Below are 576,716 nucleotides of genomic sequence, written 5' to 3' on the forward strand. Positions count from 1 at the left end.
CTGGATTCAGCTTCTTCTCTAGGGGTGCTGGTTCCTTTTATTTGGGAATAGTATTTAAAAACCCAGATTTGGGCACCGGAAGTGCTCTGCAGCTCCTGAACTATCACTGCTTCTCGGGAGCCTCAGAACATAGGGCTTAACATATGAACATACCGATGAATCAAAGCTCATCCCTTTGAAAGGTAGAAACTGTCCACGCACCACCCCTTAGTCACAATCATGTGTTTAAAGGACTGACCATAGCAGTGTGCTAGCCAGTAGATGTGACCCCGTGGGCGGTTGGCGCTAGGATGCCCATGTTTTTTCTCAAAAGCCCCATGACTTCATCTATTAGTCGTGGAGTGGCTGGGGTGACTCCCAAGCACAGAGGCTGATTGATGAGCAGGCTGCATCCCTTAATTAAGCAGAAGCTACTAATAAAAATGAACTTACTGGGTGATTTGTAGGGTCCTAGCCACACAACCATATGTGCCTCACAGCAACAGGGAACAGGAGTGGTGTCCTGCCGGTACCTGCTGATAATGGGGATCATCATTTTGTTGTAAAAGAATTAGGGGGGTTCAAAGGAAAATTGAGAGCATGTGACATAATAAGCCACTTGTATTTTTATCCTCCTTGGGCTTAGCTGCTGGAGCTTGTTCCTCTTACTTCTGCCCTCCCTAACTGGGGAGAAAGGGACTGGCTTAAGAGATTGTGGTTAGCTCCCCCAAAACCCCTGAGAGGGGTTGCATGGAAGGAGAGAGAGGGGGCAGGGAAAGGGAGGAATTGGGAGATACAGGGAGAGGGTGAACTGCCTTGCCTGCACTTCCTTTGTTGCCTTTTGAAGATTCTGAACAATGTAGTCCATGTAAAAGGCACTCTGTCCTGAGAAAATTATTATTCCAGAGAAACTCTACAATGTGGTCAGATTACATTAGCCTTCGCTTCTTCAAGGCGCTCCTCCAACCTCACACCCTCTGTGACACCATCTTAATTAAGTGCCTGCCCGACACAGACATTTGCTCCTCTGGTTAACACCCTGACTGATGCGAGCACACATCAGTGTCTGAGGCACTGCCTCCAGCCTAGCCTCCTCCCTTGCTTTCTCCACCTTCAGATTGGTGCCGAAGATATGCTCAGGGTCTACCCCTTTCCCAACCATCATCTCTAGAGGAAGGTCTTAGTTGGCAGGCCCAGGTATCCACCTTCTCAAGCAGACCTTCCCAACCACCCCAGGTCAAAATCCAACCCACTCCCCAATCCTGTCTTTGCTATTCAGCATCCTCGAGCACATTCTACATTTTGCTTATCATTTATCTCCTCTCACTAACGTATAAGCTCTATGATCATGAATTTGGGCTGACTTTCACCTCTGCCACATCCCCAGTGCTCAGCATAGTAGACAATCATACCTACTGGATATGAAAAATAAATTCTTTCCTAGAACAATTTTCCAAAGGCGGAGGATGTGTCTGTTTAGTTTTTTAATTTTTTTAAAAAAAAATTATTTATCTATACAAGAGCTGGGGTACAGGCCAGAGGTGCAGGAGGGTGAGAGGATTCACCAGAGACAGAGCGGGGAGAAGAACAGGCGGACTGAAAGCACTGCTGAGGGGAGCAGTGGGTGAGACAGGAGAGGTCTGCCTCTCTATGTTGGTTTTTCCCTGGCCAGCTGGGGATCAAACCAGCGTTGCAGAGGCTGCGGACAGCTTCACAGCGCTGCGCTCAACCCTCTGTGCCACTGGGGAGGTCTGGATGTGTCTATTTAGTTCATATCATATCAGTGCTTGCAATAAATGTTTCTTTAAATAAGGTCTTCAATGCTAAATGTGAGGATCTGAGTTTCATTGGTGGGGTAGGTGCTAACTATTGAGAACAATAAGACTGCTGCTGCTTCTGGTGTCAAGAAGTGTTGACATTTTGCTTTGTTCCTTCTGTCTAGATCCTTTCTTCCAGTGAAATCTTCAGCAAAATCCTTTGGTAACTCTCAGTCGAAGTATGGAAATCAAATTCCATCAATTGTTTTTTTCCTCAACTTTAAAGCAGGCTACCATCTGGCTGCCCTGAACATTTGGTGTCTGGAAGAAGTCATGAGCCTGAGTTAAGGTCAACATTGTTTGGAATAAAACTTTTTGTTTTGTGTCAGGATGGCTAACTAACAATACATATTCATAAATGCTGATGAGGTGGTTGATCTGATGAGACATGGTCTCCCTGGAGCAGCAGGACAAGGGAGGGTTGGAGAGCACAGGGGTATCCAGAAAGGCATGGTGCCCCTCTGTCAGGGACAGAAGTTCTGTTCTTTGAGCCATTTCCTTTACAACAACTGACACCGTTTCTTGCCATGCCCCTACAGTGAGGTTTCGAGTCTTTTTGACTTTTGGTGAATGCACTTCCGTTGTTTTAAATTTTGTCCAAAAGGGCTCCTACAACAAATGTTTGTTTGGTGCTATCACAAAGTGGGCACTGTTTTAGCAACCAGAAATACAGAATTACACATAGGTCTATCCTCTCGATCGAGAATGAAGTACTGAATTTTATGGAGTCCAACAAGTATTAAAGAGGGACCAAGAACTGGTGAAATACTTAGCTCCTAGGGGCTGGTCATTTGGTGGTAAGCTGAGAGAGACACTTGGAACAGGAGAACAATGTAGGAATAACACTGGTGACAGCGGTGGCTGGAAGTGTTATTACTTCAAGTTGGAGAAGCAAGTGAATCTATATTCATGACACTATGCAAGCAGGGCAGTTTAGAGATTTTTTTTTTTTTTTTTAGAGGCATGTTTTTCTTTATTTGTTTGCTTGTTTGTTTTTGTTTTGTTTATACATGCACTGGGTACAGTCAGAGGGGTGGGAGGGTGAGAGAATTCACCAGAGCCAGAGCGGGGAGCAGAGCAGGCAGAAGGACCGAAGTACACTGCTGAGGGGAGCAGCGGGCGGCAGGAGAGGTCTGCGCACCATGTGGGACCCTCCTCCGGTGGCCGGGGAGCAGCCGGGGATTGAACCGGCGCCGCAGAGGCCGCGGGCAGCTTCGCAACCCAGCGCTCTACCGCTGCGCCACCGGGGAGGCCCGAGTTTAGAGATTTTTTTAAAAAATATTTATTTATACATGAACTGGGGTACAGGCCAGATGTGTGGGAGAGTGAGAGGATTCACCAGAGACAGAGTGGGGAACAGAACAGACAGACTGACTGAAATAGACTGCTGAGGGGAGCAGCAGGCAAGTCAGGAGAGGTCTGCTCTACCATGTGGGTAGCTCCCTGGCCAGGGATTGAACTCGTACTGCAGATGTTGCGGACAGTTTCATAGGTTGCATCTTAACCCCTTGAGCCACCAAGGAGGCCCATAGAGATATATTTTTTTTAATGTGAAAGGTAGCCTATGATCTTTGCTACCTTATATTCTAATCTAGAAAATGAGATGACCTAAATTGTCAAATTATTGTTGCATGGTTTATTCTCTGATGCAAATTGTCTCAAACTACATTTAATCCTTTTCCTCCCACTGATCTTGAAATCTTCTTCAAAGGTGAGAAGGAAGAGGGAAGTGAGTAGTGCTTCTAGACCTGGAAGGGGAGTGTTCAGAGGAAGTGAGGTCATGGGATTGAACAAAAATAGAGTTAGCAAGCATGGGGAAGGACACTTGGACCAAAGTGTTAAGACAAAGCTGTGTCCAAGCCTGCTCCTGTGTCATCCTGGCTGACTCACGTTCTGCTGTCAAAGATGTTGTTCATTCACTGCTTTTGATTTGAAACACCCTTCCTTATTTTCCACTGCAGGCACTGTTAGTCTCTGGAGGGCAGGGAGGATCTGGGCTGATGTACTTTAGTATTTTGAATAAGTGGCTGCTCATAAAAATGGGAGACCTACTCACACACACTAAGTTGATATCATTCAAATAGTCACTAGAATTAGGTTATGGGATTTAGGAGTGAAACACTATATAATGTCTTATAGGAATTGGGAATAGGAGGCCAGGTTCCTGCCAAGGCCTGAGGAGCCCAAATCAGAGGCAACTGAGCTCTGATTTGAGAACCAAGCCTCCTTCTGTCCTTACTTGGATTTTCTGGAGCATTTGTTCTCTGTCTAAGTTAGGAAATTAACTTTGGAGGACAATCATATCACATATGAGCCTAGGCACCATTAGTTCTCTTTTCCAAGGGTAGTTACCCCCTAAGCAAAGCATGGAGACTCCCAACCTCCTACAGGAAAAGGCAAGGGACAGGATGAGCTGATCACAGTCCTTGGAGAGAGAGAAACCTGGATTGAAGTTCTGCCTCGAATACTCTACAGGAGTGTTCAAGATCTACACTTGAACAAATTATTTGAACAAATTGTTTGTCCTTTTCTCCAAAGATGATGATTATGAAAATTCAAATTAAAAATCCCCATCAAAGAGCCTATGTCACTGCAGATAGTAAAGGATAGTTTCTTTCCTACTCAGTAAAGCTTGGAAACAATATTCTGGATTCACAAGGAGCCTTAAACTTTCGTGTCAAGTCTCAGATAGTGATTATTTTAGGCTTTATGGGTGATACAGTCTCTGTCACAAAAGCTCTTCTCTGTCATTGTCTTGCAAAAGCTACCACAGGCCATTGGCACCTGAAAAACCTTGACCCACAAAACAAAACAGAAACAGGCAGCTGGCCCAGAATGGCAAGCAGTGCTACTCAAACGTGAATGGGCATATGAATCACCTGAGGATCTTGTGAAAATGTAGATCCTGTTTCTGGAGGTCTACACTGGACCTGGCTTTGCATCTCTGGCTGCCTTTGCACCCGACACTTCTGCTAATTGAACTCAAGAGAGCACACTAGTAAGGAAAATCTGAGACCCTTTTCTGATCCTCAAATACTGTGCTTATTTCACTTCATTCCTTAGGTGGGAGCTGCCTTGAACAAAAATGCCATATGCTTGGTGGCTGAAACAACTAACATTTATTCCTCATAGTTGTAGATGCTGGGAAGTCCGAGGTCAAGGTTAGGGCAGATTGTGTCTGGCAAGAGTCTACTTCCTGGCTCAAGGACCTCCTCCTCACTGTGTCCTCACACGGTGGTGGAAGGAATGAGGGAGATCTCTGGGGTCTCATTTATGAGGTCAATGATCCCAGTAATGAGGATTTCACCCCCCGAAGCCCCTACCTCCAAATACCTTCACACTGGGGAATCGTTTTTAACATCTGAACCTGGGGGAACACAAATTCATTCGCTCTGAGCACAAAACATTCATTTTTGAGAAGTTGCTGACATCTCACAAGTTTATATTAAGAATATATTTACTGTTTACTCATTCCATGCATCTTCGATCTATACTTGTGATCTGAACTTCAATTTTACTGCACTTAATGCTAATTTTGCTTAAAGGAAGTACAATCTACCTTTGTGCATCTGTGTCATTCTCCCTCTCTTTCATAATAAGTGTGCTTTTAATTGACATAGATTATTCTAGAGTCACACAAACTGAACTGACCATCACAGCTCACCTGCCACCATTATGTTTAACGATACACTTCCTGGTTTACTCCATTAATGATGATTTCCTGGGATGGCCTCCTGCACCATCTGTGAAGCAACTCTAAAACCAGCGAGGGAGTGCCAGTCAGCAGGAGGTGGTTGGCACGTAGTGGATATTGATGGGTCTTGCCCACTGTTGAGTCAAATTTACCTGCTCAACTAGATATTTGTTGCCATGCTCTTTGAGGAGAAAATCTCTTTCTCTGAAGGCATGACATCTGAGACTTGCAAATTCTTCTTGACGTGCTGCCAGCAGAAACGCACTCCTGCAGGCAGAGGGAATGCCAGTTCAAAATTAATGCTAAATTTTCTCATTCCAAATAACTCCAGGATAATACCCCAAAGTTAATCCACCTTCACCCTTAAATGGGTATCAGAAATATGCTCTGCCCTCTAAAACATTCTAGCCTGATTTTGCAATCTGATCCACAGTTTTTTGGATCTGGTTTAGCTTCTACTACAATAAAAATGGCCTTTTGTAAGGCCAGGATTAAATTACCCAGAAACAGAAAGGAATACACTTGCTGATATTTTTATAGACTAGGAGTTGCCATAAACTTTGAGAAGTACTTTAGTTTTCCATGTTCTTCTTAGTTAGCAAATTGTCCCTAAATTGAACCTAAATTCTTCTTACTGCAAAAGAAATGAACAATCTTTTTTTCTTATTTTAAACAGCTGCGAAATACTACTTATCCAGCAGCAATTAGCCTGAACTAATCTTCAAAGTCTCCTGAGAAGCACAGAGATCTGGGTGGGGATTTTAGGCAGGGTAGAAGGACCAGAAGGGGTGGGAGTGCAGCTTGGAAAACACTGCTTTTCATTACAAGCCGAATGCAAAAATAAAGAGCACTCTTACCAAATTGTAAGAAATATACCAAAATGTGTCCTTATATTGCATATTGGTGTCTTTATGACTATTTGTTGAAGGAAAATGGTCTTTAAAGCTTACTCAACTTCTGTGTTGCTTAATTAAAATTTTAAGTAGTACTTTGGAGTTAGGAATTTTCCTGGCCCTGTTACATCACCTCAGTTTATAGATGAAGATAACTAGGCAGAAGACAAAAGTCAAAGGATGAACAGAAAAGGATTAACTCAGGGTCATCCACAGTCTGCACATTTCAAGGAAAAGTTTGGGCCTTTCTAGGCTCCTGAAAGTTAACCTATAAGCCCTTGAAATGCCCTGCCTAATATTGCCCTTGCTTACCAGGGGCTTTGGGCCATGCCAGAGTCTATGCTAACAAAGTGATTTATGGCAGGGTCCTTGGGCCATGTGGTATCAGGTTGCCTCTGGAAGGGATGGAGACTAAAGTTAGCCACATGGGTGGTCAGCCATATCTGTGCGACAGACCCCCAATAAAAACTAAGGTCAGGTGAGCATCCCTGGTTGGCCATCCTCCATGCAAATTACAAAACATCACTGCTGCACATAGAGAAAGGACATCTAGAAGCTTGTGCCTGGTAGCTGCTGGGCCCTGACGTATGCTTTTGTATCTGTGGCTGATTCATGCTGCAATAATAGTAGCTGTGAGTATAATTATATTTTCTAAGTTCCATGAATTGAAAATCATTGAAGCTAAGAGTGGTTGGGAATCCCCGAACACAAGTGTCTTTTGGAAGCTCATAGCTATTTAGTGGCAGAAACAGAATCAACTGTGCTCACTCACTTTGGCAACTCCACTTAGTTGGTTACTTAATTGTTGATACCTAGAGGCAACCACCAAACATACAAGGGGAGCCCCCACTCTGTAGGAGCAGGGACAGCCTGACAAACATGATGAGTTTCCTTGTGAAGAAGTTTAACCTACTGTGATCTTCTTCTTACATGATTTTGATCTAAAACTCCATTTTTAACTAATTGGTTCTTAGATTACTGAATTTGCATCTCTCTTCTTTGATTTGCCATTATTAATCTCTTAAGAAACCTATCATGATCTCCTCTGTATTATAACAATTGCACTGCCTGGTTTTAAACAGTATACAGGCGGGAAATTTGTCATGTGTTTTCACAACTACCCTTTTCCCCAAAGCCACCTATGCAGAGTTCTATGCTGAATATACATTTATATGATGAATGATGCAATGTATGAATGAATAACTGTCAAATGAATGAATGTTTGGTAGTAGAGGAAAATGCCATCAAGTTGAAATTATAGCTAAATTTTCTCCAAAGTCTCTGTGGACTAAATATAGAGGGAAACTACTAAATAAATGCCGTAAATATCTCCAGGGATTTATATGAAGATAATAAACAATGATACAAAGTATTTTCATTAACGAAATATATTTATCTATTGTACTTTCTAAAATTCAAGAAATGTGACTTTTTTTTTAAACTATCATCTGTAGCTCTCAAAGTGAAAATAACTGAACAGTTCTCAGCTCCATGGAAACCCTGTGTGAAACTGCCTCAAGCCATGGTCACCCTGTAAACAAAGTTAAAGGCAAGAGAGGCTCATTTCTGATGCGGGATCATTTCAGAAAATCAAGACAAGAGTAATACCACACCATCTGTCCTCCTTCCTTTAGTACCAGACATCTGCTTGTATTTAGCCAAGAGAAGAAAGCTCAGAGTGCAACAGAAAGAGGCTACCTCAGGGAATCTTTCAAGAAGGGGAGAGGGGAAGTAAGTCTGTGCTGAGAAATAGGACTTTGATGAGTGGGGTGGATGCAACAGCAGGTTATAAGCATGAAAGTTATCATAGCTATTGAGTATAAAGATGCAAGAGTCTCAAATGACTGGAACTGGTGGTAGATTGTGATATTCCTTTGCAGTTAAGTATGAGAGAGAACTTCCCAGATAGGAAACCACCTAGTGTAGGGGTTGCAGGGAAGGAGATAGCAGTTCACAGCCTCTCAGCTCTAGCTGAGAGGTTAGCAGTTAACAGCCTCTCAGCTCTAGCTCTACCATTATTATCTGACCTGGGAAAACAGATCTGGTCCTTGAAATACCTGGCCTTTGTTGGAGGGCTATGATAGTCAGCGCTGTGGGGAGAGGGCGCTAGAGGACCACCAAGGGGGAAGGGTCTGCTGTCTAAGTTCTAGAAAGCACCACCTGCAGGCTCCCACAACTGCTCCGCCAACATGAGTGGCTCCCCAGGATCCTGGGGTCTCTAGCACCAGGTCTTCATGGTGCACTGTCTTCCTCAGTGCCAGAGGTCTGAGCATTAGGTAACATCTGCATCTGGTCCTTGCAGCTTGGGGAGCTTTCTTAGTGCCAAGGCATGCACCAAAGCTTCTCCAGTGCCTGATCCCTGCAGGGTGTGGCAGCCAGCCCACTCCCCAACTTACACAGCCAACAGTGCCTTTCCCTCAGGCATCCCCTTGGGAAGTTCTGTAGCAGAATGACTCCAGAGAGGCACTTCCTGCCAAGAGCTTTTCCCAGCACCCCTAAGGGTAGATTGACAGCAAGTTCTGCAGTTGCAGCACCCACAGTACTGCTCTGCCACTCTCTGAGCCACGGTCCATCCGCCCTGTGGCTGGAAGCTCTAGTCCTAGGGACAGCAGTGCCTTCTCACTGCTATTCCTGTCTTCTTTAGCCTTGCTGGCAACTAATTCTTTATATTAAAATTTCCCTATTTGAGCTACTGTGTAACTTTATATCCTGTTTGGAAATGGACTGAGCTATCCTGGTTTCTCTGAGTCACTGCACAGTAATTTATAGCAGGACTTACGTGGCTGCTTGTATTTTTTTCCTGATGAAAAAAAGCAGTCATGTAATCTGTAATATCTCTCCTCTCCAAGTCTGCTATGAAAAATGCTACTCTTTACGATACTTCATATTTATCGATATATTACTACAGAGCTCTATTCAGAAAATACTCCTTCAAACCCATGGCTTTCAAGAAACACTTTGGCAAAGCAAAAGTGATGTCACCACAGAAGCCTCTTTGGAGAGCATTACGTCAGACAGCATCTGAAGCTTTGAAGTGATCTCATGTTTCTCCTTTGACTCACTCTCCTCTCACTAGAATAACTCTGAAGGAAGTTTGCACTGGTCCTTTCCATCTTCTGCCCCTGTGCGGATGTTGTTCTGGGCTTTATTTTTTACCTTTATTTTTAGCAAACATAGGGTGAAATAAGATGTCTAAATTCAACCTTTCAAAGTCTAAACATGACAGAGAAATGAGAAATCTTCACATTTCCTTGACATCAGTAATAAAGGTCTGAAGAAGCAGGGGTGGCAGAAGTGATGTGGTCACATCCCCGAAAGCATCCTATTAGTGAGGTACAAGACCTTGTGCCTTAGAGACTATATAGCAGGCTGAGATGTTGTTATATCCCAAGAAGAAAGAAATAGATGACCTCTTCCAGACCTTGGGTTAATTCAAAATCCTCTTCAATGGCTTTGTGTATTGTTTATTTATACATGCCAGTGTAAATAAATAGCTTATTTGATCAGATACTCTTTAACTACCTAAAATCGTTTTCAGTGACTTATTCTAGGCAGAGAAATTAATGCTGACTTTTGAACATATTTCACTATTTACTCCTCTAAACAGTATTCTTTATATATAGTTGTGTTATAATCATGTGACTCGAGAAATCATAATGAAACCCAACCATTTCATGACTAGGTACTTATCCAAAGATAATGAAAACCCCAGAATGTATAAGCAGCCCCATGTTTACTGTGGCATTATCTAAAATAGTTAAGATCTCAAAACAGCCTAAATGTCTGCCCACTGATGGCTCTAGATAAAGAAAAATTATGTATACACGTGTATATACACATATCTATACACAATGGAATGTGATGTACTCTTCATCCACAAAAAGGAGAGAAATCTTGCCATTTATAACATCAACAGACTTTAAGGATAATATGCTAAGGGAAAGAAGTCAAACAGAGGGAAATGAAACCCCACTCATATTCACAGATACAAAGAATAGATTTGTGGTTGCCAGAGGCAGGGGTGGAGGTGGAAGAAATAGCTGAAGGGGTCAAAGGTGCAAAGTCCCAGTTATAACTTGAAAAAGTCATGAAGATGTGATACAGAGTATGGTGCCTACTGTTAACAATACTAGATTACATAGTTGAAAGTTGCTAAGCTTTTAAAAGTTGTCACCAGGGCCTCCCCAGTGGCGCAGCGGTTGAGCGCTAGGTTGCGAAGCTGCCCGCAGCCTCTGCAGCGCCGGTTCGATCCCCGGCTGCTCCCCGGCCACCGGAGGAGGGTCCCACATGGCGTGCAGACCTCTCCTGCTGCCCGCTGCTCCCCTCAGCAGTGTACTTCGGTCCTTCTGCCTGCTCTGCTCCCCGCTCTGGCTCTGGTGAATTCTCTCATCCTCCCACGCTTCTGACTGTACCCAGTGCTTGTATAAATAAATAAATAAATCTTTAAAAAAATAAAAAATAAAAAAAATGAAAGTTGTCACCACAAGAAAAAAATCTGTAACTAAGTGTGGTGATGGATGTTCATTAACTTATTGTGAAGATCACTTTGCACAATGCACACATAGTATCATTATGCTGTACAACTGCAACTAATATAAGTGAATTGTGCCTCCATCTAAAAAAAAAAATCAAAGGGGGTTGAAGTAATAGTGCCTGGAGGGGTAGAAATAAAACAGTTGGTGAGCAGAGGAAGTGTGAAAAAATGGCATTTAAATGGTGACTTGGATGAACAAGACTGAGCCAGCCTGCAGTGTTGTATATTTCTGTTCTGTTTTGGGTTGGTTTTACAGTTTGATGCATAGGGATGATCTTATTTCCTTTCTAATTCTTGTAGAGAAGCCCCCTTACTTCAGCTTATACTTCAGCTTCTTGCAAAACTAAACATGTTGTTAGATTTATTTTGTAATGTGAATTTTGGATGATAACACATCAATGGATTTAAGGGAAGTTAGGAATATGAGTGGGCCCCAAGTTACTCTTCCAAAATAAAATGTTTCTGAAATCTAATAGCTTACCTACACCATTTTTATTGGATTTATTTGTAGTCATTTTTCAGTGTGTGAGGAGGAAGGCAAGTCATGAGTAAGCAATGGTCATGGGCCTCCCCGCTCTCAGATACATTCTTGGCTCCGTTTTGTTACTCTAAGTGTATGGGATATTAATATGTTGGCTATTTTCAGAACGAATCCACTGTTTTAGCTGTTCCACATTGTTTCCTAATTAGATTTTCTAATCAGTCATCTTTGTGGATTGTTCCATGTCCAGAAGTCCATATTAATAAAACGTCTGCTTATTTATCAGAATTTGGTGAAAAGTTTAATTTCATGATGTTAATCCATCTGGCCCAGCCAACTGCAGAACTGGAGAAGGATTAGTTGGTGGTAAAGGGAACACCATCTGTTTCTGAGAATTGTTGATCTCTGCATGATGAGCAAGGAGTCAACTGCAAGACCGAAGAGCCAAGATGGAGAAAAGCAAAATTTATTGACACTTCTATTCCACTTCTGAGCACAATTTTCATAAGATAAATCAACATCTTAACTGATAAGTACAAAGCTTACATTATTCAGCTAGTCACTTAGAAGAAATCATATCCCGCATATTTGCTTTTCTATCCCCCTTCCTCTTTGCTAGCAACAAATTGGCCAAAGGAACTATATTCATTCAGCTTAACCATGTATTTCTTGTAACAAAATCATCTGTTTACCCATTAGTCTTGAATCAATCAGGCAATATACAATGCGACTTGAATCCCATATCCAAGCTAGTTAGCTCAGTTGGTTGTGGTATTATAGTCATGATACAAAAGTGCTAAACTTGACTTTTATGTAATCAAGTTAGAGTTCCACAGGAACAGACTTCATTCCATAAACAGAACTCCATCCTTGTCCTTTTAGATGAGTACTTGAAAGATGCATTCAAGATACAGAGATGACGAACGCATCATATTTATTCAACACAAGTACTTCATGTCCTAGTGACAGTGACTTGGTTGAACTGTGGCTGTGAAGAACAGCACATTACACAATCAGTGGAAATGGTTTGGTCATTGAACAAAATCTGGAGCAAATGGAAAATCAGTAATAAGGAAAATAAATTGAACTTTTTCTTTCTAACCATTTCACATCATCTTCAATGACAGCATTTGAAACTGATTACTGCCTCTCTGAAATCCCTTTTCTTATGCTTCTATGACAATTCAAAAGATTTCTACTGTTACTCTCTTCTTTATCCTCTACATTCTTTATCCTCTACTACTATAATCAAGTCTCAGACTTTCTGTCCACATTAGTGAACTAACCCCTGATTCAGACATAACCCACACTCTGGTGGATATGCAAAATTATATTTTTGGTCATGAATTCACCAGAATGACAACTTCTCATTTCACATTCTACAAATCATTTTTCTTAAATATAATGAAGTTGGACTTCAAAGGCACAGACTGAATCATCTTCCCTATGCCAGATCTTTACCCAAGAGTGACGCAGTACCAAACTTCTCTGAGTCAACAGTGTAATAGGGTGGTCCCCAGGAAAGGGGAAGTTTCCAGGTTTCCTGCCCCACCCAAAGGAGGGTGGAGCTGAGCAGGGAGAGAAGAAGCTGTAGAGGAGGCTGAGGAAGGAAAGAAGCAGGATGGAGATCCAAGAGACCTGGAGTAGGCATATGGAGCCGAGAGCCATGTCAAGAAACTGCTCTCGCCTTTTGGTTGTGGACTGGTTGACACAGATGTGGGTGAGAGACCCATGGGGAGGTGACAATGGCGGTTTTTGTCTTGATTTTGATTTTGCTCTTTTCCCTCCAGACTTGTCTGATTGTTTCGATCCTATTCTATGGGTCCTCACTCTAAGATGCTTTAGATTTGTGGCAGGCTTTGGGGTCTTGCTCTGGGCCAATCCCATTTGAATCGATTTTACCCACAAGGGGATGGGAAACTTTAGGTGCTTGATTTAGAAACTAGATTCTTTGCCTTTCCTGTATTGTTTGCTAATTGTATTAAAATTCCTTCCCATTAAAGTCTCATATGTTTTATGTTGATGCGGCGGATGGCAGAACCCTTATAGACTAGGCAGGTTTGCGGGGTCTGGGCTACCCCTCTCCCTGTCCTGTAACAAACAAGACTCTTCATCATGATTTCTTACCCATTTTGCCACCCAAGCCTTCTTTCATCTACCTAACATTTTCCTTTGCATTCATAATTTAAAATATTTTCACCCAAAGATCTACTTAAGCAAAGCCGTTTGCTCTGTTCTTCAAAGTAAACAAACTTATCACAGTGACTTCCAGGCACAAGCAGAGGTATTTGATGTCTATTTAGTCTGCATCACCAGCATCTATAGAATAAGTAGATCAAATGGGGAGAAATTATATACCCTGTTATTTTTTGAGGCAACTTTGACTAATAAAAAGAGTCAGACCTGATGAGTTTAATATTCAGATAGCACTATACTTATAAACCTAACTTCTTCACCAAAACTTGTATCCACAGAAAGAGCCACAAAATTTTATTAATGATAACATCCATAATTTGCAATAGTTTCCTGGTGCTGACAGATGGAGAAATATGCACTCTGGGTGGCCTCTCTCAAGTTTGGCAGTAGATGTGCATGATCTCATAAGACAAAGATAGAACATTCTCTGATTCTCTTGGCAGAATGTGATGAGAAGTGTAAAAGGAGATTAAACTTCTGAGCAATATTTTCTTCTAAAGATCATCTATAAGTATTTTATCAAGAAATGGCATTCCTAATGAATTCTGCCATACACTTAAAAGTTTTCTGTGGCTATCAAACAAGGGTATTCTGGATTCTATGTGTCTGATATGAACAGGGACATAGATGTACTTGAATTAAAATGGATAAAAGTTAATTATTTCTTAAAGTAGCCAAGCCAAAGCTCTGACATAATATTTAATAGATATCATTTAGCCACTCACTTTTATTGCCTTGTTCTTTAACAATCTAGCACTGAGAATCTTGCTCAATATGGATTATTTTGGGTCCAATGATCTCCTCAGAAAGTTCTTTTTAATAGAAGTTGCATTATCAAGGGCACAGTTGACATCCTGTGTAATTCCTTAATTTAATTTTCAGTAGTGGAAACACTGACATCAACGTTGGACTGGTACCCAAACGAAAGCATATTCCAATTATTAAAGAACTTTTATTCATTCTCCATCTTCATCTTCACTGAACTGTATCATATTAAAAGCAAAATACCAAGGAGTACATAGGTTTACACTTGCATTCCACTTCAAATGTTACAGGGAGTGGCTGGAGAGACTTGTGGAGGATGTTGAATGTAGGTCCATAGAAATGAGAATTGTAACAGGCACTGTCTAGCATGGAGAGGTAGCGCTACAAACGTCTAGTGGACAAGTTCTGGAATCTAAGGGTGTTTCACATAGAGAAAGGAAATCTACATGAGTTGTGGTGTTTTTTCCAAATGCTTGAACAACAGCCACCCCCCAAAAAGCAAAGCAACTTTTTTCTAAGGCACCAAATGAGTAGCAGTGAGTGAAGTCACACATTCCCTACTACTAAGAACTTTTAAATAATGAGAAATATTCCAAATAAACCATGCTTTCTTAAGTAGGGCAGTAATTCCTAAAACTCTGAAGTACTCAGACAGGGGTATGAATTTTAAGAAAAGTTCCAGCAGATGTAGGAAGTGATAAAAATAATTTCAGAGGTATCTTACCACAGGTCATCAAACTTCAAATCATGAAAAACATCACCTTCTAGAGTAGGGTTACTTGTATCAAGATTAAACACAAAGAAAAATATCCCACTATTTCAGATAAATTAATATATTTAGTATTTTTACTGAAACTTTATCACAAACTGATATGTCAGCCCCCTATATTTTAAAAGGTATTTATTTGAAATTTCTAAATAATGCATTTGAAATCAGACATCTTTGTTTAAAATCACAAAATTTGGGATCCCAATCTGGATATATTTGAACCAACAGTCCTTGCCAAGATGAAATTTACCCAAAGTCTTTGTGCCATATATTTAAAAGCAATCGGTTGCTCCGGAAGCTTAGGTCTATGATCAGTTACTGTCCTGTCAGCAATCAACATCTGTGCTACAGAGTGAAGGAGACGGGGAGAAAATCACACAAGACAGAGAGGAAAGCTGTGTAGTCAGAAGAAAAAAGCTTTCTTGATTATGCTGTGGACTTTCTGAAGTCTTTAATTCTCCCTCTAGCCCATCTTCAAACTGGCACGTGGGACGTACTGTAGATGGATGGGGATACTCATCAGGAGAAGCACAAACATATATCTTGTGGGTTGATTTTTTTATTTGCCAGCTCAAGAGGAGCAGGGAGATTTATTTGGAAGGATGGTAATGAAGGTGGGGAGGCACTAGTTAGACTGCAGTTTCTGTTCCCAATATGTTATTCTCACTTTTTTCTCTTCTTGAAGCTGAGTTGTTCTTTTTATTTCTATTATTTTCCTTTAAAGGGGGAGAAAGGATATTCTGATATAATAAGCCAGTGGCCTGGACCTGGCAGAGAAGGTGCAGGAACATAAAATTTCTGTTTAGTATTTGTGAAGCTATTTCTAATGTTTTCATTACACTCTACTTCTTTATAACCACACATTTACTTATATAAAATTTTACATGAATCATTGTCATTGATTTCTTCATCTCCAATGAAATTTCATGTTCCCTTTCTTGCTCTTTTCTCTTGCTCTGCCTTACAAAGAGTGAAATAATTCGCTATAATGAAAAACATATCACTTTCTTCTTTCAAAACAATGACATAAAGAAATGGGCTGACATTGTTGGACATTATAAAATACAGCAAAGAGCACCATCCCGGTCTGACTCAAAGAATGGAACTGGTCACTAAAAGGAAGGAGTGAATTGCAATACTCTTGGTTTCCAGAATGCTATTTTCTGCTAAGAAGTCAAGGCATGGTCTTGACTTGGGGGTTGTTATCCACCATTACCAGTGTATCATTCTAATGCAACAACTAATCATCTGTGCTGAAGACTCAGACTAGACCCCAGACCAAACCGATTTTGTTATTTACCATACAACATCAGTTTAGCTACTTATCCCATCTTAATTTCCTCATCTGAATACAGAGATAGGAATCCTAAGCTCATATAGTTTTAGAAATAGTTAATAGTTATGAGCCAAGCCCTGCAAAAAATGGCATGATTTTTCATGTAAATATTGGGTAAAGGGCCAATTGAATAAGTGCATTGGAAGGCCTAAAATCAATTATAGATGATAAAAATGCAGTAGGTCTAGTATATATTTGATCAAAATGCATATTAGGTCTGGTATATATTTTCAATGATATAGTAGGTATTCACATTATGATCTACCATGAAGGTAAGAATATTATCAAAATATAGGCTCAGGGGTTGGGAATGTAAAAATATTTTTATTTGTTACTTATAAGCATTCAAGTGAATATTTAATTATCTATGGATTTGCGCTCCCTGAAGCTGCCCTTACCAATTTGTGTATGTATGAAACTGAAAAATCTTAATAGTGTGATATGGGAAATACCTGTCAAAAGTCAGGTGTGGACTAGTTTCTTCTTAAGGCAGTTTAAAGTTGTGAATCTGTCTGAAAATAAAGATATGTTTTTCATTGGGGACAATCCATATAAGCCCTATCCAACACATCCAGCTTTCTCTAGAATATGAAAAATTTTTAGAAAAAGTGCCACATTTAACAGCATTTCTGTGAACAAAGAACGAGTTCAGGGTTACAACAGGGAACAACAGAAATAGTTCTTCCTGCTGTCCCACTCCCATTTTCATTCAAAGCAAGTGGCTTCTGTTATTTTATTTTATTTTTTTTTTTTTTTTTTTATAAATTTTATTGTTATATTCCCCATACAATTGCAGCCCCCCATTCTGACCCCAATCCCTCCCCTCCCGCCCCCGCCCCCCTAAAAGTGTCTCTGGTTCATAGTTTTTTGTTGATTTTGATTTTCACTTTCTTATAGTTATTCATTTTCCTGGTCCCTTATTTAAGTTTTCTAGATTCCTGCTATGAGTGAGACCATCCGGTATTTTTCTTTTTCTTTTTGGCTTATTTCGCTGAGCATGATCCCTTCCAGCGCCATCCATGTTGCAGCAAATTGCATGTGTTTATCTTTTTTGAATGCTGAGTAATATTCCATGGTATATATGTACCACATCTTCTTGATCCAGTCATCTATTTTTGGGCATTTGGGTTGTTTCCAACGCTTAGCTATTGTAAACAGTGCTGCTATAAACATAGGGGTGCAGGTGTTCTTTGGAATTGATGTTTCTGTGTCCTTTGGGTAAATACCTAGGAGTGGAATTGCTGGGTCATATGGAAGCTCTATGTTTAGTAGGTCCAGAAATCTCCACACAGCTTTCCACAGTGGTTGGACCAGTTTGCACTCCCACCAACAGTGCAGAAGAGTTCCTTTTTCTCCACACCCTCGCCAACATTTGTTGTTGCTAGTTTTTTTAATATGTGCCATTCTCACTGGTGTAAGATGGTATCTCATGGTAGTTTTGATTTGCATTTCCCTGATGACAAGTGATGTTGAACATTTTTTCATATGCCTGTTGGCCATTTGCATTTCCTCTTCAGAGAAGTTTCTTTTAAGCTCTTCTGCCCATTTTTTGACTGGATTATTTTCTTTGTTGTTGTTGAGTCTCATCAGCTCTTTGCAGATTTTTGTGATCAGTCCTTTATCATTAGTGTTGGGTGCAAAAATGTTCTCCCAGTTGGTGGGGTTTCTCTTTGTTTTTGTTATTGTCTCTTTTGCTGTGCAAAAGCTCTTTAATTTGATATAGTCCCAGCTGTTTATCTTTGCCTTCACTATCACAGCTTTGGGTGATGTGTCTGTAAAGATGTCTTTGATGTGCAAATCACGTAGTGTTTCGCCTATATTTCCTTCTATATATTTTATGGTTTCAGGTCTTATGTCTAGTTCTTTAATCCATTTTGAGTTGATTTTTGTGTATGGTGTGAGGTGGTGGTCAAGCTTCATTCTTTTGCATGTAGCGACCCAGTTTTCCCAGCACCATTTATTGAACAAACTTTCTTTGCTCCAATGCATAGTCTTTGCTCCTTTGTCAAAGATTAGTTGACCATAAACCTGTGGGTTTATTTCTGGATTTTCTATTCGATTCCATTGGTCTGTATGTCTGTTCTTGTTCCAATACCATGCGGTTTTGATGATTATGGCTTTGTAGTATAGTTTGAAGTCTGGGAGTCTGATGCCTCCATTCCCTTCTTTTTTTTTCAGGAGAGCTTTGGCTATTCGGGGTTTTTTGTGATTCCATATGAATTTCATCAATAATTGTTCTATTTCTTTGAAGAATGACATTGAAATTTTGATTGGAATAGCATTGAATCTGTATATTGCTTTTGGAAGGATGGCCATTTTAATAATGTTTATTCTTCCAATCCATGAGCAGGGGATGTCTCTCCATTTCTTTGTGTCTTCTTCTATTTCTTTTAACAGTGTTTTATAGTTTTCTTTGTATAGGTCCTTTACCTCTTTTGTTAGATTTATTCCCAAATATTTGATTTTTTTTGTTTCAATAACAAAAGGGATGGTCTTTTTGATTTCTTCTTCTTCAGATTTATTGTTTGTGTATAGGAAGGCTACTGACTTTTGCGTGTTGATTTTGTATCCTGCCACTTTACTGAACTGATTGATGAGTTGAATTAGCTTTTCTGTGGAGTTTTTGGGGTTCTCTATGTATAATATCATATCGTCTGCAAATAGTGATAGTTTGACTTCTTCTTTTCCTATTTGGATTCCTTGGATGTCTTTCTCTTGTCTTATTGCCCTGGCTAGGACTTCCAGTATTATATTGAAAAGCAATGGTGAGAGTGGACATCCTTGTCTTGTTCCAGATCTTAATGGAATTGCTTTCAGCTTTTCACCATTGAGAATGATACTGGCTGTTGGCTTGTCATAGATGGCCTTTATGATGTTGAGGTATGTTCCTTGTATCCCAAGAATTTCAAGGGCTTTTATCATGAATGGGTGTTGCACTTTGTCGAAAGCTTTCTCAGCATCTATTGATATTATCATATGGTTTTTATATTTCTTTTTGTTGATGTGTTGGATAACGTTGATTGATTTTCGGATGTTAAACCATCCTTGTGCCCCTGGAATGAATCCAACTTGGTCGTGGTGAATTATCTTATGGATACATTGTTGGATTCTGATAGCTAAAATTTTATTGAGGATTTTTGCATCAGTGTTCATAAGGGAGATTGGCCTGTAGTTTTCCTTTTTTGTGTTGTCCTTGTTCGGTTTTGGTATTAGTGTAATGTTGGCTTCATAGAACGTGTTTGGTATTGTCCCTTCCTTCTCAATTTTTTGGAAGAGTTTGTGAAGGATAGGCACTAATTCGTCTCTGAATGTTTGGTAGAATTCATTTGTAAATCCATCAGGTCCTGGGCTTTTGTTTTTGGGGAGGTTTTTGATTACCATTTCAATTTCGCTAATTGTAATTGGTCTGTTTAGGTGTTCTATTTCTTCTTTATCTAGCTTTGGGTGATGGTAGAGTTGTAGGAATTTGTCCATCTCCTCTAGATTGTTAAACTTGTTTCCATATAACTGTTCATAGTAGTTACTGATTATTCTTTTGATTTCTGCTGTGTCCGTTGTGATTTCTCCTCTTTCATTGATGATCCTGTTTATTTGTGCTTTCTCCCTTTTTTCCTTTGTGAGCCTGGCTAGGGGTTTGTCTATTTTATTGATTTTTTCAAAGAACCAGCTCTTGGTTTCATTGATCTTTTGGATTGTTTTTTTAGTTTCAATTTCATTTATTTCTGCTTTGGTTTTTATTATTTCTTTTCTTCTACTGGTTTTGGGGTTTTTTTGTTGTTCTTTTTCTAGATCTTTGAGCTTCGAGATTAGGTTGTTTCTTTGCGTTCTTTCTTGTTTCTTGATGTGAGCTTCTATTGCTATATATTTTCCTCTTATTACTGCTTTTGCTGCATCCCATACATTTAGGATATTGGTGTCCTCCTTGTCGTTCAATTCAAAAAATTTTTTAATTTCTTCTTTGATCTCCTCATTAGTCCAATGGTCTTCCAGTAGTGTGGTTTTTAATCTCCATGAGGTAGGAAAGTTCCTTGCCTTCTTTTTATGGTTTATTTCTAGTTTGATGCCTTCATGGTCAGAAAAGATGGTTGATATGATTTCAATCTTGGTGTATCTGTTGATGTTTGTCTTGTGCCCCAGTATGTGATCGATCCTGGAGAATGATCCGTGTGCGCTTGAGAAGAATGTGTACTCCATTTTTTTGGGGTTTAGTGTTCTATAGATGTCTGTTAAGCCCAATTGCTCTAGGTCTTTATTTAGAGCTTTGGTTTCTTTACTTATTTTTTGTCTTGTTGATCTATCCATTGTTGATAGTGGTGTGTTGAAGTCTCCCACTACGTATGTGTTTTCTCTGATGTCTGTTTTCAGAGAGGACAACAGTTGTCTGATATATTTTGGTGCTCCTTCGTTTGGTGAGTATATGTTAATGAGTGTTATTTCTTCTTGAAGTATTGTCCCCTTGATCATAATGTAGTGACCATTGGGGTCTCTTTTTATCTTTTTGAGTTTGAAATCTGTTTTATCTGATATAAGTATAGCTGTTCCTGCTTTCTTTTTTGGTCCATTTGCTTGTAGGATTGTTTTCCATCCTTTAACTTTGAGCCTATTTTTATCTTTTGTAGCTAAATGTGTTTCCTGGAGACAGCAAAAGGTTGGGTTTTGTTTCTTAATCCAGGCTGCAACTCTGTGTCTTTTTATTGAAGAGTTTAGTCCATTTACATTTAGAGTTAATATTGATATGTTAACATCTGTATTTGCCATTGTGTTTGTCTTTCCTTTGATTTTATTTATTTATTCTTTTAATAACTTTTTTTTTTTTTTTTGGCCTTCTTTCATTGTTATTCGTCACTCTGAGGTTCTGGCTTTAGGACTCCTTGTAGTATTTTTTGGAGTGGGGGTTTAGTTGCAATGAAATTCCGGAGTTTCTGTTTGTCTGGGAAGGTCCATATTCTTTCTTCAAAGAGGAAGGAGAGCTTTGCGGGATAGAGTATTCTTGGTTGGCATCTGTTTTCTTGGAGTCTGTTGACTATGTCCCTCCACTCTCTCCTTGCCCGTAGTGTTTCTTCGGAGAAGTCTGATGTCAGCCTGATTGGTTTTCCTTTGAATGTTATCTGTTTCTTCCCTCTTGCCAGCTTCATTATTTTTTCCTTGTCCTGGATTCTTGGGAGCTTTACTATTATGTGTCTTGCTGTATTTTTCCTTTCGTCTTGGAAGTTTGGTGTTCTTCTTGCTTCTTGTATATCAATTTTCAGCTCCTTCTTCACATTTGGGAAGTTCTCTTCAATTATCTCTTTGAATATTTTCTCTGTTCCTACATCTCTCTCCTCTCCTTCTGGTATTCCTATAACTCTTATATTTCCTTTCCTCATGGAGTCAGATAGTTCCCGAAGTCTTTCTTCGTTCTTTTTCCTTCGTACTTCTCTTTCCTTTTCTGTTTTGGTTCTTTTTATTTCTGTGTCTTCAAGATTACTTATTCGTTCTTCCATTTCATCTATTCTGCTTTCATTGCTTTTCCCAGAATTCTTTAGTTCTTCCATTAATTCTTTGATCTCCTGCATTTCTTTTACTTCCCTCTTTAGGGACTCAATTTCTTTCTTCTGACCATTGTTTTCCCTCTCTAGGGACTCAATTGCATTCTTCTGATCGTTGATTATTTTTCCCTTATCATTGTTTTCCTTTATGACTTCTGTCAGTTTTTTAATCACGGCAATTTTAAATTCTCTTTCTGGAAGGCTCAGAAATTCTTCCAAGTTATTGTCGTTGCAATCTGGGGGCTGGCTTTCTTTTTGTGGTGTGCTTTTTCTCTGGAGAGTTGCTAGGTTGCGTGTGGTTCTTCTCCTCCCTACTGTCTGTTTTCTAATTTGCCGTATGCGTTGGGACACTGTGTTGTTGGGACTGGCCGGCATCTTGGGTGGGCTTCTCTGTTCCCCTCTGGTTCTTCCAGGAGTCATCTGTCAGTTTCAAGCAGCCTTACTGGAGAAAGGTCCCTGTTCTAAAATGCCGATGTGGGGACACACTCCCCTGTGCGCCTGGTCTGCCCCGGCGGTGGGTTCCTGCTTCCCTCTGGGCTTGGACTGCAGGCCAGAGGGGGTCTGGCGTGGGCGAACTTCCCCCGCTCACCTCTGGCTCCTGAGGAAGCCTTCTGCAGGTAGTCTTTACTGAAGAAATGTCCCTGTTCTAAAATGGTGATGTGGGACACACTCCCTGCGCTTCTGGTCTCAGGCACACTCTTCTGCGCGCCTGGTCTGCCCCGGCTGTGGGTGCTCGCTCTCCCTGTGGGCTCAGACTACTTGTTCAGAAGGGGCCCGGTGTGGGCTAACTCCCCAGCTGGCCACTAGCTCCTTCAGTAGCCTGTGCTGGGGTCAAGTCGCTAGGTGGCACCAGAGATCTCTCCTAGAGTCCTTGGGGAGCTGATTTTCCACCCCGTGGGACAGGGAGCAGAGCGGGGATGGTAGGGTACACCTCAACAGCTTTGGGGTGCTGTGTCTGCCTTGTGCCCCACCGTCGTGGGGAACCCACGCCCCTAATTTCGTGCCCCGGGTCTCAGTTCCAAAGCCCTCAGTTCCAGGACGCGGGCTGTAGCCCAGATCAGTGGCGCGGGAATGGCGCCTTTTGAATCCCGCTCCCCTGCCTGGGCGCCTTGTTCCTGCTCACTCAGGGAGGGCCTCCGCCCGGGTCTCAGTTCCAAAGCCCTCAGTTCCACGACGCGGGCTGTAGCCCAGATCAGTGGCGCGGGAATGGCGCCTTTTGAATCCCGCTCCCCTGCCTGGGCGCCTTGTTCCTGCTCACTCAGGGAGGGCCTCCGCCGTCTCCCCGCAAGCCTAGGTCGCAGGCACAGGGGCCTGGGCAGCTGCAATCCGAGCACCGCTTTCGCGCAAGCTTACCGGGCGGCCGGGGCTGTGTGCTGGTGCTGGTCTCCTCCTGGTGGGCGGGGCTCTCTTTTTAATGGCGCGTGGAGCTCACCTCCGCGGCGGATCCTGCAGGGTTCGCCTCAGCTCCCGTTCACGGGGTGTGGTGGCTGAAATAGTTCCTTTCCACTCACAGTCCCGCTTGCTGCATCCGTTTTTCTTGTTGGGCGTTTTGGTTTGTTGTTTCCCTGGTCTCTGCCGGTCGGAGAGTGCCGCCTCTGTGGGCGGGGGAGGGGAGCAGGGTTCTGCGCTTCCCTCCCTTCTCGTCCTCTTTTATGGCAACTTTCTTCTTCGGGCAGTTTGCTGGCGTCGTCCGTTTATCTTCCGTGTCCCAGTTCTCACTGGGACCTGCCGCTTTTCCTCCCTATTAACTTTTTTTAATGGGAGATCTTACTCGCAGCGTCTCCTCGCCGCCATGTTGCTCCCATTTTACCGGCTTCTGTTATTTTAAAATAAATTATGTAAAAAAAAAAAACAAAACAAATGATCTTGAATCATTTTATAATGGAAAACAAAAAGAACACTGAGGAGAAAATTTAGTCAAAGTTAAAAAGAGAGCTGGAGGGGACAAATAAAGAGATTGAAGATAAGATTAGTACAGGAAATAGGATTGGGAGAGGAATGTGAGGGACCAGAGTAAAAAGGGACTATAATCAATAACAAGCCATGATTTCCCTATGGATATAATCTTGAGTTTACAACCATACAAATACACTGCATATAGTGGGATAACTACTAAAGCATTTATAGACATGAATTATTATTTTCCAAAATGAAACCTCTGCTCAAGCAGAAATCATATTTTGACCTTAGAATCAACCAACTTAGTGCCAATCAAAATATGCATCTCAAATCATCTACAACATAACTATAAATTAATGAGCTTAGTTAAAAATAACATACTACACATGTGCATTCAGATGGCAACTTTTTAAGAGTTGTTAGGAAGCTAGCTGCTATTTTATACTTCCTATTTCTTGAATATTTTGGGAACTTCTTTATCAACATTTATTCAACAGATATTTTGCCCTGTGCCAGATGCTCTGCTAGACATTGGATACAGAGCATTAATCAAGAGAGACAGTCTTTGCCTCAAAAAAAATTAGAGGCCAGTGGGGAAGAAAGACTACCTGATTAACTACAAGAAAGGTGATGAGTCTTGATTTCAGGACTGGAGGATCCAGTTCTGAGCGCTTTCAAGTCAGATGCTTTTAAACACCTACTGTGGTATTGATGTGTGTTTTCTTTCAGTTTAGGTAATTTTCTGGGATCATTTCTGTATTTTATTTTTGATGTTTTTAATGGTCAATCTTCATTCGGAATCAGGTTTACTGAATAAGGTGGGTGACCAGTTTCCCAACAGTTTTGGACAAACACTAGATCTCACCAATTTTCTTCAGTGGTTCATATTAAGGATATAGGAAAGAAATTAAATATTTTGATGGAGCTAAGTACTTTTCTTGAAGAAACTGACTGCATTTCCAATTATACTCTGTTAAGATGCCATATCTCAGTCATTTTACTCATCAATGCAAAGGCATTTTTGACATATCTGGACACCTCTGTATTTGTCAGGAGGGGTGCATGCGTGCATGTGTGTGTGTGTGTGTGTGTCTGTGTCTGTGTTGAACAACATTAGATATATTCACTTAAACATTCAGACTCAGGTCTCAGTGAGAAAGATAAAAGTGACATTTTGAACAATGAAACACTTAGTTGTTCCCAAGACTATATCAAGAGGAAGAATTACTTTTCTTGGGTGTACTCATAGAACTTGAAAAAGGAGACAAAGAGCAAAAGAGAGATCACTACACGTGAAACTCACAGGCTAGGGCAGGCTAATTCACAATTTTCTGAGCAGAGAAGTCAGATGTCACTTAAAATTACTTTTGTTCCCAGATTTCCAAGGACAGGCAACTTCAACATGGCAAGGCTATTTAATAGCTCTTAATCTCATCCTGAAAGGTATTTTAAAAGAATGAGTTCCCAAAACATTTGAAGCATTGGCAGCTGCATTAGAATATTTCAGTATCCTAGCATTTTTGTTATTATTATGCACTAAAAGCAAACAATGGTTACTATTACTACAAAATAATTACAACTTTTTGAAAAAAACATCACCAGGGAAGAGACAGAACAAGACTTAGTAGATCTAGGACTATTACATGAGGCCAGGCTATTTACTCTCTAAAATCTCACCTCAGCTTTCTCTTTCATTAGTTTTCACTGAGGTAAATGAACCTTGAAAGAAGATCTGCTCAATTTTTAATTTGAAATAGACTCAAGATATGTTTCAAAGGAATCTTTCTGTTCTGAATTTAGCAACTCCTAGACAATTTCTTATAGTTTATGACAAAAAGTAATTATTTTTCCTCTTCTATTATTGTATATAATACCTTATGATAACAATTTTTTCTCTTAATTCCATTTCCTTGCCACTATTCATACACTAAATATATATATATAGTCACATTATAACTCATTCATGACCAGTTTGCTGTAAAAAATTATAGTTTATTGAGTCATAATAATAAATACAGTTTAAGTGTATTTTCTGTAGGATGATGTTGAATGAAGCAGAGATGGTTGCAATTTCTTCTGAGAGAGAGAGAGAGAGAGAGAGAGAGAGAGAGAAGTGCAAGCAAAAATGCTCAGAAATTAAGAGAATTGTGTCAGGTTACTCATGAGAGGTACAGGTTGAAACCAGGATTCCGGCCAGGAGGGTCTTCTATTCCAGCATAACCTCATTTTACATTTGTCTTCTTTCATTTTCTAAAAAACAAAACAGTCAAATGAAAGAAGAAAAAGAACCATGATAACACAAGAGTTCTTGAATTCTCTATTTAAATCTTCCTCATGTAGAGTTAGCTCATTAGAGTTTGGGAGGCCACACTCCCGATCTGACCCATTTCTTGCTGGATTTATCCTATTCTCTCACCTCCATCTCCACCAACAAAGATGAAACTGATAATCAAGCTTGACTGTGTGTCATGGGACACAGAGTATCCCACCAGCTGCCTCAGTCACGGAGAAACATCGCAAAGTGTTTCCTGCACTTTAAAGGACAGTATAATATAATCAAAGAAAGATACTAATGATATCTTGATATTTTTTTCCAGTTCACAGAAACTAAACTGAAAAGGATCATAAATTCACATAGTACTACACCGAATGACAAGATATAATAGCTTTCCTTGTTGAATTAAAAATTTAATCCCTAACAGGCATTTTTAGCATCTATATGCCCAATTATGACTTCCCCTTCTTTCTCCTTATACAATTGGTAGGGCCTATTCCTTTGGAAAAAGACCATAGAATTTCACTTGTTTCCAGTTTAGGTACTAAGAAAACTTATTTTTCACATTTATTGTTTTCCTTCAGCAATTTCAGTCATTCATATGCCAAATATGTATGGAAAAGGAAAAAACCTAGTTTTTCATATGTAAGAAATAATTTAATTAAAACCATCACATTTGGCATCAAAATTGAACCACTTTTTAGCAGAAAAAAAAAAGACTGGACCAAAGCCCATTTGCAAAGAAGAATTTGAGAAAATTGCACATAATGCAAGAAAACTCACATTCATGCCAGATTTAATGGGATAGATGATCCAATTCATAAAATTACAACCAATGATTTCACCTTACTGGGCTAATTTTCTTCACTCTAATGTTTAAAGAGACTCTTCTGCCTGCAAAGATGAATAGAGCAAAGCACCCTGGCAGGATATAGTACATTCTGATTTAGACAAAACTGCCTTTGGGAAACTATCAAAGGTTACAAAAGTGACCAGTTATAAAGAAAAATTAAAGGAATTAAACAGTCATGTTCTCCTCATCAGAGACTAGATCTTAAAATTTGTGTGTGTTTCAAATCTAATTTGTGCTGGGCAATTTCAGTGGCTAAAATCTTAGTGCATTAATCAAAATGGGTAGGTGTCGACTGTGTTTATCCTAAGCTCAGATGTGGTAAAGGAAAGAAAGATTAATCTGATAAAGGCATCGCTGGTTCTAATCGGACTGATGAGAAAATGTTGTGTGGGTGTGAGAGATAATGTCAGGTGAATTATAGTGAAGTGATGAACTACCTTGAAGCTGAAGCAATCAAACAGATAGCTCTCAAAAATTACTAGGCATCTTTATTCAACAGTGGGGTGCATGTGTCCCCATCCTGGCATTCTTTACAAAGAGCAGAAACACTTTCCTGTATTTGGTGAAATGAAATCTTAATAGGAGAACCTCAGTTAAGGCTGCTACCCTTCACTTATCCAAATTAAATACTAGACATGACTTTTCTTTCTGAGAGGAGGAGGAGATGATGTTTTGATAATATTTTTAATTCAAAGCACAGTTAAAAATCCAAGAGAAGAGTTAGCAAATATTTTGTAAACATTTCTGTCACATATTTGTGTCTCTGAATATGCACTCTTTTTAATTAAAAGTCATGTGCAACATTTGTTAGTCATCCTTGTCTTTCTTATAAATAATTTAGCAAGTAATTATTTTGTCTTCATGAAAACAAGATAATTGTAAATTATTATGATTGAATAGAATAAAGTCAAGATGCTTTTGTAACTGGTAGAGAAGAGCAAGTCATCTCTATTGGAGTGTTTTACACTTTGCTTTTGTCTGATTCTATCAAAAAATTAAAAAAAAAATGAGGACACCACTATGTATCCCCCAAAAAGCTATCCATGACCTCACTATCCAGAGATATATCTACAATTAATATTTTTGTAACACATGAATGTACACCAAAGATGTAATATGTAAACATGTGTATGCGAATGTGCTTTTCTACATGCATGTGCATTATACATGTGTGATACCACACACAGATAGTCTTAAATGAAAATTCCTAGTGTTGCGTATTGCCTTATTTTTTTAACTTAGCATTTATTAACAAGGACTGACGTTACTTTCAGCTTTCACCATTAAACAGGTGCACTTTTTTTTTTAAGTTTTTTTTTAGAAGTGGGGTACAGGCCAGAGTAGCGGGGGTATGTGAGAAGATTCACCAGAGAGAGCAGGGAACAGAACAGGCAGATGTACCAAAACACACTGCTGAGGGGAGCAGCAGGTGAGACAGGAGAGGTCTGTCGCGCCACGTGGGTAGCTCCCTGGCCGGCCGGAGATTGAACTTGCACCGCAAAGGCCTCGGACAGTGTCACAAACTGCGCTCAACCCCCTGCCCCACCAGGGAGGCCCCCAGGTGCACCTTTAAGTTAAATATTCTGAAGTCACACATGACTATGGAAAATTTTATTTACATTACTTCACATTATGTCACAAATACTCAGTAAATGCTCCATCAGGAAGTGATACTTTATACACATTTGAAACTGCACTGCCACTTGACCTTATATATGTTTTTTGATTAGCTCAGAATATTTTATGGTCCCCCTTATGTATTGCTTTGGAGTAGTTAAAAGGTAGACATTGCTCTCTGCATTTAACACACTGACTCCCAAGTTGAAGCATGCACAATTGTAATTTGGGCCAAGGAGACACTAATGAGAAATCTAAGGAACAGAAGTTCCTGGAATCCACTCTGGGCGAGAGCTTTTCCCTTGGAAGGATGCTCAGGGAATTCTCTCCTGCGGTGTGCCATCCCTGCTTCTTTCCCTACAAGTGATCTCTGCTGTCTGAAGCCAAGGTCTCCCTTACATTCGGCTGAAAATGCCAGAAAGACTCCTATTAATCTCACATTGATTGTAATCACTTCTCCATTCTAAAACGCTTTGGCCATTAAGAGCTTATTTTGCAATCTTATATTTTATGTGGATACTTCTAAACTTCTCTATAATGTAAATGTTGATAATCAGAGACTATATACTGGTTTCTTGGGATCTCTAAAGACAACTTGTACTTCAAATAAAACATATCGAATACAGTATTTTTAACTATACCATATCAACATAGTACTGAAAAATAGTTTCACTCTTAAACACCAAAATATTTCATTGCTTTGTGTGAAACATTAATTAATTGAAAGAGAAAGGGTACTTCGCAGTTTGTCAGTTTTATTTCTTAATGTATTTTGAGTCCATTTTGGAACAGAGGTTTGAAGGAAAAAAAATCTGGTATTTGGATGTTGAGACTAGAATCAGTGAAATAGATGGAGTTGCATTGTATATAAACATTATTATGTCATGGTTTTAAAAATACTTTCTAGTTAAGTCAATCATCTTTCAGTGTTATTTATTTTTTGGAAAAATTTCTAGCAAGATGCATACCTTTATACAATTTGTCCAGCTTTTGAATATAATTTTCCAAACTTTGCAAAGAGATCAAATGAAGGTAACACAGTTTGGAAATCCTAGGAGGGAAAAGATCAGATTACCACAGAGATCTTACTGACTTTATATTATTGTTATTATATTATAATTTATATTTTATTAAATTGATAAATAGCTTTTAATTGCACTGAAATTTTCTATAATTCCCTCAAATACAACAATGCTAACAGGCATATTTTATCAGTGGAAAGCCAGATCTATTGACCCTTTCTAAAACACAGATTTTAACAGCTATGGACGCAACACCAGAAGCTCAGAGCAATGCAGATACAGCCACCTGTCTTCAGCAAGCCCACAATCTAAATTCTGAACTTGATCTTCAAGTCCCTAAATGATCATGCTGCTGACTCCTTTTCCACATAATTTATTTTCTCCCACATTTTTCCCTTATTTAATAGTTTCCAGCAAAACTTGTTTACTGGGCACACTGCCTCTCTGAGTCTTTATACTACAGATGCCTCCATCTGGACAGCTTTCTCTCCAGTTACTCCCAGGGTTCACTCTTTCCCTTTATCACATGTCTACTCACAGAGACCCTCTCTGTCCACTTCATATACAACGGCACCCCAGAAACTTTCTATCATTTTAACTGGGTATCAGTTTATAGTAACTACCTCTCTTCCATGTTATATATTTTATATATATTTTGTTAGCTGCATTTGAATTGTGGCTTCAAGGTTCATTTGATAACATATATATGCATTTTTTAAAGATCAATAAAATTGCTAAATACCTAGCCAGATTAAGCAGAAAGAAAGAAAACACAAATTACTAAAATCAGAAATGAAAAATGGGTCATTGTTACTTATCACACTGACAATAAAGGCATAATAAAGAAATACTATGAATAATTCTATTACCACAAATTTGATAACTGAGATGAGACAGAGCAATTCCTTCAAAGACAAAATCTACAAAACTTCCCAAAAGGAAAAAACAGATAATCTGAATTGGCTTATATCCATTTAAAGGGTGATGGTTCACGGATGACGGGGTTGTAGGAATTCTATGGGGATTACACCTGAGAGGAGCAATAATGTAAAAAATATATATATATAAAATAAAAAATAATAATAATTAAAAAATTGAATAAAAAAATCGATAATCTTCTAAAATGGACCCATATGATTTCACTGGTGAATTCAGCCAAATAAGGAAGAAATGATACCAATTCTAATTTGTTCCAGAAAATAGAAGCATAGGAAGCACTTCCTAACTCAATATGTCTCATCATCTATAAAATGGAGACAACTCCTTGCAGGGTTGTTTCGAGGATGAAGTATCTGACATTTAGTGCTAGTGTTTCTCTCCCCACTTCCTTCAATTGTAGAAGTCTATTCATATTCTACCTGCTCTGTTCTTTCAAAAATCAAATTGACTTCCACTGACACCTCTGAAAGACTAATTATGGGACAATAATGTAGTGAAACGGGACTCAAAGGATTTTGATCACATCCTCCAACAGCAAAAATATTTTTGAGCAAGCAAGCTCTACATATTTAGTTTTCTGTGCTAAGTTATATATGTATAACACTGTGGCAGTTTAATGCAATGTTAAATAGGTATGCAAATCAGTTAAATTAAATATAAATTCTAATATTTTATTCCTTCATTTGTGTGAATCTTCCTGTGTGCTGAGTTGGGAGTTCTCTAATATAATGAATGAGGGTATCACTTGATTCTGCATTATTCTTTCATCTGTGCATTCCACCACCATTTGAACATCTATAGAGAGTCAGTTCTATGTTATTTATTAGTTTCCAACAAATGGTAACCAAGTCTTAGTTGGATCTTCCTGGTTGTTACTAGGAGAGTCAGACAATAGGGATCTACAGTTGTGTAGAAAAACCAAGTCTGACTCTTTGAGTATCTACACTCATTCCATACCCCTTGGAAAAATATCTTTCAGGATTCTTCTTCACCCTGAATTTTTAAATTTTAAACCCCACATACTTACTTGACCATTGTCAACCAATAACTGTTACTTAGTACAGGAAGAGGGGAATATGCCGTTAAGACAGCCTGACTTTTGGGAAAATCTAATGCTGATTCTCATTTGTTTCAAATTTGCCTCTAATTCATAAAAAGGTCCACCATGCCATGGGACTTTATTTATGAACTCAAGAAAGCCACCTCCACAGTGCTCCTGCAATGTTCACTTTTTAGAGGAGAGCCGGGGATTGCTTTTCTGAAAAATGACCTCATCAAGAAAAAACACTGGGGATGGTAATTCTAAGTCCTTCCATGGCCCTGCTTGCCAGAGCAGACAGCTTTTGCTATTAGGATTCCCAGCCAAACACAAATAATCCACTGCCAGAATGAGCTCCTTGGGACAATTTAGGAGTCTTTGGAAGTGAATGGCTCTTTGTGCTGGAATGTAGCCCAGGTCCATTCTCAAACCCAAGTCAAAATGACAAAGAGCAAATTTCCTGGGCCACTCACCCCCTGAGTGTAAGATTACTTTAGGTTGGCAGCTGTACTGTTTATCTAGTTATTTAGGGCTTTTCACCAGATATTCACAATGAGTACTTAAACAACCAATTTCATTGTTACTGGGCAGGGTAGTGCTGGTTCACCATAGAGACATAACCTCCAAGATGGGAGAGGATCAGGGTGGAAACCAATGGTAAGGCACAAATTGTTCAGCTTAAAATATCTTTTTACCTACTCAGTTCAAAGTAGTACAAAGATATTTCTCTTTGGGTTCAAGGGCAATAAAAAAAAAAAGGAAGGAATGCCAGAACCTATAGTTGAGTGTTAAGCACTGTTTTCATTGAAAATATCCTGACAGTTCAATCCAGCATTTGGGATTTGACAGACTGCAGAGAAGACTTCATAGGCAGGTCTAAAAGAACCCCCTGTCATTATACCTGCACAAATTTTGTTCTCATTACAGGTAGGAAATTCTGTGATGGTATGAGCATCTCTGCAGTTTTGGCAAAAATATATAGGCCATTGGTAAGAGTTATAGGAATTGTTCCCTTCTTCCTGTTCACTATGACTGAGAAAAACATCCTACAGAATCCTCTAATTCTTGTGTTCTTGTCAATCTGATGGATTTAATATTTATCATGTATTCTTTCAATGAAACATTTGTACATCTGTTTCAATGAAACAGATTTTAGCTGATAGAATTAATGATGAGTTGTCAACCTAAACCTGAAAGGTCTGTGTTCATTTGGATGTGATATTACCCTCCATCTCAGTAATGCTATTGGCAAGGTCTAGTTGAGAACGCTCTTCTGACCTCTCCAGGAGCTAAGCTACCTGGGTTTGAAATGCAGGTTTATTCTTATGAGTGCTGTGATCTTGGGCAATGAATTTAACCTCTGCATTGCTAGTTTTTCTCATTTGAAACACAAATCTCAAATAATATGAAAAAATAAATCCCTGCTTACAGGACTGTACAATGAATACATGAGTTTAAACCTGTAAAGCCATTTAAAACAGTGGCCAGTAGATAGCAAGTACTTAATAAATGTTAACTATTTTTCAGCTCTCAAATACCCTTCATTTTTTGGATGATGTTGTGGGGGAAGAATTTTAAATAGTTTATTCAAAGGTTTCCATAGTCCTACATTTTAATGTGGGTACATCTAATTCTAAACTTTCATATTTGAGTTTCTAATGATTCTTATTTTGTTTTTATAATTTTTTCTTTACCTTCATAGTTACATCTATCTTTCGCTCACTTAGTTCATACTCCTCCTCCATCTTTATAGCTTTGGCTGTAAATGTACAGGTGGGAGATGACATGCTGGATCTTTTTAACCAGGTCAATATATTATGGTATGTTTGCATTATGATCATAATAAAAGAAACACAAGATCTAGATCTAGTCTATATCTAAACTATATATGGATATATAGTGGACTTAACTGCTTAGTTTCAACTAAAAACAGTAAGAATGTCATCTAGATAAAATAATCACTGAAATGGGATATCCAACTAGATACATTGCTATTGTCTGAATGATCTGTAGCCTATTAATTGGTTTGACAACAGAGCTGATGATACCAGGGTTAAGTGGTTCATAATCATAACATTATTTTCATACACAAAGACAGCCCACTTAAATAGAGGAGTGCTATGTGAACCTGACAGTATAGGGAAACTTAAGGCTTGCATATGGTTAGTGGACTGGAAAATATGGACCACAATGTTCAGAGATTGTAAGAATAGGTTGAGAAGAAGCATTTAGAGGGGAATAACAACTGAAGCATAATTGTGACATTCCTAAATACTAAATGTTCCTGAGTAGGAAAGTAACCCAATGCCTCTCAGTAAGCAGGTACTCCACAGATCCTCATGAGAGGGAAGAATTGCTAAACAATGGGTCCATTGTATTCATGGTTGTACTCCCAGGGTCCATCACAGTGTGTATACAAAATAGAGCTTCACAAGGACCACTTGGCCAAAGGAGTAATGGCTAGGCCCTGGGGAAACCTTGAATCTGCTCCAAGTTTGAGTCTTAGTCTCTCACTCAACCTCATCACTTCAGAAGCCAAGAGATGATGGAAGCTGCAAGTCCTGGACTCCATCAGCAGGGGAGTCTACTCTATGCTCAGAACCTTCCTTTTCCAGTTGGGAGATGCATGCCCAGGTTCCTTTCTCTGTGTCTATAGTAACATGAGTGCAAAAGTATTTGGGGGAGAGAGAGTAATTGAGGGCGAGAGAAATCAAGAGGGGGTCAGAAAGAGAGAGTAGGGAGGTGTGTGTGTGTGTGTGTGTGTGTGTGTGTGTGTGACTACAACGTAGAAGAGAGTGAGTGGCTGTATATGGATGAGCTCCATTCATCTCACTTCTTTAACACGTGCTGTCTCACCCTAACCTTGTCTTCACAACACCATCTCGGCCCCCGGAGGAGGTTGAGCTAGTTCAGTAGTGAGTGGAGCCCAGCCTATAATTTCTAATTCCCACTGGTACATTTATATCCCTTAAGCAGCACTGCCCAAGAGAGACATTTGGAGAAATAAAGAGGACTATTAATAATGAATGGTTACCTATTTCTTTCATGGATACCACAAATGGTGTCGAATGTCAAGAAGCAATTAGCCAGAAAAATATTCTCATAAAAATAATACTTCACTCCTTGTCTGGGTAGAGGGGAAGCTGGAGAGATTTTTGATAGCAACAACTAACTTTGGTCGAGGTTATGTGTTGTTTTGTGATTGTGGGTGCACAGGAGAAAGAGTGATCCTCCCAGAAAGGACTAACAGAATGCCTTTCCCTCCCCTTTTGTTGAAATTGTTTCCACCTAAGTTTTTGTGGTAGAATTTATTATTATTTCTTGGTGAACTGGAGGGGAGGCCTCTCCATGACAAGTCTTGTTCATTTTCTAATTACCTCCTGAAAAAGCAGACACCTCTGAAACAATAAACTGGGTAATTTAAAAGGCGTAGCTGACTGAAATGAAGGGCAATTTTCGAGTTATTTTAATGGCTTTAAAAGTGCAAATCTTATCCTTGGAATCAACTCGTCATCAGATCTTAAAATGAGAAGTAATATTGCCTTGCCTTCATAAAAGTCAGTTTATCTCCTTCTGTATACCATTTTCATCAAACACTGCTTTCCACTTGTTATTTTACTCTTTCACTGTGAGAATGTGTGTGATAATATATGGTATAAAAATCAAGAAATTAGTCTCCCAGCAGGGAGGCTGCTAACAACACCATTTTAATCTTATCCTTCAAGCAGCAGCAGAAAACATATTAATTGCTGTTTAATTTATGCAACAAATATTTCATTTTAATTATGCTTAATTTTTGTCAAGCTATAAAAATGTCACTAGTTCTGACACGATTTTCTCTTGCAAGTTTTTTTTTAAATGAAAGAATTAAAATCAAGTGCTGTTTCTGAAAGAAGTTATGAAAGATTTCTAATTACTGCTTATGTTTTTGAAAAATTGCTAATCTAGTAGCCCCAAAATAACATCTGGGAACATGTGAAGTTTTATTACTCAATATTTATAATTCTTAATAATATACACGCAACATTAATATAATGGAATTTGCACAGGAAGGATTTTTTTTGTAATTACAGGATGTATCAATAACTGTCACTGAATGGTGAATTATCTCTATAGAAATGTTTTTGTTAATTCCTCTTAGGATAACTAAGATGAGAATAAGTGAAACTGATTGCCATTGATAAGTTGTACTGAAGACAAGAATATTTACCACTTATAGGAGCAGAAAGAAATATGTCAAATCACCAAAGCTGAACAGTATTAATTATATTCATAAAATATTTATTAAGCTCTTACTAGGTACAAATCTTACCTAAACATTAAATCTCATGTAAAAATGTTACCTCCTTTTGAAATTCCTTCTCTCTTCAGATGTAAATTAATCTTCCTGCAATGAATGCCAATGGTGCATAATTATAGCTCTCTCACAGACCTTTCATATGATCTGTTTTGTACCTCAGTAACTCTGGCCCTGTTTCATCTCCCCCACTAGATGATAAGGTTCCTGGGGGTAGGATAAAGACCTTCTTTGTTTATGTAATCCATCTACCATTCAAATATACCTGCACATGAAAAAATACCAGTACAAATAGAATGTTTTGGGAACATTATTATTTCAAGTCTCCATATGAATGCTGTATAGACCTGTATTTGCAGTTATCCAAAGAGGGCAGAGCCATGATTTCTTAACTTATCTTATAGTCTCAGAAATCGCTCCCCAAAACATGAAGAATTAGAAGCATTTACAAAACCACATCTTCAATGACACCAGGAGACAGCAGTGACCCCAAATTATATTGAGAAAAAGATGAGGAATGGCACCTGTACTAAGAGGAATAGAGAATAGTGATACACATTTGAGTGGGAGAGGAAGACACCAACAGCATCCCATTCTAATTTCCTGCCTAAGTCAGCACACTCAGTCATTGCAATGTTCAAGTCTCAGTAGACAAAAGGAAAGCACAGGGCTTAGCTGAAAGTCTCTATAAAAAACTTGAACTTCCAAGATCCCTTCCCAAGTTTCTGCAAGAGAACTTTCCTTTTTCCCTTCCTCCAGATTCAGAAGTTTTATTCTCTAAGGAACAAACAAAATCAAACAACATAGTTGGAGATACTAGGCTTCTGTAGAGGTCAAGGCTAAGTTCCTACATGGAAAATTAAATGAAAGTCCTCAGATTGAATAGTGAGGATACTACCTTATTCCCCCTGCCTCCTGTGGCCAGCTCCCAGAGTACCAGCACACTTGACAAATTAGAGAACTTTTTGTTGGAAAAAGTGAATTGCTAGAAGTAGTGGCCTCTCCACTGAAGGTCACCTCTACAGAGAAGCTATCCATCCATATATCTGCCCACAAATGCCATGATCTCTACTAGCATCTCAGGTCCTCATTTTACAATAAAAACAGTCAAAGAGCAAGAGATGTTTGAGGGGAAAAACCTCCAAACTAAGAGACAGAGAGAGAAAAACAGAGAGATAAAAGAAAAGGCAATTTAGATGAATTTGAGACAATTCAAGAAACATAACAAAGCATCATTAAAACCTAAAGCAAATATTCTAGGAGACATTAGAAAGGGCATTGTGTCTACTAAGCAAGTGTAGGCTGCTATTTTTAAGAAAAAAGAAAAAAAGCTTTAGTGAATGAGTAATATGAAAGCAGAAAAACATAATATGATAGAAAAATTGGAATTTAATATCAAGGGTCTCTCCCCAAAGGACAGTGGAATAGAAATAGGAGATACAAGATTTTCACAAAAATTGAGGATCACTGTAGACAATTTGGTCTTCTACTATACGTGTTCCAGTGAAAAAGATAGGAGAAAAGAATTAGAAAAAGAATGGAAGAAGATTTCCCCAAAGAAGAATGACAGCTAATAGTGGCTCATATGAAAATAAAGACAACTTTTGACATAAAATTCTATATCAATTCAATATCAGTTTCATGCGCAATGGGATTACAGAAATAAATTTGTATTGAGAGGTTATTACAGTTATGGGGAAACATGACAAGTGGTGCAAAGTAAATTAAACCAATGGGTAAAAAGACATTAGCTCAGGAAATACAGAAAGTCATATAAATAACAAACATAAAACTTCTTAGTTTAATAGGGAAATAAACTAAAAAAAAAGTTAAGTCTATGGTTAAAAAAAAGTTAAGTCTAAATGTCTGTTGAGTCAAAATTTGTAAGTAAATCCAAGAACACATGGAGATGATGGTATCAAAGATCTAAATTCTCATCTTCCGTAGTTGAAGGTTAATGGCTAACACCTAAAGCTGCTTCATCAAGAGACAGCATATTCTTTAGTTTGAAGATAAAAGGGTTGAAAGTGGTGATTTCTGGGAAGGAGGATGGTGAGAAATGAGTCAGGAGCTTGGCACTTTACATTACAAATCTTTGCACATATTTACTTATTTGACTATGTATTTGTTTTCTTTGATGTACAGTGAAAAATAATTACTGCATCAGAATATCTACTTTTCTTCTTAGAATTAAGATTCCTTTCTATTTGGACAAGTATTTATCAATTGCATTTCTCTCAGTCACTGATGACCTTTTTATCTTTTTATCATTTATCATTTATATAATATCTTTTTATCATTTATATAATATGCCTTATTACATTTATCCTATAGGTTTAAATATATGCTTTCTTATGTTATTATTTTGTTATATTTCCCTTTCTGGTTATTCTTAACAAAGCTTCCCACAAGCAAGTCTATATAATAAAACACTGAAAATGCAGATAAGACAGTCACTGCAAATTAATGTATTTTATAATGCCAACTCCATTTATGAGCTTCGGGAAAATTACACACGTTTACTCACCTGTGTTTAAAACTTATAATTGAACTAACAGTAAAAAAGACAATGATCTATTTTCTGACCCAGTGTCCCTTTTTTACAACTAAATCAAATTAAGACAGCAATGTAAACTTTCTCACAGGCTATTTTATATTTGGATGTCCTTGAGCTTTACTGAGTTTCAACTAAAGCATACATAAGTAAAATACTTTAGTATTCAAAATATTAAAGAATGTTTATTTGCTGTCACCATCCAAAGCACCATTTATTGCAGAATGTTTCAATATAACTCTTAACTGAAACTTTATGAAGACTGTCAAATTAAAAAAATTGACATATAAGAATTTAATATCAATATTTAGTATGTTATTTCATTATTATTTTGGGGCAACACAAAATTATTTAGAAATGGAGAAGATTTAAAAATCAAATAATTTAAATGATTAAGGGATTGAAATTCTATGATTGGCATAGTATGGGAGGAATCTCTTGAACAAAGTTAAATTCAACTATGTGCAGACCTTGATTTACAGTATCTCTGTTCCACAAATAAGAATTTATCAGAAGTATATCTCACCATATGTAGTAACTGTGAATTAGTTGATATCTCTTTTAAAATTGTACTTTTAAAACCAAGCCATTAAATTGTTACATACTTAGGGAATGAATTATATACAGTTAATATTTATAAACACTTGAGAAACTCTGACCCACTAAGTAGGTTAACTACTCGTATAATATAGCTTAAATTAACATTCTATTGAATAAACCCTCTTTATAAGAAATATAAAACAAATTCAATATAAGAAAAAAAATACAGCAAGCTTACATGGCGTCAAGTTCTAAGTAGTTCTGATTTGGGTCTGGTGTGAAAAAGCTAAAATAGCTTATTGGAATATTAACATATCTTGTATTCATTAGCAACTTGAAGGTTAATGTGAATTATTAGTGAAAAACATCTCTGAATTCAGCTTAATAAGTTAAAAGTGTTCCAAACAAATGAAAATCCTCCAGTGGTAATTCATGGTGTACTTCTAACAAATGGGAACCAGAAAGTTCTACAGTTACTAAGTAAAATTTTGACAGGTATATATTCACTTAACTTAAGAAAGGGAGATGTAAAATAATGAAAATCCACTTTAAACTCTAATCTATCATGAACATAATATGAATATGCTAGGTGAAGATAATTATGAGTCAGATTTGTTTTATGCAAACAATGTTTAGCAATGTAGTTTAGGACACTAATGCTTAATAATTTATATATCTTTTATGTAGACATGTTTAGCTAATATAGATTATGATATAAGTGGAGGTTGTCATCAATGATATTTCTGGAAACCCATTAGTTTCTAAGACCTTAGAAATTAATGGTAAAATATTTCAATTAGTTTCGTCCGCTCTCCAATGATGGTTAGGGCCTATCCAAATTTTCAAAACTGTTAATGTGATTTAGTGGATATTAAGCTCACAATGTTCCATTAAATTCTTATCCATCACGGGGGCTTGCTAGTTATTTGGCTTAGAAGAGGAATTTCCTCTTCCAAGAAATCTTATATTTAGAGCCCCAAGGCAACTCTTTTCCACATCCGTCATCAATAGCTCATAGAACTGGCTTAGGATGTAGAACGAAAACTGCAAAACAACAATTGCTAATGTCTGTGACTTCATGCGTTGAACTGGAAAAGTCATCAAAGAATTATCTCCACAAAAAGATATGGTGCTCAGACATTTATATCTGCAAACCTTTGAAAGTTTTCAGAGGGTAGATAATTCTCTGTCTAAATTGTTCTGGAAGTTCTCCTTACTTCCTTTTTGACTTTAGCACAGCATTAAAGTTGGGATTTCTTCTTGGGTTATTGCTTTTTCAAGGGAAAAATCTCTTCAGGACAATGAAAGGTAATGTGTGAAAAACAGAATGGTTGAGCTGCAGAAGCTAAATTGTAGGGGAGACACACCACACACAAGGCTTTTTCCATGCCATGCCAACAGGAGTTGTAAGGGGAAGTACCAAGTGAGAACTACTAACTTGGTAGTTAGTAGTTTCATCTCATGCATCATTTTCTAGTGTGGGAGATCTAGGAAATGGGGGTAAGTGAACTGGGCCTGGAAAGAGGCCCTGATGCAAAGAGGTACAAGAGTGTTGGTAAAGAGTAGCTATGTTAGTGCTCTTTGAAAGGAGAAGATAAGAGGGAACAAATCATACAGGCCCTTGGAAGAAAATTAGACCTGCACTGTAAGCACATGGATGCAAAGCAGACCTCTGAATTTGAGAACTATCATTGGATATTAACCCAGAGTTGAGAAAAAATGTTTCAGAAGAATATATAAAGTCATCATTTATAGGAATCTAAAGGAAGTTTAAATTAGACAGTATTTGCCAACTTGAACCAACTCTTGAAAATATGAATTTTATAAAACAGATCCAAAGACCAAAAGGGAAAAAGAGGCTAAAATCACAGGAATGATACCCATAAAAATAACAGGGTCAGAGATATTAGTTAAGAAGAATAAATACCCTAAGATCACAATAGCAGAATTAAAATTCATTTTAAAGGTAACAACTGGCTATCCAAAGTTAAACTGACAAGAAAGGTTATATTCTAAATCTTCTACACAAAAGTCAAGGACTGGTGTGATACTCCAGTGTAAAGGATTGAGGATTCTTTTATATCATTGACCCGACATTTGTTACCATTGTTGGACTGATCCAAGGATCTTAATATGATAGAAGCTGTCAATCTCTAGCTATCAAATCAACTATCTAGACATCCAGAATGAAGACATGAGAAGAATGACATTTGTCTTTAAAAAGATGAATAGTAATGATTTCACTCATGTGGAGTATAAATAAGCAAAGCAAAGGATCGGACAAAAACAAACCAAAACAAATGCTTGAAAACTGATTACATAACTGAGGGTCCCAGAGGGGAAGAGTGGAAGTAGGAAGCCAAGAGAAGAGAAGCCAATGGACTGTGATAGGGAACTATGAGTGCTTTGCTGGTGGGTGTGGTGTGGTGTTGTGACATACGTTTATGCAGGTGTGAACCTGTATAGTGTTGTAAACAAACATTATTTCAATGAACACAATTAAAAAAACAAAACACTATGGGAAGACAGTCCATCTTGGGAGTCTTGAATTCCTACACATCTTGTTGAATGTGTCAGAATCACAAAGCCTTGATCCTTCTTTCACCTGGATCATTTCTCAGTAATGTTCATGAAACTGGCAAGCCTGAGAACAGTAGTATAACAACTCACAGAACTTATCAGGTGTTCCCTCGGGCACAAGGTCTCCCTCCTGACAAAGCAGGCTTCCTTGTGTTTCTGTAAGAGTGATGGGTTCCCTACATCTGGGGCTTTTCTCCTCAGGTACACTTGCCTGGCAGACCCACTGGGCTATCAGTGTCACCCTGTGGCACTTGATACCTGGAATCAGATCACTGTGCTAAAACTCCTTCCACTGCTTTTGCTGTGAGGGATGATCTCTGACCGAGGAAGCTTGTCTATTTTGCCAGCATCCCTGGAGTGGTATCAGACTAATTTACCAGCACGCATACTTCTCTTAGTGAGAGTTCTACTTTTTGCTGTCCTCCACACCATCAGACTTATTTATGGGGGAACAAATACCATAATTACTGGAAGTTGGACCCATACCTTTGCTTACATTCCAGTTCCCAGCATGTAGTCACAGGACTATTAGTAGCTTAAAAATGTAGCCGATAAGTGGAGTCTTTATCTCACTCAGCCAAGTACCCAGCTATAAATCAGTGACTCTATTAGTGTAGAACAAGAATCCGCAACTACAGACCACAGGGCAAGCCAGCCAGGTGTCCTCATTTTTAAATAAAGTTTTATTGGAACACGGTCATCCCCATTCTTTTAGGTATTGCCTCTGGTTGTTTTTGTTCTGTAATGGTAAAGTGGAGGAGTAGTAACATGGCCCTGTTGTCTTCAAAGCCAAAAGTAGTCTATATCTGACCCTGTAAGAAAGTGTTTTCTTAGTCCTGGTACATAGGGGGAGAATGATATATGATCCGATAATGATATATGGTATAGCAATGAACTCTCTGCCTCAGAAAAGATGTTTTTTTTTTAAGATTTATTTATTTATTTTATACAAGAACCGAGGTACAGGCCAGATGCGTGGGAGGGTGAGAGGATTCACTAGAGACAGAGTGGGGAACAGAACAGGCAGACTGAAGAAATACACTGCTGAGGAGAGCAGCGGGCAAGACAGAAGAGGTCTGCTCCCCATGCGGGTTGCTCCAAGGCCAGGGGGGATCAAACTGGTGCTGCAGAGGCTGCGGACAGCTTCACAACGCTGAGCTCAACCGCCTGCACCACCAAGGGAGGCCCAGAAAATATGTTTTTCATAATCGAAAATGTATGATTCTAATAAGAAAATGAAGACATTAAATTAATCAGATGTCAAAATTCTTCTCAGAGGCATATGTGTTTTCATTATTCATTCTTAATATCCCCTAATTTTCATTTCTTTATCCATGAAAAAAATTTAATATTTGACCCAAAACACAGAAAAATAGCCAAATATGTTTAGAAACTTTATAGTGTACACTATTCTAGATATTATTTAATAGATGCTTCATAAAATTTTATAGGCAAGTGCTACATTTAATAAGGTAAACATAAAGAGTAGTAATTGTATTGTTAAAGAATCTTGAAAACTCAAAGGAAAGTTCCCTTGAATGTATTAATTGTAATACATTTAATATTTTACGAATATATGCATGTATGTGTGACTATACATAATATATATGTCCGTCTACATATATTTATATATTTTCCTCTTAATTTATAAAAGAGTTACATTATCCTTGTCATGAATCTAGCTGACATTTTATAACATAATTACTAGCAAATGTTCTAAATATTTTTAAAGAAGCTAGCATACAACTGGAAAAAGCTGACTTAAAGAGATAGTTGAGACAGTATGGTATAATGGCTAATAGCCTAGACTTGGCAATAGTTAACTTTATTTATTTTTAATTTTTAATCTATAAAATGAGAGAAAAGATAGTATCAACAAAATAGGTTAGTTCTGAGGACTAAAAGTGATAGCACTCTACAAGATCTACTGAGAGAACTTCCTGATAAAAAGGGAAGGCCTGAAGTGCATGGAAACTGTCACTCATACAGTTGGTCTCTAAGGAAACAGCAATAAAGTAAACATCCCAAACTCTTTTTCTTGTCATTTCAAAGGACAGAACATATGCAAGTGGAATTTACTACCTGTTTTACTGAATCATCTTACAAAGGAGTCAGTGCTCTGTTGAGCAAGTGCTCGAGTTGCTATTGACAAATGCAAACATTAAAAATGAGATTGAATTGCTTAGAAATTGCAGTGATGCCTGCAAATTCTTGGTTCCCTTAAGAAAAGATAAAATCCTTTAAGCAAGGCTTTCGGGGTTGAACTTCAGATTTTTTCAGAGTGATGTAACTGGGAATGTACAGATCTTTGCTCTTAATTCTTCAAAATGTTTGGCTCAGTGCAAGATGCAGCTTGTAAGACAATATAGAATGATAAATGGACAAATATCTTCCCCTGACAATAAACTAACATCTGTGTATTCATTTCATAGAAACCCTGGGTGGAATTTTAGTTGCGGGCCCACCCACTATGATTTGCCCATGTTATATTATACATACATTTGAAAAAAAAATGATATACATGGATATGCTTTACTGACACCTTTAGCAGGATTGAAACAGTATATCACATTTTATTTTGGTGGTCCTTTTTATTAGCTTTCTACCATTTGATCAGCTGATATCAATAATAATAAATTTTTTTTTTATAAACTAGAGTTTGCAAGTCCTGTCCCGAGACTGTAATATTTCAAAAAACAGTCTAAGCTTTAGGGAAAAAACCAATTACAGAAACAGCATTAAAAATGCCAAGCACCGGGCAGAAGCAATTCTGGATCAGTTTAAAAAAGTGATTGATGAAACTCTAATCCAAGCTGAAGGAACAGTTTCACGACAAGCTGTGACCATTCCACACACTTCATTAGCTGCCATAATTAGCCTGGTGTTTCAATTTGTTAGAACTGGTGGGGACAATTTTCCTCAGAATGCAAACATCAAAAAAACAGGGTCCCTCAGACTTCAGAAGAGGTTGATGAGAGGCTTTTCTAGTCTCTGTTAACTAAAAGATTAATTATTGCTGATGGGAGGCTGTGCTGTGATTGTCACTCTGTCTATGTGCATTACTTTTAGCATTAGGAGAAAGACATGGATGACACCGCACTACTCAATCAAGCAGCTTCACATTACCGCCCAAAGTCGCTTTTAATATCCAGGCTATTTTTGATTGATTTTTCTTCCTGTTTTCTGGGTCCAAGACTCACACCTAGTTATTTATATCAGAATTTTGAAAGCGCCTCTAAAATATTGAATAATTTGGTGAATGTACTTTGCTTCCTTCTTTCACTGTAGATCTGAAAGCGAGTACTTCCGTACTTTCTATGAATGGAGAATGACATCTTTCAGAGGTGTTCATAAATCTTCTAAGATTAAAAATATTTAGGAGAAAGACATGGATGAAAGACATTAGGAGAAAGACATGGATGACACCGCACTACTCACTCAAGCAGCTTCACATTACTGCCCAAAGTCGCTTTTAATATCCAGGCTATTTTTGATTGATTTTTCTTCCTGTTTTCTGGGTCCAAGACTCACACCTAGTTATTTATATCAGAATTTTGAAAGCGCCTCTAAAATATTGAATAATTTGGTTAATGTACTTTGCTTCCTTCTTTCACTGTAGATCTGAAAGCGAGTACTTCCATACTTTCTATGAATGGAGAATGACATTTTTCAGAGGTATTCATAAATCTTCTAAGATTAAAAATATTTAACCAACTTATAAGGTTACATTAATTTTACCTATATTTGTAAATACAGTACTATGATGTTACCCAGGGATTAAAGGTATACTCTGATTTCTCACAGTGTAAATTAATAATGTCCTGTTGAAAGGGATTGGAAGAAGGGGACTCATATTTAGTCTCCTTAGGAAGAAAAAGTGATTTATGTTAGTTCTTTGGCCACAGTCAAAGTTGATCCCAAACTGAGAATATATACACATAGATGCTGCTGTTAAAATTTTCACCAAAGCCCTAGTTTGTGATCTCCTTGCCTTGATTATAATATTTGCATGAAGATAATCACTTTCAAACCAAAAATATCTACTTTGTGTATTTTAAAAAATATCATTTCTTTGACTTATAGTGAGTGATATGGAAGGAGGAAATTAGTCACATGTGGAGGCTGTTTTCACAGCTGAAGAAATTGGGGGTATTTTCAAACCCACTATATTTCAATGAAAAAGTTTTACAGTAGGGCCTCCCTGGTGGTGCAGGCAGCTGAGAGCAGTGCTGTGAAATTGTCCACAGCCTCTGCAGTGCAGGTTCCATCTGGGCAGGCTGCAGAGCTACCCACATGGTGCAGCAGACCTCTCCTGCCTCACCCACTGCTCCCCTCAGCAATAAATTTTGGTCAATCTGCCTGTTCTGTTCCCCGCTCTGTCTCTAGTGAATCCTCTCATCCTCCTGCGCATCTGGCCTGTACCCTGGTTCTTGTATAAATAAATAAATTTTTAAAAAAGTTTTACAGTAGAAAAAAATAACATCAGAGAAAAACCCTTGTCTAAGTTTCCACAGAGAATTTTTTTCAAAGATTCCAGTACAATCAAGTCTCATTATACCAAACAATAGGGCAATTACATAATTTAGCAGGGTCTTGACCAATAGATACAATGCGGGCCACGTGCAATTCAAAATTTTAGTAGTCATATTAGAAAGAGTAACAAGAAATAAGTTCAATTAATTGTACGGTGCTAAAAAATTTTAACCCAGTATGTCTAAAACATTGCCAGGATAATGTATCCTTAATATAAAAATATGAATATATTTCAAGTTTTTTGTACTCTGTTTATGAGGTCTACTTACAGCACACTCAATTCAGAGAAGCCCCATGTCTGGTGCTCAGAGGCCACATGGCTATCATGCTCAATGGTACAATTTACAGAATGGACAGCCTCTTCTTAGCAGAAGAGCAATTCTGGAGTTCTATGGGTTTCCAGACACAACACATGAATCTCTAACAACAGATGCAACAACGCCCAAATCAACATTTTCAGTGAAGAGGGAATGTCTTTCTCTCTTAATAAATGGACACTAATAAAATCCACATAGATTTTAAGAATGCCAACAATCAATACCAGTAATGTAAGACTCAAGAAATCAACAGGCCATGCAGACAGTACAGCAACACACTGGGCAGGAATGTCCAGTGAAAACTAGGTCTAACTATAGTCAGGGCTGAAGTAGCCTGTGTGTGCCAGTGTGGGCACACCCGCCATTCACACAGGAACATGCTTTCATTATTTTCACATCAGTTAGAAACTAGCTGCTAACCTAAGTTCTACCGCAAACAGCCGCCCGCCCAACACAACCACAGTCCAGCAGTTTATACCAGCAGGGATGCCCAGGATCATTGTACATTTTGATTGCTTTAAACTGTGAGGTGTAGTTAGCAAATAATTTTAATATTACTCATGCCTATAATAAATATGTAATTAGTGTGGCATACTGACCATAGTTAATTACTGGTATGTGTATATACACACATGGCTAACTCAAAAGGATTATTATCTACTCATCAAACTGTTTCTTCCCACAATTTCCAAAAATATGCTTATATCTAAGTTTAGTAGCTGTAAACAGCTACACAAAAGGCATATGGAAACTAATCTCAATTGAGTCTGCCAAGTCTTTTGCTCTTCAAAAGATATTACAGAGATTATTTCTGTTTGCCTACTGCAGTGTGGGGAAGGTTTTACTTCCACAGTTCTGCATCTCAACTATTTATCCTTGATTTAATTTTTAAACAGTGGTAGATATTCCCAAAATAACTCTTACAGTTCTACATAATATTCAAAATTGTGTCGAATCATTCATCTTAATATTGTAACACAAAGAGACTCTTGAGATTTGAATTATAAAATAGCATATAAAATAAGTAACTTCTTCAGTACTGAAGATTTCCCCATTAAAATCATGAAGTAAATACAGCTGGAACACTTCTGTGCTTTGTGAAAATACTTCAGAGAAAGAGGCTCTTTGTCACAAAACGTAGCTTGATCTATGAAGGCTAGAAATTAACCAAACTATGATTTGCCCCCTCCAAAGACCTTTTTACCCAGAAACATCTCATAATGCCAATGCAAGAAGTCATGTATCACTGGAGAGAACTCTGGTAGCATGAAGATAAAAGCTGAAGTAATTTATGACTTAGAAAATAAAATAAAATAAAACAAATATTTGTCTCCCAAATAGTTGATGTTTTCAGGCAGGTCAGGAAGCAAATGACATTTTCCTTCATCATGTCCCAAGTTGTAACTGAGAAGAACCATTGCACGCATGGATTTGGTCTGTGTTCCTACAAACATCACAAGAGGAAAATTCCTATTCCGTTGAGTCCCTTCTGGAACTGTATAGGCTATTTCTAGTCTTCAAAATGATGAAAAGTTCTTTTGTCGAACACAGTTCAACTGGAAGGAAAATCTTGAGACGTCATGACTAGGTACAGCATGTGCCAACTTTGGAAACACATCTGGCTTTGCAGTTTGATGAAAAAAGTTCCACATACCACCCTGATCACTTCTTGCTACATCAGCAGGAATTACTGCCGAAGATGGAGCTCTGGCCCCTTGAGTGGAAGTGGGCATTTTCCTTTAATTGATGTCAGCGCTAGAGCCTCTTAGGAAATTTTTTGTGAAAAAATAAGAGCAGAATATGAAATAAAAACTTAAAATTAAAAAGTTTCAAAATATTTTTGTGATATGGGATGTCAATTTCAGAATATGTTAAGGAGTTCATTTGTGGATTAGATTATTAGGTAATTTTATCACTACTAATCAATGCACTACAGTCATATCATGTATGGTGCTAGAAAGTCATGAGTCCTTTTGAAAAAAGCACGTACTCTGGAAAACATGATTAGAGGAAGACAATTATGACATCTGATGGAATATTTTTGTGGGATAATGTGGGAAATGACAATTTACTTCTGTGTAATCATAGTTTAGAAAATCCCTTGTATGTGCACATTTCAGTATGAGAGAGCTGGTTCTTCTGTTACTGCCCCTTATCTCCCACCCAGTGATGCCTTTTCTGTATTTAGGTGTGCAGAGGACAGTGGGCTCAATGGGGTAAAGACAGACAACCTAGAGAATATGTAGCAGACAGTGAATATGCATATTCAGTGCAGCTACTGTTTTCTGAAGGTAAACTTTGATTATAACACAAAACCAAGTACATTGTCATCTCCCTGAAATTTTTTCTTTGGAAGTAAAAAAAACTTCACAAGGGCCGTATTACAAGCTACAATACATTCAACCCTATGGTAGAAAGAAGTGTTCTTGAAAGTGAACTTCATTTTTATGTTAGCATGTCATGAAACATCAATCCTTAAAGCTACCATTGATTATTTTAATGCTACTAAGTGATAACTTACATTAATATAGTAGCTACATTAGGAGATGCTTTTTTTCATAGAATACCAAATACTTAACATTTGATACCTGAAAATCTCCCAATCTGAAAAATTCATGCAACTTCAGATCCTTTTTTATTGTCAGCATTTATGTCTATTATGGATCAGTAAGAAGAGAGTTAGAAAGTTAAAGCATGGGAAATTCCATCGGTAATGTTTTGGGGTAATAAGAAAAAGTATATGTGTTAACTGTGAATACATGGACTACATTCTATCACCTTTTATCTGGTATCAATTTAGAATTTTTGCTGTACTTTGAAATTTAGGTAGTCATGTATATGGAAACTTGATTCAAAACTAAGTATACATTTTATATACAGTATTTTTTACCACCTTAATTATGCTGTTAAAGCTAGAAAATACATTAATACTTGCAGATTAGATTGCTTCCACCCTTTGGACATTATTTATGAATATTAAATGTCAAGGCTAAAATGACAGATGATTTCTGAATTCAATTAGGAAAACAATATGCAGTGTCTCAAAAGTAATATAGAGATAAAGTAAGCATAGCTTCAAATTCCATTTAATTCCTTTAAAAATTCTATTTTCAAGAAAATGCTTTAACCATTTTTTAAGGGTTCACAAGCTTTCACAATACAAATTTCTACTGAATATGTTGACAAATAAAATGGATGCATTTTCTAAAAATAATACATATGACATAAAAGTGAAGGGGGAAAGCATATAGTAAATGATATTTGTTCTTCATTGTTGCTTCAATAAATGCCATTTTGATATATGGCATGAGGTTGGATAGAAATTTGGACAGACATGTTTCCAGTTTGTTTAAATAACAAAAAAATAAGATTCATAACAAAGACATGCTCAGAATATACAATAAAATAATTAAAAACTGAATAAATGCATAGACATAACTATATTTACCACAAGAACATTTAAGTTTGGGCTAGGGTGTAATTTTTACATTAAGGTTTAATTATTTAAAGTGCTAGACTTGCCAGTCATAGTTAACTGCATTGGGTGGGAGGTGTTAGAAAAAGCTTTCCCAAGGAAGCAGAGGGAGAAAATTAGTAGGTCTCCAAGTTTTTGGTATAAGTGGCTGACTGTGTGGATGGAGTGAACTGACATGAACCCAGAAGTCATACAAATGAAGAGTTCTGTATGGGCACAGCCAGTGTGAGCTGTTTCTGGGGCCAGCAAAGAAAACAGCTGCAAAAGTAAAACAGCAACATTTTTACTCTAAAGCAAGTTACATGATTAAATGAAGAAGGTAGGGAAAGCAAGACATTTATAATACAACAGACAAATGGCAATGCATTGCTAGTTAGACAGCATAATAAGTACATCTAATTTTCTCTTTAAAATCCATTTATTCTTCAAAGCCCTAGATCATTATCAAGGGACCACATTTTCCAACTGAGGAATTACAGAGGAGGAAAAAGAGATTTTATTAAATATTCCAATTGTTGTGAGTAAACTCTTTTCAAATAGCTCTTGGAATAGATTTAATAAAAAAAAAAAAAAGTAAGGTCAATATTTGTATCCTCACAGCTAGTAGCGTGAAATATTTTCCTTACTTTTAGATCTTTATAGAATTTAACTGATATCCTTAAGGTAGTTGCTGTTCAGACTATCAAGCTACCTATTTTTAGTTATCTGATATCTTATATTTGTTAAACTTTTAGTATGTTAGTAGATTTATATTTTTCCTAATAATTTATGACTTTATAATAGCCACTAAAGTAACTTATAAATTATTCCAGAGCTAATAACACAATTATCAACCTGCCACTCACATAACAGAAGCTACAAACAGTAGCATTCCCCAAGTGAGTCTGGTATACGGCTTCTAGCATCTTTTTAGGATGAATATGAATGTTCAGTTAAATAACTCTGTAACTCTTCTTTAGAAGAAAACATATTACATTTAGGTACAATTTGGAAAATATTTTGTTATGCATACTAAAATAAATTAAATTCACAACACTAATTATCACAGTGGAGTAGTTTCTTCAAATGAATTCTCAAACAGAAAGCCCAGAGTGTGAGACCAATGAATGAAGCTCTGGGCCCTCCTTGTACCCTCATGTCATGTGTGTGTGGCCATAAGGTAATACAAAATTAAGAGAAGTGTTTGACTTATTATTTTTTTTTTTTATGGTCTGTGTCACTACTGGTTTCCTTTTCCTTTTAGTGTGAGTTGAAAGCAATATGAAGCACCCACTTTGAAATTTACCAAAAATAAGTTTCAAAGTACTGTTTTTCATATTCTGCTATAAAATCAAATGAAAGATACAAAAGGATATGCAATGTTCACTATAAATTGAAACTCAGTCTGATAGCAAGCTTTCTTATACTTGTCTTAGAAGCAACACAAGTTAGATGTTTGATATATTTACATTTCAATATTTAATTTTCATAATATTAAAACATGAACTATGCAGTATGAGAGATGAATTTATGCTTATAAAAGACAAATTAACATTTATATCATCTTGGTCTCTCATCTCGGCCATATTTGTTAACATGGCCTGTTACTACCTTCTAGATAGCTCTTATTTTAATGTTAAGCCATGAAAATGAGGCTAATAATGGATAAATATTAAATGACAGGTGCAGAGTGTTAGAGATTTAGGATATTATTATGTCAATGATCAAATTACACTAATAGAGCAGAAAAGAAATCAAAAGAGTGCTAAGTATAATAATAGCTAAAATGTATGGTATTTACCAGGTAAGTAATTCCTCTAAGTGAATAATAGGATTCCCTAATTCAATCATCAAAACACTATGAAGGAAGTTAATATTCCCCTTCCCACAGATAAGAAAATTGAGGTATAGAAAATTTAAATATCTTGTTCAAAATTACGCAGCTAAGCAGTAATTTGAAACCTGGGAATCTGAAGCCAGAACGTCATTCAACAGGACTGGGATCTTCTAAAAAAGGAAGAGACACCAATAACATCTCTGTTTCCATGGCACACAGAGCAGATGCCAGGTGAGGACAGAGCAGCTAGAACTCAGCTGTCTATGGGGGGAAGAAGAGGAAGGAAGATTTTAAGGATTTGGCTCAAGAGTTGTGAAAACTGTAAAGTCCAAACTCTTCAGGGCAGCCTGCTAGGCTGACAACTCAGGCAGAAGTTGGTGTTGCAGTCTTCTCAAGCCGTTTTCTTCCCCAGAAAACCTTAATTGTTGTGCTTAAGACCTTCAACTGATTTGACAAAGCCCATCTACATCATTGAGGTAATCTCCTTTACTTTAATTGTAAATGTCAACCATGTCTACAAGATACCATATGTTTACAGCATCACCTAGATTAGTTTTTGATTCAATAAAGATACTATAACTAGTCAAGTTGACACCTAAACATCACATTTCTGACTCAGAAATATCACTTTCAGAAATTCATTAGGGCTAAGATGTGTGAGAATATTTATCACCATGGGAGCACTCAAATATTACTAAGTGGTTTGATAGTGGCCTACTTAGAAGGACACACAAATCTCCTTTGATTTCTTCATACTGGCCTTCCAGATATAACCAGAATGATACTTAAGGACTGCTAACTCTTTGCCTAAGATCAAAGTTGACTGTTTTCTAAGGTATAATGTTTATTTCCTAGCTATATTTCTATTTATTCTCAGGCTCCTGATTCTGGTGAACCTCCTCTTTCACCAAATCAGATCAATACATCAGCTGGAGGTAATAGAAGGAAATTAAAGCCATGATACTATGCTTGGGAATGCTGGTAATAATTTCAGGAGCCTAAAACTCCCACTGATATATTAATGTATTTTAACAGCAACCAGAACTACCATTACCACCATCACCATTAGCACCATCACCTCCACCTCCACAACCACCATCACTACTATTACAACTGCTAAACAACAGAGTAAACTGAGGGCCTTTAAATAAAAATCAAGGTTAATAATCTAATTTCAGAGAAACGCAGATAACATGCTCCATGACCTTTGTCAAGATGAAGAATTTGATTTTCGTTATTCTAGATTAGGAATGATGCAGAGAAGACTAGCATATGCTAACTCTTCAGACACAAACTTCAAGAGGAACTCTTCACATATATCAAGAATCACTCTGGGACTAAAAATTTTCAGAAGGAAAAATTTATAGGCAAACTATAAAATGTTTTGCTGTCCAAAACAAGACTCTGCCCCACATGTCAGCTCATAGCTGCACATGCAGAGCACACATCTGACCTCTGTATGCAAACCACACCACCCTCAGAAAGTAACTTGGGCACAGTGCGTTTAGAGGTGTGCTGGTGAATCTCTTGGGGGTGGGGTAGAGGAGGAGCTCTCAATCCCATACGTTAATGCAGTTTGAAAATTTTTTAATGATTTATCCCATGCTTCTTTATAAAAATGTGTTCCATTATGTTTGCTCATCCCTCAAATGTAATATTTTAGACTCAAATGCAAATTGAGCCCTGAGGTTAATAATCATAGACTAATATGGTCTGATCTAATCTACTGAGAATCTTAGATACATCACTGCACACAGTATTTTCATTCACAAGTTAAAATTCAAATCAAAAACTCGTTTCAAACCATTTTTAAAACCGTAATTGAAAATTATTACTCAAGGTAACAAATCTATCAGAAACAAAACAGTGATTAGAAAGTATAGTAGTATAAATACATACATCTTAACATTAAACATTTATAACATTCTATAGGTTAAACATTATTTTAACAAATAATATAACAGTATTTGATTCCTTCTAATTATTTAAATGCATAATAAAATAGGGCACACATTTATATATGCATATGCAAGTGTAACTATAGTTTTATAATACAAAAGATATAAACATAGATTTCCTGAAGCCTACTGACTTCAAGAAGACTGATGCAAAGATAATCAAAGGGAGGAAACTGAAGAATTTCAGGACCTGATGTATGTGAGGGAGAGAGAAACGGAGAGGGAGAGGCAGAGAGGGAAGGAGAGAGAAAGAGAAGGAGGAAGAGAGGCAAGAAGGGAGACAGCAAAGAGGGAGAAAAGAAAGGAAGACTAGAGAGGGAGAAAGGGACAGAGAAAGCACTTACACTGAATATTTGATTATTGAAGGCCACCCTCAGAAGCAAAATATTTTCCCTCAATTACACCTAATTATTTAATTGTTTACATTTACTAATGAAACGAAGCAACACAGAACAAACAACCGTTAAGGGGCTGTTTTTCAGCAAGTGCATAATCATCAATCAACATGTAGGGAAAGATTCTTAAAATTATATGAAGCTGGGTTGTTTAAATAGAAAGGCATATTTTATCCCAATCAATGCATAGAAGTAAAATTATCCATAACTGAGCCATGTTTCTCTGCTGTGCAGCTCAGCTGTAATGGCCCCCACACACTGCGCTTGCACATCAATTATGATTATCATAATCACGGTCGTTAAGCTGAATGTTCATTATTATCAGGATGCTGGTGACAGCAGATTCAATCACCGGGTGCAGTGGGCAAGCAGTCACAGTCCCACCCGAGTTTCTGCAGACAGCGATGTGCCACATTAAATCTATGACGTGTTCCACATCCCACCCTATTCCAAAAGCCGTAGACGGTAAAGGTCAACTTTATGTTCTGTGCAATATGCTTAGGTTCTCTAAATTAATTCTTGGAGTATTGGAGATTTTTATGCTTTGTAGCTTATAAAATCCTGTTTAGGACCAAATGTACATGAAAATAGCAAAAAAAGGACTGCCTAATGTTGTAATTCACCTATAATAAAGCATGGGAGGAAAGACTCTATCAACAGGAGCCATCTGAAAAGTCTCTTCCTGCATTTTTGCAAATAAGGAAAAACATGAAATAGTTGTAGTACAATCTGTTGTCTCAAGTGCTTCTGAAAACTCATTCTTGTTCAGATAAAGGCTTCAGACTCTCATTTCTTCTCCAGTAAATATGAACATGTGCGAATGTTCTGACAATCAAAAGAATGCTTTTATTTTACAGAATTTCCTATTATCCAACTCTTTTAGAACAGTCCATATAGATTAAATTAATAGTGATGGACTGTTAGATTCCCCTTTTTAATTTCAATTCTATTTTAAATATTGTGATGAGAACAGTAAGGAGTTGATAAATACAAAGTACTTGCTGAAACTCAAAAAGTTTAGCCGTTTGAGACACAGATGAGTGACTAGCTAGCACTTTAACTTGGAGCATTTTACAAACAGGCCAAAGAAATATGAGTAAGTTATATGATATGTACTTTATTTTATTATTGATTTCCATACTTTCAAGACAATGATATATATATATATATATATGCTATTTTTCATTATTGATTTTTTATACTTTTGGGAAAAATAGCATGACTTTCTCTCAATTTCTTGACTTTGTGATGTTTTTGTGTTCTTCAGAGCAATAGCAATACACATGAAACAAAAATATTAAATATTTGATATAGTTGATTATATTAAATGATTTAATGTGTCATTAGAGGATTTGTTTAATTAGTATTTGGTTTTCTTTCAACTGATACCCTTTATTACAATTGTATAACAAATCATTTGGCAATTATAATTTACATGCTTAAAGGTGAAGAGAAAGAAAATTTTCCATACAGACAATCTTAAAAATGATGGAAAAGATGGAGTAAAGAAGCCAAATACACTTAGTTGAGTTGTTTCTTGACTGAAATCTGTTGCATTCAACTATATCTTATATGCACTTAAACATTTGTAAATAGTCCACCTGCCCATAGAAGTCTAAACCCATAGCTGTATTTTCTGTCTTCACCATTTTGAAATTAACACACCAGTCTCCCTAAAACTATCCTTAATCCACTAATACTGAACAAGCTATGGCCTTCAAACACACAGGTCAAGAAACAAAAACATAAAAATAAAGAAAAACAGCCTGTTTTTAGCAATTTATTGGACACAAATCTCACCCAAGTCACTTAACATCGTATCAAAATATATAATATTACTAGTTGCAAGAATTACACATAAGTAACAGAATGACTACTTCTGAATTATATAAACTACATAGAGGGGTGATTTATTTCACATAGCTATTTCAGGAGATCAGAAGGAAGGTGAGAAGAAACAATGATGGGGAGGAGGAAGGACGAAATTTAAATTTATATTTAATATTTTTCTCCAAGGTTTTATGCAAGGTTAAGTAGACTAACGATTTGCTAAGATTTAAAGAATTCCTATACTTTTCTTTCAGTTCTCAGGCTCTGTAAGAACAATCACTTATTAATTTTTTAAGAGTCTATAATTGTGAATGGTTGCAAATGAGGTAAAAACAAATGCCTAGAATAGTTTTACTCTGGATTTTTAAAAAAAATAACATTGTCACCAAGATAGGTTTCGCAATCTAAGGTCCAGATTAATTACTTTGTACATATATTCCTCAAGGCACAGATAGCATTATTATTTGGTGTTTCAGAGACATTTCTTATTGTTTTTTTTTTTTTTTTTTTATAGTTTTTTTTTTTTTTTATAGAGGCATGTTTTTATTTATTTATTATATTTGTTTGTTTGTTTTGTTTATACATGCACTGGGTACAGTCAGAAGTGCGGGAGGGTGAGAGAATTCACCAGAGCCAGAGTGGGGAGCAGAGCAGGCAGAAGGACCGAGGTACACTGCTGAGGGGAGCAGCGGGTGGCAGGAGAGGTCTGCGCACCATGTGGGATCCTCCTCCGCTGGCCGGGGAGCAGCCGGGGATCGAACCGGCGCCGCTGAGGCCGCAGGCAGCTTCGCAACCCAGCGCTCAACCGCTGCGCCACCGGGGAGGCCCTCTTATTGTTTTTTTAAGGTGACTAGGTGCAAATCAAAAGTACTCAAGCATGGCATACCCTTGGCAATTTGATAGATAAAATGTCCGAAAAAAAAAAAAATAATTGTTCTTACTTTAGCAAAGAAAGATCTTGTTTTTCTTAAGGGTTTGCACGTTTCTTGCTGCTGAGTAATGAGGATCCCTCAGCAACTTGTTTTCCTCTTCATCTTGGCCTCTCGCCAGCTGGAATTCCTAAGTCACCTCACAGCAGAGGTGCTCCTTTATTCGTGGGCATAGGTACTCTTTTTCTCTAAGATCATGTCCCTATATTTTTATTTCTAGGATACTGTTTTTGTTGCATTGGCCTTTTAAACAAGTGTCTTAGATTCTTTTGGAAAACATTTGTGTGTAAATGAATAAATCCACATTGTCAGACCATTAATAGAACCAATAGGTCTAGAAATATGCTAAATTCAATGGCCCTAACCACTTTCCAGAAAAATCAGTTCTTCATTTTATCAACATAGTTTTGCGATGAATAAGTTATACTTTCTGTTAGATAACAGGTTGAATACATAGTGAGAACATTCCTTTTCAAGTTCTATAGTGCAAGACCTCTTGGTGCTCCCCATTTACCTACTTAGCTATCAACAGAAACTGTGATAGCGAGAAAGCAAGCAAGCACTCATCCACATACCTAAAAACTAGCTTCACCAGAGCCACAGATTAAGGACTGGGACCACTGGCTTTGCCTAAGCTAGTGATGCAGGCCATTGATCACAGGATAGCTGTGTCATGACACGTAAGAATACAACACTGAATGTTTACATGAAAGCAAATTTCTTGCAGACAAAGGTTAACAATATCATCTTTATATTAAAGTGCTATAAATTATTTTGTAACCATGAAGGTGATGATTATAATGAGAAAGTTTATATTTGCTCTAATTAGTATACCTTTTCAGCCTTTTAAAAGGAACACAATTCTTTCTGATGTCACATAAACTCACCTTGTGAGAGATCCATTTCTTAGGATCTTCATGTCTGAAATGCTGAGACCCATAAGAATCAGGACCATACTTGCTTGATGAATGTATCAGTGGGATGTACTTCTTATTTTTATGGTAGGTAGAAAATGGCAAAAACCTGAAAATATAGGTGATATTCTTAATTTGGTTTCTAGAGATATTTATTTCAAAAAATCATAATTGAGAGAAGCAGTATAATGAAAATAACACATGGCTTAGAATCAGAAGACCTGGTATCACCTCTAGCCATTGACATTCTTTGTTACTAACCTTTATGAATCTTCATTTCTTACTCTGCAAATGGGAATACTAAAACTTTCTTCACTGAATTTTTTGAGTTTCCATCACTTTGTAAATATATATTAAATAATACATTCATCAACTAATGATGCCAAATAATTCAAAATCAATTATGTAATTACAAAGTATTCTTAATTTTAAAACAGTATCCCAAATGAGAAGGCCTGCCTGTGCTCAAATAATGAAGTTACCTTGGTGGAGGGCATGAGTAAGATTCATATCTTACTTAGCTTTGTCCTTGTGAGCTGTGTTCCCTCATGTAAGTTACTTGATCTCTATGAAATTTTACTTCCATATAGGGTCATTGTAAGGAATGAACAACAAGTAAAGTTAAGAGTGGAATCTGAAAAGAACAAGGAAGAGGGAGATGCCTAGGGGTGATTTGTCCTGCAGAAGCCTTGCAAAGCTCAGGAACTGAAACTACCCACCTGGCAGGAGAGGAGGGGGAGGGATAAAGCTGGAAACTTGAAAGTTGATGGGGGAGTAACTAAGTCCCCATCTTCCTCTCCCAGCCCATACAAGTCTAAGGAGGGTCTTTTCTCAGAACTTTTTGCTGAGAGCCCTGCTCTCAGGAAAAGCAGCACAGTAGAGTGTGGAACAAGGCAGCTCAAGGAACATATGGGTTTTAATTCAAACTGCTGTCCTGATCTCTTCCTGTGCTCATCTGTGAGTGATCTGGCAGCTGGGACTTGAACACTTTTGAAGACTAACTATACCTTCTCAAAAGACACTGAGAGTTCCTAGGAAAACACCTTGATTCTATTTTTAAAATTTTCATTGACGTGACAGTGCATTATAACATGATAGAAGTTTCAGGTGTACATCACTATAAACCAACTTCTGTATATCCTTCATAAAGTTCACCACTAACAGTTCAATTCTGTCCTTTTTGGGATTTCTTAATTAAAAGGTCTGTGTCTTAGCCACCATGCAATAAAGTCTGTCGGTCAAAAGCCATTCTCACACACAAAATAGTTTTTAATCTAATTTTCAGTCTCTCCTTGAATTTAAGAATGGATCACCAAAAGGGAAAGCTGCCAACATAAAAGAATGACACAAATCCAAACATATATGATAAAGAGAAATTATGAATTAATATATTCAAAGGAGATAGGGTATCAATGAAATTAAAGCAAACTGTTACTACATTTACAGAAAAAGAGCAAGTTTAGGAGAAAAATATATGGCAACATGAAATATTCTGTGAGAATTTATTCTGAAATTAACACTTCATAAGAATAAAGTTGAAGTTCAACAAGTTTACTGAACCATTAGTACATGCTAATATTTTCACATATATCATCTCATTTAAAGAAGGCAAAGAAGGGCTTTTTAAATCTCAATGCAATTGAAAAAAAATTGCCATTATATACATAAATTTGTCTGAAAAGTAATATACTTAGGAAAAGTGGTGTTATTGCATCAATTTTCACACCTCTCTACAATTGCTTTTTAATGTTTGTTAAATAGCTCCTTTTTAATAATTTTCTTAAGAAAATATTCTGTAATACTATTTAAAATGAAAACAAACACAGTGCTTTGCATAATAGAAAATTACACAAGCATGCATTACATATGCTCTGGGGGGAAGAGCTCTCATATAAGACAGATTGTGGTCCTTCCAGGGCTAATTTGCACATGGGATGGACATCGCACACACACAAATTAATGTGGCCCCAGTGTCCCTGAGTGTACAGAGGAGGCATGTGAGCCGGCTGCTGCACTTACAGTTCTTAGCACTTCTGAATTGCATTTTAATAGTACATTTTTCTTTTGTGTCTAAACAAAATATGCTTTCTCAAGGGAATGGATGGCTGAAAAGACAAGGCTGAAGACTGGGCATTTTCCTCTCTACGGATTAATTTTGCTTTCATTTGTATGTTGCATTCAAGTAACATACGATGCATATTCTTAAGGTGCACCTATGGATAGGCATATACACGTACATATATTCAAAATATTTAAGTGTTTTATAAATGATAGATGGATATTTATCTTCAAATTAGGAAGAAATTTAATTCCTAAATAGAATTTGCTCTATGAAAACTCTCTCAAATGAAAACTCTTCAGTTTTTAATCAAACTTTTAGAAAATTACCAATTGAAGACGTATCTTTTGCTTCTTTTAAATATATATATTTGAAGGAATTGTGTTTGCAGTGACTACTTTTTTTTCCAATGAAAAAAGAAGATATGGATTTGCCTTTTACTTTTCATGATCTCATCAAATATTCAGATCTGGCAGAAATTCTTAAATACAGTGTGGAAAAATAGAGTATAGAAACAGGTCACAACTTGAACACCTCAGCAATTAAAGAAGAATTGGTAGAGGTGTCAGGAAGCAAAAATTAAAATAGCCAATTATCTTCAAGGAAAAAAAGATCCACTGAAATACATTATAAAGTCTTTATTATTTGAGTATTAATGTACTCTGCATCATTTTCCAAGTGAGAAGACTAATGAAATACACTTTTTGCCTTATAAATTTGACTCTCTTTTTTATATTTTCATTGTTTCCCAAAATTCTAGGTTTTCATCCAACCCATTTATTTCACAGCAAGATCATTCAAGCCTAAAGTTTTTTTTTTTATAATAAATTTTATTGTTATATTCCCCATACAATCGCAGCCCCCCCATTCTGACCCCAATCCCTCCCCTCCCGCCCCCGCCCCCCTAAAAGTGTCTCTGGTTCGTAGTTTTTTGTTGATTTTGATTTTCACTTTCTTATAGTTATTCATTTTCCTGGTCCCTTATTTAAGTTTTCTAGATTCCTGCTATGAGTGAGACCATCCGGTATTTTTCTTTTTCTTTTTGGCTTATTTCGCTGAGCATGATCCCTTCCAGCGCCATCCATGTTGCTGCAAATTGCATGTGTTTATCTTTTTTGAATGCTGAGTAATATTCCATGGTGTATATGTACCACATCTTCTTGATCCAGTCATCTATTTTTGGGCATTTGGGTTGTTTCCAAAGCTTAGCTATTGTAAACAGTGCTGCTATAAACATAGGGGTGCAGGTGTTCTTTGGAATTGATGTTTCTGTGTCCTTTGGGTAAATACCTAGGAGTGGAATTGCTGGATCATATGGAAGCTCTATGTTTAGTAGGTCCAGAAATCTCCACACAGCTCTCCACAGTGGTTGGACCAGTTTGCACTCCCACCAACAGTGCAGAAGAGTTCCTTATTCTCCACACCCTCGCCAGCATTTGTTGTTGCTAGTTTTTTTAATATGTGCCATTCTCACTGGTGTAAGATGGTATCTCATGGTAGTTTTGATTTGCATTTCCCTGATGGCAAGTGATGTTGAACATTTTTTCATATGCCTGTTGGCCATTTGCATTTCCTCTTCAGAGAAGTTTCGTTTTAGCTCTTCTGCCCATTTTTTGACTGGATTCTTTTCTTTGTTGTTGTTGAGTCTCATCAGCTCTTTGCAGATTTTTGTGATCAGTCCTTTATCATTAGTGTTGGGTGCAAAAATGTTCTCCCAGTTGGTGGGGTTTCTCTTTGTTTTTGTTATTGTCTCTTTTGCTGTGCAGAAGCTCTTTAATTTGATGTAGTCCCAGCTGTTGATCTTTGCCTTCACTATCACTGCTTTGGGTGATGTGTCTATAAAAATGTCTTTGATGTGCAAATCACGTAGTGTTTCGCCTATATTTCCTTCTATATATTTTATGGTTTCAGGTCTTATGTCTAGTTCTTTAATCCATTTTGAGTTGATTTTTGTGTATGGTGTGAGGTAGTGGTCAAGCTTCATTCTTTTGCATGTAGCGACCCAGTTTTCCCAGCACCATTTATTGAACAAACTTTCTTTGCTCCAATGCATAGTCTTTGCTCCTTTGTCAAAGATTAGTTGACCATAAATCTGTGGGTTTATTTCTGGATTTTCTATTCGATTCCATTGGTCTCTATGTCTGTTCTTGTTCCAATACCATGCAGTTTTGATGATTATGGCTTTGTAGTATAGTTTGAAGTCTGGGAGTGTAATGCCTCCATTCCCTTCTTTTTTTTTCAGGAGAGCTTTGGCTATTCGGGGTTTTTTGTGATTCCATATGAATTTCATCAATAATTGTTCTATTTCTTTGAAGAATGACATTGAAATTTTGATTGGAATAGCATTGAATCTGTATATTGCTTTTGGAAGGATGGCCATTTTAATAATGTTTATTCTTCCAATCCACGAGTAGGGGGTTTCTCTCCATTTCTTTGTGTCTTCTTCTATTTCTTTTAACAGTGTTTTATAGTTTTCTTTGTATAGGTCCTTTACCTCTTTTGTTAGATTTATTCCCAAATATTTGATTTTTTTTGTTTCAATAACAAAAGGGATGGTTTTTTTGATTTCTTCTTCTTCAGATTTATTGTTTGTGTATAGGAAGGCTACTGACTTTTGCGTGTTGATTTTGTATCCTGCCACTTTACTGAACTGATTGATGAGTTGAATTAGCTTTTCTGTGGAGTTTTTGGGGTTCTCTATGTATAATATCATATCGTCTGCAAATAGTGATAGTTTGACTTCTTCTTTTCCTATTTGGATTCCTTGGATGTCTTTCTCTTGTCTTATTGCCCTGGCTAGGACTTCCAGTATTATATTGAAAAGCAGTGGTGAGAGTGGACATCCTTGTCTTGTTCCAGATCTTAATGGAATTGCTTTCAGCTTTTTACCATTGAGAATGATACTGGCTGTTGTCAAGCCTAAAGTTTTATGAAACACTATTGCCTACCAACTTAAGTTTATATTCTTCAGCTAAACTCCTCCCTCCCTCCTTCTTGTTTTTCTATCATCCTAACTACCTTTATCCATGCTTGTTCTTGAAATGCTGATCTAGGGCCTCCCCAGTGGCGCACTGGGCTGAGAAGCTGCCCGCAGCCTCTGCAGCATGCTGGTTCCATCCCTGACCGCCAGCGAGGGTCCCACATGGTGGGCAGACCTCTCCTGAAACGCCCGCTGCTCCCCTCAGCAGTGTACTTCAGTCCTTCCTCCTGTTCTCCTCTCCACTCTGGCTCTGGTGAATCCTCTCATCCTCCGGCGCTTCTGACTGTACCCAGTGCTTGTATAAATAAATAAATAAATCTTTATAAAAAAAAAAAAAAAGAAATGCTGATCTATACTCTTCTTTCAAAATCCTGCTTAAAGCCCTTCCTTCCTAGGCGATCCAATTGTCCCACTCCAACCTTGATTGATTTTGTGACTGTTCTAACATTTATTCATTAAACAAATGTATTAAATGAAATATACTAAGCATGTAGAAAAACACCGGGGTAGAAAGGTCTAAGATGCAGTGTGCTTATGGGAACCATGGAGGGGGTGGGTAATTTGATAATATAGTAGAATGTGTTGCATTTTGTGATGGTCCTGACACAAGAGGCATTTGGGGCAAAGGGAGATTACTGTGTGTATATTCATTGTGTTTGCTTTGTGCTCATGTGTGCATGTGGGTGTGGGATTCTTGGCATGGAGCTGGGATGGGGACAGGGTGAAGTTGTCTTCCAAGACCAAGTAGGCCAGAGCTGAGTACTGAAAGATAATTATAATATGTTAGGAACCAATGGAGCTACTTAAGCCAAAAGCAACGACATGGACAGACATGGAGGTGAGTTAAGGAAGGAATGCTAAAGAAATGGGAAGATGTTCAACATGGCTAGAAAAATGGGTTCTTCGGGAAGGAAACAAGGTAAGAGTAAACAGCCTTACTCTCATGCAAATGAGGTTGCCCTGTATTATAGAACATTACAAATAGCAAAACATTTTTGTTTGTTTTCACACAAACACGCACATGCACACACACATTGACTGGCCATAAAGTAGTTATCCAAGCACAATGAATTTTGATTTAGGTAAACCATTTCAACATGAACATACTGATAATGATTTGTAGATGTCAAGCTATATGGCTATGGATCGGGTCTCTAACACTAACTCATCCCAGATCAGCCTTCTCTCCCTTAAAGGACTCCTAGTGAAAATATGCATTGAATACAAAGCAGGATAAAGGCACGCTTAATTAAAGTTAGGAATTTGGGTCCAGCTCACAATAAATTCTCCAATGAACTACACAAGTCACGCCAATAGCATGCACAGGCTAGAGGCAGGAATAGCACTCTGGAGTTAGTTAGTCTGTCTCAGACTTCACAGCAGTTCGTGTAATTCAGCACTTCCTCATGTCGGGGCTGGTCATTGACATGCCCTCAGGGTGTCAACAGCAAAGTCAGGAGGTAATAGGCGACAACATATACCACCTCAAGCAAGATGAGATTTCTGCTCTGACCACTGGCCAGAAAAGGAAGGGGAGAGACAGCCAAGGACTCTCTCCATTAGGAGCCAATCCAGGGCACCACCTTACTACTTGAGAGAGGAAAACTTCTCTGGATAGAGGCTGCCAGGAGTGATGACAGGAGGTTCCTTCCTCCTCAAGCTAAATGGGAAAATAGCTGGCAGAGGCGGGGGCAGGAGGCAAGGGAGCCTTCTTTTCCCCTTGAGGTAGCTCCTAGTAATACTGAGAGGAGTACTCAGTTCTGGATCTGTTCACAGAAACGAATCATAAGTATATAATAAATGGTGGGTGGCATGATTCACAGAAATTGAATTCATCTGATATGTCTACAATAAATATTCAATATGAACGCTTAGACACTTGGTCATAAAAAGGTAAAAAAGCCTAGCATAGTACCTGGCACATGTTGAGTATGCGACAGTATTCACTGAATGAGTGAAGAAGTTTGCAACAAGCTCTATTTTATATGGCTCTTTTTTGAAGTTCACACTCAATGAAAGTATACTTAAGAGTGAGAAATCTTGTTAATACCCTTCCTGATGGTAACTATTTTAAAAATAATTTTACCCAAATTTATTTGATGAAAAACTCAGCAATGTCCTCTAGACTAGTGTTTTAAGAGACAGTCTGCAAAATGCTGTTAAGGGTGAGAAAAAGAAAGAAGGGTCACACAGGTTGGCCTGTTGTTGGGACTGCTGGTGGGATGTCAGTAAAGTTCAGAGAGAACTCCCAAATGAACTCGCTTTACTCTGCTTGATTTGTCTTTCAATGAGAATGATTTTGGCAATCTGATAGAAGAAAACATACAAAAGACTAGTTTAAGCTCAATATGTAAAAACACAAAACCTCAAAAAGTAAAAGCACCCTACCATCTATCAAGCAGTGCAGCTAGGCCTGCTGCATGTCAGGGGCTCTGTTCTGGGAGCTTCTCTTCTAGAACAAGTGTCTCCTATTTCTGTGTCTAAAATGTAACACTACAGAGGTCAGGCAAGAAACACTACAGAGTCTTATGTAAGAACAAGGAACACAAGCTTTCCTCAACTGTTGTCATGTGAGATTTTGGGCCTCCTGTTTCCAGATCTCCCAATTTTTAATATAAGCTGAAAAAATCTGGATTTTCATAAGATTTAATTACTATTTTCAATCCCTTTAATTAATTTAATTTCTAGAAAAATATAGGATCCAAATGTAACACACCTCGAGGCAGTATTTAATTCAGAAGTTACTAGTCTGAAACCTCGAATTTAGAATTTGTAAGTGAGCATCTAATTCTGTCAATGGCTTCAAGATTTCTAATCAAGATAAATTATATCTGAAATTGCTGGGCAGACCTTTGGGTGCCATGTCCAAGTCACTATTAGTTATTCTGAAGAAGCTGTCAGTGTACCAAAGATGTACCAAGATGACTTTAACAGCAAGGGAATATAGATTCTATTGTATATGGATGACTTAACCTCATGTTAATTTTCAGCAAGATTCTAAAGTGGAAGATTAAAATCGAATGGAAAGAAAATCTAGAAAAGTAGTGCTAGTACCGCCCCCCCTTCCAGAAATCTGTACAAAATCATCTTCCTATTGCTTCACCTTGAGAGGTTCTATCTTTATCTCTGTATACAATGCTTTCTTCAACTCAAGATCAATATTTTTTTAAATAATAAATTTTATTTTTATACTCCCCATACAATTGCAGCCCCCCCATTCTGACCCCAATCCCTGCCCTCCCGCCCCCCGCCCCCCAAAAAGTGTCTCTGGTTCATAGTTTTTTGTTGATTTTGATTTTCACTTTCTTATAGTTATTCATTTTCCTGGTCCCTTATTTAAGTTTCCTAGATTCCTGCTATGAGTGAGACCATCCGGTATTTTTCTTTTTCTTTTTGGCTTATTTCGCTGAGCATGATTCCTTCCAGCGCCATCCATGTTGCTGCAAATTGCATGTGTTTATCTTTTTTGAATGCTGAGTAATATTCCATGGTGTATATGTACCACATCTTCGTGATCCAGTCATCTATTTTTGGGCATTTGGGTTGTTTCCAAAGCTTAGCTATTGTAAACAGTGCTGCTCTATACATAGGGGTGCAGGTGTTCTTTGGAATTGATGTTTCTGTGTCCTTTGGGTAAATACCTAGGAGTGGAATTGCTGGATCATATGGAAGCTCTTTGTTTAGTAGGTCCAGAAATCTCCACACAGCTCTCCATAGTGGTTGGATCAGTTTGCACTCCCACCAACAGTGCAGAAGAGTTCCTTTTCCTCCACACCCTCGCCAACATTTGTTGTTGCTAGTTTTTTTAATATGTGCCATTCTCACTGGTGTAAGATGGTATCTCATGGTAGTTTTGATTTGCATTTCCCTGATTACAAGTGATGTTGAACATTTTTTCATATGCCTGTTGGCCATTTGCATTTCCTCTTCAGAGAAGTTTCGTTTTAGCTCTTCTGCCCATTTTTTGACTGGATTATTTTCTTTGTTGTTGTTGAGTCTCATCAGCTCTTTGCATATTTTTGTGATAAGTCCTTTATCATTAGTGTTGTGTGCAAAAATGTTCTCCCAGTTGGTGTGGTTTCTCTTTGTTTTTGTTATTGTCTCTTTTGCTGTGCAGAAGCTCTTTAATATGATGTAGTCCCAGCTGTTGATCTTTGCCTTCACTATCACTGCTTTGGGTGATGTGTCTGTAAAGATGTCTTTGATGTGCAAATCACGTAGTGTTTCGCCTATATTTCCTTCTATATATTTTATGGTTTCTGGTCTTATGTCTAGTTCTTTAATCCATTTTGAGTTGATTTTTGTGTATGGTGTGAGGTAGTGGTCAAGCTTCATTCTTTTGCATGTAGCGACCCAGTTTTCCCAGCACCATTTATTGAACAAACTTTCTTTGCTCCAATGCATAGTCTTTGCTCCTTTGTCAAAGATTAGTTGACCATAAATCTGTGGGTTTATTTCTGGATTTTCTATTCGATTCCATTGGTCTGTATGTCTGTTCTTGTTCCAATACCATGCAGTTTTGATGATTATGGCTTTGTAGTATAGTTTGAAGTCTGGGAGTGTGATGCCTCCATTCCCTTCTTTTTTTTTTTCAGGAAAGCTTTGGCTATTCGGGGTTTTTGGTGATTCCATATGAATTTCATCAATAATTGATCTATTTCTTTGAAGAATGACATTGAAATTTTGATTGGAATAGCATTGAATCTGTATATTGCTTTTGGTAGGATGGCCATTTTAATAATGTTTATTCTTCCAATCCACGAGCAGGGGATGTCTCTCCATTTCTTTGTGTCTTCTTCTATTTCTTTTAACAGTGTTTTATAGTTTTCTTTGTATAGGTCCTTTACCTCTTTTGTTAGATTTATTCCCAAATATTTGACTTTTTTTGTTTCAATAACAAAAGGGATGGTTTTTTTGATTTCTTCTTCTTCAGATTTATTGTTTGTGTATAGGAAGGCTACTGACTTTTGCGTGTTGATTTTGTATCCTGCCACTTTACTGAACTGATTGATGAGTTGAATTAGCTTTTCTGTGGAGTTTTTGGGGTTCTCTATGTATATTATCATATCATCTGCAAATAGTGATAGTTTGACTTCTTCTTTTCCTATTTGGATTCCTTGGATGTCTTTCTCTTGTCTTATTGCCCTGGCTAGGACTTCCAGTATTATATTGAAGAGCAGTGGTGAGAGTGGACATCCTTGTCTTGTTCCAGATCTTAATGGAATTGCTTTCAGCTTTTCACCATTGAGAATGATACTGGCTGTTGGCTTCTCATAGATGGCCTTTATGATGTTGAGGTTTGTTCCTTGTATCCCAAGAATTTCAAGGGCTTTTATCATGAATGGGTGTTGCACTTTGTCGAAAGCTTTCTCAGCATCTATTGATATTATCATATGGTTTCTATATTTCTTTTTGTTGATGTGTTGGATAACGTTGATTGATTTTCGGATGTTAAACCAACCTTGTGTCCCTGGAATGAATCCTACTTGGTCGTGGTGAATTATCTTATGGATACATTGTTGGATTCTGATGGCTAAAATTTTATTGAGGATTTTTGCATCAGTGTTCATTAGGGAGATTGGCCTGTAGTTTCCCTTTTTTGTGTTGTCCTTGTTCGGTTTTGGTATTAGTGTAATGTTGGCTTCATAGAATGTGTTTGGCATTGTCCCTTCCTTCTCAATTTTTTGGAAGAGTTTGTGAAGGATAGGCACTAATTCATCTCTGAATGTTTGGTAGAATTCATTTGTAAATCCATCAGGTCCTGGGCTTTTTATTTTTTTTTTACGATTTATTTTATTTATACAAGAACCAGGGTATAGGTCAGATGCGTGGGAGGGTGAGAGGACTCTCCAGAGACAGAGAGGGCAACAGAACAGGCAGACTGAAGGAAATACAGGGGAAATGAGGGGAGTAGCGGGCAAGACAGGAGAGGTCTACTGCACCATGTGGGATTCTCACCAGCCAGCCGGGATCAAACCCGCGCTGCAGAGGCTGTGGACAGCTTCACAGTGCAGTGCTCAACTGCCTGCGCCATCAGGGAGGCCCGAGACCAATATTTTCAAATAGATTCACTAGGAGCATCTATCTATATGCGCAATAAGAACCTTAAATAGAGCTGTCCCCAAATTAAATCCAAAATTTACAATCTTCCAAGCCAATAATCCTTCCTATATATTTTTCCTTAGTTAGGAAAGATCACCATCTAGCCAGAGCCATCTCAGTCACAGTCCAACAAGTCCAGGCACTAGGGGGCCCCTGACTGGGCACTCCTCAACCCTTCTGCCCCCAGACCATAGTTGCAGACAATTCACAAGCTTAATTTCACTTCTCCATGAATGTAACACATATTAATTACCTGTCTATTGTGTTCTAAGACTACCACTTACCTGGACTGGTTTGATAATATAAATCAAACAAAAGTGATTCTCTTTCAGAAATCTAAATTGAAAATCATATTAGCTACAGGTTCTAGCATTGAAAGGTTATGCTGAGTCAGGCCTGAGGCAGCCATAATAAATAAGTGACAGCTGAAGGGTTATGGGAAAGAAATTGAGTCGGCAGGTAAAAAACTAGTCTAGTAGGCAGAATATAAGAAGGAAAACTGTAATGAAAAGCAGTGATGCCACTAGAGGTAGAAAACCAAGTCCAGGGCCTCCCTGGAGGCGCAGCGGTTGAGCGCTGGGTTTCGAAGCTGCCTGCAGCCTCTGTAGTGCAGGTTCAATCCCCGGCCGCCGGGTGAGTGTCCTACATGGAGCACAGACCTCTCCTGCCACCTGCTGCTCCCCTCAGCTGTGTACTTTGTCAGTCTGACTGTTCTGCTTTCCGCTCTGGCTCTTGTTCTATTCAGAATCCTCGTTAATTCTGAACTAGACTAGGGCAACACTCCCCTAACTGGTCTCTGTCACCAGTGACTCCCCTTACTTAATCATCAACGTAACTAGTACAGTGTTATTTTTAAGCTATTGGCTTTTTTCACATATACTGAAAAGAGATTCTACAATACATGGTTTCTACAATATATGGTGAAGCCCAAACATTCATCATGGTCCCTTGACCATGGATTCTCTGGCTCCACCTACACTGTCCAACACATTGGTACCCCTATGAATGAGGCACTAAAGCTATAAGGTAAGCTTCACAAGAGACCCTAGAAGGCAAACAGAAACCACTGAGTCACAGAAAAAGCTAGTTGGGAGAAAGGAGATGGGAAGCTTAAATGTTGAGAAGAGCAAAGATGCCTTTGTCCAGGCCACCTCCTCTGGACCCTCTCTGTACACTGCCTGAGAAACTTCTGTCCACTGTTCAAGCTTCTCTGATCCCCAACACATTACTGAGCCCTAAATTGAAACAGAAAAATCTGAGAGATAAATGCCATGCCAATATAAGGATGTGAATATGGCACAAAATGACTTACTTTTGCAAAAGAAATTCCATCTGCTTCATAATTTGACTAAAAAAGTCAATTGGCAAAACCTTACTTAACATATGTTATGCACTATATGAGGAAGAGAGCTTAGAATATTATAACAGCTAACTAAAAGATGAAAATGCCTTTTTATGACTTATCTGATTTCACGTACTGGAAGTGTATATGGTGTACTCAGGACTATCACTAAAAGTATACCAAATCTTCACCATGAGTCAATGTTACAAATCCTATACTTCATTAGAATTACGTATCTGTAAGAAAAGAATTCTAATATTCTGTGGTTATTTATTTAAAAAATATATTTTTTTAAACAGTGGACAAAAAGAACACAGCTCTCACTGTGTCGCCAAAGTAGTAAAGGGCTCTTTTGTACACAAATTCTAGAACTTCTTAATTATACACAGGCTTATTATCTGTATCCCCAGTGTTATAAAGAACCAGAACTTCATTAGAAAAATTAAGCTGGAAAAATGAAGGCAGTACTTTGTAAATTTCCACTGGAAATTAGCTGGGAGAGGCAGAGGAATACTGGATCAAAAGAGGGTAATCATGCTTAACTGTGCCCTACAGCACCCGCATGGATAATGCGATTTGCACAGTAACTACCTCTCCTATTACTGCTTGTTTGGAGTATTCTGTGTTAATGGGGTTAGCTAATTTAGTATCTTAAAAAGGCTCTGCTGATTAATAAATGTTACACACTGTGCTAGTAATTAAAATAAGTGGAAGAGTTACAAATAAAAGTTGAAATGTTAAGAAAACATTATCTGAAAATATATGATAATCCCTATTTATCATAATACAATAACAATTCAGAAAACATGCAAATTGTAAAGGGTGAAAGTGTTTCAAAAATCATACAAGACAAAAAAGTTTTGAGATGTGTTTGTAAACTTTCCCTAGCACAATTCTTCAGTAAGAATTATAAGCAGATATCATCTACATCACATTTTCTTAAGTACACTTCAAAAAATTTAATTTTGATCTAGTTTTAAAACATTTTCCACAACATTTTTCCTATGGCACTGTCTATGAAGTGATAGTGATACTTAGAGACAATATTTAAAAGGTCCAAATAAATTACCTACTATTTTTCAGAATTCAAATAAATTCCAAATAAATTGTCTATTATTTTTTAGAATTATGAAACTGAAGTCTAAATGATCTCATGGGCCTAAAATCAAGGTATGGTCAGGATTGCACTCCTTTTGGAGGATCCAGGGGAGAATCCTTCCCCACTTTCTGGAGGCTGCCTCTAATTCTGTGCCCTCTGCCTCCATCTTCGAAGCTAGCAAAGATGAGTCCTTCTCCCTGTATCACTCCCTCCCTCCATATAGTCAAGTCTCTTTCTGCCTCTCTCTTCCATTTTTTTTTTTGTTTGTTTGCTCAGTTAATTTATTTATTTATTTATTTATTTATTTATTTATTTATTTATTTATAGATTTTATTGTTATATTCCCCATACAATTGCAGCCCCCCATTCTGACCCCAATCCCTCCCCTCCCGCCCCCGCCCCCCTAAAAGTGTCTCTGATTCATAGTTTTTTGTTGATTTTGATTTTCACTTTCTTATAGTTATTCATTTTCCTGGTCCCTTATTTAAGTTTTCTAGATTCCTGCTATGAGTGAGACCATCCGGTATTTTTCTTTTTCTTTCTGGCTTATTTCGCTGAGCATGATCCCTTCCAGCGCCATCCATGTGGCAGCAAATTGCATGTGTTTATCTTTTTTGAATGCTGAGTAATATTCCATGGTATATATGTACCACATCTTCGTGATCCAGTCATCTATTTTTGGGCATTTGGGTTGTTTCCAAAGCTTAGCTATTGTAAACACTGCTGCTATAAACATAGGGGTGCAGGTGTTCTTTGGAATTGATGTTTCTGTGTCCTTTGGGTAAATACCTAGGAGTGGAATTGCTGGATCATATGGAAGCTCTATGTTTAGTAGGTCCAGAAATCTCCACACAGCTTTCCACAGTGGTTGGACCAGTTTGCACTCCCACCAACAGTGCAGAAGAGTTCCTTTTTCTCCACACCCTCGCCAACATTTGTTGTTGCTAGTTTTTTTAATATGTGCCATTCTCACTGGTGTAATATGGTATCTCATGGTAGTTTTGATTTGCATTTCCCTGATGACAAGTGATGTTGAACATTTTTTCATATGCCTGTTGGCCATTTGCATTTCCTCTTCAGAGAAGTTTCTTTTAAGCTCTTCTGCCCATTTTTTGACTGGATTATTTTCTTTGTTGTTGTTGAGTCTCATCAGCTCTTTGCAGATTTTTGTGATCAGTCCTTTATCATTAGTGTTGGGTGCAAAAATGTTCTCCCAGTTGGTGGGGTTTCTCTTTGTTTTTGTTATTGTCTCTTTTGCTGTGCAAAAGCTCTTTAATTTGATGTAGTCCCAGCTGTTTATCTTTGCCTTCACTATCACTGCTTTGGGTGATGTGTCTGTAAAGATGTCTTTGATGTGCAAATCACGTAGTGTTTCGCCTATATTTCCTTCTATATATTTTATGGTTTCAGGTCTTATGTCTAGTTCTTTAATCCATTTTGAGTTGATTTTTGTGTATGGTGTGAGGTGGTGGTCAAGCTTCATTCTTTTGCATGTAGCGACCCAGTTTTCCCAGCACCATTTATTGAACAAACTTTCTTTGCTCCAATGCATATTCTTTGCTCCTTTGTCAAAGATTAGTTGACCATAAATCTGTGGGTTTATTTCTGGATTTTCTATTCGATTCCATTGGTCTGTATGTCTGTTCTTGTTCCAATACCATGCATTTTTGATGATTATGGCTTTGTAGTATAGTTTGAAGTCTGGGAGTCTGATGCCTCCATTCCCTTCTTTTTTTTTTCAGGAGAGCTTTGGCTATTCGGGGTTTTTTGTGATTCCATATGAATTTCATCAATAATTGTTCTATTTCTTTGAAGAATGACATTGAAATTTTGATTGGAATAGCATTGAATCTGTATATTGCTTTTGGAAGGATGGCCATTTTAATAATGTTTATTCTTCCAATCCATGAGCAGGGGATGTCTCTCCATTTCTTTGTGTCTTCTTCTATTTCTTTTAACAGTGTTTTATAGTTTTCTTTGTATAGGTCCTTTACCTCTTTTGTTAGATTTATTCCCAAATATTTGACTTTTTTTGTTTCAATAACAAAAGGGATGGTCTTTTTGATTTCTTCTTCTTCAGATTTATTGTTTGTGTATAGGAAGGCTACTGACTTTTGCGTGTTGATTTTGTATCCTGCCACTTTACTGAACTGATTGATGAGTTGAATTAGCTTTTCTGTGGAGTTTTTGGGGTTCTCTATGTATAATATCATATCGTCTGCAAATTGTGATAGTTTGACTACTTCTTTTCCTATTTGGATTCCTTGGATGTCTTTCTCTTGTCTTATTGCCCTGGCTAGGACTTCCAGTATTATATTGAAAAGCAATGGTGAGAGTGGACATCCTTGTCTTGCTTTCAGCTTTTCACCATTGAGAATGATACTGGCTGTTGGCTTGTCATAGATGGCCTTTATGATGTTGAGGTATGTTCCTTGTATCCCAAGAATTTCAAGGGCTTTTATCATGAATGGGTGTTGCACTTTGTCGAAAGCTTTCTCAGCATCTATTGATATTATCATATGGTTTTTATATTTCTTTTTGTTGATGTGTTGGATAACGTTGATTGATTTTCGGATGTTAAACCATCCTTGTGCCCCTGGAATGAATCCAACTTGGTCGTGGTGAATTATCTTATGGATACATTGTTGGATTCTGATGGCTAAAATTTTATTGAGGATTTTTGCATCAGTGTTCATTAGGGAGATTGGCCTGTAGTTTTCCTTTTTTGTGTTGTCCTTGTTCGGTTTTGGTATTAGTGTAATGTTGGCTTCATAAAACGTGTTTGGTATTGTCCCTTCCTTCTCAATTTTTTGGAAGAGTTTGTGAAGGATAGGCACTAATTCGTCTCTGAATGTTTGGTAGAATTCATTTGTAAATCCATCAGGTCCTGGGCTTTTGTTTTTGGGGAGGTTTTTGATTACCATTTCAATTTCGCTAATTGTAATTGGTCTGTTTAGGTGTTCTATTTCTTCTTTATCTAGCTTTGGGTGATTGTAGAGTTGTAGGAATTTGTCCATCTCCTCTAGATTGTTAAACTTGTTTCCATATAACTGTTTATAGTAGTTACTGATTATTCTTTTGATTTCTGCTGTGTCCGTTGTGATTTCTCCTCTTTCATTGATGATCCTGTTTATTTGTGCTTTCTCCCTTTTTTCCTTTGTGAGCCTGGCTAGGGGTTTGTCTATTTTATTGATTTTTTCAAAGAACCAGCTCTTGGTTTCATTGATCTTTTGGATTGTTTTTTTAGTTTCAATTTCATTTATTTCTGCTTTGGTTTTTATTATTTCTTTTCTTCTACTGGTTTTGGGGTTTTTTTGTTGTTCTTTTTCTAGATCTTTGAGCTTCGAGATTAGGTTGTTTCTTTGCGTTCTTTCTTGTTTCTTGATGTGAGCTTCTATTGCTATATATTTTCCTCTTATTACTGCTTTTGCTGCATCCCATACATTTAGGATATTGGTGTCCTCCTTGTCGTTCAATTCAAAAAATTTTTTAATTTCTTCTTTGATCTCCTCATTAGTCCAATGGTCTTCCAGTAGTGTGGTTTTTAATCTCCATGAGGTAGGAAAGTTCCTTGCCTTCTTTTTATGGTTTATTTCTAGTTTGATGCCTTCATGGTCAGAAAAGATGGTTGATATGATTTCAATCTTGGTGTATCTGTTGATGTTTGTCTTGTGCCCCAGTATGTGATCGATCCTGGAGAATGATCCGTGTGCGCTTGAGAAAAATGTGTACTCCGTTTTTTTGGGGTTTAGTGTTCTATAGATGTCTGTTAAGCCCAATTGCTCTAGGTCTTTATTTAGAGCTTTGGTTTCTTTACTTATTTTTTGTCTTGTTGATCTATCCATTGTTGATAGTGGTGTGTTGAAGTCTCCCACTACGTATGTGTTTTCTCTGATGTCTGTTTTCAGAGAGGACAACAGTTGTCTGATATATTTTGGTGCTCCTTCGTTTGGTGAGTATATGTTAATGAGTGTTATTTCTTCTTGAAGTATTGTCCCCTTGATCATAATGTAGTGACCATTGGGGTCTCTTTTTATCTTTTTGAGTTTGAAATCTGTTTTATCTGATATAAGTATAGCTGTTCCTGCTTTCTTTTTTGGTCCATTTGCTTGTAGGATTGTTTTCCATCCTTTAACTTTGAGCCTATTTTTATCTTTTGTAGCTAAATGTGTTTCCTGGAGACAGCAAAAGGTTGGGTTTTGTTTCTTAATCCAGGCTGCAACTCTGTGTCTTTTTATTGAAGAGTTTAGTCCATTTACATTTAGAGTTAATATTGATATGTTAACATCTGTATTTGCCATTGTGTTTGTCTTTCCTTTGATTTTATTTATTTATTCTTTTAATAACTTTTTTTTTTTTTTTTGGCCTTCTTTCATTGTTATTCGTCACTCTGAGGTTCTGGCTTTAGGACTCCTTGTAGTATTTTTTGGAGTGGGGGTTTAGTTGCAATGAAATTCCGGAGTTTCTGTTTGTCTGGGAAGGTCCATATTCTTTCTTCAAAGAGGAAGGAGAGCTTTGCGGGATAGAGTATTCTTGGTTGGCATCTGTTTTCTTGGAGTCTGTTGACTATGTCCCTCCACTCTCTCCTTGCCCGTAGTGTTTCTTCGGAGAAGTCTGATGTCAGCCTGATTGGTTTTCCTTTGAATGTTATCTGTTTCTTCCCTCTTGCCAGCTTCATTATTTTTTCCTTGTCCTGGATTCTTGGGAGCTTTACTATTATGTGTCTTGCTGTATTTTTTCTTTCGTCGTGGAAGTTTGGTGTTCTTCTTTCTTCTTGTATATCAATTTTCAGCTCCTTCTTCACATTTGGGAAGTTCTCTTCAATTATCTCTTTGAATATTTTCTCTGTTCCTACATCTCTCTCCTCTCCTTCTGGTATTCCTATAACTCTTATATTTCCTTTCCTCATGGAGTCAGATAGTTCCCGAAGTCTTTCTTCGTTCTTTTTCCTTCGTACTTCTCTTTCCTTTTCTGTTTTGGTTCTTTTTATTTCTGTGTCTTCAAGATTACTTATTCGTTCTTCCATTTCATCTATTCTGCTTTCATTGCTTTTCCCAGAATTCTTTAGTTCTTCCATTAATTCTTTGATTTCCTGCATTTCTTTTACTTCCCTCTTTAGGGACTCAATTTCTTTCTTCTGACCATTGTTTTCCCTCTCTAGGGACTCAATTGCATTCTTCTGATCGTTGATTATTTTTCCCTTATCATTGTTTTCCTTTATGACTTCTGTCAGTTTTTTAATCACGGCAATTTTAAATTCTCTTTCTGGAAGGCTCAGAAATTCTTCCAAGTTATTGTCGTTGCAATCTGGGGGCTGGCTTTCTTTTTGTGGTGTGCTTTTTCTCTGGAGAGTTGCTAGGTTGCGTGTGGTTCTTCTCCTCCCTACTGTCTGTTTTCTAATTTGCCGTATGCGTTGGGACACTGTGTTGTTGGGACTGGCCGGCATCTTGGGTGGGCTTCTCTGTTCCCCTCTGGTTCTTCCAGGAGTCATCTGTCAGTTTCAAGCAGCCTTTACTGGAGAAAGGTCCCTGTTCTAAAATGCCGATGTGGGGACACACTCCCCTGTGCGCCTGGTCTGCCCCGGCGGTGGGTTCCTGCTCCCCTCTGGGCTTGGACTGCAGGCCAGAGGGGGTCTGGCGTGGGCGAACTTCCCCCGCTCACCTCTGGCTCCTGAGGAAGCCTTCTGCAGGTAGTCTTTACTGAAGAAATGTCCCTGTTCTTAAATGGTGATGTGGGACACACTCCCTGCGCTTCTGGTCTCAGGCACACTCTTCTGCGCGCCTGGTCTGCCCCGGCTGTGGGTGCTCGCTCTCCCTGTGGGCTCAGACTACTTGTTCGGAAGGCGCCCGGTGTGGGCTAACTCCCCAGTTGGCCACTAGCTCCTTCAGTAGCCTGTGCTGGGGTCAAGTCGCTAGGTGGCGCCAGAGATCTCTCCTAGAGCCCTTGGGGAGCTGATTTTCCACCCCGTGGGACAGGGAGCAGAGCAGGGATGGTAGGGTACACCTCAACAGCTTTGGGGTGCTGTGTCTGCCTTGTGCCCCACCGTCGTGGGGAACCCACGCCCCTAATTTCGTGCCCCGGGTCTCAGTTCCAAAGCCCTCAGTTCCAGGACGCGGGCTGTAGCCCAGATCAGTGGCGAGGGAATGGCGCCTTTTGAATCCCGCTCCCCTGCCTGGGCACCTTGTTCCTGCTCACTCAGGGAGGGCCTCCGCCGTCTCCCCGCAAGCCTAGGTCGCAGGCGCGGGGACCTGGGCAGCTGCAATCCGAGCGCCGCTTTCGCGCAAGCTTACCGGGCGGCCGGGGCTGTGTGCTGGTGCTGGTCTCCTCCTGGGGGGCGGGGCTCTCTTTAATGGCGCCTGAAGCTCACCTCCGCGGCGGATCCTGCAGGGTTCGCCTCAGCTCCCGTTCACGGGGTGTGGTGGCTGAAATAGTTCCTTTCCACTCACAGTCCCACTTGCTGCGTCCGTTTTTCTTGTTGGGCGTTTTGGTTTGTTGTTTTCCTCCTCTCTGCCGGTCGGAGTGTGCCGCCTCTGTGGGCGGGGGAGGGGAGCAGGGTTCTGCGCTTCCCTCCCTTCTCGTCCTCTTTTATGGCAACTTTCTTCTTTGGGCAGTTTGCTGGAGTCGTCCGTTTATCTTCCGTGTCCCAGTTCTCACTGGGACCTGCCGCTTTTCCTCCCTATTAACTTTTTTTAATGGGAGATCTTACTCGCAGCGTCTCCTCGCCGCCATGTTGCTCCTCTCTTCCATTTTTAAGGATCCTTGTCATTAAGTTGGGTCCACCCAGATAGTCCAGGATACTCTCCTCATCTTTAAATCCTTAATGACATCAGCAAACTCCTTTTTTTAAAAAAAATTATTATTTTTTAAATTTTATATATTTTTTACAACATTTTTCATTTTTGCACAATGTATGCTTTTTCATCTTGGTTATAGTTCCCATACAATTCCCACCACCCCTTGTTTTGATCCTACTCCCTCCCTCCCACCCCCCTCCCAGTGTGCCTCTAGTTTATAGTTGCTTGTTGATTTTGATTTTTAATTTATTATAATTAGTCTTTTTCCTGGTCCCTTATTTAGGTTTTCTAAATTCCTGCTATGAGTGGGACCTCAGCAAAGTCCTCTTAATCATACAAGGTAACAGATTCACCAATTCATGGGATTAGGGTGTGGACTCTCAGGGCATGGAGGGGGGGGCGTACATTACTCTGCTTACCAGAACACAGGCTGACACTGATTTCTCTGTAATGCCCTAGATTCATTCCATTTTGGATACAGTCATAGTATGTATAATTATTCCTGCCTGTATTAAGCCAGGATGTTTACAATTAATCAATGGCATTAACACATAGGACTACAGGCCCTTTCGTAAGGCTTGAGTGAAGCCCCTATCAGCCTCTATTATCTGGTGGATGAATATTCCCTTCCAGTCCATCTCTGCCACCTTGATAGGTAAGTTAAATATTTTCTTTCATAGCTCTTGTACCATTGTGACCTTGCATTTCTTCTACTTCTTAAAAATAATGACTTCTTTCCCCACTTCTTCTAGGAAACTTGGCTATGGTCCCAATTTACATCTGAAAATATTCCTTGAAATGTCTTCTGAAAAAAACTCTAAAATTCTCACTAACCATGATCTCCCATAAAGAAGAAGTGCAATATATGTAATATTCTTCCATTTTATTTATTTTTTTAAAGATTTATTTATTTATGCATCCAAGAGCTGGGGTACAGGCCAGAGGTGTGGGGGGTGAGAGAATTCACCAGAGCCAGAGTAGGGAACAGAACAGGCAGACTGATGAAAAACACTGCTTAGGGGAGCAGCGGGCATGGCAGGAGAGGTCTGCACGCCATGTGGGACCCTCGCCAGTGGCCGGGGATCAAACCGGTGCTGCAGAGGCTGCAGGCAGCTTTGCAGCCCAGCACCAACCGCTGCACCACCAGGGGAGGCCCCATTCTTCCATTTTAAAAATAAAGTAATAATATTTACATATGTAACTATATAGGCAAACAAAAATGCCTTCAAAAGATGCATAAGAAATGGTTAATCGCAGTTTCCTCTTGAAAACATAACTGGGGAGCTATCATTTTGTAAGGTTTAAAGATTTTATGGTAAATATAGGTGCGGATTCCATGTTTTATAAAGTAAATGAAAAATCTTTTTATTTTTGTAAGTAGATTTGAGCAGTTTAAGTAAGTCAAAGGAAGGGGTAAATTCCTTAACAGAAGCAGAAGAGAAGTGAGTTAAAGAGGACTGAAAACAGCTCAGAAGCTCTGTAGTGCAGTTTCCTGGGGGACTGTAGCAGATGCTTAGCTGAAGAAATAAGACTGGATCAAATGCTGAAGTCTTACAATAAGGAATTATGACTTATCCTAGAGCTGATGAAGCCATTGCAAAGTAGTTTGATGGAACGAATCGCTTGCTTAAAAATCTCTAATGTTATTACAGTAAATACACTAAATGGAAGTAAAACTAGGCAGATCAGACAGGTTTTTCATGGCAATTAAAGAAGAAATTATGACCTAAATAAAAGCAGTGGTAAGAGGAAAACAGGGGCTAAATAAATTTGAGATACTTAAAAGGTAACGTAGACAGGATTTGAGGACCAAATGAATGTTGGAGAAGAGTGACAATCCTCACACTGGGCAGACACCTGGTGCTGTGATTCACATCAAGATGAGACAGGTCAATGCGGGCACTGAGTCAGTAACATCTGATGGAGAAGCAAAACTGGCAGTGAGAAGTATAAATCTGGAATGCAGGGGCAAGGTGGTGAGGACTATGGAAATTGTTGGCATAGCGGTGGCAATAGAGTCTTTCAAGCAGAAGTGATCACTGAGAGAGACTATATATAGAGGAAAAACAGTGGAATCTTGAATTTTGCCATCACTTTAGTTCTACCCCACTACCTCTGACCAAAATTATTGTAATGCTCTCCTCACAAGTTTCTTTCCTTCCACGATATTTTCTCTCAAGTACATCTGTCTCAAAATCAACAACTTCATGTTCCCTTTATAACATCCTTTTACTCAAAAGCATTAAATAATTCTCCATTATCTACAGATAAACCCGCAAATCTTTGGCTGTGAAGTCTCCCACAATTTTTCTTTCTACAGTCTCACATAAAAATGAATTTCTGTCCAGTTGATCTCTTCCTTGTTCTGTGAACTTCTATCATACAATTTTTTATATCATCAACATTTTATCTTTATCAAAATCTTAACCATTTCTTTCACAGATTCCAACTCAATTCCTATTCTATGAAGAACACCCTTCATATTATCAGAGACCAGATAAAATTCTGCATTAAAAAATCACAATTATTATTCTGAACACATAATTGACTACTTCCCAGTACTTCCCTAGCTACTTCATACTCAGAATGCCCTTAGGTTTTCTGGTTCAATTTAGAGCTGCAAGAATAGAAGTTCCATGAGAGCAGAAATTTTTGTCTACTTTATTCAGTCCTAACTCCCCAAAACCTAGAACTACTTTGGACAGGCAAACTTTCCCTGAATAAGTATTAAACGATATTTAGCTAAAGTTGGTCACGTAGGTTATTTAATAACCATTCACTAATCGTTTGGTTAATTTCCTGGCTTTATAATAGATATATGAATAAGGAAAACAATTTTCTTCAAAAGAATGTGAGAAAATGGAATGAATTTCTTTAAAACCAAGAGCAAACACCTAAAGCTTTTAAAGGACTTCGAAAAATCCTCTTAATTCACACTCAATATGTAAAATAGTGTAGTCCCACTTCTGGAGCTTATTTTAAAAACCACATTAAAGAATGTGACCTTGACTTTATTTCTGTTCCCCCTTCTCCTTAATAAACTTTTTCTTTATCTAAAAAAAAAAAAAAAGACCGTGACCTTATTTAGCAACATGGTTGTTACAGGTGTAAGTTAGGATAAGGTTATTCTGGAGCAGGTGAACTCCCACTCCACTGTAGCTGGTATCTTTGAAAGCAGGAAATTTGGACACAGCACACACACACAAGGAGCATGTCATGTGAAGATGAAGATGGAAATTGGGGTGGTGCTTCTACAAGTCAAGGGAAACCAGATTTTCAGTCAACATCAGAAACAGGGGAGAGGACTGTGATAGATTCTTTTTCACAGGTTCAGAAGGAAAGCAGCCCTGCTTCATCTTGGACATCCAGCCTTCAGAACTGTGAGGTGCTAAATTTCTGTTGTTTAAACCTCCCAGTCTGTGATACCTTGTTATGGCTGCCAAAGTAACACATGCAGAAAATTTGTATTTCAAATGCTGAATGAGGAATCTTAGATGGGGTTAGGACATCTTGGAGTCTGAAGACCTCTATATGTGGTCCTCCTTAACTTCTGACTCCTGATGACTAGATGAAACCCAGTGTTGGTGGAACCTCTCATTTCCTCTCCATATTTTGTGGCCTTACATGCAGAAGTATCTTGTTTGTTAGCAAATACAACATGATAAAATTATCTTGTATTAAGACTCTCCTGTGTTCTATTACCTGATTCAATCTCATTTCAACCTTTAAGATAATATTTCTTTCCCCATTTTATAGACAGAGGAACAGAAGCTCATAAAGTCTAAAGATCATACTGCCATTGTGTAATGGAGTCAAGATTTGCACCTACATACATCTTATTCCAGAGTCTGCGTTCTTTCTAATATGACTATCATTTCCATAATGATATAAAAGCAAAATAACCAAATGTGCCAGTCCCTAGATATGATGCCACCCTATGATGGTTTCTGTACAGATATCAGTGTAATCAGTTATCTGTTTGATAAGTTAATCTTGTTATTCCATAATCCTTTGCATCATTGAAGATAGAAAAACTATTCTGAGTAACAAAACTCTTTAAATATTCATTACAAAATGGCATACTTTGCTTGATTAAGTCTGAGCAGCATTAATTTTTCTATTATCTTTTTGGTAAAACACATCTACCTCCCCAAAACTAATTGGAAATAAATGTTTCTTATTTTCTTGTGCATCAGATGTTGGGTGACTCAGTCATTTATTGAAAGAATTTGTTGAACACTATATAGCTAATTACTTTACTTCATGTAATTACTATAAAATGAAAAGCTTTATAAAAATTATTCACTGCTCACCAGTTTTATCTTTCATATGAGTTTGTGTGAGAACTTTTATTTTTCAAGTCTTTCCAGAAATAAATGATTAAAATAAAGCATAATAGACATACATCCCTCTGACTTATAAAATGTCCAAAATCTACTGTGCTACATGGTAGGTACTTAGTAAGGTATTTTTGAATTATTATTATATAAATTATATATAAAATATATAAATATATATAATTAGTTACAAATGACAACTTCAGTTTATATGTTGTAATTATATAATTTATAATACTCATATTATATTTAAATTATAATCATAATAACTTGTACTAGACTAATATAATTATTTTAATATTTAGCATGTATAATACTAGAGAACTACTATAAGATAGAATATAAAGATGATTATAAGATACATAATAAGGTAATAATAATTCTAAAATGTTATTCTAGATTTTAAATGGTCTATTTGTAAATCACAAATGACTCTATGCTTTATGAGAGATTAAGTGTTTTGGAGAAAAATGCACAAATTGAAGCCCAGATCAATGATGTTAATAAAATAATTTAAGATTGTACAGGTTATTAGATCCTCTTTTATCTTTTCAGTCATTTTCCTCAGTAAGAAACAACTTCTTTCACTGCATCTGATAAATACTGCAATGTTATATCAGTGTATCCAAATGAAATTTAGTCCACATTAAGAAAAATCTTTTTGTTCTGTTGCATCACATTCTAGATGGATCATAAATACACAGGCTTTTTACTAGAGAATTAAGAAAATTATTTTCACAGAGGCATGAAACTAGTGATTACTTACCCCTAAAAATGTTGTTCATTCTTTTTTTCTCTATGTAATATGCATATACACAAACACATGTATCCATGCATAGACAGACATAAATAGGTAGATATAGACATACACATATATTTGCCATTGATATTGACCTTATCTAAATCATTTGCATGCTGAAAGATGATTGTAGCTTATATTGCAGAGTGTAGATTATAGATTCTGAATAGGTCAAGTTCTCACAAATAAAAGATTCTCTACACTACAAGGACACAGGAAATACTAGAAACCTAAGGGCAGGACACAGAACATAGCCATTTCTTAGCTGAGAACTCACATGTTATCATGGACATTTCGCACACACTCCTGTTTCCTGAGCTCCTCTCTGGCTTCCTTTAGGTGGTTAATGGGTTCTGCCACCCGCAGCGTTGGTTCCAAAGGCTTGTAGCGCTGCTCCAATACCTCGGCCATATCACGGAAGGGCCCCTGAACAGACAGGCACAGGAGGTATTTCAGTACAGAGGATGACCATGGTTTATTACTGATGACCATGGTTTCTGAATATTACAAAGTATAGCAAGTTTACTAAGCCGTGTTTAAAGAAGAATGTGTTCTCTGAATTGGAAAATACACAACACAACAAGAATATCACTTACCTTCAAAATATGTTGACAAAAGAACAAGTGATTCCATGAAAAATGTTTTAAATTAAGGGAAACCTAAATTAAGGGAAAACTTTTCTATTTAAAAGTTTTCTATGTAAAAGTTTCTGGTAAGTTTGTATTGAAAGGTTACTTGGTTTTCTGATTTTAAAAAGTGCATTTCCCTTAATATAATTAAAAAAGAATTCTCTCCCTTTTTAAGTAAACTGTTAGGAAGGTCCTGAGAATTCCTCTCCTAGAGACCTCCTTTACTGATACATTTTTTTCATTAAAATAAAGCTTTAAGTGAAAAATAAATCTTACATTTAATTGTCACCCTTCCTCTACCAAATATAGAAGGGCCATCTTTTAAGGGCCATTATCTTAAGTGTTCTTTATTTAAAAATCTAGTCTATTGCTTAGTAACTCTGGTATAATAACAATCATTTAACAACATAAATATATAGCAGAGGAAAGTCTGTAAGTGGCAACTATGAAAAGAGTGATTTATAACCATCTTACCTTTAAATTAGTAGTTACTTATACTAGTTACTAGAGCCCAGTGGTTAGTTAATGCATATCATAGGAAGCACAATACAAATCAGAGGTGGCTTAAGAGTTTGCTGTGCAATTAATGACATATTGGCTTCTTTTTCCCCCACCACTATTGTTGTGCCAGAGAGAAGTGATCTATAGTGGACAAAGATTTCTACTCATATTCCTTATCCTTAAGGATCGCTTCTTTAAATAGGTTATCACTAACAAGACACAGCTGGAGTTACTGCAAGCACTGAGTGAAGACTGTGGGGCTAATAAAAAGAAATGATTCACGCCTCATTTATGTTCACTTATGTTTTACATTAATAGAAACCAATAATAGGAACCAGTTACCATAAAAGTCATGGACCGTAAATAACACAAATGGCAAATAAGTATCATCTAGTACTTTTCACAGCTGGACAGGAGGATTGCTATATTTGAAAGTAGTTAATGAATTTTTATTGGAACTTTACTTTTTAAAGATACAGTAATGTGATTTCAAGTTCACTATTAAGAAATCAAATGGGGATTCTTTTTTCCTTTAAATAGATTCTTAATTTTTACTTTGACAAAATCCTATGGTTTAAAAGTTAACATTTGGTTGTTATTAGGGGAAAATTACTTCTCTAGACCTTTTGTCCTCAGATGTAAAATGACTTTATTTGGAAATCCAATTACTGATTTCTTTTCTCATGCAGGCAATGGATGAGGCCTGATCTGTCAAGACACTTGCTAAGGCAACCACAGCAGACAGGGCTTTAAAAGCACGGCATTGCTCTTAAGATACGTAAAGATGATCTTAGTGATGGTCTTGCTGTTGCATTTAGAACACAGTAAACACTCCAAAATGAGTGTTATTCTCACCACCATTATTATATATTTCAGGAGGAGTTTAAAAAAGTTGTTGAGCAGTAGTAGCTTCTAATGCAGAAGCAAGGGGCTAAATCCATGACTTTGAAGCGGCAGAACGCACAGAGTGCCAGAGTCTTCATGGTGCCTTCTAACATTTGGTGGTGTGTCAACATAACACATAGCCACTAGTTGGGCTACCTCACTGCATGCCCTGGAACTTGCTAGACTAGAAAATGAAAAGGGGGAGTCTTTCTTGAACATCAGAGTTTGGAATAAAATGTACTAAAGACCAGAAAGTGTGAGCTAAGAAATGTGTATTGGTTTAAGCTACCAGGTTTGGGGCTAATTTATTATACAACAAGAGATTAAGAGGCAAGCCTATGTAGAGAGCTCATGGATGGCCATCTGGCAGCCTGCCTGTTTGAACCAAAACCAACTCAGCTCAGGTTGGTGCTACCTGGTTGGCGCTACCTAAGAGTATTTGTCTACTCCAGCTTGAACACTGATGGTGACTATAGGGCAGCAGCTCTCTGGAACTTTCAGGATAGTGATAATCATCACCCAACCCACCCACTGTGCTTTTCAGCCCTGGGAATCATCTGTCAAACCTGCTTCACTGCAAGTCTGTCTTCACTGTGAGTATTGCATTATTTTGAGCCTTGTCTTAATTCTCCAACTTGGATTTTTAATTACTCAAACTTAATTATGTTTCCAACTGTATATAAAGATACGGATTATCAGATTAGAACCTGCATTAAATAATTTGGTTAACATATTAGATGTTTCTAGCAATAGCAGATCATCACAACTACTGAGATTGCAAAAAATGACCAGACCTGAGCCCTTCTCCACTGTGTTCTATTCCTATTCAAACAGTAAAATTCAAGACCAAAGAAGTATTAATCACTTCCTTGGGATCTATTCTAATAGTACTCTAGAATGATTATTTAAAATTAGATTCTGTAAATATTAGTTTTCCTCTTTAGCCATCAAGACAAAACAAAAATGATGGTAACTTTTTTCAAGAGCAGAAAAACCACAGTCATTAACTGAATTCTCACACAGGCCTGAGGAGTACCTGGCACTGTTTTCTACTGATGGGTGGCAGGATTTCAGAACGAGGGAAGGAGCGGGCACTGGTACAAGCCAGCCAATCGCTGAGGTGGAGGGAGTGCTTCTTCTTGGCTTTGGGTCTTCCCAGGGTTCCAGGCTTTGCCTTCTGTAACTGCAGCTCCCAAGGATCAGGTTCTTTTCTGAATGGTGAGTTGTAAATACCTGGAATCTAGAGAAGATGATGGAATTTTGATGTTTATATTTAATTTTCATCTGAAACAGAAGATAAAGCTGTGCCAGGAAAGTTTTCACAAGTTTGATTTGGTGGCGGATGCATACTCGGTGTTACCTCAATTAAAAATAAACTACAGTTGTGGACATCTGATATATCTGAGAAGATTTCACAAAATGTTCATACTTTGTCTCTGCTCCAAACTAACAAATTCAGAATTATTTCTGGCTGAAGACTAAACATGTCAAAAACACCTAAGCAATAGTTTGGGTTTCTACTGACCTCACACAGCATATTTTATATAAATGTATTTAAGGGAAAAAACAACAGAAGAACCCTAAGTCATTCATTTTGCATTCTAATCATATACTATTAGGTGTATGTTTAGCCATACCTATAAGTCATCTATTCACTAAAATAAACTCTGCATATACACCGCTGGAAACAGTATGAGGTTCAAAGCTGTTCTCAATTAGTGTTTGAATGATTATTCACTTCACACTAATAGCAGTTTTTTATAATTCTTTAGAATAATAATCAAACTGGCATCATCAATGCATATTATATCAATTACATATAGTATGCATAATGTATACATACATATATGTATATTATGAATCATTCAAAATTACATGTGGTTTCTAATGAGGAGTATTTGTTGCATTCATGTGGTTAAGGCTATACTTCTGCAGTGTCTTGTTGACTTTGCTCTTCTATCACTGACCTTGCCACACACTGCATTGCAGTAGTCAAGACTTAGCACTAAACCTGCCATCCAACAGAGGTGCCATAGATGTATGCAAGGCAAATGTTAAATTCAAATTAACCAGATGTCCATTTTCTGAACATCCAGTGGTGTTTTGAGTAGACAAGCTGCACAGAACCACATTGTGAAACTCATTGCATAAACACAAATACATATTCATAAGGAAGAGTTGCAACTTGTTTGTTACACTATAGACACTCTGAACTAATGTAAAGAATGTATCCTTTTAACCTATTTTTCCCAAAAATGTGTTTTTCTCTTATGCCTCCATCACATCCACAAATATTTCCGGTTGCTATATTTACTTCATAGAATCAGCAGTTCCGAAGTATTATGATTAACAGTTTTCTTTGAAAAACTATCCCAGATAATTTAAAATTCCAGCCTAGAACTTCAAAAAGGGCTAATTTCACCGAATGCCAACCCAGGATGGACTAGTGTCCAATCCCTAATGCTTTCTTAACAGCCCCGCGGATCACTCTCTGTCACTGACCATCACATAATTTCATAATTATTTTTGTGGGTGTCAGTCTTCCCTAAGGGAACAGAGCTGGAGCAAAGGACTCTGTTTTAGTTTTCTTTTGCATCCCAAGAGCTTGGTACAGTGCTTGGCAGGGAGAAGACACTCCCAGAAGGAACCCTAAATGCTTATTTAGAATTACAATGCACAATTCAGGAAGACCAAAGGCGGCCCCCACTCCACTCTTGCTGTCCAAGCCAAAAATTATCTTAGTAAAATGAGATTTATTTCAAAATCTTACTGACTTCATTCAAAAAATTATAGATTTTACCCTTTTCTAATTTCATAGTGTGTCCATTTCAAACTGCTTTCTATCACATTGTGATCAGGAACTGAATTATCACAGAAACACTTGGGTCCCCTCCAGCTCAACTTTTTTCATGTTATAACTGTTGTTATAAATAAGTTTGTATATTTTAAAAATATTTTTGAACTGGCTCTTCCTTGACATTTTTTTTCCAATTAAATTTATGCAAAAAAAAAATACCGAGTTGAAAACATTATAGTCAAATGTATGAATCTTTTAAAGGTGGTATTAACATTCTTTTACTATAAAACAATATAGAGCAAGGTAGATACATAGATTGCATAAATGATGTTAAGAAAAGAAAATACATACATACATATGCTCATAATAGTTTTCCATAGATTGTCATTTTTTAAGTGAATGGTGATTTTTAAGATGATTTTTGGAGTGAAAATCTAAGATGAGATTTATGAATTGTAATGAGAAAAAACAATAAATAGTGTATAAATATTGTATTTGAAAGGCTATTCTGATATAAAATCTATATCTACATCTAAGAGATAGAAAAATGATGTATACTTTTGATGACAATCTCATAAACTACAGTCTAGTAATTATTCACAATAATAGAGATTAAAATAGTAAAACACAGACACTTTAACCAGATTAATATTTATCATTTAAAAATATCTATCCACTGGAATAGCTGCAACCTGCTATTAGCTGTACCCCCATTAGAAATCTTCTTTGATCTCCTTCCACATTTGCATGCACATGTATACATAGGCTAGATGGGAAATGCAAATAGATCAGTAGACATGATAGCTTTCTTAAATTATATTTTGCAACCTATATGGAGACCTCCTCATGTGTATTCTCTTAGCAATTTAAATCAAATATAGATAGAAAATATATTTTAATTGAATTTAAAATGTATCATTTAAAATCTTCAAGGAGTCGGTATTTTAGACATTAAATTAATATATTTGCTAACATACATCAGTGAAAACAGTCCAGCGCTCCCTCCATCCTGACTGCAAGCAAATGTCCTGTTTATTTATATTGACCCAGTGCTCATTTTATTAGTATTACTTTAGGTAAATAAAATAAGCCTTACTTACCATTTTCTCAATTGCCATATTTCATAATTTGTAAGCCACTAGTGAATAATGGTTCATTGTTGGTATTTTAAAATATGAGTCACAAAAGGCAAAGTTAACCCTACGGGACTATGACATATTTTTCAGTTTTCACATTTTTCACAACTTAGAAGGGCTACTGCCAAGCTAGCTTTGGGGACTTCATTTTCAGCAATAATTTTCTAGAGTGACCAACACTATGGGGAAATCTGTGCTAACTGTTTAAAAAAAAAAGGTCTACAACTGAGTTATTTGCAGTACTGTCATGCTAACATTCAACTCAATAAGACCCAAGAAATCTCAGGAGAGGACTCTGCTAATAGCTTTTGACTGACCTCCTTGCATCAGGCCCTGCTGCTGACTGGTTGCCCAGTGGTGAAGACGGCAAATGAGGTGTGAAAGCAGGGATTTTTTTTAAAGGCTATGATTCTGACTCGTCAAAAGGAAAAAAAAAGAAGGCAATGAGTTATATAATAGATATATATTTTTCTTGAATTCCCCCCTTCAGACCCTCCATCATGGGAACTTAAGCATGACCTAGAATATTAATTATGTCAGGTTGAGCAACGAGCAAATGTACCATTTGTTACCCAGTCACCCTTAGCGTTACATTAATATTTTGAACCCTTCCATATTTTGAACAATCTATCAGTTGGCTCTTTTATTCTCAGTTTTTATTCTTGTATTAAAGTATTATATGGAAAAAATACCATAAAATGCAATGGATTTGAAAACAAATGGATTTACTTGTTATATTTGTTGTGTCTACTATTTTATTTCACCAAGAAGGTTTTTAATGGACATTTCCCATTTATACACTGAGCTTCATTTTGTAATTTCCTGGGGGAAGCAATAGTCTAGTTTTTTTTTTCCTTCTCTTTGTTATTGAGGTTTACTTTAAAAACAAGTTTCTGCAAAATAAAAAGAAAACAAAACAGGATTGTATACACCTTTAGTTTCCAAAACACAATTACTAGAGTTTCAATTTCATATTTTACTCTATTAGAAATAATAATTTCTTATGATTTCTAGGACATGACTGATTTCAACAATGCAGAACTACTAAACATACAGGGAAGGTGGATGAATTCAAATTTTACTGTTAGAAGTGATAATTACAGTGCCAACAGGAGTCACTGAGTGCCACAAAAAGGAACAAAATTTAAAAGCATTTTATTGCCCCTGGATTCAGAACTTGTGAATATTCTGAGAGAAAACCAATTCTAATCAGAGGGCTGTCTAAAACATGTTTGGTTTCTTAAGCTTAATAAAAAATGCTTTAATAATCTCTGTGTATTCTTTGGATTTCTTCTGAGTATGTTGTAATTTCTCCTCTTTCATTTGTGATCCCATTTACTTGTGTTTTCTTCTGTTTTTTAATTTGTGAGCCTGGCTAGCAGTTTGTCTATTTTGTTTATTTTTTCAAAGAACCAACTTTTGATTTCGTTGATCTTTTGGATTGTTTTTTAAAAATGCTTTGTTACTTTGTAAGTACAAAAGAGTAGTAAAGATCTCTGATAACAAGAAAAGTAAAAGTGGGCCAGAGAACTGTGGATGAGATATTTGCTAAGGCAGGGACTGCTGAATCAACACTGACCAATGCTCTTCATCATAATGATCAGGACATACTAGTGCCAGGGGATTTATAAAAATCCCACTCAGCAAATAATTGCCCTGCTGTTAGGAGACAGTCAGAGTGTTAACACACTGTCACAGTCCAGTGTTTAGTAAGATATTCTACATTCAATTACTCTTGCTGAAAAGTAAAAGGAAACACGGTCATTTCTCAGCTGCAACAGTTATGCTTCTACATGCATTTCAGACAATAGGCATATTAGCCCTCAGAGCCACTACCCCAGAAGGAACAGGAATTTCATGGCAATGTTAGGACTTCAAAAAGAATGTCTTTGGCATAAAACCTATATAAAATCTCCAGATTTGGGAGAAAAAAAAAACAAAACTCCTGACTAAAAATGCTTTTGTCTTCTTTCGTCTACTTCAATTAAAATAGAGAATTTCTAAGGTTTTAAGTCAAATTATAGAAAAGGCCAAGTTAAATGTAGACCAAAAGGTCAAGTTAAATATAGGTCAAGTTAGCTGCTTCATTAGGCTAACAAATGTATATTTTTTATGAGTCATTTTGACATTCTACTCATTTTTATCCTATAGGAAATATTCTCATGACAATAAAGAAACTTAAATAATACATAATCTCTAAATATTAATTCAATTCAATAAATACTGAGCTCCTACTAACTTAGAAATACTTTGCTAGATCTAAAGTGGGCACACAGATGAATAAAAAGTGATCATTTCCTCCATCCCCACCCACAAAAAGTGATCAAGTCCATCAAGCTCTTGCCAGTGGGTGGTAGGGGGGAGTTTAGGAATATTTGGTGAGTGATTACATCAACACCAGCATGTGTAAGCATCCTCCAATAACGGCATTAAAAGAAGTACACCCTATAGGCTATAATTAACATCCTTTAGAAAACTCTGTGGGGAAAGTGTTTGAATTTGTGCTAAAGGAATTTTTGAAAAAGGGGAGGGGGAGAAAGGCTACTAAGCTAAAGGAAAGGTAAGGATAAGGTAATATTTGTGGTAAAAGATAGAGTCCCTGCTCAGTGAATGCGGCATTGGCTGACTACAGTACAAGGCTACAGTGGAGATGTGCTCACAAAGGAAAACCGGGGTCCAACTCTAAAAGGCTGCAAGGTTGCAATTAGTTCTGCATAAAATGAGAATCCCCCAGTTTTCACATTTTTCTTTAGAAGATAAACTCAAGAGAAAGTCTGAAGCAAGACCCCATGATGTATGATACCTATGGAAACAGACAGAGCACCGCCTCCCCCCCACTACAGAATGTCAAAACAGGGTGGGAAGAGCACAAGGCACCAGGTGATAGTTTACGGGTGAATGGGTGGTGGGAATTTCACGGGGAATATAACTGAGTTGAAAATGCATACATTGTACAAAAATGAAAAATAGGGCCTCCCCTGGTGGCGCAGTGGTTGAGCGCTGGGCTGCGAAGCTGCCCACAGCCTCTGCAGCTCCGGTTCGATCCCTGGTCACTGGTCACCAGCGAGGGTCCTACATAGCGTGACAGACCTCTCCTGCCGCCCGCTGCTCCCCTAGGCAGTGTACTTTGGTCCTTCTGCCTGCTCTGCTCCCCGCTCTGGCTCTGGTGAATTCTCTCACCCTCCCGCGCTTCTGACTGTACCCAGTGCTTGTATTAATAAAAATAAATCTTAAAGAAATGAAAAATAATTTAAAATACATATATAATAAAATGATCATTAAAAGGGGAGAAAAATAAAAAAAAAAAAGAGACAGAGCAAGCATCAGAACCAGACTCAAATATGGTAGAGATTGGAATTATCAATCAGGAATTAAAACAACTATGATTAATATGTAAGGGTGTTAATGAATAAAGTAGACAGTATGAGGGAACAGATGGGCAATGAAAGCAGAGAGCTAGCAATCCTAAGAAAGAAACAAAAGGAGATCAAATATTTGGTAACAGAAACGAAGAACGGCTTTAATGGATTCATTTGTAGACTGGCCATGGCTGAAGAAAGAATCTCTGAGTTTGAGTATATGTCAATAGAAACTCCTAAAATGGAAAAGCAAAGGAACAAACCTCTCATAAAGAGCCAACAGAATGCCCAAGAGCTGTGAGGCAATTACAAAAGACATACCATACACACACATAGTGAGAATATCAGAAGGAGAAGAGAGCAAGGAACAGAAGAAATACTCAAAGTAATAATGATGTAGATTTCCTCAAAATTAATACCAGATGTCAAATAACAGATCCAAGAAGCTCAGAGGGCACTGGATAGGATAAATGTAAAACAAACAAAAAAACTATACCTAGACATACCATATTCAAACTTGAAATAAAATCAAAGATAAAACACTGTATAAGAAGCAGAGGGAGACAACTTGCCTATAGAGAAGCAGAGATAAGAATTACATTCCACATTTCCTCAGAAACTAGAGAAGCCTTAAAAGTGCAATGGAATACTTAAAGTGTTGGGAAAAATCCCACAAATCTAGATAATCTTGAATTATTCTTTAAATGTGAAGAAAAAATAACTTTCTCAGATAAACAAAAGTTGAATAAATTTGTTGCCAATAGATCTTTCTTGCAATAAATGTTAAAAGAAATGCCTTGGAGAGAAGGAAAAAGATATAGTTCAGAATAGTGGTGCTACATAAGGAAAAAAAGAATATCAGAGAAGCAATAAATGAAGAAAAAATAACAATGTTTATTTCATTATTTTTGTTGATCAAATAGATAACAATGAGTTCAAAATAACAGCAACAACGTAACCATTCAATCAAGCTTGCTGAGGAGTGTATGTGTGTAGTGTTTATATATGCTTACATGTAAGTGAAATGAATGACAGCAGTGATATAAGGAACAGGAGAAGCAAATTAGGATATTTTGCTATTATATATAATATTTTGTTATAATATGGTATTTGCACTACCAATGAAGCAGGACAGTGTTATTTGAAAGTGTAGTTGGGAAGAAAAAAAGTTAGGGCAGAAATCAGTGAAATTGAAAATAGAAAATCAATGAAACCAAAAGCCTTTTTTAGAATAAGGTATTTACCCAAAGGACACAGAAACATCAATTCCAAAGAACACCTGCACCCCTATGTTTATAGCAGCACTGTTTACAATAGCTAAGCTTTGGAAACAACCCAAATGCCCAAAAATAGATGACTGGATCAAGAAGATGTGGTACATATATACCATGGAATATTACTCAGCATTCAAAAAAGATAAACACATGCAATTTGCTGCAACATGGATGGCGCTGGAAGGGATCATGCTCAGCGAAATAAGCCAAAAAGAAAAAGAAAAATACCGGATGGTCTCACTCATAGCAGGAATCTAGAAAACTTAAATAAGGGACCAGGAAAATGAATAACTATAAGAAAGTGAAAATCAAAATCAACAAAAAACTATGAACCAGAGACACTTTTAGGGGGGCGGGGGCGGGAGGGGAGGGATTGGGGTCAGAATGGGGGGCTGCAATTGTATGGGGAATATAACAATAAAATTTATAAAAAAAAAAAAAGCCAATCTCAAAAAAAAAAAATCAATAAAATTGATAAGACTTCAGGCAAACTAACTAAGAAAAAAAGAGAGGACACAGATTACTAATATCAGAAATAAGAGATATACCATTACTACAGATACCATGGAGAGCAGAAGGACAAAAAGGAATGTTTTGAATAACTGTAAACCTCCAGATTTAAGAAACTAGACGTGTATCAAATACAGGACAGACTCAATCTGCCAAAATTCACACAAGAAGAAATAGAAAATCGAATAGGACTACACTTATTAAAGAAATTGAATCACTAATAAGTATTCTTCAAAGGGAAAAAAGCACCAGGTCCAATAGCTGCATTGGTGAATTCTGTCATATATAAAGGGAAGAAATTATACCAATTCTCTACACTGTCTTCTAGATGATAGAAGTAGAAAAAAATATTTCCTCATTTTATGATATCTGCATTATTCTAATAACTGAAAAAATAAACTAAAAAAAGAAGAATATTTCTCATGAACATAGATGCAAAAATCTTCAACAAATATTGAATCCAACGATGCACAAAGAGAATTATATATAATGACCAAGCAGGATTTATTCCAAGTGTACAAGACTGGTTCAACAACTTCTCTCATTGAAAATAAATTCAATTAATATAGGTCATCACATTGATAGGCTAAAAATGAGAAGTCATGTGATCATAAATGTTGATCATATCACATGATCTTATCGACAGATACAGAAAAAGCACCAACAAAATACACACTGACTCATGAGAAAATGTCCCAGTAAATTAGGAAGACAGGGGAAAGCCTTAAGTTCATAAGGAATATCAATGGAATTATATTTAATGGTAAAAAGCTTGAAGTTTCCCTGTGAAGATAAGGAACATTTAACAATGCCCCCTTCCATTACATATTTTTGACATCATACTGGAAGTGCTAGCTAATGCAGTAAGCAAAGAAAGGGAAATAAAATATGCATTATTAGTAACAAAGGTATAAAATTGTCACTTTAATTTATAGGTGATATGATCATATATGCAGAACATCCAAAAGAATAGACAAAAAAAAAAACAAAACTCCTGGAACTGCTGAGGACAGCAAGGTTATAAGACACAACGTTACTATATAAAAGTCAATCACTTTGAATATATATTAAAGTTTATCACTTTGTTTGATACCAGCAATGAAAAAGTGGACATTTTAATTAAATTTTTCTTTTACATTTACACTGATGCCTCTTCGAATAAAACACTTAGATAATATTAACAAAGTATGTACAAAATTCATATGAAGAAAATTACAAACCTGTGATGAAAGAAAGCAAAGAACTAAATTAAAACAGTTAATTTTCTGCCTATGTTTAAGAACTGCCAAGATGTTGGTTCTTCATAACTATATCCACAACTTGACTTAATCCCAATTAAAATCCCAACAAGCTATCTTGTGGATATTTACAAACTGAGAGGTAAAAGACCCAGCTAGTCAACCTAAGATTGAAAGAAAACAACAATTAAGTCAGAGAACCGACATCCAGATTTACTATAAAGCTACAATAATCAAGGGATGTAAAAGAGTGGATAAATATATATCAGTGGAACAGAATAGAGAGCCAAAAACAGACCCACATCAATAAATTCAACTGATCTAGGCAAAAAGGAACTAAGGCAACACAATGGACCAAAGACAGTATTTTCAGCAACTGGTACTGTAACAACTGGACATCCACATAGGAAAAAAAAACAACAACAATGAACTAGACACTGACATTATAACCTTAACAAAAATTAACTCAAAATAGATCATAAAAGGAATGTAAAATACAAAACTATAAAACTCCTAGAAGATAACATAGAAGAAAACCTAAGGTGATCTTAGTTATGTCAATAACTTTAGATACATTAACAAGGTAACAATCTCTTAAAAAAAATTGATAAACTGAACTTCATTAAAATTATCAACGTGTGTTTTATAAAAGCTGTCCAGAGAATGAAGAAACAAGTCATAGACTCAGAAACATCTAAGAAAAGACTGCTCTCAAAATATACATCACACATTTAAAATTCAACAATAAGAAGGTAAATTACTATATTAAAAATTGCATCAATGACCTGAAAGGCTACCTTACCAAAGAAGAAAGAGAGCTGGCAAATAAGCACAGGAAAGAAGATGCCAAACTTCATGGGTCATCAGGACGATGCAACTTTAAAGAATGAGATATCACTATTAAAGAGCTTCTGCACAGCAAAAGAGACAATAACAAAAACAAAGAGAAACCCCACCAACTGGGAGAACATTTTTGCACCCAACACTAATGATAAAAGACTGATCACAAAAATCTGCAAAGAGCTGATGAGACTCAACAACAACAAAGAAAATAATCCAGTCAAAAAATGGGCAGAAGAGCTAAAAAGAAACTTCTCTGAAGAGGAAATGCAAATGGCCAACAGGCATATGAAAAAATGTTCAACATCACTTGTCATCAGGGAAATGCAAATCAAAACTACCATGAGATACCATCTCACACCAGTGAGAATGGCACATATTAAAAAAACTAGCAACAACAAATGTTGGCGAGGGTGTGGAGAAAAAGGAACTCGTCTGCACTGTTGGTGGGAGTGCAAACTGGTCCAACCACTGTGGAGAGCTGTGTGGAGATTTCTGGACCTACTAAACAGAGAGGTTCCATATGATCCAGCGATTCCACTCCTAGGTATTTACCCAAAGGACACAGAAACATCAATTCCAAAGAACACCTGCACGCCTATGTTTATAGCAGCACTGTTTACAATAGTTAAGCTTTGGAAACAACCCAAATGCCCAAAAATAGATGACTGGATCACGAAGATGTGGTACATATACACCATGGAATATTACTCAGCATTCAAAAAAGATAAACACATGCAATTTGCAGCAACATGGATGGCGCTGGAAGGGATCATGCTCAGCGAAATAAGCCAGAAAGAAAAAGAAAAATACCGGATGGTCTCACTCATAGCAGGAATCTAGAAAACTTAAATAAGGGACCAGGAAAATGAATAACTATAAGAAAGTGAAAATCAAAATCAACAAAAAACTATGAACCAGAGACACTTTTAGGGGGGCGGGGGCGGGAGGGGAGGGATTGGGGTCAGAATGGGGGGGCTGCAATTGTATGGGGAATATAAAAATAAAATTTATTATTTAAAAAAAAATAAAATTTTAAACTTAAAAAAAAAAAAGAATGGTCAAAATAAAAAAAAAATGCCAACACCACAAGCTGGTTAGCATGTAGAGCAACAGGTACTCTGATTCATTGCTGATGGAAATGCAAAATGGTACAGCCAGTTTAGAGGATAGTTTGAGTTACAAATTATACTTTCTCTTATCATACAATTCATCAATTGCACTCCTTGGCACTAAGTCAACTAAACTGAAACCTTACATCCATGCAAATATCTGCACATGGATTTTTATAGCATCTTTTTATAATTGCTAAATCTTGGAAGTGACAGTGAATAAATAATTAGTGGCCTATTATTCAGCACTAAAAATAAATGAACTAATAAGCAATGAAAAGACATAGAAAAACTTCAAATATATATTATCAAGTGAAAGAAGCCATTTTGAGATGCTCCAACTATATGACGTGTCCATTTTCTTGAATTCTGTGTACCAAAGTTGGTAGTTCTCTACTCTGGTTACACAGTGTAAACAATTGGGGAACTTGAAAAATACCAATGTCTAAGCTCTGTCCTGGATGAATTCAATCAGGATCTTTGAAGTATGTATCTGGACAGTAGTTTAGTTCTATAAAGTTAATGTACAGGTAGAGTTGAGAGTCCTGACTTATTGCGTACCCTGGTATCTAGGTTGGAGTACATTAATGTGTGTTTATTTGAGTAGGTGAGGTAAGATCAGAGGTGCATAAAGGAGGTGATGAATTCTTTTTCAGAGGCAGGATGTGAGAGCAGTGGAAATAGAAGAATAATAGGAACACAAAGCATCTGTTTCTAGAGAAACAGAATTAAAAGACATAGATAATAGTTTAATTCTAAAGAGTAAAAGAGAAACTGGGGTCACAGAAAAGCTTTTGTTTAGAAACCAGGCAGAGAAGACAGAAAGAGGAGCAGTGTGCAGCAATATTAATTTTTACTATGGAATTACTAGGATTGAACTTCCCACAAGACATTCAGGTTGTAAGGCCCAGTGTGTAGTTGTCAGAAGAGGTCTGGAACTTAGGAAAGAGGTCATAGCTAGCAATTGGAGTGCTTTCTGATTAAAAACAGCTGATGGTTTGAAAAATGGATGGGGTCACTGAGGGGGAGAATGTAGACTGAGACATTTTTCTAGGGAAAAAGGCTTAGCAGTGTGTAAATATAAGAAAAGAGTGGGAGAAGAGAAGTCCATGAAGGACATGCCAAAGAGCAAACAGCAAGGGAGGAGCAGCAGGACACAGGGGAGAGAGGGAGGTCAGTGGTGTCGGATGCTATGGAGGTGGAACAGCATGCGGACGGAGAACGCACAACAGAATGGTAATTAGAAGGTGACAGGTGACCTCTGCTGAAGCAGATTCTGTTCTTGTGGCAGAAATCATATTGTAATTCACTGAATGTGACGAAAGAATAAGAAGTGGCGACTCATTTGAGTCTTTCAAAATATAGCAATAACATGATGACTCAGAAGATCTTGGGACTGAAAGAATCTCTCTCTTTCTCTTTTTATTTTCAGTCAGAACGTCTCTTTAAACATACCCCATTTTGAAAAACTTTCTAGAAAGAGTCCACATAAAAGACTTCCTGGGAAATCTTCCTTGCTAAACAATTCTTTTATCTCTTTATCTGTAAATGTCAGGTCATTATTTTATGTCTCTGAGAACCCGAAGAAATTTGCTTGCTTTCTTGTCAAGTCAATTTCTCTAGACTTGCTCCTTTCGCTAACCTGTAACAAATAACATCAACCACCACCACCAAAATAGTTTTATTTTCTTCCTTCTCTGTCTGCTATCTTGCCCATTTCTCTAGATTTGGCTTTGATTCCTGCTTTTCCACTTGAAAAAGCATTATAATTTCTATTAATTATAATAACATAATATATTATAGATTATAAAATAATTATAAAACACTGAAATTGTCATTGCTATGCATATATACCAAGAGACTAGTCTGTGGGTTAAGATGCCGCTTTTTGAGCAGTATCATGAAGGAGGTGAAGGAATCTGTCTGGTGTTTAAGGTGGGGAAGTCCTTCTGAGAAAACAAAAGGTACAAAGGAAACTAAATAATTTTGATGTTAAAGAACTATTACTAGCTCTATATAGTATCAGAGTAAACAAGCCTGAGAAGAAATTAACAAACAGTGAGAAAAAGCTAACTTTATGTCATAATGTGCAAAGACGATTGCAAGATCAAAGGAGTGATAAGTAGTATACAAAACTTGGAGATACCCCATGGATTTAAAATTAGGTGAGTCCTGGTGACCTTATAAAGAGATATTTTCAGTAGAGCTTTAGAAATAGATGCCCAAATTCTAGGGTATTTGAATACTCCCTTTTGCAACTCTTCTAATATACTATCTCCACACACTCTGAAATGGCTTACTATATATATATGCATGAAGCCTGCATACCCTAAGAACAATAGAAAAAACAAACAAATAAGACATGATTTCATAACTAGCACCCTCCTAGAAAACGTCATTGTAGCCCTTTTCTCCCCCGCCCCCCTGGAAACCCAGTGTTTTCTCTTGCTTGGTTCTTCAACAGATGATTTGTTTTGAAAATTGTTTCATAGTTTGGGTTTCAAAAAATGACTATCAAAACAATTAGTTGCTAAAAGACAAATATTTAGCATTACAGAAGTAGGTAACTGAATGAATTTTTCCTACTGGTAATTAAACATACCAAATAGAATGCAGCATTTGTCAAACATCATCCCCATGGTTACATGGGATCCAGTAAAAAACTGATTTCCCAAGAGTCTTTGAAGGAAGATTTTTTTTTTTTTTTGGCTAACAGGAAAAATCCAGTTTAAGTTTTATTCAAGTATAGGGCTGACTGCCTTGTAAGAGGATGCTATGTCGCTACATCTGGCTAGATACAATCTGTCCAGATCTTAAAGACCACCTCATTTTCAGACAGGTCACTCTGTTCTCATACACTCTTCTGTAGACCTATGGCTTTTTGTATGGAAATTATTAATTAGTTCCTATTAGCTACAGATTATACCTGCTCCTTTATGATAACTGAACTGAGTGATTAGATTTTTTTGCACTTTTTGTATGCTCTTCTTCAATAAAAATTTTATTTTATCTTTTTTAGGTTACCTTTGGCTTTCCTGTTTCACTCTGATCTCTGTGATGGCAGGGAGCCCAGAAAATTCCACTATGCTTCACAACCCTGTTATCTTTTATCACCATTCAAACTGTAAGTCACTCTTGAAATAACATAATTTGGTCACAAAATAATTAGGGGGAAATTAATTTGATCAACAAAAGTTGGCCAATATAATAATTGTGATTAAAAAACCAATCTGATCTAATGTGAAAATTATTTGGTCTTTGAATTTTGGGGTGTACTATTGGATTGTTTCACAGGCCTTTGTGTTTTTAATTTCATTTTTCAAATTTTGAGGATATAGTACCTCCCTCGTACATTTTAATCTATAACTCACTTTCAGTCTAGTATACCACCATTGAAATAAGGAATAGGCATGGCCAGTAACATAAATTTCTAACAGAACAGGAGCTAGTGGGGTCAAGCAACCATTGACATACTTATTTTTTGGTCAAATTGCTAATGCCAAAATAATTTTCTGCCAAACTAATCACAGCCTCTCCTTCATATTCTCTTTAGACTCATCCTCAACCCTATTACCTTCCCCAGAACTTCAGAGACCCTGCTTACACTGCTTTCATCCATGCTCTGAGGAACACCTCTCTTGTCAATGCTAAACAACCTCTTACTCCCCCCAATTTTTCAGTAAAGCAATTCTCTTCCTTTTTAACTATATTGAAGCTTCCTGCTCCTGTGAATACCACTTTCCTTGCAGCCTTATGAAGCAAAGCATTTTAGTATTCCCCTGGATCAGAGTGACCACTGATGTGCATGATCTCAGCTCCTCATTGTCACTTCCCAAAATGTCCTCATCTACTTTCTCGCAATCTAAAGATCTCATCTTTTGTCTTTTCTTAGAGTTATACATGGACGCACTGGTCATTCCCCATATTCAGGATAGCCTTTGGCACAAGCTCAATCTTCCTTTCTGCTGTGCGTGCGTTCTGGGATAATACTTCATCTTCAGGTCCGAATAGCATGGCTTCACAGTTCTTTGACTCCATCATCTCCACTGACCTTCACCTTTACACAATGTCAGCCACACCCCATACATCCCCATTATCCAGAACTGCTCAGTGTTAATGACTCGGTAATCTTAAACACAGACAGCTCACCCTTTACCACAGTGCTCTAGTCCACTAGTTTTCTCATTCTTATTCTTGTTAACTAAATGATTCACTCCCTAAAGATCTCAAGTCCATGTGACCCCTCAAGTTTTTCCTGATTTGTTATTTTCTTTTTGCCTTCACATTTTTCCCTGAGTCACATGGTTGATTTTCTTAATTATTCAAGTCCCCAGCATCCACTATCCTGTGGATGTCTGCCTAACCTTACACCAAACCAGAATCCATTCACTGATAGCAGTATAGCTTCAAGGTTAAGAGCATGGGTTTGGGGTCAGAAATTAAATCTGAATCCCCAGCTCCGCTTCTTATTACCCCTGTGATCTTCATCTGCATTACTTAACCTCACTGTATCAAGGTTTTCTCTTCTGAAATAATGGAACTGAGTCAACTGGTCAATAAAAAGTAAATATGTTAATATAGCTAAACTAGTTTGAACAATGTGTAAAACAAAGTAAGTACTCAATAAATGCTAACTTTTTAAATAGAGGTAGAATCATGTATTTTTTTTGTGAAAATGAGCTCTAGAGGCAGACAATCATGTACTAACATTGACTTTGTGCTCCTTACTTAGTGTTTTTCTGCCTTATCCATAAATTGGGCCAACAACAGTCCACATATAGAATGGTATATGAGCATTAATGGAGGTAATTCATGTAGTTAAAAGAATGCTTGGCTCACAATAAGCATTCAATACATGTTAGCAACTATTAGTACTATAATTCTGCATGCCTACAAGCTCAGGATGCTAATAACTGCTGGAATCAATCATGCAACCAGGCGGACTGGAGACATTACATATTTATGGACTTTGAACCTAGCTGGGCTAAACAGCCCTCCCTCTCTGAGTCTTCTCAGGATTATTTTAGAAGACCAACAAGAATATCGAGGTCCTCAAACATTAATTATTTCAACCTCCAACCATATACCTATTTAAGTCTACAACTTTATGTTCTTCATCATCTCCTATCACCTTTTCTGGGTTCATGCTTATTCAGTTATTTCTTCTTTTCTATATGCTCAAGCTTTCTTCCCCAAGGAACACCTTCATAAATACATAAAAGTTTCTACAATCCTAAAAACCCTTCTTGTCAAGCTTTTAAATCTAATTAATAGGGCCTCCCCGGTGGTGGAGCGGTGGTTGAGCGCTGGGTTGCGAAGCTGCCTGCGGCCTCTGCGGCGCTGGTTCGATCCCCGGCTGCTCCCTGGCCACCAGAGGAGGGTCCCACATGGTGCGCAGACCTCTCCTGCCACCCGCTGCTCCCCTCAGCAGTGGACTTCTGTCCTTCTGCCTGCTCTGCTCCCCGCTCTGGCTCTGGTGAATTCTCTGACCCTCCCTTGCTTCTGACTGTACCCAGTGCATGTATAAACAAAACAAAACAAACAAACAAATAAATCAAAACATGCCTCTTTAAAAAAAAATAAATAAATCTAATTAATAGGAAGGACATAGTTCCCATTCCTCGGGTTTTCGCTGGCCTCTCTGCTGTTCACTACAAGGAGGAAGGTTTGAATTCTAGGTCTGAGGCATCAGGAAAGGGGGTGGTCCAGCCCGGGGTAGGTGCTTCCCGCCATCTCCTGAAGGTCAGCATGCCAGGGGAAGCAAATATGCTTTACTACCACTTGCATTAAGATTCATATGAATAGACTAGGTTTTCTGGCTTTGCCTATATCTGGTAGATTTAACTGTGGAATCATGTAAAAGCTAACTCATTATTGCTTCAGAAGTAGACTTCCAAAAAAGTATATACTTTTGATATCCATCTTTGGTATTAGATACTGGGAGTATTCAAACTATATGATTGTTCTCCTTTATGAATTCACCTAAAAATACAGGGAAGTAGATGCAACCACAAAGCCAATAGTAAATGTTATACTAAGGAACAGGGAGGAAAAAAGGAACAACTCTGTTTTGGAAGGTCAGAGGAAAGTTTCACAATCATTTTAGCATTCAGAGACTAGTTGACAGAAAAATTACTTCTGGTATGCATATATAAATAAGAACACAGGAAAAATAAATGAAATAATTTTAATAATGTGAGTTCAAGACTAATACAGATGATCATAAATTATATATATGGAATATATAATATTTAAATATAAATCATATGTAATAGATACATATAACAACAAAAATATCTTAGTTATTCATAGTTTACTTTAGTGGAATCTTAGAACCGAAACTGTATGCATATGCATAGATACATGTTTTGATTTAAAAGCTAATAGGAGGGCCTCCCCAGTGGCGCAGCGGTTGAGCGCTGGGTTGCAAAGCTGCCCACAGCCTCTGCAGCGCCGGTTCGATCCCCGGCCGCTGGGCAAGGGTCCCACATGGCGCACAGACCTCTCCTGCCGGCCCACTGCTCCCCTCAGCAGTATACTCCGTCAGTCTGCCTGTTCTGTTCCCCGCTCTGGCTCTGGTGAATTCTCTCACCCTCCCACGCTTCTGACTGTACCCAGTGCTTGTATAAATAAATAAATAAATCTTTAAAAAAAAAAAAAAGGCAAATGGGAAATAAAACCAAATAAAATTAAGCAAAAAAACTCTGAAATTTAACTCGTTAAGGAGAGTATGAAGTTAAGCAGGAGGGCTTTACATTCCATAAGCACTTTGAAAATGTAACATTAAACATTAAACATTAACATAAGAAAGGTTATATCCTTTTGGTAAGACGAAACTAGATAAATGCAATTTATCTATGTCAGTCTCAAGAGAGAATAACAGATTAAGATTTAAAGACAAATTATTTCCCCTTTCTCTCCTCTCCATATTTTCCTTCCATTTCCTCATCTTTTACTTTACTGTCTGCTGGGATATGTGTGAATAACATAACTCATTTTTGAGTGAAATACTTCCAACTGACAAAAGACACAGTGGACAGAAAATCATTTATACAGGAAACCTGCCATTTCATATTCAGATATGTAAAATAACATTCTTCACACCAAAATAAAATTAATTTATATTTAAACAACTATATTTTCTCTTTGAGTATGCTCTTTTTGTGATTATAACAAGTACATAAATAAGGAGCAAACTTTCCATTTCTTTTAAAATATGAATTTACACTGCATGGAATCTAAAGTTCACAGATGATGTCCCGGGGTGAATAATACCATCATTTAAAAAGATAAACTCATGCCATTTGCAGCAACATGGATAGAGCTGGAAGGGATTATGCTCAGTGAAATAAGCCAGAAGGAAAAGGAAAAATATCGGATGGTTTCATTTATAGGAGGAATCTAGGGAAAACAAATAAGGGACCAAGAAAAAGAAATAATTATAAACTTAGAAGATAAAACTCATGTGTTAATAGTGACCTTAATGACCAAGTCAGTGACTGTAGCCAATCTTTGCATATTTTAACTGATTTAGTTAAGAGTTCCTTTTAAGAAAAGATGTGGGGCCTCCCTGGTGGAGCAAGGGGTTAAGCACCGCACTATGAATCAATCTGCAGCCTCTGCAGCACGAGTTTGATCCCCGGCCGGCCAGGGAGCAACCCACATGGTGCAGCAGACCTCTCCTGACTAGCCCGCTGCTCCCCTCAGCAGTGTATTTCAGTCAGTCTGCCTGTTCTGTTCCCCGTTCTGTGTCTGGTGAATCCTCTCAGCCTCCCGCACCTCTGGCCTGTACCCCAGCTCTTGTATGCATAAATAAATAAATCTTTAAAAAAAAAAAAAGAAAATATGTGGCAGAATAATCTTTTTCTTTATGTCCCTATTCTTAACCAGAAGGCTAGAGCAGGTGTGATTATTGGGTACAAGGGCTGGGGAAGGAGACAGAAAGGAAGATTGAAAGTGGAAGGAGGGAAGAAAGATGCTACAATAAACCAAAGCCTGAGATGTTTTAAAATTTGACTATGAGAAACTCAGTTGAAGATTTCTAAAGTTTCCAGAAGAGGATCTAGAGCGAGTAGGGCTTATCTACATATACCACGATCCAGCAATCCCCACCTCCTCCTGAGGTATCAGTTAGAGCAGCATCTAACCTATCACTGGTTTTATCCAAAATATTTCTGAAGTGTCCTGAAAATAGATAACTATTCATAAAAACAATAGGAATAGACCTTTAAATCTGCAAGAAGAGTAATAGTCCTAACTATTTTACCAGATCAAGTTAAAGCAAGAATGTAATTTCCTTGCATTTTGAAATTTCCCATGTATTGTATTTTGAATAAAATTAGTGATAACAAAGGGGAACCACCAAAAACTCAGTTTTCTTCAATCAATGACAAATGATAGGATTGATTGCAGTTTTATTTACTAACATTCATTTTACGCAAAATCAATAGATGTAAACACACACTAGTTAACTTTCAATTAGTTAGTGTGAAATATCAGTCTATAATGCAATGTAAGGCACGGTTGGGGGCTGGGGTACAAAGGGGGTGGAGTGATGCTTCACACTGAGGTAGGCATGGAAACTTCATTTGTCATGTATTTCACCTGAATTCTTTTCTAACTTTTGAATTTTATATTAAAAATTTTGTAAAATTTGAAATTTCTTACATAGCTGTATTTGTGTATATATACCTAGATATACATACAAGCGCACACATATATGTGCGCGTGTGCATGGGTCATTGAAAATTATTTAATAAGAATTCACTATATCCCTTGTCTAGAATATTAAAACTTTATCTAGTCTACTGGATGGAAATTAATTGAGCCAGAGTTAGATGGAAAGAAAGAAAGAGAGGGAGGGAGGGAGAGAAGGAGGGAGGGAGAGAGGGAGGAAGGAAGCAAGGAAGATCCTGAACTTATGAAAATCGGGTATTTCAAATTACAAGATAGGGAGAAAATAATCTTCCCTTAATTGTCAAAATGCTGGCTTTGAGATCTGGTGTGCAGTGGAGGAACTGTAGCACATTAAAAGCAAAGCTAACCCTTATTTGCACAAGTTTAAGAAGAGAGGCAGGGTTTGCATAAAATACAAAAGTGCAGTCCACCCAGAGGTACAAAAGCTACACAATGAGTAAAACCAAAGCTTTAGGAACCCTCATCTTCCCAGGCACTTTCCCAGATACCGGAAGGGTGCGGCCCTGGCAATGTGTTAACATCGCTATGATTTTTGTATATTTGCAAAAATAAGGTATTCAGTTCCACTGTTTCTTTACACTCTGGCTTATCCTCTGTGGTATTTGGATTGGGTGACCCAATAGTAACTGTGAGCATGACAGAGATTAAATGAGGAAACAACTGAGGTATTAACTTTGGGTCTAATTGGATCTGTTTAAGTGGTATGTCCTGTTACTTCCAAATACAATAAAACTAGTTAGCAATCCCACTGCAGGGGTAAGTTCCCACCAGGCAGACACACCAGGTATCAGGAATTGAGGTGCAGGGCTAGAGGCTGCATTGAATACAAAAACTGGACAGTGTGCTGCATGTGTGTGGGTCATGGAGAATTTGGGTTTGAAATGTGCCAGAAGCGAGATTATGGAAAAGGATTCTGAAACTCAGACAGGTAAATTAGAAATAGTTCGGTTCCCATCTTATACTCCTCTAAGAAACACATTTGCTAATGCAGCACATGCTAATAGAAATATATCCTTTATCTTTTTATTTAGTCATGAAAAATTTAGATCAATATTCCAAGGAAAAGAGTAGATGAACTTTCTCTTCTCACTTTGGGAATAGAGAAGCAATCGAAGATTATGAAGCTTAAAAAAATGGAGAACAAGTATTACACAGCTCTCAGGCAGGTAATAAAAGCACAGGTATATTTTCAGATTTTTCAGTTGTGGTATTTTCAGACTGCTAAATTTTGAAATGTGTTTGAAGTGTTTTTTTTTTCTCACTATAAATAATATTCACCTCTTGCATTTGCAACTTTATGTATTTTCATCTAAAGGTGGATTCCAAATTGCATAAGTTTCAGGCCCCACCACACATGAAACTGTCCCTGGTCCCATGTAGTAGAATTGATGTGACAGACACTTGAAAGGAGGAATTAAAAGACATTGGTGATTTTAGACAGAGAATGAAAGGCACAATGGTTTATGGGGGGGGGGGGAACTAAAACATTACATGGCTGAGAATAGTTTAAAATCATTGTTCAAAATAAGGACTAGTCTAAAAAAAAAGGCAGAAAGTTGAAGAAAGGAGTTACAAGAATGCCCCAGATCAGGCTTTGTCATAAACGCAAGAGTCAGCTCAGCGCCTGGGAAGGTTCTGTGAACAGCCTACACCTTCCTTCATGTGCGTGTCATGAAAATATCAGAGAGAGAAGAAGAAAAGAAGAGAACAGACCTAGAACCCTAGAAAGTAGGAAGAAACCAAGTTAATGTTTTAAAGTCAAAGAAGTAGTTCAGAGATAAGTATACTCCAGAGAGTCTTGTCAGGGGTAAGACTTACTATCACAATGGAGTTTCCCAAGCGCTGCTGTGTTATACCAATTCTTCAGGATGATGCTTGTGAAAAGGCTCTCCACAGACACTTGCAGAAGGCACCCCCCCCACACAAACACCCCTCACATACACAAAGAAAGGCCACCATAATTCCGTCACTTAATCTCCTCAGATCAAAAGTGAGAAATCACACATAGAGTACTTCATACATGTCAACTATAGAATCTCTCCAGTTATGATTCTGGAAGACAGAGTTGAAAGCGATAAATGAGTTGGGGAACTTACTGTATTTCTTAATTAATGCATGTTCTTCAATTTACAAAATCTGCTCATAACTATGCTCTTTATATCAACAGACTTCTTAAATTTACTTTTTGTATATAGATTGATGGGACATGATTTTTTTAAAAAAGGTAGATGAAACCATTTGTTTAAAAAAAAAGCAACTCAAAATAGTTTTATTAATAATAATCAGATTTGTAAGGAATCATAAATAACTGAAATTTTTTTCTCAGTGCCAATATAAAAATTTCACTACCCACAAAAGGAAAAACATTATCAACCTATTACATAAATAGCATGAAAATAATTTCCATAAAATATTTATACATGCTTTATTTCAATTTATAAATTTTCATTTTAGTTTTACCTTGATATTTATAAACTATTAAGTGCCACATTTAAATTAAAATATGCATAGTTAGAATATACTGAGTTATTAATATATTTTGTCTTTATTTTTTCCTTTTATTAGCATATTAAAAACAGGGTAATACTCATCAGGAAATTGTTAATGTATTTAATTCTACACATTAAACATTAACTTTTTATGATCTGTGGCTTGAGCTTTAAATGTTTAATTGTAACTTTGTTGATCTGCAGGAAGATCCTTAAAAATTCCAGAACATAGAATATGTTAGATGCTTCATGTGGTAATGAATCTATCATCAGTCCTTTGCACGTATCCACCAGTAGGTGGAGCAGACAACATAATTTATTACCTAAGAACAAGGGCAAAGGAATGAAAGTCTGTTTATTTGGAAGAAAACAAATCTGCAAATGAGATTTTCTTCAAAGGAAATATGTCCTGTGTGCCTTAGATTTACTTTGACTGGCTACTGAATCAAAATAAATAACTTTATTAAATAATCAATCTTTGCGGAGAGATAAATTAAATTTATAAATGGAAGCAATGTTTGCATTTTACTTATTCAAATCAAGTAAAATTAGCCTTCTTTTCGTAAAACTTTTATAGGGACAAATATTTTTTGATGTGTTCATTTAATAAGGGAACTAAACCCAATCCTGTTTTACTGGTGATGGGGTGCATAACAAATAGTATTTTCTGGGAAATATAATTGACTAATGCTATTATGTCTGTAGCAACAAATTAACCTTATTACTACTAGTAAATGGTGATTGATTATTTATGCAAATAAGTTACCATGTTCAGCTTTCTGATTGAAATAAACGTATACTAAAGGTGCTTTAGTATGACTTGAACTTTTTAATTAATAAAACCCTGAGGGGTTTATTAATTCACTCATTGCAATATTAGTTATTTACTTGTATAATTCCTATTAGCACTAACATATTAGCTTGCATAAAGATGAGATTGTGACTCAAAACTGCTAACAGAATCTAGAACTACTTTAAGAAATATATTTGATTTGGACTAAAAATAGGCTTAAAACTAATTTTAAAAGTATGTGGTTAGTGTGATTATTGGCATAAACACCCTAAAACTTTTAGCACATTAAATGACACAAAGGATTTCATTTGTTAGCTATACCTAAATCCCAGGTTCATTTTTGGATTATAAAATTCCTTACCTTTTCTGAAGCATTCATTTGTCCAAATTAATGATTTATTTCTTCTCACCTAAATTAAGCTATATTAGAACTACACAAATTTAATATAAAAATTGGTATTTTATACACTACATTAATATATTCCTAAACTTTTGAAATTACAAATAAAATGATGTTTCCCTGTTTGCTAAAAATGCTACTATGATTAATCCTTTTAAGCAAGTTAGCAAAACTTTCCCTATCCTGATTTATTCCTTATGAAAATGATTTGCAGTATATTTTCAAATATCTACATTTAACACAGAATGCAGGTCTTTCAAAATATTCAGTTTCATATTTCCCTTTATTTTTTACTTACATGTGTATTTAATGTAATTTGAGACAAGTCTTAAAATAAGCAATGAAATTAATCTGTAAGCATCACACTGAAGAACATTTTTAAATTTGTGCCTTAATTTCTCCCTGAAAACCAAGTCATGCTGAGAAAGTCAGTAACAACATTCAGAATGAAGTATGTTTTTTATTCTCTGCATCTTCCTTCTTGAACATTATTTATTAAAATAAACGAGTAGCAAATGGTCTCAGTAAAATCATAAACATAAATGGTTCTCATTTTTGTGAAAATAACTATATAAGCTGTAATGGACGAGTTGGGAATTTCCTTCTACTTTAAAAAAGTTGATTGCCATTAGCTATAAATCAGCCAAATATGTTCCTTATGTATAAGGATCACATAGGATATATTTGTATGTTCTAGCCCTAGCACAGCATGAGAGAGATTGCAGTTATTCAAAAATTAATTAGAGTAATTAACTGATGAATCTCAATGATAATATTTATGGTTGTTCTATTAAATCTAAGTGATGTATATATTTGTTTAAGGTAAGGTGATTTGTAATTGTGATTTTCAGTATCAGTTTTAAAATTGAACTATTTTATATGATGATAAAAACTGATTTAAAGCTAAGTGAGGCAAATCTAGGGGGTTTTGGGATAAAATTTTAACATTTCCATACTATCCAGTTAGCACAACTAATCCCCTCACCAAAGCAAACATGACTCTTTCATGGCAATCCCTCAAAAAAGTTTGTCTTGGGAACAAAAGTCTCTCCAAGGGTACAGAGAGCTGTCCTTTATCAACTAGTTACTAGACAACAAATATTAAGATCATAGTGACAAGGCATACCAACCTGCCAGATCCAAATGTAAATCCCTGACATTTTTATAACATTCCTCTCCAAGGGAGGTTATTTGAGAACATAATTCTCTCTGTATTGCCCTCAGATTGGGGTGGGGTGAGGAATACCACTATAAAGATTTCTAACTACTTTTCATTAATAACTAAAAGGACACAAAGAAAGGAAATAAGAAAGTAAATGCTTCCAGCAACTAAGACAAACAGAAGAAAATGAAAGTTCAGAATTATAGTTTATTCCTGACAAGTTAAATTTGAATAATATGATTATTATCATCTACTGAATTATCTCAAAGGGCCTAACACTATTTTAAATATATTACATTTAATTCTCAACATATCCTTTCAAGGTCCAGAGTGAAACAAGCCCATGAAATTCTTGCTCATCTCCTGATATCTTATTCCAGTGGGAGAGCATGGGTGTCACTTGTCTGAGGATGCAGACTGTACTCATTCGACTGTACACAGCACCTCAAAAAAGAACCATATTATTGGACACTGGGGATTTCTAGAGAACAGTCAACGAAAGTTGATGTTCATTGGAATTCCAGCAGCTGGGATGACACAAACAAGAAGAAAAATGAGATAGAATGCTGACAACTTGCATTTGTTAACATGAACATCCCTAACACACAACGGTGGTAATATTATTTGAAAATTTATTAAGATTCATGAGTCAAGTCATGTAGTCAAGTGTGTGAAATGATTTGCTAAGCCAGGTAGTTAATTTTAAAAGTAAAGGAACTCAAAAGAGTTGAAGAAATAATGCATCAAAAGAGTCTCTCTAGTACATGGAAAAAACAACATGGATTTTTTGTATCATATTATTTTTACAGTAAAATGACTAAGTCTTTATGGACTCCCCATAAATTGTTTCACTTCATACTTAATATGAAGTATGGGTTATCTAATATATGGGTTATCTAATATATAGATAACCCTGCATAAAACAGAAATAACAAATGTTTCAATTAAATCTGATTTCCCCACTTTTAGAATTGTTTTCTCTATTACAGTATTTATCATATGTAAAAATAGCACAATTTGAACTCAGATGTAAGAAAATTCAAAGTATAAAGAGGCATCAGGGTTATCAATAGAAATAATACTACCCGAGAATTATCAGACTTAAAGAGTTAAAGAAAATATAATTTCATAAAAATTGAAATTACTTAAAACTAAATGTAATAAAAAATACTTTGCTGAAAATAATAGTTGATTTAGAATTCTATATTTTTAATGCAATCCACCAATCATACATCTATAATTTTTATACTGCTATGGATTGTATCATAGAAAGTAAAAATGCCTTTTTTTATTTCAATTATTATCTTTAAATTATTGCTGATGTGTTTAGAGTCAAAAGACAAAAGCATAACAAACGAATTTGGTTTTAGGACAAAGTCTACTATGACCGGCTCTATGTCTATAAACAGTCACATAATTATCTGATTCAGTTTCCTTGTCTGCAAATGACTTAGGTATCCAAAACCAAGTAAATACTAAGATAGCCATCAGTTATGACAGTGCTATGTTTTACACAAACACACAGGAGGTACAGGTGCAGGCGCCTGTAATCTAAATACGACCATCTCATACTTACTATGGCTTTAAATTTGGATGCCTCTAAGAACAACATTCAGTCAACGAGACTTGAGAATCCTGTCTGATCTGAAGGTATCTGACTGTGACTCTGGCTAGAACTAGGTGACAGCACTTGAAAGTCCCTGAGAAAAAAACAAAAGCCCAGACATTGCTAGTTTCTTCCTAAACCGAGGCAACAAAACATACCTGAGCCTCCAAATTCATACTTTTTTGTTAACTATATTTCTTTGTGAGCAAAATATCCTATATGCAATCTATTTTTTCTTAGCAACCATGACAAGAGCTGAGATACTGAAATTTTGGCTCATAAAAGAAGATAAACTTCTATGTATTCCAAATTCCACATTTGTGACCCTGTAGGACGATGTCATGGCTGAGGCAGTTTTGTGAAAAGCTATACCTGCAAACTTGCCTCAACATTTAGAGAGCGCTTTTAAGAAGGGTTTAAATGTTAACATTAGCCCAATTAAAAGAGAAAACAGGAAAGAGACCTCAGCTTAATAACTTCTGATTTTTTGATCAATTCACAACACAACCATGAGCCACTCAGAATGGGTTTTGAAAGGGAGGTTATGCCCTTTGTGTTGTGTTATCACAGAGGCAGATCACTTTGCTGACTGGGATCTTTCAGCCAGCCAGGCAGCGGCTGCCTCTGCAAGCTGCTGTCACAGACAGTCCTGGGGGCTGCACACACCTCACAGCCGCCTGGAATTGAACTCGAAGTAGTGTCTTTGTGATATCTTTTCAACAAGTCATGTCCCATTCAGCCTGCTAGTTTATCTCTGTCAGGCTGGAGGCCCAAGTGGCTTACGGGAGCTGTCAGGGACAGGTAGACCAACCTGCTTTGTGCTGAGCAGGTGATGCATCTTTCGGGCTTGGTGAGCGCTTTTCTTCTCTTCCCTTTCGAGGTTGGCCTTCTTTTCTTCTCTCTCTCTCATCTCTGCAAACTCCTCCAGTGCCTCCCTGCACCATAACAGCCAGCAGTTATTTATGGGACTAAAAATCTGCTAACATTTTAATTCTTTCACTGACAATAATCAAATAAGTTTTTGAGGGGCAACCATCACCCACATCCATCAAAATCAGTAGTGTAATCTGTCTTACCTGCGCGTTCCCCGTGAATCCTAGAAATCCTTAAAAGCATTGAAGTGAATGTTCAGTGGTTAAATGTTAACAGTCAAATACCTACATATTATAATTAATTCAATAGCTGAGCAAATACATCAAATGCAAAGGAAGTGACAATTTCTTTGGTTGAAAATGAATAATTCTGAACAGACTTAAAGGTATAAGAAAACCTCTAAGCTACTGACTTCCTTTCATTTTATTTTCGTATTTACAAAGCTCTAACTTTTTTTTACACATATACTGGTTTTATTGTAAGTTTACTTCAGGTAACATTTTTAAATAATAACAACAAGGTTATAGATATTATCCTATACTTGCAAGGCTGACCTTGTGTCCAGTTTTATAATAAATTAGAATAAAAGATAAATTAGATGAATAGGCTCATGACTTTCTAAGTACAAACAATCCCATTAAAATAACAAAAGTTTTCACCATCTAATCTATCTCAGAAACTTAAACAAAAAAATATTTTAAAACATAATATATGAAAATACCTGTCAAATATAACAACTATGGAGAAGTAAATCCATTATTGTTATAGAAGTAATTTACCTGTTTGTGTTAAAATAATGTTTTTAATTGTACTTTGTTCTTCTTGAAAAATACATAAGTAACACAGTGTCTAGTTCCATAAGCAAAATTTTAAATAAATCATCTGAGCACTGACCGCAGAGATATCAGGGAAAAGCAGAGAGGGGAATACCAAAAATTAAAAAAAAAAAAAAAAAAAGATTCGCATGTCTACTTCAATGTCTAGAAATATTTCTGTTGCAATTTTCTGTTACAGGGTCCTCATACAATACTTCATACAAGGTTAGTTACGAAACACACTGACGTTTAAAAATCACCATGCTATGCTATCGCAGCAGAGCAATTTTTTTCAACATAAGATTAAATTGCAAAATAAATGAATTACTTGGAGTGGCATGGCCCTCATTTTGCGACCCTTCTCTTGAAAATTGCTTATTAATATGAAAAAAGGAGTCAGAAAATAGCCCGTTTTTCTTTATGCATAGTATTTGGGGTCTTTCGCTCCCCTGCACAGAGCCGGGCTAGCTGCACATTTAGATTGTGTTGGCAAGCTGGTACAGTGACCTTTCTGACCTGCATCTCAAGGCTATTATTAATCGCTAAGTAACCTGGTAAAGCCAAACAAATTTGTTTCCATTGAAAGGATCTCTATCTGTGTCTGAGAATTTGTTCTGTACCAAACAAACCTCATTAACTGTGTCCATTTTTGACAAAGAACCAGGAGTTAGAGGGATTGGTGACCTTTCTTTGTCCTTAAGGTACAAATTTCAAGGCAGTTACATATGAATAAATGTGAATTTTTCTAGGAAAAAATAATAATCGTGTGTTACATTAAAAAATGAAAAGAGTATTAATTTTAATCTTTATTTTTGTCATTCTATGAAAAAGTCTCTATAATTATCTTAAAAGTCTTATTATCTTAAAAGATAATTTAAAATAGCCAATGAACTGCCACTATAAGGATAATTACTCAGCTATGCATGTAACCAATTGTATGTCTATCCAAAGATAAAGATGGTATTTTTCTGAGCAATTGCAAAAATAAATAAATAAAAAGAGAAGTTGATGCTCTATAGATTATTTAGTAGATAAATAGGAAGACACCTTATATTAAAAAGAAAAAAAGGACCTAATATAATGAGCTGCATACATGTACAGGTAAAAAGTACATAGGGCTTGGATACAAAATAAAAAATGCAAATTATCTGAAGTAGTGAAAGCTGTATATCTTCTGGATATGGAAATACAAAATAAAACAGTGTGTACTTGGGGAGTTTGACAAGGAGAGCTGAGAGTGAGCGATATGTTAAAGAATGTCAGTGCTGCTATACAAAGAAAACACACAATAAGCCCAGAAAGAACTGGGAAGCCCAAGGAATAAATTCAAGAAACTTGCCAGAACACTAGAAAAACTGATCTGGGGTTATCACAAATCACAAAAGTAATTAATTTAATAAATTTATACAATTATTGAAAAAATCAATCTTACACTCCTAATTGATTTATTGCCATACAAGAGAGTGTTGAACACTCTCTGACATATTGAACACCACAGTTATATTTATGTCAACTACTCTTTGTTAAATGACCAAGTAGGAAGAGCTGAATAAATTATTTATCTTGATATACAAGTTTTTGTTACATCAATAAAGATGAAGATATGGTGCCATGTAAAGGATGCAATAAAAAATTATGATTTCATTAAAGGTTAAATGATGGGAACCACTATAACTAGAAGACCCTACAAAATTATAAAATATAGTATCTATATTTATCCAGGGACTTTTAAAATATAGTATTTTTAAAAACCTAAATTTTTTTCTCCAATGATTTCAGGTTGTTTTTAATGTGTGTGTGTATGTGTGTGTGTGTGTGTGTGTGTGTGTATGTTTTTTTTTTCATTTCAGGAATACTCCCTTATTTCTAACTTCCAAAAAATAAAGATTTCTGCAATGTATATGAGATAAGTATTACTAATCACCCCATTTTACAAATATGGGAACACATGTACAGATGAAGTGATTGCATTGAATAACAAATCAGCTAGTGGGAGAAATGGAATTAGAATCCCTAGATCTGCAGATTCTCTACAGGAGTTATTGTGATATAGGAAATATTATGCAGGAGATATTTCTGTTGAATTAGCCACACATATTTTCTTTAATCTTATGATCCTGTCATCTGCAACCTAGTGAAAGAAATTTGGGTAAGCCGCAACACTTTCTGCATGGGTTTGCATATAGCTAAAGCATCCTTTTTTTTTTTTTTAATAGGTAAAGCTTTGCATATCATTAATATATTTTGCTAGTATTATCTATATTGATAATAAAATATTTACACATTCTAATAATGACAGCAATAATAAAATTAATAATAGCCTCTTAGAGGCAATAGAGTGGAGAGGTTAACAAAACAGACTCTGAAATGAGACCAGGTTTATCAAATTTACTGTGCTAGTGAACGGCTGTTTAATTACTGAGTTTCAAAATCCTCCTCTGTGAAATGCAATTATATTAGTTGTAGCATTGCCTCCATCAAGCTATTGTGAGGATCAGTTAAATCAATTGATATAAAGAACTCGAGTAGTGGCTGCACAGCAACGTTCTCCAGCAATGGGAGCTGCCCTTTGAATGTTTTCTCTGAGCCAGGAACCAGGTGACATGACTGTCTGCTCAACTGGAGATGAATATTGTACTTTCTTAGCTTCCCTCAGGGATTCCCTTTCCCTTTCTCCATCAGGATGCACTTGTGGATGAAATTCCACAATGCTGAGAGTAGAAGCTGTCTTCCTAAGAGGCATGAAGCATGGGGCACACCTCAGCCTGTGGGAATGGAAATGTAAGAGAATTAGGCAAATAAAGTTCCCTGTCTCCTGTCCTCCACATACTGCCAACCTGGAGAAAATCTGTGTGACCCATCACAGCACACCTACCTGCTGCGCTACAGGGAGTAAGCTCTGAAGCCTTATATGCAGAGGTAGTCAGGGCTGCAGGAGCTCATCGGACACCATACCTCCCTGTAGGACAAGCATCTAACTTCATTCCTCTCTGTAGCACAGAGCCCATTCTTCCCTGCAGGACAAGCGCGGCCAACCTCCAGTTTCCCCTGAGTATCTGGGGTTGACAGCACATAGCTGTATTTCACTTGAGAAAATCAGCTGTTCTACTCACCCCAGGTTTTGTCACCTTCCCCACCTAGCCTGCATCTAAAGGAACACCCAGGCCCAGACTCATTGCTCAGTGTGGGGTGACTCTAAAGGCCCATCCAAATCTCAGAGCTTCCTGAGATGGACTAGACCTCTGATGCCCTTCACCTTCTCCAGTCTCTGAGCCACAGAACGAAAATGATATATTTCCATAAAGTAATATGAGAAAAAAAAGCACTCTGCTCAAAATTAATTTCTTTCACAAAGACTATATATAGGATGAAAAATCCCCAAACTCATAATTAAAATTTGAGAATTATCCCCTTCTAAATAATAGTGATGAAAATTATTCAGAGTTCAATATTTTTTAGCAGATTTCATGCAATACTTTAACATAATAAAAATTACTAACATGGCCAACTAAGCCATTCAGAAGGGAGCTATTTATTCAGCCATTTGGTTTTCTTACTTGTTTCAAAATATAATACTAAAAAAATCTTTCTATAATGTTTGTGTTCTTTTTAATGTAGAATAAAGAAACAAAAATCTCTACTCCCCATCTCTAAAAAGACTTCATAGATGCCCTTAAAAATAATCTCCAGATGCTCCTATTCTCATGCTTTACTTCTCTTTTATGTGTCTATTAAGTCAGCAATATATTATAGCTGTCTTTATAACCTATTTCTTCTACTCCCCCTACTATGTGCTAAGGTCTTTAAGGTCAAGATTAAGGTTTATATGTTGACATGTCCCCCCACCAGCCAAAAGAGGTGGTCTAATATCTGGTATTAACTCAGTGGTCTTCTGAACTAGTTCTCAGCCTACTGACACATTCCATCGCTTGTTGGGGTTTAACTGGAGGAGGGAGAAGCCACACAAAGTCTCTCTTGGGAACTGGGGTTGCACCAGAAGTTGGTTCTCTGTCTAGGACCTTGGTTTTCAATGTATCCCTGAAACAGCCAAGATAGCTTTACCCCAAACAACTATACCAGAGATTCTGGGGAAGGGACCTTAAAGCTATCTTCTGCCTGTTGAAGTTTGAGAAGCACCAGCCTTTGGTAATAAAAACTGTGAACACTGTAATGTATGGCATGGAGAAACACAATTCATTCAGTTAATAATGTTAATCTGCATATCACCATGTTAGCTAAAGCACTATGAAGTACTGCAAAGGAGACAGGAAACAAACATCACCATACTCTCACAGAAATTATGATTTTGCAGAACATTAAAAAAAAGTACATTGTTTTAAAAACATAAATGCCCAAGATTTTCGAGGGAAGTGCTAATAATATTACATAATTTCTCAAATAAAAGCACAATGACATCATTGGCACCATCTTTAAGAAAAAAATAATGTTAAGAAAGTGTATTTAAACAATTCTCTGGAGTTCTTACTCTTTTGTTTTCAGTTAAGTCATTGATGTGATTCTGTTGTAAAAAGACTTCAAAATAAAAATAGCTGAATAGCATTAGTTTCTGCTGTGGTGTATTATGGCATGAAAGTACTTAAGTTTAATGTACTGAATACACTTTCATTTTATCTATCAATTTTCTGCTCTCAATATATCCATTTTAATTTAACCAAATAAGTAGACAATAAAAGAAAAAAGAGGCTGTCTAAAATAGAAGTAAAAATACTAACCACAAATAAAGCCAATTATGTGCTTGCACTTGGTGTGTGACATCCCCTCAAAGAAAATTGAGACTGACAAAACCATAGAAAAGATTATATGGAAATTACTAAGATACTCACAACATTTACATTAGAAATAAAAGCTTCATTTGCAGTTAATTCAATCATTTAAACCATTATTTTATCTGCCTGTCTACCTAGTCCTGCAACGATCTACAAGTGCTGAAGATTTCATTAGGGCAGCCTTTACAAAGGAAAAATGGAGTTGAAAATAAAGTTCTTTAGCAGCACAGAGTCATTAACATTCAAGTACTCAGGTTGCTCCTGAATTTCACTCTCCACTTCAAAACTGGGAGTAGAGACTTGTGAACATGTTGGAAACATTCCGAAAAGCCCTTTCTTATATGGACTTTTAATCTTGAGCCTCCTTCGTTTGTTGCAGTAGAGAACAATTTCTCTTCAAAATGTCTAAGTTATTGTACAGGTTCTCATCATAACGAAAATTACCACTCATCTGCTTATTCAGGCAGGCAGCCCCAAGTGTGTTTCAAATAGCACAGGGAACATCGAAATGTGAAGGCCCCGTTGCCACCTACAAGTAGCGTGCAAATAAAATAGCTGAGAACTAACTGGACTGTAGACAGAGTGAGTCTAGAAGAGCTACACAGGCTGAATTCAGCGAGTCCCCTTCTGATGGGAGGGATGAGAAAAGGCTTAGGAAAGAATCTGGGATCTGAGCGGTAGGATCTGCATTCAAGAGAACTGGGTCTGAGGGGAGTGAAAATGACAAAAGGCTGGATGAGGCTCTAATTCTCTTCAGTAGATGTGGGCCATCAACTGCAAAGGGGAGAAATGTGCTTTAGAGCAGAAGAAAGGTTTCTTAACCAAGGGTGAATGGCCTCTCTACAGGAAATGCTAGCAAATTTGTGCTCCATAGACAAGATATTTTGAGAATGAAAAAAGTGAGAAAGCAGATAATGGCTGATGTTATAAAATTACAATGCCATGACTTCACTCTGATCATAAAGAGGGATCAACCAATTGCTCCATTATTTCATTTACCTACTTTGCATGAATTTAAAAAGCAATAAGGCTCCATTCAAAGATCATTCATGGAAATCTATTTTTTTTCTTCTGCCTCTTGAATAAACTGAGTTGAAGAGAGTTTTTTGTATCATAGTCTGTAAAAATATGCACATATTTCACTATAAAATTGTTTCTTTTTTACTATTCTGAAGAGAGTCTGCAAAAGGAAATAAAATTTAAGTAACATATATGCTGTCCAAATATCGAGTGACATTGAGCTACATACAATAGGCACAATAATAAAAGGTATTTACATAGCATACTATCTCAGGAGCTCCAGGTGCTTCGCAGACATTAATTCATCCTCACCACACTGCTCTGAGGTTGGTACAGGGCAGGGTATTATTGACAAGGTTCCTGTTCTTCTTGGTGAAATGCAATGACTTTACAGATGGAGACACAGCATGGGGGCTTTCCTGCATCCAGGTAGATAAAGGCACATCTTATTCTCCTTTGCACAATGATTCAACTGTGGGGGATGAGCACCACACTACTGAATATTTGAGGTCAATTTCAGAGTTGAGGTGGCTACAATTTCCATGTTATAGGAAAAGAATTGCATGATCTTATTTACTTTGTGTTTACTCAAAACACACATATTTTCTCCCATTGAAAGTGGATTAACTTCATTTCAAAGCAAAATCAATAGCTGCTGTTTTTGCATGCCATCCCCTCAACATAGACCAGGGATATCGTGAAACAAATTTTGATGCCATCATAAAGCAATAATGTGCCAGAGGGTGATATCAGTGTAGTTTAAAACAGCATGTCACGTGTAACTTCAGAAGATTACCTAATGAGTCTATTTTTTGATCAATTATTTTAAAATCGATCTTAGAAATCACTTGCATATGAATACTAACCAGAATCTCATTCTATTTATTGTTTGACAGGATAAGAAACAGTACAGAAGAGTAGTAGAAAGGAGAGAGCTAGAAACTGGAGTGAATTTCTTTCTCCATGCTCTACAATGCGACTCCTGAAAGAGGAAAAGGATGGAGTAGAAAGGCAATGAGATGGGAAAAGCTGAAAGCATTGTAAAGGGGTGATGAAAAAATTGTTTTAAATAATGCGATGCATTTGTAGTATGACAGCACTGCACACATTCCCCTCTTTTCAAAAAATTTCTGTTTTCCTTAGGTATATATTTGGGAATTCCCATTCTACAATAATATTTTATTTATTTGTTTTTAAAGATTTATTTATTTATGCACACAAGAGCTGGGGTACAGGCCAGAGATGCAGGGAGTGAGAGGATCCACCAGAGACAGAGAGGGGAACAGAAGAGGCAGACTGACTGAAATACACTGCCGAGGGGAGCAGCAGGCAAGACAGGAGAGGTGTGCTGCGCCATGTTGTTTTCTCCCTGGCCGGCGATTGAATTCGTGCTGCAGAGGCTGCACGTTGCTTCATTGTGCGGTGCTTAACCACTTGCGCCACCAGGGAGGACCTACGATAATGTTTTAAATAAGATACATACTAGTAGCTTTTTTTTTTTCCTCAATGATTCTTGCTTTTAAATATAACCATTAAAATATAATGCAGATATTTATCTTGGGTTTACTTACTTCTCATGTTAAGAAGACACTCTAAAATATAATCCCGGTATTTCTATTTCACATGCTTCTTGTACTTCCCAGTCATCATTTACCATGGGACCCTTACTAGGAAGTAAACACAGCAGATCCATATTTTTAGAAGAATCCTCAGGCAGCATTAGAAGGATAGATTGATGACGAATGAGAGCAGAGAGTTTGGAAAAGAACAGACAGGGCTGGATTGCAAGTGGATTGAAGAAAAGGATTTTTAGCCTGATAATCCATGTTACTGTCTTGGACATTTAAATGGAGAATGGTCCATTTCATGATAGGAAGAAGAAGTTTGGGAAAATAATTATTTTATATGTATACATGCTTAACTTGAGATATCTTTGAACCTCCAAGGGGCAATTTTAGCAGGTTTTTAAATAGACGGATATCAAAATCAGAAGTTGTAGGCTGGAGAATATTCAGATTTATGGATTACTGACTCCAAGTTGTAGCAGAGGTAGCAGAGGCAGAAGAAACTGTCCAGAGTACACAGAATACAAAGACCAGAGAGAAAACATCACATTCCATATTGGGCAAATAAAGACAAGAACATAAAGGCAATGGCAAAGAAACCATAGAAAATGGGAATAGAGACCAGTGTCAAAAAATCCAAGGTACTAGAGAGAAGAAAATAAAGTGACTGAGGGTGTTGTTGCACCTTTGAGAAGGTCAGGTAAGCGGGAGCCTACTGACCCATGGAATAGCATTACAAATTATTTCTGAGCAAGAGTTACAGTTTCTCAATAATTTTAATACATCTTCAAGTCTGACTGAAAAATTATGTATATTATTAATCCATCACCTACCTCAATCTGATTTCTGCTATATAAATTTGCTTTTAATCAGCAATACTTAAAAATAGCTTTACTCACAGTACAGCTGGTAGGTGTGGTGGTGTGCATATATCACAAAAGGCAAGATCCTATTTCTGAATTATATACAGTGTTGTCAATCAATGTTATCTTATAACAAAAATGTATAAAGCAAAGGTAAAGGTAACTATAGTGATATTAAAACTCATGTCAAAAGTAGCTTTAAAAAGGTAAACTAGAGCAATAGTAAAATTAATATCTTACAAGGATAAACATGAATGCTTTGAAATATGCCAGTACAATAACAAATGTGCATTAGGATAAAAGTAGGAGTGTAAGTTGAGCTTAGAGATCAAAGTCCCACAAGACACTTCTTACAAGAAATGTGCAAGAAAATGAGAAAAAAAAAATCTTTAACGTGAAGGATATGTGTTGTATTTTAAGTTAGCCCTTCTGGCATGGTGTTATCTAAATTCTACCAAATTAGTTGCTCTAATTCTTGTACCTTCATCTAGAAAATGATTCTACAGAAAATGGTTACATGTATAGCTTACATTACAAACTAATTCGGCTCTTGAAAACTAAAGTGATATTTTCTTTATGACTTAGACAACCCCTAACTAACAGGGGCCTGCCATCTAGATACAATTAGGAAAAACCAAACTGTTCTCATTTAGTTGGCCAAGACAGGAACATTATATCCTTTAAATAAGGTGTATGGAAATGCTATCTTTAGGTAATCATATTTATTTTCCTTATTTACACAGTATATCTGTGGTGCTCCACTCATGTCCTTGAAACAGAGAACAGGGGCATGATCATATGAAAAAGTGGCCTCGCTGCTGGAGTTCATAAATTTTGTTCAGCTTTGGATGAGTTCAAAGAATTGCCATGTAAGAAAAGCCTTACAGAGGGAATTTATCTGATTATGGCAGTAATAATTACCCAGCTGTTTATTGCAGATAGAGAAATAATTCATGTAGGCAATAGGCCGTGGTGGCAATGACACTCTGCATTTAGTAAATATGCAAACTGTTCACTTCTAATTAACCAAGCTAGAGGATGCCCTTATTAAATGTATAAACTAAAAGTGCCTTCCTGACAAGTGATGAATTGTTACATTGCACAAACTCTTGCCACAGAATTATTGGAGTGAACTTGGGGCTTAACTTCATTAAGAGATCTTGTGGGATAGTTAAATGAGGATGGACAGCATAACAAGGCTTACCTGACAGCCAGTGATGTGCTGGAGTTTAATGGAACTGCACCTTTTCTTCTGTCCTAGTTAACTGTTCCGATTCACAACAGATAAATCATGAAACTGAAGCTAATTTGAGTTTGAATAATAAAAATACACAAAATAATAAAATAGCCCATTTATGGCAGCTACCTGACACTTTACCTACCAAGTGAATCTACAAAACAGGCTTTTTTTTTAGGATTCAAATATATTTCCTATATAAGAAGTGGAAAATATTTCACTTTTCATCAACTTAAAATAATTTGCTTAGTAAACATAAAAAGTATTCTTGACTAACTTTAAAATATCAAATATGCTTGATATTTCAAATACCTTTTAAGAGGTAGATGGATGGGTTGTATCACAGAACATCAATATAGAAATAACTCTTAATATTGATTCTGAATGAATTATATTTGATTTTAGCCAATAATTATGAAATAGTCAATTGTCTATATTCTATGTTGTGAAAATTGAAGAGGTAATGAGTATAAAGGACTTAGCACAATGTCTGGTATACAATAAGTGCTCAATACATGCTAGCAGTTTATAATGTGCTTGACAATAGCTATCTTTGATTAAAAGATTAATTCCTAGCATACTCAACATACAGTTTCTTCAACATAGGATATTGGGGAAACTAGATATCCACAAACAAAAGAATGAATTTGGACATTTAAGCACACTTTATACAAACATTAACTGAAAATGGATTGAAGAATTAAATGTATGATCCTCAACTATTAAACTCTTAGAAGAAAATAAAGAGGAAAAGCTTCAGACATGGAATTTGGCAATATGAATGAAGACAATCAATCATATTCCATAAAATTTTAAACCACAAGTACGGAGAAATCTTCTAAAGCACCAAGTTAGTGTTGTACATGAGAAATAAAGGAACAAGTTTGAAGAGCCTAGTAAGAAACCCAACCAAGAGCAATAAGGACTAGAGGTTCATGGTCACGAGAATGTAAAATTGAAGGAGAGAATTTGCAGCCAAGTAAATTCTCTTTCTTGTTGATCAGAACCTTTGATTAAGTTGAGATGTGAGGGCAGACGTGGGCTGGAAGAAAAAGGGAAAAATAACCCGAGAGGGGCTGACTAAAGTAAGCTGAGCAATGAAAACCAGTCCACAAGCAGCATAAACAGAACCAGATCCCGACTCAGGGACAGGTCAGTCAGTACTTAGGAGGACAGTGACAAGGGCACCACTGCCCCTGCTCCAGCTAGTGTCTCTTCCCCTCACCAGATAGTTGAGTAAGTGAACAAGAAAACCAACCATCAGTATGTAACGTAAGCTCTAAAAAAAAGGTAAGAGAATTCCGAGACCCACTGAAATATTTCAGTAAGGGATACATTACTCTCAATATATTTTGATTTCTTACATGCAAAAATAATAACTTGGGAAATGAAATATACCACAAGCAAACACAGTGGAAGAAGGTGAAATTCCTAGAAATTAACAAGAAATAGGTAGAATTCACAAAAATAGGAAGAAGTCACAAATTTTACTAATGGACATTTAAAAAATACCCACACGGGCCTCGCTGGTGGCACAAGGGGTTAAACACAACAGCACTGTGAAGCTGTCCACAACCTCTACAGCAAGAGTTCGATCCCCGGCCATCCAGAGTGCTACCCATATGGTGCAGCAGACTTCTTCTGGCTCGCCTGCTGCTCCCCTCAGCAGTGTATTTCAGTCGGTCTGCCTGTTCTGTTCCCCACTCTGTCTCTGGTGAAACCTCTCACCCCCTGCACCTCTGATCTATACCCCAGTTCTTGTATGCATAAATAAATAAATCTTTTGAAAAAATATCCTCACAAATGAAGAGAAAAACTTCACTGGTTGATAGGAAAACTCAAATTATGAAAATGCTATATTTTTCTATACTACTCTACAAATTCAAAACCATTTTAAATTCCCAGTTTGATGTTCTTTTAAATTTGCCAACATAATTCAAAATTTAGTTGGATGAAAATTAAGCAAAAATAGTTACAACTTTTTCTGAGGGAAAAAAGTAATGTACAGTTAGTTAGGTGATGCAATACTCTACAGGATTCCAAAGGTAAATAAGTCAGATGAACGTGATAGTCAAGAGACAGACTGACTACATAGCAGGATTTAGTATGTGACAAGATGGCACTTAGCAGTAAGAGAGAAGTGAATTATTTAATAAATACTGTTGGAATAACTTGTTAGTCATTTAAAAATCTTAAGGAAAATTCCAGATTTAATCCTTATCACAAATAGATTCCTGATGGATTTAATATTAAAAGGTTATAAGGGCCTCGCTGGTGGCGTAGGCAGTTGAGCGCAATGCTGTGAAGCTGTCCACAGCCTCTGCAGTTTCGGTTCGATCCCCACCAGCTTCGGAGCAACCCACATGGCAAGCAGACCTCTCCTGTCTCTCCCGCTGCTCCCCTCAGCAGTGTATTTCGTCAGTCTGCCTGCTCTGTCTCTGCTGAATCCTTTCACCCTCCCGTGCAAGAACCGGGCCTGTACCCTGGTTCTTGTATAAAAATAAATAAATCTTTTAAAAAAATGAATTTGGTAAAACTTCTGAGAATTCATGTGAGCAAAGTTGGGGGGTCAGGGGGGAGATGCCAATACTAGTTTGAGGATTTTTACTCTAGGTTGCTGCTTTGAATTTTAAGGACTGTGCATGCTTCCCGTCTGTAAGGACATGCTGATTTCTCTTCCTGTCTCTATGTCTTTGTTAACTAAAGTACAGTTGGAAATGTACTGCCCGGGTAGCTTAACATATTAAAAGTTTTCCATTCTGAAGTACTGGAAATCTCTAGCATTGTGTGTCCAGATGCAGAATGCTGTCCATCTCTAGATTCTTCAGCTTTGTCACTGGCCTAGCACATTTGTTGGATCTGTAAGCCTTTGAGCCAGAAGAGGACTTGAGGACTACAGTGAGGATCATATAGAGATGCCCACATAACCACGATAAGGAGGCGAGGTTAACTCAGTCTTTTGAATTGAGTTTCCTAGAAACTTGATGGATATTCATAAAAATCACTTTTAAAGCCTTTTTACTTTAATCTTGAAAACAAATGCTAATGAGCAGATTACAAAGACAGCAATTAACACAAATATTGATATAAATATTTTAAAATAGCAAGCTGTTAGCTAGCTGTTAGGTCTGGATTGTGACTATCATTATTGGCACCAACACTGAGAGCTGAATAGGAAATTCAACATAAAGAAAGGAACCGTGAACTTTAAGATCTAAAAGAATTTCTCAAAATTCACGTGTATGTTGTGCGCGTGAAATAAAATAACAGCAACAGGCAAAGAACTTAAAGTTGGCTCTTAATATGCCGAGTTAAGTGTATGGAGTATGGACTTCAAATAACCAAGGAAACACCACCCAGTCTGGTCCAGTACGGCAGTACAGTCTGGGGATCTTGAATAGTCCCGAGGTTGTTCTCATAACTGGCATATTTCATCAGCACTACACATATTAAAAAGAACTGGCAATGCGGGCCTCCCCGGTGGCGCAGCGGTTGAGCGCTGGGTTGCGAGGCTGCCCGCGGCCTCTGCAGCGCCGGTTCGATCCCCGGCTGCTCCCCGGCCACCGGAGGAGGGTCCCACATGGCGCGCAGACCTCTCCTGCGCCCGCTGCTCCCCTCAGCAGTGTACTTCGGTCCTTCTGCCTGCTCTGCTCCCCGCTCTGGCTCTGGTGAATTCTCTCACCCTCCCGCGCTTCTGACTGTACCCAGTGCATGTATAAACAAAACAAAGAAAGAAAGAAAGAAAGAAAGAAAAACATGCCTCTATAAAAAAAAAAAAAAAAAAGAACTGGCAATGCAGTTTAATAGACCTTATTGCCTTTTCCAAGTTAACATTTTACAAGCATGTCAATTAATCTTAGAACTCTTAAATATAATATTAAAACTGGAATAATAGCCACATGAATGGTAAATCCATCAGTCATTTTTCTCCAAATTTCTGAAAGACCAATTCAGTTATTTATGCAGGTCTTATCAACTCTAAGGTAACCAACCTCCTTGAGCTATTCAAACGCAAAGCCACCTTTATACTTCAGGAATATATAACATTTTTCAATAATATCTTATAGTAGTATAAATATTTTTGAAATTTCATAAGTTAGAGCACTTTTAGCTTTTTATGATTTAAAGGTTATAAATACATCATTATAATGCATGTGTAACATATACACAAAATCTTGGTTTACATGCATTATTATATCCATCTTGGCCATGGTAAATGAAAATTTTATACCAAATACCGTGAGAAGTATTATGTCATAGATTATGCCATTTAAACTTTCCTAGCACCCTTATGGAATTCAAAGTGCTCTGAGTTTTGTGGTAAATACATATATAGATTTTGTGTCTTTAAAATATATTTGTTACCATATTAAGTAAATAGTCCAGGATTGAGAGGGAAATTGGAAACCTGGTTTGTCATCAAATGCAGAAATCTTTTCTCCACAAGTCCTTAATTTTAGATGAATCCTTCTATCAGTGTTTTCTACCTCCCAAGGCCGATAATTATTGAATAGCTCCAACTACTGGAAATATATTTTTCATGTTGAACTTAAGTCTAGCCATTTGTCTTAATTTTTTCACTTTTTAGATGTGTTGCACAAGCTGGTTGTTTGAAATTTGATGCAAATATCATTTCTTCCTTTAGACTTCTACTTTCTTGTCTCAGCCAATTCATTATGATTCCTGAACCCCTTAAATTCATTATGATTTCTGAACCTCTGATTGTTTTCTGCTGCATGCAGACCTTTTTTTGTCAATCAATAGTAGCATTTGGAATTTAACTATGTGCCATATATTGTTCAACTGAGGCACTTCTATCTCCTGATGTCTTCTGATCATTTAAGCTATTGTGTGTACATGGAAAGAGCATAATATACTGGAAATAACACAATTCTTGAGGTCATAAAATCTAGATAAGTTATGCCATGATTTAGCAAATTTAATCTTGGGCTACACACCTACAACAGTTGCCCAGTTTAGTTTGTTTCTTGAACACAGATATGCAGAGAATGGTAGCATCCAGTTTTTGATCTCTGAAGTGAGAGAGCAAGGTATGCTCTCTAGAGATACTGAGAGAAAAGTCATAGGACTCAGAGCATAGTTCTTTTGGGTTTGAAGCATAAGGCCTTTCTCACACCTTTCACCCAAATGTAACTAGAGCATCTATGTCTTCAATAGGCCATCAGAAATTTCTTCTTTAAGAAACTAAATAGCCTAAAAGAAATTCTAAAAGAATTTCTCATAGTTCATGTACATGTTGTGCACATAAAATAAAAGCAACAGGCTAAGAACTGAAAAGGGGTCAGCTACTTGTCCAATAACTTTAAAAGCAAATGAAGCCTACTAGTCCATAAAATCCACCTGTGTGTGTAGACATTTGAATTGATACATCATTTTTTCATGCTCACATCTAAGCAAAACACCTAAGGACCACAAGTCATGTGAGGCAAGACTCCAACATAGAAGAGAAGAGGAAGATAACCAGTTAAGGGAAGGAAGACACCCCAGAGGAAACTAATAACAGAGACTGAGTCAAAATTACTCTCTGAACTCAAATTATTATCTGTGTTGATCATTTTCCACTTACCACGCCCTCAATCCATTCTATACCCATCTGTGCTCTGCACCTGACTAAAAATGCTGAGGCCTACATGTGAGACCATTGGCGGTTTCCAGATGGGTCCATTTTCACAGAAGATGAGAATGCAGGAGGAAGAAGCTGGAGGTATTTCTTCTTCATTTATTTTTCCTTTGGTGCCATATACCTCTGGCAGTAGCCACATTCTTCTACAACTAGAGGTCCTAGCCAAGGATGGTTGGTTGTAAACTTCTTGGTTCTCACTGTAACCATTAATGTCATTTCTTCCTAGAAATTGTCTATAACTTATTGTGGTAGCAACATCCTATATTTGCTAGTCACTGGATGCAAAATTCTGCCTTGCTGATCTTTTAGCCCTGATCATACTCCGAAATCATCCTTTTATTCATTTCTCTTTTTTTGCCACCTACAAAATGGGTTTATTGGGAAACAACAATAAAAGGCAATTTGGAAAGTTCAGTCTGGTGGCCAAATAGGCCGGTACTCCCCTTATTCAGGCCTCATTACTTGAGTCTCCTGAGGTGTGTTCTGCTGCCTACCAACACCATAACTGCGCCAATATTTTGCGAATAATATTAAATGTTTCACAAATAAAATGAGAGAAGAATGCTATGAAAGAGGAAATGGTGAAAATGCTAGAAATAGTTCATAAATGTTAAAATTATTGCTTAAATAAAAATTGTAGTATTAGATTAGGAAATAAATCTCCCAACAAAACAGAATGGAAGGACAAAGGCTCAGGGTGAAGGAGGAGGCAGAAAAACTTCAGAGACACAGCATGTTACTGCTGGAAGTCTAACATTCAACAAATCAGAAACATATGAAAAGAGAATAGAAGAAAACAGAAATGAAGAAATTATCACTGAAATAATACAAGACTATATCACAGAAATAAAAGGTCTCCGATTGCTCATAGAAATGGATGAAAAATGCCCATAAATGTCAGAATTCTGAAGCTTGTCTGCCTTTGGTTCATCTACTACTCCCTATTTAGTTCACAAGCCTTTCCTTAAAAAAAAAGTCATATCTAAAAAAACAAAAGAATGTCAAAACTTCAGGAAGGGAAAAAAAAATCTAAGACATGCTATAATGACTTTAACAGGGTAGTACTGAATCCACAAAAATGTTCTTATGAAGACTACACCTCCCTCAGGTCACTTCCATTCAGGGTCTGAAAATGGTAGAGTATTAAGACAGGATCAGTCTAGCAAAATTGCTGCCACCTACAAAGGGTAACTTTGGCTTGAGAGCCACCCATCAGCCTTGCCTACAAATATACTGCAGTCCCAGTCTCCTCCCAATCTTCCTTCCTTCTTCCTTTTATTCTTCATAAGTTGGATTTGTATTGTGGAATGAAGGCTTTCCCCCACCTTCTTCCAATTCTTCTTGTCAATAACCTTTTTCAGATTCAATTCCATCTTACCATCAGTTTCTTGGTAGACTTCAACTATCACACATTGAAAAAGGTAAAAAAAAAAAAAAAAAAGATCACTTTTTTTAAATTTAAATTTTATTTTTATATTCCCCATATAATTACAACCTCCTTATTTTGACACCAATCTCTCCTTTCCCCTCCTTGATATTTTCTTTCTTATAGTTATTCTTTTTCCTGGTCCCTTATTTAAGTTTTCTAGATTCCTGCTATGAGTGAGACCATCCGGTATTTTTCTTTTTCTTTCTGGCTTATTTCGCTGAGCATGATCCCTTCCAGCGCCATCCATGTTGCTGTAAATTGCATGTGTTTATCTTTTTTGAATGCTGAGTAATATTCCATGGTGTATATGTACCACATCTTCTTGATCCAGTCATCTATTTTTGGGCATTTGGGTTGTTTCCAAAGCTTAGCTATTGTAAATAGTGCTGCTATAAACATAGGTGTGCAGGAGCTCTTTGGAATTGATGTTTCTGTGTCCTTTGGGTAAATACCTAGGAGTGCAATTGCTGGATCATATGGAAGCTCTCTGTTTAGTAGGTCCAGAAATCTCCACACAGCTCTCCATAGTGGTTGGACCAGTTTGCACTCCCACCAACAGTGCAGGAGAGTTCCTTTTTCTCCACATCCTTGCCAACATTTGTTGTTGCTAGTTTTTTTTTAATATGTGCCATTCTCACTGGTGTGAGATGGTATCTCATGGTAGTTTTGATTTGCATTTCCCTGATTACAAGTGATGTTGAACATTTTTTCATATGTCTGTTGGCCATTTGCATTTCCTCTTCAGAGAAGTTTCTTTTTAGCTCTTCTGCCCATTTTTTGACTGGATTATTTTCTTTGTTTTTGTTGAGTCTCATCAGCTCTTTGTAGATTTTTGTGATCAGTCCTTTATCATTAGTGTTGTGTGCAAAAATGTTCTCCCAGTCGGTGGGGTTTCTCTTTGTTTTTGTTATTGTCTCTTTTGCTGTGCAGAAGCTCTTTAATTTGATGTAGTCCCAGCTGTTGATCTTTGCCTTCACTATCACTGCTTTGGGTGATGTGTCTGTAAAGATGTCTTTGATGTGCATATCATGTAATGTTTTGCCTATATTTCCTTCTATGTATTTTATGGTTTCAGGTCTTATGTCTAGTTCTTTAATCCATTTTGAGTTGGTTTTTGTGCATGGTGTTAGGTAGTAGTCAAGCTTCATTCTTTTGCATGTAGCGGCCCAGTTTTCCCAGCACCATTTATTGAACAAACTTTCTTTGCTCCAATACATATTCTTTGCTCCTTTGTCAAAGATTAGTTGACCATAAATTTGTGGGTTTATTTCTGGATTTTGTATTTGATTCCATTGGTCTGTGTGTCTGTTCTTGTTCCAATACCATGCAGTTTTGATGATTATGTCTTTGTAGTATAGTTTGAAGTCTGGGAGTGTGATGCCTCCATTCCCTTCTTTTTTTTCCAGGAGAGCTTTGGCTATTCGGGGTTTTTGGTGATTCCATATGAATTTCATCAATAATTGTTCTAAAAATAGATCACTTTCTAAGGCAGGTGAAACACCACAGTGAGAAGTCAGCATTTGAATGTCAGAAAACAGTGGAGCAGTGCCTTAAAAATTCAAGGGGAATATGATTTATAAGCTAGAATGCTATACCTTGCCAAACTACCAATCAAGTTTGAGGGTAGAATAAGACATTTAAAACCAGCAAAGACCCCAATATTGCCTTCCATATACATTAAAATAGTATGATAGCAGCTGTTCCAGAAAAACAAGGAAATAAATCACATATAGGTTAACACACATTCATAAAATAGTGGGTCCATCCCAGAGAAAGAAAGTTATGAAATGTTTTCTTAAGAAGAAAACTGCATCATAGTTAGAAAAAATGTTGTTTGTTTAGAGTAGGAGAATGGAGAGGCCAAGGAGGGCTGGCTCCAGAGTGTCAGGAGACCGATGGATCAATAATATGTAGTTTGCCAATAGAACTGAATATTAATTGGAAAGAAAAAGAATCAGTAGGGTACTAATATATGCTACAACATGTGTGAATCTGGTTAAGCAAAAAGCATCTGACAAAACAGACCACACACTGCAAGATTCCACTTACATGGAAAGTCCAGTATAGAAAAAATCCACAGCAGGTTAGTGGTTGAGCAGGGAAGGGAGAATGAAGAGGGACTGCTGAAGGATATATGATTATTTTTTAGGATAACAAAAATGTTTTAAAATAATCCTCTTGATGGATGCACAACTTTGTGAATACACGAAAAAACATAAAATAGTACAATTCGAATGGATGAATTGTAGGGTATGCAAATTATATATAAATAAAGCTACTGTAATAAAAACAAAACAAGTATATCCTTTAAAAAACTTTCATGATGCATGAAAAAGATAGGTAAAGAATAATATCCATAATAATCCATCTAGCCAAACCATGCTGTCCAAAGTCAAAATGCTGAAAAACTAATTCTCTTTGATGAATGACAAATTTACATTCAAGTCAGAGCTATTGTTATGAGATATTAACAACCAACAACTGAACTGAAGCCTTAAGATTGGGGGAATATATTACTTTTAACTTGAATTTCTGTCAAAAAAAAGTCAGTTTTCTGCATTCCAGGCTAATAATGTTTTATTAATGCTACCAATCTGTGACTCTGGAGCTAATTTTTTATTTCATTATATAATTTTCTTATTCATAACCTGGGGCAGATTTTGCATATCAGGCTAGATGTTACATAGGAAGATGTCTACCAAGAGCAAACTCAGCCCTAAATTAATCAATTCCTTTTTTCTTTGTGAAAGGTTCACTCTTGGTTATGAAAAGATACTCTTGCATATGTACACATATTTTATTTTTACCATACACTATAAAATAAATCCTATCAATAAAAGAGCACATCAACTAATGTTAAGCCCAATGTTATCTGGTATCCTATATAATTCAATAGAATTATTGAATTATTATCCTATATAATTCAATAGAATATGTGAAACATACTCTAATATAAAATTGGTTTTACCAATTTTTTTCTATGATTTTGCCCTGCCCCCAAAACAGAGGCATACTCTACATGTCTCACATTGTTGTTGAAATCCAGAAAGTATATATTTTAATACTTGCTGGCATAAGCAACTATCAAAATGCTTCAAGACAAAACTAAAGTTTGAATTATAGTATTAAAGTTTGAAATACTTTAATAATAGGACAATTTAATAAAATATTGTCCTATGAAAATAAAGTATCTCTTGTCCTAGGCACAGAGCTAAAAATCAAAGCACGTATTGAACAAGGGGTATATGTAAGACTGAGTATGGAAGGTCTTCCTGAATATACCCTCCAGCCATCTCCCCTCTGGTATTGAAACCCCCTGTATCACCTCTTCCCTAGGAAAGTGGGATGGATCCAGTTTATTGCTGTAAAATAATGGAATATAGGTAAATTGATGCCAGATCTCTTCTGTTTCTGGTACTTTTCTCCCCACTTCTCTGGAAGTTTCATGAAGTCTACCTGGGTTAGTTACATTCACCACTGTATCCTCAACAACTTGCATAATGACTGGCCCACAGTGGCTGTTAAGTAAATACTTATTGCAGTGAAGTATATCACCATTTATTAAGGTAGAAAAAAACTCAACATTCTCCAAAATGCAGCTACTTGACAACATGAAAGTATAATGAAGTTTCATTAAATCTTTCTTTCATTCTTTCCTTTGGTGAGCATTATTCACAACTGTTTGTGCCTCTTAGATGTTGGTAAATGTGCACGGCACTGAATTCAAGCAGGCTGTCCTCCCTCTACAGAGTGGATCTCACAGTCTAAAGGTAAAGGCAAACATGGATGGAATTACAATAGCCATGATGAGGTGGTAGAAGATCAACCTGCAGGAGAGTGTTTGGGCCCTCAATCTCCATCTTGGTCAAAGATGTTGAAGCAGTGATAGAAAGTGTTGCATCGGACAACACCACACTGACAAACGGGAGTCGTGGAGCAGGCTACATAATGCAGGATGCTGCTGAAGAGCAAGATCCTGGCCCTTTTATTGACACACATAACTGGTTGTAAGATTAGGGAGATTAAAGAAAGGGGATGGGTGTAGAAGATTAGGGATTGTGAGTCTGCCCTCCAGGCACTTCTAATCTACTTGGTGATATACCCTAATCTCCAGCCATGGTTCTAATCTTATCAACAAGGCTCTCCACTGATCAGCTTCTGGGGTCCCTTGTCATACACTGGTCCTCGGCCCCCCAGGCATTCCCGGTCATACCTCCTGATGTATAAATCGGGAGTATATGTTATGCATCGGTCCTCAGCCCCCTGGGCATTCTGGACATACCTTGTGATGCATAACCTTCCCAGTGTGATCCAGCTTTGTGCTCTTGTTTGATCTGAAGGGCTTAAGGGTTTGGGCTCCTGTTCCTAACTGGCCAGGCCATTTTGACCTTGTTTAGGTGACAAAATGGCGGCCAAATAGGCTGCCTAGGAGTAGCAGACCCACAGAAAGGATGATGCCTGGTTTATGTAGCAGGGTGGGGGTTGAGAGAGGGCTTGGGTAAAGGCTTGGAGATCTAAGAAAACAGGTTACATTTTAAAGCTGCCAAGTCCCTCAATATGGGTGGATCTAGGAGATGACACTGGAAGACACAGTACATGTTAAGGAATGTAAATCTTATTCTAAAGGCAACAGGAAACTTAAAAGGATTTGAAGCAGAGAAAAATTATTTGACAGATAACTCTCTTCACAATTCCTTAATGCTCTGTCTCAGCAGTTCATGCAAGAGATGACACAAGTCTGTACTCAAAAACTGGGGGATTGGGTACAGGCTGAGCAATTTCAGTGGTAAATGGTGGAACAGGTAATGGTATCTAGTTTAAAAGTGAGAATTTCCAATTCCAAAGAAGCTGATACTCTGAAGCAGAAAGGAGTTTTGAATCAAACACATTTAAAGATTAAAAAAAAAAAGGTTCACATAAACAAACAAATCCTAATTTATATGAAAGGAATCATAAAATGTAGGAACATAAAGCAAGGTGAGAGACATTGCAACAGTTAAGATGATGAAGGCAAACATTTGGTTGCTCAATTAAAATGCAAAAACATAGCTAGAATGGAAAAAGAAATCTATTTATCTACCTTTAGAGAACATCTAAAACAAAATTATACATACATAAGGTGAAAATCTCAATAAATTCCCTAAAGTAATAATTGTACCAAACATAACACAGAAAACCTAGAAATAAATTTGTTTAATGTTCAAATTACTACAAGAAAAAACTAAGTACTGGAGATTGAAAAATGAATTCCAAAGAGGGAATAAGAGAGGCAAATAGATGGCCTAGATGCAGATGCTACCTTTTTGTGGGTGCAAAACCATAAAAACTGACCATAGAGCAGCCCATTGTAATATGTTCCATGGTATTTTGCTCTTTGAGAGGAAAGTTCTTGCTACTGAACATCTTTCTTAAAATACATATGAACTTCATCATACTGAAGGCTTCAGCTATGGGATCCTTTCACAGACAAAAATGAGATGTTTCCTGAAATTCAACTATTTTGCATAAGACCAAGATATTGTAACATAAATTATTATTATACATCACAAATTATACATAAATTAATATATAAATTATAACCATTATACACATAAACAATATGATTTATAGTGAAGAGTATAAGACATTCAAAAATAGACAAAATGTCAAAGTAAACAGATACAGATACAGTAAACTGTATCTACACACCTTAGCAATAAATTTCTGCCTAAAGTATCACTGAGTTTTATTTTTAATTTATTTAATTTCTCTTTTAAAAAAAACTTGTTTATTTTTTCACAATATAGGATTTCTCCGCTCAGGTGCAGTCCCCATAGTTTTCCCACCACTAAAGTGCCCACAGTAACCCACCATCAGCTCTCTCCCCACCCCCACCCCTTATCCACTCTCACCCTCCCCCTTCTCTAGTTCTCTACTCTCCACCCCCTCCCCGGAGAGTCTCAGATCTACAGTCTGCTTTCAAGGGTCAGTCTTACAGTTTGTCACCCTCTGATCCTTGTTTAGTTTCACTGAGTTTGAGAAGGCACTCTCCAGTATGGTAATGATAAACATCTATTGAGCATTCTTTCTAAAATCTTTACCAGGAGACTGTGATTATATTACTCACCTAATTGCATCATTGGTCTCTGAAACAGCTCTCAGGTACTCTTTCAAATAGTAATAATTAAAGCAGTATTTCCGAATCCTATAACCTCGCCAATGTCTCTGAATCTATGGAAGCAAATTCAAAGATAAAATACACAGTAAATATTTTTAGTGAAAACATGAATAGTTCTTCAAAATCAAGGTAATGATGGATGATAACATATCAAATAAAGTCTTACACTTTCCACTAATATCACAGTACATAGTTGCCAATATAGGTTGTACTCATTTATTATAAACTATTATAAAGATAAAAATTACTTATAGGCTATTATAAATTATGTTAAAATAATGATAATTGTTTCCAAAAAACAAACAAACAATTATAATTCTTTCACAAATACTAGATTTGACTACACTCTTGTAGGTGCAGTTAATTTGACAAATTAACAATTGAAAGATTAAACATTTGCCTTACCAATTCCCCCCACTTCCACTTCCTTCCTAACCATATGGATTTTTTATTTTTCGTAACCTTGAAGATTGTGTTTAGTCTCACTGAAATAACATTTTTTTTTTTTTTTTTTTTTGGCCTCCCCGGTGGCGCAGCGGTTGAGCGCTGGGTTGCGAAGCAGCCCGCAGTCTTTGCAGTGCGGGTTCAATCCCCGGCTGCTCCCCGGCCACCAGAGGAGGGTCCCACATGGCGCTCTAGACCTCTCCTGCCGTCCGCTGCTCCCCTCAGCAGTGCACTTCTGTCCTTCTGCCTGTTCTGCATCCTGCTTTGACTCTGGTGAATTCTCTCACCCTCCCGCGCTTCTGACTGTACCCAGTGCTTGTATAAATAAATAAATAAATCTTTAAAAAAAAAAAAAATGAAATAACATTTTTAAGTAGACTTTTTCAATTCATCCGTATTCAAAATCTTTAAACATCATGTTGACTTATATCTGAAACATAACATTTTAATATTTCCTCAATAAAAACAATAATAGCTAACATTTTCAGAGTTCTTACTTTGTTAAAGGCACTATCCTCCAGGATTTTGCTTGTATCATGCATTTAGACTTTTTTTTTAAAGATTTATTTATTTATGTATACAAGAGCTGGGGTGTAGGCCAGAGATGTGAGGGGGTGCAGGGTGAGAGGGTTCACCAGAGACTTAGCAGGGAGCAGAAAAGGCATATGTATTGAAATATACTGCTGAGGGGAGCAGTGGGTGAGACAGGAGATGTCTGCTGCGCCATGTGGGTCACCTCCCTGGCCAGCCAGGGAATCGAACTCTTCACCCTTCACCCCCACACCAATACCACTATAGTTTTCACAGAGTTTAGAGTTATTTTTGTTGTGAAGAGGTGGGGTAAGGTGATAAGGGTATTAGCACTGGACCATTGATGGAGGGGTGTGAATCATGTACATGTGTTGAGGTGTGAACTGGCACTACTATAAGTATGTAGCTTTGTAAATGAATGACAAATCAATAAAATTGGATTAAAAAAAGATTTGGAGGAGTGTTCTAGTTACCCTCCTAGTAAAAGAATGACCAAAATAATTGAAGAGATGTGAAATGGCTTAAAAGAATAATTACATCAGAGGTAACAAGTCTAGCAAGTAAAACTAAGCACAATAAATAGCAAATTAATGGAACAAAGCCATAGAATATGTCTTCAAATTTATTTTTCAAATGATCTTATTTTAGAGATTCTTCAAATTAAAAATAAATTAATTTTTCTAAATGTATAGACTCTATTTAGAAGCTATCTCCTTTTAATTTGACCAATATCATATTATTGCTGACAAAGAAAGAGGAGGAATTGATACAAACCACTTTCGTAATGAAAAAAAAAAATCAATTGAAATATGTATACATAAATAAATCATGCATATGAATGAATATTTCCTGGCTTATCTAATTTAATCATTACAGCACCATTCTGAGGTAGGGATTAATATTAGCCTCACTGGACAGAGAAGACATTGATAGGAAGATTAAATAATTGCCTAAGGTCATATTGTTGGTTGAATGGCTTCAAATAGTTCAACATCATACTTTCATTGCAAGTACAATAATAATTGTCTTAAAGCAGAGAACACTTGTAAACAAAAGTACTGACAGAAATCCCATCATACCAGAGATAAAAGTGACTCAGGGAAACACGGGGGACATACTAGGATATCAGATAGTGTTAAAGAAGGTACTACCTATTACACAGAAACATTATTAAATAAAGCAAGATTAAATCTGCCCGAAAACATAAAAAAATGAAGGGGAAAGAGGAGAGATGTAACTATCAGTAGGTAATGCCAGAATAGAGGGCATGCCCATTTTGAGTACAGAAGTTAGAAAGGATAAAAACTGAAATTGGGGGGCCTCCCTGGTGGCACAGCAGGTTGAGCGCAGCTCTGTGAAGCTGTCCACAGCCTCTGTGGCACGAGTTTGATTCCTGCCTGGCAGGGGAGATTCCCACATGGCACGACAGACCTCTCCTGTCTCGCCCGCTGCTCCCCTCCGCAGTGTGTTTCGGTCCTTCTGCCTGTTTTGCTTCCTGCTCTGTCTCTGGTGGATTCTCTCACCCTCCCGCCTTTGGCCTGTATCCCAGTGTTTGTATAAAATAAATAAATCTTTAAAAAAACAAAACTGAAATTGGCTGGAAAATCTGTGCTAATAGGAAGAGAGTAAAAGAAGGCAAAGGTATGGTCCCTTCTTATGCCGAACTGAGAAACAACTAGAAACAGCAGCACACAACTCAGGGCTCAGGGAATCTGTGTTGATGTTCTCAGGGAATCTCCTAATACACTAGCACCCTAGACATCCTCCTCAAAGACAAGCTTACATTCCTTTCCAACACAAATCCTTCTGTTCACAATTGGGCTTGTAAAGGAATAATAAATAAGTGATGGTCAAGGTAATAAATTAAGGTAACAAATTCAAGCTTACACCTTTTAAAGAATGATTAATCTTGTTTTCTGAGTTTAAAAAAAAAAAAAAAAACTAGCAGAAACCTGGCATTGGGATGGGTGAAGGCAGTTATCCAGTGAAGAACCTAAACGTTATTGAGCTCCATGAATATACCAAGCTTATGCTTTTATTCTTAAAATAACTTTGTGAATAGGGCATGATCTCCATGTTAAAAATGAAGTAACTAAAGTTTACTAACTTGATAAAGGTCATATAACCAGTAAAAGAGTAAATGGCAGAGTAGTATGCAAACCTGATTCTTCTGAGCCACAGCTCTTTCCACTAAGTCATCTCATGAATATATTGTATAAAGAGAAAGAGTGTGTGGAGTGCTCTATACTTTAAAAGATAATATTTTCTTACATTATCAGGATCCCTGTTTAATAACTAATTAATATAAGATACAATAGCTGAGATCTGCTCAACTTCCTGTTATAAGAACAAATGACATCTTAAATTTTGCCTAAACTTCCTGTTGATATCCCAGAACTAGTGATGAAACTTTCACATAGGGGGGAAAAAAAGTGTTTTTAAGAGGCTAGTTGGCTTTTGATAATAATAGCATTTCTTTTGAATTTCAAGGTGAATGGGTTATAACACCCCCCCCCCAAAAAAGACTAGTATTCATGTCCTTCAAAGTAATTAGCAACTTTCAGAAGAGACTGGTATAAAACAATTATTGTCATTGATCAGCTTTGAATAGATAATTTTAAACAAAGTCATTGTGTGCTCAGCAGATTACAGCTTGTTAACGGGCAAGTTCTAAATGACCTCTTAAGCTAGTCAAATCAATGATGCATATTCCTCATTAAGTAACATCAAAATGTAAGTGGTCTTATAAATAATGCTTATTTTAAGCACTAAAACAAATGGCAAAACCTTGATATATCAAAAGCCATCTGCTCATAGAAAAGATTTTCCTTCCATTGAGTTTACTTTATTCCTCAAAATTCATAGTAATCTAACTGCTATCAAAAGAGAGGGAAAAATTACCCTCACCTAAAATTAAGATGAAGACCTGCAAAACAAATTCATTAAAATAACTACCTAGTGTCAGTGCTCCCAATGGATATGCCAGCATAGAAATAAAATTAAGTCACCTATAACTATACTTTCATGTAGTAGAATGTTCAACATTCCAGAAGACTATACAATGAGCACAGAACAGTGAATTTACTACATTTTCAAAGACAGGGTGTTTAAAAATAGCAATATCCATGTTTTCAGTATAGGTATAAATAAACTACAATGTCAAACACACCTACACACACCTATGAATGAATGAATGAACGAATGAAAATCTTAACTAGATAGTTTTAGCTAGCAGAAATTCTGGATAATTGTTCCATATGCAGTTTCTTTTCTTTAATATTCTGTTTCCCCACTGTACCCTGACATTATATTTCCTTTCTCTAAAAATTTATGTAATCATTTCATAATGATATTGGTACTAGGAGAAGCAGGAGGGAGAACTATTCTTTCACATAGTGATGGAACATTTATCTATCATCAAGCAAAAGCTCAGGTTGCCTAGATGTTTCCTTCTCGTATTTCTCAGAATGACATTTTGGGATTTTTCCCCATGAATAAGACACAATCTTACCCATTTTATATTCCTAGAACCTAATATAAGATCTATAAGAGAACTGAATTAATTTACCTGAATTAATTTACCTATTTATCTCTACCTAATCTTGGAGACATTATTTTAAACATAAATTCTTCATAATATTATAAATACGAAAATAGGATTATAAATAGTTTAAGAGATTGATATGAATCTTTATATATCTGACACATCTTCAACCATTTTTAAAATTAAAGCTACCATACAATCTTTTCTCACATATTTTATACACAAGTGGGAAACAAAAGAAGATAGTTAATTGATATTTCAAGTTAGATTAATTTCTATAAATTAAAAGTTTTATTACATATCCAGAGTTCTAAGAGAAAAGAGCCAATACATTTATTTATGGTATTTTGCAAAGTAGTTATTTTAAGTGATGGCTAATTAAATGCTCTTCTTGTTAACATAGTTTATATTCCTTGAAGTGAGCATTTTTATCTGAATTCAAATGTTTTGGGGCACTAGTTTCATGATAAATCATTTAATTGCAATAATAAAGGACCCACTGAGACTCTCCAGGTCTCAGCAGAAGATTACTAAGTGAGAATATGTGATTGATGGATGATGTACAAGATTTCCGGAGTAAGAGGAATTCTACCTATAACAACCAATGACATATGTGGTTTTCTAGAACTCTGTAAACTTTAGATTATTATCACTTTTCACTCTTTGTAGATCTTTGAAAACAGGAGGAAAAAGTCTGATGGAACATATTTTTAGAGATCTCTAAATTATTACATACTTCTTGAAATTTGCATTCATCAGATATTGCTCTAGTCATTCTAAGACATGAGCAGTTGGGGTCTCAGTATAGATGAGACGACCCAGAGGAGGCTTTTCAAAGACACTGCCAGGAATTAGCAATCCCCAGAACATTTACCTTTGCTAACTTCTAGTCTGTGCTAGATAATATCCCTGTTAAGCTCAGTTTATTGAAGACGAATATATTCTAAGAGTTAAGAGAGAAAGAGAGGAGTTCTTCTTTTCCATTAGTATTTTCAGGCCTGGTGGAAGCACACAACCACCAAACAGACTTTTAGATCACCGAAATCTTTGTGATCTGCACCTTAGACTCCAAACAGGAAGGAAATGAGATTCTCTTTTTTCTTATCCAGTCCCATGTGCTACACAAACAATCCATTTAAAATTGTGGCAGGGAAGGGTGCTGCATCTAGAGTTATGATGGACGACAGATCCTGACGTTGGCAATAAGAGTATGAAAGGTCCCAGCCTGAACATTCTTTTATAAGGAGAGGCATTTCATCCTGTCATCCTGGCCTCCCTCCAAGGGAAAATGAGTGGCATTGAACTGAGGACACTCAACTTAGTCTCCTACTAATTAACATAAACAAAATTTAGTCTACCTTGAGTGAAATACACATTAATAAGGATGGTAACGAATTGCTAGGCCACAGGGTCAAATTTCCATGAAAACAGAGCATGAGATTTTTCCTGAGAGTTCTGTTTAAGGTTTTACAGTTGTTCTCATGCAAATCCTTGAGAGAAAAAAATGGAACACCTGAAATAAAGGTAAGATTGCAAGTGACCAGAAATAACACAAATGTGGAACCAGCCCTCCTGGACTCATGTCCTAATAGAGTCATTTACCTGCTGTATGACCTTGGGCAAGGTACAATTCTGCAATTCTAATTCCTCAACTTTCAAACTAGAATCCTAAGGACACCTTTCTCAGAGAGCTGGTTGTGAGGATTAAAGTGAAGGGTCATTTAAAGCACTTAGAATGGTGCTTGGAGAATAATAACTTCTATGCAATTGCTAACAACTACTATATTATCACTGGTATTATTATTATTATTATTATCATCATCATTATTATTACTACTATTTGCCAGTGGTTCTGGCTTACTTAAATTTGGAAACATGTGGTTAGAAATTTTTTTCCTTCCTGGCCTCAAAGACACACCTCTCACTGGCAGGTTGGTTTGACTAAGGTGTGATAATGCATCTAGCTTATCCATTCCCCCTCAGGTAATATATCTGAGAATGGGGAGCTATTTATTGAGGCAATAGGTGCCAAATAACAAGGATGAGACTGCATGTATGTTACCCTGGCATTGGGTTACTTTCTCTCTGTCAATGGAAGAACTAAGTATAAGATATATGCCACTCCATGTAAGACACTTCATCCTGATTGGTCAGCCAGGAAACAAAGCCATGAGCAAAAGTAAATACTAAATGCTTAGAAGGTATTAGGGGAAAGGAACAAGTAATAGATCTTAGGATGGATGAGATAATTCTACTATCATTGCATTATTCCATAATTGCCCTTTTTTGCTACCTGCAGATATTTTTTTTAAAGCAATGATTTTTTTAAAGATTTATTTTTTTATTTATACAAAAACCGGGGCACAGGCCAGATGTGCGAGAGGGTGAGAGGATTCACCAGAGACAGAGTGGGGAACAGAACAGGCAGACAGACCGAAGGCACTGCTGAGGGGAGCAGTGGGAGAGTCAGGAGAGGTATGCCCTGCCATGTGGGTATCCCCCTAGCTGGCCAGGAATCGAACCCGCGTTGCAGAGGCTGCAGACAGCTTCACAGCCCTGCACTCAACCGCCTGCGCCTCCAGAGGAGACCCACCTGCAGATATTTTTAATGGCCTTTCCACACATGATATAATTTTGCTTTCATCTTTAGAGCATTGTCAGGATGCTAACTCCCCAAGTCCAGGGTTAGTGGGTCTGATTCAATACCCAAGTGCTTAAATAGTTGTCACTCACATTCTCAAAAATGGAGGGCTAGTTCTATGCCAAACTATAAGAAAATATGAGGCTGTCCATACATTCACATGGGACAGAGAGAGAAATGAGTTGAATAAGAGATTCAGTTCATGACATTTATATAATATACTGAGAGTTATTCAAAGAGAGAGGGCTGAAAATCAAAACTGGGGGCCAAAATTAAATGGGGTCCACCATGAGTAGCCAAGATGCTGAAGGAAAAGCAGAATCCAAACCTGGAGTAAAGTTAGATTGAAGACCACAAAGGCATTAAAGTGTCACACAGAGAAACAGGAGGAATAGGGCCCTAGGAACTAAAATAAAAATTTACTGAGCAGTTTATCGCTGTATTAATTGACTGTCCCTGGCCGAGCTGCAAAGCAGTAACAGGGGTTTTATAAAGGCATATTGTGGGACTGACAAAAGCTTCTATCACAGCGAACCTCCTTCCAACCTGGATGTGTTATGATACACTGGCAAGGACTTAACCCTTATGAGACCTGCCACTCACATGTCCACGCACATGTGAGCTGGACTAAACCAACAGAACCTGACCAGCTACCCACAGCACATAGTCCAAAAAGCCTTCAAAATTCCCCACTGAAGGTTTAAATCATTCCTAACAAGGGCGCTGAGGGTCTTAGAGAAAAGGCTTTAAAAACAAATGACTTTTTATAATTCCATGTTTAGAAAAGAAATGGCAACATTCAAGGATTTATTTAGGGCCATTTTCTTGACCTCCTCTTAAAAGCCAGGAACTGAAGATACAAAGATGACACAGATAAGATCCAGGCTCCAGGGGACTTACAGGGTATTGGGGATGGATAGAGGCAGGTAAATTAGCAAGGATTATTAAATGTTACAGGTCCTCTCCAGAAAGTATGTCAATGGTAAAAATAGGGACATAAAAAAGTGAGTCATCAATTCTATATGGGTAGGGGGATCATAAAGTCTTGAGATAAAAGGTGACCCTTTAGAAAATACATGCAGCAAATCAACATATGAATGCCTACTATATTTTTTAAAATTACAGACATGTAATTTATTCTTTGTTATAAAAAAATGACATCTATTTAGGAATGGATGGGCTAAAAATAATTTTTTTTAACTCTTCTCATTTTAGAAATGCTCTGCTAGCCTCTTTGGCAACTGAATATCATTTACTTGTCATGCTAAGAATCAACAGTCAAATCCATAACTTGCAATAGAATCAGTACATGAGACCAATTAAGATAAAGGTTTTCTCTTATGCATTCTATGTGACCCTATTCATGAATTGGGTACACAGTTATCGGTCTGAATAGTATATATCACTTAGGTTTTTGATAGTTACCAGTCACTCTTAGAGACTTCCTCCTGGACACTCAGAGCTAGTCATAATTCAATCACTTATAGGGTATTATTTTGAAGAAGCTTACTTGGTAGGTAATGAACTGAAAAATCAGACTTGTAGATAAGAGAAGTAAAAACTTCAGCAGCTGGTATCCAGTATGGGTTATAATTGCCAGGTGCAGACAACATACATGTATAAGGATTCTGCCTGGGTCTCTTCAGACACCCACTGCTGTATAGAACCAAATTTCAAAGCACCATTTTGCAAAAATCTACTAGCAAATAAATCAGTCAAAGTCCACTTACAAATATATTCTGTTCTGGTCACTGTGATGAACCACTGTTAAAATTTCATCTTTGTTAGGCAATTACTTTGGCCTCCACACAAGAGAGGCTTATTCTCAATCATTCATCTTAGGAACATGAAGTACCTAGTTTATTACCAACATTAACTCATCTAAACCTCTGACAGAAGACTGTGAATTTCTTTGTTAGGGAAGTGTTTCTAACATAAATTTTCCATAGTAGTATTTATGTACTGCATCAAGTCTCACAAAAATTCCCAAGTGTATTAAGTGGATCCTTCCAACTTTGAAGGCTCAAGTCTTCCTTCCCTCAGTTCTTGAATGGCCACTGTATTCCCACCCATATTCTTTTTTCCTGGGATGTGTCAAGAAAATATGGTCATAATATTTCAATAGAATTACTGCAAGGGAGAGGGCTGAGAGACCATGGTACTATGTAAGGTGGAGAAGACACTCACCATAAGACTTGCAAGCATGTTAAAAACTAGGCAAAAAGAGTTTTGTTTTGTTTTTTTCCCCAATGGAGAGGTGTAAACAAAACTAGAAAGAACTTTATTTGAGGATGTGGGATTGTTAGGGGGAAAAGGAAGTCCCAAAGCAAATTCCATATAGGCTTTGTGGACTCCACCCCCACCCCAGGTCAAAGCCAAAGACACTGGGAACTCCAAATCCCATCACCACCAAAGGGAAGGTGGCTGGGACCTGAGGGTGGGGTTAAGCAGCCAGGTGGATACAAAAGGCAGACACGTGGGCTTTGGGGGGCTCTCCATTTTTTGGGCTCTCAGCCAGCTCGCAGCGTCCGGCCAGCTCTGAGAGTGACTTTGGGTTTCCAGGTCGTCGGATTGGGTAGGACGCATTAAAGACTTTATTTCCCTATTTTCTCCCTGAGTTGTACATTTTCCTTATTTCTTTTTCTCTTGTAAATAAACCTTTTATTAACCCTTTTGTGTGTGTCTGTAGTAGAGTATTCATAAGTCCCTTTAAAGCGCGCGGGTGAGGACCCACAGCCAGGAACCCATTTAATATCGGGGTTGCTCTATAACAGGATGAATTTGTGACATAATCAGATGGTAGATCAGAGAATGGTTTATTTCCCTACATCCAGTTATTCTCAGATGAAGGTGTTAAGCTGCCATATGCTGGCTAAAGTTCAGGGCCAGGGACAGGGGATGGAAAGAAGGGTTGCCATAGCTTGGTTAACAAACATGTTTTTCCAATTGATCAATGGGACAAGCAGTTCAGTTAATCATTTGTGAGGTAAAGAATGGAATGGGAGGAGGGTTGTCTGGTTCGTAGGTAAACAAGAGGGGAGAATACATGCTTCTTTGTGCCTCTTATCTAATGGCTAAGGGTGGGTGTTTTTTGCATTAAACTGAAGACAAGGGGATAGTGGGGTTGTGAATCTTTGTGGTTCTCCAGAATCACAGGACTCAGGTAAAGGCTAACTTTGTCCAGTGACATTAATCAAAGACAAGCTGACTTTGTCAGGAAATATAGCTTTTAGTATGATGGTGGAATGAGTCAGACTGCCTTCCAAGTGGCTTATAATGATGTGGGATATTTTGATATACCTTAGTCAAAGTAAAAGGAATCTGAGTGATCAAGTCTGATCAGAATTCAAAACAAAGATCTGGGACTAGATAATAAATCCACCACCTGTGCCTCCATCTACCCTAGTGATGGGACAGGATACCTAAGTCTTCAGTCCATAACTGCTTTAGGTTCTCAGTCATTTATTCCTTTTTACTTTAGAGACACATCTGACATGAGGTAAGAGGATAAGAAATATCTACCAGTGTTTTAGGTTCAGAGGTTAAGTCTTTGAGCATAGAGATCCAGAATCTCCTAAGCTCCCATCATTTTCTAAGCATTTTCCATTAAAGAGGAAAAACTAATTACGGTCAGCGTATGCCTCCGGTGAAGGAGGAGCAGAAGAAAGATCTCTTTCTTCTTCTCTTTCCTCCTTAAACTATGACAACAGAGAGACAGACCAAAAGATACTGGAGGCCAGACCGAGGACTAGGGTTCCAGCACATTCACACCTATAGAGAAAGCACTTTTCCAAAGACAGTCTGGACAGTCAAAGTCATGTTAATTTATCTGCTACAGGACTTTCAGAAGGTATTTTATTACCATGCCTCACCAAAAAATAAAATCCATTATTAGCAGAAAAGCTAAGAGATTAATGAAAGGGAATGTTTTTAAGGACATTAATTTCTCCATATGCAATAGCTTATAATTTAAGCTATTACAATATCATGTGAACAAAAGAAATAATACTTTTGCTGTGTTCACTCCCACAATATGCAGAAAGGAAGTAAGCCTCCTAATCACAAAATTCAGCTATTAGAAAAATAGCACATAAAAATCACCATAGAAAGTGATAGAAATAAAACCTCTAAGCTGGAAACAGACTTCATTGCTGTTAAATCATATGAATAATTTCTAATTGATTTGTATTGGTCAGGAATCTTATACTGTAGAACCATGTTCATCTATTTATCACAATATTCTATATGACACATGGAAACTAATACATTGCTTCATTAATATTTACGGTCTTTCTCTAGTTACGGCTTAGAGATATTTAACATTCTAAAACATAAGCATTGATAATTACGTGTTTTACATTTTACTCTAATTTTTAATACTGCCAAGATTATTTAGTATAACTAACTTTTAAATTATGTACTCTTTTCTCTCTTTACCATTAGCATATCAATCAAATTTGCATTATTCTGGTTTGCTCATTTTATTAAAAGTGAATTCAGGGCACAATTGACTTTTCATTTGTTTAACAAGTGAAGAAATATTTACCCTGACAGCCATTGCATTGTAGAGATTCATCTTCATAGTATAATATGCTAACTGTGAATCAAGAAAAAAAAAAGATGGCATGTATTTCAGTTACACAAAGACAGTGCAGCCTATTTTTACATATAAAAGATAAGAATCTTTATACATAATACATAATAAGAGTTTGAGGCTTAGAAAAATGAAATCAAACTTTGTATTGAAGAGATAGGCCTCCTAATACATAATGCAGGCTTAACCAGAAAAATCTATGGTAGTCAAACTAGAAGCTAATGGAGATATATGATCATAAAATGCTCTCCGCTGAGTTTGATAATCAATGGTGCTCTACTGAGAATAGAATAACAAAGCAGAAATATTCACAAGTGCTGGTGACACGTAGTATTGTATGATTTATTCACTGGGGTTCTTTTAGCCAAAACTCACAGAAACATAAAAGGAATTCATATTTCAAGACGTCTGGTTTAATGAAAAATTCAAAGAAATGCTGTCTTCAGTCGAAATCGTTCAAGGATATGGGTGCAGTGATGGAGCAAAATTGTGCCTTCCAACCATCTGTACAAAATGTTATGTACTTAGCTGCCTCCTGAGTAATCCTTGGGAATTTTGTTTCATTTAATATTCATTTTAACACCATAAAATCACAAATACAATGATATCATGTTACAGCAAATCCTCTGATATAGGGAAGACTTCCTAAAGTCTTGGTTTCTTTTGAGTAGAGACATATTTCTCTATTAATAGACAAATCTCCATGATAGCAGATAATCACATAGCAAGACAGCTTATTTCTGTGAAAACACTGCTTTAGATAAAGCTTCCACATCTGTTGTACCATTTAATTAAAAATATAAAACTAACATAATTCATGATAGTACAATAAGCAGTCAATGCCATGAAATAACATATATTTTCAACACGAAATGCAACTTGGTCTGTTGTTAGTCAATCAAAATTCATAACTAATGTAACTTGGGCCCAGGGAATAGGTATGATGTTACAGGCAGAAATCAGAGAAAAGTGCCTTAATCTTTTATACAGGGGCTTTCTTTCCTGAGATGAACAGGAATTCATATAAAAAGGTTTCACTGTAATTAGTGTTGTTTGAATTGCCTGGTCTGATCCAAAGCAAATTGTCTGTGGAGAGCAGCAGGGCTGGATTATTTATCAACAGTCTGAGCAATTAAGAAACAGTTGGCTGCAATATGTTATTTACAAATGAACACAATGATGTTACTTCATTTTAAATTCTCTTTCTTTGTTATAGCAAGTGAGGCATAATTCTTGGTGTTTGAGGTGAATTTAAAATATTTTATATCGTATTCCTTCAAGTTATATGGAAGCAGCTAAAACCATTAAATATTTTTATACAGAAGAAATACGAGAAACAAGTCTGGGTTCGGAAAAAGATATTGCTTCTGATTCTTTTCATATTGCTTCGCAGTTAGCAGTGGAGTGTGTGAGAGTTTTGGAACCACATATCTGAGTTCAATTCCTGACTTGTTTTTACCAGCTTGTGTGTCTTTGAGAAAGTTAGGTGAAGTCTCAGTCTTGATTTCCATTCTCACAAAATGGGTACATGTTTCCCACGGCTGCAGTGAAGACTAAATCGAGATAAAGTACTGAAGGTTTCAGGACATAGTGGATGGTCATCGTGAAAGGGATTATCAGTACTTCTTGATTCCAACTAAGTGACACTATTAGTATTCTCAGTTCTCTGCCCCATGGTCTGGGTGTTATGTTTGAAAGTAAAAAGCAAAACAAAACAAAACAAAAACAAAAACTGTGAGAAAAGTAGTTTTTGATTCCACTCATGTGAGGTACCTGGAAGAGTGAAATTCACAAAGACAGAAATTGGGGTAGTGGTGATGGATGGAGGGGAGGCTCCCTGCTCAATGGGCAAGAGGCTTCACTTTGAGAAGATGGGACAGTATTAGAGATGGATAATGGTTATGGTTGTATAGAATGTGACTGTATTTCTTGCCACTGAACAGAACTGCTAAAGATGGCTAAAATAATAGATTTTATGTCATATATATATATATATATATATAAAAAACCACAAATTTAAAAGAGACAAAAAACCATTTGTTGAGAGCCTCCCCGGTGGTGCAGCAGTTCAGCGCTGGGTTGCGAAGCTGCAACCAGCTTCGATCCCTGGCCCCACTGCTCCCCTCAGCAGTGTACTTCATTAGTCTGCCTGTTCTGTTCCCCGCTCTGGCTCTGGTGAATTCTCTCACCCTCCCACGCTTCTGACTGTACCCAGTGCTTGTATAAATAAATAAATAAATCTTTAAAAAAAAGTATTATTAAAACAAACAAACAAAAAAAAAACAAAACATTTGTTGAGTGTGAATTGCACATTTCCATAGCTTGCTATGAAACACTTAAAAGTTTGAAAAATTTCTTAGTCTTTCAATTCCCATTCTGAGCAATGATGAAAATTTGTTATATTAACATTTTTCCTTTTGGTTACATGAATTGTTAAAATATAACTCACACAACGGTCCTTGTCCTTAATATTATTTTCTAGCATTCTGTCATAAAAGTTTTTTATTCATTCTATGATGTTAGATATGCAAAGCATATCCCAGCTTCTAAAAATTAGTAATAAATCCAAGAATGACAAGTTACTATAATTTCTAAGCAGACGAAAGTTTTAAAATTTATCCTTACTATTTACTATTCCTTACTCTTTTATCATTATGATAGCAAGGGAAGTCTAAAGATCAGCTGCACATCAAGCATAAAAGGTGATAGTTTCATTGTGATGGAAATATGATGGTTAATTACAGATATACCCCAAAAGTTAAATAAATAAAGGAAAGAAAAGAGAGAGGGAGAGGAAGAAGAAGAAAGAGAGAGAGGGACAAACAGGATTGATGTGTTGCATTTTATAACAGAGTTGGAAGAATTCCTGGGATATGAAACAGCACTGAACACTTAACCAACCTTTGTTAGCTATATGGCCTTTGTCATATCACCTAGCTCAATTTTCTTTTTTTTTAAAAAAAGATATATTTATTTATTTATACAAGCACTGGGTACAGTCAGAAGTGCGGAAGGGTGAGAGAATTCACCCGAGCCAGAGCGGGGAGCAGAACAGGCAGAAGGAGCGAAGTACACTGCTGAGGGGAGCAGCGGGCGGCAGGAGAGGTCTGTGCGCCATGTGGGACACTCGCCGGTGGCAGCCGGGGATTGAAATGGCGCTGCAGAGGCTGCCGGCAGCTTCACAGCCCAGCGCTCAACCGCTGCACCACCAGGGGAGGCCCCACCTAGCTCAATTTTCAAGAAGGCTTTTGAAATTTTTTTCTGGAGGATGCCTGCCTTTTAAAAACATAACTTTCTGGTGGTTAAGATCTATTTGGGCCTTTTGCACAGGGCAGCTACTCAGGTGGGATTGGACTAGAGTGGCCATACTGTTTTTGATTGGTGGTGTGCTTTGTGATGTTTGTCAACAATTCTGATCAATGAGTGACTCCATTTATGGATTGCTAAGTGCTTTAAATATCAATCTCTCTGTTAACAGATATATCTCTGGGATAGAATGATGAGTACTGAACTGGTGCCATTTTCCCAGCCCTCACTTATATGCAGTCACCTTGGAGTATAAGTCCTGGCACTCCATGAACCAGACTTCCTCAATGGAGGGCAGGTAGGAAGAAAGAAGGTGGATATATAAAGGGAGGTGGAACAAAGGAGAAACATGTGAAGAGGTAGTTGGAGGACACACATTAGTGAGAAACACATCAAGAGGTTACTCCTAGTATGGCAGTCATTATTTTGACTTCATATTATGTGTCTCAGCACTTTGGAACCTGCCTAACCCTTTCCTGTGGTTTCCCGCCAACAGGTACCTTAAACTATGGCAAGATTTCTGGTCTCAGCAGCCCTGTCTCAGGATGAGCATGTATGTCTAGGCATTTACCTATGAGGTAAATATTTACCCACAAGAAGATGAGGACTTTTTGGAGTTCTATTAGGAATATCCCCTTCCCCTCCCACACATATTAATTCTATTAAAAATATTTCACACTAGGAGTCTGCATTTGTGTTCTTGAGGCCTGGAATCCTTTAAGAGCATGTACCCCTCAACAATTTGGGGCCCTTGGGTGCCCTTTTGGTGGCATGTTAGCACTTCTAAGACAAACATCTGAGTGCTTAGTCTCACCAGTACCTGTGACTGCTTTCTGTTTTATAGTAATAATTTGATTCTCTCATTTTTACCATAACTTTCATTTAGGTCCCATAACTTTCAATTAAGTCTTCTTTCCCCATAACTGAATTATGCACAGTCTTGATACTCAATTCATTTTATTTTAACCTATACTTAACACTTCTTCCCAACTAATTTTGTACAGTGTTGTTTTAGCAATTGTTTTATTCATAGATCTTCAATAGTTTCCAGTTGCTTAAGACGAGGCATCTTAATTGAGCTGGTCGATGTAACTAACCACACTTGAGTATCTCACATCATGAAGAGAAGACACGAAGTTACACACTAAGGCACATAGTTCTTACACTTTTTATTTCTCTAATAGGATAGTGATCACTGATGGGAACATATTTTTTTCTTTCAATCAGGTTAATTACAATGAGGAAAAAAATAAATGGTAATCACTCTCTTATAGGCCAATGTGATTTTCAACACTCACAAGAGTTGGGTCCATTTTCACCTCAAGCATATCTCACTGCTCCTTTCCTTTAAATCTCAATCTGATCAACCTTGTGCACATTTTTTTCTTCTTCATTTACATGCTTTGATTATTCTCTTTGCCTGAAATGCTTTACCCCTTATTTTCTAGTTCCCCAAATCCTATATCTCCTTGTTTATCTTGCAAGTATTTATAGGAGACACCATTTCTGCCCCACAACAAGTACCATTCTAAACCAATTGTAAGTACTTCTTTAAAATCAACAACAAAAACCTAAAACGAAAATCCTTACTTGCTGATCTAATTTATCTCTCTAACCCCTTTCGGTGTTGTCATCCTTCCTCATGCTTCCAAATCTTCCTCTTCCCCTTCTCTCCCTTAATTTTTTTCCCCTTCCCTTTTCCCCCTTCTATGTCCTCCTGGAGGCTCCCTAACATGCTCCATTATAAGCTCCAAAGATTTGGATACCAAGCTAAATGTCTCTCTTCATCACAGCTCCTGTCATTATCTTCAGAATTCCAATTTCATATGGGGAACACATTCATTGACTTAATCTCACTATCATTTGCCTTTCAGCCCCAAGGACCTCTTTGTTTTAATTTTACATTCCAATAGTCGTGTTCCAGACCTTATGAACTGGAATGTCCCCCCTCTTGAGTCTTAAACTCGGATTACAAATCCCTCTTCTTAAACCCTTGGTGGCTTAATTTCTATTACAGCTTCTTCCATCTCATTTAGACAGATCTAATACAGATATTGCCTTTTCCTCAATTTAAGTTCCTTCTTCATGTATTTTTATATAAATCGCTACATGAAAATACCATGAATTATTTAATCTTTTCCTTATTGATGAACATTTAGGGTGGAAACGAGGAATAGGTGAGTTTCAAGGAAGAGAAGGTCAACTATTTTCAAAACAGAACATTTAAAATAATACATATTTAGAATACTTTTGAGTAATATGGCTCTATAACTTCACCAGGTCAACTGTCATTATTTGCTTTCTTTGCCATAAAGAGGAAATATTCACATTAAAGTGATGACAATGGAGCTTTTAGAAGCCATGAACATCTGGATAACAGATCTGATGAGCCTGAGCCTTTGCTATTTTCCACATCAGTGGCATCCTCATTTCATAATTTTGAATCTAATCATTAAAATGATTTATTATCAAATAATCATGAGTATTTTGTGCATATGCTTTGCCTTGTTTGTTGGCAAATGATACTGATCTGGTCATTATCAACAGCTGATTTTTAAAATAACCTTTCTTTATTCACAGGAAAAATTAAAAGCTAATTATAATATTTCTCACAGTTACTATTAATATAACCTTTCTGAGCAGGTGAGTGAAATGTAAATCCATTTCATAATTATAATGAAAATATGTTAATAAAATTTTAAATTAATATTAGTAAGTCATAGTTTTAAGATACTCAGCCTTGGGTATTTTTTTTTTAATAATGTTTTTTTTTAAAGATTCATTTATTTATTTATACAAGCACTGGGTACAGTCAGAAGTGTGGGAGGGTGAGAGAATTCACCAGAGCCAGAGTGGGGAACAGAACAGGCAGACTGACGAAATACACTGCTGAGGGGAGCAGAGGGCCGCAGGAGAGGTCTGCGTGCCATGTGGCACCCTCCCCAGTGGCAGGGGATGGAACCAGTGCTACAGAGGCTGCAGGCAGCTTCGCAGCCCAGCACTCAGCCACTGCACCACCAGGGGAGGCCCTATTTTTTTTTTTTTTAATGTAAAACCCTGAAGGGAAAAAAAAAACCTATGTTTCAGTCTTCTGTTCTGATTCTAAAGGGTGATGAGTATTGCCTTATTAATTTATAACTGATTTGGAAGTTCTACAAAGAAATTTATAAAATGACTTGGCATTCCTCATTTACAGAAGAAACATTTCTTTATATAATGAAGAGAAATAAAAATGCATATAGAAGCAAACATGTTACTCTCATTAGTTTTAAAACTAGCGATCCTTCTTGGCCATTTGCAGCAGCATATTGAAGAGATGGAACTGAAAAGGATTATCCTAAGTGAAGTGAACCAGAAGGAGAAAGATCCAATACCGGATGGTTACACTTATATGGAGAATATGGAGAAATCAAACAAAGGAACAGACAAAGACAAACTTTAAAACCAAAGCTTGAAAGCTGGCCATAGATTTGAGGCATCAAGGAGAGGATAAGGGGGAGAAAACAGGGTGGGGAAAAAAATGGAATGGGGAGGAGAGCACAGAGGACTATTGCAGAAGATTATGGGTACATTTGTGGTGGAAAAACTATGGTGACACCACCTGAAGGGAGAAAACCTATATCGTGAAAAACAAACAAGGATTTAAAATAATGATATGTCATTATAAAAAATATATAAATAAAATTGAAAATAAATATGTATATGAAATATTGATCACTATTGAATACCTGCTGGTATTTATCATGACAGCATATAAGGGAATTTGATAGTGGATGGCAGCTTTGTCCCACTTAATGTTAATCTAACTTCTTTCCACTGCTACGCATTTAAATACTAATCAAATATGAAAACTTTACAAGAAGCTGCAAAATGGTAAGCAGTATACAAACATTGTGAGCCTTGATTTTCAGCAAAAATGTGATTTTTATAGATTGAATAATCTTTGTGTTAATAATAATTATCTTTGTAAATTGTCCTACTACAGGTCATTAATACACTTCAACAAAAAAAAAATTAATTGAATTCTGTTAACATGATTCCCATTACATGTTATTCATTGGATGATCTCAATTTAAAATTGCAACATTGAGCTGTTTAGAGCTATAGCTATTTCTATTTATTTCATGGTAACTCATATAGAATTAATCATTTATAAAGGGCAATCTTTATACTTCTCTGTTCAAAAGTGTGAAAAAAAGTATAAAAATAGTATATATGATACTAAACATAGCTTTTTAGTAGGAAAGTATAAAGAAGAAAAGAAACTTGAAAAGGACGAGGATGTGTATGTGTATATAAGCTGTCGTGCAGAGTTTACATAGAACAACCCACTTAGCATTCAAAGTGCTAGGGCTCTAAAGAGACACAGGAAAGAATATTTCAACATTTTTTGGCACTACCCCATATAGGAATCATTACTTCCATGTCTCTACTTGGTGTGGCAGGGAATGGTAAGGCCAATTGACACAGAACACCATGCAGCTGACATCAAAGATTCCTGCCGTAGGACAATTTGTGCTTTGTCGGGGAGAGCAGGTGGCTGTGAAACTATGGCAAGAGTTCAACCTGTGGAAAGTGCATGCGCCCTGAGCTCACACCAGGTGACTGTACAGTCCTTTCCTTATTGACAATAAAAGAAGACCCTGCATATCCCCAAGAAGAGGAATAGCTTTTTAAAGGTTGTGAATCAAAGGTCCTGAACACTTCATATGAAGAAATTTGAGTCAGAATGCCAAATACAGCAGCATGAAAGTCAGCAGGAAGGCCAGATAGGGAGGTTGAAAACAAAGCAAAGCAAAAGGGTAGTCATTCAGGAAGCCAGACTGAATGCAATCCCAAAAGCAAATGCAATGGCTCAATCAGTGTGGCTTAGTGAGGGCACCGTAGCAGAGGGAACAGGACACATGGATTAGTGAGCAGGTGTCACTATGTGAATTGGGTAAAAGCTGCATAGAAATACTCTGGTGCACAGAATCTGAGGGAGGCCATCTACAAGCACAGAAACTGCAGAAAGAGCTCCTAGGACGTCAGTCTTTTCACAATCACTCTCTGTTGGCCTTAGTTACATCTCAGGCTGTTGACAACTAAAGTTCTAAGTTTTCTCCTCTGCTTCCTGGGATCTTGTATCACTGCCTTCTTATATGTTATCTACCTATATTTCCCTTTCCTCTGTTTAAATCCTACCCAAAACATTTCACAGCCTCAATTCTTGGCCCTCTGCTCTTTCACCAGGTAAGAAATCTTGACATTGTGTCCTCAACGCTCTAGACCCTTTGTCTCCAGCTCTGACTCTGAATCTCAGTTCAAATTCAACAGTTCCCTTGCATAAGCATTTGCTAAGTGCTAATTACGTTGTGCCAGGCACTCTGCTAAGAGACATCAAATCGCCTTACAAGACACTACCACTTGGAGGTGTCCTAACATCATTACAAACTCAAAAAGCCCAAAACATCTTTCAGCTTCACTATGAGCTTTCTGTGGCTTCACTGAGACCCCTTAGAATGTTCCTTACAAATATCCATGCTTTCGTTAGCATTATAAACAAGAGTGGGCTTTGCTGAGATAAAGAGGCAGTTACCTCAGTAGCTTACCAAAAAAATAAAGTAGATTTCTCACTCAATATTACAGGTGGGCTAAGGTGCCCCCAACCCTCACTCCAAGATTCCCCATCTTGAGAAAGATCTGGACATGAGTTTTTGGAAATGTCAAGTGAGCATCTGGCATTCCTGTTGCTCCTAGCCAGTATCTAAAAGGCTACGGACTAACCTGGTGCTATCTGTGAAGGAGACAGGGATCTAAGCACCAGGGATATGAGCTCTGGCAAATGTTTCCATTCCCATCATGTGGCCCAGCAGCCAGGGTCCTCAAAGGATGAATCCTGAAGGTTTGAATACAAAGGCTTGACAATGGACATCCTTTGAATAAAGGCTTCACAAAGGGAGGAATCCCTAGCATGTTGCCACTAAAGAAATCTCACGGGACCTCTTTTTGTATAACCAATGAGGAAATTCTTCAGTGATGACTGTTACGAATTGCCTACCAGTATAATTTATAGGTGTTGGAATCAGATCATGTTAGGTTGAACTTTCCTCGACTTATCACTAACAGTGTGTCCTTGGGGAAGTAACCGTGTCTGGGACTAAAAATTCTTAATCCATAAAATAGTGAAACTCTTCTCAGAGTTGGGGTAAGATTAACAGAGTTGATAAAAATATTAAGGGTGTAAAATGCTTAATGTGATATTTCACTCATGCTAGTCAACAAGTAAATACAGCCATTTTAATCTCATTAAATAATTATTTACTGAGATCATATTATACTATTTATTGAGACCTTTATGTTAGGCACTATGTACATAATGACAAAATAGATAAGAAAACAGACCTGTTATAAAATAACTTACCTATTAATATACTTAAAAAAAAAACAATCTAGTTGGAAAAAATCTCCATCATTTGATTTACTTCAAGAACCCAAAGATTCTCCAGATCAAAATCTGGAGAATAACTCAGTAACAATGCTAAGTGATATTCTTGTAGATCAAACCCAGCAGGGACAATACAGTTAAAAAAAAATATCTTGCATGACTCACTACTTGAACTTAAAAACATATTTTATCAGCAATCTCAGCATCTATTCATATATTAGAAAAAACCCTGGTTACCAAGGTAATTACTTTTGACAATAGCCACTGAAATGTACACATGAATCATGTCTAATGATCATTCATAAAGATCTTACTAGTGATTTTTAATTAGAAATTAGACCAGTTAATCAGTACTGCTCACAGAAGGCCACACAGACATACATATTCCATTGTCTTATCTAAACCAATGATACAGACCCTCAACCACTAATGAGTGACAGGACTAGCAGTGAAGGAACTCCTAATTGAGAAATATGAGACAATGTGAACCCCAAACCAATGAGTGTGGCAAGTTATTATAACCCATTGAATAAAACAGGAATCCATGAGGTTGTACTGATGTATATAAATCAATCAATCAATCAATCAATAATTGAAAGAGCAGGGAAAATTTTTCTTATAGTAAAATGTTAACAAGTAAATGTAGAAACCAACAACTTAGAAATCACTGTTTGACAAATAGAGAAAGAACTGATTCTGGGAAAGAAGCATCAGTGGATGCCTAGTATAGTATAAAAAAAGTTTTTAAAGGAAGAAGATATGCATGCAGTCTTGAAAGGGCTCCTCAATAGAAAAAAAAAAATAGCAAGTTCACAGTGTAGGAAACTGAAAGATGTCCCTTTTGTGTCAAAGTTAGTATCAACTTTCATGGGACAAATCGCCTTCAAGAGGTTCCTAATGATGTATAAAATAAATGAAAGGGGTTTCTTAATAAGATGAATAAAAGACATGAAATCTAATGAGGTGCATGTCCATTAAAAATAACCTCAATTCGGGCCTCCCCGGTGGCGCAGCGGTTGAGCGCTGGGTTGCGGAGCTGCCCGCAGCCTCTGTGGCGCCGGTTCGATCCCCGGCTGCTCCCCGGCCACCTGAGGAGGGTCCCACATGGCGCGCAGACCTCTCCTGCCGCCCGCTGCTCCCCTCAGCAGTGTACCTCGGTCCTTCTGTCTGCTCTGCTCCCCGCTCTGGCTCTGGTGAATTCTCTCACCCTCCCGCGCTTCTGACTGTACCCAGTGCATGTATAAACAAAACAAACAAACAAATAAATAAATAAATAAAGCATGCCTCTATAAAAAAAAAAAAAATAACCTCAATTCATAATGAGGAAATATTCCCAAATCAAAATTGAGGAATAATCTGAAAAATAACTAGTCTATATTCTTCAAAAACATCAAGGTCTTGAAAAGCACACTAGTGGTGACCAATGAGTCATAGCTAAGTACAGGATGAAATCCTGATTTGTACCTGGAAAGGCTGTCTCAGCTATAAATGACATAATTGAGACAACAGTGAAACTATTTGAATAGAATCTTTACATCAGGTAGTGGTACAGGTGTCAATTTTCTGGTTCTGATCAAGGTCACATGGTTATGTAGAGAATAACCAATGAGAAATGTAAAGGTACGGGAACAACATTATGCAATCCTGTCTCAAATGATCAAAAATAATGATATGTACATATAGAGAAAAAAACACAAAAAAATATGTATATGTAAAGAAAAGAGAGGAAATGATAAAGCAGATTTCTACATTAAAGTGAAAAAATACAGGGGTGTTCTCTATTATTTCTGCAACTTTTCTAAAATCTATAATGATTTCAAAATCACTTTTTAAGTGCCCTGAAATGTCAGGGATCCAAGAGATGATCAATTCAAAAGCCAGCTTTAATTCAACAGCTAGCTGAATTAAAAGAATAAACATTTCTTCAGTTTTGGTGGATTTTTAAGATCCCCAGTGACATACATGAACTAGGGACATGTAGTAGGAAAACAGACACTGAAACCAAGAGAATCATGTTCTTTAGAGAAGTTATCCCTGAAATAGTCTTCTGCAGGGGCTGAAGTGATTTACTTTCAGGTTTGGCCCAAATGTGTTAAGTAACATTTTCATGAATCAAATAGAGAAAATAAATTGGGAAGAGTAACACAGTATTAAGGGAAATGATGATATAAAGGCAGGGTTATCTTAGGATATCCTAAGATAACAAAGGTTATCTTAGGATAACAAAAATTTGTAAAGGACATCACAGTCATTTTAAATTTTAAATGCAGCTGTAAGACAGGCACCAGGTACAACAGTTCAGGTCAGCACCATTGTTTGTTCATTTCATTAAACATTAGCTTCATTTCATTAAATCTAAGAAATCAGTCTCTCTTGTAAGTAGTCCCTATACTTAATGAACATGTTTTAAAACTTGCTCACCATAGATGAATTCTCATCATTTAGTTATCTACTTATTTTTGTCTTTTCCCTCGCTAAATGTGTATACTTAATTTTACTTAGTTACAATTAATCAAGAATAAATGAAGAACAAATTTAAACTATTAGAGTAGAAAAGAGCAACAAATTATGAGTAGGACAAATTAGAAACTTGTCATTTTGTATCAAGAAAATTCTTTTTTCTTAATTTATTAAAACTCTTAAGAAGTAGAAGTTGGCATGTTATCATTAACCTCTGCAAGTTGATGAGTAGACAGAGATGATTGTGCTATGCTATGTCTCTTTTCCTCTCCACCTCCTAAATAGGCTTTTGAAAGTATCTAATTTACAGTTTCAGAAACACATGGATATTTGTTTTTTTAGGACTTTTTTGAGAACAATGGTGTGCTACCTTTCTAAAGGCAAGTCTTCAAAATCTTCTAAGAGCTTATGATGGAGAATGATAAGCAGCACAGAGAGAAATTGACTTATTTTTGTATTTTGTGGAATTAATTTGGGGCACTTCAATTCAACCCATGTTTATAGATTGATCTATGGGCCAGAGATTAGTCTAAATGTTTTGGTGATCCAAAAATGAACAAGCTATAGTGACTACCCTGAATGAATTTACCATCTAGCACGTAGAGATAATCACCAGGCAGTAAGTATACAGAAACCATACTCTAAAAGGTACATTGACAAACATAAAATATCTGGTGTGGTGTAGGCACCAAGGAATCTCATCAATTGTCCATGGAAAAATTAGGATAATCTTCTCAGAAAAGGTCTCACACTAAAAATTAAACCCAATTTTGTTATATCAGTATTTATTATCAATAACTGCAAAACCACATGTAAATATAACTAAAATGAATAAGGTACAACATATTGTATAATTCAAAAGCTAACAAATAAATTTTTCAATATTTACCTCCACAACTTGTTGATAATATTTTCTTCCTAAGTAACCTCTCCATGATTTTTGAATTAAGGTTGCCACTCTGTGTAAATGCCTGGGTGAAAAATACATTTATTAATTTGCTTTCACTGAAACAAGAATATCTCTTAAATTACTGCTTAGTATTACTTTTCTATAATTTAAAAACAATCAAATTCAAAGCCAAGCTTTTGTGTGCTTTTAAAGAGTAAACATTTTGCAATAGACTTAATCATTTCTAGAAGGAGAAAGAAGGAGAAAAAAAAGGTCTAAATCACTATTCATTTATTCACTTTTCTTTGGTGCTTATGATTACCTTTCAATACCTGTTCTCTAAAATATTGTTGAATGTTAACAATACAGGTCATAGCCACATGTTGAGAAATAAGCCAGACACAAATGATGCTATTCACTGTAAGTACTCATAAAGCAATTCTTAGTTATTTATTTATTTTCTTACACGGTTGTTAATTTTTGAACAGTGTTTGATTTCTCCCCTCAGGTGTAGTCCCTGTAGCACTTTTCTTTTTCATTCCTTCTTAACTCAGGATGATACTGTGATTTATAATAAGAAATATACATTTGCTCTATGTTCACATTTCTACACAGAACTTCTAAAACCCTTGAAATTCCCTAAGTAATGAAACAATGCAGGCATCTTCATTGTGTGAATGAGGTGACTCTGGGGTGACCTAAAAATGGGGGTTGGATGCCAATGGAATCACCCCATGGGACGTTGGAGTTCCCAGCCCCACCTCACAACTCTCCAGGGAGAGAAAAAGAAACTGAAGCTGGCTCAGTCATCTGGTAGCATCTGATTACCTGTAAAGAAATCTCCATAAAAAGCCCAAAAGAGAGGACTTAGAAAGCTCTGGGTTGGTAAACGCTGGGAGATATTAGGGAGACTGGCTCAGACGGATCACAGAAGTTCCATGACCATTTCCCATAACTTGCCCTATGCATTTCTTCCATTTGGGGGTTCATTTGTATCGTTATCATATTCTTTTATGATAAAGTAGTAACAAATGCTTCTCTGGGTTCTGTAAGACGCTCTACCAGATTAACCCAACCCCAAGGTGGGAGTCATTGGAACTTCCAATCTTTAGCCAGTTGGACAGAAGTAGGTAATAACCTGGGCTAGAACTGGTTGTCTGAAGTATGTGGTAGACCAGGGGTACAGTCTTGTGAGAATGAACCTCTAACCTGTGAAATCTGATGCTCTCTCCAGGTAGATAGCTTTATACTTGAGTTGAATTGTGGGACACCCAATGGGAGTCCAGAGAATTGCTTTTTGGTAGTGTTAGAGGATGCCCCCATTCTGATCAGGACACAGAATTCTCTATCCATTACTGAATGAAAAAAAATACTCTTTGCTGCCATATTTCTAATTTGCATAGGGGCCCAAAGAGAAACTACACTTTAATTTGCATGTCTGATTCCTGCTAGCTTACATAAACAAGGAAGTATACAGATCACCACTTGAGTTATTTTGGACTAGGCCTATCATTTTCTCTTCCTTATCAGGGCAATATTTTTTGGAACTGATGAGAGACTTAAGTCTAAGCACTAAAGAAAAAGTGGGTGGGAAGAGTTAAGATAGGGATAAAATTCAGCCTCGGCAATCAGAATGGAATACTTTTGTCATTATCTGCCTCTAATTACCCACAATTTGGCGAGGATTAGAATAGATTCCTCTTTTTTTTTCCTTACCAGTCAACAATTCATTACTATGAATAGAAATCCTGTCACTTGTCACATCCTATGGACTTTGATGAAAAGTATCTAATCAAGTATGTTTATGATATTGAGAATTTTTAAAAACAGAAATAGTCAATATAATCAGTTTTTGGTATGTAAGAAATGAGGAGCAAAACACAAGTTATATTTCTGAAAAGGACATCATACAATTTATTAACTTCATCACAAGTAACAAAAGTTATATGAAACAATACTACATGAAAAAATTACATTTTCTATGAAGTATATTTTTATGATATATCTGAGGTTTCCATGAAAAAATCAGTATACCTGATATATGCCCGAACTTGACATCCTCGAAACCAGCTCTGGATTTTAATTGCTGCATTATTTTCTTTTTTTCTAAACACATCCACAACTCTATTAAAAAAAAAAAAGTTTTTTTTAAAGTGTTTCATTTATGAGTATACATTGTAATTATAAAGCAAATCAGCCAGTTAAACTTAATCTTCAATTGCTTCCTAAATGATAATTACAACCCAAATGTCATTTTAAATAAAATTAAAATATTAAATAAAGAAACCATCTCAAAAATCACGTGCTGTGTTTTAAAAATTAACCTTTCTCTTAGAGGCCACCTGCTTTCAACAGCTCTCCATTTTTTATTTTTATAATCATTTATTTTGCAACTAATTAATTTGCCAATGATTTTACAAGGTAATTTTCTAAAGTAATGTGCTGTTTTGTCATTATTTTAAAAACATTATTAGTTGAGTTTATTGGTTAAATGCCACTACACATATCACCCGAGATTAAAATGTTTGACTCTTTTACTCAATGCATCAGTTAAATGAATTGCTTCTAAAGTAAACTGAAGCCATCATAAAGCACCTGTTCCAGATAGAATTCTCAGAAGTTCTTCTAAGTTGAACGTGACAGAGGGCAGAGTCTTGGGGCTTATAAAGAGAAAAGAAACTCAGTCCTTAGATTTTACTGACTTATAGCAAGAAAAGGCTTAGATCAGAAAAAAAAAATCTCCATTTTTTTCAGTGATTACAACTCTCTATCTCCTTCTCCATTCAATAAAATCAGATGCTTAAGGTAATATACCCTAAAGGAGAAAGCTAACAACTTTATGCAGTACTCATTATATTTGAGAAAAAGAAGAGGAACTTTGAAAAAAATTAAACCACCCAACTGAAAAGCAACAAAAAAAAACAAGCAATTTGCTTAAAAGAAAGTACAAACAACATAAAAGTTCAATTATTGCATGAAAAGACAGGAACACTCTCCAACTATGCCTTAGCAGTTTTGTCCTTAGAAGGTTTTTTTTTTTTAACGTATCATTGCTTATACTATTAAAACAGCAGCTGCAGATAATAGATAAACTGTAGCACATCCATAAACTGGAATACTACTTTGTCCTTAGAAAAAATTAAGTGGATCAATATGTCTTGACGCAGAGACGCAACATTTTTGAAATGTTTCAAAAAATAAACAAAAGGAGTACATTATTATATGCTTTCAAATTTATAAAAAATAATTAACACTGCAAGTATAGGTGCCTTAATACACAGAAAAAGTTTCATTTTGTATAGATGAGGATATTAAAAGTGGTTGTCTTGAGGCCTCCCTGGTGGCTCAAGGGGTTAAGCACTGCACGATGAAGCAATCTACATCCTCTGCAGCACAAGGTCAGTCCCCGGCCGGCCAGGGGCCAACCCACATGGCGCAGCAGACCTCTTTTGTCTCACCCGCTGCTCCCCTCGGCAGTGTATTTCAGTCAGTCTGCCTGTTCTGTTCCCCACTCTGTCTCTGGTGAATCCTCTCACCCTCTGCACCTCTGGCCTGTATCCCAGCTCTTGTATGCACAAATAAATCAATCTTTAAAAAAATAGTGGTTGTCGGGCTTCCCCGGTGGCGCAGCGGTTGAGCGCTGCTTTGCAAAGCTGCCTTCAGCCCCTGCAGCGCCAGTTCAATCCCTGGCCTCCCGGCGAGGGTCCCACATGGCGAGCAGACCTCTCCTGCCGCCTGCTGCTCCCTTCAGCAGTGTACTTCAGTCTGCCTGCTCTGCTCCCCGCTCTGGCTCTGGTGAATTCTCTCACCCTCCCGTGCTTCTGACTGTACCCAGTGCTTGTATAAATAAATAAATCTTTAGAAAAAAAAATAGTGGTTGTCTTTAGAAAACAAAATTTGAAGGGAAAAATTCACTGTATTAGCTTCAGCTTTTTTTCAATTATTTTATAATAGTTGTGTGATAGTTTTATTTTTATTTATTTTATTTATTTTTTTACATCATTGTTCATTTTTACACAATATTTGCTTCCCCCCATTTTTTAATTTATTTTTTACATCATTGGATGGTTTTAAATTAAAAATGAGATGCACTAATACAATCTTTCAGAAAATTTTGAATATATAGTCACATTTAAGGGAAGCATTAGCCTGAACAAGGCATTAAATCCTAAGGAATATGGTCCTGTATTGTAATATTACAAGAACCATGGCCTAAGCTGGTTTAAGGTCTGAGGTAGTGAACTTCACTCTAGCTTTGCAGAAATGACCTTGGTCCTAGTCCCACAGTGCCTGCACTGGATGGGTAACTTGGGACATGCTTTTTTTTTTTTTTAAGATTTATTTATTTATTTATATAAGCACTGGGTACAGTCAGAAGCGCAGGAGGGTGAGAGAATTCACCAGAGCCAGAGCGGGGAACAGAACAGGCAGGCCGACGAAGTACACTGATGAGGGGAGCAGTGGGCGCGGCAGGAGAGGTCTGTCTCGCCATGTGGGACCCTCACCCGGTGGCCGGGGATCGAACCAGTGCCACAGAGGATGCGGGCAGCTTCGCAGCCCAGCACTCAACCGCGGAGGCCCTGGAGCATGCTTTTTGACCCAAAATTCAGTTTCTTCTGTAAGATTTCAATAACATTACATCACAGGTATATTTGTTGGCCTATCTTAAAGAACCTAGAAGATTAGCAATAAGATGCTCTCAATAAATAATAATTGTTACATTATTATATAAGGATGGGCATATCTGTAGATGGCATGAAGAAAAAAGTAACTACCAGTTTGTTAATGTCATATTCATTAAATCAAAATATAACTTACACATTCTAAACCATGTATAATTTAGCTTGGTATTTAAAGATTACATAAGACTACTTCGAGCATAAGTTACACATAAACTTACAAACTAACACAAAATGAAAACAAAAGCAGTAGTAAATGAAAGTATGTAATAAGTGAAATGCTGTGTAAAAGTTAAGATCTGCAATAAACATAGGGGTACAGGTGTCCTAAACCTGGAAACAACCCAAATGTCTAAAAATAGATGACTGGATCAAGAAGATGTGGTATATATATATATATATATATATATATATATATATATATAATGGAATATTACTCAGCAATCAAAAAAATAAACTTATGCCATTGACAGCAACATGGATGGAGCTAGAAGGAATTATGCTCATTGAAATAAGTTAGAAAGAAAAAGAAAAATATCGGTTGGTTTCACTTTAGGAGGAATATAAGGGAATCAAATAAGACATCAGTGTAAAATAAAAAGTAACAATACAAAACACAATGAAACAAAACAGACAATTATAAACCAGAGACATCCTACAGGGGTGGAGGAGGGAGAGGGATCAGCAGGTGGGAGCAAGGAGCACAGGGGACTGTGGTGATGGTGCATGGGTGCATTGGTGAACGAAATTCTATGGGGAGAGGGGCGAGGGGGGAAGCAAATATTGTTTAAAAACGAACAATGATGTAAAAATACATAATTAAAAAAAGGTAAGATCTGGAAAATTCAGAAGTAGAAGAGGTTGTTTTCAGGAAATAAGCCTTGGGGGAAAGGGAGTCAAGGAAGTATTTGAGGGTGCCCTGAGTGTGGGTAGCTCTCTTGATCTGTACATGTAAAACATTTTAACATCTGTTCTGGGATACTTCTCAGGTACCTCAAATTCAGTGTATCTAAAGGGACTCACTCACCCCTCCTTGTCACATATGCGTCCTTTATTCTCCCCGGGAGTACCTCTTATTTCTGTAATCCTATAACTCTTTCTCATGAATGGCAACGTGACCCATTCAGTGGCTCACAATAAAAGCTCAAAGTTAGTTCAGGCCTTCATCATTTTAAGATGAGTTACTTGCAAAAATCTTTTTCCCAGGTTCTAGTCATCTTTTGCTCTAGTCCATCCTGCAATCTAGCGAATGGCCTTCATAAAACACAAATTCAATACCACTTTTTCTTAGAATCCTTTCTTATCAATCCCACAAAATATTCCTTGTCTTCTGATTGAAGTCTAAAGCCCTTAGAATGTCAAGGGCCTTCCGCATCTAGCCCAGACTTAGTGTCATGTGTCCTATTACCTCTTCACTTGTCCAGCCTATGACTCATTCATTTCCACAGCTCTCCAAACAGACCATGTTCTCTCGTAGACTCCTTATCACAGATATCTCTCTTATCACAAAGCTACGTCTCTTCTTGAAATGATTTTTTTACAACTAAATTTCCAGAAAGATTTATCTTTATAGTATTCTGAAATTTCTTCTCCTTACTATTATAACACTTTTCTCGAGAGTTGGGCTTATGTATTATTCATAATTGTATCCCAATGCACAGAATTGTGTCTGATTCATGGAGGAGTTAAACAAATGGTTGTGTAAAGAAGGTAGGGAGGGAGGGAAAAGAAATGTTAACATTTGAAGCCAAGTCACAAGGCAAGGCTCTTAAACAGTTTTCAGAATTTTGTGCATAATATAAAAGGATATTGGACTCCTTAATATCAATCCTCATGGTCCTGAAACTACATATCTCCAAGCTTAACAATCTTTGAATCAGAAATACTTACAGTGAAAGAGGTTAAATAAGGAGAAAAAAAAAAAACACAAGGCCTAATTATAAGACATAAATATTTCTCCATGTCACAGATGTTCATGAAGAGGCTTTAGGAAGGGAGACAAAATTAAGCCGTGTCAGGAAAAGAACGTTGCTGTTTCAGGGAGTTTTAGGTTAGAAGAAATCTTTCACTTTTCAAAACTTATTCTAGTTAAAATATGAGGTAATAGTACCAGATATAAAATGCCACTTATGGCATAAATAGAAACTATGTTACAATGCAAGATTCAGTAGAGCAGGCAATTCAAAGTAGAGTGTGAAGAAAATAAAGAATAGTTTCAACCCATGAGGCTGATAAAAGGTGAAATTCAAGACAATGGAAGAAAGTAGTTATGTAACTTTTTTTTTACCATTAATATGCTCAGTAGATCTGATTTCCTTCTTAGTTTACTGTTTTGGTTACTAAAAACATTTGCTTTTCCTTCCTTCAAAAATTATGAATGACATATACAGATAAACCTAATATTTCTTTTGAACTAATGCACCAGTTTGAACATACTCTTTATTTATAATTATATTAGAAACGCAGTAGATAATCAAATTCTCTATTTAGAGTTTATGTTTTTATTCTCTCCTAGTAATAATGTTAACACAAAATACATAGTTAAGAAGATGAATAATATCTCTGAAGATATTATTTATCTGAAGATAAATTATTTATCTGAAGATAAGATAAATAATATCTCTGAAGTTATGAGCAACAATGTACATAAATACAAGCACACATATTTCCATAATAACAGTACATCTTAATGAATGGGAGGCATTTAAGAAATAACTAGTAGTTAATTTACTGTTAAGTTTTAACTTATGTGCTGAAATTTGACTTCTATGCACATTTTTCTGTTGCCCTTTTATAACTGTTTAAAAATAAAATTACAGATACTTGGGTTACCACTGGGATGCTGAATACTCATACAATATGTCATGAACTACTAGACATTTTATGTTTAAAATGAAAAATGTGGGTAACACTTTATTTTAATGGTATATTAATTAGTTCCAAATTACAATGAAAATCCTATAGCAGTGAATAAAATATGACATCTACAAGAATTTGAAATAAATTTATTATGATCAGTATTATCACAATGAATACTAAATGAATTAATAACGATGAAAGACCAAAAGCATTACCAGGAAAGTAATAAAACATTGAGAAAAGCTGGAAGTTTCTAGTCACTTCATCATCAACTGAAATAAGTAATATAACCCTGGATAACACTATATTCATGTGTATCATTAGTGGCCAGAAATTAATTGACAATAAATGGAAAATGAAAAAAAATGCGTGGTTAGACAGCATTCCAGTAATATGCAAAATATATTCATTTTACAAATCAGCAGACTGTGCTTAGACTGACCTAGTGGATCAGCTACTGAGTAAATAAGGAAACAATACCCATTCTTTCTCATTATCATATAATATGCAAGTATTTTAGCACTAGGAATAAAATTCCTCTATTAGTGTTATAAGATGCAGGTTTTCCCTCCTATTCAAAATCAGAACACCCTAGTGACATCTTTTTTAAGCCCAAAAGGCATGAAGCAATTATTATTCATTTATATGGATGAATTTTTGTGCATTCCCAGACCACCAATATAACCTACCAAATCATAAGAAATTACACACAAAATCTGGAATAACACATCTACTAATAGCAGGAGTGATATGATACACATCCTGTAGAAAGTACTTCTGGAGAAGGAGCTGGGGGCCAATCACCCTGCTGGGGGCACTGCTCCCTCTGGAATGGCTGCTGGAAAACCAACACTGAATGCTAGTATCACTCATGCCTTTTGTTATGGGGGATACCTGTATATTGATGTGTAGGATGATAGTTTTTTTTTTGTATGTCATTTCACTATTAGGCCTTAATGATTTAAAGGCAGGAGGTACACTTAACCTCTACTATATGTTCTGATCATCACCCATGTGCCTAATTAGAGGTCAATAACTACTTGATGATGAGACACAGGACTACATTTTACAAGCCAGAAACCATGTTTTGTTTTTCATTAATAGTTCCCCCCTTAGTAGTAGTAGTAGTAGTAGTAGTAGTGCCATTATTGTTACTATCATTATTATTTCACACTTCAGTGAATAATCGCTTGCAAATATGTACTAGATCATAAAGTGGTATTATCAAAGTTTATCATACAAATTTATATTAGTGAATTTTACAATGTCTTATATTTATTTTTCCTCCATTTACTTCTCACCTGTCACTTGATTTCCTGAACAATTAAGACCTAAGAAATTAGCAGAAGGGATGAGAAGTAGAGGGGGCACTTGAGGAGCACAATAGCTGGACTGCGGTATCAGTGCCTGTGTGGGAAAAGGCACTCTGGGTCAAAGTTCATTTGATCTTTATCTTTTTTGATATTTGGCCAAGAACTTAAGGTCACAGTCTGAGCAAGGAGAGTGTTGTTCTAGAGAAGAGGCCTGCTGTAAGGTATCAAGAATTGTTGAGGAGAGGAAACACATGGGATGGTGGCCAGTATAGGGATTCAGAGCCTGAGGGGGAAAAGATTATCCACAGTGGTAAGCAGGTGTCAGTTCAGCACAGGTAGGTACAGCTCCCACTGTGAGAAGAGGGGACCCCCCATAAAGGGGAGAGGGTCCTGGTAATAGGAGATTGGTTCCATACAGCGGGGTAGATCAAATATGTGATAAATTGAGGACAATGGGAGCCAGGGTTTCCTTACTGTTAGAAAGTAAAGTTTATTGTAAGAGCAAAATTAGCAACTAATTAGAGTCAGAGGAAGGGACTCATTTCTCTCTAAAATGATTATATTACTTGTTTAGGTAAATGGACTATAAATTATCCAAATTTAGGGACAGGAAACCAACCAGACAAGTCTCAGAATCAAATAGGAACTGTTGATGATGTTGAAGTTCTGGGACTAATGGATTCCAGAATCAGGCCAGCTCAAGGATCATTATTATCCTTTAGGTTGATACAAGGTAATGAAGCTCAGGCAAAATCACAGTATCTACTATATTCCTTTCCTCAATCTACCCTTGGACTTTATGTACTTCGTGTACTAACCTCCATGCAAAGGCTTCATGCTTTAAATTCCTCCACCTCAATCATAATCTTTGGACTCAGATGGGTCAAAGTTCATTTGTTCTTTATCTTTTTTGATCTTTGGCCAGGAACTTAAACATTCTAAATGCCACTTTCCTCAGTTGTAAAATAGGAATAATAAAAATCACTTCATAAGATTATTGTTGATTTCAAAATAAATGTTTGTGAAAGTACTTCAGAGTTCTCAGCACACAGCAGTTATTTAAGAACATTTATCTTGTTTACATTCCATTTTCCTATCTCTATGCATGCCCCATACCCCTTTAGATGGGAAAGATCTGGAAATTTGGTAACAGGATGCTTGGTCTCTACAGTGTTTCTATAGAACTTCTATTCCTCTTTCTGAGCAACAGCTTCCTCAGTATTTCCTAAATATGCCTTTTCTTAGCACTAAGTCAATTAAAAGAGATTTTTAAAAAATATTTATTTATACAAGAACTGGGGTACAGTCAGAGGCATGGAAGGGTGAGAGAATTCACCAGAGACAGAGCGGGAAGCAGAACAGGCAGACAGACTGAAGGTACTGCTGAGGGGAGAGGACAAGATAGGAGAGGTCTGCCATGCCATGTGGGTATCTACCTGGCTGGCTGGGACTCGAACCTGCACTGCAGAGGCTGAGACAGCTTCACAGCACTGCGCTCAACCCGCTGTGCCATGGGGGAGGCCCAATTAAAGGAGATTTTATCATTAAATTTTAATTTCTTTTACCAGCACATTTCATCTTCTTCAACATCACAAACTTTCTCAGTTTTGATCTTTTTAAATCCCAAACTGTGCTGCATGTATGCTAAAAGTTACTCAAATACCCATCTAGAAGTCTGCAGTCATAATGTAAATATTAACTTGTAAAGTGAGTTGTATTTTAATAGGAAGGACTCACAGTAAAATGATTTGATTGTACACTTCCAAAGATAAAAAAGAGTCTATTGTAAATGTGCATTGTGAAAAGTAGTTTGAGGCCCCCTATTTTTCCTTTACATTCCAGCAATATCAACTGCATTTAGTTACAGTATCACTAATAAAACTAATAAATGATCTCCCTTTAAAAAAAGAAAAATACACAGATATGATTAACTTCTATCAGATATAAGATATTACAACAAATATAATTTAAAGATAAAATATTTTGCACATTAAAAAAGGTTAGTCCATAGCAAGTAATGAAGAGACACACCAGTGCACAGATATGAGACAAGGAACATAAAATCAGTGGAAGAGGGACATTTTATCTCATTCTTACCAGCATTTCACAGATTAACTAGAAAAAAAATTAAATAAGGATAGGAGCAAATGAGCAGTATAATTAATGAATATATATCAAACTCTCCACAAAGAAGATAATAGAAATGACCAATAAGTCACCAAAACAATCTCAATAATTCAGAAGAAATGAAACTAGAATAGTGAAAGTGGGAAAAAAAAAAGGCCAATTCTAGATTGAGTTACAGTTACAATAGAGCATTATGTTTTTTGACCCTATAACATCCTACACACAATACTCAGTTACTTTGATGGGCTGAATGCCCACCTAACATTTCCTGTGTGGGCACCCTTCCAGAGGATTGATTTAGGTTCAACAAAGCAGTCCTCCTCTGGTCTCTGGCTCCCCTCTCATATCAGCTACTTCCCATACAGCCTATCACTTCCTGGAGTTTTAAATCCTCCTCTGTTAGTCAGAGAAGCTTGTTTCTTCCTTGTGGATTCCCAGACCCTGGAAGACTCAGGGGTAAAGGGAGCATTCAGTAATAATATAATTCCTCAACAAAGGCAACTTTCAACTTCAGAGTCATTCTGGTGCCAGCTGTGGGTAGAAACATGTTTGCCACTGCCTTGCCACCAATATAGAAGGAAGATGTTGAAACAAACCAAGGAGAACTAAAATTGTTTCCTCTGGGTCTGTGGCCTCCAGGTTACTGGATTTGGACACACATGCTCAGGCAATTTGGATTCTGGACCTTGGTGCTTGCTGCCACTTAATCCATCAGACCAGTGTAGTGAGAACAAAATCTTGACTAGGGAGATCACAGATTTCAAGAAACTGCTTGAGTGACGATGCCATAGAAAAACACTTCAATTCACAACGCTGGGTCCTTACTGAAATCAGCTTGAGCTGTTATCTCTGTCTCCTGTCTCTTTATAATCCACCTGATATGGTAACACTCATTTAAAACTTTTGCGTTAAGTCATGTGAGTTCTTTGTATATCTTTGTGATCAGTCCCTTATCAGTTGACTGGGGTGCAAAGATTTTTTTCCCAATCAGTGGGATGTGTCTCTGTTTTGGTTAATGTCTCTCTTGCTGTGCAGAAGCTTTTCAGTTTGATGTAATCCCAGGTGTTTATCTTTTCCTTGACTATCTTGGCTTTGGGTGATGAGTCTTTAAAGATGTTTTTGCAATGTATGTTTTGTAGTGTTTAACCTATATTTTCTTCTATATAGTTTATGGTTTCAGGTCTTATGTCCAGTTCTTTTATCCATTGAGTTTATTTTTGTGCGTGGTGAAAGGTAGTGGTCTAGTCAACCCAAATGCCCAAAAACAGATGACTGAATCAAAAAGATGTGGCATAGATACACAATGGAATATTACTCAGCAATCAAAAAAGATAAACTCATGCCATTTGCAGCAACGTGGAAGGAACTAGAAGGAATTATGCTCAGTGAAATAAGTAAGCCAGAAGGAAAAAGAAAAATATAGGATGGTTTCACTTATAGCAGGAATATAGGGAAACCAAATAAGACATCAGTGTAAAAAATAATAACAGTACAAAACACAACAAAGAAAAAACGGACAATTATAAAACAGAGACATCCTGCAGGGGAGGAGGAGGGAGAGGGCTCAGAGGGAGGGAGGGAGGAGCACGGGGGACTGAAGTGATGGTGCACGGGTGCACTGGGGACGGAAACTCCATGGGGACTACACCTGATGGGGTGAGGGGAAGCAAATATTGTTTAAAAATTAACTATGATGTAAAAATAATAAATAAAAATGAAAGATTAAAAAAAAAAAACTTGTGACTTATGTTGCAGGCCACACATGATGGGAAGGATGGGGTGCTATTTATTGAAGGAGGGAGTATATTAGTAGGAGACTCCTGCTGAGGAGTAACAGCTTAGAGTCCAGCCGGCCCCCCGCGGGACCCCTCACTGCTGACATACCTGTTGGAGAAGTAGTACTGTCTGCCTAGGTCCTTCAATTTAGTCTGCAGCCCGGCTAACGTGGCCATAGCCTCTGGGCATCTGGTCTACCGCGGTGTTGCCGTTAGTCTCCTAGGCAACCTGGATGAACCATTCAGCCCGCCCGGGGGGGGGCTCGCTAGGATTTACGCCCCCTTTTTCCAGCTTGTTTCAGCTTTCGGAACTGGAAAACGAAAACTAAGACATTTCACGCAGGCAAAAATGCAATTCAAGAGCTTGGGTCTCTGCCTGGAGTGCGAAGAGGGGAAGGTGAGTGCGCGAAGCCCGGGGCAGAGGGGCCGATGGTCGCTCCCACTTCCGGCTTCCGCTGCGGCCGCTTCCGGAAGCTCCGCTCAAAATGTTCAAGTGCTGTGGGCTGGTCGCTGGTGCGCTGCCGCTTGGGGTCTGTTCTCGGGCCTGAGCCTCGAGCCCAGGCTCCTGGGTGTCGTTAATGTTCGGGGCCGCCGGGCGCCAACCGATCGGAGCTCCAGCCGCCGGGAACAGCTGGTGAGGCTGGAGGCCCGGGGGCGGGCGAGGAGGAGCGGGGGAGCCGGCCAGAGGCCGCGGGACCCTAAGTGCCCGGGGAGGGAGCGGGGGCGCTCGGGCCTGGCGCGCTCCCTCGAGCCGAGCCGGCCGCCTGGGAGCCAGGCCGCCCGGTGTGAGGTAACGTCGGTGAAGGGTGCGGTGCGGGCCGGCTGCCCGCCTCTCCCGCGCTCCGCCGTGAGCCCGGAGTCAAGCTCTCTGTAGCCTGGTCTCCTTGGATCTCCTCGTCGATCGCAGGCGAGACCTGAGGTAGAAGCAGTGGTCTGAGCCCAGGCCCCCGCCCCCTCTTGCCCTTTAAAATTTACTAGCTGTCTTGGGAGAACAGGTCCAGAAACCTGGAGTTCTGAGAGTTTGATTATGGGTCCTCTCTCCCTCTTAAAAAAAAAAAAAAAAAGAAAAGGTGGAGTAACCCACCTGTTTCTATACCTGAAGGTTTTGTGTTGGTTCAAATGAGATGTGTCTAGACATCCCCTAAAAACAGATAAAATGTCAGGATTCAGTGTGGGATTGGACTGCGTCTACTGTGTCCTGTCACCATTGGCTCTTAAAGTAACACATTGCTGTGACCTCTCAAAAACACGATCACAAATTAATAGCCTATCACAACTCTGTGATAGGAGATGATCACAGGCACGGAGTGCATTTGTGACTTGACTCCAATCGTCACACACACACTGTTGCCTCAGAACTGGAACCTCTGTTTTGCATTTCTCGTTGATAACTGTAATGCCAGTCCAGTTGTGGTTTTTTTTTTTTTTTTTTTGTTCTCCCAAGCCCCTTTCCTACGAGTATACCCATGACAAGCAGTGAGATGAACAGCAAATGTTCTACTGACTATTCTCAAGCATAACGTATTGAGCAACTGGTGAAATAACAGCTTTAAAAGTATATGTCCATTTTTAGATTCTGCAGCAGATGAGGACAGGGAGGTTTCTAAAAGTTTGTGATCTCAAAGAATTTCTTTCGCATCACATATCACTGAAAAGTTAAAAGAATATCTTGCACCAAATGTTTTGCATGGCATCAGATCATTCTCTATTTCTTTTCCTAACGAATGTGGATGGGTTATACTACAAATCCCTATATTTTACCGTGAGAAAAACAGGAAACACTTTTTTTTTTTTAATTGAGGTAACATTGCTTTACAACTTTGCCTGTGTTGGGAGTACAGGTTTACCTTTTCAAATATGTGGTACCATACCACACCCACCTCCAAAGCACCAGTGAGCTTCCCTCACGGTCCACTGGGCTCCCTCCACCCTTTTCCTCTTTCCCCTCCTCCCCATCTGGTAGCATCAGTTCTGCAGTCAGATTCAGGGGTTTGTTTTGGTTTGGTGTTTTGTTTCTCTACATTCCACCTATGAGTGAAATCATTTGGAATTTGTCATTTTCTTCACATTTTGATGGACATAATTCCTTCAATGAACTGTGTTTTTTTTTTTTTAATGGTGATATAATTTGCATAAAATGCAATACATAGTTCTTAAGTATTTAGTATTTGTAGTTTGGGCATTTGTATATACTGTGTAATCACCACAGAAAGCAAGATACTGGACATTTTCATCATCCCACAGTTCCCTTTCAGGGCATCTTTTCTAACGTTGCCCCATTCACTATCTTTGTGTGCTGAGACAAAATATTCTATGGAGGTTGGTTTGCTCTGCTGTGGGTGATGTTGATTCCTTGGTTAGGTGAACATCTAATTAAAAAATAAAACCATTCCACTCTTTCCTCTTCTTTCCACCTCTACCCAAATGATGGTCAGGTACCTCTTTTTAATAGAGAGGCCCTCTTTCGTTCCTCTTGTCAAGATCCTATCCTGTTTTGACATGGCAGCATGCTACTCATCTTTCCGTATGGCACTGTAGAACATCGTGCCTAGCACTTACCCTTGCTTTTGAGTGAAAGTAAAACCATGATCAATTAAATGTGTTCCAGATAACTGAAAGTTGTTATTTCTAATTTATCTGACACTGCCCTCCCATCATTCTAAATTCTGAATGGAATTTTCTATTCATTCATCAGATATTTGCTAGACTCTGTATGTACATTTTATCCCAGTGATAAAATCTCAGAGCAACTGGTATGCTACTACTAGGTTGTTAACTTGGTGTCAGATTTCACATACATACATGCATACATACATACATACTTACATCTCATCTCAAGTATATGTTTGAAGTAGTGCTGTAATTTCTTCGCATTTTAGAAATGGTGAGATGCAACAAATAAAATTAAATAACTTGCCCAGTATCATATTTTGCAACATGACTTCAGTGTAAATGCATATATATATAATATATAAAATATGTGTGTATATACATATACATACATGTATGTAATTTTAACCCCCTGTTATACTGCCTACATGTTTGAGTAAGATACCCTGACTTTAAAGTTTTTCTCTGGTGTTGCAGTTAGCTTTTAATTTTTAAGCCCCAAATGGGTAAATGTAGATGGTTTATATCTTAGCAATTTGTTAAAAAGTAGAACTGATTATTTTATAACTTTAAAGCCTAAGGAAGAAAAGTTTTATACAATTGAAAAAAACCTTGATTGTTGCACTAGTGGCAGGAAGTGAAAATTTCCTTGTGCAAGTTGTTCTTGTAAGTGATTCATTTTATACTTTACAAAATCTTAAGTGAGATTGACCTCCACTTTCTGCCTTATTACTCACATACAATTTTGAAATAAAGGGTGCAAAAACTTTTGGTAATTATGTTAACCTGCCCTTAAAAATTGAAGTCATTTGGTTCTCCCTGGTGGTGCAAGGGGTTAAGCATCAGCGCTATGAAGCTATCCACAGCCAATGTAGCACCCATATGGTATACCTTTCCTGTCTCCCTGCTGCTGCTCCCCTAGGCAGTGTATTTCAGTCATTCTTCCTGTTTTGTTGTCCACTCTGTCTCTGGTGAATCCTCTCACCCCCCGCATGTCTGGCCTGCACCCCACCTCTTATATGCATAAAAAAATTAATTAAAAAAAAACAAAATTGCAGTCATTTAATGGCTATATCACATTTAGACGTTAGATCGACTTTTCTTTTTTTTTTCCTTTTTTTTTTTAAAGATTTATTCATTTATGCATACAAGAGCTGGGGCACAGGCCAGAGGTATGGGGGGTGGAGGTGAGAGGGTTCACCAGAGACAGAGTGGGGAACACAATAGGCAGACTGACTGAAATACACTGTTGAGGGGAGCAGCGGGCGAGTCAGGAGAGGTCTGCTGCGCCATGTGGGCCGCTCCCTGGCTGGCTGGGGATCGAACTTGTGCTGCAGAGGCTGCGGATTGCTTCATAGGTTGTGTCTTAAACTCTTGCGCCACCAGGGAGGCCCAGATCGACTTTTCTTGATGTATTTTTTGTATTTGCTTTTATTGAGCTATTGTTTATTTATTTTTAAAAAGATTTATTTATTTATTTATACAAGAACCGGGGTACAGGCCAGATGCGTGGGAGGGTGAGAGGATTCACCAGAGACAGAGCAGGGAACAGGACAGGCAGACTGAGGAAATACACTGCTGAGGGGAGCAGTGGGCGAGACAGGAGAGGTCTGCCGAGCCATGTGGGACCCTCGCAGGGTGGCAAGGATCGAACCGGCGCTGCAGAGGCTGTGGAACAGCTTCATAGCGTTGCACTCAACCACCTGCACCACCATGGGAGGCACTATTGAGCTATTATTGACAGAACATTTTATTAATTAACTTTATGACATAATGATTCCATATATGTAGATACATACCATGAAATTATCACATGAAGTCTAGTTAACATTCATCACCAGGCATCATTTTCAATTTTTTTGATTAAAAAAATGATGAAGTCTTCTCTTTTAGTCCCTTCAAATATGGAATACAGTGTTGTTGCTGTAGTTAGCTTGCTGTAAGTTATATACCCAGGACTGACGTGTTTTGTAGCTGGAGTTTGTACTCTTTGACACCCCTTCCATTTCACTCATTCCCTTCTCTGCTGCCCCATCTCTTCTCTGTATGAGTTTGTGATTCTTTTTTTAACTTTATGCATACAAGTGAGTTCTTATGGTATTTGTTTTTCTCTGACTTACTTCACTTAGCATAAAGCTTTTGAGATTAATCCGCGTTGTCTTTATTGTTTATTTTTACTTTTTTAGTGATTTATATTTGAAGTCAATTTCTGGGTTTTTAAAGAAGGGTTAAAGGTTGAATTAAACAGATTTTAAAAATTAATTCCTTGATAATAAAACTTAAATTGTTGCTGATATATTGAACTAATATGTATCATAGCATAATATCAGTATAGCTATTAGATATTAGTGTATATATTAGTATAGACATTATGATTATATTTCTGTTAGGATGGATAGCATATGTATAACTATATACAAATATATATATCTTTATTTAACTTGGTGTTGTTACAGGGCAACCCCAATATAAAATGGGTTGCCTGACGGTGGGTCCTCACCCACGGACTTAAAAGGGACTTACGCTGCAGACACACACAAAAGGTTAACAAGTGGTTTATTTACAAGGGAAGGGGAATGAGGAAATGTACAACTTAGGGAAAAAAGAGGGAGAATTCTTAAATGCGTCCTACCAGTTCCACCCACCTGGAGTCCCATATGATCCACGCAGACCAAACCTGCCTGGCCAAGAGCAAGAGCCAAGTGCCCCAGACCCCACTAACATGGCTGGTTTTTATTTACAAACAGAAAATGGCTGCTTAACTCCGCCCTTAGGTTCTTACAGCTTCCCTTTGGGGATCATGGGATTCGTAGTTCCCATGTCTTGATTGAGTGGGGTGGCATCCCCAAAGCCTATATGGAGTTTGCTCAGGACATCCTTTCCCCCCAACAGTGTGGTTTAAAATAAAAGACGGTTAAAAATAAATTCTTTTGCTTCTGGACTTTGTTTCTGAAGTTCCATTTCTGTTTGGTATTTTGATTGTCCTTAGGTCTGGAAAACTGCATAGTGAAAATGTGCATTTATTTAAGTACCTGCTTTATTTTATTTTATTTTATTTTTTTTGTCTTGAACACAAATTCAGTTTGTTTGAATCAGGTTTCTGTTTCAACAATTAGGAATCCAAGCATTGCCCTGTATGATTTTGGGCAAGTCCTTTGTTAATCTTGGTATAGATTATTAACATCATTATTTATGGCGACCTGGAAATGTTTAAACCATCTTTCATAATTTCCCTGAACTGCCACTTTAACTTAACTAAAACCTCAAATTATCTGTTTTGCTGATGCAGTAGAAAATTTGAAATCTGGATTGTCTACATCTTTAGTCAAGTCTTATTTTTTTTCTTTGTTATTTGTTCATTCATTTAATGACTCAACAGCTTGTTCACCAAACAGATTTTTTGAAAAAACACCTGTATGTGTCAAGCATTACACTGGGTACTTGTAGTTAATATTCATTTGTCTTCACTCTAATTCCTGTTCTAGGAATCCAGAGTATATTACATAATTCAGTAATTACTGAGCAGTTACCATGTATAAGCAATGAATGAGAATCCTCTCCTATATACTAGAAGCTTCCCTGGAAGCACTTTAATATATGTGTGTTGATGTGAATTGGAATTAATCAACTTTTAGACTCTTAAATTCTTGCTTGTTTTAGACTTTGACTTTTTATTGACTTTTTTATTTAAATGGTTTTGTGTTCAGTGGTTTACTTTTTTGAAAGCAACTAAAGTATAAGGAAAGAAGTTTTGAGTGAATCTTGAGGTCACTCATTAAAGTTACCCAAAAAATCAAAGTAATGTTCTTCACATTTAAATAATAAACAAGCTTGCCTTAGTAAATCAATATTTGGAAAACAGAATTAGACTTTCTCCTAAAGCCTTTTACTTGTTGATCATCAAGTAACTGGAGTCAGTAGAGGAGTGCTTTCTGAGTGCCCTATAGTGAGGGAAGTAGCTGTTGTCCCTACCATCTTCTGCTGAGTGCCAGTCAGGGAGCTTTTGCTTTTGCCCCACTTCTGGGACATGCATTTTTCTGTTTGGTGGAGAATGCCTGACTTAATTTGGAGGATCATTTCTTTAATTTTTTTCTTAACATTTTTATATTATTAAGATAGAGGCAGTTCAGATACATAGCAATAGTACTTTTAAACTTGGATATTTTTCTCCATTCATAAGTCTTTATGGAGTTCTTGAATTTCTTGAAATTGTATGTAAGATTTTTGCAAATATCTATTGTCACCACTTTTCCAACATTCAGAATCACAGAGTGATTCAGGAAGTTTGAGGGTCTTTGCCTTATTATGAAATCCTCAGGATGTATGGTGTGGTTTTTACCTTCAGTGATGGATGTTTCAAATGTTTTGATCATCTGATTTGATATTTCAGTGTCTTGGTTTTTCTTATTTGTGGGTAGGAGTTGTTGGCAGATGAACTATTAATAATTGCTCTCCCCCACACTCTTTTAAACAGATAGGTCAATGAAGTTTTAAACTAGCACAAATATTTGCACTTAATATTAGGGGGTTATTCTTACTTTTCTAAGATGACTCCCTCCCCAAATATGTAGGAGGATAAAATTAAATACATTGTTAATAGATTACTAGTCTAAGATAAAGGTTTATTTTGACAAGTAATATGACCATTTTGAGATAAAACTTATTTTGACAAATAATATCATTAAGAAAGGAAATTTAAAAATTCATGTGAACACAGAAATTGTACTCAAATTGGAGATAATTACAGATCATATTTCATTAAAGTATCAAATTTAATCCTTTGTGTAGCATCTCTGAGACTCACCATCTGGATGTTTAGTCATCCATTGTCATGGTCTGCACTATTAATTGTTAATTTCAAAAAGAGTTTGTGATATACTTTTATGACCCACCTGATGTTCCGGTATCAAATAAAAGATAGCATGAATAGCTAAGTACTTAATTCCAAGACTATTTTCTTCTTAGGTTTATGAGCACTTGTAGCATGCATTCATCAGCATAGTTTTTGTGCACATTGAGTGTGTACAGAATCTCACTTCCAGATGGCTTTGTCTTCCCTTAGATTTTTGAAATTCAATTAAGCAGTTGTATTGAGAAACAGCTAACTTTAGTACTCCCCTCTTAAAATTACTTAATTTTATAGGAAAGGCAATCCAGGTTTTATAGAGATGAAGGTATGAATTTTATCATTTACTAAGTGACAAATAGTATTTGATTTCCTTTTTCCTTAATATTCCTAGATAGTTGATAGCTGCAGTCAATTACTCTTTAGTTATATATGGAAAGTTTTGTTTATTTATAATGAATTTGTTGGGTTTATTGAGTAGACACATGTTTATTGAGTAGACACATGTTGCAACATGGAATTCTTTTGTCAGTATCCAGGCAATTAATTAATTGATTTCTATATACTTGCTATATTTGTCATGTCTTAGGAATGGTAGTTCTTGTTAATAGAAGATTCAAAAAGGATTGGTCATTGACAAATTTCAAGCCTATTACTGGAGGAATCTTTTTTCTACACTTTCATGGGCTTTCTCACACTCCTGCTGGGCCCACCTTACATGTCTGAGTGGAGAACCTTTGCACCAACAGTCAGGTCCCAGGCCTTTAGGGACATTTAAGCAGCATGGTAGGACTAAGGCAGCTTTTTGATAGTTTTTCTATGAACCAAAAACATTTGAATGAAAACCCTTAAACTCCTTGCTATGTTTTCTACATTTATTGACTTTCCTTTCTCTAAAACACATGTTTTTGGGAAGGCTTTTTCTGTAAATTGATCACTTAAAGAAGTGAATGAAGCCACCTATAATCTTATACTTTGCCTATCTGCTTTTCCTTTGTATGCCTCAGCTTATATATATTTTTTAATATTTTATTTTATATAATTCTTACATCATTTTTCATTTTTGCACAATGTATGCATTTTCATTTTGATTATATTCCCCATACAATTGCACCCCCGCTTATTTTGACCCTAATCCTTCCTCTCCCCACCCCCCCCCCCAGCTCCCTAGTGTGTCTCTGGTTTATAGTTGCTTGTTAATTTTGATTTTTACTTTGTTATTAATTAGTCTTTTTCCTGGTCCCTTATTTAGGTTTTCTAAATTCCTGCTATGAGTGAGACCATCCGGTATTTTTCTTTTTCTTTCTGGCTTATTTCGTTGAGCATTATCACTTCCAGCTCCATCCATGTTGCTACAAATGTCATGAGTTTATCTTTTTTGATTGCTGAGTAATATTCCATGGTGTATACGGACCACATCTTCTTGATCCAGTCATCTATTTTTGGGCATGTGGGTTGTTTCCATAGCTTAGCTATTGTAAATAGTGCTGCTATAAACACAGGGGTGCAGGTGCCCTTTGGAATTAATGTTTCTGTGTCCTTTGGGTAAATACCTAGGAGTGGAATTGCTGGATCATATGGAAGCTCTATCTTTAGTAAGTCAAGAAATCTCCACACAGCTCTACATAGTGGTTGGACCAGTTTGCACTCCCAGCAGCAGTGCAGGAGAGTTCTTTTTTCTCCACAACCTCGCCAACATTTGTTGTTGCTAGTTTTTTAATATGCTTTTTCTGAATAAATTAGAACTTGGTGTTAAGGAAGTGAGGAGAGCAACTTACTTATTTACCTGGAAGTTTAGTATTGCCTAATGAGAAACAAACGACCTTTGAACAAAAATTCTTCACCTGAAACTGGAATATCAGATTTTGGGCTCATCATCCATTTTATATTGCTCAAAGTAATGTAATAACAAAATGTTTTGTTTTTACTTTTCTGCAACTACTCAAGTCATTTCCTTTTACAGAATGTAAGTCTTTATAGATGGTGGGACTATACTTTTATTCTTATGGACTATGCCTTACGAAACTATTAGTGAACTGTTATCTTAGACATTGCTAGCTGCAAATGATTCCCAAAAGATTTCATTTCCAAAATGAATTCTAAGTGATGAGAAACTATTTTTTAAGAACATAACACTTTCAAATTAGCTAAATAAATGTTCAAATTATAAAATTCACTAAATTTTACTACAAACTGTAGCACATTGGATGCTTCATCAATAGAGGTTTTTGTGTGGAAAAGTGACATAATTCCAGGCTTCCCTCCAAAGGAAAGAACATACTTAACAAAACATCTTTAGAGAAAGTGTTTCAGTACGATATTCCTCATTATAGCCGCCAAGGCATAGGAAACAAATGAATTATTGATCATGTGATGGTCTTATATAATGACTTTATTTCTATGAGCTTTTTGAAGTCATTTTTACCTGAGAAATGTTAGTGAAGCAGCTTGACGGGCTCTAACTTTGCTTATTCATTAACAGTAGTTTTGTATGTAGTTGACTTGCAGGAGGCTGATTAGTTGAAATGGAAGGGAGAAAAGTGAGTCAAATTATGGTATTGTGTGATTTTATAGCATTTGTGTGTGATTTTATAGCATTTAAATTTCTTTTCAATAGCTTTTAGTTGATTGATATTTAAGTAATGTCATGGAAAACATTAATTCTAGCAAATGTATTTTTAAGTATATCAGTTTCTCATGAGAAAAATGGTATAAAATTAAATAAGACTGACACAATTTTAATAATTTTATAAAAATTTATTTCCATTCTTAGAATTTGTATTGGTATAATTTGTTAAGTTGTTTAAGTTATAATAATACTTTTTAAATAAAATTAATTGAAGAGTGGACTGAATCTGATGTGTTAACCTTCTAATTAAGACCAAGTTTTCACTTCTAAAGTAATAAATTAAGTTGCAGTTTCTAAAATTATCTCCAGGTTTAGTTAAAGTTTAGTTAAAGTCAGGCATTGTGTTAATTTCAAGTTAATATTTAAGACTAGTCGTCATTCATACATTTTTAAGAAAACTGTGTCTTCGAAAAGTAAATTACTTCAGAGCCAGATGATGCTACAGAGTCTTCTTTTTAGACTAAAGTTTCTTGTTGTTTAGCTGGCATACAGTGAATTTTTTTAGAGATGTAATATTATAGACAGAGATAATAGGTTTCTCAGACTACTTTTCATCCAAAGAAGTAGTGTTAAAGGAAAAGAATAAAGCAGTCATTGCAATAAAAGGAAAACAAAAAGGCAATGATTAACATATAGGTAATAAAGAAAACAACCACTTGTTAGCGTAATCAGAATTGCAGTGCTTGTTTTGGCCTTAATGCTAATTCCTATGTGACACTCACTTCTCTTAATCTAATACAGTTCTGAGACCTGAATAATATACAGAACCCTTTTAAGGGCTGTAAGAAATCTGGTGGCCCTCCAGAGTAAGTTTCAAATTTATTTTTTTAAAATATGTGTTCATATAGACCTTTTGTTTATACATTCAGAGCCTCAAAGGAGATGGATCTGGACTGTACACCCACATTCACTGAAAGACAAGGTCAGATACTTAGTTGCTCACTGTATTTTTTCTGACTACCATGGTGTATTGGCATTTTGGGTTCAACTCACTTGAGTGCTCTGTATCTTGTGTTGATTCAGCTTTCCTACCCCTTTTTCTACTCAAAACAATAGAATGCCTGTTAGTCATTTGGCTTTACATAGAGGTATGTTAAATCTATTTCACGCATTAAAATACCTCTGCCTACTACAAAATCAATTGTAAAAATGCAGGGTGGATACTGGAGCTATGCAATTGTTCTTCCTGATAGTTGGGCAAGCATTCTGGGTCTTTCTTTATATTCTTTATATTCTGGGTCAAGCATTTCTTTATATTCTGGGTCTGGAAACAGATTACTAGAGTCAGAGTCCAATTTCCATCACTTTTTAGATAAAGTACCCTTATATCTGCCTCTCTGTATTTCATCTACCTACTCATAGTGTTATTGTGTGCACTATGTTATTGTGCGCCCTATAAAACACTTAGAAATGGGCCTGTCACATAGTAGGTACTCAAGTGCTAGCAGCCATATGCAACATAACACTGATGTAAGTGGTAAGTACAATTGAATCACAGTATGTATATTTATTTTCAGATTGTCATTTAAATGAGAAGATGTAATTGAGAGTTGTTAGAGGGAATTTGCAAGTACTCAAAATTAGAGACTGTAAACACTAGACATCAGCAAACTATGCCCTGCCATCACTTGATTTTATAGATATAATTTATTGGAATACAGCCGTATCTACTCATGTATGTGCTGCCTATGACTATTTTCCCCTTAGACTGTTGAAAGATGAGCCATGTAGCAGAGACCTGATGGCCTGCAAGGCCAAAAATATTTACTGTTTGGCCTTTTACAGAAATGCAAATGCCTACCCCTCCCACAGCAACAAACTATATTAACTCTCCCAGTTGAAATTTTGATCCTTAGGTGCTACTCAAAATCAGTTTGAGAAAAAAATTTTCATTATCTTCCTAAGAAGGGTGCATTTGAATTATCTGTAATGTTTACAAAATAAATTTCTATATCTGGGTGCTCTGTCATAACCAATGGACTTAAGGGGTTGGGTGTGGACAGGTTCTGTAGAATTTATAAAAATTTCTAAAGAATATTGATGTTTACTCTTGCTGACCAGTGATTAATTTTCTCCCTGGTAATAAATTGAGTTCAGTGGTTGGTGGGTGGGTGGGATTTTATTAAAAAAACCACAGGACTACTTCAGAATAAATGATAAGAAACACAATTACCCAGTTTATTTAGACCAGTAAGCCTCCAGTTTATATATGAACAAAATTTCTGTTTCATTGGGTTATAGGATTAGTGTGGCCTGAATAGGTGCCTAGTGTTCGGTTAGACTTTTTTTCCCACATATATTACAACTCTTAAAAGTACCTGTCTCTTTTTCTCTCTACCTTGTGTGTCTTGGCAGTAATTGAGTAGAGTTTGTGGTGAATAAGGAATGGGATATTTCCTTCTCTTGGAAATGAGTGTGTGTGTGTGTGTGTGTGTGTGTGTGTGTGTGTGTAAGGAGCATGGCGTTAATGAGAAATTTCTTCCTATTTTGTGCTCTAGGAAAAAGACAGGAGTGGAACAAAGAACAGTGATTCAAGTAGAAATAACTTTTCCATAATTACACAGTAAAAATATAAAAATACTGGGACCTTTCATTGCTGATATTATGCTTACTATAAATAATTCCTGTGTTTAATAAAAGAACTTATACAAGATAAAAGGGTTTAGAAGTGAATCAGAATATTTGAAATTGTTATATCCTGGATAGGGAATTAAATAGCTTTTAAATATTTCTTTATAATAACTTAATTTTAGTCAGATTTAGAGTGATTTGTCTGCTGCAATAAAGTAGGTCAATATAGTTAATACTATTTCTTTAAATTTTTTTTCTTTCTTTTAAAAATGTAGGCATTTCAGTCGAACCATGGAAGAACTGGTCCATGATCTTGTCTCTGCATTGGAGGAGAGCTCAGAGCAAGCTCGAGGTGGATTTGCTGAAACAGGAGACCATTCTCGAAGTTTATCTTGTCCTCTGAAACGCCAGGCGAGGAAAAGGAGAGGGCGAAAACGGAGATCCTTTAATGTTCATCACCCATGGGAGACTGGGCACTGCTTAAGTGAAGGCTCTGATTCTAGTTTAGAAGAACCAAGCAAAGAATATAGAGAGAATCATAATAATAACAAAAAAGATCATAGTGACTCTGATGACCAGATGTTAGTGGCAAAACGCAGGCCATCATCAAACTTAAATAATAACGTTCGAGGGAAAAGACCTCTGTGGTATGAGTCTGATTTTGCTGTGGACAACCTGGGGAATAGGACACTGCGGAGGAGGAGAAAGGTCAAACGAATGGCAGTAGACATCCCCCAGGACGTCGCTACTAAGCGGACCATGACCCAGCCCCTCGAAGGCTGTAGAGACCAGGACATGGACAGTGATAGAGCTTGCCAATACCAAGAGTTTACCAAAAACAAAGTCAAAAAAAGGAAATTGAAAATAATTAGACAAGGACCAAAAATCCAAGATGAAGGCATAGTTTTGGAAAGTGAAGAAATTAGCCAGACCAATAAGGACAAAATGGAATACGAAGAGCAAAAAGTCTCAGATGAACTCATGAGTGAAAGGTGACTTTTATATTCTCTCATTCTAAAAATATGTCCCGAGTGTTTGTGGTTGACTGTGCTTTGTATTTTAATTAATTCTATTTTAAAATAATTATAAATTACAATAATGGTAGTGATGTGACTGTTTAACTATGGCTATCTTTCCTTATAATTTATGATGTTTAGCACAAAGCAAAATTGCTTATTTGATTTATACAGAGTCTTTTGATTGTATTATAATGACTTAATTTTCAGCTACAAAGAGAAAAGGAAATGGATTTTCAATGGAAAGAATGTGCTTTTGAATAACAGCACATTTGTAACTCTTAGAATTGGATTTATAATTATTTATTTGTTTAATTATAGAGCTGTAGTCTTTGGTATTATATTGGTGTTGCAACTCATCAGTTTGTCCTGATTCCTGAAAATCAAAAGTTGATACCACTTCACAGTGTGTGCTGTGGCATTTTAAGAAGTCTGTAGACCGCTAGGAATTCTGGTCCCTTATGAATTGTGAAACCTAGTTTACAGTCTGCAAACACCTGATATCTGCTTTAGGCAAATGGGAAAGTAATTATCCTTTGTCCCTCTGTCCATTCTAGAAAACACGTTTATCACAATGATAATTTTCACTGTTTTGACTTGTACTATTTTGATAATTGTGTTATTTTGACAGCATCAAAAGGTAAGTAATCATTTTTCTTGTACATGGAACTAATGCTCTTGCAGGGAATGATAAAGTGTTGATGTGTCCTTAAAACCAAAGGCAGATCTATTATCTAGAAAAAAACACTTAGGGAGTGTTTTTGCTTTAGGAAAGAGTATTTGATTTTAAGATTGGCATCATTTTAATTATGTGAATTAGAAGCTATGGATCTGTGTGTGTGTGTCTGTGTGTGTGTGTGTTTATTTTCCTTATAAATACTGATTATAGATATGAGTAGGTCCTGGTAAAAATTTATAGAATGAACATCTTAGTAGAAATTGTTTACTATTAATGTCATTTTTTCCCTAAAGAAGTAAAAATTACTTAAAGCAATGTTTCATGAAGGCTTTGAAAAGTTTATGGTATCAGTTTTTCTTCCAAGAAAGTTTAGGTTTTTTGTTTGTTTGTTTGTTTTTGTTTTTTTGGCCTGATTGATACTTACTTATATGCTACTATTGGGCTGTTGTGACTGAGGACCACTCAGCTTGACTTGAAAGCAATTATCTTGCTCAATTGCTGGGAGGGAGGGTGTGTGGCAGTGGAGATAAGTACTCAATTCTGGATTATTCACAGATTACCTGCTTTCTGGATTGATTGTGCAAGCCCCTCCTTTTATTGATGTGTGCCTTTTATTGATTGACATCCACCCTAGAATGGAAATGAGATGAAACTCTTTATTTCTCCTCATTGTAGAAAATACACATCTGAGTCAAATGCTATGTTATTAACCAATGTTACCTCAATTAAAAAAAAAATAAAAAAAATATTTGAGTTTCTTATTGCTGTGATCAGGCTATCCAGCAGTCCACAGCCCAGGTACAAAATTTCAGAGAATGATTTCATTCTTGAATGAATTTTAAAAATGTGTTTTCTCTTGTTTTGAACTTACCTATGAAACTACCTTACACGGTCACTTAAAAATTAGATGTGTGTTTCTTCTTGTGTGAAGATAGCTAAGTACTTAAAGTAGTTTCTTCAGAAGTGTGATTGTTGAGACTACTTCTAAAGCTACTTCTATAGTTCCTACTATATAAAGCTCTATATTTCCTTGCAACTGATTTACAAACAAGAACTGAACTGTTTCACTGTGTGTGTTTATGCGTGTGAGACTTAATACACTTTTGAATAACTGTTGTTTACTATTCATTGATGACCCCCAGACTAGTAAGACATAACCTGACCTCTTCAATCTCATAGTCTGGAATAGTCAGACACGCAAATAATGAAAATAAAATGTGCTAAGTGAAGGTACTAGTGAGGGAAGACTCCCTAAAGGAGCTATGATTGAAAGCAAGTGCTGAATCTTGGAGGAGTAAAGAGGGAGGGAATGGCATTGCCAGGTAAAGGGAACAGCTTGTGCACTGGCATGGATGGTGAAGCAGTGTGAGGTCTTTGGGGAAGTATGTGTTATTCATTATCACTAGAATATAAAGTAGGAGTTGAAACTCTAGTGATGACAAATCTGGAAGGCTTTTGTGCTCTGGTAAAGTGTGAATTTCCTTATATAAGTAACAGGAAGCCAGTGAATAATTTTTTATCAGGTTACAGTAATCTTGAGAACAGTGGCTTTTTAGCTTTGACCTTTGGTCCATCCTTCAGTGGGCGATGAGTTGTGACAATGATATGTCTTAAGAAGTTAGAGAGAGAGAGGAGAGGAAATGGAGATGTTACTTGTAGAAAGAATATAAACAAAAAGACCAGTCAATGGGTAGAATTTATGTGGGGGCCCAGCCCTAGAAAACCTTGAAATCCAAATCGAATCCACCAAATATGGCAGTGGTATGGGATGGAATGGTATATAATTGTAAACTTTTTACAATAGTTTTAAATTTACAGAAAAGTTACAAAGATAGTACAGTAGTTTCTGTATATTCTTTTTGCTTATAACCCACACCTAGTTTCTCCTGCTGTTGCTATTATATATTACGTCTTATGTTTGTCAAAATTAATGAACCAGTGTTGATACATTATGAACTAAAGCCAATACTTTATTTAGCACATTAACATTTATTTTAATTTAACACATTATTTACCAAAGTCAATACTTTGTTTTTATTTAACATGCTCTTTCTGTCCCAGGATCTCATCCAAAGTATATATTTTAGTCCTAAATTGTATTTTGAAAAGGTGACACTGGCCATATGTGAAATGGATGAGAGGGGGTTAATCTGAACATAGATCAGAAGACCACAGTACCAAAAAGAAAAAGGCACATAGCTTCACTTATCTGCAATTTCCTTCCTCTGCAAAGCTGAACTTTGAAAGCTGTAAAACAGGATTTCAATTGTGGCCAGATGTAACTTGACCTGTATTTAATGTGAATATTCATTCTTTCAATTAAATAAAAAATAAGTTTCATTGTGGAATGCCACCCTAGACGCCTCTTTAGGCATTATAGAATGTACTTTCATGAAGTTTGAAAAATCGTGAATTTTAAATACATTTGGCTTCAAGGGTTTCCGAAAAAGAATTGTGACCTGGGATATGTATGATGAGGCTCTTATTAGAGCTGCCTAATAAGGCAGGAAAGCACGGCTCAGTCACAGAGGAAAAGAGTCATAGTAGTTTGACAACCAAATAGCAGAAAGATCAAGTTTCTGAAGTATTTTTAATACTCCAGCATCACTGTACATAGAAGAGCATGTGTGTTCATAGAGAGCAATGATGTGCTATGTTTATAGAGTAATATTTCCTTTCTCTAGCAATGGTATAATTTAGGGATATTCACACAGTCTCTCAGTTTGAAGAAAGTTACGGAAAAAGGTATTCATGCAGACTTCCGAGGGAAAGTGTGCCTTTTGAATTCTTACACATTTTGTTAACATTTTTAAAAATTTAAACAAAAGTGAATGATATTCTATATTCAGAAATGTATGTGGATTTAGATCTCATCTTTAATTTTAATCCTAAACCCTCAATTTAAATATTTTAAAACAAATGACAGATTAGAATTATTTTTTTAATAAGCCAGGTTACAGAGTTCTGCATGTTAATGGGAAACATATTATTATAAGTTATTTTAAAAAGAAATCACCAGAGGTGATTTGCTGATAGTTGATAAAATTAAGAATTATAGAAAAAGAGAACGTGGGAATTTTAAAGAATATCACTCAATTTTGTTTAGAGGCCACACATCACTTATTATTTGACCTTGTTCTCATTTTTTACTAACTAGATCATTAAGTATTGCTTCTATTAGAAAGAATATACTAGTTTGTTCATGTCAGTCGAATTACCTATTATTTATTTTAACTTGTATGTTAAATATGACTGATCATACTCTTGTGTTTTGTGGAAATAATGAGGACTTGTCTTTTGTATCCCCGCTCCTTAATTTAAGAACTATTCTTTATTTTTAAGCTCAAAGGAACCTTAACTTTGATTTAATGGATTGTAAACTTTTTTCTACCTTGCCAAGTAATAAAAATGTTGTGAATGCTTAAATAATGTCTTTTCCAGAATATTTGCAAATGTGGTTATGAAAAGTAATTTCATCCCAGGCCCTTGCATTTCATGTGCTGAAGAAAGGCTTAGCCTGCCTTTGATGGAGACTTCTCCCATTTTATTGAGCAGTGGTGTCCAGGCTCAGACTGAATTGCGTGGCATAAGAAAGGAGCAGTGAGCATTTGATGAAAGCCGATAATAAAATGCATCAATTGTGTCAGCACCTCGTTGCAGTCACATCTGGCTTACTGTCAGGGTCCCATTAGATTCCTGTGGTTTTATGTGCCAAAAATAATATGCTCTGTAGTTAATGGAACTGGGATATTTGCAGTTTGATTAGAAAAAATCATCTTTTCTTTCAGATCTTTGTCAGGCTTAAAGTTCCATCTCTGAGCTGCCATGTCTCTTTAAAATTTTACGACTGAGAGATCAATTGTTCTTTTGATCTGTTTTTTTTTTTTCCCCCCCTTATTACAGTGATTCCAGCAGTCTCAGCAGCACTGATGCTGGTTTGTTTACCAATGATGAGGGAAGACAAGGTACTGAGATGCAATTTGTTTCTCTCTTTGGGAAAAAGTAGTTTATTTTCTATGTAGAAATATGTATGTTTATTTATGTAGTCCTCAGCAACTCCATGAAGTAAACCTCCTTCTTTTTTTTCCCCCATGCCCTTTCCTTACTACCCCCTTGACCCTTTCTCCCTCCCCAACCCCTCTAATCTCAGAAAACTCCCTTCAGGTATCAGTGCCTTCTAAAAATGTCTTCTTTTAAAGTTGCGCTTATTCCTAGTTATTTCATAAGTTGATGAATGTGATCTGTTTACTTCACACATACTACTGGTGGACTGGGCTTTGGTTCTTGTATATGTTCTGAAATGTATCCTGTCTTCAGGACCTAAAGTAACTATCTCCAAAAGCTACTCTGTATAGCTAAATAATAGTAAGAAAGGATTATCTTCTTTGAGAAAGCTTTGCATACCTGTCTTTATAATTTTGTTTTTTAGCATGTTAGCAAGTATTTATTTATACTATTTAAACATTAGAAGTAGATTTTTAAGTCTTCGTATTAAGACTTTTATTTATTCTACCTTTTAAGTAACTAGTCAATTTTCATGAATTGAATGTTATAAACTTGAACAGTAATGTCTTACAACTTAGGTTGTTTCTATTTTGAGATTTCCTGAAGGTTTTCATACTTTAACATGGCAGTATTTTGAAATTATCTGTTCTGGAAGAAAATATGAAAATGTTAATAAGAGGGGGAGGGGACATATATGCAAATATCAACAGTGTTATCTTCTTGAAACTCTTTAGAAGAGGGAAGTGAGTTCTAAGGGAAAATATGAAAGGTTTGTTTTAATTGTGAATAATTTTAATGATGTTAAGAAACAAAGGACAAAGTAATAGCTGCCATACCTATTCATTCTCTTGGCAATTGAGTAAAATAAATTAAATGACCATTCTTTTTGGCTTACTTATAAACTATTTGTCTCAGATAGATACATAATTACTTTAAGGACCATGGACTTTAAGAGACTTTACTAAAGCAGGTTAGAGCATTGGAGCTGAGAGTAACCTTGATGATAGACCTAAATTCTCCTTAAAATAGAGGTTTACCCAGAGTTCTATTATAAAATGTTAAATTTGGTCATGAAGTGAAATGAAAAACTTTAAAAAAATAACTTTTTCATAAGCCTATCAATATTCAGAAAACATTGAGGTTTAGATGAATATGCTAATATGTAAGTGAGCTTATTCCCATTGCTAATGGGAAATTGCTAAGTCCTTTTTTTACATTTAATTTACTTTAACATCTTTAGTTCTTAACAGTATTCTATGATATTCCCATTTGTTTTCTTTTTTTTAGATGAATTTCTTTTTGTTAGATGGAGAAGGCTGGACAATAGAGTTGAAGGAACTTCCCCAGTGTTATGAAACCTCAGAATTCGAATTGATCTTTCTGACTTTAGGTCCCAAGTTCTTAATATTTAGCTATTTGATTTCCCTGTTAGGACTAAAAATTGAGTATCACATCAACAGTAAAATAGCTTTATTTTATTTTATTTTTTTAAAAGATTTATTTTATTTATATAATACTGGGGTACAGGCCAGATGAGCGGGAGGGTGAGAGGATTCACCAGAGACAGAGCGGGGAGCAAAACAGGCAGACTGACAAAATACACTGTTAAGGGGAGCAGTGGGAGAGACAGGAGAGGTCTGCTCACCATGTGGGTTGCTCTGAAGCCCGCAGGGATCAAAACGGCACTGCAGAGGCTGCGGACAGCTTCACAGTGCTGCGCACAACCACCTGCACCACCAGGGAGGACCACTAGCTTCATTTTAATGTTGTGTCAAATGGAATTATACTCTAGGGTAGTCAGTTTCTAGCAACCCCTGTGTTTTCTTGTGCTTATAGCAGACTTATGAAATTGGAATGTCATGCTCAGTGAAAATACTTATATTTATGTGCTTTTGTGTTTTTTTCTAATTAATCTTTATTAAATTCTAAGTTGAAATAAACTTAACCAGTAACTTTAGCTTCCCAATTGCTTTACATCTTCACTCATAAAATCATTTTCAGTTGAAGTTGAAAGGGTTTTCTGTTTTGTTTGTTTGCAGTAAAAAATATTTGTAGGCAGATAATTTTGAAAATTAAAAAATCTCATTTTCTAGATTGAAATAGTTAATGGCAGTTGTGGTAGTGATCCTCATGGAAACCAGAAACGGTGGTGTTGCTAAGAATAACAAAGAAGCATAGCTAAGATTTGTCTTCTTTTTTTTTTTTTTTTGTGGGACCCTTGCCTGCGGCTGGGGATTGAACTGGCGCTGCGGAGGCTGCGGGCAGCCTCGCAGCCCAGCGCTCAACCACTACGCCACCAGGGGAGGCCCCTGTCTTATTTTTAAAAGCCAGCGGCCTTATTCTCTATTTTTGTCTCATTTTAGATCTCTATTATTTTTTTATAAAATACAAAATATAGTTGATTCCCACCAAAGACACATTTCAAACTAATAAAATTTTTATATTGCTTATTACTCCATAGTCACACTCCTGGATGTTCCCCAAAGTCAAACTTACTTGAATGGCATTCTGTCTTAGAAATACAGTTCTTGTAGTTGTCCAGTGTCGTTTCTTTGTCAACTGTGTCGTATTGTCACTTTTCATTTAAAATCAACTTTTTCACAACTACTTCTTAATGAATTTAATCAGATTAATTTCATTTAGTCACATCTGTTCCTGATTGCTTCCCCTTTTACACTCCATACAAATCATGAAATTAAGCTAATTATATACCATTATCAGCTGCAAAGAATAGGTTCTACAGCTTTGTACCTTCTCATTCCCGGCAGGAGATTAAGGCTTGTTTTTTCCTTAATGGGGAAAAGGAAGTAATGCAAATGGATTTCCTTACAGTTTTTGCCATTTTATAATTGTTTTTTCACATTTTGAATTAATTCTAAAACTTAACATTTTACATTTTTGTTACTTGTAGTAATGTTAAAAAACACTTAGATGAAACTGTAATGCAGACTATGAAGTTTCGCATATCTAATATACGATTGCTTGAGAAAGTGTAAGATCCCCAGTTTTGAATTTCATATAATAAAGAAACCATTTTTTAATAGAAGTATGTCCCTTGCAGAATTTGTACATACTTAGATGAAAAATTTAGTACAAGTACTATAGACTTATATTAAAAATTAATCATTTATCTGAAATTCAGATTTAATTGCCATCTGGTATTTCGATTATCTAAATCTGACAACTGTTTATTTGGATGATAAGACTGACCATTGGGGGGCTTCTTGTGTTGGCACAGGTGATGATGAGCAGAGTGACTGGTTCTATGAAAAGGAGTCAGGTGGAGCTTGTGGCATCACAGGAGTCATACCCTGGTGGGAGAAGGAAGATCCTACTGACCTAGACAAAAATTTGCCGGATCCTGGCTTTGAAAGTATCCTAACTGATTCTTTCCCTCTTATGTCACATTCGGGCAGAAGAGGTCAGTGGCACCCCTGTCTGGTGGATATGTTGGGCTGGTGGTCAGTCTAGGCACATTCACCTAAAGGCCACAGGCTGAAATGGAAGGGATCTAAAGACAGGATGCTGCAGAGACATGTGGCCACTAATGCAGCTACTGTGTTGATCAAGCTGTCATGTCACTAGAAAAGTTTGACTTGCTTTCTTGCTAGGCCCATCATGAAAATGTTAAAAAGATAGAAAGGTAAATTTAGAGAAAGGAAAAGTTCTTGGTAATATCCTCATATTGAAATATTGACTAGTTGTGTGTTGACTGCAGTAGAACCACAATCAGCAACATTTTAGATCTTGTCAACTTGAGTTTTTCACTTTTGCTGCTTCTTTTTAATGTTTTACCCCCTCAAACTTACTGTGCATCTGTATCGTTAGGAGCTTTCTTTATCCTCCAGGGATCACAGACTCCCCTAAACTGAGTACTTTGATTTTCCAGGTTTCCAAGCCAGACTCAGTCGCCTTCATGGAATGCCTTCCAAGAATATTAAAAAATCGGGAGGGACCCCCACTTCAATGGTAGGCATGCTTTTTTTGTTTAATTGTCATGTTTGGGAATGTATCCATTTGTATGGAATGAAAAGCCACATCCTCATCCTTTATTCGCATTCTAATGTTATACTTAAAAATAATCCATTTTTTTGTAGGCTACAAACTGGACCAGTGAGATTCCCCTATAAACCAAATCTTCTAATGCTAATAAATTAGTTACGTTTTGAACATCTGGGGAATGACATTCGAGGGAACCTGGCTCCTGTCCTCTTCCCCTGGAGAAATATCATTGAAGTGAGAGCCTCTTTGATGAAAAGATGGGGCTGTTTATGCTGGAGGACTGGGATTCTTCCTTTAGTCAGAGGTGAACTGGTTGGGAGGGCTTTCTAGGGATTTAGGTGGGCCCAGGGTGGATAGAAATTACTGTAAATTTTATATATTTTTCTCTTATGATTTTTTTTCACGTTGAATCCATTTATGTATCACTTGCTTTGTTGCCAAAATGCTAACAAAAGCTAGCAAATGAAAAATTTGCAAATCTTACATAAGTATTTCTCAATGTTTATATTGTGTCTGGTTAAGAATTCAATTTTACATATCTGCCTGTTGTAAATAAACATGATGCATTGAAATTTATGGTTCATTTTTAGAGAAGTCATATAACCAGCATTATTTAAAATACTTGCATTTTACTCAGGGTATGTTAACAAGGGCTAAGATGAATAGTAGGTGAGCCTGCTAATTTTCGCTAGTTTGTATTTTGTTCAGTTTGCTTTCTACTTAGATAACCTGCTCTGTATTGCAAATACATTGTATTTTATAGTTTGGTGTTCATTGTACTACAGAAATTTGTCCAGTTTATAGACTAGCCACAGTGATAACTGGTCTGTGCCAGTAGAATCCGCCACTATTAGCTTTCAAGTTTTTCGCTTTGTCTGCTACTTGAAACCATTCAAAATTATCATTTTGTCTCTGAGCTTATGTGAAAGCTGGTATTTCAACAAATATTGTATGACTGAATCGTACTGTCATGTTTAAGAGCGAGAGCTGCTTGCACACCCTTAGAGTGGCAGACCATGTGTGTCACTGTGAGTGTCAAACATCCTTGCAGGAGCTCATTTCCCCCACACTGAGGGCACCATGCACCATTGCTAGCAATGGCTTAATTTAGACACTGTGCCAGTTCAGGTCATTTGACTTTTCAATGAGGTTTTATTGAAATGATTAATATTTTTATTAAGTTCTAATAACTGATGAAAACTGTGATTGAATACATGTATTTTCCTATTATTGTATGGATTGATTGTTAATTCAGCACTTAAATGGCTAATTTAAATATGATTGGAAAAGAAACTTAAAGTTGACCTTTACCTAAAGTTATTATACTCTGAAAGATTTTAGCCAATGTATTAAGGAGACATATCTAACACCTTTTAGATTGCTTGTCTAAACTGGAGAGATGTAAAATGATAAAGTGCAACTTTGAGTCTCTTTACCTTTGCATAAAGTGGTATTTTAGAGGTACACTAATGTGGTGTTTGGTAATTGTAAGTAAGCTTTACTGTGTTATGTCCTTTGGAGTGAAAATTCATGATTTTTTTTTCTGAATTACATAAATGCTTTTATTTTATTTTGTATAATGACTGTCTTTTAGATCTGAATAAGTCACTTTAAAACCTTGGCCTGTGAACTTTGCCTTACCAATCATGAATCTAGATGAATGCTATCTAGTTCTTGGTTCAGTTTTACCTATTTTTATTTTTGGTTCACTGCTTGCTTGAGCATAGCTGGGATTTGTAGCCCATTTTCTAGGCTTATTGCAATCTCACTGTGGTATTTTATAGAAGCTATTACAACTGATAGGCTAGCTTCATGGTATTGATGATACATGGCTTAACCATAGTAAAAGCCGCCTTTCCTCTCTCAATTGTAAAAAGGTGATTAAGTTTCACGTGATGGAGATATACTATATATGTGTATTTATCATGAAACTAGTGCATTAGGCCATAAACTGTTTTCCTGGTCTACACTTTTTTGTATTCAAAATTTTACTGAAGACAATGAGCACCTTCAGGTTTTCTTTCTTTCAATTCCAAATTGTCCTTGTTTGGATTTTTAAGTACTGTAATCTTTTTTTTCAATAAAAGTATCTGACTTGGACAAGCAAGGTAAGAGTTCGAGTTTGTGCTCGTATTTTAAAATTGCTATGCTGAGTTTCTTTTGCTTTTTGTTTTTCATACTGTCTATATCATAGTATAACTAACTAGTTTTAAATATCATAACTCACAAAACAGTCATCTTTGAACAGTACCCATGACGTCTAGTAAAAAGAAATAAAATTTAATTGTCTTAGACTTTCACACTGAAAACCAGATTGTTTCTAAGAGATTAATTTTCAGAGTAAAATCAGACATGGCAGCCTCAATTCATTAAGCAGAATGGTAACAAAGAGTTTCCTTTTCTTAATTAGATGAGTGATGGTTGCATAAATATAATGATTTTTGAAAGAAGTGATTGGATCTTTTACTGAAATATTAATGTAAACAATTTGGGGGGGAGGGAATTTTCAACAGCATTGTAGTCGATTCTTATTCATGGTATTTTCTGTAAAGTTACCATGAACTCTCACTTAGTGAATACTGGACCTCTGAGAAATACAGGTTGGGTTTCTCTCAGCCTCTGGTCAGGACATTTTCATTAGTCAGTGGATACATATCCTTGTTTTATATATTTTTGTGTTGAGAAGCACATTATTGAATGTATTTTGTTGATTCATTAACATTGAACTCATGGCCAACAGCATGCCTGACACAGCCAATTCCACAGTCTTCTTGTTGTTAGGAACATTAGACAGCACAGCAGCACTAAGCTTGGGGGCCATTTAAAAACAGTGAGTCACCCCAAAAAGCACAAAAAATGTAAAAAAACAACAACAACAACAACACTCAATAAGCCACAGAAAGGGGCCTCCCCGGTGGTACAGCGGTAGAGCGCTGGGTTGTGAGGCTGCCCGCGGCCTCTGCGGCGCCGGTTCAATCCCCGGCTGCTCCCCGGCCACCGGAGGAGGGTCCCACATGGCGCGCAGACCTCTCCTGCCGCCTGCTGCTCCCCTCAGCAGTGTACTTTGGTCCTTCTGCCTGCTCTGCTCCCTGCTCTGGCTCTGGTGAATTCTCTCACCCTCCCGCACTTCTGACTGTACCCAGTGCATGTATAAACAAAACAAACAAACAAATAAATAAATAAAACATGCCTCTATTTAAAAAATAAATAAATAAATAAATAAGCCACAGAAAGGATACTTGTTTATAATATGAGAGCTGCAACAAGAACTGCAACAAGAGCTGCAACAAGAGCTGCAACAAGAGCTGCAACAGTGTTGCCTCATTTGACCTCAGCTAGGGATATGCAGGTGACTCCAAGATCTTACAGCTCTGCTCATATTCATGAATGACTGAAAGCACTGGGAGCATTGGCTTGGGTTTAGAAATACATTTTAGCAAGTAGACCAATATGCACCTATGAGACCTGGACTAGGAATAAAAAACGAAAGTATTTAATTTTGTAGAGAGTAGAGGGATGCTGTAGACAGGCTTTGAAGCCAGACCTTCATGGATCCATCCTCTGGTTCTTTGTTTTATTGTAATGACATTTTGAACCTCATTTACTCTTTCTGTTAAACAGAGACAATAATTACTTTACAGAAGTATTGTTAGGATTTGGAGATTATGTGTGGATAATGGGTCTAGCACCATCGCCAGCACAGGGTGGATGTGAAGTCAATGATAGTTGCTGTTATTATATGTATTAAACACAGTAGCTCATGACCAAGAGAACATTTGTATCTTGGGTCACAGTGCAGAATTGGAGACTTTAAAACTTTTCTGTTCATATTTTATACAAAATATGCCTTTATATTTAATATTTTAAAATGTTTTTAAAATGTTTTATTTGCAGCCATTTCTCTGTCATTTATATTTGTGCCAGCCCTTGTCTTTAATACTGTCTGTAAAGAATAACTCCAAATCAAGTTTTGTTTGACAACTTCTGCATTAAGTCTCAAGACTTAATTATAAAATGAAGAAGCTGTTCTAAGATTGCTCCCTACCCTCAACATACATGTCTTTGTAGAAAGACATGTGAGGTATAGTAAGTTTTTGTCTAGAGTTATCTGATTTTAATACATAATTCTTTGTCCAAGTACATGAGGGGTGAATGCATTCCTGAGAATTTAATGTTGAAAGGATTAACTATTGTTATCCTTTGATTAGAATAATGCTTTATTTTATTGTCGCCCAGCTAAGTAGCTTCTAACATGGTCCTCTTTCAGGAAATTTAAATAAATGATACTTCATTCCAAGGGATATCAGGGTTGTCAGTATCCAGGAGATTCATCCCAAATCTCCTGTGTTTCCAAAATAAGTATTTTTTTTTTTTTAAATTTATTTTATTTATACAAGAACCAGGGTACAGGCCAGATGTGCGGGAGGGTGAGAGGATTCACCAGAGACAGAGCGGGGAGCAGAACAGGCAGAGTGACGAAATACACTGCTGAGGGCAGCAGCGGGAGAGACAGGAGAGGTCTGCTCACCATGTGGGTTGCTCTGAGGCTGGCGGGGATCAAACCGGCACTGCAGAGGCTGCAGACAGCTTCACAGTGCTGCGCTCAACCGCCTGCGCCACCAGGGAGGCCCCAAAATATGTATATTAAATGAATTCACAATGAAAATCCTTAGAATAATGATTCAAATGATTTAGAATCAGTTTTGGGCTACAGTACTTAAAAAGAAAGTCTGATTAACCCGACTTAAGTGTAGCATATCAGTTAGCCAGATCTTACCCTAATTATTCTAATTAATCAGTGTTTTCTGTACATGAGTTTTTTCTTCTCTCTCTTTTTTTTTTTATAACTGATGGTCTTCAACAAGAGTTAAATTTACCAAAGTTAGCAGGAAGGAAGTGACTCCTCTTAAAACATATTACTTGAAATCCAATATAATGGCTACATAAGGAATCGTATGTGAGGGTTCTAATAAGGTTTATCTAAAAGTCATTCATAATTTTTTTAGTCCATTTTTTGTATGGTTGGACTGAGAAGAAATATGCTGATGATGCTCATGGGGGTTATTCTGTCAAAGAACATGAGTCTTATTTCATTGACTTTTATTTATACATGTTTATTAAGTTTAAATATTTGGGAAAAAATGTAAACATCAATACTTAAGCTAAATTGTCATGCCACACAAACATTCTACTGTATATTCAAACATACAGTGGCTCTGAACACAAATTATGTCTTCAGAATCTCAATTCATTCTGAAAAAGAGTATTTTTTTTTTCTCCTTAGAAATGATAGAAGACCAGATTTTTATGAGTAGCATATTGGTAATGATAACAATACTATAATGATTTATTCTGTGTGTCTTGCTCATCCTTTGTTTTAATATTTCTTAGGATAGTAGTGTATGAATATTTATCCTGATTTGTACCAGATTTTACTAGAGAAGGTTTAGTTTCATGATGATTAGATCTGGTTAAAATAAGAGAACTACAAGACATTTCTCTTAGACTAGTCTGAGATATTGGAGAACTTTTACAATGAATACAAATAAAATGATTTTTAAAAATTTATGCACACAGCATATATCCTCAACTGTAATTTGACCATCTGCTAACTAGTTATCTACTATTTTTCAGTGGTATTCAATAACTAAAGCTTAATTATAGTCTGTATGAGTTAATACTTGCTTATAATCTTTAAGTATTTTTGATATTTTGCAGAATAGAAAGGCTATATATTTAGAATATCACTATATGACTGTATTCTAAGTATATATGCTAATCTAAGTTTTATCTTATCTCAAAGTAACCTGAGATTCATATTTCATGTTAGAAATGGATCCTTTTTCCTTAGGATTTATTTTGAGATAAAGTGGATTTTGTATTATGGAAAAATACTGCTTAATAGAATTATAAGGATTTTTTCCTTTACTAAAGGCATTTTAACGGTGTCTGTTGTTTGGTTTAAATTCTCTATTTTGATAGCATTCACAACTTTATATTTCATATATAATTTATTCATAATTGATAGTTAAAAATTGAATAACAATTTTTCATTTTAGTCCATTAGAAACCAATACATAGTAATATTACTTATTTTAATATATATCATTAAAAGTAGACAGATACATACAAATTTAAATAGTATAGATATATAATTTTCATTTATTCATTTATCAAGCATTTGAAGACTTATTATGTTCTCCATATTTAGTCTTAAAAATTCTTTAAGAATAATTGCGTATATATGTTCAGTCTTGGTATTTTAGTACTATTGTATTTAGCTACATACACTGTTATCCCCTATATTTAAGTATTGTTCTTCTTCCTTTGGTAACTTAGTATATATATCATTATTTGGATTTATATTATTTTTATATATATGTGTTTTATATATATTTTATATATATTATTTGGATATATATAATTATTTGAATTTGATGCTTAAGGAATCTGGAACACATCAAAGAGAATGTTAGTAAAAATAGCAAACATTATAGTGATGTTTACTATGTGCCAGATACTTTCCTAAGTGCTTTTATATATTTAATACTTTTTATCCTATTAACATCCCTATAATGTAGGTGGATGGCTACAACTTAAACATTTTTACCCATTTGGTAAGCCAGAATTTATTCAGTCTGGAAGTTTCTTCTCTTTCCTTATTGTTAATAAATACAAATAAATTCTCTCTTCATACACCAGTCTTCATTCCTGGTTACATGTGCTGTTGGATGTGCGAGTTATTTTGAAATATTTTGATGCTATGGTAGACAGCATCCTTTGCTGTCTTGAATGGCAAACACACTCAAGGTATGTGCCACAATAAAAATGAGAATTAAAATGTTTTACTGTGTGTATCAGACTAATCACTGGAGCCAGGTCCTCCACTCTGAGCCTTCTCTTTGTTTCTCTGGTAGTTTATGGACTTCCCTTTTGATCTTTAATATTGTCTGATTTTGGTTGGCTTTCTAGCTCTCCTCAGCTTGTTCTTGTTCTCCCTGCCCTGCCCTCCTTGGTCCCTCATCCCTCCAAATCTATTTTACAGTGTTCTTACTCACTGTCTCATTTCTATTTGGTTTAGTTGTGATGATATCCTCTGTATTTCTTTTACTCCTTGACTCCTCCTTGTAATGCAAGGCAGCATCGTTCTGGGAAGACTAACCACAGGAGGAAGATCTTTCATCTGGATTTTCAAGAATGAGTTGGAGCTCACTAGCTCATGAGGGATAGAATTGGCAGCTAGAGGTGTGGATGGACAAAGCTTAAGTTTGAAACGGAACTTCTTGTTGGGGAAACCCTGACTCCAGTGTTGCTGAAGTGTGAGGCATGCTTACCTGGCGGTGTTGGTGGTAGTTTGATTGGCAAAGTAGGCCAGAGATCATTTTAGACTTTGTGGTCCATGGAAATATACATGTGAACTCATGAACTCTGGTGGAGTTAAGGTGATCATATTTGTCTTTTAAAAGATCACATGTACAGTAGTATAGAGAGTACATTGGTAACTACAAATTAAGACTGCATCAGGAGCATGAACCCCATATCTATTCTCCCAATAGGTGGGATCCACAGTAGAGTAAACTCCTATGTTATATGGGACTTGATATTCTGATTCCCTTTTGGGTAGTATCCACTCACTCAACACGTACTTCTTGAGTCTCTTCGGTATGCCTGATTCTCTTTTAGGCCTCGGAGGTTATAGGGATGAAAAAGGCACATGAGGGTCATGGAGCTTACACTATAGTGAGTAAAAATAAAGTTGGTTGAGAGAAGAAGGAGAGTAAGCAGCTAAAAATAGCCACAGAGAAAATGAAACAGGGTAAAGTGGGGAAAGTTTCAGGACATGAGGTGATTGGAGAGAATGTGATTTTTCAACCTTGACCAGTCAAGTGCCTTTTTTCTTGATGCTCTTAGAACCACATGGGGAAAGAAACAAGGGTGTACGTTACTCACTGCAATTCATTCACCAAGTTGGATTCTCTTCCTCATCAGGTTGACCACAGCTTTTACTGATTGATGGTTTTCATAGAATTTTCATGAATTTACATCTTTATATAGGTTTAGGGGTACATTTTCATTCTGCCAAATGTTCACATGCTTCACCACCCTCCACCAAACCTCCCATGTCAATGCTCTATTCCCTTCCTATCCTCATCTACGTCCTTCCACCCCCTCTGGTAGCCACTAAATTTACTAAATCTAAGATTTGTCTTTGTTGTATTTCACCAGTATGTTTTTTGATTATGTATATTCCACAGATAAGTGAAACCAGTCAGTATCCATCTTTCACTTTCTGACTTATTTCATTGAACAGCAGTACCTCGAGATCTATCCATTTTCACCTAAAAGGCATTATTTCATCTTTTTTAATAGCTGAGTAGTATTCCATTGAGTATATATTCCACCATGTTTTTTTTTTAAATCTATCTGTTGATGGACACTTACTTAGGTCAGTTCTGTGACTTGGCAATTGTGGACAGTGCTGCTATGAACATAGGAGTACATAAGAATTTCCCTATTAATAGTTTTCGTATTCTTTCGGTAAATACCTAGTATTGCTGGATCATATGGGATTTCCATTTTTGTTTTTTTTCCTTTTTTTTTTTTTAAGATTTATTAATTTATACAAGAACCAGGGTACAGGCCAAATGTGCAGTAGGGTGAGAGGATTCACCAGAGACAGAGCGGGGAGCAGAACAGGCAGACTGACTGAAATACACTGCTGAGGGGAGCAGTGGGCGAGACAGGAGAAGTCTGCCGCACCATGTGGGTATCTCCCTGGCCAGCCAGGATGGAACCCACATTGCGAGGCTGCAGACAGCTTCACAGCACTGCGCTCAACCACCTGCACCACCAGGGGTGTCCCTCTGCCCTCCATTTTTGTTTTCTTAAGAAATCTCCATACTGTCTTCCATAGATGCTTCACCACCCTGCATTCCCAATAGCACCACAACTTTTAAAAGTCACTGTCGGTTTTTTTCTAAAGTACAGTATTGCTGCTGATGCTTTTGATTTTTTTTTTTTTTTATTAAAAGTAAGTTTGCAGGTGCCAAATATTTATACAGTATTTTAGTTTTCCTGTTTAGGTTTAATTATAGCATGTTTTAAAATGTAATAGTACTTCTGCTTTTATGGCTACATAAATATTTTCTTAAAAGGATTAAAATTGTAAATGTTTGAAGTTGTTAAAAATGCTTCTTATAAGGATGATGCTTATTGTTGAAAAACTTTTCTCCTCTTTTGTACTAAGAAACCTTTGAAATATGTTTTCAAGTGCTTTTTTTTTTTTTTTTTTTAGAAATTAAGACTACTGATTGATAATCATTTGATTCCATAAATGGAGACTGAAGACTTTTTTTCATTGATTCTCTTTAAATGGTGGTGACATTGCCAAAGTCCCTACCCCCCCCCCCCTTTTTTTAAATCAAAATCAGGGAAACAGAAATGTTGCAAACATTTTACTTTCTTAGAAGCTTCAAATCTGCTTTTCTGCTTTTTATGTTGGTGATAGAATTTATTCTGATGGTCTATAAAACTCAGTTTTCTAATTTGCCTTCATATATGTCAGATATCTAATATCAGAAAAGTTCAAAATCAATGATGGGTAGAACACTTCCAAATAATATTTAACAAGCTCTTTCTATATTGAAGTCACCTGCAAATCTTCTAAGTGAAGGTCAGTTTGAACAACTGAGAATTCATGAAGAAGTCTTATAAATAGAAGGGGTTTCCTGTACTCCAGTTAGCAGTTGCCAGCCTTGCCTGTCAGCCAGGCAAGGGGATTCTGATAAACCAGATAAACAAATATTTATATACACACGTATACACACACACACACATATTTTATTTATACACACACAAATATACACACATATGTGTATATACATATATACATATGCGTATATACACATATGTGTATATATATACATACACGTGTGTGTGTATATAAAAGTTATAGACTTCTTGTTTAATCACAATTGTTTAAAATACTGCCCAGTATTTAATGGGGGAATGAAGTATAAGTTTGATGAATTTTTTAATATTCCAAATAAATGATGACTTGTTTCACAAGCAGAATAGCTTTTATGTGCTTGGGCTTTTTGAGGTCTTTCAGGTTTTTACAAACTTGGCAGTATTTCATCAAGACATCCTTCTTTAAAAACTTTATCTTCAAAAACTAAACAGTTACTGCTGAGATTTCATCTCATTGACCAGCATCCTTGATAGACTCTTCTCACTTTTTTACTGCACATTTTAAAGGATCTTTTTATATCAGTTGTTGGATGAATAAATAAGCATAAGTTAACATTTGACTTAGAGACTTGATGTCTTACTTAGTCGTGTTTTGAGCCACAGATTCCGCAGTGCCATTGTGCATGCATGTATATACGTGATACCTTCATTTTGCAAAGGCATGGGACCACGGAATGAGTAGCACCCGTCTTTGTCTTCCAGCACTTGACAACTTAGTAAATAGTAATTGCAGAAGGGAGGGAGAGAGAGAGACACACAGAGAGAGAGAGAGAGAGGAGGGCTAACATTTGTTAAGAGACTACATTGATGGCTTGTTCTTCAACTTAAATTTTACTTTCATGTGTTATCATTCTCTGACTCTGTTCTTTCCATATCAAGCACTTCTGAACCGTGTTTCTCTTTATCTGTCATATAAGCTCCTTTTTTTACAACTTCATCTATTACTGCCCTAGTGTGGTTACCCATACCCCTTCATTTTGATAATACATTAGTCTTTCTTCCAGTTTTCCTCCCTCTAATCCATAGCAAATGTAACTCTTAGCAAACACTTCTAAAATTATGTGCTAGCCAGAGAACAATTTTCATTGCACTTATCATCACATGCAGATGTGCTCCTTTCTACCTTCATTGCTCACCTGTGACCTACAACACTCTCTCCTTTTCTTTCAGTCTTCCCATATTCAACCATATTCTGCCATATTCTTTCACCCTGTACCTTTGCTCATTCCGGTGTGCCCCACTTCTTACTCATAGAGTCACTACCTTTAAGGAACAGTCCATATTCTATACCTTTTCTTCAAAATCATCCCCAGTTCCTTACACTTCTGAGATCACTTCATCTTCTGGAAATGCACTGCACTTATATCTGGCAGATTTTCATTCATTCATAATTAACCTTTCTATTTTATACTGCTATTCATTTGCTGGCATTTGTGTTGCTGGCATTGGGGTGTGCAGGCCACACCCTAGTGTTTCCCTAGTAATTTCTAAAATGTTGATGGTGATTTACTGGGTAATACTTGTATTACCTTTTGTTTTTGTTTTCCCTCACTGGGGATATTGCCAGTACAACCTTAAGTAACATCCTTTCCTACCAATATCAATATTTGAATTTGTCATTGTTTTTAATTTACCCTTTTTTATATAGTCCCTGATCTGATAACTTAAAATTCCATTTGATCGAACACTAACCAGCTGATAGGGTGCCTCATGTGTAAACACAGGGCACCATTTAGTTGGGGATCTTTAAATATTGCTGGTCCTTAGGGTTTTCCTTTGACACAATGTAATTAGTAATCTCCCACCTCAAGGCATGTGGGGTGGGGCTGGGGGAGGGTGATGATGTTGGTGTCACTACCCAGCCATCTTACTGTAAAGCGGTGGACAGGGAGTTTTCATAATACAGAATCACTGAATTCCTCTGATTTTGGTTAAAGATTTATCAGGTGGCCCATGGGTATGGCCCCTTTGTAGTTTAACATTTTCAAAAAATAAAGTTTGAGCTGGGAGATTGGGTAGGAGTAGTAGCATGTGGAATGAGGAATGGGATCTGGGGATTACCTGGAGCCTCCAATTCTGAAGCTTTCTGTGGCTCCCTGCTTCAGTCAGCTTACACTGTATTGCCACCCTCTACCTCAACCCCACTGCACTAGAGAAAGCTGAATAACAAACCTCATATCCTTTAATTTTTATTTTCTATGAGTTTATTGACCCACCCTGGTATAGTATCTTTCTTATGGTCTTTGTCCTTGGTAGTTATTACCTTTTTATTGTATTATTTTATTGGGGCTATGAGAGGGAGCTGAATATGGTTGTTGTATGTTATATTTACTAAGGAGTCTTATCTAGTATCCTCTTCTTTTCATTTTCTTTCTTTTTTAAAGAAATGAACAAACAGGTTTTATAAGCCAAATAGGACTCAAGAATTCAGTGCAAAGTCTTTGCTATATACTCACTTCCCCCATAGCTATCTGCACATATTGCATCCATTACTCAGCATCTTGGTTTTTATACTTTAAAGACATGTCTGAGATATTGTAAATCATACTTATGTTCTCAAATGTTTGCCCTCCTAGTATTTCATAATAGTATATTATTCAGTAATTTATTTCTCATGTTAGCTTCTATTTTATGAAACTAGTATTAAAGGGTAGACGTGCTTGCGTACTCTCAATTATATTAGCTAACATTTATTTGCCAGCTAGTGTTCTAATCTCTTCATATGTGTTAATTCATTTAATGTTCAACAAAAAAGCCTAAGGAGGTAAATACTCTCTGCTCTGTCTCATAGACCAGAAAACAGGGACAAAGTGCTTAATTATTAAGATTTGTTCAAAGTCACAGTGAGTCATTGGTAGTGTTAGGACTTAAACTCTGGTCCTGTGGCTTATTCCTTAAGGACTTAGCCAACAACTGATACAGTTTCTTCTTCAAGGGTAAGAAATATAAAGTACTAGTTTTCATTCTATAAATACTCTGTTATCTTTTCTGCAACTCTTCATCTTCTTTAACCCCACTTAACGTGTTTTCTCTCCTCTTCTTTGGTACTTGTTGACTTACTTAGCAGGTCTTCACTGGCATTTAAAATCTTCTTTTTCTTAAATTTATTAGAAGGTAAATTATTTGGTTACCTATCAGTGACATTTGTTTGTGTTTGAAAAGGTTGGTGACATAAATATTGAAGTAGAATTTAGTATTTCATTAAGTGCACCTTTATGATCTTTATCCTGTAGTTTCATGAAGATTTCCAAAGACTTTGGCTTCATTAAGAAGAATCAGAGATGGGTCTTCTGAACTTCCATATACAAATAACATTTTTCAGAAATTGTACTCTTTTACTGTATTTTAAGCTGGGTTCACAGTCACTTTGTTTCTTTGATTGTTAACTCTTGAAAATACCATGAGACATGAAACTTTAATTTCTTGTCAAGTTGTAAAAATCCACTTGGAAATTTTATTGGGTTCTTGCTTAGAGGAAAGATTCAGGAGTTTTTATTGTTGAATTCTTGTTTACCCTTTTAAGTTGTTGCAAATTGTATTGAAATAAATAATACATGCTACAAATTTGGCATTAGCATTTTTCATATTTGCTTAATATCCCAACTTTTCCATAATCCTATTCCATATAGTTCCTCACAGCACAAGCACACAACAAACCTTTGGAATTGACCATTAATTGTCAATTATTCTAACTTACTCTTTGATGGAACATCACCTCAGAGTCATCTTGTTTCCTCAACCAATTATTATATGTGTCCCTGACACATTAATAACAAACTGTTGTATGTATGCATCATATTGTTTGTTATTGAAATACCTTCACTTTCATTGGGATGGTCCTTTGAAGTGCTGGCCATCCAACTACTGAATGAGTTTTCGCTCCTGTTTTCCCTAGCATGTAACTCCCAGCTCCACCATAAAGGGAGCAAGAAGGGCAGACCACTTTATATAATAAAAGGAACCTTTCCACCCACATTTTCTTTTTGAATTATCTTACCTCTGGTGGAGAATCCTGGATTTCTACACTGTGAGGAATAAACATCACAATAATCATAATCATGAACTTATACTTAAGGTCAATATTTGGCATCCATGTTTCTTGAGTTCATTACAGACTTTGCTCATTTCTGGGCAATTTGTTTTATGTGTAGATTAAATATAATTACTCAACTGACAGCTTTATTATTTTGATATATCTCTAAGTACCACATGCAGCTATAGTATGTTACTGTGATAATGTAGATTCATTAATAACCAAAACATATTTCATATAACTTGAAATTTAAAAGTTAGAATTTGATTTTGTTTACTTCTGGTAGTTATTTTGATTTAATAACAGAATAAACTGCTTCTGTTGTCATTTTTATTATTTTTAAGCTCACATGTTAAGTATAAAACATGTTTGTAACCATGCTAAGTTATAGTTAGAAATACTAGCTTCTCTAGGCTAACCAGTTCATTTCTGTCTTGTGCTTCACTTGTATGAAAAAATTAGGAGTTAAATTTATGTTGGGAGCAAATGTACATCACACGATGTACTAAACTTCGAATTTATTTTTACCTTTATGGAACACTTAGCCCATTACTTAACACTTCTAGAGGTTGATAATTGTTTTCCTGTATAACTCTTGTACTGTGTCTTGTAATAGTATGTGATCTAGATGGATATCAAATGGTTAAACTGCTTAGACGTTATCTGCACACTCATTAACATCTGTCATCTGAGAGAATAAAATTAAAAGATTCCAATTAAATATCATGATTTAGTCCATATTATTATTATTTTTTTTGTTTTGTTTTCAATAAGGATTCTTGTTTCTGGCTCAAAATGATTTCTACCTGCCCTCATAGGTTAATGCAGTTCTTTAGAAGAGCAGATCTATTCTGGCTATGTAATGCATTTTATTTAATTTTATAGTTTTTATGATATCATATATTAGAGATTGCCAAAAATATAGAAAAATTTTAGAGAACATTTTTGGATTTGATGGATTACCACTCTTCAAAGGGAAACAAAACACTAAATATTTCTAATCCCGCATTATTTACCGCATGGGTGGTTAAATGCTACTTTAAGCCTCATAAAATTAAAAGGGAGAAATCTGCCAACTGTAGCAGGAATTGGATTTAGGAAGAGTGGTACAGAGCCAAAATATTGCTACAGAATTAAATGTCAAAAATCTTCTTTAATAGTAGATATATAGTTCACAGTGCCTGGTTATGATTAATACATTTAATCTAAATCACTGAAAGTTGCACTCTCCTTTTCCATAAAATACAATAGGACACAAATCAGTTTTACTGTAGATGGATAACAATTGGAAAATAATGCATCTTCCCGCCCAATAAATTGTCAGTTATACCTTTTAACTAAAATCAATTCATCTTTCCAAAATTTATTGCAATTTCTAATAATAAATCTCCTCAAATGTTTATTCATTTGGGTTTTGATACATTTGTGCCACTTTTGCTATGGTCTAATGTTTTCTCTTTTGATTCATTGTAAATTAGAAAATCTATTTTGAGTCAGTTTTCTAGTTAAGAAGTTAAAATCTATAACCTAGCGCCTTTTTCGCTCTCCTTTGTACATTTTAATACCCTTGAACTTGAACTGAAATGCAATCCAGTAAATTCTTTTCAGGGGGAGATTAAAAGACTTTTCAATGTAACTTCTTGACTAAGGGCCAGATTCATAAAACAAGCACTTAGGCGGTTGTTAGAGGATTGTTGCCATAGATCCAGTTTTTGAATCAGCAGGGGAGGAGAGAGAGATACATGGGGTTATGCCATCATTTCAGGTAAGTATTTCATACAAAGAGGAAGAAACACCTATTTGAATTAGGATCGGATATTGATGATAATGGGAGCCTGCCTTTATATCTGTTGATTGAGGTAACCCAAAAGTCACATTTATAGGAAGCACAGATAATCAGCTATACTTCATCGAAGTCATACACAGATGTCTTTCCTTAATTTCAAGGTACACTTTGAAAATCTCTCTATATGTGCATTCTCAGATTGTTCTTTTTTAATGTACATCCTAAATGTGAAGTCACATTGTTTTTTTACACACACATTGTGTTCTCCAGTATAGGAATTATTACTTAATTTGATACGTGGTGCATGAACATTTCTCATTGTATTCATAATAATTTAATTAGATCTAATTAAATTAGATTTTTCAAATATCATGGTGAACACTGATTTTTGTCATTTTAATTTTGTACCTTTATTCCACTGTGAATTCAGATTGGTATCCATTTTTTTCATCGTCTATTCTAAAATAGATTTTTAGAATAAACTCTGTTAAAAATGAAAGTGACATTAATTTGAATCAAACCTGTAACTCATTGACAAATTTGTGTCATTCCTAATATATAAGATGCCATATGCCATAGAATTCATTAATCAGTTTAACTGCATAATTAAGAAAACATCTTCTAAGGCAAAACTTAGTTGTGAAGTAAAGATCTTAGTTGTTCATATAAAAACTGCCCTTTTTTTAGAAGCTCTGAACCTTTTTTTTGGATATATGAATTCTCTGATATAATGTATATTACTCATGTGGGCTTAAATTAATTTCTCTTTTAACAAATTATAATTTTAATAAGTTGAGGTGTTAAGACTGTAAAAGTAATCTCTAACTTCTGTTACTTCTTAATTTAGGTTTCCCTCACATTAGATAGAAAGTAAATCAAATTATGCTCTTTAAATAAAAAATGGTAAATTAAAATGTTTATGCCTTTTTAAAAAAGTATTGATAAATTTGAGAGGTGTTCCACTGGTGGTTTTATAAGCTCTGGCTAATGATACAGAGTCAATTTATTGCTTAAGTGTTTGGGATTTTTCTCTTTACTGTTAGTAATGAAGACTTTAACAATAAACATAATACCGTAGTTGTCACCTTTTCATGGCAAGGACAACAGATTTGTCATGCTACCATTCAAAAGAGGAAGTGAAGGTTCTAAGAAGGACAACAGATTTGTTATGCTACCTTTCAAAAGAGGAAGTGAAGTTTCTAAGAAGATGGGTAACTGACATAACTAATCAAAAGCAGAGCCCATCAGTCTGCTTTTTCCTGATCCAGTTGTAGTTCACTATTTCCCACACACCTCCTCTCTCAGATCCTTGAGACTGAAATATTGTCTAGGTTTTTAGCCATAGTTTTTGGGATTTCCAGGTAAATTTTACTCTTATAAGCAGAATGCAAGTTTTTAAAGCAGGTTAGTAATTGATTTATTTCCCCCCTGTTCTCTAATTCAGTCTCGTCATTGACGTGGCGTAACTGTTCTTCCTGTTTAGTCTCTCCATGTAGACTCTTTCATCCTTGCTCCTCAAGCCAATGTGATGTTGACTTTAAATTTTTTAGTGCCTCATGTAGACTTATACAAAGAAAGTGTAAAATCCATTCTTCCTCTTCTGGGTCTTTCTCAGCCAGTCTTCGAATTATCTCTCAGTCTTCATATCCTAATTCTCTGTAGTGGATGCATCCTGATTGCGCCCTGACTTTCCAGCTTCGATCACTTTGCTCTTGTGGATTTACTGTTTGGCTCATCACACTTCATGCCAGTCTGTGGACCTCCTGCCTGATAATCAAAATCTCTTCTATTTAAAACCTTATCTGAAAACTTCCCTGTTTTCAACAGGTGTCTCTTCTATCCTTCAGAGACCTTGCTGCCATCCTTTCACAGCTCCCAGAACCAAGTTTTAGCATTTGTGGTGTAGTGCAAGCAAAAAGCATGGAACTAGAAGTCAGAATAAACTCCCAGATCCATGGTTTACTAGCTGTGTGACCTTGGAGAAATCACTTTTTGAGCTTCAGTTTCCTCATCCCTAAAATAGGGATAATAAAAGATAAGATGAAATAAGGTATGTAATAGGACTTTGTGAACTGTAAAGGAACTATTATTACTCATGTACTTCAGGAATTCAAAGCTCCAATGCCTTCGGGGGCCAGGCCGGAGATATATACTCACACATACATAATATAAAGTACTTGGTGTTAGGCACGGAGTTCACACTGGAAGGGGCATTCCCTAGTAAAAGATTTCACATTCAGAACATTTTAAGGCACTGTAATGGCCACAAAAGGAAAGACAACCTTGTCTATTGTCACATACCACTGCCCCCTGTCTGCATCAGCTTTCCTATGCAAACCTAAGCTGAAGAAAGCATTGCCTTCCCAGAATCCTCGCTTACTGAAGGTACTTGTTAGACTTGAGCAGGGTGAACGGGTTGAGTGGATGAGTTAAGAGGGAAAGTGAAGTTTAAATGTATAATGTGGGGAAAGGGAGGCCGGCATTTTTAGCTATTTCTCTGATCCACACGTTGGAAGTATGCCAGAAGACGTGATGGAGACCATCCTTTCTCTTTGGTTCTTTAGGCAGAACTTCCATGCAGAAGCTCTGCAGTTTTGTCTTAACTTTCTTTCAAAAGCATTGACCACAGACGCATTATTACAGTTACTGAGAATCCAGGCATTTGCCTGTCAGGTTGCTGTTTTCCCTGTCCTCCGCATTGGTGAGCTCTTACAGACTGAATAGAGTGTTAGGTTTGAGTCGTTTCTTTTCCATTCAATTGCTTAATAGTTGACAGTTGCCTAAATAGTTTCCTTGTTTATAAATACAGAACTCTGTACCTGTGTGTGTGTTTATACTTTTTGGTTTACAATGTTAAATACTTGTTATACTTTCAAGTTTTGGGACATTTAGAGCATTCAGAAAGACATTCCAGTTTAGGAAATATTTATTTTAAATATTAGCTAATATTCATTGAGAACTTACTGTGTACCACACACCATTCTTTTTATTCTTGGGATAAAAACAGACCCAAATCCCTGGCTTTGCAGAACTCAACTTTTTGTAGGCAGCACCTTCAACGCATTGCTAGTTAAGGAATGTACAAAGCTGAATATGTTTTGCTATTATCCATGGAAGCTTATCCTCTATTACAGAAATAGATACAGCGAATTACAACATAATAAGCTGAGTTTTCTGAAAGATGCACTCATTAAACAAGTTGGTAAAGGATCCCTCACCCACCTTTGGGGAGGTAATGAGGAAATGGTGTACTGGGAGTACTGAGCACTGAAATTGAATCAGTTGTCCAGGTGAGACGGGCAGAGTAGATGGACCTCCCTGAACCTGAGGAGATGGAAGATGAGTGCTGTCTTCCCATGGTGTTACCTGCTGAAGAAGAGTGAGCCAGAGGCTCACTTTTCCAGGGAAAAGCATAAGCAAGGACTAAATGGCATGTTCTGGCAGCCACAGGTAGTCAGGTCATCTCCACCGGGATGTGAAGAGAGGGACTGATGCAGGATGAATAGAAGAGGTGAAGAAGCAGGTCCTAAGGCACTGGAAGTGTATGTGATTTAGACGAGGCAGTCAGGACCTAGGAAGGTTGTTCAATGACTTGCCAAGGCCTGTGGGCTCATGTTTGTTCATTTGTAAGGAAAATCATGTGTAATACCACCAAACAGGGCCAAATACCTTCTGTTGCTCAGATTTGAAATAATTGTTCCCACTGGAAGGCTTACATTTTTACTATTTCCTGATACAATGAATGCTCAGTTTTCCTCATTCACAAGTATCTCCAAAAATGCACTTTTAAGTTTTTTTTTAATCTCATTCATATAAAAAAATTACTTTGCACAAATGTTACTAATCATGTACTTGGTTTTTTTTTTTGGGTGTGTGTGTGTGTGTGTGTGTTTGTGTGTGTATGTGAGATCTTACAGTGATTTGTATGAATGATGACAGTGAGTAAAGAATAAAGAACTATAAGGTAATACAAAGTGAAAGATTTCTAAGTTATTTCATTTTTTTCTCTTCATTTTGAAGGGTATGTGATTGGAATTTTTCTGAGAATGTATGATATCTTCATGTTTCTGTTAAGTTTTAATAGCTAATGTGCTTCATGTTAAAAAAAAAACTTAAGACTTTTAAATGAGATCACAGTAATAATTGTACTAATAATGTTTGAAAACACAACTATGTGCTTAAAAAATTGACCCCATTGAAACAGCTTCCTAGTAGGTAAATCAGTTCTCTTGATTGTTTTCTTAGGTGCCATCATTGGTGCTATTCAGGCATTAGAACGAAGTAATTTTTATCAGTTGTCATTTGTAATTGAGTCTTTGGCTATGCTACTGAGAGCATTCTTTACATTCTATGCAGAGGTTGTAACTCTTTGTATTGATCTTTTTGTTATCTTTTCTTCTTCCTTGATTCATCTTTTCTATTCCCTTCTAATTCCTTTAAGACTCCCCTCTCTCATCCTTTTCCCAGATCACCCCTGAACTCTGTGGTAATGATTCTTGGGATCTTTTCTCAACTTCATCTTCCTCAGCTATTCTTCACCATCTGTCATTTTAAACACCTTCTTGTTAAAACTCCCACCTTGGTTGCTCCTTATTGCAGGGCTCAGATTTCTCCTCTCTAACTGTCCCTCTGCCTCTCTGCTGGTTTTCTAGCTTCTCTTTACCCTGTATCTTAGATACTGGCATGCTCACATTTGCTTTTGTTTTCAATCAGATCTCTTCTATGTATACTTTCACTTTGGCTTTATCAGCTTTCAGTTCTTGCCTTGATGCAGACAGCAAATAGGTCTTCATCTTTAGCTCCACGGGCCTTCTAGCCCAGTGGTTGTAGGTACTTTTCCACCTGAGTATACTTGACAGATAGTAACATATTACTTCAATAAAATGATTCACTCATAAGCAATTTTTAACAGTCGTAGGAGTCATAGCTCAGTCCCACCATCTCCAGGTGGGAGAACAGTGGTTATAGTTTGAAAGTCTTGCCCAGGTTGTAGTGATATATGACCCGTGGTCATGTCCCTTCACCTCATCCTGGTCTCTGCCTTTTCTTTCTCTCTCACTTTTATAAACCTATGAATTAGAAAAAGTATTTATCTAGGTCTATAAAGTTTACCATAGTTTTTTTTTTTCTTGCCATTTTATCTGTGTTTGATATTTTCTTTCTTCAAGTACAATCATAGAATATCATTTAGTGAAATTCTAAAATTAATGATTTTAATGTAAAACTGGATTCATTTCACCCTTGCTTTGAAAAAACAATTTCCTACTATATAATTCTGGGTAAAACTATTTTTCTCAACTCTTGGAAGTTCATCTTATTGTTTTCTGGTATTCGTTGTTGCTGTTGAAAAATATGTTACAGACTAATGATGGTTAATGTGTTTCTTTCAACCCCTGCCTGATTTTTTTTTTTTTGATATTCTTTATTTTCACAACATCATGTATGGATGTGACCTTTTTTTTTTAACCCTATTTTCGTGTTGTTTTTCCTTATCTTAATATTGCCTCTTCTTTTTTATCTGTCTTTCTAGGATTCCAGGCAGCTTATGTTGTGTTGTTACATTTTATTCTCAGTGTTTCCTAACCCTTTTCACCTAGTTCCATTTCATTGTCTTCCTGTGTCGTGTTGGCAGCTAACTTCCAGCTAACTAATTCTCTTTTTATCGACAACTAATTTGCTATTTAATTCTTACATTATGTGAATGATAATAACCTAATACTTACAGTACTTATTTAGTCATGTTTTGCTGCATTTTAACCAAGAAGAATCTTAGTCTTAAAAAATTCTAATTTTTAATATATTTATAATAAAGTTAGCTATATATGCTATTCTTACAAGAAATGGCTTATTTTAGAACCTTTTTTTTGTTCCAGTGTGAAATCTGCAACCTAATGTGCTTCTGTTAATATCAGTTAAGTATTTTTTATACTCAGAGTAAGACATTAAATATATAAAGGCCCAAGCCAGTCATTCAAGTCATTAAAGCTCTCTGTTTACTAATTTGCTCGCTAGTTACACTGTGAAATGCTTGCATACCTGTCAGCTTCTGATTTTTGATAAGGCATGATTTTTTCCATTACCTTTAATGCCACAATCTTTTGGTAAGCATTGATTTCTAAATTTATCATATTTTTTGAAACAACTTTATAAAAGTGGGTAATTTGCTTTTATTGCTATTAAAAATAAAATTGTGGTGTTGCTTTTTCTGCTGTAAACTTTTTAGTTTATTGCCCAAATATTTGTCTGTTTTTACAACTTTTTATATTATGTTACTATTTGAGAAAAGTGAATAGATTTACCATGCTTAGAGAATGCTCTTACATGTAGTCCATCTTTTAATCACTTTGTAATGTACTCCATTTTCAAAAGGTATTTGGCATTATCGTGACTTTAAGATAATTTTTATGGAAATACTTTGTGAATGCTAGGCACATAATTTTAAACACTGTACAACTCTAAGTTATGTTACAATAATTTACATGGTGCTTTTCTCCCAGGGTGTCAAGCATTGTACAAGTAACCCTTCAGCCTTGTGTTTTCTGGGGCAATGGAACAGGAAGAGGGTGACAAAGGGCAATGGAATAGAAAAGCAGATGAAAGGGGAAATTGAACGGGGGCCAACTCAGGTAGTAATGCCCAACCTCATTAAGGTCATTTGGACTGTGTTTTCCATCTCCTTCACATTTAGTGACCTTTACTCAGTACTCCCCGATGGCCACTGCTCAAGTGCCACAGATATTCTTTTGGTAGAAGTGAAGATAATCAAAGAATATAGACAAGGAAATTTAACCTCAACCTAAAATATGTATCATATTTGCATATGTATCATATTTATGCTTTCGTGGTTAAAACAGTTCCTTTGAAAAGCACTCCTGTGGTAGATAGGCATATGTGTTGTTCACAGATGGCCAAACACACCCATCAACACATCCTTCCTTGAGGAAGGAGAGTGGGCATCTCTCAGAAACCTGACCCCATGTGCTAGGAACATGATATGTTGAAACTAGCACTGGATTCTTTAGTCAACATGAGACATAGATTGTTGTTTTAGCCCTGCAACTAATTAATTGCATGAACTTGTATAGGTATTTAACCTCTTTTTAGCCTCCATTTCTCCTCTTACCTTTGTCTTACAGCTTGTCATTTATTCAACTCTTTTTTATGCAAGGTCCTGTACTAGGTATTAATACTTCTGGTTTGCTTATCTGTCAAATGAAGGCTTTGAAATCAGTGGTTACTAAGATGCTTTTTAACCTTGGTAACTTGAAGACCAACAAAGACATGCAAAGGGTAAGTTAAGAGAAGCAGACATGAGGGCAGAAATTCCTTCCTGGCCAGCCCAGAGCTGTGCTTCTAGAATTCAGTCTCCACACAAATCGTAGGGGTTGGTGGGTATGGATCTTGATGAATCATAAATTCTGAGTCAGTAAATCTTGGGGTGGGATACATGAGAGTTGGCATTTCTAACAATCTTCCAGATAATGCTAACAAAACCCCAGATAAATGCTGATGCTGCACGCCTGGGGATGACTCTAGCAGTAAAACTTGAGAGAAAGATTTTAAAGGAGAAAGCTAAAAGTAAAAGAAGTGAGATTCCTGAAGGCAAAGTTATACACTAATTATAAAGAGAAATTATAGGCAGGATATCATAAGAGATCTTCTTGCTGTGGTTTTGAGGTAATTGGGAAAATGTGACTAAGATCATACATACTTCAGTAAATATATGCTGTCCCCAATTGTTTTTTTTTTCCGTTGGATACACTTTATTTTTGAAGTATAATATTTTTTATTAAGCTTGCAAATTTATAAGTTAAAAGGTTATCTCACTAGTGATAAGAGTTATGGTTATCAGTGTTTTATTTTTATAGTATCTAGTAGACAGTAAGGAAAAGATTCAGAAGGGCAGATATTTACTACTTATTTAGATTCAAGATAGTTTTAATTTATTATGTGAGTTACCAAGTTAAATTTATGCATACATTATAAACTTATTTAGGAGGTAAGTTAAACCGTAGTTAATTTTTTGTCCTAATCTGTGGAAGTCTGACTATCTTATATAACGCCTACCTAAGTGAAACAAATTATCTTTCCTAGTTTTATACCCTGAAAATATATATAAGTAATACTAAAATTATTGTAGCAGAAGTGTAAATAATTGACACCTTTTTTGTACTCAAAGTCTGTTGTCTACTTTTTCCATTCAACACATGGATTCTCAATGAGTTTTAGCTTACCTGGTGCTTATAAATAAATTTCGGTAAATTTTGTAAAGATTACCTCACATGTATCATAAAAAGTAAAAATTGTAATGATAAAAATTTAGTATTTGTCATTTACCTTTAGGTGTTGGCTAGCCCCAATACTGTCTTAACATTCAAACTCTTGATGATTTTTATGTGCTTAGTGAATAGATTTACTGCTGCAGTTTGAACATTTTTAAATTAAAATATATCTTTCATTCTGGATGTATTGATTTACACATCCCTGTGTCAATATTAAGTCAAGTGAATTTTCCAATAAGTTGAAAAGATCTGGCAGGCAAGTTAAATTTATTAGATTTGCTAGAGGCTTTTTCTTGTCTATGTTTGGGCATCTCTTTGCTTTTTTTATTCTTAATAAAAATTTTATTTTAAAATAATTACTACCTTTTTATTAATAACACATTTTCATGCATCTTTCTATTTTTGTGATTACTCTTACATGAATTGCTGTTAGAAATCTGGACTTGCTTTTTGCATTCTTTGCTACTGTTTTTTAAAACCATATGATTTTAATTGCCTTATATTATTGTAAAATATATTACTGTTTAACTTTTATCTGAATCATAAAACTACATCTTATTCCTCTATTTTTATTTAAAAGACTTTATTAAGTCTTAAGTTTAGGGTATCTTATACCAGTATCAGACTGAACCAAAATTATCTCAATTCACTAGTAATAAGAAAAGCTTCATGAGAGTTTAAAAACTTTTAGGCATAACCCACCATGATTTCTAAGTGTGCATAAAGCATTGGCTTTTTGATATTGTAAGTGAAAACCTTTCTGGCATATTTTGACTAACCTAGAATGTAAGTTATGTGTTTAGGATAAAGGAGAAAATCATTTATTCTATATTCACACACTGAGATGATAGAAACTGGTAGCATCAAAGGACACTAATCTAAATTCTTTGATTTATTCATCAGAGTATGATTTTACACAGATTTTTCTAGACTGGCATAAATATGTTCATATCTATTATATATCATAATCCAAAACTGACTTTAAAGGCAAAGACTACAATGGAAATATTTAATTTCAAACAGTATGAATTGTGATAAGGGGGACATAGTGGTATTGACATTTTAATTTTTCATACTGGGATTTAATGAACTAATCAAGCTATGTAGGAAATGGTAGGAAATATTTCTATTTAAAAAACCAAGACTATTTTTTTTGTGGCTTGGTGCTATTATTTGCAGTTTAAGCTGATAAGCCCTGTCCACCATTAAGTCAAATCTACCCAGTCCTTTGTGCTTTTTTTCTGGGTGGAGTGAGGATTGAAATAGAGTGTAAAAACAGTTTTTATATAATTCACTGCCCTTGTAACAGATGCTTTTATGAGTTCCTTGACTTTGACAACTTAGAACGCAAGGAATTTGAAACCATTGTGTAACAAAACTGAATTTTATCTACAGACAAAATAACTGGCTGATTTCAACAGAAATATAGTGCTAACATTTTTAGTAAAAGCTAACACTAATTGAATACTGCACTGTTTTTTTACACAAGTGGATTTGTTCAGCCCTTATGACAGCCATCTGACATGGGTATTATATCGCAGTTGTACAGATTGGAAATTAAGATGTAGGTTAAGTAATTTCCTCAAGGTCATGGAGCTATAGCAAATGGCAGAGACCAGACTTGAAACTAGGTCTCGCTAAAGTCAAAGATCATGCTCTTAAATATTATACTATATTGCCTTCTCATGCAGGAGAGTGTGTGGTTTTATAATCAATTGAGTTGTATTATCCTTACTTTCAAGAAAGAATAAAGTCTTTAAAAGGAAGTTAGGAGAAATTTTCTGCATTAATATATAATGGATTAAAAAATTCAGCAATTCATTATTTATAGGCAGGTAAGATTTCTACTAAACCTTTTTGCTAAGCTGTTAAATATATACTTGTATAAAATAGTGCCTTTTGTGAAAAATATTTGTGCATCACTCAATTAACATACATTAGAACTTATATTTTTTTAGGTATGATATTAGCAGTTGATCTACTTTAATATTCCTATTTTAGAATTGTAAAAAACTTTGTGCAGCAAAAGCAAAAACAGTAGCTAAAAGAGCAAAGCATGAATACCAGCGCTTATGATGTATTCGGCCATCTGCTTAATCCTTATCCCCCTCGCATTGTCAATACCCATCTAATTCCACTTTAACAACAGTAATTGGCTGATGGAGTAGAAGATATAGATTTGTTTTCTTGATGACTCCTTGACTTTTTTTTCCTCTGGTAATACTAATAGAATTCCAAATCCGTACTGGTGTGATCATGTCATGAGTAGGTCAACAGTCATGTCAAGGTCCTATTGGAAACCTCATAGCCAACATCTTAATTTAGACTTAGCTATCTTTTTCACTTGTATGTGCAATTGTAAGCAATTTTTTCAAGTCTCAACTCTCCATTATAGCAGAATTCATTTAGTTCAAAGGGGGATAGTTCTGCATGTGAATGATGTGGCTAGTGACAATTGAGTAAATAGAATACATAAAAATCTGGGGACTTCATTCGCATGGGTATGCACATGTGCTGATTCTTTAAAGTTACACAAGCTGAGCAAAAACATGAAACCACTAGCCCAGGTTTTTTTGCAATCAGTATTAATTTTATGATGCTGTATCATCTAGTGATGATGCAACGTAAATGATTTAACTGTATTAAACCCTAGGAAAGTATATATTCACTTTAAATAGATCATGGGCTATTATCAGCCTGGCTATCATCACTGTTCCAATTTCATTTCATTACAGTTGATAGGACAATATGTATTCATAATAAGAATATACATTTTAATTTATTTATTAAAACTATTCTGATTTGTTTTGGAATTGGAGGTACATTATCCAGGCAAAAGCATCCCAAACATGTTTATAAATATATGTATGTGTACATGTGTGTATTTACTCATCTGTGTATAGATATATACCTTTTACATTTTTACTTATTCTGGTCATAACATTCATTAATAAGCACATTTCTATCAACTGTACTATTTTCTGTTTACATAAGGACCCACTGTACTCAGTGTCTTTGGAATAGTATTAGATTATACTAACCTGACACTATTAGGTTTTAATTTTTCAAAATTGGAATTTTGAAAACAAATGAGCTGAATTGGTAACAGTGGGTTAAAAGGTAGACTGTTAGCTTTTAAGACTTGCAGAAATGGATTTCTGGAGGGACATAAAAAAAGCAAAGGCAATCTGATAATTCTAAAATCCTTTTTAAAGTTTTACATTTTATAATTAGTTCAAATATTCTTCCATTGAAATCTAGAGCAGATCTTCACACTGGTTTTTGTTTGTTTGTTTATTATCCTGCAAGTATAGAGATTATACGCATCTAGGAGCAAGGCTTTATTATCATACTAATAGGTTTCTGGTACTTCCATTTATTTGTTTGGAAGGCCAAAGCAATCAAAGGGGAAGCACATAAAGAATCAGTAACAGTTTTCTCTGTCATGATGCATTGATTGTTGACATCAGTTATATTTTAAATCTGAGCCACCTGGAATTTTGACCAGTAAATTCAAATTTGATTTGATTGATGAGGGAAACACTATGGGGACTACACCTGAGGGGGTGGGGGAAAACAACTATTGTTTAAAAATGAACAATGATGTAAAAAATTTTTTAAAAAATTAATAAAAACAGATAAAAATTTTTGGGGCCTCCCCTGGTGGCACAGCAGTTGAGCACTGGGCTGCGAAGCTGCCTGCAGCCTCTGCAGCGCTGGTTCAATCCCTGGCGCCGGCGAGGGTCCCACATGGCGCGCAGACCTTTCCTGCTGCGCTCGCTGCTCCCCTCAGCAGTGTACTTCATCAGTCTGCCTGTTCTGTTCCCCGCTCTGGCTCTGGTGAATTCTCTCACCCTCCCGCGCTTCTGTCCTGTACCCCAGTTCTTGTATTAAAAAAAAAATAATAATAAAAATTTGATTTGGTTACTTGAAGCTTACCTCATTTTATCTTTTTCTTAATGCCATGTGATTATTTTTTAAAACAAAGATTCTGGGCCTCAGTGGTGGCGCAGGGGGTTGAGCACCACAATGTAATGCTGTCCGCAGTCTGCAGTGCGGGTTCGATCTCGGTGGGCCAGTGATAATCCCACATGACGTGGCAGACCTCTCCTGTCTCGCCCACTGCTCCAATCATTAAGGTAATGATTGGATTATCTTAAAGTACGTAAATAGTGAGAGGATTTTAATGACATTCTCATGGTTGTAATATGGACTTGCAACAGTTGCAACCTTTTCCAGAGTTGGGGGAATGTGTGGACAGTGGGGGAGCAAAGCAAAACCACACTATAATGGAGGAACAGTAGACCTTTCTGTCTCCCTTAGGTTGGGTATGAATTCTAATTCCAACTTTGGCAAAAATCTATCTATGACTTTTAGTGAAACATTTAAGCATGTCATGTCTTTGTTTCTTCATTTGTAAGAGTTAGGAAACCTTAAGGCTTTTTTATTTTAACCAGTAAATGTTAGGATTTTATGATTCCAAGTGCTAAAGTCACTACAGGCCAAATCATCAGATCTAGAAAAAACCAGATTGCCAAACTTCTGTGTGAACTTATCAGAAATTATCTTTTACACATGAAGTGTGAGTATATGTGATTGAAATTTGTGCTTCTCTAAGCTCTGAATTTAACCTTGAATTTCACTTTCCTTTGTAGTTTACTAGATAAGCATGCTTTTTGGAGCCCAAAAAACTTTTATGTCCAAATCCTAGTTGGACTTGTCTCTTTTTGACTGAGTTTTTTTGGACAATTTTTGTAACCTTTCTGCATCTCACTTTCTGCTTTTGCAAATGGCAATAGTAATATTTACCTGAAAACCTTTATGGGAGAAGAGAGGTTGAACAAATGTAAGCTTTGCAAAGTCCTGGGCCGCATGACTGGCCCGTTATAGGTGCTTCCCCTTTTCTCTCTCTTAGGTCTAGGATTGCTCCACATGTTCTTTGATCTTACTTTGATAAATTACAGGGCCACTATCCACAAACAGGTAAACCATCTGAAAGTGAAGGGTAGTAGCTGAGTGTCATATCCCATTGCAGATAGCAATAAGAGGGTGCTCTGGACTAAGAGCAGTCTTGGAGTCCTGGGGACTTCCGAGTCTGTACTCCAAGCTTTAGGCTCACCCTGGGGGATGGACAGTAATGGGCCTCTTGGTTTCAGTCTAAATACCCTTGGCAGTTTCTGGGTTAAGGTCTAGGGTGGAATTTAAGAGAAATATGGACCACTGAAAAATAAAACCTTTGTAACTGACCATATAAAAGTGTAAAAAGACACACTTTGTATCACTGTCCTTCCAAAGACTTCTTCTTGATCACTGTATTGCTCTGATTTTCCCATTGCCTCAACATTTGAAAAGCCCACTAATCTAGAAATATTATTTCAGTTACATACTTCTAAGAATAATCAGTATTTGTTGTAATATTCCAGCATTGTTTCCTCTCCTGTCAAGATTGCACATTTCTTTTCTTTTTAAAAATCATCTCTTGTATCATTTTTGCATAAAGGAAATCATTCTCATGTTCTCTGCAGAATAATTAAGTAAACATATTTTGCAAAGTCATTAATTTAGCTTTCCCTATAACTTGTTCTGTGAACATTAGAATCAGACCATTAACATTATTTGAACACATTTCTGTAATATAATTAACAGCCAGGATAGGTTGATTCTGAAAAGGACATCTAGCAGTTTTGACACTGAGAATTAATTATAAGAGAGAAGACAGATTTGTGCTCCAGCTAGAATTAACTAGCAGTTCAAAACATAAGCAGTCACCTTGGGCTCTTTTAACAAAAAATGACGCTGTTTTTCTTAGTCTCTAGCTTGTAAAGTTTGTTTAGACAACTCATTTGCTTGTCAGCTCTGTCTTTTTCCATTTAATTAAATTTAGAAAATAGTTCTTGCTTTGCTTCAACCAGCCCAAAGTTCACATTTGTTGAATTAAAAAAAAAATCACATTTTATGTGTGTTTGTATTTCAATGGTTCAGATACTTATCAGAGGTCATTCATTCTAGATAGAAGGGGATGACATTCAACTTAACGTTTCTTCCCAATTTGAAAGAATAACTCTTTAATTAAAGAGCTGAAAACTGTCTATGTTGTTTGGAAGGAATGACTCACGAAGTGCTGGCACTGTGTTTTGCTGATTTTTTTCCAAGTGACCACAATTATTTTAATGCTTTTAATGCAACTTTCTCATTTTGCAACAACAAAGACCCACTTCCAATATCTTACATTGGTGGATCCAAGAAATGCTGTGATAGTGGGGTTAATTTTGAGTCACAAAGAACCTTTGGAGGGACAGAGAGGGCATCTCCTGGATAAGCTTTCAATATGATGAGAATGATAACGGATCTGCCTCTTGTGCAAAAGACAAGTCATCTTTTACAGGATTTGACTTTAAAAAGCATATTTTAGATGAGTGGGTTATGCACTTTAGGGTCACACTGGCTTTCTTTTTGTACGTCAAATGTTTTGGATCTCAGAATATCTGGATTTTGTTTGACTAGATCCTAAGAAAGGCACGGCATTGAATTGGAATTTTATTTTTATGAAGTTGCTTAACACTGTTGGCCAAGATTTCATCCTCCTTTTCACTTATTCTCTTTCCCTCCCAGAAAAGTAGCTTTTCTCTCCTACAGATGTGGCCATATCTCTACCCAGTTGTCATAACCAGACCTCAACAACCAGGCTCATCTCTGACCAATTAAGTCAGAACTCCTGGGGGTGGAACCCAGATACTGGTGTTTTTGAAAGTCCTTTGGGTGGTTTTAATGTGCCACCCAGGTAAGAGAACTAAAGAATTAAGGAGACCTGTGATTCAATACTGGTTTTTGCTTTATTAATTTCTAGACCTTGGACAGATTACTGTAGTATTTCATGAGACCTGTTATTTCACTGGGGCTGTGTACAGATTAAGGGGGTATGGAACACTTGATATATTGGATCTTCACCAAATACAAAGTACCCACAGAGTGTGGAAACATAGATAACTCTTTTTCCAAATTGAAGTTGTTCTTGATAAATTGTATATATTTCTGTGTCTAGACTTTATGAAAACTCTGAACATTATCATAGAAGAGTCTATATTCTTGTTTCATTCTCTTTTCTCCCTTATAGTGACCCCAAATCTGACTTCAGGATGTAAATCATCTTACCCTGGCCAATTACCCAGACTAAGTTAGATTCACAAGACCTAAATTTAAGTTCCAGTCCTTCTACTAGGTATCTATAATATATCTCACTGTTTTTTTCACCTGTGAGCTAGCTACAAAGCTACTAGGCCAGTAAAAGGAATTAAGAGTTGTGATGTCATATCCATAGATACTTGGGCAATTTTATACTTTGTTTTCTTACTGTGAGGTCACCTCGTTGCTGTCCAGTTTTTGTTTTTTTTTTTTTTTTCCATATCTTTCGAAACCTCCACACCTTTCTGATTCTTCTGTTCAGTATGCTGGTTTGTTAATGTCTTTCAGATATGGTACACAGAACTAAAATAGTATTAAATTCATTGGATATTTTTCTTCTGTTGCTCTGGAAACAGGATTTACTTTAAGATTACTTCAGAATGTTTCATTTTGGGAAGAAGGTAGAAGGAAGGTTGCTTACCACATTTAGGTTCATTTCTTTGAATTTGCAACTAAAACCACTAATTTACACACACTTCATCCCTCCATTTTCTCTAGAGCTGTGTGTCTGTTTGCTATTTCTTAGGTAAAATAATACCCTTATTACTTCTCCTTAGTTGAAGGCTGAACTTCCATTTGTCAAGGTTTTCTTTTGAATCTTGACTCTGTCACCTAATGTGGTCTTGTATCATTCATTTTAGGTGGCTTATTTTCAATTTTTTTTTATTCCAGTACTTTCAGAATAATGTGAATAAACTGAAGGATCCAAGAAGGCTTGCCGTTGGAGACTTCTTTATAGATTCATTCCAATCTGTGAATCAGTTTTCTTCACCTGATTGTGTGGCTATAATTCCTTCATTGTTGTAAATAATTCTATTAAAGACTTTATTAAGTACCCTTTTGAAGTTCAAATAAATGGTATTTCTACAATGTTCATTTAGGAATTTCACCTTGATATTAAAATCAGATGCCATTCCATTGGCAGAACGTATTCTTAGCAAACTTATGCTAGCTCCCAATGATTATTGTCTCCTCTTTTACATCCTCATAAACTATATGAAAATGTGATGGAGACATTTATCTCAGTCTGTCATCAATATGTTGGTTATTGTAGATCTCCTGGTATCTTATAGATACAAATAACCTAGAAATTTCAACTAATTTAAAAATAAATCTTCACTCTTCTCTGCTTTGGGCTGTAATATATGTAGAAAGATCTAGAGTACAAATGACAGTCTTCTAAAGTCATGCTGACATTAAATTATCTCTAAGGTACAATATCTGTCTACTGATCTGGCAACCTATAAACAAATTTAAAAAAAAAATGAAAAGGAACATGCCAATGGAATGTTCTTAGTAAACTTTTGTTGATTCATACTGATTATCTTTTTGCGGCAAGAGAATACATTCTAATGTCACAAATAATCAGCTCTGTATTTGATTCTAGAATTTGATAGTTGATTAGACAGGAATCTTTCTGGTCTGTTATGCTCCAACTGCATTTTGTTTATTCCCCAGTTTGAAGCTCAGTGTAGTTGCACTATTGTACTGCTCTAGCACTTATCTTCCTCTTCATGGCTTGCAAAATATTTTTTCAGTTTCTGAAAGTGTATCCACAAATGTCTCATCCCTTCCAATTTCATTTATATAAACCTAGAATTTAAGCTGATGTCAAGGAACTAGGTGCTTTCTTACAATATCTTTTGTCTCTTGGACTTCAGTTCACTCTTGAGAGTAGTTCTCCAAACTTCCTAAATCTGAAGAGCACTTTTCTTTGGGGGGAAGATAAAAAAGGATTTGAAGTAGTATTCTGCCTTTTTTGTCATTTGCAGGCAGGGAGTCCATATCTTTTATCTTCATTTTTCTTGCTTAGACTTTGCCAAAAATAAATAGACTCCCATTCTTGTATACCTTTGGCATTTCCCTAGCTCCAGATTATTGCAATGGGTATGTGTCAATGTTTTAGGTTCATCTTGGTTTCATTCTGTATAGTATACATATTATTTTAATGTCTGGACTCATTTGATCCATTCTTATCAACTTGATAAAATTGTCACTCCATCCCATTGCTTTCTTATTAAAATCATTTTTACTCAGTAAAATTTGATTAGAGTAAGATATCCTCCTTTAAAAGATAGAGTTCCTTCTGGAATTTTTATTCAAATCAAATCTGTTTTGTAAGAAGTGCAAGTTCCAAACTCCTGACTAGTCTTATTTTAAAATAATTTTGATCTCCACTTTTTCTCATTTGAGCCATGAAACATAAAGTAGTACTCTCTCTATGGCTGTTGGTGTTATAAACTTTGGCTCCATCCTCGATTCTTTGCTTCCTCTCAGAAAGTTCTTAACCCATTAGTAAATCTAGCTCAGCTGTCTTCACATGCTTTCAGAATTAGGCACCTTCTAATCTTCTCTTCTTTCTTACTGTCATGCAACTTCATCTTTTGTAATTTGTACAAAAGCTGCTGAATTCTGACTCTGCTCTCACAGTGTTTTCAAAACAGCAGCTAGTGACCAATTTAGTGGACGTCCCAGCTCATCATTTTCTACCTAAAATTCTTCCATGGTTTTCTCTCTCACTAGAATAAAAACAGCAGTCCTCCAATAGCTTATAGACAAGATTGTCCATCCACACTCACCCCCAACCCCAATCTCTGATCTATTTCTGGTCTCTGGCCTCTTCTCTACAGCAAGGCAGCCTCCGAGTTTTCATGTCATAGCACAGCTGTTCCCTCCCCTGCAATGCTTTTCCAGTGGGTAAACCTGCTTGATCTCTGACTATTTAAAAAATACAACCTCCCTTCCCACACTACTTTGCTGTATTCCTTTCACAGTACTTATCTGATCTGCTGTCTTCCTTGTTTGTTGTCTGTTTGCTTTCACTCACATATGGGATTTATGAAGTCCAAGATTCTTCTCTCTGGTTTGTAGTTGTGCCCATGACCTAGAACAGTGCCTCACATATAGGAGAGATGAAGTCAGTGTCTGAATCAGCAGATGAGTCATGCACACTGTTAAGTGTCTCTTTGAGTCTTGCATTTTAACTTAATGTGTATGTATTAATAGTCATGGATTTTAGTGGTTGAATAATCTGTCATGTAAGTATAAAGTATTTCCTTTGTTTAGGTTCTCATTGTTAAACTTTTAAATAATTTTATAATGAACATCTTTGTACATGCAAGGTTCTCCCTTTCAGGACACACATGCACACAAACACAATTATTTCGTTAAAATAAATTATTTATATAATTTTTTGTTGAAGACTATAGAAATATTAAAATATCTGAACCCAAAAGGCTTATACTATAAATCATTAGTGTTCAAATAATCAATTTCATCAGTTACTCCTCAACATTACATGAGTGTTTCTCCTGCTTTATGTCTGCATATTCATAAAGTAGATTGGATAGACAAGAACGTTATGTGAACTGAATCAGTTAAGATAAGGTACTTCCAACCTGTACATCACAGTTCCATTTTTTTAGTGGCTTTGTACTTTCTTGTACAGATGTTAAAAATAAACATATATAAAGCACTACATTAATATGATTCCTGATGGTGAACTGGAAAGGAAAAGACAAAGCTAGATTTGGTAAAAGCAAATATTATTTAAAAATGAACAATGAGGTAAAAAAAATATATAGATAAAAAGAAAATTTAAAAAATAAAACAAAATGAACATGTATTACTTTTCATGAAAAAAAAAAACTATGGAAAAAAAGCTGTTTTTGCTGAGTGGTGTTTAAATTTTATAGCTCTAAGCTAATATCCACAGAAAACCTTTTAATATTTAACTATTTGCCTGAAAATAACTGTGAGTCTAAAAATAATACTCTGACCACGTTTTCCATCAAAACAGTTGTTTCTTTTACATTAAAACGTGTGACATTTCTTAGAAGTAAAACTCTGGCAAGAGCAGAGTAGCCGCTATTGTATTTTAAGTGTCTACTTTGTATAAATGGAGAAATGGTATGTCAATGTTTTGATTACCTTCTTTTAAGATAAATCAAATTTATCTTAAAGATTAACTTAACTATCCCTTTTGGAGACATACCCTGTTGATCTTATCCAAGATGATTAAACTGGGTAAATGAGTCATGGAGGAATCCAAACAAAAGAATGAACATTTCTCTATGTGCTTCATTAATAATTGGGTTGATGAATTAGTTATCAGTAGACTGGACACGATATTCATTCATATCATTTGCACAACTATTGATTTGAGTGCACTATACAGAACAAATAAGATAAGTCCTTGGCTGTCATATTTGTGTATAATTCATTGTTTTGTTACACAAAATAGAAGCCACTAGTATGATATGTGTCCAACATTAGAGCTAGTGAAAAAAGAAAATATGAGGAAGCAGTTTCCCTCCCCACAGCAGATGAATGAATGTCCAACTGGTAAGTCCAAGTTAGTACAAAAGAAGTTTTTAGTTAAAAGTTACATACCCTACAGTGTCTTCCTTTTATATATTTTCTCTGAATGTCCATTGTTTGAGACAGTACTGGATGACTGTTGAGCAAGTATACTGTGTTGAGAATAGTTTCACTTCCACAGTGCTTTGCTAAGAGTTAACAAGATAATAGTTCTTTCATCTTTTTTCACTTAGCTGCACCTTGACTATGGATAGAAGGCCAAAAGACACAGAATTTTCTCTCTGATACATCTTGTTTGTAAATTGTTTCAAGCCTGAAAGTTCTCTTTCAGAATAGTTGCCACATCAGTGTATTGGAGATATTGATGAATGGTAAGAGGGGAAAAAAAAAGAAAATGAATACATTATGGATAGTTATTTGGGGTTTCCAGTGTGAAAGTAACCATTTTGCTGTAAAACTTGGTGTAAAGTGTACATGTGTATGCTTTTGTTCCTAATTCTTAGAGAGTCTAAAATAATGCCGTTTTCTGTAGATATTTTTACTACTCACTATTGTGATAAATGAAATAAAATGTCTGGAAAGTATTGTTTTTGTCCTCAGGAATTTTCTTAAACTTCAGGCAAATAGTGACTAATTTTAAAAATTAAAATCTTCTTCTTTGGCACTTATGTAATCACTCTAATATAATAGCGTTAAATTTTCCGTTTTTATCCTACCACACATTAGTTGTAGTAAATTCACGGCTGCTAAATAATTTGGATACCTGAAGATAAACATTCTATGTATAGGTTTTACAGTAAAGCAATTCTAGGAACTTGGGATTTTTAAGTCTTTGAGGGCCTCTTGTGTTGTCAGCAGTGCATAATTCAATGAGTAAAATCTAAAGTGATAAACCCATAGTCAAATTAATATTACATTTGTAGTGGAACAGGACATTTAATGACAGGCCTATTGATGATGATATTCAGCTCCATCAGTCCTTGTTTCTGTGTCCATAACCTTCTGCTCCTTTCTTTTTTTAGAAAAAAGTATTGATACCATTGCTTTACAGTACTAGTAGCTTCCAGTACAGATTCATAGCTCTGTAAGTATATCTGCACCCCACCATACTTGCCACAAAAGGTCTAGTTACCACTCCCCTGTCCATTTGACCCACTTCTACTTGTTTCTCCAGCATCTTTTCCTCTTCCCCTGATAACCACCATTTTGTGTCAGAGTCTAAAGGTTTGTTTTTGTTTTGTTTGTTTGATTTGTTCCTTCATATTCCATATGTGAGCAAAAGCTTCAAGTATTTTTCTTTTTCTTTCTAACTGACTTCACTTAGCACAAGCCCCGCAAGTTCCATCTATGTTGCAAATGCGAGATTTCAGTGGATTGATAATTTGGTAAAGAACATATGGAATATGTAGTCAATGGAATTCTACTTAGCTGTTTAAAAAGAAAGGTGAACTCTTAGTACTGTTCAAATGCTTCAGTCATTAATACTTTTAAGGGGATAGTGTGGCTTTTAAGTCAAGTTAAGAAAAATGGTGATGGAAAATAAATGGGATTGCAAAGTTATCTGTTAGATTATTATACATAAAAACTTAACATTTATTACCAGCACATTTAAAAAAAATGTTTCTTTCTTAAAGTGTAGCTTTTGGAAGTACATTAATAACTTAATGATTGTACCCAGATTTGGACTTAACTGATACTTGTTTCTTTCTTGGTTTTTCTTTTTGCAAAGAGAAAACTCTGAAATCAGTTGTAGGCATAGGGGGTTTCATGGCCTTGATTGTTCAACACAGATACACCTGCAGTATGATTTGGCTTCAAACCAAAGAAAAGTTGTAGCTGAAATAGTAAAACGGGACATTTGATCACATTTTGAGTAGGCTTACAGAGACTTGCTGGAAGGTAAGCTTTGACTCAGTGATGTAATGTGTGGAGTCAAACTGAGTATTTGCTGTGCTAGAGAAAACTAATGGAAACATTCACTTGGGGTAAGACAAATGGTATTAAATGAGAAAACACACCATGAATTGCAAATGGAGCTGAGTTAATTTGTTGCTACAGTAGTGTTGCCCTACTGTTAAATGAAGGCTGTGTAATTATCTTGCTGGCAGAGATAATGTCAAAACCTCATTTCTCCTTACATGCCTCGTTTTTACATGAGGGCTAATTGAGCTGCAAGGTGTCAACTGATTATATATGGCTATCATCGGGTTCTCTTGCTCAATTTGCAAATAATGTTAGTCTTTTTTTAAGTGAGGATTTTTATCAGACTTCAAGGAAGGTGTTAGAAAAACTTTTTGAACTGTTTAGTAATCTGCAACATTCTTTTCTACCATAAATTATTCTGGAATAAATTATCCTTTTTACATCAACTTCTTCAAAACTTTATCTTCATTCTTCTGACATGCCCATATACTGTCGTTAGAGATAGCAATATTAGTTTATCTTTTTTAAGTAAGTTTCTATTGGGGTAACATTGGTTATAACATTGTGGAAGTTCCAGGTGTACCATTAGTTTACTCTTTAATTTGGTGGAATATTATAGTTATGCTTCATCAGTTATCAGAAGGTCAAATAGAAATGATTTGTTCATTCAAGTCAGTGACTTTGTATTCTGATTTCCTTCTTTTCTCTCTCAGGCTCTGTAGGTCTTAGTAGAAAGAAAGATGTGTGTTTACTGAGAACCAGTGACATTAACTGTCTCCATCCAGGAGAAAGCAGCATTTTATACAGTAACGTTTTCAATTTATGAAAAGTCTGGAGTTGAAAATTGTAGCTGTTTGTTGTGGTTGTTAACTTCCTGTGTATAAACTATAAATTAGTCATCTGAAGGAAAAGCTAATGGTGACTCTATAACTGTAGTTCAAGTCGATGGATAGATTGTTGTTTAAGAGAATCTTCTTGCTTAATGTAAAATTCTGAAAAGGAATTCAAGCTGGGATTATTAAACAGGGGTAGGAAGGAATGGGGTTGAGGGTTAGCATGAATTTGAGAATAAAAGTCAAACAGGTGGGAATAGTTGGGGGACTGTTGGTTTTCTAGGGGCAAGCTGGTAAAAACTTAGCAAACTGTACTGGGTGGTCAACAATTACAGCAGTAACAACAAAAGGCTAATGATATGGTACAATAGATGTTCTTGTTGGCATAGATATTATAGGTCTTTTATAGTTTTTGAAGTTTACTACTAGAAAATAGTAGGTGGAATAGCTGACTTTCATTGTTCCTTTATATGCTAAGTATTTCAGCTAACCTAAACCACAACCATAGGAGATAGATAATGCTATCCATTCATTACAGATGAAGAAACTAAGGTACAGAGAGGTTAAAGAGCTTATTCAGGGTCACATTGCTAATGAATGACACACTGGGTACTAGTCAGACCTTGTGGCTTAGACATACATGTCTATCTCCAGCTCATTATTGAGAAAATGTAAGGTTAGTGAGTGAATCAACGTGTTTTCAGATTAGACAAGTAGTAAATATAGAACTATGGTTCATTTACCAATCTTTTGATTCTTAAGCAGTTGTTGCTCTTCTTCATGGTGATGTTCCCTTCAAGTTCTTGAGAACAGCTCTTAGTGTTTCTGCAGCATTGTTTTTGGGTCCTTAAACTTTTCCATGGAGCCCTTACTCCCACAGGTGCCTCAGGCCAAGTGATAGTTAGGCATTGGGAGTCTAGCCTGCCCTCTGTCATAATTCCTTCAGCCTTGGGTTTCTGTGTAAGAGATTATTAGGATAACTCCCACTGCCTAAAGTGCTATGAAGTGATATGCTCTATCCCATGAGACATGATTACTAGAACTCTGTGTGCTGCTTTCGAAGTTAGTAAACCTAATTCTGCCCCTCCCTGGTGGCGCAGGTGGTTGAGCATGGCACTGTGGGGCTGTCCACAGCGTCTGCGGCTAGGGTTTGATCTCGGCTGGCCGGGGAGATGTCCACATGGCGCAGCGGACCTCTTCTGTCTCATCCGCTGCTCCCAGTGTGTTTCATCGTCTCCCTGTTCTGTTCCCTGCTCTGTCTCTGGTGAATCTTACCCTCCCGCACATCTGGCCTAGAATCCCGGTTCTTGTATGCGTGAATGGATAAATCTTTAAAAACAAAATAACACACACACACAAAAAAAAAAAAACCCAAAACCATGGTGCATTGTGGGCACCACTGTTCAGTGGTGTTTCTAAACATTTGTTCCCCGCGCCCCCCCCAACACAAAAATACTTATCAGGTAGTTGGGGCTTGCTAGAGTTGATGCTGACTCCTGGGGAACTACAGTGGCTGTGGTTATCCTGCACCCTGGCACCTGGGGGTAAAGAGGAGAGCAGGTGTGTTTTTATGGACTGTCCAACCTCAGCAGCCTGAATAAAAAGATAGGTTCTCCTTTGACATTTCCATATACCTGATTGGAGAACCCCAAACCAGAACCACTCCTCAGAGAGAGGAATTGCCTGTTCTTCAGAACTCGGTCTGCCTGAAAAGATCCCCAGGGTCAGTTCAAAAGCAAGCAAATGTCTAGTCATACCATGCAGTGGAGGCATTCTCATGGGCTGTGCACCCCATGTTATCTCTGCTTTATTGCCTGGCCTTGTCAGGGGATGCAAATAAAGAGGATGATCTGGTCAGTGGGTTATTCTTTAGGTATAACTCAGACTTCCAGCAAGCCTTCTAGATAACTGCATTTATCTTAGGAGAAAGTAGGGCAAGAAAGACCATTGGCAGAAAAAGAAATAAATACCAAAGTGGAAGATTCAGTTTTGAAAATGAACTTGGCACAGATCAAAATTTGAGGCGAGCAATGGAGAGAAGGTAAAAGAGAAGGCGCTTCAGTGGATTATAGTAGGCTTGCAGGATATGTATTAAATACATGACACAGCAGTGACAAATGTCATCATAAATCTCTCTGAAGTGCACATATTTTTTTCAGTTTTTTACTCTCTAAATTTAATTTTATCTCAGTGACTACTGTGCATGTTTTTAAGCTTTCCTGTCAGCAAAGCAATGGTGTTTGTGATTATTTTATTAAGTTTTATAGCAGACACAGTTGTTTACCCCTATGTTGTGCTATAACTTTAAATGTCTGGTTTCATCTACCTATAAGGAAAAAGTCAAGTGTATTGCAGAGACCACTTTGAAAACTGCAGCATTTCAAAAAGGTGCAACTAATGCACAAATGGTGTATTTTCTTTTCAAAGGTGAATGGAATTACTTACGTGACCAAAGCTTTTGCCTTTTTTCCCTGAGGGCTCTGCAATTTAAGAGGGAGGGGCAAGGAAAAGGACAATGGAACATAAGAAACTGACTCTTTGTCTCTGGATTTTTGTGTCTCTCAATCGCAAGTGTGTCTTGTGTGTGCTGACGGTTTTTAACTTACTGATGCGTGCCAGTTTGAGCTCTTGCTGGCTGTCTGCTCTCTGTTTTTGGTCTGTCCAGCTCAGTCTTTGTATTCTCTCTGGACCCTCGCAGGATGCTTGCAGGCTTTTCCATGTTCTCTCACCTGCCAGCTTAGCCCTGCGGAGTACCCGCCTCTGCTCTCACCTTACCTGTCAGGCTTTCCGCCCTTTTTTCCATTCCCTGAAGCTGGGGTATATGTGTGTGGTGATAAGATGAAGGTAAAGATAGTCCCTTGAGTAGAGAGTGGGGGGCTAGTGAGAAACAGGACCCAAAGGAGACAGTGGCCAGCTCTCAGTGGAGGGTTAGAAAAAAGAGTTTGGCTGTTCAAATCATAGTGAGGGAGAAGCATTAAAGGATCTGTTTTAAAAGTTTATCTAGAATCAGATGATTACTCAGCACCTTTTTAAGGGTTTTTAACCAGGGGGTGATAGAAGTTTACAACGTGGAATAAGACTCTTGGTGTGTGTCCTAGTGTGCTTGTTGAGAGATTATTCTGGCTTTATTTGATCTGGTTTGAATTCTTATACCTCAAGCTGTATAATCTAAACATGGCATTTAACCTGTTCAGTTCAGTTTTCTCAACCATAAACTAATTATATATTTTTAAAAGAATTTCATTGTAACATTAAGGAAGATTTGCTGCAGTCTTTAAATAACTGCTTAAATTAATTTAATTATATATTTTTTCTGTGGCTTTGTAGAGGAGTGTGACCTGTGGGGGTGAAGAGTTTGGCAAGAAAGTTAGTGCTGAATTCTCCAGGAGAGATATTTGCTGGACAGAGATTTTAGGGTGTAAATAGGATTCGGTCCCACTGAGTGGAAGGGGAGGAAGCTAAAGAGTCAAGAGTGACTTCTGAGTTTTTGCCTGGGCATTGATTGATTGTGGTCTTTTATTTTGTTTTAATGATAACCCTCAACTTTTCTGAGTTATGGTGGGTGAAACATGGGAACCCCGCACAGGGTGGATATCAGAGTTTAATTAACAACAAAACAGATGCTAAGCAAAAGGAATGGGATATCAGGATAGGTGGTGGACTTCTTAGGCTGGGGCTTGACTTTGGAGCAGTCAGCTAGGCTCATGTGGTTAGTGTGGAGCACTTGATTATAACAGCAGATCACTTAATTTGTATACCCAATGTCTGGGTCCATTGTTCAGTGTTATCCTGGGTTATGCCTTTTTAGTAAAAGATTCCTGAGCGCATATGTATTCCATATCACAGTATTTATAATGTATTTAGTGCTTTTCTGTGTTAATCATAGTGTTAAATGTTGAAATATATTACCACTTACATTCATGCCTTTAAAGATCATCCTTATTAACAGTGTTAAGATGAGGTGACTTTATTTTTTTTATTTTTATTTTTTTTGAAACCTAAGGTGCAGAACTCCTTTTTTTTTTTTTTAAGATTTATTTATTTATTTATACAAGCACTGGGTATAGTCAGAAGTGCGGGAGGGAGAGAGAATTCACCAGAGCCAGAGCAGGGAACAGAACAGGCAGAAGAACCAAAGTACACTGCTAAGGGGAGCAGCGGGCGGCGGGAGAGGTCTGCGCGCTATGTGGGACCCTCGCCCAGCAGCTGGGGATCGAACCGGCACTGCAGAGGCTGTGGGCAGCTTCGCAACCCAGCGCTTAACCACTGCGCCACCTGGGAGGCCCAAGATGAGGTGACTTTAATGCAGTGAGGGAAATGACTTGGCCAGGATTTTGCATGTGCTCTTTATATAGCTCTCTTTCTAATCTTTTATTTGAGACACAAAAGTCTTTGCTTTTTTAAGAATAATAAAAAAAAGTTACATAAAATCATTATCACTTTAGGTTCGAGATTGATGAGTTAGCATGCAAGTGCTTTGAAAAAGTCAGTGAATTAGAAAATTATCAGTTGGAGAATCATAAGATGTGGATCATGATTCAGAAGCATTTTACAGATTAACTTGTATCTTCAGCTTATTAACTTGTTAAATGGTAATAAAGTTTGACTTCTGCTTATTTTTCAGAATTAATTGTCATATTTTTTTTTATAGAAATTCAGTATCTATTTTTAGTATTTTATGAGAGATACATTAATGGACAATCTGGGTACAGGTGCTGGAACAGGAAAATAAACAAATGAAACAGAACCACAGAAGTAGTGTCATTTGACATGTGACAGAGGAGATATCATAGATCGAGGGCAGGAAGGACTCTTCATCCAATGATGTACAATGAGCTACTCATGCTGGGGGTAGGGGGATGATTGGACTCTCTACCTCACCACACATTCAAAAATTGATTCCAAGTGGATTAAACACATAAATGGAAACATACAAATACAATACTTTTGTAACAAGTATCAGAGGATGACTCTAAGACATCAAGGCAAGAAGACTTAAGCCAAACAAAAATGCTTAAACCATGATGGAAGGGCCTCCCCAGTGGCGCAGTGGTTGAGCGCTGGGTTGCGAAGCTGCCCGCGGCCTCTGTGGCGCCGGTTCGATCCCCGGCTGCTCCCTGGCCACCGGAGGAGGGTCCCACATGGCGCGCAGACCTCTCCTGCCGCCCTCTGCTCCCCTCAGCAGTGTACTTCGGTCCTTCTGCCTGCTCTGCTCCTACTCTGGCTCTGGTGAATTCTCTCACCCTCCCGCACTTCTGACTGTACCCAGTGCATGTATAAACAAAAAACAAACAAATAAATAAATAAAGCATGCCTCTATTTAAAAAAAAAAATTATTTAAAAAAAAAAAACATGATGGAAAAGAATGATACATTCAACTAAATTGAAACTATGAACTTGACATTTGTAGAAGAGAGTGAAAAGAGAGAGATGCAGTCCATCCTGCCACAGACTTGGGGAAGCTTGTAGGGACACAGCTAACTGTCAGAGTTAAGAATCTAAAATAGATAAAGAATATCAATCAGTAAGTGAAAAATAGACATCTGGTAGGAAAATGGGCTAAAGTAAAGAGCAGGCACCTCACAAAAGAGAAAGCATAAATAACCTATGATCATGAATGTGCTTGACCTCATAGGAAATTTGGAGCTGTCATTGAAATCTCAATGAAATATGATTTCTCCCTCATCAGACAAGACAAAATTTAAAATAGACAATGCAAATTAGCAAAGTTAATTGCAAATTAGCAAGGTTAGCAAGGTAGGGGTTAATTATATCCCTGCAACAGTTTCTGTTTAACAAAAGGCAATGGCCAGTAAAAAGTACTTGTGTCAGATGTGTGATTGCTCACAAGGTAGAACCCCTAGAGAAACTTTCACACCTTCGTGCAGGAGTCATGTACAAAATCATTCATGGTAGCGATCTTTGTTAAGAGTGAAAAACTTAGACCCTCATTAGCAGGAGAACAGGTAAATCGCAGTGTAATCATTGCATGAATTATTGTTTTAGTAGTGAAAGATAGAACTATAGTGAGGGGATAGTGGAGCATGTTGAAATTCTGGCTTTTAGCCCAGGTTCTTGTTCCTTAAACTGTTGTTGTGTTTCCATACTGTTTCTACTATGTATACTCTATATCACGATTTATTTTATAAAAAAGTGCCAAATAATGCATATCCTGATTTTGTTCTATAATTTTATTCCTTTCCCATTAATGGTTTAGATTCATGTTCTAGAAAAAGAAAATAAGCTTTCTTGGTGGCTATATAAAGATATAAATATAGTCATTGCATCATCTCAAAAATCCTTTCATACCAGGAAAGTAGGAGCAGTTTAAAGGATTAGCTGAACACCTTTTGTCCTGCCTGTGATTGAGTACAAAGTAAAGAGTTTGGAGTGTGGCCCCTAAACAGGATCCAGCTCTGTCACTTCCTCTTCCAGCCTCAGTTTCTCCTTCTGTAAAATAGGTCTGAATTTACTCCCTATCTCACAGGCCTGTATGGGATAGTCCCTCAACTTGAAGATGAAGTGCCAGTGGTAGGTAGTTCAGAGTGTGCATGACAGCAGAACTCCAGTTAGCCTTCTCTCTTGCTGAGCAGTCTAGCTAGAGTTACGCAAAACAGGAATTTTATTTGCTGGGACTGATTTGAAAATTTTAAGTGACTCTAGTTTGAGCCATCAAGATTCCCTGAATGGGATTGATTGGAACAGACTTGCTTGATTTGCTGTTCTCTTTGTCACTACTCTGGTAGAAATACCTTAGTTCATGAACTTTTCCTCCTGGGTCAGCAGACTTTTTCCCTTTCAGGTGGTATTACTGCAGGTACAGTAATTCCTCACTTCATGTCCTCCCTAAGTTGCTGGAAACTGAGACTTAATGAAATGACCTATGAGGAAGCCAGGTCCTTTAAAATGCCTTTAGTTCAGCATTGTCCAGGATTCCTTCTTCTTGTTAGTAACATAGGGCATTGAACAAAATGTTGTTTTCTTTTCCTTTACTTCTGAGCTGGTTAACGGGGTTGAAACTGAGCAGGAGAAGGGCTTGCATGTTCCAGTTCTCTGCAGCCTTCCAGCAAGTGGCAGCCTAGGACAGCTCACTGAGATGTTAATTTGCCTTAGCTGTGTAGTTAGGTTTTTGGAAAAACAACTGGATGAAGAAGTGACTTGGGCATTTCCACTGCCTTCCTCCCAGTGCTCCAGAGGTGAGCTTCAACATGGGAGAAAAGCTCTGAAAATAAAAATATGTCACAACATCCAAACCTTCTTACCCAAACCTTCCAGCAGGAGTCCGAGGGACACATTTCCTACTCCAGCTGACTCTGTCTCTGCAGCCACTTGTTACAGAATTTGCAGACATTCCCCACTGATAATTTTGATTCCTCTATGACCTTATCAAATGCAATCCTTGAATATTATTAGATTCTAGGGAATAAAATAAGATGTAGGCAATCTTTATAAATAGTTGAGGTTTTATATTAAATTGTGATGCTAGCTTACCTTTTTCTGCATTACTTGGCAGGCTGATTTTTTAAGAGGACCTGGAACACAAACTACCTGTCTCGGTAAATCTTGGTTTTAGGAATCCATTAACAGTGAGGATGTAGAAACCAAGCAGTGGCATAATACCAAGTAGGAAAATTCAGGTATCATAAATTTTCAAGCCCTCTGTCCACGGAGTGCACTGATGAGAAAATCATGCATTTTAGAGAGAGGATATCTTATAAGCCTCCTTTCTTGCAGTACTGTCCACGGAACTTTGACTCTCAGCAGAACAAGTAAAAGCTCTTTAAAAAAGCTTTTAAGGAAAGTAAAGAGGTTGGTATCTCTTTAACAAAATGAATTAATACAGTAGAAAGGGTTTAATTTAAAAAAAAAAAAAAACTTGGTTACCTTTATTATTGACTTCCTTTTCTGAGAAACTCATTTAACTGTTGTCATAACATTCACATGCCAAATGTATGAGGATTTCTTTCTCCCTTGGATGGAGGCAAAATGATGTCTTCATAATTTGATTTTGATTATCTTACCAGTTTTACCAAAGAACTGTTTCTTTAAAATTTATATTCTACCTGCTTCCAGACAAGATTTGCAGTTAGACTCGTCTGACTTCTGACATTTTGCGGATTACACCAGATTAAAAAAAAGAAATGTGCCTTGTGAATGGATTTATATATTCCTGAATCAAACGCAAAGGAACTATAGCATTTGTGATAACAGTAATGTTCAGATTGTGGCAACTCTAATTGTTTCATTATTTCTTTCCTGTAGCTATAACCTTTTAGTGTTTGCCTTAAAGCCTGCACTAGAGATAAAATTCAGTCAATGATCAGGCAACATGGCATTATTAATGTGAATTCCAGAGATGCCCAAGTGCAGATAGGGTGTGTGTTTTTTGAGCTAGTGGCCACCGTGACTATTTCAGGGGCTCAGTGAAGACTGGCTGCCATAGCTAGTGACCTCATAATTTCCAGAAGCAGGTGGAGGTGGCAATTATAGCTCAGGCCACTCTCTTGAACTTTCTGTAGTAGGTGATGAATTGCAAATGGCCAGACCCTGTGCACAACAATAAACTCAAATAAATCTTCAATGTGTAATAATGACAAGACTGAAAGACTGGCAGCTATAACAAGGCTTCTGTTGTCACCCACTTTACTGTAGCCTTGATATTCATCATTATCAGCTGGAGCCAGCTCAAGAGCCGGACAAGAAGGTCCGAAGAAGGATGAGTTGTTTGCGCTGAAGCGTCCAGTTGGTCCCATCTGGACGAGAGTAAATGGGATTTTTTTTTGCCTGTTCACTAGGCCAGAGCTGTCCATCATTTTGGGCAGGTATCTGATCACTTCATGCTGTGGGACAATATGGCTTTACACGGCTTGCTTCTCTCTTGGTAGTTGCAATATAGCATTTCTACCCGGTTCAAAGGTTTGGTTACTTTGCAGTTACATAAAAATGCTATTCTCTTTCACAAAACTCAGCTAATGATATTTTCCATTGTTGATAAATGACTTCTCAAATCCGAACATATTTTTAATACAACCTGAATCACAGTTGAAATCTATGTCCTGAATTAGAGGAGTTTGGTAGGTTGAATAATAATGTGTTTATATTTTCCTCAGCATAATTTACTGTCTGTAATTTTCAAAACAGTAATACAAGCAAAAACAGAAATTATTGGAACTTTTAAATTATGTTTCAAAGTATTACATAATATTTCCTACATGCATTACTATTGTTGATACATATTATGCTTAATCTTAATAATATGCTCATGGCATTTCTGCCAGAATTGACAAGTGAATACTTTTTGATTTCAAAAAAGCCATTTTCACTTGATCCTTCACCATTCTAGCTCAGTTACAAGATTAATCAATATAATATTATTATTGTGTTGATTGTTTCCCTCTTAGAGGCATATCAAAATTTAGAAAAATATAAAGTCTGGTGTATGTGCATTTAGGAAGATCATATAATTATGTATTTTGTATGTTGTCTTTGTTGTGAATGATATCCTTATAATGGAAATTTGCAAATTTAGTAACTGATAGGTCATTAGTTTTCCTCTCTACTTACCACAGCCATCTTTCATAAAGATTATAAGCATCTTTTTAAGGTGTTTTATTATCATTTTTGCTTGTTTTCTACCTTTTGAGGAAACAGATAAGTAATGCTTAACATTTTAGATTTGGTGTTGGTCTTTAAGAAAAATGAACACATTAATAATAGACAGTTGACCCCTTGAGCAATTTTGCTTTTGATGTATGATATTCCTACTATTATCACTTAAATATGTATTTTCAGCTAAGCCAATAATTATATGATTCAGACTCACATTATTCTGAGATGATTTAAAAGTGAGACTTAGAGGTTTCCATTTCTCCAAAATTCCAGTTCACTCCCAGGGTTCAGGCCCACTGACATGCCATCGTTCATTTTGTCTTTCCTTCATAATAAATCTTTAAGCCTTCAGGCACCAGACTCATGCAGATTTCTTTGCATTTTAGTGTCTTGATGGAATAACAGCTTCCAATTTCAAAGGGAAAGCATATTGCATTTCATCTCTGTAGACCAAGCTTCACCTAGTGGGGGCCACATGAAAATATATGTCAAGAACACTGTTTTATCATATTGGAATTTAGGCAATTTGTTTTCAGACGGTGAGCAGTCTCAGCCTATTTTTGGAACCCCTTGGTGGCCTGGCCATTCGTTCTAGCATAATTTATGGTGGCACTATAACATATGGACTTTTCATCACTGTCCAGCTGAAACTCTCTGCTGAACGTAGTCTCTTCTCCCTTTGCCTCCTGTGGCTCCTTTCACTACCTTTTCAGCCTCTGGGACAGGTGAGCCAGCATGGAAGGTATATTAGGCCACATCCACCTTCAGCTGGACAAGTTGCTAAATTACACAAACGGCATGAATAGACTTTGAAGAGTGTATATATACCTGTATAGATATCAGGTATCATATGAACCTGCTTAAGAATCTAATGAATAGCAACATATTTAAGTGTCTCCTGTACATGTAAAGGTGGAATTTCAGTTCAGGTTGTTTCAGTCACTAAATCAAAAAAAGAGTAAATGAGGTTTTATTTGTATACATCAGTCTGATGTATATGAATACATCCATTCATATTGGGCTGTTGGGCAGTATTCTTTCTAGGTCTTATGCATCTTGACTTACTACTTGAAGTTATGTTAGGCTTTCAAGAATTTATCAGAATTTCTTGAATAAAACTCTTAGCATTTTATTCTGAGGAACAGTACCTCTGGCATCTGAGACTGTGATAACTGAAAACTAATAATATAGGTGAAAAATGGGTGATACTTAATGATTGTGCTTATTTTGTGATATGCAAGCATTCTATTTTACTTACTGGGCATCATAGCTTGTACAAATTACATAACTCCTCTAAATCCAATTTTCCTCTTGTAAAACAGCTTAATAACAGTACTTTTCTCTTAGCATTTTATTATGTTCATGAATATAAACTGTTTAATATGATTTCTTGCACATTTTTGAAACTTATTAGACATTATTATCCAAATACAACACAGAATTACATTCATGTTCCTATTTCTCAGTTTAGGGTTCAGATTGCTATATAGTTGGCAAAGGGGACTTGGGGGCATGATTTTCAAGGTTAAAATAGAAAAGAATAACAGTCTTGATTCTCTGAATGCATTAACCTAGAGAGTAGTACTCAAACTTCTGTGTACAGCAGACTTACCTGGAGGGTGAGTTAAAAACTAGAAGATGCTGAGTTGCACCCCCAGAATTTTTCATCCAGTGGGCCTAGATGAGGGTCTGAAAATTTGCATTTGTTGCAAATTCCCACATGATGCCAATGCTTCCAGCAACACTGATCTAAGGACACCCTTTACTTAACTAACATTTAAAGTGAAATAAGCTAATTTATGTGACCCTACATTCAGTAGGGTTTAGTGTTTTGTGAAATTGGCACTAAGTTGAATTCCTATGTAGGCCCCAAAGAGAGTAACTTTGTTTACTGATAAAACATCTTCTTCCTTTTTGACCTACCCAGATTTGTCTTCTTGTCTGTCCAGGTTTCTCTCTATTTTATTAAGGATGAATGAAAAGAACTTGTTTTATTTTCCTGAGAGGCTTGGAGTTCTAGAATGATTTTGTTTCAAATACCATATTATTTCAACTTAGGAATCTTTTTCAAGATTTATAATTTGACGTGTGTGAGAAATTACCTGTCAATGTAAGCAAAAATTCTCCATTGTCTGATTGTATGCTATGTGTTACACTACTAATTATGTAATTGCATATCTTAACAATCACTTGTCTTAATTGCTTCCTTGTATGTATTTAAGTAATCATATTAATATCATATATAGTCACAAAAATACAGTTCAGCACCACAGACTTTTTATTGCTCCCCATGAAAGTATTTGTTCATGAAGATTATATATAGCAGTCCTATTTGACTGGCTGTTGGAGTTAAAAAAATATTTTATATCCTTTTAAAATTATTTCTAATACAAAGTATCCTAATTACTTTTGCAAATAAACTTTGTGGGTTTCCATTTCTCAAGCAAGTCATTAAATATTTTCATATTTATCAATTGATTTTTTGGTTCATTTTTTAAACCATGAAGGAAACAAAAATTTGACTTTGGCTTGTGGGTGAGTATCCTTTACTAAAACAAATTACAGTCAATGATCATAGCAAAATCAGTTTCTATTTAACACTAGCTTAGATATTTATAGTTTTTCAATGTTTTCATGATTTTAGCTGGCCTCCTTTCATAGGGATGACAACTTTGAGGTCATTGACTGCATCTTTGGCTAACCACTGTGTCTCCAGGGTCAAATCGGAATCTGGAACTGAGCAATGATTTATAAATATTTGCTGAATAAATGGATTATAAGGATAATAATTATAAGTTTTGGATCTTTGCTAGGTCTTTACATAAGTCTTCCATCTTCAGTGCAGACTATAAAAATGAATATTAATCCTGAGGACCCCAAGGTTTGGAGAGATTAGAAGCCTACCTTGTGTCACATCTATCAAATGTTGGGCCTTATCTTTGGCTACAAGACTGAGACTGTTGCCGCTCAAGTGTGCTGTCTCACTGTCTTATGTATTGGGAGGTAAAATGCGCACATGGGAGGTATTAGGAGAGAAGAATGGAACACTATTGGTGTTTGGGAATGTAGGAAACTGAAACCAGGGAATAGATGGTTATTCCCTGCAGCCTTTTCCCATTAAAGCACTAATCAGAAGGAAATGAGGTTTGATTTTGTTTACACATAATTTAAAGCAATTGGCATCCAACTAAAATAATATTTTTGCACCCACTTAGCTTGTGAGCCTAGATCTAGTGAAAGCTTTCAATCACGAAAATTTTCTTTTTACTGAGGCCCATGAATTTACATAGAACGAGTTAGTATTTGGATTCACTTGTCAATTAAAAAGTGCTTTTATGTTTTCCTTATTTCATGGATTTATCTAAGTTGACTGTTTATACTCATACAAGTAGAGTAGATTTTTCTTACCAAGAAATATGAGTTATCAGCACATTTGTTGATTGAAGAATAAGTAAATAGATGAGTGATTGAATGAATGAATGAAGATAAGAGGCCATAGGCATTTTATGATTTCTCTTTGCATGGTCTTGTATGAGCCGTCATTCAGATGGAGTGGAACCATTCATTTGTACCATTTAATCAATGATGGAAAAAGGAAAATATCATATAAACTTTCCTCATGGGAAAGTGATCTTTCCATACAACATTGTGGGAAAGTCTTTAAATGTTTCCAGAGCATTTTTATCCCAAAGCAATATCTACCATATATATTTCCCATTTAGATTTGACTGGCAGTCCAGAAATACATATTCTAATCTTTGAGGCAAAATATGTTGTGGGAGGGAGTCTATGTCCTGCTTAGGCAAAAGTCTTCCATAAAAAAATCTTAACAAGTGAATAAGTTCTTGAATCCATTGTATAAAGCCTGTAAATATTCAAAGTCTTTTTTAAATTGGTATTTTTGAAGTTGCATAGATAGATGCTGGTGCCTCTTAGTATTTGGAGAAAGCATAATCACTCACTATTCATTGTGATGTGAAAACTCACTGGTTAGAGCATCTTTATTTCACAAATAAGAACACAAGACTGACTTTTCATCCCACCCATTGGCCATCATCGTTGATTTTGTAAGATAATAAATGTCTGTAACATTTATCCTTTCACTCAGCAAATATATATTACAATCTAGCTATGTGTAAAATAATTTTATATTTATCTGGTGCTTCACCATTTATGATGCCTTTTATATAACCTTTACATTCTTTATCTATATGTCAGTCCCCCTCAGAATCCCAGATTGCACTCATGACTCTCTGGCTTGTTCTTTCAACAAATTATGTTTGGTACCAGGGACAGCACAGAGAAAAATAATGTATTGTGTATGGCCTTGAAACCTATAATCATGTGTGAGATCTTTAGACAATAGCTATTAAATCAAATTACTGTTTGTTAAGTGTTTAGACATTCAGTTAAGGACAGATCATTTATGATTGGGAAAATCTGATTTTCTTAGGAAAATCCTTTTCTTTTGTTTTCCCTTTCTGCAGGCAATGTAGAACTTCTCACAGTGAGTCTTGTTTTATTCATATGTTAATGGGGGATCCTCTGCTACATAAGAGGGAAACCATCAGGTGTTTTGTCTTTCACTGTCTGATTTATTCCCCTAAGCATCATTCCCTCTAGGTCTGTCCATGCTGTTGCAATGGCAGAACTGTATCTTTTTTTTCTTTTTTTGGTAATAGCTGAGGCGTATCCCATTGTGTATTGATACACGTCGTCTTTATTCACTCAACTGTCAATGGGCATTTAGGCTGTTTCCATGTTGAATGCAGTAACGGGTACAATACTTTGGATGCATACGAGGCTTCATCTTTATACCCCCACACTTTTGAAGTTGCCAAGTTCCCTCTGTGACCAAGACAGTAAAGAGGCCACGACTTCATGTAAGCACTCACTGGCCAGTGCTTGCCATGGCCTTAGGACTGTTCCTGATACTTCTTCCATTGGTGGAATTCCATTGTGAAGGAACTGTGCTTCGTCTCGCTCTCTGCTCACTTTTCTGAAGTGGAAGGTCTGGAATTCCCTGGCTGCTGGGCCACCACCTCAACCCTAGGTGATGTTTTCAGCCACTAGTGAGAAAATGGAGACCGTGTGTGCTAACAATTCTTTCAGGAAGTTGGGCTGGAAAAGCAAGGAAGCGGAGGGGAGCTGCATCATCCAGAGTTTCGTTGTGTTTTATAAAGGAAGGACTAACTGGAAAGGCTGCGGCAGAGGGAGAGAGATTGAGAAATTCCAAAGGAGAGGGCCTTACTCTCTGAGCAAGATTCCTTACATGGAAAATGACAGGAGCCAGTGCTCCGATGGAGAAAGTAGCCTGAGGAAATTTCTTCCATTTCACTAGGAGGAACAGAAGGAGTGGGTAGATTAGACTTTACAAATTTCAGGGTAATGTGGGTAATGTAAGATGGGGTAAAAGGTGGTAAGAAGTGGTCAGAAGTTTTGGGGTGGCTTGAGTATGTTATGAATAAGGATGTGAAGATGTGAAGACAGGGCTCATTCAAGATGGTAGGGATGCCTGCCTGAGCTCCCCCAGCTCAGAACTGGGGTTTATTTCAAGAGCACTGACAGCCTGGGTATGGCCAGCAGATAATGTGCAGGCGTGTGGGGAAGTCAGGTTGGGTTTTGACGAGGGCTTCGTGGACTGCGGGGTAGAAGGGTGAGTTGACAGAGGCAACTTTTTTTCCCCCCAAACGAATTTTACCCTCTGGTTGGGAAAAGAAAGAAAATGGGGATGGAAGCCTGATAATTTGAGGGAAATATGCTGATAAGAAAATCAGAGGGTCCTGTCTTCAGGGGAAATTCTGCCTTCCTCTGCCCTGGTGGAGTACCTAAAATGTAATTTGTGAAAGGGGTTTTTAACATGTCCTTCAGAACAAATTCAGTATTTCCAGCTTCCACTGTCATTGACCTGAGATGCTTGTACTGTGAGCTTGCAGACCACGTTGATGTGTGATGTAATGAATTACTCAACCTATTGTCCTGCCCACAATGGTGATGAATAACTGTCAAGAAAAGAACTAGACTTTATCTGTGTGCACTTCACTGTTGCTGATTTTTAGGACACTTAGAAGATTGAACAGAGATGGAAGCTTAAAGTTCATAGATTTGTTTGCTTGTTTTCTTAATATGCGCAACATTGCAGAAAGGTTGATGAAAACATGGAGAGTCGCTCGCCTCCCATCAAGGTACTTTTTGTGTGAGCAGGCATTGAGGGACTGTACTTTTTAATGGCTATGGCATCTGTAAACCATAAATATGAAACTGTGGGGAGAAAAACAGGAGCACTGCTGATCTGTCTTAGAAAGTCCAATAGTCCAATCATTTCTTACTGCGGAATTGTCTTGAATTCATCGGAATCTTAGATTTATGAAAGCAGTGTAGGCTAATTGGGGAAATGAAGTCACCATTTAGAGGAAATGAACAGGATTTTCAGCACAAGTCATGTTTTCTTTCCTTTATCTTGGAGGATCAAGCCGAGAATGACAGAAATTGTACCAGTAATGTGCAAAGGGAGCTACTGGCCCTGAATCAAAAATTTCCTTGTCAAGGAAAGAACTTATTGCAGAAACTGCAGATGAATATTTTTGTTCCAGAATTGTTTTCAGATTTCTGGCTTTGTGGTGAAACCCTTTGCCTTGTTTGTACCCAGCTGGAGTCCTAACTGGCATGCAACAAATACACAGGCTCTTTCTGTCTCTTAAATATTGGTGCTCTTATTGAGTTTCCAGAAAACTCAATTATTATAAACCTTTGAGGGAGGCTCTCTCTCAACCTCATTGGTGTGACCAACAACACAGGTAGATGCAGGTACTTCAAAGCAGATACGAGATGATATTTAGAGGTTTTTCTTTCTTTTCACCTTTAGCTATATAGCCCTACAACAGCTGCAGACTTACACTTGGTTTTATTGCACTTGGCTTTATTGTGCTTTTTACATAATGAAGGCTTGAGGTAACTTGGCCATTGGCGCCCTTCTCCAAGTAGTGCTTGCTGGCTTATGTCTCTATGTCACATATAGTTAAGGTGTGCATGGGTTTTTTAGACATATGCTGTATGTAACCTTTGACAACTCTATGGAAAACCAAAATATTCATGCAACCTGCTTTTTGACTGTGGTCTGAAACTGAACCTCTAATTTCTCCATGGTGTCTGTATTTCATCCTGTAGATAGTAGGTTTCTCACTGCTAGAAGTCAGAATGTTCTTTTTATGTGGTTAATTTCATGGAAATCTTGAATGGTGAGTCAAATAAAGTACTTGTTGAACCTGATCACCCAGAACAGTTCCAAGTGGCCTCATGAGCTGGAATCAGAGTGGATGGTAGCACTGAAGTGCGAGTGCCCTCCAGGTCAGGGCAATAAAGCTGGAAAAAATGACTTTACTGTTGAGAGAGGAGTGACCTCTACTGCATTGTTTAAAGAAAATCAGTGTTTTAAAAAAATTAACAGGCTATGATTCAATCACTGCTCTCCATTTAAAATTTCATGTTATTTCTCCCATAATCATGCAGTGTTTTGTTAAAGATCAAGAGCCTCTAATGTTTTAGGATAAATAGCTATCAGAGGATTCTAAGATGTGTGAAGGAAGGGAACAGCGGGGTAGTCACATTGTCCGGCAACTATTGCAGAGATGGCATTAGCTGCTGGTCTGTCTGCTTGCTTTCTGTTGGCATGTCTGCTTTCCTTCTCCTTTTCCTCTCTCCCTCCAGCTCTCCCTCTCTCCTAGCTTCCTTCCTTTTTTAAATTTCAAATTCTGTTTAAAGAACCCAGGAATCCTTTGTGATTGTCCCATAATCAACCATGCTTTTCTTCTCAGTCATAAAACTCAAATACACTTTAATTTTTGAATAGTTTAACCTCCCAAAACTTTTTTTCTTTTTCATTTTTTTATTTTAACATTTATCATTTTTTACATTTTTTGACAATATTTGCTTCCCCCCACCCCCTTAGATTGAGTACCCATAGAATCTCCTTCCCCAAGGCACCCGTGCACCATCACCAGGAATATAGGGGAACCAAATAAGACATCAGTGTAAATAATAATAACAACAACAACAACAACAACAACAGTACAAAACACAACCAAGCAAAAACATACAATTACAAATCAGAGACATACTGTAGGGGAGGAGGAGGGAGAGGAGTGAGAGGGAGGGAGGGAGGAGCACAGGGGACTGTGGTGATGGTCCCAAAACTTTTTAATATAAAAAGCAAAAAGCTACAAGAAATGTAATTCTGACTTAGGTATTGAAAAATTGTAGGTTGAATCCAATACGCTAATTTTTATCCTAAACAATTTGCATGTTTTACGTATTAACTCAAAATGAGGTGATTATAATGAAAGTAGTGACCATTTCAAAAAATACAGTTGGCATAGATGTGTATTCATTAAGTTTTTATATAAATAGGTGGTAGAAACAATCAAGAAACCCAGTCTTTCCGGGTTATCTATTGCCATTGTTCCCATGCATTGAAGCTCCCCCCACAGCCATTACTATAAAACGTCCCCTAAGTACATAAAGGCTCTGATCGTTAAGATTTTTATTGCCAGCCACACATACAGAGCTGCAAATTGCCTTGTTTCAGATTTATTATGTATTACTCCAGAAATTCTATAAAGATCAAAAGAACTGATTACAATGTTGACCTTTGCATTAACTCATCTGAATTTAAATTCAAGTGTTTGATTTGGGAAAATAAGTCCATTTATCATAGGTCTGCTACTGAGGGGATTGTGCAGCCTGATCTGGAGTGCTGAGACCGAATTTATTTATTGAGCGTGGGCTTGAAAATTGTTTGTAGGACAAGAGGAACAAAAGTTTGACCTGCCATTGTATAGTACCAGGGAGCAGTGCAGACACTGCCCTTTTCAAATTTCAAGTAGTCAGTCTATTTCAGTCTTTTTGATCGAATCTCCAGATATTAAATTGAGCAAAAATATACTGTTTTAAAAGTGTAAACCATTGCTTGATTTAAAATTAATAACTCTTCTTTTACTGAGAAAATAGCCATTTCTTCAACATAGAAATTACATTTGGGAAGAATACTGAGATACTTTTCATTCTGAAATTAGCCTTAGTATATTATACTGGACTCACACTTCAATGTGGGCTTTTTTATTTCTAGATTACTAAAGAAAAAAAAAACTAGTTTCTTATCTTCTTATATAAAATTGTGGATTTAATTAACTTTTACCACACAAAAATTCTAAATTGAAACCCATGCACTCACTAGCTTATATCTACCCCCCACATTTCATATCTCATCTAGATGGATAAACCTTCTCATCTGCTTTTAAATGGGTAGAACATTCTAGAAAGTGATTTGATAAAGGAAGGGGTGATGGTAGTCAGCATAAGGCATCTGCATGAATCTATTCCTAAATGGCCCTGTTTTTCATTATTCAGAATGATGTGAAAAATTGGGGCTCATCACCCAGCATAGTGATGATGGACATGACTTGGCCCATTCTAACCTTAAGAGCCTATTGGGGGGGGGAAATCATGCATTGTGGGTTGGAATTTATGATCATCTTAATGTTAAGGTTCAACTCTTCTGCTCTTTGTGGTGATTAACCCTCCCACCCAAGTCACCACCAGAATGGAGAGGCCAGGGAATTACCCATTTGCTGAGTTTTGGTGGGCAGACTGGGACCAATTGCATTAGACCCTTGACATTTGTAAGAGATTTGTCCTGAGACCTTCATGTACTGCAAGTGGGAAAATGTAACGTAGCATATTAATTTGCCCATAAAATCCAGTAAAGTAAAACTAAAAAAATTAGTGACCCCCTCAGGCCATTAATGATTCTATAACAAGGTCAAAGTATTTATAAAGCCTGTTAAAGTAAATTCTGCCACCAACATAAATTCCATACCACATAATAGTATTATTTTAGTAACATTAACCCCAAGTTTACAGAATCTACACATCATAAACTATATTAGCTTAATGCTATTTTGGAATGACATTTAGCTACAAATGCTCAGCTGTCTTGTTATGAACTTGGTCCACGCATGGGATTCCCATCATGAATCAGAACCATGAATGACTACCAGATGCCTTTTGGATCTCTTGAATAAATTCTCTTGCAAAACTTCTTTACTTCAAAAAGAAATTTTTGAGGATATAGACTGTCTAGTTTTTGATACCCACATAAATCCATCTAGGGCAGAATTGGTTTGTTTTGTGAAGAAAAGTCAAGCTAACAATCATTTTCTACTTAATTTTTATGCAATCTGAAAATAGAAGGTCTCAATAAGGAAACGGTAAAGTCTATGTGACCAGAACCCAGTGTTTATTTTTGAAGAGAGTGAATCTATAGCTATTTAGGCAATATAATCTGATTATTGTTTTTTAAGATTTTTTTTTTAATTTTCAAAATTGAAAATATATAAATTATGGTGTCAGACTCTTAAAGGATGCTATTTCTATATTATTGGTGATTTGAAATTCTTGGATGTAATTTTAAAAAGATGAAATTCCTATGTCATTTTTTACTTGAAATTCTTGCAATTATCCAAATTAATGAATTAGTGGGAAAACTTTTACTCTTATTTCATCTGAATGGACTAGAAATCCTAAGTTGTTTTATTGTACTTGGATGAATCTATTTTGACCCATTATCTTTAGTATAGATGTTTGAGTTGATGTCATTTATTGCAGGGACCATTCTTTCACTTCTTATATTTTAGTGTCTTGAGTAGCATCAAAACGTTATCACTGTGAGAAGAGTGCCAACAATGAACTGGGTTCTGTAGAGAGAGTGCCTGTGTTCAGTACAAAGCAAGTAGCCTTATGTATTCTTTATCCATTAGCCTTAAGTATTCTTTGTCCATCTCAGACCTCAAGCTAATTTTAATAGAGCAGATATATATTGAATGCCCCCTATGTGAATGCCCATATATATTGAATGCCCACTTAGTGGGCAGAAAGACTAATTGAAACAGGAAACCCCTTGACAGTAGAAACTAGTAGGGCAGACATGTATTTAACCTAACATGGCTGGATAAGCGCTTTGTTAATGAAATGAGTGAAGGACTGAGGAAATTCGGAGTGAAGGAATAAAGCCAAAAGGAACTCCTTTTCGTTGATTTCTAATCTCTGTGGAATGATCTGAGAATTCAAAATGTTTTTGATGGAAAGGATTTTAGAGAAAATATTGAGTTTTTAGAAATAGATCAGAAAATTGAGATCCAAGAACATTGAGTGACATCTCAAATTTCACACACAAGTTATTTTTTTCTGTCATTGATTAAGGATTTAATACGTTCCTAGAGGTTGCCATTTAGGAAAAATGACTGAAGAACAAGCTGTTATGTCCGAATTTGTATTGTGTTCTTCCCCCTTGCCATATGATTTCAGAGGAAAAAGAGAAAAGCTGAGGCTGATGTGGAGAGAATGGCAGTAAGTTAGGCTTCCGGTCTGACTGTGAAATTGAGGCTACCAGAGGGTTAGTGAGCCAGTGGACAGTGGTGGAGGAAGGTGGGTGTTTGGGTGGTGGGTATGGAAGGTGATGATCTGAAGAGATAGATCCTCTTTTTCTGAATCTTACACAATGCTGTAAACCAATGTTACCTCAATAAAAACATAAAATTAATATGAGGCCTTCTGTGTAGGCAAGGTTGGATAGCTGGAGCATACTGGTGGCCTAGTGTGAATGAAGGGAAAATAAAACTAGAAGCTGGAATGAGCTTGATGTGAGAGTGACAGTTCCTGGCACCACAAATAATTCAATGTGTGTGTATGCATCTACTATGTGCCAGAATGTTATACTTTCATTCCCCACCCCCATGTATTCTCTCTTTAATCCTTATAGAACATTTGTGAGATCAGCTTTAAGCCCAGTTTATAGATAAAATTAATGGGGTACAGAGTAGATAATTAGCATAGCAAGGGTATATAGTTAATATGTGACAGTCAGGGCTCTACTCTTGACTGTGAGATGTGCATTCTTTCTTTCATAACAAAAGGTAAGGTAGCTGACGTGCAAATTTTCTTATCTGTGAGACTGACCATAGTCAAAAACAAATAATAAAAATTAAACATTGAACTTAATGAAGAGAAGCTGATTCTCAAGGGATTACAATGAGTTTATTTGGATATAATGCTTTTAAGGTGATACTGGAATTTTCAAAAAAGAGATGGTCAAAGGGTTCTTGGAAATAGGGGATGATTCATTGGAAGTGTGGAAGCTCGGATGAGAAGAGCCCATCTGTGTGTGGGTCAGTCAACGAAGGGGAAATTTGAAGACATTTTTCAAACCTGAGGTCAATAGTGGAATGAAGTGAATCTGTTGCTAGACTTTGTGTTTAGCCTCTCTTCCTTTTTGGTGGGGCTTAAGTCCTGATTCAGGTGTGATATATAGCCACTAAAAACCAATAGTCATTCATTCATTCAGTCAACAAACATTGTGGCTACTGTTTTAGGTACATAAGATGCCTTTTCAATACTCTTTAACTTAATTTTATGCATAAACCTACAAAGAAGAGAACAACTTCCTTATTAAACTGTTACCTCAATGCCAAGAACCTGCCCTCTCAAGTTGAGTCAGTAGATAATTGGCATCATAATTAATTGGCATTAATACAGAGAAGTTATATATTCATGAAATCCAGTGATTGGAACTAAAAACCAGCCACAAAGGAATGAATAGCCGAGCAGCTACATCTGAAGTGAAATATTAAGTGGTTGGCAAAACAGACTGAGGCTATAAAATCTAGTTGAAGTATTAGTACATGCAAACATTTATTGAGTCCTTACTATGTGCTAGGCATTTTTCCAAGTACTTCATGTATATCAAGGACCCTAGTTCTCCTAAGAGACCCATCAGGCAATTACTATTATTGCCCTTTGTTCTTCTGCACATAAGACAACAGAAGTAAAGAGAAGTGAAATAATTTGTGTAGCAAAGTGGCAAAGCATGAATTTGAACACGGTAACATGACTAAAATCCATACTAATTCCAATTATGTAATGCCAGGTTGAGCTAAGTAATGAGGCCAGGCGTGTGTAATATCTTAAGTTGAAAGTCGTTAATAGACATTAGGCTCCTGTTACAGTAGATACTGTATCCTCGCCCAGTGGTCACGTGATGTCTAGTCACCCTCTGAGAACTGGAAGAGACCCTGAAGGTTCCAGAGGACAAGTGTTGTTTAATCCAGGTAGTGGGTGCTATGGATGTCAGTTGTGAGCTTTTATCTTTAGAAATTCTGAATCGCTCCCCCCAAGAGATTATAAATAGTTGAATAAACAGAAGAAAAGGTTCAAAGCAGAATTTCATTCTAAATATGAAACGTGGCCTTGTTTCATAGGGTGAACTTAATTGCACCATTATCACCCTGGTCACTAGTAAGATGATGAGCAATTTTTGATTATAAAGCTAGTGCTTTACACTGTTAATAGTAATTTTAAATTGCAGTCTAGGCTTCTGATTTGAAAATTGAATGTTTTTATGGCTGCTTCTACATCTTCAAAATGTGAATGGTGTAAAAAAAAATTTTGTTATTATTTATGGGGAGAGGGCAGTTACCTCTATGATCTATAAGAATCTTTTTTTGCTAGATCTTATTTTGTATTCACTGAAATATTCCTATACATAATTAAAATAGCACAGTGAGAGCTTTGCCACTAATTATACTTGTTATTCCCATTTTCATTTATGAGATTGTATCTATATCTATATTCAATAAGCAAGGCTTACTTAGAAAACGTGCATCTTGTCCATTTTTGTGATTCAATTACAATATCAAGGATGATTTTTTTGGGATTTCAATATGGATGTCAAGATAAAGCATAAACACTTGAGTCAACAAGTGAATACTGTTTCATTTCATATCTACCATGTGCTGGACCGGAGAAACAAAGTTGGGTGAGACATGGCTCCTAGTCTCTAGATGTTTATAGTCTGGGCGGGGTGTGGGGGTTACATATCTGAGCATCTAATTAAAATACAGCATGGTGAATCACATCAGTACTGTGATTAAGGTATGTAGTAAGATGGCTAGGACCCCAAAGGGTGATCAGTGTGTCATTATAGGTCCAAGTACATAAAATGTTCTAGGACTGATATCAGATATAATGAAAGAATCCAAAATATTAGTTGGTGTATAGTGACAGTTTTTTTTTTTTTATTTTAGTTTGTTTGTTTTTTGTTTATACATGCACTGGGTACAGTCAGAAGCGCGGGAGGGTGAGAGAATTCACCAGAGCCAGAGCGGGGAGCAGAGCAGGCAGAAGGACCGAAGTACACTGCTGAGGGGAGCAGCGGGCGTCAGGAGAGGTCTGGGCGCCATGCGGGACCCTCCTCTGGTGGCCGGGGAGCAGCCGGGGATCGAACCGGCGCTGCAGCCGCGGGCAGCTTCGCAACCCAGTGCTCAACCGCTGCGCCACCTGGGAGGCCCTATAGTGACAGTTTTTAAATGAATCAGTTAATATATTAATAGGCATCAGTGAACAAACTTCCTTGATCCTTTCTTTGTACTGCTAAACAAGGTTTGATGAGCTATGTGGAGGTATACTCTGAGAATTATTTGTGAGAACTGAGATATGATGCAATAAAAAACAGCATTTTTCTAAAAGAGGTGATCTTGGTTAGCCCCTTTGATAACATTCATTATCTGGAGGTATCCAAGTGTCTAAGACAGCATTTTAACACTGGGTATCACGCAGCCCCTTAGGTGAACGTTTGGATTTGCTGCCATGCATATTTGTGTGATCTGACAGTTTCCATTCACTCTAACACCTTTGTCCAAAAATAAGTCACTCATCTATTGATTCTTCCTCCTGCAAGGTTTTAATTTGCCCTCCCGCCCTGTTTTTAGTTTCAGGCCATTTCCTAATGTTTGACAGCCAGTTTTTGTGTGTTTTAAAGGCATGTCTTAGGACCTCTTTGCTCATGAATTTCCCAAAGAATACTGTTTTCTTCAGAAGGTAAAGTTAGTGATTCTCAAATTGGGCATCAGAAGCACTTGTTGGGCTTGTGAAAACTTCAGACATTTGGGGTGAGGTCAAAGACTTTGCATGTCTAGCAAGGTCACAGGTGGTGCTGAGGGCCACTAGTGGACAGCGGCTGTGTCTGTCATGCTGGGGATGAATACCTGAGATGTCCAGGGGTTCACAGGCAAAACTGTACTCATAATAATACTGGGATACTATTTGTCCCCTTCATCCTCATGTTTACACAAGCAGATGATGGTATTTTCCAAAACATCCAGCAGGTGTGTTGTATATTCTTGGGCTTAAAAATGAAGGCAACTTTAATGCTCAACACAGCAACCAACAACGGATAAACTATGTAAACAATAACTCTTTGGAGCTGTCATTTCTGAATGTACAGAATTTGAAAATTGCTGGTATAAAGAAGAGGACAACTTTTTAGAATTAAGGTCATAGGATCCTGGGCCTCCACTGGTGGTACAGGTGGCTGAGCGCTGTGCTGTGAAGCTGTCAGCAGCCTCTGCAGTGCCGGTTCAATCCCGGCCGGTTGGCCGGCAGCGAGGTTTCCACATGGCGCAGCAGACCTCTCCTGTCTTGCCTGCTGCTCCCCTCAGCAGTGTATTTCATCAGTCTGCCTGTTCGGTTCCCCGCTCTGTCTCCAGTGAATCCTCTCACCCTCCTGCACATCTGACCTGTACCCCAGCTCTTGTATAAAATAAATAAATAAATCTTAAAAAAAAAAAAGGTCATAGGATCCTACATGTTCTGGCTCCTTCTCTGTGACCTTGTACCACACATGTCTTCCCTCCCCTGCACCATCCTCTGTTCATTGAACTCATGAACTCTTCCCTACTCCCAGGCCTTCATCTCTGCCATTTCCTTTGACCTCGCCTGTGCCACTCTCCTCCCCTATTGGCTTCACTGCTCTTTCTCATCCATCAGGACTTAGTTCCACAGGGTTCTGCTTCCCCATCACCTTCTCATTTATTTCCTTCATAGACTTTACCTCGATCTGTAGTATTTTTGTCTGTTTGTTTTTCATTCATTCTGTCTCCCTAGACTAAAAGGCAAACCCATAGATACAGGGTCTATGTCAGGCATGTTCACCCATGTATCTCCTCCTCTCTCTTGCCTAATATTTTCCTGATGAGTAAAGGAACCAGGCATTTCTGGACTAAAATACTGGCTCTGACACTTGTTAATAGGTGACCTCGGGTGGATGGCTTTCATCTCTCGGAGCCTCATTGTGAGAGTGAGATCATAATTAGAATCTTGGGAATCTGTGAGCATGAGAAATACCGTAATATGCCACTTGTGCTTCACATGGCTTCTGTACCACCTAGCAGGTACTCACTCAATATGAGTTGCCTCAGTAATAATGGACACATTTACTTAATACAAAAGAAAAGGATAAAATAGTCTCTGTGCTTGGTGTTGTTCATGGTCCAGTGGAGTGGGTCCTTGGTGCTCTGTCGTGTACACCCATCCAGCAGCACTGGGCTGCAGCCATATCACATCCATGTTTCACAACCTGACCGTCAATACTAGATCGTCTCATGGTTTCAGATCTGTGTAATGGCGTAATGTCCCTGGTGCTCACAGTTAATACTAGTGGACAGTTCATGAAGAGTTGATGATATTCAGACTCTTGGTTATAGTTAAGCTTAGAGGCTACCATTGCTTTATAGATGACTTCTTCTAGAATGGAGTTTAAGAGCACATAGTATCCTGCAACATTCAGAGTTGTACTGGTGCCTGGCAGCTTCCTTTCCATCAATGAATTATTTTCATAGTTTGCTGCCCTAGAACGATAATTTAGCATTTTGTTCTCCTTTCTTGTATATTTTTTTCTTTACTACGTTTGACCAACTTGTTTGTAAGTGTTCTAGGTGTTCATTAAAGATAGTAATAGTATCTTTGATTTTCTATATTTTAAAAGCATTCAGATTTTTGAAGGACCATGGTATTTAACCTATTTGCTAGCTAGTTGTAGTAGACAGAGTTTTATGCTCTTGTGAAATACTGCTTGGCTCTAGCAAACACCGCTTGTGCTTTTGACTAGTTCAGCACATGGCTCAGTGTAGGCAGATAAACCCAGTTCTGTTGATGATACCCAGGAAGGTAATCAGTAGGTAGGACTTTCCAGAAACATATATCCTTGTGCAGGAGAGAAATAGATACCTAGTTCCATCATGAGGTTGTCTATTCAGGTGATGTAAGAAAGATACAAAGGAATAGAGGAATCTAGAGTGTAGAGAGAACTGCTGTTGTAGTTGTTCAGGTAAGCCTTCAAAACTATTTTGTGTAAAATAAAGTGTGTGTGTGTGTGTGTGTGTGTGTATTTAAATCTGGGCATGGGAGGAGGTGCCTTTCCTTCAGTAGCTTGTATTCAAATAGTCTGCCAATTCATGTTTCTCTCAGGCCCTTAAAATTGGCCAAGAACAGCAAATCGGCTATAAAACATTCAATTTAGAGACCATTATTATAGATAAGATACTTAACTCTATTTTATTTAAACTCATGACCTTTACACTAATTGAAAAGCATCAGAAAAGCACCAGGCTATGTAGTCACTAATAATGTCTTTGTGGAAATTATTGAATGAAAGTTTTGTGATTTAGACTGGCTACGGTGTAATTTTAACTTAATTTGCAAAGTAACTCTCCTTTAAAGTTCAGTGTGTTTTTGTATATTGAATATGTCTCTGCATTTTAATCCAATCACAAGAAATAACTGTTCATTTGATTTTTATCAAGCTTAACTGAGATTGTTTCAAGTAATTCACTGAAAAGAGTGATGATAACCCTGGTAATAAATATCTCCCACTACACCATTCCTCTTCCTGTGCACCCTCTTTGCACCCAAGTCTCCACCAACTGTATAAGGCCCCTTATTCTTGCCTACCTCTCCTGCGATGTTTGGGCCATCTTGCTACTGGGGTTGTATCTTGGCATCAGCCTTTGAGATAATTAATACAAATAACACAACTGATAGTTAATAGATTGTGATTTCTCTGATTTCCAGATTATCCCCTTTCATTCTCATAATAAGTACCATAAACAGTACCATAAAATGGTACCATAAAATTGTATTGTTTCCATTCTTTTTTTTTTCTTAGAGAATGTTTATTGAAGCAACATTGGCTTAGAACACACTGTGTGATTTAAGGTACACACCTGTTCATGTGTGTGTTACCACACCACCCCCACAGCCAAAGTATTCATAACCTTCCATCCTGGTCAAAATGGTACTGCTTTCATCCCTACTTCATAGATGAGGACATTGAGGCAGCCATCAAGCTAAAATATGGAGATATCAGGAGTCAGAACCAGCTAATCTGGCTCCAGAGTCCACACTTTTCATCACTATGCTGTCTGTTCTTAGGAACCACTTCATGCTTAAGCAAAGAAGAAAATTGATGGAACCCATAAATGCCAGTTTATTTTGTTATACCCTGTGGATGGAATGTCCCGTTGTGATCACCACCTTAGACAGCAGGAATTACTACTAGGAATCCATAGTGCTTTGTTCTCTAATCTCTTCATAAAAGATATATCTTTACCACAATTGATTTTATAACCTGCTGACTGAAAAGTATGATGTAGTATTTTATTACTTGTGGACCATGGAGAAAGATTTATATCCGTTTGAATGTAAAGACGATACTTCTCTTCATGAATACATGTAAAGGGTTAATGTCAGTTTAAGTACAGTGGGGGGGGGGATTTAACAGTTGGAGAGAGAAAACATAGTTTCTTGATTTACTGCATTTGATTTTTTTCATGCACTTCCACTTAATAGCACCACTTAATAGCACCACTTAGTAGCACTGGGTGAGGAGACAGTGGGAATGGACAGCACATGGGGGGGGGGGGCAGGTGTCGGGAAATCAAACAGATTTGCCAATCACCATATCTCATCAGAAAGTACTTTTTTGGGCAAATCAGCCTTTTCTAACAGCCTCTCCCATCTGCTTCCCTCTAAGATATATGCTTATGTGCTCCAGGGATTTTAGAGATTATTGTAGACCCATGTACCACCCTGTGTCCTTGTCACGCATTGATCCTTGGTGATCTCTGGCTGGCCATTCTGGTCTAAACCCTGGCACTACACATACCTGAGTCTGGTTCCATTTGAACTTCTGAGATATCACATGAAACTTGCTTCTGACCTCCAAATTTCTATGCTTCTTTGGTTCCAATACTGTGCTCATCCACTAGTCCCCTCAACAGGCCACAGAAACTCCTGGAACAAAGGCCAGCATTGTTGGCCTACCCCGGGTTGGGTGAAGTTTCTACCCAAATGTGCCTCCTCCCCCAACCTGCCTCCTTGCCTTCTGTGCTTCAGGAAGCAGATGCTCACTTGTCAGACCTTGTGCCTCCCTTCACCCCAGAGTGATAAGGGCATTCTTGCATGGGCTCCTAACCTCCTCCCCTTCTTCATCTTGCTTCTCCACTCCATGTTCTGTGAGAATGAGAAGGGACAGGAAACCCCCATCACAGAGAAGGAGTTGAATCTACAAAACCCACTGTATATAGTTTCCTCTATATGCAGTTTTGCATCTCCAGGCTCAAGATAGAGGAACTGAAAACTCGGGGGGATAGGGATTTACTGAAGGCAAAACCATGACTGTTTAAAATGTGAAAATAACAGTGTTTTATAGTTTTCTTTGTATAGGTCCTTTACCTCTTTTGTTAGATTTATTCCCAAGTATTTGATTTTTTTTGTTTTAATAGTAAAAGGGATTTTTTTTTTGTATTTCTTCTTCTTCAGATTTATTGTTGGTGTATAGGAAGGCTACTGATTTTTGCGTGTTGATTTTGCATCCTGCCACTTTACTGAACTGACTGATTAGTTGAATTAGTTTTTCTGTGGAGTTTTTGGGGTTCTCTATGTATATTATCATATCATCTGCAAATAGTGATAGTTTGACTTCTTTTCCTATTTGGATTTTTTTGCACACAACACTAATGATAAAGGACTGATCACAAAAATCTACAAAGAGCTGATGAGACTCAACAAAAACAAAGAAAATAATCCAGTCAAAAAAATGGGTAGAAGAACTAAAAAGAAATTTCTCTGAAGAGGAAATGCAAATGGCCAACAGGCATATGAAAAAATGTTCAACATCACTTGTAATCAGGGAAATGCAAATCAAAACTACAATGAGATACTGTCTCACACCAGTGAGAATGGCACATATTAAAAAAACTAGCAACAGCAAATGTTGGCGAGGGTGTGGAGAAAAAGGAACTCTCCTGAACTGTTGGTGGGAGTGCAAACTGGTCTAACCACTATGGAGAGCTGTGTGGAGAATTCTGGACCTACTAAACATAAAGCTTCCATATGATCCAGCAATTCCACTCCTAGGTATTTACCCAGAGGACACAGAAACATCAATTCCAAAGAGCACCTGCACCCCTATGTTTATAGCGGCACTGTTTACAATAGGTAAGCTTTGGAAACAACCCAAATGCCCAAAAATAGATGACTGGATCAAGAAGATGTGGTACATATACACCATGGAATATTACTCAGCATTCAAAAAAGATAAACATATGCAATTTACAGCAACATGGATGGAGCTGGAAGGGATCATGCTCAGCGAAATAAGCCAGAAAGAAAAAGAAAAATACCGGATGGTCTCACTCATAGCAGGAATCTAGAAAACTTAAATAAGGGACCAGGAAAAAGAATAACTATAAGAAAGAAAATATCAAAATCAACAAATAACTATGAACAAGAGACTCTCTATGGGGGGTGGGGGGTGGGGAAAGGAGCGCTTGTGGTAAAAATAAGGGGGTTGTAATTGTATGGGGAATATAAAAATAAAAATTAAAATTAAAAAAATAAAATGTGAAAATAATGTCTCCTTTTTTGTTTCTTTTCATTAACTTTTGACTTGGTATACCCTTTTTTTAATAGAGTCGAGTCGGACAATATCAACAAGTCAGAATAATTTAGCTCAGTTTTTGAAGTCCTGGGAAGATACTATTTTATGGAACAAACTATATGGAACTTCATTAGCTACCCAACTTATATTTGAGCAAATTTCGTGTGTAATAAGGCTTCTTTCCTTTTTTCCAAAATGTGAATGATCACACCCATCTGTGTTTGACGTGTTTCTGCCCTCCTTCCATCAGCTTCCATGCTTCCCATCTTCAATTTAAGTCTCAATGCCTCCAAAAAGCATGTTTGCTAAGTTGGGCTTTAATGATCTCTCTTTTTTGAACTGCTCTTGCAGTTCCGATGAAATGCACATAGCTTAGCGGTTGTTTCATCTTTATTGGTTTCAGATATTTTAAATTTACAACATATTGTTTAGTGGGATTTATAGTTGCAGTTTTTTAGGATCTTCTAGGGCACCAAGCAGAGTACTGGGCGTGTAAACTAGATGTTCATTATCTCTTCTCCTTTTCTGCATTTTTGACCCACTGAATGGCATGTTATTGCTATTTTTAAGAATAAAGGTAGAACTAAACCATTATAACTGTCTTCATTATAAATATTAATTAGGGGTTGAATTGGTACATGTAATGCGATGCCCAGATAACACTGACTTGAATAGGAACCGGTCTTGTTTATTCCCTCAGTTCCTGGGGAGGCATTTGATGGATTCCTTATCCAGATAAAGGATAGTAGGAGAGAGACCTTTGATTCTTTGATATTCATGCTTAGCCAAAAAACAAAAGTTATTGCCTTTTTACAATCTCAAGTACAAAGAAGGTCACAAGACCCATGGCCAGCTGCTAAGTTCCTTGAATGAAGTTTCTGAGAAGCCCCACCCACCCACTCACTGCAGGTATTTCTCCTTGGCCAGAGTTTACCTCACATGGCCAACTCTGACTGTATGTTTTTAGTATGCAGTAGAATATTTACTTCTATCAATTTATTACTAATTCTACTAGTAAGTATGCACCAAAAATGAGAGTTTGTGAAATATGAGACACTGATTTTTTTTTTTACTTGAAATACATATTAACCAAAGGATATTACAAGTTGCAAATTATTTGGAATTTGGGTTGTCATTCATTGAGCAAAGATAGTATGTAATATAATATACTAAAGTTATTCTTATGCTGTTATTATCACTGTGTTTTTTAATTAACTCATTCATGCATATGTTTATACCTTAAAGGTAGTTATCATATGTTTATACTTGTGATCTTGTCCTCTCCCCTCTCAAATCCAAGTTACATATTTTTAAGTTATAGATTTTTTTTTTACTGCAATTAACAGTATAATAATCAAGTCTTGAACTGCATTACACAAGATTGAGTGGTTACCTGCATATTAGCTTCGGGAGAACAGCTAATGTCTTAAGTGTTTTATTTGCTAATATAAACCTTATTAAAATAATCAGTGTAAAAATGTGAAGATGATCAGCATTTTTCTTATAAATTACTATCAATGTATCCTTGAGATTCTAAGAAGCAATTTTTTAAACATCAAAATCTGCTGTAATTTTTTTCTCCCTAATGTAGATTAAGATTCCATACAATATTACTGTCAGCTTAAGGAGGGAAAAATTGATTAGTTTGCAGAAACAATAAAATAATATGCAATCCAAAAAGATGTATGTATTTTTTATGATGCATTGTCATTTAATGTTGAAAGGAAATACTTTTAAGTTACTGAAATGTTGATCATATGTTTCAAGTATCAAAATAATTTAAGTAATTTCTAACAAAGGACTTAAAAGTTTTCTTAGTCTGCTTACATTCTTTAAGTAAAGTTTTAGTGTACTTGGTAGAATTGTTGTCCAAAAAAACTACCTTAATGACTTTTTTATGTCCTCAAGCATATTTGTTGAATATCACAATTATCTTTACCACTGTGTTACCTCTCATCTCTTCTATTAGAAAAGAAAAGCAATTCTCATGTAACAAGCTTTTCAATATGTTGTAACTCCTGTTAGAGATGAAAACTAGTGAGTATACCCTATTTGTTTCTTAAGTTCTGTTGATTTATATTAATATAACAGACTGTCTTTATATTAATATAATAGACTGTTTTCCAAGAGAAAACATGGTTTAGCTTAGTTTGCTCTCTATACATGACTTCCCTTCTGTGGAACTGAGGGAGGTAGAAGGGACAGCCTCAGACACTCATTAGAATTTTTACTTGCTGTCTGAAATTCCTTGAAATACTTGAACATCACTTTTAAAAGCATTTTGAATGTTCAGAGAGATGAAAGCATTTTTATAAACAAATTATTTGGCAGGAGCTACATCATGTGCTGTATATTTCAGGCTAATAACAAGGGCTCTCAGTGGGTCAGTGTGTCATATCCCAGCGGTGTCTAGTGAGATGGAGGGTTATCTTATATGTCAGCTAGCTAACCCTGTGAACAGGCAAGATAATGGGACTGAATTCTGAAATGAGGGTTGAAATATACCAGAATATCATTACATGTGAGAACAATAACTTTTTAAAATAAATGTAGCCACCTTTTGACATCATTAGGCATATGTGATCATTTTCATGGTGTGTGTGTATGTATAAAGTGGATAGATAGGGTAGAGTATGAATTGAATCAAATATGTAATTGTATGTTTAAGTAGATAAATTTGTAGAAATTACAAATTTTGCCAAACCCAGGGGACTTTTATTAATAAAAAGCTATTGTGCAAAAATTGAAGCACTTTTTCCTTGTTATGATTACTGAATTAATATTACCTAGCACTAGTGAGGTTTCAACTTCTTAAGTGCTATTTTAAGTTTTGAATATAATATTAGTTCTGCCCAAATCTTTTAAAATGCTTTACTATGATTTTAGGATAGCATTGTCATAAACCATTATATAAAATATTAATGCTTTTTTAATCAAAAATTCTTTAAAATGTTTTAATTCAGTTTTTCTATGTATTTTCCTGTAAATTCAGTTTGCCAAACCTAACTATTAATTTGAGAAAAGGTGTGTGTCTGTGAGTGTGAGAGTGTGTGTGTGTAATGGATCGCAAGAAAGTATTTTTAAATGTAGATGTGAATTGCTTGATATGCATTGTATAGAATAACCTATATAATATTACGTATGTGTTAGAATTATTAGAAAATATATAGATTCTGATTATAATCTAAGTACATTGCTGAAATTAAGTTTTACACCCTCTTATGCACTTTTATTTTTACTGCTTTGGTATTTACTCTTATAAAAGGCGGGTTTTATGCACTATGGATTTTGCATAAACATATGCTGACATATCCTGTTTCTTGAAACATGTATATTTTAAGCATCATGAATGAGTGGTTTAGGAAGCCTTTGGTCAGCCAGCAGAGGCCACTCACAGCTTGCTACTAAACTGGACAGCAAAGTGAAATTCTTTCTTTAATCACTGTTAGGCCATCATTCTAAGCTGGTTAATTTTTAGTATCATACTCAAAAAAGAAAATTATTGCCATGGAGCAGTATGAAAGAATTTTTTGCTGAGTATTTGTTTGTTAATTGTGTTATAAATAATTGTTTTCTATTAAAATATCTAGATCATTCATTATTAGTGTATACCAGAAATGAGAATTTATGCCCTTAATAATTAGAAGTATTATTATTCTAATAGGCCAATAATTCTAATTCTTAATTGTTAATGCTGACTGATTTTTAACTGGGTAAAAAACTAAAGTGTGGATTTTAAATAATGACACTGTTGAGGTTTAGATTAAAAACATGACACTTGCTAGTGTCTGTGTGCATGTCTGCACTTTCTAGCCCTTATCAGTTTGCATTTGACAATTCTTTTAAAGAAATACATGTGCAACAATTACTTAAATATGCACTAAGATGACTTCCCAATTACCTAAAGTTCACCTTCACCCCTGCTTCCTCTGCAACTGGCAACAATAAGGTTCACATCTCCCCTGTGACACACACTTTTGGCCCTGCTTGGTAAGATGACACTCAACCCAGAGGAAACTGTGTTTTTTCTGTGCTTTATTTCCTGCAACTTTTTTGTTGTTGCTCTCTGCAAAACCTTTTTGGCTTGAAGGTATAAACTCTTATTTAGTGGGAGAGCTCTGATTTTGAGGGAAAAAGTAGCCCAAGTTTAATTTTTCAAGTTCCTTCACACATTCTCATCACAGAAAATCTGTTCCTTTCCAGCACATTTTTTAGTATTTTGCTACTTTGGCTGTAATGACTAGGAGCAGAGCCATGTGTTATTCTTGTCAGTCTGTCCATAGCATGTGCTGACAACCCTTGCTGGTACCACCTCACTCACTTTTATCTCTATTTAAAATATCCCCTTAGGTTACCCTAAAGACACAAGGAAGGACCAGCGTGTCCTTGGATATATAATTTGGGACTGAAGAATTTCCAAAACTAGATTCAGGCCAGTATTTCTGAGTACCAATCCCCAATACAGATATCACTTCTTTTGGTTGTTTCAGACTATTGTCTTTGTGTCATCCCTTGTGTAGGAAAACATAGTAGGTTGTGAGGACAACAACTCGGTTCAAATCCAGCTCTGTGGATCTTTGTGCTCAGGGGCCAGGACCCCTATTTCAGTGATGTCAGTTTTGTTATCTTGTATCTAAGAATAATGAAGTCTATTCACTCTAACTACCTTGCTGGTGAAAACATCTTAAAAGCAAGAACACTAATGGAGTGTGATTGTCACTAATGACAATAATAATTACTTATAATCATATTTGTTCTTGACATTATCACATTTTCTTTGTGGTTTTCCATGCTCACATCCTTCTAAGGAGGATTAAAAATTGCCTAGTTAAAAATATAAGGCAACCATGTAGAATCCTTAACCTTGACAAATATCAGGTTTACCCACTGCAGGATAATTCAGACCACACCTAAGCTGTGAATAGCAGATGCCACACATGATAGATCCCAGTGGAAGTTATTCTAAAAGTTTTATCAGTGTGAGCTCTGCTGATAATGACCGAGATTGTTTATGAATGTTGGTCTATTTAAAGATATGAATGAATGAAAAAAAAAATAAAATAAAGATATGAATGATGATGAAAACCTGGCCTAACTTTTTTTAGTGTTAAGAAACACTAGCTTCTACAAAATAGGTTCTACAAAATTCCAAACTTTGAGATATTTTCTCAGGTAGAAAACCAAGTTATCAGCATAAACTTAGTCCTGGTATCTCAAGTAATTTGCCTTTCTTCAGAAAAGGATGTGTCCTTCCTGAAGAGTTCTTCTTAGAGGACAAGGCCTGAGCTAAAGCTCCTGGTAGGTGAGACTTAAGTGACCTCTTCCTAATATCTCACCTCTTACCAGGTACCAGGGAGCATGCTGAACACACTTTCTGTCCTTCCCTTTCTTGTACCCAGTAAGGAGGATTTTTACTGAGCCACTGCATAATTCATACTTTACTTTAATGGAAATCTCGACATATGAAGGTGCAATATGAATTACTTTTCTTTTTTAAAAAAAAGAACACTTGGAAATAGAGTTCCCTTAACTCAGGGCTTTATCATGACATCAAAAAGTTTGGTTCAGTGGAACAATACAAGCGAATTGTATGTCACTTGTCATATAGTACATGTAAAAGCATAATTTTATACACACTATAGGTAACTAGTACTAAATATTTGATGAAAAATATCAAGTAGGGGAGTTTGGGTTTAGAACAAGGAGCGGTCGGTTACCACGCAAGGAGCTGGAAAGAGGGAGGACACTGGAAAGTAAGGATCAGATTAGGGAGGACTTTGAATGAATTTTTCATTAGTTTTAATTTTACTTTCAGTGTACAGCTGTGAAAGGCTCTGGAATGAGAAAAATTGACATGTGAAAAGCAGTGATTTAGAAAGTTGAATTTAGAATTTTGGTTAGGTGATTGCAGCAGGGAGAGATAAATCGCATGTAATCGCATGTAACTCCCTCCTCAGAGGTGATTGTTCCCTCCTTATTCCTCTTAAATAAGGTAACTACTATGTTTGCCTTTTTTTTTTTTAATTTTTTTTTTTTTAAGATTTATTTATCAAGAACCGGGGTATAGGCCAGATGCGCGGGAGGGTGAGAGAAATCACCAGAGACAGAGTGGGGAACAGAACAAGCGTACTGACTGAAATACACTGCTGAGGGGAGCAGCGGGCGTGAAAGGAGAGGTCTGCCATGCATTATGGATTCTCGCCAGCCGGCCGGGATCAAACCGCCACTGCAGAGGCTGCAGACAGCTTCACAGTGCGGGGCTCAACTGCCTGCGCCACCAGGGGAGGCCCTATGTTTACCTTTAATCTTATAAATGATAGCTATGTATGCTGCTTAAATGGTCTCTTTTTTATATTTTCTTTAAAAGTAATTCTAAAGAAAATTTTTACTTTTTTGTATGTTGCTTTAAAAATACTTGTAATGTTATTTTTTTGAATGTTTTTTAACCCCAAATAGATTGTGCTGCTTGTCATTTCTGACTCTTTTATAATAATGTATATGTGAAGAGATGACGCAATGAAATATTTTATTCATTCCCCCAGCTGTCTCATAACAGATCTTTTTAAAAAACCAATATAAAGCTCAGGTGCCCTCACTTGAACTACTTTTGGAGAATCTTTATTTTAAATATATGGCCAAAAGATAAACATTTTATACATTCATTTTAATAGCTACTAATGAAAATCAGTTTCTGTAAACATTTAGAATATTATTTTCTTATGCTAGGTTTTTAATAATGACAAATGTGTAGGTTACCAACTACAAAACTTTCCTTCTACTTCTTTGCTCTCCTGCCCTTACCCCCAGGGTTTCAAGTCCTATTTTTAAGCCTGTTTTCATTGAGTTGCTGTCTTTAATTTCCATCATGGATATCTGACACATGTGGAATGTACCAGGGGCCTTCATGCAGAGCCTGCTAAACTCTAAAGGCTTGTTTCTTTCTTCAGAGAAGTTGAGTCAAATTAATAAGGGTCCTTGGAGAAGTGAGTAACTTCTGAATCTGACGTACTGGCAAGGAGACTCAGGTACTGTCTTCCTCTAGCCTGGAGCTGGACAGATAGATTGACCAGTCCTCACAAAATCTGAAATTCCTTCTTTTAAAAGGCAACTTGCCACCACAAGTATTTGTCAGTGTGGGCCCTGAAGCAGAATAGCATTTGGAAAGCAAATAAAATATAAATGAGAAAAATGAGCAAAGTTGAAGTGGAATAGCTGTACTAGAGGAAAAGAGGAAGGCGGACATAAAACGTTGTTAACTCATGGAAGGAATCTTGATCATGAGGAATGCGAGTAGGATAAGACAACCTCTTTTTAATCCTCAAAGACTGGAGTGTCTCAGATTTGGGAAGTGATTTATTGCACTATCTAATGTAGAAGAATGGGTTGGAAAGCAGGGGGTTTGGTGATAAGAAAATGACAATGAGATATACAAGCAACTGTTCTGTTTATCTTTTGAAGAAAGTCATACACCTAGTGTCAATCAATGATGGAAAGATGAAATTGTTTTGACTATAGTAAATTTGAGAAACAGCATTTTGTTATTGATATTGTGAAAATTACTATATAGACTCCCTACATAAAGGTGGTCATGAGGCTAGGGGAAAGTTCCCAAGTTTGACTGTCAAGAAGCTACAGGACCGAGCAGGCCAACCTTCTCTAAGCCCCAGACGAAGGAAGGAGGGTCCTCACCTAATGAATGCCCTTCTAAAAGCTATAAAAGAGGGTGCCACCTACGTAAGGGAGTTCTTGGCCTTGAGACTGCACTTTCCAAATTGCCTTGCCATTGGTGTTTTCAGTAAGCCCATTTTGTTAGTGAGATAGCTGGTTGTTTTTTATTGGAGGTTGGCAGTGTCATTTAGCTAGAATTCCCATTTACGGGAATTGGCCATATGGATTTTGATAATGGTATTTGTACAACTGTTATTAAATTCACATCTTTCACTCCTACATTTCTGCTTTCTGAGGTTGATAATTTAATTGTAAGCAACATCAAAAATCTAGTCCATTGTGGTCTTTAGTATTAGTTTATTTCATAGTCTTTGAAAAGCCAGAAGTTGATATTTTAGCTATCAGCATCTATTTCTTTTAAATTTCAAGTTTATTTTAAAAAAAGTTAATATGTAAGAAGCATTGCTAATGAAAGGAATATTCTAAATTTATTTAGGACTAAGGTCACTGTCAGTGTAGTTGTATTTAGCAAATGAATCATAAGAATGCAGAACATACAATGTGATATCTAAGATTGTCATCAGTAAATATTGGCTAATTATATAAATGATTGCCACCAGAGTTTTGGCAAGTAACAAGAGTTGGACTGTGCAGATTAGTTTCTCATGAAGAGCAGAGTGCCTGCTTCCCTATCAAATCTTGTGGAATAAAAGCTAACAAATAAATCTTACTATGTGGATATTTTGTTGTATATTTAAAGAGATAGGATTTTTTTTTTAATTTGTGATTTCTTTCTAAGACGTTTCTAAAGTGATAAAGGCATTTTTTGAGAATAATCAACACAGTTGTTTAATAGAAATTAATACTTTCCTCTGATGTTTAAAACTGGTTTATTTTTAACTCTGAATTATGAATTTTTATAAGCAATTCTTTATGACTGGGGTTTCTTGATAATGTATAATTCTTTGAATATATACTAACAGTTAATCACATTAAACATGTATTTTCAGGTTTAAAATAAACTGGAACTCCAGTGAATTCTGTATGCAGATCTGATTTGTAGATTTTGGTAAAGGGTATCCAGTCACTACAGTAGCAGTAGGTTCCCATTATAAGAACATTTCACTCCTGAGATGGACCAAGTGACCTTGACCCTGAGAAAATCATCATGCACAGATCTCAGTGTTGCTGTATTTCAATTTTTTTAAGTCTAAGTTCTGCCTATTTGCTTATCTTTCAAAGTAAAAAGAAATTGACTTGAAATAACAATAATGAATATCTACCTCTATTTTTTAAGTGCCTTGTATTGGGTAAAATGTAAAGTTATTTAAATATGTACATTTGATACTATATATCTTTTGTGAGTTATTTTCTGCATTTGAAGTTGAGCTTAAAGTTTTTAAGTAGATATAGATATGATTTCTGAGAAATACATGGTATGATTATTTCTGACTAGATTGAAAGCTTACATTTGTATTGTGGTATAAATTAGTTATAAATGCTGTTTTATTGTAGTCGGTGGCATTGTTTTCATCAGGCAATTTATCACATGGTTGTATGTGAAATTTCTTCATTTATTAAATTTCAGATTATGTATTTCAAGCCAGAGCAAGACTTAAACATTTTTTCCATAAGTGTAGCTTCAGGTAAACAAGCAATTTTAGCCCTGAAAATAGCTTCTGCTTCTGTCAACACGTTGTTTATTCTTTCTCTGAGATAAAAAGTTCAGTTTTCTGATATTTGTACCAAGATAAAGTCAGTAAACAAGATTAATATAGTGTGGAAAAGGTTGTCAGCAGCCCTGGCAAAGGAAATAAGTCGCCTGTACATAGAGCATACTGTAAACTGAATAAAAGTGTCAGGTCCACCATGAGATAATGTGATCATGAACCTCTAACAAAGCATGACATAGGCACAGTCGGCTTTTCTCAGAGCCACAGTGTAGCAAATGGATTACTGTCTTCCAGGGAGACCCACTGGAATAGCATGAAAACCTCATTTGGAGATGCGTGCGGGCTGTGGTCCTGAAGTTGAGCCGCGAGTTCACTTGTGGTGCTCAGACTGTGGGGTTATTAATGCCACGACCTCTGCATATTTGCAATATTTGCATTTTTTGGAATTCAGAGTGGATGCTGGGGTCCTTGTCACCCAGTTGATACAAGAGGAGATACATATTGGGAAGTGTTAGTTGTTCTTCAGAGATAGTTTCCGTCTCTTCCTGGCTTTCCTCTCCCCCACCTTTTTTTTTTGATTCTGTCCTTTAAGTGGAACTTCTGACATTATAGAGATTATAGAGTGCTTTTTGTTTTAATTATTATTATGACAGCATGATTTAAATCCTTTTGCTGTATATTTATGTTTAGTTGATTGTGATGTTAGGTTCATTCCTGTTTGGCGTTTGTGTTGATGACCTTCTTTTGATAAGATAGGAAAGCTGTGAATTTTTTAATAGGAGTAGCAGGAATGTAAAAAAAATACTGAACCTTTAATTCTTTGTCAACTTTTTAATTTTACTTAGAAATAAAGGAACGTTTTTCTCTTAGGTAAAATTACATTTCGTTTTATGTGAATAAACAGGTAATTTCTAATCAACTGGGAAAACTATACAGTAGACACTCCCTTGACTTAAGTTTTGTGTGTATATAAATGCCTGCGCTGTGAGACATGTTGTTATATTTAAGAATTAACCTCAAATATGTTGGGCCTCAGAAATGGCATCTGCTCAACACTAATCTAAGCAAATAAACCTTTTTTTCCCTACATATAATCAAATGTATACACAATTTAACTATATTTGAACTGACACTGGTATCTAGCTCATATTTTTTTTTTCTGTTATAAAGATACTTTAAAATAGTCTAAAGTTCTAGCAGTGGAACTACACTAGACCCAAACAAACAGAACATTCCTTACCAAATTTAAATTATACTTTTGGTCCTTGCAATTTTATCTTAGGTTGTGAGAAGTGATGTTATCATCTGAATTTTTGAGTAGATGTCCTCAAATGGAATTGCACCTATTAGTCACTGTCTTCTTACAAACTCAAATGTGATTTGATTTTGGTGTATAATCTCCTTTCAGGTGACCACATCGGGCCCCGTAAATAACAAGAGGATGGTTCACTTTTCTCCAGATTCTCATCACCATGAGTGAGTACTCATTGTGTTTATATAGCCATGTGGAATATTCTGCAGCTTTTTTGGGGGGGAAATTGGCAGCTATTGTTAGTAAAGATAGTTTAATTTGTACCTAAGAAGCAATAAATATGTGCCAATTAACAAAAACATCTTAATGAAATGCAAAGCAGAAAGTTAAAGGGTTTTAAAAGGCTGTCATTCTTTTGTTTTAGTTGTGCTAGAATTTGAAATCCATGCATTATTGCATCCATATATTATCTTAAAATATTCAACTTTTCACTGCATGAAAGGAACATCAAGTCCCTACCTACTCTTTCATCCTTCTTCCTGCCCTACCCCAATCTGGATGTTAATTCTGTTTCTAAGTACATCTTTGTTGGAAAGCCTCAATACATTCTATATTTTGGCTGAATACCATAGGTCCCCTGTGAAGTTGGTTGAACTTGAGAAAGGCTATAAAGTATGGAGGGTCATGAATTATTGAATCAATTTTTTTTTCTTGCATGTAATCATATTAGCATCCATTAGGTCCTATTTTTTAAATCTACTCCTTAAAAAACACAAAGCAAATTATTGTTCAAATATAGTTTAACAATATCATAACCTTCCATTTTAATAGCTGATTTCGTTCTTTTTTCAATTATTCTGTAAGATCTAACTTCAGTCTTTTTTCCCACTTAAACTGAAAGAAAACAACAAAGAGTAGAGCATTTATTTGCTCAAAATGAAACCAGGGCCTCCCTGGTAGCCCAAGGGGTTAAGCACAGCACTGTGAAGCTATCCGCAGCCTCTGCAGCACGAGTTCAATCCCTGGTCAAGGAGGTGACCCACACATGGTGCAGCAGACTTCTGTCTTGCCCGCTGCTCACCTCAGCAGTGTTTTTCAGTCAGTCTCCATGTTCTGTTCCCTACTCTGTCTCTAGTAAACCCTCTCACCCCCCGCACCTCTGGCATGTACCCCAGTTCTGTTCTTGTATGCATAAATAAATAAATCTTAAAATATATAAAACTGCCCATGTGGCCTCTTGCTAGTGGAGAGAGCTCCTTAGCACATCATTAAAAACTCTCCCTAATCTCTTCCTCCTGTTACCTTTTCAGCGTATCTGTGATCTCTCCCTCATAACCTTCGTGATCTGGCTCTCTGTTCTCCCTCTACTCCCTGGATTTAGCCTCTACTTCCCTGCACTCCTGGGATTTGCTCATGCATGCCTTTTCTCCTACCCAGATGCTTCAAGATCGTCCTTGTTGGTCAAGACTGACAAAAACCACCATTTTATCAGAATGCTCTAAATTCAAGTAACAGAATACAAATCTAACAATAGATGGAACCAAAAGTTTGTTTCTTTTCAGAACCACTCACCCACTCCTTAATTCTCATGACCAGAACTGTGTTACTTGGTAACCAATACTTTCAAAGACTACAAGAGACTAGGTATCTGGCAAATTTTTTTTTAAAGATTTATTTATTTATTTATACAAGTACTGGGTACAGTCAGAAGTGCGGGAGGGTGAGAGAATTCACCAGAGCCAGAGTGGGGAGCAGAACAGGCAGACTGATGAAACACAATGCTAAGGGGAGCAGCGGGCGCAACAGGAGAGGTCTGCGCGCCATGTGGGACCCTCGCTGGCGGCCAGGGATCGAACTGGCGCTACAGAGGCTGCGGGCAGCTTTGCAGCCCAGCGCTCAACCACTGCGCCACCAGGGGAGGCCCATATCTAGCAAATTTTTAAATCAATCATGTTTCATGACTTGAATCTGATGCATAGTTGCCCTTAACAAAATGAGGATAAAAGTATGCTTTCGACTGGGAAGCAGCTAACAGATGTGTCCTATTCAAGCTTATTGCCACCTCCACACCCACTCTTCTCTCCACACAGACATACGGTGTGGAGTACCTTTCCTGCCTCAGCCAAAGGAGACCACTCGAAAATCTCATTCAGTCACTTTGCCTCTCTCCAAATTTCATCCAGGATTTCCAAGTGGCTTGAAAATTTAATCAGATCTGGCTTTGGCTCCTTGTGGTAGATGGCCTATAAATTAGAAGTGTCTGCTATACCATACAGATGGTTTGGAGGCCGGCTCTGTCAACAAGAGCTCCTATTCAGGAAATAGGCACTTAATTCTCAGTGCGCCTCCAGATGGATCCACATGGACAGGGAGTTCTCCTTGCTGCTTCTTGGAAGACTATCATTGTGATTTATACTCAAAGATTACAACTGATACATTCATGACAACAGATTTCCTTCCTTCCTCCCTCCCTCCCTCCCTTTTTGGTTCATTGAGGTATAACTGACAAAAATTGCGATATGTCTAAGGTGTACATGTGATAATCTGATATGCATACACATTGTGAAAGAATTCGCACCATCCAGTTAATTAACACATCTGTTACCTACATATTTACCTTTTTTCCCCCCCGAGAACACTTATCTACTCCTAACAACTTCCCAGTGTACAATACAATAGTATTAATTATAGTCTTATACTGTGCATAAGATCCTCAGCCCTTACTCATTATAACTGAAAGTGTGAGCCCATTTATAGCCTCTCACTCTTCTGTTCCCCCATTTCCTGCTATCTATCATTCTCGTGTTTTATGAGTTTGAGGTTTGTTTAATCTGATTTTAGATTCCACATATGAGAATAACATGCAGTGTTTATCTTTCTGTCTTGCTCATTTCAGTTAGTATAATGACCTATAGATTTATCCACGTTGAGATATACATGCATTTGCATTTTCTTTATCTGCTCCTCTGTCAATGGATGCTTAGGTTGTTTCCACATCTTGGCTATTATGAATGATGCTTCAGCAAACATGGGGGTGCGGATATCTTCAAGATAGTGATTTCATTTCCCTTGGCCGTATATGCCAAAGTAGGATTGCTCATGGTAATGAGTATGGTATGGTAGGTCTATTCTTAAGTTCTTAAAGAATCGTTCTACTGTTTTCCACAGTGAATGCACCAGTTTTCACTGCAGTGCACAAGGCTTCCCTTTTCTCCACATCCTCACAGCATTTGTCATTGCTTGTCTTTGTGACAGCAGACATCCTAATATAATAGGTATGAGGTGATAGCCCATCGTGGTACTGGTTTACGTTTCCTTGAGGATGAGCAATGTTCAGCACCTTTTCATCTACCTGTTCACCATATATATGACTTATTTGGAAAAATATCTATTCAGATCCTTTGCTCACTATTTTTTTTTAAAAGATTTTATTTATACAAGAGCCAGGGTACAGGCCAGAGGCAAGAGGATTCACCAGAGACAGGTACAGGCACAGGAGGGTGAGAGGATTCACCAGAGACAGAGTGGGGAACAGAACAGGCAGACTGACTGAAATATACTGCTGAGGGGAGCAGCGGGCGAGATAGGAGAGGTCTGCTCCCCATGTGGGTAGCTTCTGAGGCCAGCGGGGATCGAACCGGCACTGCAGAGGCTGTGGACAGCTTCACAGCGCTGCGCTTAACTGCCTACGCTACCAGGGAGGCCCTCACTTTTTTTTAAAAAAAGATTTATTTACTATATAAGAACTGGGCCAGAGGCGTCGGAGGGTGAGGGAATTCACCAGAGACAGAGCAGGGAGCAGAACAGGCAGATGACCAAAAGCACTGCTGAGGGGAGAAGCGGGCAAGACAGGAGAGGTCTGCCACGCCATGTGGGTATCTCCCTGGCTGGCCGGGAATCGAACCGGCATTGCAGAGGTTGCAGACCGCTTCACAGTGCTGCACTCAACCCTCTGTGCCACCGGGGAGGCCCTCCTTTCCTCACTTTTTAACTGGATTATTTGGATTTTTGCTATTGAGTTTTATGAGTTCCCTATATATTTTGATATTAACACCTTATTAGATGTGTGGTTTGCAAGTATTTTCACCCATCCATAGGATGCTTTTTCATTTTGTTAATGGTTTCCTTTCCATGCAGCAACTTTTTTAGTAGTACCATTTGTTTATTTTTGCTTTTGTTGCTCTTGCATTGGGTATCAAAAAAAAATAATAATAATAACAATTGCCAAGGCCATCAAGTTACCCCTTGTGTTTTTTTCTAGGAGTCTAAGGCTTTTAGGTCTTAGATTTAGGTCTTTTTTTTTTTTAAAGATTTATTTATTTATGCATACAAGAACTGGGGTACAGGCCAGAAGTGCGGGAAGGTGAGAGGATTTACGAGAGACAAAGTGGGGAACAGAAGAGGCAGATTGACTGAAAACACTGGTAGGTCTATTCTTAAGACCTACCTTACATCTACATTTAAAGTCTAATCATTAATGTATGATAGGTTTCTTTTAATAGGAAATTGTTAACCCAGATAAACTAAATGTTTATTAAAATTACTAACAGAGAGGTACACAAAAGTCATAGTACTCTCAATCTAACTAAAATAGAGAATTTAGTGCTTATTTTCTGTGTGTAAAAATAACATGTTGAGTTTTGAAATTCACATGTAACCATTCTCTTGACCTCCTGGAGCAGCGGGAGAGCCTGGAGAGGCCTGCTGTGCCATATGGGTTGCGCCCTGGCCGGCCGGGGATCGAACTTTTGCTGCAGAGGCTTCTGGATAACTTCATAGTGCTGTGCTTAACCCCTTGCACCACCAGGAAGGCCCAGATTCAGATCTTTTAATTTGAGTTGATTTCTGTGCATGGTTTAAGATAGGTGTCTAGTTTCATTCTTTTGCATGTGACCAGTTTTCCCAGTACCATTTATTGAGGAGACTAACCCTTTCTCCATCATATAGTTTTCATTCTTTTATCATAAATTAATGGACCATATATGCATGGGTTTATTTCTGGGCTCTATTCTTTTCCATTGTCAGTTTTTTCTTTTTAGTCCCAGCTATACTGTTTTGATTGTTATAGCTTTCTAATACTTAGATTGAATATTTCTATACTTGCATTGAACCTGTGGATTACTTTGAACATCTTGACAATATTAATTCTTCCAATTCTTAAACATGATATATCTTTCTATTTATTTGAGTCCTTTTTCATCTCCTTCATTAATGTTTTCTAGTTTCCAGTGTAAGAGTGTTTCACCGCCTTGATAAAAATTATCCCCAAGTATTTTATTTCTTTATGATGCAACAGAGAGATACTCTGGGGAAGGTATAACTAGAACCCTAATTATATTAGCCATAGCTCCCATGAAGTCTAGCTTCTATGCCACCACTGCCTCCTTCCATGTAAGAGTTCCCACACTTGGTTTCCCAACCTTCAGCTTCCTAGTTATGGGACTTTCCTTCAAATTAAATGGTAATTTGTAAGCTGAAACCCCTTCTCTTAGCAAATCTATATTTTCCTGCCTCTCTTCAGACCTGTCCTTTGCCTAGGTATTCTTTATGTAGGTAGGGGATATGAGGAAGGTGCTTGGTAGACCTTACTTACTCTATAAATGTCTTATAAGGAGACATCATAGGATATAACTGTGTGTGATTTTATTTAACAAGGAAACAATTTTCACACACAGATAAACACAGGCATGAGCACATGGTGTCCCAACTGAGTTTCCCAACACCTTTCTCTATAGTTTAAAAACTGACCACATTCTGCTTCATTTTCTGTCCTTCATTGTCCTAGGGGCAAGCCCAGTATCTGAAAGTCTCCTAATACTCCTTTAATAGAAGATTGTAATTGTGCAGACATACAACTCCACACAGCCTGTTGCCCTTCTTTCATTCATCCTGTCTCCTGTTGTAAAGTCAGGCACATGGGTGTGTGCTACTCAGAATGTGGCAGCACCTAATAGCAGAACAGACAAGGCATTTACTACCTCAGAATGTACAAGTTTCCAAGATGCACAGTAACCAGTAGCTTTCAGGGAATCAATATTCAGATCTTTCTTCCACATACATGCTTTTTCTGAAAATGATTAGCCCAGGTTATTCTGCTGATTCTTGCTTTTCTTCTACTTTAGAGAAAAGGAAGACACCCCATCACCACCACCACATGCTGACCTTACTTTGGCACATTGTCCTATGTCCTGTTTTTTTGTTTTGTTTTGTTTTGTTTTGTTTTGTTTTGTTTTGTTTTGTTTTGTTTTTAATTCATGGTTGAGATTTAGATTCCAGAGTACCTGATTGGATACATTTAGATTCACGGTGATCAAAGTGGTATTTAGAGTCCAACATATATTTTAGAATTAAAAATGGTTGAGTACCTGTCTTGTCAAGAAGACTTTCACAAAACATAATAGAACATCCTACAACTAATGTTTTAAACAAATACTGGATTAGTTCACTGACTTAATCACATAAAAGTAGTCAATTCCAGGGCTGTTGAGATGGCAGCTACTGTATATACTATACTTCCTTTAAGAAATCTTTGGTTTCTTACCTCCCCAAATTCCCATCAGCAATTCTCTACACCTTCAATTTTTCTTTTTTAGGTTTTTATTTTCTGTTCAGTTATAGTATGTGCTACCTCACTCTTTAAATATAGTTATTATATAATTGCTTTAGTTCCCTTAATGGGCTATGAATTTGCCAAGCTCGGAAGCTTTGTCCAGTTCTTCTCAAAGTTTCTCATGGTATGCAGCACACACATCAAATCCTAAGCTCCCAGGTCAAGTTTATCAAATTCTACTCCTGGCTAGGGCTGGAAAGACATACTCCTTCCTGATACTGGCATAAGAGCACAGAGACAGTATTCATTAACTGTGGTTTTGGGTAATCCTGACTGTATTTGCCTCAGAGCTATAATAACCTGTAGTCTGTAACCTGTAATGGAAAATAATTATTAAATATTTAGAAACCCCTAATTGGATAGTAAGCACTACTCTTACTTTCACTCAGTTAATCACTATTCCTAAGTCAATATTTAATTTGCTTTGGGAGATCATCTCTAAAAGCAGTCTGACATAGGGATGTCTGAAATAGAGTTTCAAACTTAAAAATAGATTTTAATAAGTGGGGGAAATAGTTTACAGATTCTAAAACAATAATATTGAGGAATTTTCAGTTCTGAAACCATGTAGCTGTATGGTCTCATGTTTACCAAACTTTATGGTACCTAGAAATGACTCTTCCAGAAAAATACAGCTACTGAGCAAGGCATGGAAAAGGATGCTTTTAGAATTAATAGAACATCACTCAGCATGGTGCTCAGTGTGGAGAAGCTCACTTCACTGAAAGTTCTCAGGTTGGTCTATGAAAATAGTGGAGATAGGTCAATAAAAATGTAAAAATGACATTTTAAAATAATTTCCATTATAGAAAAATTACTGACAGAAATTTGTTGAACAGTCAACTTTGTTGCCTACATGTCTGAATTTGGAGCCTTAGGTTTTAGGGGCAAACTAATATGCTTTGTACAGATATTAAAAAACCTTGCAGAGTTTCATAATGATGAAAATATGATTACTTTAATAAAATAACAGATAAAATAATTCTTTTACCTACCATTTACCATCTAATAATTATTCCCTAACAGAGAGGTACACAAAAGTCACAGTACTCTCAATCTAACTAAAATAGAGAATTTAGTGCTTATTTTCTGTGTGTAAAAATAACATGTTGAGTTTTGAAATTCACATGTAACCATTCTGTTGACCTCCTGGAAATACATATATTAAAATGTGAAAAATAAAATTAATAAATTACTGCCTGTTTTTTAGTAGTTAAGGCATTAAATGGGGGCCTTGTTCACTCCACCTGCATTTAAGTACAATTATTTAAATTGTACCAGAATTTTTTCTTTTCTTTTTCAATCACTTCTTAAATGCTTGTTTTAAATTGAGCAGACTTAGTTTATTAATTGATTTTAAATTGGTATTTATAGTTTTCTTTAATTTCCTTTTAAACTGCAGGATATTTACCTGAGAAATTGAATGTAAATGAAAACTTACTTTAAATGCACACCAGTAGCTACTTGTAATCCTATGATGAATTCCTTTATAAAGCAAATATTCACCCTTTATTTTATCTTTTGTGTAAATATCGAGTTTGCTTAAAGCAAGATTTGCCTGGATTAAAGGTTATGTTCATTGGGAATACTTGCACGCTTTGAAATTTAGCAACTCTTGCTGCATAGTGAAAGTGGCTTTAACTTTAGGTTGAGATAAATAAGATATACTGGATCAATTGCTGCTCTGATTTACTGTAATTCCCTTGGGTAGGTCTTTTAGCTTACATATGTCTTAATTTTTACTTATGGAATAAGGATAATAAGTCATATTTTATATTTGACTTTTAAAAAAAGTGCTTATGTAAAATACAGAATGATTATTAAACTAGCTATCAAACATCTCAAGGCGCTGAAGATGTTTCATTGTATAGTGTGGTGTATTTTATTTTATTTTTATTTGCACCAGTCTCTTCAATGTTTTTTACTACTTCTCTTAAGCATTGCTATACCCCATTGTATAGATAATCTTACTTTTCTAAAAGTCACACACTACTCCACACAAGCAAAACTCAAATAAAGAAACAAGTGTATTAAGCATCATTATGTCTTTGATAACATGCTAACCTTGTTCTGAGTTCCTATAAATATTATCTATAAGCACTGGTATCTTTACTGATATTTAGGAGTAAATAGTTACTGCAGAAACTCACAGAATAAAAATTGAGTTCTTACTTACGTTGTGTACCATGGGTGAAGAAAAATTCTTTTAAAAACCTACTATGTGCCAGTTTCTTAGTCTTGTGCAAGCCTTCCAACACAATAAGAGAGGTGGGGTTAATTTTATTTTACAGATGAGGAATAAACCAAGACTTAGAAAATAAAAGTGTTATAATTTGTCAGAGTTCACTTCTCCGGTAAGCAGCAGAACTTGTATCCAATCTTAGATCTTTCTGATTCTAAAACCCATGATTAGGCAACCACACTAAGCTGAACTTCTGGATTTACGTTTGTCACTTAATAAAAGAAATGAAATTGAGAAGGGCCCCTTAAGCATTGCTGTAGAATCAACTTTTTGTGTCATAGAAAAGTTAATGAATGAGGAATATCATCACATCCTTGTCAAAGAACTTAACCTCAGCACCTCATTTCTGCATTAGGAACATGAGAATAACCTTGTAAGTTATTTGTAAGGGTAGGAAATAACATATGTCATATATCTAAAATGAACTTGTTACATAGAGGTACTCGTTACTGTTCATTGAAAATAATATGGTCATTATATAGATACATTATACATAATAGCATAAATAATAATAAAATAACATTGCATGGCTCCTCATGATTGTAGTGTTTTCAGTTTTGCCACAGTGCCTCAATTTCCTGGTCTGTTATGTTGACAATGAGTTTTTATACAGACTACCTCTAGATTTAGAAAATGGTAACAACTGCCCTGGTCCACCAGATAGGCCAGTATGACTGTCTAAGGGGCAACTGAAACAGTATGGAGGGGGTACGGTGCAGGCAGGGTAAGGCTGCACCCCACTGTGCCATGACTAGTGTTGAACTTCTCTGTTGGAATCCAGTTTGTTATAACTCTAGAAGGAAGGGTTCAAGGTTCCTTTAGCCGAGGCTCCAGAATTCACATGGAGGGCTTTAAGTGAATTTTCCTGGGGGCCTTGCCAGAGGTTATAATATTTCTGAATTTTTACTGTTTTTTTTTTTTTAACTCCAACAATCAAAAGGTCATAATTTGTTGTAATGATGCTATAATTAAGTTGTGGTAGCTGATAGCATTTTAGAGTTTATAACCAGAATTGATTCTTAAAATGAATACAGTCCCAGCAGTTTATGTTAACATAATTAAATGGAAATGTAATTCTGAGTTTGCTTATTAAATTGAAAATTACTGGGTTATAAGCACTCTTGCATTTCTGTCAAAATTGGTGTATGTCTACAAGTACATGAAACATCCATTAAAATAAAGCATATTTAAGGCTCGGTTGCTGGTTGCTGGTGGCAAATACATTTCTTAAAACTCTTGCAGATTGATGGTGTGAAAAACATATGCTTTCTGGAAGGTCTATGCTAACTGCTTTTCTCTTTCCTCTGCAGCCATTGGTTTAGCCCTGGGGCTAGGACAGAGCATGGCCAGGTAAGGAATTTTTTAAGGCACTGGGAAGTTAGTCTCTTTCAAATATTAACTATTTCCTTTCCAGACCATAGATCTGCTTTATGGGAAAGAATATAAACCTCAGTTTATTTAAAAAGGCGTTAACTGCACCAGTGCTTAATACCTGGACCAAATCAATGGTCTTCAAGGATCTGAGTTCTGACTGCCTCCCTCTGCAGTCAGCCTTGTCCCCTCCAGGGAAAGACTCTGAAGTCACTTGTTTGTAGGACTTCAGCATTTGTATTTATTTTACACAAAGTTGAGGTATCCAAAGAGGACAGATGCTTATAAATTGGTTTGTATTAAACATAAGTACAACCAGCAAGAGATCATTTTTATTTTTGAGGCTTAGAAGGTAGAGATAGTTTCTTGCAACTGTGTCATATTTCTAGGTGAGTTTATTTTTATTTCCTCTTAGTATGCATGACAGCACAATGGCTAGTTGACTTAGCAAGAACTTGAATTCATTTCAGTTAACTTTACATATAAAATAAGTATCTCTTTGTTCCTTTAATGTACTCTCTCCAGAGCATGCTTAAGTAAATAAGGACTGGAATTTCTGATAAGTTTTAAGACATAGTTTGTGTTCTATAGCCTTACTAAGTTTTTTTCATTAGGTATTACAAAGTTATTTTTTCAAGTGGCTCAAAAATATGTGTAAGGATTACCTTTAAATATATGAGAATGATAGACATCAACTCCACAGTGATCATTTCTTCTAAGAGGGAGGGAGGTTAACAGGTAGAGAGAAGGTCTTGCTTGGCAGTGGTAATTGGTAAGATTACTGTGTGGGTGATGTTTTATTTCTTAAGCTTGGCAACAGGTGCAGAGTTGGCTGCATTTACCATAGTTCTTTTTACTTACGAAAAGAAGGTGCCAAGAACTTCACTATAAATTATGCTGTATTTCTTAACGCACAAGAACCTTATTAAGGGAAAATAACTTGGAAGTTCAGTTACAGTGAATTTGTTAACGTACCTTTGTCCATGAGAGCAATATGCCCCTTTAAAGATACAGCTCACATGAATAATAGAATATGTACCACTGTTTCTAGAGACTTAGTAATTAACTAGGCTAAGTGACATCTGTGAAATGTTGAACTTACTCACAATGCAAAAATTAGACTTTCTACTTTCCCAAGTGATTCATATCCCTCTGTGTACATATGTACATTAAGATTCTGCTTCTAGTAATAGCCTGTATCAGGGTATAGATTATCCCAAAATACTTTTTTCCCCTCCAGATTTCTTAATGTTTTACCCTTTAGAATTAGAGACATGGATGACAGTGTAGCTGGTTGCTTCCAGCTAAGCTTTCTCTCGGCAGTTGTTGACTTAATTTTTAAGATTAAGTTGATAAGAAATTTTTAAAAATTTTTTAAAACCTTTGATCAATGTCTAAATCAATATTTGCTTATAAGGTAATACACTATTTCAGATATTTATGTCGACTATATAGCCTATTCACTGATAAATGCAGGTGATTCTTGTTCCTTACAGTAGCTGTGTTCTGGAAAGTTGACTTGAACACTAAAGTGGTGAATACTGAGACTTTGCTCTTGGGGAAGATGCAGGGCTGGGTCTCTGTGAGTCTGGTCACACAGTTTTCCATACCTGATTAATACTCAGCTTTGTGTGCTGTGCATCTCTGACTAAACGCAGTTTATTCTATATCATTGGTTCATTAATACTGAACTCAGGGCCAGTAGCGCTCTAACTTGCACCTGAATGAAGCTTATCTAACGTGCATTTTCTCCACAAGACCCATCACAACCTTCTTGCACTTAGGATCACTAGATAGCACTTCAGAACTGTGCTCTGGACCTTTTTAAAAGCAATGAAATCACCAGCTAGAACACAGACATGCAAAAAACATAGCACTAAATAGATGAGAAACAGGCACTTGTTTATAGCATAAGAACAAAATCCAACATCACTTTCTAGAACCTAGGCTGGGAACAAGTGTTATAGGAGGCTCACATTTGTACTACTCTGCACGTGTCTGGGAATGAATGCAAAAATGCCAGAAGTGTGAAGTTTGGCATTACAAATAAATTTTAGCAAACAGATCAACCCACAAATACAGAATCTGTGAATAATGAAGATTAACTGTACATATACCTATGCATACCAATACATGTACAGAATATTTAACATTTTAAGGGTCAAAATATTTTAGTTCAACTTAGACCATTGCTATTAAATTAATATATCAATATTATATTTCATATATTATATATTAGATTAGATTAATATATATTACATTATATTGTTATTATATAACCCAGTAACTATTGGCTAAATCTCGGTGCAAGTGAGGAAATGCAAGACCATGAAGAAATATAAAATCCTGCAATATAGTTGATGGATAAGTGGCTCTTCACATGCATGATCACCTTTGATTTTTTCCATAAATAACTAATTACTCTATTAGCCCTCCATCTTTTGGAATCCCATCCCTCAGTCCTTATGATTCCTACCTTACGATTCCTCTTAGTGCTAAAATCCATTTCCATGTACACCAGGCATAGTTATGCTTCCTTTACTATGCATTTATTAAATAAATATAATCTGCTAACCATTATATTTCAGATACTCTGCTTTTGTAAAAAAGGAATTTAAAATATTTACAAATAACAGCAAAATTTTCCCCCTGAGGGGGTTGTAATCTGGTGCAGAAAAACCATAATCACAGTGTGTTGATCGATGTTTGAGGAAGGCCCTGAAGTGGATTCTATCCTGGGCCCAGCAGAGAAATGTCAGTTTACTCAGGTAGAAGGGAGGAGGGAGAGGTACTGTATGAAGCATCATTTCTTCATTATTTTTTTTGTTTTTCGTCCTTGAACATCTTATGATTTGACATTTTGACTGAGTTTACTGGTATCTTAATGAGTCATAGATCATAGTTTAGGTATTAATTCATTCTCCTTTTGAGGAGGGAACTGAGAGGCCAAGTGTGAAGAGACTTGAAAATTATTTTGCAGATATTTGAGGACTTGCCTGAAAAGTAACTTCTAATAGAAACACTCCTGAGCTTGCATGCCTTGCAAATATCAGGTAGTGAAGAGACGATTGCTGTGGAATGAAAATTCTGCTCTTTGCATTTTCCTGTTGTCTGAAGGATTTGAAACTTAATAATCTTGTAAAAGTATCATGAATAGCCACAGAGATTCTTAGCTTCCTGTCTATGACTGTAAAAACCATTACCCACAGCAGCACTTCTCCCTGGTTTAAAAATTCAGCCATTTTCTCAATCATACATAACTTTTATACATATACATAACTTTTATAAACCTCACAATGTACTAGGTTTTATATTTATGAGTTTTAATGTAATTCTTATACAAGTCATGTTTAATATACACCTGCAGGTCACTAATAAGGAAATTGTATCTCCGTTGGACCTAAGTCCAGCAATCTGAAAGTTGGAAGGTAAGAAGCACTTCGCACCATATTCAAAAGTTCTATTTTTAATCAAAGTTGACGTTATTGAGTCAGAACCCTGAAAAGTAACCTCACTTGTGACACTGATAGGAGTCTCATGAGACAGAAAAAAAAAAAAAATCACAGGAAGAATGAAGCATTTTGCAAAACCTGATGAGCTACTCTTGCTTCTTATCTTAGTTCAGAGTTCAAGAATTTTTGTGTCTTTTCCCATTTTGTTGACCTGATCCTATCTCCCTATTTTTGTTCTTTGAGACACAGCAGAAACATGAGACTGTTTCAAATACGAATAATATATTCTCTCATCTACTATCATGCTGGATTAATTTTCCCCTCTTTGCCCTTAGGAAGATGAAGTTTCCCATTTTAACATCTTAGATTTATGACCCAGAGATTTGAATCTGTATTTTTTTAATGGAGTTTGTTTATAAATTTCCAAAACCACACCTAGATTCATAATTTTACTGATCAAGTGATATAATTTTGTGATAACTCTTTTATGTAGGTACGTTGTCTTAAGTAATTCCAATATTTGTCTCTTTTCATTTATGAATTGCTTCAAAACTATGAATTTGAGAAATTGTCATGTGAATCTTTGAGGAAGAACTTTACCGCCAGCACTCACAGCAGGTGCTATCTCTTTGAGTTCATCCAGGAGGTGATCTCTCTGAGAACTGTCCAAACCTAGTGGGTACATCCTCATATTTTTTTGGTCCAATAGTTGTATTTTTCTAAATTTTAGTATGATATTCTTACTTTAGAACATTGTTTGAGATTTTGAGTTCTTTGTTTTAATGCCTCAGCAATAATGTTCACATATAGAGAAGTTAGTTTCTACTACTAATTTAAGGTAGCAGTAGAGATCTCATCATGTCCCCGCTCACTATCTGTGTCACAAATGTTGGTTTATGTGTGTGTGTTGGTTTATATATATATATACACACACACACACACACACATACATTTAAAAGCACTAGACTTAGAAATGCCAAAGTCATTAATTGCTCTACTTTCAGGAACAATTTTGTTTTCATGGTACGAAGTGTTTCCAAATTGAAACACTTTCAGATTAATGGACTTAAGATAAAGGGTTGTTATTTTCTATAAGTAGTAATAAAGCGATATGACTACAGCTACATATCAGAAACTGGATCTCACTCCATTTGTTTTTATCTTATTATTCATTCATTCAACAAACATTTATTGAGCACAAAAGTGTTTCAGACATCTTACTAGAGGTTGGACATGCAGACAGACTAAATAACTTAAACCAGGTGCAAAGAGGAGCAAGAACGAGGGACATACTGCAAGCTACAAAGTTCAGGAAGACTGGGACATGTAATTTAGAAGGAAGAAGGTTAGATTCAAGGAGGAAGTGTAATAAACTATGAGTTTAGAAATGTAATTTAATTGCCAAGGATCATGAAAGCCTTGGAAAACATCTTGGGCTTATCTGAAGAGAATAATGAAATCAGATCTAATTTTAGAATTGTTGGCTATCGGGTACAGAATGGATTAGTGGGAGCAAAACTAGAGGCAGAAAGGCCACTTGGGAGGCGTTTAGAGGTGAGGGAAATGATGTTCTGGACTAGGATGGTGGGAGGGGTGGAAAGAAGTAGATATTTAAGAACCATTTAATATATGTTAAGATAAGACTTTCCTGGAAGAATCAATGATTTAATTATGTTCTTGCCGATCTATTTAAGTTCTATTTCTTCTCAAAGAAACTTCTCAAAGATGACCAAGGTCATTAATAATGGAGTCTAACTTATGTCATTAAGCAATACAAAGTAATTTCATTTGAAGTTATTGATACTTTTGGTCAGACCATACCCATGGACCAACAGGTTTATTTTGTTATAAAGAGAATTATAATTGCGCATTTAAACCATGTTCTCAGCACATCTTGTGTTCTGGTCATGGTCCTAAGCATTGTACATGGCTTATTTTATTTAACACTCACAGCAGCCTTATAGGTAGATATTATTATCTACATTTTACAGATAGAGACAGGGACTCAACCAGGTGAAGTACTTTGCCTTGGGATACACACCCTATAAATGATAGATCCGTTTTTAAAAATGTAGTAACTTGAGCTACTGGCACAGCTGGGATTAGAACCCAGGTCTGTCCTACGTTATTACTTCTAAGATTCTTAGTTTTGTTAGGGTCCTTTTCTAATATGCTGTACAACTTCTTCTTAGCCCAGTCTTGCATGTAATCACATTTCTGCATAAATAAGATAAGCTACAGTTTGAGTGAACACCTAGTAAGGAGTATTGACTAATTTTTTTTTTTCTTTCCAATTAGTTAGAGTAAAGCAAGTGTGAAGGAAAAAGTAGATGGTGAGACATTTTGAGAAGGCAATTGAATATATATATTTTTTCTAATTATATTTTTCCAAGCCAATAATTTCTTTGAAAAAGAATGTTTTAAGTGTTTTTTAACCATGTTAGGCCAGCAGATACTGAGAAAATAGTATTAGATCTTTTATGTCAAGGTAGGTGAAAAAATATCAAAGTCACAGCTCAATGCTGTGGGGGGCAGATGATAAAGAGGGACCACCCCAGAGGACCAGATAGAGCTGAGTCCTCGACCCCCAGCTTAAGGCCGGTGTCAGCTGACTGTACGTACAGTTCAGCTGCCAGGGAGGCTCTGGGTTGGCGACTCTTACTAACATTTTGACAAGAGCAGCAACGGGCAGCTCTAGCATTTGTGATGGTGTTTGGTTTTCTTTTTTTAAAGATTTATTGATTTATACAAGAACCAGGGTACAGGCCAGATGCGCGTGAGGGTGAGAGGATTCACCAGAGACAGAGCGGGCAACAGAACAGGCAGACTGACAAAATACACTGCTGTGGGGAACAGCAGGCAAGACAGGAGAGGTCTGCTTCGCCACGTGGGATTCTCGCCGGCCGGCCGCAGAGGCTGTGGACAGCTTCACAGTGCGGCGCTCAACTGCCTGCACCACCAGAGAGGCCCTGTTGGTTTTTTTTTTTTTTAATATTTATTTATGCATGCAAGAACTGGGGTGTAAGCCAGAGATGTGTGATGGGGGTGTGTGTGTGAGAGGATTCACTAGAAAAGTTGGGGAGTAGAACAGGCAGATCTACTGAAATAACACTGCTGAGGGGAGCAGCAGGTGAGACAGGAGAGATTTGCTCCGCCATGTGGGTAGCTCCCTGGCTGGCTGGAGATCAAACTCGCGCCATAGTGGCTGAGAGTAGGTTGATAGCGCTGTCTTTAACCCCTGCGCCACCAGGGAGACCCTGATAGTGTTTGTTTTAAGGAAAACAGGTAGAAGAAAAAGTAATGCCATTGAACAATAGTGACCATTTGAATGAGAATACTTTTCTACTTGCCAAATAATATAATGAAAATATTTTTGTTTCTGCAACTTTGTCTTAACACTTTGGATAACATCAGCTTCTGCGAGATAACCGAGCTGAAAGAGGACACAAGAAAAACTGTTCCGTGAAAACAGCCAGCAGGTAAGCCATTCAAAATCACTTTAATGCTGATCATTAAATCATGTGCAATATTTTTCCATACCAATAGGAATTTGGTGAGTTGTAGTTAAGTTGCCTTGGGTTATAAAGAGCCTGCTTAAAGTGTTTTGTGCCCTGTTTATTAGAATCATTTCAGGATTACTGAGCATCAATAGGAAGATAAACCATTTTGTTTGTATTTTAAAAGGCCAGTGAAAAATAAACAATACATTTTTGCAAGAAAAGAAAATGTCTGTCTCTCTTACCTGAATAACATTTACATCAGGGTTTAGGATAATTATTTTATTTTTTTAATTTAAAAAGTAGAATTAATTTCCCTTAATATCCTTTTTAAGCAGCTTTACCTGTAATAGTTTCTTAAAGAGGAATAATCCAAATGTCATTAAATACACAGTAAATAGATTAATAATCTGGGATATACTCATACACTGGATTAATACTCAGCAATAAAAAGGAGTGAAGAATTGATACACATAGCACATTTCTATAGAATTCTAAGAAATGTACACTAACCTCTAGTTGTGGAAACAGTTGTTGCATGCTTTTGGGATGAGGGCGGGGGTACTGGAGGGAAGAATGATACAGGGAAATAAGGAAACTGTTGTGGTGACAGACATCTTCATTTTGTGCATGGGGACGATGGATTCACAAGTGTATACCTGGGTCAAAGCTTACTGAGTGTACACTTCAATTGTGTGCCATTGGCTTATGTCAAACCTTTTATTTTCTAAATTTCAGTATCTAATGTTGTACTTCTTAAATTGAAAATATCTTTCCCTCTGCCTTCATCTCATTTTAAAAATCAATTAAATAAGTTCATGTTATTTTTCATGCATGACCTCTGATTAGCTCCAGAAAGTTCTGTATAGCCTTCCCAAATTGAAAGTCAGTAAAACATGAAGCAACGCTGGATGCTCAGTGATGTGCCCTTCCCAAAAGGATAGGTCTTATTTTCCTGCACACTTCATGTTTGCAATCATCTTTGTGATTCTAAGAATTCATACAAAAAGGTTGATAGTTTATCTCAACATTATTGGATTGTCTGTATCATGGCAGAGCCTTCCCTTTTAAGATCTGGTGCTTTTTTTATTTCATTTGAAATTTCCCGAGCCACCTTCTTTACATGATGTGCGCCATTCACTATTTGGAAACAGAAAGATTAAAGGATCTAGAGGTCTGATAAATAGTTTGAAATCAAGGAAAAATCTTTTTATCGCTAACATTATTAAATTTTACTTTGCATTTAAAAATGTGTTTTAGAAACTTTTTTTTATTTACATTTACTTAATTATTAGAGACCTACATTTTTCCTCAATCTAATGTTAAAATAATTTGATAGGGCAGCTTCTGCAGTGCCGGTTCGATTCCCGGCCGGCCAGGGATTCCCATATGGCACAACAGACTCTCTCCTGTCTCACCCGCTGCTCCCCTCAGCAGTGTATTTCGGTCCTTCTGCCTGTTTTGCTCCTTGTGAATTCTCTCACCTCCCCCTACCCTCTGTGCCTCTGGCCTGTACCCCAGTGCTTGTATAAATAAATAAATCTTTAAATAAATAAAAAATAAAATGATTTGATAATCTCTGAATACTAGGCGCTCTGATTTCTTATGTTACCAACTAGTGGTGAGGAGAGAGATGCTTATTTTTCTTTGCTGTCTTGCATCAGTAGTAAAACAAATCTCCTAAAGTGAAAAAATGACAAAAGATTAAATCAGAGAATCAAAACAAATTCCAAATTCCATCACACACACACATACACACATTTGTGTCAGTCTTCTTCCATCAGGTTAAAAAGAACCTCCTTATTTGCATTTATTTTCACACAATGATAGAGCTAACTGTATTTTGTTGCAGATGTAACAAATACAATTACAGCTGTTCTTTATTTGAACTTCTAAATATCCAAAGATGTTCAAGGATTCAGTTTGCTCAGTTTTCCCCACAGTGTCATCTATTATTTGGGAAGGAGACCTAATTTGCAACAAATATGAAACTATTTGTCATTTTGCAGGTTTGCCAAAAATAAATGAAACTATTAATTACTACATTTTTGAGCAGCTGTTAATAAACTGGGATAGGATAACTGTTCATTAGAGTATTGGCTAATGGCATGGACTGTATTTGTTTAGTGTTGCTTTTCACGGAAATGCATCAACAAAATTAAATGTATCAACAAAAGTAAGTGGTGCTTTATTTTAATTATTTAGGATGACAAGTTACCCATCACATGTTGGTAAATGTAGGAGTTTCAAACAAATCCTCCTTTGTTGTATTAAAACTAATGATTCAACACCATATTTTAAAAGCAGGTTGCATCACTGAGCATTTTATATTTTAATGCCTTTTTTATAGTTGTATGTCTAAAATAATGGTTTGATAATGTTCTTAAATACTAACTACTTTAAAAATAAAATTTCTAGTACTTAATTTTTTTATTCCAAACCTAAAATTAGCTTTAAATGTCTTCATTCTAAAATATTTTACCCAATTTTCTGAGTAGAAAAGTGACTTTCGATTATTTTAATGCCTTCATGCCTGTGCATATATGACCAAATAGAAAGTGCTCACATATTCTGTTTAATTAGAATATATACATTCCATATTTGTTTAATTGGAATACATTTAATTGCAAATGTGGTCTAATTAAAACAAAAATTTGAATAGCTTCTAGGTATAGAGGTACTTAGAGAAGAATAATTAGGAACATACCACATATACAACATCAAGTGGTTTCTAAAGGACTTAATCTGTTTAATCTATATGATCAAATTATTACATTGAAAAAAGACACGGTTCTCAAATTGTTGGTTCTCATGCCTCCTGTCCTTTTGGCACCCTGAAATGCTAACTATCATTACAAAAATGTTTTACTCCCGATTACAGAGGTATTTTTAAGTTGTGATTATACTAAATAAAATTAGTTATCAACCAGCGAGAATTTTGAGAGGATGTTTTTTCAGATCGACATGACTAACCCTCACACAGAAAAAAGGGGGGTAGTTACCATTTGAAAATATGTAATGTGTCCAGTGTTGGATGAACAGAAAAAGCACCAGGTATCCCCTGTAAAACAGGCATTCATTGCTATGGCCCCTCTGTTTTGAAATCTGACAGATGAACTGGATATCGTCAAATTACTAAAAGCACGATACGCTCTCACCTCTGGAACGGCGGTTACCTTTGGCCACAGTCACTGGTAGTGGAAGGTAGTTAGCATGTGAAAGCAGTCCCAGTGTCCCATATTTGTAGCTGAAATAAATATGTCATCTGAAGTCCATTCCCTTAAGGACAGGTGTCTGTTTCACAGTTGGCATTTTCCAAATTAGTTCTGTGGTTAAATGGGCATGGAAGCAGAACTAACCTTTAACTCCCGGAGACTGTTCCCTCAGGAAATGATGGAGGCACCTTCAGGATGGTGTCACAGCAGCTGTATCACTGCCACTTCCTGGGCAGTAACTTCATAATGAGACTGTTTGGGGCTCTGCTCACCCCATGTGTATCTGTGCCAGAATACTCCTCCGAGCAACAAGCATTCTTACGTTATTTGTAAAGGAATGATTGTAAAAATTAATGTTTTCAATCAGCAATATAGTAAACAGTTGCTACTTGTAATTTGCACCTTTCAGATCCCAGAATACACCTAGTAAATACATCTGCCACCTCAGGAATATTTCCCATTTTAAAATACTCCATCATACCTATAGAAGAGAAATTACGTCAACTCTTGAATTTTGAGGTTTGTAATTTTTCAGAATATAACAGGGTTCACCCTGCAATCTACAAAATTCAATTGATATTTATTTAAATATTTTACTTAAAATTTCACAGAAATATTCAAATGTTAAACATTTAACTATTGCTTGTTTTAACTAATTTCAATTACTTTTAAATTATGAGACCATTTAAAAATAAATTTAAAAATCATAAAATAATGTCCCATAGACTGAGAGCAATGTTGTTAAAAGAATCAATTTTTTTATTAGTATTTTTCTTTGCCCTTTCTCTTTAGAAATGTTTTTGCGTCACTCCATTGTGATTTGTTTGTATACCGATATTGTTGGGAATTTACCTTTGTTTCATATACTTCTGATCAATTCCAACTCATACCCAATTATATTACACTAAATTAACATAATTCAACAGATGTTGATATTTAAATGTTTTCTGGCATTCAAATCTTGGACAGCTGTCTTTGAGCTTGGGGAAAAGGCAAACATTTAGAGTTAAATGCTGAACATATGCTTAAATTACTAATTAGAAAGACAGAATAAAAACTATGCATTATCCTTTCTAAGGACATTAAACCTTAAATAGGGATTTCTGTAATCTTTTTACATGAAGTTATAGTCCAGAGGTATATACAGAATAGAAACATAGACTTTATGGATAACTTACTTAGTCTCAATTTAGTCACTTAAAGTGACTAGTCACTAAGATGTGAAAGTCTTAGTACTATAATGACTATAATGTTATTGTGCTATAATGACTTAGTACTGGCAATTTTAAGAGTTGAAAAGATGCCTTTTTACTTGCAATGTCAGAATGGTAAAAACCTGGTTCTAACAATATTTTATCATGGAAAAATTAATCGTTAATCATATGTAAAAAGAAAGAACAATATGGAGTCAATATATCTGTCAGCTGGCTTAGATCATAAACAGTGTATGGCCAGTCTTGTTTCTTCTGTATCTTTACTTCTTCCCCTACTCTAAAACTCAGCTATCATATTATTTCCACTGAAATATATCAATGTGTTTCTCTAAAACATAACTTCCTCTTTAAAAAAGCCTTTTGTCTATTTTTAAAAAATAGCACCATCGCCACATCTATTAAAAGGGCAATAATTTAATATACTTATGTGTGGGGCTGTGTTTGGATATGCAGTGATAGTCACATTTCCCTGATTATTTTAACATCTTTTATCACATATTTTTTTGCATTGGGACCCAAGTGAGATCTGTCTGTTATAACTGGTTGATATATATCTCTTATGTTCCCTTTGATCGGTAAGTGCCCTCCATCTTTTTTCCCCTTCATATTTGTTATTGAAGTCAGACTAGTTGTCCTATAAAGTTTGCCACATCTGAGGGATGTTACTGATTATTTACATATGATACCGCTTCACATATTTCTCTGTCCCTTATGTTTGTATTTAGAGCTAGAGAATTAATTAGATTCAGGTTCAGTGTTTGTTTTGTTTTATTTTGGCAATGCTTTTGCAGGAGTGATACTGCATGCTTCTCTCACTTCTCTATCTCTTCGTACAATTTCTCATCCATAATCATGATTCCTTACAAGTTACAGAACGGAGGTGATGTGCTCATTCTATCATTTTGCTTCTCTTTACCAGTTGGATTACTTCTATGAACTGTGCCCCCTTGATGACTTTGAGGTACAGATCCTATAGGAAGAGCAAGATAGATACTTGACATTTCCCCTTAGTTATCACTGTTCAGAATTAATGGGCTCCTTACATTTTCCAAAAGTTACCACTGAAAGTTTACCCTACTTTGTTTTTAACTGTGATTTCAATGCATTTGGTGTGTTTCAGCCTGCTAGTTATGATTCTAAATGATGTTATAATTAGCTCATCTCTAGCCACTGGAAGATTATTTTAGTCGGTTCCTGAGTTTGTTCCCATGCTACTAGTTTTTGCTTTCCAGTGTGTTTATATTTTGAAGGCTTTGTTTGGACCTTTCCCAGCCTAGACCAAAATCAGTTATTTCTTTAGGAAGTGCTGATTCATTTGCTGTGAAATAGTTTTTGAAACCACAGTCTGGGTGTTAGGGATATCATTGTTTCTAGGTAATTTCAGAGAAATGAGTTTGAATTTTTTTTTCTTTTAAGAAAAAAATATATGGACCCAAACTGAGAGTTGCAGTTCAAATCCAGAACTTCATTGTTTTCATATTTTCTTTCATTGATTTTAATTTTTTTTAATATTAAAGCTGTTAACTCTCAGTGACACTCTAGTGATTATTTCTTTTATTTACTCCATCATATACACATAGTAGGGATGCCGATAAAATAATTACAGAAAAACCATTTTTAAGAATTTTCCTTTTTCTTTTATTTTTGTACTGAATTATATTTTGGTAAGAATGGACAGTCTTATTGCTGGGTGTGAGAGTTACTTGAAACGGTTTTTCTCTATGTATAGCTATACTCATGTTTAATTAGGTTCACTGGCTTTATTTTAATTTTCAGAAGCTGCTTTTTAAAATATTTAATTTTACTTTATAAAAATATAAAAAGTTACTGATTTCACTATCAAATTTCCATAGGAAATTATTTTCAAAGAAGTCTTAGTTCCTACCTAGTCTCTTCCCTTTATTCCTCCCTTTTTATATAAATCACTATTATTTTGTTGCATTTATGGCTTATCCTCTATTGACTTTTCTATTTTTAAGATAAGCAAATATATCTTTCCTTCTTGCTTGCTCAGTACTTTTCCATTTTCTTTGCACTCACTCTGCTATGTCATTCTGACTTTTAGGAAAGTATTTTTTTCCCTTGTAATTACTTTTATATTAATACCTTTATATAACAGCTTTAGTCCCTGTCCCCTTGGGAGGCAGTTTGCCCAGGTTCCCTACTATAAGCAGTAGTGAAGTTAGCTAGTAACCTATTTTGCCCTTCTCATTCCTCACCAAAGCACTTGATTTGAAGTAAATATTAATCTGCTATTACTTATAAGGCGGTCAGCAAATTTATTCTATTTTTCCTATATACTTTTCACTTCTCTCTGTTTTTATGTAGTTGTAGGTGATAGACAGCATATGGCCATTTATTATTATAAAATCTAGTTAATTGCAGATACAGTTTTAATTTTAGATTCATTCAGTTTTAATTCTACAAATGAATTTGTGTTTAAAGACTTCCATCAGATCTTAAGTTAAAATTTCTTTGTTCTTTTTTGTTTAGTATTTATTCACTAGTTGATTTTGTTAACCAACTCAGTTGGTCCATTCTTTTGGGTTGTGTGTGGGACAAATAGAAGACACTACCGAGATGGGTGCACAAAGGACAAGAATTTATTTGTTTGTGTGTTATTAATCCCCATCCTCTTTGACTAGTAATTGTCCAGGATATTTGACAGACAAAAAAACTAGCATTTCAAAAACATTGTGTGGAGGAGATAGTAAGGTGAAGTTACCGAGTATTGTTTAATGTGAGAGGGTGTCCTCAGAAATGTCTTTTCTTCCCACTGTGTCAACTTCAGGTCCTTATCTTCAGCTTTGGAGGGCTGTGAAAAACATATACCTTCAGGCAAACTTGAAAGCTTATCAGATATGTGATTCTTATTTCATTTAGGTTTTATTTATGGTCAAGATTGTGTACAAGGTGACCTATACCTGCTGAAGTAGGCCAACAGGTTATTAATGATCTATGACCTCTATCTTTGAAGGTCAATTTGAACAGATATCACAATCCATGGCTCATGGATTAAAGTGACACTTTAATTGTCTGAAATTTGTCATTCCATGGTCCTGTTTGAAACCTTGTTTTCATCGTCTGATATAGTCTAGTTTTCTCTTGTATGTATGTGACTTGCTTTTGCCAGGATGCTCAACAGATATTTTCCTTTTATCAAAGTCCAATAGTTGGACTATTAGTCTGATGTTAATCACTATGTATTTCTCTCCACAGATAAAGTATCTTTCAATAGGTAGGTTTGATTATTTTTAACTAAATATCAAGATTTTATCCCATTATAATTCTTCATATTTACTTCATTTCATTGCTTTGGTTTTATTTTTAATTCCTATTACACATACATTGGTTCTTCTTTGTCTTCTATAGCTATCACATTCTCTTTAATCTTTTTGTTTCTTTTTTTAATTGTTAATTTTATCCTTTGTATTTTCAATTTTCAATATATTGTCATATTCTACTTCTCTATCATATTTTTTCACATCTGTGTTCTAGTTTAATGTCATTTCTAATTGTCCTTCTGAATGCTCTCTTCTGCTATTTGTTGTTATCCAGGAGTATGTGGCTATGCTGACATGTTATTTTATAGATTCATAAATAACAATGTCACTGCCACCACATTCCCAGAATGTTCTAATTATGACATTTCTTTTAGAATTATAGGAGTCCAGGACTTCGACATAATGTGCTGATTTTAAGTAAGTAGTTAGAGTAGTAAGTTGTCAGAGTTGCCTTTCTTCACTGATACACTTAGCATATTATGATTTTCTAATCTCTTAGTAAGCTATCTTCTGTGTTTCTTTTTTAAAAAGATCTTGGTAAATTACTTACACACCTTTAAGGACCTTTACACTGGGCCAGGTGATGCATATGATCTCTGCATTCCAGGGTCATATGTCCTATTTAGGAAAACCTGGGTACTAACCTGTATTCCTTTTAGTCTCTCATTCTGTCCCCTTCATTAATTCTCCACAACATAGCCAGAGTGACACTGGAAAACCCAAATCTGTTTCTGTGTACTTAAAAGTTCTCTAAGGCTTCCATTTCCTTTAGGATCAAGTCCAAAACATGACTTGCAAGGCTTTGTTGGTCTGATTTTGCTCACTGTTCCAGCTTCCTCTCCAATTACTCCCTACCTTGAATACTACAGTCCAACTGATACGAATTTGTTCCTAAAATAAACTATGCACCCTCTACAGTAGAATATAAGGCTCAGGAAAGTTTCTAAAGTGCCACAGGTACTCACTTTATGTCATCAGTTGGTTCTTGGAAACTGCAACTTTAAGCAAACTAGGTATAACTAAAGTAGTTCCTTGAATAACATCCTTTCATTCAAATGTCAGCTTTTTAAAAATCAGCTTTATAATGAAACTATATTGAAGGAATTAGAAAAGACATTATCTGAGGACTTGCTGTGATGTGGGAATTCAGCTTGATGATCTACAACTTGGTATACTGTCTTCTTTTGTGTTAGTATAAATGACACATTAGTATGTTATTTGTAAAATTTAGACTTACTAGCTAATAATAACTCTTATACAATCCCTCTATTCTCTTACACTCTAACAACAAAATATATTCTGGCCTACAGATTTTCTCTACTTCTTTGGACTTAATGATTGTAGGTAAGGGACAGTTGCCAAGTTATATAGCATTCAATTGATAATGTACAAATTCCCTTCATCTTTGGGAAATATGAATATGCTGTGAGCCACATATTCATTAACTCTCTATAAGACCAGTTCTACTATTACCTCCATTTTGCAGATAGGAAAGGCAAGGCACAAAAAGATTAGATAGTTTGCCCAGCTTCACACTGGTTGTTAGGTCACAGAGGAAGATTCAAAATTCATCTCTTTTGACTCTAGTCCACACTCTTAATTACAGTGCTTTACTACCTGTCAAAGCAAAAAGATATGTAGAAAAGGACAGCCAAGGAAAAAGGGTTTAAAATGTACTACCTAATATACAGGTGTTGACTTATAGCAGTGCACACCTGAGACTTATATAATGTTACAATGCCATGTAATATTGGCCTTCATCTTAAAAGGAGAAGTGGTATGGCATTTCCAGAGTCAAGAGCACTAACCATTATACCATGGAGCCCTCCTGGCATGACATTCTTAATATTTTTAAAGCTGCATTTTCAGTGGATTCTTAGCTTCTAATTATTAATGAAACAGGTCAGATTGTCAAAAATAAAATAAAATATTCTATCTAAATTGTTGGGAGTAGTTCCCATCTTTTTTATAGAATACCAAGTTTAACTCATTTAATTTCCCAAATTACCTTATGTGGTGGATTGTCTTATTATCCCCATTTTACATATGAAGAAACAAGAGTTAAATGATTTTCCCAGATTAAAGCTGTAGTTTTTACAGCAATATATATATATATTTTTAAAGATTTATTTATTTTTATACAAGAACTGGGGTACAGGCCAGATGCGTGGGAGGGTGAGAGGATTCACCAGTGACAGAGCGGGGAACAGAACAGGCAGACTAAAGAAATACATTGTTGAAGGGAGCAGGCGGTCAAGACAGGAGAGGTCTGCCATGCCATGTGGGATTCTCGCCGAGATCGAACCAACACTGCAGCGGCTGCGGACAGCTTCACAGTGCGGCGCTCAACCGCCTGTGCCACCAGGGAGGCCCAGCACTATATATATATATTTTTTCTAGGTTTTGTTTCAAAGATATATAAGTATTAACTGGACTGTTTTCTAAAATCTAGCATCTTGTTTTTAGGGAAAACTGTTGACTCCTCTAAAATTGCAATCTTAAAATATTATTTAAGTTATCTATATATTATTCAGAAAAGGAAGTGGGGCCTCCCCGGCCTGCCCAGCTAGGGTCTCATGTGGCGCTCAGACCTCTCCTGCCACCTGCCGCTCCCCTCAGCAGTGTACTTTGACCGTCTGCCTGTTCTGCTCCCTGCTCTGGCTCTGGTGAATTCTCTCATCCTCCTGCAATTCTGACTGTACCCAGTGCTTGTATAAATAAATAAATAAATAAATAAATCTTTAAAAAAAATAGAAAAGGAAGTGACAGCATCTTGAAACAATGACTGATGTGATTGCTGTATGAGTATTTGGCATTTTGTTTCTGAAATTTAAAAAAAAATAAGAGCTTGCATTTTTTAAAAAGAAATGCATATATGAGAAGAGGAAAGATGTAGTTTATATTTGAAATTAATTTCATAGGGTGTTTCTCCATGGATATTTAAAAGCTATTGATCTTTGATCTTTTAAATATAGAAATAGCTCTGAATTACCAAAATTGTAGGATTTTTTTTTTTAAGAAAAGCTATTTTTTTTTTGCTTGTTTTTAGACTTTGGTTGGTTTTTTTTTTTATATTTTATTGGGTAAATTTGATAAGTAATATTGTGTAAATTTAGATGTACCATATGTTACTTTGATACTCTATAACTTTGTAATATAATTGCTTTTATAGCAGTGTTTATCAGATTTCATTCTTTTTTATTGAAATGACATTTGCATTATAACATTATATAAGTTTCAGGTGTATATCATTGAAATTTGATGGCAAAATTAATCCTAAATATAAGCTAATGCACTCCAACTTTGCAAGTGCTTCAACTGAATTGAATTAGGAGAACTCCGAAGTACTCTTTCTCCTGATTACTGAACATTAGTGTTCATGTAGCCATCACAAGCTTCCTGATACCTTACCTAGCTATTACAGTATATTTCACAGTCCAGTAAACATTTGCTAACAAGTCTGTAAAAGCTTTATGGACATAATGTTCATTCATCTGCCAAAAATTATCATGGAAGAGGAGGAACTGAAAGGATTCTTTTCATAAAGTTATATGTAGTGAAATGTAAAATTATGTAGAAAGGGAAACACTTTAGAATTAAGGCACCTGCATATACTTTAAAAGCTTGCTTATATGGGCTGTTTGAGTTTGCAGAATTTTTTATCACAGAGTGCAAGATACAGACTGAATTAGTTCTCTATTTCCATAAGTCTGCATTTGTTCATTATATAAATAGGAACCTCAATTAAGAAAGTCTTGATTGTCATAAAAAACAAATTACTATAAAAATTCTGGCAGACCTTGTTAAATCTCACTTAATAACTGTTTAATAAGTTTCTGATATTGACAAGACTGTAAGGTCTAAGGGAAATTTGCTTGAAGGCCCCACTGCCTTCAAGGAGTATGTAGGCTAGCTATCATATTCGTGCACATATATAGCTATAATTTAGATGGAAAACATTGTTTTCTCTAAGGATTGATAGATTTTTCTGGCACTGGCACTCAGAAAAGGCTACAAAAAGGAGATGGCATTTCAACTGCATCATAGATTTCCATTTGAATTCCACCAATAAACACTAATTTAACCTTAATTCATGTGAGCCTGTATTAAGTGGTAGTGCTGCCTGACATATTCCTAAGTAGAACTAACTCCTTACATATTCCAGAAGTTCCAGGCATTCTTACTTATAATTAAAATACCTAGTCCTTATTACCTCCTCAATATGAATATATACGAGGTGATCATTTTCCTTCACTCTTTATTGCTCAGCAGATGTACATCACAGCGCATAGGATTATGGCATTACCCCAAATCCTCTCTCAGCCAACAGAGTCACAGGGCACTTTTCAAAAACCAAGGCTGAGCTCAGTCTTGAGCCTGTGCCTGCCAACTCAATCATGACTGGCGAAGAGGTCCTGAAAGGAGAGCTCCATCCGAAACTGTTGAGAGCACCTGCACACTGGCAGGCTGACCACTATATCCCAGGGTAGAGCCCCAGGCAAGTAACAGGAGGTTCGTGGACATGGTGTAAAGAATTGTCCAGCAGGCAGGCAAGCAACATGGAGAGGACCAAGAGCAGCTGATACAGGACACTGGCTGACAGCATTAAAAAGAGCCTCACTCACCAAGTTGCATTTCAGGGACAGCGTATGGAGAGCCCCAAGCAATGACCTAATTCTATAAGAACAAAGATACCAGAAGGTTTATAATGAGATGGGCTAAGTCTGGAATAAATCCAGGGCCCAGTTCCTGGGACAGGAGAACTGAGTTCAGTGCACTGAGTTAAGACTAAACGACCCCTGGTAAAGTCAGTATTGTTCCAAAAGAGCAGAAGGCTTGAAGTCAAATGACCAAAGTTATCTGGAGAAAAGGCTTCAGAACCAAGAGCTGGCTGGGGTGCAGTCCTCAATTGCACATGCAAAGGCTTTTTTGTACAAGAAGAGGTTTTGGGAGAAAACTTTACAAAGACCAAGGAGTTTATGCAATCTTCCTCGTAGTTAACAATTATTTCTGCATGGTGGCACTTAATGTGCATTTTGGTACTCTTAGAAGGGCAGAGAAGTCTGACAGACTTCTAGGTTCTTAGCTAAGACAACCTGTAAATAAAGGCCAAATTATTCACATACACAGGGACATTGTCACAAAGAGGTTCAAAGAAATGACTAAGATGTTTGGTTTAGATATTTTTTTAGAGAAAGAAACTGTAAAACTGTGAGGAGTTAACAGCATAAAGAAAATGTTGATCCCTAAATTGGACAGGAATTTTTCAGTGTTTATTTGTACCAGTAAAACAGGCCCTGAAACCTTGTGATGAGATGTCTTGTTCCCTCCTGGTATGACCACGGTTTACTTCCTGCTTTTAGGAGACAGGGAGGTTCAGAGTTAAGCAACTTTAATACAAAATAATAAATATCCCACTTGGTACATTGGGAGGCCCGCCCTCAGCCCTGACGGTACAAAGCTCTAGTTACTGATGTTCACTTGTTCCATTTGATTTGTTGAGACATCCTGACATGGAATCAGGGGAGGACAGAGTCCTTGGATCTTGAAGAGGAAGTTCACACAGGACTGTATTTTCCAGGCCCCAACCTTCTCTCGGCTACCCACTTGCTCCTGCAATGACACCAGACCTGCTTCATTTCTGTGCGGCTGATGCCCTGTCCAGGCCTATATTTTTCTAAGTGACAGTGAGTGTTCTTGGCAAATGCCAGGGTCCGTAGTCACATCTGTTTCTCTCTCCTCTGCAGCTTGTCTGAGATGGCTAGGGAACACATTTTATCCAGGGGGCAATTTTAACTAGGTCTAATTCCCTGAAAAGCCTCTATTTGTGAATGTGTATAAGCAAGAGACAAGTTCCTATTGTCTTCTCTTAAATATTATGGTGTTTGACACTGCCTGCTTCAGTCCTTGTCAGTCCAGGTCAGAGGCCAGGTTTTCAGGCAAGCTGGCTTTCGCTGGGATTTTTTTGTTGGAGGGTTTTCTGTGTGTGTGTGTGTGTTTTTTTTTTTTTTACTTTCTTTCCCCCTCTAGATAAAATTACTGCCATTACAGCATTTAAAAGGATGGTGGGGTAAAGTTTGCTTTAAAACAAAACAAAGTCTTCTTTTCTGAGCTGATTTTCTAATATTTAATAGGAAAATTTGCAGAATTAGAACATAGGAAACTGTGTCTCATATCATAACTAATTGATAATGCTTATTAATCCACAACATAAGAACTTTCTTTCTCCTTCCCACTGACAGGTGTTCTCCTCTGATATTAACGTCAGTAGTTACAGGGTTATCAGATCTGATTTGTCTCCCCTCTTCTCTTCCCTAACCAAATATTCTAACTGAAACCAATATAGTGATATAGTTGATTGGTAATATCCTTACAGGGCCTTACAAAAGGATCTTAACATTTTCTTGTAACTTTGGTTTTGTTCCTAGCACAATGGATTGTCATTAACACTACAGCAAAATAAAAAAATAAAAAAAAAAACTTGCCAACTATCACCTTGAACAGTAATCAAGTGCTCTGCTTTGCAAAGACAAATGACTCATTTAGACTGAAGCAACAAAGCTGCCTTTGAGACATTCATTGATTTTAAATTAAAAAATAACTGCTATGTTTTACATTAACAGTGACAACTAAGTAACAGAGTAGACCTCACTTGGTGTTATTTGTAGCAACTCCATTGCACCTGTCTGAAGGAGAAGGGGGAGGCCTAAATGGGGCAATCTTACTGATCAATAATCCAGATCTCTCAATGTGCTGTAGCAGATAGTCAATTCTTGATAGAATTACTGAAATGCAGCTAGCTGTTTTTCTTATGGCTCAGGTCTTCAGGTTCAATGTACTGACTTTATTAACTTTAACTTGATTCTCCTTGAACCGTTTGTCTGTTTTCCTTTATGTAGCTCTGTGGGGATTGGAGGACGGCAGTGAATGAAATGTTGTATTCATTTGTTCTATAAAGACACCCAAAAGGGAACTTTTGTTCCAGCAAATGAGAAAAAGCTTTGGAAGAGGGAGTTGTTCCTGGAGTTTATTTTTCACCATCTTTGTATCCAGGTTTTCCCAGTAAATTTTAAATAGTCCAAAAATGTCATGTTTTAAAGGCAACAACTAACTCAAGAGAGTGTTTTCAAGCCATCAGAAGATTCCAGTTATGCCCAGCTAGTGCAAGAGGCATATAAGTAAATCCAGAGTATTAATAGCTACAATGAGCAACTACCTGGTATCAGAACTTAAAGTGTTCCTTCTAATTATTTCTAAAAGTGTATTTCTTAAGGCCTCTCCTGGCTGATTGTTGTTAGCTTAGTATACACCTTAAACATACCTGAGAGGAATAAAATCGGGCTTTGTTTTTATAATAACCCAGCATTAAGACTTTCCATTGACTCCTACCCCTGCCCACACCTCACACAGTGACTCACACAAAGAAGATTCATCTTGAGGCAAGTCTGTATTATTCTATAGTCCTAATTGAGATGGATATCCCTGGAGGAAATGAGTGTCCAGATTACCACTCACCTAGTTACCCTCTTGTCATCAGTCTCAGCTCTGCCCACCCCAGTTTGCTGTCAGCACCCATGAATCTGGCCCACTTCCTCTCTGTCTAAATGGCCTTCGATGGCTCCACATGGCTATAAAATTCAGTGCCTGCATACAGCACACATGGTGTAAACCAACCATGGCCCAGGCCCAGCACTCTGCCACCATATTTTATAAAGATTTATTTATTTATTTATACAAGCACTGAGTACAGTCAGAAGCGCGGGAGGGTGAGAGAGAATTCACCAGAGCCAGAGCAGGGAGCACAGCACACAGACTGACAAAACACACTGCTGAGGGGAGCAGCGGGCGCAGCAAGAGAGGTCTGCGCGCCATGTGGGACCCTCGCCGACAGCCGGGGATCGAACTGGTGCTGCAGAGGCTGCCGGCAGCTTTGCAGCCCAGCACTCAACCGCTGCGCCACCTGGGAGGCCCTCTGCCACCATATTTTATAATCCCTTCTCTAAACACTGCTCTCTAGACTTCCTGAACTGCTCCTAATTCTCTGCACAGGACAAGCCATCATATAAAAATACTTCCAGGAATAAGTATAGCAAACCTGACCAACAGTGTCTTCAATCCTAAGTATATGTTTTAATAAGAGAGTCAGAAGTAGATGGTCCGTGGGTTGGTTTACACATCGCAATGACAGGCCACACTTCAGAATTTAGATTCCCACTTGATTCCATTTTCAGAAAGTTAATACCTTCCCTTCTACATCAGCTATTCCTGATATCTGAGCTTCTGCAGAAGGTAAACTTGACTCCAGTCCTTTGCTAGGGAAGTTTCAACAGGATCGGAGATATGAAGTGATAATTTTGTACAAAAAGGTAAAATCATGAGCTTTTACAGATATAAGATGAGCATGTGTTTGAAATTTTATGTAATTCATTCATTAATGAGGGAACCAGGCAGATGTTACAAGAGGTTCAAAGGAGGTCAATGAAGCGAGTAAGAAGCATTGAAATGAATGTGCAAATGGATGCAAAACTGGTTTCTCCATAGGCAAGAGGATTTTACTTTCCCTGGACAGAATTAATTTGCATTTTTGTAGACAAGCATTATTTTCCATTGCTTTCAGTTATCTCTAACTTAGAGTTATAAAAAGCTTCCGTGGAGTCAGAATCCAGTGCCTGGGAGGGAGGGTGTACTCTCAAATGTGGTTGTCCATTGAAGCACCAACTTTTGCCTCCAGAGGAAAAGAAGTATATTCAATGTAAGGTGCTTAGAATTGTTTTAAGAACTAAATAATATATTCTCTAGAAATAGCTAATAAGGTTGGTTGTGCCTTCCACTACCACCAGCATCCCTAATTGTCTCACATATTTATGACTTTATCTCCCCACTGAGACTTTAACCGCTTCAGATAATAGGAATGGAACATCCCATTTCCTTTGATCATTTTCACCACCACGCTGGGCTCTTACGCTGTCTGTAGTCGATAGTAGTACATGCTTGCTGAGTGAGTGAGTTCATTCATTTTGTAAAGAAGGATATCTTCTGTGATATTATTGTAGTTTTTGTACAATTTCCATATAGTTTGAAAAAGTAAATGCCATCATGAAATTTATTTTTCTGGGCATATGAGCCAAGACCATACCTCAGTATCCACCAAAACGTTAGTTATGCATGTCAATAAATATATATTTCACAAGGTTAGCCACTAATTGAATGAACTTTTCTTTGACATTTTAATTATAAAAAGAGAAACTGTGCACTCTATACAAACAGAAAACTAAACAAATGCCTATTTGCTGTTACCTATATTGATGTTTTCTTGATATATTTACTTAATTGTGTAGCGCCCTTGGATTATTCAGATCATTAATTGTACTTTATTTTACACCTTATAAAAAGAACCTATATTTAAAGTATTTTTACTCCCCAGCTCTAATTTTTCACTGTATTTAAGCATATACATGTATAAATATATACTTGGTTTTTATCTGAATTATTTTTTTCTTTTAAGGTTTTCCTCTAAGAATGTGGTTATTTTCAAATTGAGTCCTATAAAACTTCAGGATACTACCCAATACCCCCAAATCACTAAAAGAACCTGCTATTAAGCAGGACTCATTTCTTTCTGCCTCACGATCCACAGGCACTATCCCAGCCTCAGGTCAGGTGTTATGACCCAGGACATAAACAGAGTTCCTCTATAGTTAGAAGGTTTTTAAATCCTTTCCACCTTTGTGTTAGTTTTTCTTGGGCCACTTTTTATTTTCCAAAACTCTTTTGTTTAGGGAAGAGTCCATGATTAGACAGAACGATGTGCTTCCACCTGGTCCGAGAATAGCAGAAATTCTCAGTTCTTACATGTTGCATCTTTACAAATACATGTTAGCCTGTTTAATAGAAGTAGACCAATATTAAAGCATTCAAGTGATGCTTCTTCACCTAGCTAATAATTAACTAAAGAATTCTAATCATATGAATTACAAGGGAGAACATCACTGTTTCCTTCTATCTTTTCAGCGAATTCACTGCTGCATAATATCCTAAAAGAAATTGATCATACTTTTCCTGTAATAAATGTTGTTCTGACAGTAAAGCATTAGTAACCAATTGATAACCTAGCAACAATATTGTGATCTCTTTAGATAATTAATCTTAGCTATTTTCCTGTCAGAAACAACAGTGCTTGATTTTATGTGGAGCCAGAAAGATTGCCAGTTTTGAAAATTAAAAAGCATTCCTTTTATATTATTCATTCCAGTAACAATTTATGATGGCACATTTAGCTGCTGAACGCTTGTCAACAAACGTAATTATGTTTCGATATAAACAAGATTGGTGGTTTTACTATGCTGCTCCATCTTTGTTGAGAATGTTTTGATTTAGGTTCAGATTATACAAGCTGTGTATTTATCTGTCATTTTTTTCCTCCCTTGTTAATAGTTTTTTTCTGATAATTACTTGTAGGCAAACAAGCATGCATTTAGGATCCTTATGCACGGGAGATATCAAAAGGAGAAGAAAAGCTGCTCCAGTGCCTGGACCTACCACAGCAGGTAAAAAAGAAAGGGGCTGGGGCAAAGCGCCAGCGCACGCATCCGGGTCATCCTGGACAGACTACAGACAGTGCCCATCACTCGCACTGAAGAAGAAGCATGTTTATAAGAAACTCATAGGGCAAAGCATTTGCATTTGGTGTCAGGACAGAGTGCATGTTCTTTGTGTGGATGTTTTGGGCAGCCAATCACTTCAATATTCATTGTGTGCCTGCTCAAATGCAAAACTTTGGGAGAGCCATTCAGGCTACTAAAGGGTCAAAGGCACCAGGTCTTTGGCCCCAAGACATTGACAGCTGGTTGGGAAAACAAGGCATAAAAATAGAGGAAACAGCACGAAATCCCAGCAGAGATTAACAGTAATAAGTTCAGAAGTAAGGGGGCCCAGAACACAAGGTTCCCTGTGGCTAGGTGGGAATTGCACAATGCACATGAACTCTACTGCAGGCTTAGATTGGTCTCTCCTCATGTAGACAACTTTGCCTTAAAATGAACATCTCTCATCACTTCCACCTCAAAACTCGTGTTATTCTAAGGAGTGTGGTACAGGGATATCCACTGCTCAACAGAGCCAAGTCACTAGACCCTGGAAAGGCAAAGACTCAAGCTCGGGGTTGAAGGGTCTGAATCAGGTTAGTGTGGACTACAAAGTTGCACGTGAGAGCAGTGGTAAAGGAGGCAAAGTTAAAGATCGGATATGAGGAAGCCCAGTATTAAAATGTAAACAAAACACCTTTAAATGCATACATTGTGCAAAAATGAAAAATGATGTAAAAAATATATAAAATTAAAAAATAATAATAAAAAAATAAAATTAAATTTAAAAAAAGAAATTCCCTGAAGTCAGAGAATTTTCAAGATAAAATATTTTTAAATTAAAAAAAAAGACTTATCTCCTGATTTCCTTCAGAAAAAATAAAAATGTAAACACCTCATGAATAGACAACAGCTAACCATAATGGATTTGTATGTAGCAATGTGACTGAAAAAATACTTTCAGTCAATATTACTTGATCATTTACATGGAATGATAACCTTGACCTATAGGTGGGGATTCTTAACTATTCTGATTTATATACTTTTTCTTAACTTCATTTAGGAAGTCTTTTTTTAGGAAAAGTGATTTTTCCCCATGATTATTTACAGAATATGAAAATAAGATTTGTGTCAAGAGGTTAAATAATGAGAAGAAAAAATATATGTGCATATATATATATGTGTTTATATGTAGACATGGTGATTTCAAAGGAAATAAAAAAATGTGAAGGTTGAACCCTCTATTTAGGGGTTCTAGTCTGGATTTCAGATTAAAAATTAAAGAATAGCTTAAAACTGAAGCATTTTTAATACTGTTATCCCATCCACATAAAGAACTACATTATGAAGTCATGCCTATAACTACAAGTACAATATCTGATCTTTATCTTCTAGCTGTATTGAATTTTCAGAATTCAGTATGATGTGTATTTATATTTATATAGAATAATACCTTCTACTGTGCACCAGGATTTTCATTATTTCATTTTATCATTGCAACAACATTATGATCCAGGTGTTATCATCATCATACACTATAAAATTAAGATTCAGAGAGGTGTTCAGTTAGCTACCTAAAATGACATAATTATTGAATGGCGAGAACAGGCTTTGAGCTTAATTTACTTGACTTTCCACAACAACATAATTACAGCCTCTTTGTAAGAATATACTTGTAAGGACTATATTATTGCATGAGTGCACTTGTGTCCACTGTTCTATGTCATACATTTCATAGAAGACGCATCTAAATATTAAGGATAATAGAGGTAGAGATACAGAACATTCATTGCAAATACAGAGCATTCATGCTTCTAATATATGTCTTCATACGGGAACATAGAACCACTTTCAGATCAAATACGTGTCATAAGTTCTTCAGTTCAAATCTTTCATAAGGCAGGTGTAGTATTCTTTAATATCCCCATTCCACCTGAATAGTCCCCTGAATTCTTTTATCTTCCAATGATTCAGACATTAGTGGCAGAAATGGCACAAGAACAATCTTAGGAATGTGACTAAAGCACCTTAGTGCCAGCAATAAGGAAGAGAGAATGTCAGGGTCAGGTCCTCATGCTCTGAACATACGTGAAGTGAGAAGGAAATGCATAATGGTTGCAGAGAGGATAATATAATTATTTCTACAAGGTGATTTTGACATTACAACTCAATAACATCAGTGGAGATCATTTATACGGAGCATGGGCATAAACATTAAACTTTAGCCTAAAACATTCATATACTTACACCAGCATATTTCCAGATGTTACATTTTGAAACTGTTGTGATTCTCTTAAAATCAGGACTTTGATTAGATTACTAGATTTTTTCACTTACATGATACAATTTATAGAAAATATAATGCTTTTTTGTAATTACTGAAAAAGTAGTGGAGTAGGAAAATGATGTTTCTCATTTTCAATGCATTTTTAAAATTCAGGCATAACTGCTCCTCTCAAAGTGGAAGAGAATGAGGTTATTTAAAAGTCCTCAGTTTTAAAAAGAATATCTACTAATACTAATGAACCAACTCTAAGGTGAAGATCATTATCCAAATTCAAGTAAGAAATGCTTTTGCATAAATACACTTTGATAATGAGGTTATGAATCCTAGATCATCTCTTCTCTAAAAATTACAATTTTGATATTCTGGAACATAGTCACATAATAAGAAAGGCAGTTGTATTTGTAAGCTTTCAAAGTTGAGTTAACAGGTAGAATTATTTCAGAGAGAATATTCTCACCACTTTATAGGCCCTGGCAGACCTCTGGTAAAGCACATTGAATTGAGACAGATTTTCGCAGTTCCTTCTGCCTTTAGTCAGCATTCAGTCGAAGCTGGAAAATACAGGTGAAGATAATGCCCTCTCACATGAAACAGGGATAAGATTTAAAAGATTGGCAATTTGAATATTGTTTAATGATCCTCTGAGACATGTGAAATAGCATGTGATCAAACAGCAAGTTTAGAGAAGATTTACCAAAAAATTGTCAGAAAACTATAATTAGGCACTTTAACTTTGTAATCCCAGTGGATTTATACAGTTTTAGACTCACAAAAAAGCTCTATATTGCATTTATTAAAAGAATATATTTTAAATGATTTTAAGTCCCCTGTGAAATTAGTGGCTCCAAATCTGATGATGTTTACCTGCGGCTGTGTTGAAAATTGACTCTGCCTGTTTCAGCTTTAGTATTGAGGCAGGATTTCAGTGGCTTTATCAGGCTCTCGTCTAGCTAGCAGTGTTATCGGTTGAACATTTATTAATTGTGACAGGAACACCAAATTTATTTCAGTGCTTTAGCTTATTTACTGCTCTTTCACCTTTGTATTTTGTATTGACAAAGTAAAATGAATATTGATAAGGTTAGATATTGATTTTTAAATGTATGACTTGTTCTCTGCCTCATTCAAAGTCACATAGCAAAAGATAGTGGATGTCTCGCTAGCAAAGGATGTAGATTTACTATTATAAAATTGAGAACTGTTGAAGCAAGAAGATTTGCCAGCAGAATGCATTTTATAGTTTGAAAAATGTCATCTGTAAAGGTGAAGAAAAGCAGTGAACAAAATAGGAGGAATATTATTAATACATTTTTAAAAGGCAGTCAGCAGTGTTGGTTATGATCTGTGTTTCTGGCAGAAGTCAGAGCTTAGTGAGGACTTGGCAGTAAAAATAATTTAAGTATGTTTATTCAGTTAGTGTGACTAGCATTGTGTTTTTTAATTGTGTCCATTTATATATTACTAAATTCATTGTTGTCCACAATGGAAATTTGCTGTTACTGTTTCAGCTTTCTGCAAAAATAATAACATAATGAAAACATTCATTATCAGACATCAGACTTTATTCTATATATTTTAAATAAGGCAAAGAGCTGCTCATTATATTATAGTTTAATGTCTTGCTACAGATACAGCTCCAGAGTGAACTATTTTCATGGACTTCCATGTTTTGGGCAAGATGTTACTTTATAGCTTTGTGTGACTTTTTTCCTCCACATCCCACTGGTAGTTGAACAGGAAAGTAATCTTTGTGGATATTTACAGCAATAAAGACAGGTTATAGGGCCTCCCCTGGTGGCACAGCGGTTGAGCGCTGGGTTGCGAGGCTGCCCACAGCCTCTGCAGCGCCAGTTCGATCCCCGGCCACCGGTGAGGGTCCCACAAAAATAAATAAATAAACAAACAAACAAACAAACAAATAAATAAATAAATAAATAAATAAATAAATAAATAAATAAATAAATGACAGGTTATAAATCATAGCAGTAGGTGAAGATTTCTTAAAGGTGCGCTTTCAATTAAAAGTCAGAATCAAGAACACAATCAGGAAATGTTTGGTCTACCCCAGGTCGCTCTCAAGGTAATACACTGTTCATTTGTCCAGTAATTTTATTTTTACTTTCCTTTATCATTGGATCTATAAGACCACTGTGGATTATCATATCTCTTCCAGGAATCTTTGGGAAAGGGAGGTATTGTGGTTATTGATTTTGAAACGAATAACCATGTACCAAAGCCTAGGAGCCCCCAGGTCTTGACACATGAACCACCAAACTACCTTTATTTTTTTTATTCAAATATTATTGGCTTACATTCTGAAAAATTTCAGGATTATAATATGCTATAATTTCAGGATGACTGTGTCCTTAAATGACCTTTATTTTCATGTTTTAGTAGAGTCTTAAATCATCCTCCATCACCTCTGGGTACACCACACACTTAAGAAGAGGGTAAGCACACATATTAAAAAGGACTGCTGTTGCTGACAACATGGAAGCTTAAATAATGAGAAAGTACTCAAATGACAGATTACCTGGACATGCTGAATTAAGATATAAAGCCATCTTTTTAGATGCTTAGCTGAGATTGCAGGAACAAAAGAGGAATATTCAAGATGAGAAATGGTCCTGCACAGTCCCCATATCCACCTCACTGTTGCCAGTCTCAGAACTCTAAGGGGTATAGGCTAGGGGTCCCCTGGGCAGGGAGCCACTCCTGGCAGCTAAGTATGAGGCTCCTATCAAGCCAGGACCTCTGAAAATCTGTGTCCTCAGAAGAGGGCATAAGAGAAATAAAACCCCTCCCACACCTGGGCCCCTTGTTGAAAACTCTGAAGACTTGTAAGCTAGCACCTGTCCTTATGAGTTTCTACCTTAAAATATGCCAAGCCAAAAAATTTGTGTGGAAACTGATCTTGAAGCAAATCCAAGACCACTCCAGAGGCACACACCTTCTAGCCACAAAGTGAAACCTGCTGAAGACAATCTCACAAACCAAAAGTGAAAAAAAAAAAAAATATATATATATATAGTTACAAGAACAGATTTTAAAAATGATAGGAAATAAATACAGAAAAAAGAAACTGTGGTAAAGAACTGAGTAGAAATTTGAGATTATTTATTATGAAAAATCATAAACTCATGGGCTAAACAACAAATAATATGTGTACAGCCAAGAGACTTAATTTTAAAAGTGATCTAAAAAACTGAAGAGAAGCACAGAGACATGTCAATAGAGAAAATATAAAAAGAATGCCTGGAGAACATGCAACTAAATAAAGTTCAACATGTGTATAATTAGAACTCCTAGAAGTACTAGAGAAAATGGTGGTGCAATAATCAAGGAGAGAATGACAATTGCTAAAATTGAAGACAAACATGAATCTCTGTATTCATATTAAATGAGTCATGCCTGACATATCGCGATAAACCTATAGAATACTGAAAGCAAGGAGAAGTTAAGAGCAATGAAATGAAACCTCTCGCAGTGTACAATCTAGAAGATAGGAGATAATATTTTTAAAGTGCTTAGACAATATAACTGAATTCACCTACAGTTAATATCCAGTGAAGCTATTACCAAAAAGTGAGGATGAAATAAGGACATTTTCAGGTAAAGCCTGATCATTACGAAATTTAATACCTCATTAGAAAAACAGAACCCACGTAAAAAGAATGAAAATCAAAAATTATGAGCAAAGAAATTAATGATCCTGTACTTAAAACTAAACTAATATTGAATGGATAAAAGTAAAAATGGTGGTGAAATTGACAGAGAAGATGATTAATTTGGATGTATAAAAGAAGGAACTAAACCAAAAAACATAATATATAAAATGCTAGGGAATAATAGGTTAGCATGTTCACATTTAAAGGCAATCACCAAAAGAATAGAAATATAATGTGTAATTGTCAAGCTAACACTAGCAATAGATGCTAATAGGAGGAAGCAAAAATGTATTTTAAAAGCAAGTTGTAAATAGCCTTAAATACATTAAAAATAAATCCAGATATATTAATAATCACAATAAATGTAAATGGAGTAAATGTATCAGTTAAATTCAGGGATTATCAAAATAGAGGAAAGAACAAAACTCAATATTTCCTATTTTCAGTAAATGTAATGAAAGCATAAGTTGTTTAATTTCTATAATCCAACATAGAAGGCTAGGGTAGCTGTATTTATAACAAACAAAATGGATCTTGAGGTATTTCAGGAGAATTGGAACACCCTTTTTGGACAGACTTGCTATGCTAAGGAAGGTTAGTTCTTTTTCCAGTAGTCTGAAATTTGTGAAAAAAAAAAAAAAATTTAAGTCGTCTGGGAAAATATAGGAGAAGAAAGACATATCAAAAATATTGGTCACATGTTATTTCAAGTTCATTGTTCAGTCACGGTAACATTTGTCCTAAGTTCAAGGTCTAACTAACAGAGACAATTTCCAGCTAGCTGAATTTAGACCAAGTCCATCACTTTCTCAAACCCCAATTTCAGCTGAAAAATGGAGCTGATTGGAGCCCTTCTGATTGATAAAGATCCAAAGAAACAATGGCCATGGAAACACCAATCATCTGTCAGAGCTTGAGGACAAGAGACCATGGATGCTGTGTGCCTACCAGTGTGCTAAGAGCCTAGCACAGAACAGGCAGATTGTACATGGTCCCAATAATAGTACACAAATAAACACCCCCTGTGTCTCCAGAAACAGAACAGTCTTATTGTAATATTTTTTTTTTTAGTTTTTTTGCAAATGCTTTTCTTTTATAGTTGTTTCAGAAGAAATGTTTTTCTGTATCCAACATCTTTCATGCTGCTCTAAAATAAAAAAAATTAAAAAAAAAATAAAAAAAAATAAAATGTTGCATCTCTTAAAAGGAAACTCGTTTTGCATTAAATTTTCAGTATTTAAAAAGTACATGCCTTTTTAAAGCAATTAACTCTTTCAAATGGTTATGACAAAATTCCATGAAGGAGACCTGTGATCATTACAAATAAAATGTAGAATGGACAAAATTAGTGAGGTTTTCTGTATTAAGAAATAAAATCATTAAAATATTTGACAGTGGTATCCCCTACCACTTTCTCTAGCTGTTCTTCATGCTTGAGTTCTGATCAGACGTCAAAAACCCATGTTGCTAAATTACCAGTAGTTACTGAACACAGAGGACAGTATGGTAACACCATTTTAATGGCATTGATGATAATAGTAATAGCCCCTCTCCTCAGCTGGCTAGTAAAAAGTGATGGGGAGAGAGGATGGGAGAGAGTGGTGAGCTTAAGCCCCACAATGCCTCCTGAACAGGGTAGGGGCTGGGCTGAGCCTGCACTGTCTGTGATGGGGGAGCAGCATGTGTCCCCTCCCCTTCCATCGGCTGTTTATCCAACATCAATACAACACTTTAGGAGCCAAATTACTAAACAAGCTGCCAATTAGGCTTGCAGTCAGCTGGATAGATTAGCAGCTAAGAGAGGCCGATACAAGATTTTCATCTCTTGAGCCAATTACGCAAGTGAATTGCCATCCACAATACTCTTTGGAAGATTTGAGGGGCGAGAACTGACCCAGCTGTAATAGATATAAGAGATCCAGCATGGAGAGGGCTGGGAGCCGGTGCTGTGGAAGGGTTAGCCGACTGCATATCGCTAAAATTGCCTGAGCAGGAGGAGAGCCTTCTAGGAAAGGACTTAAAGGATTTAGCACTGCCAGGAGCCAAAGAAAAGGAAATTATGGTTGTACTGTGCTGTGCTGAGCCTGCGTTGCTCCACTCCCACGTCTTAATCTCATAAAGGAAGGATGAGAGACCAACAGCAGATTTCCCTCTAGAATAATTTTCCATGAAAAATACAGTCACTGTTATTTTGTTTAAGGTTGTATGGAAAAGCCATTGTTTTGTTTTTCAGGAATCTCATTTCTGTGTGAAAAGACGGAGCACTGGAAAAATTAAGTGCCCCACTTTCTATTTGTTGTTTTTCATCAAAGTTAAAAGATAATGGTTTATTTTATTGAATTTTAGCATGAAGAAAAATGAAGCCAGGATTAAAAGCAGAGAGAGTGGATTTTTTTTTTCCAACATAAAAACACAGATGTGGGCAGAGCAGCGAGGCCTGTCCTGGGCCCCCATGCTTGAAATACCAATATTTTTAATCAACATTTGGATAGTGAATTAGTCACCTATGCTGTTCACTTCAGAAATTGAGAATTGAGCAGAATTTAGCAGTTTTTGAAGAGATGTTCTATATCAGCCTGATATTTTTTCTTAAATATTAACCGAATTTTACACCTGAACTTTTACCCATTCTTATATCAAAAATGACTAAACAGCTGTTGTAGTTTTGCAGCATTAGACCTCTGATGTGATTTTAACTTATACATGGAATTTAATTAATTGCTAGCAATCACTAAAGTAGCAGACAAAAAATGCACGTGCACTGTTTCACCTGAAAAACCTAATCAACAGTTCTTAGGAAAAAACTGCATACCTCTGTGGTCTCGGTTGCCACCATAATCATAATTTCAAGGTAAATACTTACTTGCTTTTGTTATTACATTAAGCAAGAGTTATTTTGACAAAGGGCTCTTCTTTGTTGGGTTTAGTTGAAATTAAGAGATTCATTGTTTATAAATTCTATATTTCTATTTTAGAGATAAAAATCTCGGTATATGCAGATTTTGCCCTGGTCCAGCAATAAACAGTGTGCATCAAGAATTTTTCTTTGACACTTTCCCCTCCGCCTCCCCCCCACCATTGTTGTTCAAGCGGTTGGCAAGGGAAAGTTTTTTCTATGATATGGGTCTTGTTTTGATGAGTAAAGAGCCCATTTGACAAATCCCAAGCCAGGTCATTATTGTGGTAACCTGGTTCTTACTCCTTGTAATGAATTTATTAGCAAATGGTAGCAATCTGGACTCTAGAACGCACTGAAGATTGACACTACCAAATGTTCAATAGTGGACTTGACAACCAATTAATGATGATGCCGTAGTAAATGTGAGTTTCAGTTATGAAAACTCACCTCTGCCACTTTGCAGTTTTCCTTTATCAGTCAGAAGAGGCAGCCCACAATGTCAGATACAAATTACTTGGTGACTTATAGATTCAACCCTGATAGTTCTGTTATTATTTTATTTTTCAGACACATATACAGGGAATGCCTGGAAATGCTTACAGTTTAAAGAATCATAAATTGGCCATTTATGAAACCACCCCCATGTGGTCATGCGGTAGGACATGGCCATACTCTGCGGTCCCATCTGGGACATCTTTGCTGTCTCTGGTGCTTGAGGATCCTTCTGGGCCTTATATGATCATTCCCAAGCGTAGTCTTAAGAGAAGGAAAAGAACAGAGCCCCAACTTTTTGAACTTGGGGGTAGGGTAGAAGGTCCTGGTATAATCCCCAATCAGGGAGGAAAAACTGAGGAGGATGGAAAATGGGTAAAGGGAAGATGTGGGTTGGTGCCAGCAAGATAACTGAATCACACACCTTTGAGAATAATGAGTTATCTTGTCAACAATTACTTATTTCAATCCTGAAAGTGTTGGGAAGATAGCCCACACTTCAGAACAGAAATATAAAAGATCCAGGGCTGAGCTGATAATCCACAGGCACCCGCAGATCTTTGAAGAGTGAGCATCTTTTTTCCCTGGAGACCTCAGGGGGAATCGTGGGCAAACACTGTCTGTGTTAAGTCAGTGCATGTTCACATTAGGCCTAGTGTACAGATGAGAAAACAAAAGCCCCAAGGAGTTCAGTAATCAGCTACTAAACTCCTCTCTAACCAAAATATCATTCTTATTGTTGCCTCTACTACACAAGCTACTACTTATGCAAACAGGAACCCACAACCCTCCCTGGTTCCCCGTTGAAAGAACAACTTAGGAAGATACGGTTTTCTTAACCTGAGCGCATCCTCACTTACACCTGTGCTAATGTTGTGTCATCTTATTGTTTCAGGATTTGTAGGAGAAAATGCCCAGCCAATTCTAGAAAACAACATTGGAAATAGAATGCTCCAGAACATGGGCTGGACGCCAGGATCAGGCCTTGGACGAGATGGCAAGGGCATCGCGGAGCCCATCCAAGCCTTGCAGAGGCCAAAGGGCTTAGGACTTGGATTTCCTCTACCAAAAAGCAGTCCAGCGACCACTACCCCCAATTCAGGAAAATCCGCCTGAGAAGGAAAGCAAAGAGGCAGTGCCGTATTGTACAGTTGTTACTGGCTACACAGGCCCCATTGTTCTGAAACTACAAGAGAGCTTCTGTTTGTGAAGCAGACTTGGAGCGGCCTCCAGCTTGTGCCCTGGCTTCCCAACTGCATCTGGCCCTGTCACAGAGAAGGAAATGGGATTTCATCATACTTCATGGTGCTAAAGTGAAAACCTTTTCAAAAATTTCAGCTACCTTTAGGTGTAAAGAATAGCTTGTTGCCCTTATTTATTTTGATCTCCTGTGTCAGTCATTTCTCACTGTGTAGCTCAATCCAGTCACCTGTGTGTGGTGTTGGGTGGCTGGGGGCACACATAGCCACAGGGTCTTACAATGGGAGAGGCCAGGAAGGATGTTGCCCATTGTCCCCACCTGTTGTAACCCAAGAGTCCTACCATCACATCCATGGAGTCTAAGCAAATCTTGGTCTGGTAGGTCTTATTCCTGAGTTTGGTTTTTTTGTGAAGCTTCTCTAATGGGTGATTACCCATTAATCTTCTATCCGTGGACAATGTAGTATGAAGTTCACAGCTGACAAACAGCAATTAATGTTTCCCTCTGACATTGTAACAAAAATAAACCTCATCGTTGTTCTCACCAGAGTGCCCTCCATGTTACTTTAATGCAGATTTTACAAATTTTACCTCATTTAGAGCATAAAATAATTATTGAGAGAAAGATGTATTTTTTAAATTCACCATGACTGAAGTGTAAATTCTATTAATCTAGACTCATTTCTACCTCTCACTTCCCAAAGGTTGATATTTTTTTAAAATCAACTCAACTGTAGTAAACTGATTTTAAATTTTAACTATTGGAGTACATTATGAGAATATCGAATCCATTTATTTGAAGAGTTAAATGGCTCTCCTAAGAATTCAGACTCCTGGCAATGATCCAGCCCATTCCCAAGGTGAACAAGAAAATGAATGGTAGAGATCTGCCCTTCCAGCATCTGAGCAGTTGCTGTAAAACAAGTCATTTTTGTCATGTGCCTGCTATTGTTATTTCTGAATCGTCTGCTTCCTGATGGCAGAGGTTCTAAATTGCTCATAGTTTAGAAGATGTTGACTAGCTATCACCTTCACTCTTAAGAACTAATAATAATACTCTACTTATTGTGGCCTTTATTAAGGTTGACTAAAGACAAAACACATGAATCACTTTTCTGATAGTTTTGTCTTTTAAGGTTTTATTTATTCTAGAGCAGTTTTTGTTTCACAGCAAAATTAAAAGGAAGGTAAGAACATTTCCCCATATGTCCCCTGCCACACCTACACAGTCTTCCCCATCATCAACCTCCCCTTACAGAGGGGCATTGCCTTTATTATGATTGACAGGTTGTTCTGATTTGTTACAATTGTGGGCCCAGTGTCCACAGTTCTTAGTGTGGTACATCCCGTAGGCTTGGACAAATGTGAAATGGCGTGTAGCCACCTTACAGCAGCATTTAGAATAGCTTTTACTGCCTGAAAATTCCTCTGTGCTCTACCCTATAGGCTTTTAAAATTTTCTAAGCCCTACTTTTTAGAAAGGGGAGTAGAGGAAGCTTGTGGGTATTACAGGCCTTTCCCAAGTGGTCCCCTGGTGAGCCTACAGTCAACTAGGGAGAGGAAGGACTGCCCTCTACTTGAAGGACTGGAAGGTCTGCCAAAAGCACACATTTCTTTCAAGAACTATCTTCTTTCCTAGGGGTTCGTGGTACAGGTTGGCTAAGAGAATAGAAACTACTGGATAAGTTGCCCTGTTGACACATTCTTACTTACTGATTGAAGCAACACTGTTTTATGATTATTTTTTGACAAGTTGGTTACTTAGAAATTTACCATTTTTTAAACAATGTTTTCTGTTAAATGCTCATCACAGGGGAATATCTGGTGGGGTGGGGAGGGGAAGTTGTCTCTATGCCCATTTAAAATTTCTTCTTGGAGGCTCTCCCTGGTGGCATAGGGGTTACGTCTCAGCGCTATCACTTCTACGGCCTGAGTTTGATCCCTGGCCAGGGAGCTAATAAGGTGCAGCATATCTCTGCTATTTTTGCCTGCTGCTCCCCTTAGGTCTGAATTCAGTAAATCCACCTGTTCTGCTCCCCACTCTGTCTCTGGTGTATCACTCCCACACTTCTGGCCTATATCCCAGTTCTGCTACACAAAAATTAAATAAAATTTCTTCAGGGTAGTACATAGTGCTCTATTCAAAAGATTGTTTTTCAAAAAATCTTCTAAAATATGAGAATTTTGAGAACCCAAATTTGGAGCCGCTGGTAACATGGTAAAGTCATTGTGAGACTGGTCCCCAACCACTGGGGGCTGTCTGTTCTTTTCCACTTCACCTTGAGCTGAACCTGGGTGTGATCAAGAGTGAAAGATTTACTGGGGGCATGGGAACTTGTTAGTTAAGTTCTGCTGGCTTTATGAGTATTTCTGTTGCCTCTCTGGACAGGACTGATCTCTGAAGCACCCCTCTGAGATGCTTAGCTTTAGTGTTGCTAATACCCTTCCCCCACACACAAACATTCATCTTTAAATTTTTAGATAATATAAGAAAGGTCTCCATCTTGACAACCAGAGCCCTCTATGGGACCCACAGAGGATTCAATACTTATTTTTACTCTATGGACATGTTTAACAAGATGAACTATATGGATCAATACTCCAAGTAGAGAAATGGCAATACCCAAGCTCTCTCCACCCCTCCCATAAACACACACCCTAAGGAAATCCCTCCCTTCATCTTTCAGTCCTTAAGAAAAATCACTACAGCCCTGATGTTCTGTTTGTACCTGAACTTACTAGAGAAATTAACACAATTAAAATAGGAATTTTTGTTGTAAATCAAATACCTTATAAGATAAGCAGTCCACTATTTTAGTTATGTAGTTGTACTTCATAGCACCATCAATATACTGTAAAACCCAAAGCATCCAAAGGAACTCATGAATTAGAATGTATGTTGTCTATCTCCTTAAAAAGACAGTAAGAGTTTGCTCCTTCAAAATTTGCTTTTCTTACTGTAGGCAAAGCTTCATATGAAACAAATTGGTTGTGCTAAAATTTTAGAGGCTGCATAGGTCTCTTCCCTGATTAGTCAAAAAAAGTATCCATTCTGCAGCAATAGCCAAGAGATGCTAAGCATTAGTAATTCAAGTTTTTTTTCTTTATTGGCTTTATATACTTGATACTGACCAGGTTATGTACTGGTGTCCCCTCCCTGCTCCCCAAATACAGTTTCTGAGACTACATTCCCTTCATATTTGTTTGCTTTTATTTTTAATTATATGATACCCATTACTAACTAAAATGTTCAATTGAGTGGTGTCAGAATTTGAATATGTAGCACTTGCAACTCATACTGTGCTTCCAAGACAGAAGAGCAGGTGAAAGACATGCAGGAGGTCCACATGTGAGTGTGTTTACTGGGCACATGTGTGTGTAATATACTGGACATGATTGCAAAATCTTGCATTTTAATAATATCTTTATTCTAAACTTGTGAATTGATAATGTTGTAATTAATTCAACTGACAATTGCTTCTCTTCAATCCATTTTCTTTTTGAGCAGGTCTTTCATGAAAAAGAAAAATCACTGTTGACATGCTTTTAAAAACCAATTCCTCCTGTATTTTGTCTTTCTAAAAAAAAAAAAAAAGTAATTTGAATTGGTATTGTGAAATGAAGTTGTTTAGCAAAGAATATTTTGGGCTTTTTCCTTAGTTTTTTTTTACCCCTTTGGGTAGAAAGTTATATTAATAGTACAACAAAGAAAGAAAGACTAAAGCAATGTTTAAGAATGTTATTTATAAGCTGTCTCTTTGTACTTTAAATGTTTCCCTCTTAAAGTAATAAATGTGAAAGTGTCTTAACTTTTTGTAAGTTACTATTGTTGACAATTAACATTTAGCAGTGCAGTCAAATTCATTGTTAATCTGTAAGCCCTGAAAAATTTCAGTATTTTCAAAAAAAACTTTCAAGAATAAATTGATAAACATTTGACTCACAATGGTACTAACAAACAGGTGATTGTGACCTATTCTGCCATATTTTCTCTGAAGTTGGTCTGGACTGACTGGCTTAAGGTTTCTTTCTCTCAAAGATTCTATGATTGCTAAGCAGCAAGTGTAAGTTCTCTGTGGCCATTTGAAATATCTATTAGAATCGTGTTATAGTCATTCCATTTCCTTCTGGAAAGTTGAATCTCATTAGCATGCTTGATATTTTAAATATTGTATAATACTCATTAAAATGTTAAGTTCTGCTTACTATGAGAAGCATCTCTGTATGTTGATAAAATTTTATCTTTTCTCCCAAAAAACTAAGTAGAGTTGTTAGGTAAGTGGAATTTTTTTTAATCCTATAGGTATTAAATATTCATTTATTTAACAGGCTTGCAGTAATATATACTCAACTGACAAGTGGACCATGAAGTCTCCTTCTGCTGGGTTCCTACTAAGCAAAGACTCATTACTTTACACACCTGACACTTTAAGTAGATCCAGATTTGTCTCTAGCGAGTCAGTGCCATTAACTGCCAGGAGGATGATCTACTGTTGCCACTTCACTTTTATCTGTACATTACGGTCGTCTTCTGTCTTTGAATTGTCCCACAGTTTAAATCATTCTCAGATTCACAGATCTCACTCCTGTTGCATGGTCAGAATATTATGTTTTTACTCCTTTATCTCAAGAATGGAGTTAAGTAAATTGAAGCTATATTTTATGTTTCTTCTTTTTCCTCCTTGGTTTGAATTTGCAAAATAAATCACCAGCATTTTATTTGATTTTGCAGCTATAAGATGGTAGAGGCAAGAGTGTATTATGATGGCATTCTAAGTTTAAAAAAAAAAGACCCCAAACTTTTTCGACCCATCTTCATTTCCCTATTTAATTTCCAAGATACAGTGATTTTTCTTCTGAAGACAGCATTCTTTAATAAAAGCAGAAAGAATGCGAAATAGTAACTAACTCCACATGTACTTAAAATAGGCTTTTCAAAAGCAAGCAAATTCATGGATTCCTTATTGAGGTGAATTTCTTCAAATGTCTGAATTTTGTAGTTAGGATGCTCTCAAAAGTCAGGGGAGGGAACAATGGTCCTGCAGAGGGCTGCTGTGTGGCTCACCTGTAATCAGAAGTTCACTGATGACTAGAATTCACTATGGAAACTACAGATGATCCACATTTCATGGACCACGGATGGAATTCACAAAACAGATTCTGAAATGGGTGTGAAGCCCTTGGGAGCCCATGAAAGGTGTGAGATTTAGGAGCAAATCTCCGATCTTTCTAAAATAAAGGCAGAGTGCCCAGGTTCTCAGCCGCGGGTGAGGTGATCCATAACTTAAGACTTGGTTCTTGAGTCTCCCTGTCTTCCCAGAACTTCCCTTTCATCATACCACTTTTCTTCCTCTCCACGCCTCTCTGCTGGCTTCACATATTTTAATATCACAGGACAGCCTTTAAATATCAGCTAACAATTGCCAAGCAATGCTGGAAGCCAGCATGTTGTGAATGCTCCGCCATTGTATTTCTCCATTAGGTCCCTTAACAACTCAGCTCAAAGCAGGCAGCCCTGTGAGTAATTGTCTACGCTGCAGTGACAGATGTGCAATATAGCAGCTTCTTCGGGAAAAAATTAACAGTTTGTCCAGCATGTCAGCTCTCTCTTTTTAGTGCTTGGGAGGTCTTGGCCCCATTATGGATGATTTAGAAATTGAGGCAAGCAAAGACCAGCTGCCTGCACTGAAAGCTTTCCTGAGTCGCCCTCATCTGCATTCCAGGACTCACTTACATCCAGAAATTGGTGGAGGCCCTCTGGCCACAAGATGAGTATGGGCTGACAATGCCTTGATTTGTTGAGAGTGAGAATAAATGGGTTTTTCAGAAGATGAGGAAATATCACCATTACTGGCCAATTTACAGCATTTTATCTGTTCTTCAAACATGTCACTTTTGTTATTGTTGCTTGGTAATTACATAGTGAAACGGAAAGAAAACAAATTCTGGTTACGTATTCAGATGGATTGCAAAATCATATAATCCTGATAAATGCCCATTTATGATACACATGGATGAAAGGTTCATTTTAATTTTGAATGGCTAGCTCAGCCATCAATAGGATACAGGATTAAATTCCCAAGAATCTGATTATATAAAAGCAAATAAGCTTTCACTTCACTTTTTCAGATCCAGGAAATTTGGGGAGCCACCATAAGGCACTTACCAACAGGATTTTTTTCTGAGACAATACCAGAAGTGAATCAATTGCATTCTGGAAAGAAAGAGCACTTTCAGTGAAGCAAGTGAGTTACCTCGTTCTGGGGACTGGCCAACCTGAAGGCTGCTCAGGAGGCAAATGGGTCTCTTTCTGTCAGTGACTTCTAGCCTACACGCAGAGTCCTATGATTTTAGAGCTCATGTTCTTGGTCATTTATGCCATCTCCCCAAACTTTTAGACACTGGAATTCATGCCTTTTTTTGGTGTATTCCTTTCCCTAAGATTGTTTCTCCTCCAACTCCAGATCCCCTAATTGTAAATGAATGCTGCCCATAGACATTGAGCTGAGCACACACATAATGAAAACAGATGAAAAGGAGCGAGGGGGTGGGCACGTGGGCTTGCTACTTACATGTCAGGTGTGTGAAGTATGGGGTCTTCTAGGAACCCAGCAGAAACCTTCATGGCCCACTTAACATGGGTGAGTGGATAACATGGTGTGAACCTGTGAATTTCATGAGTGTGCACTGCCTATTGGCTCAAAGGAGCAGAGCATGAAGATGGAGCAAAATATCTCTGGGTTCCCTCCAGCCCCCTTCCAGTCTGTCTTGAGGTCATCAGATATTCCCATCAGTGGAATCCACTGGCCCATGCCTGGTAGGGTAGCCAAAGCAACATGTTTCTGTAGGTGCTATGACCTCTCTTTCCTTGTACAGGACTTTGACCTTGGGCAGGATACTTATCACCTGAGCTGAACATCTGATCACCAAACAGATAAATCAGTGTGGAAATGCATCCCATTTTGCAAGTTTTCTTATGAAAAAACACAAGGTCCATTTCAGTGGCATTTTCTCAAGTGCTTGTTTACAGATCATTAAATACTTAACAGAGGAAAAAGTAAAACTGAAGTGCTTAAGCCAGTATTTATTAAATATCTATCAAAGATTCAGATCAAGCAAATCTAAAATCATAGCAGCAGATAATTGTCCAGTTTTGAGAATTTTACCTTAGCAGACAGGAAGCTAAAATAACAGCCTGTCCAGGTTAATCACATGACTTCCTGGGCATTTACGGTTCTAGTTCTATTCTGAGAGTGTATGTCCCTTAAGGTACCTTTTTATCTTCACCTTTCTTTTGTTTCCATATACTACTAGTTTTCTGTTGGATATTGGCAAATATATTTACATTTAAATGTATTATGAGATGCTGAAAAGTACAATTTATCAAAACATTTCAACAGGATTTTCTCTGATTATGCAAACATCTGAGAATGGATCATTTCAAAGAGCTATTACACCATACAGTGCTTTCATAAAAGCTTCCCCTGTGGCAATGGAATGTTTTCAATGACTTGACCTCACTTCTCATTTTATTTTTGGTAAGACTGTACCCCACTCTATCAAATTCTACCCAGTGAATCCCATCCATGGTGGAGGCTCAGTACTTCAAAGGACTCTCGTAAAACTGGAGAATTCTGAATGTGAGTTACTTTACTTTTTAAACATGCCAGTGGAGCCATACATTGTATATTTCGCTCGGCTGTTTTAAATGCTTGTTGTCACCGTAAAAGACAGCACGGCAGAGCTGGAAATGACAGCGTCCACTTCCTTCAGTCTTGCTACCTGTTCTTATAGCTCCGTGCTTGTCACGCTCTCAGGCTACTGAGATCTGCTGTTGGTTTTCTGAGTAGAAATGGCCACCATGGCAGGATGATTTCCCTTGAAATTTGGCTCACTGGTCACCCATCTAGCTCATCATCTTGTTCAATCTATCAGTGGGGTTCCAGAGTGCCCTTTATAGGAAGGAATCAAGATTATCAGAAAAGGAAAAGGCAGCAAGCCTTTGTTCCTGGGGATGCAGAAGCAATGAGCCACAGCAGAAGGAGAACTGGCATAGACATTGGAAGACCCAGATTCAAACTGGGTCCATTCCTTGCTGGTTCTGGAAACTCACCTGACTGTTGTGGTTTCTCAATCGAGATTTACAAAATGAAAGGTTGGAACAGAAAAGAATTGATGTTTCTGAGCCTACTCTGCTGGGGATCATACATGCCTCCTGTTGAACTTTACAGAAAGGTATTACTATTTCCTCTCTTTTATTCTGTTCAGTTATAAAGATTTGATGACATAACAATAAAGCAGACTACTTGGAAAAAATCTGTTTCTAAATTAGCAGAATGCCCACATTATGGATATGTAAGGACAGGTGAAGTTATTTTTTACAATTTAAATTTAACTTTAAATAAAATTTTTTTAATCAATATTCAAATCAGCACTTGAACACAAAGAATGTCTATAAAGTATCACGGGTTTTGAAATTGTTATTCCCCCAAATACTTGTAACTTGTAGTCTTATTACTTGCTTCTGCTATTAATTTAATTGATGAAACTATCACTGTAGTGATAGCAGACTTAGACTTACTAGCCCCAGCCCAAATCTCAGTTACCACAAATTCAAAATCACTGGATTCATCCAATGAACATTTGACAGTGTATGTCTCATTATAGGGTCGTCTCCTGCCCAGCGACACAGAATAGCACTCACTTGACAATGTGGCCTGGGGCAGGAGCTCATGCATGATTTCCCAGAACAATGAAGAAGAAAGATATGGCTTTTTTTTTTTTTTCATTTGAAGAATAGGGCCTGGGATGGTGCCCTTAACTCTATGTAGTTTGAAGAATTGGATTGGATTCAGAAAAAAAGACAGATGATGAAAGGCTAAAGGGACTGACTTAAGAAAAATACAGTGAATGAATAATGTTGAGTTGCTAAGTAATGACCACAGAAAGGGTTTAATAATCCTAAGAATATTGTATAGACACAAACATCCAGAAGGAATAGCATTAATAAAGAATGATTCTTTAGTTCTGGAACAGGAAAAGTATGGATTGGTTGGTTTAAAACAAAGTATTTAGGACAACAGGGGCAATGGAACTGGACCTTTAGTAGTAAGCTTAATGCAGTATATACACTTGCTGATTTCAGTGATGCACACCTAAAACTTATTTAATGTTATAATGAAATGTTACCTCAATAAAAACCTTATTTCTAAAGGAAAATGGTTTGGAGCAAAAGGAAACAGAAAGGCATTCACTTCAATAGGAAACATTCATCAAAAGTGGAACTGTTATGAAATTCCTGTCTGAATTCACTGAAGCCTTTTGTGAATCCACTGAAAGCAACAATTGGAACCAGGAGAAATGTCTTAACACACCCAAGAGTCTCCCCCTCTCCATTTCCAAACCACATGGGCAGTGGCTTGGGCCAGGAGAGGTTTCGTGCACCCTTGCTTCTGTCATTCTGCTGTTGACGAGTCGCCTACGTTTTTGCTGTGAGCCTTTCTATTCTTCAGTCTGACTTTTGCAGGTGTGAAAATTACCAAAGCACCTCACAGGTCATTAGGCTAGGTAAACTGCTCATAACAGAGCAAAACGAGGCCAAGGAGTGTCATATTCTGCCAACACAGAATGCCTCTACTTCCTGGCATCTAATTAAATGCCATTTGCTATGTATTTATGGAGCATCTACCATATGCCTATCACTGAGCTGGTCACTGTGAGGACTCATAAGAATGTTGTAGTGTACACACTGCCCATAAGGGAATAAAGAATCTTTTTGGGGACCCCCAACATATATTCAGGATTAATAACCCAAATATTTTGTAATGAGACCAGCACTGACACTGGTCAATGAGTGTAGATGCCCATTTGTGTGAATGGATGGCAACGATAAATAACTGTAACAGTGCATGGTGACAAAGATCAACCCCACTTACATCTGATATTTTTAAATTAAAAAAAACTGTAAATGTTATATTGCAAATAATCAAATACCAACTTATATGACGGGACATAAATGTTGTCCTTCCCTGCCCATGGTAGGCAGAATCCATCAACAGTGATGCTCTTTCCTAAAGAACCTGGAGCAGAGTTCTTGGCAACCAAAGGCAACCAGAATTAATTCCTAATGAAATTAATCCCTGTAGACACCATAAGTGTTGGTCATAGTCAAGTGATAATAGTAAGATGCCCAGCTACACAAATCTCTCCAAGGATACTTTCTTGATACTTTTTTAGGAATTGCTCCTCATTAATCCCCGAATCAAGGAATCCTCCCTGCTTTGAAGCATGAACATACTGCTTCTTCCCACTTTCAGCTAAAAAGTCTACTCACTTATCTGTCCCTTTAAAATCAGTTTAAATTTTACCACTTTCTACCAATCTTACCCTTCATTTTTTTTTTTTTGCCTAGCCATCTTTTCTAAGCACCAATAACAGACTAAAGATAATAGTTTTAATTCTCTTTGAAATAGGAATTACTTTTTTAATCACTCTCCCATTATTTACTTGGTATATCTATCTTACACCCCTATTTTTATTTTAAGCTGCTTGGCACAAAAAGTATAGATCCACCATTTAGTAGAATCAAAGCATAGTTATACTGTAACAATGACAACTGATCCATAATTGAAATCTAGGACTAAGTGAATGAATGAAAAATAAGAGACTAAACCGGCTCAAAGGCAGCCTGCAAACATTCGGTGTATTTAAAATTGTCTCACATTTGAGAATGCCAAAATGAGAATAGCTGTTTGCACAATTTTGTCGGTAGGAGAATAGTTTTTCAAGCAAATGCAGTGGAAAGGAGTGTAAATATTTCACACAGGACTGCCTCTGGCTGAATTTCTTAACTAAGAGGAAAAGTTCCTGGAAATCTGTAAACAAAATGTAAACCAAACGTCTACAGAAGTAAGGAGAAAACATGATCTCTCACTCCTTCCCTGGAGGGTCATTTCCTACTGACACCAGCCAGCATCTTACAAAAGCCAACCAGGTGTCAACTCTGCTGGTAGCTGTTGCTGAGATTAGAAATAAAGGATTGAATCAGAGGTGTTGACAAAATGATTCTGGTGGACAATAAATCCCAACTTTAACCCCAAAATACGAAGTCAAGCTTTAGTGCTGGCTGCTGTTTGGATCTGGTGCTTAAATCAGTCTCAGGTGGCCAGTATGACTGGGGTTGGAGGTGGAGGGGCAGCTCCGATGGGCTTAGCCAAGGCAGGACGATGAGCTCTGCTTGGCGCTGCCTGCAAACAATGCTCCCGTGTCAGGCCTGGTGTGAATGAACAGTCCCCAAGCCCACAGAGTGGTTTTTGAAATCTGAGTAAGGGCTCAGCCATCATCCCCCAAACTGGGATTGATCAAGCAGAATTCATGAAGAGAACTTCTTGTTTTTCACTTTGTTTCCTTGGCAAGCCTCCTTCGCAAAACGGGCTCTTTCCATAATAAGCTGTCATCGGATACAATTGTTCTGGAATATGGTCTCCGTGTTTGATTACAGGGTCTGCACGCCTCAGACAGTAGGAATGCACTGCTTAGGCTTCTTCACTTATAGCCTGCTGGTGTACAAATACAGGATTTGGCAATTTAGCCTCGAGACTTCTTTTCTCTTGCTCCACACATACCCGCTCTGGGAGGTGCTGGGAATGGAACTTTCCACAGGCTTCAAGACGAGAGGAGGCACATAAAGCTAAAATCAGAGCTACGGTGTCAGTCTTCTCATGCATAATCAGCCCACAAAATACCGTCTGATGGACCCCTTGCTATGGCTGGATGCTGGACTCCCCACCACTAAATAGAAAAAAAAAAGGAATAACAGTCAAATCCTCATAAATGCTGCAAAGAAGCAGCCAGTAGCTAAAAGATCACTTTAATAATAGGAATAAAAGTAAAACGAAAGCTAGGAACAAAAAGGCTGATAACTGTTAAAAAAATAAAATAAAAAGTTAATGTAAAGAAGGGACCTCCAAGCCACTCCTGGATCGTGCAGCCCTGTGGCAGAGGAAAACAAGAGAAAGAAAGAAATTTCCAAGTCAGAAACCTTCTGTCACTGACCCACTTGTTTCCACAGATAAGAGCACACAATGCAATGTTAAGATCCCAGTGTTGAGGGTCACTGCCAGGATTGGCACAGTTACATTAACCACCCCCCCAGAAGAAGAATCTTTTTATAACAAAAATATGATGGAATAGCCCTCTTTGTATAAGGCACAATTTTTACAAACACTATGTACCATGCACTCTGGGTTGGCTTAGCAGCTGAGCCCTCCCAACATTTTGTCAATGAAAATATTTTGTATTAACTATGTGCAAGTCCTCTATAATTTAGCCACCCATTAAGAGAGGCTGGTGTTACTTTTATGGAATATTGATTAACTGTGGTGGGATTTGAATACATGTGTGAAGGGAACCATAGTTGATAAAATCTGGAATGCTTAAAAGCTGTGTAGCCAACACCAGGGCCTGTCTATCTATACAAAACCTGCCACTATTTGGAAAGTTTGAGAGAAGCCAGTTCACATCTTCTTTCTTCCCTCACATGATGGTCACCCTAATGAGGAGGAAAGAGGAGAATAAGATTTTGAGGAGCCTCAAGGTCTATGAAGGCATAGTGGCTGGTCTTCAGCAGCACAGACCTTCTGAAGACTTGGTTTTCTCCACTTTCTGCTTTCATTTTCCCCCAAGGATTTTAATGAAGATGAAATGAAATAACCCCATTTAGAATTTATTTGACATGCTATCTAGCTGTACAGAAGAGTTTATGACACATACCCCTCCCCACCAAGAGTTCAAAAATGAAAGATCTGCTTACAGAGGTGATGAAGGCAGGTAGTTTTTCAGCTGAAACTTAAAAGCATTGTGCCTTCCACAACCAGAGACAGATGGGCACTGGTGGAGGAAGTAGAGTCTACATGGACATGCGATGATGTATGAATGATTTGATCAAAATCTAGAGTAGACGCATCTCTCCCGAGTGTGGGTCATAAAATATTAAGAACATCGTTGTTTGGGGTGTCTGTGTTTCAAATGGTAAAATTCCCCATCCTTTCATTTCAAATGTTACAGCAATACCACCAATGGGTAAATATTTACAGCCCCATCTGTATTTTAGGTTTTTTGCACAATGGTCCCTGTTGTAGATCATGTTAGCATCAATCATAAAAAATTCAAAATAGTTTCCCAATTTCTTTAACTGTTATTTGCTATAATGACTGATTTTCATGTTACTGTTTCTATTGTTGTAATATTCTTGCTTTTCTCATTCATATTCGAAGAGATTATTGTTAGTGCCAACTCATTTGATTTATCATTTAGAGAAAGCACTTGTTCAAAAAGTCCGCCCTGGATATTAAATGATGATTGCCTGCAATGAATTCCTTCCCAACATCTGCAAAGACAATTTTGCCTTTTCTTCTTCCACTTAACTCTAAATGAGAGATCTTAAATATACTTCAATAGGCTTCATATCAGCTTACAGAAGATATTTTTAAAAGCGAGGATGTTAAAAACAGGAAAGTTTCTAATGCTTAGTTTTCTTGGTTAAAGTAAAATATGCAAATATGGACCAAGATAAAATTGAAATGTGAGACAATCTTTTTGCCAAATCCCAGCTAAAAGTATTCAATTAAATTATTTCTCTTCCTTTTCATATTATTTTTGTTACATTTAAAGAGCTTTATCATTTATCCACCGTTCTTCCTCAGAGAATATTTATTTCTTCTTGTCCATGAAAATATAAGCAGGAAAGAGTGAAGTTGCTATTTAAAATAAACTTTTAAGTTTCTTAAGCTTTCCCAAAATGGAAGTAGTTCCATTAGAAATATGTGAAAATTCCAATTGTATTTTTAATGTGTATATTATGGGGTGAATTCCTAACTGTTGGTCAGGTCTTGCTAACATTGAGGTTATATAGCAAATAAGAAAATCCTAAATTTAAATGATATCACAAAAGAAAATGATATAAACAAAAATATTCTATTTTATCTTTAGAAAAGATAATATGACGGACAACAAACAATTCAAATGTTACATTCATTGCTTTTTGTCACCCTTGTGATAGTATCTGTTCTGTAAGGCTAAGATGTTGCTTCATCCATTCAATAAGCTTTCTTAGACTACTGACATATAGTCAAGCTACAATACCAGTTTCTGTGTAGGAGAGGCAGAAATCTAAAACAAATTATGCCAAATTCCTTGACTTGGATAATCTCAAATAATAATAGAAGAACCAAATAACTATAATAGAGTGATATGCAAACTGTAACATAGGTTTATACAAATAATTGCTTAAGTACACAGGAGGGAACAGCCTTCTCTGACTTCATAAGAGGTAACTATTTATTATTTTTTTTATTTTATGCATAGAAGAAATGGGGTATAGGCCAGAGGTGCGGGGGTGAGAGGATTTACCAGAGACAGAGTGGGGAGCAAAACAGGCAGATTTTACTGAAAGACACTGCAAAGGGGAGCAGTGGGCGAGACAGGCTAGGTCTGCTGCACCATATGTGAGTTAGCTCCCTGGCTGGGGATCAAACTCAAACCATCAAGGCAATAGCTTGATAGCACTGAGACTTCAACTCTAGGCCACCAGGGAGGCCCAAGAGGTAACATTTTAATTGTATCATAAAGAATGGCCGGGGACATGGCAAACACAGAATAGAATAAAGAATTGTTGGGCGGACAGGTCACATCATAGCACAGAGTATGAGAGCATGTTCTGTTTTTACGAAAGACAAATTGTTTAGTAAAAGTGAAATGTAAGGGATGTGATGAGCAGAGGCAAAAGACGATGTGGGAAGTGAAGTGAGACTTGACAGAGAAGAGCCCTGCCTTCCATCCCAAGATCAGAGTCCGCCTCTAAGAGCAGAAGTCAATGAAACTTTCTGAGCAGAGAGATAACGGGCTCATGACCACAAAGACTATGACTGTGGGAATGACAAACACTCATGAAGTGGGAACTCTACCTTAGAGTGTTAGTCCACATGTCCTGTGTATTGTAAGACCATTCATTCCTCAGTGGCACTCCTCCTGAGGCACAAAAAAATGGAAATAAACTGTCAAAACTCACTAAGTTGTAGACCTGAGATTCATACATGGTATCTAGTGGCCACACTCATAACCACAATGTCACAATGCATCGTTAAACTCATTGTTTTTAGAATAAACTGGCAGAGTAGTCAGAGGCAAAAGAGAACCAGAATCTCCTTCCAGAATCAGTTTCACTAACCGATATACAGCTGTTCAACACCTGTCTCTCCTCTACAAGTCAGGAAATTTATTTTCTCAAAGTGAAAAGTCTATCTATCTATCTATCTATCTATCTATCCATCTATCTGTCTGTCAATCATGCAACTATCATCTAATTGTACATAACTTCTTAAAGAATATTAAATATTTAGAGAGTTATGAGCTGCTTTTTTTCCTTTGAGAATATGAAACATTTCTTGCATCTCCAGAACCATTTTTAGTAGCCATAGAGCATTCTTTTGCAATATAAAACAAAGCAGAAACAGAAGATCTAAGATCAACACAGCTATTAGCTATAGAAATGCAAAGCAAAAAGGCCAGTTACCATTACTTATTCATCAGTTTGATGGAAATAGAATTAGAAGTGTTCAAAGCTGGCAAGTTTATGGGGAAACAGACTTTCTCATACGTTGCAGGAGAATGGCTAAAAAATACTTGGAAGGTATTATGACAATATTTTCTAAAATTTGAAATGAGCGTATCTACTGACACAACAAAGTTTGCATCAGAGATATAAAAACAATGGTAACTAATAAAGAACAGCGATAATATCTTGAATACCCAGCAACTGAAAGACAATCATCCAGATTTGTCATTTAATACTAAGTAGCTCTTAAAGGTAATATTAGGATATATGTTTTGTTTTGAAAGCTATCACCTTATAGCAGTTGTTTTGTTTAACATCTTTTTGTTATAAGGTTAATGAGGAAAAAACATAAATATCCCAGACAACGTAAAACTGAAAAGTGTTATTTGCAGACCTGATTTCGATATACATTCATTAAGGTCCCAGTTTTCATGAGTTGATTGATGCTGTCAAGTGAGAAATTACTGTATATTGAAAAAATGAACTTACACTTACACTGGATTTAGCAGAATAAAATTCACATTAGAAACACATCCTGTGTTAATGAAGAGAGATCTAATATCTATGTAAACATTTGTGAAAACATGGGGAAAATGTGGAAGGAGTTTGCTTAACTCCTGTTATCAAGGGGCCACTCTCGTCTCAAGGAGCCTGAGAGAATATAATGGGTTCATCTTTTCAAAAAACACTTTTTAAGTTTGTAACCTAAACACATTTTTAAAAAATAAATAAAGAAGATTTATCTGAGTTGTAAAATTACAATTAGTTTGATAGTTTAAAAAAATAACTTGGAGGGGGCCTCCCTGGTGGCATGGCAGGCTGAGTGCAGCCCTTTGAGGCTGTCTGCAGCCTCTCTAGCGTGGGTTTGATTCCTGTCCAGCCAGGGAGATTCCCACATGGAACGGCAGACCTCTCCTGTCTTGCCTGCTGCTCCCCTCTGCAGTGTATTTTGTCAGTCTGCCTGTCCTGCTCTCCATTCTGTCTCTGATGAATCCTCTCACCCTTCCACGCCTCTGGCCTGTACCCCAGCTCTTGTATAAAAATAAATAAATCTTTAAAAAAATAAAAAAACTTGGAGGGCTGAAAAAGGATTAAAAAAGCCCCTGTCCTAACATAATTAGTAAAAATGACCATGAGTATATATTATAGCATCCTTATGAGACTAATGACATATATAATAAATAACAAAAGTAAAAGGAAATTTTAAGGTTGTAATTTGTGGTGTTCCATATTATAATGTTTAATAACATTAAATGTTATGCCTATCACAAATTTCTAACAGAAAATAAAAGTGTTTCTGTTTTGTTTGTAGGATTAGCTAAGTGGGAAAATTCAGTACATAGTCCTATTATTTACAACTTTTATTTTAATGGTATCTTCCCCCTAAAGGAAAAGACACCACATTGTCATTGATAAAATCTCAGAAATACAGAAAAGCACAAAGAAGAATTTAAAAATTTTCTTGCATCTTACCTTCTATGTCCATATTTTGAACAGCATGGTTCCTACCCTTCCAGACATCATCTATCAATCAATCTATCCAGCTGTCTGTCTATCTATCTATCTATCTATCTATCTATCTATCTATCTATCTACCTATTTATCTATCATCCATCCAACTATCATCTAATTACACATAGCTTTTTAAAGATTATTAAATATGTAGAAAGTTGTGAGCTACTTTTTTCACTTGAGCATATCAAACATTTCTTGCATCTCTAGTACCACTTTTAAAGCATTCTTTTGCAGATGTATAAAAGCTTATTCAATTTGACATCTATGGCTAGTTATTTGGCTAAGTTTTAGCAGGAAAAAATGTATGTACAATCCTTCTACCTGAATGTTGATGAATGCTTTCTGACATAGTTTTTTATTTTTTCACTTTCTGTTAGGTAAACAAATATTCCCAGTCAATTATTGATTATGTTGGGTAAGGGTGCATCCCATTTAAAAGATGCTGGCATCTCTTGAGTCTTACACAAGGCAAAACAGAGGGGTACAGGCTGCCTGTGGAGTCTAGCCTTCCAGAGACCACAGAGGGCAAAGTCATTGGACACTTACCAAGACCTACCCGCCACATCAGGTCCCGGGCCAGGATGCTGGAAGACCCACAACCAGTTCTTCATTTTGAAGAGGACTTGAATGAAATGATGATAATTATTGATCTGACAGACTATTATAGCTTTCCCTAAGTCCTTGGGGACTGTTGTGCAAATGCATACTTAGGGACTCTTAAATAGTGCTTATTAATGGCTTGACAGGCCTAAGGTCTCTAAGGGAGACATTAAAGACCATGGTGTAAATCCTTCCGAGTTTTTATTTCTTAGGCCCAACCAGTTGAGACGGTGCAGGTATGTCACCCCCACGGCTCAGAGTAGTAGAGGACACTACCTTCTGAGCCACATATTCAGTTTCCAGAGCAAACTGGCAATTCCTCCTGAAATTCATTGCTTCCCCCACTTTTCTTTCTATACCAAAATGTATTCACTTCTCATAGACATGTCAAATTAGCTCACATAGTTTCTAAGCAAATTTCCTCTAATTTTTCTATCCATTGGTACAGATTTTAGAACTGCCATACACGTTTGCATACTTGTTTACAACGACGAGAAGTTTGAAAACACCTATTTCTGCCATTTTCACATGGCTAAATATCTCACTATGGATTGTCAACTATAACTACAAGAGTAAAATAAATAAATAAATAAATAAATAAATAAATAAATAAATAAATAAATAAATAAACAGGTAATCCTCATTCACTTTGGCAGCGGTGGGAGCTATGGTCTATTTTCAGGGTCACATTCTCAACTACCCCCAAATAACTTCACAACAGGAACACGGAGCCAAATTTCACCCCCAGCTCTCCAGTGAAGCAGATTTTGTCTTTCATACCCAAGTTCCCCCAGACACTTATGGAGGCTAAATTACAATGTTTTGCCAGCATCGATCTCATTTTGAGTCATCTTCTTTATTTTACAAGCCTAATCTGGAGGCCTGAACTTCGCAGCTCTGTGGCCGCAGGAGCACACAGGCTTTCAATTGCATCTTTGCAATGCGTTCTGGCACCGCAGCCTGCAGCCAATACTTGTTTTTAACTGGCAACCTGCCTCCGACGAATGGAGGAAGCAGATTGCCTCTTTGCTGAACACTCAGACAAGGTACTGATATAACAGCAGTGGACAAGCAGCTGGGAGCAGGCTGTCAGCTTGTCACCCACTGACAAATCTATTGTTCATATGCAGGCAGGACGCTGCGCTCCCCTCAGCACCATCCATGCAGCAGGGCTTGGAGGAGCCTCTCCCACGTGCCTCCGGACCAAACGCTGTTATTACATCTCCCCGAAGGATCTCCGCTAAACTACTCATTTGCTTTTTTATGATGGGGCCTGGCAAATGAGACAAGGAAGATAGCCCTGCTCAATTTTTGTTTCTCTTTCTTCCTTCCACACACACACCGAGACAAGCTGTATTGCCATTTCATGTCACATACATAAAATCATAACTCTAAATGGCTCCAAACTGCTTTTCAGCAAATCTGCCTGGCAGAAAGAAAGGCAACTCCAGGAAGTACCAAATGAAAGTGCTGTTTGAGGGGGAAAGAAGATCATTTGAACACAATTTGGGGTAGTTTTTTTATTATTTATTTATTTATTTTTTTGCTTTTATTTTTCAGGCAGAGCTGATCTTCAGAATGCTTGCTAGCAAGTGTCCCCCAGAGCCACTGAATTTGTCACACTCATACCCTCCTCTCTCTGCAGATTTATTTCAGGCTGTATGTGAAGCCCACCTGATACTCAATTTATAATTCCCCAGCCAAACCGTATCTATATTTATATGGCCCTCTGTAAATCAATGAAACATATTTTCTTTTTTAAATGTGAGCATTTGGGGGAACTCCCTGGTGACTGGGAGTATATCCCAGAGTTTCTGATTATAACACTGTTTACCATTTATTGGTGCTTACCTGGAAAATCTTAAAACAAATTTCTGGCTATGGATTAGTGACTCGCATCGATGAAACAAACCTGTTGTGTTTTTCCTTTCTAGCCATAGTTCACTTTATTTCTCTGAAAAAAAGAGACTAAACCCATCAGAATGAGAATTGCATATTGAGTGTCTAGTGAACTGTCTTCTGTTTTAATTCTCATTTATATTTTTTTCCCTGTTATCTTGGCCTAGTCTAAGACCTGTTTCATTGAAGGAAATATTTTGTAACTATTCCAGGTAATAAATTCTAGGAGACTCACATAAATATGTGCTGGAGAGGAAAAACAACATTTTAAGTTAAAGGCACAAATGTATTAAAAAATTTCATATTCCCGGAGTTACTGGATATACATCACAGCAATCTGTCATTTAATTTAGAAAAGTCTTTTAGATTGAAGACAGCTTTTCTTAGTAAAAAAAAAAGACAATAATATTAGAATTTAATCTTTATTAAGATTTCACTACATATTAGAACTTTCTTTGCTTTTTTTTTTTTTTTTTTAGGAAAAAGAAATTCTTTAATTTTGTAATTGGTACAGCAGTAAAGAGAGAAAAATGGCTAACAACACAAGTGAAAAGGCCCAAAGAGTCGTTTTCATCTTCTCTTCAATAAGGTACAGTGCACAGTACATCAATGTAATTCTTATATAAGCATAGAAACTGAGTAGTGATTATTTACTACCATTTTTCCTTCTTTAAATAATGCAAACTTTCAAGGCATGCAAAGGAAGCAATATATTTATAGTAAACTTCTACCTTAAAGATAGTTAAAATTAATTATATAGACAGGGAAAAATATATATTAGCAATGGTCTGTCACTTAGAAATGGCAACTTCTGAGCCTCTTTCTAGACTAGCAAAGTGTGAATGTTCTTTTTACCTGGGGAATATCTTTGATTTCCAGAACAAGTATGATCCCTGCTATTCGCCTTGGTTGAAGGTATGACACAAATTTCACCAAGTAATTTACCCTGTTACAATGTTTCCTGCAATGTGCAGGGCTGAATGAGAAAAAAAGTGAAAACACTCAGTTTAAATCAATAGTGAAGAAAAATTAGGAAGGATTAAGTGATACTTTGGAAATTAATTTGTTTTAATAGAAAATAAAACATAAATATTCAGAAGGGCCAAATACCTTGTGTCAACTTTAATAAGATGTATACATTAACTCCTCTATATATTCTCAAATTTTAAGAGTATTCCTATTTTTGAATACAGTGACATAAATTCCCCATTCTTATAAAATTTCTGGGTGTTCTTTATTCTGCACTGAAACACAGTGATTTTTGATTGACAGAAAGATTACCTAATAAACCTGCACTACAAACTAATTAATCATTTTGAATACAACACTAAATTGGCAGGCATAAAAAAAGCAAATGAGATGGGTGTTGGAGACCATTTTCAAATGACCTTAGTTAAAAAGACAAGTACAGACTTAATTCTTTCCCACTGGCTTCTTGTCCCAGGAACTGGTTCAAGGGTACACTGTCATCTCACTCCCTGCAGGATTACTGGCCACTCCATAACAGATAACTAACTTTTGTGAAGGAACCATTTCCAAGGATCAACAAGTGTTTGATCAGCTCTGGAATAAGAATGACAGAAGTGTCAAATGTCAAGTTTTTGTGGTATCCTTTACTCCCACCTCTCTGCCTCTACACTATCTCTCCATATTACTAGAATAGCATAATGCCTTTCTGTGTGTCTGTGGGTTTCGTATGGGACCATCTTTTGTCCATGTCTGTCTCCTCCACACATGGCAACATACTGGCACTCAGTCCTTGTGAATGAAGTGCATGCCACTGAGAACCAAAGATGGAAACTTTTCATCTCCCTTTGTACATGAAAGGATCATTTCTCTGCATTTGCATGCCGACTCAGTAAAGTCAAAGGTATTCTGTCTGTTTTGGCCAGAAAGATTATGTTCCTTAGCAGAATCGCAATCTCTCGCCCATTGTTATCATGAGAGTGAGGGGTACTCAGAGAACCTCAAACTTGCACACTCTAAAGGGATCTGGCATCCACTGCATAGAGACAAAGACAGACTCAGTGTGAAAGAAATTTAAGAGATTGTTTCCAGGTTTTACCTATTGTAAACAGTGCCGCAATAAACAGAGGTGTACAAAACCTGGAAACAACACAAATGTCCAAAAATAGATGACTGGATCAAGAAGATGTGGTACATATACACCATGGAATATTATTCAGCAAACAAAAAAGATAAATTCATGCCATTCTCAGCAGCATGGATGGAGCTAGAAGGAATTATGCTCAGTGAAATAAGCCAGAAAGAAAAATATCGAATGGTTTCACTATAGCAGGAATATAGGGGAACCAAATAAGACATCAGTGTAAAAAAAAAACAAAAAACAAAAAACAATAACAGTACAAAACATAACAAAGCAAAAACAGACAATTACAAACCAGAGACATCCTGCAGGGAAGGAGGAGGGTGAGGGGTGAGAGGGAGGGAGGGAGGAGCACGGGGGACTGTGGTGATGGTGCACGGGTGCCTTGGGGAGGGAGATTCTATGGGGACTCAATCTGAGGGGGTGAGGGGAAGCAAATATTGTCTAAAAAATGTAAAAAATGATAAATGTTAAAATAAAAAAAATGAAAAAGAAAAAAAGAGAGAATTAGTGTGCATAGAGAGAAGAAAAGATAATAATTTCCCAATGAAACACCCCAAATTATCCATCTCCTCCTTGGCAAATGCCCAGCTAAACAGGCTCAGCCTGAAATGGGACCATTAAGGCTCAGAGGCATGTCACAAGTCTAAGGACCCTCCTGGATGGAAGCTAAGGAAAGGGGTCCTGAAGCACATCCCAGAAAGCTGGGACAAATGGAGATACCACGTCAAGGCGACGGCTGCCTAATCAGCCTGCCCATGTATCTTTCTTCTGTGCCTCTCCATCCAGGTCTCTCTCCAGTAGTTCCAGGGTTCAAGTCAGGCCACAGAAGCAAGAACTCTCCTTTTGTTATAGGGCAGCCCCGATATTGAACAGGTTGCTTGGCTGTGGGTCCTCACCCGTGGGCTTAAAAGGGACTTATGAATACTCCACTACAGGCACACACGAAAGGTTAATAAAAGGTTTATTTACAAGGGAAAAGGAAATAAGGAAAATGTACAACTCAGGGAGAAAATAGGGAAATAAAGTCTTTAATGCGTCCTATCCGATCCACCGACCTGGAAACCCAAAGGCACTCTCAGAGCTGGCCGGATGCTGCGAGCTGGCAGAGAGCCAAAATGGGGGACCCCTCCAAAGCCCACGTGTCTGGCTTTATACCAACCTGGCTGCTTAACCCCACCCTCAGGTCCCAGCCACCTTTCCTTGGGTGGTGATGGAATTTGGAGTTCCCAGTGTCTTTGGCTTGGGCCTGGGGTGGGGGTGGAGTCCACAAAGCCTGTATGGAATTAGCTTTAGGACATCCTTTTCCCCCTAACACTCTCTCCCCAGGGCCCACCCGTGTCCCGTGTTATAGAGCTTTATCTGGCCCCTCAGCTTGGCTGCCCCCATCCCTTCTCCCCCAGTTCCTAGTAGCAAGTCATGGGAGTAGGGGCAGGGAGCACAGCACCTCCCCTAACATAGAGTTTCAAAAAAAAAAAAAAGAAAAAGGAAAGAAAAGAAAGATCTTCATCCATCCTGATCATTAGGCCAATTAAATGTTCTTATGCAGACATTCCTGCAAGTGGACTGAGTTTCAGACAGCCCATTACACGCTAGCTTGTTAATCCGTTGGTGTCTGCCCATTTGGTGGTGAAGGATCCTCCTGGGCTCTCCACTAATGCATGTCATCCCTGTAGTCCCACCAGTCTCTGGGGTGAACAGCTTTGTGAAAAGGGGAAAGATTTTTCAGTAGGAAGCAGAGGTTTCTTAAAAGCAGGAAGGCGTGTCTATCACCAAGCCCATGGTCCACTTTCCTTTGCTGTTTATCTCAAAAGGAACAGACACAGCCTTCTAGAAACTACCTTCTTTGCCACCACCCTCCACTTGCAGCTCACTTAAACACACAAAGAGCGCCTCCATCTTTTCTGCTCTATATGTTCTCTGATCAAAGTCCTCTAGGCAGTGGCATAAGGCCTGGCAGAACAGAAAACATTTTATAGATGTGTCCCCACTCACAATGAGTAGCCTCCCCAGGTTTAGCTGATATTCTCCTAACCTCTGATCTGAAAAGAAATGAGAAAAACAACAACAACAACAACAAAAAATAACACTGGACAGTGGAAAGAAACACAGCACTGGTAATTTAATTATTAGTTTGTGGGGGCTCTCTCCACCTTCAGCTCTATCTGGGTTGGCCCCCCACTTGCCTGTAGGAGCTTTTGTCTGCCCTGCTGGTTCATGGCTGGCTGCCTGTGCTGGGTGAGTGGGCGCACGGGGATCTGTCTGCTGAACTCCAAACACAGACATCCCTCCCAGCAGACACGCTGTGGCTTCCAGGGATACTAATGAGCCCCCAGCTATTTACAGGGTCTCCCTATCCCCAACCCCCTTCTCTGCCTCCTGGGCTGGCTTTCGGCCCCCACCCCCAGCCTTGCCCTGCTCCTCCAGCCCCCTCTGCTTCCTGCCTTTATCCAAGCTGCTGAGAGACGGAGAGGGAGAGAGGAATTATTTATTGTGCGTCTGTTTAAAATGAAAGGCTTTTACATTTTAATGAGCACTAAATAGGGGCGAGGAAATATTGTTCATTAGCTGTAATCTGCGGAATTGCTTGAGTGAACTTCCTTTGGAGGCTGCTTTAAACGGTTCACTCAAGTAAAGCAGTTTGTATGGTAATTAAGGGAGCATTTTTCTGTCAACATCTGTGCTGCTATTTATAACAGGGGAGGTAGCTCCTAGCTCCAGGAAGAGCCGGAAGGGGTAGGAGCTGAAAGACGCAGGTGGGGTGGGGTAGGGATGGGGCTGGAGGTGGCATAAGAATCCTGTTTTGACACCTTTATGGCCACCACAAGCTCCTTTTCTAGCATTCTTTCCACTCAACCACTCATAATTCTAAAAAATAATAATAATAAAATCTTCACATTCTTCCTGGCTGGGAAGAACGATCTCTCTGATATCTCTTCATTAATCACATCCTTCATTTGGCAGCCGGGCAGGGAGACTCAAGCTGCTTTGGAGAAGCAAGGGGCCGTCAGCTTTGTCAGATGGTTTCTGTCTGCTGTCCATTGTCCTCTGGATCACCCTTCCACGTACATATGGTGGCATCAAGACACCAGGATCTGAACTGCAGAGTTTGGGCGGGCGGGCATCGCAGGGAAACGAAGAACTAAATGGGACACTGAATTCCTGCTCTTGGAGGGAAGCAGCCATCTCTCCGTGACACCGTCCATCTTAGCTGGATCCCAGCCAGCAGCGCTCGATGTTTCCCTGCGGTGGTTTGTAGGACTGTTTGCATTCTCTCCCACTACAGGAAGGCCTGGCCTTTTATCCTGGCAGACCAGAGTGAGTCAGGCTTGAGTGCTGATCTGGAACATTCCAGAGACAGGCAGTGAGGGTAAGGGGGCTTCATTAGGAAGGGGGCTTGGCTACACTGAAGCCTGGACCAGGAAAAGCAGATGTTCCTTGTACAGATATGGTAATGATCGTGACTGATGGAGAGGTGGGGGCAATTGAAACAGAGTGACTTCAGTTTTCAATTAAAAAGCAACCACTTATTTATGAAAATGCTAATAAACAGACAAATAAGAGACAGGAAGTACAAAAAGCCAAGCTGTATCGAGAGGCCAAGACCAAAATTGAAATAACAGGCTGTGACAATGCACCTCTGAAAGCAGTATAAATAGATGAGTCCAATTAAGTCACCCGAAACCCTCTGGACCCCCCTCAGAAGCCTTCTCCAGATTAGGTCTTGGCAGATGGAGACTCTGTCCCAGAAATAACCTGCCCCTTCCCAATGAGCTGACGTCACAAAGTTCAGTCCTAGATACTACCACTTGCTGGCTGGTTTCCTGAACCTTATCTTAGGGGAGCCAACCCCCACCCTCTTTTTGCTGCCAACTGAACTGAATGCTTATATTGTAGTGTGGATCTCCCCACTGCCAATAAAGTCATTTTTTCTTATATGCATTTGACTTGAGTTGTGAGTGGAAACCCCACATTTAGGTTTTAGATCTCAGCACTTCTGAGATCTGAGCCTCAGTCAGGACTAGATTCCGGCAATGCCCAGATACTCCGAGCCAGCTAGCAAGCAAGGGGAAAATCAGAACCACAGCCCAGGACAGAGCAGTAATGTATGGGGAAGAAAACTAGGACCCAGTTTCTGGATCCAGTGAGAGGTAAGGTCTGAGCAAAACCAGCAGTGATCCCAATTGACTATGTTACCCTCAAGCAACTGATTGGTCTTTTTAAATTTTCCCCGACTTAAGGTAGAAATAGTCCAAAATTCTCCTAAAGGCCAGTTATGTTCTCCAGCTTTGAAGGGCACAGGAATCCAGGGACAAGGAGTCATGCAGATGTTAACTACCAGAGGAAGGCTAAGGAAGGCTAAGTCTCATTTACCAATGAGACTGGGATTCTTAAAGGCAAGGAAATTATTCCATTCATTTTCCCCTTGTTCCTTTCTCCGCTCCTCCCTCCCTTCATTCCTATATCCAGGCATTTTCTGGCACATAGTAGGTGCTCAAAATATGTATCTCTTGAAAAAAAGAATATACAATCGAGGATTCTCTCAGCAATGGGAATGCCTTGCTAATGGAATAATGGCATGGAAAGTGTTTTCCTTCTCCAACTTTCTTTCTCCTGGGGAACTTATATTTAATCAGGGAATTAGCAAAGACTCAACAGCCTTAAAATTGAATATTTATCCCATTCAAAATGCTGATTTGGAAACTACTCTGAGAAGCTCGCATCTAGTGCCCATCATGGAAGCTCTATTATTGCTCACAAACTTCATCCTAGCTCTGAATATCAGAAACTCTCTCTATTAAATATCATCTTAACTCACAGAATTTGCTATTCAATAGTATTTTATTCTATTTTTATGCTATTTTTGTCATAACTGCATTTATGTTTGATTATTAATTGATGTTTGGGTTGTGCACTTTGTCCCAAGAGGATGTCACTAAATAACTCATTTTAAGAGTCAAAAATAAAAAAGCTATAAACAAATGTAGGAAACTTCAAATGGCTAATGATAATTCCCACTTAAAGATAACATGAATAACTCAAATCCACAATGAGTTATTTTTTAGGGGGGTTAAAATGACTGCCTCCCCAAACTCCATCAGTCTAACCAGACGGGGAAAACCATTGATGTTAGCGGCCACACTTCCTTCGGTGGGGCAAGAGAATCTGGGACCTCCCTTTTCTGTAGAGATTACACTGTTAGAATCTGGATGCTGCTCTTCTCCCCACCATATAGTTCCTTCTCAAGGGAAGGATTATACTAAAATACTGAAGAGGAAGCCTTGGAGGAAAAGAAGAATGAAAGTAATCAGCACTGGTCATTTGCCAAGTGTGTATTCAAGGCTTATCTGTAGCACATTATGTAGGCTACACCCTTGCAGGATATGATCCAAGAGGGAGGGAGGGAGGAAGGGAAAAAGGGAAAAATGAATAGAATATTTTTCTTGCCTTAAGGAAATTGCTGTGCTAGTGGAATGAGAGTGGCATCTCCAAGAGTTCTGAGGTGAAATTCTCCCACAGCACACGCCAGCAGCCTGCAGAGTCCATGGTAATCCTCAGCTTGGTCCTCAAGGGTTTCTAAGGGCAGCCATGGAGATAGATTTTAGATAAATGAGTATAACAGAGTCTTCAGGATCCCATCACCAATGTGTGCACTGGACGGAGTGGGAGATATGGAGATATCTGTCAACACCGCCTGAGGGAAAAAGGCACCAGCAAAAAACAAAAAACAAAACAAAAAAAAAACCCAGAATTTTAAGATGGGTGAGGGTCAAGCTCGAAGCCAGGTTGGCAAGGTGAGTTTCAGTCTAGCTTTTGGCAGACCATGGATTATCACTGAACATTTTAAGTGGGAAACAAACGCAACTTAATTTGAATCTCAGATCCCTTGGGCAGCAGTGGAGATGGAATTAGAACAGAAGGGGGTTCAAGGTAAGGGAAACCAACTGGGAGTCTTTAAAAAATTATTTTTTAAGTTTGTAATATTGCAAACTTGGAGAAAAGTACAGAGGAAAGACTAATATAGAAATCCAGGGAGGAAGAGGACAAGATGCAGAATTAAGGCAATAATACTGATAAGGAGAGGAAAAGGCAGGGTTTCCACAGACAGTGTCTATAGGGTTTGGTGATTGATTACGTGTGAAGGATGAAGGAAAGAGAGCAAATTTAATGAGGATTTTAAAATTCATTTGTTCAACAAAGAATTGTAGATTGCCCATTATTACTGTTTGGACAGTATTATCATTATCACTGCCATTAGTCAGGTACAGAAGTAGACCCTGGGAATATAAAGAAGCATGAGACATGAGATCTGCAGAAGATTCCAATGTCAGCATTTAATGGTGCCACCTCTCCTCTTAAGAAGGAATTTAGGGCCTCTCTGGTGGAGCAGGGGTTAAAGACAGCACTTTCAAGCTATCACCAGCCACCACAGCATGAGTTCAATCCCTGGCCTGGGAGCTAAACCATATGGCACAGCAGACCTCTCCTGTCTCACTCTCTGCTCCCCCAGCAGTGTATTTCAGTAAATCCTCCTGTTCTGCTCCCTGCTCTGTGTCTGGTGAATCCTCTCACCCCCTGTACCTCTGGCCTATACCCCATCTCTTGTATGCATAAATAAATAAATCTTTTTTTAAAAAGATAGGAAAATAATTCTAAGATAGGAAAATAACTAATAAAGCATTTAATTTCATATTTATTCAGCTGATAATTTATTCAGTTAATAAATATTCACTGAGTGCCCACTGTATACTGCCACAATCTATGGATGCAGGTTAAAGTGTAAAAAAATCTTAGATTTTTCTTATTTAAATTTATATATTATTTTCAATATTATATATAGCTGTGTAAGGTATATAGTAATTATTGTACCATAATATATCTTATATATTTTATATATTACATTATATATTATATTTAAGTTCACATTTTAAATTCTGTTTATTAATAAAGCAAAGATAAATACTGAATTAGCTATAAGAATCAATTTTCTAAAACAGGTAGTTTGATTTTTGTTAATGAAAATTTATTATTATTATTTTTTAAGTATTTATTTATTTATTTATTTATACAAGCACTGGGTACAGTCAGAAGCGCGGGAGGGTGAGAGAATTCACCAGAGTCATAGCGGGGAGCAGAGCAGGCAGAAGGACCAAAGTACACTGCTGAGGGGAGCAGCGGGTGGCAGGAGAGGTCTGCGCGCCATGTGGGACCCTCCTCCTGTGGCCTGGGAGCAGCCGGGGATCGAACCGGCGCTGCAGAGGCTGTGGGCAGCTTCGCAACCCAGCGCTCAACCGCTGTGCCACCGGGGAGGCCCTGAGGTAATTTGGTTTATAACACTGTATAAAGTGTGTCACTTTTTAATGAAATCAATCATATGCCTTCTTTTAAAATTATTTCTTTTCACTGTTGACGTGTATGGTTACTTTTAGTCTTATATGGTTTTCACCCACATGGGTGAGAGACTCAAATTAGTAGTTGAGCAATCTCTTTAAAACTGAGAGAGAAAGTTTCCCTTCATGTATTTTTTTGTTGTTGTTTACTTTGGTTATTTAGTAGGGAGGCATTAAATGATGGGTAACTTTCAGGTTATTTTAAGCTTGAGCCAATTTTTATTACTGTTCATTAAAAAAGATTTTAACAATGAATTTGATATATATAATAGACAGTTGCAATGTTTTCCAAACTTCAGCCTCTAACCTAATTTCAGTGTTGTTGCAGTTATCATCACACAGATATTCAGCAGTAGGACCCAACTGGGCGTATTTTGGAGCTCCATTAGCATTTGCCCTGGAATTAAAACTTGATGCATTCAACCACTCACTGCAAGTATTAATGGGCCCTTTAAACATGCCCCAGAGTGATTTTTAGTACACACACAAGATGGCTCTTTAACTTTTCACTTACTTATAATCCTTCTTCTCTAAATATTTTCGAAAAAGTGCTTTTCTCAGCCTAAAACACACTTAAAAATTCACAACTGCAGTATAAAAGACAATTAGAATAAATTTATTAGACTGTTTTTCTCTACTGTTTGTAAAACATTTAAATGAATATGTAAGTGGAGAAATAAAAACCATCACAGGACATGCTGAGGAGGAAATATTTGCTTAGACCTGAGTTAGGAGAGGTTAGTTACAAACATGTTTTCAAAGCTTCAATCATTTAGAGAGTAGGAGCTTAAAAGAGTTAAATTACTTGACATAAGAAATGGAAGCAACCTAAATGCCCAATAACAGATGACTAGATAAAGGAATTGTAGTATATATACTCAATGGAATATTACTCAGCTATTAAAAAGACAAAAAATAGTGGTTTTTGGTACAAAATGGATGGCTCTTAATGTGATCACACTAAGTAAAATAAGCTGGAAAGTGAGAGACAGTTACCAATGGCATCAGCATTTGTGGACTATAAATAACCAAAGAAAACAAATTGGTAAAACATGACCAAAATGATTCTTAGGCTCTGAAAAATATACTGGTTACCAGAGAGAACTGAGGACTACCAGAGAGAACTGGGGGTGAGTGAAGAAGAGATTGGGTAAGAGTATGGGCGGTTTGGTGGAGGGTGACTGAGCATGTGCATATAAGGAGTGTGAAGTCATACATCGAAAACGAATTATGTAAATGACTGACAAAGCAATTTTTAAAAAATTAAAGAAAAAGAAGCTATAAGAAATATGGTGATTTTAAAAATGGAGAAAGGATGAAAAAATTGAGATGTGAGTGAAGACCCAACTCTGCAAGAAATATGCCAAAGACAATAATTAGGATCTGCATATTTGAGTTTTGGATGTTTGTTTTGCTGCACTAGAAATCTTCCATCCACATGAACTCTGACACTTGCACAGTTGTCTCCTGTAACTATGGTTTTGAATGGAGGGCAATTTCTCTAATTTCTTCATTGCACTCTGGAGTTGATGTGATCTGAGGGAAGGTCAGCCCACATGATACCACTGAATATGCTTAGCTGTGTTTGGAGCCAGGGGTGATCAGCCTGAGAAAGAATTAGAAGATCTCTGGACATAAATTGCAGCACTGAAGATACTAACTGGGAAACCCTCAGAGAATTACTTACCTACTACATTTTATTTATATCCTGTATCCATTCACAGAAGAGTATGACCAAGATGAATGACATCTCTCAGAGTGTCAATTGCCTCACTGGTAAAATGAGGACCAGTGAGGACCCAGACCAAGTATTATTTTGAGAGGTGGTCCTCAAAATCTATTACCTTGTTCATCATGATCTCCCAAAAAGAAGACTAAACAGCGATCATTATTTTATTGGTGAAATATTTATAGGTATATTATTTAGAAAAATTCTAGTATTTGGCTTTGAATTAGACTAGACTATGGGGAATCAGATTTCTGGACCTTTGGATAAATTCTGGATATTAATCAGTCATTCCCAATATCACCATTCTTCTGTCATTTAATATTTTTATGAATTATTCACTGAATGTTTTTTACTTCACAAGTCCCATCACTTATCTCTTATTAGCTTGTGAGGTTACACAACAACACTGTGCTTTAGTTTTCTCATAAGGTTGATAAAATAAATCACTATATCTCTAAAGCACTTAGAATTAAGTATGTAGCAATATAAACGTGTTTATATTAGATTCTTGGTGGGAGATAATTGAAAAAAATAATATATTTCATTTTTTAATGTAGTTGTAGGGTTACAGTAAAATTGAGTGGGAAATACATTTTCGACATACCACCCCTCACCCCTCTACTACTTCCGACCCACAACCCCCACCTGCAACAGTCTCCGCCACCATCAATGTCCTGTATCAGTATGGCTTACTTAAAACAAGGGATGGATCCACATGGGCCCATTATTATCACCCAAAGTCCACTGTTACCCAAAGCTCATGAACCATGGAGTTCTTCTTGCTGTTGCACATTCTGTGGGTTTTGACAAATGTATGTATGTATCGACCACCGCAGAACCCTATAGAATAGTTTCCCTGCCTCAAACTTCCTCTGACTATTGACCCCTTCCTTCAGTCAAACCTTGGCACCCACTGATCTTTTTAATGTTACCATTGTTTTGTGAACACATTATTTATCAACATTTTAGCAATAATAAATTAATATTTTATTAATAATTATTACACCCTAATAAGAATTTTGTAACACGTATTTTATTTAATCTTATAGTTTCACATTGTAGTTTTTATTACTCTCATTTACAGATGCCATAGTAAGGCTCAGAATTTAAATTTTTATGATTTCCACATGACTTAAATGTGCCACAATTGTTGAATAAAAAATAGTTGGAATGTGAATTATGAAATTATTTAAGATAGTGTATTGGCTATTATGGAATATTTTATGTCCTCCATTCAAGTTAAGAAACCTATAAATCAAAATAGTATTCACTATTACTACTATATTGAATTAGTGTCTCTATCAATCAGTAACTATTGATAAAGCATAGGCATTAGTTCAAGATTTTATAGTATGTTTGCCTACATATTCACGATGATTTATGAAGTGAAGTACTCCTTTTCTGCTTGTCAAGTAAATTCTAAGTTAATATGCTGTATCAATAGGAATAAATGAATGAAACTCATATGGAATTTATAAGTCTAAAAGTTTCTGTAAAATATTTTGAAGTTGAAAAATGTTCACAGTATATATTCAAGTATTGATGTAAGTAATAATTCTATATTAAATTCCTGGATGATTTGATAAATTTCTGCCTTATTTAAATTTTTTTATGAGCTCTAAGTTTTAATGTGTTAGCAAGATCACATCGTTTTACACTTTGGTCACTAACCCCATCCTTATTACTTGTCTGAAGTCATCATAAAGTAGGACTAGGTTACCAGTAGAAACACTTTGGGAGAGTGGCTTACAATTCAGTACAGTAAGTCCTCACTTAACATCATCCATAGATTCTTGGAAACTGTGACTTTAAACACATCAAGGTATAATGGAACTAATTCAGTCATAATGAATGCATACAAATCACTGAAATTTGTATCAACAAATGTTAAATTCCTACGCAAAAAACATCACCGACTTCTAAATAAAGGCCCAAAACAATTCTAATATGAAACAATTGTTTGCATGCATGCATGCATGCATTCATTTATCAACCTCCTTATTCCAGCAAAGGGTGGAGTCCATTGTGGCAGCTCAGGGCACCAGCTGGGATGCACCCTGCACACACCACCCTTTCAGCCACCCTTTCAGCTCAGGAGGCATCACAAACACACACACAATCACCCTGACCAGCACAACTGAGGCATGCCAATGGACCTCCCACTCCCACGCACACCTTTGGGATGTGGGAGGAAACCCAAATGGCCAAAGAAAACCCATGTAGGTGTGGGGAAATGTGCTGACTTCACACAGACATTGGCCCCAGTGGGGGATGGCTTATTTTTTTTTTTCATCAACATTATAACGATATGACTTTGATGAAACGATGCTATTTGAGGACCTGCTATACTTCACGTCAAAACTGCATCAGGGAGTAAGCAGACTGACTCCGAGGATTTACAGAAGAGATACATCAAATGAATTTATCCACGAAGCAAATAAGTAAAAATAGCTGAATACATTCAGCCTGTCAACACTCTTCTGAAAGCTGTTGTGGCAACCTGCTTTGGGGGCTAGTGAGGAAGCATCAGATGTTGTGCCTTTGGAGTTTTCTGACCATTGCTATATAGAAAATGGAATCAAGCATTTCTGATTCTTAACTCTCAGACTCAGCAAAAAATCAACCATTGAGGAAAAAAATTTTGGAATATTTTGGGGCCCAGAAAATCACTGGCTGTTATGAGGGCTGCATAAGAAAAATCATATGATTTCTTGCCAACAACCTACCATATACTTGAGAAAAAAATAACACTATACATACAGATCTAACAGTGGAAAGATTACGGGGGGAAATGTGCCCTTCGGTCCCTGCTCTCCACCAATTCCACCAGTTCCACCAATTCCACCAAGTCCAATTCCTGCCCATGCTTCATCATTCTTTCCCACACTAGCATAATCCTCAAGATAATTTCTATATTGAGAACTCCTTAAGCATGTAAAGAGAAAGCCATTATATATTTTATCTGCTTACCTTACATTCCAACTGTTACATATTAATTCCATTGAAAAGCAGGGCAAATTGCAGTTCCTAAGAAAACACACAATTCCTTCTTTCTCTTTGGAATGCTCTTTCATGTCCCTTTCTCTAGCTTCCCCACACCTGTCCTTAAAGCTTCGCCTTCCCTCAGAAAACAGTTGGGTTAGAGGCTTCTCCATGCAACACAATTTTCCCTCACTGTGATGTAGAGGATGGTTTTTCTTTTCTAATACACTTAATAGATCTTGAGGTCTGGGACTCTGGTTTACTTTCTGATTTATAGCCAAAGGTTAGCAGAGATCTGGACACAAAGTTGGTATTCCGTAAGTGTTTGTTAAATGAACACATAGAGATGGCGGCAGCATTTTATTAAAGATTGAGTCAAGATGTTGTTGAAGGAATGACAGTCAACTCTTAGGAGTCTTCGATTCCTTTCTTTTTCTCAAACCCCATATGTGATCTTTTATAAACCCTGTTAATTCTGCCTCAAAGGAAGAATCCAGCCTTGCCAGCTGTACTTACACTCTCTTCTGCTTAATGAGGATCATCACTGGGGATAAAGGCAATGGGATGCAGAAGTGGGTTCAGGCTCTAACCTGAAGGAGATGTCACATTTGTCCAAAAGATCAACCACACACCTGTTGTCACTGCAAGTGGTGGAATAAGCCAAGACATGTGATTTATAAAGCTCTTTAACATTAAAATTTATGGTTTTGTTCTCAGATTGCCCTTGGAATAGTTATCCTTGAGCTTTAATATGGATGAGAAAAAAAAAGCTCAGAAAGATAGGGATAGGCCCAGGGCGAAGTCAACAATTAAGTGAAAGGGGTTGGTGGGATTAAAACCATGGGCTCTGGTGGGATTAAAACCATGGGCTCAGAATTCTTAGTTTAGTACTGATTTTTCAATGTTACACATTTATATATTGTATTCTATTATCCTATATAAAATGTATTATGTGGCCTAACAATTTGTATTATTTTTCCAAGGATCTAAATTTAAACATAAATTAATATCCCAGGGAATTAGCAAACACTTTTGTCCCCTAGTAAATATGGAAAAAGGTGGAAAAATAGTCAAATAGGCAAATATTATTAATAGATTATTAAAAAACAGTGTCCTCAAAAATAGTCAAACCTTCTAGAGTGCAGAATGTCACAATAGTTTTAAAGATCATGTAAAATGAAATTCTAGGTTTCATTTTGTTGCTTAAGATATCATATCCATCCACAGGGGATTTTGTTTAGTCTGTGTTGACATTTCGTGAAGGTTATTGAGGCTGATCTCACTTAGCACAAATAAATGTATGTGAAGTAAATATTGATACATTACTGTTCTTTCTACCATTCTCATACAGGAAACTGATGTGTTTTCCAAATGAACTTTTTTTTCTGTAACTTCAAGGAAGTCACAAAAAAGTTTAATTACTCATCATAGGTATAGTGATGATGGAAGAATTCTATGATTCAGAGAATCACTGATCACTTAAGTGTTCATTCAGACCTGACAGCTGTGATTCACTCTTTGAGCGCACTGATGTCTGTTACGGGTTTCTCAAAGGAAGGCTGTTGCCCTGCCGCCACTTTATTAGTTCATTTGGTTGCAAGGAACAATGATGCAGGTAAGGAAGCTCCAGTATAAGAGAGGGGGTTATTTTAAAGATGGAGAACCCCGTGGAAGCGTGTATTGCTGGGGAGTGGGAACATGCAGACTTCATGGGAGTGGAACGTTGCTCCAGAACTACTTCTGACTATCTTTTTCTCTAGAGTGACCTGGTTTATTATTTCTGCTGTATTCTTTTTTATTGTTCTATTACTTTCTCTACTGACTGATTTCTCCTGCAAGGCTTTGGTTTCTGTTTACTTAACCTGCTATGTTCAAGTTTGTTATGGATTCAATTGTGACCTCAATTCTAAATGACATTTTAGGCCTAGTTTCTGTGTTATCTTAATTGGAGAGAAGGAACAACAAGAGAGTGAGAAAACAAACAGCAACATTCTACTGACTCAGTCTTAGTTAGATATCAGTCTCCTTGGGGTCTGTACCTATGTCTTACCCCTTCAGATGGAGCTAGCGGGAGGCACAAACAGCTGCCAAGCCCATCACCAATCAGGGATATAGGCTGGGAAGATTTTCAGAAGGAATTAACAGCCAAAGGCTATGATGATGACCTTATTGCTGTGTCTCTTTAGGGAACATGATGGAATTTATTCTTCATGCAATGTGGATGAGGAGTCCTGAAATGAGAAATTCTTTCTCTCTCTCTCTCTCTCTCTCTCTCTGTCTTTATCACACACACACACACACACACACACACACACACACACACACATACTCTCTCTCTCTCTCTCTCTCACACACACACACACATACACACCCCGGATAATGGATTAAATAAACTTCTGCCTCCCTTCTCCTTTTTCTAACTATTTTCCATAGATTTCACCTTGCCTTGATAAATATCATTCCATATGCTTCTAGTTTTATGGTAATGATGAGGAAAGGGAAGGAGAAAAAAAAGGAGAGACATGGGAAGTCAGATGATCATTAGAATTGAGTGTTGGGAAACCAGCTGGCAAGTTATAATTTACTGCTGTTCACTCATCAGGTGCTGCTTAGATCTCAAATGGGAGATTTCCTACATGCATATTCTTGTACAAGGTTAGGAGATGAGCATAATAAAGGTAAACAGTCAACGATAATATAACTTTTTGCATTGCCTGGTCAATTAGTTTGTGAATCTGTTTGAAAAACTAAGACTTTTTTTTTTGCTTTGTTTCTCTGTGTAGAGCTTTATTATAATTGTGTGTGTATACTGTGAAAGACAGCAAAAGACATAATATTTTGAGCTCATCAACTTTGGGGAGAGTTAATATAGGAAAAGAGATTTGGGTTTGTGAAGACAAAAGTAAGGAACAGTGGTATTCAAAGCTAGATGGACATGTTTGGAGCTCAGGGAAGGAAGCCCATGATCCCAGCAGAACTGGAGGCCAGGATCCCAATACGGGGTGCATGACTTGCTGAGGGTCAGTACCTGGCAGGCATCTGTAGCTAGAAGAAGAGATGCTGTCTCAGATGAAGACAAAAGTTGGGACTGCATGTAGCTATGTAGCAGACACCCAGAAATGTAGCCAGACACTGAATAAACCAGGGTTACGAGACTCACGCAAAGGGTCTGGCCAGCAAGTAGAGGGCACTAGTGCAAAGCAAAGACTTTGCAGCAGGAGCATTTCTGTGTAGGGACTGTCACTGCTCTTGGCTTAGGGAGTAAAAGTCCAGGGAGGATAAGGATTCCTGAATAGGGGGTCAGTGGGGGAGATAACTACAGTATCTTTTTGTTAGGAAGGACTTCCTTTGCTTCTATCCTGGAATAGATCCTGCAGACACGGCTTGATATAATCTGCTCACTGATTTCAACAGACTATTACACTGGACACAAATAGGAACATTCAAGAGACAACCTATGTAGAGAATACTACATTTTATATAATTAACATCTTTGGCTGTAATGTATTTTATGGCACCAGCTTTGGTAAACATCTTGTTTGTTTGTGGAGAGTTATGTAAGAGCATGTTAAAGTTAATGCTGTGAAGATACTTAAGTGAAGATTTTCTGCCTTCACATACTCAGACTTTTGGGCAATTTGTTTAAAAACACCACTCACTACACTCTTACTAAGATATATTTCCTGCCCTCAAAAAGATTTGAACTTAATACATCCATCTGATTGTCCTTCACATTAAATTATTAATATATATTTTACTTGAGGATGAGATTCAATAAAAAACTAGTATTTTAATTTGGAGAATATTCTCTGGTGAAATATTTCCTATTTATCAAGCCATTTACTATAGCACTTACTAGATCAGTTCAACACCCACATTTAGAAATATTTTAGCATCATGTTCTGTAATACCATATATAAAAATTATATTAATATAAAATATGCAGATATAAGCTACACTGATACATTTCTTTTAAAATAATGCCAAGGCAATGTTTATAGTATTGGATTTATAATAAACACAGTTTTACAGAGTGAAGTTTTTTTAATGCTAAATACTTTATGATCATAGAACAAAGCCCCCTCATTAATAAAAGCAGTAAACAACCTGTTTATTTTGCTCATGTACAGAACACTCAATTTTAACACACTCAAAGCATCTCATCAGGGTGATAAAATATGTTCATTTTACAGAAACCTGTACAGTTTCTTACCTTAAGCTGCTAAATTCTTATAATCCTACCCAGCAATGGAATTAGTTCATTAAAAATGTGCTAGGAAAAATGGGAGTTTAGTCTATAGAAGGAAAAAAAAAAAAACAAAAAAAAACACCAGAATGTACAGGGTTATTTCCTGAAGAATACACATAAAATATCTTCTGTTTTCAAATGGCATGCTCCAAGCCAATGAGACTGAGATACAAAACAGATATGAAAGAAAGAAAACCGAAAGACAGCACGATCGTGCCAGTTTGAAAGCTCTTTTCAAACACGGCTGCGTCCAGAATTAGACTGTTAGCATTAACTACTCTGCTAAATGTAATTTCAGAGCAGCTTGGCTATGCTGGGACCCATAATGTTTCAGCAGATGTTAACAGTGAGGGAATTTAAAGATTACAGAGTTTCAGGGGTGTTGTAAAGCTGCAGTGGGAACAGAAATATTACCGTAGCTGTTATGTTCTGAGTGCATTGCATTTACTGACAAGTAATACATGAGTGATAGTGAGGACCTGGGGAATGGAACTTTATACTTACTGGTCAGCAGCATATAAATTCCATAAATTAAACAAAGTTTTATGTATTCTTCATTTCTTTTCAGACTGATCTTCCTCCGAGGACCTGTGCTTCATGTTAATTCTACCATCAAAGTTTTGTTCCACCATACTGTTCTCTTTGGGGGATGCTTATCCTCATTGGGCTTTGCTGCTGCACATCCACCCTACTATATTTACATCTTGGTGTGATTGCCATGTGGCACCAGGTAGCCTCACGAGTGTTTTCATCACACACCCTGTCAGCCTGCTGCTCCCTCTACAAATTCCATCTTTGTTCATTCAAAGGAGACATTGTTCAGTTAATTTCTTCCCAAAAAGAACAATGCTATGATCTCTGGAGGTGTGAGTGGGTGAAAGGTTGGTGGAGGGCATGTTTTTCCCTATTCATAATTTGGGGGTGAGGACAGTGAAGAGAGGAAATGACGATTGGGCATTGTGGTTCCTATGTTCCTGGTGACCTCCAGCACTTTGATAGGGATTGGTGACCAAACACTGGACAATAAAGAGTTATTGATGGCCAGACCATATTGGACCCTAAACACCACTGGATCTCAGCACGAAGCCGAAGTTAGAAGAGGAGGCTGTGAGAAGCAAAAGCAAAGTTCGACTTTCATAGTACAACCACGTTTATACAAAATTTAGGCTGTATTAATGTTGTAAGCTCTAACAGTTAAACTAATAACGTTTAGCGATTTCCGATAGAAATAAAATTAGTGATGTACAAATCCACCTTTTTTTTCTAGTTCTCTAGATACAAAGAAACAACACTGGACTAGGGGCCTCCCTGGTGGCGCAAGGGGTTAAGCACCACACTATGAAGCAATCCGCAGCCTCTGCAGCACGAGTTCGATCCTGGCCAGCCAGGGAGCAACCCACATCGCCAAGCAGACCTCTCCTGTCTCACCCGCTGCTCCCCTCAGCAGTGTATTTTAGTCGCTCTGCCTATTCTGTTCCTCACTCTGTCTCTGGTGAATCCTCTCACCCCCCCGCATCTCTGGTCTGTACCCCAGCTCTTGTATGCATAAATAAATCTTTTTTTAAAAAAGAAAGAAACAACACTGGACTAGGTCAGACACTGCACTAGAATTTGCAACTAATATATCGCAAATGGATATTCCCATTTAAAGGCAGGCAGCCATGCCCATATAGAGTCCTCACCTGGCACCTCTGCCTCTTTTTTCTCCTTCAGTCATTTGACCCCTGTGTACATATCTTTCTTGTTACTAATCAGCTAGATCGAGAGAATGGATTGTTCTTTCTCTTGCTCCTCAGCTACTAGCACACTAACAGTGCTTTGCAATAGTAAGCAAAGAAATAATAGTTTTAAAAAATAGAAATTGAAAAAAGAAGACACAAAGACCTTAGCCCCAACTTGCTAAAAATTATATAAATTTCAGAAAGTGTCAAAAGTTCCATGTAAGCCTGCATTGCTAACATTTTATTAACTCAGTTAATTAATTTATTCTTAACTGGGGTAATATTGGTATTCTACCATCAGGGATAAACACCATCAGCCCTTGGTATTTCCTTTTATCATAAATATTTCTTAATGTTAAGTATACTAGTAAACTGAAGAGCTGAAAGGGACATTAATCAGTCACATAATCATTTAGTTCATCCTGTTTTTTTGTCAGATAATTGAGGATTCTGATCCTACTCCTGACCCCAGAGATTTAAGAAAAAAAGTTTCTTCCATAACTCTTTTCAACAACTCTTATTATACTAGCTTCATGTTGGTTCTGGCCAAAGGAAAACTTACTTTCTTAGATGTGGGCATTTGGGGGAATGGTGACTTCTTATGATTTAAGGTAGGTCCTCTTCTTTTTAGTTGAAGAATTAAAAAATTGTTTTTCTAAGACCATGTTACTGGTGACTTTTGCAAACTCTGAAGAAGATGAGATATTGTCTAAATTTGGAAGCCAGGAACTTAGTCTGCCCATAGATACTAGCATTCCTGCATCAGAGACAAAAGGTGGTGTCACTTACAGCAAAAGCAGTGGCCAGAGTACCAGTATAGACATGTTCTCTGACTGCCAGTTCCTAGAAGGCCATAAGAAGAGTGTCAGGTGGCAGCAGTCCACAAAGTGGGTAACATTACATGAGATGATCTGTCTCTTCCAAGGCTGTTTGCTGCAGAAATGATGTGAAAAGACAGTCTGGAGAAGAGGCAGAGAGTGGCACTGCTAACAGGAAGTGTAGACATGTGATAGGTCCATGGAGAGGGTTTCCCAGCAGTGATGAAGTTGTTAACCTTTTACCTAGAAAGCAGCTTTATTGATATGTCGCTTTCTATTCACAGGGGGAGGCCCCCGTAGGGCCAGGAGGTTTGCAAGTGATGGCAGTCGAGTTCTGTGCTATTTCATTCCTCTCACATGGTCTCTAAGACAGATCTTCTTTCAAACAAATTCTTAGTCCATCGTAGGATGTATAAAGGGTAGAAGTTATGCACTATTGAAATATAAGTGGTGAAAGCAGTTTTAATTTTCTTGTTGGAGCTATTATCTTTTAAGTCCTAATAATCTCTCTCAGGCACAGGCCTTGAGCCTATAAATCTGTACAAGTTCAATTAGCAATGCAGTAGAACTTTCCCTCAACAGTGCAAGGTGCTGATAAAAGCAAACAATACAATTCTAGCATGCTTCTTATTAAGGAGGGAGACACCCACATGGCCGGCGACAGACTGAAAGCCTTTTTATTTTGATGGTACTATTTCAATGTCTATCATAAACTTAGCGAAGCAGGTTTTTCTCTATCCTGCTCTCCTTTTATTGGATATAAATCACCCCTGACAGGAAGTTTTATGCCTAAATCCGTTTACTGTCCTTGTTGGTAGTCTTTAAATTAATATTTATAAGCTAAAAGAGGCCTAAAAGGATGCCGCAGTAAAACAGCAAAATGCTTCAGTTGGATTTGAACTGATTTCTACCTCCTTGACCACTGACATTTTTAATTACTCCTGACCCATTGTCAATGCCATCCCAGTGCCTACAAATCACTGGCTTTGGTGGAACGGTAGTGGACAAAATAGAAGCCAGAAAGGGTGAGCCCCTGTGCTACATGTGATTTTTTGAAATGCTTTAGCAGGCAAGGATAGTGGCAGAAAAAAGAAAAAGGAAATGAGTTATGCAGACTGACAAGTGATGGTTTACGAACGGTTTGAGTTGGAATTATGTAATGATGGATCTTTTAAATTCCATGAAAACGCACTGTTTATTCTAAAAGTACCTCCAAACCCAACATCAAGCTAAATGAATTGTTGAATTCCAGCGCATAGGGTTAGCCTCACATCAAGGAGCAGATAACGTGGGTTTCGTGACTCCATTCTGCCATGTGCCTTCTGGCCTGGCAGTGAGCTAGGCTAGGCTCACTGTGGGCAGCCCTGTTTTGTCCTGGGACCTGTTCCTTTTTACCTTTGCCATCCCTGAGCTGCAGGCAGGCTGATCCTACCCCAACTTTCATTCCTTATTTTTTTTATGTGCTTATGATTTTTTGTTTTTACATAGTTCTCAATAATAAGGTTTCTTGATTTTTCAGTTGTAGGTATTGATATTCCACTACGGATAGAGAAAATTTCTCTCTCTTATCTCCCATTTACCCCCCCCCCCAAACATCCACATACCATTAGATTTCCTGATGACAGACTCAAATTCCAACTTTCCTGGTCTGCCAAGTCAGTGGTGACGTCTCCACCCACTTTCCTGTTTCTTCCTGAACCTTCTCTCTTGCTTTGTTTGTCTTTTTTGGTTTATGTCTTTTTTCTTTCTTCATTGTATAGTTTCAGGTGGCTGCTAAAATAAACAGGTGTGTTTGTATAATAGATCTTCTTTTATGACATTTGACTTAGAAAACATAGCAACTAATCTGCTAAGAAATATGCATCATCCTCTGAGTAATGCTGTTTTTTATCAAATGCAAACTGTGATGTGAAATGATGAGATTGGCTTTCTGATGTGGCTCATAATCTACCTCCAAAGGCAATTTCAAAAAATCAGTGTCAAAATGTTTTGAGCAATAGTTGCCTGCTTAGGATGAGTGTTTAATCTCTAAGGGGACTCCTTTGTAAGGGTTAATGCCCCATTAGGTATTTTCATCCTGGTTTTTCAGGAAAGTTGATTTTTTACTTTGCTCAGATAATGCTTCCAAAGTGCTTTTCAGTTGTTTCTTTTGAATGCATTTGACAATGAAATTGTTGACTCCACTCTGGAGCTCTGTGCTTTTCCAAGGATGTTTCCTGTACCATTTCCATTAAATCTACTTGGGAAATGAACAAATATGCCTTCCATATCAGCCCAACAGAACCTGAATCTCTGGAGGTTTGGGTGATTTTTATCCATAGTAAAGGCCAAGAACCACTGCTTTAACTCTGTATGTGATTTGTAGTACTTACCCTCTCACCCATGGGACCACATACACATGTGTTGGCCCAGGAACAAGGGCACAAGTGCAAGCTCATATGCCATATCTAAACATTTAAAAATCAGTCAATAGTATCTTAAATAGACCTGAAAATCAAGAAAAATAGTAAATTCTATTGTCTTACTGTTACAGACATCTCTTCATAAAAAATTGATAGGACAATGTTAAATGTAACATTCTCTGACCTTGGGGGAGACACTAACCCTAGTTTTGTCAATCAATTACTGTGCTACACCAAGTGTACTTTTAAATAAAAATTTAATTTCCAAAAATAAGCACCTGAAACTTAAATAATATTGTAATACAATGTTACTCCAGTTAAAAAAAAAAGTGAAAAAAAATTTCTGGTTGGATGGATAACTCTACTGCATGCTGGTAATCAGCTTAGAGAGTCCCCCCATATTCAACACTTTGCTGCATAGATTGGAGAGCAGTAAGTACAAAAAAGACCCTTTAGAGTTCCTACATGCTTTTCAAGATGATGCTCTGATTTCTGGACCTGAGTTAGTAAGATTCGAATCTTGCCCCAGCTTAGATTTTTCTGTAAACCTCTGTCAGCTCTGTAAATGTGATCTTTCTGGCATTCTCCTCTGCCTCTACCTCCTACCCTCAATTTCCCATTATCACTACAATGATAATTTGAAATTATTTTTATGGAAGTGTATTTGGGGAACATATTTAGTTTCTCTCTTGTATGAACCCATTTCTATTCCCATTCTTCCTTTATTTTAATTGACAGAGGACTTAAACATTGTTGACAATGTTTTCCTTTCTGGTGCAAGTTTAATAATTTTGTTTTATCATTGTACTTAGCAGTACTAAGTACATTGTACTTAGCAGTGTCCAAAATGCACATAGACCAATACCAGACCTGTAACACTCATTAACATGACTAGTAACCTTGGACAAATAAGGGAGTCAGTAAATGAATGTCAGTGAGCTATAAAATACAGGGTAGTGAAATAGTTCTTCCAGCCACCTTTTATAGACAGAAGCTGGCCACCAGAAGACATATAGGCTTAATAAATCAATGGGAAGGAATTTCAAAATGGATAAATCAATATTCAAGAAGTCAGATAATCCTACAGGTATGATAGTGACCCCCGGAGGCCTCTAAACCTCAGCTAAAAGGGCTGGCCAAGAAGTCCATAACAATAGATGGACTGAAATGATAAATGCCGCTGTGGTAGAAACTTGTATTGTTTGCATTTTCCCCCAAACCACCTTTTACACAGTAGCAATATAAACTGACTTTTTTTAAATATTAAAGAACATTGTCCTAAGAGATTCCAGTTGTAAACGCATACACCAAGGTGGCTCCCCAAGGTACTGGGCCATTTGCATAAGAGTTTCAGGTGTGACTTGTTCTGCACATAATTACGCTGGCTACCATTTGCATTCTACAGACATGGGATCACACATGGGCTGTTGGAGAGAGCATATTAATCCCTCCTTGCTGGGATAAAATGTGGCAACATACATAAAACTACTAACAGCTTTTCAGGGGTTATTTTACTCTATGGAGCTAACATAAGAATGTAATGCAATATTGATAGAGATGTTCATTTCACTGTTATTTATAATTAAAAAAATGAAAAATTTCTCTTAAATGCCAAGTTGATAAGACAGTGTTTATGTTAACAACATGTTCATAAAAAATATTACTATGCTTATAGTAAAGATAGTGTCAGATATGGAAAATGCTTACAATTTGAAGTTAAACTTTAAAACTGGTTACAAGCTACTATTTATATACACACCATAATCACAATCATATGTTACAAGAAGACAACAATTAAAATATTATCCCTGGTTGTCTTTTTTCATATATCATCATTGGGTGAGTTGACAAACCATGGCATATACATACAAAAGAACACAATTATAAAAAGGAGAAAATCACTGATACATATATTTCAAATGAACTATACTAAGTGAAGGAAACCAGACTCAAAGCTAAATACAGTAAGAGTCAGTTTATATGATATTCTGCAAGAGACGAACTATAGCAGTAGAAGATCGAGTTATCTGGGGCTTCAATAGTATAAAGAGGTGGGGGGAAGGAAGGAAGGGATCTGAATTGCTATCCTATTAATCACAGATTTTTTTCTGCTTCAACTTCATCTATCAATAAAATGATACTATGAGACTACAAGCTACATTCCTTGTAGAGTCCTAACTGAACCTCAAGGGAGGATGGAAGGATATTGATTTGATAACCCGAGTGACTCAGTTATTTTTCAGCCAAGAAACTATGTCTGATACAGTTTTAGTTTCTTCATTTAGGAGAAAATTAATAGGTCCAGCTTTTTGGAGAGTAGATAACTAAGGTTTTGTATTTCTGGGCTCTTTCGCTTCAGACATACTAGACAAGTATTGTAGTTAGTACTGGTATCTTGTGTTTTAATTAAAAAATGTAATTACTAAAGTAACCCTGAAAATATTCCCACTGTAAAAAAAAAAATCCAGATACATGGATCATCTCACCCAAACAACTCAGTAGTATTTGCAGAGACTACCTCTGTTAGCAGTGCCCAAGTATCATTATGGATCATCCTATGTGTTTTCAAATATATGTTTGCATTGCTATATGTTAATATTTAACATTTTTATATTTATATTATTTAATATGAAGTTTTTATTTCTTTTTATATAAACACATATATCTATACAAACATACACAACATTATGCAAGTCTGTTTTATTTCTCCTATCAATGATATTAAACTTATGGAGTTTTTCAGAGTACAGGTAGTCCTATAGTTTTCATTTGTATGTGAACAGTTTTATTTGAAAAACTAACATATTTTATATGATTTTTAAAATTTGGCAGAATAAAAGTGTAAGAAAAAGCAACTTACACTGGAGTCATGACTACGTCATAGTTTTCCACACAATTCCCTATATAACTTTTCCCTATATGCAAGTGATATGGTTTATAGTTTTGTATTTGTGATATACTTCCTTTTGTGTTAAAAATTGTGCAGGTATGTATGTGTGTCATTTTTGGCATGTATCTATCATTGGCAATAGAGCTTGCTATCTAAAAACAATCTTCTTGAAAACTGGAATAAATATACAGAATTTTGTTTCTTTCATTGACAATACATTTTGTCACTTGTTACATATTAGCACATGGATACTTCTCAGTCTTTTATACAACTTTTATAATATTTTCATATGGATACATCAAAATGTATTCCATCTGTGAATGGACCTATATAGTGTTTCCCATCTTCAATAACAAGGAACATTTCAATTATATTTTTAAAAATTATAATTTTGCATATTTGAATAAAAATTGCTACAGGGGCACATTTCTGTTCCAATTCTTATGGACGATTCAATATCTGATTTTTATAAAAGTGACACAAGAACATCCTCCTACATAGTTCGTAGCGTACAGGTAAGGTTATTTTTCTAGGGAACCCATCAGGGAAGGAACTGTTGAAGGATTATTAAAATTTAATTTTAACAGATACTCTCCACATGTCCCCCAAGAAAGCTCTCTTGTTCCCACCTACTGGAAATGAACAATTTCTGCCCCAAACTTACCATCGCCATAATGTTTTTGAAAATTAGATGAGTGGAAAAATGGTATTTAATGATTGCTTTCATTTTAATTTCCTTGCCTTCTGGTGAGGTTTAGCATATTTTCATGAGGTTGAGTTATTTGTCATTTTCTGTAAGTCGCCTGTTTCTTACACTCAGTTTTATAGCATTGTTTGTTTTTTATTGCTTCATAAAATTCTTTACATAGTTTGGATATTATTACTCCTTATTTTATAGACTTTGTAAACATCTTTTCCCAACTTGAGGTTTTGCTATGATGTCTTTACATAGAGGTTTTAAAATTTGATTTAGTCAAATTTATTCTTTCTTCCTTTACAGCTTTAACATTTTATGCCTTGCTGAAGAATGTATTGTGTAATTCCCTGACTATATTTACTTCTATCGCATTTATTTTTAACCTTTAGCTCTTTAATTCTTTAATTCATTTTTTTCCTTTTATTTTTGTGATTGTGTGAGGTAGCATTCTAACTTTTTATTTTTAAATCGGGTAGTTAATCTTCCAACACAATTCACTGGTATGCTTTCTCCACAATCAGTCTAAAATTCTGCCACGATTGTGTCAGACATTTCCATGCATACAGAAGTCTATTTCTGAATTTGTTCTGCAGTTTCATCAATCTATTTTTTTCCCTCAACTAAGACCATGGTGTTTTAATTACTAAGCTTTTGAAATATATTCTGAGATCAGGCAGGAGAGTCTGTTGCTCTTACTCCCAAAGGATTCTGCCTTAAAAAAAATCCTTGATTTTCTGTGTATTTTCTGTCTTTATGGTGTTAACTTATCAAATATCATTTTACAAACCCTACTGATTTATGAATTGGGGTTACCTTGAAATTAAGCAATGGGTTGGAGAGTATTGTCAGCATTTAAATGGGAAATTATTCTACATAATCAGACTTTTTAAGAGTATGAGTAAAGAATTTCCATGGTAGTTCAAGAAAACACATTTTCAGTATCATATTTGTGTGTTTCCATTTTATACACTATCTTTCAATAAACATTTAAAACACAGGTCTCCAAGTTTCTCACCATAACATCCATGGAGGGCCTCCCCGGTGGCGCAGCGGTTGAGCGCTGGGTTGCGAAGCTGCCCGCGGCCTCTGCGGCGCCGGTTCGATCCCCGGCTGCTCCCTGGCCACGGGAGGAGGGTCCCACATGGTGCGCAGACCTCTCCTGCCGCCCGCTGCTCCCCTCAGCAGTGTACTTCGGTCCTTCTGCCTGCTCTGCTCCCCGCTCTGGCTCTGGTGAATTCTCTCACCCTCCCGCGCTTCTGACTGTACCCAGTGCATGTATAAACAAAACAAACAAATAAATAAATAAATAAAACATGCCTCTATTAAAAAAAAAAATCCATGGAGTAGGAATAATGAAATTTTAAATTCAATTTGAAATGGGTTCGGGAAAGCAGGCATTTTTAACTAAGGGAGGGCCAAAACAGGTACAAAACTGATCTATGCCTCCTTATTACCCCAATACTTAAAAGAATATCTGATCAGTTTACTACATCTTACTCATAGACATGTCTTGCTACCCTAGACCAACTACTAATCTAGACCTCACTTATTTTAGAATTTTGCAATAATGCAACTTTCTCTGGACTCATGGTTCACTTTTGCCCTACTTAAAAAGAAAGGTTTACTTAGCAAATTAATAGTGTAAATAGGCAGTGGGCATGCTTAAGCCACTTTGAACACTATTTTTAAGGGCTTTAGCAAATTAATTTTATGCAAATGGGGTTTCTAATGCAAGTGCTGTTAATCTGTTCATTAAAGCCAGAGGGAGCAAACTTTATTTTGGCAATTAGTTGAAGTTACTATATGTATTAAAAAGCACTAAACTGAATTTCTTTTAGCATGTACTATACATTTAGGTTTTTCACTAATTCATACATCTGCATTCCAGAGCATGCATAATGAACTTAGGCTTTTGGTTGCTGGGTTGGGATAAGAGATTGCATTTCTGGGAATCACTAACATGAAGTTCACAAGCAGTTTGACTTTGGGGAAAATAGATTTGGTGAGTTCGTACCTGTAACTGACAATCACCTGGCTGGGAAGAACACTGCTGCCTCTCTGAGCAAAGAAGGAGGCTGCCTTGTCTCTATCTTTCAAAGACAGAGAAGGATTCCTATTACTTAATGGGATAGCGATGTACCCTGATCCATTGTCAAATGTCAGGCTGTTACTGCATTCAACTTCTTCCCCGGCTCTGGAAACGCCATGTTGTCTGATGGTGTTTGGAATGAGAGACATAGCAGGTGGCAACTATCGATGTGACCTTTCAGGTTATCTACAGGACACTGAGTGCATTGAAAGGGATAAAGTTGACATTTGTGGTTATGATCATTCATATTCTCGTCATCTGTCCATTGATCTAAGACACTGGTCGCGTCAATGTCTAGGAGCCTAGTGACAACGTGACATCTGGCTGATAGGCAAAAGCTCAAGTGAATTTTGCCATTTATTATTATAATTACTGTTGAGTCAATTTTCCCTTCCCCAATTATGGGGGCGTTGGGTAGTGAGCTGTCAAAAATAAAGATATGGCTGCCTAATGTCACTATCAAGCTACAGGGAATATTTTGATGTGGAAAAGGGTTCTTTCAGTACCTAGATCTGCTTCCTCTTCCACTAGTTCCTCCATAAAATAATTTTTCAGATGTTTACACTTTCTATTGTGGGGAAGGAGGGTCACACTGTACAAGATGCTTTATATATTTTATTTCTTTTATTTTCAGTTGTATTCATTGTTTATTGCTGTATAACAAATTACCCCTGACTTAGTGGTTCTGAACAGCAAACACCAGTTTCTGTGGTTGGGAATCCCTGAATAGCTCTGCACAGGATTCTTCTTCTTCGAAGGCTGCATTCAAGATGTTGACCCTGAATCTCCACAAGACTGTAGTCAAGGCTGGGTGCACATGGCTGTTGGCCAATCCTTACTGGTGTTGACTGGGGACATCAGTTCCCTGCCTATGCACCACTTTTGCGAAGCTGTTATCCAAGCAGCAGTTACCTCAGAAACAGTGAACTAGCAACAGAGTCATTGCTGAGATGGAAGCCAATCTTTGTGACTTGACCTCAGAAGTGGCATAATGTGACTTTATTAGCAGTGAACCACTAGGTGCAGCCACACTCCAGGGGAGGAGTTACACAAAAGTTTATTAGTAAGGGTCCTTTAGAGCAACCTTAAAGGCTGCCTATGACACTGGGGCAAATGTAGGAAGGTATCATCTTCCTTTTGTGTAAGAACACACAGCTAATATTCTATAACAGAGTTTTGAGTCAGATCATTCTGCTCTTCTCCAAGTCTTTAATCACTACATAGTGTTGTCTCTCTAGACTAGGGGTGCGCACGTGCCCTCAGGAGTGCCAGAAAACAAGGAAAAAGAAAAAGTTCTGTTGTCTCAGGGACAGGAAAATTAGACACATTCTGGTTGCTGAGTGTACCTTCAGGGACAAAACACTAAAGTTTTTAAATAAATCCTTTAGGGCCAGACATAGCTGGCTTTGCTCAACTACTGGCTTTTTCACTAATTAACCCTGGTTTTTCTAAAAATAAAAATAATATCTATTTTTTCATTTTATTCATGATTTTTAATATCTCTGATCTTCTTTGTCAAACTGGAATAAATTCACCTATTTCTTCGGACACTTTTAAGATTAAAGAATATTTGCCAAGATACCTAACTCTATGTAATATAATACATCAATTCATGAATATATACTTCATGTATAATTGGTACTAAGTTGGTTTCCCTTACTCCCATACTCCAGCCAATTGTGGAAATTTAGCAGACAGAAAAGTTTTTTTTTTAAGCAAAGGAGATTTTCTTGAATTACAAAAGTCACTTTGTTGGCCATACCTGCTTAAGTTGATAGTCAAATCCCTAAAGATATTCCATTCTTCACTGGTGAGAATTGTAAACTTCTTTACCTCAAACCTTCACTCATATTCAAAGACATATGCTATGACAATAGGTCAGGAAAGAGTCAGACACTGTGCCTGGATCAGCTATGTCAAACCACATAAGGATTGGTGTATATGGAGATGAAACATCTGGATGGGCAATTAGTCTTAGTTTTACTTTTGTCTACTTCTCCCCCATTTTTTTTTTTCCTGAATTGAATACCAGGTATTGAAAATTTAGTGCAGGTAAAACAGAAACACGTCCTGGGCCTCCCCTGGTGGCACAGGAGGTTGAGTGCCGCCCTGTGAAGCTGTTCATAGCCTCTGCAGCGTTGGTTCAATCCTAGCCAGCTGGCGAGGGTCCCACATGGCACGGCAGACCTCTCCTATCTCGCCCGCTGCTCCCCTCAGCAGTGTATTTCGTCAGTCTGCCTGTTCTGTTCCCCGCTCTGCCTCTGGTGAATTCTCTCACCCTCCCACACATCTGGCCTGTACCCTGGTTCTAATGTAAAATAAATAAATATATATCTTTAAAAAAAAAATAAAAAACAGAAACACGTCCTTTCCCACCCTATACTCTTCCCTTGTCTATCCTAGACTTCTATTATCTTGAATTCAATTATACCTGTAATATCCAGTTTTTTGTGGTGAAATTTTTGATCCCCAATATCATAACTAATTACAAAGGCCTGATTCACAAAACATCAAAAGGAATAGAAGTGCATGGATGTAGGAGGCAGTTTCTATTTCCTCTCCGTATATACTTTTTTTTTTTTTGTAAGCACAGACGTTTCTTGGAGATATTTTGTTACAGAAAAATTTCCACCAAACTTTTGATAAAATGTTCTTCATTCTGTGGCTTATTTAAAAATAAGCATGTTGCTGGTGTTGGGTGGTTTCACACACTGAAATGTTAAGAGATTAGCTGTACTGTACCCCTGAGCAGCTTATAATCATTGATGGTTTTCTTAAGCTGGTTTTTCAAGAGGAATGGTGGTCAGCCTCATTGCCCCCATAGATATAAGGACAAGAGACACCCTGGGACTTTAGTACTAACTCATCTTTTCTTCAAACTGTCATGAATGCAGCACTAGTTAATTAGATTATCTGACCTTTATCAAGCAACTACTTTGGGAAAAGCACTAAATATTTTCCTCTATTTTATAATACTCATATCAGCCCTACACATTACTATTATCATCATATTTTTTCTAATTCAGTAGATAAATTTCAGGGCTTTAAATGATTTTCCCAAGATTACATAGATCGTAATCATAGAGTCAAGATTAGCATTTAGTTCTTCTGACTTCAAGCACAAAAACTTTCTATGTCAAACATTGGTGGGGAAGTGTGGCCACATTTTAAAATTAGTTTGTCATTAATTACATGGATAAATATCTCTGATGGCATTGGTTCTTCATTCATATTCTAAGGAAGTAATTTCAAGGGTCTTATTGTTTTGAAGGAGAGCAATAGGAACTTCTATTTTAAATTTTAAATACTCTGCCAATTTCCCTACCCAAATTGCCTGCCATTAGAACCACCAGATTAGCATTCAAGGACAAGCTGTTCTCTAGGCTTGAAACTAGTCATGACTGGGAACGAGAACACAGCCAACTCTTGACTAAGATAATAGGGGACAGGAATTTTGTGTGCTACTGAGGTTTGTAATGAATCCTGATTTTTTTAAAAAAAAATTTAGACAATAGTTCCAAGCTTTTTCTCAAAAAAAAAAAAAAAAATCAAATTTTTTTTAGGGGGGGGGTTCTACTAAGCAGAAGCAAAATTAAATGTTGTATCAGAATTCAATTCAGCCATGGTGAAAAATACTCCCCAAATGGTAAACTGAATGGCTAATTTCTCTATCATCTACCAACAATCTGGAGATGACCAGCCCAGGGGGAAGCCATCAGGGCTGGCAGGTGTTAGAAGCTGCACTGTAGCATACCAAGGGTGTGGCCTTAGTGCTCCTGTCCAGTAGGACTGGGGGTAGCAGCCATCACAGACACATTCCAGGCAGCTGGATGGAATAAAAGAAGAAACAAACTTTTCCTCCTCCTTTTAAAGAGACTTCCCAGAAGTCTTTGACACAGGACCCTAGATCTTAGCGAGCAGCTTTAACCCCATGGGGAGCTGGCAAATGTAGTTTTATGTGAAGGTGCCAATACAACTGAATGAAAATGAAAGCTGTGTTCATTTGAATAAGAAAAGAAAAGAAAATCAATTTGTGTTAAATTTCTTTCATGCCCTCACTCTCCCACACTGACCATTCTTGGCTTCTTTTTTTTTTAATTAATTTTTAAAATTTTTGTTACATCATTGCTAATTTTTAAACAATATTTGCTTCCCCCCACCCCCTCAGGTGTAGTCCCCATAGAGTTTCCTTCATTGAGGCACCCATGCACCATCACCTCAGTCCCCTGTGCTCCTCCCTCCTGCCCTCAGATCCTTCTCACACCTCCTCTACTACAGCATGTCTCTGATTTATAATTGTCTGTTTTTGCTTTGTTGTATTTTGTACTGTCATTAATTTTTTACACTGATGTCTTATTTGGTTCCTTTATATTCCTGCTATAAGTGAAACCATCCAATATTTTTCTTTTTCCTTCTGGCTTATTTCGCTGAGCATAATTCCTTCTAGCTCCATCCATGTTGCTGCAAATGGCACAAGTTTATCTTTTTGATTGCTGAGTAATATTCCACTGTGTATATATACCACATCTTCTTGACCCATTTGTCTATTTTTTGGGCATTGGGTTGTTTCCAGGTTTTACCTATTGTAAATAGTGCTGCAGTAAACATAGGTGTACAGGTGTTCTTTTGAATCAATGTTTCTGTGTCCTTTGGGTAGATCCGTAGGAGTGGAATTGCCAGGTCATATGGTAGCTCCATTTTTAGTAGACTGAGGAACCTCAAGACAGCTTTCCATAGTGTTGGACCAGTTTGCACTCCCACCAGCAAGAGAAAGACATACAAGGAATCCAAATAGGGGAAGAAGTAAAACTATCACTATTTGCAGATGATATGATAATATACATAGAGAACCCTAAAAACTCCGCAGAAATACTACTTGAAATAATCAACCAGTTCAGTAAAGTAGCAGGATACAAAATTAACAAAAATCAGTAGTCTTCCTATACATAATCAATCTGAAGAAGAAATCAAGAAAACCATTCCTTTTATAATTGAAACAAAAAAAATCAAATACTTGGGAATAAACCTAAGAAAAGAGGTGAAAGACCTATACCAAGAAAATTATAAAACACTGTTAAAAGAAATAGAAGACACAAAGAAATGGAAAGACATCCCTTCTATGGATGGGGAAAATTAACATTATTAAAATGTCCATTCTACCCAAAGCAATATACAGATTCAACACTATTGCAATAAAAATCTCAATGAAATTCTTCAAAGAAATACAACAAATACTGATGAAATTCACATGGAACCACAAAAAAAAAAAAAAAAACCACGAACAGACAAAGCCCTACTGATGAAAACAAAGGAGAAAGAAGGTATCACACTCCCAAACTTCAAGCTATACTACAAAGCCATAATAATTAAAACAGTTTGGCATTGGAACAAAAACAGACACACAGACCAATGGAACTGAATAGAGAGCCAGAAATAAAACCACAATTATATGGACAACTGAACATGGACAATTTGTTCAATAAATGGTACTGGGAAAACTGATGATCACATGCAAAAAAATTAAACTAGACCACTACCTCTCACCATGCACAAAAATCAACTCAAAATGGATAAGAGAACTGGATATATGACCTGAAACCATAAAATATATAGAAGAAAATAAAGGTAAAACACTACAAGACATACATCGCAATAACATCTTTAAAGACTCATCACCCAAAAGCAAAGATAGTCAAGGAAAAGATAAACACCTGGGATTACATCAAACTGAAAAGCTTCTACACAGCAAAAGAGACATTAACCAAAACAAAGAGATGCCCCACTGATGGGGAAAAAAATCTTTGCACTCCATTCAACTGATAAGGGACTGATCACAAAGATATACAAAGAACTCACACAACTCAACAAAAACAAAATAAACAATCCAGTCAAGAAATGGGCAGAAGAACTTAAAAGACATTTCTCCAAAAAGTAAATGCAAATGGCCAACAGGCATATGAAAAAATGTTCAACATCCCTTATAATCAGGGAAATGCAAATCAAAACCACATTGAGATACCACCTTACACCAGTAAGAATGGCACATATCAAAAAAAAACAAGCAACAGCAATGTTGGCGAGGATGTGGTGAAAAAGGAACTCTCCTTCTTGGCTTCTTTATCAATGGTTCTTTCCTGACCACCCTTGTTTCAGAAAAGCCCATTCTTCTAACCACACAATGGTAAATAGATAGCCCATTCCTAAAAATGTCACACAGGCCCTTGCATCCTTCTGCTCACTGCTAACGGCCACACAATTGTGTAGTCACCTTGCAATCTGAAAGGCACTACATTCTCCACACTTTCTAAAGAGTGAGGAGGAATTGCTACAAGATTTGACTTACACATAGCTCATTCTCAATTAGCCAAACCAGGGAAGGGTGATGGCACGGATAAATACAGATTACAGTTAATCAACAATCACTCATACTGAGCTTTGGCACTGTTGCATTTTTTTGTGGCACACTGACTTCTTCATAATTATGTATTCTTATGCCGAAAAAATGACACATTTGCATATGCAGTTGATTCATATCGCATCCAGAAAGGAGCCCACACGGAGGAAGCCAGCCAGGAGATAATGGGAGGTGATCCACGTGTAGATAATTGAGAAAGTAAGTTTATCTACCATTTTTTATTGAAAATGTCTTGGAGCAGTTTATAAAAGCACATGTGACACCATGTAAATGAGAATTTATCATATTCCCTTCAATCAAAATCTTATGCCAGGGCAACTTATACAGATAGATGCATTTGTCTTTGGAAAGTTTGCAACTAGTCAAGATAGACTGTTAGTATGTGCAAAACTTTTACAAATAAGGATAATAACAGCTCCCCTGCTGTATCAATAAATCACCAGAGCCCCTATGTGAGAGACTGACAGCAGCTGTCAGAACACAGTTTCTTTGAAATGCTTTATAAATATCATCTAAAGAGCCAGATTGTTCTTTAACAGCCTTGTTATCCTAATGAAATCACTCTGCTTCCTAATCTTTGCTCCAGACACTACCAAGGTTGGCCAAAGGAAGCCCCATCTCCCCAAATGACTCTAAACACCAAGTTTGGATGACAGATTAATGATTGGATCTGCCTCCCCATTAATTTATTTGCAGGAGACACCTGTGCCAATAACCTCGTTAGGGTTTGGAGCTTGTCCCTAGAAAGGCACGCTTCCCTCTCACGGAATCTGCTTCCCATAATTCTTAATTACTTTCTATTGCCTGGTGGGGAAAAGGCACATGACATGGAAAATTTTATAGGGTCTAATCATTAACCAACTCTGTTCTTGAGTGGAGTTAGGGTATTAGAGAAAATGGTCTGTCTCAATCCCCCTAGCTACTTTCGAAATCATTGGTTAAAGGAATTTTCCATGTGCATTTTCTGCTTGAGAGCCATTCCCTCAAAGATAATGGCAAACCCTCTCAGAGCACTTACTTTCTGTCTGGTACTTCTTGCTCCCTTTCTCTAGGATTTGGTTAATTTCTCAGAAACTCCAGAGAGAAATAACTGTTGTCCTCATTTTACAGATGAGGAAACTGAGTCACAGAGACATGTCCCTTGCCCTGGTGGTGGAGCCAAGATTCAAAGCCAGGGTGTCTGACTTTTTTTTTTTTTAATTTTTTTTTTAAATTTTTTTTTAAATTTTTTTTTGCATGTTTTTATTTATTTGTTTGTTTGTTTTGTTTATACATGCACTGGGCAGGGTGTCTGACTTTTTACTTCCATGGTCTCTCCCTCTGGAAAAGAGACTTGATGAAGGAGAGCAATGGCTTTTGAACTTTGCTTTCTTTGTTTTTGAAAACTGATTCAAATTTATTGGAGATAAGGGGAGTTCTGAGATCTCTCTTCAGGATTATAAAACCAAGTTGATGAGCATTAAATGTTCTAATTTCATTTAGCAGCTGAAGTCCTTCTCTGTGTATTTAGCTCTGGCTCTCTAGTCCTGCGATTCTCAACCTTGACAGCACAGTAGAAGCACTTGGGGGAGCTTTGAAGGACTCTCTCTCTCTCTCTCTCTCTTTCACTCTCTCTCACTCTGTTTCTCTCTTTTGCTCTGTCTCTCTCATCATCTCTAGCTCTATCTAGCCTCATCTATCTATTGATCTGTCATCTAGCTATCCATCATCATCATCACCTATCATGATATAATATCAGTCAATGATAATTCTATGAAGAAAAGTTAAAACAGTAACAAGAATGAGGGTTGTTGGAGAAAGAGTGTTCTTTAAAAGATGGCATCACTTCTGAGGTGATGTTTGAGCAAAACCAAGTCTTGTTAATATCTGGAAAGATGCTTCCAGAAGAAGAAATGGCAATTGCAAAGACACTAAGATGGGATAACCCATGCTTACTTTGAAGGACAACAAGAAGTTCAGGAAGGCTAGAGACTAGTTGGGTGAGGCAGAGATGGGTAGGGGATGAAGTTGTAGAGGAGGCCAGTTGCCAGACAATATGAGGTCTCACAGAACATGGCGAGAGTCTGGATTTGATGCCCATTGTACGGAAGAGCTGCTGGAGTTTACTGAACAGAAGAGTGGAATTATCTTATTTATACTTGAGAAGGATGGCTGTGAGCATGTGTAGAAAACAAACTGGAAGGTCCAAATACAGAAGATAGGGACTAGTTAGGAGGTGCATGTAGTCATACAGGAGAAAGAGTCAACTGAGTGTGACTCTTTCATGGCAAGTAGAGGAAGGAGAAGGGATATGGGGCTTGTTGATGGATGAAACATGGGGGAAGAGGGAAAATGAGGAGACAGAATGACTCCTAGGTATTATGCCTAGAACAATGGACAATACTATTATAGAGGCTGAAAAAAGAGGACTGAAGAGTAGGATAATTATTAAGTGGGAATAGATATCAAGAGCTTCTTTTTAAGACATAGTAAGTTTGGTTTCCTTCCAAGTGGGACTGTCAGATGGAGAGTTTAACCATCAAATCTGGATCTCATGAAAGAAGTCAGGCATGGGAATATAAATCTGAAATTCATCAGCATGCAAACTGGTGGTTTTTGAATGCTTTATAAGCCTCCTAAATCATATGTTTAAAAATATATTTACTCCTGAAATACTTGGTGCACGTACATTTCTAGGTGCTTTAATCAAGCTTAAATGCAACCCAAACTACTAAGTTTTGCAGGCATCTAGCTGTTCCCTGTCTTATCCCAAATTTGACATAAGGGTACTTAGTTCCCTTTCAAATTCCAACCCATTTTTTTCCATTTCAGCTTCAAATTCTTTTCCTCATCTCCTCTTATCTTTACTAGACCATCCCCACTCCTTACAAACCCAGTCATTTCTGAAGGGGATTTTCTTTTACAAAGACACTAAAATCCTTCCGTGTGAGTTGAGCTATGAATGCCCAGGGATCAGAGTGGTTCAATGAACTGATAACGGTCTTCTCACCTCTGGGATGCACGTTTGAATATAGCCTTTGATTAAAGTGGCTCTAAATCATCCTGATTATCATTGCCCTTATTATACAGTATGCACTGTTCTAATTTGTGTCCAGATACCTTAAGAAGTTTTTTATCATTCATGTAACTGTCTGCCATGAAACTCTCATTAGATTTGCTCTCTTACATCTTCTGCGTTTGAGTGCATACGCAAGAATTGTATGATGAGAAACAGAAATTTGACAGACTTTTTTTTTATTGAGGTAACACTGGTTTACAACATTGCATGTGATTCAGAGGTATAAGATCACACCCCGTTAGTTGTGTTTTACCATTCCCTCTCTATCACCAAGACAGAGTCCTCCACCATAGTCCTGACAATAGTTTTTAAGGTAAGGCCTGCAAATCTAAATTTATCTGTTTTTCAAAATGTTCAAGAACAATATATATACTTCTCTCTCTCTCCCCTCCCTGCTCTTTCTCTCCCTACAACTTCCTCCCTCTATGCATTAGGTATATTGTCACTATATGTCTTATTTATAAAAAGGAAGCTTAAGAAACAGAAACTGACAACTATTTATAATTCTGGTTCATGCCTAGACTGTTTTCATAACATGTTGATGATAGAAAGATGATTGAAAAAAATACTCACTGAAATTAAAATGCATGTATAGAAAGGTAAAGTATAAAGTATTACACTGAGAATCACACATTAATTGCATGAATGTAGCAAATGAGTAGGATGTTGGCTGATAACTTTGAAAGTATATGGTGGGGGAGCCTGCCTGGCCCAAGATATAAGTGGGCTGCTAGCATAGACAGTGGCTAGATAGCACCAAGGAACAAGCTTCATTAATCAAAGCACAGTGTCTAAATGGAGGGCAGTAATTATCTCTGGCCAAACCGTATCTGGATTTTATATGCATAGTGGCACCACCAAATATTGAAAAAAAATAGGATAATTTAATAAGATAATGATGGCAGTGGCAAGTTCAGAAGACTCACATAATCTTAGGCATTGACAAAGCAAGTGAGTGTCTTCAGTTAGCCTGTGGAAGAAGTAATAGGAGTGGGGGAGGTTGAGATATTGGGAAGACCTGTCCTTGGATATTGGAAGGACTATGAGTAAAAGATGGGTTAGGTTCATCTCATGTAATTGTAGTGGACACAACTAAAAACAGCAAGAGGATCTGTGACAGTGGCTCTTAACCCTAGCTGCCTCTCAGAATCATCTATGGAGTTTTCAGATTAAGATTCCTCATCCCTATTGATTCTGATTCCATAGCTCTTTGTTCAGCTTGGATAATTAAAGTTTTGAAAACATTTTGTGGAGGATGGTGCTCAGATTGTTTTGAGAACAACTTTAAGGAAGTCAATGTTAGTTTATTATAAGAATGCATTCCTGGACCTCCCTGGTGGCACAAGGGATTAAGATGGAATCTATGGAACTGTCTACAGTCACTGCAGCATGAGTTCGATACCTGCCAAGGAGCAACCTACATGTTGCAGCAGATCTCTCCTAACTCGCCCTCTGCTCCCCTCAGCAGTATATTTTAATCAATCTGCCTGTTCTGTTTCCCACTCTGTCTCTGGCGAATCCTCTCACCCTCCACACCTCTCGCCTGTACCCCGGTTCTTGTATGCATAAATAAATCTTTAAAAAAATATATTCCTAACATTTATTACTATTCTAAAACAGAAATAGAAATTCAACTGCTTTGTGAGAGAAGTCAGCCCCTTTATAACTGTAAGTTTCCAAGCAATGGCTAAATGTTGAAAGGATTTGTCCTTTAAAATCAGGTTGTATTTGCCAACTCCAGAGGCCACCAGACACTTGGAATACTGCAAATCATAAAGGCAGAAATGATACCTACCTAGTTTCGTTTCTTCCTGGTGCTTGGATAGTGTACATACTTAAATATCTGTTAACAATTGAATGAACACAAGTAAATACCTGTAAGCCAGCAGATGACAGCAACACAGTGGCTGGAATCTGATTTCTAAGAGTTGTTTCTAAGCCTATGTTGCCTCACACCCAACCTTTACTTTCCTCCACAACAGTATACTTGGAAGTTGCGATCTATCAATTCAAGGTCACAGACAGTAAAAATTAGCTGAAACATAATGTGAATGGTAACACAACATGAAACTGGATTTTCAAGAGAGAAAACAATGCAAAGTCATACAGAAAACTGGTGGTGTCCCATAGCAGCACCTGCCCCAGCCTTGCATCCAGCCTTGCATCCAGCTCATCCTTGCATCACAGCCACGTTTCCCTCCCGAGCACCTCTTTCAAGCCAGTATCCAGCATTAGTTTCTCCATTTGCCTTCTGAGTCATCAAGATCCCTACGATCTGTTCCCTTCATAAAATGAGTATACAGAGTTTATAAGCTTTTAACCTCATAAAACCTTTGATTCAAGGCAGAAGACGACTTTTTATAGGACTTTGCTGTCAACTTAGAACCGGCATTATTTCTTTGCCATCTACCATGTTTGTCTTCACTTCTGTGGGTTTGTAAACTGTTCTCCTTCCTTCTCACAAATCCAAGTCTTACCAAACTTTTAAGGTTCAACTTAAACTGTATTTTCCACATGAGATTTTTCTGGGTAACTCCAGAATTTGTGAATCTCTCCAGCCTGACTCTTATAATATTTACATTCCAATTCCTCCATTTGTAACTTAATCAACTCCTCCTTTGAAATGTTGTCTAACAATGTCAGCGTCTGAGAACAGATGAGATATTACATTTCTTGGCATTTTCCAGTGTTTTGACCTGGATGGCACATAGCATATCTCCTCAGAAATGCATGGTTGTTGATTTCACATATGATTAAGTACATCAGTCTGGTTATGCTGACATTGGAATTCCTTTGATAATTTCTTCATGAGAGAACCATAGTTTGAGAGGCATGCTTGTGTGTTTATGTGTGTGTATGCTTCTATATATGCTGTGGTTATGCTCATACTCCTCCGCCTTCCAGAAAGTTCCATGTCTAATTTTGACTCATCTTCATTTTCACCACAGGCTTCACTTTCACCCAAGGCTAAAGAGGATGATCAAGTCTAACTTGTCAGAATTTGTTACTTGCTACCACAATATTCATACCTTTGACAGAGCTTTCTGATTTTTGTCCCCAAACCAAATAAGCACACAAACTGATGTTCCTCCTTCCAACCCTGGGGTACATTGCTTTAAATCAAGTCTCAGAAATAGTTCAAGTAAGTGGCTCTGTACCAACAATGCCAAAGGAGGATAACTCTTCATTCACAGCCCATCAGACTCCTCACAAAATTACCCCATAGAGGGTATCCAAGTGTCCACAGAGATAATAAAGGGAGTTGGAGGTCAGACTATGTGATTGTTTAATGCCTTAATGTATGACATGCAAGCATCCAAGTCTGAGTCTGTATTTTTAAAATACAATGAGGTAGCTAGATTGGTAAAAGTGATAAGGAGTTATCTTTGAAGACTTACAGAGACTAACTCCATGAAAGAATAGTAGTAAATAATTTTTAAAATTAATCTATGCTCTAAATAAGACCATATTTTGGGTTGTCTGGCAACCCAATATGCTTAAAATAATAAATAACAAAAGGTAAAAGGTAAATGAAAGTGAATTTCCAAATAAATACAGGTCAGATCAGGGCGTCTAACATTAAAAACACTGCAGAAAAGATTACTTCTCACTACTATAGGTCAAGCAATAGCAGGAAGATCTCATTTGATTTAAGAAAGATTTTATGTAGGTAATTCTGAGAATAGGGACTATCTTCAACATGCCACCTTCCTCCACCATCTTCAAAAGAAATATCAGTCCTGAGCCCAGAGCTTAGGTGTTCTCAGACAGGTGAGAGCTATTGCTAGATTTTTTTCCTGGGTAAGACTTGTTCTATAGAACATGGACCAGAGAAAGGCAATGTTGAAGGGCACAAGTGTTCTTGTAAGAGACACTGAGTGTTAATCCTAACTACCCCCCAACCTGAGAGAGCACAAAGAAAAATGAGGAATCACTTCTCAATGAGGAATCGGCCTCCTGCAGATGCTGTGCTATTGATTCACAGGACAGTGGTTGCTATTTCTGCAATCTTTATAGAATTACTAACGCTTAAGCTATCTCAGCAGCAAGAGCTGAGCCTCAAGGATGAATTCAACCATGACAAGGCAAAGAGAGATAGAGCTCATTTAAGGGAATTAGTAACCTGAATGAGGTAAAAAATAAAGAGAATACCCAGAGCATGAACTAGAACTTGCAAGGCAGACAAATGGTAACTTGACTCATCAATCCTCTGTGAATCTTATGCTTTTTGGTCCTATGTTGATTTTTGTGGATGGAATAAGATAGTGATCCAGATTCATTCTTTTGCATGTGGATTATGCAGTTTTCCCAACATCACATATTAAAGAGACTTTCAATTTCTCGGGTGCATAATCTTGGCTCCCTTGTTAAATATTAGTTGACTGCATATGCAAAGATGTATACTTTTTCTTCTTATTTTGTTGCATTGGTCTATGCATCTATTTTGTTACATAATTACCTTACTGTTTTGATTATTATAGCTTTGCAATATAGTTTGAACCCAAAACTGTAATTCCTCCAGTTTTGTTCCTCTTTCTCAAGATCTCTTTGACTAATCAAGGTCATTTATAGTTCCATATGAACTTCAGAATTTTTTTCCACCTCTGTGCAAAATGCCTTGGAATTTTGATATAGATTGCATTCAAGTTACAGATGGCTTTGGATATTTTAACAATATTAATTTTCCAACCAATGAATATAAAACATCTTTCTGCTTCAATGTCTTCCATCAAAATTTTATAGTTTCAGTGATATAGACCTTGAGCCTTCTTGATTAAATTTATTCCCAAGTATTTTATTTTTGATACTACTGTGAATGGAATTGTGTTCATTTCTTTTTTCACATATTTTTGGTGACTATAGAAGTTCAACCTACTATTTTTGTATGTTGATTTTGTATCCTGCAATTTTATCAAATTCACCAATTAGTTCTAACAGTTTTTGTTTGGAATCTTTGGAGTTATATATGATCAAATATTTGCAAACAGAAATGATTGTTGTTTTCTTTCCAATTTGTATATATTTTTTCTTTTACTTTCTTTTCTTTTTTTTTCTTTTGCCCAATTACACTAGCTAAGACTTCCAGTAATATACTGTAATTAAAAAAAAAACAAACCTCATAACTTATTTCTAAATATTTGTTCTAAATATTTGTTCTGTATTCCATGCTAGGAGCTTAAGACTACTTACCATCAACACAATATTTTCTGTATGTTATGTCTCTTCAGCCCATTATTTCAACTGTTTCTTAGGTGAAAATAGTTATTGTTGTTTTTAAGATGAGAAAATTCACACAAATCTAAATAGTTTATTGATAATAGAGTGAGTATTCAAATGTAGCCCACACTGACTTCAGACCTTGGACCATTCCCCATTATGCCCTATCGCTAAGATTACAAAAACAAACAAACTGTGCATCCTTGTCCTTACATGCCTGCAGTTTGTCTGTTTATCAGCAGAGGAAGCTCATAAGTAGACATCAGCTCATTTAATCCTCATAACATCCCCAGGAGGAGAAAGGTCTATTTTTAGAGATAAGACAATTAAAGCCCAGAGCGAAGTTAAGCTCTTCACAGGGTGCAGGCAAGTGACAGGCTGCTGCAGAAGCCATTCTAAACTCTACCTCATCATTTTGTTTTATCTGAAACTTTTTGGCTTTGAGTTTTCTCACTGAATCAGCCTATCTGGGGGTCTGAAACTCCAGAAAAGTTCCAGGCTTCTCAAAGGCCAAAAACTGAACAATCTGACTGCAAAAAAAGATTGATGAGTTCATTCCAATATAAATAGTATTAGGTTTAACAAACTAGCTTTTCTCCCAAGAAAAAAAGCAAGGGAGGGGGCAATGGGGGTAGGGGGAATTCTTGTCACTAGTATTAACAAAACACCTTTCTGCCTCTTTTGCAGACAGAAAGAGGAGGTTCAAAAGTTTTGAGTCAACAAAATAAAAAATCACTTTCTTTGCTCTTCAAGTTTAATTCAAATTTCTCTCTCCAGCCTCCAGCATGTGTTCAAATATAATTCACCCAACAAGAGACTGCAGGCTGCCCACTGACAAACCTCAGGTCACAGATGTCCTAGCCATTTGCATGATGTGGCCTAGTTCTGTTTTCCTCTCAAGGAAAACAAATCAGCCACAACTTGGGGACAGGAAGTAAGGATAGAAACTGGTTCTCATATTTCCATTTCTAAAGGCTCCAGAGAAGGAGCAGCTTTCTGTTCAGGAGGGGTCTCTCCGGCCCAACCCACCCCCATCTCTGGCCCTGACCCCTCCGCACATGGTCCAAGGACTGTGTCATCACCTGGAGTGAATGCTGACAGCAATGAGCCCAGGCAGGGAGCAGCGAGACATGCAGACATGGTCACGCCTGACTGACCAGCCGCCATCAATGGCAATTAACACGGAGCCTTCAGGATCTTTGTGGACAGACACAAGTGCTCTGGCCCTGCTGCGATTAGATGGTTTTCACTGTTCCCCTGTAGTCAGGATGTGACATAGTCCTTCCTTCTTGCTCTTTTCTCGTCTTCTGCGATGCCCGATCACCCAGCACAGACATTTACACTTCATCTCCACAAGAGTTTGGTCAGAGCAGATGCAAAAGGAACTGAATTAGAAGTGGCCCTAATTCAAGGGAAATCGCCTTTAAAAAAAAAACAAACTATATTATTTTCCAGATGTATGAATTTTAGCTTAGTAGGTATAACCTGCTAAGGGAACATGCCTGCTGCTATTTCCTTTTCTTTGTGGTAATTTACATCCGGAATTGGATCCTGCAATTTGGTTTCTTTAGAACTCTGCCGTTTTCAAGGAAACTGAAAGAATGCTAAGCTTTGCTTTTTAAGTGTCTCTGGTCACTTAATTCTCACAAAGTTTGAGATAGTCAGGTGGTTGTGATTCTTAAAGTGGCTGGTAAAAGTTAACAGCATTTTATACAGGAAATTAACATTGCAGCATAAAGAAACTGGTTCCTTTTAGCAGGGTTGGCTATCGAGTTGGAGCACCAGGGAGGAAAAGAACTGATGAAGGAAAGGACTTTCCAGTCTCTGAAAAGATAAATAAAAAGAGGGAAGAAACTCGGTGACTTCCTGCCCCTAATATTTGCCTACAGTCACAATTAACTTCCCTTAGTTTGATCGTTCTGATTGTCCCCATTAAATAAATTCACAAATATTTAGAGCATTCCCTCTACATGCAAAGAAGGGAAATGCGCAGTGGGGATGAACAAGAACAGATCAATGCCATGCACACTCGCCAGGTCAGGAAGTGTCCTACGCATCGAGACACAGGAAGGACTAAAGTAAAGGCATCAGGACACAGGAAGGGCATGCAGACATGTCTAAACGAAAGTATGAAGATGTGGACCTGGAAGGCGGGACCCAGGAATTCAAGTCTGAAGTCACAGAGTTACAAGGGTGCCAGGTGTGGAACAGACAGAAAACACACACCTAACAGAAGCCACAGTGCAATGATTTTATACGCCTGCAATGGAGGGAAAAGGAAAGGAAAACAGAATGCCAGTTTTTCCCCTTTAGAATGTGCAGAATGCCAGTCATGGAGACCAGGGGCTGGGCATTGTTTTATTGTTGGGGAACATACATATGTTTATAAAGGCTGTTTGTGGCCTCCAGGCTGACGTCTCTTAAATTTCTAAGTATGGAGGTCTCCTTTGAGGGATTTTGAGGTATTTAATTCAGAGGTTTGGGAAGGGACTACTGTGGTCTATTTGGTGCTACGTTCGGAGCAAAAGTGTCTAGTTCATGCTTCAACGTATTCCCTCTTGCCTTCTCAAAACTTGGGTGGAAAAGTAAATGCTATAGATAAATAGGAGGCTTTTCGGGGGTGTACCAAGGATAACAGACTTAAGCTGTTTGAAAGTGGAATCACTTACATTTTGAGACATGACAGAGACGGTGCTTTCTTGCTGAGAAACAGTCCCTGCAGGTATCCTTGGTTGTGGGCTCATGACCTGCATCCTTAATGTGAAGGAGACAGGCATTGCACGGTTGTCAGAGCAGAGAAAAGCAGTAGAGAAAGTGTGTAGGATAACACTTGAATTTCCCTTCTCTGCCTTTCTAGCTTTTGGGGTCATTGTCTTAACTTCTCCAGACTTGGCTTCCTCTTTTGTAAAAGGGAAATTATATGGATGAACAGGGCTATCACGGCCTCAGAGATGATGGGTGAGGAGAGCATCTGACACACAGGCGGTGACCACTAAGTGTTACTGACAATCGTGGTGATTATTGTGAGGTGGTTGTTGTCCTAGAGCAGCCTGCATTTGCTGTTGATAGCTGCTGGTCAGAAAATAAGAGCTAAACAAACAAAATTGGATTCAGGCTTTACTAATTTAAGCTCATGCTTACAGTTTTGAAGTCCAGCTTTCCAGAACTGTCTGCACATCCTTAACTTCCTAATTCCTTTCTAAATATTTTCAGTGCCTCTTCCAAGAAAAGTACATAAGGAAGATTTATTGCTAATGTAGGGGATCTAGAGAATTAAGCATGTCAGGGCATCAATACTAGAAATGCCTCTTGACACTGATTTTTCATCTCTGTGAAATGGGGATAAATGGATCATCCACTGGTGAAAGATACATGACAAACAGCAAATGAAATGAAGCAGAAAACAAGGTAGGAAGGTAGTGAGTGCATCAGGTAGCTTTTGCTGTATAACAAGCCAACCCAGAATTTAATGACTTAAAATGACAGTCATTTGTTAACTCAACATTCCATGAGTTGGCATTTTATGCTGGGTTTATTTGAGTAATTCTTTTGATGTTCTTGCCTGGGCTCACTATAAGTTTATATTCTACCGGCTGGCAGACTGAGGACTGGGTGGTTTAGGATGGGCCCACCTGGTAGTAGGCCCATAGCTGGCTTAGCTAGGTTTTCTCTATGCGGCCTCAGGATTCCAAATATAGCAAGACAAGGCCAAGCCTAATACCACAAGCATTTTCTGAGCTTGTTAATGTTTGTTAATGTTCCTGGGCTAAGCCCATATTCAATAGAGTATGGTAGAAAGATAGGCTCCACCTCTCTATGGAAGAGGTCTGAAAATATGTTGCCCAATTTTTTCTCTAATCTACAACATTGAGGAAATGTATATGAAATAGGAGTTTCAGTTCTACCATCTAGGCAGAAAAAATAAGGTACAAATTTAGAGAGCACCTGGTGAGACTAGTATTGATTGAAATTACTCAGTAAAATTTCATAAAGATTGGATTATTTTGAGTAGAACTTCTGTGATTAGGGCTGGAAGGGGGAGGGAGTTTGCTTAGTATGGTAGAACCATACTATAAAGGGGGGTTGCTATTGCTGTTATTAAGAAAGAAGCTATGTGTTGTTTGGTTCACTGGAGTGGAGAATTTAAGGTGTGTGATTATAGGGAAGTTGGACAACCAGTTGATCAGTGCCAGCAAGAAGAGGATCTTTAATTAATACCTACTTCTCTGGATGCTAAAAAGCATAGATTCTATTCCTGACTTCACTACACACTAAATAGTAAAATCTTGTACAAATTATTTCACATCCTTGAACACTTACTCACAAAATGGAAACTCAGGAATAAAACCTTTTCATTCAATTTGCGCATTAAAAATAGATTTTATTTTTAAGTGAATGCATTTATCATCTGTCTGCTTAGAGCTTATAGAATAATGTAGAAGTAGCCTGTTTATTCCTCTGACACACATTTAGTGTGTGGTGGACCTTGTGCCAGGAATAGGAAATACCAGCAAACAAGACGGACATGGTCTATGTCGTAAGTGATGGGTGGGGTGGGAGTAGGAGAAGGAACAGACAAGGAAGCAAATCAGTTAGCAAGGCAATTACCAATCATATTAAACATCATGAGAGCAATGTATGGGGTGATGAGATAGACTAAATATGGGTATATGTGTGTGTGTGCGTGCATGTGTATATAAAGGGGATACTAATTATTATAATCATAGAGTTCCTCTCTGAGTATTAACATTTTAACTAAGACCTAAATATAAGAAGAAGCCCAACATGTAAAGAACAGACACAGGAGACTGTTCAGGCAGAGGAAATAAAATGTAGAAGTAGGGAATTGGAGGGGGGAGTATAGGACAATGCTATGAAATTTTGTGATATCAAAGAAGAGAACCTGGAGAACAGACAGGGATTCTCCACAAGCCAAGTTCTTAAGCACCAAATAATTCTATGAACAAAGACTATAAACAAAATCCTAAAAGACACTCAGAACAATTGGAGGCACTAAGAAATTAAATTCTACCTTCACAGGCACAAGCAATGCCAATGTCACACTCAAAAAAGGACTGTACAGTAAGTGCATAGAAACCAAGGTTGTTGCCTACATAAAGAACTTGTGGATGAGCTCAAATCTAAAACTTCAAAATATGAGCCTAGGAAGACAGAGCCCGACATTGAGCAAAGCTCATGAAACTGGAAAAAACAATGAAAGAAAAATCTCTTTTTGGAAAAAAATCTATATTTCTTCAAAGACAAAGAAGATGCATGTTTTGGGATGTTTGCTGTAACATTTAGCAGGTAGATTACAGAAGGAAATCCTAGTTATTCAACTCTCATTTGTCCTCTATCTTTTTTATCCAATAGAATGATTCTTAAAAAATGAAGCATGTAGAACAGAACATTGAACCAGACTTTAAACTTCAAGATAAGCAACAGTCATGGAGCTCTTGGTGGAGATGGAGGAGGCTTGAGAAAAGAATAAGCTGAAGTGTTGGGATATATGTGGGCAGATTTGACCTCCCAGGAGACAGCTATTTGTTACTAAACATCCTTATCTGTGTCATGAGCCTGTATCGGAACACACCACCTGTGTGGTGGCTTTTGTTTAAAAATCAAGGACAAATAAATGTAAGTTCTTTAGCACAGTATGTAGTGACACTATGGAATCATTTCCATTATGACAGAAGTTTACATTCTTATGGAACATCTTTGTCAAAAACTATCTTTTCATTTCTACTGTCATTTATCAAAAGGTCAGTCATTTTCTTCAAGGACAGCCTTAAGCTAATAATTCATCCTCATCATCGTCATCCTCAGCTTCAACAACAACTATATAGATTGTATCATATTCTGGCACACTCTCTCTTACATGATATTTACAAATGTCTGTGAGGCAGGCAGAGATGGTATAGTTCTATCCCCTTTTGCAGATTAGAAATAGGCTCAAAAGTGTGAGTCATGACTCTCCGACCGACAGAGACAAGGGAAACAACAAACCAAAACGCCCAACAAGAAAAACGGATGCAGCAAGCGGGACTGTGAGTGGAAAGGAACTATTTCAGCCACCACACCCCGTGAACGGGAGCTGAGGCGAACCCTGCAGGATCCACCGCGGAGGTGAGCTCCAGGCGCCATTAAAGAGAGCCCCGCCCCCCAGGAGGAGACCAGCACCAGCACACAGCCCCCGCCGCCCGGTAAGCTTGCGCGAAAGCGGCGCTCGGATTGCAGCTGCCCAGGTCCCCGCGCCTGCGACCTAGGCTTGCGGGGAGACCGCGGAGGCCCTCCCTGAGTGAGCAGGAACAAGGTGCCCAGGCAGGGGAGCGGGATTCAAAAGCCGGGATTCAAAAGGCGCCATTCCCGCGCCACTGATCTGGGCTACAGCCCGCGTCCTGGAACTGAGGGCTTTGGAACTGAGACCCGGGCGGAGGCCCTCCCTGAGTGAGCAGGAACAAGGCGCCCAGGCAGGGGAGCGGGATTCAAAAGGCGCCATTCCCGCGCCACTGATCTGGGCTACAGCCCGCGTCCTGGAACTGAGGGCTTTGGAACTGAGACCCGGGGCACGAAATTAGGGGCGTGGGTTCCCCACGACGGTGGGGCACAAGGCAGACACAGCACCCCAAAGCCGTTGAGGTGTACCCTACCATCCCCGCTCTGCTCCCTGTCCCACGGGGTGGAAAATCAGCTCCCCAAGGGCTCTAGGAGAGATCTCTGGTGCCACCTAGCGACTTGACCCCAGCACAGGCTACTGAAGGAGCTAGTGGCCAGCTGGGGAGTTAGCCCACACCGGGCCCCTTCTGAACAAGTAGTCTGAGCCCACAGGGAGAGCGAGCACCCACAGCCGGGGCAGACCAGGCGCGCAGAAGAGTGTGCCTGAGACCAGAAGCGCAGGGAGTGTGTCCCACATCACCATTTTAGAACAGGGACATTTCTTCAGTAAAGACTACCTGCAGAAGGCTTCCTCAGGAGCCAGAGGTGAGCGGGGGAAGTTCGCCCACGCCAGACCCCCTCTGGCCTGCAGTCCAAGCCCAGAGGGGAGCAGGAACCCACCACCGGGGCAGACCAGGCGCACAGGGGAGTGTGTCCCCACATCGGCATTTTAGAACAGGGACCTTTCTCCAGTAAAGGCTGCTTGAAACTGACAGATGACTCCTGGAAGAACCAGAGGGGAACAGAGAAGCCCACCCAAGATGCCGGCAAGTCCCAACAACACAGTGTCCCAACGCATACGGCAAATTAGAAAACAGACAGTAGGGAGGAGAAGAACCACACGCAACCTAGCAACTCTCCAGAGAAAAAGCACACCACAAAAAGAAAGCCAGCCCCCAGATTGCAACGACAATAACTTGGAAGAATTTCTGAGCCTTCCAGAAAGAGAATTTAAAATTGCCGTGATTAAAAAACTGACAGAAGTCATAAAGGAAAACAATGATAAGGGAAAAATGATCAACGATCAGAAGAATGCAATTGAGTCCCTAGAGAGGGAAAACAATGGTCAGAAGAAAGAAATTGAGTCCCTAAAGAGGGAAGTAAAAGAAATGCAGGAGATCAAAGAATTAATGGAAGAACTAAAGAATTCTGGGAAAAGCAATGAAAGCAGAATAGATGAAATGGAAGAACGAATAAGTAATCTTGAAGACACAGAAATAAAAAGAACCAAAACAGAAAAGGAAAGAGAAGTACGAAGGAAAAAGAACGAAGAAAGACTTCGGGAACTATCTGACTCCATGAGGAAAGGAAATATAAGAGTTATAGGAATACCAGAAGGAGAGGAGAGAGATGTAGGAACAGAGAAAATATTCAAAGAGATAATTGAAGAGAACTTCCCAAATGTGAAGAAGGAGCTGAAAATTGATATACAAGAAGCAAGAAGAACACCAAACTTCCACGACGAAAGGAAAAATACAGCAAGACACATAATAGTAAAGCTCCCAAGAATCCAGGACAAGGAAAAAATAATGAAGCTGGCAAGAGGGAAGAAACAGATAACATTCAAAGGAAAACCAATCAGGCTGACATCAGACTTCTCCGAAGAAACACTACGGGCAAGGAGAGAGTGGAGGGACATAGTCAACAGACTCCAAGAAAACAGATGCCAACCAAGAATACTCTATCCTGCAAAGCTCTCCTTCCTCTTTGAAGAAAGAATATGGACCTTCCCAGACAAACAGAAACTCCGGAATTTCATTGCAACTAAACCCCCACTCCAAAAAATACTACAAGGAGTCCTAAAGCCAGAACCTCAGAGCGACGAATAACAATGAAAGAAGGCCAAAAAAAAAAAAAAAAGTTATTAAAAGAATAAATAAATAAAATCAAAGGAAAGACAAACACAATGGCAAATACAGATGTTAACATATCAATATTAACTCTAAATGTAAATGGACTAAACTCTTCAATAAAAAGACACAGAGTTGCAGCCTGGATTAAGAAACAAAACCCAACCTTTTGCTGTCTCCAGGAAACACATTTAGCTACAAAAGATAAAAATAGGCTCAAAGTTAAAGGATGGAAAACAATCCTACAAGCAAATGGACCAAAAAAGAAAGCAGGAACAGCTATACTTATATCAGATAAAACAGATTTCAAACTCAAAAAGATAAAAAGAGACCCCAATGGTCACTACATTATGATCAAGGGGACAATACTTCAAGAAGAAATAACACTCATTAACATATACTCACCAAACGAAGGAGCACCAAAATATATCAGACAACTGTTGTCCTCTCTGAAAACAGACATCAGAGAAAACACATACGTAGTGGGAGACTTCAACACACCACTATCAACAATGGATAAATCAACAAGACAAAAAATAAGTAAAGAAACCAAAGCTCTAAATAAAGACCTAGAGCAATTGGGCTTAACAGACATCTATAGAACACTAAACCCCAAAAAAATGGAGTACACATTTTTCTCAAGCGCACACGGATCATTCTCCAGGATCGATCACATACTGGGGCACAAGACAAACATCAACAGATACACCAAGATTGAAATCATATCAACCATCTTTTCTGACCATGAAGGCATCAAACTAGAAATAAACCATAAAAAGAAGGCAAGGAACTTTCCTACCTCATGGAGATTAAAAACCACACTACTGGAAGACCATTGGACTAATGAGGAGATCAAAGAAGAAATTAAAAAATTTTTTGAATTGAACGACAAGGAGGACACCAATATCCTAAATGTATGGGATGCAGCAAAAGCAGTAATAAGAGGAAAATATATAGCAATAGAAGCTCACATCAAGAAACAAGAAAGAACGCAAAGAAACAACCTAATCTCGAAGCTCAAAGATCTAGAAAAAGAACAACAAAAAAACCCCAAAACCAGTAGAAGAAAAGAAATAATAAAAACCAAAGCAGAAATAAATGAAATTGAAACTAAAAAAACAATCCAAAAGATCAATGAAACCAAGAGCTGGTTCTTTGAAAAAATCAATAAAATAGACAAACCCCTAGCCAGGCTCACAAAGGAAAAAAGGGAGAAAGCACAAATAAACAGGATCATCAATGAAAGAGGAGAAATCACAACGGACACAGCAGAAATCAGAAGAATAATCAGTAACTACTATGAACAGTTATATGGAAACAAGTTTAACAATCTAGAGGAGATGGACAAATTCCTACAACTCTACAATCACCCAAAGCTAGATAAAGAAGAAATAGAACACCTAAACAGACCAATTACAATTAGCGAAATTGAAATGGTAATCAAAAACCTCCCCAAAAACAAAAGCCCAGGACCTGATGGATTTACAAATGAATTCTACCAAACATTCAGAGACGAATTAGTGCCTATCCTTCACAAACTCTTCCAAAAAATTGAGAAGGAAGGGACAATACCAAACACGTTCTATGAAGCCAACATTACACTAATACCAAAACCGAACAAGGACAACACAAAAAAGGAAAACTACAGGCCAATCTCCCTAATGAACACTGATGCAAAAATCCTGAATAAAATTTTAGCTATCAGAATCCAACAATGTATCCATAAGATAATTCACCACGACCAAGTTGGATTCATTCCAGGGGCACAAGGATGGTTTAACATCCGAAAATCAATCAACGTTATCCAACACATCAACAAAAAGAAATATAAAAACCATATGATAATATCAATAGATGCTGAGAAAGCTTTCGACAAAGTGCAACACCCATTCATGATAAAAGCCCTTGAAATTCTTGGGATACAAGGAACATACCTCAACATCATAAAGGCCATCTATGACAAGCCAACAGCCAGTATCATTCTCAATGGTGAAAAGCTGAAAGCAATTCCATTAAGATCTGGAACAAGACAAGGATGTCCACTCTCACCATTGCTTTTCAATATAATACTGGAAGTCCTAGCCAGGGCAATAAGACAAGAGAAAGACATCCAAGGAATCCAAATAGGAAAAGAAGAAGTCAAACTATCACTATTTGCAGACGATATGATATTATACATAGAGAACCCCAAAAACTCCACAGAAAAGCTAATTCAACTCATCAATCAGTTCAGTAAAGTGGCAGGATACAAAATCAACACGCAAAAGTCAGTAGCCTTCCTATACACAAACAATAAATCTGAAGAAGAAGAAATCAAAAAGACCATCCCTTTTGTTATTGAAACAAAAAAAATCAAATATTTGGGAATAAATCTAACAAAAGAGGTAAAGGACCTATACAAAGAAAACTATAAAACACTGTTAAAAGAAATAGAAGAAGACACAAAGAAATGGAGAGACATCCCCTGCTCATGGATTGGAAGAATAAACATTATTAAAATGGCCATCCTTCCAAAAGCAATATACAGATTCAATGCTATTCCAATCAAAATTTCAATGTCATTCTTCAAAGAAATAGAACAATTATTGATGAAATTCATATGGAATCACAAAAAACCCCGAATAGCCAAAGCTCTCCTGAAAAAAAAAGAAGGGAATGGAGGCATCAGACTCCCAGACTTCAAACTATACTACAAAGCCATAATCATCAAAACCGCATGGTATTGGAACAAGAACAGACATACAGACCAATGGAATCGAATAGAAAATCCAGAAATAAACCCACAGGTTTATGGTCAACTAATCTTTGACAAAGGAGCAAAGACTATGCATTGGAGCAAAGAAAGTTTGTTCAATAAATGGTGCTGGGAAAACTGGGTCGCTACATGCAAAAGAATGAAGCTTGACCACCACCTCACACCATACACAAAAATCAACTCAAAATGGATTAAAGAACTAGACATAAGACCTGAAACCATAAAATATATAGAAGGAAATATAGGCGAAACACTACGTGATTTGCACATCAAAGACATCTTTACAGACACATCACCCAAAGCAGTGATAGTGAAGGCAAAGATAAACAGCTGGGACTAAATCAAATTAAAGAGCTTTTGCACAGCAAAAGAGACAATAACAAAAACAAAGAGAAACCCCACCAACTGGGAGAACATTTTTGCACCCAACACTAATGATAAAGGACTGATCACAAAAATCTGCAAAGAGCTGATGAGTCTCAACAACAACAAAGAAAATAATCCAGTCAAAAAATGGGCAGAAGAGCTTAAAAGAAACTTCTCTGAAGAGGAAATGCAAATGGCCAACAGGCATATGAAAAAATGTTCAACATCACTTGTCATCAGGGAAATGCAAATCAAAACTACCATGAGATACCATCTTACACCAGTGAGAATGGCACATATTAAAAAAACTAGCAACAACAAATGTTGGCGAGGGTGTGGAGAAAAAGGAACTCTTCTGCACTGTTGGTGGGAGTGCAAACTGGTCCAACCACTGTGGAAAGCTGTGTGGAGATTTCTGGACCTACTAAACATAGAGCTTCCATATGACCCAGCAATTCCACTCCTAGGTATTTACCCAAAGGACACAGAAACATCAATTCCAAAGAACACCTGCACCCCTATGTTTATAGCAGCACTGTTTACAATAGCTAAGCTTTGGAAACAACCCAAATGCCCAAGAATAGATGACTGGATCAAGAAGATGTGGTACATATATACCATGGAATATTACTCAGCATTCAAAAAAGATAAACACATGCAATTTGCTGCAACATGGATGGCGCTGGAAGGGATCATGCTCAGTGAAATAAGCCAAAAAGAAAAAGAAAAATACCGGATGGTCTCACTCATAGCAGGAATCTAGAAAACTTAAATAAGGGACCAGGAAAATGAATAACTATAAGAAAGTGAAAATCAAAATCAACAAAAAACTATGAACCAGAGACACTTTTAGGGGGGCGGGGGCGGGAGGGGAGGGATTGGGGTCAGAATGGGGGGCTGCAATTGTATGGGGAATATAACAATAAAATTTATAAAAAAAAAAAAAAAAAAAAAAAGTGTGAGTCATAAGTCATGATAGCAGAGCTAGGGAGACACGCAAATATAACCGAAACCAAATCTTGTCACCCCAAATTCAGCACTCTTTATACTTTATCACCTTGAATTATTGAACTCTGCTTACTAACTTAAATGCATTCTCCCCAACCACATTATTTATGTGGAATAAATAATTCACAAGTTTTGATTTGATGACATATCATATTTCTAGAGGATTTGTCTGGATTAGATAACAACTCCAACATGTTAATCCCAGAAAGACGATCATGTCCCTGATTTTTTCGTTTCCTTGCTTATAACATACATGCTGTTCCTCTGATGAAGACCTGCCTTGGGTCTGCCTTGACCTCAGGGATGAAAGGTGCAGTGGGGCTCAACACTGAGTTACAAGAGCTCTGTCACCATGAGCTTTGTGCTCTGTGGTTGGGAAGTCACTTCAGCTAGTCCCGAGAGGGCCTGCTCATAGGCTGGTGCTCTCAGGACCTCCTGAAGATAAACATCTTAATAGAATAGGTAGTAAGAGCTCCATTATCACTCTAGAGAAACCAATTCCTGGGTAATGCTCAGTGTTTGACTCATCTCACCAAATACCTCTAAAACACAGCACAGTTCTAATGCCACAAGATGATTTGTAAGAGGAGTTCTTACAAGTGAAGGAGGGAAATTGGAGCCTGGCATTTCTTGTTAATTTGATAGTTATTTCTTAAACAAACAACTCACAGGCATTTGAAATGCGGTATTTATTTTGCCTCTGATGCCCCGTCTCAGAGCAAAAGCAAATGTACTATTAATTCTCATTTGCAACACTAGTTGGATTTTTCAATTTCCATCTCAATTTACTTTTCTGCTGTGTGGTGCTGTGGGTATGTGGTCTGGAGATGTCAGAACAGAAAAACAGGATTGCATTAAGACAAATGCTTTGGAGATTTTTTGTTTTGTTTTGTCTTTTGGAAAATTACCCCCCAATCTGAAATTTCACAAATTTGGTGAAAACTTTTTGAAAAGTGATCCCATCTTTTTTTTATAAGAGCCTCTGAGTATTCCATTAACTGCTAGGTTGGTTCCACAATGTGTTTGTAATGGCTTTTTGCCTCCAGGGAGATTTCTCTCTATCTTATATCCTTAATTAATAAGTTCTTTACCAATTGCCACATAATAATAGAGTACTCTTTTAAGCTTAGCAAATGTGTTGGTGGTTGTTAACTCATTCTAGGTCTTTATCGGAGAAGATCTGCATTGATACTAGTGATGGAATTTCTGTGCATATAATGTAGGTATCCGGAGTTGTAAGAAGAAAGGTTGACACTATTGACTACAAAGTCCTCTGAGTCAGGTAACCTCTTATGGATGGGAAAGGTTGAGTAGCAAATAACAGCAATAGCTATAGGAGAACAAATGTCAAGAAAATCACTTAGATTCTTGATAGAAAAGAAAAATATGTTACCTGTCCCCTGTTACCACACATTTGACTAGAACTTCCCAGTGGTCAGTAAGATGTGTCCCAACCTATGTCCTATCATCACCTCTTTACTCACGACTCACTCATGCTTACATTCATTCATTCATTCATTCATTCCTCCTGACTGTCAGCAGTTGTTATATGCCAGACTTGGAGTCACAAAGGGGAATAAGACACAATTCCTATTCGTGAGAAAAAAAAATCTATGTCATATTTCTCCCTCAAAAGTAAAATGAGTAAGAGATACGGGGGTTGTAGGTTACCAGTTGAATATTCTTCAGATGGAGTAGGGAAACCCTATGCCCCAGGGCTCATATGCTAGACCTTCATGAAATGTTAAACTGAAAGTTTCCAAAGGACCAGCGGAGGCCAAAGTATGAAGCTGAGATGCCACCACCAACTGAGCAGCAGAGGGTGGGAGTAAGGAAAGGAGAACTTGCCAGTTCATTGGGAGTCTAAGATTAGAAAACCTTAAAATACTAGAAATTAATAGGACTGAGGGAATAGCTCAGGTCTCGTTCTGTAGAGAGGCTGAATATACTGCCCCAGGTGAAAAAGCATAACTTGTGTTAATAGGCTCTTGACCTGCTTTTCCCCACTCAACGCAGTGATGTATTACTGAGCATTTCTGAGTGCAATCATCAGATTCATCTCCCTCCTTCTTGTTCCCTCTGCCTACTTCATATAGTCCTGACAATATAGATGGTCATCTTCCTGAGTTTATTCTCCCTGTATTGTTTACTCCATCCTTTAGGTGGCACCTATTAAGAATTGTCTACTATAGGGCCTCCCCCGTGGCTCAGCTGTTGAGCGCTGGGTTGCGAAGCTGCCCGCAGCCTCTGCAGCGCTGGTTCGATCCCTGGCTGCTCCCCGGCCACCGGAGGAGGGTCGCACATGGCACACAGACCTCCCCTGCCGCCCGCTGCTCCCCTCAGCGGTGTACTTCAGTCCTTCTGCCTGGTCTGCTCCCCGCTCTGGCTCTGGTGAATTCTCTCACCCTCCCGCGCTTCTGACTGTACCCAGTGCTTGTATAAATAAATAAATAAGTAAATCTTAAAAAAAAAAAAAAAGAATTGTCTACTATAGAAAGTGCTTCCTCTTCCAAAATCTTTCATGGATCCCCTTACCCTGCCAAATAAAGGCCAATATGGCACAGCATCCAAGTTTCCAAGATCTGCCTGTGACCGTATAGGGTAAATGAAGATTGCTCTGGCTAGTATAACATTGGCCTCTGTGGGTATCACCTGCTGCCTTGAAAACAAGAGGCGCTTGGGAGCATGGGCTCACATACGCATGCCTGATGGTGAGTACATGGAGGATGGTGCGGGTGTATATAACACCCTGAGTTGAGAGACTGAGCATATAAGGGCAGCTACACAGAGGATGATGCAGTAGAGGACGGCACAGTGCGGTGTGGTAGGGAGTGTAGGAGAGCGGCTACGAGAGTATAGAGATTTGCGGGTGGTGCCTAAGTTGCTGTCTCCCTGCTAACTTGTTCCCCTTATTATTTAAAAAAAAAAAAAAACTGTGGGGATGATGTGAAGGGCTCCAAGATTCTCTTTTAAGCTGCCTGAACCAAAGGTGAAGCTACCCAGTCTGGGATGGTTGCAGAACACCTGTCTTTCTAGACTCTTTTGACATTTACTTACGAATCCTGTGTTCCAATGGCCCTAAATATACTTTACAAAACACCTCCACTGCTTGCCCATGCTTCCCCTTTACTCCCAACTCCCCTAACATGTGCCAAGTGCTATGCCAGGTGCTGGGGATACAAAGTTGACCAAGATGGACAAGGCCCCTTTTCTCTTGAGGATAATTTTCAAGGATGGAGGCTTTGGCCAGTGTTCTGTATAAATATCACCATTTTCTTTATGTGCTATGCTCCAAACATAATTGGAAAACTCTGTTCCAGTGAATGACTCAAATGCTTTTACTTCAACTCACTTTCTTCACTGTCAAAATCACCATTCTTCAAGATACAGATTTAATGCTATCTTATATATGATGCTGTCCTCAATTCTCCTCATTGGTTATTTTCCTTCTGTACATTCATGTTTAAATCCTTTATATATTCATCCCATCAATAAATACTTACTGCTCTTCCACTATAAATGCCAGGCATGGATCTAGGTGTTAGATTTACCACAATGAAGAAGAATGTGTGACTCCAGGAAAACATAAGCATACTGAGGACAAGGATCATTGCCTTGTCATCCTGTTATTCTCACTGAAAGGATTTTTTTTTTTAGAATTTCATTACTTTTATATTAATTCCACAATATGTTTGTTTAGATATAATGCTTTCTAATAATAATGAAAGTAACAGCTGTCCAGGTTCTCACACTTAATCACCACAACAATCTCATCAAAGACTTATTCCTATCTATCATCCTCAATTCACAAATGAGGAAACCAAGATCAAAATTCTCTGCTAACTCCCTCAAGGTCACCAGGTGGCATAAACATTCAATAAATGCTTCATGAGCACAAGTGTGTCACATAATTGATCACATCTTAAGGAGTAAGTGATATTAAATCATGATTACGGAGGAATCACTGGCATGGTTTAGCAGTTTCAGAATCTGAATAACCAAACAGGTCTACAACCCCTTTATCCCTAAATAAAATCTACATCTTACATTGGGAGACCAAACAACAAAGCAATCATCAATCAAACACAAGAAATACTGGGTGGATTAGTAATACCCAAGGAGAAGGGTTTTCATGTGAGGGTAAGTTAGAGCCATTTGTCAAAAGAATACAACTAGCTGGCAAGTAGTCAAGTGGCATCTGTGCTTTCATTATGCACCTACCTGAGAGAGGGGCTGGATCAGGGGACCTTCTCGGGTCTCCATTCTCTAGGGATCTGCTCTGACCAGGACTGTGCAAACCACCCTCACATCGTCCTACAATATGTAGATAACATAATGGGCTGGCCCATCCCTGCTCTCTCAATGAAAGGCAAAATCACTTCAGAAAAATGGTGTGTCGAGCAACACACCACAAAAACCAAAAATAGCAAGGAGACATATGAAAGAACTCAGTCTGCCAGGAGGACTTGGGTAAGGGAGAACGTAATTACCTGAGTTGGAATTTGGCCAGCAAACAAGGATTAATGTCTCAGAAACAGGAAGGCTTCCATCTTCTAAGAAGTTCCAAATGAGCCCTCGGGACAGAGGTGGTCAGGGCCCGAGTTTTCTGTTCCACTTGATTTCTGCCATCCCTGGGAACACAGTGGCCCCTTGCTGAAACATTAGTTCTAACGGATTTGAAGAACAGCATTGCTTACTAAAGTGTCAGCATTATCAATTACTCTGGACAGTCTAGGAAGCTAAAGGGATTTAAGTGTTGGCAGGATTATGAAAGGCAGTCTGGTGTGTGAGCGGAAGAGGGGAAGGAAGAAAGTGCTATTTCAGAAGCATGGACAGGTTGTACTTAGAACTCCCTAGCGGCTCTCAAATCTTGCTCCTCCTTCTCTTCCCACATCCACCAGCAGGTCCAGCTTTGGGCCTGGTATTTTTGCCTGGATTCTTGCAATGAGGACACTAAGCTCTAGGGGGAGCTCACGCTTACCTGGTGGCCTCCAGGTTGTGCAGGAGATTTTAATGCTGCTTCAAAACGCCCAATAAAGGAGACTTGAGGCAAGAGTCAAAAAGCTGAAGGCTGTCCCCACTCCCACCCCCATCAGAAGTGCCTCTGCCAGGATCTGTCCAGACTTGGGGAGTTCCAGGTCTCATTTTATAGGTGAAGAACAGGCAGGTCGAGGTTGAGCACACTGTCTGAGGTGAAAATAGCCAATTAGTGATAATAGAACTCTTGTATTGCCATTTTCTACTCAGCGATGCTCCACCTACCTGATACTGGCAAAGCAAACTTGGACTTCCTACTTGAATGGACCAACAGTTCAGTGATTAAAAACAAGGCACCATTTACTGGAGCTTTGGGGGTTAGGGGCCGTGGGGGGATGCGGTGGGAGTTTCAGTGAGGGAGATGAAAAATTTCTGCTGGAGATGGTTGCAGAGCAGTGTAGATTTACTTAATGCCACTATCGTACAAATGGTTAAAATAGTCAATTTGATATTATGTCTAATTTAAAAAAAACTTTCATCATAGATTTGGGTAGTTCCAGTGATTTAAATTTCTGGTGTATTATAATGTTGGCATCTTTAAATAAAGCTATGAAGTCACTCTTGAAAGCAAACAAACAGATGGCGTTGGAGGCATGTAGACCTGGGTAAGCTCAGATAAATCACCCTCCAAACTCATCCTTTCCATGAGAAATATGCTCAGAAGATGCCAAGACTGGAGTCTATCCTCTCACCTTGCAGAGGAGGACACTGGAACCACATTCTAATCTCCATACTTTCCTCAGGCTGAAAGGCAGGTCCTCTTCTCTTAGTGATCTTGTGGCTTCAAGACTCAGCTCAGGTATCTCCCTCTCTTGTTGGGGAGGATTAAGTACCTCTTCTCCACTCACCTGTGTTGATTACCTTTATCACTAAGTTAGTGAACTTCTAGAGTATAAGGACAGTGTTTACAGCTTCAGTCATAATACAGTATCTGGCATGTAGTAAGTTCTCCTGAATGTTGAACTCAACTGGATGTAATACACATCCCTGAACAAGCCTGGTCCTCGATCCCCACAGACACCAGATGACTAAGCGTAGGGGATGGCAGGTCTTATGCATGAAGAAATCAAATTCTGCTGCTAGCAGTCCCTGGAGAAATAAGTAGGTGAGCAACAAGGGCACAGAGCAGAACTGAGCACAAACCAGAAATGAGACCTACAGCCAAAAGCAAGTGTCACAAAACATCCTCCATCACAGCACCAAGGAACTGGGCTATTTCACTTCTACAGCCACTTGATGTCACTCTCACTGCCCAACAGGACTGTGTGTCAAAGGCCTTTGGTCTTGGGGCTCTTACCTTAATAACTTTTGGGAAAATACAGCTATACCACATCTTGGGGAGAGCTGGGAGTTCCTCTGAGGAGAGACAACCACTTGTCTGCACCCCCGTCCTTACTCCAGGAACCAAACCCCTCACCCTGTTTCATTTCCAAGTTCTTTATCCTAAAGAAAACCCAGAGAGAGAGAGAGAGCAAGTGCCTGCTGTCCTTGGCACTGAGCCAGGCATGGAGGACAAATGGCTAGATAGGGACTTGGGACTGAATTCAGGTTTTCTGTTTTTATAGGGATTTTTTTTTTTTTTTGCTGTGAATTCTCCAATTTATGAGTTGACCAATTATATTATTCCCCAAGAGAGAAGTCTGCTATAGGACAGTCCCTGAGAATGCAAAAATAAAATAAGGAACTTAACTAGGTCCATTACAAAGGGTAAAAGTATTGGTCTGGCTGGGTGTTCTATGTGGCCTTGGAAACCCTGGATGACCTTGAATGGGTGACTGGAATAAATGAAGTCTTTTAAATGTGTTTTTAAAATTATTTTTATGAGGGGAAGTTAGTTAACAACACTGTATGTGATTCAGAAGTAGAGGTTCACACCTTTTCAGATGTATGTTACCACACCACACCCACCACCAAGCACCCACAGTAACAGTCTTTCTCCACAACAGCCCCCTGGACTCCTTACCCCTGTGGTCACATCCCCCTTATTTTTCTGGTAGCCTCAGTTCTTCAGGTAGATTCCTGGGGTTGAGTTTGGTTTGGTTGGGTTTTGTCTATCCTTTTGTTTTATTTCTTTATATTCCACACATGACTGGTCAATCAGCATATGTCTTTCTCCTTCCAACTAAATGTGTGTTTGTTTTTTTTTTTTAAAACAAATAACCTATATGGATAGTTTTAGGATCAAAGTACAAAAACCATGATAATCATTCTAGACAATTTTTTGGGGAAAATGAACACTACAAGGCCTGAATGGCAATATTCTTTGATGAACTCCATCAGTAACTGGGAACTTTGGGGATTCACAAGGATTGCTCTCTGGACACTGAAATCATGAATATACTTTCCCTTCTCTCTTTCAGCCTATAGCCATCTCATTAAAGTGTCATATGAATGAGATGAAGCGCTTCACTTTACTCCTGGATTTAAACTACTGTTCAAGATGAGACCAGCTCTCCCTGGAGAACCCTCCATTGCCATAGCCCATTGGCCAGGATGAAGTACTTAGAGGACAGCATTTGGGGACAGCCATGGTCTGCTGCTCAGGGAGACTTGCTCCCCTCACTGTTATCTGCCAGCAGCCTGAGCAGCAAATACTCATTAGTTCCCAGGGTTCTTCTGGTGTGAATATCAAACCAGTTCTGCTGCTGCTGCAGAACCTGGTTCCTAGCCTGCTCCAGCCTGCATGTGAGTACTGCATCTCTCTCTGCTGCTCCTTCCTGCTCGGGCAGTTGTCTTGAACTCTCAGCTGCTCTGAAGAAGGTGTAAGAAGCAGCATGACGGAACAAAGACTTAGTAGCACCTTCCTGTCCAGCCTGCAGCCCTGCGTGAGACCAGACAAATGTCATTGGGAATGTGCTCCATTGAAGTGATAGTTTTGTTACCCAACAACAAGTGATCAAGAGAGTAGCCAGTTAAGTTCAAGCTACATATGGAAATGAAATGTTTCCAACACTTTACCTCCCCAGCACTTACCATGGAAAAGACACAGTTATGCATTTGTTTGTTTATTTAAAATGGCTTTCCACCTAACTGGCAAGCCCACGAGAGCTGAGACCATGGAGTTTGTGTTCATGGGACTCTGAGGAGTGGACCTAGCTCAGCATTGCACTTATGTGACATTTGGTGGAAAATATCAAACTCTTCAGAAATCTTTATTTTTTTAAATCTTAGGGCATTGAAATGAGACTTTAGTGACTATCTTTTATAACATCCCTCTTTTCTCAGATCAAGAAAGTCAGACTAAAAAAGTAAAGTCATTTAATTTAGGTTATATCTAATTAGCAGCAGAGGGGCCTGCTACTGGGAGTTCATTCATAACAATTCTATTTTGTTGCCTCCGTGTCTCCAACACTCAAAGAGTTCTTGGTGCATGGTAGGGGTCAGGACATAGTTTTGGGGAGTAGTTTGAGATCCACTGGTCTGATAATGCCAAGCTGCTTGTAGATGACTGAGACATCATATACTCAACCCAAATGACATCTGGAATTTGTCTCTACCTGGTGTTGCCCACCAAACAGGTTTTGACTGCAGCACTTCCCATGTTAGAAGGAAACTCCTTCTGACTGCCTGTTGGCTGGCCAGCTCCTTAAGGAAGGGGATCTTTTTTTTCTGAATAGCACTGTCAGCCCACACAGGTTCTGCACCCTGGTTGTAAATGCTCCCTCACATGTATTGCCGGAGAACTCAAGGCAATGGTCCCCATTCCCTGAACACAGTCCCTCAGACTTGTTGCATTTGGTAGATTTTTTTTTTCATACTCTAGCCTTTCAAACTTAACAGACACCAGAGAAAAGTTAAGTGTAATTAAAATTGTGGGGAAGATGTGCAAATTTTGTGCCTTGGTGCCCTAAGCACCCATCATGAGTATTCAGTGAGGAACAGAGCATGTCAGTATAGGAGAACTAGGAGACACACATGCAGAGAAGTATGGATAAAGATAAATGAGACTCTCTCCTGGCAAGGAGCACCTACTTTCCATATGTTGCTTGTTTGAAGATTGGGTGTATCGGGCATGGTATCCAAATTTCAAAATGAATAATTTATAATGGTGTTTCTGAAAGGGGTTAAAATGCAGCAGGGCAATGCGAGAAAATTGGCTGAAGCATTGCACCCAGGCCCCTGAAACTGGGTGGGGGACAGCAATCTTTGGACAAGTCACTTGGTCCCCACCCAGGCTGCAAATTTGCTGGATATCAGGTATGCCAGCAAGAGCATGAACTTTGAAGTCAAAGTCCCACTGAAATCAAGCTTCTGTTGCTTTCAGATAATGGGACAAGAGCAAGTTGCTCAAACTCTTGAGCTTTCTCTCCTTCATCCATAAATTGGAGCCACAATTGGAGTCTGATGATTTGGTGAGGTGATGACTATCAAACACCCAGCACCCAACACAGGGTGAGGCAGAATGAACAAATTCTAGCTATTATTATTCCACAAGCACCTTCATAATGTTCTGCATAATCACAGAGATTTCATAACATTTGCTAAATGGGTTCTCTCTATTTTTAATAAAAAATATTAGAAGGACTTGATTGAATGATCAAAATATAATCCCACCTGCACTTGTTGGGTACAGTGACACTGTGTTCAAGGAAAGCAAGGTGGTGCACTGATGAGGATGTGTTACTCTTTTTTCAATATGACAATGAAAGTTGTTACTCGTGAACTAGAGTGGAGGATGATTGGGCCTTTGGTGGTGCGTGTGGTGTGGTAACACACATCTGAAGATGTGTGAACCTGTACCCCTAAAGCATATATTGTGTTGTAAACCTATGCTACCTTGATAAAAAATGACAATTGAAAACAGGGAACCCAAAGTTGAAGTGGAAATTGAAAACAACAATGGTGTTGTTATTATTATTAAAAGCTCTTATTAATGAGTATCTAATATACACCAGAAACTATGTTAAGAGTTATATAACCAAGGTTGCCATTTAACCCTCTTGAAGATTAGGAGGGACTTGCTAGGAGGGAACCTTCTTTGAGGAAGGTTCGTGGAAGTAGCTACTGTTAACATTCTAGCAGGAGGTATGATTACTGTCCTCATTTCAAAGATGAGGAATCTAAGCTTGGAGACAGGCATCTCGGGACATACTTAGAAATGAACATATGTGGCAAAAGGCACTCACCAAGGTATAGTGGCAAAGAGAGCTGGATGCCACCCAGGTTAGCCTGACTCAGCAGGGCATTCCTTAGCTGAAAGTCTATATGGTTTCCGATATGCATAATTTGAAATAATTCCATCATACCTAAAGTCACATGCCTTGGTTTCCTCCATCCCTTAAGGATTTCTACTCATTTTAAGAAACTTCTAATGGGCATGACCTGTGTTGCAAACTCGGCTAGCTGCGGCGGGGAGTTTAATCCTGGGTCAGTCCTGGTTTTGTCTTCCAAGTGATTTACAAATAACAAAAGGTATAAAAAGAAATCAAAACTGGGTACAAAGTTAGGTGTGGGCAAGGGGCAGACGTGCTGAGTAAGAGTTCAGGCAGACTCTTGCTTCCAAATTGGACATGTTTTGCTCTAGCGAGGGCCACTTTTAACTCCAGTCTAAGAGGCACACTTCAAGACAGACTTTTTCCAGGTTCTTGGGCAGACAGGCTGGATGGACTGCTTTTAAATGCACACACTCCCCCACGTCTAGCCCATCAATCCAGGATGCCATTTCTTCCCAAGATATCTCAGACACAGCTCTCTTGGCACTGAACTGCATATCTGAGTTGAAATCATAGGCTCAACTCTGCTGCTATCTTCCTGGGAAGCTGGCTTCTCACCTTTTCCCCTCTCTGTCTTTCAAAAATGTCAGCCTCTCATCTTAGCACTTAACAGAGCAGGAGATTCTCTGCTTCTTCTTCTCTACTTACTTTCTCTAGGGTTCTGATTTCAGGGTAACCTGGGTGAAGGCTGGCAGGTTCGAAGGGATGGTGGGTCAGACTAATTTGCCAAGTGGGATTAATGGGTAAGAGTGGATCCTGACAGCTCACTTCTTACAAGCCTGCTGTGTATGTAGGGAGTGAGCATGTTAATTTTATGTTGCTGTTTTCATCAATAAGTATATGATTGACTATTATTTATGTTTGACTTTATTTTTAATCAGACACTGGTTTCAATTAGAAATGAAGGTGAAAGTGCATTTCAGTGAAATGAAGGGAAGTCATGCTATAATAATCAAACCTCCAGATATATATAGCTTTGTCCACTAGCCATAGTCCATGGGCATGGGACAGTGTAGATCATAGGCAACAAAATTGTCAGGGCCGGGGTGGGGAGAAGGGAATTAAGATCTAGTATCTTAGCAACTTTGAAGTTTATAATACAGTGGTGTTTTGATAATTACTGTGCTGTGCATTCAATCTCATTCCATTTCCAGCCTGAATTTATCTACTACTTACAAGTTTGTACCCTTAACATCTCTTCTATTCCCCCACCCTGAGCTCCTTACCACCTCTATTCCACTCTGTTTTCATTACTTTGGCTTTTTAAGATTCCACATATAAATGCTATCACACAGCATTTGTCTTTCACTTAAATTTTATGTCAGAAAGAAGCCCTGATCATACTCTCAGTCAGGGTCTCAAGGTTTCCTCGCTTGCAGCCAAAGACAGCTTCACTTACTAAGTCAAGTCTACCTTGGGTCTGTCCTCCTGGTTCACAGACATGTGTCCTATGAACTGTGATTACAAATGATCCTTTGGCTTCTATCATAAAGGGGGAGTTATTGGTTATGGAGGGTACTATGGCTCACAGATGGTGAGGAAGTACAGATCTTGTCACTTTGCCTCCAAATCTGGCTCCATACAGAAATAGCAGTTTAAGAAACAAACTCTTAGCTACAGAAGGAAGGGGGCAGGGGATGGAGCAATCAAGTATAGGGAGTCAACTGTATGGCAATGGATGGAAAATAGGCTTTTGATGTTGAACATGATGTAGTATGGATACAGATAGTTATTCAATATGGATATAGATAGAGCTGGATGTCGAATTTTAGTGTAATGTGTTTGAAACTTATATGATGTTATAAATCAATGTTACTTCAGTGGAAGTTCATTTTTACAAAAAGGGCCTCAGAAGGATGTAAGCCTAGTGATTTCCTCCCTCTTCTTGGTTTATCTGAAGGAAGCACAGGTTTTCTTTCTGCAAAACGTAAAGAAATACCATGCATCCAGTTGGCCATTATATCTTTGTTTTCTCTTTAATTCCAGATAAAATGTGCTTCATGGCAACCAAGTAAATTCCACTGCTTTGGAAGAAGAAATTGGATGCATCCAGAGACATCAAAGGTGCTTGTCTCAAGTGCACAGCGCTCCTTCCTCTTTCCTACTTGCAGAAGGAGAGGTGTGCACTTCCCTTCTGCTTTAAGTTTGTCTGGCTCTGCCTTCCTGAGGGCCAGAGATGCCAGGGAATCCAGTGTCCTTCCCTAGCCTCACGCAAAGGTTTTAGCTCCCTACAAGGAAAAAAAAAAAAAAAGAAAGAAATCCCCTCCTTTTCAGTGTCTTAAATTCACTAAAAGGGATATTTTCTTTCTTAAAATTATAAAGTATGGATTTGCTAACTGCCGTGGGAGGTATTTGGTTCAACCTTTGATAGTAAAAAACCAAAACAAACTCAGACTATCTTTTTAAAAGAATGTCTTGAAGGAGACAGATATCACAGTCATCTTTGGTGGAAATTTGTGATGAGTGGTTTTTCTTTTGACGTCTTCCATTAAAAATGTAAAAAGGGGAAAAGAAAACAACCTCTTTCCAAATATGACTTATTCTCAAAGTAGTATTTTATTTGCAAATAATTACTAACTTATCAGTCTTTCTTCCTTTTCCAACATTGAACAAAGCCCAAATAATAACCTTATTGCAGTCTTCTGTTTATATCTTTCCAAGTTTATATCTTCTGTTTATATCTTTCCAAGTTGGTTTCAGGTGATGCTGTGCAATGGGGATGTGTAGGCCACACCGGCACTCCAGCCACATTCTGCTCACGCCCCAGCACTTTTCCACGCTCTCCTCTTCCGATGGGCAACTCTCATCCTTCCATGCCCCAAGCACAACACAGATACACATTTTCCATGTTCCTTGGCATCCCCCAGGCCCCTGCGTCTGAATGGAGAGAGATATGTCTCTCTGAGACTCTCAAAACACTCTACTGAGCCTCCTCCTGGGGATGGCTGATTCTTTTTGCTGCTTTCCTTTGTGGTTCTGCTCATATCTCCAGGATATCCAGATTATAATAATTATTATTTTAATGTAGCCATTCAAACTGGGCAGGAACTAAAGCCTCAGAAGGAGTGAGCCTAGTGATTTCCTGCCTCTTCCTGGTTTGATTTGATTGCTCTCTATCCCTTTTCCCTCTGTGAGAAACAGCCAGGGACCACCAGCCCATGCACCCCCATCCATCAGGCCCAGTGTAATCAGGGTAGAAGAAAGGGAGTCTAAAAGTAGGGCTCCTTTCAGAATTAAGTGCAGTGTAAGCCAGTGTTATCGACAGAAACCCTTTCCTCATAATTGGTCTGCAGGTCTGCTCAGAAAGTTGGAAGGCCCTGAGCTTTGAAGAGGAGCCATGAGGTAAAACTGTCCTGGCCGCCATCCTCAGTGAGTGATGGGTTGACACTCGCGTCCACTGTCAGCACTATTGCCCTGTCATCCCCAGAGACCCCAGAGAGCCAGAGAAGAAAACCATGAACTCACAAGCAAACAGACTCCCTCTCAGGACTCCCTGAGCCAGTCCCCCTCAGAAGGCATGTGCCTTCTGATCTGTCTTATATATTTTATACACTCCCAAGCCTGTGTTTCCTCTGTGCAATAAAACACTTTGCTTCCCTTTCTGCTTCCCCTTTCCCCAATATAAAGCATACACTCCTCTGCAGTAATGACCACTAGAGAGACCCACCTCTTCTTTTCTGTCTCCTTCCCTTCTCTGGTGCTACCTTATGAAAGCATCCAGGAGGATTTCCAAAATCTTATTAATATTTAACATTTACTGTTAGTCTCTTGAGCCCCTGTAAAGACATATATATCTCTTTGTAAGATTTAATGTCTCCCTTAGTAATTCATATTCACAGTGGTCTGCCTTCTACTTAAAATAAAAAAAAAAAACACAACAACTTCACCTTCTCCAAATAAAAGCATCTTGTGGCCCATGATGTTGTGACACTCTGGCAGAAGGAATGGGTGGTAGACATTGAGGCTTTTATATCTTGCCCATCAGGGATCAAAAGTTTATCCACAGAAACTTTAAAAGTTACTCAGCTGATGTCCTGTATTTATATTTCTTTTGAATTATCTTAAAATGTAGACTGAAAAACATAGAGCAGTCACCTTTAAAATCTGCACCTCCTTATAAGCAAAATTTGTCAGCAGCAAATATTATAACTCAATGTCATCATGGGACTGATTGGTCTATCAATGGAAACAATTTGCATTTTAATATGTTAGTGGAGTCTATCCACATTACAACTCCTAATGTGTTCATTGAAAATGATTCTAAACCACTCAAAAACACAACTGGCAGACTTCACTTGGAAATACTGTGTTGGCTTGCTTTGAGTAATAGGAACATAAGCCTGATTAAAAAAAATATTTTCAGTGCTGATTCTATATTTCAAATTAGTTGTTCACCTAAATAGTGCTTTTGACTCTAACCTTACAATAACCTCACTCTGTTGTATATACAGTTCAGAGCATCTCCGTTTGAGTGGCAGACAGACAGACCTCATGCTAATATTGACTTTGTTGCTTCCTGGCTGTTTGACTTATAGAACAAGCATTCAATCTCTTTAAAAATACGAAAGATCATAATACCAAGAATGATAACTATATTTGAGTAACGGATATGTGTCAGTAACTTTCAGGGGACATCCATCAATCATTTCTTATGGATGGAAAAGTTCACCCAAGTAATGAGTCAGGTGACTCTGCCCATATGCCTTAGCTCTAATCAAAACCACATCATATCACAGTGCAACTGGAGTTTCGCCCACCTCAAGAGGACTAGATACTAAGCCCGGTGAGCTCAAGGAAAGATCAGTGTGATTCTGGTGATTCCAGGGAAGAGTTCTTTTGCTTTATGTAAGAATGTCCTTATTATCACCTTTCAAGAAGTACCTTTGGCAGGTGATTTTAAAAAGGGGGGCATTTCACCTCTAAATTTTCAAGCTGTGATTAGGAGTATCTCTAGAAAGGCTTTCTTTTTTATTTTCGCTGTACTTTGCTTAAATCTGATTGGTTATTGCATTTGCTCCTCTGCTTGAGGTCCTTTATGATAATCTGCCCTAACTCCAAGAACTGGCCATACAGTTCTAGTCTGGAGCTACAAAAATAAAGTGGGGAGTGAGAGAATCATCTGTTTTCCAGGATATTCTCTTTGTTTTACTAACTGATGCTTATGGAATGCTCACTAATATTACTATTCCCATTTTGCAGAGGAAGAGACATAGGCCCCAAGAGGATGAACGACTTGTCCAAGCTTGCAGGGTCGAAAGGAACAGAAGCGAGATTCACACAGGGCACTTGAGCTGGCCTGTGTGTTGCCGCTGCCTCTTGAGCTAGAGCTTATAAACTTGGAACTGTCTTACCTCCTTCTTAAATCCCCCCAAAATTCACTTCAGCTCCTTTTGTGTTGTTTTCTCACTTGAGAGTCTGTCTCTCTTTCCTGAATGTACCCTATAGGACCAATTTAGTTTGCAAAGCTACCTCACCTCTCTCCAGGAAGCATCGTTGTGAGGTTCAATCACTCTTAAGTTACTCGTGAATTGCCGGAGAATTCTACTTTCCTCCAACTTCATGAAACCATCAACTGGGGCAGGGTTGCACACACAATGCAAGTTTCTTACTTTTCCAAGTTAAAAACTCATTGTCACATGGGTACAGGAGATAGACAAAGATTTTAATTGGTTTGTTTGCTTTTTGTTTTTGAGTTGTAAGAGAGCTTAATAATTTGCATACTGGTCATTCATTGACTTGTATTCTGCAAACATTTTCTCAGTCTGTGTGTAATATTCTCATTTTCTTAACAATGCCTTTCTCAGGGCAGTTTTTAATTTTAGGAAGTCCACTTTGTAAATTTGTTTCTCCTTCATGAATCATGCTTTTGATTTTCTATCTAAAAAGACATTGTTAAACCCAACGTCACCTAAATTTTCTCCTATGTTAATTTCTAGGAGTTTTATGGTTTCACATTTTACATTTGGGTCTGTAATCCAGTTTTAGTTAATTTTTGTGAAAGGCATAAAATATGTTTTTAGATTTTTTTTTTTTTGCATAGTGTCCAGTTGTTCCAGCACCCCGTTGAAAAGATCATCCTTGCTCCATTGTATTACTGCCTTTGCTCTTTTGTCAAAGATCAGTTGACTATATTTATGTAGGTCTATTTCTGGGCTCTCTATTCTTTTCCATTGATCTATTTGTCTATTCTTTCTCCAATACCACAGTGTCTTGATTACTGTAGCTTTATAGTAAGTCTTGAAGTTGGGTAATGTCAGCTCTCTGACTTTGTTCTTCTCCTTCAATATTGTGTTGGCTATTTTGGGTCTTTTGCCTTTCCGTATAAACTTTAAAATCAGTTTGTCAATATCCACAAAATAACTTGCTGAGATGTTGATGGGGATTGTGGTGAATCTATAGATCAAGGTGGGAAGAACTGACATCTTAAAAATATTGAGTCTTATGCACATACATGGAATATCTCTCCATTTATTTAGATCCTCTTTGGTTTCTTTTTATCAGAATTTTATGATATTCCTTATATAGATCTTATATATAGTTTTAAATTTGTGTCTCAGTATTTCTTTTTGCTTTTGGCATAATGCAAAGGGCATTGTGTTTTTGATTTCAAATTCCAGTTGATGGCATCTAAGAAAGCAATTACTTCTGCACATCAAATAAAGATTTAAAAGAGTGTATTTATTGCAAAGGCTGGACTTAAGGATATGGATACAATTGTTCCTCTCTAATGTTGTGTATTATATAGGTTGTCTACCCACTTAGACAAAATGTGATGGCCAACCTTCTTCAGGGAGTCACCACAGGGAGGAGGTGGGCATGTGGCTTGAGCACAGGACCCCAAAAAAGAAAGAGACGAGAGCCCAGGAGGGGCAGAGCCTGCCTTATCACCAGACTAGTCAGTCCCTGTCTGAGGGTTAGGAGCCACGCAAGACTCTGAGAGAAGCAAGGAGCACAATTCAGGCAGGAACTGCCTTTCAGGTAAACAAACACAAATTCCCTTCAAAATTCTGCTCTAGCCCCTCAACCTTGAAAAGATTTGAAAAAAATCAAGACAGAAAGCCAGAGCTAAAAGTGGCCTCAAAAGCTAATTTGCTGTGTGTTTGTGGTTGTATGTGTGAATAATTGTACATTCCTAATACCATGTACAGTAAACCTCCATGAAATTGGTCCTTTTAAAATACTGTCTCTTAAGGTTACGGCCTCTTATATACATAGGTCGTCATCAGAAACTCTGCACTCACTCATTCTCTCTCGTAATGTGCCATTTAATAATACATTGTAATTACAAAATATGGACCACAAAACACACTAAGAATATAAAAGCTATTTGTTATGTCACAACTATAAGATCAATATTTTCATATTTATTCATATGCACTCACATATTTTTTTATATTTTAAGAGAATTGTGACATACTTATGACTTTACAATTTGCTTTTTAACTGCATACATTTTGAAAATTTCTATATCACTAACTAGTCTTTTACGAGGTGACAATAATGTCTGGGCAACATTCTGTTAAATGGAAATGAGTATACCATAATATATTATTTATTTATTATTATTATTTTTTAGAAAGAACCAGGTGTTTTTTTTTTTTTTTAAGATTCTATTTTTATTGATTGATTGGTTGATTTATACATACATACATACATACAAGCACTGGGTACAGTCAGAAGCGCGGGAGGGTGAGAGAATTCACCAGAGCCAGAGTGGGGAGCAGAGCAGGCAGAAGGACCGAAGTACACTGCTGAGGGGAGCAGCGGGCGGCAGGAGAGGTCTGCGCGCCATGTGGGACCCTCCTCCGTGGCCGGGGAGCAACCGGGGATCGAACCGGCGCCGCAGAGGCCGCGGGCAGCCTCGCAACCCAGTGCTCAACCGCTGCGCCACCGGGGAGGCCCACCATAATATATAATTTAATAAGTGAACCGGTGATTGCTAGATTAGGCCCCTTATAGGTTTTTCTGTTATACCATCCTAACATGAAACCAATGTTCATCATTTTTGACACAATCATCTAATTATTTCCTAAAGTTACAATCCCAAAATAAACTTTACATATCACTAGGCATGCCCAATTTTTAGACTTTTGAAACATTTTCTCAAACTATGCTCTCACCTGCAACTATTAAGGAATCAATTCTTCCCATTGCTCACGTATTCACTGGTAGTAATTTGTGACTTATGGAAACTTTCCTAGGCAATGGCTCATGTTCAGAGCATGGTCACAAGGGTTAATCCAAATCATTCTGGAAAAATAGCTGAATTAAAGTAGGTTCTAAAGTTAGGAAGTAGCTGAGATACAGATGCTGAATATCACGATTCACACGTGACTGTGCTTTTCTCCAACTTTCTAAACTGCTCAGAGGAATTGAGACTGCTCCTTTGGATAAAATGCTGTTTGGAGAGAAACTTCTTAAGCTCTGAAATACCTTTTTACCCAGATGCTGATAGACAGCAAAATCTGTGGTGTGACAAATGGCATCTGACATCCAGGAAGAAACATATCCTGAAAAATAAATCCATATCTCTCATCCATCTCTAATTTCAGGGGACAGACTCTCCTGCAAGATCCATATCTGCTTCTGCCTTCCACAAACACCATCACAGTCTCCTGGCCTTGTAATCAACTTGGCTGAAACACAGACACTACCCAATCTGAGTTAAACTTTGCTCTCAGAGAGCCCTGACACATTGCTGGTCTTAAAATTGATTGCTAGGAGAAAACATGTAAGTGAGCCATCATGTTAAAAACAAAACAAAACATTATTTCTGTTGTTTTTTAAAAAGTAGGTTTAAAGAATCCATATATCCATTCATAGGTGTAACTGTCAATGTTTTTGGACTACTTGAGTGGAAAATTTAAAATTGATAATAGGTATTTATCACCTACTTGTTACTTATGAGTAATCCTAAGCATCATATGTTAAAATAAAATATGCATTCATTCTTTTTATAAATGCCATTGAGTTCCTATTATGTGCCAGTTTATACCTGGTACTGGATATAGTAAGATAAATGATATAAAGTATAGTAAACCAGAGATAGCAAATGATAATAATAATAATCTTAAACTTTGATCTTAAACTTAAGCATCTCCCAAACCAGGTGAGAAAATGCTCAAGGTCATGGCATATGCTGAGGAATTTATCAGCACTGGGAAATCGAATCAGAACCAACTGAGAGCACTTCATACTCGCTAAGATGATTATAATAAAAAAGAAGGACAAAAAAGAGTATTAGAAGATCCATGCATTACTGGTGTGATTGTAAATGGTGCAACCACTTTGGCCAACAGTTTGGCACTATATGATGAAATACTACTCAGTCATTAAAAAGACAAAAGTTTTCCATTTTTGAAAACATGGATGGATTATGCTAATTATGCTTATCTCACTCATTTGTGGCTTAAATAAAGACATTCTACTTAATGGGAAAAATATTTGCACATCATACATCTGAGAAAGGGCTAATACCAATACCTACAAAGAGTTCATGCCATTCAACAAAAAAGGAAACAAGCAACCTAATGAAAAAATGGGTAGAAGAGCTAAACAGACATCTTCATTGAAGACATACAGATGGCCAAAGCAACAGGAAAAACTGCTCATCATCACTTATTAGGGAAAATCAAACCAAAACTCTGATGAGATATCACCTCACACATGAAAATGATCTATAACAAGAAGACCAGTAACAACAAGTGTTAGAGAAGATATAGAGAAAAAGGAACCCCTGTGCCCTGTGGGTAGGAATGGAGATATTCCAGCCCCTATGGAAAACAGCAAAGAGGTTCCTGAAAATATTACAAATAGATCTATTATATGACCCAGAAATTCCACTCCTGAAGAATGCAGAAACACTAATTTGAAGGAATACATTCATTCCTATGTTCACTGTAGTACTGTTTATAATGGGTGAGCTATGGAAATAGCCTAAGTGATCAATAACAGATGAAAGGATTAAAAAAGATGTGGTACAAGCATACACACATACACAGAGGAATACTACTCAGCTATTAAAAAAATAAAAGATGAAATCTTGCCATTTGCTGCAACATGGATGGTTCTGTGGGGGTTTGTGCTAAGAGAAAAAAGTCATAACAAGACAAATACTGGATGATTTCACTTATATGTGGAATATAAGGAAACAAAGCAAAGGAACGGACAAAACCAAACAAAAATAAACCCTAAAAACCTGGGTATAGTATTGAAGCTAGCAAAGGGGAAGTTAGGGGCTGAGGAGTAAAGGGGTGGGGGGCGGTGGACTGTGGAGGATGATTATGGGTACTTTGGTGGTAGATGTGGTGAGGTAATATCCAGCAGAAGAAGTGTGAGCCTGTACCTCTAAATCATATACAGTGTTGTAAGCCAACATTATCTCAATAAAAGATAATAAAATAAAAAATAAAATTTTTAAAATAATACAATTTTTAAAAAGGTCATATGAAGGTACTAATATCTGCCCTAAATATTCAAGGACAAGCAAGATTAAAGTTGATGACATAAGCAGAAAATGAACATCTGTGGTGAGAGGAAAGATGAAAGTTGATACTAAAAAAATTATTTTTGAATTAGTGATTTTATAGAAATACTTGCACTGTAAATTTCATGAAAGCCCCTCTTCAGGTGTCTAAATATTTGAGGATATAGCAAAGTAATATGACCAAACTGGATTGGGAACCACTGTCCTTTGGCAGATTGGCAAAGCCATGATCTTGTTAGTTTCCTTTAATGGATGACTTACATATATTGCCTCTCCATTTCACTGACTGAATTGATCTATTCTGAGCTCTTAGAAGAGATAATTTCTATTCCTTTTATCCTTAAGCTGTGTCTACAAACACATATATAATAAGTCTGGTAAAATATTAATCAAATGCTAATCATTTCTCATCATTTAAACAGGCAAAATTAAGTTGAATATTTTCTTTTTTAACTTTTCAACCAACTCATTTGGTATAGAGAACAATAAACTCATGTCTATAAATTCCATGCTTTGTCTAAATACTGAGTAATGTTTATAGTATCCACAGTAATGTCTTCTATTCGAAATTTCAAGAACATTTAAATGAGTTAAATGGTCAAATATATTAAATTCAAAAACCACAATTTGAATACCAGTAAGGTCTCAGAATGAAAAAGTCAGTCAAAGCATAAAAGGTAGAAGATGGTGATTAGACAGAATTGTGTGTTATATAATTTATCTTTAATAAGAACATAATTAACTTGCAAATAATTCCATACCATTGATTACTTTTAAGATGATCTGGGCCTGGGATGATAAAAAGAAGCAACCTGAGTAAAATACATTTTACCTAGAAGAAACTGTCAGTGGTTTGCAAACATGAAGAGAAGAGAATAGATGTCTGAGAGGTGAGTTAGAAGGTAATAGGATTTTACCCTACTATGGAAACTTAAGCTACAGATCGGAAAGCTTTTATGTGATAGTGCCTTTTGAGTGACAACTGTCGATAGGAGTTGAACAGTGGTGAGGTCAGTATGGATTTTTTTTCCCCCCAGGTCTCCCTGCTGCCATTGCCTGTGATCAGAGTTGTCATTTTCAAGTCACTTACATACACTCAGTGATTTTACTGCATCAGTATGTAGCAAAACACTGGGGTGGTTATAATTACTTGTCTTAAAATGTCTTTATCGCAATACATAGCAGGTTGGGAAATGCTCTGAAAGATGTTTAAGGCTTCTTACTTTAAAAATAGGTTAATAACCTGCAAGTAATTTTTTTTTCCCAAAGATTTGGATAATTCAATCTTAAAGTGTATTTTATGTTTCCTTTAATGAACAGAAAATTACTTTTGTTTAAAAGACTTTCATTTACTCTCTTGTACATTTTTCATCTGATGTAGAGAAAAATCAATTATTTTAAGAGTTAAGTTCTTTCTGGCAGTTCATTTAAATAAATCCTACTAAGTTAAATGACCATCAGTATTTTTTCCTTATTTATCAACCCCAAGAAAAGTGCTATAATGTACAGAAGGGGAATATAATTTGCTGTTGAGAAAATGGCATTGATTTTTCTGTCTGTTAAAGACTGCTAGTTGCAATGCAAGAATAATATGTTAACTTCCACTTCACAAAATTTACTTGATAAGAATTATTCTAGAATCAGAAAAGGAAGTGGCTATCCCCATAACCTAAATAACAGTGTATGCTGGATATAATTAATGCTCAAGTGAGAATAAAGAACAGGTGTTAAGTTTGGAATAACAAAAGCCAAGGCAATAGCTTACAATTTATACGTGCATGCTGCTTTGAAATAAATAAAACAATTTTACATATGTGACATAACTGAATTACTAACACATGGATATGTGCTTTGGCAATTGGATGGCTAAAAATCTGCTTTCATACTGTGAATCAAATTATATATTAATCTCGAGGTTTGTCTGCATTTGATCAAAACACACAATGTACCTATATCTTTTTGATTTCATGAGGTACTAACATTGGATTGGGTGCCACAAAACTGTCAAAATATAAAAACTATCAAAAGATAAAAAATGAACAAAATTTATAAACTTCTCAAGGGTAAAGATATCTTTTTATTGATTTTTCTCTATGTTATAGGAATACATTTTTATTTCTTGAGTTTTCTATACAGATTCAGATATTTAGGTGACACCATGAGTAATTATTTTCTGTACTATTTCCCCCCAGAGGCATTAAATAATAAGGATATATTTGTTGGACATTTACTTTTTTATATTTTTTTTATTTTTTACATCAGTTCATTTTTGAACAATATCTGCTTCCCCACTCTCTCAGGTATAGTCCCCATAGTTTCCTTCACCAATGCACCCATGCACCATCACCTCAGTCCCCTGTGCTCCTTCCTCCCTCCCTCTGATCCCTCTCCCTCCTCCTCCCCTGCAGGATGTCTCTGATTTATAATTGTCTGTTTTTGCTTTGTTGTGGTTTTTACCATTGTTATTTTTTTACACTAATATCTTATTTGGTTTCCCTATATTCCTGTTCTAAGTGAAACCATCTGATGTTTTTCTTTTTCCTTCTGGCTTATTTCACTGAGCATAATTCCTTTTATTTCCATCCACGTAGCTGTGAATGGCATGAGTTTTTCTTTTTTGATTGCTGAATAATATTCCACTGTGTATTGATGCCACATCTTCTTGATCCAGTCATCTATTTTTTGGTCATTTGGGTTGTTTTCAGGTTTCACCTATTGTAAATAGTACTACAATAAACATAGGGGTACAGGTGTTCTTTTGAATCAATGTTTTTGTGTATTTGGGTAGATCCCTAGGAGTCGAATTGCTGGGTCATATGGTAGCTCCATTTTTAGTAGACTGAGGAACCTCCAGACAGTTTTCCATAGTGGTTGGACCAGTTTGCACTCCCACCAGCAATGCAGGAGAGTTCCTTTTTCACCACATCCTCGCCAACATTTGTTGTTGATTTTTTTTTTTTTTTGATATGTGCCATTCTTACTGGTGTAAGGTGGTATCTCAATGTGGTTTTGATTTGCATTTCCCTGATTATAAGGGATGTTGAACGTTTTTTCATATGCCTGTTGGTCATTTGCATTTCCTCTTTGGAAAAATGTCTTTTAAGTTCTTCTGCCTATTTCTTGATTGTATTGTTTATTTTGTTTTTGTTGAGTTGTGTGAGTTCTTTGTATATCTTTGTGATCAGTCCCTTATCAGTTGACTGGAGTGCAAAGATTTTTTCCCAATCAGTGGAGTGTCTCTATGTTGTTGGAAATTTAATGGGCTTTTCTATGACTCCCCTCACCCCCAGTGGGTTTCAGAACCAAATAAGAGATAAACAAGGAGCTAGGCAGGAGCTCTGGAAGAATAAGGCTGGGTTGTGTAGCAACAAAGGACTTCCTAACATCCTCACCAATGCCCAGGAAACAGAGGTCCGCATGCCCTCCACAGGGATGGTGCCTGTGAGGTAAAACCATGGCACAAGGAACAGAGGTGTAAAAGAATGGTTACCGGAAGGAGTCAGGCTATCCAGTTCACTTTCTCCTGCCAGACTCACCAACCTGATACTTCAGAAGTGGCAGTAAGCTGGCAGACAGACCTCACAGGGACCCCCACTACATGGATATCCCACCACAAATTTCTCAATTTGGAAAGCTGGGGCATGTGACTAGGAGGATAACCCTGGCTGCTATCATTAAAAAAGCAAATAAATATATAATGCTTAGATGTCTTTAAAGTATAATGTTGCATTATGTGACCTGTCTTCAATAATAATTTTAGTAGAGCGATCTTGGTGGATAATTATAAACTATGTAATTAAGTATGTCTGTAAAAAAAGAAAAGTGAGTTTCTAGTAAGAATATATGTCCCTAAATAACAAAATTATATAAGAGAAACATTGACAGTTATTTCTTATACTGTAAATTACTTCAAGTTAAGAGAAGCTTAACATGGCTTAAAATTGTGTATTCAAATGTTCAGATAGACAAAATCTATGTTACTGCCAGTAAATTTATAATTTAAATTTTTAACCTTCAAAATGTATCTCACATGGCAGAGAATACATAGTAAAAATAATATGATGAATTTTATTAAGTATATACTATGTTTCAGGCATTATATATATATGTTTAAGCATTATATACGCACAGCCTCATGAAAACTTTACAACTCTTTGTTAGGTATTATTTTTACCTTCATTTAAGAAAACTATACGTGACTTGAAAGTTCTATAGGCAACATTTGAATTAGACTTTCTCTATATTTTCCCTTTAATCAAAGGGAGAACAAACATAACTCTTTCATAATGGTAAAGAGAACCAACATCAGTTTTCTGAATGTTGACTCTTAAAATTATTCTATAGGACTATTGAGATACAGGCATTGAATGACATTAGTGCTTGGAAGCAACTAATATTTCCTGGCATTTTAAGAATGATTAGTAAAAAAATAAAAGATATGGATTCAAGTCTCAACAGCACCCTTTAGACAGTCTGAATTTTACTTGGATGTGAAACCAAAAACCTGAACTACCCTTAGGACGTGAGATCTGATGAGCAGACATGAGCTGGAATTAGCTTCTATCAACTACCAGTGCAGATTTTGCCATTACATCAGCCCTCTATCCTCTTTGAATTGTAAAGAAGTAGGGTTAAAGGGGCACTGGAGGTCAGGTAGCTCAGACTCTTCCCTCCCCTAGTGGAATATTAGAACCACTTGAAACTCTCTCTCTCTCTCTCTCTCTCTCTCTTTCTCTTTCTCTCTCCTTGAACCTCAAATAGATGAGTAGCTGAGAAAAGCAAACCTGAAGTTCTATAAGAGAATTTGGGAAGCAGTTAAATCACATAAAATGAAAATCCCGGGCAGAGGTTTTTCCCAATCACGGTCCAGTCACGCTCTCCCAGTTGAGCTCCTTCACAAGTCGGAGCACTGGGGATTTGCCAGCTTCCTCTACTGTGACTGTGGCCATCATCTTCCCTGTTTACCTGGATGATTCCAACATTGTTTATCTTCTTAGGGGCAACGTCTTCCCCAGGCCCTCCAACTATCTCTTGTTTACACCCTCATGGCAGGATGAGTACTCTCTGAATGTTAGTGCTGTGGACCTAGGCCTACTGTGTTACCTGGGAAATGAGAGATTCTGCAATAGCCTGAATCAGTCTTGTGGCTGCCACAGTCAAGTGCAAGAAATTAAGCTGCAAACAAAACAATAGAAATTTGTTCTGTCACTGTTCTAGAGGCCCTAAGTCCAACATCAAGGTGCCCACAGGAACATGCTTCCTCCCTCCAATGGCTCTCAGAAAATATCTTCCCTATTCTGGGCTCTGGTGAAGCCAGGAATTCCTGGCTAGTGGCTGCTGAACTTTGTCACCCTCATCACTGGCTGTCTTCTGTGTCCCCACCTCATCTTCCAATGCCAGATTTGGAGGTCTGTGTAGACTATGGGGTCACTATCACCATACTACTTCTTGCTGTTTCTTTTCCTGCCTCCTGCCCCCTCATCAGCTGTACTTCATTAGAAAAGCCAGCTCCATCGTTAACATTTATAGCAAGATCTTTCTCAGCTGCTCAATTAGAGCTTAATTCCTGAAATCAAAATAACACCTCAGGGGGGAAAAGTCCCCTGTGATTATTCTTATTGGTGAAACAGAGAATATCTTTAGAAAATAGATACACTCTGGAGAATTATTTAGCTTTTCAAGAGACTTAGTACACAAAAATGATACATGATGCCTTTATTTTATGTGCCTTGTTTTCAAACAAGATGTGAACTTATAAACATAACACTGATTCAACTATAAGCATGAACCTGAAAAAGAAGTGTACAATTTTTGAACGCACAGTCATGTAAGCAGTTGTGAATAGTGAAGGGAAGAAAAGCTCACATTTGGCCAAAAACAAGCATTAGCACAGCTAAGTGCTCACCTTGCAAGTGTGTCTTGAGAATCTGCTCTATGACACAGGTCTTCTCACTCACAAGGAGACCCAGCCAGAAGCACTCAGGCACTCCATTCATTATGTAACCCCAGTTCTCTGTCCCCAAACTACTACCTAAGAAATACAAGGTAAGGATTTTCATGTTCCTAGTATACATTTATATTTGCCAGCATATCCCATGCTCCCTATGCTCCTGGTTCTTGCCTTGCCACTCGTCCCCCATCCATGTGTAACCATGAGAAAAAGCTATTGCCGAATGGCAGCATCACCTACTGGTAGAAATGTAAGTGCTTCAGGATATATTTTGAAAAATATCAAATTAATTGTCCATGCCTTCCAAATTTAAGAGATTTGCAAACATTTACAAGTAAGGCCTGGCTTCAGGCAGGGATTAATAAGGAATTGCTTCTGACATCAAGAAGCTCAAGTTGCATAGGGGAGACGGGCCCTGTAAATAAATAATCATGACACAGGGGTAAATATTAAATAATAGAATTCTGCTCTGGTTCAGAAATAGTACTTAAAAAAAAAAAAACAACAACAGCAAAGCCCCTCCCCCCAAAAAAAAACCAAAACAACAAAAAAGGAATGTACTGAGTCTATTTATGTGCAAAACAGGGAATGTTTCCAAGTGGCAATGTCTGAACAGCTTCAAAGGGTGAATGGGGAGGTTTCCAGACAGGTCACCATGGGGAAGGTGGAGGGAGGGAAGAAGCAGCAATGTTGAGAAAGGAAATTAGATGTGAAAAGCAGGAGACAGGAATAACACATACTGTCCTGGGAACGTGAATAGTTTACAATTCAGGACATGAAGTGAGTTTGGTGAGCAGGAGATTATCTCTAGAGGTAGACAAGGCAAGACATGAAAGTCTTAGGCATTAGGTAGAGGACCATGGATTTGGGGTAGGTAGGATTGGCTAATGAATTTTAAAATATCTCGTGTGTGTGTGTGTGTGTGTGTGTGTGTGTGTGTGTGTGTGTTGATGGTATTGGTGGTTCGGGGAAACTTTAGCATATTTAACCCATTAATGTCATTCCTGTACTATTGAAATAACTTTAAAAAAGTAAAAATACCTTTACCTATAGTAATAAAATGGCAACCCAATAGCAAAAAGAGACTTTACTATATTCTTGACATCAGGAAACTATTGTCACATTAAAGCACAATAAAATACTCTAGTCACATGGCAAAAAATTGTCTTTTCTTAAAGATGTCTTAATGTAGTAAAATGAAGTATGAGAATAGCTCTAAAGCTATTCTTTTATCCAATTCTAAAATAGCTAGTATTTATGAATACCATTTGTTAATAGCATTTAAGAAACATAGAAGTCACTTTTAAAAAGAAAATGCTCAGTAATTTTCATCCAGTAAATGGCTGCAAATGTTGTCTCTTGCTATTGGTGCCAGTGAGCGATTCTTGTCTAAGTAACTGACTAAACATACTTGTCCAGGAGAAATAAGCAAGTATAAATCGCCATGCAGAAGTCCTTTCATTTGTATACTGCTGTGGCGTTTGTAAAAGACTTTACCATACATTATTAAAGCTTGTGTCTGACACACAGGTATCCCACATGAGTGGATTTGCTTATTGAACAAATCAAGCTTTTGCCTGGGAAATTAAGAGTGCTTGGTTATTCAAGAATAGAACCATCTGGGCTGGGTCTGAACTGCTGAAGCTGCTGACTCTCCAGTGCTTCTCAGAGCAAATGTGCCAAAATAACACACCTTCCACCCTCTGCACAGCCCAAAACAGGAGATGCTAATACTCAGGTAACCTAGGTAAGTGTCATGTCATGATGGATCTGGTTTTTGAATAATACTTTAAGTAAATCAACTAGAGTCAGAAGTCTAGCAAGGTACTTAAATATCTATAATTTATTCATTCTTTCTAAGGGTTTATTGGCTGCCTAATAATGCCCAAATATCCTGGGCAGAGATGTTCAGTCATTTACTTCGGGGACAAGATCGCTCACTGGCACCAAGAGCAAGAGACAACATTGACAGATATTTACTCAATGAAAACTACTGAGGATTTTCTTTTTAAAAGTAACTTTTATGTTTCTTAAATACTATTAACAAATGGCATTCATAAAATATTAGTTATTTTAATTTTTATTAAATGTTCTGTTTGTGGTGACATTTATAGTCATCTAAAAATCCCATAGAACAATCAGAGTATTGGATAAAGGATAAATTCATAGCTTACGAATCCTACACCTCATTTTATTACATTAAGGTATGTTTAATGGAGAAATGGGGGAATCAAAAGAGATGTAAGTCGGGGTAAGGGAGGTGAAATGGGTGAAGGAAGTTAGAGGGGAAGAACTTCTTGTCAAAAATAAATAAATAAAGGGGATGTGATGTAAAGCATGGTGACTATAGAGTTAATAATACTCTGTTGCATATTTGGGAGTTGCTAGGAGAGTGTATGTTAAAAGTTTTCATCACAAGAAAAATGCATGGTGACAGATGTGATCTGGACTTCCTGTGGAGACTTATTTTGCAGTGCATACAAGTATCAATTCATTATGTTGTACTCCTGAAACAAATATAATGATACATATCAATTACACATTAATAAAAATATTTTTAACTTTTAAAAAGTTAAGATGTTTTGTAGATTCACCAAAAATCATTGACTAGAACACTCATGACGTGTGAAATTCACATTATGGAGGGAGAAAGGTGAATCAAATTACCCAGCTGCTGCAGTGGGAATTCCCATTTTTTCCAACTTTTAATCATTCACTGGTAATGTGCCAATATTATCACTTAATGCTCCTATTTTTCATTAGCAAACAGTTCTCCACTTGCAGCTATTATTTTTTAAAAATGTGATAGCTTTCTTGTCAACAGTTCTTTGGAAACCAGCATGTCTTTAAAAAAAAAAAAAACTTAAATAGATTCATTGAGATAGGAAAAAAAAAAAAAGATGTCACAGACACCCTTGTCCTCCAGGGCCTCACAAGGTAGACAGGGGAGATAATATATGTAAATATGCATCCAGGTAAAGCAAATTGTACAACAAATCAAATTTCATACAAGTAAGTGCCATAGTTAATGAGCAGAAAACAAACATTACAGAATGGGAGAAAAGTGAGATTATTGTGGGTTAAGTTTGTGGGGAGAGCAAATCCTAGAGAGAGTGGGACTTGAGCCAGTCATTTCAGACTAGGTATGATTTGATAAGATGGAGGCAGTTAATTTTATGGAATAGCTATCACATATTGGGCCTCTACTATACACGAAACACATCACTGATGATTACACACAAGTCACATGCACGATCTTCTTTAAATGTCATAGTGATACGTAAAAGAGGTAATATTAACCAGTTTACATAGAAGGAAGTTAGAACTCTGAGAAATTAGTGGACACACCCAAGGTCAAACAATTTGTAGACAGTGTAGACAGATTTAAATCCATGTCTGTTGATGGCACAGGAAATGCTTTTTCTAGAAGAACATTGTAGGTGGGAAGAAGCAGGGTGAATGGAGGCATGAAGTTGGGTATGTGATAAGGACAGTGTCTGTCATTTGGGAAATAGAAGGTTCCTGAAAATCAGCTCCCCTTTTCTCTCCATGGAATTATGATCTACTGTGATGGTGTGATCTGTCCCAGAAAGAAAGGGGATGTTTGCTCTCAGAGAAAGGAGACCTGGATCCCAGGGATTTCTACCCCATCAATTGGATGATTTAAGTTTGATTTTGTAGTACTGCCTTCTTTAATGTGATTATATTTCTCTTTCTCTCCATGAACAGCTCTTCCTCAGGTCTACTACTACAATCATTTTGTTATTTTGCACACCCACTGAATAGGAAGTGGTCGCACCATAGAAACACATACACACACACACTCACACACACAGAGTCGTTTGAGGATATGTAAACAGAAGCCCTACATCTTTTTTTTTCTTTGCAGTGAGAACTCATTTAAATTGTGGTGCAAATGAATGGAATTAGATTCTGCATTATGAGTCAACAAAATTACTGTGAGCCTAGTTCTCATCCTGTCACACAAGTGATTTGTAGAAATGGAATATCTGGGGTTAATTTTTTTCCCTCTCTCAGGACTCCCAAATAGTATTTTTTGCATTGAGTTTAAAATCAAATGATGACTTTGGCACTTTGGTAAATTATTTTCCTTCTTCTTGAAATACATTCTTTCAGAGTTCCATTGATGCAGCCTATGTGATAGCAAATACTTTCATTATAAAATTACAAAACAAAATGCTTCAATTACAAAATAAAACATCTTTGCACTCATTCTTGAAGGATGGCTTTTCTGGATACTCAAATCTAAGTTTATATCATTTCCTATCAGTACTTCAAAATTATTTTCCTATCTTTTGGCTTCTTCAGTTGCTGTTGAGAAATTTATTGTCAGTGCAATTGTCATTCTTTTCTCTGTGTATCCTTTTAGAAGCAGTTGTTGTCTTTGGAGTTCTGCAGAGTCACTGTGCTATGCCTAGGTGTGGATTGCTTTTTATTTATCTGGCTTGAAAAATGTTAAATTCCCTGAAAGTGGGTTTATGTTTGCCATCAGTTATGGAAAATTCTCGGTAATTATGACTTCAAATCATTTTTATGATCTCCTTTTGGGACCCTGACTCCTGATAGATTAGCCCTTTTCTTGCTTCATTTCTTTTTCACATTTTGTCTTAGCATCTTAGTTTGTGCTTAATTCTTATTTTTTTTTCAGCTATGTCTTTTAGGGAACTATTTATTCATCTTTCATTGTGTTCTATCTTCTGTCTATCCATTCAGTGAAGGTTTTGCTCAGCAATTATATTTTCACTCCCGGGTCTCCTTTTCTGTATTTTTTTTTCTCAGTTTTTGTGGTTGTCCTTGGTGATATCATGTAGATTGCCTATTTGTTATGATTTTTCCTTAACTTCTTTATGCTTTTCATGTATCACAGATCTATGTTCCATTTAGGATGAGTCAAATGTAGGAAGCTCACAGAAATCGAGATCTGCTGTCTCAAATTTCTTTTTTTTACTCTCCTTAATGGAAGTTTGCTCTCTTTGCTTAATGATGTTTGAAAATTACAAATTTTACAATGTTCATCTGTGGAGGTCATGCAGGGTTAGATTGAAGATGCTTTTCTCCAGATATATGTTTGCCTCTGCGATGAGAAAAGATACTATCAATCCACAATCCCTCAAGCTCCACTGCAGGGTTCTGCCTTCACAAGGAGGTGTGCAGTTCTGCTTCTACTCTTAACTATTGGCTCAAAATATTACATCTAGCTGTAGGATGTCGGGCTGCCTTTGGCACTGATATCAGCATAGTGGGCATCCTCTGGCTATTCACTGTTCCCAGCAGTGTGTCTTCCTGGTTTGCTTCATGCTGTTTTTTCTCTTTTCAAGTGGGGTGGTAAAAGGAGTCTTGGGATTTTCCCCCTAAGCCCATCACACAACAGCAGGTATGTTCTGCAGCAGGACAGTCCCCCAGCCTATTTGGGGTAACAAACTTCTGAAAGTGAAAAACGCTTGTTGATTTGTTCTAGCTACACCCCACTTTACTTCTCAGAGCCTCAAAGTTATTCTTTCAAATGTTTAATATATGGTTATAATTATTAGTATTCAATTAGAAATGGCAGCTACTGGGGAAGGAAGGTGAGTGGGAGGAGCTGAATTGAGCACCTGTAGGTCATCCAGTTGCAGATAAACACTGCAGCCCACTGCAGACTGATACTGGCATGCGGTTGACCAAATGAGCCAGAACCTAGGAACTAAGAGAAAGAATTACAGAGAGCAGAACAAAAATATCAGTACACTCCAGAATAAGGTAGTCATCTCAGTCTTAGGTCAATAGAATGCACATTTTGGGGAAAATACAGTAGAAAGCATTTATCTTGGGAATAAAATCATAATTCAGCCACTAGAATTCCAAGTTGAATTGGGTTGCCAAGAAGTTATCAATAACTTTGTACTGATTTAAACCTTTAAGAAGGGTTCTGCTTCTCTGACTTATTGGCTCAGAATTCATGAGGGCAAGAGGGGTATTTTTATTTTCTCTTGTCATCAGTAGCAGAGTCACTTAGCATTCTATTTGTTCTGTTTTGTTTGTTGTCCCTCTCTTGTAGGATCAGAAACCAAAATGCCATGTGTAAAATACTTTAAGAAATGTACTATGAAAGAAATGTGGAGTCACAACATCAACAGAGCCCAGTGCCGGAGTGGACACACTGAGTGACGGTGACAACCTGCAAGTCCCTCTGGACTCTGCCTCTTCCATGGGTCTCTCCACCAGTAGCCATGTGTTGCTTCAATGTATCATATTTGATGCACTGTCCCTGTAGGACTGATTTTAAGTTTGCCTTCCAGGTTCATTTTGCAACAAGAGCTTTTCTTGTTTCATTTCTATCTATGGTGACTGCTAGTGAGGCCGTCTAAAGAGAAGCTGCTTTTATCCTCTCTGGTGTCATCATTTGAGATAGTTTGCTGAATTGATTCATCCCTTAAGACTTGTTTTAGAGAGAAGCAGAGCAAAGAATTAAATCCTAGAGTAATAAATGTAGGAGCAGACCGGTAGGTAATCAGGCTACAAGAGCATTAATTCACAGTTCAGGATACTTTGTCTCACTTTGTGACAGCAAAGAACCACTTGGCAGTGATGGAAATATTTCTTCCAGTGGCTAAAATTTATTAAGTTATTCTGAGAGCTTGTGTGGATACTCCTTAAATCAGTATTATAAGTCTATTCCTATCTACAGATGTTGATCTTATGCTTTGTTTTGCTCTCCAGTTCCTTCCCCGGGTTGTTTGGGCATGATATAGTGCTTCTGTTGACTGTGGTAGAAAAATTTCCTCTGGTTTTTAATGATCACAAATGGGTTCTAGTGGGTGTTTTATACAAGTTATTGATTTAATGAGGTGAGTTTTCAACATCATGTTCTGGATGGGATCACTGTACATTTAACCCTCTTTGGCAAGTCACCCCCATTGTCAATCCTAACTAACACTGGCTCAGTTCAACATTTTATTTCAATATACATGCACTGGGTTCTTGCTATGTAGCAGGCACAGTGCTGGGCCAAACACCTATGCTGTTCCCCTTAGGGTCAGTCAAGTAACTGGTGACTTTTAAATCACTTTAATTTGTTGTTCTAAAAAAGGGGGATGAAAATATTTTTAGAATACCTTGATTTTAGAAAATCAACTGATGTCTCTGTTCAAACATAATTTTTCAGTTATAAATTCAAACCATATTATTCATAATGTAACAAGCATAGTCATTTTTTAACTCTTTCTAGATAAGGGGAAAATAATTTATCCATTCATTTATTTTCAATGTTTATTTATTTAATATGTACTACATGCCAATTCCAAGTAGCATGGAAGTGCTACAAACAGAAAATGAAATCAGGATTTTAGCCTTGGGGGCTAATGTTCTGTTTGGAAAGACAGATAACTAAATTCACAAAAACGATTTTATATTTTGTGCTATAAATATGGCCATTGATGGCAGTTTAATTTTTAGTAAATTATATTTTTGCCTTAAAATGATAAAAAATGATGAATAAAAAAAAACAATCAGGAGAATGTAGTTATTATGAACTTTCTTAATTCTAGCATACCACAGAATCTTCTCAGTAGGGAAATTATTTCTCTTAAGTTCCCGATGGATCCTTAAAATAGTCAATGTGAAGCAAGTGTTTGAACCAAGGTCTGCCTTTGTCTAAACTCTGTTCTTAACTACTAAATTTACTGTCTTCCATTTTATGTAGAATTTTCCATCCACTTTCTGTATTTCTGAGAAATGAAAGCACATAAAACATGTTCATCATCACTAATCAAGGGAACGTCAATCAAAACACCATGAGATACCAACTTATACCCATAAAAATAGCCCATATCAGAAAGATCAGAAATGATAAGTGCTCAGGATGATGTGGAGAGAAAGGAACTCTCATCCCTGTTGGTGGAATGTAAACCGGTCCAGCCCCTGTGGAAAACAGCAGGGAGAGTTCTTAAATTCTTTTTTTTTTTTTAAGATTTATTTATTCAAACACTGGGTACAGTCAGAAGCGCTGGAGGGTGAGAGAATTTACTAGAGCAAGAGTGGGGAACAGAACAGGCAGACTGTTGATATACACTGCTGAGGGGAGCAGCGGGTGCGGCAGGAGAGGTCTGTGCGCCATGTGGGACCCTCGCTGGCTGCCGGGGATCAGACTGGAGCTGCAGAGGCTGCGAGCAGCTTCGCAGCCCAGAGCTCAACTGCTGTGCCACCGGGGAGGCCTGAGTTCTTAATTTTTTTTAAAATAGATCTACCATACAATCCAGCCATTCCACTCCAAGAAAGCCAAAACACTAATTCAAAAGCATACATGCACTCTGTTCATTGGAGCACTATTTGCACTAGCCAAGTTCTGGAAACAACGTGTCTGACAGAGGAGTGGAGAGGGGAGAGGGAGATGTGGTACACACAATGGGATACTTGGCTATTTAAAAAAAAAAAGATGAAATCTTGCCATTTGCAATGATATGGATAGAACTGGAGGGAATTATTCTCAGTGAAATAAGTCAGAAGAGGAAAGACAAATATCAGAGGGTTTCATTCATATGCAGAATGTAGAAAAAGGAACAGACAAAACAAAACCAACCTAGAAATCTGACTATAGAAACACAATACAGTAAGTGGAACAAAGTACACTGATTCTGTTGGTCATTTTGTAAGTTGGAAGTTATTTAAATTGTAGAAATACACGTAAGTGGTCTCCATTAATTTGCATTTTTGTGGTGACTGATGGTTGTTTCATTGAGATGTACATCACTCTCCAGCCCTATGAAACCAGCACTAGACTGGCAGTTTCTCTACTTTTTTAGCAGTGTCTTCCCACTATTGTTTGAAGATGAGGACTCAAAAAAAAGTTTGTTTAGAGTGAGTAGTCTGATAGTAAATTTCAGTTCTCTGAAACACATCTTTTCCTATAATACCCAAGACGGGACACGATGCACTCAGAGTTCTGCTTAAAGCCCAGGATATGAGTCTGGCGGGCGGGCCTATTTATAAAGTCAAGCTTTTTGATGAAAATGTATTTTCCAGCACATCTGGTTTGATTTAGCAAAGTCCACAGAAATGGTGTATTTGCCTTAGAAGCTTCATCTCTAGGGGATTGGGCATACTGAATTATCCATGAATATCATCTAGACATGAATAATACAATGTTCTTGCCTTTATTAGCTCCCTAAATCCCTGGTCATGAGCATTTATTTTTGATGTGTCATGTTACTTTTCTGATGAGTCATGTTACATTGCGTGCACTCTTTGGAAGGGAAGAGGCATGTCATTTTGCTGAAATGAGTTGCAGCCAGGCATTGACACAATGCATAAAATAAAGTACCTCGTCAGAAAGATCATCTGATCAATAGGCCTTAAATATCCAGCAGCATTGGTGAAAAGGACAGAATGCTCACACAAGAGCAAGCATACGACCTCACCCAGTATACTACCCATTCCCAGTCTACCCAAGCACTGGCAGGAAGCGGCAAGTTCAGTTTCTGACACTCTCTTCCAACACATCATTCTGTTTTAAAACAGTAAATCACCCCCCTTGTCCCAAATGTCAAACAGCACATTACACTGAAAAGATCCCAACTTGGAGTGAAAAAAAAATTGAGTTAAAAAACCCAGGCCATTTACGAGTCCTGACTTCAGCCAAGATAGCTAAGCTCTCCCAGCTTATAAATCCTGAAATGTAAAACACTACAGCCCTACTGTGTGTTTTGAAGGAGTCAGCAAGAAGATAATGCCAGCGCAGCATCTGGGGAACCTAGAAGAAAGTGAAAACTGCTTTTATACTGCATTCTTGTTAAACTGCCTTTTACAGATCTATAAGCAGAGTATTTCTCTCTATGCGTTGTGTCTACTTAATTCGGTCAACAATTTGTTTTCCTTTTCTCAATCATCAGTCATGAAATGATGTGAAAACATGGCACAGGGCAGAAACTACGAATCAGAACTGCTAATCATGTGTATACACAAGTGAGTCATTTGATCTCTCTGGAATTCCATTTTCTCTATAGTAGGTGGCATTGGAGATTACCTGGAAAAGTTCCTTCCAGGTCTGCCTTGCTATAATTTTATGATTTGAACTTATAAGAGAGGTAAAACCAGATCATGGAAATGGTGGACCCCTGGTTACTCCTTGAAATACTATAAAAGCTGGTTAATGTTCAATTTATGAAATAAGCCTCTTTGTGGTTAATGTTCAATTTATGAAATAAGCCTCTTTGATGAAAGATTTCTGTAGTCAGAGAAGACTTATGACACATAGGCTGGGTTCACAGGAAGGGTGTGAATGGTCAAGAAAGAGAAGATTCTTAGACATCTGACTGTGACTTGTCAGTCTGGACAATCCCAGTGGCATGTTGAAGACAAGTTCCTTTGTAGACAAATTGAAGTAATTTATAATGAAGACTAACTGATTTTTTAATAAAAGCTTGATATAAATACCACATGCTACTACAATTTAAACCAATAATAGGACTCTATTCTTTTGTCATTGTGATCAACAATGATCACAGATAGTTGGTAAACATCACAGTATACACCAAACACTCTTTATTCTTCAAGGCAAAGTATTTCAGAGAAAACAGACATTGATATCCAGTAGGTAAGGATTTTATCTTTAAGAGGAGAACATTTTCTGAAACATTAGATGTACACAAGATTTGGAGCCATGAGGAGAAATGTGCTATTTAGAAGCTGTGTGGGTGGAAGACTCTGAATCTCTGGAGGACCTATTTCAGGTTTAGCATTCTGAAGACATGGTGACTTGTTAATGGGCACTTACAGTCTTGGTAACAATATCCTTAGCAGCATTTGGAAGCATAGATTTTATCTGTAAAATAAGGAATAGTAAGAGTCTCTAATTCATAGGATTGCTAAAAGTATTAAACGAGATATAGCTTTGCACATAATAAGGGCTCAATAACTATAAGCTATTAGCAGTAATGATAGCATACTAACAAGGAGTACTTGGAATTGCTCTAAAATCAAAGTTTCCAAAATATCTCACATCCAGGGTTCTAAATGCGATATTTGTAAATGGTCAACCACACTAGTGTTTCAGGGTAGGTGTTAAACTAGGGATCTTGAGCAATATCCTTCTTCAAGGGATTCTGTGTTTTCTCTAGAATGAAGAATATTCTTAATAAATATAAGGTCTGACAATTTCTTTTTGAGAGCTCATAGATTGGATGGGGGTGGAGTAAAGATATTGTAGTACTTGGAACTTTTAGAGAAATAAATAACACAGAGAGAATCTCTTAATATCCCTGTATTAAGTATAAGGCAAAAAAGAACATAATTGGCTCTCGACTTGCTTGATGAAGTTAAGAGCACAGAGGAGTCTAAACCTCAATGAAAGAATTACCTAAAAAAGGGAAAACCAACCCTAATAAAGAAATGGATATCTTTCCAAGTTAAAACAATGCCATTGATTATGGCAGAAAGCAATGCAATGGTAGCTTATGAAAAAAAAATATTACGTAAAACTAATCTGTTAGGAAATTTTTAAACTGCAAAACAAAAAGTTATTTTACATCTGCCCTAGAAGTTGGAAAGATGTACTTTTCGGGTGCTGGCTTCTTAAACAGCTACATAAAACTTAAAATCTTTTGGTAATGATAGGGATAAAACCATTATTCATAGTTTGTAGCAGGGATCAAAGAGGACCAAAGTATTAAAAAAAATTTCAGTTGAGTAGATACATATCTGGTTGTGCTTGAAGAAATAACTAAATGTGAATCAACACAAAATGAATTTGAAGAGAGTTGTTTCTTGAAGTGACTTTTTAAAATACAAATTACATGGTTCCCTTAGGTGCTTATTTTGTTACTTGTAAAATTCTGATTATTCTCATTTTTCTTCAGAGTTGAACTTGGTGTCCACAAGGGATGAGTATAGTTACCACAAATAATTTCTTTGGTCTTACTTGGATTTGATAGGTTCAAGACCATCATCCTGATCATCCCCCTCTGGCTCCTCTGGACATAATAAAATTCTCCCTGAGTCACAGATGCACATAAGTCCTCACCACTGCTCTTGCAGGGAGAAGTCCTGTTCTATGTTTTGTATACTCAGTAGTGCTTCCCCTTCCCTTTAGCAACCCCCCAAAGCCTGTCTCCACCACATGCCTCATTGCCAGACACACTTTTAACCTCTCAAGTGTTAACAGACAAATGGATGAGTGCTATAAACTTCCAGGCTAGGCTGAGGTGTTATCTTTTATAAATTCTAAATCCATCACAAATAGTATATATTTGTGCAGTATAAGATGGAATTTACTAGAGTTTCTTCACGGACTCAATGACTGGGATTTTCAGGGTGGTTTTTCAGTGCTTTGAACTGACTCACTACTTTCTTAGGGAATCAGCTACCCTAACGACAGCCTGTTTTTTTCCTGATAAGATCCTCTAGCAAAAAAATTAATCCTAAAATGCTACTTGGTGTTTTTCCTCATTTCTGGGAGTTCTTGGTGTTTCCCATTTGGTCCATACATAGCTTTCCATTCAAAGAATTAATATCATTCACAGCTTCAAAGGGAAGGCAAAACCAGCCTTTCACAAAGAAACTCATCTGTGAACTTCAAAATAAGTTTTCAGAGCCTATAATAGAGATAAGGGTCTGAAGTCCAAAGGAGCTTTGGTTTGCAAGAGTCAAACTGAAGAGAGAGACATGTCTGGGGCAATCCAAACACATGTTTGGATTGGGTTTATCACAGGTTTACCTGGGTTTATCTTAAAAGGCAAGGTGGGGGCCTCCCCTGGTGGCGCAGTGGTTGAGCGCTGGGCTGCGAAGCTGCCCACAGCCTCTGCAGCGCCAGTTTGATCCCAGACCACCGGCGAGGGTCCCACATGGCGTGACAGACCTCTCCCGTCTCACCCGCTGCTCCCCTCAGCTGTGTACCTCGGTCCTTCTGCCTGTTCTGTTCCCTGCTCTGGCTCTGGTGAATTCTCTCACCCTCCCTCGCTTCTGACTGTACCCAGTGCTTGTATGAATAAATAAATAAATCTTTAAAAAAGAAAAAAAAAGGCAAGGTGTCTTTGGTCTGTAAGGTCTGTGTTTTTTCCATACCTATTCTTAGAACCCAATTGTACGAATGGCCAAGGGAAGCATGGAAGGAGGCAGAGGAATGTTCTCTGGTTTTCTTTAGCTTGAATCAATGAATAGGGGTGAATGTAGAGCTTTGGAAGAAGGTGAAGCTAAATACAGAGTCAGGGGTCAAATGATGAAGTGTCCCTGGTGCCATCTTAAGGAATTTAGATTTGATTCTGAAAGGTAATAGGGATCCACTGAAAGATTTAATGCTAGTGAGTAATAGGAGCAGATTTTCTTTTAGCAAATCTCCCTGGCAGCAGTGAGGCTAATTTATTAAGAGAGGTGGGTGTTATTTGAGTTATGGCATTAGGAAGTGCAATAATCCAGAGAATTAAGGCAATGGAACTGGAGGAGGAAACTGATGAAACCGATTATTTAGGCATAACATGTGGAACTCTGTGACAGAGGATGTAAGAAAAGGAAGGAAAAGGAGCTTCACAGAGTAACTGCAGTAATTGCAATATCCCACTGGGATATTGCTTGCTCCTTCATGGAACAATGGAACTGGGGTCAGAAACTAAGTTGACAGGATGGGAGTTGGTTGAATAAGGTATGCATTTTATTTTATTTTTATTTATTTAACCATTATTTACATCCTTGTCAGTGCTTTGACAGTGTCAGATTTCCCTCCTCAGGTGTAGTCACCATAGCTCTCCTACCACTGAGGCACCCATAGCCCTCCACCAGAGTCCATTGTATTCTCCCCCAGCCCCATTTTCAACTCTCTCCCTCCTCCTTGCCCTCTGAAAGCTAAAGATCTACAGTCAGCTTTCAAGGATTGGTATTAAAGTTTGTCTTTGACACTTTCATTTTATTTCCTTATACTCCACATGTAAGTGACACATTCCCATATTTATCTTTCTCCTTCTGGCTTATTTCACTTAGTATAATCCCTCCCAGCTCCATCCATGTTGCTGTAAATGGCATGAGTTTATCTTTTTTGATTGCTGAGTAATATTCCATTATGTGTACATAGCACATCTTCTTAGACATCTAAAGTTTAAGTAGGTCCATCTATTTTGTCCCCAAAGCCACTATTTCATAAGAGTTTAATGGTTACTGGAGGGGGAGGGGGAAAGAAATGGGGGGGGCAGAGGGATTATTGGCATGGGTACTTTGGTGGAGGGTGAGTAGAACGTGTGCACATATGAAAGAGCAAAAATGTAATCGCAAAATTAAAAAAATAACAAAATAAGTGAATAAAAATGGGGTATTGTGGTCTAATACACACACACACATACACACACACATATATATACACACACACATAAAGTTTAAGGAGGTGGTTGGAAGGAGTTTACAAGGAATACACTTGGTAAGGTGTTTTGAACTTTTTCTTCAGACCACCAGAGCCAGGTAAATATGCCCATTATCTTCCCAAACAGTTTCACTACATATCTGTCATTCACTGGAGGCTTCCCCAAGTTAGGAAAGAGGATGTGCTTAGCTTTCAAGCACACAACACTATCTCAGCATGCCTTCTTTTTCTTGATTGAGTTCTTAGGGAGGAGTTTTAGTTCAACTTACTTCATAGGGGAAGAAACTAGAACCTGGCTTCAGTGACTCTGCAGAAGTTCATCTTCCAGCTACAACTCTGCATTTCTCTTTCTTCACTCATCTACAGCTTAGTTAATTCCACTTCTAGTTCTTACAAATTATCCATCTTTTTAGTCTTTTCCATTCCCTCTCTTTCAACCTATCCTCAAGTAGTCTAAAGATCAAGGTTTCACCAAATGGGAATTTGGATAATGGCAACACGTGTCTATAGTATCTGATATCTCTGCATTGAAATGACTTGTCCTCTTAGGGTTACAATAAGTGGCTACCATACTTGGTGACCTTTAAAAATAAAAGGAGCATTTTTCACCTTTCCTTTGTTATGGGATAGCTCCATATATGAATCCTTTCATGTTGAAAGAGTATGATGTGTGTTTTTATATCTACAACATGGTGTTGAAGTTAGGTCGGGAATGATATATAGTGGTACTGATATATTTTTTATGCTTCATGTACTAAATTTTTAAAAAGTTACACCTGCAGATTTTTATCTGTGTTTCATCAGCATAAACGCTCCGGGATCAGCACTTTTCAGTTCTCCCATGAAAAGTGATGAGGTCTTGCAAGGACTGGGGTCATATGATCTGTCTCAGTGCTGTCTTAAATGGTGCCAGAAGCTGGGGCATAAAGTGAGTGCTATTTTGTCCACACTTTATTGAATTCCCTCTCCAGATGCTCTACATATTTCACAGCAGAATTAGCAACAGCAATCATTGTGGAAGACCATAAATGTCCCAACTCCTCTCTCAATCCCCCAATCGGTTCACAGCTACCACTAGCTGAAGATGATGACAAACTTTTCCCATACACCTGACAGTGCAAAAAGACCATGTGCTTGAGGGCTGTGGTGTTCCAAAGGGGGTGGGAGGGAGGTTAGGGGGAACATCATGGGAACATCAAAAGTTTGGATTTGATCTGAGACTTCTCCTTGCTCGACATTCTGCTTGTTTTATAGGGCCTATGAGAGCAGCCAATAACCCTCAACCATGCTTTGTACCGTACGTCCCAAGCTGGACTTGTCATTTCCATTCCAAACTCACATAGTCCTCCCATAAGCCTTTGCATCCAAATCCATTTTAGCAGGCAATTTACACAGCCAAACATTACTTGAAAACTCTCTCTCTCTGGGGTGGGCTTACCTGGGATCTCTACGGTGTCATCTGAAATAAAGTGACCAGGATTTTCGTTTTCATTTAAAACTGCGGTCTAGCTCAGCAGTTCCGTCAAAGTGATGTTAATGCACAATAATATTCATATGAGCCCATGCCTTGTGGGAAGGTATATTTAGAAGGTTTACTTTCTGTGCAACTATTTAAGGCATGTAGGATCTGTCTCCTTAGGGTGGCATCCCCTCAAATATAGTAAATGACTGTCAGCAAATAAATGACAAAGTCAAACTAAATCTTCATTTTTATGCAATAAGGTGGGAATACAGCATGCCCTGAACTTCAGGACCCTGGCGGGTCTTTTGGATTGGTTATCTGGATGTCCAACATGGCCTGGTGATAAATTTCAGATATATTTCTCAAGTGTTTATTTTTCCTGATCAAGCTCTATGAAAACACTGGGGTGTGGGGTGGAGCTCTTTCCATCTCTATATCCATCAATAATTTTATACCTCCAAGATGTGACTTGTCTGAAGAATCATAAATGCTAGGAGATCGGGTCTCCCTGGTGGGCTCGGGGTTAAGTCTTAGCACTATCACCACTACTGCCTTAGTGTGATCTCTGGTGAGGGACCTAACCCATATATGGTGCAGCAGATCTCTCCTGTCTCACCTGCTGCTCCCCTTAGCAGTGTATTTCAGTAAAATCTGTCTGATCTGCCCCCTGCTCTGTCTCGGGTGAATCCTTTCCTCCCATCCCCCCACCACCGCATCTCTGAGACTGTACCCCAGTTCTTCTACATAAACAAAAAAAGAAAAAAGAATGAAAAATTCTAGGTGATCCCTTTATGTGATAAAATGGATGACATGGATTTCTTTTTAAATTCTAATTAAATCTTTAATTAGTAGGATCTTGATGTTCAGACTTTTGGAATTAGACTATCATTTTTGGCCAAAAAAATGTCAGATGATCTAATTATTGTACATAGCATCTACTAATTCCTCCCAGGCATTTCAACCATTGTCATAGTGACCATCAGATCTTGGAATATATCCCTGATGAGTTTCAGGAGTTTTTTGGTTTTTTTTTTAATGAGATTTATTTTTTTTATTTTTTTATCATTATATTTTTATTTTTTTAATAATAAATTTTATTTTTATATTGGCCATACAATTGCAGCCCCCCCATTCTGACCCCAATCCCTCCCCTCCCGCCCCTCACCCCCCAAAAAGTGTCTCTGGTTCATAGTTTTTTGTTGATTTTGATTTTCACTTTCTTATAGTTATTCATTTTCCTGGTCCCTTATTTAAGTTTTCTAGATTCCTGCTATGAGTGAGACCATCCGGTATTTTTCTTTTTCTTTTTGGCTTATTTCGCTGAGCATGATCCCTTCCAGCGCCATCCATGTTGCTGCAAATTGCATGTGTTTATCTTTTTTGAATGCTGAGTAATATTCCATGGTATATATGTACCACATCTTCTTGATCCAGTCATCTATTTTTGGGCATTTGGGTTGTTTCCAAAGCTTAGCTATTGTAAACAGTGCTGCTATAAACATAGGGGTGCAGGTGTTCTTTGGAATGGATGTTTCTGTGTCCTTTGGGTAAAGACCTACGAGTGGAATTGCTGGATCATATGGAAGCTCTATGTTTAGTAGGTCCAGAAATCTCCACACAGCTCTCCATAGTGGTTGGACCAGTTTGCACTCCCACCAACAGTGCAGAAGACTTCCTTTTTCTCCACCCCCTCGCCAACATTTGTTGTTGCTAGTTTTTTTAATATGTGCCATTCTCACTGGTGTAAGATGGTATCTCATGGTAGTTTTTATTTGCATTTCCCTGATTACAAGTGATGTTGAACATTTTTTCATATGCCTGTTGGCCATTTGCATTTCCTCTTCAGAGAAGTTTCTTTTTAGCTCTTCTGCCCATTTTTTGACTGGGTTATTTTCTTTGTTGTTGCTGAGTCTCATCAGCTCTTTGCAGATTTTTGTGATCAGTCCTTTATCATTAGTGTTGGGTGCAAAAATGTTCTCCCAGTTGGTGGGGTTTCTCTTTGTTTTTGTTATTGTCTCTTTTGCTGTACAGAAGCTCTTTAATTTGATGTAGTCCCAGCTGTTTATCTTTGCCTTCACTATCACTGCTTTGGGTGATGTGTCTGTAAAGATGTCTTTAATGTGCAAATCACATAGTGTTTCGCCTATATTTCCTTCTATATATTTTATGGTTTCAGGTCTTATGTCTAGTTCTTTAATCCATTTTGAGTTGATTTTTGTGTATGGCGTGAGGTAGTGTTCAAACTTCATTCTTTTGCATGTAGTGACCCAGTTTTCCCAGCACCATTTATTGAACAAACTTTCTTTGCTCCAATGCATAGTCTTTGCTCCTTTGTCAAAGATTAGTTGACCATAAATCTGTGGGTTTATTTTTGGATTTTCTATTCGATTCCATTGGTCTGTATGTCTGTTCTTGTTCCAATACCATGCAGTTTTGATGATTATGGCTTTGTAGTAGAGTTTGAAGTCTGGGAGTGTGATGCCTCCATTCCCTTCTCTTTTTTTCAGGAGAGCTTTGGCTATTCGGGGTTTTTTGTGATTCCATATGAATTTCATCAATAATTGATCTATTTCTTTGAAGAATGACATTGAAATTTTGATTGGAATAGCATTGAATCTGTATATTGCTTTTGGTAGGATGGCCATTTTAATAATGTTTATTCTTCCAATCCATGAGCAGGGGATGTCTTTCCATTTCTTTGTGTCTTCTTCTATTTCTTTTAACAGTGTTTTATAGTTTTCTTTGTATAGGTTCTTTACCTCTTTTGTTAGATTTATTCCCAAATATTTGATTTTTTTGTTTCAATAATAAAAGGGATGGTTTTTTTGATTTCTTCTTCTTCAGATTTATTGTTTGTGTATAGGAAGGCTACTGACTTTTGCGTGTTGATTTTGTATCCTGCCACTTTACTGAACTGATTGATGAGTTGAATTAGTTTTTCTGTGGAGTTTTTGGGGTTCTCTATGTATATTATCATATCATCTGCAAATGGTGATAGTTTGACTTCTTCTTTTCCTATTTGGATTCCTTGGATGTCTTTCTCTTGACTTATTGCTCTGGCTAGGACTTCCAGTATTATATTGAAGAGCAGTGGTGAGAGTGGACATCCTTGTCTTGTTCCAGATCTTAATGGAATTGCTTTCAGCTTTTCACCATTGAGAATGATACTGGCTGTTGGCTTGTCATAGATGGCCTTTATGATGTTGAGGTATGTTCCTTGTATCCCAAGAATTTCAAGGGCTTTTATCATGAATGGGTGTTGCACTTTGTCGAAAGCTTTCTCAGCATCTATTGATATTATCATATGGTTTTTATATTTCTTTTTGTTGATGTGTTGGATAACGATTGATTTTCGGATGTTGAACCATCCTTGTGTCCCTGGAATGAATCCTACTTGGTCGTGGTGAATTATCTTATGGTACATTGTTGGATTCTGATAGCTAAAATTTTATTGAGGATTTTTGCATCAGTGTTCATTAGGGAGATTGGCCTGTAATTTTCCTTTTTTGTGTTGTCCTTGTTCGGTTTTGGTATTAGTGTAATGTTGGCTTCATAGAACGTGTTTGGTATTGTCCCTTCCTTCTCAATTTTTTGAAAGAGTTTGTGAAGGATAGGCACTAATTCATCTCTGAATGTTTGGTAGAATTCATTTGGAAATCCATCAGGTCCTGGGCTTTTGTTTTTGGAGAGGTTTTTGATTACCATTTCAATTTCACTAATTGTAATTGGTCTGTTTAGGTGTTCTATTTCTTCTTTATCTAGCTTTGGGTGATTGTAGAGTTGTAGGAATTTGTCCATCTCCTCTAGATTGTTGAACTTGTTTCCATACAATTGTTCATAGTAGTTACTGATTATTCTTTTGATTTCTGCTGTGTCTGTTGTGATTTCTCCTCTTTCATTTGTGATCCTGTTTATTTGTGCTTTCTCCCTTTTTTCCTTTGTGAGCCTGGCTAGGGGTTTGTCTATTTTATTGATTTTTTCAAAGAACCAGCACTTGGTTTCATTGATCTTTTGGATTGTTTTTTTAGTTTCAATTTCATTTATTTCTGCTTTGGTTTTTATTATTTCTTTTCTTCTACTGATTTTGGGGTTTTTTTGTTGTTCTTTTTCTAGATCTTTGAGCTTCGAGATTAGGTTGTTTCTTTGAGTTCTTTCTTGTTTCTTGATGTGAGCTTCTATTGCTATATATTTTCCTCTTATTACTGCTTTTGCTGCATCCCATACATTTAGGATATTGCTGTCCTCCTTGTCATTCAATTCAAAGAATTTTTTAATTTCTTCTTTGATCTCCTCATTAGTCCAGTGGTCTTCCAGTAGTGTGGTTTTTAATCTCCATGAGGTAGGAAAGTTCCTTGCCTTATTTTTATGGTTTATTTCTAGTTTGATGCCTTCATGGTCAGAAAAGATGGTTGATATGATTTCAATCTTGGTGTATCTGTTGATGTTTGTCTTGTGCCCCAGTATGTGATCGATCCTGGAGAATGATCCGTGTGCGCTTGAGAAAAATGGGTACTCTGTTTTTTGGGGGTTTAGTGTTCTATAGATGTCTGTTAAGCCCAAATGCTCTAGGTCCTTATTTAGAGCTTTAGTTTCTTTACTTATTTTTTGTCTTGTTGATCTATCCATTGTTGATAGTGGTGTGTTGAAGTCTCCCACTACGTATGTGTTTTCTCTGATGTCTGTTTTCAGAGAGGACAACACTTGTCTGATATATTTTGGTGCTCCTTCGTTAGGTGAGTATATGTTAATGAGTGTTATTTCTTCTTGAAGTATTGTACCCTTGATCATAATGTAGTGACCATTGGGGTCTCTTTTTATTTTTTTGAGTTTGAAGTCTGTTTTATCTGATATAAGTATAGCTGTTCCTGCTGTCTTTTTTGGTCCATTTGCTTGTAGGATTGTTTTCCATCCTTTAACTTTGAGCCTATTTTTATCTTTTGTAGCTAAATGTGTTTCCTGGAGACAGCAAAAAGTTGGGTTTTGTTTCTTAATCCAGGCTGCAACTCTGTGTCTTTTTATTGAAGAGTTTAGTCCATTTACATTCAGAGTTAATATTGATATGTTAGCATTTGTATTTGCCATTGTGTTTGTCTTTCCTTTGATTTTATTTATTTATTTTTTAATAACTTTTTTTTTTGCCTTCTTTCATTGTTATTCATCCCTCTGAGGTTCTGGCTTTAGGATTCCTTGTAGTATTTTTTGGAGTGGGGGTTTAGTCGTAATGAAATTCCAGAGTTTCTCTTTGTCTGGGAAGGTCCTTATTCTTTCTTCATAGAGGAAGGAGAGCTTTGCGGGATAGAGTATTCTTGGTTGGCATCTGTTTTCTTGGAGTCTGTTGACTATGTCCCTCCACTCTCTCCTTGCCCGTAGTGTTTCTTCAGAGAAGTCTGATGTCAGCCTGATTGGGTTTCCTTTGAATGTTATCTGTTTCTTCCCTCTTGTCAGCTTCATTATTTTTTCCTTGTCCTGGATTCTTGGGAGCTTTACTATTATGTGTCTTGCTGTATTTTTCCTTTCGTCGTGGAAGTTTGGTGTTCTTCTTGCTTCTTGTATATCAATTTTCAGCTCCTTCTTCGCGTTTGGGAAGTTCTCTTCAATTATCTCCTGGAATATTTTCTCTGTTCCTACATCTCTCTCCTCTCCTTCTGGAATTCCTATAACTCTTATATTTCCTTTCCTCATGGAGTCAGATAGTTCCCGAAGTCTTTCTTCATTCTTTTTCCTTCGTACTTCTCTTTCCTTTTCTGTTTTGGTTCTTTTTATTTCTGTGTCTTCAAGAGTACTTATTCGTTCTTCCATTTCATCTATTCTGCTTTCATTGCTTTTCCCAGAGTTCTTTAGTTCCTCCAATAATTCTTTGATCTCCTGCGTTTCTTTTGCTTCCCTCTTTAGGGACTCAATTTCCTTCTTCTGATCATTGTTTTCCTTTATGAGTTCTGTCATTTTTTTAATCACGGCAATTTTAAATTCTCTTTCTGGAAGGCTCAGAAGTTCTTCCAAGTTACTGTTGTTGCAATCTGGGGGGTGGTTTTCTTTTTGTGGTTGTGCTTTTTTCCTGAGGAGTTGTTAGGTTGCGTGTGGTTCTTCTACTCCCTACTGTCTGTTTTCTAATTTGTCGTATGCATTGGGACACTGTGCTGCTCGGACTGGCCGGCATCTTGGGTGAACTTCTCCGCTCCCCTCTGGCTCCTCCAGGAGCCATCTCTGGCTTCTGAGGGAGCTTTCTGCTGGTTTCAGGAAGTCTTTACTGAAGAAATGTCCCTGTTCTAAAATGGCAACGTGGGACTCAGTCCCTGAGCATCCGGTCTCAGGCACACTCTTCTGCGCGCCCGGTCTGACCCGGCCGTGGGTGCCTGTTCCCTCTGTGGGCTCAGACTGCTGGTTGGAAGGGGCCTGGCGTGGGCTAACTTCCCAGCTGGCCACTGTCTCCTCCAGGATCCTTCTGCCCTTTTCAAGCAGTCTTAAGAAATTTCCCTGTTCTATGGGGTGTTAGTGACTTTTTTTTTCTGGTCGCTAGGTGGCGCCAGAGATCTCTCCTATTGTCCTTGGGGGGCTGTTTTTCGCCCCCCCCCTGCCCCGTGGGACAGGGAACAGAGTGGGAATGGTAGGGTAAACCTCAACGGCTTTGGGGTGCTGTGTCTGCCTTGTGCCCCACCGTTGTGGAGAACGCACGCCCCGAACTTCGTGCCCCGGGTCTCAGTTCCAAAGCCCTCAGCTCCAGGATGCGGGCTGTAGCCCAGTTCAGTGGCGCGGGAATGGCGCCTTTTGCACCCCGCTCCCATGCCTGGGCGCCTCGTTCCTGCTTACTCAATGAGGGACTTTCACCCCAGTGAGGGCCTCCGCGCGTCTCCCCGCAAGCCTAGGTCGCACGGGGACCTGGGCAGCTGCGATCCCGATCCGCGTTTGCTTTTTAAGCGTGCAAAGCGCGCCGCTTTTCCGTGCAAGCTTACCGGCCGGCCCGGGGCTGTGTGTGGGTCTCCTCCAGAGTCTCTTTGTTCTCTAATGGCGCCCGGAGACGTTCGCTCACCCGCTGCAGCGAATCCTGCAGGGTTTTCCACAGCTCCTGTTCACGGGGTGTGGTGGCTGCAATAGTTCCTTTCCACTCACAGTCCTGCTTGCTGCGTAGTTTGTTCTTGTTGGTCGTTTTAGTTTGTTTTTTTCCTCCTCTCTGCTGGTCGGAGAGTGCCGACTCTGGGTGGGGGAGGGGAGCAGGGTTCTGCGCTTTCCTCCCTTCTGGTCCTCTTTTATGGCCACTTTCTTCTTTGGGTAGTTTGCTGGAGTCGTCCGTTTATCTTCCCTGTCCCAGTTCTCACTGGGACCTGCCGCTTTTCTTCCCTATTGCCTTTTTTTTAATGGGAGATCTTACTCGCAGCGTCTCTTCGCCGCCATGTTCGAGTTTCAGGAGTTTAAACGACACAGCTCACTGCAGGCTTGATCCAGCTGACTCAGTTATTTAAGGTGCTGGTATAAATAGAGGGACAGTCACTGGAGTGGCTTCAGGTTGATCTGAGTCTCCTGGCTTTCCATCTTTTTTGGCTTATTTAAAAGTTCAATTCATAGGCTTTATGTAATTTGGGAGAAACATTTCTGCTACCCTTAAATCTCTTCTAAAATGTCATAGATTCTTTGGCCTGCGAGTTATCTTAAGAAATTGCCCAGACCATAAACTCCCTTCAGGCAGAAGGGAGTTTATATGCTTTTATTTATTTATTAAGGAAGGAAAAGTTCATAGCCACACCCAATGTCTATTGCATCTTCCCTTTTCTACTTCCCCAATGGTAGGTCTTCTCTACTTTAAGGCTTTTGCTTCCATCCAGAACCCGCAAGGCACAGGTGTGCCCTGCCCACCGGTCCCCCTCCCCATGCACGACTCTGTGTGGCTGTAACCCATTTCCTTTACAGCGGCTTTTGTATGTAACACCGACAGTCCATCAGTTGCAAACACATCCCAATCTTCTTATCCAGCTTTCTCCTTTGGCTGGGGTTGTGAGAATGTAAATGGTGGTCTGTGGGGGTGGAGAGAGGCCCCTGTTATCATGCGAGCAATTGCTAACTGAGGACCTCTGACTTTGTAATTTGTTCTTTATGGACTCGCCTGCAGCCAATAAGCAAAATCAATAGTCTTCGCTGAAAAGTAAGCCAGTGCCAGTGTGTTATGTGACAGGTGAAGATACATGTGCTTACCAGGGGTCAGGGGGCCACATCAAATTTCTCTCTGACTTCTTTTCAAAAAACCCCATCCATTTAGGGAGCATTCGTCATTGGAAAATGTCGCAGTCGGGAATAGGAGAGGCTGCTGCTCTTCTTTTCTCATTTAACGATGTTTGTTTTCAACAGCCTGTTCAATAATGTCACTGAGAAGAAATTATGTGAGAAGAATAAAGTGCTGAGAGTCTATTTATTTATTCATTCATTCATTTCTGCAGAATAACACTAGCTGTTGCTCTCTCATGTATATTAATACAGCTGCGGTTGTCCAAACATTTGTTTGTTCTCTTCCTTCCCAAGAAATAGGTAAGTCTCTTTCTATTGCCATGGAATTGATTAGCTGTAGTTTAAGTCAGAGGGAAGGCTATATGAGCTTGGTGGGAGACATACATATCTCTAAGCCAACATGAGGGTGCGATGTAGATCTACTCAATAATTTGACTTCTGCTAAGATGAAAACATCTCTTCTGTGCTCTCCTCAGAACCATCGGACATCAGGCAATCTTGGTGAAGGATTTAAAATAAAAACCTAATGAGTAAAAGTAGATTCAATGGGCTAAAATAAAACGGGCTTTTAATCTTTGATATTTTATCACCACTTTTCTCCATTTGGCTTCTCAGGCTCGAGTTTACTTGAACGGGCAGCTTAGAAATCAGGATTCACTTTTAAGCAGGATTTCTTAATCCAGTATTAAATTGAAACAAGGAGGTGAACGGGGGATTTTCCTTTGCTTTTCTCATGCAGGGAATTTTGTAGAACCCACAAAAGACCATGAAACCACAAATCTAGCAGAGACGAGGTGGCATGGTCCAAGTGACTGAGAACACCATTTCGTGCATACTGTCTGCTACACTGACTTGGAAATTCTTTTTTTTTAAAGACTTTTTTATTTATGCATACAAGAACTGGGGTGTAGGCCAGAGATATGGGGGGAGGTAAGACGATTCACCAGAGACAGAGTGGGAAGCAGAACAGGCAGATCTACTGAAATACACTGCTGAGGGGAGCAACGGGCGAGTCAGGAGAGGTCTGCTGTACCAAGTGGGTCAGCTTCCTGGCAAGCAGGGGATTGAACTCACTGGTGCTGTAGTGGCTACGATAGCTTCAGAGTGCTGAGACTTAACCCCTGTGTCACCAGGGAGGCGCTTGCATTTTTTGTATTGCAAAGGAGCAAATATCTGCCACCCCAAGATATGTCTTTTTGGCAGGAGTTTTATTCAGGGGAAGGATCTCAAGGCTGGGTTGCTTTTGATATATGTAAGGGCATCTCCCAGGAAGACCTACTCTCTTTATTTCTTTTCAGTGGAGAAAGGAGAACTCAGACTTGCCTTTATTTCCCCCTTTCTTGGTCACCTTCCCTTGTCTTCGCTAAGCTATTTGAGATGGTCTCTGAAGTCACATGGGTGAGTCGCTCAGTCCTGCTGGGTCTCTCTCACATTGACAGGAGGTGTGCAAGTTATTATTAAACTTCTTTTTGGATGATGGTTGTTTATTTGCCAGCCTAGAAGAACCTAGAAGTGTAGAGGATGATTTCTTTAACCCCTTCCTTCCCCCAACCCCCCGCCACCCACAGTATCTTCTGAAGCTACCACTTCAGTCTTAGATGAGAAAATGAGCATCTGGATTTGAGACGGACATACATATAGCAATTTATCTTCTATGTTTAGATGTAGATTATGCATACGAGATGCCTAAAAGCTACACCTCCTGTCAAAGGAGAATAATTTGTTTTCTAATTAGATAAAGCTATATATGCCAGCTTCGTTTTCATTAGCATGTTACCACGTTTATTTTGTATTTATGTTTTTAATAACTATGATAATAGGAAATGGGATTGAAGTTTTCCTCTAAGAGAGTCCAACCCCCATTTCTCTACCACACTGCCACTGAGTAATTATGGAAGAACAGATAATTTTCTAATTTATGGACATGTGTCTATCTACACTGTAGAATGTGGTGGGCACATGTGGTAACTGAGCACTCAAACGTGGCTAGTCAAATACACACACACACACACACACACACATACATGTATATATTTAAGTATAAAATGTAACCAGAGTTTGAGGACAGTGTGAAAAACATAATGTGTAATATCTCACGTTATTATCTTATTGTTTTGATGTTCAAATGACAATATTGTGGACATAAGATATATTGTAAAAATTAATCTCACTTGTTTCTTTTTTTTTTTTAAAGATTATCCACCTATGCATACAAGAGCTGGGGTACAGGCCAGAGATGTGGGGGGTGAGAGGATCCACCAGAGACAGAGTGGGGAACAGAATAGGCAGACTGACTAAAATACACTGCTGAGGGGAGCAGTGGGCAAGATAGGAGAGGTCTGCCTCGCCATGTGGGTTTCTCCCTGGCCGGCTGGGGATCGATCGAACTTGTGCTGCAGAGGCTATGGACCGCCTCATAGTGTGGTGCTTAACCCCTTGCGCCACCAGGGAGGCCCTCACTTGTTTCTTTTAACTTTTGGGAATGTGACTATCGGCACATTTAAAGCTTCATTGGTTGTTCACATTATATTTCTATGGACAGGCTGACAAAAAGTTTCAATCCAATTTAATGCAGGTTGTGAGAACCAAGTCATTACATCAGGTCCACATGACTCTATAAACACCATTTCCTGTTTATATAGGCTATAATGGTAAGATTCACATTTTTGGTTTTTTGTTCCTTAAAAAATACATCTAAATGAATAATAGAGGGTAGTTAAGTATTTCATTTTCATTATGATTTCTTACAAAAATGAATTTATAAACCAAACCCAAGCTTTGTTTGACGTGGTGCTCTGAGTTTTGGGTATGACATGCATACTCAGCTCTTCCATTTGTAACCCTATCCGTGGACAGGTAGAAGCTATGTCAGGTTTTCTCTACTGAATTATGTGCTGGCCTGCCTGCTGTACTCCTGCTCTCTGTGGCTCCTGCGGTACCCCCTTCCCTACAACCTCAGCTTCAGTCCATAGGCTCCAGTTCAGAGTCTTCGCAGCTCAACAATCAGCATGCAACTCCGGACCAAGGGTCTCCCAAACACTATGGCACAGTCTAACTGACATTCATGTTCTTTCTTAGATATAAGCAAAATGATGCCCCCATGTATAATGGATAGCATTTCAGGTTTGACAAACTGTGGTAAATTATGAGAGAAGCTTTACAAAACACAGTACTCAGCACTCTGCCCCATACACAATGAGCCTTGCCATCAGGGTGGCACAACTTGGTGATGTGCTACCATCAAATGCTCTCTCCATGATTCTGATGAAGTCCCTGAGCCAGCATCACAAGTATTCACTAATTTCGAGTCTTATTTATCACAATGTGGGCACCCTGACCACCACTGTTAATTCGATCCACGCATAAAGCAACCAGTGAACCAGTGACAATTTTTACTGAGAACCAACAATTGCTTGGGACTGAGCAGGTCACAAACATGGGCAAGGCCATCTGCTTTCAAAAAAAAATTATAATTTGCCTTCCATGGCACATCAGGATTTTTCTTTTTTTTTTTTGAGTTTCAGCATTTTCTGAGATATTGAATGTTGTGTGCATCTAAACCATCAGAAGGAAAGCCCTGTCCCAACAGGCACAGCCAGCACCTTTATGAAGAGGCAAGACCCTAAGTTGACTGCTCTGGATGGAAAGAGGCTGCAGGCCCAGGTCGACAGCCATGATATAATTTGAAAGTGGCAGCACAAGCTGCCCAGGAGATAATGAGTTCCCATTTTTGACTTAATTAAGTCTTTGATGGTTATAAGGACCAAAGTCTCTCCTTAATTCCATACCAACTGAGGACAGCAATTTTAATCACTTGTACAATGTTTGACCCAAAGGTGCAAAAAAGGGAAAAAGCCTGACACTACTAAAGATCTACATGATGCAGGTCATTGCAAGCTCTAGGCTAGCAGAGCACTACCATCCATTTCCTCAGTTAGCACCTAACTCTAACCTAGCTGCCTGATCCATGCCCCTCAACCTGCAGAGGCCCTTGAGGGGCCATTTGGAGGAGGTGAAGGGGAAGGAGGAGGAGGGCTCGCACTTGTGGCAATGGAGCTGGAATCCACAGCTGTCTGGGAAAGCCAGTAGTTACCCTAGGTACCCTACTGAGAAAAGGAGGTGACACCAGTTAGAGACCAAGACGTGGGAGATTCACCCCTTCCCAGGAGAAGCTGCTTTGGCTGTCGAGGTAGCTGACACTTTGCATGGGAGATACTTGTGGGTTAAGGTATTTTTCTCCTCCTGCCTGCAAATGAACTTAGTAGAGACAACATAGTAAGCTCTCATTAACCACTCATACCTTCAAGTTAAACACTTTATAATTCATTCAACCATTATTTATGGAGCTACAAGTCGAGGTCACATACCCACGGAGGAACAGGGGAGGTAAAATGAAACAAAAGCAGATTCAACTCCTGATCTCATGCAGTTGACAGTCTAGGAGGAAAATATGTTAATGGGGAAATACAACAACACAGGCATGATCATCATCTGAGGGAAATAAAAGAGCAGAGCCTCAGCAGATGCACCTGCCAACTGGTAGCAAAGGACTTACAACTGAACTGGGAGGTTAAGGAAGGACAGCTTCTTTGAGGAACTGACCCTTGAACTAATATGAAGCTAAAAGAAAGGCAATGGGAATGGATAAGATAAAGAAGGAAAGCAATTGGAGTCTCACTAGATTTCTTCCTCTTAAAGACAGTTTTGTTTGACAGGATTTCTTACTGACATGTGGAAGAGGATGCTACCTTTGCTGGAACAGGAAAAGATCTTTGCCAGAGAGACTATTTCTGCTATATTTGTGAAATCAAAGTTTGTATATTTATAAAACTTAATAATTGAATTATAAGAAGTGGAAAGAACTGATTTAAGGGGGTAGATTTAAGGGGGTAAAGCTCAGACAATTGAAATCTGCACATAATATATATGTTTTAGAAAACAGTTTTTTCTAAAATAATCTTACAGAAAGTATAATGTATACAGAAATGTGTGTGTGTGTGTGTGTGTGTGTGTAATGTTTCAAGAACAGAGGATGCTAAAATAAGAAATGGACATTAGAGGGAAGGATAAGAGAGAGGATAAAAGCCCAGAAGAGAGAGGACACAAGAGTTCACATAACCCATTTAATTTTTTTTAAAAGATTTATTTATATAAGCACTGGGTACAGTCAGAAGCACGGGAGGATGAGAGAATTCACCAGAACCGGAGCGGGGAACAGAACAGGCAGACTGACAAAATACACTGCTGAGGGGAGCAGTGGCGGCAGGAGAGGTCTGCAAGCCATGTGGGACCCTTACCTGTGGCCGGGGATTGAACCGGAGCTGCAGAGGCTGTGGGCAGCTTCGCAGCCCAGCACTCAACCGCTGCACCACCAGGGGAGGCCCACACATAACCCATTTTAATGTGGCAGGAGAAGAAGTCAAGGTGAAAGGAGAATGAAAACAATGAAACTCTAGTCTCCAACAGTTGGACAGCGTGAGACTTTCTACATGGTGGAATCTGAGATTTGCAAGTCTTTGGTGATACTAAACATCTTCTGAAAAAGGTAGCATGCAAAGAGGTTGATACTTTCCAAAAGAATTGGTCTAAATTATGTATAGCAAGTATGTTTCCTCTTACATATCAAGATCTATGAAGGAAAGCACACATATAAGAGTTGAGTTGAGGCCACAGAAACCACATCTGGGCTTGCTACCTGGGGAGCCAAGCCTATCACACCAGGGAAGAGCAACATGGTATTTTTATCATCCCTGCTCAAAAGAGGACATTTTCCGTCTTTTTCCCTTCCATCACCTAGTGCTATTACAACAGGAAAAGGAATTCATTTTTTAGATCTTTAAATTTGTTATTACAGAAGCACTCTTAGCTCATCAGAATTTTTTTTCTTTTAATGACTTTAGAGAAGAAATGAAATCAGCAAACAACAAAGGCAATTTCCTTAACAAAAAGTTGAAAATTCTAAAGAAATTTGCATTTCCAGTGCAGGAAGTGTCAGGTCTTTTCTGGGACTTAAATCCCCTTATGTCACACCAGGCCAAGAAGGGTAATGTTTATAACATCTGAATCTCTGAACCAGTGAATAAAAGATATCTGCATTACTTAGCTGAGACGTGAATAAATATTCATAACAATGCCACATGCATAGCTAATTGAATGACTTTTGTTAATATTAAACTAGATATTCATGGACATGTGCCTTTTTCTATAATGAAAATACTGCCGAGGGCTAGTTTTGTTTTTCTTGTCTAGAACAATTTATGTGCTTTCCCTGAAATGAATATAAACTCCTATTCTCATGACAAAAAAAATCCACCATTAATTTGAGGAAAGAATTTCTTTATTCCCTTTGTGGTATACTTTATTGAAAAGGCAAACCTGAACAATATTTTTTTGTCCATGCATTATGTTTGATTTAAACACCATGGTCAATGTCTATAAATAGAGATTTTCAGGATTATTATTTTTAGAGGTATCATTATTATTTTCAAATGTATCATTTTCAAGTCTAGAAGAGATTTTCTTTCAATTAATTTAAAAAGTAATAAAAACAAAATAAAATTCTTCTGTGGTGGTTTGTGTGAAGTTGAAGCAAACATCTTCCTTATTTCTGAAATCTTGTGTTTCCCCATCATTTTCTTTCTCCCCTCATTTATGCTTAGGTGCAGAACAATGGATAATTGTCTTTTTTGGCTGCTTAGGATTTATTTTCTAATTTTAATTGCACCCTGACTCCTTTTGGAAAATGAGCTCTTCTTTATGGTGATCAGCTCTACCCCCATTAAGAAGATTGGGAGGCCCATATCTACTCTCTCCATGGTACTGGGAGAAAGTGACCAGCAATGACCTAAGTTTGACCAATTAGATACTGTCTCTGAGAACTCTCAATGTTAAACAAGGTAGACAAGGTCAGAATGAGTTTCTTGGAGGTCTTCCAACCAGCAGGCATGGTAGCAGTGTCCTGAACAGCCTGTTTCCAGCTAATGAGATGATTACTCCTGCTTCCTAGACCCCCAAGCTTCTTGGGTTTCTTCAACCTCTGTCCAATTTGGTGAGCTGCCCCAAAAGCCTTCCAGCGTATTTTCTTCAGCACAAGACAGTCAATTGAAGACTCTAAGAAACACTGACACATCCTCATCTATTTCCTACTCTGCTGTATTTTCACTAAGTGATGGCGTTCATCAAGACCCCAGTTAACCAATACCTCAATCCATTCTCTTAACATTTGCCTCATATGGCCTGGTGAAAAATGTCTGTGGCCTAATGAACTAAACACAGTGTTACACAAAATTCATAATATGATCCAAGGGTTTCTTGATTTACAGTCACACTGAGGTGATGATAATTGGACTTGAACCTGCTGAAGTAACTACATTTATCAGCTCAGAGACTCAGTGTCACTCATTCGTTGGTTTCAGGACTTAGAAAACCAAGAGATGATCTACAAAGGCCTGAAAAGTTCACAGGGCTTGGTTGCTTTATAACCTGAAAGTTGGGACTTGTTCATAGGCATAATCCTAGGGTAGGGATCTCCAAGCTTGGCTGGTAATCAAAATCATCTGGGATCTACTTCGCAAACTCATATTGGGCATCCTGAACCAATATTTCAGTATGTTCTGAGACACTAGGTCTGGGATGGAATTTGAGTTGGCAAATGCGTGAAATCTAAGGAGAGAAGGGATCTAGTAGGGACCCTAAATGAGGTGATTTCATTAATCCAGAGGAGAATAGAGCATGATATGGGACAAATTAAGGAGGAATAAAAGGGGATAATAGGAAGGGATGGGTTTGAAATATCGTTAGGAAGTAAAATAACACATATATACTTAGAGGCACTTATTGACTTTTAAATAAATATGGTGAAGCATGAACTCTGGGTTTTCAGCTTACGTAATAGGCAGAGAGTATCTTATTGTTAAAACAAGAAATCGGAGAAAGAGCAAGTTTGGAAAGAGGTATGCTTGGACTTAACAAGTTAAATCTTTCAAGTTTTTGTGAGATGTCCAGAAGAAACTTTTAGCAACATAGTATGGTCTGAAACTCAGGGCAAAGTTATGTCTAGAGATCCAAATTTGAGCACTACCCTCCTAGTGCTGTTGCCTTTGGTCATTGAAAGGCTAAGATCATCCAATGAAGGTTTGGAAAGAGTTGAGTCCAGATTTATCTTTCAGGAATACTAATAATATCCAAGGTGCTTTAGAGAAGACTCCTGGGAAGATGTCTGAGAAAACTGTTCAGAGATGATGTTAGAAGAAGAAGCCAGTGTAGACAAGAGAGAGAACACTGTGACTGAGGACATGATCACCACTATTAGCTACAATTAAAGTTCACGGGTATAAAGATTGAAATAAACGGGTACAGTGCACAGAAAAACTCAATATATTTTTGGTTAAGATTGGTGAAATTTGGAAAACAATCTTTGGGTAGGAGTAGGTTGAAAAATCAATGAGAAGTAGACTACACAAATAGGCATTTTTTCAGGAATCAAGTATTCTATTTATATTCTATTATTCTATTTATATCAGATCTGTCATTCTACATATTGACTCAGTCTGGATTAATAAAATGCCAAGCTTCTAAATTCTGTGTAACCATGCAGTCAGATGGTGCCCTGCAAGATTCCATACAATGGCTGCTCATCTCAAATCCATGTTCCCCCTTTCATGGTACATGACTGATTCTGGTTGGCAGCTATGGAGCCACAGACATTTCCAGTAGCTTTTGTATTTAAATGTGGCCATAAGACAGGCTCTTATCTATAGAATGACAGAACTGATAATTGTCGCTTCCTCTCTGCAACATTTAAGGGGATTCTCCACTTCTATTTTCTGTCAACTCCATGGAGATGATTCTGTGGCCCACAACAAAGGATAGGGTGGAAAGACTGCCCTTCCACCATGAAGTCTGCATTGGGTGATGTCTGTTATGTTACTGAAAAGTTGGTTTTTACCAATTTGAACCACATCTAAGCATGATATGGAACAAAGTTGCAGATAATTGACTTATTTTTTCATTTTACATTATGTAGACATGTATTGGCATCATAGGTTACAACATTTATTTATTACAAATCTCAGACATTAAAGGTTCATCTTCCAATTCATTGTTTACAAACTTAACTAATTTAAAGTTTAGTGATGTTATTCAAAGGTACCAAGTGGTGTTAAGCACTAAATTAGCTAATCAATTAATTCAATTCAGAAAGCAAATTAAGATAGTCAGGTAAATAAAATGCAACTCTTTTCACTAGGTGATTAAACCTAAATGATCTGCCAATTATTATTTTCCTTGTGAGTTACATTAAGATATCTTTAATCCATTATTTCTACTCCAATAATTACTCAATAGTATGCATATGTACCCATGGAATAGAAATAAAGATACGGTATTCTTTTTCTTAAATCTCAAATAAAAAAGTAATGAGTTCTTGCTCTGGAGCCAGGGTGATCACATGTATTCTTTCTCAATAAGAGTGTGTGATTGGGTGGCGCAAGGGGTTAAGCACCACACTATGAAGCTATCCACAGCCACCGCAGCATGAGTTCGATCCCCAGCCAGCCAGAGAGTAACCACATGGCACAGCAGACCTCTCCTGTCTCACCCGCTGCTCCCCTCAGCAGTGTATTTCAGTCAGTCTGCCTGTTCTATTCCCCACTCTGTCTCTGGTGAATCCTCTCACCTCCTGCATTTCTGGCCTGTACCCCAGCTCTTGTATGCATAAATAATCTTTTTTTAAAAAAGCATGTGTGATTGAGGGATAAATAATGCTAAAATCCTCTCCTGCTCTTTTTACAAACCAGGGGCCCAGGTAAGGACTGTGTCCAGGCATAAGGGAGAATACCTTTTTATAATTTGTACAAAAGCAACATGTTGACTAGCAAAGACCCTTGGTAGGGATGCGTTATTCTTTAAATCATTAACTTTTCTTTATTTTTATTACATTTAATTGTTTTATTTTTATCAAGGTAACATTAGCATACACTATCACAGATGACTCAGAGATACAGATTCATACTTCTTCAGGTGTATGTAACCATACCATACATTTTACAGATGCTAACAGCCTGGAGAGTTGCAGGTTCAGTATCCCTAGTTAGACCATGCACAAAATTTAAATTCACAGTATAATTGTCAATACTTCCACCTTCTCTGTTTTCAACCATACCCACTGAGTCAGGAATATAAACTCTATTGGTCTACAGAAAATGAGAACCAAGAGCCGCCTCTATGTCTTCACTTAATATCCTGTCTTTCCATGACAGCGCTGTTAATAGTGAAACTGTCCATTTCTATCTATAGGGTGAGTTGACTTGGCCTCAGAGAATAAATTAAGGCAGTAAACTCCTATTTCAGGTAACAAAACAATGTGACAATCTGAAAGAAAGTCCAAAGACAAAATTAACTTTTATCAGACATCCCTCATGCTAGTTTAATTATTAACAACATTATTGCATATATTATTGCATATCTAACTATCTGAGTGCTTTGTTTGGGAGATATGTTTCATTCTACGTTCACAATGCTCCTGCATGTAGATTACAGAAGGTCGCCATAGAAGCACAGAGAGGTTAAGTGAATTGGCCATTCTAGTACAGCAAGTTCCTGACAAAGTACACTAATTTTCTCATTCCTACCCACTGTACTTTTCACTTCAACAATGATTTTTCCCCAAATAAAGTGCTCCTTGTCCTTTAAAGGTGCAGACAGATGGACGTTCCTAAAATCTATCCACTGTCTTTCCTTATAACCCAGAGTAATTCCAGCCCACCACATGGCTCTTTTACTCACAGTATAGCAAATACATAAACTTTTGAGACAAACATTTTTGTTGAAGAATAGTTTCCCTAAACTTGTAATTGTCACAACTGCTTCCTAGAACAATAATGATTTGTCAACTATATGGGGGAATTAGGTCTCATTATTAAGTCACCTTCCTCTGCATATTAAGTGGCACTCAGTAACTCAGTTCTAGTTTGTTTCTCTTTTGCTGATGGGATGCCTTCCTTGTTATGAACTGTCATGCAGAAAAGAAATGATCCTTTTAAATGAGAAGAGAGAAATTTTAAAGAGGAATTACATATCCATGAGACAAAAGAGGTTCAGTGATTTTTATACCATGAAAATCTGTTCTGAAAGGATATGGGGTAGGGAGGAAGGGGCGATAGTCCATGTAAACCTTTTTGGATTTCATGTGATATGTAAACCATTAACTGTTCTGAAAGTAAATTATATTTGAATATTAAAAAGAAAAAAAGTAAAAATAGAATTTCATACAAACAAGTGAGCAAATGAGCAAAAAGAGGAAAACAGCTGCAGCAGACAATGTCAGTGGTCTGCCAGATGCCCAGGCTCCCTTTTTATCCTACTATACCATCCAGCCACAAACCAGCTTCTCCATGCCTGCCCTTTGGTGCACCAGGATCTGGGGCTCTATCTGGAGAGTAGGGTCCTGGGCTCTATCTGGAGAGTAGGGTCTCTCTCTATAGAGAGCTGGAAGTACCTGCGAGCTTACATTCCTATTGCGTGGTACTTGTCCAAAAACAGATGGATACTGACATCCCAAAGGCTAGCAAACTTCATGGTTTCCTGGACAGTTCTGAGGTGTCTATACCTCAGAGCTCCCCTCAGGGATGCACCTTCCAAGGGGCTTTTGGGTGAGATCACACCTAGGCTGGGTTTTACTCCTCTCCCCACTCCTGCCTTCCTTACTCTTTGGGAGCTTTTCTACAATCATTTGCATATGAATCTCCATCTCAGGAACCACTTCTGCAAGACTGCCTGAAGATAGCTGGCACCTGCCCGATTCTAGGAAGCAGAATCTGGGGACCGGGTTCTGAAATTGGCTGATAATCAATGGAAGCAAAGAACATTTATTGGCACTAAATGGAGTTGCGACTCTCCCTGGTATTCACATTAGTGACTAAGATTTTCACCAATGTTAAACTGGCCTGGCAAACAGATGGAGAGGATGTTCTGACTCATACAACATCACATGCCTTAGACAGATATGGCGGGAGATCACAGTTATGAGAACTGTGAAAGTGATTGGTTGTGGAGAGCTATTAATGCATCAAAGAGAGAAAAATACAGACTGAGATCAGTTAATTGCCAACCTAAAGCACAGTAGGGAAAACAGCAGGACTTTAAGATCATTTAAACAGACACTCATTTCCTCTAGACAGAGGAAAGACCATGCTGAAGACCAGGTACAGGACTCGATTGTAAGTATAACACAACTTCAGAAAAGACTGAACTTAACCCTGGCAAAAATCAGGTCCCCATTGAGGAAGAAAAAGGGACAATGAGACTCAAGGTAGGTCACCTGAGTGGCTATAACATGGAACACTGAATCCCTTGAGTCCACTGAATCTTCTTAGCCTACAGAATTGCAAACTCCTTTTCTAGAGGATAACTCTATCTGTCATGCCTGCAGACTAATCAGGAGCCTCACCTAAGCAAATGCATAGGAAGATAATACTGGCAGCCTCACCATCTGCCTCACGTTTCTTCCTGACTGCTGGGCAGAGACTGCAGTGCATGACTTCAGCATGACTTCACTGGGGGGATATATTGGTTTTATTATGGGAGGAAGAAATTATCTGCCAAAGATCTAGAGGACTTGGGTAATATGTACTCTTGTTTCCTAGGAGAGCAAGTCTGGAAGTAAATGTTGAGCATATTAGACCAAAATGGTAGATAAGGGAAAGTTGCTTAATATAGGGCTACTCTCCAGTGACTCAGTACTTATAGCACTCTGGCCAGGATGCCTGGATCTGGTCCTCATTTGCTGCTAGAATAGCTTCTGGGAGCTTGGAATGAGAGATGACATGGTAGAGTATTGGTAAGGACCAAAAGATTAAAGAGTACAAATATAACTATGTTCCTCTAGAAGACTTAGAGGAAAGTTCCCCACTTGGGCAGTGAAGAATGCACTGGGCTGTCAAGTATAGCACCATCGTTTGATTCAGCAGTGGTTAAGAAGAATTTAGAATAGAAGAGAGAAGAGAGAAATGAGAAAATTCTATCACTTCAAAACCAACTGCAGCAGAAGAGACTGTAGCTTGTTCAACTAACTCTCAAACTTACGATCTTTGCCCAGAAATTTTGAATAACCACCACCTACAAGAATTTTTAAGAAAAAGGTGTGAACTTAACATGAAATGTGAGCAGATTTGAGAAGGGAGAGGCATGACCTATAACAGAAAACACTGGGGCTGTGCCCAGGTCCTCCTAGATTCCTTGTGATATCTTCTGTGCACAAGGACCCTATCTCACTGTGTCTTTTTAACTCTTGAACCTGAAGTTCTTTGAAGGAATGCCCTCAGGTTACTGGAGCTGCTTAACTGTATATACACCTGGAGAGAAACTGCGCAAGCCTGGAGCTTACTCTTCCCCAGGCTAGCCCTTGACAAATGACTATCAGGCCCCAAAATATAAAGGTTCAATTTTCTTGCCTTTGCTTCGGACAATTCTGAGGTTTAATTTATTCTCTAGAGTTCTCCTAGGGTTGACTCCTAAGCTCTGTAGCACTTGTTGAGAGCACACCTTTGCCTGGCTCCTTCCTTTTTCTCATCTATCCTGGAAGCACTCTTGAATAAATCACTTACATAAGGATTTTCATATCAGGGTTTGCTTCTGAAGAACCCAATCTACGTACCCAACTCCTCATCTTATATATTGTAGAAGGAAGTAAATATTAGTAAGTCTTTTTCAGACTACAGTTTGGCAGTATTGCAAAAAGACTGCCAACTGACTTTTAAAATGTGTGTACCTTTTGAACTATCCACCCCATATAAATATTTATGCACAGTTAAGTTTAATACAGTCAGGTTTATAACAGCAGTGAAATAGAATGAAAACAATCTAAATATTCAATAATAGGAGATTTAGTAAGCCATGATAAAGTCACATCATAGGGTATTAGTCAGTGATTGAAAGTCAAATTATTTAAGAAACAAGAAATAGACCAAACACAAAAGTTCTTCCCATTTGTCAGGCTTGTCTTCACCTTCCAACTTGGCTACCTAATATCTTCTCTTCTGTAGAAACTAACTCATTCATAAATCTTCCAGTGATTTAGAAGGGACTTCTAAATCATCTGGGAGTGCAGTATGAACAAAACTGTACTTGAAATGACAAAATCTGTATTCATATCCCAACTATTCTACTTACTACCTGCTTGAAGCCTTAAGCAAATCACTTTACTTCCCTGGCTAAGAGAACAATTTGTTTCTCACATTATGAGGGCAATAAACAACTGTGGTTAATCAACATGAGGATTTTCTGGTGCCATTGCAGTAGGAGTTAGTAATCAAGATGTATAGAAAATATTAGCCCTGACTATGCTGGTAACATTATTCAATGGTTTATTCAGAGGATCTAGGGTGAAGCACAGCAGCAGGGTTATAACATTAAATATTTTATTCAGGAATATCTAAGTCCATTTAAGGGTTTATGTCTAGGAGAGTCTGAGTGATGTCCCTCAATTGACATTCTTTGCTTCTTCCATAGCAACAGAGCTTCTGATGCAGACAACAGAAATACACTATAATACTCAGCTTCCCTTGCAGTAAAGGGTAGCTGTGTGATTAAGTATTACACAACAGGCTGCAAACATATTTTTGGATGCAATTTCTGGGTGGTACTCTGGGAAGCACCATCCCTTGCCCTTTTCATCTTCTTGTAATTGAAATGTGGAAATGGTGATAAGCCATCTCGAGCTATGCAAAAGAAGGTAAAGTTTGTAAGTGTTCAATTAATACTGACTATTATCATGTTGCACAGATTGTGGCACACAGATGGTACTCAAAGAATATTAGCTTGTTTTTATATTAGTCTACCTGGGTTGAGAACAGAATAGACTGGTTTTAAATAGCAAAAATGTATTGTCTCACAGTTTCAAGGGCTAGAAATCCAAGATCAAGGTGTCAATAAATCTGGGTCATGGGAGCACTTTCTTCCTGATTTGCAGACAGACAATGTGTCCTCACACAGCCTTTGTTCTGAGCACACAAACACTGGTGTCTCTTCCTCTTCTTATAAAGACACCAATCCTAAAGGATTAGGGCCCCACCCTTACAACCTCACTTATCCTCAGTCATCTCCAGCAAGGACCTATAGCCAATCACAGTCACAGTGGGGACTAGGACCTCAACATCTGAATATTGGAGAGACACAACACAGTTCAGTCTATAACAACTCCACTCACTGTTTTCATAAATAATTACTGTAAAGAAGAGACATAATAGGGCCTCCTTGGTGGTGCAGGTGGTTGAGTGCCTCACTGTGAAGCTGTTCACAGCCTCTGCAGTGCGGGTTTGATCCCGGCCAGCCGGCCAGTGAGAATTCCACATGGTGCAGAGGACCCACTCTTGTCTCACCCACTGCTCCCCTCAGCAGTGTATTTCAGTCATTCTGCCTGTTCTGCTCCCCACTCTGTCTCTGATGAATCCTCTCACCCTCCCACACATCTGGCCTGTACCCCAGCTCTTGTATAAATAAAAAATAAAAATCTTTAAAAAAAAAAAGAGACATAATAATAAATAGGGAGATTCCTGGTTCTAGATCACATGATTTTCTTAAACATTGAAAACACATCTTGAGTCATTTGTACTGGATATTTTCAAAATCATACCTTGGTTATATAACAGTATCTAAATGTTTGATATCAGTACACTGTGGGGAATTTGATTTTAAATCGATTTTAAGTGAGTAATGTTTACACGTAGCAAAGTTACAAATATTATTTCTGATTCTCTGCTAACAATAAAAAATATTCAAGTTGGCTGAAAGTCATGATTGGAAGCTTTTGTCTTTTCCTTTGCATGCCTCTGCTATTTTGGCTAAACTCGAATATCTACAAATGCAGAAATGATTTTTTTTGGTTATCATTGAGACATTATAGGTACTCAGAAATATTTATGAATAACTAAGTCTTGGTTTTCTTTCTTTTCCTAAGCTATAAGCCCCTAGATATATCAGGTCCAGTATTAGGCTTTTTTGATACTGATATACTTTACCTCACTCAACGTCCAGAATGTTGGATATATATGACAAACAGTCTAAAGAAATTTTTTTTGGGGGGGTAGGGGACAGCTCCCGATTCTTTTGAACAGTTGGTCAAGAGTTTTGCTGAGAAAAGGCTGAGCAGTCCTGAAGTGAAACAAATACGGAACATGAGATCAATTGATAGGACTCCTTGTATACAATTTAGGAGTCTTTTTTTTTTTTAAAGTATGTCTAGTTTACAGAATTAATTGCATATTTGGGGCTTAAGAACACTGAGCAATAATCTTCTCTGAGATGTTTCTCAAAAAGCAAAATAAGGGCCGCCCCTGGTGGCGCAGCAGTTGAGCGCTAGGCTGAGAGGCTGCCCACAGCCTCTGCAGCGCTGATTTGTTCCGCCGGCGAGGGTCCCACAAAAAAAAAAAAAAAAGGCAAAATAAAAAGAATAGTCAACATATTGATGTTATTTATAAAGCATTTCTTTTCCAGTGAGATAATTTGTCTTTTAACGGAACATTTGTTCAATTTTTTAATAGTATTTCTTGAGTGTTACCGAACATTTTTATGAGAATGGCCCTGAAATATCTATGATTTCAGATAACAGGGACTCAGAAGCAGAGACACAAGTACTGATTCTACCACAGGAATGAGAAGTCAGCTCGCAGGGCCTTGTGCTCCAAGCACTATGGGAAAGTGAAATGGAAAAATGGAAGGGGACAGGTAGGATGTGGGACGGGCTACAGAGGAGGGGAACCAGGTGGGCACTGTATGAAGATAGTGGCAAGACTGACCTCACTGAAATAGAGGAAGAATGTAATTTCTTCAACAAAGAGGAAGAAATGTTCAATTTAATATGTGTAGAATTAGAATGTCCATAAAAATTAAACTCATCATGTGACTCTATGAGTTCCAGCCACATTGTTGCATTAAATTCTCTTAAAAGCACAAATGCATGTGCACAAGTGCACACACACACACACACACACACACTCCCTGGATCCCACAGTTCCCTCTGGCTACTTGTCTATCTCTCTCTTGCCTTGCTACTTGCTTCTATCCTCTCTCCGATACTGTGACTCAGCACCTACGCATTCTTCAGTGTCAGCTCAGCTGTCACCCTCTCGCAGGAGTACCTTTGACCTCATCTGAGTCAAATTCCCCTACTATGTGCTCTCATGGTCCCATGCACCTCTTCTCTATAAGACTTCACACAATTGTAATTGCACCCATTTGTGTATGACAATTTGATTAATATCTGTAACTCTACTAGACTGTGAGCTTCATTAGAACAGCAATAGTTATCTATTTATTATTATTTTACTATAGACAGAATGTTCAAGCCCCCCCCCAACCAAATTTCTATGCTAAAGCCTTCATCCCCAATGTGATGATATTTGGAAGTGAAGTCTTTGGGAGGTGATCAGGTTTAGATGAGGTCATGAGGGTGGAGTCTGCAAGATTGGAATGATGGCAATAGTGTCTCTATTGGAAGATGAGAAACCAGGGTATGTCAAGAAGGCATCTGCAACCTAGAAGAGCGCCCTCACCAGGTCAAATGGGTCACACCTTAACCTTGGACTTTTTAGCCTCCAGAACTACCGAGAAATAAATTTAGTTTAAGCCATACAGTCTATAGTATTTTGTTTTGACATCCCAAGTTGATTAAAACAATTATTTGTTTTTATTATTATTATATCCCAGCCCATAGAACTTAATTGGAGAAAAACAATGTGTTAGGTGAAAGGAAATTTGTGATAGTCCAGTCCCTGAACATTTCCTGTGTCACACAAAAGTCATTTCCAAATATTTAGGCTTTATAGCACCTTGACACTTGCTGGCACTTTCTGGGATTGGTGCCCAGCAGGACAGTGACTTTCTTGCATTATACACCTAGAGCTCTCTGACTTGCCATGTACCTGAGCAGCTGTGAGAGCTTCTCTCCACACTGGACCTTGCCTGGGACAGCCTACTTCTCACAATGACCAGATGAACTGTGGTCACTGCCAATGGACGTGAGCCTCACTGGCTTCCTGCATGCCGCTGGCTCCTAGATGACCTCGTTCCTTCCATTTTCTGATGGGATGCCATCATCAGTCTACTTAAGGCTGAACCTGGGCTTTGTTTCTATTGTGATTCTCTTTCCTATGGCTTGCTTGGCTAAAGTGATTATGTATTTCTGGGTCTCTTATGAGCAAGCTGCCAACCTGGCCAAACTGCTGGGAAATTTGAGAAAAATGTTAGCTGGGGCTGAGTGTGGGCCTGCCAAGTTCATGGCTCACCCTGACATTTAGTGGAGCTGCTCAGTGCACTGAGCACAGGATCCCAGCCCCCCGTTTTAGTTAGTGTGATGATTAATTCCTTCCTGGCAGGGTAGAGTTCGCTGAACCAAAGTACATGCTCATGGCCTACATCTGGCCAGGGGATAGCTTTCCTCTGGAAACATTTCTAGAAGCCAGGGGTTGGTCTCATGGGACCTGAGGCCTTTTGGAGTTCAAAGTCTGAGCTGACTTTTTGCCACAACATCTTGAGTGCTATCAATCCTCCTTTCAGAACACCGCAGGGGCATTTTGGAGTTTACCATTAGGTGCCATGCATCCTGGCCTCCATGCCGGCTCAGTGCATATATAACCTCTGGTGAGAACAATTTAAATGCACCATTAATCCCCTGATGGTCACGAGCACTTGTACCCTCTGGGGTTTCAGTGGCAGTGCAACTGGCATCCACTTTCTCATGATTTAGCAATGAAGTCAACAAGCTTTGGCTCTGCCTCTTGTTTTTTTCTGGGTAGGCTCTGAATTCAGTGACAAGGGTTCTTATAAGAAACAGAATTGCAGAAGCAGAGGAGGCTGCTGGCCAGGGAGGTGGAGATGGGAGTGGTGCAGTCACAGAAACGCCAACAGACACCCGAAGCTGGAAGGGCTGAAGACAAGACTCCCTCCTAGGACCTCAAGAAGGAGGGGGGCCTCATTTAACCTTCATTCTGGACTTCCTGGCTCCACAACCAGTGGAGAATAAATTTCCAATGCTTTGAATCTCTTAATTTATGGATGTCTATTATGACAATCACAAGAAATAAATATGGTAGGTATTAAAGAAGTAAATTTCCCTTAATTCTGTTGCCCATTTATTTCCTTTGTCTCAGGATATTCACCAATCACTTACTATTTTAAGTAAATGACAGAGTTACCAGGACCCCTAAGGGTACTCTGGCCTCTCTGGGATCCAGGGTAATCTAGTGAAGAGAGAGAGAGAACTTCGGCTCATTGACTCTTAGGAAATTTTATTGATCTCATGATGCCCACTGGCTTCTTGAGAGCAGGCACTAAAATATCACAAATTCAGTCTCGAGGAAGAAAATTTTATAATAATTTCTATAGTTTCTGTTGCTGCTCATGTTATATAATTTTCCCCAGTTCATCCCACTTCCTGATTACCATAACAATCCACATCCCACAACATGATCAGAAGGTTTACTAGGAGTTCTGGAAGAAATTAACCTGCAGTTGTGACTTTAGCTTCCCATTCAGATAGGATTATGTGTCAAGATCCCATTCTTTGCTACTACTATTGATCTCTTGACACCATGTGAAAAGTGGACTATCTCCTAAACACTGGAAAACTTGCCAGGACAAAGTAGCACTCTCACCCCGTGTCCTTCCCAGGGCTCAACCTTATCACTAGATAGGACAAAGCTACAAGTACACACATCATACATGCCAAATAAAAGACCAAGAAACCATTTTTCCTACTACAGAAGTGTCCAAAGACAAAGGGAAATGGGAGATACCACCAGAGAGTTGTACAGAAAAATGAGACATCAAATCTCAGAATAGTAACAGGGCTATCTGGGAGAAGCACAGAATATTCCAAAGTTGGCTTTCTGCAACTCTTGTCTCCCTAGAGTGGGAAAGTTCAGCTTAGCCATTTTGAAAAAGTACATTCCCTTCCTTGATCATACCAGATGACTGTCAGTGACCAGCTTCAGAAAGAGAATGCAGAGATGCTGAGACATGAGAGGTTGGGAGAATTGGCTGAATAACAGCACATATCTGGACACTGCTCCTAACCAAGGCCTGCTCAGAGACCCCCCATAGTTGCAGTTACATGAAAATTAAGGTATTACAGGAAAAACTGGATATTTTCAATAATCTTGGTTTTGCCTTGTAGAATACAGCTCTCTACAAAAGGGTCCATTGAAAGGATTATCTGTCAAGCATTTCCAGTAACTCAGGAATGAACACACATATGGATGAATAAAAACATGAATGAATGAGTGGATGAAAACATGAATGAATGAATAAATGGAAATGTGAAAGAACAGATGACTGAATCTAAGAATGTTCCTTTGTGATTATGCACAGGCATTCTGTTCCTTACAGCAAATGTTGAGATAGGAGATGGTCTTAACATAAGAGCCCAGGAACTTGTCTGAAAGGAGGGCAAGTATCTAATTTAGAGATGACTACTTCTTCTTCCCTCAACAGTTAAAGGATAATCTTGGATAATAGAATCAATTTTAAGAGAATGCTTGAATCTTTTGGTCAAGTCTCCCAAGCACTTAAATGCACCCTAATTAAAAAACAGCTTAATCATTGGCACATTTCATCTTTAGGCTCTGCCTAAAGTCTCTTCCATTCCCTGAAGGGCTCAATAATCTAGGGATGCTTATTAAATTAGAACCACTATTTGGCTGTTACAGACAAGTGTGTTTCCTGGAGCAATGTTGCTTGTATATTTAGAGTTATATTGCTTTGTTTTAAAAGACATCCAACTGCTTCTTGGTGTATTCCCAAGAAAATGCCATTAATCCTTATGACCTCAAGTAGGGATTTTTTTTAGTGCATCTAGCTGTGGGATTATATCATCCAGGGATAGAGAACTACACATCTTTCTTCCATAAATCTAGGTTTTCACAAAATTTTATGTTGTAACTAATGAATTACAAAAGTTTGAAAGATTTGCTAATTCATTCATTTGTTTATTTTTTCAACTTTCAGCATCTCTTTTCTTCTGAGAATCTGTTCTTCTTATTTAAGATATGAATGCAAATTTCTTGAAATCTTTAATAGTAACAACCTGACTGAATTCTCTTTTCATGAGTAAATTATATTTAACATGATTTGCCTGCCTAGTCTTGCTTGACTTTATTTTTCTTGTAACTACTCAGGTCATCATTAAACTTCTTAAAAGCACTTCTTGAACACCTTTAAAATATTTCCCCAAAGCTACAAATAGAAAATTGCATTTTTCTCTCAGACTGGCTCACTTCTGAATAATTTCTTCAGTGGCACTGGTAAATATTAGTAGTAACTGAATTTCTCTTCCTTTTTTATAAGAGAAGAAAACCAATAAACATAAACCCCTTAATGTCTGAGTTGATGTCGATCAAAGTTGCTAACATGTGAAAAGTTGCTGATATGTTAGACATTCATGGCCTAAGAAAAAAATAATTTTTAGAAATAAGTACGTTTCTAGCTTCTTTTATTCTAAAAGCATAAAGAGCAAAAAAGATTCTGAACTCCATATAACATGGTTGTGGGTAGAGACTTGAAGTCAACAAACAATTCTTAAATATCAGCAAAGTATCTAAGAATTCAACTTAATTCAGCTCAATTCTGATCCAACCTACATGTACACAGCATCATATTCCACAGATTAAGGACTCAGTCTCCCAAGACCAGCCTCCACTTCAGCTGCCAGTCAAACTCACACTATTACCTGTGCTTGTGTCCAACTTGCTACAGCTTAGAGGTCCCTAGGAACACCTTTCTTTAGATTTCAGTTGCCAGTTACAAGCCCAGGTTATTATCTGTGCTTCTGACCAACTGGCTATAACTTGCAGGTTCCCATGATTCCCTCCTCAGTTTCAATTAATTTGCTAAAGCAGGTCACAGAACCTGTTTATTCACTAGACCACTAATTTGTTTATTATTTTATATTTTATCTTATATTATTCAGGAATAACCAAATGGAGGAGATGATGCATAGAGCAAGATATGGGGAAAGGGCACACAGCTTCCATGCCCGCTCAAGGTATGTCATTGTTCCCAAACTTCCATATATTTCCTATTCCAGATCCTCATTCTCTTGAAGTATTATGGAGGCTTCATTGCACAGGCAGGATTGATTAAGTCACTAGACATTTGCAATTGAACTTGATCTCTAGCACCTCTCTCCTTCCCAGACATCTAGGATGAGGCTGGTAACATCAACTGTGTAACATCACCTGTGGCTCCACTGGCAAACAGACCCCATCTTTAAGTGCTTCCCTAAAAGTCACCTCATTAACATAACACAACACATCTTTATCATTCACAATACTTTGAAAATTGCAAGGTTTTTGGTTTTCCTATCTGTGAGATAGGAAATATGGATGAAGATCAAATATATGTGAGAAACACATTTTGGTTATCTGAGAAACCAAATATATTTTTTTCTTAACTATGACAATATGGCAAACACCAGTATTTGATGAGGAACTTCTGGTGAGGACTGATCCTGCAAGAAGGAGAAATTCTCCTGGTCTTACATAAATCAGTGAATCATCTCAAGGAAAAAATGATTGTGGACAGGATATCATCTTTGAAATGGACTCCTACTTAAGCCCTCAGGAGCAAGCATTCAAAGTTTTGGAAGTACAAAGTTTAGACTTTTTCTTTTTAGCTATTAGTTCACAAAACCAAGGTAGATAAACAATCTTAGAGTTCATGAAATTCTTGGATTCAAAAAAATTAAAGCTACATCAAGGAAAATTTATATGAGCATTGAGAGGATAAGACAATAAAAATGAGAGCTGAAACCAGGATAAAAAGAGCACAATTGATGAGGGCAATTTAAATGGGCTTTTGTCAAATAGTCACAGTGAAAAAACACTTGAATAAATCAACTGGCTTCATTTTTATCGAGGCTGACACCAAATGAGGACACTGTACTGGACATCAGTCAGTCTCTGAAAATAGATACCATCTTGTTTTCCCCTTCCTAAAGTGGTATATAGACATAGTTCAGCACTTGAATTGAGTGTTCCTTATTTCACTTAAACCAATCAATATTTATTCATCTAAATGCAACAGAATTCAAAATACAACAGAGAGCTACTTAAGTATTAACTTAAACTCATATCTTATCTCTTTTTCTAGGTGCCCATGGCAGGTAAACAAAGTAATTGACAAATGGCTGTTTGGGGCTTTTAATGGACCACTGGCTTGAATACCAATAACTCAGCACTGGCACAATCATAGGAGGGGTACACAAACAAAATGTTTTCTATTCTTTAACCACTGTCAAACCAATGCTCATGGTTGCAACTAAACCCTACTCTTCAAAAAAATCTCTGGTTGTTCCAATATACCGTGTTCTTCCTCTCTGACTTCTTTTTTTAAAAAGATTTATTTATTTTATTTATACAAGCACTGGGTACAGTCAGAAGCACGGGAGGGTAAGAGAATTCACCAGAGCCAGAGTGGGGAGCAGAACAGGCAGAGCGACAAAACACACTGCTGAGGGGAGCAGCAGGGGCAGCAGGAGAGGTCTACGTGCCATGTGGGACCCTCGCCGGTGGCCGGGGATCGAACCAATGCTGCAGAGGCTTCGGGCAGCTTCAAAACCCAGCACTCAACCTCTGCGCCACCGGGGAGGCCCCTCTCTGACTTCTTATGACACTTGTCAAATGTAACATTCATCATCAAGAATGACCTCAATGAAATTACAAGCTGCTCAAAAGCTGGAATTAAGTCTGAAATGTCCTGTTCTCCCTACCTCACAGACAGCTAGTCATACACAAGGCCTTCTATTAGCAAATTACTATTCATTTCTGCATATATTTAATTAATTAATTACAAAAAATTTAATTAACAGCTAATAATAAGATTTACATTATAAATATTCACAAAGGATTTATTAAGTGGTGTGCACCATTGTGAGTACTAGAGATTTGAAAGTGATAATATCTCTGTTGTCATGGAGTGTGGATCATAGTCAAGAAGATGGGCAATGAACAAACAATGAAACAAGTAAATAAAAATAATGCCCCATTGTGATAGGACGCTGAAGAAAAATAAAGCTGGGTAAGTGAGTAGAGAGAGCTGGACTATTTTTGATAGGGCAATCTCAGACCATCTCTTAGAGGAGGTGATATTTAAGCTGCAGGCAGATTAATTGAGGGGAAAAGCCCAGATGAACGTCTGGGCATGGAGCCGACCAGATACATGAGGCAGAATGCGACTGGCCTACTTAAGCAACAATAGAAGACCCCAGTGGCTAGAGCAGAGTAAGTACAACAGAAAATGCCAGGTTAATATATGTGGAATTAAGCGCATATGCAATTATACATGTTTTGGAGAAAAAACATCATAAAATATTATTTTTCTAAGAAGTTTCTTACTGCATTATTTATTAAACACCTTTTTGTTCTCTTCCATACCTCTGGTTTGGTTTGGTTCTGACCTCTCAGGCCTTATTAGCCTTCCCCTACATGTACCTTTGTAGGTAGCCTTAAATCCAGGCCAATTATCTTACCTAGAGAAATACTGGAGGCCTAGAAAATCTGCCATACTGCACCATCTTTCATTTGTTCAAACCTGAATAAGTCCCAGCAATTGTCTATTTCACTCTCGCTCCAAGTTGGCAACCAGTTGCTAGAGTAAATTTCCATAAAGTGTACATAGTTTCTATGACATTCTGTGTTCCCTGTTCTCCATAAAGACCTGAACCCTTCCACTCAACTGTTTTTAATTTCTCTTACCCTGAGTTTCCTAAAAACAGAGCCTGTTTGAGATTAGATGCTGATGATTTACCTGGGAAGTGAGCACAGTGGTAATAAGAGTAACATAAAATGAAATGAAGCAGAGGAATATGGGTAGGAAAGTAAGGTGGTGCGTTACGATATGGTCACTGCTTCCCAAACAGCCACAAAGAAACACAGCCAGTGATTCAGCAGGTGTGTTCAATAGGCTCATGGTGTGCAGAGTAAATATTTAACAATGAGCTCTCCAGGGAAGAAAAGTCCTTTGTGGTGTTTGCTAGTTTCCATGGTATAAATGTTCCACCACGGTTGATTTCAAGCAACCAATGCTACACTGCTGAGTGTGGACTTGGGAAGAGATATATATACGAAATACTCTTGAAATACCTAAGAGTCAATTCCATTCTATCATTAACTAAGAGTCAATTCCATTCTATCATTAACTGGGCTGTACTGTACATATTTTCAAAGGATATTGAAAAATGAGGCCTATAATACAATTTTTGAAGAGCAGGGTTTTATCCACTTGGTTCTCTCTTATCTTCTTCTTTCATTGGTCAATTTCATCCTATCAGGAGATGCCTACGTTCCACTTCTGAGCATATAATTGGCCCCTTTGGCAACTACTTGAGAATCCAGATCACTCTGTGATGTAGTATTTCATCCAGTCTGGAAAGAGAAGTCAGAAACTCTGAGTGTGTGGTTGACGAGACTTGAGGGAAGCACCAGGGGGCAGCTAGCTAAGTGGTAGCTCAGGCAGAACAAACAGGTAAAGTTCTAGAAGGCAAGTGAGGCTGAAATAATATAATATGAAGAAGAAAACACTAGTTATAATTTTCACCACTTGGACTCACGTTCTCCCAATTTACATCTGTTCCCCATACCACAGTATGGAGCCTTCAGAATGTGTATGTATGCGTGACTATGTGTGAATAAGATGCCATTATTTCCTCCTGACAGTCATAAGCTCAGTTTCTTAGTCTTCTTCTTCCTCAAGGTGATAATACATCACAAACTCCTAAAAGATCTCAGGCCTGATGTAATCACCTGGACCTTTATTTCCATGGACTCTGAGACATGAACTGCTCCTCTTTATTGCATGGCAATTGCTGTAATTGCACAGTAACAATATTACTGGTTCTGGAAATCTATAACATGATTCCCCTGGAATCGGACATACTCCTCCCAGTCTCATTATGTTGTGTAGTAGAAGCCAAACTTCTCATGGTAATCAGGGTCAATTGCTCTTCATGATAATCAACTACAATTATTTGAGTAACTCCTGCTGGCATGCTAGCATGAGAAACCCAAAACAGCCAAATGTCACTTAAAGCTTCCAGGTAAAGGGAAACCTACTGCTTCCTCTGGAAGAAGTGTTCAACCTCTGACAACAAAGACTAACATGTCTTCAGTCGTATGAAGTACAAATTCCTCGAGTGAGCCAAAGTGACTGAATGTGATTGTGAGTTGGGTCATTCCAACTTTCATTCTTTGCTTCTTAAACTCACAAGTTTGGTTCCTAAACACATGTTCCAAAGTCATTCCAACGTTCATTCTTTTCCCAAACTCATGGTAGGGATGGTTTTGGTTTCTTAGTAGCAATAGCTACTAAGGGATACATGTACCCTAGCCAGAGGGGTCATGGAGTTGGCTCTCACGGGTCATCAAGAGTCATATGGAGGCACAATTCCTTCAGTTCAAAGAATAACTTGAATGCTGAGAGACAGCACCTAAAACCAAAAGATGCCCCTCAGCTGCACCTTAGATAAGCCTTCAATAGCTGGTGGCTTTGGGATAATGGAGTACTTGGTAAAACCAGTGAATTCCGTGGTCACAAGCCCACAATCACATCATTGTAACAAAAACCATCCTTTTAGTGCAGCACTATTTACAAGAGCCAGAACAGGGAAATAACCTCAGTGCCCACTGATAGAGGATCAAATCAAGAACACATGGTCTATCCACACTGCGGAAGACTGCTCAGTCACCAGGATGACATGTTAAACATTTAAAGCAAAAACTAAAGGATCCGAGGGAATTGTGTGTAGCAAAGCAAATCAAAATGGGAAAGATAACTATTGGAAGCTGATATAGTGGATGATTTAAGAAAATACTTATGAAAACTAGTGGACATGCAGACATTAAGGGAAAAAGTCAGGTTTCTTGGTCATTTCTTGGTTACTTTTCCCTAGTAATGACACTTATTATCATGACAGGAAACAAATGCAATTCATCACTGTATTCTTGTGCTAGGGCTGCCATAACAAAGTATCAAATTGGCTAGAACAATAGAAATGTATTGCTGTGTACTCTGGAGGCTAGACCTACAAATCCATGGTGTTAGTATGTTTGCTTTCTTCTGAGGCCATTCTCCTTGGCTTGCAGGTGGTCACTTTCCTGGCTGGGTCCTCATATGGTTTCCTCTGTGCACGTGCATGTGTGTGTCCCAATCTCTTCTTAAAAGGACATAAGACATATGGAATTAGCTTCCACCCTAAAGCATTCATTCACCTTAATTAGCTCTTCATGGCCCTACCTCAAAATATGATAACACTCTGAAACACTGAGGGTTATACAATCAACAAATAAATTTTGGGGAGCATAATTCAGCCCCAATAATGTTTGAGATTGCCTTCTAAAATCTTATTATTGTGAAATACGTTGGAGAATTCAACTTTCAGAAATTTTGAGCAAGTTTATTTATTTTTGGCTTAGGTAGTTCTTGTTTCATTCAAAATAAGCCCATTCATAAATAGCCTAAAAATGAATCTTCAGTGGGCTTTTGTATATATTTTTAAACACACCAGATGGTATAGCTGCCTAGTTCTTACTTGTACTCCCTGGCATTCTCTGGGTACACACTTGTTAAATTGCAGTGAGCCTGGGTCAGTGCGTGCAAATGGATTTCCTGACATCTGGGTGCCCAAAAATCATTATTGAGGAAGCCCACCAATGGTCTCCCCAGGTGCTCATGAAGAACAGATTCCCCAGTGCAGTTTTCCTAGGAGAGCTAAGTATTGCCGTTGGCATTCACACATGCAAAGTAAAAAGGAGAACCAACTCAATTACCTAAATAATTATAGTTTGAATAAGCCTGTCTTTTCCTTATTTAACTATTCCAGTAAAATAATTGAGGGCAGGCAGATGACTGAAAAACCGTCCCTGTCTGTAGAGTAAATGAAGATGCCCAAGTTTTTTTGTTTGTTTGTTTGTTTGTTTGTTTGCATACAAGAACAGGGGTGCAGTCCAGAGGTGGGGGGGTTGGAGAGGATTCACCAGAGACAAAGTGGGGAGCAGAATAGACAGATCTACTGAAATTTACTGCTGAATGGAGCAGCAGGTGAGACAGGAGAGGTCTGCGGCGCCATGTGGGTTAGCTCCTAGGCCAGTGATTGAATCCATGATGCAGTGGCTGCAATAGCTTGATAGCGCTGAGACTCAACTCCTTGGGCCAGGAGGGAGGCCCCAGCAGATGCTCAAGATTTTATGCTGCTAGCCTCTGTGGCTATCACTTGCGGCCCTGAATGCAGAGGCTCTTGAGAGTGTGGGCTCACGGCACACATGCCTGATGGTGGGCATCGGGTTATGGTGTAGGCCTGCATAACTGGGCACATCTGTGCCTAGGAGGTCAAGGATATAAAGGAAGCATTACTCAGAGATGGTGCAGCAGAGAGTGGTGGAGGAAGGTTATGAAAGGATGATTGAAGGCTGCGAGAGGAAGCCCAGTGGAAAGAGCATATAGAGATTTGCAGGGGGCCCCAAGTTGCTGTCTCCCTGCTAGCTTGTTTCCCTACATACTATTAAAAAAAAAAAAAAAAAACTGTGGAGATGATGTCAAGGGCTCCAAGGTTCTCTTTTAAGTTGCCTGAACCAATGGTGAAACTACTCAGCCTGGGATGGTTGCAAAACACCATCTTATTCCACTTTCATGAGAGTATATACATCTCATGATATCAGTGACTCTCCTCCAGGCATGATATTGCCTCCCACTGGACATTTGTTGGTATCTGGAGACACACCACATCGTCATAACTGCAGGCTGCCACTGGAATCTTGCAAAGGGACACAAGGAATGACAACCAATATACAATGCACAAGTCAGCCCTTCCCTCCCCCCCAACAAAAATATCCCAGTCCAAAATGTCCATAGCCTGAAGATGACAAACCAAATCAGGCTCTCTGCAAATGTATCTAATAAATGATATGTTGCACCTAAAGATTAGAGGAGAAGAAATGGAGACAATTAATTGGGTTGATTTTCCTCTTTGATCATAATTATTAAAATTATAAAGCAAAATTACTCATGTAAAAAGGAAAGAAAACCAATCTTACTTAGGACTTACTGATTAAACTAGATTAGGATAGGAACCTAATAAAGCATATAGGCAACTCATTCAAAATTGCAATTATAATATGGTTTTTAACAGATAAACCATACATTCAGAATCCTAGCATGACATTACAAATATGAGTCACCTCGTTGTCCAATTTTCTTTCAACTTAAATGTTTCTGCCCTATGTCTAGTTTCATGTTATGATCCTAAATTCTATATCTTCAAAATTTTAATCTTACCAAAAAAAACCTACCTTGTAAAGAAAATTACCATTGTGTAGAAGAGTAATTAGAGTAATTATTATCAAGAAACGTAATTTTTAACTCCTGCCTTTCATCTCTCATCACCCAGGAAGGCAGCCATTTACTAAGGAAAGAGTAAGGTTGAGACTTTCTCCCAGGTTTTCCAAATTTGTTGGATTATAAGGAATGTCAGAGGTACTTATTTAAAATATGTTTGAAGGTGGGTGTGTCTATGTTTCAACAAGCTCTCCATGTGATTATTATGTAGTGGCAATGTTGGGAAATATCACTCTAAGGTGTGGATTCACAAACTACAGCCCATGGACTGAAGCTATTCTGCCACCTGTTTTTTTTTAAATAAAGTTTTATTGGAACACAGTGATGGCCATTCATTTTTTTACTGTGTCCATCAGGCCTTTCACGTTTCAACTGCAAAGTTGAATAGTTGCTTGTGTTTCACAAAGCTGGAAATATTTACTCTCTGGCTCTTTCCAGAAAGTTTACTGAACCCTATGAAAGGAGGGGTTATGTGGAAAGTGGTTGATGTGAACTAAACAGAATACACTCTGTTAAAAACTGCAACACAGTACTTGCTGCAAAATAATATGTCCTTTAATTTCAAGCAATTGGAAGGAATTAATTTGCTACTTCAATTAGTCAAAACTTATTTAGTCCCGGAATGCATTCAGAAATATTTTAAAATATGAAGACCTCTCTGTTGTTTGGGAATTTGGCCAAGTATAACATATATAAGTCAATTAAAGTAAAATTATATGCTAAATTTTTGCTCCTGAATAGAAAATCACCAGAAAAGGAAAGAAGGCAAGATGAGATAAGGAAGGTGCTGAGGTTAAATATGCAATTATGCATGAAAGGAGTGAGTAAATACATACGCAATTGGTTGACTGCTTGACTGACTAATTTATTGGTTGATACATGCCAGGAAAGTTTGCATCTTGATGAGCAATGGGAAATGAGACTAGGTACTGAATTAGTTATCTATAGCTGCAGAACCAATTCCCCCAAACTTGGTAACATAAAACAACAAATATCTATTATTTCACACACTTCCTGAGGGTCATAAATCTGGGAAGAAGCTAGGTCAAGTGATTCTGGTTCATGGTCTCTCATAAGGTTGAAGTCAAGATTTAAGCTGAAGTTGCTGACAAATGAAAACTTGACCTGATTGGGGTATTCACTTCCAAGATGGCGCACTCACATAGCTACGGGATGGGTGACTCAGTCTGTTGCTGGTTGTAGATAAGGGGCCTTGGCCCCTTAACTCATGGATCTCAAGGGTTGCTGAAGCCTTCTTATATTGCCACTGGCTTCCTGCACAGTGGGTGACCCAAAAGAGAGAGAGAGAAAGAAGAAAACTGCAAAGTCTTTTATGATTTGAGGTGGCTATGGCATTACTTTGTCATATTTTATTTGTTAGAAGTGAGTCAGTAAGGTCATCCCATATGAAAGCAGATGAGAATTAGGCTCCAGCATTTATTGGGCAGAGCACTGAAGAGTTTGTGTATTGAAAACAACACAGATACTAACTGTAGGTTAGTATCAAAGCAAGAGTCTGGGACTAGAATAAAGAATTGACATTTGTTTCTCCAGACTCAGGAAGACATGTTGTTTGTTTCCACACAAAAATCCCTGACCATCCTCATTAATCAGCTGAATTATCTCACTTGTAGAGTTTTCAACTGCTACTGAAAAATGGCCTTTAGATCAAGACTTACCCAAAGCCAAAACTGTGTTTTCTGTCACGTGAAAGAACAAATCAAAACTGATAATCCATTTACTTGTTTGATTTAATTGAACACTCTTTTGTCTGTCTGTTTATCTGTTTGCTTTCAAAATTCTCTCTCTATAGACAGCACAAATTATATCCCTGGGCACTTATTGGGCTATTTTGCAAGACTCTGGTTCAAATAAATATTATTTCATTTGAGTTGTCTGATTTTAATGTGGGTTTAGAATCAGAACTTATGATGGCTATTTTTTTTTTTAAGAACATGAAGTCTCCCTTTGGGGCGTGTTCTTTGAGACCTCTGTTTGTCATGCTTGTGGTGCATTCAAAAACACTCACTAAATTCAATCTTTGAATTAAGCTGTAACCAAGCTTGTATATTCATTAGAGAAGAAAAATTCTCCTCGAAGAAGTTCAAATTGTTTATTGATTTTCATTTCTGTGTTCAAAGGAAGCCTGGGAAAGTCTGTCTCAGCATGGTCCCCAGGGGACTACACAGCCAACAAGTGCATCACATTTAAACCTAACTGAGCAGCCATCAACCCATATGGGAGGATTCTTCTAAAACTGTATTAATAAATAGTAAGAGCATGAGATTTCCAGTTCAATAAAGTTGATTCTTAATGAGGAATAATGCACTTGCCACAGCTGGCAATAAATGACAATATTGAGGAAAATGAAAAAAAAAAGTGAAACCTAATAAGAGTAGGAGAACATGCATTTCGATAGCATTTTGCCTATCGCTAGGGAGCAAGAGAGAGAGAAATTGAAAAATCACCTCTTCCTTCAGTGTGATCATTTATCTATATGGTAACTCCATTGAGTAACCATTGGGAGAATGTATGGAATGTTTCATGAAGACAAGGGTGTGGGTTTTCCATTTGTTAATGGCAACACATATCTCCATGAACACCCTCTCAGGCATCTTTGAAAGAAGGAGACACCTGTTTATGAAAAATTACACATGTGAATATTTTAGGAGTCTTAAAGCAAAATTTAAAAATTAACCTTTATAAATGAATCTGAGGACTGTTGGGTTTTCAAGGCCCTTTGGTGGATGTTTACTCTTCAAAAATGTCATACCATGATAAATAGATGCTATAAAATCTTTTTGTATTGTCTTCATTTCATTTTACAAATGAAATTAAGCATGTTTAACTTTACTAAGTGGAAAGGCAGCTTGGGGAGGCTAAAGAGTTTTTGAAAAACATCTAAACTTTTGTTGTTTTTTTTTTTAATTGATCCTGAAAGACTTGTCAAGATAACAGACCAAAATTAGTTTTAAAATCAACCAAATTTGGTATAAGGAAGCTGTGTGGACTACATTTCTACCTATGTTGTGAGATAGGGGAGGAATTAATTCCCTTGGTTCTTCCCAGAGACTGACTCATTCAGCCTGAGTTCTATCAATGCTGTCTGTGAGCTTGGAGAAAATAACTTTCTCTCTATACAATAGTTTCCTCATCTGTAATCCAGGGATGAAAGCAGGGAATGAAATATGATAATGTCAAAATACTATTTTATAAAAATGCCAGCATATAGAACTATGAAATTTACTAGTTGGAGTGACGCTGATGTCATACAGAGGTGACATAAGGCAAACCCACATTGTTGGAAGAGTAAGGGCTCAGGGCTGATAGAAGCTCATCTACCATGAACTGTGAGATGAGATGTGGAAATCAATCAGTGCCTTCTATAAGGCACTTGTCAACTAAGCATTTGGTGGTGATGGTGAAGTGTACAGAGAGATCCAATTATCATGCTGTATACCAGAAACCCATCAAGTGTTATAAATTAATGATACCTCTATAATATTTATTTTAAAAAATAGGATATTAGGGAAAATGGAGAAGCAAATAGCACAGTCCTTTCCAGACACGCCGGCAAGCCAAGGGAGTTCTGGGAAGAATCCCTGTGAGAGGGAACTCGACATGTTGCCAGAAACTTCCCATATTCTGGAAATAGACTCAATTTAGGAAGACTGAGAGAAAAGAATGTGTAATTATGGGATCTCAAAGTATTCAAGTTAAAATGATCTATGAGTCATTGCTGCTTAGAAAGATAAGCAATCACTATCTAGAAACTGCAAAGACTGGATCTTTTGACAATTTTGCTCCAGATGTTCAGCACCAAAGAGTTTGTTCTGGACATGGAGGTCAGTTCATTCTAAACTGAGCAAAAGTTTTACCTAATCAAGTTAAGAAAACAACCTTTATTAAATGAAAGGGGAAAAACCAGGTTGTATCTCCAACATATTTAGGATGGGCTGGTTAGATGAGGAGTAACATTGAGGGCTGGGAAGTGTCTCCTCACAGTGATATTCATTTGAGAAGCTAGGGGAGATGCCAGGGCTGAGAGCGCATTTCCATCTCTCAGTGAGGCTTCATTAAGTTGCACAATTATAATTCTAAGAAAATAATTTTCACCAGTACTTTTGTACTAAAAGAAATAATTTATTATTGAAAAGCATTGAACAAGTAATCTAATTTTTAAAAAGGCACAGACATGTCCAGTGTAGCAAAACCAAGGCAAAATCTTCTCATGCTGTCCTAGATTAAGCCCAGGTTTACTGGGCAAGCAGAGTCATTTGTGCTTCTAGTTTTGGCACAGACACAGCCAATATCCAGTAAGACTGAGGAGGATGAATCCTAACCAGGTGTGTGCTGGAGTTCCAGGAGTGTACTTTTCTCTGCTGGGGAGAAGATACCAGCAAAGTTCCATGGGTGTGGGTGCTTTAGAATCCACAGAATCTCAGTCTTTGCTCTGTGGGATCGAGCTAAGCCAAAAGATGTCCCTCACCTTACTCTATCGACTGATTTCCATATCCGTCGTCCAGTTCAGAACCCAGCATACAACTTTTCTCTTTAGTCCACCTGCTGATATCATTCTTAGCCATTACAATGTGATGGGCCCATCAGTACATCAGTCTCGGATGCCCTGAACTTTAATGACTCTCATTTCCAGTTCCTCCCAGCCTCTTGTCCTCAGAGTCACAGTCTGGACCTATTCTTCAGCACAGGTAACCCGTCTAACATCTGAAACTCAAATATCTCATTCTGAGACCATTGCATACCTCCCTTGCAATAATCTCACTGCTCTTCTCTCCTATCTCAAAGAGAGATCAGACTTTGGTTTCCTAATTGCTTTCCAAGATATCAGAACCCTCCTGATCTCATGTTCTTTGCCATCCACGTTGGCCCCCATAAGTGGTCTTCTGCTCTATTTCCTCATGTATGCCTACCACCCAGGCTCTCTATGGCCTCCTCTCTGCTGCTTCAGCCTGGTCTTAAGGCTCTGCTGCCTCATCCTTGGTGCAAGAAAGGCATCAATTCACAGTTCTCTACAACATCACACAGAGTGCTTTATGTCTTTGGGACTCACCATGCTGCTTCAAGATTTGGCTGAGGCATCCTCTTAGAATGGAGAGGGATCAGAGGGAGGGAGGGAGGAGTATAGGGGACTGTGGTGATGGTGCACGGGTGCATTGGTGAAGAAAATTCTATGGGGACTATACCCGAAAGGGGGTAGGAAATCAAATATTGTTTAAAAATGAACAATGATATTATATATATATATATGTATATATATATAAAATGGAATACATCCTTGGACAGTTTCCCTGGGTTTTTCCAAGACTGAGCTAAGGACCTCTGCCCTGGCACATTCCTGGCCATCACATTTCCAACCACAAACTAGCGACAAGATCTGCTAACATTTCTCTTTCCCAGAAAACTAGAGCAAGCTCTCCTAGAAGAGTGACTGGTTTTTTTTTTTAATCCTTTATTCTCCAATACTTGTCAAAGTTGCTGAATATTTTACGTACTTAATAAGTATCTCTGGCAATAAATGCATAGCTCTCTGATCTTCATTCATACTTGCTCCTTGAATACCCTAATCCAAAGCAAGTAAGCAAGCAGTCCTCAGAACAGCCCTCTGTGGTACATCACCATTATCCTTCTAGAGGCAAACTTCAGGAGAGTTTGCCTGAAACAAGCGTCTATTAGGTATTCGAATATTTAGACAAATTTAATGTTGCAACTACATTTATGGTTTTCCAATAGTAGGTGGGCTCTAAACATACTGAATTTCTTTCTAGAATATGAGCAAGTTTCTCTTTTATTTTCAACAGAGACTCCACACCACTCTTAGTCTCCTCAAGTTTTTTTTTTAGCACATTTCCAGCTGACACCTCCATCCACTTGAGTAAAGTGAGACTAAAGAGTGAGAGCTCCTCCGGCCCCCTCAGCATGATAGACTAGCAGCTCTGCATCTATGCAAGAAATGGTGACTCCCCAAATTTTGAAAATAATTATGAAGCGTAAATAATCAAGTTTTACAAAGGCAAAAAGAAATGAAATGGTTAATTCATTTCATATTTATGAGGAAAACTCATGGTGCTAAATACCAGTAGTTTCATTGACTAGATTGCAGACCAGCACTAGGACTTTGACTTGCTACTTTCAAATAACCACAGGTAACATAACTAGATAGACTGAGAAAATTCTTTTGCACTGTTCTTAATATTTGTCTTCTTAAGGCATCTTTTAATTATCAACAAGCTATGGTTTCCCCATTATTATATTCACATAGTCCACATATGTGAATATCTGGTTATGTGACCCATTACAGAAAAACTTGGCTGATTCTCAGGTGTGGAAAATTTGCACCTGTTATTGGGTAAGTAACTCTTAACCAGTAAGAGGCATTTTTAATCACTCCAAACTCTTCACACTAAAATAGGAAACTCGCCGTTAGGGTTAGGGTTGGATAAATGCTGCCTGGTTAATAGAGATAAATAACACAGGTAAGCATAGATCTTGCAAATAGTAATCTATCTAAATATTGCTGGCATGCCTACTTATTTGCAAAAGAAAGTCCAAATAAAAAGATATTAAATGTGTTTGATTCTTTTATCCGCTTTTAATTTATGTACTTCATAAACCCAGTCATTTTATAGCTTCAAGATAGTTGTGTGTGTTTTTTTAAAGATTTATTTATTTATTTATTCATTCATTCATTCATTCATTTATTTATTTATTTATTTATTTATTTATTTATTTATTTATTTATACAAGCACTGGGTACAGTCAGAAGCATGGGGGGTGAGAGAAGTCACCAGAGCCAGAGCAGGGAACAGAACAGGCAGACTGACGAAATACACTGCTGAGGGGAGCAGCGGGTGGCAGGAGAGGTCTGCGCACTATGTGGGGCCCTCACCCGGTGGCCAGGGTTTGAACTGGTACTGCAGAGGCTGCGGGCAGCTTCCCAACCCAGCGCTCAACCGCTGCACCACCCACCACCTGGGAAGCCCCAAGATAGTTGGTTTTTACTCCTTTCCATGCATGCAGTAGGCAGTTAGTTCAATAGACCAGTCATATTACAGTTTTCAGAAAAACTAAATAGATGCAGGTAAGCCGATTTTCTAAAATTCCCAACTTTCCTTACATTAGGATTTTGTTGCAGTAAGTATTATTGAATTAGTGGAAAACAAGAGAAGTCTCTTCCTCTAAAGTGAGATTTCATGGCACTGTAATTTGTTGCAATAGGATTTAAACTGCATAAAAGGTATAATCAAATGGTAGAAAATGGCTTATTTGTGAATTAAGACATGACCTATCAAAGTACAAAAGCTTTATTTATTGCTTAAAAACACACTTATTTATGAGTTAAAAATTTTGAAGTTGACTTGTTAAAGTATTGAGTTTAGAAATAATGGGTTTAGAACCAATTAAATCAATACCATTGATTTGAAGCTAAATAAAAGCCTTTTTATTATTATCATTATTTCTGAACTCACTATGTCAACTCAGTAACTGTTTAACTGAGTTAATTATTTTGACTGAAGAAAATAGACTTTTACATTAATTTCATCATTTATTTCAACCCACGAATCTGATTTTTTCCCCATTCTTGGAAAGTTTTCTGCTGGTTCGTAAAGCAGTGCTACTTGAAATTTGTCCATGTTTCAAATAAACTGATTTTACTATAAGGGCTGCTGTATATATTTAAGGTCTAGAAGACCCTGAGGACAAATGGGAAGATCAAGTGTGATTTATGCTAACAAACACGTACTTCCTAGACTAGAATATCCTTACTGTCAGAAATGAATATTGAGTGAGACCATCTGGTATTTTCCTTTTTCTTTCTGGCTTATTTTGCTGAGCATGATCCTTTCCAGCTCCATCCATGTTGCTGCCAATGGCATGAATTTATCTTTTGCTTGCTGAGTAATATTCCATTGTGCATATGTATCACATCTTCTTGATCCAGTCATCTATTTTGGGGCATTTGGGTTGTTTCCAAACCTTAGCTATTGTAAATAGTGCTGCTATAAACATAGGGGTGCAGGTGCTCTTTGGAATTAATGTTTCTCTCTCACTCATAGCAGGAATCTAGAAAACCTAAATGAGGGACCAGGAAAAAGAATAACTATAAGAAAGAAAAATCAAAATCAACAAACAACTATGAACCAGAGACACACTATGGGGCGGGGTGGGGGGAGGGATTGGGATCAAAATAAGGGGGTTGCAATTGTATGGGGGATATAAAAATAAAATTTAAAAAAATCCTACAGTTAAAAAAAAAAGAAATGAATATATTGAGTAGAATTTTTAAGAGAAAGCATTTCTGGATGGAGAAATAATGTGCATAAGGAACCAGGGGCAGAAGCCAGGAAGGAGGAAAAGACTAGAAAAATATGTTAGCCTGGAGGTAAGACACCCTAATAGAGTTTTTCACATGTGAGAGGTGAGAGATGAGAGAGAAAAGCACATTTTTACTCATAAGAGTCTACTGTTAAGATCCCCATATTTTACTTTATAACCCTTTTAAAGATATCATTTCCTATCAGGAAAATCAGCTGAGAAAAGCAAGCAAGAATCTGTATCAACATTTATTCTTGTAAGCTGTGGGGGGAAAAAAAAAGTCTTTAAACTTTTTTCAAAATTGTAAAGTGATGGTGACTGGCCTGGTTCTATAGTGACACCATACTGACCCAAGTCATTGGCAACTTGTTAGATTGTGTCTGTCATTTATTTGTAACACAACTGATGATATTTCTTTTTTCTCTTGAGACTTAAGCCCTGAGTTAGAGCAAACTGTCATACTACTTGTATTAAAGAGCTACAAATTACTTACAAAGAGCTAAAATCTAGCTATGCTACCAAAGAAAAGAAAATAGTGTGGAGGGTAGAGTTATTGGTCTGTATCTCACCAGCTGGGCATGGGCCACTGTAACATGAAAATACAAAGTTAGTTACTGAAGGAATTCACAATCTATTGGGAAGACAGACTCAAGCACAGATCACTATAAAACAATATAAAGATGCATTTGTATTGACGTGCTTTGATAATCTATATTGCATTGGATCCTCTCTTGCAATTCAGTGTAAAAAGCACTTATCTCTTTTCAATTGTGATATCAAAAAGTAATCTGTAAAACAAACAGATTCAACAATTTTATGGACGTGGCTGAATCATCTTGGTGAAGGTTGTTTAATGGAAATTTTAGTGTAGTTTCATATTGATGGAACATGTTAGATCCTGGATAACTCAAGTGTTAGTTGATATTTTCAAACAGGTCTGATTTTCAAAGGGCTAAGAAAATGACTTCAATACACTATCTTGTGCTCTTCAGAAACTCTCTACAGCCTTAGGCTGAGAACAGAATCACTTGCTACAAAGTAATTTGAATTTGAATTCCATTTGGACACAGTCTTAGGGCTTATGAGAAAAAAAAGTTCCTTCTAAAGGGACTGATACAATAGTTTTTACAAAGTAAACACCTGTTGGTCCTTTCTTGGGTGTATTATGGAGACTAGAATTTGACTACTGCTTTTGAATGATGTCTGAAGTCTTGGTGATTTCCTGGTGGTCCACACACCAACAGAACTACAACTTCCAGCCTCAGCTCTCACCCTGGGCCCAGATCACTTGACGGAGTTTCTACATCAGTTTTGGGGTTTTGTTCCAGTTTGTTAACACTTGCCAAAATAATTTTCTGGTGACCTGGTCCCTGGCCAGATTTTGCTCCATTCTTCTCCCATAGAAATTAGACCTTACTACTTTATTGAGAGCTGTTCTAATTTAGTAAAACTCCCTGGAATGATGATTATGGCATCACAGTCTCCAGAGACTCCGGATGCTAACCCTTCCTCCAGATAGGACCATTTGGATGCTGACCCTCAGAAAGGTCTGTGTTTGCTGTACTCCTTTGGAGGTGACAACATAGACAGCAGCCACCTCAGCATTAGACTCCCCAACCCCAAGTTGACTATTACCACAAGAATACACTCTGTGTTGACATACTTGAAGGTCCTAAATATTCTTTAGCTAACTAAGTCCATGGACATTATGATAAATATCTATACTGAAATTGCAGCAAAATCTTACTCACCTTTAAGGTTGCCACAGAAAATAAGGGTTGGGAATAAATTTGGTTAGAGATATCTGTGACATGAAAGTTCAGAGTTCTGCCATGTTGCAAGCATGGTACCAGACAGGAGGAGTTTTATTATAAACCAGATAGAGAAGCAGTTACAAGAAATGCTTACAGGGTAGTAGAGAATCCAGCAAGTAAAAGGTAATGACACGACAATGTGTCCATTCTGACTTGGGGGTTCTCATTCTTAAATGCTGTTATGGAGACATAGGCAGGATACCTAAACCAGTGTTATGCAATGAAGGAAGGCTCCTTATGCAAATGATAACTACACTTTGATATTAAGACAATTGTTGGGCAAGGTAGAAGAAATAAAGAGTTTAAAGTGTTTGGGGAAAGGAAACTACAGAAAACTATATTTGCAGAAGAACAGAGATGAGACAGGATGTGTCGTATTTGGAGCACCAAAAGTATTTCACTCTCCTAGTCTGACAATCATTAAAAATAGGTTGTTATGTCTTAGTGACAGTTTCTTTTTCACTGTGCAGAATTTTTTTAGTTTGATGTAGTCACAACTGTCTATATTCTCTTTTGTTTCCCTTGCTGTTAGAGGAAAATTCACAAAGTTATCTCTGCATCCTATGTGATGGAGTGTTCTGCCTGTTTTGTTCTAGGTATCTTATGGTTTCGAGTCTTAAATCTAAATCTTTTATCCATTTGGAGTTGATTTTTGGTATATATAGTATGGTAACAGCACCTGAAGGGAGAAATTCCATACTTCTAAAACACAAACAACATTGTAAATAAGTTACCCCAATAATTAATAAAAAATACAGACTGAAAAAATAGGTTAAGCAAAACCTAGAGGTAGACCTTAAAAACAATTCAAAATACCTAGAATTCATAAAACTCATCTGTAATTTCTCTCTATGAAGCTTTCAAAATATTTTTCTGTCAAATGTACCTTAACGCTTACATTCCCTATCAAAATTGGTCTTGAGTTTCTAGTCTATTGCATTAAAATCTATTCTGTTTTAGTTATCCAGTTCTGCTGGATATACAGTAACAAAATCCATGAGTTGGCTAAGACAGGGTTGGGGGGATAACAGCAGTCAATGGTAGACTGAAAAAGATCTGGGAATAATGATTTTAGGACAAGCTATTGATGGAGAAATAAGAGATTTATTTTATTATCCAGAGCATTGGATAAGATGATGCACATAGAATATAGGCCTTGATTTTTTTTTTTTTTGCCTGATTGCCAAAAAAAAAAAAAAATTGCCTGGTCCACTGCTATAATCATATCAATCAGAACATTCAGAGTCAGTCTTAGACAAAAGAATGTCATCATCTTCTGGACTTTTTTTTTCACTCCCACTATATTTTTAACATTACCAGTATGACTGTGAAAATTTCTCTCTTGGATCCCTCATTATCATTAAGGGACCAATACTTGACAATAATGACTATTCCCATAAGAATATTGCAGGATGAATGCCTGAATACTGATTTTAGGAGCATCAATTGTCAATTTGGTAAGGAATGTTTCAGGGAAGCACTGGTAGCTTCCTATTCCCCAGAATCCATATCAGTAGGTAGACACCTACAGGCCCCAATACTGATGCTTTGAGAAAGCACTTAAGGTGTCTTCTTTAGGAAGAATGACTACTATGTCCAAGGGTTGTGGATATAGCTGACAAATTCTGGTCCAGGCCAACCTAATCTGCCTGGTCTGACTAATCTGTCTAACCAAGATAAAGGATAGCAACAGAAAGACCAGGCAGAACTCAGGAAGATAGAATAAAAGATGGTAGCAGAGAAGTCTCAGGAAGCAAGCTCTCAGATCCCAAACTCAAACTAAGTATAGTATTGAAGTCAGAAAGAATCAGATGCCCAATTATCTGATAATGATGATCAAGGATCAGTGTCAAACTTGGTAGCAAGGGTGAAGATGGTGAATCTCAGAATCTTCAGAATCTTCTTGACCTCTAAGCTAGTCAAACATACCAATTCACTATGAACACTTAAGAGTGAAGAGACAATCAAAGACTTCCTCAACTCACCTTGACATTGCAGCCCTCTAGAGCCTATCTCTTGTATCCATACTTTATGATCTTGCTTCTCCACTTCTGCCTTTCCATCCCTTATCAAAGGCTAGTACTCCTTCATTGGCTCTTCTTATTCTTTGCTACCTTGGAAAGTCTGTCCATGACCAATCCATCATAAGCCAATCCCCTTCCAAGATGTGGAACATTATCTAGCCTTTCCTATATTTAGGGATAGGACATCGAGACAAAAGGATCATCCTGAGAGCCTGAAAAAGATCTAACCCAACCAATAAAGGAATTAAACATTTTGTGCTTTAGGTAAAGGATACAAACAACATGGCAACTACTGGACACATCTTTAAATACAAAAGACTTCTCAAACAGGGCCTCCCTGGTGGTGCAGCGGTTGAGCGCTGGGTTGCGAAGCTGCCCACAGCCTCTGCAGCACCAGTTTGATCCCCGGCTGCTCCCCGGCCACCGGAGGAGGGTCCCACATGGCGCGCAGACCCCTCCTGCCGCCCGCTGCTCCCCTCAGCAGTGTACTTCGGTCCTTCTGCCTGCTCTGCTCCCTGCTCTGGCTCTGGTGAATTCTCTCACCCTCCCGCACTTCTGACTGTACCCAGTGCTTGTATGTATAAATAAATAAATAAATCTTTTTTTAAAAAAAGCCAATTATATATATATATATATATATATATATATATATATATATATATGACTTCAAACAACAAACAGTCTCTAGCATTAAGAATATAATATTTTGGACAGACTTCCAAACATGAGTTTATCATTTTTTATCACAACATAAAGAATCTTAGCCTCAATATTCACTTGGTAGTGACTGTGATTATTCTATTTTCAGATCTGTATGGAGATTTCCCTGTCTTTGTGCTACTACTGCCCTTGTCCTCAATTCCAAGCTTCTAAGCTCTCTGTTTACTCATGCTGTACCTCTACATGATCACTGAACTGTTTAGGTTAGCCATATCTTTTTTTTTTATCATTTCATGTCTCTTTTAGAACACATTCAATATGATCAATGATACTGCAATCTAGTTCAAACACTAAGAGTATAAAAACCCTGATTTTTTGAACTGTTATTTTTAGTAGTAAACTAAGAACATGAGTCAATTACTTTGAATTTCAGTTGCTTTAACATCCAGGAGGATGGTACACTCTCCAAGTCAATAATGAAAATTTGTAAAAAGTAACAATGGATCTAAGACTCATTCCTGAAGCAATCTCTTCTCCTCACTCAGACAGTAAGCTCACATTTGTATTTTTCCATTTGTAAGAAAGATCTCCACTGCCATGAAGATTCTAATCTGCAAAATCTTTTTTATAGTATGTCATTGGCATGTAAACTTGCTGAAGAGCAAGTTTAATTCTAATCAGTAATGTTGAAAGCTTTCCATAAACCAGATGACTGTCACCAATCTCATTTTTTTTTCCTGATCTGGGTGGCAATAAAAAAAGAGAATAAATAAAAATAGAAAACTATAATTGGTCTAGTAATTCAGCCTTGAATATATACCATAAAGAGTGGAAGCTACAGAAATAGAATCACTGCAAATAATTCAACGAGCATTCCAAATAAGTCACCAGTTCCTCCTGGCTGGCATACCTGAAAACAATCCTATCTTTTTTTTTTGAAACTTTTTAACATTAAAGCACTGTCAGCCACACTTAGGAAAGCAGCAGGATTCACTTCAGAATCTCCTCACTTCACTGGTGGAATGTGAAGACATGTCTGGAAAGGCTGTCATTTTATTCAGAGCTTCATTAATTTGACCCTTTGTCCTCACTTCAGGAAAATATGGGAAAATTTTCTCATTATAGACTGGCTAGCAAATGATAATCTGAAAATTTTCCTTCTTCATCTGTCTCCAATTCTTTATTTTGTACCTAGTCTCTTAGTAAAGGAAATGTATTACCTTTTACCTGGGGTGCCACTCTACAATGATGACACATTCTTATGTAAGCATTTCTATGTCATACACTGGGGAATAAAATAACAGGGTGGATTCTTGACACACTCCTTGTTGAAACCATCAGGTAGAAAAGAGGACCAAAATATCTAGCATAAGGCAGCACCCCAGTATAATTCTAAGACTTTAGTATTCTTGGGGAAGGACCACTTCTGGACACAGTATACCAATATGGTCAGTAAAATTTCTTAATCCAGCAGATCTAGCCACTAGATTTATAAGGTTTAATAATCATGATGTGGGGTTGAATTTTCAATCCCATGAACTAAGCATGATTTTGAATACTTTTAGAAGTGGTTTTAGCAAAAAAAGTGGTGACTCAAAAGTCTCTCCAGATTTATCTTCAGTGGGTATTTAGTCCATGGTATTACTGCAATCTAGTATCCTATACCAAAGCAACTAGTTTCTGGTGATGGAATGGCTTCTCTCCAAGTTCAAGGTGGATATTGAGTTATCACTCCAGAGGCAAACTATTGGGAATGAGTTGTATGGAAATACTCTGCAGAATGGGATTATCCCAACTCTCTGACCAAGGAGAATTAGAAGATATTCTTTGATGATGAGATTGTAGCTAAAGCCACCAATGTTTGAATGTTTCACTAGTAAAGTATATACAGTAAAGTGTGTAATGTACACTAATCTTAAATTTGTCACTGGGCCTCTCTGGTGGCGCAAGGGGTTAAGCACCGCACTATGAAGCAGTTCGCAGCCTTTGCAACACGAGTTCGATCCCTGGCTGTCCAGGGAGCAACCCACATGGCACAGTATACTTCTAACTTGCCCGCTGATCCCCTCAGCAGTGTATTTCAGTCAGACTGCCTGTTCTGTTCCCCACTCTGTCTCTAGTGGGTCCTCTCATCCCCCCGCCTCACCCCATATCTCTGGCTTGTACTCCAGCTCTTGTATGCATAAATAAATATTAAAAAAAAGTTTGTCACTGAAATTTTACTAAAGTATATAATATTCCCTCACCATTCAAATAAAGAGAGAACATTTGCTGTATCTCAGGCTATTTCATGCTCCTTCCCAATCAATAGCTCTCCTCATTCATTCACTCTTTCACATTCTCTCTCTCTCTCTTTCTCTCTCTCTCTCCCTCCACCTCTGTCTCTCTTCCCCCTCACTACTGATGGGGGGGAAACTCATTGAACTATACAATTTAACTATGAAAAGAAATGTGACCTCACTTTGGCCTCAAGCTTGAAGCTATAATCATAAGTTTCTGGAGGAAAATGGAATAAGAGTGTAACCTTGGAAGAGCAAATGGTTGTTACTGAGAACACAAAAAATACTAAGTACAAAAAAATGCTGTAATTTTTTTCATGAAAATTAAAGTTTCTGTTAATCAAAAGATATACTGAGGAAATGAAAAAGAAAACCACAGCTTGAAAGGAAATATTTTTCATTATACATTTATGACAAAAGACATGTAGAAGACAAAAATCCTATAAATCAAATACATATAGACTTATATACCTATAGCTAGGATAGAGAGATTGAATTATAAAGCCTGAAAACACCATGTGTTGGCAAAAGATGTGGAATAAACTAGAAGCAGCAGTACAACTATTTCAGAAAACTATTGGATGGTTTTGTATAAACATAAAGGTTTACCCACCCCTCTCCCAGAATTTCCATTCCAAGATATATACTAAAGATAAATGCAACCATAAAGACTCCTACAAGAATACATTTAGTAATTTTCTTTATAATAGATAAACAAGGTAATCAAACCAAATGTCCATCAAAAGGATAGTGAAAAAATGTAATTATGGTAATATAATGGAAAACTTGTTAGTCATAAGAATGTGTGAACTACTAGTACACTCAACAATATAGATCTCTAAAACACAGTCTTAAATCAAAAAGGGCAAATGTAAGACTATATGTCAAAAGTAAGTCAAAAGTAAGACTATATGATTACATTTGTATGAAGTTAAAGAGCAGGCAAAAGTAACCTGTAGTTACAGAAATTAAAGTAGAGGTTGCTGCTGATAGCAGAGCAGAGAGTGGAGTACAAGGGGGCTGTCTGGATAGATGGAAATATTCTATATCTTGATTAGGCTGTTGGTTACACAAGTACATACATTTGCCATAAGTTATTGAACTTCACATTAAGACCAATGCACATCACATATAAAGTTTTGGGCCCATTATTAAAAAGTTAAAGTTTTTGAAAGATAAACAAGGTACCTTCATAAACAAATCTCACACCCAAAACTCTTGTGGTGACTGTTCATTCTGGAAGACAGAGAACATTGCCAGTGTATGTTCCTGAATTCAATGGTTTTTAAAATTTAATAGTTATTCTTTTTAGGGTTCATAATCTGATCTCAAGTCTTCCAATGCAACAGGGTAGTTACACATTAAAGGTGAGAAGATTTAAAATAGAATCTTCTAAATCTCCCTAGATATAGACTGGCCGGCTGTCCAACAGCAGAGGCAGGAGCAGCAGCAGCAGCCAGAACCCGGGACTGAGCTCAGTCCCCAGTTTTGCTCTAAAGACAGAAATGGGTCATTTGGTCTCAATGGCTGTCACAGTGGCTGCCAATACCATAGTTAGTCAGGTCACTGCTTTCTAAGAAACATCCCTTAGGAAGCTCACTCAGATTGTCCCGAAACTGAACCTGATAGAATATGACTGAAAATACAAGTAGTTGGGGTGAGGGGAAGTATGCCCCAAATTCACCGGGAAATTCATAACCATAGTGATGTATTTTTATTCTCTGAGCCCACTTTCTGCTCACCCCTCAACAGGTGAGTTGATAATTGTTTAAGGGCTTGATATAGAATTTAATATGGGGATACCTGTTGCTGCCCTCTTGCCCCCAGTCCCCAGTAAGCAGTAAAGTTCTGTGGAAGAGGCACAGACTCAGGCTGGTGATGATGGGGTATGGGGATCAGCCACAGTGGATGGGAGCCACAGCTCTCTCCATTCCCTCTGCAAGAGCACAGTAGAAAACACAGCTTCATATTTGCATTTGTCTCCTTAGATGCACAGAATCTTACATGATAGCCATTTGCACAAAGAGGATTCAAATGTACCCTAATTTTATTTTCATTATGAAACAAGAAGCTGTAGAAGCTGACACATCAGGCCATCTTGGTCATATTATCCTGTAGCACCAAGATAACTGCTCTTGATGATTGTCAGAAAATGGGATTACTTTTCTCTTGGCTGAGTGTCTACAAATGTAAACATTTTGAAAAATTAGCATTTGGGCACTTACACAATTTAAATTGTTCTGCTCTCTGTTATTTGGCCAAAAAGTGATCAATCAAAACACAGGGTCTTAGATATACTTTGGTGACAACCACGGTGATGGAAAATGAAGAAATCATTTGCAAATTCTGGTAAAGAATATTCCATCTTTTATTTACATTGTGAGGCCTCCTTATCACCTAGCTTGTCACTTAGCCCATTTTTCACTCCAAAGCAAACTACGCAAACCTCATGTCTGACTTCAAAGAAAACTTGGTGGAGAGAGTTCTTTGAAAGGGAGTTCCCCTTCAACAGCCTACGTACATGCTCATAACCAGCCAACAAGGCCTTCCATCATTTCTTCACGATCCTATAAAAGGGACAAAGGGGAAGACAAACATTTATGGAGAGGGAGATTTTTCTCATAATGGCCCCAATAAATATGTTTGTTGTAGAGAAATAAATGTGGAGGGAAGACATGCAAGCCTGATGTTGAAGAAAGGCTTGTTCACACTTAATACATGGGAGAAATTCTCAAGAGCTGTTCAACCATGTTAAAAAATATTACCCCTGTAATACTGCCAAGGACAGGGAGACCTATGGTGGCCAGCTGAGTAAGTGCTGGCTGGTCAAGTTAAAGTGCCTGGGGGCAGAAATAATTTACGTACCCAATTTTTCCAGCATGTCAACAACTGAAATTTCAAGGAGGAATGCATGTATCACAGGCACATGGGCTTGTTGTTTGCGCGCACTTGCACACACACACACACACACGTGTGTACATACACATATGCATATACACTAGAGAGTCCCTGAAATTTGCATTTCTTCAGAAAGAAAAATAAAGTAGAAGAAAATGGGTTGTCTGTCCCATTAACAAGTGCCTATGCCTATCCCAGTCTTACCTGTGGGCTATGCAAATAATCTGAAAACCCATCTAAGGTACAGGATAATTCCAGAATCTGGAACTGAGATAGTGGTAATGCTTCACTGAAGAATTTTAAAAAGGAAAGCCACATATCCGTAAGCTACTTCAAGCTTTATCCTCCCAAGCAAATCACTGCAATTTTTAAGGCCAGAAGACCACTAGGGTTCTTTTTTCCAAATGATACTCCTCAGCAGTAATTTGATAGTTAAAAATTCAGATTTCACAATGGAATTGAGTTGGTACAAAATCCCTCTCAGCCTGTGGCAAAATTTATTGCAAGTCTGAAAGCTCTCTGCCAGTCACAATTATAATCACGAAACTGAACTAGTATTGCAGGTCATATAACCACATCTTCAAGGAGAGGATGACAAGATGGATAGGAATTTAATGGATTTATGGTATCAGACAATGAAGAAAAATACCTGTCTGGACTAATCATAAACTTTTCTTTAGCTGCAATTAACCTCATGTTGAAATGCTATGTGGAGGCTATGTAACTGATAGCTCTTAAGGAAGGCAATGAATGTGTAATTGTCTGGAGCTTTTGGGAGGAAAAAAGAACTCTTAAAAATGCACATTTTCACCAAATAACACAACACTGTGCTTATATTTAGAGTATGTTTAATAGAATATTTTAGATTTGTAGCTTATAACAAGAGATGCCAAACATAGGCCTAAACATCAAAGACAGTGACTGAAACATATCTGTTGTTCAAGAAAAATTGCTAATTAAATGAACATGATCATTAGAAGAGAATAATGTCTCTTTATTTGACATCATAATATTTGAAATACACAAAGAGAGAGTGAAACCTTAAGTGAAAGAGCTTGAAGCTATGAGCTCTTAAGAGCTGCAATTTTACCTATGTTGGCTGCTATTGTAATATTTTTAATCTTATTCCTCATTTTATAACCAATATTTAGCACAAAGCCTACAAAATAATAGCTAGTCAGATATTCATTAAAGCCATAATCAATAAATAATATTATTTCCAGCCCCTGACCCAAATCTTCAAGTCCTGTTATCTCCCCTACCAAGTCTTTAGTTCTATAACAACCAGGAATTAGCTTCCACTGGAGTGAAAAGGGAAATACCAATTAAACATCTGAAGAAAATATTTTAGCTATTAGATTTTGCTTGATTTCCATGATATTTCTCCATTCTTGGTCCCGGGTTCTTTATCTGATATTTGACTTCAACTGCTTGGTTGACCTTTCCATGCAAGTAGTTTTAAAGGTTATCACCTCTTACTTATCTCTGTCCCAATCTTAGACCTACAGTTTTCTTTACTTGCATTTGCTCATGTCCATGGAACCAGATGGGCACATGGACTTACATCATCACTTTTCTCTCATCTATTCTTATTTTGATCCCTAATTATCTTTAGAATCCCAGACCATGATAGCTCATTTCTGGTCTTATAAACATGTTTGGTAAATAAGGCTCCATTAATATATATTATTAATACATCTTAATTTGGATACCCCAAAACACTTACTGGTAGGTTTGTATTTTTTTTTAGTTTAAAAACAAATTATGTCTAACTATGAGCATAATAGCCACAGAATGCATAGTGGAAAATAGCAAGCATGAAATGATTACTTAACTGTTGTTAAGTAGTTTAAAGTTTTGCACATACACTGTGTTTAAATTTACTAATCAACACCAAAAGTTGCTATTTATGAGTCTCTGTGTGTGTGCAAGCATGTGCATAAGCTCTACTTTCATTAGGATATATTCACAGCACCTTCTAGAGTGCTCACATAATTTATTGTCCAAAATGACTTTTAAAGTATAACACAATGATACCAGAATAACAGGAAGAAACAGACTGTTCTGAAAACAATGGGGTGAATGGTCACTTCCAAAGAAGAGACCGGGAGTGACTCATTTTAACAAATGACACACTTGAAGGGAACCCCAGGAGAGCAGGCACCTGAGAAACTCTGGTGCCCACACTCAGCCAGATTGCAAGCCATCTTTCTGGAAGAAATTGAGTTTTCAAGTTTGGACTTCAGCAGTGTTTTCTAATCTGTTTCCTCAATATCAGCCAAGTTCTGGGTTGAACACATGGGCTTTCAAAATCATCCATCTTGAATTGTTTGGGACAAAAATAGATTTCAGAAGTCCCAGGGATCATATTACAGATTCTAGGAGAAATGAAGACTAGAAGTTCATATACAAGGATGTGTGAGGGGCAAAGTGAATGTGAGAAATTTTAAGAAACAACAAAATATTTTAAAGGTAGCTAATAGCTTTATATTTCTCACTGATGTATTAATTATATTTGAAAATTATTTGCTAAAATTATGTAACTGTTTTGTTATTCAAGTTTGGTTATTTCCAAAATCAGTATTTGAAGTGGGGTCTAATTTACCTCATGATCTTTAAAGGCATTTGTCGGCTATAATTGGCTCTTTTGCACCTAAATCCCCTAAAGAACAGACCATTTAATTGTGCTTTCTTGCCCTGGTTGAGGAGAGTTTTGTGGCTTCAGGTTACAAAATACTATAGTAGATTCTAAGATGGCCCCCAGTATTCCCTTTCCCTGGTCTACCTGGCCTGTATCACCTCCTTCCCTTGAGGACAGTTGGGGCCTGTGAATATAATAGGCTAGCCACCTACCTGATCGGGTATCACAAAATCATTCCATGATTATTTTATTGGAAGAGCTGTTTTTGGTAAAGCTTAGATGAGGTCTGAATAGACTTCTTAGAAACTTCTGAACTAAATGAAGCATCCCAGTCATAGACATTGTTTAAAAATCACAGGCTATGACACTATTACTATTGGGAGGAGCAAAAAAGGAACAAAAGAGCTCTTAGAACATAGGCTTAACTGAGCATAACCTTCTCCCACAATCCTGGTGAGGGGATGGAACAACAGGCAGAAAGGTAATTCTAAAAAGCTGCCTTCAAATGGAACATGGAGGCAGAGGGAAATGAGTCTCCCCTCAAATAGAGAACTGATACATAATTAGCTTTCTGTTACTCTATCTTGAGTCTAGATGACTTAAATATGCCCTTCCTCTGTTAGTGGAAAGGCTGAGGTGGAAATATATATAAAGAATGCTTTCTACTCAATAATAATAGGACAAATAACCTGATTTTAAAAGGGACAAAAGATTTGAACAAGACATTTCACCAAAAAAGATATATGGGCAACGACCCACTAAAATATGCTCACTTAATAAGTCATAATTATTAATTTTCCTAGGAATAATTAAGAAAATGAAGATTAAAACCACAGTGAAATGCCAAAACACACCCACTAGAATGGGTAAAATTTAGAAGTTTGATACTACCAAGTGTTGACAAAGATTTGGAACAAGTAATACTCTTATATGTTGCCAGAGAGAGTACAAAATGCGTGGTCACTTTCCAAACAAATTTGGCAGTACTTATGAAATAAAATGTATATTTACATTAAAATTGAACTATACCGGGCCTCCCCGGTGGCGCAGCGGTTGAGCGCTGGGTTGCGAAGCTGCCCGCGGCCTTTGCGGCACCGGTTCGATCTCCGGCTGCTCCCAGGCCCCCGGGGGAGGGTTCCACATGGCACCAGACCTCTCCTGCAGCCCACTGCTCCCCTCAGCAGTGTACTTCGGTCCTTCTGCCTGCTCTGCTCCCCGCTCTGGCTCTGGTGAATTCTCTCACCCTCCCGCGCTTCTGACTGTACCCAGTGCATGTACAAACAAACAAACAAACAAATAAATAAATAAAAATACATGCCTCTTTAAAAAAAAAATTTGAACTATACCCAAATACCCAAAAGCAATGAAAACATATGTCTTTTCAAACATTTGTACATGAATGTTCATAGTGGTTTCACTTATGATAGTCAAGGTCTGAAAATCATCCAAGTAACATCAACTGGTGAATAAATTGTGATGGACTCATCATACACAACACCAGTCAGCAGTAAGAAGAAACAAATCACAGACACATACAACAATACACTTGAATCTCAAAGTAATGTGCTACGTCAAAAAAGTAATGTATAAAAGACCATGTTTCCACTTACAAAAAATTCTCAAATAGGTAAATCCACAGAAGCAGGTTAGAGGTGGGAAAATAAAAGTTCACTGAAAGGGTGAATGAGGAAACTTTGGGGGGGGCATGGAAAAAGTCTCTTGATTAGGATGACGGCTATATGCACTTCTTATACGTGTTTGTTAAATCTCATTACACTGACACTTAAAATGAGTTTCATTTCGCCTTCTCAGGATGCTGGAAAGCAAGAGGGATGCTACGAGAGGTTGTGCAAGTCGTGCAATGGAACCTGCACACCTGAATGCAAAGTCCACTGGAGACCTCCAGGGATCCTGCTGTCTACTCATGTGCATCATTTTTTTGCCCTTGTTTTACCCAAACAAAAGCAAATACCATCCTAAATTGGAACTGGTAGTTAAATTGCCTTCTAAAGCTTAAGTTAGGAAATTTTATCCATACAAGTTTAAAATACCTCAACTAAGTACCAGACTTTACCACATTTAGTAGAACAGGGACTGTATAAACACTACTACACATAGTGGACACAAGCCTCCCCTATGCTATGATTATCCAGGTGACTCCATACAAATTACATGAGGCCAATATTGCCCTACCCCTGCCTCAAGTTCTCAGGTGGACTCAGCTCAGGTCAAAAAAGGGCATTTCTTCCTCCTATCTTTAGTATCTAATTCATGGTATTTGATTCATATGATCCAATCAAGACATCAGGACTCTAAGGTAAAAACACCATGTAAAACTAAAATTCTTGCTCACTTTTTTTAAAAAAAGTGCTTCATAGACAGAGCTTGCCTGGGAATATAGCCAAAAACTAAAAGCAAACTGAGAGATAAAAACAAACAGAGCCCAAACAATCTTTGTGGGCATTGGGATCTGACTAGACACGCACTTCCCTGTCACTGGAGCCAATAAATGTCCCTATGTTTAAGCTAGTCTGAGTTGAATTTCTCCTCATAAAAGCAAAAGAGTCCTAACTAATAGAAGACATACAATATAGGGGACTTTATATGACAGAAGAAAACTAAAATATATGAATGTTCACTCAAAATGATAGATAACTGACATGTTGAAAATTTATTTGGAAATCATATCTTCACCCTAACCCTAAAATGACTGCTGGTTGACTTTGTAACATTGAATCAATATTTTAACTCTCTAGGAGTGTTTTCCCAATATCTAAATGTGCAAATTTGAAATGTTGCTGGACTTCAAGACTGACAGAATTAGAGCCCTGAAATTGTTAGTGCAAACAACCTGCTCCAAGACTGTCTAGTACATGTGATCAGCTAATGATAAGCAAGGTGATCTTATTTTAAAACTGGTTGAGAAGATCTGGCACCATGGCACTAATGCTTCACGAATTTCATGGACACTTTGGGAGGAAAGATGGGAAATAGGACATATGAACAAGGAGACATGTTGGCTACAGAGCAGACTTGTGTGGGAGGCAGTCTTTCAGAAACTCTGAAATAACTCTGGTATCACTGATGGGGAGTGAGACAAGAGGATATTTGTAACAATCAGGCCAATAGTGGCTCAAGATTTTTGATACATGATCATATCGAACAGACGAAGTTTGAAAATCAACTCAACTCTACTTGCAATAATAATGAGTTAAATCATACTGAGTTTTTGCCACTTCATTATTGCACTTAAAAATCACTCTAAAACATAATGGCTTAAAATCACAACCACTTTTTACCTCTCATGGTTATGTGGGTTGGCTGAGTTCAGGAGGGCGGTTCATCTGGAGGTCTGAGTAGGCTGGAATATCTGTGAAGTTGGATCCCATGCTGGTTCTGATGGTCTGGAAGCTCATTTGGGGCTGCTGACCTTGCTTCTCCTCCATATGGCTTTTGTTCTTGTTGTCTGGTTTCTACGAGAATGAGCATTTCAAGTTTGAGAAAGTAGATTCTATGGATCTTTTAAGACCCAACTTCAGAAGATATAGTGTTACTTCCACAGGATTCTAGGGAGAAAATTTTTGCGCTCCATATAACTGATAAATGACTGATCACAAAGATCTACAAAGAACTCACAACAAAGTAAACATTAATCCAGTAAAAAAAAAAAAATGGGCAGAAGAGCTAAAAAGACACTTCTCCAAAGAGGAAATGTAAATGGCCAACAGGTATATGAAAAAGTGTTCAACATCACTTACAATCAGGGAAATGCAAATTAAAACCACAATGAGACACCACCTTACTCCAGTGAGAATGGCATATATTAAAAAAAATAAAAACTAGCAACAAATATTGGCAAGGATGTGGAGAAAAAGGAATTCTCCTACACTGCTGGTAGGAATGCAAACTGGTTCAATCACTATAGAAAGCTGTGTGAATGTTCCTCAAACTACTAAAAATGCAGCTACTATATGACCCAGCAATTCCACCTTTAGGAACCTACCCAAAAGACACAAAAACATTAATTCTAAAGGATACATGCACCCCTATGTTTATTACAGCACTATTTATAATAGGGAAGATATGGAAACAACCCAAATGCCCAAAAATGTGGATGACTGGATCAAGAAGATGTGATATATAGACACACTGGAATGCTATTCAGCAATCAAAAAGATAAACTCATGCCATTCACAGCAACATGGATGGAGCTAGAAGGGATTATACCCAGTGAATTAAGTCAGAAGGAAAAAGAAAAATATCAGATGGTTTCACTTATAGGTGGAATATAGAGGAACCAAATAAGGGATCAGGGAAAAATAATAATAATAAAAAATAAATAAAATTAACAGGCAACTATAAATCAGAGATATTCTAGAGGGGAGAGGGAGGGAGAGGGATCAAAACAGGAGAGGGAAGAGCACAAGGGACTATGGAAATCATGCATAGGTAAATTGGTGGTAGGAATTCTATGGGGACTACAACTGAGAGAAGAAAACAAACATTGTACAAAAATGAACAATGATGTGAAATATAAATGAATAAATAAATTAAATAAAAATAAAGAAAAACTAAGAATGCCAACCCAAATTAAAAGGTAGGGGATCTAGAAATTGCCTCTTGATGGTAGGAATGGAAAGAATTTGCAGCCATCTTCTCTCCAACATGACTTGTCTAGAAGGAAATTTTACAACATCTATAAGAATATAAATGTAAATATACTTTGACTCAGAAATTTACTCATTGTAGTATTTTTTTTTTTGTTGCTAAGAAGAGTGAAATATTGGGAGAAAGTTAAATGACCATCCATGAATGACCCATTAAGCAAATAATGTAAGTCATGTAATGAAGTAATACACATTTTATTAAAAACACTCAGATGGGAGGGGTAGGCAGATGAAGTATTGGCATGGGCAGTTTGGTAGAGGGTGAGTGGAACATGTTCCCATAAGGAAGGTCAAAAATGTGACCCCTAAAATTAAGGAAAAAATCCTTTAAGCAAATATGCCAATCTATATTAGTTGCAGGGAATGGGAATAGGAATGATTGTGTTGTTGCTGTTTCTGTACTTCACTGAATTTTTAAATAAAAATAGATTTTGTTAAAAAGAGAACATACCTTATAAATTAATTGAAACCATATCTAAGATTTATTAAGTATAAAGCAATGCATTTTGTGAAATATGAAAATATATCTAAAATACATTAAGTGAAAAACACAAAGAACATGTTGTTAAATTTATTGCAATTCTCAGAATCAAGGGTTAAAAAGATTACATCCAAGTCTATAATTGTTTATCTGAAATCCTCAAGATCAGATGGTCTTAGAATTCAGAGTATTTTAAAAATGTATTACCTTTAATGAAACAAATTTATATTTTGGTGGTAAAATATTTGAAAATCATGTCAAGTGTGATAATTTAAAACTATAAATAAAAGATTTTTCAGAAAGCCAGATAGGTAATTGTAAATTTGCCTAAACACACATACCCTTGTTTATATAATATGCGTGTATATATTTTTTATTTAATTATTTGCTTGAATATGGAGAAAACATCTCTTGAGGGACATATGGTAACACTCATTACTTCTAGACAGACAACTTGTGACTAGATAACAGGCATCAGAAGGTAAATACCTCATTTTAGATTCTCAATTTCATGCTTTGCGTGTACTCTTACTCAAATGATCATTGAATAAAATTACATTTCCCAAGTCTGAACAGTATGGTACCACAATTTCACTTCTAAGTATCTACTCCCAAAGAAATAGCTCCTTGTATGCAAGGAGGTACAAGAAGGTTGTTACTGAAGGTCTGGTTGTAGCAGCAAGGCAGTGCAACTCACAAAATGTTTCCAAGAGTAGAATGGTTAATCATAGCACAACCATATGATGGATGATGATGCAAAATTTTAAACACTAAGATAAATATTCTGAAATGGAAACATCTCCAAGGTATAATGTTGGTTATTAAAAGCTCAACACTCAAAAAGTGTGTTATAATATAAATCAGTATAAAAGATATAAATCAGTTTAAAAACATTATTAAAAACATATGTACACATACATTCCTACATAACACTCAAACAGGCCAGGAAAGGATCTGGGAGGTCTAGGGAGCTTCAGTTTCTGTGTGGTTGCTTTTAGACAATCAGAATTATGTATTATCTATGAAATTATAGATTAATTAAATTTGTAAACTAATATTTTTCAGTGCTTGTCTCAAAATGGTGGGTCAGGCACTTTCAAACAGTGGCTACTTCTAAGGTCTTCTAAGGCTCATTTTCATCTTCTATCAGTCCTGGCCCCATTTGATTGGAACACAAGATAGAAAGAAACAAGAGCAGCTTAAGTAAATAGTGGTGGTGAGTAGAATGTAATAAGGAATTATAGGGGAAAAGATTAGCGAAGACTAAATAAAAACACAGTAACACCTTCATTTCTACTACCTAAGTACCAGGTAATTTGCTAAAATGTGCCATAAAAACAATTATTTTATAAGGTACAAATCAGTGAAACATGGGTTCATTATCTGTCCTTCACATACTCCTGAAAGAAAAAATTAAAGCCCATTTTCCAATAAAACTGAGATTGATAATGTGCTATAAACTGTCACATAGATTCCTTCCTGGGTTGAAATGGGCGTGAAAAAAATGTACCTTATGCTGCATTTACAGGAGCAGTAGAGTGAAGGTTTCCAGTTCCTTATGAATTCATTCAAAGACAGTCCTGGGTCCTTCCACATGAGCTACACAAATCCCCCAGAGTGAGGTAAAGGAGACTGGCTTTTGAACAAGTAGTGCCTTGGAATATGACTGAGACTACTCAGTTGGATCTCGGGGAAGCTTGGAAGAGGGACTACAAACTACTAATAATTGAATCAGAACTTGAATGCCAAGTTTCTTTGATGAAAATAACTCTTCAACAGCCATGGAACTCAAGGAGCCTCCCCCAAGTCTGATCTCACCGATGTCCTCAGTTTGCAACAATCACACTTCACTCCTCCCTTCTATGGATAATCACAAAACCAACTTTCTGGAAAATAGCCCCAGGGCAGTGCTAGACAATCCAAAACATGTACCCGCAGAGAAAAAGAAATGACAAATAATATTGTCACATCTAATACTTCTGAGGCCTTACTCTGTAAGGCATTGTGCTATCAGCTTTGCATACATTCACTCTTCCATTCTTTCAAATCCCTGCGATATAGATACCATTGTTGTCCTGTTTTTCTGGTGAGGATTCAGGTCAGAGACAAGTACTCTTCCTTCAAGGTCAGACAGCACATCAGCAGCGGTACCTGCACTCCCGCTCACGTCTCTAGTCCACTGCTCTTAAAGTTTTCAGGAGCTATACAATGTCATACACTCAGAGTGAGCCATTAGCTGATTTTTGGATTGGTATTTGAATACTACATCACTTGGGGGAGGCAGAGGAGATGGTAGTATTTTTTGCAAACCAACAGGTGGTATGACTTGGCTGACCCCAGGGATGGTGGAAGTGACAGAATCGAAGCTTAGACACACAGGAATAAACTGAAACATAAAGAGATTCTGTGCCAATAAAGGAATTGGGACTTTCTCACATCCACAACATGGAGATGGTGGAAATCAAATACAACTCAAGGATTATCATTCTGGTTTCACAGAGAACAAAGTATTTTAAAGTTATTCGAGAAATAGATAAGCACCTGATCAAAACCTAAAAGTAACTGGTTCCAGGAAAAGTAGAGAGGCCCCGCATGAGGAGTTTGGCCTCTCCATTCTGGGAGAAAAGTAATAAAATTTGCTAAATAAAACTTATCTATCAAGGCACTATCTTATTAGTAATTACAATCCAGCATGTTGTCACAGCCAATTGCTGTTTCCTACCTGATTGTAACTCAGGAGTCACTGAGCACAGCCTCTAAGCAATCCCTTTATTTTAGAGCTAAGAGAATGCACAGAATTAACAGATTCATCAGAGACTTGCAAATGCAATGAATGAATGAATGGTTGTTGTTAAATATCATCTTGTTTGCTACTGTGCAAGGCCTTTCTGTTTTACATTCTCCAGTGTCCCTGGGCAAAACTCTCAGAGGATCTTAAAGTAGAAAAAAGGTAAAACTCAAGCAGGTTAAGTTGCTGCTTGACTGCAGCCTTGGGGAAAAGGATGGCAGATGAGGAGATCGAAAATATTAGTTAGAGTGTGATTTGGGATTATTTACTTTTTCCAATTATCCAGTCACCATAGAAAATCAAGTCAGTCATACTGTCAAGAACTCTCTAGTAAATGGAGCACATCTTGTGTAAATGAGTGCCAGTGCGCATTACTTTGGGCCACTCTTTCAAGTTAAAAGGTACTGATTTTTTTAATTACTCTTTTTAAATTAAGGTAGCTTGGTAGATGACACCATATATGATTCAGAGGTAGAGGTTCCCACACCTTCACATGTACATTACCACATCATAACTACAGCCTAAGCACCCAAATCCTCCATCATAGACCATTGGGGTCCCTCCCTTCTTTGCTTTCCACTCTCCCTCTCCACTAACCTCAATTCTTTTTTTTTTTTAATAGAGGCATGCTTTATTTATTTGTTTGCTGGTTTGTTTGTTTGTTTTGTTTATATATGCACTGGGTACAGTCAGAAGCGCGGGAGGGTGAGAGAATTCACCAGAGCCAGAGCGGGGAGCAGAGCAGGCAGAAGGACCGAAGTACACTGCTGAGGGAAGCAGCGGGCTGTAGGAGAGGTCTGCGCGCCATGTGGGACCCTCCTCTGGTGGCCGGGGAGCAGCCGGGGATCGAACCGGCGCCGCAGAGGCCGCAGGCAGCTTCGCAACCCAGCGCTCAACCGCTGCGCCACCGGGGAGGCCCTCCACTAACCTCAATTCTATAATCACATTTCTAGGATCTATCATGGCTCAGTTTTGTCTGTTCCTGTTTTGTTTTTCTATATTCTACAAAAGCAAAATAATTTGACATTCATCTTTGTTCTTCCAATTTATTTCACTTAGCATAATCCCCTTTATTTCCACCCATGTTGTCACAAATGGCAAGTGCTTATATTTTTCACAGTTGAGTAGTATTCCATTATGTATACATGCCATATCTTCCCAATCCACTCATTTGTCCTTGGGCACTTAGGTTATTTCCGTAACTTGGCCATTATAAATAGTGCTGCAATGAACACTGGAGCATCTCTATAGAATATTGTTGATATTTTAAATGTGCCCATTTTAAAATAGTAAATAGTTGCTATTACTCATCACTATTCAGGCAAATATTTAGGAAATTAAACAAATTTAAAATTTATTTATTTAAAATAATAAGGATATTGTTTTTCCTGAGGAAAACTATGGATTATACATTTATTTTATCGGAAGAATAATTTAAATATTTTTAAAAATTCTCAAGGCTATTAACAATCACTACTAATTGAACAGGATTGCTTTATATCCCTCTGTCTCAGAGGAGGCAAGCTATACAAGGAGTGATGGTATGGACTGGGGCTGGGAGGGCTGGCTTGCTCCTTTCTGCCCACCATCTTGGTGGCCCATCAACCAGTATCAATATCCTGTGCTCAGAGTCTCCCTCACTCTTTTATTTCTTCTATAGAAAATTAAAGCTGGGGGCCTCCCCGGTGGCGCAGCGGTTGAGCGCTCGGTTGCGAAGCTGCCCGCAGCCTCTGCAGCGCCAGTTCGATCCCCGGCTGCTCCCCGGCCACCAGAGGAGGGTCCCACATGGCGCGCAGACCTCTCCTGCAGCCCGCTGCTCCCCTCAGCAGTGTACTTCGGTCCTTCTGCCTGCTCTGCTCCCCGCTCTGGCTCCGGTGAATTCTCTCACCCTCCCATGCTTCTGACTGTACCCAGTGCTTGTATACATAAATAAATAAATCTTTAAAAAAAAAAAGAAAGAAAATTAAAGCTGGAATAAGAGGCCATTGGTTCAATTCTTTCTCTCCTACCCTGTTTAGAGGAGAAAAATAGAGGTCAGAGTTATGGCCAAGTAATGACAGAGCCAAAAAGAGAAGCAAGTTCTCCAGAGAACAAGGCTGCAGAATGCCTAGCACACAGTAGGCACTTAGAAGTGATTTTTCAAACTGGTCCAACCACTATGGAGAGCTGTGTGGAGATTTCTGGACCTATTAAACATAGAGCTTCCATATGATCCAGCAATTCCACTCCTAGGTATTTACCCAAAGGACACAGAAACATCAATTCCAAAGAACACCTGCACCCCTATGTTTATAGCAGCACTGTTTACAATAGCTAAGCTTTGGAAACAACCCAGATGCCCAAAAATAGATGACTGGATCCAGAAGATGTGGTACATATATACCATGGAATATTACTCAGCATTCAAAAAAGATAAACACGTTCAATTTGCAGCAACATGGATGGCGCTGGAAGGGATCATGCTCAGCGAAATAAGCCAAAAAGAAAAAGAAAAACACCGGGTGGTCTCACTCATAGCAGGAATCTAGAAAACTTAAATAAGAGATCAGGAAAATGAATAACTATAAGAAAGTGAAAATCAAAATCAACAAAAAACTATGAACCAGAGACACTCTATGGGGGGTAGGGGGCGGGAGGGGAGGGATTGGGGTCAAAATAAGGGGGTTGCAATTGTATGGGGAATATAAAAATAAAATTTATTATTTAAAAAAAAAAAGAAGTGATTGTTCATTTCTCTTCTTAGCCCCATTGCCTTTCCACAAAAGCCACTGTCTTTCTGTAGAAACTCTTCTGGTTGCTTCCCTTTTTTGTTCTTCAGTCTCTTGGTAGACCCAGCGATAGAACTGGAAAGTACTTGAGCTTTGAGTACTTTCACAGCTTTGAAAGTACTCGAGAAGAACAGTATTTTATAAATCCAACATTGCTGACTGCTGAAGGTATGCCATTAAAAATGTTAACTCACTAGAACCAGAAATACCCCAATGAGGGTGCAGAGTTTTCCTGTTACATTTAATTAAAAGATCATTTTTATGACAACATCATATTAGGGGTGATAAAAGGATCGTAAATTGCTTCATGAGGTCACCACGAAAGTTCCAATGCTCCATTAGTTTTCATTGTCCACTGCCTAGATATCAACACTCACCGTTATCATAAAGTACATAAAACATGTGCCCATTCTGGCTGCAGTACACAAATGTTCCCCAAAATCACATTCGATGTGTTTCACATGTTAAACTTATTATGGCCAAGGGCTGATATAAAATGTGACTCATATTTTATATGCTCTAAAATAATGAAGTTCTAGAAAATTACAGATGCAAGTACTTCTATTTCTGAAACTTCACATGTCATTCTGTAAATATCACAAAGCTGACCTTGTGTTTTTTATACAGAATTACAACCTAAAGCATCCAATGGGAAACATTATATAAGCAAAAACACTGTAAGCATGGTTGATAGCTGTATCTGAAACATGTGAGTTTTTGTTTTCAATGGAAGGGAAAACTATTTTAATGCTGTTTCTGTGGAATCATAGATACTAACCTGCAAAGATGCATTATATCACTGTCATTACAAATATAGTTTTATATGCTGTTCCAAAAAGCAAAACCAGTAACCATGATTTTATAAGAACCATCAATTTCCACAGAAGCAACTGAATATTCTGTGTCTTTGTTGCTTTGGTTTGGACGTGGCTGCTTCATCTTGGAAAATTCGCAGAGCAAAGGAATTTCCAGAAGTCAGGTTGTCCAAAGTTGGCTTTACAAAGCCCTGATCTCTAAAGTTTTTTTAAAATGAATTTATTAAGACTTTCACTGAAAACCTTGAGGGTTTTTTTTAATCACCTGGTTTGCTCCTCTCTCCAAAGGAAGTGACCAGCCAAAACTATCTGTATGCAACAAAAAGATAAAAATTTCAATTAGGCTCGGTGCTGTCATCAGCAGACCACATGAGAAAGCCTGAGATAATCCACATTATATATTGATGTCTATCAGCACCAAGACCACAGCTTGTTTCATCCGAGGCCCCTTTTGTAGGTTTGGCAGGCACTGCACCCAATAAAGGCCTAATCATATTAATTTATGCCCCTATCAATTATACATTCAGATTCCTCAGATAGCTTGTCAGTTTTTATTCACTATTTTCCAAAAAATATGCCTATTACAGTTAAAGTGCAAATAGTAGGACTGTCAGAGATGGAGATTTAAAGAATATTACTTAAAAGAGGTGGGCTTCCTTAATTTATAAATGTTGTATTATATGTCATACATGGGCTAGTTCTAAAGTCAGGTGCAGTTTGAAGATGGATGTCACATGAAGGACTTTCAGAAAAGTGGAGGGAGAAATTTCTCAATCCCTGGGTCAGGTTTTAATATTTCTTTAAAGCAAATGACCTTTGGTCTATCTTTGTAAAAATCTCAGATATTTTTATTTGAAGCAATAGTTTATTTTTGTCTCTCAAACAAGAAGCATCAATTCAATAAGACTTAAGGCATCATCTTCATGCTCTCTTTCTCGGGGTGGTCAGAGGTCTTGTGAAGATGAACTGGGAGCATTTGTGTGCTGTCTTTGGAGATGGTACCCTATACCTGAGGCAGGTGTATAATGCCCTAGCATGGTGGAAACAGAAGGTGGGGGTATTGATAATGGGGAGCCTATACATTTGGGGGCAGAGGATATAAGAGAAGTCTCTACACCTTCTGCTCAATCTTATGAAATTAAATCTGCTTTTTTAAAAAGTTTATTTTTTAATGAGAAAAGAATGAAATAATGTTGGAGAGATAGAGAGGGATTTAGAATTGTCCTCAAGATGTTATTACAACTCCTCCAATCTTCTCTTTACACACTGCTCTTTATTATGCACCCCTGCGGTGGTTCTCATCAAGAGGTAGTCTGTTTCTGTTTCCTTCCCTCCAGATTCTCAGCAGGTCCTGTGGTCAGTGGGATGTTAGCAGACATGACATAAACCAAGAGTTGGTATGTGGCAACTCACTCTCCTCCCTGCTCCTTGAAACTCTAGATCCATCATAATGGAGGAGGTGACCACATGAAGATCAGAGGCTCAATCCCATCTCTAGTGCTTGGCCAAGTATCCAACCTCAAGACTACAAGGGAGGCCCCCTAGATCATCCAACCCTAGCTGAATACTGTAGACCACAAACACCAATCAGCAGATCCAGAGAATCAAGAACAAAAATAAAGTGCAGTGGTTTAAACCACTCAAGTTTGGGATGGTTTCTAATACAAAGTTGACTAATTCAGTGTGACCGGAATCCCCCAAGGGGATTAAACAGAGAAGTGACCTGATCTGCTGTACATGTATGTGTATGTGTGTGTGTGCACATGTGCTTGTATGTGTGTGTGCATGTGTGTGTGTGTGTTTGTGTGTAGTCACTCCAGAAGCAGAGTGGATGTTGAAAAGGCACAGGGGATAAGAAAATTTATGAAAGTTAGTCAAGAGATGTCCTGATTTGAGCAGAAATGACCTGGCTTAGTCACTGTGTTGGATCAGCCTGGGGGAGGAGGCCTCAGTGTGAACACAGGAGGGCTCCAACGGGATGGCAAACAGATGCCATCAGCTGCCAGTGCTCCTGCAGCAGGCTCTCCAAGGGAAGATCAGAGAGACTCACTTCTATAGTAACACAGCTGTTAGGTGTATGTACTCATTTCTTATTTATTTTATGTTTACTGAGGCAACTTTGGTTTATAGCACTGTACATGTTTTGGAATACAGGGTTACAATTTTACATATATGTCACCACATCACTTCCACCACCAAAGCCCCAGAAACTGTCTACCACAGTCCAGTGGGTCTCCTTCCCATTTTTGCTGCAACCTCCCTCGCCACCCCCTCCACACTCTCCCTCAGTTAGGCTCAGTTTCACAATCAAATTTCTAGGGTTTGTTTTGAGCAGTTTTGTCTGTTGCTTTACTTTGTTTCTTTATATTCCACATATGAGTGAAATTATGCAGTATTTGTTCTCTTGTTTCTATCACCTTCTTCCCCACTCCTGAAGACAGGATCCCTGCTGGTTGGCACTATATCCCCTGACCACAACATGCTCATCACTCCAGGGCATTTGTGAACAAATGGCTAACAACAGATAAACAACCTGAATATTCAGGAGATTGTTAAAAAGTGCTCAGAATTTAACTCAATTCTCATAACAACTCTATGAAGTAGCCTCTTTTTTGTCCCTTTTTAACAGAAGCCACAAAATAGAGAAGCCACAAAATAGAGCCTCAATCTAGCAAGAAGCAAGTGGGAATTCAAACCCAGGATCCAGGCTCTTAACCTCTGTACCACATTCTCTCACAGAAAGAAAAAAATCACTTAGGATATAGCTATAGATGGAATCAGAAGAATTACTCATGAATTTACTGAGAAAAGTGAAAAAAAAAAAACCTACTAAAAACCAACAACAATCAAACAAGCAGAAAAACTAGAGAGAGCTCCTTAATATTTGTCCTGAGCAATTTGGCAAATAGTGGGCATTAAAGTAAAAAAGATTGGAGCGTTCCCTGATCTTCTGTAGGCTTTAGGGGGTAATAGTTTCAATAATGTTAGTTTTGAGAAATGCACTGAAAACATCCACAAAGCCACAAAACAGGCATCTGAATTTCCAGGACTGGTATTCTGGGAACCTGGAAATATAGAGTTGATATTTAAGCTAAGAGAACAGAGGGCATTGCCTAGAGAAGCTTTGGAGTTAAAGGAGGCTCAGGTCCCAGTCCTGAAAGGGCCCCAGTCCTTTGCTGGGCAAAAAAAAAAGCACCAAATGTGTCATACTGTTTAATCCCAGTTATGTATAGTTTTGAAGTGACAATATGATAGAAAACATGTCAAAGGTTGCCAGAGATTAGGTGTTTGTTTGTTTGTTTGTTTGTTTTTCAAGGTAGGTGGTAGGTGTGACTGCAGAGTGGTAACTGGGAGAGTTTTTGTGTGGTGCTGGCAGCTCTGTATTCTTACTGTAGATGATTGCACTATATAAGGGATAAAATTTCTTAGAATCATAAGCAAACGGGATGCTTGTAAAAACTGGTAAATCTGAATAAGACCCCAGTCTGTAGCTAAGGGTAACTATGCTAGCAAAGTCAATTTCCAGGTTTGGACAATGTGCTCCATGATGTGAGATGTTAGCAATGGGGGTACTGGGTGGAGGGGACACAAATTCTCTGTGCCATTTTGGCAAATTCTGGAGATTCTTAAACACTTTCAAAATAAAAAACTAAAAACGTGAACACATTCTTTTCTGAAAAAATGATGTCTCTATACTTCTACAGAATTCCTTACATGTTTTTCAATAAAATTCTATCATTTCAAATGACAATAGAGTCTAACTAAATTCCTTTTCTTCCTAGAGTGAAATTTTTTTTTAAAGATTTATTTTTATTTATACAAGAGCTGGGGTACAGGCCAGAGTCGTGGGCGGGTGAGAGGATTCACCACAGACAGAGTGAGAAGCAGACGAACAAAAGGCACTGCTGAGGGGAGCAGCGGGCACGACAGGAGAGGTCTGCCTCGCCATATGGGATTCTCGCCAGCAGGAGAGAACCCGCGGGATCGAACCCGCGCTGCGGAGACTGCGAACAGTTTCATAGGGCGGTGCTCAAAACACTCTGCCACTGGGGAGGCCCTAGAGTGAAATATTTTAATAAAAGAAACAGACTGCAGTGAAGAATAATTTATAAGCTGGGGGGGGCACTGAATCTGCTCATTTATTCAATTATACTGAGCCATGCATGATGCCAGACAGAGAGACACACACAAGTAAATCAATGTGCACAGTCCTGGCCTCAGGGGGATCTCATTCTAGTGCAGGACAGGCAACCAAACTAATACCTGCCAAGCAATGTTTTAAGGTGCTTTCAAGTTCTCCTTGTGATTGTCTTATTAAGAGAGACAAGGAAAGGGAAGTGAGCACCAGTTTAAATCCCTGTAAGAGCCTGTTTTTTCTAAAAGGCGGAGACATTAACCTTGTATTAGACTTCAAGGTCTGAGGACAAGATTATTTTGGTTTCCAATTTTGCCAGACTTCAGCTCCTAATACTATTAAATCGTTTCCTAAGCAAGAAAAATGACTTTGGTCAATAATAATTAGGCTGGGCTTCTACTGCTCAGACCTTAGAAGTAAATATTCCAGTGGAAAGCCTGGCCAATGCTGATGTACACTTAGTTAAGTTGGAGTAGGCAGGAAGGGATCGCTGCTGGTGATGACAGTAGGAACTTGGGAGAATTATAAAGGGAATGAGTCCTGATACCAAGGAGGTGCTGCTTGGGGTCAGTCTGTACTTTTAATTGAGACTCAAATCAATGTGTTCAATTTTCTCCTAATGGAAGTCTTCGCAAGGACCCAGCAAAGACAAGCTGTGATTCGCAAGGAAGAAGACCCCTAGACGGTAAGAAAGACCATGCTCGTGCCAGAGGTTGGATGCCAGGTATGATAAGTGTCACTTCCTCTCTACCTAGTGAACTGTGCTTTTTTTTTTTTTTTAAGATTTATTTATTTATTTATACAAGCACTGGGTACAGTCAGAAGCACAGGAGGGTGAGAGAATTCACCAGAGCCAGAGCGGGGAGCAGAGCAGGCAGATGGACCAAAGTACACTGCTGAGGGGAGCAGCGGGCGGCAGGAGAGGTCTGCGCGCCATGCAGGACCCTCCTCCGGTGGCTGGGGAGCATCGGGGATCGAACCAGCGCTGCAGAGGCTGTGGGCAGCTTCGCAACCCAGCATTCAACCACTGCGCCACCAGGGGAGGCCCTGTGCTCTCTTTTTTAAAAAAAGTGGCTGGTGTTCGAGGAGGAAAAGGTTACTTCCGTAGTCCCAAAGAATCTTCCACAAACTACTTATCAATTGAAAATGGTAACTTTTAATAGTAGAGATGTCTTCACCAGTGACCAGAGTCAACACCAAAAATGTCAGGACAGACTGATATCACTCAATGAGGAATTGGGAACAACACTACATCACTTCTTGCTGCTCTTGCCAAAAATGAACACGGTAAATCTAATCAGATGGAAACATCAGACAAAGCCATATTGCAGGGCATTCTACAAAGTGTCCCCTACTCTTCAAAAATGCCAAGGTCAAGGCACAGATAGGCAGAGAAAATGTTTCAGATTAAGGAGACTAAAGATATGACAACTAATTGCAACATGAATTACAATCTGGACTAGGACAGGCTGGCTATAGATTGGAACAACTGACAAAATTCAGAGTTCCTGATTTTGATTACTGTATTCTAAGTACATAGGAGAATTTCCTTAGATATTCTAGAGTATTTCTAAACATTGAAGTACTTGGGGGCAAAGGGACACAAATATTTCAAGTTTCAAATAATGAAGGGAAAATGTGGGGTGCGACAATAGCTAAGCTTTGGAAACAGCCCAAATGCCCAAAAATAGATGACTGGATCAAGAAGATGTGGTACATATACACCATGGAATATTACTCAGCATTCAAAAAAGATAAACACATGCAATTTGCGGCAACATGGATGGCGCTGGAAGGGATCATGCTCAGCGAAATAAGCCAGAAAGAAAAAGAAAAATACCAGATGGAATCACTCATAGCAGGAATCTAGAAAACTTAAATAAGGGACCAGGAAAATGAGTAACTATAAGAAAGTGAAAATCAAAATCAACAAAAAACTATGAACCAGAGACACTTTTTGGGGGGTGGGGGGCGGGAGGGGAGGGATTGGGGTCAGAATGCGGGGTTGCAATTGTATGGGGGAATATAAAAATAAAATTTATTATTTAAAAAAATAAAAATGAACAATGATGTAAAAAAAAAAGAAAGAAAATGTGGGGTGCGGTGGGGAGAGAATGAGAATGCAATGCAAATGGGCCATAAGCATTTCTTGTATTATTCTGGCAATTTTTCTCTAAGTTTAGAAATAAACCAAAATTTTAAATTATCAATGTGTGTTCCCCTTGATCAGCTCTCTTGTACCCCAGGTTGAATGAGGCAGGTTACCCTCAGCCCCTAATACTCTTGGCTGGCTTGAAGTCCATTCCAACTTCACGCTGGGGGGCAATCATGAAAGCAGATGCACACAGACAGTGTAAGCCAGAGGAGGAGCTCCTAACTTGGACTGTGGGTAATAAATGGCTTTCCAGGGTTGGTGATCCTTGAACTGAGTCATAAAGGATAATGAGGAGTTAGCTAGACAATGGAGGGCCTGCTGGGTAACACTCCTGGTCACAAAGGCAGGAGGATCTTGTCTCTCTTCTTGCCCCTAAGATCTGTTCTCTGCCCTTCACTTCTCTATGTCTGGGAGGTTGACCTCTATGTAAGGCATGGCTTGAATGCCCCTGTTCTCTGAACTCTAGAAGTCTGGCCAATTGGAAACCGTGGGCGATACAAGCATCGGTAGAAAGACAGGTAGGTGTTTAGTCTCACTGTGTTTTGGCTGACCATGTGAGGCCACTATTCCTATCAACCGACCCCCCTCCATGACCACAGAGTTCTCTGGCATCCAGTGTCATCCCAAAGTCCTCTTGCCTCTTCAATCTTGTAGCAGCAAAGGCTTCCTGCTCAGGCTAGTCCCTGAACTCCTCCCCTGTCTTCAACAACTGCACTAAATTACCCTTTTCTGAAAATAATTCCTCCTGAAATTATTTTTAGTTCAATTATTTAACATGTGCAAGGCATTTGCTTCTAGAACCCTGGCTAAGACACATGGTGCCGTGAAGCAGAGGGCTGTGGAAGAATGTGAGCAATGGGGCTTGCAGAGGGTCAGGGCTAGACCAGAATGGGTCAGCTTCTGCTTTCATTTGTCCTTGCAATGACCCAGACCAGGCAGAAAAGACAGGGCTGTGTGGAGAGGTGAGCTCTGCTGTTACCTAGGCCTCCATTCTGTGACCTTGGTAAGTGACTTAATCTGCCTGAGCTGTTTCCTCATTTTTGAAAAGAGATTAACCTCACAGGGTTAATGTGAGGAATAGCAGAGAAGAGAGCAAGTTCAAGTCAGAACCCAATTCCAGAACCATCTCCTTCAGATGGGAGCTGACCCTAATGCCCTCTCACCTTCCATGAACGTCTGTTGGGGACCATCACAGCCTAGAGTTTAGACCTCATCCTTAGTGATTATTATTATTTCATAACATTTCATGGGTAGGTGTGTCTGTCTGTTGGCTGTGATTCTCTAGCTATTCAAGGGCTTCCTGGAAGGGGCTGTGCCTCAACTGTCACTAGTTCTCCAGGTCAGGCACAGTGGGGGCTAAGCATTTGTTGGTTAGTAGATGGACAAAAATGATCTCGGTTCAAAGGCTGGAAAGGCACATTCATCATGTTCTTCCATTGTTTCTGACCTCACTTAGTTTACATTCTAAAGCCCAAATAAAAAAAATTCTTCCTTTTTCTTCCTTCACACTTATCTTTTAGTGCCCATGCTATGTAAATAGCCATAGACATTTTAGATCTGTTTCATTAACTCTAGTCATTTAGGAGCAGGGAATCTGGAATGAATATCCTATTCCACAATTAAGCTATATTCACGCTCCAAAATAAGAAACTAGGTGAAATGATAAAGAGGAGATAACACTTCAGAAGTGAGCATCCTAGGGTCTCCTCGGTGGCTGTGTCAACTTGCCGTGCCCTTTGCTAAAGTCGTTTCCATAATTGTTCTTTTTCCATCCATCCCTTGTAGTACTAGGTCTTTGCATTTGACAAGTTTTTCCTTAAAGGGAAATGAGAAGCTTAAATAAGTAGAACCAGCACTAGTATTGCCATAGCACTTGATCATTTTCTCACGTTGTCTCATTAGTGCTCAGGGCACCTGCAAGGTCACTAAATATGATGATTATCACTTTTGGGCAAATTAAACTATAAAGGAACAGAGAGGTTAACTGAGTTCCCCACTCTCTACACACACTTATGGTTGAAGCTTGTCAATGGAATGAATTCTAAGACTCAGCCTGCTTCTCACACCACTCTAAATGCTAGCTGTACTAAAGAAAAAAGAAAAAAACCAAAAAACAGAGGCAATGCTAGACAAGAGAACAATAAAGAGAGAGTTTTCTAGGTCTGAAGGGTGTCCACTTCTCCAAGTTCAGGAGCCACGTCCGGCCTGAATTCAATCAGAAATGAACTGGCCAATTGCTTGTGCCTGCTGTCAGGCCAGGGGTCTCCCACCCACCAGCCCTTTCCTGTTTCTGTCCAGAGGTTTCTTGAGATTGGGGATCTCCCTGGCCATGGAGCCCTGGCTCCAGGAATGAGGGGGGCAAGAAATGTCTGCAACTATTCACCATAGCCAACACCACTGAAGAAGGAATGCCCAGCATATTCAGACCTCATACTTGTCAGTGACAAAATCCATTAGCCCAGTGTCCATTGGAGACCCAGCGCTTATGGGACCTGGCCAGGTGTGTGTATGAAGAGAAGCAGAGTGGATTGAGGGACATCTGCATCCCTGGAGTGAGTGCTCAGGCCTGGGGGGAGTGATTAGTCTAAGGAGACAGCAACATTTTAAAAGAAGCAAGACATCTAGAGATGTGGGATCATGTGGCTTCGAAAAGTGTTTACATTCTGTTTAAAATATTGTGAAAAGAAATCATTCCATGAGTAACCAGTTGATCCCTTTAAAAGCAAGATGGGTTTTGATTAATGAGCCTGGATTTGTTGTACTTTGGGGACCCCAAAACAGAACCTGGAATGGGGTGGGCAGGGGGATCCTTTGGAAGGGGAATCTGAGGATCATGTGCCAACAGGAGAAGGGAGAGGTATCAACAGTGCATGTATGAAAGGACAAGTTACCTCAGAGGACTACTGGGATCAACTTTCCTGAGAAACCTAGCAGGGCATATTTCAGAATCAGCACTGGCATGGTTATCCATCCAGGGCCATGCTGCTCTTTGGCTCAGAGCTGGCCCTGGGAGCATTGGCCTCACCTGTACACTTTGTGTGTGTATATATATGTATGTATGTATATGTATATATTATTTCTTTGTATATATTTTAAATCATTGTTCACATAAATAATAACAATAAATTCACCAGTACACTGTGATTGCTTGCGCTGACAAGGTGACAGAGAAGCAGGAGGCCTCTGCAGACAAGAGGAACTCAGCAGAGGTGGGAGGCTGACTTCATGCTGTGAGTGGTGCCTTGTGTCTGCAGGTAAAAAACAGGTGGGACTCAGCAACACGTTTTATCCCTGTATCCAAAAGCCAGGGTTCCTGGGACGTTTCCTTAAGCTGAAACGGTATAAAGCAAAAAATCCATTATCATTCATTTATAAAGAAGAAAAAAAAGTCAGCATCCCCAAACCCCCCAAACAATCCACCACATCTGTCAAGTGACACGTAAGCCCTGAAATCACACTAACCTCTAATGAAGGCAGGAAAATTCCGTGAATGCCAGCGAGCAGCAAGTAGCAGTGCAGGAAGGAGCTTGGTGCTGCATTTATTCCTTAAGTGCAACCCTAGACACACGGCACTGCTGCAAACCCATGACACCCCAGTGCTGTGACAGGGCAAACCCCAATATAAAATGGGGTTGCCTGACAGTGGGTCCTCACCCGCGCACTTAAGGGGGACTTATTAATGCTAAACTGCAGACATACACAAAAAGTTGATAAAAGGTTTATTTACAAGGGAAGGGTAAGTGGGAAAATGAATAACTCAGGGAGAAAAAGAGGGAGATAAGTTCCAAAATGCATCCTACCTGTTCCGCTGACCTGGAATCCCAAGGACCCGGCTGAGCTGGCAAAAACTTAGCACGCCTCGTGGCAAGAGGGCGACCCCTGGCCACATGGCCAGTTAAATACCCAAATGGCGAGCTTAGTTGCTTAACTCCATCCTCAGGTCCTTGCAACCTTCCCTTTGGTGATCATGGGATTTGTAGTTCCCAGTGTCGTGGGGGTGGACTCCACAAAGCCTGCATGGAGTTTGCTCGGGACATCCTTTCCCCCTGTCATTTCCACTTCCCACAAAGTCATGAACACCCAGCGCCCTGGCCTCTTTGCAACTGCAGTAACAGGAGGTCCCGGGGCCACGATGACAGCAGCAAAGCGGCGTAACTCCAACTGTTGGAAAGCGAGGGAGCCCCCTAAGTGTAAGTCAGCAGTCTACCCCCGCAACCCCCCCAACCGTGCCCCAATGGACCTGAAATAGAAGGGAAGGCGGGCTCGAACAGCTCGAAGAGCCCAGCCTGTATGAAGCTGCTCTTAGCCTGGGGTGCATGCTGTGCGTATTCCGGGTGGGACCGGAGGACACTCGAGGAGGAGGAGGAGGAGGAGAGGCTGCCCACCAGGTGGAGGGGCTTTTCTCTTTAAGACGAGCCATTTCGACGCCCTTGCAAGGTTGAACATGGGTATAGCTAGGCCTGTCGGGAGAAGCTGGAGTTATGCTTGACGCGGGGCTGTGATTTTGCACAGTAGGCCAAGGTTGACATTTCTCAAAGATGGTCCATTTCATAGACCCTGGGAGGTCACCAGTACCGTTCAGGCAGCGTTTTTTGAACTGCAACACTCACCTCTCTTCTGCCTCCCATCCAGGCCGAGGGCTATGGCTGTCCATGTTTTCTGTGGTGCTTTTGAGCCTCAGGGTATGCGGTAATTAACTGGTAATTAACAGGGGTGGTGGACTTTGGAACCTGACCTTTAACAAGTTCACTGGATTCTGGTGTAGGTAGTTCATGACATTTTGAGAAGCTCAGAAACTCAGACCCCAGCCTCCTCCTGCATCTTCCTGGCTCCTCTACGTTGGGATGTACGGATGTCTTACATTTTTGTGCCTTGAGGGAAGCCTGGCTTGCTCTGGATGTGGATTTGTATGAATGAGTATTGGTTATGTGGTGGAGAAATTTGCCTGGTCGGCTGTGCAGTTTTCCAAATAAGAATGATGTTTACGCATTCCGAGCTCTGAGAGGCACACTCTGTAGGATGTGTGCATGTGTGTGCTACATGCATACATGCAGGGTGGTAAGTGGGGAACCAATGATACCAGAAGCTAAGAAATTTTCATAGGAAATCAGCATCAAATACAATTAAGTATTTACTGCTTGTAAGCTCTGTCATGCTGGTGTCTGGGCTATTTTTTTTTTTTTTAAAGAGAAAGTTTGCCTTTAGTAGAAAGTCAAGTTCTGTTGGCCTTGCTGAGGTGAAATTAATTTTGGTCTTTGTCCTGTAGTTGATACTCAGTATTTACAATGTCTTAACTACAAGGAGTTTGTAGCTGATGTTGTCTCTGTACATGAATTCATGTATATTTTTCCTCTGTGATGATTCCATTCTGTTAGTATGGTGTTGAGTCTGTCCTCCATATGTCCTTCAGGACATAAGTATTGAAATTATTGAAGGTGGAATAAAACGTTCAATGCCAAGAAAGAGCAGATTACATTCAATAATATGGTGCCTGTCTGGCTTCCTTCACATGAGAGGCACCCAAGTGACATGTGATTAGAGCCTGCCCGATCATCAGCAGCCACAAACACCTCTGTCTACAGAGGGAAGCAACAATATTAGCCATTGGCTGGCTTAGATTTGTTTGGTTTCACTTCTAACTTGCATTTCAGAAGCAAAAATATATCGTAGAATATCCTCAAATGAGTCAAATTTCCCTTAAAAAAACTTCTTCAAAGGGAATAGAGAGAACACTGTTTTTAACAAATGTGCCTTTTAAAAGTCCCACTTAGCCTGTAGTGTCCTTGAGCTGAGTGTCGATGCTTAATAACTTTCTTTAATAAAAGAACAGTTTCAAGTGACCCCAAAGACATTTTCTCCTAACCATTTAAGATGCTAAATGTTCTTATTGTCAGATCATTGCTCGGCCCCACTTATGTCAAATATACATTTCATGAAACTCTACTACCCTTAGTGGAGACTAAAATTACTGTTCTTGTATTCAAATTTCAAATGAGAAGGGTCTGTAAAATAAAAATACAATATACAAAGGGAAGGAAAGCATGACCTAGCAGTGGTTATTGTGTCATTCTGCTTGGGCTGTGTAACAGAATACTGCAGACTGGGGATTTATGTTCTCACAGTCTGTAGGCTGGAAGTCCAAGATCAAGGTGCTGTTGGCATTTGTTTCTGGTGAGGCTCCTTTTCCTGGCTTGTGCATAATCACCTTTTCAGCTCCATGTCCTCACGTGGATTCCCCTCTGGGTGTGCATGAAGAGAAAGAGAAGGGTTTCTGGTGATGCTTCTTCTTCTTATAAGGACACTTATTCTATTGGCGTAAAATCCCAGCCTTATGACCTTATTTAACCTCCCTTACCCCTAAAGATATTATCTTCAGATATAGCCACTTTGGAGATTACAGCTTCAGCATATGAACAATTCAATTCAATTCAATTCAATTCAATTCAATTCAATTCAATTCAATTCAATTCAGCATATGAACAATTCAGGCCTATATGGTTATTATTTATACTTAATTTATAGATTAAATATATATACACTAAATATAATACTTAATTTATTGATATTAATCAAAAGAATTTCATGTAAACAGAAACATACTTCTTATAACAAAAAGCATCCTCAATAAATGTAATTTGTTCTCTTCTCCCATCTATGGCAATCTAGCCAATCCTCTATATTCATTTTGTTAGTAGATTTCAAATATAGATATATAATATATATATCCATTTATCTTGTTTATACTTTTATACAATATATCTATAGATGTAGAGATGCATACATAGAAGTGTATATCCACCTATAAACATAGTTATATACCACCTGTATATACATATATGCAATGCATCTTTATACATCTATATATAGTATATACCTTTGTCTATAGAACCATAGATTAACTGTAGACAGCTATGTGCTATGTACTGATATACTGAAGCTACAAGTTACTTCTTCCATAATTCACCAAATAAATTATAAAAGTTATCCATGTAAACTTTAAGACTTCCCATCACAAAATTATCCAACTGTGGTCTTTTTCTGGAACTTAACCTCTAGCCCCAGCCAAACTTACTAGCTTCCCATTTGTCTTCATTTGCTTTTGACTTAGAAGGCTTTCAACTTCTGTGAATGATGAAAATAGGCGTTCCCCTAACTTTTCACAGAGACTTCTCAGTTTTCTTCTAAAGTTGAATCAAGGGATACTTTATAAGAGGGAAGGAGACAAGGAGGGAGCTGGTAACTACCCTACGATGCCTCCTTTCACCAAATATGTTTCTCTTCAGCATCTTACCAGCACCATTAATTTGCAGTAATTATATGTGTCCTTTTTGGGGATTTTTAATTTATTTGTTTGTACTTCCTCAAAATCGAAAGACTAAGACTGAAGCTAGACAGTACCAAACAACTCATCAATTAAGTAGGGGGGAAATATGAGTCAAACTCTTTATTAATGAGTAAAAAAAAATGTTTTCACTTCAGAATATTATATTCATATTCATTTTATCAATAATGAGATATACTGGCCTAGTGACATAGCAGAAATTTTTCAGTACAGACTAACATCTATTATCGGTCAATATTAGGCAGTATTATTACCAAGGATTTACTCAAATAGACACATACACACAGAGCAAAACCACATATGGGAATCCACTGAGATTAAATAAAGTAAATCAAAATAGATGATAGTAGAGTACAAATGTCAAGACTTTCCCACATCAATGCGTTACATGATCTGCATTTTATTTTTTACATTCAACCAAGCAATGACTGATTATGTTGAAGCACCATAGCTGTGTCCCTCCCAAAGCTGTGTTGATTTGGTCAAGGTATGGGTACCACCACTCTGTAAAATTAAAGCAAACAGAACAACTGGTATACTGGTATACCAGGTCCTATAATTGTGTAGGGGAAAAGAGGAATAAAGTAGTGCTTACCACCCATCCCTGGGGCAAGGGAAAAATGTGGCTGAATGAAGTACCTGTAGAGACTGTTTGAAGCAGGGTCTGAGTCAAGTGTGTGCTACCTGCTGGGAAGCTCCACCAGGAAAAGATTCTGTGGTCAAGTAAGTGGGAAGCTGATGACTAGTGTCTCCCTCCAGGAGATTCTTTATGTACCTTAGCCTGTTACAGGCCCTGCAAAGCTCCAGAGTAAAGCAGCCTATTTAGCTTGGCTTAAAAGAATATTTCCTAAATATAGGTAAGCATTGAATTTTTTTTTTTCTCATAACATTCCTTTGGTAAATGTATGGAATCTTGATTCAGTCTTAAGCAAAAGCAAACCGATCTTACTTTTCAAGGATAGGAAAATAGCCAGGGCACTTTTTCTTTTCATGGCTAATTAATATAAGGGAAACCACAAAGCTCTTCAAAATTCCAAAAGAAAGTCATGACATAGAGCTCATATTTTTTGCTCAAAAGAATGCAGGCAATAAATGACACAATGCTAGATACCTAATATCACCTTTTTTATTTTACCCTTTGTTTTTTCTTAATAGGTAATGTGTGCATATAATTAAAAATGCCAACAGATAAAGGGTTATTCAGAAAACAATTACACACCCTCCCACCTATGTCTCCAGGCTCCCCTCCCAGATGTGATCATTGTTTCGAGGCTTTATGAAACACAACTTGGAATCCGGTGGAAATCTCAGTCCCACCTGTCTCTCTCTGCTGAAAGATGATGGAAGATTTGTAAATTTGCAAACACTCCAAATTGGAGTGAGGAGTACATCTCTTAGTTATTATAGATAACGCTGCGATGAACTGGTATACATATATACACACGTATCTTCAAGCTAGTGTTTTCTGCAATACTGCCTTTTTTACCCCCCTGGCATCAAGCTGGGTTTTTGTGGCTGATTCAAACCCTGTGCTATACCAGCTGATCCAGTGGGATCACCACAGGTGATTTTCCTATGAATTTACTTGAGTAATAGTAGTGGAGAGGTTCTGTAGTGTGTGTACATTTACACAATAAGATTCTGCACAGCAGAAAAATGCATGCTGTTTATATTTAAGTAATGACCCTTCTGATGCTCCCCCCTTTTGGGGTTTTATTTACTGCCAATGCATCTTAGAGATTATATTTTCCTATGAAAAGGAGTGTGTGTGTGTGAGAGAGAGCGAGAAAGAGACAGGGAGAGAGAGACAGAGAGACAGAGAGAGAGAGAGAGAATAATGCCACCTGAGAAATATAAGAAAAGCTAAAGCATCAGACCCGTGGTTCATTCTGAACCTATATTTTCTCTGTGCTTTGTTGCACCAAGAAATGATGGGATGAATGTCTGTCCTAGTGTCTGTCCTGTCCTCTGCTTTCTTCTTGGTAGTATGTTTTCTTGGCTTTACTGTCATCTGGAGCCTTGTTTTGGAGGGCAGAAGAATGCTTAGGTCATGTTTCGTTTTTATAGCCTCATTTAGTGGAAATGGATCCTTTGGGTCCGGCTATACCCATTGCCTAAATTTAAAGTTCCTTTTCTTGCAGGTGGCTTAATTTATATTTGTTGATGGCACAGTGAATGCAAATAACCATGTGGGTGACCTTTAGGAGGCTGTAAGAGCTAAGCCGCTATGTGAGTGACTTGAATTCTGAAAGGGATTTTGATGTCTTTTTAGACTTTCTACAAAGAGTTTTTTTTTTTTCTTGAGCAAGGAAAATGTTGGATCACCCTGTAGGTATTTTGGAAAGCTATAAAGAGCTAATCTGAAATTAAAAAAAAAATGAACAGGTGTTTCCATACCACACCATGAGGTGAGTGATATAGTAAAGAAAATCTGAGCAGAATGGATGGATTATCTGTTCAGTCCACTTGATCACTCTCTTTCTACCCTGGCAGGTCTACATCTCTCCTAAAATGAGAATATAATTAAGAGTGAGTCATGACCTAATATGAAGTGATATATGAGAGAAATAAATTAAGTAATTTTTCATGATTGGAGAACTCTTTCTGGGGAGATTGTCCAAGAATCTGTCCAAAGTGATGCAGCTAATAATAAAATAAAAGTAACACCTGATCTTTTATCAATGGTAACTCTCTGTAAGTTTCTAAAATACCTACTGACTGATTAAACATTTTTCCACCTCAAAAAAAAAAGATATTTGTAAAAATGTTGATATTGGAGAGACACTTTGGAAGCAACCATTTAGAAGCTACTCAGTTGTCACATCTTTGCCCTATTTGATCAGTAGAGCTCATACTATAAATCTATGGATTTGAAACTCATAAAACTTTATTTCAAGAATAAACATCTCAATTCAAAAATCAATTTTAAATTAGGAAGGAAAGGACTCCTGTGTACTATCAGGGGGCAAGTGAAAACTGAAGATATGACTAAAATGTTACTTATATTTTTGTGCTGTTTAAATCTGTGAGAGCCACATCCTGGGCTTGGCGGTCACTTCCCCAACCCACCACAAGTCCTATTTCACTGTATGGGGGTCAGGAGCCAGAGCTTTGCCCAGAATCTTGAAATTCAGTATTGCCACATGGGCCATTTTGATTGCTGGCACTACAATGCTGAACTGATGGTCCAAGTTATTTCACCCCACCTAGGTCCCTGTTCCAGTAACCCACCTTTACTTTTCATGCTTTTCACTGTGTAACAGGTAGGAGGATAGAATCTGATCTCTGAAGTCACCCTAGTTGTCTATTAAAGTAGCAAGTATATTTTCTCTGTACTTCCTAAGGAATGCTGGTTTGAGGTCGGGGCATCTCAAGGGTTGTTCTCCCCAAACTTGCTTTGATTGAAAGGGGTGTAAATACATTCTGACTGTATTCTGTGACTCAGGAGGTGTCTCATCTTAACAACAACAAGTTGTGTTAGTCTAGTTTTTTTAGAAGATAAAGTAACCTCTTCATTAGAAAATTCAGTAACAAAATAAAAATGCATAGTACTGAAATTTCATGTTAAAAGGAATTTGTGCATATTTGATATTGAATGTATTTTTGAGACAACCCTAATAGCCTAATCTCTTCTAATTCTTCTTTATTATGTGAGCTTGCATAATTGATTTAGATGTGTGACTATAAGGTGATAGCTCAATATATTTATGTATTGTTTTTGGAATATCTAAGAAAATTTTGGTTCACCATATATACACATCTCTTAGATATGTAGAAGATATTTAATTCCTTGTGAAAGTTTTGTTTGTTAATTAGATACAAATAAGCAAATTATTTAAAAATAAGATGGTATAAATGCATTTATAATCTGTTTAAATGCCTAAAGGTATACAATTAAGTCTGTAAAAGGGAATAAACAGTTTTGAAAAGCTTCTTTCTTGTTAAGTGGCTAATCAAATCTGCAAATTCAAAAATAACCTAATATGTGTAAGGTGATCTTAAATGCCCAAGGAAACACTGAAGTTTTAAATTTGTAATTTTAATAGGTTTAATATTAATTTTAAACTCCAAATTAGCTTTTTGGGGCAATGACAACTTAATGAAGAAAACTGTTGAATGATCATGGATGGAAACAATGAAGTAACAGAAGAAGCTAAGGCCACTTCAAAAGGATCAGTCATTCAGTTACAAAGACGAGAAATTGAAAAATATTCTCCAGATTCTGTCTCTAAATTCTCTCTGCGACTAGAAAATTCTATTGAATAAGTCAAATAAAATACAAAAACATTTTTGATTTTTAGATTACATTAATGTACAGAATATGTGAGTGAGGGGAAAGGTAGAGGTGTTTCCGGAAAGGCAGAGGCTCCAGAGACAAACTCAGAAAGATTCTCACAGAAAGTCAAAGAAAAGTTAATTAAGTAACATTTACAGCTTACAACTTCTGAGGAATAGTGCTCTAATTTAAAGCATTCTTTCTTTCTTCCCAGCAGAGATTAAAGCAAACAATTTGCATGGTTCTTATTCCCTAGGTAGATAAAAATGAAGTTCAAAACTGGGGGGTCAAATAACATATAACATATCAGGAAGAGCAGCTAAGAGGAATTGGAAAACACAGCACCAGTTGTAGCTTCTCCTAGGAAAGTGTGTTTATCTGCTCCAATTTGCAGTCATATTTAAATAAAAAGCACTGTTTTCCCTGTGTCACAAAATTTTTATGAAGATCAACGAAAAATGTAAATCCTGTAACAGAAGATAGTACTATCATACTTACTGAAGCAAATGGAGAACTCCAGATGAGTATTAATTCTATCCGAATACATTTCCTTTTGGAAGGACAGGAATTGATTTGATGCAAACATTTCAGATATTTGTGCTTTTGATTATTTCCTTCCCAAAAGTCTAGCCCAAAAGCAATCATTTTCTCATTCTTTTGCTTAAAGTCTGTTTCTCCTCCTGCCCTCAAAAGCTCCTCTGCAAAAGGAGTTAAAACTCAAAAAATAGGAGTCAACCTCTACAATAAAAATTATAATCTCTCCTGCCCAATACCTCTGTTGTGACAGGTTGATGTCCAGAGAGGGCAGGGCTATTTGTATTTGCTGAGATGGATGGAGACTACAATTCTGGAGGGGAGCATAATGCAGTGTACAGAAATGCTTATTTACAAGGCTGTACACCTGAAACCTCTTATAAACCATTGTTACTTCAATTAAAATTAATTAATTAAAGCTTAGGAATAATAAAATGTTTTCTTTTTTTAATTTTTTTTAAAGATTTATATTTATTTTTATACAAGAGCTGGGGTACAGGCCAGAGGTACGGGAGGGTGAGAGGATTCATCAGAGACAGAGCAGGGAGCAGAATAGTCAGACAACAGAAACACACTGCTGAGGGGAGCAGCAGGCAAGACAGGAGAGGTCTGCCGCGCCATGTGGTTATCTCCCTGGCCTGCGGGGATGAACCCAGCTCTGCAGAGGCTGCAGACAGCTTCACGTCACAGCGCTCAACCCGCTGTGCCACCAGGGAGGCCCATAAAAGTTTTCTTATTTAGAAATAATCATAGGCTGAAAAGGAGTTGCAAAGCTATACAGAGAGGTCTCCATATATCAACTAGTGTCCACCCGAGGGTAGCACTGGACAACTTACCAACTACCCAGACTACAGCAAGAAAGCTACAGACACGTGTATTAGGAGTGGAAGGGAATTAAAACCAAGAGTCGGTGCTTCTCAAAGTGCCCTGATCAAGTGGAAGGAGCTGGCCTATGGTTTGTTAGAAAATAGAGAAACCACAGAGCCAAGTGAGTAAAGAATGTATTTGGAAACTGAGCTACTAAAAATAAAAAGATGAACTAATGCCTCTGGGGAGAAAATGGATGATCTTGAGTTGATGATGCTAAGTGAAGTAAGTCAGAAAACAAACAAACAAACAAACAAAAAACATTTACCAGATGGTCTCAGTTGTAGAATATAAATAACCAAAGAAAACAAACCAGCAAAAGAACATTAACAATTCTTTGACTCTATAAAAAATATATGGGTTACCAGGAGGGATACTGCAGGTGAGGCACCAGAGCTTTGGTGGAGGGTGAGTCAGGATGTCCACATATGGAGGAATGAAGTTGGACTCCTTAGGTTACAGACTGTAAACTAGTGGCAAACGAAAAAACTTAAAAGTATATATCAGACACCCCCCACCCAAGAAAACATAAATAACAAGAAAGGAAAAAAAGATACTTGATCCTTCAGTATCCCAGTGAATGAAGATGATATAAGAATCATATTAGGTTTATACTAGATATTTTAATAATGAATGAAGAATGGTTAAAATGTATATTTTAACCAAACTCTCAAGTTTGAGAGTTTGTCAGATTGAACTGAATCATATTGAGATTTTCTACTGATAATTCACCTAATTTTCACAAAGTTGGTATCCCCACTGGTGTCTAGCCAACCAAATGAAGTGTCTGAGCATCCCACACTTGAAATAAATGCCATGAATAGAGAAAGTGTATGGAGAATAGGGAAGAATTGGGCATAGAAGGGTCCACTCTTGGGAGGAGAAAGTCCTAATCCTTTTGGCAGGCAATGAGGCAAAGTCCATTTCCCCACTAGGACCATTTTCTGTTTGCCAATAGCCAGGGGTCATGTTTCCTTAAAATTTCAGTAAGAATTCTTAAAAATATCCAGATCAAGTTATCTTCCCACCAAGCATTCACAACCCGAATGTATAAAAAGCAAAAACCCTTTCAATATGCTAATACATTAAACTAAGTTAAATTTTTATTTATATTATTCTCTTTAGTCTAGACAATTATTTCATTGATAATTTGAAAATTCCTCTGCTCTTCTCAGAGTCATCCTCAATGAGTATGTTACCCAAAGAATTGTAGAAAAGTCTCAGTTATGTCTTTGAGGCACTTTACCTGATCTTTACATTTTGACCTTGCTTATATTTTCAGAACCATGTAAGATTGTGGAGTTAGTCAATAATATAATCCAATCGTCAATAAGATACAAACTTCTTGTTTATTAATACATGATTAAAAATGTATATGATAAAATGATATTGACTGTAGCCAAGTGTGAGGATGACAAGAACAATTGTGGCTGGGACTCCTAATCACTTGCTGAGCTGTGGACCCCAGCAAAAGTCAATAAGTAGTCTGTTTAAAAGTCACCAAGCAGCCTTGTCTTTTCTCCTTTTTTTAAAATGAAAGTCCAGCGATGGACCTTCTTAGGTTTTATTTTACAGATCTGGATTTACTTTCATAACTTAATTCACCAAAGAAAACACACACACACACACACAAACACATTTATTGCATACCCCCTGGCTCTGACCCCATATTAGGCTCTGAGGATACAGAAACAAAAGATGCCCACAAGGGGTCATGCTGAGCGGAAGATAGGCAAATTTGTAAAGTAAAACTGAGTGTATGAGACTACTTGTATCAATATTTTGCAGTCCTTATTTGAAGGTCATGCCTCAGTAACCATGAACCTTGGGTTGTTTTAGCAAGGGAGGTGGTCAGTTGTGTACTCCCTACTTTTATATCCTCTGAGAAACACATTTTCCAGAACTTGTGGAGGCTGGGGTTTCCCTCTGGGACTAGGGATCCAAAGGACTGACCACCAGCTGCAGCCTTGGCCCCACTAACCAACTAAACTACACCAAGTATCCTAGGGAATCCAACTCTCCTTTTATACAAATAAATGTGCATGTGCATGTGCATGTTTGTATAACTTACATTCCAATGAGTGAAATAGTGAAGTGAGAGCTTCCAAGTGACTTCAGCCAAAAATGATGTTCAGTTTTTAAAAATTTTTTTTAAAGATTTATTTATTTATGCATACAAGAGCTGGGGCAGAGGCCAGAGATGCGGGGGGTGAGAGGACCCACCAGAGACAGAGTGGGGAACAGAACAGGCAGACTAATGGAAATACACTGCTGAGCAGAGCAGCGAGCAAGACAGGAGAGGTCTGCTTCGCCATGTGTGTTGCTCCCTGGTGGTCCGGGCATTGAAATGGGCCGGGGATCGAACTCGTGCTGCAGAGCCTTCGGATTGCTTCACAGTGTGGTGCTTAACCCCTTGCGCCACCAGGGAGGCCCCAAAAGGGATGGCTTTATATCAGAATAAAGGAGGAATCTGTGTTTCACTAAGGTGAAAGGAAGGAAAAGAAAGTCTTTTTTTTTTTATCCCAAAGTGGAAAACATTCTTGCCAGCAGATTATAAACTGTTCTGTCCCACTGTCCAGCTTCTACCCCACACACTGGAGAGCGAAGGTAAGAGGCACAGAGATAGAGAGATGAGACAGACCTGTAAAACCATTCCCTAGGAATATACAGCTGTGATAGTGACTTTGTAGAAGCCACTGAAGGAAAGCAATCCTCTTAAATGCTGATGGCAAACATCTGGAAGGCAGCTATAGTTTATAGCTCTTGGGCACAGAGGTCCAATTTCTGGGCCACAGGTCTTCTTACCTAACTGTGCCATTTTGTTCAGAAGGTGTTATTTTAGTAAAGATATAAAATGATTGGTTAGTCTCATACATACTAAATTATAACATTCCAGTCTTATGCTTCTGAGATGATGCTTGTGCCACCTAATTTGGAATCTTGGAGTTCCCTCACTTGGTATATTCTTAGGCAACCCCTTCATAAGTGGTCACAGTGATTGACCACCTCATTGCATATTAACAGCCAACCTTATTTGCTCTAGTTCCAGATTATTTAAAATAATTTTACTCCTACCCCAGGTCTGCTGATAGTTCCTACTAGACTTTGTCTAGGTGTGCTTGCAGGTAGATATCTGTCCTGGATGACCCCATCTGATAGAGGCACTTACAATGGTGATAAAGTGGACAGAGTAGATAAATAGATCAGATGGCTGTCATATTAAGGCTTTCCCTAGCTGATATATATTTAGAAATGATAGGAATTATGTTCCCACTCAAACACCTCTACAATAATCTGTTCAAACATATCAAACTAAACTGTACCCAGATTCTCAATGCAACCTGGCATGAGTCAGGTAGTAGGGCACCTCTTTAGATTTGTCTTCTCACCATTGAAACAGCTCACAAAGGACACCTCAGGGCTGCGTGAGTATTAATGGGCAGCGTATATAGACACCTCTGTGTGAGCATGCAGTACATTGTAGGGGTGATGGCAGAGGCAGAGACCAAGAGGATGGAGGAAAATCAAGCATATTTATACCTCTTCCCTAGTAAAGTAATTTATGTTTCCAGTTGTAAAGTATATTGTTGTTCCACTTAACATAATCACTAAAATACTCCAAAATATATCTGTTACCTATCTTGGAGACATTTCTTGGGCTTGATTTTCTTGTATTAATTCATAATATTCATAGACTATTTTAATATCTAGTATGTACATTCTCTCATTGTCAATGGAAAACAATTAAAATATTTATGGAAAAATAAAAAGATTTTTGCAAAACATAAGACATAGAGTCTATCATCTGGGGTATGCTAAGAGTAAATATTAATATCCTGGCAAATATTGAATTTTATTATTAATAAATTTTATAGAGCAGATTTAGGTTCATAGCACAATTGAGCAGAAAGTATGGAGAGATTCCTCCTTCCCCTTTCTCTCCATGTTCCCCTCTACTGGCTAGATCCCAACCCAGAAGGAACATTTGTTGCAGTGAATAAACCTACATTGACATATCTTATCACTAAAAGTTCAGAGTGAACATAAGGGTTCACTTTGGCGTGGCACATTCAGTGAGTTTTAACAAATGTGTAATGACAGAATGAATCATTATAGAATCATATCAAGTACTTTCACTGCCCTAAAAATCCTTAGCCCATTCATCTCTCCCTCATCCCCAGCCATTGGCAACCACTAATCCTTTTACTGTCTTCATGGTTTTACCTTTTCCAGACTGTCATATTATTAGAATCAGACAGTATAGAGCCTTTACAGATTGACTTCTTTCACCCAATAATATGAATTTAAGTTTCCTCCATGCTTTTTCATGGCTTGATAGCTCATTTCTTTTTGTGAGTAATGTTCCATCATCTGAATATACAAGTTTATTTTTCTCCATTAACCTGCTTAATGACTACTTAGTTGCTTCCAAATTTGAAGGATTATGACTGAAGTTACTATAAACATTCACATGCAGGCATTTGTGTTGACATACAGTTTTTATTCATTTGAGTCAATCATCAAGGTGTATCATTGCTGGATCGTATGATGATAGTATGCCTAGTTTTGTGAGAAAATGCCAGACTGTCTATCAAAATAACTATGCCACATTTTGTTCCCACCAGCCCCGAGTGAGTGTTCTTGCTGCTCCACATCCTCACTGACATTTATTATTGTCAGTGTTCTGGATTTCAGCCATTATAGTGAGTATGCAGTAGTATCTCCATTTCAATTTGCAGTTTCCTAATAACATGAAATGGTGCATCTTTTATGACCTTACTTGGCACTTGTTTATCTTCTTTGATGAAGATTCTGGTCAGGTCTTCTACCCATTTTTTAAATCAGGCTTTTTGTTGTTGTTGAGTTTTAGGTTTTAAAGTTCTGGTACATTTTGAATCACAGTCCTTTGTCAGATGTGTGGTTTATCTTTTCCTTCTCTTGATAACATGGAAGAATTTTAAATTTTAATGAGGTCCACCTTTATCAACTGTTTCTTTCATGAAGTGTTTTCACTGTTATATTTAAGTCATCATCATTCCAAAGTCATTTAGGTTTTTTTCCCAATGATTTAAGAGTTTATAGTTTACTGCGTTATATTTAGGTCTATGATCCAACTTGAGCTAATTTTTGTGAAAAGTATAAATTATGTGATTAGATTCATTTTTTTTTGTATGTGGATGTCTACCTGTCCCAGCATCACTGGTTGACAAAACTATCTTGCTGTGTTATATTGCCTCTACTCCTTTGTCAAAGACCAATTGACAAAGATCAGTATTTATGTGGGTCTTTTTATAGGCTCTTTGTTCCATTCTATTGATCTATTTGGGATTGCACTGAGCCTATAGATCAAATGGGAAGAACAGAGTTCTTCACAATATTGCCTTTCTGTTCACAAACATGGAATATCTCTCCTTTTATTCAATTCTTCCTTGATTTATTTTTATTAGAGTTTTGTAGCTTACTTCATTAAAGTCTTATACATATTTATTGGACTTATACCAAAGCACTTTCCCTTTTTTTTGGCATAACATAAATGGTAATGTGTTTTTTATTTCCAATTTCTCTTGTTCATTTTTGTTATATAAGAAAATAATTGACTTTTGTATAGTAATCTTGTATCTTGCAACCTTGCTATTATTGCTTATTCCAAAAGTTTTTATTGTTGATTCTTTACATTTTCTATATAACAGTCATCATCTACAAGGGCAGTTTAATTTCATCCTTCCCAAACAGTATACCTTTTATTTATTTTACCTGTTTTATTGTATGAGCTAGAATTTCCAAATGATATTGGAAAGCAGTGATGAGAGGGAACAGCCTTGCCTTGTTCCTGATGCTAGCAGGGAGCTTTTAGTTTCTCACCACCAACTTGTGTTAGCTCTAGGATTTCTGTAAATGTTCTTCTTGATGTCGAGGAAGTTTTCTTTTTCTAGTTTGCTGGAAAGTTTTAGAGTGAATTGGTGTTGGATTTTGTCAAATACTTTTTTCAGAATTGATCAATATGATCATAGGATTTTTCTCCTTTAGACTTTTGGTGTAATGGTTTACATTAATTGATTTTTTTTTGAATGTTAACCACCCCTACATTTCTGGGATAAATCTCCCATGGCTATCATATATTAATTCTTTTATACACTGTTACATTAGATTAGCTAATATTTTGTTGAGGATTTTTACATCTCTGTTAATGAGGATACTGGTCTGTAGTTTTCTTAATGTCTTGTTTGGTTTTTAAATTAATGTTCACTTCATAGAATGAGTTACGAAGTACTTCCTCTGTTTCTGCTTTCTGTAGATAATTGGTTTGATTTCTTCCTTAAATGTTGCATGGAACTAACCAATGAATTTATCTGAACCTGGTGTATTCTGTTTGGGAAGGTTATATATAAATTATTGATTCAATATATTTAAAATAAATAGGCTTATAAAAATTGTCTGTTTTTTCTTATGTGAGTTTTAGTGGGTTGTGTCTTTCAAAGAATTTTTTCATTTCATCTAATTATCAAATTTGTAGGCATAGAGTTGTTAATAATAATACTTTATTATCCTCTGGAATAATGGAATATGTAAGGATGTTTCCTCCTTAATATCAAATATTATTCACTTCTCTCTTTCAACCCCCCCTCTCTCCTGTAGCATGACTAAAAGCTTATCAATTTTATTGATCTTCTTAAAGAACCAACTTTTGACTTTGTTGACTTTCTCTATTGATTTCCTGTTTTCAATTCCATTGATTCCTACTCTAATTTCTATTATTTCTCTCCTTGTGTTTGCTTTAAATTTGCTCTTCTTTCTCTAGTTTTGTAAGGTAGAAACTTAGATTTCTGATTTCAGACCTATCTTCTTTCCTGATATATGTATTCAGTTACAAATCCCCTTCTATGCTTTTGTACGTCTCACAAATTTTGCTAAGCTGTGTTTTCCTTTTTATTTCATTCAAAATATCAGCTTATCCCTAGATTTTTCCTTCACCCATTTTATTTTAAAGTATGTTGTTCAATCTAACAGTATCTGAGGATTTTTCAGCTTTTTGTTATTGATTTCCAGTTTAATTCCATTAAGATCTGAAACCAGAAATTGCATGATTTCTAGTCTACTAAATTTCCCAAGGTGTGCTTTATGACCCAGAATGTAGCCCACCTTCATTTATGTTCCATGTACAATTTAGAAGAATATATGATCTGCTGTTGTGAATGAAGTAGTTTATCCCTGTAAATTATAGCAAATTGATTGATGGTGTTTTGAAATCCTTACCAATTTTCTGCCTGCTGGATATCCATTTCTGAGATGTGAGTTTTAAATTCTCCAATTATAATAATAGTTTCATCTATTTATCCTTATAGTTCAGTTTTTGTCTCACATATTTTTATTGTCTGATGGTAAATGCATACACATTGAGGATTGTTATGTTTTCTTAAGGTATTTGCCCATTTATCATCATATAGCACCCCTTGTCTATACTTAAGAACTTCCCTTGCTCTGAAACCTGCTTTGTCTGAAATTAGTATAACTATTCCATTTTAATTAGTGTTAACTTGATATATTTTTTCCATCCCTTTAGTTTTAATCCTTGTGTGTCTTTATATTCCAGGTGCATTACTTTGAATATCTACACTATAGTTAGATGTTATTTTTGATCCACTCTGATGATCATTGTCTTTTAATTGATACATTTAGGTCATTGATGTTTAAAGTGATGGTAGACAATTGGATTACTATATTCTATATTTCTTCGTAGTTTCATATTTTTTGTCCTTGTTCTTTTTTTCAATTTTTGTCTTCCATGATTTTCCCTGTTCTATAGTTTTAACTGAGACTTTTATGGGATTCCATTTCCTCTACTCTTCTTAGTATATTAATTATACTTATTGCTTTACTTATTTTATTGTTTGCCTTAGAGTTTGCAATAAAAATGTGCCTCTAATCTAACCATGATTTGGTCCCACTGTCTTGATGAACTGGTGCCCTTGGACTGTGAAGTTCGCCAGTGATTCTCAGTTTATACCCCTTTCATGGGGCAGAGTGAATAATGGGGCTAGAATTGGGTAATTCCCCTCCCTAAGTTTCTGGCAAATACTTTCTCATGAGAGTGACCTTGTTAAGGGAAATAGAGTGCTTTGGCATATTTTTAAATGGTTCCCTTCCCCCTCCCTGTGTCAGAACTGTGAGGGGAATTATTTCCAATATTCACTGTTAAGACTTGATAAAGCTCCTGGAAATAAAACCCACAAAGCATAGGATCCCTTCTATGATTAGCTTCTTTTGGAGGTTTCAACTCTCAGACTTGTGCCTCTAGCAATTTGTTGATTGCAGTTGAGGGTTTCCTATCACATTACTGGTTTCTGAGGAGGTTGCAGCTCTTGGTTTTCTACTCCCATAAGATGTGATTGACTGTATTAATCTGTTGCCTCTTTAAGTTTGGGGCAGCAGTTTGCTCTATGGCCTGACTTCTCTGGTGAATCTAAGAAGAGTTGTTGACTTAATAGTTTGTTGTGCTATTTACTTGTTAGAACAAAGCGGCAACTTCTAGGCTCCTTACATGCTAAGTTTTGTATATCTATATTACATAGCTCGTTCTTCTTAGAAATGTGATTGGACACAAAAGTTAAGTATTGATGTAACCAAATTTGTCTTTTTATTGGATCTGCTGAACCAAAACATTGTCATGGCCTATGTTTTCTAATTTATATTTGTCTACCATCATATTCAAAGAATTTATGATATTGTGAACTAGTTTCAACATGGTCTTTAAGAGGATTATAGAATTATCCTGTAAACATAACTGAGGTATATGGATATGCTAGTAAGTAATTCTTTCAAATTCCCCATTCTCAATGTCTACTGACACAATGAATACGTGCAAAATGCTTAATATCAAAATCCTATCTCAAAACAAGCAAATTATTTGTCTTAGAGAAAAAGAGACTATATATCAAAACTATAGCATATAATTTGTAAATGTTTTAGGTGATACATTGTTACACAGATAGGTACAACAGTTTTCTTCATTCTGCCTAAACTCTCCCTGTAGCTTCAATTAGGCATTTTGTTCCCTATATCTGCTCCCTGTTAAATCTTGGCAGGGAAATTTTATTTGGAGTCAGGCATATACATCTAAGCTTCTGTTTTTAATGCTGCAAGTAAAATCCACGATTGTAAAAATTAAATCTTTTTCTTTGGTTTGTGCAGATTCAGCCACGTTCTTATTTGGTCTTCTTGTTATTTCTGGCACATCACTGCCCAGATCTGGTCAGGGTTGGGACATGGAATATGCAGTTCTTAAACATGGACATAGTCAACCATGAGATCATTTCTGGCCCATGTTCTAAACTAAACAACTAAGCTAACCAGATCTAACAATTAGCTGTGCTAATTCCCCCCGAAATAATGAATTGAGGAAAATAATGCAACTGACTAAGTTTTCCATTATATGCTACCAAGCAACTTTAAAAAAAAAAAACATTTATCCACATTTTATTAAATTACTGTTGTAAGCTGAAGAGTTAAAAACACTCAAAAACTTTTGTATAATGGAGGGCAGGAGAAATGTTTCCTGTGATGCCTGAACACCTAGGATTCAGTTGAATTTGCTACCTAATGATCAGGTCAAACCACTGCACTGATGGTATTAGCAAGCATATGGAAAAGACACTTAAAAATAGATGTTGTTTAATCTCATGCATATTATGTGTTATTGCTTATCTACATTTTTGCAGTAATGCATATTAGTTCTGAGTATTTTTTAAGGAAAAAAAAAAAGATGGCCCCATTTTATTTATTGCTGTCATTTCATCTTTTTCCACTAAATAAATACCTTCTCTTATGACCAAAAAAAGCTACAAGTAATGGAAGATAAAAACATATCTTCCTTGGTTATCAGATTTCTGATAAGGATTACTGTCATTTTATTTGTTTGCTTGTTTATGTGGGCATGTGAGATTTTTGTTTCACTTTGTCATATACCTGTACTTCAAAAGTCTGAGCATTACTCTCCAATAATTTCATAAATATGTGACCAGAAATAAGTATGTGACCTGAAATGAAAGGTCATTTTTTAAAAATGTACTTAATGCCAGTCTCTTGGTTTGGGGTTCATATGTTACCTAGATACCCCAACTTGATAAGGAAAATTAAAAGGTACAGTTTTCTTTTTGAAAAAAAAAAAAAAGTAGTCTGAATGACTGAAAGGAATCACACCAAGGAACAACCCAGCTTTGTCCCATTTTCAGTTTGACATGGTGTTCTTGCTCTTTCCAGACCACTGGGATTCAGGGAGAATCAGACATATGCAGTAGAGTCTACTCAGGACTTGACGCAGACTATCACTATGGGTGTTAAACAGAGACACTGGCCTTGGCACAGGTCCTACGGTGTCTATGTGAGTGCATGACCAAGGGGCATCTGGGATTCCTGAACTTGCACACTCTAAAGGGGTAGCCATCCATGTGCACAAGACCACAGCAAACTCTACATGTAAAACAACTTTATTATAACTAGTGTATAGAGAGAGAAAAGAAAAGATAATAGTTTTCCAATAAAATACCCAGTTACCCATTCTCTTATGGGCATATGCCCAGGCAAACAGTGTTGAACCAAAGTGGGGATGCTGAGCTCTGTAAGACTGCCACAGTGTAAGGCAGCACCTTCTGGTGGGGAACCCAGGAAAGAGGTTCTGAAGCAAGTCCCAGAAAGCTATGCCAAAAGGAGCAAAATCAAAGTACAAATCAAAATAACAGGTGCCATTGTCAGCCTTGCCACATCTCTCACTCATGAGCCTCTACACATCTGCCCTCCATGTGTCTCCTCCAAGTCTGCCATCTCCCTGGTACAATACCAAGTGGGGACCTTCTTCACTACCTATCTCTCTAGAGCCTGCCTGCCTTCCATGTTATACAGCTTCACCAGGCGCTTAGCTTGCACCACTCATTGGTCCCTCCCCTAACATTTGGAGAGGCAAATCTTCTAGAAGTACACTTGCCATTTCTGACACCGATCATGACAGGACAATGTGGCAAGGTTTCACTATCTTGATTTAAAAATCTCATTTCTGTCAAGTACCAAAAGGTGAAGACTGATGACATAAAGAACAGATCTGATGAAAAGTTTCTAAGTCACTAAGCCAATTAGCAGGAGGACATGGATGACAACACCTTTTTCCTGAGTAGAGTTGAATCATCAAGGCCCTTTCCTCTGGATAATTCTTTCATTATATTTTATACACCATTAATCCACAATTAAAATTTAAAATAGGCATCTAGGGAGGTAGCTACTTCAAATATTCCAAAATCCTCCAAAGAAATGGGTTGTTATAGGCCATATAAGTTCTGTGGACCTGAAGGACACAGTAAGATCCATGCGTCTTTAAAGTCTATGTAGTCCTCCTGTAAAGCCACTTACCTACTTCCTTTGAGAAAGACAGAAGGGGGGGGGGGGCAGAGATAAATGTTCTCAGGAACTGATGATATAACACCATGCAGCTGCTAATGCATATGGATGTGTCATGCAAACGGCCCCAGCAGAAACACAGTCTTTAGTTTAAACCTGCAACTATATGCAGCAATAAAAGAGTTTCCAAATCAAACTGCTGACTCCTTTTTTTCCCCTCTTATCAAAACACCCAGCATACATCTCACCAGGCAGAGTAAATCAAAAGAACCAGCTGGAGTCACCACATCTTGTTTTTCCCTGGATATCAGGTGTGTGTGCTGCGATTTTGCAGATCAATTTGTGAGCTGAAGTATTTAACTGTGGTCCACTAAAACTCCAAAGAAAGCCTTTTGGGCAATGCTTGTACAAACTTTCTAAAGGACTTATCTTTGCAAAGGGACATCATTTACCAACTGATTGGTTTTTTTCTGGACCAAAGATGTGCCTTAATTATACCTTTATCTGAATATAAAAAGATCTGGAAGAACTCCGAGGAATACTGAGCAACAAAACTTTGTTCTCTTTATCTTTTCTGTTCTTTGAGTTTTTCAATGTGTACGTTCTCTCATAAATTGATAGGTAAAGGAGATTCAAGGAAAGGACAAAGAAAGGAGAAGAATAAGAAAAAAAGAGGTGGAAGGAATTTGGGGAGCAATCTTGTCACATTAAATTTTCCAGAGCCTCGACAGAGTTAGAGCATATAGCCCTGAATTTATTGCGACATATACTTGTCCTCGCACTGGTACTGCGTATTTATTGAAAAGTTCTGTACTGAGGAATGAAAAATGTCAAACAAGAAACTTCAACGGTTACCTGGAGGGGACGTTAAAAGGTAGCCTGGGAGTGATTCACTCCAACTTTTTTATGGCTGGGAGAAGGAATACCGCTTTGACATTTTTTTATAGGGATGTGTGCTGAAGCTAAGCAGTTAGCCAGGCAGTTGAGATTAGATGCGGAAAGAGAAAATGGGTACGTATCTGGGGATTAACCCGCGTTTATGCCCTACAGGGAAGCCGGTTAGGCTCTCTCTTTGAAGGCATCACTCCAGTGAAAGGCCATCAATTCTGAATGAAATTACTTCGAGGGAAATCGCCTATCTGCTGGAGGCTTCCCTTGTGCTGCGCTCCGGGGTTCTCCCTCCCTCCAGCAGGGGTTTGACTGGTCTGGCTGGAAGATCACGAATTATCTGGAAAGGGCCTTGCGCCTTAAAAATAGCCACAATTCCCTTTGTCCTCGTATGACATCAGAGCGCTCCAAGCAGGGGATGGGCTTGGGAGTCCCCGTTCCTCTTTCTCGGACGCGGGGCCTGGAGTTGGTGGCTTCGCGGCGGGGACCCGGGGCTCAGCACCAGGAGGAAGACCCGCTGGGCAAAACGCGGCGGGTGGCTGGCGCGCTACTTCCACCAGGATTCTTGGCCATCATTGCTCCTGCTCATTAATAAACTCGGGTCAATCAGCAAGCCCAGGCTTGAGATCTCAGTTCAGGCCCGAGTCAGGCGGGTTGGCGACAGCTTTGGAAGGGGGGTTTGGAGAGGGGGGGGGGTCTTCCCTTCCAACTCCCCGGTCTGGGTTCAGGTCCCCTGCAAGACTGTAAGAAGCCTGCTTCGCAGCCATGCAACGTTTACTATTTTCTTTGTTATTTTCCTAAAGATGAAGTGAGCAAAGCAGTCACCGAAAGAGAGCAAACGGCTGCCTTTGACACCCCCTTCAGCGCCCCTGACGCAGGCAATTCCTCGCACGCATCTGGCGGCCCGGGCCGAGCGGCTTCTGCGCGGCTAATATACATATTTCCAGGGGGAGGCAGGGCGGCCGCTTCTTCGCCGGGTCAATGTGTTAATTAAAAGTTGGTCCGAGCTGGTCAGCACGCCGTCCCAGATGTGCTTAACAGCATGCAATTAACACATAAGGCAAATCTTTTTGAAGCTACCAGACTTGAACATCCCCCTCCCCTAGAAACTCCACCCCGCCCCTGCCTGGAACGCGAAATAGCCGTGGCAAATAAGGGGAAAGTCATTAAAATACATAATTAAATGTGGGGCGCCGCTTTGGAAGGGGGCCGTGCTGGAAAAAAAAAAAAAGTGCCCCAAATCTATAGCTTTCAAAAATAAATAGCAAATTGATTTTCTTTTTTTTAACTGTAGGACGGCAGACCCGAGATCAGTTTCTCTCCGTTCCCACCCCATGTATATTAAACAGCGGGCGAGGCGCGGCCGCGCGGCGCGGTGACCTAGTGGGCGCCGGGAGTCCCCGGTCCGCGCGCCCCGCCGCCGGCTATTGCAGAGCGGCCTCTCACAGCCAGATGGGTTTCTGCGTCCTGGGATAATTATCGCGCGCTCACTTGCCAAGCGTCCTTTATATATGCAAAAAGCGCAGAGGAAGAGTGTGTGTGTGTGTGTGTGTGTGTGCGTGTATACGCGCGCGCTCCACCGTGTGTGTTGTGATAAGTCATTCTAGATGAAATATATTTAGAGGAAAAGTCAAAGTATTGGGGGACACACTTCATATCATCATCGCCCCCAGCAGAGAGCAGCAGGCTGATGCTCCTCGCCCCAGGGTAAGGCGACTTCCAGTTGGCGCCTGCCGGCTGTTCCTACTTTAGTGTCTTGTACTTGGTTCTCAGGCCTCAAGTCAGTTTACTTCCATTTGTCTTTTCATTCGGGTAGACTCATTTAATCCTGCCTCCTCCAAAATTCAAACAAAGACTCCCCCATCCTATTCCCTCCTACCCCCATTCTGCTCTCTGCAGCCTTCACACCGGCACGTCCGCCTCCCTCACCTCCCGGGGTTGCAGACGCCAGACAAGGACCTGGTACCCAAGTGGGCACCTTAACGCCCCCACCGAGCCTTGCGTCAATTTCTTGGCTACTGTCCCAGCCTTGTGCCTTACTTGGTTTTAGGGATGACATGTGATTCCACCACCACCATCACCCCAAAGGGGCCCGGGGTAGCCTTTCTAACCAATTAATTGTATGTGTCCTATCTAAAGGGCGTGCCTTATTGATGACACCTAATGAAGCAAATAATGGATTTGCAGTATCTTGGCTGTTCATCTGGTCCTTCTAGAAATCTGGATGTTCAAGAAAGATGGATCGTAATGAATGGAGAGAAAGACAGGGGTGGAAGAGGGAGGGATGGGGTCAGCTCCAGAGCCTCGGAAACGGATCAGCTTTGTCGAGTGTCAGCTTGAAGAAGGCAGTCGGAGCCGTGATTTAAACGCGCGCAGTGTCATTGTTAACTAGTGTCCAACGATGGTCCCCACCCCCACTCTGCCTTCCTTGCCTCTCCCTTCTTTTCTTCCTTTTGTAGGATACCGAAGGTGAATAATGAAACCATTTTGCTAATAGTTTATGAGCCATGAGATTGGAAATGTATATGGATAGACCGGAGCACCAGACTAAAATCATTTGAAAGAAGCGTGAGGCTTGGAGAGAGCGAAGCCCGCCGTGTCCCTTCTCCCCAGCCCGGAGCGGAATGGGGCGGATTGAGATCGCCTCCTGCCTCTCCGCTCCATCGAGGGCAGCGGCTTGCTCCGTCCTCCCGCGGTCCCGCACCCTCCTCATCTCGCCGAAGGGCTGGAGCGAGAGGGAGATGAATTGGGGCGGTGGCGAGATAGCGCGAGCGGGAGATAATCGTTATCACCAGGATTTTTCTTCCAGTGATGGGATCTAAAAAGATCTATCACACTGGGCAGCTTTCCCCGAGGCAGAAAACAATGGACGTGAACTTGGCGCTGCAGACAACCCCCGGGACGCGACTTGTGCGTCTTTCATTTCTGTCCCCTTAGGGCCTGTTTCACTAGTACAGACACCCCGAACCTTCGAGAAATGCCGCAAGCACTCCTCTGACCTCCACTCTCGGCCCAAACGGAGGTTTTCCCACCCTCTTCCTTTTGCGAATTGCTACAGTTTCAAAGCTTGGTTTGGGGCGGCATGGAGGGGTAAGAGGATGAGGGGGTGAAAGGTGGGCCCTCTATTCCCAGTCCACAAAGGGACTGCAAAACCTGGGAAAATCCTCGAAGTCACCTCGAAACAGTGACCCAAGCCAACAGCCCGCGAGAGACCGCCAGGCATCTGGCGGTGCGCGGGAGAGCCGGGGCGCGCCGGGGGGCGGGGGCGGGCTCCGCGGGGGGCGCCTGGCTACAGGCCGGGCTCCCTAGCCGGGTCGGCAATTTGGAGCGGGAAGGCCGACAGGTACGTTGCAAAGGGCGCAAAAACTAGGCAGGAATGCCCCGGGACGCCTGGGCTCCATCCAAGTCCTGGGCGCACCCCTAAACTCGCTTAAGAACCCCCCTGGTGAATTCAAGAAGCTTGGGGAAAAACGAGGCCAGCGCGGCGAGGTGCGGGGGCGCCCCGGAGCGTGGGCGTCGCGGGGCCTGGAAATGAATTGTGCACCCACTAGCGTAGAGTCCCGGGGCCAGGAGTTTGCTCTGCGGGGAGAGCGGCGGCTGTGACCCCTTTCGCACTACTGCCTTTGCCTCGGAACTCGTCTGGACGCCGGGTAAAACACTTTTTCTGTGTGAGCGGAGGTAACTGGATGAAGCGGTGTTAGAAGAAGCGCAAATCGGGCAGCAGTTCGCCCCCCACCGTCTCCCCCTGTCCAACTGCCTGAGGGATCCTCTTTCATTTTCTGGTGGGGTTGGGGGCAGAGGTAATCACTTGGCATCTCCGTGTTTAGTGGGCAGAGGGCGGGATGGGGGTTTGGGATTAGGGTAGGATATAGAAAGAAAAATCACCTCTGTTCTCTGGATCCCTCTTCTCCCACGTCCCAGCTAGAGGCCGCCTTGGCCCCCCATTTCGTAGGCCTTGCGTGGAGCATGGAGACTCTAAAAGCTAGAGTGCAACCCCTTTTCCACCTGTCGACCCTCGTGTCCCCGTACCTCTGGCTTCACCTGCGTCCTCAATTTCTCCACCCCTCGCACTCACCCCTGCTGACCCTCCTATTGATCGGTTCGCGGGGGACTTAGTGAAGCAACCTCCAGGACTGGGTAGTTTGGAATGAAGAGTAAGTGCCTGTCCTGACTGGGGAGCCCGGGGAGGGGGTGTCTTTTTGAGGACACACCTAGAATGAAAATGAAAATCGAAGTAACCCAATCACCATTCGCAATCTGATCCTGGCTCAAGGCCAGGGGGAGGGTGGTCGGCGAGTGGTGTGCAAGACTCCTGGCCAAGCAGATGTCTTCCGCTCGGCAGGCGTGAGCGGGCTTGGCCTGAAGGCGACCGGCCCCGGGGAGCTGTCGGGGAAAGCCCCAAGGGCGCCTGCAGTAGGTTGCGCTTCCCGGCGCGGCGCTGCGCTCGCCGCCCCAGCGCCTGGAGGAGTAACCCGAGTGCGCGACTTCGCTCTCCCGTCCCTGTCATGGCCGAGGGTTCAAGTAAAGTTGCTGGGAAGGGGGGGGGGGGGGCTGTCGCTAGCATATGGAGAGGGGGGCACTTTTGCCCTGTGGGGGAAAAAATCCTAAACTCTAGGGACCTCTCTGTGCTTTCTGTACTGTCGCTTTCCTGCTTCCCTACGGTCCTGGCATCTCAAGAAAAACTCCAATCCTGGGAGTTTCCTGCTTTCTCTCGGTCGCTGACTTAACCCCCCGGGGAGTCCTGCTCTGTGTCCTCCCTGCCCCTTCCAGCTTTTACTCAAGCGTTTTTGGGCCTTTGCGGGCCCAAACATGTGCCTGCAGTGTGAGAGTGTGTGTGTGTGTGTGGGGGGGTGTTTGTGTGTGGGGGGGGGTAGCAAAGGTAAGCCGATAATAAGGGTTAAGAGAGAGGATTCCCTCCCCCTCGCAGTAACAACAAAACTCTTGTAAATTCTAATAACACCTGCCCCCTTCCGAATCCTGTCTGGAGAGTGATGGAGGTGGGGGTCGGGGAGGTCGGGTCGTCGGGATGAGGCGCAATCCCGCGCACAGATGCCCGCTCCTCTCATTTGTTAGCTGATTCTGTCCAGAAGTTCGCTATTTATAGGCTACAACCCCGCGCGGGAATCCCCGCGCCTGCTTCCCAGTGAGAAGCGACAAAGGTCCCCCGCGGCGCCGAGCGGCCTGTCCTGGTGTGTCCCTGATTTGTTTTGTTTTGTTTCTGCCCTCCCCGCGCAGGTAGCCGGGGGAGACGCTCGCAGGGAGTCCCGAAACCACCCACGGGCAGAAGTTGAGGCCGCGGCGCTGCAGTCCGACCGTGTGAGTCCGCATCTGACCCCGCCGGGCGCGCGCCCGTGGGCTGGCGCGGGGGAGGCACCACCGCCAGCAGCGGTGCCAAGCCCCCCTCTGCCTCTGCCCCTGCGACCTCCAGCTCCCTCTTCACACTCGTCCCCTTTGCTTTTTCTTCTTTCTCATTCTCGATTTCCCGGCCTTTGACTTTTCCTTGCTTTCAACTTCCAGCTGAGTTTGCATTTGGGCGCAGAAGGAGACGAGACCGCTCTTTACGCGGGAGGCGGGCTGGGCTGGGTGTGTGTTTCAGAAGGAGAAAACTGGGAGCCCACTGTGGGTGGGGAAGGTACGTGATCCAGCCCGCAGGGAGCACGGCCCTACGCGCTGGGGGAAGGGGAACAAGGCACATCCGGAGAGAGACCTTTCCTTCCTCCTTGGCTGTGCCCGCGGGATGGGAGCGCAGTGCTTACGAAACCTCACCATTTGGAACATTTGTTATGCAGGGACAGTCTCAATCAAAATCTCCACATCACCTCGGGCGGAAAGGAAGGAAGGACGTGGGCAGTGGCTGGAGCTGAGCAGGAGATGGGGTTAGGGTCGGGACCCTAAATTTTAGGTAGAACTGGGGGCTGCGACGCTTTTTTTTCTCCAGCGGCTGTGGACAGGATTCACGGAGAGCAGAGGCGCAGACGGACCGCCGCAATCCGTGGGCCTTGGTCCTGTCCTCTGTTTCTAAATATCAGAGCCTTAGGCGATGCGTCTGAATTTTGGAACGCAAAGGTCAAGGGGGCGAGACAGAGACTGGGGACGTTCCTCGAGCCCAGGGCGGGCGGAGCTCAATGGCGCGCGTCTGCTGCGCTGGGAAGGGCTGCGAGCGCCGGCCGCGGCCGGGCGGGCTTTCTCGCTGGCGGGCGGTGGCAGGCGTGAGACTCTTGGCACGGGGGGTCAAACTACCCCTCCCTTTCAGAGCCCCAGCACTCCTGCGGTGGGGGTGGGGCGTGCACTCAAGGTTCTGATTGAAAACAGTCCTGGGCTTCGAACCGTTTGGCTGATGATCGGCGCTGCAGCGCGGGCGTGGACAGGGGTCAGGCACCTTTGAGGGGCGAACTCTGGCCTCGCCCTTCTTGCCTGCGCGCCGGGCCCTTTTCCCTCCCTCGCCGGGTTAACTTCTTACCCGCCACTAGTTTATACCCTCTCGGTGGAGGGACCGTTAGAATCCCCTTAGGGCTGTGCCCTTCCCCAAAGCTCGCAGGTTGCCGCAGTGGGTAGACTGGAGGGAGCGAAGACCCAGAACCAGTCTGAGGGATTGTCCCCCAAAAGGGGCCCTGCTCTCCAAGTGTGTGCAGCCGCAGTTCCCGTCACAGAAGCGAGGGAGGGGTCTGTCCCCAGTCTGCTTCCCTGCTTTCCGCCAGAGCTCACAGGCCAGGCAGTCTGGTTTAGACAGGTCAGAGGCTGCCCAGACTTGGGGCCGAGCTGCCAAGATTCTCACCCCGACCCCAAACAGCTTTCAAACTCAACTCCAAGCGGAAAGCAGAAACCAAATTATGCTACTCTCCCTGGAACCAAACAGGATTGTGGGTCGATGTCAAACTTGGTACAGCTTTGTAGGCAGAAGCCAGCCCAGGTGGATACCTAAAGGTCGGAAATCCCGCACTGAGGGTGTGGAGGTGGGGTGGGGCCTCATCATAATTGCTCTTTCCTCACCCTTTCCAGACAGCAGGGATTGCTGAGCTCTCCTGTCAGTGTGTCTGAATCGCTGCTCCTTTCATACACCCAAGGGGGAAGAAAAGCAAGGGAGAAGGAGATCACAGTAAGCAAGGTGGAAGTTAAGAATTGGGAGAGAGGAAAAATATAGTTCAAAACATATCCCCTTTGAAAAGAACACACTGTTTTCAGAACATCGGGGTTAGCCCCCAAACACCAGTTCCCACCCCAAGTGTCTTGGCCCAGGTGGCTACTGGACTTGCATCATCCCACACAATGAAGAACTGGTGCCTTGCAGCCTGGCCTGCTCAGACCCTTAGCCAGATCCAAACATCCTGCCCCCAGTGTTGTCGCCAGGCATGGCTTAGGAGCTAGTCACAGAACAGAAGACCAGCACACCTCCTCTCTGCAACCCTAGGGAGTCAGCGTTGGCAGGGAATGTGGGACCTGAAGGTGGGTGCCACTGGCCTGGCTCAGTGACAGGGTGTATGCCTAAACCATTCAGCGCTATGGAACTTGAAGAACCAGTGGGGCTTTTCCGCTACTCCAGCAGGATCTTAGAGGTTGGTAGCCTCCTGGATGCAGCCAAGGAAAATAAACTTAGCTCTGGAGGCTGCTATGATGCCCAGATCCTTTTAGTTCTCACCTCTGCTTGCAGTCTCTGCTAACCCTGCCCTTCGTTAGGTCTGGGATTTTATGTGCTGGTGCAGCGGGCTCTATGTGGGAAGTTCTGTCGCTCAGTGTGATTTTAGCTGACATGTCTACCATACAGGAAAACATTAGAGAAAGAAATGTCTGGAAGGAGGTTAGGATTGACAAAGGGAGGCCTGTTTGCTTCCAAATGAAATGGGGAACCATTAAAGAATTCCTCTCTCTCCAAAATAATTCAGGTTTTCAAGAACCTCTGGAAAATGGCAAGGCAAAGAATTGTCCTCAGTTCTTCAGGTTTATGACCCATATGCCCCGAGGGGACTTGAGGGGGAAATGGTGCTGGCTGATTGCACAGGGTGGTTGTCTGCACCCGCCTACCAGCAGGCCTTGTTCTTCTTAGATGCCCTTAGATGATGGGTGTCCTTTTCTGAATAATCAGAGCCATAAAGACTTGACAAGTAACTCCTGCCTGAATTGTGCTTTTTAGTGCTTTCAGCTTTTCTGTCTCGGATAGCATGAGCTCAAAGGTGTCAGACTAATAAGAGTTTTGTGATGCCTCAGCTTCCAGTTGCCCTAGGTCAGTCCCTACCTTCTTCATACCTACCTTCAAACCTTTGGCCACTGCCCTGTCCTCTTTACCATCTGGGAAGTGAAATGATGTTACAACCAGCTCCAGTCACCCTCCTCCCTTCTTCTAGCTAGACATTTGAATGGAAACAAGATGACTCTGCTGGGTATGTGTGGCTGGATGAACACAATATTCAGACTTATCCTGATAGCTGGAATAATTCCTTACCCTATCCCCCCACACAATCTCTTTTGGGTCAGTAACCCAGCTCCTACCATGGGTCTGTCCTCACCTATCTATTCTCCCTTTTAGAGACTTTTCTCAGTAAGAGGTGGAGCTCAGAGGAGCTGAATACACTCTCCTTCCATGATTTTATCTGATGCTTAAGTGTACGCATATCCAGGCAAAGACCCAAAATCTAAACCTGGGTAGAGGGAAGGATTGGGGAGAACCCAGTGAGAACTGACTGTTTGATGAGGAATTTCCACAAACTTGATGGATTCCTCTTTGTCTCACCCATTTAACTTTGACTTCCCCTCCTTAAGTGAAATAGAATTTTCAGTTAATATGAGTAAGCTTTTTTTTTTTTTTTTAATTTGACCATGGAGTGCATATGCTACTTTCAAAGTTTTCTGGACACTTTTCTATCTCAACTTTGATACAAAATAAAGGTATTTATTTTCATCAAGTTCCTGTTCACCTCAACAGGTTGGTTTCAGTTTCTCTATTTCTCAAATTTCCTTGTAATAACATTGCATGAACCTGATATGTTTCTCTTCCCTGACACAGGATTGCTCCCACTACAATTCTCCAGGTAATTCTGGTTAAAGCTGCCTTTGTTTTCATTTGAATGAGGCACATGCTTTAGATGAAAGTAAGGGTCTTTTTTAAAACTTGAACATTCAAATACTCGCTCTTTTTCTCCTTCTCCCTTTTTAGAATAAAACTGGTCATGCTGACATTTAAGTAGGCGTGTCAAAAAAGACACACATTACTTTTTATGTAGACATTTTCTTGGAGATATATTAAAATCACAGCTCAGGTATTTAACAAAACTGCAGGACACTGTATCTTTGAAATCCATTGATTTCCAGAATTTCACATGTAACTTCATCATACTCCTTAAGAACTATATCATTCTGACACAAACAAATCTGTCATTAACACTAAAACTAATTTAAATAAGGTTATTTTCCAGCTTTCAGAAAGAAACTTTGCTGCTCAGAAAAATTAACTTTGGAACATTTGTTTTATTCTGGGTCCATTTATATAATCCGTACTTGACTGTCAACATTTTAATAGTACAAAAGACATTTCATTTTAGATTAACACATATGTCCTCTGTTTAGGGGAAGCTTGTTGAATAGATTCCTCCAGTGTTTCTTTTTTTCTCTATCAGAAATATTATCTTCTATTCATTTATCTCAAGTAAATTAAGGAAAGGTTAAATGACTAATTTATGATAAATCATATATTTTCTCTTATTAGAAACACAAATATTCTATTATTTCAAATTTAGTTTAACTTTAGAAAAGAGAGGATTACCACATATATACATTGATTGGTGATGGCCAGATTGAATATTGGACAGAAATGTTTGGAAGTGGAGATGTAACATCAGAAAAGTTAGAGTTTCTACTGACAAACTGATATACCACAAATACCATTCAAGAGCAAAGGATGGAATCAAAGGAAAAAACACAATTTGTCAGCCACTGCGCTTCCAATGCTGCATTTCCATCCTTAATGCCATTTTGATGATACGTTGTGTGAACTTAGTTTATACGGAAAGAAGAAATTCTTGCTCTTCCTACTGGGCGTTCAATATTGTTTCTTAATGAGGAAAAATTTCACATACCATAAACTTTAACATTAAAACCATTTGGAAGCATACAATGTAATGTTTTTTTACTACATTCACAATGAAGTGCAACCATCAACATTTATTAAGTCCAGAGTATTTCTATCTAGCCAAAAAAAAAAAAAAAAAAACCCTATATTCAGTGATCAGTCTCTCCAGTTCCCTCCTCTCTCAGCCCCCAAAACTGATAATCATCTATCTCTATGGGTTTGCCCATTTTGGACATTTTACAACTGAAATCACTTAGCATTTGGCCTTTGTGTCTGACTTTTTTCACTTATGTAATGTTATTTAAAGCTCACCCATGTTGTAGCATTTAGCACTTGTCAGGACTTTATTCCTCTTTATGGCTGAATAATATTCCATTGTATGGATACTCCACACATTGTATGGATATGCACTCCACAGTTGATGAACATTTGGACTGCTTCCACATTTTGGCTATTACGAATATTGTTTCTATGAACCTCGGTATACAAGGTTTTCTTTGAACATATGTTTTCATGCATTCTTTTGGGTATATACTTGGGATGGAGTTGCTGGATCATGTGGTAACTCTATGTTTAACTTTTTGTGGATTCACCATGCTGCTTTTCATGGTGGCTGCAGAATTTGTATTCCTATCCCAAACATCTCTCTCCACATCTTTGTCAATATCTATTTTATTTGCATTATGTACATATATATGCATATGTATATATGGGGTATACATACTATTTCATGTGGTTTTGATGTGTGTTTCTCTAATGAGCAGTGATGGTGGGCATCTACTGATATACTTATTGACCATTTGATATCTTCTCTGGAAAAATATATAAGGTCTTTACCCCTGTTTTTTTTTTTTTTAATTGGGTTGTTTGTCTTTTTGTTGTTGTTTTTTTGTTGTTGTTTTTTATATACTTTGAATATTAGACCCTTAATCAGATTTGATTTGCAAATATGTGTTTCTACCATTCTCTGAATGTTTCATGTTCTTCATCATGCCCTGCCATTCACAAAAGTTTTATTTTGATAAAGTTCAACTTAGCAGTAGTTATTCTCAACAAAAGTTATTTTAACAAGAGTTACCTTCCTTATCCTTAAGGACGCTCAGACTAAACACAACACAAAAATAAAATTTACAACTCCAAATTCTAAGGAAAGATGTTTTTCTGTGGTATCCAAATATTACTAAATGCAGACAATCAAGGAATATGTAAAGTTACTGCTGTTCAAGGAAAGGACAGTGTTGGCTCCACTGACCTTTGCTTTGAAGAAGCCTTGAGTTATGTGAATCTCTTCTTTGGAAAAATGTTTATTCAAGGTCTCTGCCTTTTTTTTTTTTTAATTGGGGTGTGTATACACCAGATAAAGTGTCTACCTTAGTGAATGAGATCTTTCATCTCAAGATGACAGTAGCTGTTTTTGTATTTTTTAAATATCGCTGTCATATTAATCTACCAAGAAATTCCAAATAGTCGCCTCTGTTTAAATAACATTAAGGATCTGCCTTAGACCAACAATAACCAGGAAAATAAAAAAAAGAGGTGGACAGGGTGTTCCTAACTAGAAGTTTCTAATACACAGCCACAGGCAGATATGAGGGGTCAGCTATATGCCTGTAAATTACCTGAAGGAAAGGTATTGGAGTCAGCAAGAGAAGCTAAAGCCATTGCAGAACATTTTAACATCCAAGATGAGTACGAGCGTAAGTAGGCACTATGGAATGTAAAGATTTTGCGTATTGAATTGACTGCTTTGGGATAATTGGCACATTGATTAAATAACCATACAGTGATTTGAATCACATCTTTATTTTATTTTGAATCTTCCCCACCATGGCTTATATCCCTTTGATTTCCCCTCCCCACCTTCCTCTTAATCTCAGAGACCTCACTGCCATTTATTACCATTTACAAATTTTTTTTAAAGTACTTTACTTTGTATTTTAAATTTCCAGTGTTTTTCTGTCATTTTGATTTGCTTTACTGTACTTAATTTCCTCAAACTCCACCCATTTTGCTGTAAATGGCAGCATTTTGTCTTTCTTTATAGCTCAATAGCACATCTTTATTTAATTATGTAGCTGTTGAATCAGAAAGTTTATGATAAACATCTATTTCGCCATCTCTGATTCTATCCATCAGAAGTCTTGAACCAGTATGATGAGTCCAGCCCTATTTTATCTGTCTTTATTTTTTTAAAAGATTTATTTTATTTATTTATGCATACAAGAGCAGGGGTGTAGGTCAGAGTACAGGGGCTGGTGGTTAGAGGATTCACGAGAGCAAAGTGGGGAGCAGAACAGGCGGATTGACTGAAATACACTGCTGAGGGGAGCAGTGGGTTAGGCAGGAGAGATCTGCTTTGCCATGTGGGTCAGCTCCCTGGGTGGGGATTGAACTTGTGCTGCAGTGGCTGCAGATAGCTTCATAATGCTGAGACTTAACCCCTTGCACCACCAGGGAGGGCTTTATCTGTCTTTAAATAACCAGATACTCTTTCTGTGTTGAGCGCTTGCTGTGGTAGAACTTGCTCGGTATTAGAGGATGTGAAAATAGCAGTGAACTTATTCACTCATTGAGCAAGGTGGGTTGAGTACCTGCTAGGTGTCTGGCAGTTTTATAAATGCTTTATCCTAAAACACTGCTGTGATGTGGGTGGGGAGGGAGCTAAGTAGGTAGGATAAGAAATGTATTGTGATACCTATTTATCACACAGTGAAGAAAGTGAACTCAGAGATGGTTGCCAATGACCACCCAAGTGAGGGTGAGCAGCTCTGGAGCTCAAGCCAAGGCGTCTGATACCAGGTTCAAAGCTCCTCTCCCACATCTCTAGTTCAGCATTTCTACAAGTCATTTCCACCTGAACACTTCTGGAAACTTGAGAGTCTTGGGCCCTGCTCTATAAACATGGAATCCCCAGGATTCAACATGTTTAATTATCCTGAGAGATGTTTAAACTTAACAAATTTTAAGTGTCACAGTCTAATTGCTAAAAATCTTGAAATAGTTTATTAGGCTAATGTGACATGAAGAAAAGATAGTTTCAGGAAAAGGAGAAATTTTCAGAGCACAAATAATAAATACCAATGAACTTTTATTTGGTTACTGCAAAAATTATGATTTAAACAAGAGACTCAAAATGCTGTTCCCCTTTGGGGAGCTTCTCCCTAGAAAGTATATCCTGGAGGTGTGATTTTTTTCCTTTTAATCACATAGTTTAATAAAAACAAAACAAAACTCCTGCAAGGCCTTACTTCCAGAGGATCATCATTAATTCATCAAATATTTATTAAAGTATCAAGTGCTGTGTTGGACACTGGGGGAAACAGCACTGAGCAAAGCACCATGGGCCCTGACCTAATGGAACCCACAGTCTATTTGAGCAATATGTTCATTGGTATTTTACCCTCAAAGCTTTCTTATAGACAAATAAATTGGTGAAGTGAAATATTTAACATTTTTCTTTTGCATGGCATGTTCTATTTGTTAATATCTGCTGTGAATATATGAGAGGATTAAGGGATGTGATAGTTTCCACACTTAGCACAGCAACCTTTGCCCAGAGTACACTTCTAGGTCTAGTGCTCCAAGAACACCTTTGAACCATGTTCTGCTTACATCTTTAGTAAACTCCTGTGCCCCCTAGAAGGCCCAACTTTGTGACACTGGTCTAGATAAACAGTAGACTATAAGCCAGGAATCCCACTGCTCTCCCCACCCCCAGGGTGGTTTTGCTCTGAGTTCTGATAGGCACTGGGGTATGCAGTGGGCAGCCTTTAGTCAAAGAACTAGTGTCCTGTCAGTGTAAGACCAATTAGTTGTTATGAGAAGGCAAGATTGATGGTTTGGGGAGGGGCAGGCTGTAAATGAGGTAAAAGGAGTCAATTTTAAGGCAAAGTGTAGAATGAGACCTTTAGTATAGATCTTATTGTAGTACATATAAATGTGGGTTCTCAGTGCCATACACCTGAAGCTTAGATAGTGTTATGATGAAATGTGACCTCAATTAAAAGATAAATGAAAGAAAACTGAAAAGAACTAGTGTTTAGGAATAGAAGTCTACTTCCGGTCGTCTTTGGAGGTTGAATGGGGTGTGAATTGGAACATGGAGTGGATTCTTGCATGGCTTAAGTTGGAGTGGTTTAAGGCAGAGGAATGATTTCTGTGTCTCCCAGATAGTCTGAAACCATCTTGGAGTATTTGAGGTGGGATTAGTGGGTATCATATTCTGGTTACCCCACCTGGAAGGTCACATCCTATTTGAGTGACACCCAGTCTTTGACTAGGTGCATATTATCCAACTCTTTGATAAAAACAAACAATTGCCCATTTGCCTACTTTTATCAGGATAGTTGTTGGGGAAAACTGGTATTTTCAGTGGGATACCCACATCCATTTACTTTGAGAAATTTTCTTCTTCTTTTCCTCAGCCAGTAGTTTCTGTCTAAACAAAGTGAGTGGGCAACTGCTCAGCTAACCGGTGTGTTCACCTGATGGATGGATTAAAATAGTTTGATTGTTGACATTTATCAAATTACCCAGAGAACTGCCACCTCACCACTTGATTCATGCAAGTGGAGAGTTCTGAAAGAAGCCTCTTCAAAATTATTTGCTTTTCTTAGTTATCATAATATTGGAAGATATGTTGCTTTATTATTCACTAAGTGCATGCTGGAGAAGCAGGCTTTGCCACAAGGCTTCCTGACAAATTTACAAAGTACAATGAAGAAATGTACTTTGTACGTCAAGCTGTACGTCAAGAATTCAGGTAGTCATGCCTAAGTGTACAGAGACTTGAAACAAACCAAACTAACACTGTCTTCAGGGAGCTTACCTCTTAGACTTGGAGGTAGGGTAGAAGGATAAGAACACCTCTCATTACAATACCAAACAAATAATCTGAGAAAGTCTAAATGAAAATGTTGTTGAGGGTTCTAAGGAGTTTGATCTGGCCATGAAGGATTAGCAGCAGCTGCCTCTAGGAGATTGCGTTGAGACTGGTCTTTGAAAACAGGTAGAATGGGTGTAGCAGAAAAAAGAAGAAATGTATTCAGGATTTTGAATACAAAGGCAAGATTGTGGATAAGGAAACAGAAATGAGAAAATGTAAGACCTACTTGGGACATAGCAGAAGTGTGTTTAGAGTGGAGGGACAGGACAGAGGTAAGAGTCAACATTATTTATTGAAGCCCCTTAGATGTGATATATATGGCTGGAGGCACTACCCACCACTTTTCATTCTTCATCCTCACAACTGGCAGGGAAAATTGCTTTTGGGGCTGCTGCTATTGACCGAGATTTATGCACCATTTCTATTGGATAGTGTTTCTGTTGGGCAGTAGCTGCTATGGGCTTCTTTGCCTCTCATTGGATGCATATAACTATTCTCACCCAATGACATGTGCATACGACTTCCAGGCAAAAGTGGTTAAGAGGCATGCTTGCTCTTCCCACATGGACTCTGGGAGGAAAATGACTATGAACAAAGGACTTCCAGATCCTGGGGGAGAAAGAGCCACTGGATAAAGCAGCCTAAGTCCTGCTGAATATGAAACTAGACAATGTGAATGAGAAATTAATTTCTTTGTGTCAAGCCACTGAGATGTGGAGGTGTATCTTTTACAATGGCTGGAAGCTACTTTAATGATAGCTAATAGCTACCAGTCCTGCATTTCAGTGCAGACCTATCATTCATTCATTCATTCATTGCAGGTCCAGATTTGCCTCTCAAATTCCCTACTTAAACTCAGTATTATTTAGAGCATAGAACAAATTCTTTTAAATAAGACTCCAGTGTACAATGGATTAAATAAGTGAAAAATCCCTCCCTACCCCACCAGTAAGTGGTCCCAAAAGAATGGTTTGTCTGGTCTGTCTGCTTTATAAACCCTTTGGCGTTTTCCAGTATTTTCCTGCCCATTCTTGCTAAGGAATTGTATCTGTGTAGTTGAAGCTGACCTATCTCCAGGTTATCTGAGCAGAAATCCAGGACCAGCCATTTCCTTTTAAGCAGATGACACTGAGGTTGCACACCTGGGCTCTTTCATGTCTTTGTGTCTCTCTCAGGTGTCCTTTCTGCCTGGTGATTGGATTATATTTCTTCTGACCCACACAGCCAATGTCTTTTTCCTAACATCATCCAAACTATTCTCCAAGCCAAGTACATCGCATTCCTTGTTATGTTTCATGTCTTCCATACATTTTATCGAAGAGCTGCATGAGTGCTGTGGGCTAGGGAGGCTAGACAATGTGGACACCAGTAGGTGTTACTAGGAAAAGTGTCGGATATAAGAGGTGAAGGACTATCACCAGCAGTCATCATTCTGGCACAGTCTTTGAGATATTAAACCTCAGTGTGTTTAGTAAAACAGTCATCTACCCAATTTGACTTCTTACCTTGTACTCCATAACTCTGTTAATCGCCATACCACCCTCCCAGGCACTCAGAGACCAGGATGATATAGTCTTACTTTTTCTTTTACCCTACTCTCCACTGCCAGTTGTTCTCACTTCTTAAATACCTTTTGAAACTGCCTGTCCCACCTGACTCCGTCCTATCCTTTGCTGTGTCTCCCTCCTCTCTGACATAGACTTTAGGGATGGCCTCCTGACTGGCCACCCTGTCACCTTCCTTCCTTCACATAGACTTAGGGGATGGCCTCCTGACTGGTTACCCTGTCTCCACTGCCAACTATCAAGGACATCCTTCATACTACCAAGAGAGTGATATTTCTAAAATGCAAATCTGATGATCATCTTACTCCCTTTTTATAACCCCTCAGTGATTTCCCATGGCAAAAGTCCAAATTGCTTTGCAGAGCACAAAAGGCCCTCTGTGGTCTCATCCCTGAATCTCTCCAGCCTCATTTCTGACACTTTACTATACCCCTCCCCCAAGCAGATCACACCCACAGCTTCAGTTACACTGAGCTGAATCTGATTCTTTAATTTCTCTGTGTCTCTGCTCATGTGTTTCTTCTGCCTAGTGATTGAATTATATTTCTCAAGACCTACAATGTCTATGTCTTTAACATCATCTAAACTCTTCTCAAAGCCCAGTCATCACTGTTTCCTTGTTCTATTTCATGTCTTCCATACATTTTATTGAATAGTTGTACTTTCAAGGCATTGTGTGTTAAGCATTGGATATATGAACAGAAATAGATGTGGTCCCCGACCTTGTGGGACTTCCGGTCTACTGTACATTAATCAAATATTCCCACAAACTAATGTAAAATTACAACTGTGATAAATACAATGAAGAAGTACCATGATTACCACATAGTATGAAAATTTGACAGAATAAGGTATGCAGTGTAGGCATTCACCAAGGAAGTCCTATGGGAAGCTGAAAGATGAATTAACCAGGTGAAAAAAATGAGGTGTAGACAGGCAGCAGCATGGACAGAAACTTTTTGTTGGGAGAGAATTTGGGATTGCAGGGGAGGAAAAAAATTCCCTTGACTAGACCACCTTAGGGTACTTGGGTCAGCCTGGAAAATAATTGACAAAGACAGATTAACATAAGAAAGCATATGCATTTAAGTTTTATGTGATCCTGGGGCCTTCAGAAGTACATGAAAACTGAAAGAAATGTCTTTGCTAGTTTTGATGTAGAACAGAGCATAGAAAGATAAAATCAGGCCAAGTGTCTGTGCTGAATGTAGTGCTGGGGGATACTTAGCAAGTTCCGGTCATTCCATTTTTTTTTCCTCTGGTCTCCTCCATTTTAGACATAAAGCTGTTCCATTCCTCAGAGTTCAAGGAGGGCACCTCTCACTTGAGTGTGTGCTTCAGGATTGAAGGGTAGGGAAAGTCAGAGATTCCTCTCTGTTTCTGTCATTTTCTCAAGCTCCTTTAGCTTGAAATATTTACTATATGCCAGGGTGTCCTGTTATGGAGTAGTATATGTGAATCCCATCAAGATATAGGAAATTATTTAATAAAGACCAGAATTAGTGGGGTGTGGGTGGGGCAATGAGGTGCAGAAACAAAACTGAAGTAAATAGAAGTTAGTCTGTGAAGAACCTTTTGAACCATGCTGAAGTTTCTCTGCTCTATGAGGAATGGGAAACCATTTTAAATGAGATAAAAAAGATATTTTAAAGAATTTATCCTGGCTACTGTGTGAAGGCAGAATATGAAGGTTGGTTGAATAGAAAATGCTAGACTTGTAAATTCATGCAAAAGATGCTGACATATGGAATTCGGATAGTGATAAATGAAATAATCCATATTTAGGATTAGATAAGATAGATGAGAGAGAAGGTAGAATCAAGGATGGGTCTTATGTTCCTGGATGGATGACAAAGCTAATCATGAAAATAACAAATACTTGAAAACTATTTAGGAGAGAGTTTGAATATGAGGTGCCTGGGGGACACCCAAGAAGAGCCATTTTACTGTGTTCTTAAGCATACTTCTACCACCTCATATAGACTGCACTATAAAGACTTTTGTGGGTGGCTGTCCTTATTTTATGAGACTGTGAGCTAAAAAAAGGAATGAAACCACATTCTTTTTTATTCTTCTCTGGCCCTTCACTTCCTCCTGTCTTCTTTTTTCTCCTTATACATTTTTGATCCCCAGTACTTATTACTGTAATTTGCACATCATATTTGCCCTGTAAGTGTGTGTGAATAAGTGACTTAACTGACCCCAAGCCCCACATGATTCTAAACCAATACTAGGTACAAGAAAACACTGGAGAGGCAAGTTGGAGCAGGGTTGTACAGGGTTTTAAATCCCTGGCTAAGAAGTTACATTGTGATACAAAATGTAATTAAATCTTAAGTTTACATTTACTTTCCAATCCAGCCTTTGTTTCAAATAATGCCTCTTTTATTTTAAAAACCATATGATGTTTACTCAAGGGATATTCTCTCCTAAGTAAATCGAAACCAGCCAAGCTACAAGAAAAACACAGAGATCATACTTTAAAAATGAACTATGTCTTTATGTTGCAAGACTAAATGAAATTAGAATGAATCTATAGTAAAAGGTTGGCAGATACACTCCCTTTTTCATTTTATATTGGAGGTTAACAATCGGTTGTTAGGGCAGATCTCCAGAGGGATTCAAACATTTCCATGATTCCTTGCTGGGTTATTTTCACGGTGTGGATCTGAAGGGATTAATATTGAAGGGTTACCACTGTTTCTTGGATTCAGAACGCTAGAGCAATATTTTGAATCTCTTGAATTTAGTCATAACCGACCAAACAGCCTTTATCTATGGTGAAACAAAGCTTAAGTCTGTAAATGCCTTGTGAAGTGTTTGAGATGTGGGCCTCTTAAAATCGGCTTGTGTAAGACCTTGTTTGACCTCCATTTCTACACAATAATGAGTGGTGCTATTCCAGTTTTAGTTACCCAGACTAGGAGGAGAATTTCTTCTACTTTAATCCTGAAATTGGATAAATCATTCTTTATTGTTTTATCAGATATCTGTATTTTTAAGACTCCACACCTAGCTTACCCCTTTCCTAGGATATATGCAGATAATTGAGGGCAAATTGTATTTATTTTGCCTACGTGTGTGTGTGTGTGTGTGTGTGTGTGTATGCACATGCACTGAGAGATAGGGGAAGAGAGAGAGAGAGAGAAAGAAAGAGAGAGAGAGAGAGAGAGAGAGAGCGCTTTGCTCTCTTCCTTAGGAACGTTTTATAATTCCTGTCCACAGTGAGCAAGTGAGCAGAGGGGATGGTGTTTGGTTTGAATGAACACAGGATTTCTTCTTGTAGATCTTAATGATGAGAATCAGAATTGAGTATCATGTGACTAATGGGCCACTCCTATTGATTTTAATGACTGGCCCTGGCAGACCTGATTAAATGTGGCTACAGACTTTCTGAGGCAAAGTGTAGATCTGGCAATTATCCAGTAACTTCAGGCCCACAAAGGTGACCAAGTTGAATGCTGGTCTTAGAATGCTGGTATTTGCATTAAGTTTAGTAGAGTGGATAAGAGCACAGGATCCAGCATCAGACTTCCTGGGTTTATTTCTTTTTGCAGCCACCAACTATCCAGTCATGTAACTCTTTGTTTCTCAATTTCCTCACATGGATGATTAGGTTAGTAATACACCTCATACATGGGGTTGCTAGGAGAATTTAAAGTATTAATATTAGTAATGTGTTTTGCACATGGTATGTGCTAAATAATTTCTAGCTGCTATCATTATGCTGAGAAGATGCTTAAAATGTAGATTCTCTAGAAGTATCAAAAATTTTTCCAGGGAAGTTGAAAATATAGGTGTCCTTTTAGTGAAGATTAAAGACCTCAGGCCTCCCTGGTGGAGCAGCGGTTGTGCGCTGGGTTGCGAAGCTCCCCGCAGCCTCTGCGGCGCCGGTTCGATCCCCAGCTGCTCCCCGGCCACCGGAGGAGGATCCCACATGGCGCGCAGACCTCTCCTGCCGCCCACTGCTCCCCTCAGCAGTGTACTTCAGTCCTTCTGCCTGCTCTGCTCCCCGCTCTGGCTCAGGTGAATTCTCTCACCCTCCCGTGCTTCTGACTGTACCCAGTGCATGTATAAAAACAAACAAACAAATAAATAAACAAATAAATAAATAAATACATGCCTCAAAAAAAAAAAAAAAAGATTAAAGACCTCAAGTGATTTAGTTTGATGAAGAGAAATTCAAGGAAAATTTACTAACTGGACTTGGAAATGGATCTATTAATGATTATAAAAGTATAATAATTTAATTTCATACTTTAATTTCACTTAATTATTGAACTTCACTTAATCCTATGAAGTAGTATAATCTCCATGTGACATTAACCACAACAGACTCATAGAGGTATGGCTTTCAAGGTCTGAGCGTGCTTTAGGGACAGAATAAGGATTTGAACCCAGTGATAACAAACCACAAAGTTGGTATTTTTAGCCTCTATGACTCTTTTCTCTATATGTGCCATTGTTTATGTTAATAGCTATCATTAAGATGGCATTTTTTTTTAGCCTTCAAAGTACTTTAAAAGCCCTATAAATGGGGCCTCCCCTGGTGGCGCGGCAGTTGAACGTTGGGCTGCGAAGCTGCCCACAGCCTCTGCAGCGCCAGTTCGATTCCCAGCCAATGGCGAGGGTCCCACATGGAGCGACAGACCTCTCCTGCCCCACCCACTGCTCCCCTCAGCAGTGTATTTCGTTGGTTTACCTGTTCTGGCTCTGGCTCCAGTGAGTTCTCTCACCCTCCCACACTTCTGACTGTACCCAGTGCTTGTATAAATAAATAAATAAATAAATAAATCTTTTAAAAAAAGCCCTATAAATGAAACATTCCTTAAATCCCAATTTACAGATAAGAAAATTAAAGATTAAGAAAAAAAAAAACAAGGAAATCAAAGCTTCATGAAGTTGGTTGATTTACTTAGGATTATTCATTTACTGCATATTTCACTCATAGAGACCCGCTTTTCTAACTTATCCACAACTATGAAATATTAAACATTCTTGCCAAATCCATTGTCACCATTCTTCCAAGAGGCTCAGGTTGGGCGAGAGCATCACAGAAGCATGAGTGGGAAAGCGGTGAAAAAAGGAGGCCAAGTGACAAGGATGTGGGGAGAGAAACTGTTTCTGCAAGTGGAAAAACATCTAACTTGGTTGGCACCTTCTCAGTAACCTGGGACTGACTTTAATTTCTTTACTGATGATGTCATTAATCACGTCAAAATTATAACAGAAAATATCTAAGTGAGAATATTGTAAGAATATTCTCACAGGATGGGTGGCAATTATGGGGAATTGCTTTCCCTGTAGGTTTGTAAACCATGATATCTGCTCTATCATGTTATATTTCAAGTATGTTTAAGTAGGGTCAAAACATCCAGCTTTTGGATAAAATATTGCCAATAAGTCCAATAGATACTACAGGAGCTAACTCACATTTTAAAACATATCAGAAAAATCATGAGTTGTTATTAGTTTGGTTTGAATTAGTAGCAGATCATTATATTCTATTTGGAAACTTGCCAATGAGATGACAACCAGAGTTAGGACCTGCCAACAATCCCTGTTATCCACAGTGATGGCTTTATACATTGCTCTCAAGATAATTAAGATATTTATATCCATAAAATGGAAAAGTGCCTATCTTAATCTGTTTTATCTATAATACCTATATAGAATCCAGACATTTTTACTAGCTGAGTATGAGATCAGGATCTTGAGGAAAAAAACATATTAATAAATCTTTGATTCAGTTTTCCCTCCCATCTGCATCTACTTGATCCAAAAGGTACCACTGAGAAACAGTCCACAGATTAGAATATTAATAAATCTTTCCTTCAGTTTTCCCTTCCATCTGCATCCACTTCATCCATAAGTTACCACTGAGAAATAGTCCACAGGTTAGAAATCAGTCAGTCTGATAAGAAGTCACTCATTCATGCATTCATCTATCCATCACATTTATAATGAGCAACTACCAAGTATCAGACATTGCTCTGGGGACTCGGTGGTGAATGAAATAGATAAAAATCTCTGACCTCATGGAGCTTACATTCTAATGGAGAATCAGTGAACAATATATAGAATATTAGATAGTGGTAAGTGCTACGAAGAAAAGAAAAAAGAAGGGGATGGGATATGAAATGTTTGAGAGGGTGAAATTTAGATAAGGTGGATGGGGAAGACATCCATGAGGATATGTGGAGGGTAGCCCCAAGGGAAATGAGAAAACCAGCCTTACAGTCTGTTAGGGGAAGAGCCTTTCATGCAGAGAATAAAGCAAGTACAGAGGTTCATACAAGGGGGACAGTGAGGCAGAAGCACAGGGAATAGGAGGACAATGCAAAAGAGGTTATGGTGTGGGGAGTTGACAGATTGTGGGGTATCTGTAAGTCAGTTTGTAGAATTTGACTTCCTGTCAAATCATGGAGGGGCTGTTCTAGAACATACATGGTTGAGACATTTGCTAAATACCAACAAACTAGAATGAATAATGCAGGGCTCTGGAGATCCAAAGAAGAAAGATAATTAACCACCAATTTTTGACCTGGTAGAGCAAATAGAAAATGTGTATTCCTTTCACCAAAGAGGAAAGTTCTACCTAGGTCTAAATATGTGCCCATCACATTTTCCCTAAGAGCAGTGGCAAACAGGATCCCTCTAATCCAGCAGCATAGAAGGAGTGTCAACTTCCCATATGGAACACATTTGGAGAGAAGTACACATACCAGAGAAGAACATTTGCAGTTAGCTATAAAATCTCTTTAGATCTCCAGACGCAAGTGACAGTCCACCCCATTTATGGAATCATGATGTTCTTGAAAAGTTGTTCATACGTTGATTTTGGGTCCAGTGACTTACAAATAAATCTATTGCTTATCATCTTGTCATGAAATGAAATGAAGGAAAAATCCCTCATATTTATTCAACCAGTCTAAACTTTCCTGCCTTCTTTTGGCCTACAATAAGGGTCTAGTGGTAATTAGACATCTTGATGTGAAAAGATAAATTATTTCAGTCTAGACCAAATTAATGTACAGCAAGTGTATAAGATCTTGCTAGGAGATGGACTCAGCCTACCCTCTGCATCCAGGTCAGGTCTATGAGAAGGCTATAACTCAGAAGATGCACAGGTTCCTTAATGTCTTCAAAGACCAGAACAAAGTTCACTCTTCACTTACAGAAACATTTTTTATTTTTGCTATTTCCTTCTACCTAATAGTTATTTTTACTTTTGTATACCTAAGTACCAGGGAAGTTTAAATTTTAACAACTTTGCTTTTTAGTGGTATAGTACAAAGAAAGGTTCTAGATTTGGATGATGACTCTGAGTTTTAATTAGTATTAGAGGTTCTACTCTCCCCCAGTATTTCCTTTTTTTACACCCCTATTGGCCAGAGTTTGCTAACTTGTCTATGCATATTTCATTCAGATGTCCTTTTCTCCAGCTGCCCACATATTTTTCTATCTGGTCTCTAAGTTCTCACCTCCTTGAGGCTGCTCTAGTTTTCACTAAACATCTCCTCAGGACCTTAACAATTAGTGCCTGGTTTTCAAATGATGTTTTAATTATATATGACTATGTGAAACTCATCCCAGCCACCTATTTTGATAATGATTTTGTGGATTGGGAATTTGGGGAGTTTATTTGGTCAGCTGGTGCTTGAAGCCTCTTCTGTAATTACAGTTCTATATATGTTGGCTAGGATCATGGTCACTTGAAGATTTGCGTAGACTGGTTATCCAAATGGGTACCCATTTTGTGGCTGCCATTTGGTACTAGCTGTTGTCTGTGGCACAGGTTGTACTGAGTACCTATATGTGACTTCCCCTGAAGAAATGGTCTTCTCACAACCTGTTGACTAGATGCAATTAGGAAATGTCTTGAGAATGAAAGTTTCAGAAGACTTGAATAGAAGCTGCAAAGATTTTTACGACTCATCTTGGAAGTCCCAGAATGACACCTTTATTGAATTCTAATAGCTCATTTTCAATGTGTGGCTCTATTGTCTTCTCAGTGAGAAGTCAAATAATTTGTGGCCATCTTTAATTTTTCATGGTGACTATCAGAGTCCTCCCAAATGATTCCTCTCATGGGGAGATATTGGTGCCTTTTGTACTTACTGAGAGCCAGCAGCTGGGTTATTCAAAGGGATCTATGGTCTAGGGAGAGATATATAAGGTATTCCAATCTAGCAAAGATTTGCTAGAAATATTTTTCCCTGAAAAAGTTATAACGTTTATGAAATATTGCAATCCTTAGAAGATGCCTTTCTTATTTAGCTCATCATATTGTCCTCAGAGTTTTGAATGTCATGGACTTACTTATAAATGAATTTTGAATTGTACGGATCCCTGTCAGAATGGTCCATTTCAACCTGGAGAGTCCACCCTCTTTTATAGTCTTCAGCAGGACTCAGTGCCCTTTTAATAGTGTTGTATGAGAATTTTGACCTTTCATTTTGGAGAGCTGGGTGCTAAGAGAGGCTGGGTTGGTAAAACAGTGTGGTTACATCCCATGTAAGAGGATATGACTGGGTCTTGAGCTTATTCCAGACAAGAAAAAATGTAATGGCTCTCAAGACATGTGTTGGAGGGATCCAAGCTGGTGCACAGGGAGGTGCCTGGGACAATTTCAGTGAGCTTGTTTATCAGACTTTGTGCCCTCTTTGGCACAAGATCACTGGAAACAGGGACTTTCTATCTTAACTTCTTAAATGGGCATCTAGCCCTACAGTACTTTCTTACATGACTCCATATAAAAAAGCTAACAATTAGAAAAACTAAGACTCTTCTGGAATATCTTGGGCAGTTGACCTCTAATCCTGAGAGGCATTCATAAGAAGGTGGAAGTGGAAACAGCTGACTGGCAGGAAGGAAACTGAAACCCAAAGTCCAAGGGTAGAACTCAAGAGCTGATGCACTAACTAGCACAGTAGCTGAGAAATCACAGAAAAATCAGTCAGTGATCTGGAGCGGTAGGTGTTGAAAACAGTATAGGGCTGGGCCTCCCCTGGTGGCGCAGGGAGTTGAGTGCCCAGCTGTGAAGCTGTCCGCAGCCTCTGCAGCATTGGTTCGATCCAGGGCGGCCGGCGAGGGTCCCACATGGCATCAGCAATACAAGGCTTGGAGGATGAAATAACAATGAATGCAACTGGTGATTGTTTGCTATGGTTGTGAGCAGGATGAGGTTCTACAAATGAGAATAAAATAGGAGAAAGTCATCGTATTTTCAAAGTAGGCTAGATTATGTGGCTTGGAATTAGAAACTATGTAAACAGGGAAGAGGCCAGGTTTACCTACCTCAGTTTAAAGACCTTTTAGGGTATGGTGTGTTTCAAAAGCCAGAAATTAAAGTTTTCCAGTGCCCACTAACCCCAGAGCTGTCCAGGAACTATGGCCTTTTGCCACTTGGCTTTTTTGGTGAACTTTGCCAACTTCACTGTTTTAGTTCTCCCTTTTTTCTCTTGGACACTAGATGATTTCAGACTTCCTTCCGTGTAGAGTACTTGGTAGGTGGGGTGAAGTCAGGCAATCTTTCCCAACCCCCAAGGCAGAGGTATATCTGGTGATAAAGTGACATGTGTAGTATAAGAAATCTACTACTTGGGTAAATTTTAATATGGCACCTGGCAAGAGTACCCCCCCACCCAATGTTTGCTATTTCCCAGGCTCCTTCGATAATAAAAACAGAACTATCAGATGTTTCATCTAGTTCAATCCAGAATATGAGCAAGCACACACATCTAAATGCACTTGATTCTAAGGAACTGAACCTTGACCTCATATTTCTTTGTCTGGGTTTCAGATGGTCTCTGGATCTGGAGTAGTAGGTGTTGAAAACAGTATAGGGCTGGGCCTCCTGATGGCGCAGGCAGTTGAGCGCCACGCTGTGAAGCTGTCCGCAGCCTCTGCAGCACTGGTTCGATCCCGGCCAGCCGGCGAGGGTCCCACATGGCACAGCAGACTTCTCCTGTCATGCCTACTGCTCCCCTCAGCAGTGTATTTCATCAGTCTGCCTGTTCTGTTCCCCACTCTGTCTCTGGTGAATCCTCTCGCTCTCCCGCACATCTGGCCTGTACCCTGGTTCTTGTATAAATAAATAAATAAATCTTTAAAAAAAAAAGAAAAGAAAACAGTATAGGGAACAGAGTACAGAGTTTGTAGCAAGTTTCTTCATACTTTGCTCAAAGTCTGTGTAAAATTCATCCCCATAACATGCATGAAGTTCTCTTGGAATATTCTCTTCACTGGTTATACAAATTCATCCCTGGGAATCTTGGTGGGAAAAATCAGGCTGAGGCTTACTATTTGTATTTGCCGTTGTCCAAAACCTGCCTGATGACTAAAGCTCTGCTCTTTTAGCCTATCCCATTGTATTTTTTTGGGGGTGTGGGCTATCAGATATCACAATTTGAACATCTGTACCAATTAACCTATAGTATACTTAAATTGTTATAATGATCTTTTTCAAAAGACTACTGTTTGTATAGTAAAGAGTCAGGAAAACAGTCAGGAAAGAGTTTTAAAAAATTGGGGAGAGGTTTAAGTACCAGTTTTTAGTATTTGTTTTAAATTTGTTAAGTTATGAGGAGGTACAGAAAGTTTTTGAAGCATAGCAGTAATGTTGTCAGAGTAGGAAATGACTTGCTTTAAATAGAGCTCATCTCAAATGGTCCACTCTGTTTATGAAAATTTTTATCTATATAAGTGCATAAATATGTACATATAAATTTCCAGAGCCAAAGGAAAAGGTTGTATTTTATGGCATAAAATTATATGTTTTTTTGGCTCTGACTCAGCAGTCATAAAATCTAACAATTTCCAAGCATAAGAAAGATGGAAAACACTCTTTATAACATCTTAAATAATTGTATGGAGGCTAGTCCTGTGGCCCTTGTGCATAAGTAGCTCACACTGAATTTTAGGAGAGTTTTAAAAACTACATTTTAGCTTTAAGTTTCGGCATAGAAACAGATCATATATCTAATAGGCAACTTCTCTGTGAACTTTCAGTCACACTATCTACAATGAAATGTCCATATATGCATTTAAATGCAACTATTAAGAAGAACCTGAACCTTTTCCCACTTCTGTTGTCCAATAAAACAAACTTCAAGCTAAACCAAGAGTTGGAAAATGCAATGTCTAAGCCTAAGTTTCAGGGTCCACATGAAAGAAGATGACTAGAGATCACATAGGACTCGATCAAAGAGTCAGGTATTTGATTAAGTCCTGAATCCGTTATAGGTGTGAAGGCTGGGTAATGTCACTACTAATAAAAATGAATACAGGCTATTAATCTAGTTAGCAGAAGGCAGAAAAACTTAAGTCATATAGAATCTCTTGATCATTACATGGGAATCTTATCAAGTGTTCTTTTTTTTTTCTTTTTTAATGATTTATTTATTTATACTGAGGGGAACAGTAGGCAAGTCAGGAAGAGGTCTGCTGCACCATGTGGGTAGGTCCCAGACCTGGGATCGAACTCATGCTGCAGTGGATGTGAATACCTTCATAGGTTGCGTCTTAACCCTTTGTGCCATCAGGGAGGCCCCCTTATCAAGTGTTCTTAACAGGGAATTTGAAGTATGTTATTTATCTTTAATTGTTCCGATGTAACTTAAGAATATGACAAATGTCCTCTGGTTTATTTCTTCCATGTGCTTAGATTAAACCAACTATTAACATGGGCCAGAGGATATGAAGACTAATCAAAATTTGAATTCCATTGTAATATCTCTGCTGAGCTTGCAAAACAAATTAATATATTTGAAATGATCAGTCTGACCAATGCATCCACATCTTTCAGAGCTGTTTTCATTTTTTCCAATTTTCAAAATTTTTTGGTTCTAGGACATGATAAGTTGAGGGAGTGGAGAGAAAACCAATTTTTAAGCCATGATAAAGGCATAGCATATGGTAAAAGCATAAAATGAGGCAAAATCTATTGTTTCCCAAGGAGAATTTTCACAGCTTTGTGTACTTATGGATGGTGGGAGAGAGTTTGGCACCATCCCAGCCAGGCACAGAGGTGGTAAGGTATGGGCAATGAGGCTGGAGAGTGGACTATGGTTGGGAGAATTGTGGGGGCAGCATTCAAAGCTGAGTCCTATGTCAGCCAACTCCAGGCTAGCCCAGCAGCTTTTAACAGGATAGTGGACATTACCAAGACTACTAGGAGAATTTCTGCTTCAAAACCCCTCTCTTGATAAGTGACTCTCTTTAACTGGACGATTTAGAGCTACTCTTATGTTTGCCAATTTGGGGGTGTTACATTAATGTTTAATGTGCGTGTATGTGTTCAGTTTTCATACAGACAAATGAATTCACCACAGTTGGATTCAATAATTCTGATTTAGTTCTTAAAGGGATAATTATAGTGCTTCAAGGGTTATTTTATTATCTGGAAAGTGAAATACGGTGAAGGGGAGGATTTTCATTGGTGACTTCATGACCTCTAACCTTTCCCCCTAGGAGACGCCATGGTCACACAGCCCAACAGCTTCCATGCTTGGAAATCAGGGGCCAGAATAACTGAGACTTGAGACTAGAGGTGGCTACTGGGATACAGCAGGTTCTGGGATGGTCATCTTCATGTAGTGAGAGGAGTCTAAGCAGAGTAGTGTACAGATTCTGTTACCATGGAGATAGGTAGGTTCCTGTGCTCCAGGGAGTCCAGCAAGTGGTAGGTAGAGGCTACTACAGTCAGCCAGGAAGTCTCAGGAAGATCAGTCATCAGTCTTCCATCGACCTGGGCTCTCAAGAGGACCCACGTGTAGGGCCAGCCCTGAGGAATCAGGTTCCAGTGCCCAGACCATTCTGCTTAAGGCTCAGGAGATGAACAACTCAGCCTAAATCCTGGATCCTCCTGCCCCCTCTACCCCCACCCCACCCACCCCACACTTACTAGCTCATGACCTTGACTAAGTTATTTCATCTCTCTAAACTCCAACTTCTGGGAAGTCTATAAAAATGAAATGGAGCCTACTACCTAATAGGGTTATTATGTTAAAAATCAAAGTATTTGGCATGTGCCTGAGCCATACTGAAAGTGCAACATAGGATAGCTTTATAAAACCGGTGATTGGGATTATGTCTAGAGCAAGCAGGATTTTGATTACGGGGACCAGGAATTCAGTTACAGGAGTTAGAATACCCGGTCAGCACGGGATCAGAAGAATGATTCTGAGGAGATATTTAACCTTCATGGATTGGCCCAGAGGAGGGTGCAGGATGGACAGAATGCTTGAAATGGAGCTGAATTTGCTTCTGGGCCTGACGGGGTCTCTTTGGGAATGACAATATCACAGTGGGTAGGGACTAGATGGGATAATGTAACTTAATTATCTAACTGATTTCACACAGAACTCTGTTTAACCCACTAGCTAAAGCTTTTTCCTAGACACTAATTCATCATGTCAATTTCCTCAACATGTTAGCTACCATAGAAGCCTCATCTATAGGAATAATTTTTTGATGCATCTCAAATTAGTTTAAATTTTTTTATTGCAAAATTTCAATATATCAGTAGGAAGTACATTATAAATGGGAAAACTGTGCTTTTTGTCACATGATGATGATGACACTGTTTTCCTCCAATTCCCCTTAAACAGAGAGCCATCCCTGTCATTGGGGTCTGTCTCCATATTAAGCCCCTGAAGTTCTGTGGCTTCAAGACCTTGCATGGCTTCAAGACTAGTCTGGTAAGAAGATAATATCTCATTTACAAATGGCCCCTTATCGTTTACAGAATGTTTTGCTCCTTTGATCTCATTTATATCTCCTTCCTCAACATGGTGGGGCAGACATCACTGAGGGGAAAGGAGACTCAGGTAGTTGGATTGTCCAAGGTCATTCAGCTGGTAGATGATTGATACAAACCCTTCTAGGATCTGGGTTTCCGAATACAAGCTGTGTGACTTTTCCTACTTTACTTTCTTGACTGCAGACTGAAGAGGGCATTCTATTTGTCCCCCTTCCATATTATTTGTATTTTTTTAAAAAGATTTATTATTTTTACACAAGAGCTGGGGTACAGGCCAGAGGTGCGGGAGGGTGAGAAGATTCACCAGAGACAGAGCAGGGAGCAGAACAGGCAGAAGGACCGAAGTACACTGCTGAGGGGAGCAGCGGGCATGGCAGGAGAGTTCTGTGCTCCATGTGGGACCCTCACTGGTGGCCGGGGATCAAACTGGCGCTGCAGAGGCTGCAGGCAGCTTCACAGCCCAGTGCTCAACCACTGCACCACTGGGGAGGCCCTATTATTTGTATTTTAATCAGTGACTTCTGGAGCTTTCTCCAGTTGACTATAGGCTCCCTCGGTACCTACACTCCTGGCTGTAAAATATGCTGTCCGCATCCACCCTGTTCATGGGGGCTACAACTGACCCAGTCTTGAGTCAAAGGTCAGTATGTGACAGATATTAGAATTTTAAACTTAAAAAGGATTAGGTACTGAGGGAAGCCTGGTGTCAGTGGGTGTTTGGTGCAGAGCTCTGTTCTGAGAACAATTGTGTGTTATGATGTGCTGGCACCCAGGGTCAGAGCTATTGGAGCCATCCTTGCAAACTAAATCAGAGGCTCCTGTTCCTCCAGTCGGGACCCACCAAATGGCTGCCAGTGCTTTCACCTCACCCCCTGTCATTTTCCAGCAAGCCCCCCCACCCCCCGACGCCCAGCACGGTCTCTGTCACTTGGGTCTACTTGCAACTTCCTGAACAGAGCAAATGTTCTGGTGCTTTGCAACCATTATACCTGATGTTTCTTCCTAGAATCTGAAAATGTTAAACCTCCTTCTTTGGAAGCCAATTGAGGATTGGGAATTGGGAATAGCATTAGTCACCTGCCTAATCCATTATTTTACCTAAATACAAGCATGTCGCTTCCTCTTTCCTCTGCGATATCACCTCTAGTTTCCATAAACTGACCAAGAAGGCCTTCATCTCCCACTCCCATTTTACTCCTATTCTAGCAACATCTGCAGAGGGAAGATGGCAGAATGTGGAAGGAGGGAAAATCCTCTTTTAATCCTTGTGCACTACATCAGCTTCCCCAACTGCTCCAGCAAGCCCATAGGAACATATAGTAAACTTATTGAAACTATGTGCTTGTGTATAAACCAAGGTTCAAGACAAGTATCCAACCCATGGCTTCCATCTTATGTCCCTAATCCCTTTGAACATAAAATGGTCAGAAGCTATGCCACAACAGAATTATTGGGAGTCTCTTTCTCATGGCATATTTCCCTTTGCCAAGATGACCTTCTCTTCTTATTTAATTTTTCCAGCTTTATTGAGATATAATTCACAGGTAACATTTTGTAAGTTTAAGATGTCTAATGTAATATTTGATATGTGCATATATGGTAAAATGATTACAAGAAGTTTTGCTAACACAGCCATCATTTTCATAGTCACACCTTTCAGACCCTTGGAAGTTAGCAGCTTTCAAATGTACAATACAGTTCTGTTAACTACAGTTGCCATGCTGTGCATTAGATCCCCAGACATACTCAAATTGGAAGGGTTTGTGCCCTTTAACCACCTTCTCCTACCCTGCATCTCTCATCCCCAACTCAGCCCCAGCAACCACCAATCTGTTCCCTCCTCTGTGAGTTCAGTGTTTTCAGATTCCATCTTAAAGTGAGATGATACAATACTTGTCTCTCTTGTCTGACTTATTTCCCTTAGCTTTAGATCCTTAAGTTCCATTCATGTTTTCACAAAAGGCAGGTTTTTTTCTTTTATGGCTGAATTATAGTCTATTGCCTAGACCCTTCATCCATCCATGGACACTTATGTTGTTTCCATGTCTTCACTATTGTAAGCAATGCTGCAATGAACATAGGCTGCAGACATCTCTTCAAGATAGTGATCTTGTTTCCTTTCGCTATATATCCAGAAGTGGAGTTGCTGGATCTTATGATGATTCTATTTTTAATTTTTTTGAGGAATCTTCATACTGTTTTCCATAGTGTCTGCCCCAATTTACAATCTGTCTTCTAGTGTAGGAGGGTTCATTTTTCTCAACATTCTTGCCAGCATTTTTTATCTCTCCTTTTTGATAAAAGCCATTCTAACAGGGAGGTGATATCTCATTTTTGTTTTGAATATTAACCTTTTATCAGATATATGGGAAGCAAATATTCTCTCCCATTGTGTAGGTTGCTTTTATCATTTTGTTGATAGTTCTGTGTGGAAGCTTTTTAGTTTTATGCCATACCACTTGTTGATTTTTGCTTTTATTGCTTGTGCTGTGGGTATCTTATATATAAAATGTTACCATGAAACATGTCAAGGGATACTTTTCCCAATGTTTACTTCTAGGAGTTTTATGGTTTCAGATTGTACATTTAAGGCTTTAATCCATTTAAAGTTAAAGTTTGTGGGTGGTAAAAAATTGGGGTTCTGTTTTATTCTTTTGCCTGTGAATATCCAGATTTCCCAATACCATTTATTGAAGAGTCTATCTTTTCTGCACTGAATATTCCTGGTGCTCTTGTCAAATACTAATTGACTGTTTAGGAAGGAGTTTATTTCTGTACATTCTTCTCTATTTCACTGGTCATTTTATACCAATAGCATACTGCTTTTGATTACTATAGTTTTTAATATACTTTGAAATAAGGAGTGTGATGTCTCCAAAGTTGTTCTTTCTCAGGGTTGCTTTGGCTATTCTGGATCTTTGTTTGGTGGCCATATGAATTTTTTTTTAATTTTCATAAAAATGTCATTGGAATCTTAATAGTGATTACATTGAATCTGTAGATTACTTTGAATAGTATGGACATTTTAATAATATATTTCTGCTAATCCATGAACATGGGATAGCTTTACATTTATTTTGGGTTCTGCAATTTCTTTCATCAATGTCCACTTTTTTTTTCTCCTCCTCTATCTCATCTGCTGCCTGGTAGACTGTTAATTCTTTGAGCTAGGGTTCTCCTCTCTTTGACCCATTCTCCAAACATCCCATACCATGATCTATAGTGCTCTATTCTTTGCACTTCTACAGGAACATATCACACTTTGTAGTAGCATTTCCCCAAGGACTAAAAGTGTCTTGTAGAGAAGGCTTTGTCAGATTTACCTTGGGCATGTGAAAAATAGATTAGAGAAACATTGCTGAGAATAGATTTAAAAAAAATGGCTTTCCAAAGAATAAATGACAAAAATTGAGATTTGGAAAAATTACTCAGAAATCTGTGTGTGAAGTATCTGGAAAATTTTAACTGGGAGGTACAGAGAATGACTGAGAGGTAAATTTTTAGTCCAGAAAATTCAGTGGAGACCCCCAACTTGAGAAGAGGTACCCATACTCTGTTTATTCTCTGCAAGAGAGGAGTGTAACAGCATCCTCATGCAACCTGCATTATTATTATTCTAAAATATTACATCCATCCTGTGCAGTGTGACATGCACATTATTGGGAAGTGCTGCCAGGAGTGGCTTCCAGCCCCTACAATTGCTACTGGTTGAACCCCGCAAGTTTACTGACCTCTTTGTATCTCTGTTTTTACATCTTTAAAATGGAAATAATAATGGTACTTAGTTCATAAGGTTGCTGTAAGATTTATGTGAATTAATGCATGTGTAGTATTTATACCTGGCCTGTACTAGTGTCTAAATAAACAATGATTTACAACACACACACACACACACACACTCACAGAAAAAATTTCTGAAGTAGAAATAACATGACTTTATAATTAAGTGTGTGTGTGAGTGTGTGTGTGTTTGTTGGCATGGGAGGAAAAGTAAAGTAGGAGAAAGAACCTGAGAGAAATTTTGTATCTAATTAATACCTTGAACCAAGGTAGGAAACAAGAAGCTAGAATAACTAGAATAAAGTATAACTGGACCAATCTTTAATTCAAGTTTCTATCTGGTCAGTTTGCAGTGGTAATGGCCATCTATGTATTAGTGGTAAGCATAGAGCTTTAGAAGTTTAGCTCTAGATTTCAGGTGTAGAATTTATGATTTAAAGATTATTAGCATGTAAGTACTAATTAGTAATGGTAATTAGTATTTTCATAAAATGATGAATACTCTGCTGACCCTCATATCTACATTATCTCTCGTAAACCTCTCAGTGTTCTTGGGAATAGGGACTATGCTTAGCTACATGTCACAGGCGGAATAGTTGAGACACAGAACTGATAAAAAATTTGCCCAGGTTACTTGTGACATGGTTCACAAGGGTTTGAGTCCAGACTCTTTTATTCTGGAGTCTATACCCTTGTTTTTTGAACAGTCTCTAATGCAAAGGTTGAAGCTGTGAGCTTGGCCAAGAAGCAGGCTCAGAAACAGAGGTAATATTCATGAGGCATGTTTTTGAGCTAATCATCGAAACCATTTCACAGTGCCTT

The 576,716-nt window shown here is 37.9% G+C and overlaps 2 protein-coding genes across 3 annotated transcripts; one reads left to right on the forward strand and one right to left on the reverse strand.

The window, feature by feature from the left end:
- Positions 1-29,606: 29,606 nt before the first annotated feature.
- SPATA17 (spermatogenesis associated 17) lies at positions 29,607-174,870 on the reverse strand (the record flags this gene model as incomplete). The annotated part of the gene is made up of 10 exons (XM_084244945.1): positions 29,607-29,687; positions 57,748-57,883; positions 83,564-83,712; positions 86,338-86,541; positions 113,526-113,649; positions 137,054-137,157; positions 148,811-148,861; positions 161,941-162,022; positions 163,975-164,064; positions 174,803-174,870. 10 exons carry the CDS (start codon positions 174,868-174,870, stop codon positions 29,607-29,609), a joined length of 1,089 nt encoding a protein of 362 aa, XP_084101071.1.
- Positions 174,871-175,271: 401 nt separating this feature from the next.
- On the forward strand, positions 175,272-322,119 carry GPATCH2 (G-patch domain containing 2; the record flags this gene model as incomplete). Of its 2 annotated transcripts, XM_084246165.1 has the most annotated exons (10): positions 175,272-175,327; positions 187,625-188,341; positions 192,948-193,009; positions 196,288-196,470; positions 196,939-197,018; positions 276,346-276,413; positions 286,352-286,391; positions 293,279-293,343; positions 311,533-311,621; positions 321,899-322,119. In XM_084246165.1, the coding sequence occupies 10 exons, from the start codon at positions 175,272-175,274 to the stop codon at positions 322,117-322,119; spliced, it is 1,581 nt and encodes a 526-aa protein (XP_084102291.1). The 2 variants fall into 2 exon arrangements, with proteins under 2 accessions (XP_084102291.1, XP_084102292.1); XM_084246166.1 differs by lacking the exons at positions 276,346-276,413; positions 286,352-286,391; positions 293,279-293,343; positions 311,533-311,621; positions 321,899-322,119 and adding an exon at positions 197,147-197,179.
- Positions 322,120-576,716: the final 254,597 nt, after the last annotated feature.

This window comes from Talpa europaea (assembly GCF_964194135.1).
Source record: "Talpa europaea genome assembly, chromosome: 10".
Lineage (NCBI taxonomy): Eukaryota > Metazoa > Chordata > Mammalia > Eulipotyphla > Talpidae > Talpa > Talpa europaea.